Genomic DNA, 576,716 nt, shown 5'->3' with positions numbered 1-576,716 from the left:
ATACATTTTGATGAGCAGTTAGCACGCATCTTACAAATAGAGCCACCCCGTATTCCCGCGTTACGAAGAACTGAAGATTTTGAGACTGATACAAACTCTGAGGAAAGATGTGCACAAGAAGATTCGATTCTGATCTGAATGCAAATCTCCTCGGTTACGAGCCCTTCGTTCTAAGGTGATCGGAATCTCAAACTGTCAATGCATTGTACTGTGGAGGTGTTGATATTCAGGAAAATGGACAGAAGTAAGAATTAAGAAAGCCAGTTAAAGAACATCTGTCAAAGAATAAGGCGATAATCCATCTACACCAGCACAGGATAGCTACTGAAAAACAACGGACGCTATAGGTAGACTGACACCAGGATCAAAATTAAGTTCACGGAAGCAGAAAGAACAAATGGGAGCGAATGTAATGGTATACGTATTTTAACAAACATTTTCACGTAACATTGTATTCTTCTTCTAAAGTTGTGTGTTTTCCTGAGTTTCAACTCGTCTTCGTTTCCGTGTTTACTTTTCAAGGTAGCGAAAGATGTGACGGCTTGGAGTAATGTCAAAACTAATGTGCAAATGGACGACGAAAAGGTTATGGGGTTACGCAGTTACTTGAAGACAAAAATCACATACACAGCCGTGATATCAACACAGAATTTTAAGAAAGAAGACTTATTTATATTAGTTTCTTGCTCAATCTGTGTTTGTTTTTGTTTTTGCATATATCAGTTTGTTTCTTACGCGACGAGACTCTTTTAACAAATTTTGCTATAAATTCAGTAATTTAGTTCTTGAGGAACAAATAAAAATTTAAATCGTGTGCGTTGTCTGAAAAGTAATGGACTCTATTTCAGGGACTAGCGGTAATATGCGAGCATGTTTTCAGATTGTTGTATATTATAACATTGCTCTCGGACAGCAACTATAAAATGTTGTAGCGTAATCATAATGTATAGAATCAGAGTCTTCAATGAAGGTTATAAGATAGGAACTATGTCTGAAATAAAACAATAAAGTTGTATTATCAGCTGGTAATGCTACTTTTCTAGAAGGATGGAAGGACATTTATCATCATACGTAATGCAGCGAGGCCAACTAAAATAACTTTAACACTGTTTCGGAGAAGGAAATGAGATTTGTTATTGAAATGAATGATCAACGACTCAGCTATCACTTCTTTATCGTAGCTTCCGAGTGAGCGTGCTGTAGCTTACTGACACCAAGAAAATCTTTGGTTAGATAAAATTCTCTGTTTTCCTGACATGTTGGAGAGATCTTTAAACAAGAACGACATCGCTAAAAACTACGGTACCAAGCTGGCTGCCGAACGAATCAACATCTGCCAATATGCATTGCGCATAATGACCGCGAAGATAAGATAGAAGAAATTAGGGCTCATATGGAGGCATATGGAGAGTCGTTTTTCCGGTGCTCTCTTTGCGAGTGGAATAGGAAAGGAAATGACTAGTAGTGCTATACGGTACACTCCGCCATGCTTTCGGAGTATTTATGTACATGTAGATGTAAAAAGAATGCTGTAATTACTAAGTAGCAAAAACGCTGGTCTGGTCAGGGAAGTTTGCTATTGAATAGAGCCAAAGAAAGCTTTGGAAATGTGGTGATACAGAAGAATGCTGAAGATTAGATGGGTAGATCACATAACTAATGAGGAGGTATTGAATAGAATTTGGGAGAAGAGGAGTCTGTGGTACAACTTGACTCGAAGAAGGGATCGGTTGGTAGGACATGTTCTGAGGCATCAAGGGATCACCAATTTAGTACTGGAGGGCAGCGTGGAGGGTAAAAATCGTAGAGGGAGACCAAGGGATGAATACACTAAGCAGATTCAGAAGGATATAGGCTGCAGTACGTACTGGGAGATGAAGCAGCTTGCACAGGATAGAGTAGCATGGAGAGCTGCATCAAATCAGTCTCACGACTAAAGACCACAACAACAACAGAGCCAAAGAATGCGTTTGAAGTACGGTGTTAGTCGTTGGGCGCGTAAGCGCGGAGTCGGGTAGAAGTAGTCGGCGGATAGAGTTGCTGCCGACGAGTGGCCAAGTAAAAACGCGGTGCGCGGGAATGTCAGGAATAAACTGAATATTTCTACTATATGGCCAGGTGTATTATATGGTTGTAAATGGGCAAAGCACATTGCCATCAAGGGGAAATGATATAAGAGAAGACTAGTGTTGGCCCAAACTTGTTATATGGAGCGACGATGAAGAAGAGTCTCTTACCATACGTTGTCAACGAGTAATGCTTTACATCGCACCAGAAGTATCTCATCAAAGTAAGATTCGACCAGTTTCATCTTGTGAGTCTACAAGGCTAGCCAATTTAGTAGTTTTTCTTAAATAAATAAGATAGTGTTTAGTGCAGCAAATGTTGTGATGTAAATGAAATTTACCTCAATCATTTACCTAACAGGGTCCTAGCCTGCCACCATTATTGAATCCGAGAATACCACCAGTGAAAGAATAGTAAAATACTGATACTGATGACCTTATTTAATTTCGGTAACTAAGGTAAAGAAGAGCTATTTACAAAACTGAGAATTATCCAAAACTGCCTTCCAAGAGCAGTGAACTTCGTTGCTTGGTAGAACAACTAGTTAAAGAATAATCACCAACGCCGGCCGGGGTGGCCGTGCGGTTCTAGGCGCTACAGTCCGCTACGGTCGCAGGTTCGAATCCTGCCTCGTGCATGGATGTGTGTGATGTCCTTAGGTTAGTTACGTTTAATTAGTTCTAAGTTCTAGGCGACTGATGACCTCAGAAGTTAAGTCGCATAGTGCTCAGATCTATTTGAACCATTTTTAATCACCAACAGTAAAAGCGTAGAGGCATAATTTAAACGTAAGTTAACAAAATAATACCCCAGAATAATACACTTCAGGTTTTTTGTGTGCAGTGAGAGCTTTGCCCACATTTGCAAATTACTTAACAGTGTAGTGTAAAATTACTTATTCTTGGCTAAATGAAACATTACGAACTTTCCAGAAATAACTTACTATAACAGAAAACAAGGATTTGTGAAAATTTACATTTCTAAAATAAATAACAGCATTGCAGTGATTAATGCAGAGCTATTCATTAAACTAACTGTTTTCCAAACAATTAACTTCTACTTGCATGTGTTCAATACAAATTACTTTGCTGGTTTTCTGATTAACCTCTAATCATGGTCTTAATTGCGTTTTCACGTATGAGCTCGAGGCAGTGCCTTTGGTTCCGTTTTCGCCTGTTTAGTTCGTAATTACAAACTATACACAATTCATAATCCTACAGTAATTTTTGCTCACACAGTGAGCTGGTGACCTTTCTTAAGTAATTTTCTCTCTAGAAGTACAAGAGATTCAGTTTATTTACCCCAAATTTCTCTAACTATTTCTTGTTTTTCCCTCTTTTATCAAAATTTCTTTCTAATGTCATCATGCGAAAGTAGTAGCGTGGTAACGATTCGGTTACAGCTGTATTTGCACTTATCCGGGCATATATTCTTCGTCGGAATAGAAGCCTTTCCCAAACAACAAGGAATAATAAGTACAAGCGTCATTTAAAAATCTCAGTTAACTGGAAGCGTAGGTCCGTTATAAGATGGTTCGGGGAAACCATAGGATGGTGGCCAACTATCGATCCTTCTCCTCGTGCAGAAGATTCCCGTGGTTTCCTCGCACAGCATCTGCTGTTTTCTTGTCCTGACTGACAGAACAGAGCATCGACTATCCTGAGGCAGCTTTATTTTTGGGCGGCTCTTTGACACATAGGTATACTTATCATCTGGTTTGCATCTTTCTCTCTTTTAGCTGGATGTGGCTACGTTGGTCTTTCACAGGTTGCACATTGTATTTCCTTATCACAGCTAAGCTCATTTGTATTCTACTTGTCCATGAAATGTGACCCGACGAAATTTATGAAAAATGTGCCACTGTATCTACGAGCTATACACATTAATAGCACATTTGATGGCCCCGCCTACTGTCGAGGTAGGAAGCGAAGTTAAGACCTCAGCTTTGCAGCACTCTTGGAGTGCAGAAGCCAGAATTTATTTCTTTTTTTATGATGGCGACCAGGTGTTACTCGTGACTAACATATTACAAGGAATACACATAGATCCGGATCATAAAATTTATTTTCATTACTTTTAACAATAACTGATAACTACACAAGGAAACACATATTTAGGCTATGTTTCACAACATTTTAGTTTCCACGCTTTATGTTGTGAGTCACAAGTTCATTTCATGATGTTATTATTGTCTTTTTATGTATTATGAAACGAATAATCTACAATCACCAAACAAATTAATGGCTAATTCGAAATACATCAATATTTTATAAAAATTACTACGCAGTTAAATTATGATATGAGTCATCAGTGTTGTAAGATCATTAGCCTGCAGATTAAATTGGGTTTCTTGCTACAAGTACTAGACTGCACGCTACACAATACTGGTAATTTGCTACTCTTCATCCCACAATAAGGATGAAAGCTTGTTGGAATAATTTTCAAAGTATTTAAGAATAACATTTTTGGCACGAATTATGTAACATAACACGCATAGTGGGTGGAGGTGAGCTTAACCAAAGTCATCTTTTTTATATTTTGCCAACCTCCAGACATGCCGTTAATTTTCTTCTGTTTCAATATCAGAGTCCTGTAATTACCTGTCTTCTCTCTCCGAAATACAGCATTTCGACATCTATGGAATATTTTTGGAGTCTGTGTTCTACAGTCCAGCGTCTTACGTAATATTAGCCACAACAGAATAAATTGATAAATAACATGTAACCACTTATTTTCTTTGCTTTGAAATACACCATAAGACATGAATAATACTTCGAAAATGTTAGATTAAAAAACGGCTGTGACCTGAAATATAAGTCACAGAAAATAAAAAGTTCTGAAAGATAGACAAAAAGTTTTCTTCGGTAGTAATTGGAATGTTTTACCAATCCCGCAGTCATTATTTTCAAAATTAGTCATAATTCTTTATAATTACACAAATAAAAGGTGCTCATACATATTTAACTACGGTCATCAGTTTGTGTGTTCTCAGACAATGCTTCCTTGGGCGTAGTTCTCTTGGTCAATCTTGTAACTCTCCTAAGAAATTGCTAGCGACGTTCACAAGAAAGTGTGCAACGTCGATGTGATGTGAGGAATATCACAAATAATCTCGCGTCTTGTATCTATTAAATAATGTATTGCTGACATTCTCCTAGATAACGTCCTAAGAAATGCTCGTCGATAGTTGCAAGAACACCCGCTGCACTTAGAACCTGTCCTTCTGCTTTGAAATGTCATCTGTTAATAAACGACATAACGTTTGACATTTGTGTGATGCAGGGATCGAAGGAAAGCAATATGCATAAAACAGTTCGTATTTCAGCCGACTGGCCGACGCAGTTGCAAAATGTAGCGTCTTATCGAGAATAACATCTTGCCGCATAAACCGTCTCCGTTCTTAATCTTCAGCACAATCTCGCGGAGACCGATCAGCGCAAGAGATCGCTGCCGAGGGTCAGAGAGCCTTCCCGATGAACCTGGGGACTGCTTTTCTTTTATTGTTTCCTCTCTCGTCAAAAACGAAAGCCGGGACAGGAAAGTTTAGTTCATGGATCAGATTAAAAGTTCGCTGCCAAAGGAAAAGGCTACCCCTCCCCTCCAACCCTCACTCCCTATAATATTCCGACCCAGATCTTCTAGAGGTGTTGCTCAAGTCGATATCGACTGCGAGATAAGCGGTCGAATATTCCTGGACATTCTTGCAGCGGGAAGATTTCTACGTCTCACGATTCCCGGTTACATTACTGATGACCCACAATTCACGCCGGCTAGTTCTTTTTTTTATATAATACATATATTGAGAGACGCATGCCCGCCAGTGAAGAAAGTCGTTTTTGGCATGACTCCCAACGCAACAATAGCCATGCACTTTCGAAGCCGAGCTGTGCTCAAACTACCCTTGTAATGCGGATATGAAAGGACGGCGGGGCATTGTGTTTCTGCGTGCGCCGGCCGTGATTGTATGCTAATGCACGACACATATCAACTCGAGCCCTCGTGCTTCGCTGGCTTCGGCTGCATTTTTTCCCTTTTGCTCGCCTCGACAGACTTCGTTTTTACATGTTTGGTCCGAAGTGTAGTAATTGTGTTGGCGAGACGAACAAACAGCGTATTTGCATCCAATTACCGTGTTGTGTTGCTCGGAGCCGGTTAATTTGTAACTAGGCGCAATTTGTCACACGGGTTTTCGGCTTTAATAAGTTCACGCTTTTGTCCTTTCGGACGGCGAAAATTTCCCTCAGAGTGTTTTATGGCGTGCAGAATAAACCGAAATCGAGAGTTTCGTTTGAATATCGTCTGTTTCGAATTCCTCGTAAGATATTACCGTCCCGGCTTACTTATTTCGTGAGTTATTCCACCATTAGCCTGTATCGTGTTTCTAAATAAACACGCTTTGCCGTGGCTAACTGCTTTTCTTCGTGGTGATTTTGTTGTCGTAATTATGACTCAGCGTTGTCGAATAAAGTTATGTAGGAATTAGTGGTTTACATTAAATATATTAAAGAGCATACGTTTCGGCTTTCCTATTTTTCACCTTCGTAGCCTATTGAAGGTAAATTGCAGCTTTGCTGATTATCAGCTTCGTAACTTATTGAAATCAAAAATAAGATTTCGCAGCGATCTGATGACTTTCTTGAATATCGGAATACCTTACTTCGTTTCAAAGATACGTTTCAGATAGTCGTATTCATCATCGTCATCTTCTTCACCATTAACATGATCTAATTCACATTCGCAAGCGGATAAAGGTCCCCTCTATCACTACTGCCGACACTAAAAACAAAATAAAGTAAAAAAAAACTAAGTATTTACTTTCCATTACCTTACAATAAATAGAAAAAATTTGAGGATAACAATTGCATTTACGTTTATAGTTGTGTAATTACCTGTTGTACGTATGTGGAAGAACACGCTAGAAAACATCGATGTGACGGTGTATAATTCCATATGCATACACAGGTCGCTTACACATTCTAAGATACCAAGGGATCAGCAGTTTAGTGTTGGAGGGAAGTGTTGGGATTGTTTGGGGTAGGAGATCAGACATCGAGGTCATCGGTCTCATCGGATTAGGGGAGGACGGGGAAGGAAGTCCCGGCATTTGGCTGGAGCGATTTAGGGAAATCACGGAAAACCTAAATCAGGATGGCCGGACGCGGGATTGAACCGTTGTCCCCCGGAATGCGAGGCCAGTGTCTAACCACTGCGCCACCTCGCTCGGTTCGCTTAGACAACTGCAGAGGAAAATCCAATAGTTACTGCAATACCTTTTTAATTACTGAGAAGTAATGGAATGTGGGTACTAAGTTTTTTTTTACTTTGCTTTATTTTAAAATCTGGAGATGATCAACGTTAATGGAAACATGTCGTATCAAAAAAATTAATTTGCAACAGAGATGACAAAGTAAATGAGCTCGCCATGGCCGGTCTCAAGTTTTTTTTTCTTTCGTTTATTTTAAAATCTGCAGATAATCAACTTTAATGGAAACTTGTCGTATCAAAAAAATTAATGCGCAACTGAGGCGACAAAAAAAAAGATTAATTTTGAAAGCCTACTGTATACTGTTCCATATATTAGGTCATCAACCATAAGCATCTATATTTGCCTTACGTAACGTTCTTTACCCACCTTCCGTGAAGCCATCGTCTCTGTCTTCTCTTACCTCTTGCAGTCCAGCAAAGAACTTCTTTAATATGTCTAAGCTCCATTCTCCTGACTACATGTCCTTATTTATTTCACTTCCCGTACATCTTCCAGTTCAGTCTATTAGTTGACCTCTTTGTCTGTCCTTCTTGTAGCCTCCACAATGCATTTATTCATCGCTTGCTGACCAACCCTCAGTTACTGCATGGTTGTCGAATTAAAAGTCCATGTCTCATTGTTATATCTTTTCCTATGCTTATATCTTTTCCTATCCACCGAGTCGTCGTCTTCGACAACCTAAAATAAAAACAGAAATGTGTGAAGAGGCTTTATGACCTTATAATTAAGTTTTACAAATTTAGTTTTACAAATTTACTATCGACATGTTGACCATACACTGTCTGATCAAAAATGGGAAGGACACAGGAAACATGCTCGGATGTCAATGTAACTTACACGTACGCACCACCAGTAGGTATGTAAATGACTATAGTTAAAATTCAGAATGGCCACCAAAGCGCATTAGTATTGTTCGGGTTTAGTGTTATTTCCAGGCCTATTAAGGGGCGTAAACAGTATCAGATGTTGAGTGATGACAGTGAAGGACACGGAAAGATTACGTAATGGTTTGAGACAGCGTTGTCACCAATTGACAGAGTACGAAATGGACCTTATTGTGTATCTTCATTTGGCCGGCTGGTCGAATCATGCAATATCCATATTTGTAAATCTTCCATTGTGACAGTGACTCTATTTTGGATTGCATGGGACGTGACGGTAGGAAAACTCGTCGTCAATATTCCGGTCAACCACTCTGATAACCACAAAGGAGGATCGCCGTATTGTGCGCCAAGTACATCGTAGGCCGTTCACAGCGGCGCCTGGCATTCGAGAACAGGTAATGGACTCATTGCAGCATTCATGCCATTCAGCACCATTGGTCGGAGACTCGTAACAGCCGCACTACGGAATTACCGTCCTATGCACAGGCTGCTGTTAACACGAAAAGCCATACTGCAGCGTTTGAAGTAATGCCGTGACCGGGAAGCATCAACAGCTGATGAGAGGTGTCGCACTGTGTTCAGCGATGAATCGCCCTACCCCCAATGACCGCAGATGGCGTGTATGGCGGCGGCATGGGGTGAAGTTCTTCTTCAAATGTTTTAGAGAGGAACAGCGGTGTTACTTCTGGTGTCATGGTGTGGACAACCATCGGTTACGACTTCAGGTTACGGATGTTGGTGTTCGGGGTTCTCTGACGGTACAGTCGTATGTCACTGACACCCTGCGTCCTCACGTGTTACTTTTCAAGGGAAATTTTTCAATAGGCCAGTACTCGCCCACACATGGCATTTGTTTCTAAAACTGTCTATGTGATGTAGAGGATCTCCAGTGGTCAACAGGATCCCCAGATCTACCGACAGAACATGTGTAGGGACTGCTCGGACGTCAGCTCCGCTCCTGAACAAGTATTTAGGACATTAAGAACTAAATACAACTGTTTTGGACCAGCTTGCCTCAGGAGAGATACAACGGCTTTACGACCTCCTTCCCAAACAAATCAATTTGTGCATCGAAGCTAGACGAGGTGGAACATCATACTGAAACGTGGGATCGTACTGCCACGTTCATGGTAGATCTGACTTGACTTTTAATTATTGAAATTACATACCGTGCTCATTGGTTAGCACTCTGGACTCGCATTCGTGAGTTCGACTTTTGAAACACGCGCTCTTCCACTCTTATTTAGGTTTTCCGTTATTTCCATTAGTCGCTTAAGAAAAATGATGCGATGGTCCTTTTGAAAGACCACAGCCGAGTTCCTTCCTCATCCTTCCTTAATCCGAGATTGTGCTATACCTCTAATGACCTCATTGTCGACGGGACGTTAAACACTAATCTTTCTTATTCCTTGCTTTTGAAGTTACGTCACATACCCTTCTCGTTCCCTCCTTTCCTTTTGGGGCTTCACTTTTTATTTCTTGTTTCAGGCACTATATATTATTATAACCTTATTCGAAAATTTTTCAACGTTAATTCTAAAGTTTCTCTATTACGTTCTTCCATTAGTTGTTGAAAGTTTTATGTATTACACTCAAAGAAGACAATGTTCCAGGAGAAGTTGTTCCATTAGCAAACATACCTTCCTTTTCCCAATTTAGGTTTTGAAAGTTCTTTTAAAGCGAATATCTTCTTGTCTTTCAGTTTTGAATGCTCCACTACTCTGGTGAAGTGCCATTACAAACGTTCATCAATACACTAAATAAGTTGGAATCCGTGCTTTGTTTCTCAAGAGCTGTTAACGCGGAATCAAAAGCTTTTTCGTGACTTATGAATCCCAAGAGAAATGGAAAAATCATATTCACTGCGCACTGCACCGTCCCCACTTGTATAATTTCATTCACATCTAATTTTCCATTGTATTATACCTGCTTATAAAGCAGGCGTCAGTATTTTTCATATGTGGATGGTAAATAATTTGATAAATATTTTGTTCATTTTGGAGAAGAGCTTATAGGCCTTGAGGTTTTGTTCTACATTTTGTTTGTCTTCTTGATTCGTAAAAAATTACAGAAATAGTACGATTCCGGGATGTTCTGTTCTTTGATAACAGAAAGATTGTTGGACTCGAAGCGTAGCAGAAATCCTTCGTAAGCCATCTCGTGTTCGGTAGCAACCCTGCGAATATTTACGACTCCTATTTTTAGTAATCACTTGGATATTTTTTTACTATTACTTCATCCCATAAGGATTGACGGAAGACTTTCAAGGGTACAACACCTCGCTCTTCAATTAAAAGCTTTAAATTACTCACGAAGATGAAACAAAGGGATTAAAAGATGAGAATTTTTACAAATGATTTTGAAATCTAGAAAAGATGAATTTTTTGGTGGTATGTACATAACATGAAACTACTGATTTTCTTTGCTTTGTAAAAGAAAAAAAAGACAGAAACTAAAGTATTCATTTGAAATACATTGCAGAAACAATGCCTGTCCTGAAAAAGGAGCAACGCAATAGCACCAAATAGTTGAAGGTCTTACACTGGAGAAAAAAGTTTGGAGTTTTCTAGGATTCGAAGGTGTGGATATAAATATACGGCTCCGTTGGGCAATACCAGTTGAGATGAAGGTAGTCGCTCGAAGGATAGTGACAAGGCAGAAAGGGAGGAAGAGCTTTGTCTGTAGTCAGGTCCAAGAGGAGATTAGATAGGTAAAGATGGATTGGGAAGAGTTATGGTCGATAGGATGGATGAATATTGGGGCGGATTTCATTGTTGGGGAGGGGGAACCGGTTGAAGTTGGGTTAGAAAATCTTTGATAAAGAAATAAATACCTTTTCATACTGACAAGTCGCATACTCTGAAATGACAAAGCCACGCAGGGTAGGCGTGCGGTCTAAGGAGCCTTTTCACGGTTCGCGCGGCTCCCCCTGTCGGAGGTTCGAGACCTCCCTTTGGCATGGGTGTGCGTGTTGTCCTTAGCGTAAGGTAGTTTAAGCGTAGGGACCGATGACCCTAGCAGTTTGGTCCCATAGAACTTACCACAAATTTCCAAATTTTGATATCAGAGATATCGTAAATAAATTGCAATCGCTACGGCAGAGAGTAACAAAAATCTTTCTGAAGGGTTTAAATGACAGCAGGAGACAATACGTGGATTTGAGGTCTCGAAAAGTGACGTGCTCAGCATTGTCAGTCTTCAAGTTACCCACACCGCTTCTCCACATGTACTGTCCTTAGGGGCAGGCACTGCACAAAGGCTAGTGGAGCGCGAAAGTGGTCTAAAACGCTGCCTCCACTGCCCTCATATAGAAGTCACTCAAATATGTCCCTCAACACGCGCTGTGTGGTTGCTCTGTACACCCAGCAAACGCTTTCAGTTGAGATCGACTATATTTCACATGGCGGAAGGCAAGGATCTCAACTGAAAACATAAAGCCTCCATACAAGTTAGTGATCATGTGTGAAACTTCATGTAATTCACAATATCAACGGGTTCCGCCTGCGAACAAATGTTGTAGGCGGTGGAGGGAAGTAGTGATGAGGTTAACATAAGCGTCTAGCATCACAGACTCAGTGCTTTGAAGTAACATATTTACGGTGAATAATTACAATGATTTCACGGGCTAAAGTGTGTTTCTAACAATAAAGCATAAGACGTAATGCAACATATACCTACGTAATACATGCTTAACCCTAAATTAATAAACCCTCGTAAAATTTACTATTTCAGTTGGTATCTCTTCAGATCTTTCGCTAATCTGGACACATTAGCAACAATTACTCTTGAGTATCTTCATGGCAAACGCAGTTGTTAACAATGGCCGAATTATTTATCGCCAGACTCCAGCGGGTTACTGACACTGGTGCTTCAGTTGTAAATATTACGAATGTTTATTAATGGTGTACCTCTTTTCCAATAGTGATCATATTTGTTTTATCGCTTAGAAGTTATATTAGGGTGGCATCTTTGCTAAAACGTCTAGCAGTAACAGTTAGAAGATTGTTAGTTTATATCACATTAACCCTCTTCAGCACTAATCTCGTCTTATTCTGCTGAAATTAGCAGAGTTTGATGGCTCTGAGCACTATGGGACTTAACATCTGTGGTCATGAGTCCCCTATAACTTAGAACTACTTAAACCTAACTAACCTAAGTACATCACACACATCCATGCCCGAGGCAGGATTCGAGCCTGCGACCGCAGCAGTCCCGCGGTTCCGGACTGAGCGCCTGAACCGCTAGACCACCGCGGCCGGCAGACCAGAGTTTGATTTTGACTGTTAACATACTGGGTGGTTAGCTTGATGAAGCTGATAAACACACAGATAATGGATAATGTATTGACGAAGAAGATGTTCTTGAAGAATATAATGTTGTGTGTACAGATTTCAGTGATGTACGCCTAGACTTTGAAGCAGCAAATGAGGAAAATGAGAAATCGCGAGAAGAATACCGAGGTGACCATGAAAGACCGAGCTAGGTCAAGTTTAGATTGCCATAATAATATCTAAAGGAGAAAACTCACTACTCGTTTTGTGTGTAAAATATTCTTGGAATTAGAATAATTCTAATGATTTGTAACTTGTGCATAAGATAAACTATGACTTCTTTTGCGATAACATCTTGAGCAGTATCAACCGGGACATTTCATACTTATATCGTACGTAACGTATCATTTTAGACCTAATAGTTGTAATTAAGTAGTGTATAATCTATATTTTGTCTTCCTTTGAATAAAATTTGGAGTAGTAAAAGTTAAAATGGTTTAGCACGATTGTAAAATTTTCCCACCTGTAGTGTTCTAGGGTTAAAATGAGAATAGCAAGTGTAAAAGTGATATTTTTAGCATCACAGAGTAAATAAAGCAAGACTTTTGTGAAAAGTTATTAAATGAAACACTAACTATTTACTTAGAAATCTCGATGGTCGATAGCGCATTCAGGAGACAGCACAGCCGGCACCACCTGGTGACTTCTCTGTGGAAGTTTTCCTTTGGCTCTGCTTGCGGGGGAAGGCACATTCTCTCTGCCATCGTTGGCCAATGCACGCGGCCCCATGTCGAGCTGCTGGGGGAGCGACCGTAGTTACTCTAGTAAGTTCCTGAATACATTTAAATAAGAGTTCAAATTAAACTCCCTCTGTTCATTAAGAAATAACTACGGAAATGTCCACTTCCTCTAGTGGGTTTAATAGTTGTTCTTTCCGTGGTCTTTGCAACACATCTAAATTGTCGTGAATAGTTCCTGCCATATGTTCTTCTTTATTCGAACGCATACCGAAATGTATGTGTATAATTAAGATGAAAATAAGAGTGAAGGAAACGAACTGATATTTCCACGGCTAATTTTCTGTGACCATGGTAAGACATTGAACTCTCATTAACGAAGACGGCTGTTCAACTCCAGGTCCGCCCACGCAGATTTAGACTTCACATGGTTTCCCTTCACCGCTTAAGGTAAATCTGTGACGGTTCCTTTGAAAAGGTCACGGACTACTTCCTTTCCTAATCCGTCTTAATTTTCCTTCCCTAAATTTTATCGCTCAAGCAGCACTTATGTAGCGTATCTTGAATACACGCAACTGCTGATCTTTCTGCAGATTTATCACGAGTCAAATAAATGCCATAGCCGTACGAAATTATATTCCTGTGTTCTTGTACGAGCTCAGTCTTGTGTTTAGGCAAATATGATGCAGATTGTCGGCAAATGACTGCGAGGCTCTGTGGAATGAATTAGTGTTCCTACAGCGGCGCGACCGCTGACCCTTCATGGAAGACGATGAGGTCAATGTGGCTCCGCCCGCTACAGAACGCGCCGGAAAATAAATAGTTCCATTCGCAGAGATTTCCTGTGTGTGTTATTAGTCACAAGTGGCTCCGTTAACTGCTGGCCTCATACTGAGCGCGAGTAATGAGATCTTAACTAGGCTGCCGCCATAAGTCTTAGCCGCCTTCATGAATAATACTGCCGAAACCAAATCACGAATGCATTCTGGATCAGCTGACCCGCTGCGCTCAATTTCTGAAGGGATCATTCAACTATTATGTGGCTAAATGCTTCGGAGCGCGGCTTTCTCGTTAGCCGCTCTGTGGGTGACCGCCTCTCTCCACTATCCCGGCTCGCTCAGAGGTTCAAACCAATCTCAAAAGACACCCACTACCAAGCAGCTTGCTGTTTCCTGTGATATGACATCACTACAGCCGTAGTCCCCACATAGGGCGTATAGAGTAAATAGGCTAGTCGGTAACATCAGCACGTGCCTTTTAGAGGACAGATTAACGCCTAACTGCAACAACACGCAGCGCTTACAGTTTCTTACACAGAACTCTGGCAGAAATGAATTTTTTCCTGTTTCTAATCTGTCATTTATTCAGTGAAGTGGACCATTTTAAATTTTTAGGACCGAGGTTAAATGAAAATCTTTTTTTTTTAGAAGTATCGCGTTGAAGATCTTGTGTAGAAACTGAAAGCTGCTATGTGAGATAGAAGTTTCTCGCAACGGTACCCTTCTATAATAATTCTAGGTGAACTCGTCGCATCAGATCCGCGTCGAAGGTTGAACTTTCTACGAAATCCTCCATCGCCTTCGTCAGGAAGAACTGACTGTCGTGGCTGCTGTTGTGGTGAGCATTTGTAGCCCATAGACGTGTTGTGATTGGTTGACGTACGCCATCATTGCGTCATGCTGCCAGAGTCTGTGTCCATGTCTGCACTGGTGGTGACACCACTCTCCTAGAAACGTAAACAATTCAGCACCTAGAGCTCGCTTCTACTCAAGACTAAGCGATAGTCGTTGTCGCAGTCGAAATTATTCTCACGCATTCGTGTGTCTACTGCTTCTTTAATGACATAATCGCATTTTTAGAAACCTGGGACAACATTTTAGTTTAAGAGCTTTACAAATCAGCAGTTGATGAATCGTCTCACAAATACAATCCAAATTATGTTTGATGAAACTAAAATCTTTTGCCACAATTCTAGACAATGGGATCTGATAGGACTATGAATTAGGATATGCGAAAACAAATTCAGCGAGTACAGTGGCTATACCCGTAGTGATGAGTAGAACCGAACCTTAGACGCCGAGAGGCCTCAGAGATAGCTGGCCGTTGTGGCCGAGCGGTTATAGGCGCTTCAGTCTGGAAATGAGTGGCCGCTACGGTCGCAGGTTCGAATCCTGCTTCGGGCATGGGTGTGTGTGATGTCCTCACGTTAGTTAGGTTTATGTAGTTCTAAGTTCTAGGGGACTGATGACCTTGGATATTAAGTCCCATAGTGCTCAGAGCCATTTTGAAGGACTCAGAGATAAACGTTGAACTGTTTAAGTTCGTAGAGAGCGGTGGCGCAACCAGTGCGGCAATGGACACAACTCTTGCTCCATGACGTGAAGATGGCGTGTCCTGACCAGTCACAACCTACTATGCGATATATATGTTCATCACGCCAGCCACTTGCTTCTGACGAAGACGATGAAGAATCTTGTTACATGGTCGAGATTTTGTCCAGAGTTGACTCAATAAGTAAACCGAGAATATTTCATACATTAACGCTACTGTCTTCACCATTAAAAGAGTCTCCACTGTCTCTGAAGCTGAAACGATAAGGCTTATTTTATTTACTTACTTTTACTCTGTTGCCTCCTAGGGAATTACATTTTAAGGCAACCCTTCGTACTAAGGACATTCTTATCCTAGGAAAGGGTGGTCGGGTGGATCTGCAGTGTCAGTTCGCGAACCTCTTGTAAGCCGTAAGTGTCTGAATTCTAACTCTGTCATCCCTGCACATATACCACATCCAGGGATTTGTTGTTGACAGTACTGACTCATTCTCATGAGACTGCATTATTCATTTAGTAAACACTTGACGATTCATATTGGGAAAATATTTCCTTAAGCGTTGTAGAGAATATGTTCACTTTCCAGCAGGTTTAATTTTTAATACAGGGTGTTTCAAAAATGACCGGTATATTTGAAACGGCAATACAAACTAAACGATCAGCGATAGAAATACACCATTTGTTGCAATATGCTTGGGACAACAGTACATTTTCAGGCAGACAAACTTTCGAAATTACAGTAGTTACAATTGTCAACAACAGATGGCGCTGCTGTCTGAGAAACTCTACAGTACGATATTTTCCACATATCCACCATGCGTAGCAATAATATGGCGTAGTCTCTGAATGAAATTACCCGAAACCTTTGACAACGTGTCTGGCGGAATGGCTTCACATGCAGATGAGATGTACTGCTTCAGCTGTTCAATTGTTTCTGGATTCTGGCGGTACACCTGGTCTTTCAAGTGTCCCCACAGAAAGAAGTCACAGGGGTTCATGTATGGCGAATAGGGAGGCCAATCCACGCCGTCTCCTGTATGTTTCGGATAGCCCAAAGCAATCACACGATCATCGAAATATTCATTCAGGAAATTAAAGATGTCGGCCGTGCGATGTGGCCGGGCACCATCTTGCATAAACCACGAGGTGTTCGCAGTGTCGTCTAAGGCAGTTTGTACCGCCACAAATTCACGAAGAATGCCCAGATAGCGTGATGTAGTAATCGTTTCGGATCTGAAAAATGGGCCAATGATTCCTTTGGAAGAAATGGCGGCCCAGACCAGTACTTTTTGAGGATGCAGGGACGATGGGACTGCAACACGGGGCTTTTCGGTTCCCCTTATGCGCTAGTTCTGTTTATTGACGAAGCCGTCCAGGTAAAAATAAGCTTCGTCAGTAAACCAAATGCTGCCCACATGCATATCGCCGTCATCAATCCTGTACACTATATCGTTAGCGAATGTCTCTCGTGCAGCAATGGTAGCGGCGCTGAGGGGTTGCCGCGTTTGAATTTTGTGTGGATAGAGGTGTAAACTCTGGCGCATGAGACGATACGTGGACGTTGGCGTCATTTGGACCGCAGCTGAAACACGGCGAACGGAAACCCGAGGCCGCTGTTGGATCACCTGCTGCACTAGCTGCGCGTTGCCCTCTGTGGTTGCCGTACGCAGTCGCCCTACCTTTCCAGCACGTTCATCCGTCACGTTCCCAGTCCGTTGAAATTTTTCAAACATATCCTTTATTGTATCGCTTTTCGGTCCTTTGGTTACATTAAACCTCCGTTGAAAACTTCGTCTTGTTGCAACAACACTGTGTTCTAGGCGGTGGAATTCCAACACCATAAAAATCCTCTGTTCTAAGGAATAAACCATGTTGTCCACAGCACACTTGCACGTTGTGAACAGCACACGCTTACAGCAGAAAGACAACGTACAGAATGGCGCACCCACAGACTGCGTTGTCTTCTATATCTTTCACATCACTTGCAGCGCCATCTGTTGTTGAAAATTGTAACTACTGTAATTTCGAAAGTTTGTCCGCCTGAAAATGTACTGTTGTCCCAAGCATATTGCAACAAACGGTGTATTTCTATCGCTGCTCGTTTAGTTGTCATTGCCGTTTCAAATATACCGGTCATTTTTTAAACACCCTGTAAGTTTCCAAGAGAAATGTAAATTTGAGTGCTAGTCGTTGCGACATTTCCTCTTTAATGTGTTTTTTATTCATATATTCTCTTACATTTTTTCTTGTGTTATTCTTTTGTTTATAATTTTCTAATGAGCATGCAGCAAGCTATGTGCTGACTCGTTTCATGACCAACTACACTGATTCACATGGCCCCTACGGAGTATGATAAAAAAATAATCGGGAAAGGTTTACTTAAAGTGAGAAGCAGTGGCCGGCCGGGGTGACCGAGCGGTTCTAGGCGCTACAGTCTGGAACAGCGCGACCGCTACGGTCGCAGGTTCGAATCCTGCCTCGGGCATGGATGTGTGTGATGTCCTTAGGTTAGTTAGGTTTAAGTAGTTTTAAGTTCTAGGGGTCTGATGACCTCAGAAGTTAAGTCCCATAGTGCTCAGAGCCAGTTTGAGAAGCAATGTTTAGCTATAAACACTGTCAATATAGAACACGTTGAGGATTCCGTAGTGTGCATGTTAAGATCAGTTGTAAAATGGCTACCAGTCAATAATGTGATGACATATTCATTTATTGTTAGTTACCATTAACAGTTTCGAAGAATGTGCTTGTTTAGTGACATTGTGGGTCAGTTCAGAGATATGATGCGGTTGTAGGTAAAATGAATTTGCTTACGGAGGTCCAGTGTTGACTCTAATTATCTTATTGGAGTGAAACTTGGCAGATATGATAATGCGTTAATGTGGAACTAATTTAAGCTGAAAAAAATATTATTTTCAATTTTCTGCCGATCTGCACTGTTTGTATGACTGTAATTTGACAACCCATTGCGTGGGTGAACAGTAATGCTATCGCGAAGAGAGACCATGCGCCGTTAGTGACACTGTTTTATGTGAACGGCAGCAGTTACTGTGCTGCGTTGAGAGAATATCGCGACTGAAGGTTCTGGGGAGGAGATCGATGTCATTCAGTGGTTGAAAGGTGACGGTAATGAAAGTCGATAACACGAGTAAGCTTTATGTGGCAACTGGAACGGGAAGGCGTCATATTCCAGTGGACACTACTAAAGAGTTTTCTGTTGCTGTAACTGACCATGCAGCACCTCCTCGAGTACTGTTTGTGCTCGTGCAGTGTCCGAGAATTGTCCATTCCATGGTCAACAGCACGGGAAGTTTTGCGGTCTGTTGTATACTGGTACCTGTACAAGGTCCAAATGCTGTAGCAACTGAAACATCATGATCAATAGTAACGTTCAATTTGCTCTTCGGTTTCTGGCTCGCATCGTTGTTGATGACATGTGGACGGTTAATATTCTATTGAGTGACGAGGCATATCTCACACTACATGGTGCAGTGAATTTGGGATACTGTTAAATGGCGTGCTGTGAACGAAGAGCCATAGCTCTCGCTTCATGTGACTGTGTGGTGGGGATTCACAAGCACCTTGACTCTCAATCCGCTCTTCTTTGAAGAGAATACACCCAGAGGGCATGTCAGGTTTACTGTGATGTCCGCACGTTGTCGAGACTTCTTAGTACGGCATACGATTGCTGCTGCAAGTGCGCAGCTGTGTGAAAACCGCTGTTTTCATGTAAGGTGGGGCAGCACCTCATGTTACTCGCCCAGCGAATGCTCTACCTTCCACAAATGTGTTATCTCCAGAGGCTTTCCAGATGCATAGCCTACAAGATCATCTGATCTGAATCGATGCGGCTTTTGGCGCTGGAGATATCTAGTAGAATGCATCAAATAGAATGTATCTAATAGAATGTATCTAATAGAATGCTCGCGCTAACGGTTTCTGGGACACTTTAATAAAGGAAGCTATCGAAATAAAAATTACCGCAAATGCCCTGAATAGAGACGGTGGCTTACAGCTCAGCGCAGCGTGGGATCCAGCAATCGCGCGGTTAAAGAGGGCTCATCGAACGCCGACTCAAAACATGCCCATATATGGCAATGTCACGGGCACCAGTGACGTCACAGCCGGCAGCTAGCGTATATAATGGCGCACCAACAGTCATACCACTTGAAAATGGCCAAGGAGTGCTTGGCCGAAAGCTAGCGTAGTCTTAAGCAATTGACGCAGTTGGAAACCCGAAAACATTTTATTCGAAGTTACCGCCGCGAGACTTTGCATTCATACATTTCTTTAGGTATTCGTTGCATTCACAATTCAAGATTAGCACCTGTCGACAAAACTGGGATTACTTATTTTTCCTGCCTAAATCGGCTCCACATTAACGCATTAGAATGTCCACAATATTTCGCTACCATACGATAATTACAGCGCATTTTGGACCCCTGTGAATACCTACACTTCAGAATGAGATTTTCACTCTGCAGCGGAGTGTGCGCTGATATGAAACTTCCTGGCAGATTAAAACTGTGTGCCCGACCGAGACTCGAACTCGGGACCTTTGTCTTTCGCGGGCAAGTGCTCTACCATCTGAGCTACCGAAGCACGACTCACGTTCGGTACCCACAGCTTTAGTTCTGCCAGTATCCGTCTCCTACCTTCCAAAATTTACAGGAGCTCTCCTGCGAACCTTGCAGAAGTAGCACTCCTGAAAGAAAGGATACTGCGGAGACATGGCTTAGCCACAGCCTGGGGGATGTTTCCAGAATGAGATTTTCACTCTGCAGCGGAGTGTGCGCTGATATAAAACTTCCTGGCAGATTAAAACTGCGTGCCCGACCGAGACTCGAACTCGGGACCTTTGCCTTTCGCGGGCACACTCCGCTGTAGAGTGAAAATCTCATTCTGGAAAGATCCCCCAGGCTGTGGCTAAGGCATGCGTCCGCAGTATCCTTTCCTTCAGGAGTGCTACTTCTGCAAGGTTCGCAGGAGAGCTCCTGTAAAGTTTGGAAGGTAGGAGACGGATACTGGCAGACCTAAAGCTGTGAGTACCGGACGTGAGTCGTGCTTCGGTAGCTCAGATGGTAGAGCACTTGCCAGCTAGAGGCAGAGGTCCCGAGTTCGAGTCTCGGTCGGGCACACAGTTTTAATCTGCCAGGAAATTTCACCTACACTTCAGTTATAAGCATCCAGTATATACATACGGCAAATGTTCCAAATGCCGTAATTTCCATGTCCATGTTATTGTAAATACTTATCGTTTGCTCTACATTCAGGGTTGAAAGCCCTCAAGTTCACTGTTTGCAGAATTACGCGGATACTGGATGGTACGTCAGTAATATAAATCAACACTCAGTTTCATACATGTTTATTTTATATATAACTAGCGAACCAGGCAATGCTTCGTAACTGCAAAACAGGTGTGGGAACTGGATGTACATCCTGAATGCCTTCCCCCCTCTCTCTGTGTCCTCACCCCTCCCTCTTTCTCACCGTGAGCCTTCTTTATTGTTATGGCAAACGGAACCTCGACAACGTGAGGTCAGAAACGTTTAGTTTCCGACTAATAAGAAATAAAATGTTGTGATCACGCACATTGTCAAACACTGTTACAGAGATGAATTATGGATACTTGTTGAGCAACTTTTTGCCTTATTACGTGAAGAACATACAAGTAGCAGTCTACTGAGAGAGGTACTACATGCTCTTTTGCACACCTGCACATTTAATAGGCGCACCGTAAAACTCACAGGGGTTTGACAAAAATATGAAAACACCGTGAAAAATGTATGTTTGAACATACAGGGTGACAGTTATTGAACTATATGAAATCAAATCGTCATAATTTCTGAACGTTTTGCTTTAGGACGTTGAAACTGCACGGTTGGCCGCGGGGCATGTTGGAAATTAGTATGGTCTGTATGTTTTGGTTTATCGACGAAGCCGACTTTCATTTGGGTGGGTTCATAAATAAACAAATTTGTCGCATTTGAAGGACTGAGAATCCGCTTTTCGCGATCGAGAAGTCTCTTCACTATTAATGGGTAACTATGTGGTGTGAAATGTTCAGTCACGGAATAATCGGTGCGATATTCCTTGATTGCACGGTGACTACCGAGCGGAACGTGAATGTTTTGGAAGATGATTTCATTCCATTATCCAAAGTGACTCTGATTTCGACAAGATGGGGCTCATGAAAGACGGAGCTCGACCCCATAGACGAGGGAGAGTGTTTGATTTGATATCCTGGAAGAGCACTTTGGGAACCGCATTCTGGGCTACCCAGAGGCCACTGGCATTGTCCTCGACTAGCCACCGTATTCTCCGTACCTGAACACGTGCGACTCCTTTTTGTGGGGCTATATTAAAGACGAGGTATACAGCAATATCCCCAAAACCATTAATGAGCTGAAAACAGCCATTCAGGAGGTCATCGATAGCATCGACATTCCAACACTTCAGCGGGTCGCGCAGATTTTTGCTATTCGTCTGCGCTACATCATCGCCAATAATGGCAGGCGTATCGAATATGTCATAACCTAAATCGGAATATCTGTAGTGACGTTTACATGTTGAATAAGGTGTGCTCACGCCGTAGTTTGTAACTAATTTACGTTTCTTTTAATATAGTTCAATAATTGTCTCCCTGTATATGCGGATGCAAGCCAAGCCGAAGTGTGGCATTGTTGCACTTGAACACGAACTGCACCTGTGCAATGTCCTTAATATGATGCAGGTGTCAGTCGTGGTCAGATCAATGCTCCGTGTAGTTGTAAGAGAGTTATGTCAGAGCCAAGTGAATTCGAACGTGGATAGATTGATGCACCTCGTATGGAGGATGCTTCGGTAACTAAGGTTGCCAATGTGATTGGTGTTCCAATAGACACAGCACTGAAATTTAATACCGCATATAGGGGCCATTAAATCACAAGGCGGGTGAAACTGTATGTCGTGTACTCGTGACAGACGGTCATTGAAGAGAAGTGTGGCGAAAAATAAGAGGACGACACTTGCAAAAGACACTGCAGAACAGAGTGTCGCACTCGCGAACCTTGTCATCACGAAAACAACAGGAAGGGAGCTCGGGAAGCTGCGAATACCAGGCAGAGCTGAGATTACAAAACAATTCGTCAGTGATGCAAATGTCGGTAGCAGGAAAATTTGGTGCCGAAGCCTTAAAACCTGAACCATGGAACAATGAAAGAATGCCATGTGGCCGGATGAGTCTCGTTGCGCATTGAATCCATTTTACGTCCCAAGAGTGAGACACGGCAGGGATTTGATTTGGGCAGCCATATGGTAATACTCCATGGGTCTCTCGGTTACTCTGCAAAGTCGCGTTACTGCCAAGAATTATGTGACCATTTTAGCTTCTTAGGTACAATGTTTGTTCCCCAATGGTGATGCTGTGTTCCAAGACGATAGGCTCTACTCACAAAGCTCGCACCATCCAGGACTGATATTTTGAACTCGAGGATGACTTGTCGCATTTCTCCTGGCCACCACAGTCACCAGATCTCAATATTATTGAGTCTTTGTTTTCCACTTCGCAGAGAAGTGCGCGCGATCGCTATTCACCTCCATCTTCGTTACCTGAACGTGCCGGTATTTGGAAGGAAAAATAGCATAAAATTCCATTGAAAACCATGCGGGACCTGTTTGATTCTGAGATGATTGGGTAACGTTTTAATGCCAATGATTTTACTACACTGTATTAGTCGTGGTAATGTGTTAGGTTTGTGGTGTTTCCCCATGTCTGTCCGTCCTTTGTAGCTACAGTTTCCTTCTTTCGGGATAATTCTTTAAAAAATTTTGCAGACTCACTTCGTACTATTTTGTTTATTATCGAATCACTACTATTTTCCGGCGCTATCTTTCTTGCTACCTCGAATAGCTTTATTCGCACCCTCTGGCATTGTATCAGCAATGTTATGAACTTCATAATTTACCATCTGTATTTCTAGTTTATCTATAGCACTCTGCAAACATTTAAACCAGTCTTCGAACGCGCATAAACTTTACTTCATTTTATGTTACTGATAAAATGTGTCGTCTTCCCAAAATTATTTTTTGTTTCCTTTTCCTCACACATTTATTGTTTTCAGTTATTTCTTTTGTCATATTTTCGCTTTATCTTCTTACCTGATCTCGAAGCTATTTAGGAAAAGTATTGTTTATTTCACCATATTCTTCCATGGCCCCATTATCGTTTACTTTAACTTCACTCCTTTCCTTTAATAGGTAGCTCGTTCCAACTGATTTTTTTTCCCTTTGCTTTCTTCATACACATAATAATCGAGCTGAAATCACTCAACAGAGGAAAGTCCACTGGACCTGACGTGATACCAATTCGATTCTACGCAGTATACGCGAAAGAACTTGCCCCCTTTCCAACAGCCGTGTACCGCAAGTCTCTAGAGGAACGGAAGGTTCCAAAAGATTGGAAAAGAGCACAAGTAGTCCCAGTCTTCTAGATGGGTCGTCGAGCAGATGCCCAAAAATACAGACCTATATCTCTGACACCGATCTGTTGTAGGATTTTAGAACATGTTTATTGCTCGAGTATCATGTCGTTTTTGGAAACCCAGAATCTACTTTGTAGGAATCAACATGGATTCCGGAAACAGTGACCGTGTGAGACCCAACTCGCTTTATTTGTTCATGAGACCCAGAAAATATTAGACACAGTATCCCAGGTAGATACTATTTTTCTTGACTTTCAGAAGGCGTTCGATACAGTTCCGCACTGTCGCCTGATAAACAAAGTAAGAGCCTACCGAATATCAGACCAGCTGTGCGGCTGGGTTGAAGAGTTTTTAGCAAACAGAACACAGCATGTTGTTATCAATGGAGAGATGTCTACAGACGTTAAAGTAACCTCTGGCTTGCCACAGGGGAGTGTTATGGGACCATTGCTTTTCACAATATATATAAATGACCTAGTAGATAACGTTGGAAGTTCCATGCGGCTTTTCGCGGATGATGCTGTATTATACAGAGAAGTTGCAGCATTAGAAATTTGTAGCGAAATGCAGGAACATCTGCAGCTGATAGTATCTTGGTGCAGGGAGTGGCAACTGACCCTTAACATAGACAAATGTAATGTATTGCGAATACATAGAAAGAAGGATCCTTTATTGTATGATTATATGATAGCAGAAGAAACACTGGTAGCAGTTACTTCTGTAAAATATCTGGGAGTATGCGTGCAGAACAATTTGAAGTGGAATGATCATATAAAAGTAATTGTTGGTAAGGCGGGTACCAGTTTGAGATTCATTGGGAGAGTCCTTAGAAAATGTAGTCCATCAACAAAGGAGGTGGCTTACAAAACACTCGTTCGACCTATACTTCAGTATTGCCCATCAGTGTGGGATCCGTACCAGATCGGGTTGACGGAGTAGCTAGAGAAGATCCAAAGAAGAGCGGCGCGTTTCGTCACAGGGTTATTTGGTAACCGTAATAGCGTTACGGAGATGTTTAGCAAACTCAAGTGGCAGACTCTGCAAGAGAGGCGCTCTGCATCGCGGTGTAGCTTGCTCGCCAGGTTTCGAGAGGGTGCGTTTCTGGATGAGGTATCAAATATATTGCTTCCCCCTACTTATACCTCCCGAGGAGATCACGAATGTAAAATTAGAGAGATTCGAGCGCGCACGGAGGCTTTCCGGCAGTCGTTCTTCCCGCGAAACGTACGCGACTGGAACAGGAACGGGAGGTAATGACAATGGCACGTAAAGTGCCCTCCGCCACACACCGTTGGGTGGCTTGCGTAGTATAAATGTAGATGAAGATCTTTTGAGAACAATTTAAAGCTAAAAACATTTGTCAAATATTTCCATAAATGCAGACGTCAAATTTACGTAGGAGTCCATTGCAAATGAATATTTATTACGATAAATGCGGCTGCAGGTATCGAGTCGACATTTTCGTAAAATCCATCACCCGTGTTCGAGATGGCTCGCTTCTGGATTACAGAATCCGTGTCGTTTCGTGCTCGTAAGACTCCTCAATAATCCACCGAGCGAGCTGTCGCACTGGTTAAAAGAAGGGACTTGCGTTTCTGCGTATCAGTATTCAAACCTAGTCCAGTAATCCAAATTTGTGTTTTCCATCTTCATCGCATGTCCCTAAATGCGAATGCCGGAGTGGTTTGTCGCGATGTATTTCATTGTCTATTCCTGTCCAACTAAGAAAAATTTAGCATGTACTATACTAACAGGATTTTGCAGTTATTGGAAATCAGAAGATGAATATCGATCTGAATACAGTTATTCTACTGAATATTTTGCGAGTGATCACATGAATGGGAGCTTGATAGTTTCTAATATGGCGTACACCTCGCTACACACACCGTACACTGAGTTGCCTAACTGAAAACCTGTCACGATAACATGTTCAATGTCATGTTCTCTATGTATAATGTTCTCTATGTATAATTAGCTACTCGTACCTTTTGCGTGACGTTACCCTGCGGGTAATGTAAGATCGTACATACTATCATGGTTACGTCACGAGAACGTCTACGTATGTGATTGTACTGGACTGCGCATACAGGCAATTATAGTACCAAAATGATATGTTTGTTACATTTTACATTATGTGTCTCCATCTTACTTTTCTTGAGAATTATCGAAGACTGTAACTCGTTGCAATAAGAAAAATATCGGTACAAAGACACACGTACAGGTATGCGACACAGAAGTGGGAATATTAAGGGTTAACAACACGTAAACGACATGGGCATAAAAAACAGAGTACGAGACACGGCCGGACAAGGATTGTACAAGAACTCGGGCACCACCTCAGCAAAGGAAACGTCTTTGTTTTTGCCTTAAGGGATTTTGGTAAACGACGCACGAGCTCAGTTGAATGGCGAGACGGGGATACTAACGCCGTTTCTTTGTGTTTCACTTACTGCGCCACCTCGCTCGGCCAGACAAGTGGTACAAACGACTATCCTCCCATAGCGTTAGTTGTGACAAAAAGTCATCCGGCTACAGAAATTGCCAAATCACTGGAGAACAATTTTTTATAATCAGCCTGTCCTGCCGCGGAGGGACAAACACCGAAGACGAAGAAGAAGATAATCCCTACTTGATGGTATTGAGCATGTGTGTGTGTTTGTGTTTGTGTGTGTGTGTGTGTGTGTGTGTGTGTGTGTGTGTTTGGGAAAGAGGAAGGGAGGGGGGGGAGGAGAGAGAGAGAGAGAGAGAGAGAGAGAGAGAGAGAGAGAGAGAGGAAGGAGAGGAGAGATAAAGGATACGAGTTTTGTTCACAATGTTGGCAACATTGGAAACTTTTTTGTTATTATTAAAAAAAAACCTCTGCTGAGTGCAGAAAAGCTTAGGCTACAGTACTACTCGTATTTATATGGAGGCAACTTTAGCGAAGTTTACAAAAGTGCAGTGAAAAGCAAAGAGCGCAAATGGAGTAGAAAAAAGCGGGCTTGTAACAGCCGAAAAATCACGAAGTTTAGATGTGCAAGCAAGCTTTTTTCGACTTAAATCTTCACTAACAACAAGGAAAAAACAATGTACTCCAGAACATGTAAAAAAGAGGATTATCACCGTAAGTAAACTACATGCAAAATTTATTGAGAAAAACGTGTTATTTTACTGTGTTTCTAGAATGACCACGAAAGATGCCGTGAAAAACGCGTCTGATGAAAAATATTCTTAAATTCGGTAAGCTAAGGCGAGAAGAGAATAATAATTTTACATATGACACCTTCTCCGAAAGATGGGCATGCAACAAAACATTTGCCTTAAGGGATTTTGGTAAACGACGAACGAGCTCAGTTGAATGGCGAGACGGGGATACTAACGCCGTTTCTTTGTGTTTCACTTACTACGCCACCTCGTTTACGTGAAAAGGCATCAAAACATAACAACTGTTTCTCTGCACAATAAATACATCTCGGGATCACATCTGTGTTTAAGTTTCAATACGTGCGACGTACACATTCCGTGACGAGAGCTGCAGCTGACAATTGGCTTTCATCCACCTGTCGCCCAGACGATAGGAACTGATTTGCGGAAGTGCTCGGAAATATGTAGCACTGACTACGTGGAAACTTATTAGTAGGGTCCCAGCATGAGCAAAGATAAGAGGTAATGACACATTATATGGAAAGCAGGCCGGGTAACTAGGCGGGCGAGGATATCACTAAATGGAAATCTGGCAGCTGGGTCGGTGGAGGGGAACTAGGCTCCACAGATTGGGCAATCAGTCTTCTTCCTCTTCCCATCCCTGTCACTCCGCGTAGCCATTAAAATAACATTCCCCGAGCGCGCCGGCCTTCATTACCCTGTGGATCCGGGCGGCCGGGGCTTTCGGAGCAAATGTCGCGGACACTTTCACAACACTCGTGAGAAACGATTGTTACGCGCGGCCGAGCTGGCGAAACGGTACGAGTCTGGAAGGAGCTTCACCTTTAGAAGCATGCGAGGACACCTGCCAGCCGCCGTTTTGGTACTGCTGGCCGGCGTCTCTCTCGCGTGGATTTGCATCTGATAAACTCCTACACAATAGACTCGCGCTCGGAGTGTTGTCAAAGTCAGGGATGTGTGTATTCAAGCGCCCTTGAACGAATAAGGGAGACACATAGTTGCAGATGCATGTGGAGAGACAGGAAACGATAGAAAGAAAGAGAAAATGAGAGAGAGAGAGAGAGAGAGAGAGAGAGAGAGAGAGAAAGAGCGACATAGAGAGATAGCTGCTCTTGCAGATCTCGCGTCCCTCTCCTTGTATCTCTGTGTGTGTGTGTGTGTGCGCGCGCGTGCGTGCGTGTGTGTGTGTGTGTGTGTGTGTGTGTGTGTGTCAGTGTGTGCGCGTGCGTATGTGTGTCACCTTCTGTACTCTATCGTCCGTCTCCTGAGTGTGTAGTAACGTATGTGTGTGTGTGTGGTAGAAAGTGGTAGGGAGAGTCAGATGATGATAAACATATAAATAAATAACGAAAGACATCCAGAGAGACATATGTTTCCTTACTTTTCCAGCATCTATCATCACTTCTTCTGTCTCCTTGCCTATAGAGGACAAGGAGTATTACTTAAATTTTGCACTACTTTTCTTTCGTGAAGCGTTCATGATATGGAAAGGAAGTATTCATCTTGAGAAACCGATAATTTCTCATCCCTTGGTTACAGAAACACGCATCATACAAGCACCAATAATTTGCTCGCGTTCGAATACACTTAGCTGCGACATAATGCACTTACTACTAGACGGAACACTGTTCTGACCACGACTGACACTTGGAATGTATTGAGGACATTGCGTAGGCGTCTTTCGTGGTCGTAGGAAATTTGTTTCATACACTATGTGATCAAAACTATACGAACGCCTGGCTGCAAATGACTTATAAGTTCGTGGCACCCTCCGTCGGTAATGCTGGGATTCAATATGGTGTTGGCCCACACTAGGCCTGATGACAACTTCCTCTCTCGCAGGTATACGTTCAGTCAGGTGCTGGAAGGTTACTTGGGGAATGGTAGCCCATTGTTCACGGAGTGCTGCATTGACGAGAGGTATCGATGCGGTCGGTGAGGCCTGTCACGAAGTCGGCGTTCCAAAACATCCCAAAGGTGCTCTATAGAATTCAGGTCAGAACTCTGTGCAGGCCAGTCCATTACAGGGATGATATCAAAAATGTTCAAATGTGAGTGAATTCCTAAGGGACCAAATAGCTGAGGTCATCGTTCGCTAAACTTACACACTAGTTAAACTAGTTTAAACTAACTTATGCTAAGAACAACACACACACCTATGCCCGAGAAAGAACTCGAACCTCTGGCGGGAAGGGCCACGCAATCCGTGACATGGCGCCTCAAACCGCACGGCCACTCCACGCGGTCAATGATGTTGTCGTGTAATCACTCGGCCACAGGTCGTGCATTATGAACAGGTGCTCGATCGTGTTGAAAGATGCAATCGCCAGCCCCGAATTGCTCTTCAACAGTGGGAAGCAAAAAGGTGCTTAAAACATCAATGTAGGTCTGTGCTGTGATAATGCCACGCAAAACAACAATGGGTGCAAGCCCCCTCCATGAAAACACGACCACAGCATAACACCATCGCCTCCGAATTTTACTGTTGGCTCTACACAAGCTGGTAGATGACGTTCACCGCCCATTCGCCATACCCACACCCTGCCATCGGATTGCCACATTGTGTACCGTGATTCGTCATTCCACACAACGTATTTCCTCCGTTCAATCGTCCAATGTTTACGCTCCTTACACCAAGCGAGGCGTCGTTTGGCATTTATCGGCGTGATGTGTGGCTTATAAGCAGCCGTTCGACCATGACGTCCAAGTTTTCTCACATCTACCTAACTGCCATAGTACTTGCAGTGGATCCTGATGCAGTTTGGAATTACTGTGTTATGGTCTGGATAGATGTCTGACTATTACACGTTACGATCCTCTTCAAATGTCAGCGGTCTCTGTCAGTCAACAGACGAGGCCGGCCTGTACGCTTTTGTGCTGTACGTGTCCCTTCACGTTTCCACTTCACTGTGTCTGGCTTACAGACGTATGATGCAAATGACACCCAATCACCTGACCAGGTTCTAAGTCCGTGAGTTCCGCTGAGCGCCCCATTCTGCTCTCTCACGATGTCTAATGACTACTGAGGTTTCTGATATAAAGTACCTGGCATTAGGTGGCAGCACATTGCACCTGATATGAAAAACGTATGTTTTGGGTGGTGTCTGGATACTTTTGATCACACGATATATATATATATATATATATATATATATATATATATATATATGTGTGTGTGTGTGTGTGTGTGTGTGTGTGTGTACATACTCATATTTAAGTGAACAGCTATTATGGAACGTGTAAGCAATCCAAAGGGTCGATGAAACGGCGAAGCCTGGGTTGAGAGCCCCACTTAGCGTTGTTTACACCACAACTGCCGATTCCGACCACACTGCCTTTCAACTTTAGGATATTACTGTGATAACAAACACTATATTACATTAGTAGTTTTTTCAAGACCTTTCGAATATCATTCACAAAAGTACATCGTTAAATTAAGAAAACCTACGTGCTTCAATATCTCGGTTGATAGAAGAGTTAAGAGTAAACTCGCCCCAGCTTCGCGCGGATAGCACTGGGTATCTACGGCCTGACGACTTGTATGGCGTAGCGGTAAGAAATTGTACATAAATTTCCTTGTCAATCAGTCTGTAAAAATCTCTACAGTAGTTCCGGAGGTTAACTTTCAATTATATACAGAAAAACGCCGTGGGAGATTTGTAATATGTCTAGGAGATATGTATAGATGTACTGATTCTGCTCAAGCTTCGCTGATTTTTGGAGTTGAAACGAGATGTTACTTCAGAATTCAATTAAATATGGAGCAGATAACAAAACGAGTATTACACACGCATCATTTCTGTGGTTATAGATTACATCTACAAACCTTCCTCCTCAAGCAGTCTATCATTGGTGACAACCAGATCAAAATCCCTGTAGAAGTTTCTGAGATTAGCCTTCACATACAGACTTTATTTAGAGTATAATATACGCTGTCCAGTCACGTTAATGTGACCACCTTTCAGAAGCCTGAATAACCACATTTTGCAGTGCGGACTACTGCGAGACCTGCAGGAATACAGCTAGTGAGGTTCTGGAAGGTAGCGACAGGGATGTGGAGCCGAGCCGACTCCAGTGTCTCGGCGATCTGCACTGGGTTTCTTAGCTGAGCACCTATGGTGCAACAAGCCGATCGAGCTCCCACAGATCCATGATAGGGGTTAAATCCATGGAGTCTGGTGGCCAAGGGAGCACGGTTAACTCAGTCTGGTGCTCTACAAAACACGCACGTATACTACCAGCTGTGTGACACGTTGCATTGGCCTCCTGGTAGATGTCATCGCGCCGAGGAAAACCGAACTGCACGTATGTGTGAACATGGTCGTCAAGAATGGATGAACGCTTGTATTGATCCATTTCGTCCTCCAGAATGACACGATCTCCCAGGAACGCCACGGAAACACTCCGAGGACCATGACACTCTCTGCTTCAGCCTGGACCTTTAGGACGATCGTTGCAGGGTGTTGCCGTCTGTTCGATAGAGCATAAAACGCGATTGACCTGAAAAAGCCACCGCTCGCAACTCAGTGGACGTTTAGTTGCGGTTTGCCGATGACCATCAGTCAGCGTTGTTGCAAGGACCAACAGCCTGCTGTGAAGGACTATAAGCAGCAACGTCTGTTGAACGGTCGTTGAGGAAACGCTGTTGGTAGTCCTTTGGTTCACCTGGGCGGTCATTTGCTCAAAAGCTGCACGTCTATTCGCCCGTACGCATCTCCGTGGCTGTCGTTCACCCCTGTCATGAATGGTTCGCGGTGCAGCACAGTTCCTCGGTCCTGGAGTTTTGGATGGCGCCATTCTACCATGCACAGTACACTTTAGCCACGGTGCCAAACGACCTGATTACAAACTTAGCCGTTTCCGAAATGATTCCACCCTTGGCCCGAAACCCAATGTGCATGTCCTTTTGAACGTCAGATAAATCACTCCGTATCTGCATTACGATAACAACTGCACCGTTTTCCGCGTCCTCCGACAAGCTTTGTACACCTTCCACTGTTAGGGCTGCCACCCGCCCTCTGTGGGTGGTTACTGTACGTGGACGTCTAACATAGGCGGTGGTCACATTAATGTGACTGGGCAGTGTATATGGATACATGTGTGTGTGTGTGTGTGTGTGTGTGTGTGTGTGTGTGTGTGTGTGAGAGAGAGAGAGAGAGAGAGAGAGAGAGAGAGAGAGAGAGAGAGAGAGAAATAGATAGATAGAGAGAGTGAGTGAGTGAGTGAGTGAGTGCTTGCGTGAGCGCTTTTATATGCGTAGTTAAATGGCTCTGAGCACTATGGGACTTAACTTCTAAGGTCATCAGTGCACTAGAACTTAGAACTACTTAAACCTAACTAACCTAAGGACATCACACACACCCATGCCCGATGCAGGATTCGAACCTGCGACCGCAGCTGTCACGCAGTTCCAGATTGTAGCGCCTAGAACCGCTTGGCCACCCCGGCCGGCTATGCGTAGTTAGTAGTTCAGAAAACTATGTTATGTAATGAATTGGTAGTTGGTTGTAGCGTACGCAGACCATCATGCAAAGTGTATCTGAGAAACTGTTACCTTAACTAGACGCCCGCTAAGCCAAGATATACGGGGTGGTAATAATTGAACTTTGGCTACTTGATAGGACCCCCATCGAAAACAAATTATCGTAGGATAATGAAACTTTGTGGGAACATTTGTAAAGACATGCGGAAGGTAAATAACGAATAAAACATTGAAAGAAACAAGCGGTAACGTGTTACTTGCCTACCATGTTTACGTCCCAGGTTACAAAAGTTGCTCACTGTGACTCTTCATGTTACGCTGCAAGTCCTTGTGTTTTGGGATGCGAGGTCCTCAAAAAAATGGACCTATCGTGAACTGTTCCGTGAAGCCAAACCGCAAAGTGACGCGTTCACTATATAGCAGAGGGGAGCTTCATTTTTACGAGCATTACTTTGCGGAGACGATCTGTAAATATGACAAGTTCGATTATTCACTGACACAGTGCGTGCAAAGTGTGCTTCATGAATCCACAAATTCTTCCAAGGCCACATGTTGTAAACTTCAATCATTGCAAGAAACGTAAGAGCAAAGCCTACGCGAATGTGAGCGCCACGTGGCAAAAGTTGGTGAGTAATGTGAAGTTTGTAGGGATACCATTTCACAGTTGTTCGCAACACTTCTCAGCCGGTGGAGCATGGAATGTTCATCTGTCGCAACATAGCTCGTGCACCGCGTGGAGCTCGTGCATTGCGTCCAGCATTCTCAGCCACGCGACAGTCTTCGTTGGTGGTACAATTGGCCGTCGGTCTATCCCAGGATCAATTCCCATATCGCCGGTTAATTCGAACTTCCGAATAATGTTCTCCAGCCAGGTGCGGAAAGGAGACCTCTCCGTATTCCTTTAATACGCGATACTTGAGAAGAGCAGCAGCACTAACCCTGTTTTGATAAATCAGCTTTACGAGTAAATGTCTGCTCACCCATGTTGTCTGTCTGCAACCGTTATGCACACTGATGCTTTTGTTTTAATCTTATGTCACCGTACCAGTACCGGCACCGACATCAATTCATGACAATAACACAACTAAAAACACAAATCCTGCAGCGGACATCTGAACATCATTACTATAAAATTGGGTACCGTGAGTTTCCTGTTTGTCTTGGCTCAAGTACCGAAAGTTCAATTATAATGACTCTGAACATATTACATACAGAAGTAAATTAGGTATATAGCTATTGCAGTGCCTCTGTTATTCCCAGTTACGATTCAATGTACCTTTGGACGCACATGCATCGCGATAAGCGGGAAATCCGAGTTCGAGTCCAGATCCGGCACAAATTTTCATTGCGGTCGTTCCATTCTACAGCTGATGGTTCTCGATATTCGCAATTGCGAATACATTTAATGCAAATTTGGTATATTTCCAATGATCTTTGCGAAAAGTATGTTGCTCTTAAGAGGTGATGGGTTGCTGTGTTTTCATATGGCACACGGACGACACACTGGGTGATCAAAAATTCAGTATAAATTTGAAAACTGAATAAATCACGGAATAATGTAGATAGAGAGGTAAAAATTGACACACATGCTTGGAATGACATGGGGTTTTATTAGAACCAAAAAAATACAAAAGTTCAAAAAAATGTTCGACAGGCGGCGCTTCATCTAATCAGAATAGCAACAATTAGCATAACAAAGTAAGACAAAGCAAAGATGACGTTCTTTACAGGAATTGCTCAATATGTCCACCATCATTCCTGAACAATAGCTGTAGTCGAGGAATAATGTTGTGAACAGCACTGCAAAGCATGTCCGGAGTTATGGTGAGGCATGGGCGTCGGATGTTGTCTTTCAGCATCCCTAGAGATGTCGGTCGAACACGATACACTTGCGACTTAAGGTAACCCCAAAGCCAATAATCGCACGGACTGAGGTCTGGGGACCTGGGAGGCCAAGCATGACGAAAGTGGCGGCTGAGCACACGATCGTCACCAAACGACGCGTGCAAGAGATCTTTCACGCGTCTAGCAAATTTTTTTTGGTTCTCATAAAACCCCGTGTCATTCCAAGCATGTGTGTCAATTTTTACTTCTCTATCTACATTATTCCGTGGTTTAATCCGTTTTCAAATTTATACTGACTTTTTGATCACCCTGTGTTAAAGATCTATGTCAAAAAGTTAGCAGCTTGTGGTGTTGTGGTTAGCAATCACGGGGCCTCGTATTCGATTCCCGGTCGAGGCTCTCATCATCATTTGATCGTTATCGACTCGCAGCTCGCCGATGTGGCATCAAATAAACAGATTTGCACTAGGCGGCCGAACTCCCCAGTAGGGGACTCACGGGAAAATACGATATATGCACATGTCATTATTTTATACGCTGAAAATTCATTTGCGAACACTGATCTAATGAATAGTGTTCATAGCCTGGAGACCTGTAGTTTAATTATACATATGTAAATAAAATATCGCTGATACACGTGTAAGACTGTTGTCAAAGTTCAATTCAATACTCTAACAACAAATCGAGCAGCGAGCGTAAAGCAGCTTTTGAGTTCGTTAGAAAAGTCGAAGGATAACATCTGAGCACTGAAACGAAGCCAGGGGTATTCCATATACCCACCTCACTTTTCAAGATTTATTGTAGCAAACCGTCCGTCTTAGTATGTAGAGAAATGAAGTATTCGCATTTATTACGTACGAAGACTTTTACCAACTTTTTCAAGTTTATGGGAGTAGTTTACACAACATCAGGTGAGACAGACCTTCGTCGACGACTGTTGGCTGAGTAAACCTATCAAACTGAATGTGGCCTTTAGTGGAGTCTCCACAACATTTGAAACAAATGATGCTCTTATTTCTATTTTCTGTTTCAGAAACACAACACGGAAACAGCGAAAATTGCACTATAGAATGAATCTTCAACTCTGCAGTGGAGTGTGTTTTAAAGCCCTCTGGCAGACTAAAACTTTTTGCAGCACTGATATTCCAGCCCTGAACCTTAGCTCTCGCAGACAATACTTCAGCGACTAAACTATCCAGGCGCGCCTCACGACCCACGCTCACAGCTTCACTTCTTGCACCGCCTCTCTCCTACCGAGGTCCCGTGTACAAGTCGCGATCCGGCACACAGCTCTAATCTGCCAGTAAATTTCATACACTAGAGTGTTAACTAGATTCGCAGACTAACAGTATGCAAGAAATTACTTTCTTTAAATGAAAGGTCGTTGGGACATCTACGTGAACAACTCAGCTAGTTAATACACCTTAGCACTCAAGGAAAATCACAAGACTCCTCGGATAAAGGAGATTACAAAACGGGTATATGAAAATACTTCCAGGGCACTTTCTACGTCCCTGCGAGGAAGGAGTACGGCTCCTACAACACAAAGTTGCAGGCGTTGAAAAAATGTTCGTATTAAGTGACATCAGAGGCTAAGCAAGCACCTACTGTTATAGAAACACATGTGGACTGGCTGTAACAGCCGGACATTTACGCGAGTGTTGTAGGTGGTCATGTACATTGCAGGAAGAGGTTGTGAATCTCCCTTTCACTCACATTGCGTCTTCTATAGTCGTGCCCCTTACGTATGTTGATATCACTCTTCTTGCGTGCTACACACAGACTGCTTGGCTATTGACTTTATGATCTGAAATAATTTTTTTCGTGATACCTTGATACTTTTTCATTCACCATAAGAACTGTGCTTGTGGAATGTGTACCACGGTACACACAGACTGCTAGGCTATTGATACTGTGTACTGAAATAATTTTTAATTTTTTAGTGATATCTTGATACTTTTTTATTCACCACAAGAATTATCCTTGTGGAATTGTGCTATTTGTGTATACAATATACCTTTACTAACAGTGGCTGGCCGGCCGGTGTGGCCATGCGGTTCTAAGCGCTTCAGTTTGGAACCGCGTGACCGCTATGGTCGCAGGTTCCAATCCTGCCTCGGGCATGGATGTGTGTGATGTCCTTAGGTTAGTTAGATTAAGTAGTTCTAAGTTCTAGGGGACTGATGACCTCAGAGGTTAAGTCCCATAGTGCTCAGAGCCATTTGAACCATTTAACAGTGGCTGTTGCTGTTTTCTTCTTTCGAAGAATGAACGTATACTTCGTACACAGCCAAGGTCCAAAATTTCAGTTTTCGACAAAACAGCAGGAAGAAAGCTTTCGTTCAAAGTGCCATTAATACCGAGCAACAGCGTTTTGTTTGCGATAATACATCTACAGAATTTCAACATTAAGTTTTTAACTGCTAGAGCTGTAGTCAACAAAAACCACTTAGGACCTTTGCCCATCGCGGGCAAGTGCACTCCCAACTGAGCTACTCCCTGGAGAAAATAACAACCAAAAATAATTCACTTAAATGGGGTCTATGTCGAAAAATAAGTGCACTAATGTTTTAAGATACATAATATTTCACTCCCAGGCTGAGAAGTTCTCATCTCACCATTGCATAACGAGAGAAAGGAATCTGTTTTTAGAATGGTGAGATCACTGATAAAGAATTAGGTACACAAAAATGAATTTTCAATATCTCACGTTTTTAAGTCGGACAAAGAAGCAGAAAAAGTTTGTCCAACCCAATACAGTTTTCTAACAACATACAAATAGTCTTGAAAATCTGTTATTGTGAATTTTTAATAGCGAAAACGTTGGGGCAAATGCAATACATAATTTAGGCATGAATAGTTCAACTAATTACTACTATTCATGGAGTAAGCCCCACGTTTTTATTATTAAATCTTACCAGACCTTTCGTAGCTATTAAACTTTCACAATCACACATTTTTAGGGCTACCTGTATGGCGTTAGGAATCTGTATGGGGGTAGGACAAATTATTTTACACCTTTTAGTCCGCATTCAAAATGTGGTAGGAGTATATTAAAAAAAAGTCTTTCATTTAAATAATTATTTCCTGCATGTTATTCTTGCGTGTGCGAAATTTTTAACTGGATTTTGAACAGATTTATGAGTTTATAAGAGAGAGATATGTGTTAGTTTATTTCAGTGTCCTTTCGCCTGATAATATCTGAAACAGAATAGTTATACATGCTATTAAGAAGGAAGAAAAAATAAAATATATTTGTCTCTTTGTTATTCTCCAAAAAAAAAAAGAAGCAATCAAAATTAAATTATAGGCATTATTTATAAATTTTTATTTCAATTTTAGCTTTACACCCACGGTTTCGCCCCTACATACGTACATCACATATGTTTCGTACATCTCCTCCACCTCCTCCCCTTCCTCCTCCTCCTCCCTCTTTCTGTCCCTCTCCCTCTGTTCATCCGTCCTCCCTCCTTTCTCTGCCTATCTGCCCCTCCCTTTCCCTCATTCTGCATGTCTCTTCCTCTGCTCACTCTCTATCCACCTAATCCTCCCCCCCCCCCCCATCCGTCCATCTCCTCCTCCCTCATCTCTCTCTCTGTACATTCCCTCTTCCCACCTCCATCGGTTCATATTCTCCTTCCCCCATCTCTATCTTACTCATCCTCCTCCTCCCTACTATCTCTCTACTCTCCCCTTTGTCTATCCATCTCCTCCTCATCTCTGTCTGTCTATCCCCCCACCCCTCTTCTTCCCTCTTTCCATGTCCCCCTCGCCACTCTTTCTGACCATCCTCGCCTCTCCCTATCTCTCACTATATCTTCCTATCCCTCTCTCTGTTCATCTCTTCCTATCCCCTCTCTCTGTCCATATCCTAATATACTCTCTGTCTGTCAATTTCATCTGCATCCTGTCTGTCCATCTTCTCCACCTCCATTTCTCTCCGTCCATCTCCTCCTCCCCACTGTCACTGTCCATCTCATATTCCCCCATCCCACTGCCCATATCATCCTCCCCCTTTTCTCTGCTGAGCTGTGCCCGTCTGCAGAAATACCCCGTGAAACACCTAATGGCAATGCGTGCACAACACGCTGGTCTTGCAGGCCAGCTGAGCTGTCAGGAATTATCAACCAGTTTTACACCCCCCCCCCCTACAACCCTAGATCCCCCACCCCCCCTAGTGCTGAGAGGCCCCCTAGTGCTTAGAGCCCCCCTCCCCCCCCCCCCCCCCCCCCCACACACACACATTGCTGCCGAACGGAACGACAAGAAAGCAAGTTAACATTGCACTGTCATTCAACTCTAAGCTATGTTTAAGATTTCAGGTATCAATGGGAAGTCACTTTAAAGTCTACTACAAAATCTGTGCTGAACGGACAGGAGAGAAAGCGGCCTAATAGAAACTTGGTAACGTAGGAAACACTACTTCATATATTTACGTTATAAAAAATTAGAAGATTTTTAGTTGCGGAAGTAAATTTTCTTAGTGACCTTTGACAGAAGTTAGAAGGCATAATAATGTGAAAGAAAAAAGTAAGTATGGATTTAGCAGAGCTTGATGTTAAGAATATTATAGATGGACCACAAACACTACTGCATAGAGATGGGACAGCACACAACAACAATGGTTTCGAAATGACCATATCGACATTAGCCTGGAATGATTTAAGGAAACCTTTTAAACCCAAATCCTAAAGGCAGGACGGAGATCTCAGCCATACTCCCTTTGGTAGTGTCCGGTGCCTTAACCACTGCAGCACCGTAAGGGAAACTCACAATTTCCAGTAAGTGATCACAGCGCATTATAATATTTCCTTCCGCTAGAAATATGAGAGGGAGTAAGACAGATTTTCAAATTGTTGGAATACTGGTTGATTAAGAAAACATTTGCTATATGTTAGACAAAATCTATCCATACACGATCTTGTTTGTAACCGTATTGCGAGAACTAAAATGCTGGTCATCACTGTGTAGAGTGCGCTATTATAATTAAAATAAACACTTATAAAGTTGGTCGTTCGTAATTATACCACAGCTCTTTCAACAGAAATACACTCATCAAAAAAAATATTTCATCACCCTGGTTCCCAGAACTCCTGAAGACTGTGGATATTCTAGCACAGGCACAGTCCCTTCTGCGGTTCGGAGATGTCACTAAACCCACCAAACGATGTAAACAACTATGCACGAGCAGCGTCTATTAGACGGAGGGGGTCCGACAGCCGGTCAGTTCCAGTAATTCCACCAGGAAGGACGTACACAGCTCTTGTTGTCTGTAGTTCAACCATGCCTAAACGGTCAATACCGCGGTTAGATCGCGTCCGCATTGCTACTTTGTCCCAGGAAGGGCTCTCAACAGGCGCAGTGTCCAGGCGTCACGGAGTGAACCAAAGCCATGTTGTTCGGACATGGAGGAGATACAGACAGACAGGAACTGTCGATGACATTCCTCGCTCAGGCCGCCCAAGGACTACTACTGCAGTGGATGACCGATACCTACAGATTATGGATCGGAGGAACCCTGACAGCAACGCCGCCATGTTGAATAATGCTTTTCGTGCAGCCACAGGACATCGTGTTAAGACTCCAACTGTGCGCAATAGGCTGCACGATGTGCAACTTCACTCCCGACGTCCATGGCGAGGTCCATCTTTGCAACTACAACACCACGAAGCGCGGTACAGATGGTCCCAACAAGACGCCGAATGGACCGCTCATAATTTGCATCACGTTCTCTTTACCGGTCAGTGTCGTATATGTTTCAACGTGACGCGTTTGGAGGCAACAAGGTGAGGCTGAACGCCTTAGAGACGCTGTCCAGCGAGTGCAGCAAGGTGGAGGTTTCCTGATGTTTTGGGGTGGCATTGTTTGGGGCCGACGTACGCCGCTGGTGGTCATGGAAGGCGCCGTAATTGCTGTACGATACGTGAATGCCGTCCTCTGACCGATAGTGCAACCATATCGGCAGCATATAGGCGAGACATTCATCTTCATGGACGACAATTCGTGCCTCCATCGTTCACATCTTGTTAATGACGTCCTTCAGGATAACGACATCGCTCGAATAGAGTGGCCAGCATGTTCTCCAGACATGAACCCTATCGTACATGCCGGGGATAGATATAAAAGGGCTGTTTATGGAAGACGTGTCCCACCATCCATTCTGAGGGATCTACGCCGAATCGCCGCTGAGGAGTGGGACAATCTGGACCAACATTGCCTTGATGAACTCGTGGATAGTATACCACGACGAATACAGGCATGCATCAATGCAAGAGGACGTACTACTAGGTATTAGAGGTACCGGTGTGTACAGCAATCTACACTCCTGGAAATTGAAATAAGAACACCGTGAATTCATTGTCCCACGAAGGGGAAACTTTATTGACACATTCCTGGGGTCAGATACATCACATGATCACACTGACAGAACCACAGGCACATAGACACAGGCAACAGAGCATGCACAATGTCGGCACTAGTACAGTGTATATCCACCTTTCGCAGCAATGCAGGCTGCTATTCTCCCATGGAGACGATCGTAGAGATGCTGGATGTAGTCCTATGGAACGGCTTGCCATGCCATTTCCACCTGGCGTCTCAGTTGGACCAGCGTTCGTGCTGGACGTGCAGATCGCGTGAGACGACGCTTCATCCAGTCCCAAACGTGCTCAATGGGGCACAGATCCGGAGATCTTGCTGGCCAGGGTAGTTGACTTACATCTTCTACAGCACGTTGGGTGGCACGGGATACATGCGGACGTGCATTGTCCTGTTGGAACAGCAAGTTCCCTTGCCGGTCTAGGAATGGTAGAACGATGGGTTCGATGACAGTTTGGATGTACCGTGCACTATTCAGTGTCCCCTCGACGATCACCAGAGGTGTACGGCCATTGTAGGAGATCGCTCCCCACACCATGATGCCGGGTGTTGGCCCTGTGTGCCTCGGTCGTATGCAGTCCTGATTGTGGCGCTCACCTGCACGGCGCCAAACACGCATACGACCATCATTGGCACCAAGGCAGAAGCGACTCTCATCGCTGAAGACGACACGTCTCCATTCGTCCCTCCATTCACACCTGTCGCGTCACCACTGGAGGCGGGCTGCACGATGTTGGGGCGTGTGCGGAAGACGGCCTAACGGTGTGCGAGACCGTAGCCCAGCTTCATGGAGACGGTTGCGAATGGTCCTCGCCGATACCCCAGGAGCAACAGTGTCCCTAATTTGCTGGGAAGTGGCGGTGCGGTCCCCTACGGCACTGCGTAGGATCCTACGGTCTTGGCGTGCATCCGTGCGTCGCTGCGGTCCGGTCCCAGGTCGACGGGCACGTGCACCTTCCGTCGACCACTGGCGACAACATCGATGTACTGTGGTGACCTCACGCCCCACGTGTTGAGCAATTCGGCGGTACGTCCACCCAGCCTCCCGCATGCCCACTATACGCCCTCGCTCAAAGTCCGTCAACTGCACATACGGTTCACGTCCACGCTGTCGCGGCATGCTACCAGTGTTAAAGACTGCGATGGAGCTCCGTATGCCACGGCAAACTGGCTGAAACTGACGGCGGCGGTGCACAAATGCTGCGCAGATAGCGCCATTCGACGGCCAACACCGCGGTTCCTGGTGTGTCCGCTGTGCCATGCGTGTGATCATTGCTTGTACAGCCCTCTCGCAGTGTCCGGAGCAAGTATGGTGGGTCTGACACACCGGTGTCAATGTGTTCTTTTTTCCATTTCCAGGAGTGTAGACCACCACCTCTGAAGGTCTCGCTGTATGGTGATACAACATGCTATGTGTGGTTTTCGTGAGCAATAAAAAGGACAGAAATGATGTTTATGTTAATCTCTATTCCAATTTTGTGGACAGATTCCGGAACTCTCGGAACCGAAGTGATACAAAACATTTTTTGATGTGTGTATATCATTATATTCATTATTGTTGCAGCAGTAAATCAGCTCATAGCTCGAAATCTAAGTCGGGAGAAAAGTGAAGGTTTCTGTTTCATATAAAAATACCAATTTCACATATGTGGTAGGTACTAAGTCGGATACTGAGATTTCCTGTGAAGTTCATCTGCATTATTCTAACAAATGTACACCTCACGCTACTGGACAGTTTAGGGCGGAGAAACATTGTACAAATATCATCAATTATTGCAGCATCTGTATACGTATACTATAGTTGTTTACCAATATCTTTGTCATAACTGTGTCCATTCTGTGCTATTCTGATCCTTTGTACGAGTAAAACATAGAGCCCTAGGTAAGAAGAATGCCTGATTTTCTCCCAGTTACAGTCAAGTTGACCATATTTACTTCAGCAATTTATATTTCAACGTAGCAGGTACTACTCGAGCAACCTAATACGGAGGTACAAACGCTTGCTGTTGGCGTCGATTGTTCTCTGGTGTGCCCTGCAGCGTCTTATCTTCGAAAGACAGTATATGGAACATCTTTCATCAAAATAACTATCTGCTCCACACACTTGTCTTCATTCAACCACTCTCTCATTCACACACCACCCCTCACTCTCTTCACGCCCCCCCCCCTCCACCCACACCCGTCTAAAAATTTGCCATTGATACAATCTGCGTTTTATTAACAGTTACTGCCCCTGTCATTTCCATCTTCTCTTTTCTCTTTGTCGCGTCTGTTTGAGATGATTCTTAACACGTCTTAAGAAGTGCTAAACTGATTAATGTTATTGTTCCTTCAGAAGTGCTAAACTGTGTAATATTATTGTTGTTCTCAGTGTCTACTACTCAAGAAAGGAAGATTGTTGTTTCAAGTCCCGTCGACAACGAGGTCATTAGAGTAGGAGCACACGCTCGGATTAAGGAGAGATTGGGAAGGAAATCGGCCGTGTCCTTTCAAAGGAATCACCGCAACATTCGCCATAACTGATTTAGGGAAATCACGGAAAACCTAAATTTGAATGGTCGAGCTGGAAGTTGAACGGTCATCTTCCCGGATGCGAGTCCAGTATGCTAGCCAGTTCTTTAAGTCGCTCGGCCAATGTCTACTACCACTACTACTATTACTACTACTACTATTTTTATTATTATTATCATTATTATCACTGCTATTACTATTATCATCATCAACATCCATTATAATTATTTGTGTTGATAATTATAACTTTACTCATAATAATATTTCAGACGCACATAAATGAACCACAAGTATTCGTAGAAACTGAGACTGATTTGTAATAGCTTTTAATAAGTGTATTTCCTGGTCCGATGTAATGGAAGGCCTGAAGATCCCAGACTCATCACACTAAATAACACAATAATTAAATAAGTTGTTAACTCTTATTGTTTCCTGACATCTACAAAAATATTTTTCTACGGCTTAACCTGTCATTTTTCCTTATTCAGACTGGTGTGACAACGCCAAACTCGTGACTGATGGATAATAAGCGAGGCATAACGTGCAGGCAGAGAAGTAGTGATGCCTTTCAGCCTTCGAAGGAAGCTTCCAGCTTTGTTGCCACATTTGGCTGGACGTTATTCTGATACAACTTTGGCTGTCCTTCCTGCTTAGATGTTGTTGCCGGACCCATGGCCGAACTAAAAGCCGATCATTTTCTGCTACGCCTCGACGATGCAGGCTTCCGGACTGTGGTCAGCCGGCCATCCCTACACCGTCTAACAATTGTGCCGTCATATATGCAGGGAGGCGGCGCGGTAACAGTGTGCAAACAATACACTTTGACACAGCATATCAGCGGCTGTGTTCACGTGCCATGACTGTCTGAGGCGACAATGTAACAGCAGTCCAGACCCCAAAAGACGGAGCCCAACTGCCTACGCAGACAAACCTGTCTCCCACCATCACGCCGAACCTGTATGTGGCTGGACGGTCGGTTTGGGCCGACGGACAAGGTGGTGGATCCTCTTCTATCCTCGCGTGTAACCACTCTCATGGCAGTATGTTACGTACGAGTAGAAATTTCACGGCATGTGAAACCCATTTCTCGAAGACCGATCGCTCTCTTTCATTCAAAGTCACTCACAAGCTCATACTTTCTCATTCTACATAAACGTAGTATTGTAGCCCTGGCTTTCTACACCTGCATTTACATAGAAACTTCTCAAGCCACTGTACGATGCGTGGCAGAAGTTACCCTGTACCACTAACAGTAATTTTCATTTCTGTTCCTCTCGCAAATAGAGCGAGGGAAAACCGATTGTCTATGTGCCTTCGTATGAGCCCTAATTTCTCGAATCTTATATTCGCGGACCTACGCGCATTGTACGTTGATGGAAACAGAATAATTCGGCAGTCAGCTAGAAATGCTGGTTCTCTAAATTTTCTCAATAGTGTTCCTCGAAAAGAACCTCGCCTTCTCTTAAGGGATTCCGATTTGAGTTCCCGAAGCTTCTCCGTAACACTTATGTGTTGTTCGAACCTACCGGTAACAAATCTAGCAGCGCGCCTCTTTCCTCGTGCTGTTCCCAAACACTTAAGCAGGATTCAAGAATAGGTCGCACCAGCGTCCTATATGTGGTCTCCTTTACAAGTGAACAATTATTTCCTAATATTCTCCCAAGAAACCGAAGTCGACCATTCCCCTTCCCTACTACTATTCTCACACGCTCGTTCCATTTCATATGGCTTTCAGCGCTACGATCAGATATTTAAGCGACTTGACTGTGTCAAGCAGGTCAACAGTAATACTGTAGTCGAATACAACGTATTTAAAGCTAGCTGCCATTCATCACACCAAGTAGAAATTTTGTCCAAAAAAATGGTTCAAATGGCTCTGAGCACTATGGGACTTAACATCTGTGGTCATCAGTCCCCTAGAACTTAGAACTACTTAAACCTAACCAACCTAAGGACATCACATACATCTATGCCCGAGGCAGGATTCGAACCTGCGACCGTAGCAGTCCCGCGGTTCCGGACTATAACCGCGAGACCACCACGGCCGGCAGAAATTTTGTCTAAGACGTTTTGTATCTTCCTACAGTCACTAAACTTCGACACCTTACCGTTCACCACAGCATCATCAGTGAACAGCCCTGTCCGCCAAATCATTTGTGTATGCAGAGAACAACAGTGGTCCTATCACAACTCCATGGGGCAGTCGTGATGATACCCTTGTCTCTGACGAGGATTTGCCGTCGCGGACAACATACTGGGTTTTATTGCTTAAGAAGTCTTTGAGCCAATTACATATATGTGAACTTATTCCATCAGCTCGTACCTTCGTTAAGAGCGTGTAATGAGGCACAACTTCATTTTATGACTTCTACTTGCCTGACTTTCACCTGACACTGACAGTTTTGCTCATTCGTCTCTCTGTAATCCTTTTGCCTTCCTTTTTCATCAATTTTAAATAAATTGTGCTCCATGAATCCCGCAGAGAGGGATCTGTGGGCTGTGTAAAGAAGTCAATAATGTACATTTGTCTGGTTCTGTCAGGAATCGGTCAGAGGATTATCTGCCCTCTGTAATAAAAAAACTGAGTTAATTGATCAACAACGAACTTAAATGGATGTCTTACGACGTCCGCCCCGAGAAGATGCAACGAACGAAAGCGAACAAAATGAGATAAAAAACAGTGGTCAGCGTGACAGAGTGTCAATCCTAAGGGCCCGGGTTTCATTCCCGGATGGGTCGAGGATTTTCTCCGCTCAGGGACTGGGTGTTGTGTTGTCCCAATCATCATCATTTCATCTCCATCGACTTGCAAGTCGCCGAAGTAGCGTCAAATCGAAAGACTTGTACCCGGCGAACGGTCTACACGATGGGAGGCCCTGGTCTCATGAATTTATTTTTACTTCATGAACTGTTATCGTATTACAATACTACATTTATATGTATTATAACCTAATATATTATTTTAAGAGTATCTGCGAAGATACTCTTCAGTGGAGCGTAAGAAATTGTGCAAAAGAAACATCTTCAATTCAGTGGTAACTTATTTAACAACTGATTTCTCTGTATGTTTACGAGAACCCTTGAAGTATTTGTAGAAGTTGTGTTTTGTTCCTGTATTAAATTCATACTATGCACTAGTTTTTAAAAGACAAGTATTCTTTTCGACAAAAGACGTTAATCAACATATGTAATGCGAAATACATAAAAAATTCTGAGTTTTTTTTTCAAAAATCTTTAGGATTTTCTGGAATTAACACTTGCTATTGGGTTTGGAATGCGCCACTGGATTTTAAAATGTTATCCTGGTAAGATGAATTTTCCCTGAAAAAATTCAGTAGTTCAGTAGTAAATGGAAACATCCAAAATTAACTCATTTCTTTAATTTTAAATCACATATAACTGTCACTGCGTTCTTGTAATTCATTGTTTGTACTGATTATTTTTGTTGCTATCTAAATTGCATCTAAAATCAAAATGTAATCAAAATTTAGTGATATTCTGTTTGTCTTCTGCTTTTTTTTCAATTCCTTTATAAGTTGCCGATTCAAAGGACTCGTAAAATTTTTGTTCCTATATTCATTCCAACTGCAGGATTGGCAAAATTTGCATCTACAAACACTGCAAGTCTAAAAGCAGTGATCTTCTCGACAAATTTTGAGGCGCTGGCAGTAATGAGACGTGGTGACAGTTTTCTGCTATTAACTGTGACGTAGTTTGATAATAGCATACAAGTCTGTTTGGGAAATTACTGCAATTAAAATATTCGGAAATTAGTGAAATAGCGTATTACACATCTCGTATGAACACCATCTGATTATCTTGCTATTAATTTCATCACAATCGTTTGAGCAATTACTTCTAAGAGAGTGGATAACAATGAATATTTCTTATGGGGCTGTGATTTTGTGCAATGTTCTGTTTATACACTGAGCCCAGTCACGTCATTCTTTCTGTGTGTTCTGATACTCACGTGCGGCAATGAACGTGATGATTTAACTGGGATTAAATTCTTGTGAAGCACGTCATGCTCACCGATTTTACCTGACTGATTATGTAGGCCTTACATAGAGAATCACTGAAAATCAGAGCAAAAAGTTGGTAGTAGCCCTCGCAGCCAGTTAACGAAAGCTGAGCTCGCTCAGTTTTCTCTGCAGAAGACCTCTCCCCATCTCTTCATAGCGCCCCTCCAAGTGATGAGAAATAAATTGTTATAAATTGCTCGGGAATTACTGGAACCACGACGCAAACTACCACGACGACGTTGCAGTACTTCATCTTCTCGACGAACGACTCTGTTTTTACCAGGAGCGTACTATTTCTCTCCATTTAAAACTTCCGCCAGTGTTGAAAGGATGATTAATTGTTGGAATCGTATAATGTATTTACAAATTTTCATTGCTTTCACTGGGTTCGTGTTTACATTTTAAATGTGCTGTCATAATACATCTGTCATACCCAACCATCATAACATCTTAAAACTTACCGCCGAAGGAGAGGCAAGGAAGAAAAGTATGCCGGAGCACTTAAATTTACGCGGCATTTCACAATGGAAAGATTGTACCTTTTCGTTTCTCATGATTAGTGACTGTTTTGCCTTGGGATTTCAGTGATGGATATTAAGACGACGTATGAGCTTTGAAACTCTTATTTAGCCCATCTGCTTACTTGGAGAGTTCTGGAATGTTAGGTTTCCATAACATCGTGACGGTCTAAGCACAGTTCAGGCAGATTAATGCGGCACAGTTTTTCTCGGAATATACTTTTGGCACACAGCTGGTAGTTATAACGCTCCATCTGGATGACTGATTCCACTTTGTTGTTAGAACATAAGTCTAAGAACTCCACTTAGATATAATCCACAAGCCTAATGGTCGCTTAGCAAATGCTCGCTCCTTCGAGCCCAGCTGTGCGACAGATCTGTTTTCCCGCCTTCCGTATGGTGTACCGTGCTTTCTGACTCCCGCCTTAGGTAATGCTGTCCACATTACCGTAGAGCACCGACAGTATCTTTGTGATAAGTGAGATGAGAAGAACAAGAACGAACGAAGGTTAGGCGTTAACGTCTTGTCAACGATGCAGTAGTTAGTGAAACAACGCAACTCGGATAGGGAAGAACGTGTAAGGAATCTGGCCCCGTCCATCCTAAAGGAACACATCTGCCATTCACTTTAATAGACATAAAGAAATCACGGAAACCTTCAATCAGGATACCCAGCAGAGGATTTGCATCCCGCTCCTGCTGCGTTAAAAATGTGTCGCCTTGCTGGGATAGTGGAAAGGTAACAAAACCATCGACAATTCAACGGTAACAGGGATACAGAGGCACGCAATTATGAATACCAGAGAATAGGTCGTTGCGAACGGCGCCCGCAAACTAAACTTCATTGTAACTACAAACCGCCACCCATACAAAACAGTTACCTTCAGTCTACACAGAACAAGAGGATTCATTTGCAGCTACACGGGAATGATGTGTATGATTGATATGGTACTTTAACTGACAGAAACGAGTAACTGTTCTCCAGAATATTCAATGCCTGTTATGAAGACTCAGGATTCGAGTTAATATTGTTTGGGTATGTATAAATCAGTATTTAAGTATGTTAGGACTAAGCCATTTGTGTGTATCAAAGTAATATACGACATTACAGTTACAACATACTCTATTTACATAATCGAGTGAGATGATACAGCAGTCAAGGCACGAGACTAGTATTCTGCAGGAAGGAAATTCGAATCATATCCATATTTAAGTTTGCCGCGATTTCCTTAAATAGATTAAGGGAAGACGTTCATGAAATTGACAGTAAGTTCCCAAAGTTTCAATGATGAAATCGCATCCGAAGTGCCTAAAAAATAATTAAATGAGTGACGCGACCTTCCTGCCACGATCACTTTTTGAACCAACACTTTAATATTCACCCCGTGGATTACTTTCAAGAAAACTTACACGGGATAGACCACTTACAGGATTCTGGCCGATTCTGAACTTCTACGAAAAGTGTGTTCATGGCAAAACTCAGAATCCAAATGAGGCTCTAAATTCACGTATAGGGAAACGATGCCCCAAAATACCACATTTTCATATGATGCAGTAGTCAGAATTGCAACATATGATGCAGTTCTTGTATGTAATGATGGGGACATAGGGAAGGTGAAGGTATTAGGGGTATAGGCTTTAAGAAAATAGCTTTACATCGCCTCTCCGCAGCCGAAAAGTCAGTTGAAGACATGGTAAAGGAAAGATTAGAAAGAACAAGAAACCAGAAGAGAAGCCTTGAAGGGAAAAAGGCCCCTGAACACAAATCTGGGGACTTCTGAAGAGGTGATATAAGAAAAAACGTTAGGTGGAATTTAAATTGCAATTCCAGAAAATTATCCTTTTTAAAGTTTATGTACCTTTTTCTCAGAATCTATGAAAGCTATATTTATGAAATTTGGTACACTTTTTTCTATAAATCCAATAAATGTTGTCTCAAAAACAAATTTTGAAGTTCAGAGTGTACGCTAAGATGTGAGGCAAGTCGCTTGCAATTTTGCGTGACTTTTATGTCATACAGAATTAAAGTCAAAAATTATTAAACTTCACCTACTTGATATACTCACAAAATCTAATTAGAAAAACTTGCTATATGCAAAGAGATTAAACAGAGAAAATTTTGTAGAAATCTCTTTAACAATTTCTGAGAAAAATGGGCACGTATTATTTTATAAAATAAAATTTTTAAATTTCATAGAAAACCATTCATCTAACTGTTGTCTCCAGAGATCTTGAAAAAGTTGATGAAACATGTAACTGCAATGAATTTTTAATGAACTGGTCGCACGACTGACGTGAATACATTGAGGAATGTGATAATCTTACAGAAACTGATAGATATACATTTATTTCCTTGTCCTCTGTATCAGATGCCACTAATGATGGGCTTTTTGCATGAATACAAGTCAGTCAATTAAATATTTTTATGTGCAGCTCATGATGCACAGGAAGATGTCTTTAAACAAATAATGAAGAATTTTTTTTTACATTTCTATAAGGTAACAAGGTAAGTGTAACGTGATTCCCTGGGTCTTATCGAGACAAACTGGCACACGAATAACGTAATCTACCTACCTCTTTTCATTTTGTATAGTGCTCGATATTGGCGAATGTTCTCTTATACTACTATTTACTGAGACAAAAATGTTGACAATCTAAAATACTACAAAAACTGCATTGCAAATAATATGTTACGAAGTGTAAAACGTCTTAAAATAATGTATTGTTAAATTATCGAGAAAATTCAACGTAAATTACGAAAATTTCGTAAGTGTAAGGCTTGAACGACTCACTCCGCTGTCCGACCATCCACTCTTTCCTTCAGTGGCCGTTTTGAAATACGCCAAGGAAATTTATAACTTTTGGTAAGTGCTGGTAGTGGCTGCATTGATTTCCTCTCAAGTTCTCCTCTTCTCCTCCGCCATCTTCCTCTTCCTCAATGTATAGATTTTCTGTGATGGAGTTTCCTGCATCAGTATTATTGTATCTAAGATTTTCGGTAACATCCGTCTTGGACAAATAGTATCACATCGTTCGATGGCTTTACCATTTCTTCCCAAGTGCAATAATCTTATTTTCAGTATTTTCAGTGTATGATTCAGTTATTCCTGTTCCCAACCCAACCTAAGCTTAGGAAAACCAGTAAGTGATTGGAAATACATAAAGTAGATAGACACGTCCTAAGAACAAAAAAATCTTGTTAGATCTACGAATGAACAGAGTAAAGAGGTACTGACTGCCAACCGTCGTAGGTGTTTGAAATACCATCGCTAAGACCCAACGCATCACTTTCTTAGTTATTAAATAGAAATTTGTCCTGGTAAATTCGATTTTATGGATGAATAAGCGACGTCTCCGTTCAGGAGTGAGTTTGTTCGATAAAGTGAATGTCCTAGGGAACATGGAGCAGTAAACTGCAAGATCGTTGAGTACCTCATTAGCTGATCTCTCGCCAATGAGTACAATGTATACTCAAAACATAGTTGACTTGTAAACAAGGAAGCAAATGTAAAAATTGAGCAGCATTTTTATAATTTTAATTTTTTTAAAAAAGAAGCAATTTTCACAATAAACACTGACGAACCTAGGCGCTTTCCCGAATATTCCAGAAAGAAATACGTTAAGCATTTTGTGTGAAATCTTATGGGACTTAACTGCTAAGGTCATCAGTCCCAAAGCTTACACACTACTTAAGCTAAATTGTCCTAAGGACAAAAACACACACATCCATGCCCGAGGGAGGACTCGAACCTCCGCCGGCACCAGCCGCACAGTCCATGACTGCAGCGTCTGGGACCGCTCGGCTAATCCAGCGCGGCGTTAAACATTTATGACTGCAAGGGAATTTGAAAAGAATTTTTTAAATGTATGTATAGCTATCCTATCGCACGATGTGACGACGTACGTAGACGACGATCTGGTGACGTCACAGCATAGAATTTCACGTTTCACTATGTTGCGAAGCGTGAAACGAAGAGCCTGAAATATTAGATTATTGCTACGTGGAGAGGAACATGGCCAGTGAGATGCACAATCGGTTATACTGTATGGGGCTAAAATGCAGTTGGTGTCTTCTTTTATTACAGAGTACATGGTATGAATGTAAACTGTTTAAAAGCAAAAAAAATTTCAAATGTGTGTGAAATATGATGGGGCTTAACTGCTAAGATTATCAGTCCCTAAGCTAAATTGTCCTAAGGACAAACACACACACATCCATGCCCGAAGGAGGACTCGAACCTCCGCCGGGACCAGCCGCACAGTCCATGACTGCAGCGCCTGAGACCGCTCGGCTAATCCCGCGCGGCTGTTTAAAAGCATCGGCACAATTAGGACCTCTCGAAAACGCGTTTATTTGTTATAATAAAATGATAGCAAACTACATTTCGGTTTCTAAAGGCTTCCTGTACTTGGTGCTTTTAGTGCTATGACTCCTCGTGTGCTGTGCTACAGCAAATCGATGATGTATGAAAAACGTATCGTTTTGGCTACAATTTGTCATACTTAAATATCAAATAATTACATCCGTAGATACAGCCGTTACACGACGTAGGTATCAAACAACTGAGGTGCAAATGACATGTTGAAGCCGTAGCGTAGGCGATTGCATCGTGAACTTTAAAAAGCGAGATAGGCGGTTCCTCAGTATACACTTCAAAAATTTTTTCCACGCTTTGTTTTCTGAAAGATTCTGAGTCTTTCTTATTAATTTAAAAGAAGTATTATCTGCAATAGTCGATGTTATTTTTTGTAAATAAGATATCTGCGGCAATTCTTGTTGCATAGGCTAACGACTGGGATGTTTTTCCTGTGGTCAGAAATCTTAACGGAACTGCTACTGTATGACAGAAGTAAACACAGGTTACACACTGGAACGTTTTGCTAATGTGAAACGTTGTGTAAAACATATGACTTATCTCTTGGTTTTATGAACTGCTTCATGTTTATATCGTCCCGTTAAATATCTTTTTAATTGGTGGTAAGCAGCTTCGAAAAATCTCCTTTTCCATTCGAATAAAATTATGAAACAAATCCCAATCTTGACACCTATATGAAGTCCGTTACATCAGAGTGACGGTAGCCAATACAACAGCGAGAACACAAATATTATGTATGCGTAAACTATCATCAGGCACTATGCTTTAACTCTATCCAGTTTAAAATCGAAAATGAGATGGAGGTTTAATTGAGTTAAGGAATAACTTCTACTACTATGTATCTCAGATCGTTGGCCAACATTTTGTAGTGTTCCTCTACTCAGTAATTCGCTGCTCAATCCATTGCCTAGTCCAAAATCTTCTATGCAATTTTCTCCGCACGTCTTCAACAGAGTTAATGCAGCCATTTCACTTTGGTCCATTTTCGTAAAGGAAATGTGCGATTTTAACGCTAGATACAACCAAGAATTGCCACTGGAGAGGGCAACGTTGGCAAATCACGTTGAGGAGATGTAACAGGTTGTTACAGAGCGTGCAGCAACAATGGGAGGGGGGCACAACGTCTTACGTGTTTCGCGACGAGAAAGACGTCCCGTGAAAGGACGACATAACAGTTTATAGTTCAGTCAGTTGACATATCCACCATATTCTTCTCGATTTTCTCTACTCATCTTCGACTATCGCTAAAAAAGCTAACGAGGCTATTTCATGTGCGTGCCCTTTCGTGTAGAGACTGTTTTGGTTACGAGCCATTTATAGGCGGCAACTGCTGCTGGAGATTGCTCCGGTCTCAATTCACGTTGAGGAGCAAGTGCGATGCACCTGCTTGTTTCTGAGCGTGCATCAAACACCTTCGAAACAAAATTTGGCATGCTTCACCGTCAGAAATATGTACCGCGCGAGGACGGCTTAATGCGACTTGTCAGTGAAGCTTCAACAATAAGAAGACACAATAGATGAGAAGAACAAAATGGACAATCGTTTGGTACGCATGCATTATCGTGTCCGGTCGTGGGGCGATGAATGGCTGGCAGATTGGTAAGGCCCCGCTGTGATGCGTGGGTGGCGCGAGGCGCACAGGTTGTAGGCGGAGCGCTGGACAAACAAAAGAGCGCCATCAAGCGTAATGTCACTGCCGGAAATGCCGGCGCGATCCCTTCCTGCTGTTACTTAATAAGCGGCTTCGCTGCGTCCTAACACGCCCAGCCCGACAGCCCCAGGGCTTAGCGGCCGCGGACCGGACCTCCTCAGCCAGGCTGTGAGCTGAGGTACAGCGAACACCACGCTCACAAGCACGAAATGCTGTTAGAATTTTCCCGCATCGTGTAAACGAGGACTTTGTCACTTCTAGAAAGACTAGTCATTTCGTAATTAGCTAGATAGGAATATATTCGCATGTCAACAAAAGTTTTGGGGCACCCCATTACGTCGTGCAGGTGTGTTGCTGTTCTGATTCTTCCTGTACAAATAGTATGATCATTCCTGATGCTGTTTGTCAACATACACACAGCTACTATGAGCGCTACCAATGGGTAGAAAGGCGCTCTCGAATGATCTGCAGCATTTCAGATAAAAGTAAAGCACCAGTAGCTACATATTAGGAGCAGTGGAATGAGCATCAATCGTGCCCCGCAGGGCAGTCGCGACCAATGATCAGGTCCACATCTTCACGTTACGCGCAGATGGCTTGTCAAGCAGTGAAATTGCACGACGTTTGCGCAGGAGTGAAAGCGATGTAGTGCAGACACATAATCGATTCCACTTGACAGGTGCTTTTGAGGAATTGCACAGAACAGGCCGTCCAAGCTGGACAGGTGCACGTGATTATCAATATCTACGACTTTTGAATCAAAGGAACCGATAGATAAGTGCTCCTGGACTAAATTCGGCATTAGGAAGTACTAAAGGACGTCATGTATCGTATCAAACTGTCAGAAGATGATTACATGATGCAAAACTCTATTTTAGAAGACCATGGCAAGCGCCAGGTTGTACGCAACAGCACTGTGGACTCCGTTACAGCTGGGAAAGAAATCATGTGAAATGGACGCCCCGCTACGGTCGCAGGTTCGAATCATGCCTCGGACATGGATGTGTGTGATGTCCTTAGATTAGTTAGGTTTAATTAGTTCTAAATTCTACGCGACTGATGACTTCAGAAGTTAAGTTGCATAGTGCTCTGAGCCAATGGACGGCCCTGGATTGGCTTCGGGTGTTGTTTGTGGACAAAATTGGTACCTATTTGTAACTTGATAATCACTGACAACGGGTTTAGAGACAACCCGGTAATATCGAATGCCTCTAACAGTGCGTCCCTCATGTGCAACAAGGTTGAGGCGGAGTGATGTTCTGGGATGGCATTACATGGGCCATTGTACACCTCCAGTGATTGTCGAGGCTACTCTCACTGATCTAAGGTTCATGGACGAGATTCTACAACGAATAATAGAACCTTATCGCCAAAATTTTATCGTCTTGATGAATAATAACTGCTCATCATGCTGTTCTCGTGACCACGTTCTTCCAGTACAATAGGATCACCAGAATGTTGTGGACAGCTTGTTCTCCGGACATGAACACAATCTAAGATGTGTTGGATCGCGACAAACAAGCTATTTCTGGACGTCGACAACGACCACGTACTTTACACCTTTGAAACAGGGGACAATTTGGAACAGGGTTGGCTTGATGATCTGATCAGTGGGATGACACGACGAATCCAAGCCTTTATCAGAACGTACGGCGCTGCTGGTGATATTAAACTTGCTACCTCTTGACCTAGCCGTAAGAAAGAGACGAGCACAACATTGGCTGAAAAAGCGTGAATATGATGAGGTAAAAGAAGTACTGGAAACAAGAGCCGCATCGAATAAGGAAATAAAGGCATGCATTGATAGACAATGGCAAGAAGTATAGTACAGGGCAGAAACAGGGAGGAGAACCTACCAGGTCCTTCCTAACAGCCAGCCGGGGTGGCCGAGCGGTTCTAGGAGCTACAGTCTAGAACCGCTCGACCTCTACGGTCGCAGGTTCCAATCCTGCCTAGGGCATGGATGTGTGTGATGTCCTTAGGTTAGTTAGGTTTAAGTAGTTCTAAGTTCTAGGGGACTGACGACCCATAGTGCTCAGAGCCATTTGAGCCATTTTGAACCTCCCTAACATAAGAGAAAGAACAAGAATGACACACTTCCTTCCGATCAAGGGATCTATACACCACCTGTCGGGGCATGGTCGACATCCAAGCTACTTACTAAAAATACGACAGCGCACCACAGACACCAGTGAACGTGGAGCAATCAGCGCCCAGGATCATATTCTCAGGCACTGTGCCATTAGACAAGATGTTAGAGACCAGGACAGGAATGCATTTGGTAATGAAACAGTATACAGGGTGAGTCACCTAACGTTACCGCTGGATATATTTCGTAAACCACATCAAATACTGACGAATCGATTCCACAGACCGAACATGAGGAGAGGGGCTAGTGTAATTGTTTAATACAAACCATACAAAAATGCACGGAAGTATGTCTTTTAACACAAACCTACGTTTTTTTAAATGGAACCACGTTAGTTTTGTTAGCACATCTGAACATATAAACAAATACGTAATCCGTGCTGTTTGTTGCATTGTAAAATGTTAATTACATCCGGAGATATTGTAACCTAAAGTTGACGCTTGAAACCTCCGACGTTCAGTTGCGTGTTCTAACAAACACGGGCCACGGTCGGCGAGCAGCATCTGCAGGGACATGTTGACGATGACGACCGTGTTTACGAGTGTGGCTGTAGTGCACTGTTGTGGTTTGGTCTAGCTGTCGCAGTGTCCGCATGTAGCGCTTACTGCCATTGTTATTCTGCATTCGTCTCCGCACGCAGACCAACTGTAGTACACCGTGTTACCAGACGTCTGTGATAGTGTAGTGTTGTAGGAACTGTGACCATGGTGTTTTCGAACTCTGAAAAGGCGGAGATGATACTCATCTATGGCGAGTGTCAACGACATGCAGCTGAAGCCTGCAGGGTGTATGCAGAACGGTACCCGGACAGAGCGGACAGAGAGCATCCAACGTGCCGCACGTTGCAAAACATCTACCGCCCCTGTATGCAACAGGTATGGTCGTATCACGCAAACGGGTCCGTAACAGGCCCGTCACAGGAGAAGCGGGTGCAGTTGGTGTGTTAGCTGCTGTTGCCATGAACCCACACATGAGTACACGGGACATTGCGAGAGCCCGTATACTGAGTCAAAGTAGTGTCATGCGCATACTGCATCGTCACAGCTTTCACCCGTTTCATGTGTCGCTACATCAGCAATTTCATGGTGATGACTTTAATCATCGAGTGCAATTCTGTCAATGGGCATTAACAGATAATGCATTGCAGTTCTACCTGTTTACCGATGAAGTGGATTTCACAAACCACGGGGCAGTGAATCTACGGAACATACATTACTGGTCCGTGGACAATCCTCGCTGGCTCAGACAGGTAGAGCGACAGCGACCGTGGACTGTAAATGTATGGTGCGGAATCATTGGCGACCACCTCATTGGTCCTCACTTCATTGCAGGGGCCCAAACAGCTGCAACATACATCGCGTTTCTACAGAATGATCTGCCAACGTTGCTCGAAAATGTCCCACTGGAAACGAGTCGACGTATGTGGTATCAGCATGATGGTGCACCTGCACATTCCGCAATTAACACTAGGCTGACCCTTGACAGGATGTTCGACGGGCGTTTCATAGGACGTGGAGGACGCATAAATTGGCCAGTCCGTTCTCCTGATCTTACACCTCTGGACTTCTTTCTGTGTACCGTGATGTGCCTACAACCCCAGAGGATATGAAACAACGTATTGTGGCAGCCTGCGGCGACATTACACCAGATGTACTGCGGCTTGTACGACGTTCATTACGCCAGAGATTGCAATTGTGTGCAGCAAATGCTGGCCATCAGATTGAACATCTATTGGCCTGACATGTCGGGACACACTCTATTCCACTCCGTAATTGAAAACGGAAACCAAGTGTGTACGTGCACCTCACCCCTCATGGTAATGTACATGTGCGTCAATGAAAAAGACCAATAAAAAAGTGTTAGCATGTGGACGTAATGTGCTGCTCCAGTCTCTTCTGTACCTAAGGTCCATCACCGTTCCCTTTGGATCCCTACATAATTAGGTGCTCTCCGATACACACGATCGAAAAGCGGAGGAGTCGTACTCAAGCGTCAAATTTAGGTTACCATATCTCCGGATGTAATTAACATTTTACAATGCAATAAACGGCACTGATTACGTATTTGTTTATACGTTCAGATGTGCTAACAAAACTAACGGGATTCCATTTAAAAAAAACGTAGGTTTGTGTTAAAAAACATACTTCCGTGCATTTTTTTACGGTTTATTCTAACCAATGACACTAGCCCCTCTCCTCATATTCGGTCTATGGAATCTATTCGTCAGTATTTGATGTGATTTACGAAATATATCCAGCTGTAATGTTAGGTGACTCACCCTGTATAATATAATAGGAAATGACGAACTGTGGAATTATCTGAAATCGCTGGCAGCTAAAATATCAATTCATGAACTGCAAGCCTACATGGCCGAGAGACAACCAAGAAGAGGCTATACATCATGGTACAGAGATGCACCTCGGAAGGACATCCAGCAACAACAACCTTTTGGATTCAGAAAGGAGATGAGAGTCAGGGTGCACCAGGAACCATTTCCTGAGTCCCTGACTGGGGGTAAGAAATCAAACGAAATTCAGTTACTCTGAAATAAGCCTCCAGAGACAGTGCGTCCCTTATACCAAAATACTTATTAAATATCCTGAAACAAAACCACTGAAATTTTGTCACTGAAGTTCGTGATCAGCCTTTGTATGGCTTTATGAGTGCCCTGATGTCTCTGATTTTTCCTCACTATTTATCTCCACCTTCAGGTTCTCTCAGGAACTGCACTTACTTGATAGATAATGCAATGTGGAATGCCTCATGAGTAATATGGATGTACTAAATTTCACTGCAGCCTTATTGTTGCTCGAATCTTATCTTCTCACTATGTCTGTATTAACCATCTCCCCCTCATCATGATCATTTCCTATTCTTGTGTTATCATGATCATTGTTACTCTCATAGGCATCAAAACACGAAAGATTTTCGACAAAAGTACTCACAACGTTTCACGCTTTTACTGTACCTGCTTTCACTTAATATTACACTATATCACGTTTGAAATAGAGCATCTATTGTAGAATGAAAACAACGAAAATGTAACTGTTTTCTCTACAAAATGTCGTGCCTACTCGCGGAACGTTCATTGTTTCCTGTATTTGTTAATTACACGTTCACTGATAGTTTAGCGAATCGCAGCCTCTCATATTACGTAAAAGATAATGAGGTCAACACAGTGACTCTAATGCCATGCAGCAATGCACCTAGCAAGCTTCGTGCATGCAACAAGACCTGCTTGCATATCTCCACGAGACGCGCACTTACTTGCGGGACCTGAAGAGGGACATTTCAGTGCAATATATAATACCATATTTAGTGTCAATGTCAGGGTCTAAAATTGTATAGATAGTACGATAATATCGAAACAAAAATATCGATATCGACATCATCGGTACGTATAATTTCTTTTTTATGTCTTTTTAAGCTTATCCTTAACACAGGACCACTTTTTTGGAGTAGAAGAGAAAATACGAAAATTATCGAAACAAAAGTATCGTTCTGACCTGTCACATGGTTGATCAGTTTTCTATAAATGTTTAAGCGTTTCCCTAAGACAAAGCGGTTTATTTAGAATACAAAGTGAAATATGGAAATTATACAATGTCTGTATTGTCAGTACTGAAACCATTCTGGACAACGTACAAGGAACCTTACTGTCATGCAAATTTCTTACGCCCTGAACGCCGAAACAAATTATAAATAAACAGATGGTCTCAACGTGAAGCTTATAAAACTCTTCATACCAGAGAATTACGGGAATTGGCTGTGTTGCCTGTGTGAACAACAATAATCATTAACCACACTGACTTTCATTACTCTTCTAGTACATTGTTAGCCTTTAGTAGACGAAATACCTGCTGAAGCAAAGATACAGTGGCAGTTTCGATAATAGTGAAGCAGGAAACTCTTTGGGCACAAGAAAGACACAATTCTTTGTTAAGTTGCAGAGAGTACGTAACGCTGACTTCCAGCTACGCGGGAACGCAGGTATCAACTTGTGTGAACAGGCACCTTCCGAGGTTCCGAGTGACCGCGAGACCGAGAGACCGAGAGCACCTACTGCTGATGAGTTGCCCTCCAACATCTGGATAACAAAACATTCATTACGGTCGTACATGTTTCACCAAAGACTTTAGATCATTCCGACTACCTATGTCATTACTGAAGCCAGGTTCTGGACGGAATACAGTAACAGAATTTACATTAATTGATTTTCTTGAATTTTAACGTGCCTAGCGACCGATCGATTCGTCGACACGTTTTCTGGTACACGTGGACGTTCTTGCTTCCGCTATTCCTTCTATATATTTTCTGATACCCATTCTCAATGTGTTCTTAATGCCTTTTTGTAATTTTAATCTTTATAAGAGTTCGTAAGGCTTTCTTTTTTGAAACGCGTGGTCACGCATTTTCGGCATTTAATTGTCGGCCACGTGTATGCTCGCCTTGTGACTGGAACCTACATTGCCTTATTACCCGTCTCAGTATGGATCAATCTGAAATTTTGTTTAGTGATATCGCACACCCACTTCGTAATTTCGTAATTATCGGTCTTCCTTCTCCCATTGCAACGATTTCATCTATTTCCATTAGATTCAATTACTGGAATGTACCGTTGAACACACTATAACACTATCGTCTGTCTTCTGCTATGCCATAACCTTAAAGTAGGAGGCAGGTCGTGAAATATAATTATCTAGTCAAACAATTATGGTATAAAGCAACAGAGCAGTGCTACCCTCTGAGAGGAATTTTGTTGTGTTGGCCGTGTTGTACCTAATGGAGGTGGCTTATCGGAAGTGAAAGTCAGAATTACGGAAATATTTGAACAGTAACAAACAAAATTTTGCCTATCTGCACAGTTTAACGGGTAAAGAAAACGGTCGCCAGCCTAACTAGGCAGGAGAATGATTAACATTCTCGTTCAAGAAAATACTTATTAGTAACTTTAATGGATAAACACAACCTATACTTTGTCACACGCGAGTGCAGTGAACTCTTCACACATACATATGTTTACGGTAAGATTGAAACTAACAGTTAGAGCAGCACAACCTATTTGCAAAATTATAACAGATACCGAAACACACTATTACTTTCAGGGCTTACACAAACTGAATGGTCTTTATAACGTTATTATTACTATTCACTGCAGAATCATTAATTGGATATAAGTGAAGTCTCTCTCAGTTAAATACTTTACTATTTAAAATGAAAGTTAATTGGAATCCACTAACAGGTTGCTTCTCACTATCATTTGAATAAAGAAATAATGTTTTCATAATTAGTGGTCTTCCCATTACTTGTCACCTAGCATTAACACAATAGACAAATTGTGGATCCTGTTATATTATTAATATGCACTTCCAATACATAAGAGAGACAAACACTTAGCAAACATGAGTATATAACGTTCCACACTGCAGTTTTACACTTTTACTACATTGAGACAAACTTAACATATATGTAAGATACTGACTCACCTTCTGCGATTTACAACAGGCAGTAATGTGATCATTTACTAAGGAAAACTTTATAAGCCTCAGTCTTAAGAACTTTTAATTTGAAGTTGGCAACAACACATTAATAAGCAGTTTTATTAGGAAAATTATTTTCATCAAGCATCATTAACTTTAACTCACTCTCTTGCCACATTAACTTTAACTTTCTTTTTACTATGTTCAAGAGGCATTAATTAGCAAAAACACTGGTCTTCAATGTTATTTCAGTAGGGACACTCGGTAATCACTTTAGTTCAAACGGAGAGGAACCTAAGAGTTGTCATGATAAGGAAAAAATCAAGGTAGGTACATAAGTTCAGTTATAAGTTACCTTATATTTGTGCACACTAAAACATCCGATGAGCTGATCCTTCACTGTACATTATTATAGCATTCCGATACAGTAATTGCGCAATGTGGTGGCAACTGCATGTTGGTTGGTGGATTTGCAGGTAGAATTGCTGGACTCTGTCATTTCTTGGTGGTGATGATGAATACCAATTCCAGAATCGTTCCAGCTATTTATCCATCCATCCGAGGCATTGGAAAGTGGCAGAAAAAGCCTCTCTCGGAACCAGCACAATATGCAACATTTACATGGCAGTGCACAGTTCGGTAGCTCGTCCCCGACTCGTAGCTCGTCCCGACTGACTCTTCTTCCACCTTTTCCACCTAGGCCAACCACAATTTGCGCGCGCTACTCAGTTCCGTTCCCGAGGGGAACCACTACACCTTTTACATACAAACGAACTAAGAACCCTAAGTGAGGATCAGCAGTTTACATAACAGCAACCAAATGCATTGAATGAAACAGAACATTTGCACATATTGACATTTCTACAAAAAATTATTCACACAGAAATTACCATTATATACAGTAAGTTTTGTTCCCTCCAAATGGGACAAAGAATTTAATTAACAGATACACTACTTTGCATAGAATCAAGCCACAACATCAACGTTTTAAACAAAGAAAAGAGTATACAATTTTGTGTTATAGATTCAATCAAACACATTTACAGAAGCTTAACGATGTAATATTAAATGAAACAAAAGCAAAATAAACCAGTAAAGCACTAGAGTTATGGTGTTACAACACCTGTACATCTGGTATATAAATCTACTTTCTTTCAACATAAGAGGTACATTTGTCCCTCCATGAGTCTGCGAGATGCGGGACAGGTGCACAAGATGAGTCTGTTGCGTAAATTATATGTTCATTCAGTTTATGTATATGATTTCGAGGCTATAAAAGAATTGTTAATAAATATAAGTAATGAGCCTCGACCAGTAGTAGAGGTAGTATCGATTCGTAATAAGAAAGTTTCATTTAGCAAATAAAAGCACGAAAATTACAAATAAACAATAGCTTGTAAAACACATCCTGTTGCAAACACTCATCAGATGCAGTGATAAAACTAGTCTGTGTTTCGTGTTCTCGGCATGCTAGAATTTCGAAATATTGGAACACCAATTGACCTGAGCTGCAGTGTGGCCACTGGTGAAGGAGAGATTTCCCTGTACTTGCTGCACATAGGAAAGGGATTCACTGTCCTTCAATAAATCATCACGTTGCAGTCCACTAGGCTCTCCGAAAAGCTTTATTATCGCTATTTATTTCGATTGTTAATAATCAGGATCAGGTACAAGGAGATTTTAATGACAGCATCTGTGTAAAGGTAAGTGGCCTTCCGTTTCACACTACATAAACTTAGAAACACGAACTGGACAACAGAATTGACAACAAGTGAAATCACACTGGCGTGCCCAGCGAAATTAACATACTTCAAATCACTGTGTGCCAGCACAGTGACAAAGACCCCATAAAAATTGAAAACAAAACATTAGCCTACGCCGGAAAATCACTTCCTTCATCAAGAGATTCAACGTGCCATAAATATACTAAGGCTACTCGGAAAGTAAGTTCCGACTGATCGCGAAATGGAATCCACTGTGATAATCAGAAATATTTTATCTGCAACAGTTAGCTACAGCTTCCAGCCACTGCTCTACATAGTCACCACTCCGACTTAGACATTTGTCGTAGCGTTGTACCTACTTTCCAATACCCTCGTCATAGAAGGCAGCCGCCTGTGATTCCCGCCAATCCTCTACGCTCATCTACAGCTCGTTGTCTGTGCGAAAATGTTGTCTTCATAGCCAGTAGTTAATTTGAGCAGAGATGAAACACAGAGGGAGCCAATTACGAGCTGTAGTGCGGGTGATCAAACACCTCCCATCAAAAACACTTCAGGGGCATTTTCATTGCCCCTACAGATTGCGACCGAGAACTGTCACGAAGTAGGAACCGTATGACAGTTCTGTAATCTGGGCTGCATAATACCAGGCGAAAACTCTCACCAGGACTTCATACCTGGTGGAAGACACAATTTTCTGTGCATCTTTATGTGCTCACCATGCGCTCTGAACTGAAAAGAGCGAAGTGATGCAACCAACAGGCATGCTAGAGACACTATCGAACACATATGTGCAAAGCTTTATTATATTTTCACAGTGGTTTCCATTTCTTGACCGATCGGAACTTACTTTCCGATTATCCCTCGTAATAGCACACTACGTATAAGCTCTGCAGACTTGTAAATTGTTTTATTACCAGAATTGTTAGAGGTCTGAACCACAATATGTCGTTCAGACACCTAACAGTGGTGCTGGTTTAAAAATTTACATGTTTCCATAGGTTTTATGTGTTGATTTCCTGGGCAATGTCAAAATTCTATGTATTCAGTTCTGTTCTCCAGTTCGTGTTTTATGCACTACTTATACTCTTAATGCAGTGCGACACCACTAATCATCAGTGTATACTTTCTTGCCACGCCGCCACTTCGAAAGTAATCGTTTGTGTTGAGATGTTAACGGCGGCGTACGCATAGGCAGTAATTCCCTTGTCCGGCTGCTGCTAGTGTCCAACCGACTCTGCGGCAAGGCAAAGGAGTCCGATACTCTTTCTCGGATACAAATGCGGATGTACTTGGTGCACAACACAACGAACCAAAAAAATACAAAAGTTCAAAAAATGCCCGACAGATGGCGCTTCATCTGATCAGAATAGCACTAATTATCATAACAATGTAAGACAAAGCGAAGATGATGTTCTTTACAGGAAATGCTCAATATGTCAACCATCATTCCTGAACAATAGCTGTAGTCGAGGAATAATGTAGTGAACAGCACTGTAAAGCAGGTCCGGAATTATGGTAAGGCAATGGCGTCGGATGTTGTCTTTCAGCATCCCTAGAGATGTCGGTCGATCACGATACACCTGCGACTTCAGGTAACCCCAAAGCCAATAATCGCACGGACAGAGGTCTGGGGACCTGGGAGGCCAAGCATGACGAAAGTGGCGGCTGAGTACACGATCATCACCAAACGACGCGCGCAAGAGATCGTTCACGCGTCTAGCAATATGGGTTGGAGCACCATCGTGCATAAACATCGTACGTTCCAGCAGGTGTTTATCAGCCAGGCTGGGGATGATGCGATTCTGTAACATATCGGCGTACCTCTCACCCGTCACGGTAGCAGTTATTTGCTGTCGGACATTTTGTGAACTTTAGTTTTTTGGTTCTAATAAAACCCCATGTCATTCCAAGCATGTGTGTCAATTTTTACCTCTCTTTCTACATTATTCTGTGATTTATTAAATTTTCAAATGTATGCTGACTGACTGATCACCCGGTACTTTACAGTAATATATAAAGACTCCACGTTCTTCCTTCAATTCCATTGAAAATTATTGAAACTGACAGTTGAATAATGCGTGCGACTTCAGAAATTTTACTATTCATACACCAGTTTCTGCACATGATACGTGTCTGAAAATTTATTACAAAATGCTTCTTGCTATACAGAAGAACACTGAATCTCATCTGTCGATCGTAATTTTTTGCCCTTTCATTGTCATTTAAATCTTCCAATTCTTTCTGCATAGTATCATCGCTTCATAGCAAATTTGCAAAATCCATCGCTTATGCGATTGCGTAATATATACTGGGAATTCTCATCCCTCTCTTCTTTCACTTCCATTCATTTTTAAAGGCTTTTGTCGATAGAGCGCTAGACAGCCTCATTTTGTGCAAACAGCTACTGGACCTGTGAACTTCCTTCGAATCACGAACAAATAGCTAAGGGTAAACAGCGCTGACACCACGATTCTGCCGAACTGAAGAGAGTTGTGCCGACCGAAAGATGCCACGCCGCAGTTCTAAATGAAATTCCGCGCTGCACCAAGTATTTCCGGAAAGGAGAGAGGAAAGACGAGACAGGCCGCCGCATCTCCCGCACACGGACCGACCGCATACTCGGCCTGCGTGAAGTTTGGCACGCCGTCGCTGACCCTGCTCTATATTTAGGGCAGACCATCAGAATATTTGAAATAAGGTAAAAGGAACATAAAGAGCAAGGATAGATATCACGAGGCATTCAACATTTGCAGAACACCTCTGGCAAGAAAACCACCATCCTGCTACAATAGAAATACACATAAAAATAGTCGGATCAGCAACAAGAAACATCTCCTAAACCTAGAACAGAACTTCCAAACTCAAGTGGCATTCATAGAAAGAAAACACGTAATCAATGACCAAACAAACATCAGCAAGCAAACGTTATTTAAACAAATAAAAAGTGTGATATATAGAAAAACCACCCTAGGTCCCATAAAAATAGTATCACATAAACTAGTCACTATACTCAGCATAGACTATCCACCAGTGAGCTATAGTAAAGCACTAATTATACCACAGAAGCTAGGACATATTAGCTCTCTCTACACACACACACACACACACACACACACACACACACACACACGCGCGCGCGCGAAAGCAGTAAAGCTGAAAAATATGGATACACACAAAAACAACAACAGACACTTCCATTACCACTAAAACAAAACACAAGACGTAAACATCCCGCTACAGCTAAAAAAGTACACAAAATAGGGAGATTGCAGTGGACCTGCACAACATAAAAACGTGAATATATTTAGTGTTAGTAAAAGTGCAGTGCGTTAAGATATACCTCAGATGTGTGGAAGAACGCGAAGAATGACGTAAGAAACAAAAAAAAGATCGTAACGATCATGATTTATTGCTATTTTCATTCGTGAATTAAAGCATGAGAACTGTTAATGATCATAGCAAACAAAATTGTAAAAAAAAAATCCATACTGTTACAGTGGCCATCGCAGATGCTTCAAAAGGAAGCAAAACGCGCTTTTATTGCAGTCGCAAAAGACAGTATTAACAAATGTAACTTGCAAATTACTCAAGAGCGTCACCACTTCCATTATTTACAAATCCTGAAATGTAAAGCTGGACATTTTTCTGCCTTCTCATAATACCAACACGAAGTGTAGCTGTAAGTGTTGATTGCGACAACATATACTTTGCTATGATGATGTCATAATAACACTACTAAGTGAGTTACTAGGTTCACGCCGTAAGATGAGCGTAGAAAAGAGTGAATAATGCACATTTGGGCAGCAACTGGACCTCTCTTGATCGTGGGATCACAACGCATCCCCGTGGGACCGGCGACTTCAACCTGTTTCCGCTAGAGCAGGCACCGTTTTGTGTCCGAACCTTTATTATGAGTACGTACAACGTACGGCGATATCTACAAGAGCAATGACGGCGGACAGAGAGACGAAGCACTGGTCCGTGTGACAAGCCTGAAATATCTTCTCGTTTACCTGTCACGGTCTGTCGTCTGCCATTAACGGCGGTGATTAAGTGCTCGCCGGAAGACATCCGTTGTGTAGATATCGACATGACAGCTTCTCTCGACGGTGACAGAGGGCTTTGTGTAGCTCTCATTCCCTACAACGAACAAAAATTGTTCGATTAAACAGCACACAGGTGTTATTAAATTGATAGCACTAAATACTCGCTGTCGCAGGGGGAAACAACATATCGAGAAGATGACAAGAAAGCAAATCGTTCTGATAAATATATGATCCGTTTGGAATGGTTTCCGAAGTAAATGCTTTCACGAAATTTATGATGAGTAGTAATGAAGTTTTAATTATTCCCTCGAAAAAATAAAGTTATCTGAATAATTTCTTGTTTGTTTGCACGTAAATGTCTGCAGCACTGGTATACATTGAATTTACTGCACCAGAATACCGTAGCACTTGCTAGGAGCACAGCTCATTGACAAAGGAGAGTATTGTGCGGTAATTAGTATTCTGCATTTAAAGGGGGACATAACTGTAATAATCCATGATGAGTTGGAACAAGTGGTCAGCAACAACACACTATTATATGACACAATGGTTAACAGACGCAGACGCTGCCATTGTGGTCAAGCACGCCTCAGTGATGAAGTATGGAGCGTCGGGCCATCTCTCCGTGTGGAACCACGAATCGAAAGAGGGCGTGGTGCATGAAAACTATCGTATCACATTTAAAAGGATCAATGAAGAATGATAATATCAGTTATAGACCAGTTTTCAATGATTATTTATTTTATTTAGCATATGGCATCTACAGAGTAAAATTGCACACATACTGTTAATTAATATAATAAAGGAATTACAAATATATTATTAAATGGTTGATTGCAAACAACAATATGTTAAAGATTAGGGAGACAGCCCAGCCACTACAGCTATTACAAGTCCACATCTAAGCAGGTCACCCACTGAACAACACGTGCAGTAGCATTCATGATGTCCCTACATTCTCCTTCAAACCTCCTCGCAGGACATTCGAAGATCAGGTGAGGGATTGTTTGTTCTTCTACACCACAGTCGCATCGTGGGTCATCAGTGAGTTTCCATTTGTGGAGAATGGCGTTACACCTGCCATGGTTAGTCCTCACACGATTAAGTCTGCAGCAAGTTCTTCTGGGCATTTGCATTCCTTCCATCGGTATCGAAGGATCAAAATCAGTGATGAGAGGATGGTGATTATTCAGCGACCAGTATTGCCTTCATTCCCTTGCTATGTCGTACCTTTCTGGGAGTTTGAGGACTTCGTCATCCCATATAGGTTTCCTGGATTTTAGGAGGGTAGTTGGTAGATGGTCCAATATTTTTCGGATAGGTATATCTTCAGAGACAGTGGGGTCATTACTTTTCTTCCATTCTCAGATAGCTGCTTGTTGCCTTCGGAGGTAGGAAGGAGCTATATTGCAAAGGGCAGGAAGCCAGGGAAGTGGAGTTGATTTCAGAGTTCCTGAGACAATCTTCATGGTGGTATTAAGCTGGACATCTTTTTTCTTCGTGTGTGTGCTCTTGTACCAGACTGGGGCACAGTATTCTGCCACCGAGTAAACAAGAGATTGTGCTGTGGTGCTTAGGGTGTTTGGTTGGGGACCCCAGGAGGTTCCAGTCAGCTTTCTTAATATGTTATTTCGATATTTTATCTTTTGACTGGTCATTTCTAGGTGTTATTATAGGTTAGTGACCAGTCAAGAGTAATACCTAGATATTTTGGATGACTGTTGTGCGTTAATCGCTCATTGCCCAATGTTATTGGTAACTCTCGTCTTGCCTCATGATTGTTAAGGTGGAATACGCTTACCTCAGTTTTATTTGGACGTAACGTACCTCGTGGCTAGAATACATCCCTTGTTTGAGGGGAAAGAGGGGAACATACAACAAAAGACCTGAACTTCGCCAGATCTAGCAGGAAGGCAAGGTCTCTCTTACGCCAGTTGGGAACAGCAACACTCTTAATCAATAACAACCTTAAAATATCTCATTCACAAGTAGCACTACAGATAAAACGACGGGCGGAAAATGTCCCAGTAGATGATATCTTCGAGAAAGAGATTAAAGCAGAGATTAAAACTATCGGCAGCCTACTCGAAAAACATACGGATTTCTCTATTCCGTTCACAGATTTGGAAATGAATAACGCGATAAAATCTCTTAAACTGAGGAAAGCCGCCGGTCTAGACGGAATATTCCCTGAATTCATCAGACACCAGGACCCCTCCGCCCTTGCATGGCTTAGACAATTCTACTGTGACATCATGAACACCAGCCGGGTTCCCTATCAGTTCAAGATAGCCAAAATCCTCGCAATCTTAAAACCAGGAAAGCCACAGGTGACCCGGCTAGCTATCGGTCAATAGCCCTATTGAGCATTTACTACAAGCTATTAGAAAGACTGCTGCACAACAGAATATACGACTCCATAGGTAGACTAATTCCCACAGACCAGGCAGGATTTAGTTTTCAATGTCTTGCACCATTTTAAACATGAAAAATGTCATATCCCATATTCCAAATGATCACACACATTCAAAAGGCCCATCGAACCCAGAGAGCAGCAGAAATTTTACAGCTGTTCCAGACATGACTTCTTTAGTCTTTTGATCAGCGTGGACAAGTGCTGGATGCATCACTACAAACCCGAGACAAAGGAGCAAAGCAGGCAATGGAAGCACGTGGATTCACCGTAGACGAAATAGGCGAAGACTCTAGCACTATCGGGCAATGTGATGCTGTTGTTTTTGGAAACTGCTATGGTGTGTTGCTAAAAGATCATGGTCGTTTGGATCAAATCGTCACAGGATTACACTACCGCATTCTCCTTATGAGGTTTTACTTGACCTTACGTTACTTTGCTTCATTTCTTAGATTTTCTCGTAAATTTTGTGATGTGTTGTAAATGTATTAAGCTAACAGATGCACAGTAACTTCTAAAGTCATGGTGTGGTGTAGTGTGGTGTGTGGCAGAAAAAGTACCTGGTTCACCGGAATCACCTGTTGTCACCCATCCTTTTTCTGTCCCATTTGCTGATTACACGCGGGAAAACTTATTGGTAGCCATGCGTATACGCCCGAATTATTCCATTTCTCATTACGAGAAGTAGAGTGGTATAACTTGGGAAAAGTTATAATTTTTTCGTCTCGTATTACAAATAGGCGTGCTGAAAAGAAATGCCTCCAAATTTTTATGTGAAAACTCTTCTAGCTTTTTAAATAAAACACACGTTATTAACAGTTTCGTGCAATCGAATTGCAAATTCGAAGAGGTCGTTCAGATATGGAATACTCTCGCATTCAGCATGACAATGCAAGACACACACGAGCGCTGCGACATTTTCAACCATCCGACACCTTGGATTCATTGTCATCGATCATCCTCCATACAGTCTGGACTTGGCCACATCCGATTTTCATCTGTTTCCAAAACTTAAAGAACACCTTCCAGGAGTTCGCTTTGACAGTGATAAAGCGGAGCAAGCAGAGGTGACGTTGTGACTTTAACAATAAAGTAGTTATAGTAACGATGTCAACAAACATGTCTTTCGTAGGAAGAAATGTGTTGTCGTCAGGGTGACAGTGTTGAGAAATAAGTATGTATACATGGAGAGTCAAGATGTAGAACATTAATCACGTTTGATTTATTAAAAAAAACTTTGAGTTTTCACATAAAAATTCTGAGCCAGTACTTACAACGCCGTCGTAACATGACTTTTTGTAATTTTATGGAATAATGCTCCAACTGGCACAGAGCACCAGTTTTCTCCAGTACTGATGGATTAATACGAGTAATTAAAAACGTTCTCTTACAGATCGTTTATAAACTATTATACCGAAAACTAACTTGTCTATCATACTTTCATGAGGTATAATATCGCTTCTGGCTATGTTCCCTATTGACAATGACGAACTGGGTGCTGTTATTACGTGGCTATTACATACTTTTCCTTTTATGCCCAAGCACATTTTCATTTCTGTTCTGTACTAGGCACTGGTGCTGAACTGTATCGAAGACTTTCCGGAAATTAAGAAACTGCATGCAAACCGAACTTTATCATTGCAAGTGGGTTTGAAGCACAAGCGAGCTTTATATCTTCAGGAAAGGAACCTCAAGGTAAATTAGGTAAACAAAATAAAGTTTAGTTGCAAAAATCTTGTAATCGACGTAGCAAAATCTGGGCAAATTGGAGACAATAATTTTCTATACTACATTCGATACGTCTCATTATCAGGTGCACTAATTAATTCGTTGCTTTTGCTGGACTCCTGACCTGGACGTGACGACACCCGACACCCCAGTCTTTAGGAGAACGACGAAAAGACTGTTAATATAATTCACATACCAACCGGAACTAATAGTGTAATTCAGCTTCTCTATAAAGAAACTTTTCAGTAGTGTAAAACATTATCCAGAAAATTGTCAGACTGTATAATTTATGATAGCTGTATTTCGTTGAATGCTTATCAGCGGGAGAGTAGTGTTAAACTTCAGTCATTTATGTATTGTCAGTTTCCATCACCATGTTTTATGAATCTGATCAAGTATGCCTGGTACGAAGCACAGCACGCAGAACAACATTTCTTACCCCAGCCCAATTCTGTCTAAATAAAACTAGTAATTACTGTTTAAGTATCTGAATGCACGAATTTTTCCTGTAACAGGTGTACTTGGTGTACAGCTAAACTATTGAAGATGTAATTGTTACACAATTAACTAGCAGAGGAAAGAAAATCAACTGGCCCTGTGGCCCAGAGGTTCTAGGCGCTTCATTCTGGAACCGCGCGACCGCTACGGTCGCAGGCTGAAATCCTGCCTCGGGCATGGATATGTGTAATGTCCTTAGGATAGTCAGGTTTAAGTAGTTCTAAGTTCTAGGGGACTGATGACCTCAGATGTTAAGTCCCAAAGTGCTCAGAGCCTTTTTTTTTTCTTTTGAAAGAAAATCGGGGCAGTGCACGACATTGCACGACAGACGACCACCACAGTCAGGATTTTTAATTTGTTGACGAGGAAAAATGTTAGTTTTCATCGTCGAACAGCCACTTCACATTTCTCTGAAGACTATGGAATAAAAAAGTTAGCAAAATATCCATTACACGAACGTTGTCATGAGAATTTTGCTACAGGAATCGTTATAAAATATCTCTCAGTCAACCAATTATAAGCCCTGATTGTGGTGGTCGTCTGTCGTGTAACGTCGTGCATGGTCGGATTTTCTTTCAAAAAATATCTCTGAGCACTGTGGGACTTAAAATCTGTGGTCAGCAGTCCCCTAGAACTTAGAACTACTTGAACTTCACTAACCTAAGGACATCACACACATCCATACCCGAGGCAGCGCCTAGAACCGCTAGGCCACAACGGCCAGCTGATTTTCTTTCCTCCGCTAGTTAATTGTGTAACAATAGTTTAGCTGTCGATATGAACTGCAAGTCTTCAAAAATTAATGATATGAGCTTTTTTTGTGTGTTTAACGTTCTTAAAATTCGCATGTGTGCACTTTGAACTTCACGCCACGCCGCCGATTCCACGCAAAGCAATAAGGGCTGTACAGAAAGATCTGCAATTGGGGCGTTTCGCTCATTCATTATAGATCAAGCCCACCGCACTCGGTGGCGGCTTGGTCGATTACGAACGCCCGAACAGGCAGGTTGTGGTCGAAGGAGGAGCGTGGAGAGGGCAGGGCAAAGGCCGCCTGTTGTGGCTGCTGTAGCCGCCGTCATAGTAGCAGCTCCGTGTGCCTGCGTGCCGGTGTCGCTTCTGACATGCTTTCACCAGCTGATGGACTTACACTCATATCACTTTAGTTGTTCTGTAGACGTATATTCCCAAGTGATAGTGCCTAATAGCGACACCGTTACGATCCATAAGAGAAAATAACAAAAATTTGTTCACAATTTGTAGAGTTTCACAGGAAAACTATGTAGCTACCAGTTTCGTCGGTCACATAATGAATATCACATTGCTGTTCTTTTATAACACCGCCTGCCTTATTGGTTCAAATGTACATATCTGAACATGACCACCTAACAAAATTAGAAATCTAACAATCTTGGTGGGGTAATTACGATGTCTCAACTCGTTTCGGATCAAGTTTGCTTCGTCCATCCGAAATAACGTTCCAAACTGCACTGAAGTTTCTGTCGCTATTCACATTTGAGGCTCGAACACGAAATATTCTTCTCGCTAAATTTGATATGGTAAAGGGGCTAAGGTTACGTTTTCGCCTCTCAAGCGGATCTTCGTCGTCACGACTATGCATTCGGGTTAAATAGATGTCAATGTCGTCTTTAGATTGAGTGTCACGTGGCCCACAGTGTAGTCAATTCGAAAACAGAAACTTAATATTTTGGCAGCCGTGTGTGGCTGACATTCTCTCAACGGTCACAAATAAATATTTACAGCTATGACGTTTACATTATAAGGATTCGAACCTGTGACCGTAGCAGCAGCACGTTTCTCCACTGAAGCGCCTAGAACCGCTCGGCCACAGCGGCCGGCTATTATTCTGTGCAACAAGAATTTCGACTTTCTCATTCGTGATGACTGGGTGTTGTGTGATGTCCTTAGGTTAAGTTAGGTTTAAGTAGTTCTGAGTTCTAGGGGACTGATGACCATAGATGTTGAGTCCCAGAGTGCTCAGAGCTATTTGAACCACTTTTTTTTTACTTTCTCATTTGCGCGATGTAGTCAACGATGTTACAGCAGCCGTAGTATCTGCAGTTAATAGGTAATAATACGATCGTTTTACTTTACTGCCAAAATATCGGTGACACTGAAACCTGCGTTTTGCAAATAAGCGTAATTTTCATTTGATGGACACGCGTCCTGTCTACTGTAATTTAAACGCATGTACCTCTGTATCTTTAGGCTCTGTATGACGATGACTTTTCAGTTTGTGTACCCATAACAAAAGAAACTGAACAGTTGAAAACTTGTCGACTTCCAGCATTCTCATCGCATCTTCGAATGGCTCTAAAAATGTCATGAGTTCTTTCGCAGTGTTGCTGTCGTAACTAGTAAGTCTTTTTTGGATACCTCTCTCCGGAAGCTGTTCCATGATTCTTTCGCACTGCCTTACTACGTACTGTAGCATTCTAAACAAACTGTTCCACTTTCTCTCTGTTTCTCGCTTCAAGCCTATCTACATCGAATTCACCTCACCGATTTTCTTCATGAAACAGACGCTATCTTTAGCAGCGTAAGTTGTGGAATAAAACACTCCAAACCAGTTTATCGAATAATCATCATACAACACGTGTTTCACGACTGTGTTCAAAACATGTGTGCCGGCCCTGCAGACCACGTAAAACCGCTATGATAAGCGCAAAAGTGAGTAACTTTAACATTTTTAAAACATGCTTGCAGTGCGCCTTAGCAGCTACAATTTTGATAGTGGATTTCGTTTGGTGTGTTCTTACCGTGTGAAAAATTCCAGGGCCGGTTTCGACACGTTGAATTGGACCATTCCTTTGTAAGTTTCTTCTTCTTTAATACGGATTTCAACTGGTCTTTCTCATTTCATATCGCTTTTTAGTATTGCCCTTAATTCTCATACAATGTAACGTGTTCAAGGTTTTCACGTCTTATCTTGTAAGCTGGTACTATCAGGCCCTTTCTCCTTATTATAAGTATTATCTTACATTCATCAGCGTTTAAACAGATCTGCTATTAATTATACTAAGTAGTGCAAGTGTCGGCCATTCCATGTCTCAATACAGCACAACGCCGTTTGTGTCAAAATTTCTCATTCACTACGCCAGAAAAAGAGTTCTGCACTATGAAGAACTTGGCTACTAGCAAAAGTGGTCGTAACTGAGCATCCAGCGAACAGTTTCTGATAGTCCCAGTTCATCCTCTGGGTGCCTCATTACTTCTGATTGGAGCTGTGGTCGTATGAGAAACACCTGCTCGTCTGATGCAGCCGTGTGAAGGTGTGTGCCTTCACAGGCCGGAACTAGGATGGAGAGTATGTGAAACTCCCTTGGACCACAGGCAAAACATGTCTAACATGCTGCGCACTTCCCCTGAGCGAGAATCGAGACTCCCAAGCGCTCGGCTTCATTGAAATCCAGGTGATTTGGCGAATTTCATATCTATACAGATTATTAAGTTAATAACCACGATAGAAACCAATGACTCCTTTTACAGCAACTTATATACACATGATGCAGAGTTTTCACGCTGAGTACATTATTATTTCAGCTGGACTACGACATTATGGGTCATTACTATTGCTGTGTTCCGCCAGTGTTCCAGGCAAATATGGCATCTCAGCGTCGTATATTGAGTATTGTTCAAAATAGTGACCGCCATTGTCACGGCAGAGTGTACAGCGACTCACTCTCAACAATATTACACGCTCAAGAATCCCGAGACTTCGGTGTACTACTTCTCTGACTATCAAATTTTACTCGCAACCAGATCCAGGTGAATATCGAGCAGTGTGTCGTAAAACAGGCTCTCCACATTCGTCAGAAAGAAAAACTCCATTGGTGTACTGTTTGGTGACCGAGCCGGCCACGTTAAACAGATACGAGCAGTACTGAATGCAAAATCGACGACGAAGAGTATAGTGGGGATTACTGTTGGCACTAGCAAGTACCATGAGTGAGTACAACAAATTCGTTTTCAAACAGATCTGTCGTATTTTGCATTATTGTGCCAATATTTGCAATCCAATACAAATACGAAAGTAAATGAGGGTGAGAAATCCAACGAAGCGAAATTACTCTGTTACTATCGATCGCATACCACTGATTCAAATGGTTCTGAGCACTATGGCACTTAACAGCTGCGATCATCAGACCCTTAGAACTTAGAACTAATTAAACCTAACCAACCTAAGGTCATCACAAACATCCATGCCCGAGGCAGGATGCGAACCTGCGACCGTAGCAGCAGCTCGGTTCCGGGCTGAAGCGTCTAGAACCGCTCGGCCACACCGGCCGGCGTACCACTGGCACCTTGTACAAAAATACTCAGAAAATATCCCTGAAGAACCTTCGTAGATTTGTCTGTAATGCGGGTTCGCCCTTTGTATAGAAATATGCAAAAATTAACAAAGGGAAATGGGATGCTCGTCAAGCAATCTAGCGGACATGTGTATTACATACACTTGCGAGTACTGTAGTCCCAACACAAAAGGCAACCTCGATTAGGGAATCCGACATAGTTGACAGATTGTCACCATCGAAGCCTTCTGTGTTTATTGATGCAAAACCTGCAAGTTTAATCAGAATCTTTGGTCACGATTCTGGTAGTTGAATAAGCTGCAAGTACTCTCATCGTTCGTTGACTGGTCAGTGGATTTTTGATCAAGACAAACTGCAGCGAATGTTTGATATAGCAGGAAGGTAAACACTTCTGCCCTTGGCTTCTAGAACATTGGAGGAGCATCATGATTGTCGATTCATGTCACATGATGAGGCAGTTGGATGAATTTTGCAAGTCCTGGCTAGTTCCAGATGAGCGCTATTTACAAAATTCTCGCTGCTAAATTTGCCAGACGAGCTTCTGTGATAATAACCATTTTTTTCACCTTAGCTACGACTCTGTGATGTTAGCTGCTTAATCCGCAAATAACAATAGGTTTGGGTGGTAGTGGTTAGTGTTTAACGTCCCGTCGACAACGAGATCATTAGAGACGGAGCGCAAGCTCGGGTTAGGGAAGGATTGGGAAGGAAATCGTCCGTGCCCTTTCAAAGGAACCATCCCGGCATTTGCCTGAAACGATTTAGGGAAATCACGGAAAACCTAAATCAGGATGGCTGGAGACAGGATTGAACCGTCGTCCTCCCGAATGCGAGTCCAATGTGCTAACCACTGCGCCACCTCGCTCGGTGTAACAATAGGTACTAGGGAACAATGGACAAATTACTGCGTCGCAGGTTGTCAGTAACTTGGAACTATCCCACTTCATTTCCTTCAAGGCAATGTTTCCAGTCATAAATCTAAGATTATAGTAAGCTGAAATGATAAAACGTAACTAAATAATGTCTAGCGGCTTACCCCAAATCCTGCGCCTTTCTGGGCTACTCACAGTAGATCTTGCAAAGCGGGAGAGGTCACCCTGAAATGTCTAAATAATTGTGCGTCATGTTTCAGACTGCACGGAAGGCATATACGCATACGTCCTGCTACGTTACGGTGTGTGAGTGAAGTCACATTGCTTACCGCTGGATACTGATATCCTTCTTGTTCAATTCACGATTTCTCTACAGGAACAATGACTGTCGATAAGCCACGGCATAAGCTAGAATTTCGCTAATTTTGCAGTCAACTTCCTTGCCTATTCTTGTAACGTGTGTTTCAGAATTATAACAATAAACTTCTCAGTGATGCGCAATATCTTTCTTGTAGCGTTCATCGCTGTGGTTGAATAAAAAAGTCTGTGTCGCCTACGTGTCGGACAATACAATTCACTACAAAACGGGAGTCTCTTCTTTGGTTCTTTTCTATCTCCTATATTTATCTTTCCTGGTGTGTGTCCCCAAATGACGACTAGTACTCAAGAACCAGTTGAAAGAAGAATCTGTTAGCTATCTCCTATATGGGTGAATTACACTTCACTAGAATTCTTCTAACGCTTCTCACTTCCGCTTTTCCTACAACTTGTTTCATGTGGTCACTGCACCTTAACTCGTTCGGTATATGTGCCCGCAATGTAGCTCTAGAAGTCCAATGTTAATGTGACTGCGAATAGAATATTTGACTTGTCATAGCCAAGACTCATGGTTCCAGTGCAGTTTATGTAAATTATGTTTTTTACTTCCTTGCTAAAGAATCAAAGAGTCAACGCTTTAACGCCACCCCCGATACAAGTTCATGGTTACTTCTGTTTAAAGTCGCATCGCAATCTATGGGGCATATTTGAAAATTAAGGGTCATTTGCTCATATTTGGATGTTGATATGTTGAACCATGTTGCGTGAATGCAGCGACATCTATTGATTCTTTACAGTGTCAGAGAAGTCACCATTTTGAGTCTGACGTCCTTTAACTTTTGATGAAACAAATGACAATGGCTTCGAAAATCGCTTATCTCACGAGGTGCTTGCTGTACATAGATATATGTGTGCACGAAGATTTAAAGCTACCTAAATTCATCAGGAGGTGCGCCTAGTTTACATACCTACAGTAATACGTGAAGGAAAGGTGAGGCAACACTATCGAGCCTTTAAAAGAAACTGTACAAATGTGTACGGGGAAGACCAGAGTGATAGTCCTAGTATCCAGGCAGATCGGGTTGAGCAACAAGTAGACCAAACACTGCGATCTGATCGACTGATGTAATTCTTGCACTGGATGCACCACTACTAACACAATTGCCACGATATTCACCGGGTTACTCCTCCTGCACGACGATGTGTGTGTATACAACGCTTTTTATCAACCTTTTCGTCTCAGGATTGAAATTACATCCAACGTTCTCACATATTTATTGAATATATTGTAAACTCTGTCACACCTCACGGTTTTTGTCCTCTACAGCTTCTTCTAGTGACATGGAAGTTGTCTCCTAATGTCTTAATGTAACTCCTGTCATGCTGTGCCTTCTTCTAATCAGTGATTTCCACATATTCCGTTGCTCACCAATTCTGCAGAGGATCTCCACATTTATAATATTTTCAGTCCACATGATTTGCAGCGCCCTCCCGTAAAGTCGCACTTCATACTCAGCCAATCACTTTTCCGCTTTTTCCCACTCCAAAATGAATTTCCATGCTACAGTTGTTCATTCTTATAAACTATTTCTTCATATTAAGCTTTATGTTTGATACTGTGAAACTTCTTTTACGAAGAATGTCCTCTTCGACTGTGATGGCCTACTTCTTATATCGTCCTTGCTTCGTCCGTCATGCGTCATGCTTCCACGGTAGCAGAACTGTTTTTCTTCGAGAGGTGGATAACTTTTCCTGGTAGCCAAATCTCATCGCTGTAAGCGGTGATGGAACGAATTAGAATGTTAATAACAATTAAATGAGAGAACTGCACTTTGAATCTCAAGGAGGGAATGACAGTGATTTCAGGAGGAGTAATAACTCTGTGACTTTCTATTCTGATGGGATTTCACGTATTCCGTATAAAGTTGTGTTTAGGCAAACACTGTGTTGTCAAGGGAGGGCAAGGGCTAGGGAGAGCGAAGGACCGCCACGGGTGTCGTTCCCTTGGGACATAGGAGGTGGTGTCCTACGAGCTGGACAGTGAACCATCAGCTGATGGAAAGCAGAACGGGACTTCATGCAGGCTGGAGGGAGGATAAAATGCATTGCAAAACTATACCATTGGTCAATATTGGTGGCAAATCGGATGATTGGCCGGAAATTTTAGGCAAGCAAAAAACTGTCGCATGGCATGGAGGAATGCGTTTTTTGATTTTCTCGAACATCCGGACATAGAGTGCAGAAGACGATAATCGAATATGCTCTATCTTGAATTCCGGAAGAAGATACATTCAGGGTCACACTTTCGGACCTGGAGATTTGGAGATGGACAGATTAAGAGGAGCGCACGCTTGACTGTCAGAGATGGGGGTCCCCTGAAGTTACGCCACTACTTTTTGACGCCGACCACCACAGCTTACTTTAGGTATACATTGCAGCGCCAGCGTGACAGGGATGAATATACATGATAACTTTTTAATTTGCATAGAAGTGGTGAACCCTCTGTTGGTCGCATTTCCCCAGTAAGGTGCTTGTTTTCATTTGCTGTCAGCCTCACGCATTGTAGCCACTGCATACCTCTCATATAACTTTGTGATTTAATGTCAATGACAGTTGATCATCATAGCCAAATTACTATCCCTGTTCAGAACCTTGCCAGCAGCTATTTACTTTCATTACTGCGACCATCTATGTATCACTTGAAATGAGACTGTTAGCAATGACTGTTTAATCCCTTCAATATTTAATATTTCAATTTTTGAATAAATTATAAATATACTTAATGCTTCCACTTTCATAGTCAATGAATCCATGTCTGTATATAAGAGTAACAGGAAGTTCAATGAAACACGATACAGTGCTAAAGAACGCGAAGAAAACATATTGACAACAAAACATTTATTAGTCAGAAGTGCAGGATCGTCTTCCCCAGGCGCTGGCAGCTCCGTTAGGCCAGTGGAGTGTGGACCCAGTCAGCATAAGCGACTACTCGTCGCAGACAGTTCTGCTGTGTCGGAGAAGGCTCGTGTGGTGGCAGCCACGCCACGGCTCCGTCGATGACACCCAGGCGCTGGCACGCCCGATGCTGAACACAGGTGGATACCAGCTTCTGTGGGCTGATTTGTGAAGTGTTCTCACTGAGGAAATGCACCCAACAGAGTCGTCCTCCATCCCTGCCTGAAGTACCTGTCGTCGTGTAGAGTCTGGTCCGCAGCCTCCTGTTAGGACACAGAGGCTGGCAGAATCAGTGTTGGTAGCAGCAACGGGGCGAACAGCAGTAGTGAGTCCCCCACATGGCGCCTGATGGCGTACAGCTCCCAGTCCTGCGGGCCAAGCCTCCAGTGGGCCAGCAGACTGATGGCGGACTCGGCACACCATCAGTTATTATTCATAGGTTGGTACTGTTACTTGCAGTGACAGAGTCTCTCCAGCGAGATTTGGAACTCCACACTTGACTACAGGCAATTAGGCGCACAGAGCGTCGACTGACATAGCCTGCCCTTTACCAAGGGACTGCTACAGCTGAGAATGAGATTAAGAAAGGCATAATATTTTTGTTGGCACATTTTGTGCGCTCTTATGCGGTGAGGGTAGCAGTGACATCATGTGTAATAGTTCTCTTATGTGGTCAGCTTCTCTAGTGGCTTCAGACTTTCGTAACTTGGTTGTCCAGACTCTCTTTTCTGCTGAATCAGTGGCAGAGTAGTTACTGTTGCGTTATAATTCAATTGGCTGTAAGCACTATGGGACTTAACATCTGAGGTCATCAGTCCCCTAGAACTTAGAACTACTTAAACCTAACTAACCTAAGGACATCACGCACGTCCATGCCCGAGGCAGAATTCGAACCTGCGACTGTAGCGGTCGCGCGGTTCCAGACTGTAGCGCCTAGAACCACTCGGCCACTCCGCCCGGCTGTTGCGTTATAACTGGACTTTCTTGTGACACCGTGTTCTGTCACCAGTATGACGATATCTGTGTGATGCCATGATGTCATTGAACTTCATTTGCACGCTGGGGTGCTCGGCCCATCCCTCGTGTCGTAGTCCGTTCTGTTTCGTCCTACTCAGCATTTACTCTTAGCTTGCAGTTTGTCAGTTATTGATCAGGTGGATTGACTTCTGGTGGCGCCAGTGAAGAACGTTAACAAATTTTTGTGTTAGTCTGTGACACTATTCTAGCGTGCAATAAATCCGTTGCGTAACTTAATTACTCACAACTGTCTCTTGAGATGTGATCTGTCACCATAACTGTATTAGTCATGTTAGTCAGGTGTAAAACTCGTGGCATCTGGTAATTTTGGCGGCCCCTGCTAAGTGTTAGCTATCATTTTGTGCCCTCTGATCCTAGTGAAAACTTTAGAAAATAACGTGGATAGACATGCAAGGATTTGGTATTCGGAGACAACAGAGGCTAAGAGTAAATAATAACATTTTTTCAACTTCAATATAAGACAGCAAGCGCGAAATAAGTAACTCATGTACTGATTTTCAGCTTTTATTCCATTGTATGTTTACATCTATGACTGGTTGTGGTGGCATCAACATCTGTCGATTTGAACATGACGTTGACCAGTGTTGTTGTATATGGGAAGGGTATACTAACAGATGTGTGCAATAAGCAGTAGTATCTGGAGGGAATATCATAAGTATTAGACAGCCGCAGCGAGAAAAAGTTAGTAAAATTCAGGAGACGAATTATATGATGAATGAGAACAAGACGTCAGAAGTGCATGTTCAAAACTGCAGCCATAGGCGATTCAACTGAAAATTTGGATGTAGTGGGAGATACGACAGTAGAAAGAGATATATACAAAATAGTATCTTCCCCCCACCCCCGCCCATGAACCATGGACCTGGCCGTTGGTAGGGAGGCTTGCGTGCGTTGCGTGCGTCAGCGATACAGATGGCCATACCATAGGTGCAACCACAATGGAGGGGTATCAGTTGAGAGGTCAGACAAACGTGTGGTTCCTGAAGAGGGGCAGCAGCCTTTTCAGTAGTTGCAGGGCCAACAGTTTGGATGATTGACTGATCTGGCCTTGTAACACTAACCAAAACTGCCTTGCTGTTGTGGTACTGCGAACGACTGAAAGCAAGGGGAAACTACAGCCGTAATTTTTCCTGAGGACATGTAGCTTTGCTGTATGGTTAAATGATGATGGTGTCCTCTTGGGTAAAATATTCCGGAGGTAAAATACTCCCCCATTCGGATCTCCAGGCGGGGACTACTCAAGAGGAATTCGTTATCAGGAGAAAGAAAGCTGGCGTTCTACGGATCGGAGCGTGGAATGTCAGATCCCTTAATCAGCCAGGTAGGTTAGAAAATTTAAAAAGGGAAATGGATAGGTTAAAGTTACATATAGTGGGAATTAGTGTAGTTCGGTGGCAGGAGGAACAAGACTTCTGGTCAGGTGACTACAGGGTTATAAACACAAAATCAAATAGGGGTAATGCAGGAGTAGGTTTAATAATGAATGGGAAAATAGGAATGCGGGTAAGCTACTACAAACAGCATAGTGAACTCATTATTGTGGCCAAGATAGACACAAAGCCCACGCCTACTACGGTAGTAAAAGTTTATATGCCAACTAGCTCTGCAGATGATAAAGAAATTTATGAAACGTATGATGGGATAAAAGAAATTATTCAGGTAGTGAAGGGAGACGAAAATTTAATGGAAATGGGTGACTGGAATCCGAGAGTAGGAAAAGGGAGAGAAGGAAACATAGTAGGTGAATATCGATTGGGGGTAAGAAATGAAAGAGGAAGCCGCCTGGTAGAATTTTGCACAGAGCATAACTTAATCATAGCTAACACTTGGCTCAAGAATCATAAAAGAAGGTTGTATACATGGAAGAATCCTGGAGATACTAGAAGGTGTCAGATAGATTATATAATGGTAAGACAGAGATTTAGGAACCAGGTTTTAAATTGTAAGTCATTTCCAGGGGCAGATGTGGACTCTGATCACAATCTATTGGTTATGAACTGTAGATTAAAACTGAAGAAACTGCAAAAAGGTGGGAATTTACGGAGATGGGACCTGGATAAACTGACTAAACCAGATGTTGTAGAGAGTTTCAGGGAGAGCATAAGGGAACAATTGTCAAGGATGGGGGAAAGAAACGCAGTAGAAGAAGAATGGGTAGCTTTGAGGGATGAAGTAGTGAAGGCAGCAGAGGATCAAGTAGGTAAAAAGAGGAGGGCTGGTAGAAATCCTTGGGTAACAGAAGAAATATTGAATTTAATTGATGAAAGGAGACAATATAAAAATGCAGTAAATGAAGCAGGCAAAAAGGAATACAAACGTCTCAAAAATGAGATCAACAGGAAGTGCAAAGTGGTTAAGCAGGCACGGCTAGAGGACAAATGTAAGGCTGTAGAGGCTTATCTCACTAGGGGTAAGATAGATACTGCCTACAGGAAAATTAAAGAGACCTTTGGAGAAAAGAGAACCACTTGTATGAATATCAAGAGCTCAGATGTAAATCCAGTTATAACCAAAGAAGGGAAAGCAGAAAGGTGGAAGGGGTATATAGAGGGTCTATACAGGGGCAATGTTCTTGAGGACAATATTATGGAAATGGAAGAGGATGTAGATGAAGATGAAATGGGAGATACGATACTGCGTGAAGAGTTTGACAGAGCGCTGAAAGACCTGAGTCGAAACAAGGCCCCGGGAGTAGACAACATTCCATTAGAACTACTGACGGCCTTGGGAGAGCCAGTCCTGACAAAACTCTACCATCTGGTGAGCTAGATGTATGAGACAGGCGAAATACCGTCAGAGTTCAAGAAGAATATAATAATTCCAATACCAAAGAAAGCTGGTGTTGACAGATGTGAAAATTACCGAACTATCAGTTTAATAAGTCACAGCTGCAAAATACTAACGCGAATTCTTTACTGACGAATGGAAAAAACTGGTAGAAGACGACCTCGGGGAAGATCAGTTTGGATTCCGTAGAAATATTGGAACACGTGAGGCAAAACTGACTCTACGACAAATCTTAGAAGAAAGGCACGAAAGGGAAGCAGTGGTTGGGAAGGGAGTGAGACAGGGTTGTAGCCTCTCGCCGATGTTATTCAATCTGTATATTGAGCAAACAGTAAAGGAAACAAATGAAAAATTCGGAGTAGGTATTAAAATCCATGAAGAAGAAATAAAAACTTTGAGGTTCGCCGATGACATTGTCAGAGACAGTAAAGAATTTGCAAAAGCAGTTGAACGGAATGGACAGTGTCTTGAAAGGTGGATATAAGATGAACATCAACAAAAGCAGAACGAGGATAGTGGGATGTAGTCAGATTAAGTCGGGTGAAACTGAGGGAATTAGATTAGGAAATGAAACACTTTAAGTAGTAAAGGAGGTTTGCTATTTGGGGAGCAAAATAACTGATGATGGTCGAAGTAGAGAGCATATAAAATGTAGACTGGCAATGGCAAGGAAAGCGTTTCTGAAGAAGATAAATTTGTTATCATCGAGTATAGATTTAAGTGTCAGGAAGTCATTTCTAAAAGTATTTGTATGGAGTGTAGCCATGTATGGAAGTGAAACATGGACGATAAATAGTTTGGACAAGAAGAGAATAGAAGCTTTTGAAATGTGGTGCTACAGAAGAATGCTGAAGATTAGATGGGTAGATCACATAACTAATGAGGAAGCGTGGAGGGTAAAAATCGTAAAGGGAGACTAAGAGATGAATACACTAAGCAGATTCAGAAGGATACAGGTTGCAGTAAGTACTGGGAGATGAAGAAACTTGGACAGGATAGAGTAGCATGGAGAGCTGTATCAAACCAGTCTCAGGACTGAAGACCACAACAACAACAGTATCTTTTTGCAGGAAATATAAAGAACATCGAAGACAAAGTGGATACAGAGCAAGGAGGGAAACAGAAGATGATGATGCGAGGGAAAATGAAAGTAAATTGGGCAAAATGACCGTTTATTTTACTAATTCAGAAATTAACAAATGCATGGGAGAGAGAGTAAATGGAAGAATAGAGACTCAGTTGAGTGTAACGGGCACGTCAACAAAAAAGACAGAAGAGGGAAATGAATCAGTCTGTTTGAATTCGTGACTGTTAGTGCAGGAATGTTGGGAATCATGAATGAGGAGAAAGCCGAATTTGAAAAGAAGAGAGAAAAAGAAACAGTGGGACAGAAAAAGAAAAAGGAAACAGAAACAAGGCATAAAAAAACTAGAAGAGAGCATAGTGAAATGCAGAAGGAATGCAGGATTTAATAAAGAAGCAGAATGAATGTGTGGGTAAGATGAAGCAATTGTTTGAGATACTAACTATCCTTACTATCACAATGCAGTAGAGGAAAGGCAAAACAAACAGGAAAAGAAGACAGAAGAGGCAGAAAGACGCATGTATCGTAGACGACCGAATAGATAGTCAAAGGATATGTTGAACTGCAGTTGTTAAGACCATGGATGATTTGTGTATATAGAATATAAATATTATCCGGTAATAAATATGAAATGAGCATGTAGAATCAGAAGACACAATCCTGGTTCCATTAAATGAGACACAGGAAGTAGGGCTGACACTGGAATTTAAAGAGAAGCAGGAGAGCATTAACAAGACAAAACAGACACAAGTAGAGCAATTAGCACAACAGCATGATGGGTTGAAAGCAAAAGATATGAGTGCGACAGATACAGGTGGCATTACAGGGTGGATTAACAGCTGTGTACCACTTGCAAGAGTTACCGATTATGAAGACAGCTGCGATAAAGCTTTGGAAAACATGGGAAGAGTGATCGTATTGGAGTACCGAGTAAACAGTGAAGCGTGCAGCATGGAATCATTCAGCCAGGCAGAGAGATGTGGGCTCGAGCCTTTTGATTAAAAGCACTACATGTCGTTACAGAAATACCATGTGTTCAATGGGAGAGGAAATATATGCCAGCCCAAGGCTTGGATTGAGCAGTTCGATAATTTAAATTTACCATCATGGACACTGATGCACAAAACTTGAATATGTTTGCAGTTTATTAGAGAGAGAACCTGCTGTGAAGACGCAGAGACGCAAAGACGCAGCTGGTAGCGTTGAAGTGTACATCGATTCGAGAGTTCAAGGAGGTGTTTTCGGCCTTCTGCTGGTCCAAACAGATGTAAGCATGAGTTAAAAACTAGATTATTATGGGACATGACTTTGAAGGGGCAGAACTGTACAGACTGGCAACATTTTTTCTGAAACGTGCTGAGGAAGAACCAGTTCTTGAATGTACCGTACAGCACGGAGGAGATGGTTAGGTTTTGTTCCAAAACAATACCCCAAAAATAATAACATATTCTAATTGGATACTGCAGTAATTACGTAAATGAGTTTAAGGACCTTCTGCAGTAAACTGAATTTGTTTATTGTGGCAATCACAGATCGAATCTTCCAGTAGCTTAAGTACATTACTTTACACAACTACTGTGAGTGGAGAAATAATCAGTCACATCCCGAAAGAGGCCCTCATTTCAGGCCTTACCAAAGGAACTGTGGAGGAAGGAGTAATTCAGATGGCCAAGAGAGGGAATGGTTACCATAGTTACAATAGTAGCAGGAATATGAACAAGAGAAGAATGACCAGGAGCAGCATTGACAAGTGGCAGAAATTGTTGAATTACGAAGCCTCGACCCGCGTAAGAACCAGATTGTGGGGCCGTTATCACAACAGCGATGTCAAAACTTCTCAATCAGAAGACATATGAGTCACGTGAACACACTCCTAACTTTCGGCTATATCAATCACGAAGATTTAAATGAAGTATTATATGAGGAGAAATAGACTACACAGACGCAATATATGCACCTGATAGAAAATACATTAGTAGATGAATTTTAATTTTAAAAACCAACAGCCTCAGTTGCAAAGTTTACGTAGATTTACCTAGGTTTCAGTCGGGATAACCCAACCTTCTTAAGAATAAAAGTAACTACCGTTTGTCCATAGTGGACATCGTCAAGCAAAAATTACAAATCCATAAATTATCATCAGACTGTAAAAACTTATCTGAAAGTGCCTCGGCCCCACTTCGCGACCGCGATGCTGCAGCCACGAGTGCTGTACTGGAACTGACGGTAGCGTCATGAGGCCCGCCTAGGCGGACACGATACCTTGTGCCTGTACATAAACTGTGTGATGGGTACTTGTTGTGACAAGACCCGAACCTAACTCCTGACCTTCAATTTACTGGTAAAGTGAAATAAAAGAAACGTACAGGTGAGGAAAAGGGGGTATATGTTATCCTGTGCAGAACGTACTTAGATCGACTGTCTTAACATTTATGAAGTATTCGTTGGTCAGAACTTAGGAGTGGGAAGGATAGTATAAAGCCAACATCGTCATTTTTTGAGACGTAAATGTTAAGCATTTGCTAAGCTATGGTTACAACGCGTCAACACCGTACTGACTTAGCACACAAATGGTCATGAATGAACTTATGAACATGTCTACATCTAATCTGTAACATCCGGCAATACGGGTCATACAAAATAGATGGTCTTTATTCGAGGTTAGTATATTAGACCTGAAATGGTATAGAATCAAGTCAAAATAAACTAATGCACATGCCTGACTGAGCTTCATGACGAAGTTATAGTTACGAGTAACAGAAAACACTAAAGTAGGGGATAATGTGGCGCCAATGAGGTACTCAATTTGTCTTCATGGAGGTGAACCACACACATACTGTAAAAGCTGTGTGTGGAACACTGCCATCATAATTCGGGCCTGGTGACCACTGCCATTAAACTTAGGGAATGACAGTGGAATTATGTTTAAAGCTGAAGTGTGACTTGGCGAACATCGCTCCAGTCAACACAGTTAAAACTATTGACCGACAGCGGTCAATTATGCTCAAAGCTAAAGTGTGACTTGGCGAACATCGCTCCGGTCAACACATTTAAAATAATTGACCGACAGAGGTCAATATGTACTTAAAGAACTAGTCTAAACTATGGGAGGATGAGAGGAAAATAGTTAAACTATGATGTAATTTGGCGAGCGTCATTGAGTAAGATTATTTCAAACTGGTCCGGCTAGTCTGATTCGAAATACGTATCCAGTAGATTGTGGCAAGGTGACGTTACCCTCCTGTGGTACTTATATGGATATAACTGCCATTAATTATGTTAATAAAAAGTTGTGTATGACTGGCTGATAAGCGTCACTGCTATTGACCACAATCGGTCATATTGAAGGATTATGTGGTAGAATCTCTATTCTATAATGGGGTAGTGACTTGGTGATCGTCATTCCGGTTACTACACGTACATGCTATTGACCGACGAAGTTATTATCCACTAATTAAATCAGTACAGAAGACTGCTGAAGATTAGATGGGTAGATCACATAACTAATGAGGAAGTATTGAATAGGATTGGGGAGAAGAGAAGTTTGTGGCACAACTTGAACAGAAGAATGGATCGGTTGGTAGGACATGTTCTGAGGCATCAAGGGATCGCCAATTTAGTATTGGAGGGCAGCGTGGAGGGTAAAAATCGTAGAGGGAGACCAAGAGATGACTACACTAAGCAGATTCAGAAGGATGTAGGTTGCAGTAGATACTGGGAGATGAAGAAGCTTGCACAGGATAGAGTAGCATGGAGAGCTGCATCAAACCAGTCTCAGGACTGAAGATCACAACAACAACAATTAAATCAAGTTTTGAAACAGCCACTCTAGAACGTGCATACCGAATATCGGTTGACCATCTGTGTGCATGTTCAACGTGTTCAATACGCCAAATATTAACCATTTACGCTGCTACCCTATATAATAATGAAATATTAATTAGGTAACACAATATTCCTAATAGACACCTTCATAGATTGGTCCAAAATTTTTTAAGGTGTCGAACTAATATACCTAGCTATTCAACTACGGGAGTACAGACATATGTTAGCAAGGGTAAAGTATACCCCGCATTAACATTACAGTAGATGAAATAATGGTTGTAAACCTTCAAAGAAGCTTCTATTTCGCAGCTGCAATTGGTCGTTAAGAAGGTTGTTTTTCTCATATAGTAAATGTTTAAAAATTTTGCATTTCCTCTAAAATGTATAATCTTGCACCTTTTACTTCGCAATGCAAGAGCTGAGTATTGTGGGGGAAGGGGGGGGGGGTTGGGTGCATGAAACAATTGCACTAAATGTTCAGCAAATGTGGAAACACGTGTGTAATCTCCAGTTTCAGTCGGAATATGCTCCTTGCCTTATTAACAAGGTACAAGGAGCATATTCCGACTAAAACTGGAGATTACACACGTGGTTCGACATTTGCTGAAAATTTAGTGCAACACTGCATGAAGTAACATCAGAAATCACTTTGAGATGTACGACTAACGTATCCGTTAGGACAGTGCCGCGAAATTTGGCGTTAATGAGCTATGGCAGCAGACGACGACCGGCACGCGTACCTTTACTAACAGTACGACTAACAGCGACTCCCCTGGGCCCGTGACCGTATCGGTTGGGCCCTAGACGACTTTAAAACCGTGGCCTGGTCAGATGAGCCCCGCTTTCAATTGGCGAGAGCTGCTGGCAGGGTTCGAGTGTGGCGGAGATTTCACGAGGCCACGGACCCAATAAGTCACTGCAAGCTCATGGTTGCTCCATAATGGTGTGAGCGGTGTTTACGTGAAATGGACTTGGTCCTCTCGTCCGACTGAACCGATCATTGACTGGAAATGGTTAATTAAGGCTACTTGAAGACCATTTGGAGCCATTCGTGTGCTTGATACTGCCAACCAACGTTATCGTGTCACTGGGTTACAGTTGTCCGCGATTGGTTTGACGAACATTCTGGACAATTCGAGCACATGAATCGCGTCGAACATTTATGGGACGCAATCGAGACTTCAGTTCGTGCACAACGTTTTGTACAGGCAACACTTTCACAATTATGGACGGCTGCGGAGGCAGCATGGATCCGCAGGGGACTTCCAACGAGTTGTTGAGTCCATGCCACATCGAGTTCCTGGACTGCGCCAGGCAGAAGGAGGTCTGACACGATGTTAGGAGGTATCCTATGACTTTTATCCCCTGAGTGTATATGACAAGTGCAAATGGACCTCATCAGAAGAATTCTGTACTGCGCTAGGGGGAGTGTTTTTACACAAATCTCTGCGAGTTTCAAAATATCTCTCACTTAATTCTTGGGTAACAACAATTTTGTGTGGGTCTATATGAAGATCTCCGTGCAGGATTATTCTGACACTCCTATCAGATGATCCCAGGGCAGCTGGATGTTTGTGTGCTGGACGCTTTATAGATTGCTAGACGAACGCTCTAACAAGCGCCACGTTTTCCGACTTTTTTACAGTCCGAGGTCGGTCAACAGACTTTCTTTACAGAGATGGACCTAGTGCTCTAAAGTCTGATACCCAAACTCTACCTGTTTTTCTATCAGGAACAGAATCATGTCGTCCGAGTTCGAACCGAATGCGAAATTCTCTCTGAGTAGTAATCACAGAAACCTCACTTTTCTCACCTAACGAAGTAATTACGACTAATGAAAATGGCATGTACACCACTGTCGATCGATTCTCCCTCCATCTATGTATTCTCACCACAGCTCAAACAGAGGCCTCTCCAAATACGGCAGGTCTTATTGCAGCACTCAGTATTATTCGCTTGATCGTGGAATATCGTACAATCACTTCACATACCTTGAGACAGGAAACCGTCTTGTTTGCGGCAGACAAGCATCCACATGGACAGGGCGACGGCGTCTGGCTCACAGACTGTCATTGCGGCGACCTCTGTAGCTGCTTTCTTTGACGAATTAGCAACGAGAGGCGCGCCGCTGATGGTGTTCCCGACGACAATAATGAGCAGGGCGGTGGCAGCATGTCGTCTTCTCGGACGAACACTGATTCTGCATACAGCATCACAATTGACATAGCCGTGTATCGAGGTTCCGAGGAGAGCCGAGGTTGCCAGGCTGCGTTAGTCATCATCATCGAGAGCAGCACCTGGCGTGTTGATATGAGGTGCCATTAGGATAGAAGACAGTCATCTCTGATTCGAATAACCTGTAATTTGAGAATCACATTTCTGATGTCTTAACGGCATCGACTGTGTTCTATATTCTTGGCCTCCATGGCGTTACCTATAAACAAGATAACCTAAGATACCTTGCTCGACACAGAGAGTGCTAGACCTTGCCCAGGCCAGGTTCATCCACTGAAAGCTTCTGGTAATGGGTTGCCAAAAGTCTGGAGCGCCACCAGTTACTGACCAATACGACTGATGATTTCTGGCACAGACCTGAAACAGCACTGCATGACGACGTCTTCGCTAAGTTATACTTTATGCCCAGTCGGTGTAGAATGATGGATGTATGGAAAGCAGATGTAAGTTTTAAGTCTGTAAATAGTGGAGGTTTCATTTTAAATCTTGTACATAATTTTACCGTTCTTAACTGAGGGTCATTAATATGAATAATTTACTTTAATATTTGACAATACCCGTTTGTAATAGCCAAGTAACTAGCAACCGTGTGAAAGATGAATTTCATGAAAGCATATGTAAGTATTAAACCTGTAAAGATTAGAAGTTTAATTTTAATTCATGTACATAATTTTACTCTTTATTGCCTGAGGATCATTGAAATTAATGAAAATCAAGTTTTAGTTTAATTTTTGTTACGTGTTTATCTGACATGCTCCACACCCAGGATGATCCCCTCTTTTGTGGATCTATGGAATGAATAATTAATCTAATCTAATCTAATCTAATCAAAGCCACTGTCGCTGCTACAGATTGTAGCTATGTGCACTAAATTTCGCGCCTTGTATGTTCCTGAATCACTCATTTTCCTCCAACATTGTAGAAACATAATAAGAAAAGTTGTCAGGGGTATAATACAGGGAACGAAAGGCTATTTATAATTTGTAGAGAAACCAGATGGCAGTTATAAGAGTCGAGGCGCACGAAACGGAAGCAGTGGTTGGGAAGGGAACGAGACAGGGTTGTAGCTTATCCCCGATGTTATTCAATCTGTATATTGAGTAAGCAGTAAAGGAAACAAAAGAAAAATTCGGAGTAGGTATTAAAATCCATGGAGAGGAAATAAAAACTTTGAGGTTCGCCGATGACATTGTAATTCTGTCAGAGACAGTAAAGGATTTGCAAGAGCAGTTGAACGGAATGGACAGTGTCTTGAAAGGAGGATATAAGATGAACATCAACAGAAGCAAAACGAGGATAATGCAATGTAGTCGAGTTAACTCAGGTGATGCTGAGGGAATTAGATTAGGAAATGTGACACTTAAAGTAGTAAAGGAGTTTTGCTATTTGGGGAGCAAAATAACTGTTGATGGTCGAAGTAGAGAGGATATAAAATGTAGACTGGCAATGGCAAGGAAAGCGTTTCTGAAGAAGAGAAGTTTGTTAACATCGAGTATAGATTTAAGTGTCAGGAACATTTCTGAAAGTATTTGTATGGAGTGTAGCCATGTATGGAAGTGAAACATGGACAAGAAGAGAATAGAAACTTTCGAAATGTGGTGCTACAGAAGAATGCTGAAGATTAGATGGGTAGATCACATAACTAATGAGGAGTTATTGAATAGAGTTGGGGAGAAGAGGAGTTTGTGGCACAACTTCAAAAGAAGAAGAGATCGGTTGGTAGGACATGTTCTGAGGCATCAAGGGGCCACCAATTTAGTACTGGAGAGCAGCGAGGAGGGTAAAAATCGTAGAGGGCGACCAAGAGATGAATACACTAAGCAGATTCAGAAGGATTTAGGTTGCAGTAGTTACTCAGAGATGAAGAATCTTGCACAGGATAGAGTAGCATGGAGAGCTGCATCAAAGTCTCAGGACTGAAGACCAAAACAACAGCAACAACAATAAGAAAAACTTCGAGATTTGCTATACTTTCTGATTTTGCGGTGTGAATGACGACATTGTAGAAGGAGTGCTTTCCAATTATCATTTCGTGCAGTTTCAGAAGGATGCGTAAGCCAGGAGGGGGGTTACAGGGCGAGACCTGCCGTAGGCTAGAGCTGCGCTGTCGATGCATTTGAGAAGGCGTCCACGGCGGGCACGAGTCGCGTTTTTTGTGCGTCCGCGGCTGGGTGCTGGGTACCTGGCTGGCCGGCCGGCGGCCCGGGACAATGCTTATTGTTTATTAAGGCCCGCGGCGAGAATCATCCCTTTAGCTCCCGCACCCCTCCGCGCCCCGCCTCTTCCTGTAGCCTGCTACACACACCCTCAACTTCCACATTGTCCCGGTGGCCCGACACTTTGTGCGCTCCACATTTTTCTTTTTCACCTCCCAGAGCTTTAGCCTCGAGGGACATCCTGTTCCTCTCCGACAGACCCTGCCTTCACTTACGTAACTGTAAATTGAGAGAGCAGACTTCAGCAAATATCATTTGCTATAAGGGGCAGTTCACTGTGCGCAGTGGGTAATCGCTCGCATTCATTATTTCAAGATTGCCACGAGCATGACAGCTTCCGACTACTGCTGTCCTTTTCTGTTTCCTGTAAGTAATTAACAGTAACAGGAAGACAGGAGACATTTGAGTTGTGAAATGCGACTCTGCGAGTCAAATAAAACAAGTCAGTTACTTGACATTTTCAGCAGACAGAAAAATAAGAAGGCAAGCTTATTGTTGTTCTGATATATTTGTATCTGAATATGTTATTAAAACCTGTACTTCATTGAATCATTGCACGGATATATATATATATATATATATATATATATATATATATATACTAACGCGAATTCTTTACAGACGAATGGAAAAACTGGTAGATGCAGACCTCGGGGAGGATCAGTTTGGATTCCGTCGAAATGTTGGAACACGTGAGGCAATACTGACCTTACGACTTATCTTAGAAGAAAGATTAAGAAAAGGCAAACCTACGTTTCTAGCATTTGTAGACTTAGAGAAAGCTTTTGACAATGTTGACTGGAATACTCTTTTTCAAATTCTAAAGGTGGCAGGGGTAAAATACAGGGAGCGAAAGGCTATTTATAATTTGTACAGAAACCAGATGGCAGTAATAAGAGTCGAGGGGCACGAAAGGGAAGCAGAGGTTGGGAAAGGAGTGAGACAGGGTTGTAGCCTCTCCCCAATGTTATTCAATCTGTATATTGAGCAAGCAGTAAAGGAAACAAAAGAAAAATTTGGAGTAGGTATTAAAATTCATGGAGACGAAGTAAAAACTTTGAGGTTCGCCGATGACATTGTAATTCTGTCAGAGACGGCAAAGGACTTAGAAGAGCAGTTGAACGGAATGGACAGTGTCTTGAAAGGAGGATATAAGATGAACATTAACAAAAGCAAAACGAGGATAATGGAATGTAGTCAAATTAAATCGGGTGATGCTGAGGGAATTAGATTAGGAAATGAGACACTTAAAGTAGTAAAGGAGTTTTGCTATTTAGGAAGTAAAATAACTGATGATGGTCGAAGTAGAGAGGATATAAAATGTAGACTGGCAATGGCAAGGAAAGCGTTTCTGAAGAAGAGAAATTTGTTAACATCGAATATAGATTTATGTATCAGGAAGTCGTTTCTGAAAGTATTTGTTTGGAGTGTAGCCATGTATGGAAGTGAAACATGGACGATTACTAGTTTGGACAAGAAGAGAATAGAAGCTTTCGAAATGTGGTGCTACAGAAGAATACTGAAGATAAGGTGGATAGATCACGTAACTAATGAGGAGGTATTGAATAGGATTGGGGAGAAGAGAAGTTTGTGGCACAACTTGACTAGAAGAAGGGATCGGTTGGTAGGACATGTTTTGAGGCATCAAGGGATCACAAATTTAGCATTGGAGGGCAGCGTGGAGGGTAAAAATCGTAGAGGGAGACCGAGAGATGAGTACACTAAGCAGATTCAGAAGGATGTAGGTTGCAGTAGGTACTGGGAGATGAAGCAGCTTGCACAGGATAGAGTAGCATGGAGAGCTGCATCAAACCAGTCTCAGGACTGAAGACAACAACAACAACATATATATATATATATATATATATATATATATATATATATATATATATATATATATATATATATATATATAAGAGTTTAGCATACATAATCTGAGCGCCTTGGTATGTTATGAAAGAATGTGATAACAGGTCACTGAAAGAGAACAGTAGCGCACCCTCGTGAAAAGCGTGGTGGCAGAAGCAGAAATGAAGAAGTAAGTAAGGAACGGACTAAGTTGAAGAATAAGAATGGGACGGCAATACGTGGGTGTTTATGCAGGAAATAAACATTCTAGTAATTTTGGAAATGAAATTTAAAAATGAAACTGATTTCAAATGTTACTGCTTAAATACATTTCAATATTACAATTTCCTAACACAAATTGGCAGATAAATGAAGTGGTGGTTATTTTCGCTCGTGCATGTCTAATAAGAACTTTACTTCTCAAGCGCAGAATTCCCCGACCACGCAGATAATTACCGCAATGTGTGCCAAATCGTTTGCTGTCACAGCTACGTGATATTTGCAATTAAATTTCTTTGAGCAGTCGCTTCCATGTAAATTGATTTAATGTAGTAACAGCAGTTTTACATCAAGTTGGTTTTAGATTACACAGCTTATTACGAATATGTCAAATTAATAACTTTTGCTTAAATGGGTGCTGTTCTCTTCTTTACCTTGCTCTCAGTTTGCATGGGCTCCCAATTTCGATTTTCTGTAAACTAAATTCCGATTGTATAAATTCCGGCCTGGCTATAGGATTTCCACTCCCATAATCGATATTCGCTCTACATATACGTTATACAGTATTTGAGTAGTGAACGGATTGTCATATTACTACTTGCTTTTTAAGATACTGGCCAACGCAGGCGAAATGATTTCTTATGGAGCGAAAGAAAATAAGCTGTATTAGATAAACCAGGAAGTTATTTGTTTATTTTCTTTCATTTAAGAGTATCCAATATTATATTATATTTGTTAGAAGGAAAGAGGTGTAGAAATTTTGGTGTATAGAGTTGAACCGATCTCCATCAACAAAATTTTGAAAGTTGCTCAGGGATATTTTCAAATTATTTTTGCCATAACGGACCCGTGCCCAGTGGCGCAGTGGTTAGCACACCGGACTCGCATTCGGGAGGACGACGGTTCAATCCCGCGTTCGGCCATCCTGATTTAGGTTTTCCGGGATTTCCCTAAATCGATCCAGGCAAATGCCGGGATGGTTCCTTTGAAAGGGCGCGGCCGACTTCCTTCCCCAATCCGACGAGACCGATTATGATGGGGAGTCATTATAGCATAACGTTTGATTTCTGATACCCATTTTTGTAATGCTCTGAAACTACCTGCAGAACATCACAAATATCAACGGTATGCGCTGTGTGTCTTGATTGGAAACAAACTTGTTCCATTTACTCACGGCTGTTGACAAGAGTAATGTCCACTTTACTCTTCACCCGCAAACGTGCAATCAGTATTGCTAGCATCTGTCTCGGATCTGTTTTTCCGACTGTGTTATTTGTTTTAGCCCACCACAATACTATTGCACCTGGGAGTGAGGGCGCTTCGCTCGGGTTATCGTCAGTCAACGAGTAATCGGTGATGCGGAGGAAAGCATGGGCGGCACAACTACAGGCGTGCAATGAAGACTACACTATGCTTGGTCATTTGAGTCATGAAGTGGATGGCCCATCACACACGAGGTAGACGTCCAGTTCTTCATCAGCTGTATCTTTTTCACTGGAATATGTTCCAATTTCACCCACCATGTCACTATCAATGTCACTGTCATGCTGCATATTCATCTTCACTCTCCACACCAACGTTGATTATTATATTATCTATTGTCTCTTCTATCCACGTACATCTGCACCGATCTTCATTTTCAGTTCCTTTCACATGTTCAAGCTTTTACCCAAATATGTTAGGTAATCTTAGATAAATATACACTCATGGAAATGGAAAAAAGAACACATTGACACCGGTGTGTCAGACCCACCATACTTGCTCCAGACACTGCGAGAGGGCTGTACAAGCAATGATCACACGCACGGCACAGCGGACACACCAGGAGCCGCGGTGTTGGCCGTCGAATGGCGCTAGCTGCGCAGCATTTGTGCACCGCCGCCGTCAGTGTCAGCCAGTTTGCCGTGGCATACGGACCTCCATCGCAGTCTTTGACACTGGTAGCATGCCGCGACAGCGTGGACGTGAACCGTATGTGCAGTTGACGGACTTTGAGCGAGGGCGTATAGTAGGCATGCGGGAGGCCGGGTGGACGTACCGCCGAATTGCTCAACACGTGGGGCATCAGGTCTCCACAGTACATCGATGTAGTCGCCAGTGGTCGGCGGAAGGTGCACGTGCCCGTCGAACTGGGACCGGACCGCAGCGACGCACGGATGCACGCCAAGACCGTAGGATCCTACGCAGTGCCTCAGGGGACCGCACCGCCACTTCCCAGCAAATTAGGGACACTGTTGCTCCTGGGGTATCGGCGAGGACCATTCGCAACCGTCTCCATGAAGCTGGGCTACGGTCCCGCACACCGTTAGGCCGTCTTCCGCTCACGCCCCAACATCGTTCAGCCCGCCTCCAGTGGTGTCGCGACAGGCGTGAATGGAGGGACGAATGGAGACGTATCGTCTTCAGCGATGAGAGTCGCTTCTGCCTTGGTGCCAATGATGGTCGTATGCGTGTTTGGCGCCGTGCAGTTGAGCGCCACAATCAGGACTGCATACGACCGAGGCACACAGGGCGAACACCCGGCATCATGGTGTGGGGAGCGATCTCCTACACTGGCCGTACACCTCTGGTGATCGTCGAGGGGACACTGAATAGTGCACGGTACATCCAAACCGTCATCGAACCCATCGTTCTACCATTCCTAGACCGGCAAGGGAACTTGCTGTTCCAACAGGACAATGCACGTCCGCATGTATCCCGTGCCACCCAACGTGCTCTAGAAGGTGTAAGTCAACTACCCTGGCCAGCAAGATCTCCGGATCTGTCCCCCATTGAGCATGTTTGGGACTGGATGAAGCGTCGTCTCACGCGGTCTGCACGTCCAGCACGAACGCTGGTCCAACTGAGGCGCCAGGTGGAAATGGCATGGCAAACCGTTCCACAGGACTACATCCAGCATCTCTACGATCGTCTCCATGGGAGAATAGCAGCCTGCATTGCTGCGAAAGGTGGATATACACTGTACTAGTGTAGACATTGTGCATGCTCTGTTGCCTGTGTCTATGTGCCTGTGGTTCTGTCAGTGTGATCATGTGATGCATCTGACCCCAGGAATGTGTCAATAAAGTTTCCCCTTCCTGGGACAATGAATTCACGGTGTTGTTATTTCAATTTCCAGGAGTGTATATTGGTTATTAATGGAAGAAAAATTTTTTTGAATTTTTTTGTTTCACTGTATTCCAGATTAGCTCTACAGGGTTCAAATCATAGTGGTATAGAGGGAGCCTCAGAACAGTTAATCCTTTACATTTTAAAACCGTATTTGCTGTAATAGCTGGCTTTGGGTCATTATAACGCACAATTTGTAAACGCCCATTTCTTGTTAAGCTCGGTTCAAAAATGATTTTGTTCTGAATGAACCATTCAATTATGTCTCTTTTCTGAGTTGTAGTAGCGGGATGTTTATTGGCCTGAACAGTATGATAGCTATCAAAAACGTAAATATGATCAGCTGAAATGTTGGAAATCAGTTTCTCTTCCAACCATTTGTGATAATTATCCCTATCATCATGACAATCTTGCAATTTAGATTTCGAATTGTTAGTTAAGTTTCCTCACACTATGAAACCCACTGCTCATTTGCTCCTCCAGCGTGGACAACAATCGTTCTTTGGCGTGTACTGCTATTAGTCATTACACCCGGAATTTCTGCATGCTGCCAGCACTTTTTCATGGTCTAACGCGTATTTAACCACATTCATCAGTGAATATCACTGGTTTATTTGGTCCCTTTTCATTATTTGTTATTGCTCTCAAGTATTTTGCAAACTTTGCAAGAATGTAGGAAATTTCTGTTAAGATGGTTTTCATGTTTACAAATTTTTGCAAAGAATCCTGCATCTTTCAAAATTTTCCGGTATGTTTCCCTTCCCTACTGAAATTTTACGTCAGTTTTTGAAAGTATAAGCATGTTTCTCAACACTGAGATTGCTTTCTGCTCAAAACACTCCAAAACGTTTCTTCAAATAAGTGCTTTATCGAAATCATGAAGAGAAAATAATGTTCTGGAACGCCTTTGCTTTATCGAAATCATGCAGAGAAAATACTGTTCTGGAGCGCCTTTGCTTTCTGTGAGTTTTAACTTTTTCCCTGATTTCTTCCGTTTTCTTAAAGTCATTCAAATTGTATTTTACTGTTTTTTCTTCTTTTTTACTTCCCTGTCATTTCTGCCGCTTCGTCATTCCTTTCTTTAAATGTATCACTACCTTATTGCGCATTTCGTCACCCCTGACAAAATTGTACAACTATGAGTATAATCTAAAAAAAAAATGGCTTTGAGCACTATGGGACTTAACATCTATGGTCATCAGTCCCCTAGAACCTAGAAATACTTAAACCTAACTAACCTAAGGACATCACACAACACCCAGCCATCCCGAGGCAAAGAAAATCCCTGACCCCGCCGGGAATCGAACTCGGGAACCAGTACGTTTGAAGCGAGAACGCTACCGCACGACCACGAGGTGAGAGCTGAGTATAATCTCTTTTTCACCTTAATATGTCCACCTCCGCGCCATTTTGCGAGGTGCGCCGGCCTAAGTGGCCGTGCGGTTCAAGGCTCTACAGTCTGGAACCGCGTGACAGCTACAGTCGCAGGTTCGAATCCTGCCTTGGGCATGGACGTGTGTGATGTTCTTAGGTTAGTTAGGTTTAAGTAGTTCTAAGTTCTAGGGGACTGATGACCTCAGAATTTAAGTCCCATAGTGCTCAGAGCCATTTGAACCATTTTTTCTGCCACACTCAAGGCAGGTGACTCTCGTCCAGCCCTAGCTCACCCAAGCAAGGAGAGAAGAGCAACCAATGTCTCTACACCAATTGAAACATCATATTCCTGTTTCATTTGCACCAATGACCTCTTTCGGTCCGCTCCCACTGAGACATTAATAAAATAATACGAGATAAAAAGTGAGAAACATGAGAGAAGAAATGCCATAAGAAGCTTGTAGCCTGTCAGTCTTTCTCTGTTTTCTTCTGTCACTAGTTATGGATAATACCACAATACACTACTGACGGTATTTCACGAGGACACGCTGAACCTATATAGTATACACAACTGACATGAAAACAGTGGCATTGCAATGTGTTTTCCTTAGTCACCACTGTACGTGTTTACTGTAACGCCACCGCATGTTTCCGACGACAGCCACGGGAGGCCGAGTGCAATAACTTCGTGGTTAGGTAGTATTTTAATGGTAATTCACAACAGTGTGTTAGCTTTACTGACGAAGAATTCGCCATAATGCTCCTCGTATATGGATTTATTGAATATAACGAAAGAGCGTCATAACGACCTTATGCAGAGTTGTTCAAGTTACGATGGCAGCCGCAAGTGTGCTCTAGGTGTTTTCGCATTTTATTTGGAATTGATTCTCTGAGTTGGAGATGAACTAGTCAGGTAGTCCTAGGTTTGGGAAACCTAAACAAGAAAAATAAGGAAAATTAAGATCTAACGCCCCGTCGACGACGAGTTCATTAGCTATGGATCACAAACCTAACCGGGGAGTAAGTCGACCACTCACTTTCAGAGGAACCGTCACGCCACTAGTTGTATATGGTTTAGAAAAACCACGGAAAACTTAAATGTAGACCGCCGGCCACTGATTTGAACCATCATCTTCCAGAATGCCAGCTGAGTATCTTGTGTTAACTCGTCAGTTTTGGAAATCTGTTAAAAGACCACAACAACTGTCCAGAGTATCGGATAATCACGCTTTGGTTCGGCCTGCACTTTAATCCGGGTTTGGGTCGTCACACTATATCCTAAATCAATACAGTATACATCAATCTATACGAGCTTTCCAAACAAGATGCCACAATGCTTATAGTAATGGAATGCTTAGAGGATAAATCTGTAATACCGATAAAGACAAGGGTCATTTCATAAATAGTGCTCTCCATTTTTTACTTGCCTGCATATTTATTTGTTTTAGAGAACCTGCAGCATAATAACTCCGCTAGCCAGCGAGGGTTAAACGTGGAGAATCCTTATAATATGACTGCAGTTTTACTACTTAAACCGGTTCTGTCTATTAAATGCCCATTTTACTGTTGATCTGCGCACTGGAATTTATATATGTTCATGTCATACAATCTGACGGCAATAAAATGTTAGTGATCTTGTCTGCGACATTCAATATTTCATGTTCAGCAATGAATTCCATTTTTTCCGGATGAAATAGTGTTCCAATATAACTCCTGCGTTTCAATAAATGCTCGCCTACACACGCGTATAATATTCTTTCTGTTGTTTGCAAGACGGCGGTGAACTGTGGTTAAGTGCGTCGATCTTTTCCTGAGGGCGATTCGTAGGAAAATGATTAAACGGAAGAAGAGATCTACATTTATTCTCTTTCGAACTATAACTCACTATTTCCAGATTTTTTGGAGGCACCAATTGTCAACTACAAGATTCTCCCCGATTACATGACATTGTTTCACCATGTTCAGCACTTCATCAAATTAAACCTTTCGATTGTTTTTCATATTCAGTAGTCAGCAATCAGTATTTAATATCCAAATCGTCAATTTTCTCAATATTTCTACACGCATTTCCAGGTCATCCTTCGTTCACCCTACCATCCGACACTCTTACCGTTCTAGCTCACTCTCTTGTGTTGTGACACTGACTTGGTCTTCCTCGGGCGGATTAACGTCCGCCGGCTGCGGTGGTGTAGCGGTTCTTGCCGGCACGGTAGCTCAGCGTGTTCGGTCAGAGGGTTAGCTGCCCTTTGTAATAAAAAAACTGAGTGAATGGATCAGTAACGAACTTTAATGGGCGTCAGGTGACGTCCGCCACGAACAATTGAAATGAACAATAACGAACAAAATGAGATTACAAAAAAAAAAGAAAAAAAAGCGGTTCTAGGCGCTCAGTTCGAAACCGCCCGACTGCTACGGTCGCAGGTTCGAATCCTGCCTCGGGCATGGCTGGGTGTTGTGTGATGTCCTTAGGTTAGTTAGGTTTAAGTAGTTCTAAGTTCTAGGGGACTGATGACCACAGATGTTAAGTCCCATAGTGCTCAGAGCCATTTGAACCATTTTTTTGATTAACGTCCCTGCATCGCACGCTATGCCCTCGTAAACTTTACAAGGAATTGACGTCAGAAAAATCATACTCGAATTTCACTTGATCTTCTGATGCATGCAATATTCTTCTGAAACTATGTTTTTCTTAACTGTACTTTTTCTTATTTTTCTTTTCTTCACGCAAAATTGGTACATGCACATTGGGGCTGAGTTCAGGGTGAATTTAAATATGAGTTTATAGATACAAAATTTTAATAATTAATCAGTTAGTAAAAATATGTTGTGACTTTGGAGGTTTCCGAGCATATGGTCACCTTACAGCCTTTCTGTTGCATCCAAGACATTTTCTCTCTTCCCTAGTCACATGCATAGCGGAACGGTGACAGAAACTTTTCGAAGGAAGGGAAAGATCGTTTCATCTTTTGGAATATGTCGGAGTCTGGTGGACTGTCGTATGTAAGCATGAGTTAGTACTTCCAAAATACATTCGAAGAAAAGAAGGAAGATCAGAGTGTGACGTTCTGTCAACAACGAGGTCATTAGAGATGAAACACGAGCACAAGTCTGGATAACGGAAGGAAAAGGAAGGAACTCGGCAGAGACCGTTCCAAAGGAACCATCCCGGCATTTGCCTTAAGCGATTTAGGGAAACACGGAATACCTAAGTGTGGATGGGTGGACGAAGATTTGACCCTTCGTCCTCTCCAATCGTATTCGTTCAGTTTTGTAATCACTACGTTTCGTGAATCTCGGGAAGAGGGGTAACCACTGACATCGGTTTTTATGCCCTTTTCTGCACACACTTTTTGGATGAAGTCGCGTTAATATTATAATATGACAAATGTTACACTATGTAGGCACTTGTGTTCCGCCGCTCGGGATTAGGCTAGTGGTCTGAGGCGCTGCAGTCATGGACTATGCGACTGGTCCCAGCGGAGGTTTGAGTCCTCCCTCGGGCATGGGTGTGTGTGTTTGTCCTTAGGATAATTTAGGTTAAGTAGTGTGTAAGCTTAGGGACTGAGGACCTTAGCAGTTAAGTCCCGTAAGAATTCACACACATGTTCCTTCCTTGTTGGTCATAAACACAGATAAATAGTTTGTTGTTTCATCTCGTCGAAAATTTTTGAATGGGTGAATCTGGAATTTTCATTCTACCTCAGAGTCTCTATAACACCAGTTTCTCGAATAGTATCAATTCAATACAAGGGTGCCAAGTCTTCAGCGTCGAATTTTTTGACGAGCAAGGCTGCAAAAAATGGCTCTGAGCACTATGGGACTTAACATCTATGGTCATCAGTCCCCTAGAACTTAGAACTACTTAAACCTAACTAACCTAAGGACATCACACAACACCCAGCCATCACGAGGCAGAGAAAATCCCTGACCCCGCCGGGAATCGACCCCGGGAACCCGGGCGTGGGAAGCGAGAACGCTACCGCACGACCACGAGATGCGTGCAGCAAGGCTGCAGTGTCCAGCCGTCTCTTCTTCTGTTCGACTGTCACGCAGTGAGAAAACCGCCGTCGATGCTTTTCTTTTTAAATGTTTTGTCGGGATTCGCAGTTGTGACTTTTGCATCTACATCTGTGTTGCCACCGTACGGACCGGCAGGGATGGCCGAGTGGTTCTAGGCGCTACAGTCTGCTTCCGCGCGACCGCTACGGTCGCAGGTTCGAATCCTGCCTCGGGCATGGATGTGTGTGATGTCTTTAAGTTAGTTAAGTTTAAGTAGTTCTAAGTTCTAGGGGACTGATGACCTCAGGTGTTAAGTCCCATAGTGCTGAGAGTCATTTGAACCATTTGAACCACCGTACGGTTTGTACCAGTCGGGACACAGACGCACAGAGTAGAGGATGTTTCACATGAGTTATCAAACTGTGTGGCAGACGTATTATCGATGCCTCTATTTGTGAAATAACAGTCACAGTACCTATGGCATTCAATTCATGAAATATGCCTAACAGATACCCGAAGATGAGACAACATTTTCTTGGAATCGATTGTACATAAACGAGACAAAGATCAAAATAAAAAAAAATGCAGCTGCAGGGAAACTGACCTTCATTAGAATAAATAAATAACAGATGGAAGTCCTATGGCTATTCGGAACGCACCCGTCTCCATGAAAACTTGGCAAATGTTCCATATCGTCGAATAACACTGAAGAAAGGGTCGAACATGGAATTTTTAAGCGACCACTTTCGTGTGTGTATTTATCTACCTTATTATTCTTCCAATAAACGACAGTTGCCCTTCTATCTGCCTCACATACTGATTTATGTTGTCATTCCAGCATAAATCACTCCGGGCAGAAACCTCTAGATACGCGTGACTGAGTCCAGTGACTGGTCTCCGATCCCGTAGTCAAACGATATCGGATCGTTTCGTCTATTTACGCAAATTACATTACATTTATTTACTTGTAAAGTCAGTCATCGTTTGTGGAATCCACATTCCGTCAGAAAATTCCCCCCGTATTGTGGAATGTGCTTCTGCAAGAGCATCACGCGTGTTTCACAGTGATTCGTCTATTGATAATTTAGGCTTTACAGGTCTGGAATAATCGTTTATGCCTACACGACCAGCTTGTGATTATGAGGCCACCGGAAAACTGTCCTGCAGTAAAAGCATATAACACTATTGATGGTAATTCGTACGGTGGGGGTGGCACCCTGGAGACTGTTTGGGAGGGATGGGCTACTCATCCTCTCTTCGCCTTACGTCCTCCTCCTACACCTCCCCCTCCTCCTCTTCCCCCTGATCATCATTATACTCCCAACAACAACCACAACCGCAACAATAACACCCAGTTGAAACTCTGCGGATTTTTGCCGGTTTGGATGTGTATGATGTCCTTAGGTTAGTTACGTTTAAGTAGTTCTAAGTTCTAGGGGACTGATGACCACAGATGTTAAGTCCCATAGTGCTCAGAGCCATTTGAACCATTTACAACGCACAAACAACTTTACAAACCATAGTGAGCGAAAGTTTCCAAATGTTTATTAAACCATTAATTCACGTTTGAAAACTATTAAATTTAATAACCGTATACAGTGCACAAACACCTTAGTCAACACTTCAGTTAAGAACCGCTACAACTGCAACTGCACGTCTCTAAATGTAAATATACTGCTTGTTTTTATGACTGTTACCCCTATTCATTTATCATATCCGTTGGCGATAATAAAAAAAGGGACTGCGCTTATTTGATCTTTTTCGATGTCTTCCGTCCGTCCTGTCTGATGCGGATCCCATACCGCACAGCAATACTCCTGAAGATGGCGGACAAAGGTAGTGCAAGCGGTCTCTTTAGTACACCTGTAACATTTTCTTCACGTATTTAGTTGGGTATACAGCCTGCATATTTGTGTAGTTTATCGTGTAACAGAAATGTAACGGATACCTTTTCGTAGTCATGTGGATGACTTCACACTTTCCATTATTTGGAGTCAACTGCCACCTTTTTCACCCCACAGGCATGGTGTCTAAATCATGTTGAAATTAGTTTTCATAATTTGATAATATGATGGCTAGATAAGACGGTAAATGACAGCATCATCTGAAAACAATCTAAGATTGTCTCCTACGTTTTTTATATAGTTTAGGAACCCTTCCTTGGGGAACATCAGATATTACGTCTGTTTTACTCGACGACTTTCCGTCAGTTATTACAAACTGTGATCTTTGTGACGGGAAATCACGAATCCAGCCACACGACTGAGCCGATACTCAATAGGCATACTATTTGGTTAGAAGTGGCTTGTGAGGAACAGTGTCATAAGTCTTCTTGTAATCTAAAAATATGGAATCAATCCGATGTCCCCTGTTCGATAGCACTCATTACTTCGCCAGAAGAAAGAGGTAGCTGTGTTTCACAAGAACGACATTTTCTGAATCCGTATTGGCTATTTATCAATAAATTGTTTTCTTCCACGTAATTCATAATGTTCGAATACAGTATATGTTCCAAAATCCTACTGCAAATCGACGTTAGTGATATGGGTCTGTAAATCAGCGGATTACTCAATTTCCCTCCTTGGGTATTGGTGTGACTTGTGCAACTTTCCAATCATTGCATACGGACCTTTCTACGAGGGAGCAGTTGTATATGATTGCCAAGCAAGAAGCTGTTGTATCAACATACTCTGAGAGGAACCTGACTGGTATACAATCTGGACCGTAGACCTCGCCTTTCTTAAGTGCTTTCAGCTGCTTCTAAGTTACTCATTTTGGCAGTTGTTCTCGATTCGAGTTCTGGATTATTTACTTCGTCTTCTTTTGTATTTAGTAACTCTGCTTTAGTGACGCTGTCATCAGTGACATCACTATTGCTATCGCGCAGTGAGGGTATTGACTGCGTCTTGCCAATGGTGTACTTTATGTGCGACCAGAATCCCTTTAGGTTTTCTACCAGATTTCGAGACAGAGTCTTGGTGGAAACTATTAAAAGCTACTCGCTTTAAAGTTCGTGCTAATTTTCGAGCTTCAGTAAAACTTCGCCAATCTTGAGGATTATGCTTTCGTTTGAATTTGGCACGCTTTTTTGTTGCTTCTGCAACAGTGTTCTGGCTTGTTTTGTGTAGCATGGGTAATCAGTACCATCTCTTATTAATCTATGTAGTATAGATCTCTAAATTGCCATCGATGGTATTTCTTTGAATTTAAATCACATCTGCTCTACGCTTACAAAGTCACATTGGAGGAAGTGGAGACTGTTTCGTAGGAATATGTAAGCGAATTTTCATCTGCTTTTTTTATGTAGACGTATTTTGCGTTTGTTTTTCGTGGGTTTGGATACTATGGCATTGAATCTATCTACAACCACCTTATGGTCACTAATCCCTGTATCTGTCATGATACTCCCTATTTTGGTCTGGATTATTTGTTGCTAAGAGGTCAAGTACGTTTTCGCAACCATTTACACTTCGAGTGCGTTCCTGAACTAATGGTTCAAAGTAATTATGTGAGGATGCATTCAGTACGATTTTGGACGACATTTTATGCGTGCCACCGACTTTAATGACTTATTTCCACCAACATATCTAGAGCAGGTTGAAGTCACCACCAACTATAATTGTATAAGTGCGGTATTTATTTTAAATGAGGTCACTTTTTCTTTGAACTGGTCAGGAACTACATCAGAATCGGGAGATGTGGGTTGGTAAAAGAAACCAGTTATTAATTTATTCCGGTTTCCAAGTATAACCTCTACCCATATAAACTCACAGGAATTTTCTACTTCCGTTTCACTAAAAGGTAAACTGATTCTGACAGCAATAAACACTCCACCACCGACTGTATTTAATCTATCCTTTTTGAACGCTGCCAAGTCTTTTGTAAAAATTTCGGCTGAGCTTATCTCCAGCTTTAGCCAGCTTTCCGTAGCTATGACAATTTGAGCTTCAGTGCATTCTGTTAGCACTTGGAACTCTGGTTCTTTTCCAACACAGTTACAACAGTTAAGAATTACAGTACCGATTGTTGCTAGGTCTACCTTCCTGTGAGTGCCCTGCATCCTCTGAAATTGCAGCTCTTTCCGCACTTTCCCAAGACCCTCTAACATGAAAAACGACCCAGTCCCCTTCTTGAAGTACGCTCGACATGTGTAGCCGCTTCCTGTGTACAGTGGACTCCTGACCTGTTAAGCAGAACTCGGAAGCTCACCACCCTATGGCGCAAGTCGAGGAATCTGCAACATACACGGTCGCTGAACTGTCTAAACATCTCATTCCCACCCTCCACTGGGTTCTGTACCAAAGAATCATAGTCGATTCTTTTGATGATGATGCAGATGGTGAGCTCCAACCTCATCTCGGAAGCAAGACTGGAAGTCTTTACTACTTCAGCTAGCCGCCTGAAACCAGAGAGACTCTTGCGATCCAAAAGACACACGTCGTTAGTACTATCATGAGCCATCATCTGAAGCTGGCTGGATCCTGTGCTCCTTATTGCATCCGGAAGCACCAGTTCCACATTTGAAATGACTCATTCCTGTACGCACATAGAGTGTACACTGGAGTCCTTCTCCTCCTTCACAGCCGTATTCCTAAGGGGCCTATTACACGCCTATCATTGGAGCTCCCCACTACCAGTAATCCCACTTTCTTTGAATAGCCAGACCTTGTGGACCGTGAGGCTACTTCAGGAACAGGACGAGCGGCTTCGTCTGGTTCAGGGACTTTGTCAGCCACTGATAGCACCCGAAACCTGTCAGTCAAACGAGCCGTGGAAGCAGTCCAATTGGCACAGGAACCGCATTCGGAAGATCGGCTATTCGTATCCTATCCCAACCATCCACATTTGGATTTCCGCATTTTCCTTAAATCGGTTAAGGCCGTCTCTAATGGCCCATTCGTAGATGAGGCGTTAAACTCTAAGCTTCGTCCTATTTCATAACATTAGACTGTCTCTGGTAACTTTTTAAGTCAGCTGGTCATCTGAAGCAGTAGCATGTATCTGTCATTCACATATAGAACATTCAAGAATGTCGACCGATGCGTCTGTTTGTAGCCGTAAAGTCATACATCCGTAACTTGTACGCTATCGCTCGAGCCTGTCGCACATGAGGGACGCGACCTATGGATTGTCTGATACTGTAAATAGAGAGCTGCTACAATTGCACTGGGTCTATGGGTATAATTGTCAGGACTGTAGCTAACTGTGATGAAATTCCCAAGAGTGTTATTTGACAGTTGCGTCAAGAACGAGGATTCCTATGTTGGCCGTGTCACGAGGATAGTAGTCAGTTTAAGTAGCTGTTACACAGCACGGAGGAGTATGTTAACACCTCAGCGTTGTGGTCGAATGGTATCACTGAAGTTAATACATTGAATTCATTGAATTCGTACTGTATATGTAAAAACATAAACCGGCCGTCCTCCCACATATGGTTTGAAGACGATATCGAATTACTTAGCCATATAGGGACACCAGCAGTTTAACACTGAAACCTGAAATTTTGCACATAGGTATAGCGTTACCAATGGGAAAGATGAAGAGTAGTCCTAGGCTTGTCCACGTATCGAGCACCAAATCTTTGGATTTTTACAGTAATATTTACCCACTCAGTCAGTGATCAATATCATTTGACCGAAGTGGACCAAATTCAGCGAGTTTCAGTTTTGTTTCAAATGTTTATGTTTTGGTTCAAAATGTTTTAAAAGTAAACTAACTGAACTATATTGCACACCGTTATTAATTTAAAGGAAATTAGTGCAGTCATTAACTGGAAAGCTAGTTTAAGGATCATGGTAATGAACTGTATCCGATCCGAGAATCTGCTGTAGCATTGACGCTGGAAAGGGAGCTACAGGTTATAACCGACTGAGGTGGCTCAGTGGACCCACATTCGGCAGGAGCAGAGTCATAATGCACTTCGGGGAATTTCTTATACTCTCCCTGAATCTGTTAATGCGAATGCCTTGATAGGTCCTTTCAACAGCAACAGGACACTTACCTTCGCCATTGTTATCTCACGCGAATTGGTGTTGCTTCTCTGTTGACTTCGTTATAGATTCATACTATTAGAATAGATTTGTAGTAGATTACGGTTCATATACTGTGTTCCAACATTGTGAAATACCTCAAAGAAAACGAGTTATTGACCTATGGCCAGCATGCACTCAGTAAATATTGTCCTTGTGAAACATAACTGGCTCTTTATTCACACGAAGTGGTAACGACAGGTGATCTCAAGTTGATATCATATATTTTCATTTGCAGTGTGCTTTTGATATCAGTCCTCAAAAGCAGCTTCTGATCAAATTGCTTACCTATGGAATATCGTCTCACTTGTGCTACAGGATTCGTGATTTACTGTCGGAAAGGTCAGAGATCGCCGTTACTGTCGGTAAGTCATCAGAGGATTCCAACGATTTACAAAATGATTTAGGCAAGATAATTGCGTCGTGCGAAGAGTGACACTTGACTCTGAACAATAAAAGGTGTGAGATGCTTCACATGAGTAATAAGACAATTTCGTTAAATTCCGCTGGTACGTTAAATAACAGAATTTGAAAAGTTGAAGATTTACCTTAATACCAAGAGATTAGAGTTACAAACGAAAAAATTGGAATCATTACACAGAAAATGTTGTGGGGAAGGCGAATCGAAGACTGTCTTTTATTGGCAGAACACTTAGAAGCTGCAATACATCTACTAAGGCCCTGCCTGTGCTACGCTTGTCCGTGTCATCCTTGAGTACTGCTGCGTGTCATTAGGGGGTAGAGTTGATGGAGGGCACTGAAGAAATTCAAAGAAAGGCAGTTAGTTTTGCATTAGTGCGAAACTTTGAAGAGAGTTTCAAGGATACGCGACGCATTTTGGGATGGTAATCCTTAAAACAAAGGCTTTTTCGGTAAATTTAGATTTTTCGTGAAATTTCGACTACCAATTCTGTGCACCGAATCTAAAAATATTTTGTTGACTCTGATGTGCACGGAGAGAAATGACCATCCTAATAAAATAAGAGAACTATAAGTTCGCACGGAAAGAGTTGGCTGTCCATGTTTCCCACGTGTTTTTCTAGAACGGAACAGTCGAGAAATAGTCTTATAGTGTTTCAGTGAATCATCAGCCAAACAATGAAATGGAAAATGCAGTGTAATGAACTAGATATAGATGTAGATGTGTCTTAGAATTTGAAAGATTGTGCAAATTTTCTACGTGTAAGGCAACGTCATTTTGAAATATTATTGTTATGTTTCATTATCTACACCCCCAACTGACTATTAAATGTAAAGATCAAATAAAATGTGCTCACAACGAGCAGCTTTACGCTTGCGGAACACTGTCTCCTTAGACCAATACGCCGCTGGCCTTTATTTATTATAATTTCATGTCAAGTGTCCAGGTCGCAAAGGCTAAATTTTGATTCGTTTTTGAATGTAACTAATACAAATGTGGTAAACTCACTCACATAAGTCAAGAGCATCTCTTTTTTTTTTCACCAACAAAACGGTATTCACGTAAGAGGATACTTCCGTATCGCGATGTGACAACCACTCAAACGCACCCTGAGATGTATCGATATTACCACCCTTGGTATTGAACAAAAAGTTATGACAGCTTAAAGCGAAGAAGGCAGCAGGTCCAGGCGAAACATAAGGTAATTTTTGCTCTGAATGCACCGCGGGATCAGCTCCTCTCCTAGCCTACATTTAACGAGAATCTCTTACGCAGTGAATAGTCCCGCGTCGCTGGAAATGAGCGCAGGTCATTGCTGTTCACAAAAATGCGTAAAGGTAGGATATTTGGAATTACAGACGAGTACTGCTGACACCCATCTGTTGCAGGATCCCAGAGAAAGCTCAAAAATCCATAAGCAACGCGTTTTTAGGTAAAGAAAATGCTCTTGTAAACCTTGGCTTGTTTTAGTTATACAACGTCGTGCAAACAATACATGCAGGGGAACGGACAGATTCTGTGTTTCTAGATTTCCGGAAGGCTCTCGACGCTGTACCACACAACGGACTTAATAACAAAGATACGATCGTACCGAGTATCTTCACAAATATGTGACTGGCTGGAGGAGTATTGGACTAAAAGGGTCCTATGAGTTATACTGGAAAGTGGATGCTCCGCAGAACTAACGTAATGCTTGCTGTGCCCCAAGGAAGCGTAGTAGGGCGTGTAACATTCTCAGTATACATGAATCAAGAGCACTATATCACTGATCGCTGACGATATTGTTATCAACAAGAAAGTATTGCCGTTGGAAGATTCCACGGCACTGCAGAAAGAATTGGACATTTCCACCTAGTATAATGAATGACAACTCTGTTTAAATGTAGGTAGGTGTAAGGTAATGTCTGTAACAAAGGGAAAGAGCCCTACAGTATTGCGACCAGTTCTAGGAAATTAGTTCAGAATCTGGAGTCCTATGTAGTAGCCACGACGGCAGAAATCGAATAAATTGAGGTACGGGCTGCCAGGATCGTAAGAGGTCGGCGTAGTCTGTACGAGAGTGACACAGGAATGCTTGGTGGACTTAAATGGGAATCTATTAAAGAAAGCCGACTAAGTTCTCTTGAAAATATGCTTATTTAATTCAGACAACCTGTATAAGAGAGGACTATGCTACCACTGTGCTGTCGCAGTCGTATGACTCGAGTAGGGATCTTGGGAAAAAAATAAGAGAAATTACGCCTGTACGGAGATATACAGAAATTTTTGCCTCTCTCAATACCCTAATGAAGCAGGAAAGAAAATCGATAATATTGGTACAACGTACTTTCTGCCATGCACCGTAAATATTTACTGAGTCTATTTGTAGATGTAGTTGCAGACGGTCAATATCTGTCGGTATGAAAGTGTAACCTGAGCATCGCGCTATTGCTGTTCCCAGAGAAGACCATCTTAGCAGCGATATGCAAACCACAGCTTCCTCCTACTTATGGTGGCCTCTAGTACGCACTCCTTCATGTGATTCCCAAATCAGTCACTAGACTTACATCCTGACCTGACAATATCTTGTCTTCCCACATAGACTATTGCCTAGGTACAATACTTTCCCTTACTCACAGAAGGTGTTCAACAAAGTTAGATGATTAAGTTCAAAGACGTTTTTCATGGAGTCTGCAACCGACTTGAACGTATCGGTGCTTTCGAATCTCTTGACAACACCACGTTCTAATGACCTTTCCTTGGCCACTAGAAATATTGTTAACTATTCCTGATAAGAGCAAAACGAACAAACAGACAGGCAGCCTCGAAACTTACCGCTGCAAAATTAATTATAACTATTGTTCCCTACTGTTACCAGGTCCTCTTTCCTTTATAGTATTAAATGATTTAAATAAAGCTGTCCTCAGCTGTTACTTTTGATGAAAATTGAAACTGATCTTTGCATCAAAAAATAAATAAAAAATATTTAGTGCTGTGGCTCTTAATTACTGTCTTCTTGATTGAAAAGGAGTAAATTATTAATTTTCCAGTAATGCGTGGCGTCTCGGGAGTGCAATAGAGCGTATCCAAGGTCAAAGTTCTTCTTAGCAGCCACCGTAAGAAACAGCTTTTCAATATCTGCGTCGTAATGTGGCTTTGAAAAATTCTTGACGCTGTTATTGAAGAGCAAGTCAGAGGGATACGATTTTGAACAACTATGATAGTCTGTGTCGGTAGGGCAAGTACCACAAATTTTAGCTTTTCACAAAGAGAAGAATCTGTTCATTCCAAAAGACCGGGTTATTAAACAGGGATCGCACAGTAGTACCTAGCATTCAAAATCGCGGGAATTCTGCTTTCCTGCGCTTTGTACCATAATTACTGGTAGAGGAAAGATGTGCACAATATTCACTTCAGAAATCAGAAAAATTTTACCTTTTAAGATAACAATTATTATTTCATAAAAAGTTCTTCTCAGTGCTCAATTATTGCAATATATATTCAGCTTCTTACAAAAGCGCATATTGACAAAAATTAATATTTTCTGATATCTCGCAGCAATGGCGGCTGTCGTATCTTTTTTTTAACAGTAGAAGTACACCTCCTTTCGAAATACTTCCTTCCGTAGTCAAGTATACTATCAGAAAAAAATCGTTATTAAAGTCACGGAATACGCAAGTTGGTTAAAAATCACGGAACGCTAACAAGCCAACGATGTTATTTACAATTCTGTGCTCTCACAGGCGGAAACAATTATTCAGGCAATTTACAACTGTGACGTTCTCCGTTCCTTCTTCCTCACAATGTTCCACTAAACAATTAAAATACAGTCTTGCTCCACCAAATAGACCCTCTTACAGAGTTTAGATTTATGTCACAGTCTGCTTACCAGTTATGAAGTGATACTATAACGTGTAACTCTTCTTGCGTCATCTTGGCGTTCTTTTCTGAGGGCAGTACCATTCATAATCGGAACGATCAGTTCATCTCTTGGGTTTACTTTCCTTTATAGACATTGCCTTTTCAGTTATGTCCACCCGGAAAAATATTAAATGGTAAGGTCCGCGCCCCTGGTGCCCAAGACTCACGAATATTTCTGGCGATTGACCTTCTGCGAAATGTTAGTTTTAAATAATACATCACCAATCGGCAATATAGTCCATGGTCGCCGTCATGCTGAAAGAACATCACCAACCTCGTAGCCAAAGGAACCTCTTTCAGTAACGCTAGAAGTTCGCTTTCAAGAAAGCTTAGATAACGGGACCCTACTAGATGATGTGCTGATAAAACAGACCCAGTAAACTGGTCGACTACTGTACCACATCATATATTTACAGACAACCGTTTTTGAAAATGTGCCTCGACAAAGGCATGTGAATTTTTTTTCAGAGCGTTCGTATGAGTGAAGGAGTGGTATTGATACCGCGTCGAGTGGAAGTGGCTTAGTCAGTAAACAGAATTAATTATATTTCAATAAGATTTACAATTAGCTAACGAAAAAATTGCAGTTGCTTAACTTCACCTCCATCTCCAAAGTGTTGAATCCGCTATAAATGATAAACACTGAGGACGTGCGTACTTCGTATCCGTCGTATTCTTGTATGTGGAACACCCATACAAGTAAAAATTTAGCGAATGCTTGCTGAAAGACTACGTTTGGAATAATGTCTTCTGTTTCTTCCACATACTGTTCATTTGCATGTTCAGATGAAATATAACTCCCGGGCACTGCACCTATCCCACTCATTTTCGTGCAAAGACTAGTAAACAGTCTTGAATCTCGTACGCTACAGTTAGGAAATCGTCTACCGTTTTCTCTAAAAAAAAAGCAGCGTCTTTAAATTACGAAACCGCGGTGGTCTCGCGGTTCTAGGCGCGCAGTCCGGAACCGTGTGACTGCTATGGTCGCAGGTTCGAATCCTGCCTCGGGCATGGATGTGTGTGATGTCCTTAGGTTAGTTAGGTTTAAGTAGTTCTAAGTTCTAGGGGACTAATGACCACAGCAGTTGAGTCCCATAGTGCTCAGAGCTATTTGAACCTTTTTTTTTTAAAATTACGAAGTCCGTACACATACCGGGAAACTCAGAATTTGTAAATACGTACAGCATGCTCAAAACATACAGCCAAACTGGCCAACAGATTACAGCTGAAAAATTGAATTATGAAAACTCGAGCACAACTTCCTTAAAAAAACTGACAGTCTACCAAAAAATCTATACTAACTGGAGTACCAACGCACGATATTGAAACTTACCTCTGTTAGACGCTGCATCTCTTTAACCCTAGATTACTAAAACCTCGTAAATTTACGATTGCTGTTGGTACCAATCCGCAGTTCGCACCAATCTAGTACTGTCAGTATAGAGTATATACCAGGACTTTTGTACTTACCTTGTATGTAACATACCAATGGAGACCTTATAATTGTAATTAACTAGTACATAACATATGAATTATTCCTTTCTTTGAATAAAATCTGGAGTAATAAAATTTGCGATGATTTAGTAACAATGCTAAATCTCTTGTCTCCCTCCCCCCTAGTGTTCTAGTCTTAACCAACAAAAATAAGAAACCTGTTTTATTCCAGTTATGCTACCATTTCCTAAAATATTTACTGTTCCTCCTGAAACACACTGTAGCCGTAAATCGCTATATTTTCCGATTATGGGAAGGCCAACGTCCTGATAGTTGATTATTTCTACAAGTATTGTCGTAACCTTTTCTCAGGTGCGCCGTTAGTAAACAAATGCGTAACGAGGTCCGGTATGGATCCGAAGCCTGTCTTAGAGGAATGTAGCGGCGACGGCAGCGCCGGCTGGCGGCTGACGCCGGAGGCTGGCGTGTGGGCGGGCGCTGGCGCCCACGCGTCTGAATGAAAGCCGCTTGTTGTGCTGGCCGCCGGCCGCAGCCGCAGCTGTGCAGGTGCGGCTTCCGGCTCGCGCATGCGCTGCGCGCGCGATCGCTAACGACGCGCATTGTAGAGCATTTAATGGCGCCTTGTTTCTCCTCGGCGGCCACAATGCCGCCAGATTGGACGCGACAGCCGCGGGACTGTTCTACCGGAGAAACGTCGTCATCAGCGGTGGGCTCCTTGCGCGTTTGATATATCGGCTCCGCGCTAAGACGAAACAATTAACGCTGGAGGTGCTTTCTTTTAGCTAGGTGGTCCGACACCGTAATTAATGCTGCTGCTGTTTCATGGCGCTTCCTACTTCTCTTCCCGTCTCTTCTGATTTAATCTCTCTGGCGGCTTTCGTGTACAGTGCTCTCTCACTCCTATAACCGTCCACTGTATCTTGTAAACGATTTTTCATAATATTACAAAACGTTCTTACACAAAATCTAAACTACAAAATGGCAAGAGATAGAGGTAAGGACATAGCAGAGGACAGAAATCTCCCTAATAGCGTGCAATACCGACTATAGCTTCAGCAATGGCTTCAGTTCGACGAGGAAGACGGTGTTCAGGTTTTTTCGGGTATACAGCATCAAACTGAAGCCACTCATTGATGCCGGCCGGAGTGGCCGAGCGGTTCTAGGCGCTACAGTCTCGAACCGCTCGACCGCTACGGTCGCAGGTGCGAATCCTCCCTCGGGCATGGATATGTGTGATGTCCTTATGTTAGTTAGGTTTAAGTAGTTGTAAGTTCCGGGGGTCTGATGACCTCAGATGTTAAGTCCCATAGTGCTCAGAGCCATTTGAACCATTTTCGTCTGCCGAGTGAGTCGTAGCTCCTCCGCTCAGCCTTACTGTCTATTTGTGTTCGTCTACTTGCAGCGACGTCGGCCGCTCCACTATGGCTACCATGCTTTCCACGTGTATTCCACGAAAACGTACTGTGAGCTTTACTTCTGCTAAAACAACGCGACAGGTCTTTAGAAATCCACTGGTTTGTCGATACAATTCATGTGAAATCTGACCAGGTCCACACTGCTTATTTTGGCGCAGACGAGTACGTCTTTTAGTCGAAATTTATGGGTGCCCTTCACGTTGAAAGATTACTGTCGCGACGTGATTCTCAAGTCCCGTTCAAGCATCGCGATAATTCCGTTAGTACGGTGTTACGCGCAGATGCTGATATTGACTATACCAACGTTCGAGTGTTCAACTTGCCGCCGGACGTAACGTAAAAAACGTTCGTCGTGTACGTTGGTCTACTCAGCAAAGATTATAGTGCTATAGTGGACTTCGTTCCGTGGAAATGAATGTCAAACGCAATATTCCATCACATTTACAAGTGTGTAGTTACCGCTCAGAGCCATTTGAACCATTTGAGCCACTCAGTGCTAATAACACCCTGAAGAGCCAACAAACTACGGGGACGTTGATCGCTGTTACAAATATTCCCTGACTTTTTCTGTAGGATAAAGATCGAGTGAATTCGTGGTCCATTCGTAGTACGATAGGATGTCTGAAGGTTCGTCAAACCAGCAACGCGTGTGTGCAGTCCTGTGAAAACTGATATAGTTATCTTGGAAGACAGGAGTATTCACAGCGTACTCTACACGAAAGTGTTCAGAAGAAAGCAACACTTGTCTCCAAAAATGTTGAAATAAACTGTCCAGATGCTCACGGTGATCTGAATGGATTGGCCCCAGTCATAGCATGAAAACACACACAAGGGCAACGCCTTAGACACGGCCAACCGATTCGGCACATGTTTTTGGCAGGTTGTTTGTATACAACATAAAATGAAAGACTCCAAGATAGTTTGGCCCAACAACCCCCGCCCCCCCCCCCTCTCCCTAATCACGCCGACCACCCCTCCTCGTTTCTGAGAAAAATCGGCCAAAAAATTCATGGAGCCCAATCGACGCAATATTGACGGCATAGATAAATAACTGAAAACGGATCGTTTTTCATCCTCGTGTATCCGTACACTCCGCCATATACCATTACAGAGCCTGAAAAATGATTACCTAATGTTTTCTTGTTTTTATAATATTTTGTAGTTAATTTAGGGCTTTGTGCATTGAAGAGGTCAGTCCAAGACTCCATAAAACTGTTTATGTCATTTGTTCCAAATCCAGGAAACTGGTAAACTCAGTTCACAAAATATAACTTGACAACTTTTTAAAATTGTATCCTGCAGATAAAACGTTTGTCTGATACTGGATTCTTGGAGTGGACAAACTAATAACGTCATGTATGATAGTACGTTTATAAATGACAAGGGTCAACAGATTTCCATGGTAAAAATAATACCGCCAAACTGCGTACCTTTGTGCCACCCATGAGGTATTTATTTTTATCACCAAATTAAAAACTATATTTCGATGCTTCAGAATTGCAATATGCTTCTAGAAACCAAGCGGGAACTGCACAACTGCGAGGATACTGTAATGATACACAGCGTAAGTCATAATCAGTTTTCTCCACAGGTTTTTCTGGCAACGTTATCGTATTGTGGTATGCACCAAAATTAATTCCAGAAAAATAAATGTTTTAAAATATAAACCAAGCCTGTTTCTCACCCAATCTTTTGAAGGAGTGCTGTAGTTTCTTGAAGACTGCATTCATTGAATGCTCATGGTGTCGCCAGTATATTTGCTTTGAATGTTTATACAGGAAGTACTGTCCTTCTAGTTGTTCGAAGGGAATTGTGGAAATTTAAGAGACCGAGTGAAAGAGCCATTGTGAAGCGACCAGAATTAAAATTTTAATTTTTATGTTAATGCAAGCCGTTTGAAAAATTTATTTGCCTATGTTGTTATTATTCCTTATTGTGTTACTTACCTTATTACCTCCTTATATCCCTACCAGTTTAGAAACGTAAAAAGATACAAATGAAAAAAAACTGTAGAATGCATTAGGAAAACGAACACAAGTTCGCCGCTCGTCTGGCACATGCCTTTTTTTTCAATCGCGACCGGTCGCGTTACCAGTTTTTTCAGCAGTCGTCTTACATTTTTTCTGCCTTGCCTTTTTTACGCCTTACATTTTTTGCGCTAATTTAAAAACAATAATTACTCAGTATTTATTCAGTATAATTTCCATTCGACAAAACAGTGCGTCTCTGCGTCAGGTGACGGGGTTGGGTCGCGACGTCCAGGCACGAAGGCGGCCGTGGGCACAACGGTCGCATCAACTTCCGAACCTCCATGGGTCTTCTCTCTCCTCCTCCTAGAGTCGGTGGGGGTGAGGGAGGACTGTGTCAGGCGTCAGCCGCCACTCGTCCTTCCGTCTCGACATCGCTGTTCCGGAAGATTCTATGGATGGTTGGGATCGTTCGGAGTGCGGCTGCATACGTGAGAGGTCAGGGTGGTGAAAGACATCAGACATGGGTGGAACTGGACAGTCCGTCACTGTAGAAACTCGGATCGAGTGTGGCTCTCTTTTCCGCAGCCCGAGAAGGTGTTTGGCTGGCTGTTATATGATGATCATTCGGTATCCCTCGATGTAGAGGTAGGACGAAACATGCTTACTGAGTTCGATGCGTACCTGTCGCACTCCATTCAGTTCACTTTAGGTGGTAAATTGTGTGCTCACTTCTCCGCGACGTGGCTGTGAATCGTTATGTAAGGCTTAAATACAGCCTCCACATCGTCTACCGGCACTTCGAACGTTGGTTCGGATAAGCGTATCGTTCTGAGTGCGAGACCCGCATGATCCACAGTCACTGGATCAATGTTGCCGTCCCAATGGAGTAACTTGAGCATGATGCATAAGTTACTAATTTATCGTAAACCACGTTGCTCACAACTGAGAGGTGGATTCCAACAAGATCGGTACAAGGAATTTTTACATCGTCTCGAAGAAATCGTTCTATTTCAATCTTTTTGGAGCGTGTATATTCATTCCAGAAATTGCATTTCAGTTCAGATATCCGATACGCATTGGCCGTTTACTTCGACAGACACTCAACCGCGCGAAAGCCTCTCTACCACGTAACACCTCGAATGCGCCCAAGCGGCGAGCACGTAACAGCCCCGTTCATGCCGCTCTGCCGAAGAAAGCAGACTGTTACTTCTACGTAGAAGTAATATCGCCAAAAAGCACACATGTATGCCGTCCATGTGATGTTTATTTAGTTTAATTTCGAGGCTTCAGAACTGCAATGTGCTTCTTGAAACCTAGCGGGAATTGCACAATCGCGCGGATGCATGCTGAGTCATGATCAACTTTCTTTACAGATTATTCAGCAATGTTATCGTATGTGTGGTATGCATCAAAGTTAATTACAGGAAAAGAAATGTTTTAAAACACAAATCAAGACTGTTTCCAACCCAATATTTTGAAGGACCGCTGTAGTATCGTGAAAACTACGTTCATTAGATGCTTTTGGTACCGCCAGTAAATTTGCTTTCAATGTTTATACCAGAAGTAGTACTATCCATCTAGTTTTTCTAAGGAAATTGGGGACATCTAACAAAGTGAGTAAAAGAGTCATTGTGAAACGACCAGGATAAAATTTTTAGTTTTTGTATTAATCAAAGCCGTGTGCAAAATTTATTTGCCTACGTTGTTATTATTCCTTATTGATTTACTTACCTTATACCTTATTACTCCTTCTATTCCTTCCAGTTTAGAAACGGAAAGAGATACAAATGAAAAAAAATTGCAGAAAGCATTTGGGAATCAAACACAGGTTCTCTGCTAATCAGCCACATGCCAAGGTCGCTACGCCAGCAGCGTTCGCGTTGACCAGCGTTCACCATATGGGTACATAAGCGGTAGTTATAAATGTTTTTTTCCCTTTCCGCCTTTATGTGCTCGTTGTATTTCATATTTCTTGGACGGGACTTCGTCAAGCAGGACACTTCTAACGTATTCGATCATTACGGGATTTTTTTCTATTACTTGTTTGCATTAACTTAGGGGGACCATACCTAAGAGTGGGCAGTTAAGGTATAACCGTAAATATCTTGGTTATTCTCAACAGGAAAACAGTCTTTTTAGGTTCACATTTATTAACACAGAATCTACATGTTTAGAAAACTATAGCAGCAGAGAGTTAATACTTTTTTTGAACTTTTCAAAAATACAAAAAGAAACCGTAAATGGAAACTCTTTCGTTCACGTGTGCTTAAGAGTGCGAGAAACACACCCAAAGAGTACGCGTTTAGTAGATTTCACAAAGGAATGCAATATCAGTCTCAAACTGTTCGTGCCATTATCTCTCACACTTAATGCACTGGATCCAGTCCTCTGGAAACGCCAAAACCTGAATCGTCTACACACAGCTTTCAGTCTTTTTCTTAAAGCTGGCGCCTACTTACCAAGAGCAGCGGCAACCTTTGTTCGCTTTCTCCATTTTCAATTCGTTTTCTGGCCTCACTGCACAGCTCTTCAGTTTATATAAGCTTCCTGCCCGATTTCAAGTCATTCAGAAACAAAACCTATCCTTCAGACTCCACAACGCACTCAAGAGGTACAAATTTTGCAGTTCTGCTCTAAAGAGAGACCGAGCGAGGGGGAGCAGTGGTTAGCACACTGGACTCGCATTCTGGGGGACGACAGTTCAAACCAGCTTCCGACCACCCTGATTTAAGTCTTCCTTGATTTCCGTAAATCGCTTCATTCAAATGCCGGAATGGTTCCTTCTCAACTGCCGAATTCCTTCCCAACCCTTCACTAATCCGTTTGGACCGATGACCTCGCTGTTTGGTCTCCTCCCCCAAATCAACCAGCCAACCCTAATTAGAAAGCACGCAGTCTTGGGGAACGTTATTCGCGCGCTCTTTCGTACAGAAACAAGTATTCCAATCGAAGCCAAGATAGCAGCACATGTCACATGTACAAAACATTCGGATGCAGTATGATGGATTGATAACCAGTCTTTCAATATGCAATCAAGGATTAAAGGCTACTGCTTGTGTATTCTGTGTATAACTTATGCAATAAAGTACCATAACTTCATCAAGGGAGCTGAAAAACGATTCTTACCTGTTTCACTTTGGAAACAAAGGATTTCTTCATACAACTTCTATGAGTTGTTTATGATACCATTGGGAACACAACTACGTCAGTGGCGAGCTGGTCAGTTTAGTCAACTGTCAGGAACACAATCTCCGCTCCCTTTGGGACTGCACACTCTTTAGTACGTTTACCCTATATTTTTGTACATTTATAGCAAGCGGCCGGCTGACGGGGCCGAGCGGTTCTAGGCGCTACAGTCCGGAACCGCACTGCTGCTACGGTCCTAGGTTAGTTAGGTTTAAGTAGTTCTAAGTTCTAGGGGACTGATGACCTCAGAAGTTAAGTCCCATAGTGCTCAGAGCCATTTAAACCATTTATAGCAAGCTGTCATTCATCACACCAACCAGAAAGTTTGTCTAAGTCATGTCATAACCTCCTGCAGTCACTCAACAATGACACCTCCTCGTACATTACAGCATAATCAGCAAACAGCCGCTGATTGTTGCTTACCGTGTCCGTCAGGTCATTTATGTACACAGAGAATAAGAACGGTTCTGTCATACTTCCTGGGGCACCCCTGTCGATACCCTTCTCTCAGATGAACACTCACCGTCGAGGAAACGTACTGGCTTCCATAGCTCTAATACACCAAGAAACCGGGCAACTTCATCTATGACGTGGTCATAGCTCCTTTGCGCCACTTTTACGTCTCGACGTCAACCCATCTCATTGAGCTGATGCCATCCAACCGACATGCACGTATAAACCACTTCTCTGCCATAATCTATGTTAGCGGTTGAGGGTCACAACACAAATTGGTACCAGATCTGCTTAAAAGCGATCAGCTTGCTCTTTTAAGGGTTGAATAATAATTTCTCAGGTGAGCTTAGGTTCCCAAAAGATAATCCCACTTTTTCAAAGTTCCTGACTGAAGAGTACATGTAAGAGTACATTTAATAATTTCCCACTTTTCATAGATTTGTTGCAAGTTCTATTACATTAACATTCGGCTACTGGCTACATGACCTTTTCTCTGTCGTAGAAACATGAGCGAAAATCGTATTTTCCTCTGTCGACAAAAATATACTGATTTTCTCTACAGGAACGCATGGTGCGAAATGAAGCGAAAAGCGACCAACGGCTCCTTAGCTTTAAGTCTGCAGGCTTTCATGACCATTGCATTGAGCGTTCACTCACCTAGGTTGTTGAGGCATTTCATGTTCTTCATCAATTTCTTCCATACAATCAACACCTTACCCCTGTGGTGGAATCGCTTCAGGATATTCTGGTGTTCAAAATTAGCTGAACATTGTCAGATGATTGGTTGGTTTAAAAGATAGGGGGAATGGGCCAAACTGGTAGGTCATAGGTCTCTTGTTCCGAATAAAACAATGCCACAATGGTGAGAATAAAACGAGACTTGATGTATGAAACGGAAAGAAAGGAAAAGCCACAAGAACGACGGAAGGGCAACAAACAACTGAATGGACAAAAGGGGACAAGAAAACCACAGAGACGCAAGAAACAGGTAGAAGAGAGGCTTTGTCAGATAAAATTAGCAGCAACGAGTCCGGTAACAGAAGATTTCTTCGCAGGACAGTCTAAGTAGGACAGTGCACTAGAATACGGGCCACTGTCAATGGGGCGCCGCACCGACAATGAGGCGGGTCTACACGGCGCAGGAGGTAGCCGTTGGTCACTCAAGCGTGGCCATGCGGAGTAGGTAGAAAACCACAGAGTCCCTGAGAGAGGCTTTCATCTAGGATTTCCACACATTCGTAGTCTCATTAATAGCACGCAGTTCGTTATGCCATTCCGTCTCCCAAAGCTGAAAACCTTGCGGCGTAATAACGAACGCAGGTCAGTTATGAGGATGCCAACCTCCAGAAGTGGTTTCCGTGTAGCCTGTTGGGCAGCCTGTCGGCAACTTCATTTCCTGGAAGTCCGACGTGACCTGGGGTCCAGACAGACATTATAGAACGACTGGACCGTTTCAGGTCATAGATGGACTCCTGGATGGTGGCTACCAAAGGATGGCGAGGGTAGCACTCGTCGATAGCTTGTAGGCTGCTCAAGGAGTCAGTACACAGGAGAAATGACTCGGCAGGGCACGAGATATGGCCGCCAGCTCTGCATTGAAAACACTGCAGTCATCTGGCAAGTAGTGCTATGCAATATGTCCTCCATGAACATACGCAAAGCCAACGTGACCATCAAATATCGAGCTGTCGGTGTAAACCACTTCACGACCCGGTACACATCGAGAATCGAGAGGAAGTGGCAGCGGAGAGCAGCATCGTTAACTGAGTCCTTAGGGCCATGTGGAAGGTCGAGGCGAAGCTTCGGCCTAGGTTTACACCATGGAGGTGTACGTGAATGGACCTCGAGTAGAGGTGGTAAAGGGATGGACTCCAGTTCAGACAGAAGTGACCAGACGTGAACCGCAATCGTAAGCCCTCAACCTCGCCGCCGATGCGGAAGATGAACTACCGTGGTTGGGAAAAGGAGACGTTAATTAGGATGCTCACGAGAGATTCGAATGTGTGCAACGTAACTGGCGAGACGCTGTGCACATCTGATGTTCAGTGGAGGGACTCCAACCTCCACCAGTACGCTGGTCACCGGAATCAACCTAAAAGCTCTTGTCGCTAGTCGAACTCCGCAGTGGTGCACTGGTTCGAGTAAATGTAGCGTTGAGGGCGCCGCCAAACCATAAATCACACTGCCATAGTGAAGGCGGGATTGGACAAGGGCTCTGTAGAGCTACAGCAGCGTGGAGCGATCTACACCCCAGTTGGTGTTGCTGCCAGCACTTCCGCTTAAGCTTACGAAGATGAAGAAACAAAGTCAATCGAGCATCGAAAACCAGTCCTAAGAATCGATTTGTCTCCACTACAGTGAGTGGATCGTTATTAAGGTAACGTTCTGGTTCCAGATGAACGGTACGACGTCGACTGAAGTGCATAACACACGACTTTATCGCTGAAAACTGGAAGCCGTGGGCTAGCGCCCATGACTGCACCTCGTGGATGGCTCCCTGTTGGTGCCGCTCAGCAACATCACTACTCAAGCAGCAGTACGAAATGCAGAAGTCGTCTGCATGAGACAGACGGCCATACAGCTGCTGCTACGCCATTAATGGCCACTAATAATAGAGATACGCTAAATACAGAGCCTTGCGGGACTCCATTCTCCTGGATATGGCGGAAACTATGGGAGGCACCAACCTGGACACTGAAAGTACGGAGCGACAGGAAATTTTGGATAAAGATCGGGAGCAGGCCCCGGAGATCCCACTCATACAATGTAGCAAGGATGTGATGTCGCCAGGTCGCGTTTTAAGCTTTTCGTAAATCAAAAAACACGGCAACCAGGTGTTGGAGTCTGGAAAAGGCTTTTCAGTTGGCAGACTCGAGGGATACAAGATTATCAGTGGTAGAGCGACCTTGGCGGAAAACGCCCTGGCATGGAGGCAGGAAGCCACGTGACTCCAGTACCCAAACCAACCGCCGACACACAATACGTTCTGGCAGCTTACAAAGAACATTGGCGAGGCTAATGGGCCGATAGCTATCCGTATCAAGCTGGTTTTTACCTGGTTTGAGCACTGGTATGATGGTGCTCTTCCTCCATTTCGATGGAAAGACGCCATCGCACCAGATCCGGTTGAACATGACGAGGAGATGGCGCTTGTAGTCAGACGAGAGATGTTTAATCATCTGACTGTGGATGCGATCTGGCCCAGGAGCCGTTTCGGGGCAATATGCAAGGGCATCCGCCGTCTGAAAAAGAGAAAGATTGGGCATGTAATTCCCGATGCAGAGATTCGAGCATAGTGCTCCGCAAAGTGCTTGGCAATCGCGTTAGCGGCGTTAGATAGCACGCCATCGATGTTAACGCCAGGGGACACCTGCTGGTGTCTGGTACCCAAAAACACATTTGAGCTTCATCCAGACTGGGGACGGTGACGTATGGCTCCCAATGATTGAAACATACCTCTCCCAACACCTCTGTTTCCGTCTTTTTATAAGCTGGCGAACGCAGGCACGGAGCCGTTCAAAAGCTATTAGGTGTTCCAGAAATGGGTGCCGCTTATGTTGCTGTAGAGTTCGCCTACTCTCTTTAATGGCCTCAGTAATTTTCGGCGACCACCAAGGTACTGTCTTTCACCGGGGCACCCGAAGGAGCAAGGGATCGCGTTTTCCGCCGCAGAAACGATTGTTATAGTGACCTACTCAACCACCACATCGATCGTACCATTTGGGGGAGATTCAACAGTGACAGCAGAGGTGAAAGCTTCCCAGTCTGCCTTGTTTAAAGCCCATCTGGCTAGGCGTCCGAGGGCATGACGCCAGGGGTGTGACAGGAAGATGGGGAAGTGGTCACTACCCCACAGGTCATTGTGGACTCTCCAGTGGACAGATGGGTGAAGTCCTGGGCTACAAAGTGATAAATAAATGGCCGAATATGAGCCGTGAACCACACTGAAATGTGAGAGTGCCCCAGTATTCAGGAGACAGAGGTCGAGCTGAGACAGTAAATTTTCGACCTCTCTACCTCGACCAATAAGCAAGGTGCCACCACACAGGGGATTATTGGCGTTAAAATCTCCCAAAAGTAGAAAAGGTTTAGGTAGATGATGAATCAGTGCAGCCAAGACATTCAGCGGAACCACACCATCTGGAAGAAGAAATACGTTGTAGATATTTCCTGCGTCGTCCTTATCCTGACAGCCACAGCTTCAAGAGGAGCGTGGAAGAGCCCAAGTTCACTACATGGAGTTCAGGAAATAGACGCAAACTCCAGCTGACACTCTATTATATTCGCTACAGTTCTTGTGATATCCAATATAGCTGTGGAGGGCAGGAGTCCGCATTACTGGGAATCAGGTTTCCTGGAGGGCAGTGCAGAAAGCAGGTGTAAAGCTTAAAAGTGTCCATAGCTCAGCCAGGTGGTGGAAAAACTGCAGCAATTCCATGGGAGGATAACATAATCGTGAGGCACGAACGCTCAAGGAAGCAATTTAAGCCTCGGGGTCACCTGCTGCCACTGACTTAGTTCCTGAATAGTCTACATCCCTTTTGTCTTAGGGTCCAGCAGGATCTTGGTCCTCAGTGGACGCCAGAGTCTCCACCTCATCCTCAGACGCAGAGCTTGTAGGTAGCTTTGGTGTGGGTGCCAATGCAAATCTCTTGGTCTTGGGGGTCTTCTTTTTCGATTTCTCTCACTGCTCCTTGGGTTTCTCTGGTAACAAGGGCTTCACTGATTGAGTCTCCAGGACTGAGGAGGATCGTGAAGGTCTACAACCAGCTGTTTTTGGGCACTTCATCCACTGGTTGGTGTCATCTTTCCCACTAGTAGAAACCTGGGAAGGGAGGGACCCAGGGACCCCTTCCTAGCGAGAGGAGCCAAAGAAGACTTACGCTTCTCCAGCTGAGAGGTGGGGACTGGTGTCATCAATGGTTGGAGAAAGGGGAGGGGGGGTGCAGTGCTGCCGAGGTAGGTGGTGCAGAAGCAACAGGGAGGGAAATGCCTGCACCATCAATGGAGCTGGCGTAGTCTTATGGCTCTGAGAGATGACTGGAATTGGTGCAATGGATGGAGGTGAAACAGTAGTTGTAGTGGCGGCATAAGATGATGTCATGCACACAGGATGGAGCCTTTCAAATTTCTTCTTAGCCTCAGTGTAGGTCAGTTGGTCCAGGGTCTTGTGTTCCATCATTTTCCTGCAAAATTGTTCTGTAGAATCCTGCAGTCTGGTGAGCAAGGTGAATGATGCTCTCCGCTGTTGACAAAGATGGGAGGCGGAGCACATGGAGTATTGAGATGCGAAGAACGTCTTCAGTCTGGACAGGTGACGCTGGAATTACTGGGGGAAGACATATGGCTGAACTTCCAGCACCTAAAGCAATGAATCAGGGAGGGATATATGGCTTGACATCACAGTGGTAGACCATCACTTTGACCTTCTCTGGTAATGTGTCACCCTCAAAGGCCAAGATGAAGACACCGGTAGCAACCTGATTATCCCTCGGGCCCCAATGGACGCGCCAGACGAAATGAACATCTCCCCGCTCTAAACTGGCGCGCAGCTCGTTATCAGACTGCAGAATGAGGTCCTTGTGGAATATAAAACCCTGGATAATATTTATGCTCTTATGGGGCGTGATAGGAACAGAAACACTCCGAGTTGTCACAAGCGAGAAATGCCTGCGACTGGTGACTGGTCAGAGGAGATTGTTTTTATGAAGACTGACCCTGACCGCATTTTAGACAATCCCAGCACCTCCCCGAACTTGTCCTCAAAATGCTCAACAAAATTCTGAGGCTTCATTGACACAAAGGATTCCCCTATCAGCTCTCGTACATACTAGGTACTTGGGCAAATAAAATTCACTGCCATCCTTAGCCTGGAGTTCCTGCCCTGGTGTGACCAGGGAGGGAAACGATTTGAGGTCATACTTCCGTGCTTTAAATTGAGCCCTTGAACCCCTAGAGACTGCTGGTAATTGACCACCAGCAAGAGATGATGCACTACGCTTTATGGCGTGACATCTGCCCTGGTGCCAGACACTCCGACCATGGCTATTGCCGGGAGTCCCGATACCTGAGGGTGACAAGCATCCACTCCTTTGCATACGTGGGGAGTTAATGGCACAGGCATCAGCAGAGCGATCCCTGTGTGGTCAGGGGGCTACAACTAACAGGGTACATGGCGGCCCCACCACAACGGACTGGCTACCGTGCTGGATATCAGGTGCAAACAAGTAAACAAGTCCATTATCATCGTCAGCGCAGGAAACGATACTGCACAGTGGATGGAGGAAAACGCACCCAGGCGAGTGATCTCGCCCAACAGATGGAGAATGAGCGGTAGTGCAGATCCACATCGATGAAGTGACTTATGGAAGGGCCCTTTTGTACGCTTGTTCTGAAGGAGTATGGTTATTGGCTGAAATTCTTCGGATTACTATTCCTGTGTTGATAGAAAGCGAAACATATAGAGAAAGAAAGGAGGGATGAATATTACCGATATGTTTTTGTCGTGCTGGAAAAGTGGGTTCCTGATCATTGTTTGTATTCCTTCCGCACCATGGTAGCGTATTTAGCGCAACCTCCTTGATAGGGAGAGGCCACGAAGTTGCAAGCCTACAGTCGTCTTTTCTATTGGAGTTACATATATTCTTGGAAATCTCAACCGTTTGTTGGACTTTCTTCTAAAATGTTGATAGGGATCTGTTAGATCTCATTCATTATAGTTAATCTTGTTGTTGTATTGTCTTTACCTCCCACCAGACGTATGTGACAGTAGCTGACCTCGAGCAAGGAAAAGAATTTTGTTTCTATATTTTCACTTCTTTACAAAGAGTAACAGCATTTTTCCCTTTATCCCTACCATATGTCTGGATCTGAATACGTGGTAAATTGAGCTGAAAGTATTTTCTTGTGGGTGATGGAGTTCGTAGTCTGTTAACTCAGGTTCACCAATCTTTGGGATGCTGGTGTGTGCACAGAGAGGTCAGCTGTAGCGGCATGACCGGTGTTTGGTTAGGGGAGTTTTGATAGGTTGACGAGAGAGCAGCAAGCCGCTTTGGAGCAAAGCTACGCCCCTCATCTCAGCTTTAAAACGGTAAGCTAACGGTAGGCTGTTTTGTATGACGCTCTTAGGGTGGACCTTGGGTGAGACAGACATGGTTGTAAATCACTCTGTAATGGGTAAAACGAAGCTATTAGAACGTTGTTTAAGTAAGTTAATATTCTTCGTGTTATTTCATTTATCTATGTCCAAAGAACAGTAAAACGCAATATAATAAAAAACTACAACATAATATTAATTACAGATAATTTCAAACTTTATGAGTCCAATGTTCAGATACCAGAATGCCACGGCTATTTACAGCAAACAAGCCCTCCTTGTCTCAGGATTCACTAACGTTACTGTAGCCTAACGAGTGTTCAGAGTCCTCGATTGACCCACATTCACATGAGTCATCATCACTGATATCTTCTTCAAATTAGTCTTGAACCTTGTCACCCTTGTTCTCAGCATGTTGAGGGTCTTCCAGGTCCCTTATTGGAGATGGGAGCCTGATGGTAGCTTCTCTTTTTGCCATCCAGAATCCTCCAGGGGACTTTGTTCTTTACAGCTCAGCTCGGGATGCTCCTTCTGAACTTGGAATTGGTGCTGTTGTAAGTAAGAAGCTTTCCCGGGATATCAGTCGCGATGGATAGGCGTGAGTTCCGAGCAATGGATGCCTTCGACCTGTTTCTTGCGTCTTTCATTTTATGCTGATGGCTGTCTTCTTACATCTGGAGGTGCTACTTTCATTTGTGGAAAGATCGTATTGATTGGTCTTAGGCACCTTGTGACTAAGAGGCCTGTGTCATCAAGAGCCAACTTCGTTAGCCCTATGTGACCGAGCGGTTCTAGGCGCTTCAGTCCGGAACCTTGTGACTAAGAGGCCTGTGTCATCAAGAGCCAACTTCGTTAGCCCTATGTGACCGAGCGGTTCTAGGCGCTTCAGTCCGGAACCGCGTTTCTGCTACGGACCCAGGTTCGAATCCTGCCTCCGGCATGGATGTGTGTGATGTCCTTTGGTTAGTTATGTTTAAGTAGTTCTAAGTCTAGGGGACTGATGTCCTCAGATGTTAAGTCCCATAGTGCTTGGAGCCATTTTTTTTAACTTGGTTGGCATGGGCAGAGTTCCTCGAGACTGGTGCGGCGTACTCTGTAGCAGAGGATCACAGAGCAAGAGCGGATGATTGGAGGACACTGAGCTGCGTCCGACATGTGGTGTTGGATTGCGGGTAGGATTGTTCCTAATGAGCACTTCTGCCTGGTGTCTATAGATAGTGGTTTGTAGGTTAAGGCACGATCCAACTTTAACCCTAGGTACTGTTGGTGGACAGACTGACGTTGATGGTGTCCTTTCCATGTGATGTGCAGCTATCTTCTTCCATCCGTATTGTGTAGGTGGAACGCACATACCTGGTTCTTATCCGGATTGGGTTGCAAGTGGTAGTCGTCAAAGTACACGACAAGTACTCGCGAGCAGCTGTTAAGTTTAGATTCATGTACTAACACTTTTTACTTCAGCGCTAGGATGTTATTAGAGGGTTTATTTGTTGAGATAAATGGGATACTGCTTTTAAGCAAGTTCTTTTAATTTTCGTATGAATGCTTTGTTTCCCAAAATAAATTCATTGCTAACATGTAGAATAATATCAAGCAAATTAAATTCGCTCAACATGGAACTGGAATCTGTTATATTTTATGAGTTAGGAAACTTAGAAAGATGTGACTTTGTATCGACGCCACACCACACGGGTTGTGTAGAGGTCATGTCGATTGGGTTTAAGTGGTTAATATTTCTCTCATTTATTTAACGTACGTGTAAGATACTACTCTCACGTAACTTTGCCTTGAAATGTTAAGCCTTTCCTTGTCGTGCTTCACTCAATGTCCTGCCGACAGTGCATAGTATGGAGATAACCAGGAGCATGCGTTTACGTCAGAAAATGTTTTTTTTTATCTTATGACTAGAAACATAGTCTGTATCCCACTTTTCCCAAGAATTTACGACAAATTGAAAAAGAGAGAGAGGGGGAGGGAAGTGATATGTACGTGCGTATGAGAAATCCCTTCCCTCAAAAATATTTCTATTCTCCATACCTCCTCTGTTTTACCACAGATGACTTGTCACTGATCTCATTTGTACTAAGATTGCAGTACACGCGAGGTGCATATTTGCTTTCACCACCCTGAGTGGAATGCATAAGTTCTAATTAATGTTCACCAACCTGCAGTGTTCTATAGTTGTTATCCCCTTCGCAGAAAACAGCACCCAGGTCGTGAATCCGTTATCTTGAGGCTGCAATAAACTCTTAGTGAGGAACTGTTGTTTTAGAAATGATTATATTCCCACTCGGTTTGTTTATACTGGACGCCACTAGCTTTTTATTGGCAGAAACTGCACAATTAAGTTCCTTTTTAGAGTCACAAATTATTTTTATTCTTCAAGAAAATTAATGAACTGCATATTTCCGTAATTAGTGTCACACTGTTCTCAACTATATGTCCAAATAAACATATATTGCTAATAAAAGCCGGCCGGAGTGGCCGTGCGGCTCTAGGCGCTACAGTCTGGAACCGCGTGACCGCTACGGTCGCAGGTTCGAATCCTGCCTCAGGCATGGCTGTGTGTGATGTCCTTATGTTAGTTAGATTTAAGTAGTTTTAAGTTCTAGGGGACTGATGACCACAGCAGTTAAGTCCCATAGTGCTCAGAGCCATTTGAATCATTTTTTTGCTAAGAAAATCTTAACTAATACTGACCGCGTCAGTCTACATGTCTGTCTTCCAACACTACCGAGCCCGCTCTGATTTAAATGCTAGACATTACTAACAAAGTCTTAACCGATACCGCGGCGGACAACATGTCCGTCCTCCGTGACTGTCGAACGAGCTCTGATCCAACAACCGAACTACTTCGCCCGCCATCCAAGTTTGGCTCGATCCGAAGATCACCGAAGTGTTTCGTCTGCCTTTTCGTTTTGCAGTTGTTTATTATTCTGCTGCTTATTAATACTTGTGAAATAATGGAATGATTGCACGCAACTGAGAGTTGCTTTAATCTGAAGTTCAGAAAATACGCTGCTTGACTTGTTTAATATTAATAACAAAAGATTGTCATTTTGGCGCGCAACTTCCGAATGCAGCAGCCGATCGCGGAGAAGGACCACAATTTAGGCTTTTCTCACGATACCCTTACAAAACAGATCATCTGTCATCGGTACCTCACGCCACAGCTGCCTTCTCAGCTGCTGTAAGAAGAGATTCTTGTAGCCGAATATGATTGCTGCAAAGCCAGGAATATTACAAATTCTGCTGATGCGGTCAGTAACTCTAGACAATAACGGTGACCTAAAGAACTAAGAAGGTGGTTTATCGTCCTCCTTATCAGCATAGTGAATGATATTTAATCTGAAAGCCGTATACATGGCCAAATCATCATAGCCTTCTTTATCTTCTTGAAGGAATCCAACTACACTACTGGCCATTAAAATTACTACACCAAGAAGAAATGCAGATGATAAACTGGTATTCATTGGACAAATATATTATCCTAGAACTGGCAGATGATTACATTTTCACGCAATTTGGGGCCATAGATCCTGAGAAATCAGTACCCAGAACAAACACCTCTGGCCATAATAACGGCCTTCATACGCCTGGGCATTGAGTCAAACAGAGCGTGGATGGCGTGTACAGGTACAGCTGCCCATGCAGCTTCAACATGATACCACAGTTCATGAAGAGTAGTGACTGGCGTATTGTGACGAGCCAGTTGCTGGGCCACCATTGAACAGACGTTTTCAGTTGGTGAGAGATCTGGAGAATGTGCTGGCCAGGGCAGCAGTCGAACATTTTCTGTATCCAGAAAGGCCCGTACAGGACCTGCAACATGCGGTAGTGCATTATCCTGCTGAAATGTAGGGTTTCGCAGGAATCGACTGAAGGGTAGAGCCATGGGTCGTACCACATCTGAAATGCAACGTCCACTGTTCAAAGTGCCGTCAATGCAAACAAGAGGTCACCGAGACGTGTAACCAATGGGACTCCATACCATCACGCCGGGTGATACGCCAGTATGGCGATGACGAATACACGCTTCCAATGTGCGTTCACCGCGATGTCGCCAAAGACGGATGGGACCATCATGATGCTGTAAACAGAATCTGGATTCATCCGAAGAAATGATGTTTTGCCATTCGTGCATCCAGGTTCGTCGTTGAGTACCCCATCGCAGGCGCTCTTGTCTGTGATGCAGCCTCAAGGGTAACCGCAGCCGCGGTCTCCGAGCTGCTAGTCCATGCTGCTGCAAACGTCGTCGAACTGTTTGTGCAGATGGTTGTTGTCTTGCAAGCGTCCCCATCTGTTGACTCAGTGATCGAGACGTGGCTGCACGATCCGTTACAGCCCTGAGGATAAGATGCCTGTCATCTCGACTGCTAGTGATACGAGGCCGTTGGTATCCAGCACGGCGTTCCTTATTACCCTCCTGAACTCACCGATTCCATATTCTGTCATTGGATCTCGACCAACGCGAGCAGCAATGTCGCGACAATACTAACCGCAATCGCGATAGGCTACATTCCGACCTTTATCAAAGTCGGAAACGTGATGGTACGCATTTCTCCTCCTTACACCAGGCATCACAACAACGTTTAACCAGGCAACGCCGGTCAACTGCTGTTTGTGTATGAGAAATCGGTTGGAAACTTTCCTCATGTCAGCACGTTGTAGTTGTCGCCACCGGCGCCAACCTTGTGTAATGCTCTGGAAAGCTAATCATTTGCATATCACAGCATCTTCTTCATGTCGGTTAAATTTCGCGTCTGTAGGACATCATCTTCGTGGTGTATCAATTTTAATGGCCAGTAGTGTACAATTTCAAGCTATCGTTTTCACTGATACGGAAGGCAGCATTGGATCGACAAATCTGAGTGATACAGAAAATAGAGAAGATCCAAGGAAGAGTAGCTCGTTTCTTTACAGATTCATATAGTATGCAGTAGCGTCACAGAGACGATCAAACAACTCCATTGTCATACGATGCAAGAGAGGCGTTCTGCACCAAGGTGCAGTTCACTGTTTACGTTCTGAGTGAGTACGGTCCTAGAAGAGTCAACAAACATGTTTCTTCCTCTTACGTATATCTCGCGGAAGGATCATCGAGATAAAATTAGAGAACACACGCAGGCTTACCGGTAATCATTCTTCCCAAGATCAGTTCGCGACTGGAACAGGGAAGTGAGGAAGTGGAAGTGGTACAAAATCACTATGTACAGTGCCTACTAGAGTGTTATCGAATCTCCTGTAAACCAACACACCTACGAACGAGAGACCGACTTCAATCTTCTCCTTAGCTCATTGACAGCATGTTATATGTTGTCATGAAAAGAAGATTCGAACGGGAAAGTAACGCGCTGGTTAACTCTGATGCATCGGTGATGGGATCACACGTTGCTCAAGGAATCACTGGGGCTAAGATGGAGACCACAGTGCCTTATTTATGCAAAGGGAAGATAAGGTTGTTATGATGAACTAAAAATGGTTCAAATGGCTCTGAGCGCTATGGCACTTAACATCTGAGGTCATCAGTCCCCTAGAACTTAGAACTACTTAAACATAACTTACCTAAGGACATCACACAATACATGCCCGAGGCAGGATTCGAACCTGAGACCTTAGCGGTGGCGCGGTTCCAGACTGAAGCGCCTAGGACCGCTCGGCCAGAATGATTAACGAAATGGGTTGTAAAATTTACAAAGGACCATTCGCTACATACGTCTTAACAGATTTAGGGAAACGAAGAAATCCCAAATTTTGATGGTCGGCCAGTATTTGAAACATTCTTCTGTGAGTAAAGTGTCCAGAGAGGGAAGAAAAGCCTTGCCTCAGAGAGCCTCGCTTTCTAAATTGACCTTATGAGGACGATGAGAAGGATATACGATCGCACATTATTAGGAGACTAAAAATGTCTAGTAACAAGGAAAAAGGCAGATCTTGATAGCAATGATAAGAAAGTTAGGAACACCTGAAAAATTGTACGTCAGTAATGATGAAAGCTGCGGCAGGAGTAGTCTTCTGGCCGGAAGAAAAGTATTGTGACCCTGGGATTTACCTAAGCATTTACACAAATTTACCGAGACAGTGCTCGTCAGATCGACAACCAGATTCACCCAAGATAAAAACCCGAAACATAACTCGCGCGTACTATGGTAGAGATTATTTTGTAATGGATATAAAGATACTGAAACACGATCGATATCTTCGAATAAGACAAATATCGGAAATGTTGTAGGACGTCCTGAACAGAAAAACAGAGAGCAAAACAGCGTGTTGAAGAAACGCCTCTACTGGAAGTAAAAAAAATTGTATACTGAACCGCAAAAGAAACCAAACCAGATGCTGAGAGTTATTTTGTTGCCACAAAGATGCATTTTTGTTTCCTCTTAGGAATATGACCGAATGTATTGATGTGCAATTGAACTAGGATGATCTGCCAAGTCAGATGTAACAGAATTTTGCCTTGGCGACTGGTGCGACCTATCGTGGCATTCACTGAAAGCACTGGCGAGCTGTTCAGATCCATAAGTCAAGGAGACTGATCGGAGCTGGTTCTAGGACGCAATCATGAAGGACGCTAGCATCCCAAACGAGCTGGGTAAATTTAGAAAAACGTTGTTTGGGGATGAGAGTGAGGCAATTCAGCTGTCTCTATTGAATATCTCGTGAAGGGATAAAAATCTACACTTTTATTCCAATCTTGATGAAATTTTGGACACTTTACCGTCAAGATAAGAGGCAAATCACGGCCTGCATAAGATTTCGTAACTTGATATACCAAACGTCTCGAGAAGTGCTTTTACGTCAAAGTTCTCGACTGACTTCCTTCAAATTTCTGCATTAAGATGAAACAACGAGGAAAATTAATGAAAAATTAGATGCCTAATAAACGGTCGCAGGTTCGAATCCTGCCTCGGGCATGGATGTGTGTGATGTCCTTAGGTTAGTTAGGTTTAAGTACCGTAGTTCTACGTCTAGGGGACTGATGACCTCAGATGTTAAGTCCCATAGTGCTTAGAGCCATTTGATTCATTTTTTTGCCTAATAAACGAAATATATCGTGATAGACTGACTGTAATTCCTACCACGAGAATAAATTACAGCCGGCCGGCGTGGCGGTGCGGTTGTAGGCGCTTCAGTCCGGAACCGCGCTGCTGCTACGGTCGCAGGTTAGAATCCTGCCTCGGGCATGGATGTGTGTGATGTCCGCAGGTTAGTTAGGTTTAATTAGTTCTAAGTTCTAGACGACTGATGACCTCAGAAGTTAAGTCGCATAGTGCTCAGAGCCACCCAATAAAATACAGCGGAAGTGCTCGTCTTGGAAATAGTACCATCAGACGCCACTAGATCACAGGACGAGCGAAAGATTGAGAATTAGACAGAAACATGATTGCTAACTCTTATTTACTGATTATCTGCCGTTGTTACATATAACATATATCCTCGAAGATATTTTAGTGCGTGTTTCACATTCACTTTTGTTATTAAAATCCACACTGCCATACAAATGCTAATGTGTTTCGGAATGTATGCAAAAATTACAGCTCTCATCGATAGATGTGTGAGAGGCCCATTTTAGCGCTGCAAAACATCAATGTTAACTAAGTGAGTAAGCTTATTCAGGAAATACTTACCGGCAACTTTTTCACCTTCGCATCCATTGATTCAGTAATAGATACACAGCAAATTGTGCGTTATTTTAAATGCTCTTGAGCCCCCAGGATTTCCGCCACAGAGACTTATTCTAAAACAAGGATCGTTTATCATATTATTACGCAACATCGACCTGCCTTCGATGTGCAACGGAACAAGGCTGGGCGAGAAGAAACTATTGCCGAACGTAACGCAGGCCACCATCATCAGCGGGTATACCACAGGTGAAGATGAATTCATTCCTTGCATTCCGTTGATATCCAGTGATTTAAATACGTCCTCAGATTTCAAGCAACTGCACTTTCCCATCCGACTTGCATTTGCTGCGTCTGACAACAAGGTACAGGGCCACTCACTTTGTGTGGCAGGCATTAACTCCGACACGCTTGTTTTTTCATACTTGGCTTGCTCAAGAGTCGGACTACCGGATAGTTTGTTTACACTCCAAACGGACAAACGAAGAACATTGCGCACCATCGAGCTTTGCGATAATACTTTCATTTTACTGTTTTATTCGACCTTGGTAAAATTATATCTTTTCTGACTGTACATACACTTTCATTATGTTTTCATGCAAGGAAAATTTAGCGGCTTGTAATGCAGAAACTGCTAAATCGGTTATGACTTTTTTTAAGTAATTAGGGATTTTTGCACCCCTGCTGACTGTAAATTTGTATATAAATTGCACTAAATATTAGCAAATATGTGCAATATTTATTCATTAAGCATATGCATATGTTTTTAGAGTCAAAATATTTCCTGCAGAAAATTAAGATTATTGAAATGACGGAGTACGTATTTTACAGTTAGACTTCAGGAGCATTATGCATTACAGACATATTCCTTTAATTTGTAATTTAAGAAGGAATCGAAGCATAATCTACGATGTAATTGTTATTACTAAACCTTTGGTTTGAAATTGGTGTGTATTTGCAAAACTCAGAACCGGAAGCCTACAACCTGATTTCCATGAGTGCTGCAGGTGAAGACGTATTCATTACTCTCGTTCCGTTAACACCCAGTGATTCAAATATGCCCTTCGATTTAAAGTGATTGCAGTTACGAATGCAGCTTGCATTCGCTATGAGTACTAACAAGGTATAAAGCCAATCGCTTTGTCTGGCGGATATTAAAAATCCCGGGCAACGCCAGGCACTGCAGCTACTTTGCTCACGTAACTGCCTCAGCCTCACATGGCTTGACTCCATAATTACGTACAGAGAGACAGTCTCGTTTGCAAGGTTATTTTTGATAAGTTATTTTGAAAGAAAATAATTTTGCAACAGAGACACTCTCCTTATGTAATTATAGAAACCGGTTGCTGTACCATTCAACCTATCATGGAAAGGAATAAGTCTTAAGATATGATTTGCCTACTTTCCATTGTCCTTATTTTAGGATTATTGATTTTCGCTATACAACCTTTTTTTTCAAGATATTACATACATTCCGTTTAACTGGTCCTCAAAGCCCTGTGGCGTCAATGATAGAATTACATAGTCATCGAGGAACCTCAAAGAATTTGTTTCTTCTCGCGGAACTAGAATTGCTTTTCCAAATATTATGTTAGTTCACTTTACGTCTTGCTACATTAACTTGTTGAACGACATTGGGACTAGACCATAACTGTGCCTCACTCTGTTTTCAACTACTCCTTCCCTTTTATTTCCTTACAGAGCGAGATGGCCGAGTGGTTAGCACATTGGATTAGAATTCGGGAGGACGACGGTTCAAATACCCATATGGACGTTAAGATTTATGTTTCTCGTAATTTTCCATAAATCCCTTGAGGTAAATGTCAGCGTGGTTCCTTTGAAAGGGCACTGTCGATTTCCTTTCTCATCCTACGACCATCCGGGCTTGTGCTCCGTCTCTAATGACCTAGTTGTCGGTGGGGCGTTAAACTCGAATCACCTTTTTTTCTACTTTTTCGTCCTTAGACAGTTATAACTGCAGTCTTCTTTCTGTACAAGTAGTAGATAAACCTTTTCTTCCGGTATTTTATTGTTACTTAACTTCAGGATCTGTATGATTGTATTCCAGTAAAAAAGTTTCAAAAGCTTTTTCTAAATCTACAAACGCTATAAAGATACTTTGGTTTTATTTACGTTGTCTTCTAACGTAAGTCATAAGATCAGCATAGGCTTGTGTGTTCTTACATTTCTGCAGAGCCCAAATTGATTTTCCCCCAGATCAGCTTCTTTTGGAATAGGACACATCATTTCTGATATTAGTAAGAAGCACAGGCCTTCATGCTCCGTACTGTGGTTTACGGAGTCACAATGTGAACCTGAACTTCACTGACAAAACTGCTGAAGTGGTTCATGAAAGATTTCAAAATATTTTGATATAAGGAACACGTGGTCTCCGATGACTCGCTACAGAGTAAATACGTAATTATCATCTATTTGGTTTATTACCGCAGTTACCTTTACTACTGTGAAAATACCTTTACAACAGTGACGCCATTCATTGACAGTATTTTTTTGCTGATAGCAGTAATGCTCAGTTAACTCTTCGCCCTCAAGCTTGCATTCAGCACGGCTCCGTTATATTCTTCCGTCGGTGTTAGATGCACGTTAATAGTGATAAACAGTAGTAGGGGCAGATTTAGTGATGAAGAACTGGAAGCAGTTACTTCCATATAAGACCTAGGAGAATGTGTACTGAGCGACTGGAAATGGAACGACCACATAAAATTAATCGCGAACAAGTTGGATGCCAGAATGAGATTCACTGGATGAATGTAGGCCGTCAACAAAAGAAGTAGTGTACAAAAGACTCGTTCGACAAAAGCTTGCGTATTGCTCGTCAGTATGGGATCCATACCAAACAGGACTGATAGAGAAAATAGAGGAGACCCAAAGAAGAGCGACGAGTTTCGTTACAGATTCATTTAGTAGGCACAAAAGCGTCACAGAGATGATCAACCAACTCTAGTGGAAGACATGTTGTAAATCATGATATTCGGAGCACTTACGGTCCTAGAAGATTCAAAAAAGATATTGCTTCCTCTTACGCATAATCTCACGAAAACACCATGAAGATAAACCTAGAGAGATTCGAGACCACATGGTAGCTTACCGATAATCCTTTTTCCTGCGAATTATTCACGACTGGAACAGGAATGAAGCAAGTGGCAGTAGCACACAATTTACACTCCGCCACACACAGCAGGGTGAGTTGCCGAGCTTAGATGTAGATGTAAATGTAGATGTAGAAGTGCTCCTCGCGTATAGATGCACTGAATATAGTGAAAACGCGGCACAACGATGCCATGCCGACCTGTTCCCACAGCGACGGCATCCATATCACACTCCTTTGCGTCTGAGGGTTGTTGATTAATATTGTGTTTTGCGGATTTACGTTTTGGCGATTACACATTACATGTTTTCCACTAATGTAATTGAGGTAATTGTGGTACAAACCTAACAGATCATAATTACATTACTATTCTGTAACGAACCACCAAAGACCGCAGGTTCCTCTTACGAAAATACTCAGAAAATACTCAGAAAAGATCCCTGAACAACCCCCGAAAGATTATTGTTGAAGTTCAGGTTAACCCTGTACATGTGGATGAAGACGTATAACGATTTTAACTCCAGTAAATGTTACACAAAACATTCATGTGAGGTCTGGAAGAGCAGTTTACTTAATTTGAGCGGCTAATAGGTCGCGTGTCAGAGGTCGCAGCCATTACCGCCGCTGTACTAGGTAAAACCGCGCGCGGCCGAGCTGAGAAAGGGTTGAATTAGTGAGTTCTCCTCCGCAATTGTATGATAATAGTATGATAATAGGGGACATTACGAGATTTAATTGCGGGCCGCAGCGGGGTGCTGTCTCGGATCCGTCAACGGCGGCCTCCAAATCGACGCCGGCGGCTGCTCATTAATAAGGAGCGCCAGTCCTAAAATGATTTCCCGGCCGGACAACTTCCCGCTGCTACCAATCGGCACACCGTGACAGTTCATTGAAAAGCCATTAATGAAACTCAGTGTGAGACGTCTGATTTGCATACTAATTGTAAGGTCTCGAGTGCGTTTTTATCGAGGCGCCATTCTTCAGAGTCGTGAACTACGCATATTACACTGTACGCTTTGAGTCCTCGAACTGGAGGTTAAGTTAGTGGACCCATAATCTGCTGACGCGGGTTTCAAAGCGACCATCCTAATTTAGGGTTACCTTGGTTCTCCTTGATCACTTCAGGATGGCTTTACATCTAATTCTTTACTCAATCGTATTCTAAATAAGCGTTATACTTACGACAAGATTACGCAATTTCTTATATCTTACAGTTCTTAACGGCAGTTTACGTGACATAGCACAAAGTTTGTGATATAGAAAAGAAAGTTGCGGCTTAACACTCTTCCGACGATGACGTGAGTGCAGAGTACAACCGCTCGCTCAACGTAGAATCCGTACTTAAAGACTGAAACACAGGACATACGAATACACAATAAGAAAAATAGTATAAATCCAATAATTATAACCGAGCGAGGTGGCGCAGTGGGTAGACACTGGACTCGCATTCGGGAGGACGACGGTTCAATCCCTCGTCCGGCCATCCTGATTTAGGTTTTCGTGATTTCCCTAAATCGTTCCAGACAAATGCCAGGATGGTTCCTTTCAAAGGGCACGGACGAATTCCTTCCCCGTCCTTCCCTAATCCGATGAGACCGATGACCTCGCTGTCTGGTCTCATTCCCCAAAAACAACCCAACCCAACCCCACTAATTATAAACCCGTGTCATTGATATCGTTTTGTAGTAGAGTTTTGGAACATATGTGATATTCCAGCATTATGAAATACCTCCGAGGAAACTATCTATTTACACGTAAACAGCAAGGATTCAGAAATTAATACTCTCATGGAACACAACTTTCCCTTTATTCACACGAAGTAATTGATGATATTGACAAATAAATCACAAGCTGATTCCATAGTTCTAGATTTACAAAGGGCTTTTGACACCGCTCATCACAGGTGGCTTCTAATCAAATTACGTGCTTATGGAATATCATCTCAGTTGTGTTAATGGATTCGTGACTTACTCTCAGAAAGATGCAATTCGTAGTATCTGACGAAAATCGTCAAGTGAAATCGAAATGATATCTTGGAATGCCCAAGGAACTGTTATAGGCCTTCTACTGTTCTTAATCTGTATAAACTATTTAGGATACAATTTGGGTAGTCACCTTATATTGTTCGTAGATGATGCTGTCTTTTAGTGTCTAGTAACATTACCATAAAATAAAAACGATTTGCAAAGTTATATAGAAAAGATATCTGCGTGGTGCGAAAAGTGACAGTTGACCTTAAACAACAAGAAAAAGTGGGAGATCCACCACGAGAGTACTAAAAACTGCTCCGTTAAATTTCTGTTACGTACATAATAAATAACACAGATGTAAACGTTGTAAATTCAACTAAACACTTAGGGATTAGACTTACAAACTGCTCAAATTGGACCATTACATAGCAAATGTTGAGGGGAAGGTGAATCAAGGACTACATTTTGTTAACAGAACACTTAGAAGCTGCAACATATCTACTAAAAGGACTACATTACGCTTATGCGTCCCCTTATGGAGCACTGTCTCGCTGTACGGGATCCTTACTAGATAGGATTAAAGGAGGACATCGATAAAGTTTTAAGGAGGACAGTTTGTATCGTATAGTTTAACACATAGGAAAGAGTGTCACATATACGATAAGCGCGTTGGGGTGGCAGTCATTAAGACAAAGGCGTTCTTCGTTGTGGAGATATCTTTTCCCGTATTTTCAATAAGTAACTTTCTCTTCCTAATGCCAAAATATTTTGTTGACTCTCATAGTAGTAAAATAAGAAAAACATAGATCGTAGGGAAAGATGTTTTCCTGTTCTTTCAAAAGTCTGAGCCTTTTCTCTGCAGCTGCAGCTTCCTCTATTAAGCAGTACTCTTCATTTCCATGTATGGAGAACGTCCAATCTCACTAATCATATTTTTTTCGTACAGGATGGTTTCGCTCGTCCCCTCGTTTTCTTCCCTACGGTCTTTCCCTCGAAAGTGTTTTGTAAAACAATAGTATGTCTCATGAAGCGTACAACGAGTTTTTCTTTGCGTTAGCCTATAACTCTCACTAATCCTTTCTCGTCTCTTACTACGTGTAGAATCATCTAATTCGTTTTTCTGTCATTCCACCCACATTTTTCACAGCTTTGATGTGAGCTTCTGCTTTGCTAACGTCTAGGTTATACATTCGTACCCCAGAACACTCCATATAATGCTCTTTATAAATCTTTTCTTAGACTGGAAGCCGATGTAGTTTTTCAGCAGAGGAATCTTCTTATTCTGGAAACCGCTCTTGGCCACTGCTATTCTTCTCTTGATTTCCTCGATAAATTTCCTGTGTCAGTCTGACCACCTCATTTTTCCCACTTGCTACTCGAGAGTGAAACGATCGGGTGACTCATTATGGTTCTTTCAACTTTCTGCCAAACAATTGAATATGAACTGCAGAGTAATCATGGAGAGGTAGAAGTATGATGTCGCTGTGGGTTCACATCTAATTACTTCCCCGATCGTATTCTGAATAAACGTCGTACTCCCGACAAGTCTGTACCATTTGCCTTATCCCAAATTTCTGAATGGCGGCATACGTCACGTAGTATTATTGTAATAGAAAGGGCTCTTGGTGTTTAATGACATGTCTTCGAAAAGATTATTACAGACGGAGTGTATGTCAAACTGGGGTAGAACACCTACAGAAATAGGCTTTTAGAAGGATCGGTTCTGGAATTTGCCTTAAGCAATTTAATGAAATCTTACAGATCCTAAACGTGGCTAACACAACGGGGATTGGCTCCGCCGTCGTCCAGAATCTGAGTGCACTGTGCAAAGGACTGCGCCACCGCCATCCTTGCAAAACAGACTTGTCATTTATGATGGGGAGAATTAGACCCGTCGAGTGGTTTCAGTTGTTTTGTTATCAATCGTTACAATTTACACGTTTTTGCAGTGTAACATTTGTTGGCAGGGAAGTGCCGTTGAACAGAAGATTTGGATAGGTTCTACTTGAAACATACACTCCTGGAAATTGAAATAAGAACACCGTGAAGTCATTGTCCCAGGAAGGGGAAACTTCATTGACACATTCCTGGGGTCAGATACATCACATGATCATACTGACAGAACCACAGGCACATAGACACAGGCAACAGAGCATGCACAATGTCGGCACTAGTACAATGTATATCCACCTTCCGCAGCAATGCAGGCTGCTATTCTTCCATGGAGACGATCGTAGAGATGCTGGATGTAGTCCTGTGGAACGGCTTGCCATGCCATTTCCACCTGGCGCCTCAGTTGGACCAGCGTTCGTGCTGGACGTGCAGACCGCGTGAGACGACGCTTCATCCAGTCCCAAACATGCTCAATGGGGGACAGATCCGGAGATCTTGCTGGCCAGGGTAGTTGACTTACACCTTCTAGAGCACGTTGGGTGGCACGGGATACATGCGGACGTGCATTGTCCTGTTGGAACAGCAAGTTCCCTTGCCGGTCTAGGAATGGTAGAACGATGGGTTCGATGACGGTTTGGATGTACCGTGCACTATTCAGTGTCCCCTCGACGATCACCAGAGGTGTACGGCCAGTGTAGGAGATCGCTCCCCACACCATGATGCCGGGTGTTGGCCCTGTGTGCCTCGGTCGTATGCAGACCTGATTGTGGCGCTCACCTGCACGGCGCCAAACACGCATACGACCATCATTGGCACCAAGGCAGAAGCGACTCTCATCGCTGAAGACGACACGTCTCCATTCGTCCCTCCATTCACGCCTGTCGCGACACCACTGGAGGCGGGCTGCACGATGTTGGGGCGTGAGCGGAAGACGGCCTAACGGTGTGCGGGACCGTAGCCCAGCTTCATGGAGAAGGTTGCGAATGGTCCTCGCCGATACCCCAGGAGCAACAGTGTCCCTAATTTGCTGGGAAGTGGCGGTGCGGTCCCCTACGGCACTGCGTAGGATCCTACGGTCTTGGCGTGCATCCGTTCGTCTGCTGCGGTCCGGTCCCAGGTCGACGGGCACGTGCACCTTCCGCCGACCACTGGCGACAACATCGATGTACTGTGGAGACCTCAGGCCCCACGTGTTGAGCAATTCGGCGGTACGTCCATCCGGCCTCCCGCATGCCCACTATATGCCCTCGCTCAAAGTCCGTAAACTGCACGTACGGTTCACGTCCACGCTGTCGCGGCATGCTACCAGTGTTAAAGACTGCGATGGAGCTCCGTATGCCACGGCAAACTGGCTGACACTGACGGCGGCGGTGCACAAATGCTGCGCAGCTAGCGCCATTCGACGGCCAACACCGCAGTTCCTGGTGTGTCCGCTGTGCCGTGCGTGTGATGATTGCTTGTACAGCCCTCTCGCAGTGTCCGGAGCAAGTATGGTGGGTCTGACACACCGGTGTCAATGTGTTCTTTTTTCCATTTCCAGGAGTGTATAACAGTGACCAAAATTCGAAATAAAAGCTTAAGACTGGAAGATTTATGTACAGACAAATAATATTGGATAGATACTTATGTGTTATTCAACCAGTATTTGTCAATGTGCGGAATTTCCGAAGTGGTACCAACGGTTCCCGTCAGATCACCGAAGTCAAGCGGTGTCAGGCTGGGCTAGCACTTGGATGGGTGACCATCCGGTCTTCCGAGCGCTGTTACGAAGCGGGGTGCACTCAGGCCTTGTGAGGCAAACTGAGGAGCTACTTGATTGAGAAGCGGCGGCTCCGGTTTCGGAAAGTGGCACACGGCCGGGAGAGCGGTGTGCTGACCACATGCCCCTCCATATTCGCATCCAGTGATGCCTGTGGGCTGAGGATGATACGGCAGCCGGTCGGTACCGTTGGCCCTTCATGGCCTGTTCGGGAGGAATTTAGTTTCTTTGGCATTGTCTGTAACGGGGTACGAGCCTCTTATGGCAGGTCGGTAGTGGGCTGAGAACAGCAATACTTTCTAAATGCTACAACGGAACGCTTTATTTCAGGCCGACAAATTTTCCACTTCGGCTGCAGAACTAAAATAAATGCCGTAACATTTCTTGATTTCATTTCCTCACAGTTTCTTTAGTTTTACTGTTGGTTTATCTGTTGAAATTTTTTCCACACGCTTTGTGTGATAATTGTAAAAGGAATAACACAGCAGACAACATGCAATTTTTAACTGGAAGCGGAAGCTATCACACATATTTTTGCAATAAATACATATGGGTTAGTATAGTGTTTCGTATCTATGACATCAATGATACTATCTTACGTTATTTACCAAAACATTACTCAAATGTAATAAAATATGCATTTTATTTTAAGAAGAATAGCGAAATATGTGTTCAACGTTTTTTGTGAAGCTACTGACGCATTTTATGCGGAAGTATTTAGACATACAGAGTGATTTAGTTAATCCCTTCACTTCAGATATCTCCTGAACCTTTTTAGATTTGTTGATTCTGTTTTCACCCAAATGAATTGTGAAGAGGTTCACATTAAATGATGTATACTCTCTTTTCATAGCTATATTCATTACAACTTCGCTTTTTCAAATTGAAGCACAGTCATTTTTACTGATAGTATCGTACTTCTAAAAAAGACAAATACAAGTTTTTCGTTCCTCAAACTCCGATTGGCAGTTTCAGTGAAACCAGAACCTTGAAAACTTATTGTTTACCGGTTTTAAACGTGAAACCGATTGTTGTCTTACGCAGAAATTTGTGACTATTGCAGAGCCGTGGCGTCAGCCTGATAGAACGCTCCAGCATGTGGCATCTAAGACAATGTACTTAACAAAACAGAAATGGTGGAGAAAAGATTAATTTTCAGTATGGTAGTAATTACACTTGGCTTCACGCGATTGGGCTGACATAACAACAGGAAAGAAATGAACGTGGCTTCTAATGACGACTTGTCAGTAAACTAGGTTAACAGTTCTATTCTCGTTTCTGCCTGAGCTATGAAAGAAAGGTATACATGAAAAATTGAATGGTTTTATAAAACAGGGAATGGAAGTATACAGGTTGTTAGATAATAACTTCGTGCTGTGAATTTAATGTCAATATACACCCTTATATTGCAAAATTACTTCGGCAACAGCAACAAAAAGATCACGGAAGAACGTGGGCATAAATACTTCCTCAAAATTCTGTTTGTCATAAAGTGTTCGAGATGGCCATCGTCTACTGCTAAACGCGTCTGCAATTTCTGGCGCAGAGTCTTCTGAATAGAACAGAATAATTCTTTCGATTTCAGTGCTTATGCTGCAATAATACAATATTTTAAATCCTCTGAGATAGTCAGAACTTGTATACAGACTTCATCTTTGTGTTTATCCTAGAAAAAAAATTCTAGTGGCTCCAAATCAGACAAACGTACAGGCCAACTGATAACGTCTTCATGTCCTATGCCGTGATTGTGAAAGAAGGAGCTCAGTCACTGTTTCCCTAGTAACACGCGCATAGTGAGCCAGACTTCCTCTAGGAGAACCTGTAGCACTCCGTTAATAAACTTCGTGTATCTTTTACCCGTTAAGGTGACTTCCATAAGTAATGAGTAACCACGTAATCTCCAATAACCCCACACCAAAAGTTCACCTTCACCAACCGACGCAGACTCACATCAGCCCAAAAACGCATATTTCTTGCATTCAACTATCCACGGTGTGTGAAGGTAGCTTCATCGCTAAAGAGAATTCTCTGATCTAGAGCCTGCTGTCTTGACGTCGCATCACATCTGAGCGACAGAATTCCAAGTCTTGTGCAACCACGCTGGTTGAACTACCGGTGAAGTGACACACGATACGGAAGGACGCTGCTCAATCACAGACAGATTGCGAACAACGCTGGGCTGACTTATTCCAGAGGCAGTCGCCATTTGTCAGCAGGTAACATGTAGATTACGAACAACAGCTGGGTCCTTATCCGCTGCGTAGTATTCCAGTGCCATTCTAAAAACAATTTTTTTGCATGTTTCTTGAATTACCATTCTTGTTGGGCAAATTCTGTCGGGATACTTTGTGCGCACAACTCAGCTGCCCTCCTCCCGTTCCTTTCTCCTTAAGAAAGTAGCATATCTAGTTCATTTTCGTTTGGGAAAGGCATTTATATTTTCAAAGGAAACAACAAATGGCACACACGAACGACGTAGACAGAATGGAAACTACATTACCTATGTGGCTCCTCTGCACCCGTATCGGGGCGGTGAAACACAGTGTTTCCTCCTTAACCTACACGATGTATTTCGTTATTTGACTATGCAGACGTGAACTTCCGAATATGACAGCAATTGGTAGCATGTTCGCAACAGATATCTCTGAAAGTGATAACCAGATTTTGAAGAGTGAAATGTCATTGAATACGTCTCTTCGAACTACGATACTATCATCGGAAATTAATATAATTCCACTTTAAAAAGTAAAATTGACAATTATATTTCTCCTCCAAGCAAGTCGGAACTTGTTTCGATATTACTCTCATGAACTGTAGGAGTGTGTGGGGAAGAACTATTGTATTTCATTTATTTACTGAGTTATTTAACCTGGCAGTGTATCTTTATTCGCCTTAGATCGTTAAGAATAGGCCTACATTTTGCTTGTATGCATGTAAGTTACTCATATAACGAAGATATTGTTGGAACGTGTAATGATATGAAAGGCATTGCTTAATGCGTTAAGGAAGAAAAAATTTTTGTTGCTAATGGGAAGTGGAGTTCAATAATGGGAAAAGGAAGATAAGAAAACATAGTAGGAGAACATGGCCGGGGAAAGGAATGAAACGGAAAGCCGCTTTGTAGAATTTTGCAGAGAACACAATTTAATCATTACTAACGCTTTGTTAGTGATTGATAAAAGCAGACCGCATTCGTGGAACAGACCTAGAGATAGCAGAAGGCTTCAGACTTATTACGTAATGGTAAGATAGAGACCTCGAAACCAAATTTTAAACTGAAAAACTTTTTCATAGGCAGATGTGGCCCCTGATCATGATATATTGCTTGTAAACTTCAGATTAAAACTCAATAATTTACAGAACGGTAGGTAATGAAGGAAAATGGATCTGCCTAAATTAAAAAAAAAGCACCTGTTTGTCGACAATTTCAAAGGCAGCATTAGGTAAGAATCAACTGAAACAGGGAAACGATATTCAATAGAAAACAAAAGGAGAGCTTTGAGAGAGGAAATAATTAAGATAGCAGAGGATCAAACAGGCAAAATGTCAAGGCGAACGTATAACATATTGAAATTAAATGAAAAAAAGGAAGAGCGTAAAAACTTAGCAAGTGAAGAAAGCAAAAGAGAATACAAACATCTGAAAAGTGTGACTAACAAGAAGTGTAGCCTAGGAAAACAGCAGTGGTCGCAGGAGAAATGTAAAGCTATAGAAGCATGCATCGCTATGATAAAGATGGATGCCGTCTACAAAAACATTACAGAAACCCGTGGACAAAGAGAAGTAACTATATAAATACCAAGAGCTCAGATAGCAAGTCAGTACTAAGCAAAGATGGGCAACTTGAAGTGGAAGGAAATAAAGAAGGAAAATAATTTCGAGTCGACGTTAAGAAAAATGGGGAGAAAACAGATGAAGAAGAAATGGGACATATGACACCATGAGAAGATTTTCATAAAGCACAGACATACGTAATTCAAAAGAAGCCTCATGGAGCAGACACTGTGTCAGAATTTTCAGATCCTTCAGAGAACGTAACAATGACGTAACGAATACAGCTGGTGTGCAAGATATATGACAGTCGAAATACCCTCTGGCTACAAGGAGAATCTAACAATAACCATTCCGATGGCACTGATGCTGAGAATATTGTAGAACCAAGTTTAATAAACTATGTTTGCCAAATGCTGACATGAATTATTTAGAGTAGAATGGAAAGACTGGTATAAGCCGACATCGAGGAAGATCAGTTTGGGTGCTGCAGGACTATGTGAACACGCGATGCAGTACTGACCCAGCAGTTTACCTTAGAAGAGGGACTGAATAATGGTGAATATATGTTTATATTGTTTGTAGATTTAGAGAAAGCTTTTGATAATATTGACCTGAATATTCCAAATTCACAGAGTAGCAGGAATAAAGTTCAGGGAGTGAATTAGAGTGCAGTTATAAGTGTCGGAGGACATGAAAGGGAAGCTGTAGTTGAGAAGACAGTGATATTTATTTCTAGCCTATGTCTCCCAAGTTATTAGATATGTAATTTCAGCAAGCAATAACTAAACCCAAGGAGGTATATGGAAAAGGAAGTAAAGTTCAGGGACATAAATTAAAAGTCTGAGGTTTGTCGATGAGACTCTAATTCTCTCAGAGACTTCGGAGATCAGTTGAACAAAACAGATAGCTTCTTGAAAATAGACTGTAAATCGAAAATAAAGAAAAGTAAAATAAAATTAATAGAAGGTAGTAGAATAAAGCAGAGGGAATTATTTTAGGAAATGAAACAGTAAAAGTGGTAGCTGACTCTTGGTATTTGGACTAAGTGAAGAGCTTGTAGAATTCAGTCTGACAAATGCAAGAACAGCGTTACAGAAAAAAGAAAGAAATTTCTTACAACTGAATACAAATTAAGTTAGTAATTATTTTTTGATAAGACATGTCTGGAGTGTATCCTTGTGAAACGTGGATGAACGGTTCAGGTAAGAAGAGAACAGAAGCTTTTGAAATGTAGTGATGCAGAAGAATGTCGAAAATTTATCGGTAGATCGTCCAACAGTCGGAAAAGGTCTGAAACGAATTGTGGAGAAAAGAAATTACAGCACAACTAGACTAAACGCAGAGATTTGTTGGTGGGTACATCCCTGGGCATCAAGGATTTGTTAGTTTGGTAGCGAAGTGAAGTATGGGGGGGAGTGTAGGGGCTAAAAAGTAATAAGCAGGTTCAAACGGATGTGATATCCAGTAGTTAAGCAGAGATGCGGAATCTTTCACAGTGTGGAGCGCTGCATCAAATCACTCTGTAGGCTGCGGACCAAGGCAGCAATATTTCGTATAGTGGTATCTACTGAACATTTCAGTACAGCACTCTTGTTGACATCAGAAGCAAAAGACGAATCTAGCAGCTCTTTTTTGTATTTCTCCTCTTTATGCTTAACGAATTCCCTTTTCATCCCACACTGATGAACGACAATTAGCTGACCGAAAGTCCAATTGTGGTTCTGCACCGACACTACTAAATTATTTTATCGTTGTATATCTACACCTATTGCCGGGTGCGTGGGTTTAGGTTTTTATTTATGTCCATGGACACATATCAGCATAGTAAACATGCTGGTACAGTCACCACTACAGTACGTTAAACTTTAGTTCTGACAAAAAGTCGAGGCATTTTGGTGACAACAGGGGCTCCTCCTTATTTTGATTACCCAAGTGGGTGCAATATGAAATGAGTGTTACAAAAAGATTACCGCCATTGCCGTGTGACCGACAACCGTGGGCTCAGACGTCAGGTAAAGAGGCCAATCAATCCCGCTGAAAGGTAATCACAGAACTGTCAAAAACAGAGTACGTGGGCTTACAGGCATTAGTCTCGAAAGAAAACGAAATTCTCTTATGAATTTAACATGTCGTCAAATTTAACTTCATGGACTTGACCCACTAAAATTTATAATCTTGCAATCATTTCCAATAAGTACTTATTGTTTAACTGTGTTATCCAAAATTTCGCCTGAGAAAAGAGTGAATCGATGGACATCAATATCTGCTGCTACATCATCTACATTCAACTTCGTCATTCCCTCATTTCCTCTGCTATTTGTTGATAGACTTTTACCGACCGTCCATATCCACGCATAGTTCAACAAAGATAACGGATAGTAATTAGTTAACATCACATTAAAAGGGATAGGATTTTACATAAGACGAACGCTTTAAATATTGCTTGACAAAACTAATGTCATCACTATTTTATTCTTCTAACCTGCAATGTCGACAAATTTGTATATCTGCTCCCAGTCCCGCCCCCCCCCCCCCCCCCCACCCGCGGTGCCCAAAAACTTAACACATGAAAAATCATAAATCACTTTTTAATGTGAATGAACTTAGAATTAGATACGAATGAAGTAGTCCTGCAACCCTGCAAGGAGAAGGTCTAAGAATATTGAGGGCAAGCATCCTTTGGCAAACTGGATAGCAATATGGAAGAATATAAACAGCTGAATTCATGCGTGACGTATTAAATCAATATGGTATGAAATCGCTGATAACACAGTGACTCCGAACGAAGACTTCACGCAAATGGATGATGTGGAGCAGTGATTACAGGAAACGGAATTTACAAGACACGCAACTTTACACAGCATGAAAGAAAAATTAGATGTGAATATAGTTTACAAAAAAAGAAAAAAAAATCGCAATGGTCTCTAGAAGGGTGGGAAGCACCTTGTACTCGAAAATCGTGATAAAGGTATCCTGAAAATAAGAATATCTCAGCAATGTGTTTAATGTTAACATATGTTTTCTACAAGTATGTTAACCACAAGGATGACGATCTAACTGCCGGCCGGAGTGGCCGAGCGGTTCTAGGCGCTACAGTCTGGAACCGTGCGACCGCTACGGTCGCAGGTTCCGATCCTGCCTCGGGCATGGATGTGTGTGATGTCCTTGGGTTAGTTAAGTTTAAGTAGTTCTAAGTTCTAGGGGACTGAAGACCTCAGAGGTTAAGTCCCACAGTGCTCAGAGTATTTTTTGACGATGTAGCCGACATTATTTAGATTGTTAACATATCAATGCAAAGGGAGATATAAGACAATCAAAAGATGATTATACGTGATTATGCTACGCATTTTATTCAAAGAATAGGAGCTGTTTAATAAAATGTAGCAAAACTCTGTTTCCAGACGAAAAGAGAACCACATCAAAAATATAATAATTTTTTGATATAAGCCTTAGATTAACTGTAGATTGATGAACAGACTGATAAACTGGTAGGGGTTTCACAACTATCCATGAGAAAACGGCACCAGTTACCTATACTGAAAACCAGGAGGTCCATAAACTTGACTGAAAGCAAACTATTGATTTACGCACTTTTAAATCTTAATGTACAACTAAATGACACACGAAAGAAGAAAGATGAATATAGAAGGACATGAAGTAAAAATAATGGAAAAATGGTGCGTGAGGGTGATTGTGTCTGAATGCTACTCGGAGGATCGGGATTCGATTACTGTAACAGACAAGGATTTTCTTTTAGATGCTGGACTGTCTACAGTGTACACTCTGCGTCGGAACAACGCAGCTACTTCAAACCATAGCCGTCCTTGTCTGCAAGATACATGGCAGCTAATTAAAATAATCGTGGAAGCAGCAACTGATTTCTAGGTAGCATTTTATTTCTTTTCCTTTTTACGTGTCGTAAATAAAAATTGTTTTAGCAATCTATAGATACTTAATTTTTAATCCAGTAGCCAGAAGTAGTTTCCAGCAAATGCTTTTGTTTCTTAATTCACACTCATGAGGAGCCGACTCAAAACCGCCTATCTACTAACGGCAGCACACGCTTTCTACCTACTGAAGGCAGCGACAAGTATTGCCCCTTGACCGCTGAACCGTCGCCCACGCCTCAGGAACTTAGTCCCTAGAGCATACTTCTTACAAGAGGGCGTCTCATACGTCCTAAATGGGATTCAGGTCTGACCACAAAGGTACTACCATGTTCGTAGAATGTTTTTCAGATCATCCTGACCGTTCGGGTTTGATACATACACTGTATCAAGGAGTTGATTCCTATCTCGACTGCCGTTGAGAGACGCTAGCAAAATGTTTCAGCTGCCTCATTTTATTCTATGGAATCATAGAGTCAGTCACGGTTACACCTGTTGCGTGGCGACAAGTGAGATTACCTGTGCTTACATGATGTCGTATGTGGACTCCGTTACGTGTGAAGGTATCGCATGTCTTGCGCATTCTATGTTCGACTGTTAAGTTCTGTACTTTACATGTAGATCACATTCCGATAATTAGCTACGATGTGGATATTATTTCTATGAAAACATGGCAACATGATGGTAATTTACATAACTTGGTTTTTAAAGTGAATCTACAGCAAAACTTGATAAATATAAGCTAAAAACATGCATGATTATCTTTATAGCAGCTTACTTCGCTTCTTTTAGCGCAAGAATAAGCTTATCTTGTAGTTGCTGGAGCTTATTTTTGTTCCTAATAGTACATTTCTTAGTGCTACCCCTCCATTCCCATGAACGAAGGAACTTGCCGTCGGTGGGGTGACATATATGCTTCAGCGGTACAGATAGCCGTACCGTAGGTGCAACCATAACGGAGAGGTATTTGTTGAGAGGTCAGAAAAACGTGTGGTTCCTGAAGGGGGGCAGCAGTCTTTCCTATACTTTGAGGGGCAACAGTTTGGGCGATTGACTCATCTAGACTTGTAACATCAACCAAAACTGCCTTACTGTGCTGGTACTGCGAACGGCTGAAAGCAAGAAAGCAAAGGGAGACTACATCCGTAATTTTTCCCTAGGACATGCAGCTATACTGTATCGTTAAATGATGGTGGCGTCTTTTTGGGTAAAATATTCCGGGGGTAAAATAGTCTCCCACTCGGATCTCAGAAGGCCGTTGTCATCATGAGAAACAAAACTGGCGTTCTACAGAGCGGAGCGTGGAACGCTAGATCCCTTAATAGGACAGGTAGGTTAGAACATTTCAGAAGGAAATGGGTAGGCTGAAGTTAGATATAGTGGGCATTAGTGAAGTTCAGTGGCAGGAGGAACAAGACTTCCGGTCAGGAGAATATGGGGCTATAAATACAAAGTCAAACGGGGGTAATGCAGGAGTAGGTTTAATAATGAATAAGAAAATGGAAATGCGGGTAAGCTACTACGAACAGTATAGAGATCACATTATCGTACAGACATGAAGCCAGCACCCGTCAAGTAGTACAAGTTTACATTCCAACTAGCTCCGCAGTCGATGAAGATACTGAAACAAAAATATGATGAGGTAAAAGAAATTAATCAGATATTTACAGGAGACGAAAATTTAATTGTTATGGTGAACTGGGATTCGATAGAAGGAAAATGGAAGAGAAGAAAAAATAGTAGGTTAATATGGACTTGGAAAAGGAATGGAAGAGGAAGGAGGCTGGTAGATTTTTGCACTGAACATAATTTAATCATCACCGACACTTGGTTTAAGAATCATAAAAGATGGTTGTGTACGTGAAAGGGATCTAGAGACACCAGAAGGTTTCAGATTGATTATGTAATTGTAAGACAGAGATTCAGGAAGTAGATTTTAGATCGTAAGACATATCCAGGGGCAAATGTGGACTCTGACCACAATTTATTGGTTATGAACTGTAGATTAAAACTGAACAAATTGGAAGAAATTTAGTAAATTAAGGAGATGGGACAGAATAAGTTGAAAGATCCAGAGGTTGTTGATAATTTCAGAGGGAGCATCAGGCAACGGTTTACTAGAACAGGGGAAATAAATGGAGTAGCAGACGAATGAGTAGCTTTAAGAGATCAAATAGTGAAGGCAGCAGAGGATCAAATAGGTAGAAAGACAAGGCCTTGTAGAAATCATTGGATAACACAAGGGATATTGACTGTAATTGGTGAAAGGAAAAATAAAAAATAAAAATGCAGCAAATGACGTAGGTGAAAGGAAATACAATCGTTTAAATAATTGAGACTCACAGGAGGAGCAAAATAGCGAAGAAAGAATGGCTGGAGGACAAAATAATGATTTAGAAACATATTTTACTAGGGAAAAGATAGATACCACATACAAGAGAATTAAAGAGGTCTTATCCTAGAAAAGAGAAGCAGCTATATGAAAATCAAGAGCTCAGACGGAAAACCACTCCTAAGCCAAGAGGAAAAAACCGAAAGATGGATTGAGTATACAGGGTCTCTATACAAGGGAAATGAAGATTAACACAATGTTATACGAAGGAAAATGGACGTAGATGTAGATGAGATGAGAGATGTGATACTGCGAGGGGAAGTTGACAGAGCTCTGAAAGATCTAAGTCGAAACAAGGCCCCGGGAGAAGACGATATTACGTCAGTACGGTTGATACCCTTTGGAGAGTCAGCCGTAACAAAATTCTTCCATCTGGTGCGCAAAATGTATGAAACAGGCGAAAAACTTTCAGACTTCAAGGAGAGCATAATAATTTCAGTTCCAATGAAAGCAGTTGCTGACAGGTGTTAAAGTTATCGAACTATCAGTTTAAAAAGTCATGGTTGCAAAATACTAACACGAATTCCTTTCAGAAGAATGGAAGGACTGGTAGAAGCCGATCTCTGGTAATATCAGTTTTGATTCCGGAGAAATGTAGGAACACGCGAGGCAGTATTGACTCTACGACTTATCTTAAAAGATAGGTTAAGGGAAGGCATATCAACCTCTATAGCCTTAGCAGACTAAGAGAAAGCTTTTGGCAGTGTTGACTGGAATACTCTCTCTGAAATTCTGAAGGTAACGGGGACAAAATACAGGAAGCGAGAGGCTATTTACAACTTAAACTGAAACCAGACGGCAAATAAAAGGGTCGAGAGCGTGGTAACGAAGCAGTGATTGAGAAGGGAGTGGGACAGGGTTGTATCGGATCAAGCCTATCCTCGATTCTGTTCAATCTGCACATTGAGCAAGCCGTTAAGGAAACCAAAGAAAAACTTGGAAGAGAAATTGAAATCCAGAGAGAAGAAATAAAAATGTTAAGGTTTGCCAGTGACATTGTAATTCTGTCAGAGAAAACAAAAGACTTGAAAGAAAAGTTGAATGGAAAGGACAGTGTCTTGATAGAAGTACAAAAGATGAACATCAACAAAAATCAAAACAAGTATAACGGAATGTAGTCGAATTAAATCAGGAAGACGCTAAGGGAATTAGATTAAGAAACGATACATTTAAAATAGTAGATGAGTTTTGTTATTTGGGCAGCAAAATGATTGATGGTCGAAGTAGACATAATATGAAATGTATACTAACAGTGGCAAGATAAGTGTTTCCTAAAAAGAGAAATTTGTTAACATCGAAATAGATTTAAGCGCTAGTAAGTCTTTCTTGAAGGTGTTTGCCTGAAGTGCAGCCATGTACGGAAGTGAAACATGATCGACAAACAGTTTAGGCAACAAAAGAATAGAAGCTTTGTAAGTGTGGTGCTAGAGAATGATGTTGAAGATTGGATGGTTAGATCACGTAACTAATGAGGTAGTATTGAATAGAATTCGGGATAACAAGAAATTTGTGCCACAACTTGACCAAAAGAAGGGATCGGTTGGCAGGTGACATTCTGAGACATCAAGGAATCAGCCGTTTAGTATTGGAGGGAAGTGTGTAGGGTAAAAATCGTAGAGGGAGGCCAAGAGATGAATACAGTAAGCAGATTCAAAAGTGTATGGCGTGCAGTAGTTATTCGGAGATGAAGAGACTAGCAAAGGGTAGGGTAGCATGGAGAGCAGCATCAAACCATTCTTCGAACTGAAGACCACAACAACGCTACAATAATTTTCATTTTTTACGTAGTTAGTCACGAAAAAGTTTTATTACAGAGTAAATGTTTTGTGGCGGTGTTCTTAGTAAGAATAATTGTTAAGTTGTTATTTACATCAAGTTCGACGATAGACACGAGATATTATCACTACTGCACGTTTCTGCGCCACAAATACTCCAACTTCATGTACAGAATTGTCCCTAAAAATTACTCCGCATGACGCCATTGAATGGAAACACACAAAGTAAGCTAATTTTATAATACTTTCATGAGAAAACTCATCATTTACGCACGGATCAAATCTTGCTAGACTCATGCTTTTGATGTACAGTCAGTGATATCCAGTTAAAGTTTCGGTCAGTATACACATCCAGGAATTTTCAATTTTATATACTTCCTTTCCTCCATGCTGTGTTGTTATTGATGGCGATAGATCTGGCCTTATACATAACTCAATGCGCTGTGATTTATGTAAGATATGTGATAGGTCATTTACCTCGAACCATTCAGTCACACAGACAGCACAAGGTCTGGAGATAGCCTACTGAGGCTGAACTATTCCATTTGCTGCTGATAGAAGAGTGATGCCTCTCCATTGCACTACCTATCTTTGATTACAAGTGAGTTAATACACTCCTGGAAATTGAAATAAGAACACCGTGAATTCATTGTCCCAGGAAGGGGAAACTTTATTGACACATTCCTGGGGTCAGATACATCACACTGACAGAACCACAGGCACATAAACACAGGCAACAGAGCATGCACAATGTCGGCACTAGTACAGTGTATATCCACCTTTCGCAGCAATGCAGGCTGCTATTCTCCCATGGAGACGATCGTAGAGATGCTGGATGTAGTCCTGTGGAACGGCTTGCCATGCCATTTCCACCTGGCGCCTCAGTTGGACCAGCGTTCGTGCTGGACGTGCAGACCGCGTGAGACGACGTTTCATCCAGTCCCAAACATGCTCAATGGGGGACAGATCCGGAGATCTCGCTGGCCAGGGCAGTTGACTTACACCTTCTAGAGCACGTTGGGTGGCACGGGATACATGCGGACGTGCATTGTCCTGTTGTAACAGCAAGTTCCCTTGCCGGTCTAGGAATGGTAGAACGATGGGTTCGATGATGGTTTGGATGTACCGTGCACTATTCAGTGTCCCCTCGACGATCACCAGAGGTGTACGGCCAGTGTAGGAGATCGCTCCTCACACCATGATGCCGGGTGTTGGCCCTGTGTGCCTCGGTCGTATGCAGTCCTGATTGTGGCGCTCACCTGCACAGCGTCAAACACGCATACGACCATCATTGGCACCAAGGCAGAAGCGACTCTCATCGCTGAAGACGACACGTGTCCATTCGTCCCTCCATTCACGCCTGTCGCGACACCACTGGAGGCGGGCTGCACGATGTTGGGGCGTGAGCAGAAGACGGCCTAACGGTGTGCGGGACCGTAGCCCAGATTCATGGAGACGGTTGCGAATGGTCCTCGCCGATACCCCAGGAGCAACAGTGTCCCTAATTTGCTGGGAAGTGGCGGTGCGGTCCCCTACGGCATTGCGTAGGATCCTACGGTCTTGGCGTGCGTCCGTGCGTCGCTGCGGTCCGGTCCCAGGTCGACAGGCACGTGCACCTTCCGCCGACCACTGGCGACAACATCGATGTACTGTGGAGACCTCACGCTCCACGTGTTGAGCAATTCGGCGGTACGTCCACCCGGCCTCCCGCATGCCCACTATACGCCCTCGCTCAAAGTCCGTCAACTGCACATACGGTTCACGTCCACGCTGTCGCGGCATGCTACCAGTGTTAAAGACTGCGATGGAGCTCCGTATGCCACGGCAAACTGGCTGACACTGACGGCGGCGGTGCACAAATGCTGCGCAGCTAGCGCCATTCGACGGCCAACACCGCGGTTCCTGGTGTGTCCGCTGTGCCGTGCGTGTGATCATTGCTTGTACAGCTCTCTCGCAGTGTCCGGAGCAAGTATGGTGGGTCTGACACACCGGTGTCAATGTGTTCTTTTTTCCATTTCCAGAAGTGTATAATAAATTTTCATTTTAATGACGGAATCTGTGAAACAATACGAGGAAATGAGTGAATACTGAGAAGTACCTCAGCCTTAATGTATGTTCCGTAGCCCCTATGGAAAAGTTGTGCTGAATTTTCCATCTTTGTGTTCTCTAAGGTTTCTTGTCTCCGCTCCATTACCAAATCACCTCATTCTGCCACCTTAGGACTCCTTCTAGCATTATATAATGAAGCTGATTCAAACGAAAAGTTAAATAACGTATACGAACACACACACACACACACACACACACACACACACACACACACACACACACACACACACACACGTTGAGATAGGGCGTTAATAAATACGACTGCGCAAAGTCTTGGCAAAGAAGGCTGCGGCTGCAGTTACGTGCTGGCTTTTGCAGTACCTTGGGCCCACGCGTCCGCTGTGATTCAGCCGCGCCGCCGCTACTCATCCGCCCACGCAGCCACGTGCGGGCGCGCATTAGCATACCTGCGCGCAACACTCGGGGCCGGCCAATTCACAACGAGCATTTCTTTGCACAGGTGTTGCCGGCGACCGCAGACTCGCGGTTTGTGACATCTTATGGACGACAACCGCCGTCTCCCAACTAGTGTGGTGTTACTGTGGAGTAGTGTAACACTAACAGGGGGGTTTGCTTGTGCGCAAGTAAATCTTGAGACGCTAACGGTTCTTCTCAGACTGTTCTTCTGCAGATGAAACTCTGCCACAATACTCAGTTTTCTGTCTCAGATTCTTCTATTCAAACTGCCGCAGTTATTACTTAAATTATTAATAATGTGCAAAAGAGAAGCTCAAAGCGACGATAGAACGACAAATCGCCTACTTACTCGTTGTCTAGCAATTACTTTGTGACATGGAAATGCAGTGTGGCTAGGGCCTCCCGTCTGGTAGACCGGTCGACTGGTGCGTGTATTTCGAGTTGGCGCCACTTCGGCGACATGAGTGTCGATGGGGATGAAATGACGGTGATGAGGACAACACAACAGCCAATCCCTGAGCGGAAAAAAATCTCCAGCCCAGCCGGGAATCGAACCCGGGCCGTTAGGTATGACATTCTGTAGCCCTGACCACTTTTTTTTTAATAATCTCATTTTGTTCGTTTTCGTTCGTTGCATCTTCTCGCGGCGGACGTCGTAGGTCATCCGTTCAAGTTTGTCGTTGATCGGTTAGCTCAGTTTTTTGTTACAGAGGGCAGCTAATCTTCTGACCGAACACGCTGAGCTACCGTGCCGGCAGCACTCAGCTACCACATTAATCTAATGATAACTGGACGATCTAGAGCAAAGATAGAAGGCAGGTCAAAGATAATAATGGAAAAGCTATACAGATGGTGTCTAGAAAATAAACTAATGGTTGCTGCTCATAAAAGTGGCACGTAAGACTAAAAGCGCAGCTGCGAAAAGAAATCTTATGAGTAGGGCATTAGAAAAATACAGGTATTTAGGCATTACGTTAGATGAAAAGCAAAAACTGCCTTTACAGCTAATGATATCACGAGTACATTCTCGTTGACATCATTGCATACAGTGCAAGTGTTTGGGGTCACAGACTCAAGGTGGCAGCACTGGCAAAGATACACAGAGAGGGGCTCCACGTTTACGGATGCCTACCGTGAAACACCAGGAGATGTCCTCATGGTAAATTTTTGGGTTATGACCAGTCGACTCTATCGTAAGATGTAGGGAAGCAATGTCCCGGCTCTGTAGACGGCTCAGACAGCAAGAGAGCAGCTACGGACAATGCGGCTAAATAGAGTTATTCGGCTGGTACTGCTGTGGATGTACGCATCTGAGTCTGATGATAGCGGGATGCATCATAAATAATAAATGTAGCTACAAGTTAGATGTAGTTTTAATTTAACGTAATATAAACAATTTATAATACACCCCTTGCAGGAGATTAGTAATTCATTATGCTGTAATACTTGGACAGACAGAGGCTTTATAGTCAAATTACGCTATTCTTTTCTTTTTTATGTAGCAGTTACCACAGTTTGCCATAGACACCAGACGGCAGATCTCCCATATGGTGCCAAATAAACAAATAAAATTTATTTTAGCTTGCTGCTTCAGCTCCATCAGGCTCTCTCTCACATCGAATATGACATCTTTACAGTTTCTCTGTGTAGTTATCGCTGCAATAACAATTATGAAAGTAGCTATAATAATAAGAGTAAATAATAATGCCAATACCTTTGAAGTTGATTGAGTGCAATATGACGATATATTGTTTATGCCAGACAAGGAATTTGTCTGAAGAAGAAAGAGAAATAATGAGGAAAATTTCACAGAAGAGATGGCGAAACTAAAGTTAGTACAGAGGGATGTGAGTCTACACGTCACAGCAGTATTAGACTATATGCGTTACATACTTTTCGCTGACAAAATATAGCTTTTCAGTAACCTTCATGTGAAACTGGGTGTGCTATACCCAAACCTTTCCAGCTGCTCTATTTAGTATGCCCACGTCTTGGAAACACAGGTATTTGGATAGTTTGACTGACTATAGTCATTCAAAAGTCATATCTCGCCAGATACTATAAAATTTTGTTTCGCATACTCTTTCCCACAGTTAGCTGCGTCATCTGAGAAACGCTGACACTAATGTGATGTTATCTGTCACTTCATTAACATACGGCATTACATGGAGCCTAGTATTAATATTACACTTTTCTGAGATCCATTTCAGATAACATCTGTCTAGTGATGATTCTCAGCCCCGGATAACGGTCTCCGTTATCACAGTCGCTATATCTTAGACATGTGAAGTTTCCGGAACATTAAAACATGTATTTTGGTATAAAAATGAGGCACTCAACTACTAATTGTGAATGGACAATTGCAATATTGCACATGCAAGAACAGATGAGCGGAAGTAAGAAAAGGAATTGTATAAGTAATGCAACAACTATTAGACAAAACAGATAACTTTTGTAAATATGCTGTTCAAGACATATTCTGCTGTTAGTGATATTTGAGAGTGTTGGGCTACGTGCTATCACTGGCCACTCGACATATAGGAATCAATACAGCGCAGTTAGATTTAATACACAAGATTCATACATTGCAAAGGAAAGGTGCCAATATGCACGAATAATAGGCTGTTTCGCAGTAAGGGAGCTGAGTTACACAGGCAACAATGTCGATCCAATTTATTTCTCTTTACCTTAGCCCATATAACAACCCATTTTTTACTTTTCCAGAGTTTTGGTGTTATTACGCAGTTGTACAACGTGAATTACGACAGTCCTAAACATCGTTGCTAACAGATAAATTTGTAATAAACACATCTGTGTCATCCTACCAGATTCTACATCTTTCAGGAGCAGTATCACGTGGTCTTCATCGCTCAGTGTGCGTAATTTTTCTGTTGGAGCTGTGCTTCTGGCGCTCCATCGGATGGACGAGTAGGAGGGAAAACAGTAATACTTAGCCAAATCGGAGGAAGTCGTAACGTACTTTGCACCGAGTGATACGCAAAGTAACTTTCACGCTGTATTCTTGTCGGGTTGGCCGCCAGTTCCTACATTCAGCTAATATCGCCCGCACTACCACCGCACTTAAATGAAACGAAGAAAGATATCGTTAAGCACGTTGAAATTTAAAATTGTTCATTATTAAGCACTACTAGTTTCGAGCGTTGATCTTTTTAAGTGCATCTAAAAACGTTTTATTAAGGTATTTGTCTGGAACGTAGCAATGTATGGCAGTGAAACATGCTCGATAAATACTTAGAACAACAAAGAGAATAGATGCTTTAGAATTACGGAGCTACAGAATAATGCTGCGTGGGTAGATCGTGTAACTAATGAGGAGGTACTGAATAAAATAGGGAGACACAAAGTTCGTGGAACGACTTGAGTAAAACAAAGAATCGGTTGACAGGACACATTCTGAGGCATCAAGAAATCACCAATATAGTACTGGATGGAAGTATGAGGGGTAAAAATCGTAGACGGACACCAACAGATGAATACAGTAGGCAGATAGTAGATAGTGTCGGAAGTTCCATGCGGTTTTTCGCGGACTGTAGTATATAGAGAAGTTGCACCATTAGAAAATTGTAGCGAAATGCAGGAAGATCTGCAGCGGATAGGCACTTGGTGCAGGGAGTAGCAACTGACCCTTAACATAGACAAATGTAATGTATTGCGAATGCATAGAAAGAAGGATCCTTTATTGTATGATTATATGATAGCGGAACAAACACTGGTAGCAGTTACTTCTGTAAAATATCTGGGAGTATGCATGCGGAACGATTTGAAGTGGAATAATCATATAAAATTAATTGTTGGTAAGGCGGGTACCAGGTTGAGATTCATTGGGAGAGTCCTTAGAAAATGTAGTCCATCAACAAAGGAAGTGGCTTACAAAACACTCGTTCGACCTATACTTGAGTATTGCTCATCAGTGTGGGATCCGTACCAGATCGGGTTGACGGAGGAGATAGAGAAGATCCAAAGAAGAGCGGCGCGTTTCGTCAAAGGGTTATGAGGTAATCGTGATAGCGTTACGGAGATGTTTAATAAACTCAAGTGGCAGACTCTGCAAGAGAGGCGCTCTGCATCGCGGTGTAGCTTGCTCGCCAGGTTTCGAGAGGGTGCGTTTCTGGATGAGGTATCGAATATATTGCTTCCCCCTACTTATACCTCCCGAGGAGATCACGAATGTAAAATTAGAGAGATTAGAGCGCGCACGGAGGCTTTCAGACAGTCGTTCTTCCCGCGAGCAATACGCGACTGGAACAGGAAAGGGAGGTAATGACAGTGGCACATAAAGGGCCCTCCGCCACACACCGTTGGGTGGCTTGCGGAGTATAAATGTAGATGTAGATGTAGATGCAGATGCAGAAAGCTATTGTTTGCACTATTTAGTCGGAGATGAAGAGGCTTGCACAGGATAGAGTAACTTGGAGAGCTGCAGCAAAGCAGTCTTCGAACTGAAGGTTGCAACAACAACAACAACAACAATAACAAACGGATGTAGCGTTTTCTCGAAAACAGTGCTAACACACAATTATAAAGCTATATGTAACCAGAAGCAGTGGGAAGACAAACTTCGCTATGCATGTCTGCAAAGCACAACTACACACAGCTGTATGCATTATGGCTACCAGTGTAGTTTTTTAACTGTGTGTTGTTGTTGTTGTTGTTGTTGTAGTTCTCGCACCCACTGTCACACGATGTATTTTATATTTTAGATCGTGCACCTTGGCGACCGTGTTATGCACACCTATGCCGCACAGTTTCTGTTTAACGACGTTGCTGTATCCACATCGTTGGTAATCACGGTTTTTGAAGATACACTATGTACAATGCAGTTATTTAGGATTTTATATCTGACTTTCTTTAACTATAGTGTGTTGTTATTTTTTTAGATGTACTCGAGAATGAGCAACGCTCAAGTATCGTAGTGCCTAACAGAGTACAATTTTAGAATGCGGTCTGGTGGAAAATTTCTTATTTCACATTTATAGAGACTGTGTTGCCAAATTAGAAGTGGACGGGTTAATGAAACGCAAAAAACAATAAAAGCAAGAATGTGACAGAGTGTAATGCCCTTAATTTCTGTTTTCGCAAAGTTGTTAAACAAAACATCTATCGTTGAGCATGTAATCCAACCAACTTGTGCCTCTCAGTACACGATGTAAATACACGACTGTGGACGAAGTAAACATTTTATTGGTTGTAGCGCGCCAGCCTTCCACTCTGGGTCCTGGGGGCGAATCCGATGGGGTCCCGACACATCCATTGTAGTTTTATAATAAGACGTGCCGGGAACAAATCCCTCAACAGCTGTTAGTTTACGTACAGAATGTCTTTTGCAAATTGTGTCGGCCCTGAAAAGGGCCTTTTTTTGTAGCTAGGATATTGTTTACTTAAAGCAGGTGCTCAAACTGACGACCCTCTGACGCGACACAAGCTTGGTAACGTCGAAAGGTGTTTTTCCGAACTCTTTCAAAGATTCCTGATATGATTGGCGGCATGTTGTATGCAATCCATTAATTCCTCTTCGTTTCTAGGTGGTTCGCGTCCGGCTGGGTGAACAAGAACCGTGAAGAATCCCCGTAATGCGCCGGCGCTCCATCACGCTGCAACCACAATGGTAGCCGTAAGTTCAGGGGAACATCTCCCAGCAGGCTGGGTAGAATTTCTTGCAAAACGTGAAGGTAATTTGCCCCGGTAAGTCAAGGAGGTAGACGGACAGGCCCAATCAGATGGTCACCCACAAGGCCTGCCCAAACGTTGAGCGAAAATCGTTCCTGGTGTCACGTACGTGACGTCACAATTTCCCCTTGCCCAGGAATTAACGTTTCGAGTGTTGTAGAAGCCATCTCGATGGGAGGTACACTCGTCGGTTACCAACACAATGGCGGGTAAGTCGAGATCCCGTGCAACACGTCGCAGAAACCACCAGTAAAACCCTAGACTGTGTTTATAGTCCGCCACAGGATTTCGGTCTTGGACAGGTTGGAAACAAAATGGATGCTGGCCGTTATCCCTCAAAAGCTCTCAGACTAACCGGTGACTGACTCCCATGTCGTGTTCAGTAGCTCGAGTACTTGTTGTGGGTGCTTCCTCGAAGCGCTCGAGAACAGTCTCTTAAAATGCAGCATCCCATTGTGTTCGAGGTCTTCCAGCATCACCATGATATCCAGCTAACGAGCCTGTTTCGCTAAGTAGCCGGTGAATTGCTGTGAACGTTTGTGGGTGTGAATGGCGTCTTGATGGGGACTGTTCCTCAAACAACGTCGAGCTTCATTCGCAATACCGTCGGCTAGTCCATAAACAAAAACCATATCTCGTTGTTCTTCAAACGAGTGCTGTGCCGCTATGCCTACTGTATGACTAAATCACAGATGACGTGTGTGTGTGCTCCGAAGCGAAGTTTACGTGTGAATGCCTCTGACGTAGGTGGAAACAAATAGCAAGACCTATTCGACACGTGTGGGTATCACGTTGGGGCAGTGAAGGGGCGAGGGACGTTTGTATGTGTGAACCGACAACCATAGCGCTGCCTGTCACCCGATGAACGGCAACAGGGCAATTCCACGGCCAATAGGAGCGCGTGGCGCCAACTTTCCGTAGTTTAAAAATGGTGCGTTGCCGACCTAAACGACATTAGTAATTTAGGTTCCTACTGGCATCAGCTATCCAGGGTTAAAATTTTCGTGGCACAATTTTTCTCCACCCTGTACATTGCTCCTGTGCTATACAAGTTCCAGTGTTGTCTCACTAAGGATGTCTGATTAGGTGTACGAGAGGGTTCGAATGCCATGGGTGAAGGAGTAAATAAATAAAAAACATTAGTAGTAGAAATACCTAGAGAAAACCAAAATTTTTACAAATATTAAAAATGCACCAAAATTTCTGTAAACATATTTTGGCCAAATTGAGAGGAATTAAAAATTCATGCATCTTGGCGAGCTCATCCAATAAGGTGGTTTGGAAAAGCTTCTATAGATGAAAGAATACATTAAATGGGAAGGGCACATGATACAACCAAAGTATTTGACAGCAAAAACTCCTTTCTAAAATGCAAAAATAAGGCGTTACATTACAGTAGCGAACCCAGAATGTCTGTTTGCAGGTGAATGTATAATATTAAACTAAAATTTAGGTAAATTATAAATAATGGAAAGGCGACTTTCTTTTACAGAATGCAAGACAGCGCGTTAACCAAAGAGATAATCAAGTATTTTTAGAATAAAAAGTCAACAAGAAGTTACATCCATGAAATAAAAAAGATATAGAAAAAATAATATAAAAGCTGAAGAACAACTGACAGACACGTTTTTAGAGGTAAAGTATTGTGGATGGTATGATTCAAAGGTAGAGGAGTGAAAAAAAGACTGATATGAAGCGATAGAAAATAGGGAAAAAACACAGAGAACAGATGAATGATTAATGGAAGAAAAGAAGATAACAAATAATAAAGAAGTGAAATCGGCATGCTGTTCTTAGTCCTGTCTTCAGGAGACAAGCAAACAAATAGCTCATGTACGTTTCGCATTTCATGTAGCTGTTAATATTTCCGTAAAGCCTGGTGCTCAAAATTTTGACCTTTAGTCCTGATATTTGGTATCAAGGGATCTCGGACAGACAGTACAGCACTTTCAGGTTAATCTGGAATTACGCAGAACAGGCTAGTAGTACACATCGGCTCATATCCCTAAGAGTCGTCAATGTTGCAGATTTCTTGTTTGAATTTTTCTCACATATAAAACTCTAGAGGTGATTCGTCTGGTGAACGCGTATGTCGTTTTATGTTTCCCGAACGCCCGATCGAAATGTTCTGTTAAGGTGGTCTGTAAATTATCTGCGTGGAATGAGCGGACCATCCATCATGTTGGCACCACATGGATGTCCAGTGGAATGTCTTCCAATAACTTCGGTAGCATATCTGTTTTGGACAATAGATTCCTGTGGCTATTTAGAAGCCCATCAAGGAAAGAGGGACCACTGATGCAGTTCTTACAAGGACCTCATCACACGTAGACAGATAACAATCGTTGTTCACCTATTTCTCTCAGCCAATGTGGATTTTCAACTAATTTCTACTGTGCATTGTGAAGGTTAATTTGCCGAACGTTAGTAAAATTGTCTTCATCTGTATACAAAATCATGCATAGAAACGAGGAAAATCTTTGCAACTTTCCTAGACACCATTCGGAGAACTGTAACCGATTTGGAAAAGTGTCTGCCATGAAGTTGTTGACTGGGCGAAATATGAAAATGATGAAATGCTTTAGAACGGAGTATACGCGGAATGCTCGTTTGGCTGAGCCCGCTCACGCATTCAAGCTGCCCCCTAATGATGCGGACTGTGTTGTGCTGCTACTAAAATAATAATTCCATTTCCCTCGCAAATTGCTGATCTTTCTCGTTTGCATATTTTATTCTTCATGATTCCTGTTTCTTCAAATTATTTGCAGTATTTAAGAAGACAGAACATGATGGGTTGCCATGGTCAGGATGACATTCAGCATCCAGCAGCACCGTTGCTCTTACTGTCCAAAGACATTTTCCATAAACGAAAACCATATCCACATTTTAGACTGCCGCATCTGAACAGCTTCACGAGAAAGTCATTTCATGGCTGCAACAACGATCAGAGTCTGACGGATCTTCAGCACACTTTCAAACACATTAACTGCACTTGAATTACGTGTTTTCTTTTTTTTCAAATTTGATACAGCATGGCAGAAGTTCATTTAACTTCCTCTTCTGACAGCGGGACAGTGATTTGTAGCGCAATTATCTTGTGACTGTTTAAGCAAGTTTCACGCATTTCATGTTTTGCATTGCACCATTAAAAAGAGGTAGGGTCATAACAATTCAGAACCTATAAACATTAAAGTTACTTGCGTGCGTAGAAAATTAGCCACATTGTCCATTATAGCCTAGTGGACCTCTAGAACGTTCTGAACGTTCCAGCTATCGCGGCAGTTGTAACTTCTGAGGACGGTCGTGGTGACAGCTATTTAAAGGTCGTGAATTTTAAGTCAGTAGACGAAGCTTGAAAACCGTGAACGTTTATGTGGTAATGTCATCGCGAAAGCCTGAGGGCACAGCTCTGTAACATTCTGGTCAAATCTGTGACGAGTAGTGAGCTGCTTTTGAATCTCGTATACCAGTTCCGTTAATCCAACATTGTTGGGGTCCTATACCGATGCCGGCCGGAGTGGCCTGCGGTTCTAGGCGCTACAGTCTGGAACTGGGCGACCGCTACGGTCGCAGGTTCGAATCCTGCCTCGGGCATGGATGTGTGAGATGTCCTTAGGTTAGTTAGGTTTAATTAGTTCTAAGTTCTAGGCGATTGATGACCTCAGAAGTTAAGTCGCATAGTGCTCAGAGCCATTTGAGCCTATACCGATGGACAACAGTCAAAAACAGGTCCAAAGAAAATTTTATGAACGACCTCTTTAGTGTGTGAGACAATTTCTGTAAATCTTTTCAATAAACTTGTATCTGGCACCTGGCAGTCATATGATTAGATATGTGAGATACTTCCACCTTATTTCACTCTGGGTGGGACTCCAACACTCTTGAAGAATGCAACTGACTCCAGTGACTGATTTCAACGGAAATAATGAGTTTTGTTTCTATTTAACAAACTACAAAAAGTCGGTACAATCAACCAAGCCTCTCTCCACCTTGCCAATAGTTCTTTTGAGTAACTCAAGACCAGGGTTAAAAACTGGCACTACATTACTCACTTTCAAAAATAACAACTGCGGAAAACCTTGTGACAATATAAAGGGGAAGAAATAGCAGTCAACGACGAATTCCTCGGGAAGAAGGGAAGAAATCAACCATGACACTTCGAAAGGAAACATACTGGCGTTTATCATAAGCCACTGCATCTGTCGTTCACTCGTAATCTAGCTTAAAGGAACGTTGGAACTGACCATCAGTGTATCGTTTTTTAAATTTATTTTCTTGTACGTTCATGAGATATGATTTACATGATTTGAGCATTTAGAAGGATCCTGTCTCTTCGATGTCAGCAGACATTTTTCTCGTATACAACTATATACTCCGCTACCTCATGAGGCAAAGAGGTGACCCAAACCCCGATCAAATCCACGACAAACGATCTGGCACACAAACCAGACCCGACTGCGTTGTTCAGGCGGTTCCTAGCGTTCATTTTAGAGGCCTGCTCAGATTCACTATTTATGCAATACTAGTTTGTCTGACGTTCAATATAATGAAGAGAATCTCACACCATCAACAGTGTTGCCAGTTGGCAGCGTGATTTTACAAGGTTAAGTTGTCGAACACCCAAAAGAATGCGTGTTCCGCAATTATATAAACCATAGCTTGTAAACAATATAAAAGAACTCTAAAAGAGGAAATTGGTCGGGGAATGTCTGAAAAAAGGAGCGAATTATATGTTAATTTACGGACTAAGTCGTAATGTCGGACCCGAAAGTTTCAAACTATTTTCGGTTGAGTCCGGCATCGAGTGACAAATTATTGAGGTTGGTACGACGTGAAGTAGAGAAGCAAACTACGTTAATGAGAGAGTAAATCGCAATCGACGAGAGATAATGTGTAACTTTTTGATCTGTAGCGACTGACTGATCATTAGAATGCCTGAAATTTAGTGCTATAGTATCAGCAAACACAATTATTAATTTGTTACTGAAACCCGTCAAGTAATTATATCTGTCCCGCAGTGATATATTAAGGTCACTGCTTATTTATGCTGTACTGTTTGAAGTTGAAGCCGTTTTTTATATTGTTGTGTAATTCATATACTTAATAGCTCTACCATGTTTTCAAATTAATTAAGAGAGCAATGTCCTAGTAAAATCTCCACTGACCGTCCTAAAGAGCTAAATACAACGAGTACCCCTGCATAGCCCTACTACAACTGTTTTGCGTTAAAACGACCACTTGAAACATTGAATCTAAGGAATGATATGCACATAGACGAACTGCAAACGTAAACAGTGCACACTAATGGCATGTCGCTGGTTCATGAAGGTCTGTCATCACCTGAGTGACAAATATTGTCAAACTGTCAGTTCTCTAGTTCATACGCTCAGTACGTATTGACAGTAGAGAGAAAGTTTTTGGAGCCATGAATACTGATCGTCAGAATTTATAGTACTGACAACAGGCCAATACACGTTCTCAGTCAGTCAGTGTATCAACAACTTGACTACATTATTGAATGTTTGAGAGCCCCTTTAGGGAAATGCTGGGCTGGTTCTCAAACTTCGACTAAGAAAATTCGAATCACGAACAATTATTTTCTGTTTACTTACCTCCACAGTCCTGCAGTATCTTAGAAATGAGGCCATTTTTTGCATAGAATGTTATTACTTGTATTTATTCACGATTTCGACTTCTGCCTATTACACCACTCTCTACTGAAAGATCGCTATGAAAAGCGTGAGTACATAATGGTACCTTCCACGAGCACACAATCTCCGTGCCAACCATTTTTACGTATTCCATATGAATAATGGAACAGGAGTCTTCGTTATTTACTTAACAGAATGTAGTAGTTGAGGAATAATTTCTGTCGAATTCATTTCAGTCCGTGAAACTACTTTAGCTCCCATTAAATGCACTATTACGCGTTAAAGTCCTAGGCCACGAAGTCACGTTTCTCTTGTACTGTGTATGCCGTATGTGGAATGTAGTGTATTTCTTATAACGTACAGTATTCGAATAAAGTATAGATTGAATCATGATTAGTATTATTTTCAGCATCAGTTTCTATTCGATTTGCTTTAAACATCTTTATTTAAATGATTTATCAGACAACAGATTGATATACAGACAATTTGCAAGTAGTTAACAGATCATCACAGAAATTTAAATGGAATCAGTTCCGTATTCTTGTGGAATATTGGAGACATGCGTAGTGTCGTCTGCTGAATCAGTTAGTCACAGAAATTTAGTCACAGAAATTTAAATGGAATCAGTTCCGTATTCTTGTGGAATATTGGAGACATACGTAGTGTCTTCTGCTGAATCAGTTAGTAACGAGTCACTCAAATTTGTATTCTTTCAGTTAAAGAAATGAGCCCCGTCCCGTTTAAATAAATCGCGAGTGACGACATCCACAGCTCGAGGAAGTGCAACGAACCTTCAAAGGTGTAGCCACAATCTTTTTCACACCTGAGTAGCCAGGTTCTCGGAGCGTGCCAAAGGAAGTGCATGGTAACAAATGTCCCTCGAGAAACGCTCCAGTTTAACAAACCGGTTCTGCCAGCGCTCCGCAGCTCGCTACACAAATAGACGCGCCGCTGCGTCCTGCGCCCACCAGTTCTTTCAACCAAGTCTTTTCGTGTGCTGCATTTCTTTTGCTCCTATAGAGCGACTGCATCACTGCCTACGCATACTGAAATACCTTCAACGGGAGAGTCTGCTCACGCGATACACAGAAGTAGCTTATTTCGCAGAAAAGCAGAAGTAAAACTAAGCTTTATCTTTGCTGTCACATTTTTCAATAGTAGCGATACGCGGAAAGAGTGTTTCACCAAAGTGTTTCCAATACTCATAAAAAGCGCATCATTCGTAAATGTAAAGAAATGTGGAGAATTTAGGTTTCTGCGTTGCGAGGAATAAATATCGCAACAAGTTTGCTGGTGTAATCCTCTTCCGCAGCAGCTATATAGGATGAACCCAGACTCCACCGACATAAATTTCGCAGATTTTTCAGGGATATTTACTGAGTATTTGGGTGTAAGGGACTCGAGGTCTCCCTTGGACCTTTAGAGAGTAGTGACGCAGTCACGATTTAATCGGTTTGCTACCCAAATTGCCTTTGTATAAAAACACTATAGTGACAAGGCCTGTAATATGAAATTAATAAAAGGTACAACACAGACACAGAGTAATGCAACAACCTTCAGACACAACGCGTGGACCTCTGTAACGGTGTGTACAAAGCTTAGTGTGCGGTGTATCAAGTAACAGTTGGAGAACTGTTGCCCTACAGGTATCGTTCAAAATGTTGACCACCATAATCACGGCAGTGTGTATACCGGCGCCTCATCGACTGAATTACACACTCACCAGTTGCAGGAGTTTGGCGTATTTCTTCCTTGACTATGACAATCCAAGCAACCAGTTCCAAGTGAATATCGGCCGGTATCTTGTAAACTAAGCGAAGATGAAATACATTAGTCTTTCGGTTGTTAATCGAAAAGACCATGGGACAAGACTACTGAGACCAATGTATTGTTCAAAGTAAATGAAATTACTTTCTGAGGAAGCAAAAGAGACCACTGAGCCTTTATACCAAAATAATCATGAAATATCATACATTTTGCTTCGATAATCGTCTTTAATATAATATAAATCCAAAAATCAAGTCCACCATGGAAACAACAAAATACCTTTCTTTGATGCTTTAGTTATGAGACAGACAGATGGAAATTTGGAACATAGGGTTTGGATAGATATTTACATTGACCTCTAACCACAATCTATAACAAAAGAGAGGTGTCGTTAAAAGTCTTGCCGATAGAACCAAAAGGATTTGCACTCCGGAATAATACCTGGACGCAGAATTAAAACATCTAAAGCAGGCTTTCGAGAAAATTGGCTACTTGGGGAAGGAAGTAAATACAATTCTACAACCAAAAACTGGAGGCCGAAGGACAAGCGTGAAAAACAACTATGGAAGAATGTAGTTTCTCTTTCTTTTATTAAAAAAGTAACACATCAGATCAAAAAGATTTTACAGAAACGTGACACTAGACCGTTTTTTAGACTAACGCAGAAAATAGGTCAAGCACTCCGAGCTGTGAAAGATAAACGCTCTCCTCTGTCAGCATATGCCGTATATGAAGTCCCGTGTACGTGTGGTAAAGTTTATATTGGAACAACGTAGAGACGCGTAATACACGTTTAAAGGAACACAAAAGTTTTTATCGATTAGGGAAATTTGACAAACCGAATGAAGCTGGGCTTGCTCTTCAGCTAGGAAGTCACGAAGTGAAGTTTACTGAAAAAATTTTTATCTGCGACGATGAACTATTATCCACGGCTATGTAGGGAGGCCACTGAAATACACTGAAGAGCCAAGGAAACTGTTTTATCTGCCGAATATCGTGTAGGGACCCCGCGAGCACGCAGAAGTGCCGCAACACGACGAGGCATGGGCTCAACTAATGTCTGAAGTAGTGCTACACGGAACTGGCATCATGAATCCTGCAGCGCTGTCCATAGATCGAGCACAAGGGGGTGGAGACCTCTTCTGAACAGCACGTTGCAAGGCATCCACATATACTCAATAATGTTCATGGCAGGGGACTTTGGTGGACAGCGTAAGTGTTTAAACCCTGTAGCAATTCTGGACATGCAGGGTGTTGCATTGTCCTGCTCGAATTGTCCAAGTCCGTCGGAATGCACAATGAACGTGAATGTAAGCAGGTGAGCTGACAGGATGCTTACTCCTGTATCATCTGCCAGAGTCGTATCTAGACGTATCAGGGGTCCCATATCACTCCAACTGCACACGCCTCACACCATTACAGAGCCTCCACCAGCTTCGACAGCCTCTGGTGACAGTCAGGTTCCATGAATTCATGAGGTTGTTTCAGTACCAGTACACGTCCATCCGCTCGATACAATTTGAAACAAGACTCGTCCGACCAGGTAACATGTATCCAGACATCAAGAGTCCAATGTCGGTGATGGCGGGCACAGACTAGGCGTAAAGCTTCGTGTCGCGCAGTCATCCAGGGAACACGAGTGGTCCTTCGGCTCCGAAAGACCATATCGATAATGTTTCATTGCATGGATCTCACGCTGACACTTCTTGATGGCCCAGCATTGAAATCTGCAGTAATCTGCGGAAGGATCGCACTCCTATCACGTTTAACGATTCTTGCAGTCATTGTTGCTCCTGTTCTTGCAGGATGTTTTTCCGACCGCACCGAGGTCAGAGGTTTGATGTTTTTGTAGATTCCTGATATTCGCGGTACATTCGTGAAATGTTCGTGAAAATCCCCACTTCATCGCTACCTCGTCGATGCTGTGTTCCATCGTTCGTGCTCCGACAGTAACACCACGTTCTAACTCACTTAAATCTTGATAACCTGCCATGGTAGCAGCAGTAACAGATCTAGCAACTGCGCTAGACACTATTTGTCCATTTTTCTACAGAATATATGTCGCTCACAGATTTCCGACCCGCAGTCGGCAAGACTCAACGGAGGAGCAACGCCTTTGGAGATGTTCAACGCAGTTCTGAGCGAAACGTTAGAAACAGAAAAGCTCCGTGGACCACGACCGTATACCCCGAAAGATTTACCAGCAGCGATGTCATCCGGTCGTGAAAGTCTTCATTCTTTACGTCAATCTCTCTATTTTACGACTACAAAAAAACCTGTTTTGGAATTAATCAAGTGGTGTATTCCAGCTATTGTGATCCCACAGTTTGCCGACGGTACTGCCATTGTAATAAAACAGTGTGCTGGCAGCACCGGTTACAGTTTCATAGGATTTCACGAAAAATGTGAATAACGGAAGTCTTGCATCTGTTCGACGAAAGTATGTGGGCCTACTAAGAAATTCGTACAGCTGTTGCTGTACAATCAAGTACATCTGTTTCAGCTTCATTTGCTGAGGAATTTCGTAAATTCTTTCTGAAACAGCCATAGCGGTTTGTTTCAGGTTGGTGTTCGATACCATTGAAGAGACACAAAATTTGAATTAGCTCAAGAAGTTTGTATGATGCTCTAATCACTATGTATTGTCAGATGTAAGAAATGCTTTTCGACTCTCAACGATATGTCGAATGCTTGCTCCCTATGGTGATACAAAAGCAAAACTCCCTAAAGAAACAACTGTATCTACAACTGCATGTGCGTATACACTCTATAAACCACTCTGAAGTGCATTGTGAAGGGAGCTTAGCATTATATTGCATGTCAGGTTCTCCTCCTGTTCCAGTTGCGTATAGAGCGAAGATGAAGTGACTGCTTACTACATGCTTCTTCGCGCGCTTTATTCCAGTCATGTCTTCGCGGACCCTACGTGAAACATATGTGGAAGGGTGAAATATATATTTAGGTTCTTCATTAACTACTGTTTCGGGGTGCACTCAGCCTCGTGATGCCAATTGAGGAGCTACTCGACCGAATAGTGGCGGCTTCGGTCAAAGAAAACCATCATAACGACCGGGAGAGCGGTGTGCCGAGCATGCGCCCCTCCTATCCGCATCCTCAACTGAGGATGACACGGCGGTCGGATGGTCCCGATGGACCACTTGTGGCCTGGAGACAGAATGCATTAACTACTGAGTCTTGAAACTTCATATGTAAGCTGTCGCGGATAATTTACGTTATGATGTCTCCAAGCTTCTGCCTACTTAAGTTTTTCAATGTGTTTTTTAATGAGACCTTCCTCTGAGTAAAACAAACCGATAACCAATCGTGTTGCTCATAACTGTCTGCTCAAAAGTATCCGGGTACCCATTAGTGAACATTAATTTTGGGAGTGTCCACACCTCAGCTTTATGACAACTTCAACGCTGCTGGGGACATTTTCAACGAGCTGTCCGAATTTCTATGGAGGATTGGCAATCCACTGTTCATCGAGAGTCGAATCAAAATGGTTCAAATGGCTCTGAGCACTTAACATCATCAGTCCCCTGGAACTTAGAACCACTTAAACCTAACTAACCTAAGGACATCACACACATCCATGCCCGAGGAAGGATTCGAACCTGCGACCGTAGCGGTCGCGCGGTTCCAGACTGAAGCGCCTAGAACCACGCGACCACAGCGGCCGGCAGAACAGAATCCAAAGAAAGTAGTTGGAAGCTGGTATCTGAAGCGAAGATGATGGTGTAATTCATCCCAAAGATAGTTCACTAGTTTGAGTTGGGGACTATGGGCAGGCAAGTCCGTTTTAAGTATGTTATTGTCTTACATATACTGATTTATGATAGGGTGCATTGTCATGCTCATTCAATAATCGTCTCCGAATTGTTCCTCTACTGCACGCAATACACAATGCCGTAAAATCTTTTACCATCCTTCCGCATTTAGTGTTTTCCTTAGCGTAATAGGGGGACCACACTCCCAACACGAAAAACACTCTCATACTGTAACACCACCTCCTCTGTATTTCACTTTTGACACTATACATGGTGACAGATGAAGTTATCCGGTAATTCGCCAAACCAATACTTCGGATTGCTGCGAGGTAGAGCGTCGTTCATCACTCCAAATAATTTGTTTCAGCACTCTACTTTCCAGTGGCGTAGCTCAGTATTGACTACAGAAATGTGTGGGGTATGACGACCATCGTACAACAATCTTTTTAACTCCCTACGCACCGTCATTATGCTAGCTAGATTGCTGGGAGCGCTTTGGAACCCAGGACTGATTCCTTCCACTGGTTTCATGCGACCTTTTTTACAACAGCCTTTCGCAATCCTCGACGGTCCCTGTCCGTCAGTATATGAGCTCCGCCTGGACTTGGATTAACTGTGGTTACTCTACCGCTTTTCCATTTCACAATCACATCACCAACGTTAGACTTTGGAAGCTTTATAAGGGTTGAACTGTCCCAGATGGTTATTTACGCAGGTGACATCAAATGACTAGTCCATGTACTAAACCAGTGAGCTCTCCTGACGGACCCGTTCTGCTGTTACCGATTGTCTACTGACAACACAGCACTCCTCTCTCCTTTTATACTGGCGGGTCCGCATCTCGTGACATATAGTAGTTAATTCAGCATTGCATAAGGTGTTCGGATACTTTTGATTAGATAGTGTATTTTTATGCTTAGACACTTGAGCCATAACCTAGGATGCAGTCTCCTTGTAGACTGGTTGCTTTTTCCCCGCAATAGAGTCTATGTGATAATTCCACTTAACATTTCCACAATCTGTGACATTAATTCGTACATATGCAGGACACTATGTTCTTGCGTATCATAAAGCGCACAATTTTACATTTCTCTGTATTTAAAACCTTGAAAAGTTATCAAGATCTGATTAAGTATTTGTGAACCATTCCTCAGAGTGGTTCATTATGGACCCAAGTTTCCATACGTCGTCTACCATGTGCCTACACCCTGTACTCCTACATCAATTTTGTAAATTCCCGTACAGGGAAGACATTTTACGTGAAACTCGCTTGCTAGATGTTAGCGGATAAGTACAGTATCGCAATGCCTGTTTTATTCCGAATTACGATGCAATGAAGTTTGCGTCTGGCCGTGAATCTGCTCGGATAGTCCAATGGTAAGGCGACCGCTCGCGATAAGGGTGAAATCTTGGTTGGATACCCGATCCGACACAAATTTTCATTGTCATCATTGCATTATGCAGCTCATGATTTTGTATATTAATAGCTAGGAATACATTTAATGTTTCTCATTATGGCCGTAGTCACCGCATTGCCTCTTACTGCGGACATACTTGCATCTCCGAAGGAACATTGCTGCGTAATTCTGAATAACACAGGCACTGCAATATCGCAAGACTTAACTTGGTATTATCTCTGGATTTAATTACGTATTATAGGCGCGGAAGAATCTCACGTAAAGTATTAGTTCAGATTCGTGGAATAGCTCACGTAGAAGTAGGCAACGGTGGGGCTAGTGGAAAGAAGTCCTTTGAAGGGTGGAGTGAAGAGCAGTAAAAATAATAAAATCTAGCGCATTGTCTAAGGTACTAGATTTGTATTCAGGAAGGACGTTGTTCAAATCCCCGTCCAGTCATACAGATTTGCTCTGACAAGTCAAAACATTACCACCATTTCCTTAATAGCGTCGTAGTCCATCTTTGGAAATGAATACAGCGGCGGTTCTTGTGCCATGGCTTATAAAGGCTTTGGTAGATTTCCGGAGATATGTGGCTCAAGACATCGACACACAGGCCACACAGTTCTCGTTAAATACTAGTCGACCGATTGTGAGTGGAGAACAGGCGCCCAATTGTGCCAAGCAATGAACGTGAGTTACCTGTTTTGCTCCTCAAATTTCTGCAGCGTTATGACACGGGTAATTATCCTGCTGGAAGATTGCATCACAGTCGCGAAAGATGATAAGCATTGTGATGCAGGGGATCCACAATTATGCTCGCGTAGTCCACAGCTGTCATGGTGCCTTGGATCACTACCACAGGTCCCATGGGAGCCCAGGTTGATGTTTTCCATAGGATAGTACTGTCCTCACCGACCCACGACCGTGATGCGGTACGATTCGGCCAGACGTTAGCTTAAATGGCCTCTAAACAGGACACCACCATAAGTCTGGTGTAGCAAGAAAGGTGATTCAACCGACGTGGCTACACATTTCCACTGTCCAACGTGATTTACCCGACCAGGTGGCATGTTTCCATGTACAGTATCGATGATCCCGTGCCCTGAAATTGTAATTAACGATATTCACGAGAACGTTTACCAAGCGAGGTGGCGCAGTCTTAGCACACTGGACTCACATTCGGGAGGACGACGGTTCAGATTCCTGTCCGACCATTCACATTTCCCTAAATCACTACTGGCTAATTCTTGGATGGTTCCTTTAAAATGGTTCGACCGACGTCGTTCCCATCCTTTCGTAATCCGAACTTGTGCTCAGTATCTAATCATCGCGCTGGCGATGGGACATTAAACTTTTTATCTTCCTCCCCTTCTTCTTATCAAAGTATATGGAAAAAAATTTAAAAAAATATAAAAAGGCTAGTCTCATTGGTTATTGACAATCTTGGAATCAACATCGAATTCCCCATATTACAAATTGACACGGCGCTGTGAACAGGTTTTAGTGCTCCACGTCAGCACGTAGTCTGGTAATCGTGAATGCTACGCCACTGCGTCTCCACCTAACTGGCAGAATACTAGTGTGAAAGTGACTTCAGGCACTAGAATTCGACAGAGAGAGAGAGAGAGAGAGAGAGAGAGAGAGAGAGAGAGAGAGAGAGAGAGAGAGAGAGAGAGAGAGAGAGGTGGGGGAGGGGGGGGGAAGACTGTGGTTTGTGACTTGTCGCTAATGAAATCATTAGATATGGAGAACGAGCTCCTGTATGACGAAGATGGGGAAGGCCATCGACCATGTACACTGCACAAAACAATTAAAGAGCCACTTTTCCGTACCCCCCTCTCCAAACGAGACTCATAAGTTTGAAATTTGACTCAAGGATCCCTACAATCTTTCTCAAACGTGGTATAGAAACATGGTGCCCTGGGATGTCACTCACGGGTTCGGTATCGCTTAAAACAGCAAGGTGACGACACGTGTGAAGAAAAGGCCAGAGCTTAGTAGTCCATGTGAGGAGTAACTTGAGTTGATGATGTCACATTGGCACCAAAGTTAGCTACAGTTCCGACGAACGTCACCGTTGAAGTGTCATACACGATGGGAAGGTCATGACACCATTTCTTATCCACATTCCATCCTTTCATTTGACGCCTTTGCGATGGAGGTCTACATCGCGGACATCAATGTTGAAATGACGCGATTTTCTTACGGGTGGCTGAGGGAAATATTTCAAACACCCCGCCGCTAAGTGTCGACATGAATAAACCTCAGGAGGTGGCATAAAGGGCGCCAGTGAGACCACTCCTTCCCTTGGGGTGTTGATTCCCACAGATTTCACGATCTAAAACGACAGTTCACAGTGCAGTGAGCAACAGAAAAACCTTATTGACAATCTTTGATAGTGTTGGCCCTCCCCCTCCTCCTTATCGGATAATAGAAACCTTCTTAAAGGACGTCGGGGGATTGCTACCCTACTGAATATGATCGCACCCCTTTGGAGTGTAGTGTGACTGCTGTGTTTGCTTTGCTATACAGGGTGGAGCCACAGTTCGAAAACATTCGACGAAATCTGAACTTGATCCAAATCAGCAAAGGGTATTTGTGCTGCAACTTCCTGGTAGATTAAAACTGTGTGCCGGACCGAGATTCGAACTCGGGACCTTTGCCTTTCGCGGGCAAGTACTCTACCGACTGAGCTGCCCAAGCACGACTCACGCCCCGTCCTCACAGCTTTACTTCTGCCAGTACCTCGTCTCCTACCTTCCAAACTTTACAGAAGCTCTCCTGCGAACCTTGCAGAACTAGCACTCCTGTAAGAAAGGATATTGCGGAGACATGGCTTAGCCACAGTCTGGATGATGTTTCTAGACTGAAATTTTCACTCTACAGCGGAGTGTGCGCTGATATGAAACTTCTCCTTTCAGGAGTGCTAGGTCTGCAAGGTTCGCAGGAGAGCTTCTATAAAGTTTGGAAGGTAGGAGACGAGGTACTGGCAGAAGTAAAGCTGTGGTGACGGGGCGTGAGTCGTGCTTGGGTAGCTCAGTCGGTAGAGCACTTGCCCGCGAAAGGCAAATGTCTCGAGTTCGAGTCGCGGTCCGGCATACAGTTTCATATCAGCGCACACCCCGCTGTAGAGTGAAAATTTCATTCTGGTATTAGTGCTTTTTGAGCTCTCATGTTTCATACCTTCCTGTAGCGTTATCACGGAGAGGTGCAACGTTGATGCATGCGTGAATAAAAGGACAAAGAGTGCCTCTAAGATCCTCCATTGTTTGTAAGACACTGCTTTCGTAAACTGATTTTATTTCTTTACGATTATTCCAATGACTAATGATAGATCATTTTATTTCAGGTGCCCTAATCTCGTGGTCGTGCGGTAGCGTTCTCGCTTCCCACGCTCGGGTTCCCGGGTTCGATTCCCGGCGGGGTCAGGGATTTTCTCTGCCTCGTGATGGCTGGGTGTTGTGTCCTGTCCTTAGGTTAGTTAGGTTTCAGTAGTTCTAAGTTCTAGGGGACTAATGACCATAGTGCTCAGAGCCATTTGAACCATTTTTATTTCAGGTCACTCCGAACCATTACTCCCAGATAAACACACAAGACGACAAAAATTCATGCCCAGGTGACTCACGCTAATACCATGTAACATAGCTTGTAGCTGTGAAAATGGCCACAGTTCAGCGAGAAAGAGATTCCAAAAGCTTCTACAGGTATGCCATATGTAACGGCAGCCACTCATTGGTGATTAGATCTCATAGATCTACCGAACACGGGTCGTTAATTACTACGTTTCACCTGCTGTTCCAAACAGTCTCAGACACTTTCTATCGGACGATGGGGCGCACCAGTCGAGATGCGACCGGACCCCTGAGTGTCTATCATGCGAGGAATGTAAACTTACAGTACTATATACGCGGCTGTTTTAACTGTAGAAGAGTGTTGCTACGGTCGCAGGTTCGAATCCTGCCTCGGGCATGGATGTGTGTGATGTCGTTTGGTTAGTTAGGTTTAAGTAGTTCTAAGTTCTAGGGGACTAATGACCACAGATGTTAAGTTCCATAGTGCTCAGAGCCATTTTTTGAACGGGAGTGTTCATAGCATACTCATCATGAAGTTGTTAAACGAAGGATAACACTTAGTCACCGAAAATGATGAAACGCACATGCTGGGTCATTTTCACGGTAACCTGAATGTGTGGAACCAAATTATGCTATAGAAAAATGTGATCAAACCATGCCAGAATCTCTTGCGGTCTGTACTACATTCTGGGCACACCGTGTGTCTGACGCCCTATTGGGCCGTCGGTGTACTGTAATCCTTGCATCATTTCAAAAAGGACAAAATCACCGTTCCTCGGACCTCAGTACAAACCTCCATTGTGTTACTGACCGGTTTCTGTGTCGTTTTTACAGTTCAACATGTGGAGTTTAGTATGCCGCTGTGTGCAATGGCCTTTTGCGAGATAACCGACGGGAAACCTTCATCTTCCTGTGCCGTTTCCGTGCAGCCACTTCGCTGCAGCAGTGGAGGGTGGTATGAATGCCTGATACTAGATCTGCATCATCCACAACGCACCAAAACGACCAGGTTGCTTTTTTGAAGTAGTGCTAGTCTTATGTCAGATGAGCCTGCTTCACCGTTTTCAAAGTTTTTGATTACTCACACACAACCTGGGAACGGTTTTTCGGAACGCATAATTGAAACGACAGTGCTTGTGTGTCATCTGTGCTCCATTCTGCAGAGTGTATCCGAAAGGCCATTAGGCGACATGTGTGTGCCTTGGACACAACTCCAATCCGTGAGTTGTGCTGGCTGTTGAGCAGTCCTCGATCACTTTGAGTCTCCGTTGTGTTTGTTATCTCAGGGAGCCCGAGCTAAGATGCGTCGCTATCGCCACCAGAGTGCCACGTGCTACAATACTGGTGCCACGAACTGGATTGCTAATAGGTCGTTTTATCTACTATTTTTGGGTTGAGCGCTGGAGCAACGGTGAGCACAGAACTATTCGAAGGTTCTGCTGAATAGTACGCACAGTTTGTCCAACCGACGGTGCGTACTTTTGACAGCGCCATATCGAATACGAAAAGTGTGCTCGCCTATGGTGTGCTGAGAAATCAGCGGTAGTAGAACACGCCGATGGAAATTGGACACCGAATTGCGTTTAACGAGACGGTTGAACGGTCAAACAGTGCCTGGGATAGCGTTATAAAATCACTGATGGAGCTAAAAATTCAGGAAATACCTCCGCTTAAGACGGGTGCCTGCAGCTTAGCTTAGGTCGACGTGGGGGATGCGGATGCGCAACGGAAACATTACCATACGAGTATATGGCGCTGTAGTGGTCATCAGTGACGTCGAAAAGAGCAGTACTGCTATATAAAGGCAGCACCGACCCCATGACAGTTTCCGCTTGACAGTGGCCGATAAGCACTCGGATGAAAGCTCGTGGGTTTCTAACCACTTGACGTGGCAGGAAGCTCGAGAAGATTTTTTCACCTTGTCATAGTATTGTTTAGTGTGAAAAATGTTCCAATACACTCAGAATGTTGCAACACAATCTTCAGAAGGTATTATAATTTCGCTAAAGCTTACTTGTCCGATGCTACCCAGCCTTCCCTTACACCATTCATTCTAGACACGTTCCACAGTCGGTTTTAACACCCTACACTAAAAAATCGGCCGACTCTTTTCATAGTGCGGTCATGGGAACACCCACTGAAGATAGCTCTCTCCTGCCATTCTGTCACGTCTGCTCGTCGATCCATCTTACTGCGCTGATTCCATAGAACCGACTAGTACGCAACTACCATTTCACTGTCATGACTTACGTAAACGGTGGACTGTTCTACATCATTTACAGTACTCGAAAGAGACCCACGCCATCTTTAAGGGGTTACTACTATTTGGTCTGGTGAGCTTAGTAGGACCAGAAGTACACTCTGTCACATACCGTTGGATGCCTTGAAGAATATACAGGGTGTTACAAAAAGGTACGGCCAAACTTTCAGGAAACATTCCTCACACACAAAGAAAGAAAATATGTTATGTGGACATGTGTCCGGAAACGCTTACTTTCCATGTTAGAGCTCATTTTATTACTTCTCCTCAAATCACATTAATCATGGAATGGAAACACACAGCAACAGAACGTACCAGCGTGACTTCAAACACTTTGTTACAGGAAATGTTCAAAATGTCCTCCGTTAGCGAGGATACATGCATCCACCCTCCATCGCATGTAATCCCTGATGTGCTGATGCAGCCCTGGAGAATGGCGTATTGTATCACAGCCGTCCACAATACGAGCACGAAGAGTCTCTACATTTGGTACTGGGGTTGCGTAGACAATAGCTTTCAAATGCCCCCATAAGTGAAAGTCTAGAAGGTTGAGGTCAGGAGAGCGTGGAGGCCATGGAATTGGTCGGCCTCTACCAATCCATCGGTCACTGAATCTGTTGTTGAGAAGCGTACGATCACTTTGACTGAAATGTGCAGGACCTCCATCGTGCATGGACCACATGTTGTGTCGTACTTGTAAATGCACATGTTCTAGCAGCACAGGTAGAGTATCCCGTATGAAATAATGATAACGTGCTCCATTGAGCGTAGGTAGAAGAACATACTGTCGAAACTAAAATGAGCTCTAACATGGAAAGTAAGCGTTTCTGGACACATGTCCACATAACATCTTTTCTTTATTTGTGTGTGAGGAATGTTTCCTGAAAGTTTGGTCGTACCTTTTTGTAGCACCCTGTAGATGGGAGCACTACACTGCATACCTGGAATGTACCCTGTTGAGAGAATAACAGTCCGCACACAGTGGCCATTGGAGTGTTGACCTAATCTCTAAAAGAGTGCCGGAACAAAGCTACCGATTTGCAAGATATCAGTTATAGAATATTAGCGGGTACCGAGTGTTCGGTGTGGCGGGGAAAGATGGGGGATGATGACAGGCGCAGGCCACGGGTTATATATTGCGGAGCGCCGGAGGAATTAACGTGCGGCGTCGCGTGGCACGAATCGCGGCGCGTGAAAGCCGCGAGCGGGCAGAGGCAGGCACAGCGCAGGGAAAGTAGCCGCCATGCTTTTCGCACTGATGTCAGGGCCGGCAGTCAGCGATTGGTTCCGTCCAGCCGGCATCACGTTCGTGCGGCCGTGTCATTCCATTCAATTGCCGCTTAAGAGATCTTCCATCTGCGCACACACGCGCGGGAAAGCGGCCGGCCGGCCACGATGCTGCCGCCTCGGGCGCCGCGCCCCGCTGACGGCGAGGTCATTAGAGACGGAGCACCTGCGCAGGAATGGCCAGCGGCATCGGTCGAGGAAGCCCGACACCGACAATCTCGTCTGATTCGGAAAATGAGAGCTAGGATGACCGTCTTTCCCTTAACTAGAGGCAATGGAGGAAAATAACTTCAGGCATTCCACAAGGATTAATGCTGGGGCCACTGTTCCTTTCCTTATGTACTGGTGTGAGCCGTATAGGATATAACATTCCTTTTACATCTACACATTCGCATGTATACTCTGTAAGCCACCTTACAGTGTGTGGTGGAGGGCATCTCTAGTATCACCATCCGTTTCTCATCCATCTGTTCCAATCGCGAATGTTGCGTGGGAACAGCGACTCTCGATAAACTTCCGTATGAGTTATGATTTCATTGTCCTTTTCCTGAGACATATGTGGTAGAAAATAATATGCTGCCCAACTCTTATTATCAGGATTTCAACTGTAACCTTCTCCGTGATACATAAAACCTCTCCTATACTGACTGCCACTGGAGTATGTTGAGCATCTCCTTAACGCACTCTCACCTACTAAACGATCCTGTGACGAAATGGCAGATCTTCCTTCGATCGACTCTCTTCTCTAAATGGTAGTTGGTAAGGGTGTTATACTGATCAACAGTACTCAGGACACAGTTGAACAAGTGCGTTGTAAGCCACTTCTTTGGTGAATTTATTACATTTCGTTAAGCTTCTTCCAATGAATCTAAGTCTGGCATCAGCTTTTACTGCCATATGTTTTATGCGGTATTTCAACTTTAGGTCACTCCTGATGGTTACTTCTAGATATTTTCCGGTTGTTATTGTTTCCAGTTGAGGGGTTGGCGGCAAAAACTCCACTAGTCAGAGAATCACAATATTGAGAAAACAGAAAAATCAATAAATAAAACCGGCCGTGGTGACCGAGCGGTTCTAGACGCTTCAGTCCGGAACCGCGCGACTGCTACGGTCGCAGGTTCGAATCCTGCCTCGGGCATGGATGTGTGTGACATCCTTAGGTTAGTTAGGTTTAAGTAGTTCTAAGTTCTAGAGGACTGATGACCGCAGATGTAAAGTCCCATAGTGCTCAGAGCCATTTGAACCATTTGATTTGAACCAATAAATAAAAACGCGTATCTTCGTCCCATAAATAACTGATTTGTTCCTGCTTTGTCTAAATATTCTGTAGGAATCAAGAATGTTATCAGATCTAATTGAGTGATACCAAATTATATTCTCTGGGTGGAGAAGAAAAATGGATTGGCCTAATGAGGTTTTTGCGGAATTTAGTAAAAGCGCCACTAATATAATGCATAATAATATTGTAGTTACATACTATGTAGATGTTATTGCCAAGCTGAAGTAATAATCTTGCGACTTGTATTAGTTAAACAATTATTTATTAAAGATCACTATTGTCATCATTGTAAGTTTCATAGCCACGATTGGGAGTAGGTGAATCCGCTGATGCAGCTGTGTCAAACAGTCTTGAATAGTTCTCTTTGCTTGTACGATTTTCGAGGTATTCCACAAGTTTTAATACGTCTTTAGCCTTCGCAGATTTCACTGCAGAAAGGGATGTGAAAACTCCTCCTAAGCTCATTGTGTCGGGAGTTTTGAACTTCGGAGCTGTGGTGATGTGACGGCTCCAGGTACGCTTCTCGCAAACATACAGTTTTGATTTTGAACTGAAACTGCATAAATCGAACATTCTGAAGCCTGAATGCTGGCTTTGGCACTTTTAAAAACAATTTGGTGGCCTCTTTCTCAAAATCCATGAAATCCAGATGGGTGAAATCTCAAAAAAAGTAGAATAAAATAAAATAAAATAAAGACGGAGACGGGCGCGTTCGGGCCTCCAGAATCCGTTCCTCCCAGTTTTCGAAAAGTTCGGTGGCGGTAATTTTCCTACGCTGAGTAGAAATAAGTGAAAAATCTTAGACGTTTGGTAGGTAGCTGTGACCACGAACGGAGAAGAGGTATGTGCCTCTTAAAAATCTTTGAATATGTGCACCACACAGAAGAAGAAGTAAACCATTGTTTTATTTTTATTTTGTCCAGGACAACTGTCTCATATTAAAACCAGCTCTTCCGTTAACTTTCAGTGTCGGATCCTGTTTATGAAACGTAGTGGTATTGAGATAACCTCATTGGGACCCTTCTTTCTCTCACTTTCCTAATATCTGTGTATTTTGACATTTCCTGTTCCCAAATCGTGTATCCCAAAGATAATTCCACAACAGAGACACGCAGTAGAAAACACTTGTTGGTAAATGAGGAAGAGGTACATTCTGCATAGAAACAATCTAGCTGCAGTTAACGGGAGTGCTGTGGTACCGTGGTTAGCGTGAGCAGCTACGGCACGAGAGGTCCTGGGTTCAAGCCTTCCCTCGGGTGAAAAGTTTAACTTTTGCCGTCACGGTAGCTCAGCGTGCTCGGTCAGAGGGTTAGCTGCCCTCTGTAATAAAAAAAAAAAACTGAGTTAATCGATCAACAAAGAACTTAAACGGATGTCTTACGACGTCCGCCTCGAGCAGATGCAACGAACAAAATCAAACAAAATGAGATTTAAAAAAAAAAGCGGTCTAGGGCGCTGCAGTCATAGACTGTGCGGCTGGTCCCGGCGGAAGTTCGAGTCCTCCCTCGGGCATGGGTGTGTGTGTTTGACTTTAGGATAATTTTGGTTAAGTAGTGTGTAAGCTTAGGGACTGATGGCCTTAGCAGTTAAGTCCCATAAGATTTCACAGACATTTGAACATTTTTTTTTTTTGCAGTTAACTTCCCTCTCAATCACTATCATAATAAATGCTCTCGTTTAATTTCAAGAAAGCGTCCACTTTTCTGAGGCGAATAGCTTTATTCCTCAAAATCTTCGTTTTCGGTATCTTCTTTAGCTGCGTTTATTTTTTTGATGAAGAGAATTGCATTCTTTGCAAGTGTCAGATATGGGATATCCAAGATGACAGTTGAAAGTCTTGGAACTGCGCCAGCAAAGTTTGTGGGGCACATTTATTCGGTAGGCGTTGAGGAAATCGTCACGCATATCCCTGACATTGAGGTCTTCTGGAAAAGAGCGCTTATTGCAGTGGTTCCCAACCTTTCAAAGACGATAACCCCTGAGTACAATCATATATTAGGTCATACACCCCCCCCCCCCCCCCCCCCACTGGCCTAACTAAACTTTAAGATGAAAAAGAGTTTTCTTTGAGCACTATCATTTCTGTTGTTGTTGTTGTGGCCTTCAGTCCTGAGACTGGTTTGATGCAGCCCTCCATAATACTCTATCCTGTGCAAGCCTCTTCATCTCCCAGTCCTACCGCAACCTACGTCCTTCTGAATCTGCTTAGTGTATTCATCTTTTGGTCTCCCTCTACGATTTTTACCCTCCACGCTGCCCTCCAATACTAAATTGGTGATCAGTTGATGCCTCAGAACATGTCCTACCAACCGATCCCTTCTTCTAGTCAAGTTGTGCCACAAACTTCTCTTCTCCCCAATCCTATTCAATACTTCCTCTTTAGTTATGTGATCTACCCATTTAATCTTCAGCATTCTTCTGTAGCACCACATTTCAAAAACTTCTATTCTCTCCTTGTCCAAACTATTTATCGTCCATGTTTCACTTCCATACATGGCTACACTCCAAACAAATACTTTCAGAAACGACTTCCTGATACATAGATCTATACTCGATGTTAACAAATTTCTCTTCTTCAGAAACGCTTTCCTTGCCATTGCCAGTCTACATTTGATATCCTCTCTACTTCGACCATCTTCAGTTATTTTGCTCCCCAAATAGCAAAACTCCTTTACTGCTTTAAGTGTCTCATTTCCTAATCTAATCCCTTCAGCATCAGCTGACTTAATTCGTTTTGCTTTTGTTGATGTTCATCCTATATCCTCCTTTCAAGACACTGCCCATTCCGTTCAACTGCTTTTCCAAGTCCTTTGCCGTCTCTGACAGAATTACAATGTCATCAGCGAACCTCAAAGTTTTTATATCTTCTCCATGGATTTTAATACCCACTCCGAATCTTTCTTTTGTTTCCTTCACTGCTTGTTCAATATACAGATTGCATAGCATCGGGGATAGGCTACAACCCTGTCTCACTCCCTTCCCAACCACTGCTTTCCTTCCAACCCCTCGATTCTTATAACCGTCATCTGGTTTCTGTACAAATTGTAAATAGCCTTTCGCTCCCTGTATTTTGCCCCTGCCACCTTTAGAATTTTAAAGAGAGTATTCCAGTCAACATTGTCAGAAGCTTTCTCTAAGTATACAAATGCTAGAAACGTAGGTTTGCCCTTCCATAATCTAGCTTCTAAGATGAGTCGTAGGGTGAGCATTGCCTCACGTGTTCCAACATTTCTACGGAAACCCATCTGATCTTCCCCGAGGTCGGCTTCTACTAGTTTTTTCATTCTTCTGTAAAGAATTCGCATTAGTATTTGCAGCTGTGACTTATTACACTGATAGTTCGGTAATTTTCACATCTGTCAACACCTGCTTTCTTTGGGATTGGAATTAGTATATTCTTCTTGAAGTCTGAGGGTATTTCGCGTGTTTCAAACATCTTGCTCACCAGATGGTAGAGTTTTGTCAGGACTGGCTCTCCCAAGGCTGCCAGTAGTTCTAATGGAATGTTGTCTACTCCGGGGGCCTTGTTTCGACTCAGGTCTTTCAGGGCTCTGTCAAACTCTTCACGCAGTATCGTATCTCCCATTTCATCTTCATCTACATCCTCTTCCATTTCCATAATATTGTCCTCAAGTACATTGCATTTGTATAGACCCTCTATATACTCCTTCCACATTTCTGCTTTCCCTTCTTTGCTTAGAACTGGGTTTCCATCTGAGCTCTTGATGCTCATGCAAGTGGTTCTCTTATCTCCAAAGGTCTCTTTAATTTTCCAGTACGCAGTATCTATCTTACCCCTAGTGAGATAAACCTCTACATCCTTACATTTGTCCTCTAGCCATGCCTGCTTAACCAGTTTGCACTTCCTGTCGATCTCATTTTTGAGACGTTTGTATCCTTTTTGGCTGCTTCATTTACTGCATTTTTATATTGTCTCCTTTCATCAATTAAATTCAATATTTCTTCTGTTACCCAAGGGTTTCTACCAGCCCTCGTCTTTTTACCTACTTGATCCTCTGCTGCCTTCACTACTTCATGCCTGCAAAGCTACGCATTCTTCTTCTACTGTATTTCTTTCCCCCATTCCTGTCAATTGTTCCCTTACGCTCTCCCTGAAACTCTGTACAACCTCTGGTTCTTTCAGTTTATCCAGGTCCCATCTCCTTAAATTCTCACCTTTTTGCAGTTTCTTCAGTTTTAATCTACAGGTCATAACCAATAGATTTTGGTCAGAGTCCACATCTGCCCCTGGAAATGTCTTACAATTTAAAACCTGGTTCCTAAATCTCTGTCTTACCATTCGATAATCTATCTGAAACCTTTCAGTATCTCCAGGCTTCTTCCATGTATACTGCCTTCTTATATGATTCTTGAACCAAGTTGTGCTCTGAGCAAAATTCTACCAGGCGGCTTCCTCTTTCATTTCTTAGCGCCAATCCATATTCACACACTACGTTTTCTTCTCTCCCTTTTCCTACTACCGAATTCCAATCACCCATGACTATTTAATTTTCGTCACCCTTCACTACCTGAATAATTTATTTTATTTCATCATACATTTCTTCAATTTCTTCGTCATCTGTAGAGCTAGTTGGCATATAAACTTGTACTACTGTAGTAGGAGTGGGCGTCGTATCTATCTTGGCCACAATAATTCGTTCACTGTGCTGTTTGTAGTAGCTTACCCGCATTTCTATTTTCCTATTCATTATTAAACCTACTCCTGCGTTACCCCTATTTGATTTTGTGTTTATAACCCTGTAGTCACCTGACCAGAAGTCTTGTTCCTCCTGCCACCGAACTTCACTAATTCCCACTATATCTAACTTTAACCTATCCATTTCCCTTTTTAAATTTTCTAACCTACCTGGCCGGTTAAAGGATCTGACTTTCCACGCTCCGATCCGTAGAACGCCAGTTTTCTTTCTCCTGATAACGACATCCTCTTGAGTAGTCCCCGCCGGGAGATCCGAAGGGGGGGCTATTTTACCTCTGTAATATTTTACCCAAGAGGGCGCCATCATCATTTAATCATACAGTAAAGCTGCATGCCCTCGGGAAAAATTACGGCCGTAGTTTCCCCTTGCTTTCAGCCGTTCGCAGTACCAGCACGGCAAGGCCGTTTTGGTTAGTGTTACAACGTCAGATCAGTCTATCATCCAGACTGTTGCCCCTGCAACTTCTGAAAAGGCTGTTGCCCCTCTTCAGGAATCACACGTTTGTCTGGCCTCTCAACACATACCCCTCCATTGTGGTTGTACCTACGGTACGGCTATCGGTATCGCTGAGGCACCCGAGCCTCCCCACCAATGGCAAGGGGGGGGGGGAGGGGCTATTATTTCTAATATAACGAAAAATGAATTATAGTTACGTTTCGCATTTTATTAAGCTACCGTCTAATGAGTAAATGCGACGATTGATAATGCTTGTGACTACCAACGGATTATGGCTCTGATGAACCCTGACAGAAACGCCACCATGTTGAATAATGCTGTTCGTGTAGCCACAGGACCTTGTGTTACGACTCAAACTGTGCGCAATAGGCTGCATGACGTCCATGACGAGATGCATTTTAGCGGCCACGACACCATGCAGCGCGGTACAGATGGGACCAGCAACATGCTGAATGGACCGCTGAGCATTGGTATTACGTTCTCTTCGCCGATGAGTGTCGTGTTTGGTGGCAACCGGGTCAGTCTGAACGCCTTAGACACTGTCCAGCGAGTTCAGCAATGTGGAGTTTCCCTGATGTTTTGGGGTGGCATTATGTGCTGCCGACGTACGCCGCTGGTGGTCATGGAAGGCACCGCAACGGCAGTATGGTACGCGAATGCCATCCTGCGACCGATATTGCAACCATATCGGCAGCATATTGGCGAGGTTTTCGTCTCAGGATTGGCATCACATTCTCTTCACCGATAAGTGCCACATATGTCTTCAACCAAACAATGGTCGGAGACATGTTTGGAGGCAACCCTGTCGGGCTAAAAGCCTTAGACACGCTGTCTAGCCAGTGCAGCAAGGTGGAGGTTCACTGTTGTTTTGGGGTGGCATTATGTGGGGCTGACGTACGCCGCTGATGTTCTTGGAAGTCGCCGTAGCGGCTGTACGACACGTGAATGCCATCCTCCGTCCGATATTGCAACCATATCGGCAGCATATTGGCGAGGTTTTCGTCTTGATGGACGACAATTCGCACATCTTATGAATGACTTCCTTCAGGATAACGTCATCGCTCGGCTAGAGTGGCCAGCATGTTCTCCAGACATGAACCGTATCGAACATGCCTGGGATAGATGGAAAAGGCCTGTTTATAGACGACGTGACCCATCAACCATTCTGAGGGATCTATGCCGAATCATCGTTGAGGAGTGGGACAATGTGGACCTACAGTGCCTTGATGAACTTGTGGATAGCATGCCACGATGAATACAGGCATGCACCAATGCAAGAGGATGTGTTACTGGGTATTACAGGTACCGGTGTGTACAGCATTTTGAACCACCACCTCTAAAGGTCTTGCTGTATGGAGTTACAACATGCAAACTGTTGTTTTCATGACCAATAAAAAGCGTGGAAATGATGTTTATGTTGATCTCTATTCCAATTTACTGTACAGGTTCCGGAACTCTCGGAATCGAGGTGATGCAAAACTTTTATCATGTGTGTATATGAATGTTTTCAGAAAGCAACTGAGGTAATATTGACCTGTCCAAAATTCGAAAACTAATACTGGTATCGATAACTACTGTTGAGAAAAAGTAATGCTAGATGATTTCCGTTACAACCTACAACGTATTTCAAATCAAGGAAGTTAATATGAGTTCACTGTACTTACTGTTTGTAAATTACTTGATTGTTGGACTCTTTACTTCTACACTGGCAGAAACTGAAAGTATTCAGGGTGTTAATTTTTGTGTCTGGCCACAGCAATAATGAAAATATATTTATATTAAATTTCAGCCTACAGCTGCATAAGCAAAGAAACTTTACCTAGATTTCGGCTATAATAATGTAGCCTTCTTCAGAAATGTCACAATATAAAATTAAATTAAAACATGCCAGATATTGGCCATGTCAAGCTTAAAATGTTAGTACTACAGTACACAGTCATAAGACTGCGTCAATTCCACTAATCTTTTGCCTATAGGTCACACCAATAGGCCAGACAGATGGGCCTATGTTCATTGCTGTTTCGCAGTTTGTTACACATAAAATGGTGTGTTTATATTTAAGAGCTTCATAAAGTTTTCATATAACTCACCTGGCTATACTGTCTTCATAAGTCTGTGGTGTTGCACACACTTATTATCCGATAAATTCATTACTTTATATGGTCTTCTACGTACGTCAGTAGCTGGCTATGATATACAGCCCACTGGTTTCCTTATTGCTGATCACATACTGTATATCTAACCGCTAACCTGTATGATACAGTTGTCCTCATTATCATTCACAGACGTTAATTCTTAGCTAATTTTCACACATTTCAGGCACTGTTAACTTATGGCCTTTTCTTATTAAAAGGTTCCTTCACGCTATATAATGTCATTTGCCTGTCATATAAATTTGACTGCACTTATTATGGTTCAGTTGCCAGTAATGTTTCTAGTTGTTGTAACAAATAATATTATCAATTAATGTTTATTCATACTTATGTACAGTACACTTTTTTGTATGTCTTTTTGCCTTTTATGGAACGGTAACCGCAATAACTTAAGGTTTTAATGCCATTAATAGTCCCAACTATTGTAATGAACTATTTTCCATAATAATCTCCGATAACATTTACTGATTTTAAGTCTGTATTACTCCGCAAGCTTATGCGCGCGACCACCAGCTGAGCTCTCTGCGTCGCTGCCCACGGCACCCAGTTACGACTCAGCGCCGGCGGCCCACGTGTCTGGCCAGTTGGTGTGACCTATCGGCAAAACATTAGTAGAAGTGACGCAGTCTTATCGCTATGTACTGCAGTGCTAACATTTAAGCTTGACAAGGCCAATATCTGGCATGTTTTAATTTGATTTTATATTGTGACATTTCTGAAGAAGGCTACATTATTGTAGCCGAAACCTAGGTAAAGTTTCTTTGCTTATGCAATTGGAGGCTGAAATTTAATATAATTATATTTTACAATTGGTGACTCTGCTGCACTATGCTAAAAAAGTTCATAATTACAGTACACTGTACAGCATTATAGAAGCCCTTCCGTCGTTGCTGTTGTGTAATGCTGTCAACTAATTTATTTACCTGTTTCGAAGTGAGTGATGAAGAAATTTCTGGTCAGTTGCATGAAATATCTACAACTTAGAGAGGACATTTTCATCAATATATCTAGTGTTTGTTATGTATAGGTCACGATGTCCAGGTTTAACGGTCATCGATGTATGGTAGAAAGTACCAGGTACGTATGTATTTGATGGAGTGTGTGATGAGCCCGTAAGTTCCACTGCATAGTGTAACGCATTGATGCTAGTGATAGAGATAAAGTGATTACTAATAACTTATATAATCGATACCACCTTTTTAAGAAATATAGTTCCACGACTGAAACAAAGTCAAACCCTTATGGTTTTTACCCTCGAGAAAACTTGATTTTCCCCTTTCAAGGGGGGAATTATCCCCAGGTTGAGAACATCTGACCTATTGGGATTATCTCTGAATGAGTAGTGAAATTTCCGCACAGTAAAGTACATGATATGGGCCTCAATAACATTTACAAGTTGTTCTTGTGCTTGGCGTGGCCATTTGGAATGTTTACCCCGACAGTCTTTTGGAGAACTCTCACAATGAACTAAGTTATTTTACAATCTTCTCAATCTGTCGCCGTTAACTCCACGCAAACTGAATAAAGAATTTTTGCAAACGACGTCAGCTTCTCATGATACCCGCCCTTATGTAGGTGAATGTCGCTGTCCGAGGTGTCATATTGTCTTCATCATCCGTTCTTGGTCCCAGATTCGCAATGCATGCCTATCAAACCACCGAGATGACTATCTAATGCGTCTTTCGGCATCAATTTATTAAAAATCTTCAATGATAATACGCCGGGCTTTCTTCCCCACTTTCTCAAAACAGCACAGACTATAACACATAGCCAAAAACGGACAGAAAAAACTGATTGTCTTTTAAAGATAAACTGATTAATGACTGCATTTTCCTTAGATGTGACGGGTGTGTCACAATCAAGGAAGTACTTGGAACTAACAATAACGATGGTGATAATTAAGGTGGCCATTCGTACTTGTTTTACCAGTAATGTACTGGTTCTTTTATCACTATTCTATAAAATCATTATGGTTGCGAAATTAAAAGGAAGTCTGAAGTATTTAAACATCAAAAATATATCTTGTTTTGCAAAATGACTTTCATAGTTTAAATAAAATAGGTACATTTTATGGCTTTCTTTCTCTTAAATTTAAAAGAAAGGCAAAGGCGGATACAGATGAAACTGACGTCTCAGGTATTTCAAATGTACTAGTTTGGGATTTTTGTAAAGTGGTAATCTTATGATAATTTTTGCGATGCCTATAAATAGTGACAATAAAATAAGTACGTATGCTACGAAGCTGCAGTCTTCTCCAGTCGTGAGAGCTAGTGCCAATTTCCCGACGTGATTAATGTGTTCTTCAGTACGCAATTCGGCATTACGAATATTAGCCTCATTTTTCGTCTTTCTTTGCCCTCCGTCGCGGTCTTTCTGGACCATTAGCGTCCTTATTAACGTAAAAACTAGGAGAACAGGAGTATAACCCAGAAGAACGATGACGGTTGCAAACAAAGAGTAGCGTGTCAGTCGTTCATCAGGAGTTGAGCAGAGCCTCTGACGGTAGCTGCTTAAAGCATCAATGACTAGTGATGTTCTTGCCGGCAACAGGTCCAGACTTGTGGAGTTTTAGCAGAATCGCCGTATTTTTAGAGGCTTGTACAATGCGACTTGAGATATTTTTGATAAAAGCGGCTGTGTAATCACGTGCGCAATGCTGAACACTACATGATGGCGCCTCTAACGCAGTTTTCGATTTTTTTACACTATAAGATATTTTTCTAGCAGCCCTTTCGTTGTATTTTAGTAATATCGTTATCGAACACTAATGGATCTCACCGTCTGCGAAAAGCCTCATGGAGCTTCCGACGTTATTTACGTCTGTCGATTTCATCCCCTGGAAACGATTAAAGACATCGAAACGAGTTTTTTTTGTAAGAATACTGATCGTTTAAACATCCTGATCGATATGGTTTGGAGATGGGTATCAAGCCTTGTAAATGGCAGTCGGTTTGAAACCCGACACGAATTGGTGCTATCGGTGAATGCAGGTCCATCTCAACCAGTTTCCGAGCAACCATTGCGAAGGTAACTGCTTGCAGTGGACATTTGGAGTCAGATACCTCACAAAAATTTCACCATGTTACATAAATCTGCGCGTCTTCAATGTGACAAATAACAGAGGAGCTCTACAGCAGCTGACTGGAGGCGTGTAGTGTTAGTCCGACGAGCCGCAAATTTGCCTCTTTTTCAGATGGAGCAAAGCGCCGAGTGCACCGCCAGCCCAATAAGACATTTAATGCAGTGTGTGGAAGGTGTAGCCGGCTGGAGGTGGCTCTGTGACATGTTGGGGGAGTTTTTCATACCACGACTTCGGCCATCTCATAGAGATTACAATGAACCCAACCAGGACGTTTCCTTTAACATTCTCAGTGGTTTCTTTTACATCTTCATGATTAGTATGCTGTGGACAATCCCATCTTCCAACGTGACTACAGTGGTGTTCACAAAGCTACACACACACGTTACTGTTTTTTACGAACACTCAGAAACTTAGAATGAAATTATCACTCAACAGCGGAGTGTGCGCTGATATGAAACTTCCTGTCAGATTAAAACTGTGTGCCGGATCGAGACTCGAACTCGGGACCTTTGCCTTTCGTGGGCAAGTGCTCTACCAAGAGCACTTGCCTGCGAAAGGCACAGGTCCCGAGTTCGATTCTCGGTCCGGCACACAGTTTTAATCTTTTAGGAAGTTTCACTCAGAAACTTCTCGCGCTTCGCCTGGCCCGCTGAACCACTCGATATTAATCCCACCACTGGGGATGACTTACTATTTCTACAGTGCGCTTGTTAAGTGTGAAATTTCATGTAAAACGTTCGTACCACATTTCCGGATCTAAAACACAGTGGAGATACATGAAGTGCATTACTAAGGGCAGGATATACGGGAAGAAATATTTAATACTAAGTTGGGGTGTACGCAGAATAGTAACTTATTGATTGGTTGAAAGTACGTCCCAGATTCTAAATGGAACCAAGACTAGTCCCTGTCAGGGATACACGCGATAAAGGTAATGCAGTTTATGTGACTAGACTGGTTCTCAAAGTTTTCACAAGCGAATCTACATCTACATAGTTACTCTGCAATTCACACTTAAGTGCCTGGGAGAGGGTTCATCGAACCATTTTAATGCTACTTCTCTACCATTCCGCTCACGAATGGCGCGTGGGAAAAAGGAACACCTAAATCTTTCCGTTCGAGCTCTGATTTCTCTTATTTTATTATGATGATCGTTGCTCCCTACGTAGGCGGGTCTCAACAAAATATTTTCGCATTGCGAAGAGAAAGTTGGTGATTGAAATTTCGCAAATATACCTCACCGCAAAGAAAACGGCCTTTGTTTCAGTGACTGCCACCCCAACTCGCGTATCATATCAGTGACACTCTCACCACTATTGCGTGATAGCACGAAACGAGCTGCCCTTCTTAGCACTGTAATGTGGGCTGTCTCTTTAGTGGGTTTGTCGCATCTTCTAAGTGTTCTGGCAACAAAGCGCAGTCTTTGTTTCGCATTCCCCACAATATTATCTATGTGGTCTTTCCAGTTAAAGTTGCTCGTAATTGTAATTCCTAGGTATTTAGTCGAATTGACAGCCCTTAGATTTGTGTTGTTTTGAAAAGGATGGACCTTTAGGATTTAATGTGCCATCGACGGCGAGGTGTCTAGAGACGGAACACAAGCTGGTGGAGAGAAATCGGCAGTGCCTTTTTCAAAGGAACCATCCGAGCATTACCCCTGCGCGGTTTAGGAGAACCACGAAAAAATAACTCTGGACTGTCGGAAGGAGAACAGAATCTTTGTGCTCCAGAATGAGAGTCCAGTGTCTTACTACAGCGCCACCTACACTGGTGCGTGTCACGTTAAGCGATTACTGAGCGTTACATCCAGTTAAAGCTTATTTTCTGTCGTGGGTTAATCCGTGGGTATGTGCCAAACAAAAGACTTGGAAAAACATCATCCCTATATCTACTCTAGTAACAGCAGTACATACCTTAAATTACAGAAACTAAAGCAGTGTCGTCCGCAGTTAAGAGCTGCCAGAAAAATCCAACTATACTAATAGACCGTCATGATATATCAGGTTTTTGTTGGGCAGGAATAAGAACACTTTTAGTTCGCCCTTTTTATTTTCGTGGCGGTGAACTCAGATGTCGCCCGCAACTACAAGGAAGCCGTGACGTTCTTAAGCTTAACAAATTGTCTTAACGAATGAACACTGATCACATCCTAAATTCAGGAGTCGTCATTTTTTCACTTAATGCTGTGCTTCAGGGCGACTCGAACGCCTCAAGAAGTTAACGTCACAGCTCAAGTAATCTCGGGCTCTGCTCGATCATGCGATCGACCTAGCAATTTATGTTGTTAAGTGTCATAGCGTTTTTAATGTGCAATGGAATTTAATACAACAATAATTTTGAAACGCGGACTCCAACATTTTCTAAAGTGCGTCTCATATGTAATAACAGTACCTACTGAATAACTAAAAGATAGTAATCATGATTCAGTGCAGTTCTCGAGATTTCGCTTGTCCCATGATCCCGTCACGTCTGACCACGAAAGGTGCGCCAGTGTAATTTACTCATATGATCGCAATTACACCCTGTTTAATGTGATTTATTTTGTTTATTACGCAAACAGATGAGTGTCCGGCGCTGCCCGGATATGTATTTATTACAATCTTCTATAAGTACATCTCCTCTTTCCCACTCTCTATGTCCATCTCCTCCTTTACTCACTATCCATCTATTTCCTCCGGGCCCTCACACTGTCCACTTCATCCACAGCCGTTTCTCTGTCGATCACCTCCTCCAAGGCTCTGTCCTTACCCTCTCTCTACAGTCTGGAACCGCGCGACCGCTACGGTCGCAGGTTCGAATCCTGTCTCGGGCATGAATGTGTGTGATGTCCTTAGGTTAGTTAGGTTTAAGTACTTCTAAGTTCTAGTGGAATGATGACCTCGGAAGTTACGTCCCATAGTGCTCAGAGATATTTGAACCTTACCCTCTCTCAGTCCACATGCTCCTCCCCCCCTGTCCATCTGCTCCTCCCCCTCTTTCTACCTCCTCTTCCCTGCTCTAATTCCGTCTCCCTCTCTCCCTCTCTTTGTTCATCACCTCCTCCTCCCTTGTTGTCCACTTCATCCTTCCCCTCCCATATCTGTGTCCATTCCTCCTTTTCCCTCGCTGTCTGTTCAGCTCCAGTTTCCTCCCTGTCTCTCCACGTTATCACACTGACCTCAACAGGAGACTGGTGGTTCTTATCCCTACATAATTTCTTTTCAGATAGTTAACAGAATGTGTAACAAATTTGGTTGAAAGCGATGGGGGATTTTAGGATTTTCACCTACATCTCTAGACAATTTCGGCCTGCAGTTTCATTTTTAGGAAACTCAGTGTTTGGTTCCAGTGGCTCTAAGTACTATGGGACTTAACATCTGAGGTCATCAGTCCCCTAGACTTAGAACTAATTAAACCCCACTAACCTAAGGACATCACATGCATCCGTGCCTGAGGCAGGATTCGAACCTGCTACCGTAGCAGCCGCATGGTTCCTGACTGAAGCGCCTACAACCGCTCGACCACAGCGGCCGGCAGCTCAACGTTCATTGCGTCGTATACCCTGAACTATGTGCTGTAAAATGATATCATTTTGCAGGCAGATCCAGTGGAAAATGTGGCTACTGTTAGCGAAATGTGTTGCGAATTTAGCTATTAGCGACGAAGCAATAAATTAAAACGTCAGGCGAGATGCGGCAGCATTTGACGTCATATCTCGTGAATTATTTGTCGTACGAGATATTTTTGTAGATAAATTCAGCGGCATATATAGATACTGTCGGCGAAAAGCGTCGCGAGTAGAATTAGCAGCAACGAAATAAAAAATTTAAAGGTCTTGCATGATGGGGCAGCTTTTCATGCATTTGAGATTTCATGACGCCATACGTCCTGGACTATACGTCGTACAGTGATATAACCTTGTCAGTACATTCTGTGGTATTCAAGTTAAAATCATGCTTCATGGGGCTGTTTTACTGCACGTACGGCGAAAATACAGTAAGCGATAAACTTATTTCTTTCATTGTTTTGTGGGGGTTTTCAGCAAGGAAATGTTTCTTAAAAGTTTGAAATTGTGTGTAAAGTTTTTTACAAGTCATCGAGTGCTCCCATTCTCAAATAATGCATGAGCAAATTATGGGTATACGCGCGCCTTGGGCTGCACTGATTTTTCACCCCCACTACCACCCTTTTGATAGGTAGCTGGTTGTTACTCCCATAGCGCCGGCCGCGGTGGTCTAGCGGTACTAGGCGCGCAGTCCGGAACCGCGCGGCTGCTACGGTCGCAGGTTCGAATCCTGCCTCGGGCATGGATGTGTGTGAGGTCCTTAGGTTAGTTAGGTTTAAGTAGTTCTAAGTTCTAGGGGACTAATGGCCATAGATGTTAAGTCCCATAGTGCTCAGAGCCATTTGAACCATTTGAACTCCCATAGCGATTCTTTCCAAGCAGTAAGCAATATGTGTAACAAGTTTGCTTGAAACCTACCCAGTCGTTTAGGAGGACATGTATCATATACATACACACACACATATATACATATTACACACTCGTATACACGTACAACTATTTTTATATTAGGTATGAATTAATTTCTATCTGATTATCATTTTTCTTTCATATGAAGTTTCAAATCTTGTTTCCTCGATGAGTGAAAGGTTTACTGTCATTCTAGCATGTGAACAGCGTTTGAAATGCTCATTTGTAACCAACTTGGTAAACTGTTACAGTATACAGTTACCAACTGAAATATTTTACTCTATTTAGAGATAAGTAATAATTTTTGATGGACTAAATTTTTACCTTTGTCTGTCAGATTTACTTAAAAACCAGGAAAAAATGTTTATATGTCAGTACATGCTGTATGAGAAACCTTATCACTAAGCTGTACAAATACAAATGAGTTTGGATGGTGGTAGGATTTAATGCTACTTCCTCATGTGTCTCACGAAGCCGTCAAATTTTGAGCTTGTTAGTGTGAATAGTTTGCAGTTTCCCGCGTAACTATTGCTTTCGCTCCGCGCGATTCAAATGCTACGTGATTTTTCGAGTAGATTCAATATACTATCGAATGCTGCGGAGTATCTGGAAATCTCGGACCCATTAGAACGTGAGTGTCATTTGCCAAGTCCCAGTACCACGTACGTATTGCCTACTCTGCAACTTAATGGATCACTTTATAATGTGGTGTCCGGCAGCATGAGTAACTCGTAAATTTTAGCCTGTTTTATGTCATTTGTTGTCGTTGCATTGTTATGGATAACCCGATCCGTCGTACCCCAGCGTAGAACGATCGCCACCAACATCAAACCAATAGCGAAGTTCATATTCCAGTTCCAGCCTTTCAATTGTTAAAAATGTCACCATTGGGTACTTCATTCTTCCATGAATTACGAAATATTGCACTTAGTCTTTGGTTATGAAACAAACGTGGTAGCACTGCTCTTAATATCAAATAATCTGTTGCGTTTTGTAAGATCATGATGTACTTTGACTATCCAATCAGTTTCCTTGATGACCGTATGTTATTTTTTTCATGGTACAACAGAAAACGTGAGAAACATCTTTGAAACGATAACTTCAGAAAATGGAGCTTGCAGCCAGAAACCTAGGCCATGTAAAATAAAGTAAAATTTTCTGAAATATAGGCAAAAATGTGTTTATTGTGTAATCGAACACTTTGAATTTCTTCTCTGCATCCTTAAAAATATAATCTGGGAAGTATCACATTCAGAATCTTGCACAGAATCAACGTGCTGTTTGTTGTGTTGGCAGAAGAGCCAACGCCGTGTTACTAGTGGAGGCCGAAAGGCACTCGTTTTAGCTCGCGCAGGATGGCGTGAGGAGGGAAGGACTATGCTGACGTGAGGTCTGGAACATGACAAGGAATTAGTATTCAGAAAGCGGACGTCATTAGTTTGATACTTAACTTTAATCCATTAATGATGGTTCAAATGGCTCTGAACACTATGGGACTTAATATCTATGGTCATCAGTCCCCTAGAGCTTAGAACTACTTAAACCTATCTAACCTAAGGACATCACACAACATTAATGATGAACGTCGGTACACGATTCACAATATTGTTTGTTCAGAATTCATTCTAATTACTGAATATGGCGCCTTGCTAGGTCGTAGCAAATGACGTAGCTGAAGGCTATGCTGAACTATCGTCTCTGCAAATGAGAGTGTATGTAGGCAGTGAACCATCGCTAGAAAAGTCGGCTGTACAATTGGGGCGAATGATAGTAGGTCTCTCTAGACTAGACCTGCCGTGTGGCGGCGCTCGGTCTGCAACCACTGATAGTGGCGACACGCGGGTCCGACGTATACTAACGGACCGCGGCCGATTTAAAGGCTACCACCTAGCATGTGTGCTGTCTGGCGGTGACACCACACTGTTGTTTTAAATATAAGATTAATCTCAAATGTCATTGATACTTAAACTTAAAAATTTCCTTATTTTGATTCTTCTCACAATGTTATGTCCTGTGGTATCATATTTTTGGGCAATCTGTACTTTCACAAAAAATATTCTGAGTCCAGAAAAGAGCAGTCAGAATGATCGGCAGTGTCAGTTTTGCAGACAGCACCGGAATTCCATCTCTGCCATCCCTGTGCAAAACCGTAAAACAAGACTTTCGTTAGGATAATACTTCCATAACTACTGTACAAAAAGGTGTAAACTATACTGCGGGTCCCATCTGCTATCAGCTTTCAGTAGGACTCAAACAAATTTGAGATATAAACTCCAGATTTTCAAATCTAATTTAAAAGTATTTATTCTGAAAGTCTTTTTCTTTTGTTCTGTATAGCAGTTTAGACATTGTCACTGAGTTTTCTGACTTAGTTGTGTATACATAATATCACAAACATCTTTTGTGATATGTCTATTCTTTCATCATCACTCTGTGACTGATGTAGGTAGTGATATATGTACAGGGTGAGTCACGTAAGACGCAACACCCCTTTTATTTCGTGAACGGTTATACACATCGAAACGCAGTTTTCGGCAAATGTTAGAGAGTCGAGGGGCACGTATTGTTTGTTTGATTAATGTTTTCAACGCTGGTATCAACGGAGGCATTGAAACAAGCACCTTTTTTTAAAATGGAACCGTATACTTTTTATAACTGCTTTCGATAGCTCTTGAGAGGACAGTTACAGTGACACAGCGTTTGTTAACGTTGACGATGAAATATGTAAAAATTTGAAGAAATGTCCTAGAATTTAAGAGCACTGTGGCCGGAATCGGCATTTTCGGTGCAAATATTACCGAGTAGAGCTTTCGTGCTAAGTTGCGACGCTGTTTCAGAATGCCAACATTTGCCTGTTTACTTGTCTGCAATGCCGGCCGCTCATTTCTTCTTCAGCATTCATTGCGTTTGGACATGCATACCAATGACGGGAAGTCGGGTATACCACTTTTATATTGTGGATGTAGAAGAAATATCGTAAAAACAGTATAGTGGTATAAGGCTGTTTATCCGCATCGTGAGCGTCCGATGCGCCAGACAGTTGCACGAATGGTTACGACGCTAGTGCGGACAGGCTGCTTGAACGTCAAAAAGGGGACAAAAAAGGAGACTGCAACTAAAAAGAGAACACGGGGAGGCTGTTTTGGCTACGACGCTAACGAATCCACACAGTGTTAGGGGACATACTGCCAAAGATTGTGGAATAAGCCAGACGAGTGTCATTTGCCTCCTACATCGACAGAATTTCCACTCCTATCTTCTGTCACGATATCAAGCACTCGATGACCGTGATTTCGAAGGTCGAACAGAATTTTGTCGATTTGCCCTTCTGAAACTGAGAGACGACCATCCGTATTTCCAACGTGTGCTTCTTACCGATGAAGCAATGTTTACTCACTGCGCTAACGTAAACTTGCACAACATACACTACGGGGCAGCCGGAAATCCACACTGGCTTCGTCCGGTGCAACATCAACGACCGTGGAGCGTAAACATATGGCGCGAAAACATAGACAATTACGTTGCATGACCTTACTTCATCTCTGGTGATCTGCATGGACATTCGCACACACTTTATCTGCCGAACATTCTGCTGTTTTTTCTAGAAGAAGAACCACTGGAAATTTGGCAGTGTATGTGTGTGTGTGTGTGTGTGTGTGTGTGTGTGTGTGTGTAATATATTTATCAATGGCAGTTAATGGCTAGTTGTTGTGGATGTTGATGGCTGGTTGTTTTCAAATCCAGCACTACCTATGTTACTATATTTAGTAAACAAAGAAATCGTGGAGGTAAAACGTGAATTATATCTATAAATTCGAGGGCTACTTTTCTTTAAACTCCCAGTCGGTCACCAAATGGAATATACAGTGAAAATCAAAAATGTATTATTTGCGGCATTTAGTTAGACTTTCCATTAAGTTCTCTACATAGTCACCGCTCCGGCATAGACATTTGTCGTAATGCGGTATCAAATTTTCAGTACCCTCAATTTAGAAGGCAGCCGCCAGTGATTTCCGCCAATTCCCTACGCGCCCGCTGCTCGGTGCCTGCGCCAAAATGCTGTCTCTATAGCCATCTGTTCATGTGAGCGAAGAGATGAAAAACAGACGAAGCCAACTGTTGGCTGTATGCTGGGTGATGGTTCAAATGCCTGTGAGCACTATGGCACTTAACATCTGAGGTCATCAGTCCTCTAGAACTTAGAACTACTTAAACCTAAGTAACCTAAGGACATCACAAACATACATGCCCGAGGCAGGATTCGAACCTGCGACCGTAGCAGTCGCGCGGTTGCGGACTGAAGCGCCTAGAACCGCTCGCCCACCACGGCCGGCTAGTATGCTGGGTGAATCGCTGCAGGACTGTGTTCGTAGCCCCTGCCAGTGTGCGGCCAAGAATTGTCATGAGGAAGGCAGTGCACGGCAGCTACGGTATGTGGGCTGCATGATATCAGGCGAAAACCCTCAGCAGGGCTTCACATTTGAATCTTGGCAGGAGATACTATTTTCTAGGCACCTTAATGCTCACAGGGCGTTCAGATCTGAAAAGTGGTACGTGATGCATTAGACAGATATACTAAAGACACTGGGGAACGACACATCTGCGCAAAGCTTTCCCGAATTTTCAGTGTGGTGTTCACAACTGGCTGGAGCTTAAAAAATGGTTCAAATGGCTCTGAGCACTATGGGACTTAACAGCGGAGGTCATCAGTCCCCTAGAACTTAGAACTACTTAAATCTAACATCACACACATCCATCCCCGAGGCAGGATTCGAACCTGCGACCGTAGTGGTCACGCGGTTCCAGACTGAAGCGCCTAGAACCGCTCGGCCACCACGGCCGGCCTTAAAAATGGACCTCGTAATATATGCTGATAACTAACCTAATAGAGTGTAATAATTATTTGTTGTTGGTTGTTCTGTGTTCACTGCTGGAAAAGAAGTGAAGTGAAGGAATTCTCTGAAAGTAGCAGTAATTAATAAAGAATATTTCAAAGTGATCCGTTTTTCAGATGACATTGTCTTACCGCGAGAAATGAAGACTAGCTACAGGAGACACTGCAGCAGATGAATCGAATCTTTAAAGAGAAGTGGAAGATGAAGATCAACAACCGCAATACAAAACTCTCAAAGTGCACAAGAGGCGGAAAACAAAATGCAGGCACACACTTTTAATGCGAAAAGCTGGGCCAAGATACTTAAGGAAATTGTGGGCTTGTATCAAAACGGTTAGTAGATGTACACCGGATGTTACAGCTATAATGAACGTCGAAAAATAAACATCTATCTGGAAAAGAACACTAATGACGACAAGTAGTGTCTCCTTGACTACAAGGCAACAGTTCTTAAAGAGATTCCTTTGGAGTACACGCACACACTGTCTGATCTAAAGCGTCTGGACACATATTACTGGACGTTAGTATGGGATATGCCTGTCTTTCAGCCTTCGGCTTAAGCTCTGCTGGGAACTCTTTCAATGTGGTGTCTGAATGTCTGTGGAGCAATGGCAGTCCATTTTTACTCAAAAGCTGAAACCAGATTATGTAGTGATGATGTACACTGGGGTCTGTAGTGAAGTTGACGTTCTGACTCATCCAAAAGGTGTTCCATTGGGTTCAGATCGGGACACTGGGAAGACCAGCCCATTTCAGGAATGTTATTGTGGTGTTGTCCGAAGGGCGCGGTGCTAAAGCGAGTTTGGCAGTTTGCAACCAAACCACAGAAAGCGTAGTTGCTGCATGCCGCACCGACAAATGAGAGACACTTACTAGTCACGCCTCCTAGAGCTTCGTTGCGCCACCGCAACCGATAGTCTAGTTATGGCTGAGCATAGGAACGCTCGCTTCAGTTCGCAATAACCGACCAAGACGATAGCGTTGTCTTGGATAGGTCACCACTGGATTAAAAGTCTTAGTCAGAATTCCGGTGTGAACATTATGTCAGTAGCATTTCAAATGAAGAGTCTTTTAAATTTGTGTGTTTCCAGTGATACTTTAATATTCAGAGAGAGCTGTAAATCCTCAGACCTTTCCTGTCGAACTGGATTTTAATAAGTTAAGTAAATCTTTGTGTCTATGTTGTAATAAAGTAAACTTATATTATGTGTCACAGTTTCACTCAATCTCACCCCGGAGCGAACCAAAGAACCCACCTTTGCACTGGTGAGTGTATTTACGTGGGCACGAGAGTTATTGTCTACAAACGAATGACTCACAGATTCTGCTTTATGACAAGTTGCGAAATACTCACCACGGCCTTTCATGCGAGCAGATCCGCCTTTTGTGACATATATGTGGTAATCAATTACACAGTACACAAAAGTGTCTGGATACATTTGATGGGCTAGTGTATATGAGGAAATGAGTATTAGAGTTTAACATTTCTTCGAGGACAAGGTGATTAAGAGACCAAAGAACTTGTAAAAGTAGTTGGACTCGCCGAGTGCGCTGCAGGCACAGGATATTTTGAACCTTCGACTGGACCTCACTGTGATGCTAAATGTCTGGGATGTTGAAGTGCATTGTGGCTTGTAAGGACACAGATCGATCATTATATATTTATTTGTGCATACATACAGTGTATATTAGTCTTAACAGTACTACCTACACATTATAGTTTTCGCGAAGAAAAACGACAACGAATTTTGCAGCGTTTAATTTCACGAATAAATTCGGTGACCTTTCACAGGTACGTAAATATGTTTGGATGACAGTCATAGCACTACAATTTTCAGAAGGGATATATCACTGACTTCACATTACTTGTTGAACAGTAGCTGCTATTTTTGATGGTCGAGCCGTTCTAGGCGCTTCAGTCCGGAATCGCGCTGCTGCTACGGTCGCATGCCTCGGGCATGGATGTGTGTGATGTCCTTAGGTTAGTTAGGTTTAAGTAGTTCTAATTCTAGGGGACTGATGACCTCAGATGTTAAGTCCCATAGTTCTTAGAGCCATTTTTTGCTGTTTTTGACATTACTCGTGGACACGTGGCTCGAAGAAACGCATTTCAGCACAAAAATTTGGAACACTAAACAACGAAATGATAGAATATGTGCTGATGGTAACGTAATAAGCTGGATTTGGTCGTGAACAAAAAGTTACGGCAAATTTCTTGTAGAACGTAGAAAATCGGTAAACAGTGACTAGTTGCCGTTTGTTCATAAATTAAAATGCTGTCTTGTAGTTACATACTTAAATTAGATACTATGTTCGTGACGTAATTCAAAGGAAGATGTGTTGTAACCAAAGGTGCGTAAGGTTTCCACCTAAATGGCCGCCGAAGCCCTTTCAAATTGCCCGCTGTTCACAGTAGACCATTTACAGGATTGCGAGGCCTTGTTGGAGACAGAGTATGAACTCAGATTGGGAAAGGATGGAAAAGGGAATCGACCGTGTTCTTTCGAAGGAGTCATTCCGGCATTCATCTTAAAGATTTAAGAAATGACGGACAACATAAATCTTCATGGTCGGGTGGGGATTTGCACCGCCATATTCCCCGGTACGAGGTCTGTATCTTGTCACTGCGCTACTTCACTTTGCGTCAACTAACTGCATTCTGAGGTAAGCGAAAATAAAAGACTGCTCCCTTTCGTGATGTGCTGTTGGAGGAAAATGTTGCTGATATAATGGTCTGACAGAGCCTCAGACGAGGAAGTGCTGAGAAGAGGACAAGCAGCCTTCTCAAAACAGTCACTGCCAGAAGAACAACACTGTTAACGACTTATATCGCCATTCATTCTAGTTTACAGTGATCAAGGAATCCTGTAATTTTCAACGTAAATACTAACAACAGCATTCAGGCTTGTCTTTCTGTCCTATCATCACTACACATAATTTATTGCTTTCGCAGTAAGATTGCCAATTCAGCTATAATTGACAGCAATTCTATAAAATTACCGTAAAATAAACAGTAACTCTTTAAGCAAATACCACCCTGTGTAATAATGATCATGAACGCACAGTAAATGATTGGGATGTTATGCACCACTTCACCTTTTCTAAGATTAGTGAAAAGTGCAGTGTACACCAGAACGAAGAAAACTGCTCTACTTAGTCCAAATGGTGTTTGAGGTGTCAAAACACTATGTTAGATTGCGCGATTTAACTTCTCAACACGTTGCTTGTGCGTCACTGACGCCTTCTGCACAGTGCGTTCTTTTCGCAGTTTTTTCTGCATTAGTAAAAACTCATTTCTGCCGTTGCTCTGTTAACTTCGTTCTGTAGCCTCTGCTCTTTAGTAACTTACGTAATTCCGGAAACTTCTTTTGCCTTTCCCTTTTGACGCTACTATCCCCTTCTTTTATCAGTGTACTTTTCGCAACGTCTTCTTCCTCTAATATTTCCCAGCTTTTCTCCTCTGACTGTGCAAAGTTAGGGGATATTTGCGTGAAACTGAGAATTGTTACTGAATTGTTGAGATTTTCTTTGACTCGTATAAGTTGGGCGCGTGAGTAATTGTGGCCTGTTAGGTAGCAGAGACTGCTGTGGGGCCAGTACAGATTCCGGGACGCGCATCCTGTACTTAGAGGTCATTATCATGCAGACAAGTGTGTGATTAAGCTGTTCTTCTGTGTGTTCATTAAGTTGAGAGCCAGAGATTCTAATGGAAGCCGAGAAAACAGGCGCCTAATATCGTACAATTAGGCTACAAATAAAGCAATTTCAATATATAACACTAGTGATAATGGCTGTTGCGAGCATAATGCCTTATTTATAACCATTCAATCCACAGCAGGTTCTGTGTGTACGCACCTCTACTGTATAATTACAAATAAGTGCAATGTAGAAGCGAACTTAATTTACATTAATTAAGTATTTTAGTGCTAAATGGAAGGCTGCTGACAATGGTGACGAAAGGAATGCAGATTACATAGTTTCTATTACGTGAATATTTACATACGCTATTGTGCCAGTCGCATAGTATATCACAACTTTAAAAGAATGAAAAACAAATCTACTGTGACCTTGTACTTTATACCAAATGGCGTATGTTCAACATCGGGCGTGTCCCAGGAAAACGTAATTGGACTGTTACCGTTCTCGTATACATAAGTGTAGAGATACGGTTCGCAACACTCCCCGATTATTCGCAGTCCATGCTGTTGTCGGGACTGTCGCTACTCGACGTTGTAAGGAAATGCGGAAAGAATTACGCAGTTAATAGAATCTTTTCAGGCTCAAGTTATGTCAGGTAGTTTTAACCCAGAAAAAAAGGTTATGTATTCCTCTTGACACGGCTGTAAAGAAGAGAAAATTTTATTCGCGTCCACATATTCAGACTTAGTATTTTCACTTAGTGTACAAAGTGCCAGCTCTCATTAAATGTGGAGAAATACGACGAGCGCAAGGTAATGTCTGTTTCTTTCTCCATTTTAGCCACGAGCGTTTGGAGTAATTTACACCTTCACCCACGTTTAATAAAAATCCACTCTGCGTTCAAGAGGGGATTAAGTTTCTGCTTTTATCATCGGCGTAACTTTCCTCTCCATGTTTCTCTCATACGTTTCTATTTCTGCTTTATTCTTTCGTCTCATCTGATAATCTTACCCTATTATTTCTCGCTCGTGCTCTGAGCAGTCAATTTCTTCTTCACGTTGATCTCTTCTGTGCTATTGTCACGCACATCTGTTAAATGTGACTACTCATATTCGACAAGAACTTAGAGGAATTTACTATTGTTAATAAGTTAAAAATTTAATATTAACTTCCACGAAATTACTAAACATTTGTGATTGTTGTTATTATTATTATTTCAGAATTAGGACTAGGTAAAGCGCTTTGAAGTGGGCATTTGCTTTCCTTTACGCCCATATTTCTTTCATTCTCTTCCTTAGGTCTCTCCTTCTGTCTTCAGATAATGTTTTTTCAGTCTGATTATTTGGTTCTTTCAATGTTCAACTTGCCATTTGTGAATTTTGGACACCTTCCGGATTAATTCCTACTAATTTCAGATAGGTTTTGATATCGCCAACCAATATCCCTGTGTCACTTTTTGCCTTTGCTCCTATTGTAAAAAAAGATAGACTATTTGTTTTGTACATTTGTCTGGGTTAATTCTTTTACTGTGTCCTTAGAATGTTCACCAGCCTTTTCTAGCATCACTATGGATATTTGTGTATTGTTTGATTCCCAGACTGCTTCTGAGTAGGTGTTGTTCATTTAAAATTTTTGGGGCCTAGAATCTTTCATACGATTTTGTGTTTCTTTTTCTCAAGGCATTCAGTGTCTGTTTTCCTGTTCAGAATGAATGTTTCTAATCCCTGAAGGCATTCTGGTTTAGTTACTGTATTCTAATATTTTACTATTGTGTGCTTGGTGAAAAATTTCTTGTTGTACATGTTTTGGGTAAGTCGGCTTGTAGTTACCATATTTTGGCATCTAATTGCGTTTGCTTTTGTTTTGATTACATTTTCGTGAATGGTTTCACCGAGATATTTATGTTGTGGGACTCGTTTAATTTTGCCATATTTCATCTTCATGAATTTGGGTGCTTATTTGTTGCAGGTCATGTCCTCTGTCTTCTCAAAAGATATCTGGAGACCGACTTGTTCATGAGTTTCTTTCAAGAAATTAAGAATAATCTTGGGCCAATGAAATGTCGAGTGTTAATATTGGTAAATCGTCTGAAAATTCTAAGCAACACATAGGTAACTTGCCTCTGCCTAAAGTGATTCGTTGATCAATATCGAGGACTGTGTTATGTTTGCGCTATTCTTGTATCACTTTTTCAAAGACACATTTGAAAGGTTTCGTTTTCTAAAAGGGCTCAGAGCTCACATATAATTTTACCCTTGGACTTCGTTAGTGTCTGTTTTATGACCGCAAGTATTTTCAGCTACATCTTGTTATCTTAATATTTGGAAAAGTGATTTCCGTTCAACTGAGTCGTAGGTTTTTTTAAAACCAATAAATGTGAAGACTAAATTTTTGCTCAAAATTCTTTGATATTTTATGAATCACTTTGGTTCAAGATATGCTCTGGAAACGATATTCTAAAATTTTTAGATGAGGTTGTTTCTGTGTTTTATTGGAAGGCACTGGGATAAAATCTTGTATGGAACTGATATTAGTAAGATTCTCCTGTAGTAATTTACATTTGTTCTGTTTTCCTTCTTTTGTAACTAACCCATTCCTCAAATCTTCTGAAATTTGTTCTGTTCACCAAATGTCTTATATGATTATGGTGCTATTTTATCGTGGTTGAGCTTACCGATTTGAAGATTTTTGCTATCATTCCATCTTAACCCAATGCTTTATTAGCTTTGAGTCTTCTGTTCTGTCTCGAAATTTCTTCTTCATCTGGAGGCAATGAAGTTGGATTAGTGCCGTCAGGTTCCTGTATCGAGAAATTTTGTGTTTTTTTTTGGGAAGTTAAGTACTCCCTTGAAATACATGGCAAGTTGCTTGCATTTTTCCTGATCTTTTAGAGCCGATTGTCGAGTTTCTTCCTTGAAGTAGAGACTTTGTGGCTAACATTCTATGAGCTCAGCTTTTGAATTCATATCGATATTTCGTGTGCCATTTGTTTCGAACTCCCTCTTGATTTCAAGTATTTGATCATTTTCGTATTTGAGAACGAAGTCACTCGCGGCGGCACTGTTGTATAAAACATTCTCGGACTTCTTGTCGCGTCAGTTCAGGGTAAAACCTCGAGATTTCGAGCTCATTGTCGAAAGTGACGCGGCAAGAAGTCCGAGAATGTTTTATATATTTTCGTATTTCCTTTTGGTTTTCCTGCATAACTTAGCAGTTTCCTTCCGCACTGTCAGGAATGTTTTATGGTTGCCTTCTGTCTTATTGCTGTTCCAATTGTTGTATACATTCTCACGAGAAGGAAATGCATCACAATCCTCGTTCCACCAAGGTGTTTTTTTCTTTTAGAGGTATAGGTATTTGTGCTGTTTCCATTAATTTGCTTTAACTAGTCAGTTAATTATCGGAATTATTATTCCTATTTTATTATTATTATCTTTTATATCGTTATAACTGTTGACACTATTCAATCACTGAGGAAGTCTGGGAGGCTCTGAAGGCTTTAATCTTGACAGGTAAGTAAATGCATAAATAAAGAAACAACACAGGAACCTGACAATACGAATTGTGCTTTCAGTTTTTCTATTTGTTCGCTTCAAGATTTTTTCCCGAACGTGGGATAATTTCCCCAGAGTATTTGAATTTAGGTACGTGAGATACTTTACAAAACTGAGTTACTTGAGGTTGCTCTTGTAGGAAGAGAGGAGTTCCTTCCAGGTACTGAACTTTTCTGGATGTGATCTGGATTCCAGTATTATCTGCAGTTTCATGAAGTTTTCCTAGAGGGTGAACCGCTTATTTTCCATTGTTGGGAAACATTGCGTGGACGTCTACGAGGCCAAAAACTGCAAATTAATTTTACTTTCAAGTAGCCTGCCAATAGTTTCCTTAACTTCTCCCTCCCATATTCTGATTCCATTTTCTTTTACGACGTTCAACAATAAGGGGGATAGTCACTCTTCTTGTCGGAATCTTGTTCTAACATTAGAGCATTAATAAATTTTACGTAAGAATCGAACTTTGATCAGTTCTGTTGTTTTACTGCCTCTTTGGAATGCTTGTAATATGCTGAACAGTGTATTTCTCTGTATCGAATCATAAGCTTTTATTGAACTCTACATCTACATCTAATCTACAAATATACTTCACAAGCACCTTACTGTGTGTGGTGGAGGGTACTTGGTGTACCAGCGTCACTTCCCACTCTTCTTATTCCAGTCGCTTATGGTTCCTCCCGAATTTGCGTCTGTTTGCTTACCGCTGCTTCAGTTCACCCTGTCATACAAACATATTCTCCTCTTGTTACGATCTGTACAATTTTGCCTACGCTCTTGGCCTTACTACCAACATACCCATAACACTTTACTTGCGGGGTCGCGTTCTGTGGCCCCTACTCTCCTATTACAGTTTTCTAGCCATAGCATACCACTTAACATCTCCGCAATCATTACCTCACAATCTCACTTCAGTAGCAGCTAGAGATGCGGAAAATACCGTCTCGCCTTCGACAGCACTACCAGCATCAACAGAGACTAAGAGCACCAGCTGCGCCAGGCATGGACCTCCGCCTACAGCGCCACTTATCAACAGCGCCGTCACTGCTTCCAGAGTAACACAGAGCCTCTTTCAACAATACCTACACATCATAAAATCGACGCCAATGAACATGTAAATTTATGCACCGCCACACACCGTCAGGTGGTTTGCGGAGTATGGATGTAGATGTAGATGTAGATGCACAAAGAGACAAACGACGACCAAAACTTTTAATCACTATCGAGATCTGTTAAATTACTGTTGTAGTAGCGCCCTTTGATATAATTTTATTCCTATGGCTGAAGAAGAGAAACAAGTGCTGCCGCCGATCTTTGTGACCGAGCGGTTCTATGCGCTTCAGTCCGGAACCGCGCTGCTGCTACGGTCGCAGGTTCGAATCCTGCCTCGGGTATGGATGTCTGTGATGTTTCTAGGTTGGTTAGGCTTAAGAAGTTCTAAGTCTAGGGGACCGATGACCTCCAATGTTAAGTCCTATAGACCTATAGTGCTTAGAGCCATTTGAAACAAGTGCTGCTAGCCCGCACTTATTGGAGTGAATGGCAAAAAAAACTAAGTTCTCCTTGTTCTCTATATCGCCGCAGTGGTTATGTGTGTGACGACCTTGGTCTGAAAACAAATAATCAAAAAAATTGAATGTGTTTTGCTTATCTGCAGTTGAAATCATTGAAAGGAACGTAACATATTCAAACAGTCTTTTGTTTCATTCGTTATTTTTATTTCAAAATCTTCCTAATTAATAAGAATTTATGTATACTCTTATTATTAAGCTGTATTGTGTAAATTAAAATCTGTAGTATTGCATTATTAAAGCCAAGAATTAAACAAAATACTATGATATATATAAAGCCCAATGTATTATAGCAGTTTTCGATCTGTCTTAAACATATGATGGGCGGGATTTCAGTATCCAGTAAATAAATAGCGTTTATTTGGTGTTACATACAGTTTTCTTACATTGCGTACAATAATGAAATTTGAATGAAATATTAATTATATTTGTGTGACTGGAACAGGGGCTGTGTAACGTTATTTCTTTTACACCAATCTTCCTACACTGTAGCGCCAAAGAAACTGGTACAGGCAACCGCATTCAAATAAAGGCATATGTAAACAGGCATAACACGGCGCTGCGTTCTGCAAGGCCTATATAAGACATCACTCGTCTGGCACAGTTGCTGATCGATTACTGCTGCTGCAGTGGCAAGTTATCAAGATATAAGTGAGTTTGAACGTGGTGTTATAGTCGGCGCACGAGCGATGGGATACAGCATCTCCGAGGTAGTGATGAAGTGTGAATTTGCCAGTACGACAGTTTCACGAGTGTACCGTGAATATCAGGAATCCCGTAAAACATCAAATCTCCAACATCGATGCGGCCGGAAAAACATCGTGCAAGAACGGGACCAATGACGACAGAAGAGAATCTTTCAGTGGGACAAAAGTGCAATTCTTCCGGAAACTGCTGCAGATTTCAATGCTGGGCCAACATATGTCTGCGTGAGAACCATTCAACGAAACTTCGACGATATGGGCTTTCAGAGGCAAAGGCGCGCTGTTGTATCCTTGATAACTGCTCGACTCAAAGCTTTACGCCTTGCCTGGGCTCGTCAACATCGACTTTGGACTGCTGGTGACTCGAAACATTTTACCTGGTCGGACGAGTCTCGTTTCAAACTGTATACAGCGGATGGGTGTGTACGGGCATGGAGAGAACCTCATGAATCTATCGATCCTGCGTGACAGAAGGAGATTTTTCAAGCTTGTGAAGACTCTGTGAAGGTGTGGGACGTGTGCAGTTGGAGAGATATAGAACCCTGATACGTCTAGATACGACTCTGATACGTGACACGGACGTGAGTATCCTTTCTGATCACTTGCATCCGTTCATGTCCATTGTGCATTCCGACGGACTTGGGCAGTTCCTGCAGGACATTTCGACACCCTCATGTCCAGAATTGCTACGGAATGGCTCTAGGACCACTCTTTTGAGTTTAAACACTTCCGCCGCCGGCCAAACTCTTCGTACATGAACATTCTTGAGCGTATCTGGGATGCCTTGCAACCTGTCCTTCAGAAGAGATATCAACCCTCTCGTACTGTTAGGGATTTATGGACAGTGCTGCCGAATTCATGGTATCTATTCCCTCCAGCACTATTTCAGACAGCATTCGAGTCTATGCCAAGTCGTGTTGCTGCACTTCTGCGTGCTTGCGGGAGCCCTTCACGATATTAGGCAAGTGTACGACTTTCTTTGGCTCGTCAGTGTATTCGTGCGCAGTAGAAATGGAAATATTTTTGCTGTAATTGTAATTATTTTGGCTAAGTAGAAACTTTGTTGTTATTATGTCTGTCTTACTAGCTTCTTGTTGCGCACTGTACATCAAAGATAAAAGTGTCCCGGGTCCGTAAGCAACACGCTGTACTTTTACTTTTTCCCGCTCTCCCAGTCATCTGATCGCGTGAGGGACGTGATTAGTGGTCATCGCAATCATGTTTACTGTTGAAGCTTAATCCTGTACTGATAAATGTCAGAAGACTTGCGAAATTTTTCGTGAACTAATGATGCACTACAGTATTCCCGCCAACAATTGTTGTCTTCAGAATTTGATACCGAAAAGGCGGTCCACTTGCCATGTGTCTAATTTTGAGGCTAACTGTAGCATCCAAATTAGATTTCTCGACTCGGGTGGAAACATTATGCAAAAATTACTGCTACCCCCAAAAAATCTGTCAACCGGCTTTCGCAACAGACAAGTGTTGAAAGTATATTGTGTACTTAAGACCTTGTGCCTGAAACATTACCGCATTTTATGCGTTCATGCTTTATTTCCGGCTCATGTAGAAAACAGCTGTAAGTATTGTGAGTGGTTGCTTAATATTATTGTGGACGGCGATCGTGACCCGACACTGTATTTCGTGATTGATGAAGCTTCATTTCACCTTTATGACCCTGTGAATAGCCAGAATAATCTCTAATGGTGTACGGGAAACCCTTTCATTGTGCAGTACAAATTAGAACTAGCAGAAGCAGCTTCAACTGGGACAGCGGGTTAAATCTAGTTGCGTATGGAGGCGAACTTTCGACGCTAAGACAACACAAGGAAATGTGCTGAAGTGTTTGCGTTCCGACGTGAGAGCTGCCACCACCAGTCCAGACATGGACACAACCTCTTGCAGCATGATGTAATGATGACGTACCCTGACAAACCACAAGCCGTGTGTGGACCATAAATGATCATCACAATAGTAGCCACGACAGTCAGTTGCTCCTGACGAAGACGATGGAGGTTTTCATCGAAAGCTCGTGATTTTATCCAGATTGTATGTGACAAGTAAACCAGAATGTTTTTGTACAAGAATGTAGCGAGAAATTTCGAAGGTATATTGGTCCGATTTTGCTTGAAAGCACTACCGAAATTAACGATTATCTTCAAATCTATACTTAAATGAAAATGTTAAACGAACATGAAAGTATCCCTGATTTTTTCTTTTTTTACTCGAGGAAGGTGGAGATCGTTCCACATGCCTCGTTAACTGCTAATTCTGATTTATGAAAGCACAATGAGCAAACGTTTGTGACCGTCTCGTTGACTAATCATTTCTGCTTGTAACTTTTATCTGTTAGAATATCTGAAATACATACGAAAAAACCTAAAACGGCAGACTAACTGAAGTGAAGACGACTGGCATACTCACACGAGGACATACTCGCAATACATTTAGAGACCATACCTCGTAGCCGTACCCAAAAAGTGTGCAGACTGCATATCTATAGCACCGCACAAAGAGTACAGCGACAACAGTGCAGGTGGCAACGATCACAGGTGACGACTGAATCCATAGGCAGTATTAGAGAGACATGCAGGGTGACAGTTATTGAACAACTTCTGAAAGGTCTGCGTTTGGACGTTCAAACTGCACGGTTGGGCGCGGGGTTTGATAGGAATTAGCATAAGCGTGCGCCTTGTCGTTTTCGGCCTTTTGAACATGAGAGTGTTACGACACAGTGTGCCTAACGGTATAGCCCTTGTGAAGGCCTACTGTGCGAACAGTAACAGCCCAACTGCGACTCGAAGGAAGTTTGCGACCGAGCTCAAGTTCAAGACAATCGGTTCAAGTGTGATAACAATCAAGCGTTTGATTTGCAAGTTTGAGAGAACGGGCAGTGTTTGTGATGACGGTGCTAGCAATGTCGGTCGTCCAAAAAGCGTGAAAACGCCTGAAAACATCGAAAAGAAAGGCGCTGTGTTTCAAACTAGCACCAGGAAATCGACCAGACGAGCTGCACAACAGTTGGAAATAAACTGGGAGACACTGCGACAAACTGTTGTGGAAGACCTGCATATTTTCCCATACAACACTCAAACCCATCAGCCATTAAGCCACAGGGCCATGGAACAGCGCCTGTCTTTCACTAACACTGTTGTCCACAGAATTGACGAATAGGGCTTTGATGCGTACATGATTTGGTTTATCGACGAAGCCCACTTTCATTTGGATGGGTTGGTCTATAAGCACAACTGGCGCATTTGGGGGACTGAAAATCCGCATTTCGTGATCGTGAAGTGTCTTCGCCCTCAACGGGTGACTATATGGTGTGCAATGTCCAGTCACGGAATAATCGGTGCGATATTCTTTTATGACACGGTGGCTACAGAACGGGATGTGAAGGTTTTCGAAGACGATTTCATTCATCTTATCCAAAGTGACCCTGATTTCGACAAGATGTGGTTCACGCAAGACGGATCTCGACCCGATCTAAATACGAGGGTATGTGATGTCCTGGAGTTGTAATTCGGGGACCACATTCTGGCCGTGCGGTATCCAGATGTCAATGGCACAGGCCTCGATTGGCAGCCATATTCTCCGGATCTGAACACATGCGACTCCGTTTTGGAGGGTTATATTTATTTATTTTATTTTACTCATATAGTTCTCTAGGACCAAAGTGAGGAGCAAATCTCCAAGGTCATGGAACACGTCAGTACATAAAATTACAACATAAAAGTAATAACAGATCAAATAAAATGTTTATGAACCCAAAGAAAGACCAGCCATAAGCTTACGTAAACGCAATAAACAGTGTAACACAAAAATCAGCTTTATTTTTCAAGGAACTCCTCGACAGAATAGAATGACCCGTGAGGAAACACTTCAGTATCGATATGAAAGCGCATGGATTACTGCTAAGATTTTTGAATTCTTGTGGTAGCTTATTGAAAATGGATACAGCGGTATACTGCGCGCCTTTCTTACAAAAGTCAAGGAAGTGCGATCCAAATGCAGATTGGATTTCCGCCTGTTATTGAGTGAGTAAAAGGTACTAATTCTTGGGAATAAGCGGATATTTTTAACAAGAAACGACGCTAAAGAATGTATATATTGAGAGGTCAATGTCGGAATATCCAGACTAGCGAACAGGGGTCAACAAGAGTTTCGCAAACTTACATTTATTTCCCGAACCGCCCGTCTCTGAACCAAAAATATCCTTTGAGAATGTGAAGAGTTACCCCAAAATATAACACCGTACATCATAAGCGAATGCAAATAAGCAAAGTAGACTACTTTTCGTATCGAAGTTGTTGAATCCTGCCTAGTCATCGCATATGGGGTGTCTAGGAAATCTGCTTTCTCGGAGTGCTAGACAACAATTCAAGCAAATCGCATCAATGTGTTTTATTACAAAAAGTAAATGACAATACTTATCTTTGAGAATTACATAGATGTGTCACAAAACAAGGGTGACAGACAAAAAAGCAAGACTCTTCAGTATAAACAATCCTAAATCAAGCGAAGTAATACAGTTGGCGCTTCTGTTCAGGTCGCTAGTCTTGAAACTTCTCTTCGACTGGCGGGTGTGTGGGGGGGGGGGGGGAGGGGGCAGAGGGGTCTGGAAGCTGTGACTGCAGGGGACGTCATGCTTCCAGGTGTACCCCGCCGTCTGGCCGGCGCTCTGTTGGAAACGTGCCCCGGAAAACTACCAGAAGGGTACGCGTCAACCGCCTGAGGACCATAACAAGATGTAGAAGGCATCGGCTGCTGCGGTGTGGGCGGGTCCAGCTCCATCGGTAGGACGAGGGGAGGCGGAGGGGGCGAAGTCTCCATGGTGTCGCCCTGCGATGTCGTGATGACACCTACTGGCGGCTGCTGTGGCCGTGCTGTCTTCGGTATCCCTGAATCTGGGGGAAGAAAAATGGTTCAAATGGCTCTGAGCACTATGGGACTTAACTTCTGAGGTCATCAGTCCCCTAGAACCTAGAACTACTTAAACCTAACTAACCTAAGGACATCACACACATCCATGCCCGAGGCAGAATCCGAACCTGCGACCGTAGCGGTCGCGCGGTTCCAGACTGTAGCGCCTTGATCCGTTCGGTCACGGCGGCCGGCCTGGGGGAAGAGGTACAGAAGGATAACCGTGCAGATGGCAATCTCGAAGTTGATTGTGATGGCGGCGCTACAGTCCGTCTGGGCCTGAAATGAGATGCATGCCAAGTCCACGAAGGATCTCGCAGCGCGCCAACCGTCTGCTGCCGCTAAAAACCCTGTAAAACACGATATTATGTGGCCCGAAGCGATACTTGAGGCCTTCCTTCGGCGCCGGAAACTGAATTGTGCTACGTGACGTCGTCGAGTTCACTGGCACAGCAAAAGGAAACTTGCTATACGAGTTCGGTTCATTGGTAGAATTTAGGGAAGATGTGGTTCATCTGTAAAGGAGACCGCTTATAAAACACTAATACGACCTATCCTTGAGTACTGCTCGAACGTTTGGGATCCCTAGCAGGTCGGATTGAGGGAGGACATAGAAGCAGGGGCGGGCTGCTAGATTTGTTACTGGTAGTTCTGATCATCACTCGAGTGTTACGGAAATGCTTCAGGAACTCGGGTGGGAGTCTCTGGAAGAAAGGAGGCGTTCTTTTCGTTTATCGCTACTGAGGAAATTTAGAGAACCAGCATTTGAGGCTGACTGCAGTAAAATTTTACTGCCGCCAACTTACATTTCGCGGAAAGACCACAAATATAAGATAAGAGAGATTAGGGCTCGTACAGAGGGAGTGGAATAGGGAGAGAAGATGCTAGTTGTGCTACGAGGTCCGCCACGCACCGTATGGTGGATTGCGGAGTATGTATGTAGACATAGATGTAGAGTCAACCACAATCAAGCAGCGAGTGTTCCAAAAAGTCCTGCAAAGTCTATGTGCACACGTTGCCATGGCGATTGTGACTTAGGCCAAGCAGAGAGTTTTTGTGGCGGGGTGGACTGATTTTCCGCACATGCTTGACACTGTGACGTCATCTGTTCTATTTGAGTGTCCACACCCTGCCAAGTACAGTGCCGACGCGCTAACTGTTTCGTATGAACAACGCGCAGTCTTCTTCGTGATTTAACTGCAACACTTCTTCTCGCAAAGCTTTGGAGATCAACACACGTGACTGTCCATTGTTATTTTGAACAAGAATCACATCTTGCTGTATAGCGAGATTATGCCAACTGGCGAAGTATCGGCGCACTACGGAGTTCTTTGTGCTGTGCAAAGAGTGAGGTCAAGATGTGCGAATGTATTTTAGCGAAATATACAAATCGGGATAGTCTCCCGCGGACTGGGGAGTTTCCCTATAGTTCAGAGGAAAGGATAGAAGCAATTCAGAATCTGATCATCGATGTGACAACAAGAGTCAAAGTCTGTATTAGGGTCAATCGGGAGACGTGGAAGTGCGTTCGCAGTACCATGCTGAGCTGTCGGACGATACACAATCTCGTACTGATATTGAGGCAACAACAAAGCCCATCTTTGAAATTTTTGGGCAGTTCGTAGAGGAACCGTCTTCATCGGATGAAACAAGGACTGCAAAGGCTTGTGATCCGTTACTAAGTAGAATTTTTTGCCATACAAATTATGTTGGAATTTGGTGACACCATACACAATAGTCAATGCCTCTTTCTCTATTTGTGAATAGTTACACTGAGCCTTGGACAGCAGTTTTGATGCGAAAGCAATAGGCCTGTCTTTATCATCAAATCTGTGTGAAAGCACTGCACCGATTCCGTGAAATGAAGCGTCAACTTGCAGCACAACTGGTTTGTCATAATCAAAGTGAACCAAGCATCGGTCACTGAGCAATGCATCTTTAAGTTTTTGAAAAGCTACTTGGCACTTATCTGTCCAAGTACAAAAGGAAGTTCTTGCGACGAAAGCGATGCAATTGAACTGCGATTTGTGCAGCATTCGCTTTTTGAAGAGAATATAACAGTTCATTATATCTAAGACTGTCTGAAATTCTTTGACATTGCGAGGAACTGGCAGGCCCCATATGGCTAACAAATGTGACTGAAGAGGGTGTACACCTTGACTGTTTGTGACATGACAAAGATACTGCAACTCAGGTTTAAGGAAATCACACTTGTCGAGACTACACTTTAGTCCTGCATCAGGTATCACACGAAACAAAGCACGCAAATTTGCAACGTGTTCTTCAGATGTACGACCTGCTACGACAATATCGTCCAAATAGTTTGAACAGTTTGGTACTTGAGCAGTCAGCTGTTCCAAATACCGTTGGAAAATGGCGGGTGCGGAAGCACTGCCAAAAGGAAAACGCGAATACGTAAACAAGCCCAAATGAGTGTTCACAACACACACTTTTTGAGATTCTTCATCTAGTTGTATTTGAAGATATGAGTCGCGCAAATCAATTTTTGAGAAGTAGCGACTAGCGCCTAATCTGTCCATGAGATCCTCTGGGCGTGGCAATGGTTAAGTATCCATCACAGTTTGGGGGTTTACTGTACACGTAAAGTCATCACAGAGACGAATGCGACTTGAATGTTTGGGGAATAAAACCAGTGGACTTGTCCATGGACAAGCTTGGATGGGCGCAATAACTCCGCTATCACGCAATTCTTTAAGTTCAGCAGCGACTTTGTCCCGTAGTGCAATGGGTACAGTTCTGGCCCAGCAAAGATTCGGGTGAGCATTGTCTTTCATATTAATATGTGCAAAAAAATTGTTAGCCTTGACTAAACCTTCAGAAAAGAGTTCAGGGAATTTTTTCGCTACACTGTCTTTGGCTTTGAATGCTTGATCTGAATTTGAAAGCCAAACAAATCAAATGAATCAAGGCTAAATATTTTCTCACAATTGCGTGATTGTACCACCGTAAATGTCATTGTTCGCGTATGCGAGCGATACATGGCAGGCAAAGTACATTTTCTGAGGATAGGAATGTCTTGTCCATCATTAGCCGCCAGGTGCGTGCTGGTTATAGAAAGGTGTGAGAAGCCTAACAGTTCATGTGCGTTGCGATTCAGCAACGTAACAGAGGCACCCATGGCCAGCAGAAATTTCCCACGTTTCTCACTAAGAAGCAAATGAACAAAAAGTTTGTTAGACTGGCATAGCAATGAAGAAACCGCTCACTTTCTAAGTTTGTGCTGTGAATAGCACCAGGGCCATGAGTTCTGTTCGCCTATGTAGAGACCTGTTTACGTTGCGTGCCACTCACGAGCTCTCGCTGCCTACTGGGCCAGTCATGAACAAGGGATGACTCGACCCGACAAATTGGCGGCTGCTCAGATTTATCGGCCGACAAGGCACCTGAATCGTACTGATCTAGTATTTGCACTACATGCTGAAATGATGGATCGGACTATCTCAAAATCTGTTCTCTGAGTTTGACATCAGTTGCATTATACACGATTGCATCACCCAAAATAACATCTGAATATAAAGCACCACAAGCACATTTGAATTTGCACAGCCTTGTCATATCCTGCAAATCTGTTACCCACTTGCAATAAGTTTGTTCTGACCCGTTCTTGCAATTAAAGAATTGGTACCTAGCTGCCATCACATTCACTTGTTGCTCTTAATAGTCAGTTAGCAAATCTACAAATTGATCGTAGGAAAGTACACTCTGAGTTGCGTTAGGCAATGATTTCTGAATGAGGCGAAACACTGCACTTCCTACCGTTGACAAAAAGTAATGTACTTTCACAGTAGCAGGGACGTTATGAGCAATTACGCGGGTTTCAAACTGTTGCAACCACTCAAGCCATTTCTACTGTTGTTCATTAAACTGACGAAAAGGCGGTACAGCAATTGGAGCTACAGGTATTGATTGTTGCACTGTATTTGTGGCTTGATTCGTCAGGAGCTGCAGTATCGTGTTTAGCAACGTTGAGATTTGCTGAGTCTGAAACTGAAATATTTGTGTTAGCTGCGATGTATCTACAGATTGCAGCTTAGGCGCCTAAGCAGGGGGTGGGAGAGGTCAGTTGCTCATTTTGGTATATGCAAATACAATAAAAAGAGAAGGCAAGCAATAGGAACAAGCACACAAGTAAGGAAAAGTTTGCTAATGTCCACCTCAAAACACTGAATAGAAAAACCACTATAAGACCCTGTTAAAACATGTAAACACACCCCTGCAAAGAAACGACAAAGTAGAATTAAGGCGCCAGCAATACACAAAAGAAAATTTGTGAGCGCCAGGCACTGGGTTCTTTTTGTTACTCGTCGCCAAATGTTAAATCCCATCGTCTTTGCCAAATGTTGACTCTTGGCTAGTTGTCGAATGTGGGATGTCTAGGAAGCCTGCTTTCTCAGATTGCTAGACAACAATTCAGGAGCATCATATTAAAGAGTTCCATCACAAAAAGTAAATGTGACGGACAAAATAAGCAAGGTTCTTCAGTACAAACAATCCTAAGTAATACAGTTGATGCTTTTATTCAGGTCGCTAGTTTTGAAACTTCTCTTCAACTGGACCATGACCAGTCGGGCGCGGCGGTTATATCGTTTACGCATAGAGGCCGCTGCTGTTGTGATGTTGTTCTAGAGAGGGGTTGTCCGTGTGCAATTGGCTGACATCTTGTCACAGCCCTCTATGCTCTATCGTTCCCAACCGGCGTGCTGAGAACTATTACTTGCTTCAGACACCATTTGAATAGTAGAAATATCAGCATTAAGTCTCTGAACAAGACGCTGAATATGGGCTTTCTAAGACAGTTTACAATCTATCTGAGCACCTAGAAATTTGAACTGTTTCGTTTCACTAATCATAAGCCCATTCTGTGAAATTAAAACGTCGGGTTTTGTTGGATTGTGTGTTAGAAATTGTAAAAACTGAGTCTTACTGTGATTTAGTGTTAGTTTATTTTCTATTAAGCATGATCTTATGTCTGGAACTGCACTATTTGAGACAGTGCCAAAGTTGCACGCTGCATCCGTTACGACCAAGATAGTGTCATCAGGAAACAGAAATGTTTTAGAATCACCTGTAATACTACAATATATATCATTTTATAAAGAAGGAACAGGCGTGGCCCCAGCATTGATCCCTGGGGCATTTAACTGCACTTCACACAGACCCTACATCATAGGCACTCTCAGAACTGTTGAATATGACATTTTGCTATCTATTATTAACGTAAGAAGTGAACCAATTGTGAGCTACTCCCCGTATTCCATAATGGTCCAAGTTCTGGAGCAATATTTTGTGATCAACACAATCAGGTACCTTAGTTCATTCAAAAAAAGCCTAGCTCTCGTAACGTTTCGTTTAATCCATCCACTACCTGACAGAGAAAAGAGAATGTAGCATTTTCAGTTGTTAAACCACTTCTAAAACCGAACTATACATTTGATAGCAAATTATGTGAAATAAAATGATCAATTGTGTCACATATTCAGCCTTTTCAACAACTTTAGCAAACATTTATGACAGAAATACTCTAAAATTGTCTGCACTATCAGTTTATCCCTTTTTATAAACAGTTTTCCTACTGAGTACTTTAATCGTTCAGGAAACTGACAACTCTTAAGGAAAAGTTACAAATATGAATATGTACAGGTTTAACATGTGTAGTACAGCACGTTAATATGTACAGGGTTAACATGTGTAGTACAGCACTTTAATATTCCTCTAGGTACTCCATCATATCTATGAGGGTCCGTAGTATTCAAAGGTTTAATTATTGACTCAATCTCACTCTTGTCGGTATCACAGAGGAGTATTTCAGACATCAGTCTCGGAGAGGTATTTTCCAAGAGTGGTATGTGATTCCCTGTAGAAACTAAAGTTTTATTATTGTTTTATTATTATTATACATGGTGTACAGCAATAACCGCCAAACCATTGCTGAGCTGAAAACAGCCATTCAGGATGTCATCTACATCATCGAAGTTTCAAAACTTCAGCGGGTCATGCAGAATTTCTCTATTCGTCTGCGCCACATCATCGCCAATGATGGCAGGCATATCGAACATGTCATAACCTAAATACGAATATCTATAGTGACGTTTACATGTTGAATAAAGTGTGTGCACGCCGTAGTTTGTAACTAATTTACGTTTTTTTTTCATGCAGTTCAATACTTGTCACTCTGTAAGACAGTAGTTATGGTAGCTGGTCGGACGACAGCGGTGTAGTTGAAGACAGACAGGCATAAAATTAGAACTAAATGTTTAGTTGCTGGAGTGTCACGATAATAAGTGTTCACTATCCCGCAATACTGCGTTCTAAGAGAAATGAGTTAATACAGTAAAACACACATTGCCGTGTAGAAAGAGGTAATCTAGATGTAGGATCACATCAACTGAGGGTGAGGGACTCAAAACATTGCGGAAGTTCTCGTGTTCTGATGGCAAGTAATAGTACAGTAGATCTGGCACTGGCTTCCTAGAAGCAAAGACTCTAAACCTTTCTGAGGTACTCCCTCCTGGACAACATCGGCGATGGCATTCCATAAATTTAAACTGCTTCCTATCTACTAAGTTTCCCATCTTCTTAATACAAAAATGGTTAAATTAAAACATCTTTGTTTCCTAATTTTAAGTTCAAGACTATTTGAAGCAGCTCCATTATCAAAACTTTGCTGGGTAAGAAATCAAATGGATTTCTTATTGTTTACAGTTACAATTTAATACTGTGGAAGACCGGCGTGTGTTAGGTACTAGGTTGCAGATCATTTGCAAATAATGATAGAGAGATAAATATTGAAGCTATCGGAGCTATAGTTCTGTGTAAAGAGAGTTTCGATGAGAGTTCGCGAGCAGAGAAATGCGTAGAGGTGCGGGGCCACTATATTCTACATATGTCACAATTCTCAAATTTTTTTATTTACTAATTCTGAATACATTGATGTATTACTATGTCTTATAGTATGTGTGTCTCACGTGGGCCCGCTTTTATCTTGGCGATAGTGTATAACTTGATTTAAACACAAACTGATGAACACATTCAATTGTTTATTTGCACCAATGTGAACAATCACTCGTTCTTGTAACAGTTTATCTGCACCAAGGTTGCGTCCTCTCGCGAATTGGAATAGCAGAAGTACATAAAACAAATAGCGGGGCCACATATCTGATACCCTAAGCTATATAATAATACTAGATCGCTGCATGTTTAATTATGGGTTACCAGAAATAAAATAAAAGAGACACCAGCTTATCAGACATTCGAACATGCCTACTTTGGCGATGAACGTAGTAACGTCAATAAATATCATGATGGCCTAAGAGTAACAAATATGAAAGTGAAATGATACGGCTAAGACGTTTTATTGTGACACTATGTATCTACTGCCTCTTACTTACAGACTGGCTTCTCTCACAGAATGTACCGTTACTGGCAGAAGCATAAATCCCAACGCCAGTTTTTTTCCCCAACCAATGAGGAGGACGCACGTGCAGTGTTCGACAAACTTAGGTGGGATGAATGCCGAACGATCTTAAGGACGGAAGAATAAAGGGCTTGGCGTGATAAATGGACAAGAGGTTAGTGCCAGATATAAAACTACATCTAATGAATAGAATAAAGATAAAAAGTAATGCACCGGTCGAGTTAGCCGGGGGTCAAGGGATCACTAATTGTTGCGGCCCGCGCTGCGATCGTATTAGTGGACGCAGTCAGAGGCTCGCACCTGGGCTAGAGGTCCGACGCCATAATAAGTATGACAAATACGTGTAATTAAACGGCCACAGCTATAATTGCTCTGATAAATTTCAGTGCAAGTTCCGTTATTTAAGATCAGTCGGCTGTCTTCACTGCCATTCTTCTTGGTAAATCACGTCTCTGTCTTAAGTGGCCTTATAAGCGTCTTAATTCGAATTACGAATTTTAAATGCAGTGTCGCCCTGAACGCACAGTTTAACGTGAGCGTCCACGTTTCTCGATTATATGAGTCTTAAGAGCATTGTGTACTGTTGTGACCGCGAGTTAAGGATTTGACTTACACTGAAGTAACAGCTCAATTGTGTTACCCTTCTTCTCTAATGTTTTTCACCCCACGACGAGAACTCAGTTTCTTCTTCCTGCGTGGGTATATATAGCATTTTTCAAATAATGTGCTTTCTAGCGACCTGTTTCAGCTAGATGACCAATATTCGTCCAGCTGATGTAACAATACACCCGAAAAGTAACTTCTGAACGCGAAATTCTACATCCAATTATTAAATTTCAGTTGGGCCCTTTGGTTTAGATTGAAATTCGCTGATGATCATGTAATTGTCGATGGAAGTTATGCAACGGGAAACAATGTTAATGCAACAACTCACTTATGGCGTAAAATCAAATTAAACTTTGAGACAAAAATAGTTTCTCGTCGGAATCTCACTTTCCATTTTAACCTTTTTCTGCCCAAACTAAGAAACACAGTACCAAAAGATTTAAAATTTGGGGAGTTTATTACCTAAACGGTTAAAAACAGAATAGTGCCTTATCAAACAAATATTTCTTAAATTGGCGTATAAGGGCAATTAAAAACGTTTTCGTTCGAAGGCAGTACAGGACAGAATCGGTATATCAATCAGACAATATGGCCGTGAGCTTGGAGGCACCAGGGTGAAGATGCCCGTCGGGTAAAACACAATGTCCTGCTGCATGCAGAAGTACGTAACTGCCTGCTGCACATTCTAGTCCGAAAGGATTCGTCGACCTTTCAAGGCCTTTTTCTAGGGACCGAAGTCATGATAGCCACATGGGGAGAGATCGGGAATCGGGACTATATGGTGAATGCTACAGAGTCTTCCGCTTGAGCTGGCGTAACTTCTGGATTACGACATTTGCGATATAGGGACGTGCAACTATCATGGAATTTTATGCACCATTCCTCAACGCAGATTTTCGACAGACGTACAGCTCTACACACATTTTTCATTGTCCGATGGATATATACCGGTGCTAGTCCTTTGACAGCGAAGAGAAGAATAATAGTACGTTGTCCTATTTGGGCGCATTTGGTAATTACGTAGGCATAGTTCACGTTTGCGCATTTACCGCACGCACGTCGGAAAGATACGAACGCCACACTAATCGCTTGCCTGCATATCGGTGCTTATATAGTCGCATAAGAGGCGTGCTACTTTGGTTATGCGGTGCAGCAACGCTCCCAAAAGGGAAACTTTTTAATTGTCCCTTATACAAAACACAAGTATGGCCTCTCTGTTCAGTTAGATATTATCATCGAATCTCATCAGATGAATTAGTAGCACTTGTGGAAATAAGTATGAAAAACGTATAGAGAACAGATTGTAGCCATTAAATCCCTTATAATTACATCCTGTCACTTCAACATGGCTCATAGCCTCTTATAGCGTTATGAACAACACAGGGGTACGACAGTGTATCTTTCACTGCCATCTCTGCTCAGAGATGTTGGACTATCACACCCATGGAGTTTCCTGTGCTACATCAGACAGGACGCAAATCCATGAATTTAGCTGCGTGCTGTTTTACGTCATCTGAAACAGGACGAGACTTTTAGTATCATTTTATTTTATTTATTATTTTACTTTATTTATTATTTCTACTTGACTTCATCACGTCTCCCTTCCGCCTTTTCTCATATTCTTACCGCTTGGACTGATGGTAAGTCATACATACAGGGCGAATCACCTAAAACTTGGACCGCAAATATTGTGGAAATGGAAAAACTGCTATTGATGTGCGGTTTTCACAGAATGGTTTGGTAGTTACGGACTCGTACTAGTAGCCAATAAACAGATTGTAATAATACTTAGAAAGTGTATTTTCTTGCAAACATACACTTTCTTAAATGTAACAATGCCTGTTGACAGTAAAAAACTAAAAGTAGCCTAAATTAGAATGTCGGAAGCGTTTACTGCAGGGTTCTAGTGCGAGTCGTTTACTACAGATCGCATTTTGAAAAGTTTCCAAACCGACATTTGTTTGCACCATTCAACCTGCGCCATTGCTAGGTACGGTGTTGTTATGTTTGCTCACACTGCGCTTGTGTGTTCCTAGAGTGCACTGCAACTGCTAGTTACTTACTGTGTGACAGTCCAGAAAGTAGCTCGTGAGTAGACGATGGAATTTACCAATGGAGAAAAAGCAGACATGCTCATAGTATAAGGAGAGAGTAGGAATAATGTAGTTCGTTCTTGTCCGGTGTATGGAGATAGATATCCCAACTGACGTCAACCATCGCAGCAATTATTTATCAACCTCTTCAACCAGTAACGTAAAAGTGCTAGTGAAACACCTAGACAACGTAACACAAGGAAACAAATCACGACAAAAAAGGGGAGCATTAAAGTCCTTGCTGCTGTTGCACATGATCCGCACACTAGCTCCCGCGCAATGGTACGAGGAAGTAGCATGAGTCAGACCATCGACATAGATTCAAAAATGGTTCAAATGGCTCTGAGCACTATGGGACTCAACACCTGAGGTCATCAGTCCCCTAGAACTTAGAACTACTTAAACCTAACTAACCTAAAGACATCACACACTTCCATGCCCGAGGCAGGATTCGAACCTGCGACCGTAGCAGTCGCGCGGTTCCAGACTGAAGCGCCTAGAACCGCTTGGCCACTGCAGCCGGCGACACAGGCTCCTTCACTACCAAATCTCCCTCCATCAAGAACTGCCTGGAAACGATTATGAGAATCGTGTTAATTTCTGTCCATGGGCATTAAGACAGGATACTCCAGATGTATAATCTGTCTTGTTTAGTGATGAAACCACGTTTACCAATCGTGGGCAGATAACCCTCGAAACACGCACTATTCGTCTGATGACAAACCCCATTGGCTTCGTCGGGTGGAAGGTCATTGTCCATGGAGTGTAAATGTGTAGAGCGGGATAGTGAACCATCAGCTCTTAGGCTCGTGTCTCATAGACAGAACACTGAACGCGCACAGGTATCGCAGCCTCCTAACAGACCATCTTCTACGGAAGCCAGAAGACGTTCTTCTGCAGGCTAGGAGGACCTGTGGTACCAACATGATGACTGTCCAGCCCACAGTGCACGAAGTACTATAGCTTGTTTTCACGAACTCTTTCCAAGTCGTTGGATCGGATTGGCTAACCAATTCCCCGGATTTCATGTTTGTAGGCTTTTTTCTGTGCGGAAAGCTGGAAGTCGCTGTCTACAAGGACATACCAGCTGTACCCAATGATAAGCAACGATATATTACTACAGCCTGCTCGGACATGTCAACTGAAATGCTACCACGTAAGCAGCAATCGTTTCCTATCAGACCGCAAGCGTGAATTTTCGCTGCTGGTGGTCATTTCGAACACAACCTGTGATGGTCAATTCTCTCGTTACTTGTCAGAATCCACATCACTGTTGTATTCAGTTGTGTTCTTTAATATGTGGTATCACGGGTATTGTGCAAGTGTCTGTGTGGGAACTTTTCAAATGGTTCAAATGGCTCTGAGCACTATGGGACTTAACATCTTAGGTCATCAGTCCCCTAGAACTTAGAACTACTTAAACCTAACTAACCTAAGGACATGACACACATCCATGCCCGAGGCACCTGCGACCGTAGCAGTCCCGCGGTTCCGAACTGAAGCGCCTAGAACCGCACGACCACCGCTGCCGGCGGGAACTTTTCAAAATACGATATCTCGTAAACGACTCGGTCTAGAATCCTGCAAGAAACACCACTGACATTATAATTTACACTTTCAGACTGTTAATTTCAGTAGGCACTGTTCCATTTAAAAAGTGTATGTTTGCACAAAAAATGCACTTTCTAAGTGTTATTACGATCTGATTATCGGCTAATAATACGAGCTCCTGACTACCAATCCATTCTGTGGAAACCACACATCAAAGGTACTTTCCATAACTGTAATATTTGCGGTGCAAGTTTTACGTGATTCACCCTGTATAATTATTTTCTTCGAAGCGTCTTTTACCCGCCAGAAACAAATGTGGTGATGTAAAGGAACTGTAACTCCAGTTTATACTCAGTCAGAACTGTCATGTATGTAACAAGAAAAAGAGAAAGAAATTAGCGAAAATAATTGTCTTGTCTCTTTTCAAGACACCGTAAATTTCGTTCAACTGGTCTTCCAAGTCGAAGCTGTCTCTGACAGAATTAAAATGTCACCGGCAAAACTTGAAATAATTATTTCTTCTCCTTGAACTTTAACTGCCTTTCCATACTTCTTGGTTTCTTTTACGGTATCGTCAATGTTAGATTGAATGACACGGGTTATAGGCTACAACAATGCCTTACTCGCTTCTCGACCATTGTTTCTTTTAATGTCCATAAAATCTTATAACTACAGTCTGGTTTATGTACAACTTGTAGACAACTTTCGTTCCCTATTTTTATCACTGCTTCCTTCAGAATGTGGATGAGTGAAATCCGGTTAACATTGTCAACAGCTTTCTATAAATCTATAAATGCTATAAACGTAAGTTTGTATTTATTTAACCTATCTTCTAAGATACGACGTGGGGTCAGTATTGCCTAATTTGTTCCTACAGTTCTCCGGAACCCAGACTGACCTATCCTGAGGTCTATATACCAGTTCCTCTATTATTCCGTAAATAAATTTTATCAGTATTTTGCATCCATAACTTACTAAACTGATAGGTGTGAAGTATTTACCACTGTCAGCTCATGTCTTCGTTTTGAAGCCTTACGGTAGTTAGCCTGTCTCATAAATCACACACACCAGGTAGAACAGTTTCCTCGTGGCTACTTCCTCTGATGATCCTAATCTTTCTGACACAGTGTCGTCTATAATTGTCTCGACTTTGGCCTTTCAGTGCTCTGTCAAATTATTCTTGCTGTATCGTATCTGCCGCCTCATTGTCAATTACTTCCTCTTCCGTAACACTGCCTACACGCTCATCTTCCTTGTATATTCCTGCTACCTCTTAGGTTCGAACCCTTGCTTAGTACTTACTTCCTTCTTTTCTTTTGATACTCGTACACGAACTTTTCTTTAGTCCAAGTTTTTCTAAAAATTTTCCTGTAGGCAGCAGTTTTTATTCTAAGGCACAGCAGTCATGGACTGTGCGGCTGGTCCCGGCGGAGGTTCGAGTCCTCCCTCGGGCATGGGTGTGTGTGTTTGTCCTTAGGATAATTTAGGTAAAAGTAGTGTGTAAGCTTAGGGACTGATGACCTTAGGAGTTAAGTTCCATAAGATTTCACATATATTTTTCAATTTTTATTTTGTCTTCTTTCGTCATTTAAATTCAGTTTCTACTACGTGATATGGCCTATGTTGGACATCAATGTGCAATAACCACTCATAGACGGCAGGTGGCAGCAGTAGCACTGGAGCGTGTACAAAGCGTGTTGCGGGGACACAGAAAACAGTCCAACCGTTGTTGTAACGCTGGAACGAACCGATTTATCTGACGTCTAAAAGGGCATGATCATTGGCTTTCGGAGGAGGAGTAGATTAGTGTTTAACGTCCCGTCGACAAGGAGGTGATTACAGACCAAGCGCAAGCTCGGATTAGGGAATGATGGGGAAGGAAATTAGCAGTGCCCTTTCAAAGGAACCATCCCCGCACTAGCCTGAAGGGCTTTAGGGAAATCATTGAAAACCTAAACCTGGAGGACGGGACGCTGGTTTGAACCATCGTTCTCCCGAATGCGAGTCCCGTTAGGCTTTCGGGCCAAGGGAGAAGGATTTCCAAAACGGCTAAGTTTGTAAACTGTTCGCGTGCTCCCATGGTTAAAATATGCCGTGCATGACGAAACGCGCTGTCCAAAATCGGCGCCGAGGCAACAGTGCTGCACCATAGGGCATAGATGACAGAGGTGAAAGACGGCTGCGGTGATATGTCCAGACTAATAGACGTGCAACTGTTGAGCAACTGACCGCCAAGATGAACAAAGGGGCTGCCAAGAGTGTTTTCTCAACAACCGTTGAACGATCGTTAATGCGTATGGGCCTCCACAGCAGGCGTCTCGTACTTGCACCCATGTTGACTGCTGTTCATCGGTGACGAAGGCTGGAATCTGCACGCCAGTACTGCAACTACACGCCCAATGAGGGGCGAAAGGTGGCCCTTTTCAGATGAATCACGTTTATGCTCCATAGAACAGATGGCCTTTGGCCTGTACGATCCTGCAGCGATCGTCGAAAGGGTTCGGGCTGGAAGAAGGAAGGTGATGTTTTGTTGAATATTTTCGTGGCATTCACTCGGTAATCTCGTCATTCAGGAAAGCACACTGGATCAACATAAGTATGAATCTATCTTTGGATATTATGTACACCCCTGTATTCAATTTGATTTCCTGTGAACGAGCCGGCCCCAGTGGCCGAGCGGTTCTAGGCGCTTCAGTCCGGAACCGTGCGACTGCTACTGTCGCAGGTTCGAATCATGCCTCGGGAATGGATGTGTGAGATGTCCTTAGGTTCGTTAGGTTTAAGTAGTTCTAAATTCTAGGGCACTGATGACCTCAGATGTTAAGTCCTATAGTGCTCAGAGCCATTTGAACCATTTTTGAACCTGTGAAAGGTGGCATCTGCCAGCAGGACAATGCAACATGTCACACAGCTCGTAGTTCACGTGCGTGGTTCGAAGAGCACCAGGATGAGTTTACTTTATTCCCGTCTGTACCAAACTACCTTGATATAAACCCTAATCGAGACTACAAGAGACCATCTCACTCGGGCTAATCGTGCCACTGATTCCCGACTGAGAAACTTAGCGCAGGTGGCCAAGGTACTGGTGCAATCATGGCTCCAGATCCTTGTCGGTAACTTGCAGCCGGCCTTGGTGGCCGAGCGGTTCTAGGCGCTTCAGTCCGGAACCGCGCGACTGCTACGGTCGCAGGTTCGACTCCTGCCTCGGGCATGGATGTGTGTGATGTCCTTAGGTTAGTTAGGTTTAAGTAGTTCTAAGTTCTAGGGGACTGATGACCTCAGATGTTAAGTCCCTTAGTTCTCAGAGCCATTTGGTAACTTCCACAACATCGTTGACTCTCTGCCGGCACGTATAATGGCGGTCCGCACTGCAAAAGATTGTTGGTCAGGCTTTTGACAGTTGTCCACATTAATATGACTGGTGAGTGTTCTTGATCCTCTGCTGCCTTCACTAGTTCATGTTTCAAAGCTGCCCATTCGTCTTCTATTGCACTCCTTTCCGCTATTTCAGTCAGTCGTGGCCTAATGCCCATTCTGAAACTCTCAGCTACCTCCTGCACTTTCAGTTTACCCAGGTCACATCTCCTTAACTTTCTACTTTCTTGCACTCTCTTCAGTTTTAGACTACCAGTCATGACCACTAAATTATCACCAGTTTCTATATTTGGTCATGTAAATGTCTTACAGTTAAAAATCTGGTTTCAAAATGTTGTCTTCCCATTCCGTAATTACCCAACAGAAGACTGCGAGAACAGTGTTGTCAATCTTCCAAGGAATCACGCTTAAGTTCCTCAAGCATCTCTGTTACACTTTTGTATGATCTGTACAGACCATTTACGATCGCAGCAGCGTCTTCCTGACTCAGTTGTGTGTGACCGTTGAAAACCTGCATTGCGTTGAGTATAGCCCTCCAGAACCCTTTGATTCCGTATTTCTTAGACCGACGTCGGTTTCTGACCAATACAAGTAGCCGTATTGCGGAACGATAGAATCTACATGACGTTCTTTTTGAACAAGACAATGCAAGATAGCAATGGAATCACCGATTTGAGGGGGACTCCAAGCTAATTAATTTACGTCTGTGTTTAACTGTACAGGTTTAACATTTGCAGCAAGCTACTTACAAATCTCGCACTTTGAGGGTTCTATTGGTGCTCCTACTTGCTTTTCTGGCTTCAAATATTTCAAATGGCTCGAAGCACTATGGGACTTAACATCTGAGGTCATCAGTCCCCAAAACTTAGGACTACTTAAACCTAACTGACCTAAGGACAGTACACACATCCATGCCAGGAGGCAGGATTCGAACCTGCGACCGTGGCAGCAGCGCGTTTCCGGACTGAAGAGCCTAGAACCGCTCGGCCACAGCGGCCGGCTGCTTTTCTGGGGTCCTTTCTGTAAATAACTAAACATCTTCGCAGTCATTGGCTGTATCCACAATACAGTTTCATCTTTTGCTTTCATGTTCCACCCACCTCTTCTGCCAATGCTATAGTTCATAACTGCAGTCTTATACCTACTTATTATCTGTTTACATGCTCATTTCAGTGGGTAAATCATTTTTATGTCTTATGGTAATAAAGAAAATTGTTATAGTGACCCCTAGTTTCCTTTTGTAGTTAGAAGAGCACCTTCAAAAAAATGAGCGTGAAATATTATGGGACTTAACTGCTAAGGTCATCAGTCCTTAAGCTTACACACTACTTAACCTAAATTATCCTAAGGACAAACACAAACACCCATGCCCGAGGGAGGACTAGAACCTCCACCGGGACCAGCCGCACAGTCCACGACTGCACCGCCTGAGACCGCTCGGCTAAACCGCGCGACAGAGCACCTTCATTAATATATCTGTGTAACGTGTGGTGCCCATACTTTCATGTGTGACATGCCCAACCCTAGTTAGTAAGACATCCACTGCGCCAAGTTGTTGCTCTTAAGTTTGCGTGATCTTATGGAGAGCTTCCTTTCCCGGTAGGTCACCAGGGATCGGACTTCTGACATCTTAGGAGTACGTTAGACAGCTCACTAACACCTCATAACTAGGAGGCTATAGTTCAGTTCACTTGGTTCCACAATATCTGCAGCAGCTTATTTGGAGGTCATTGTTAAAATCGCTACTGACGAAGTGTACGAAAACAGTGGATGGTGGGAAGGAATAGCTCACAGACCTATTATTAAGTAATCGTCATACTTGTCTAGAAAAAAAAAATTATGGAGCTTTCGAAAAGTACCTGAATCGCTTAGTGAACCAAGAGTTCAAATCACGGACCTCCCAGTTACATGTCCAACGGAATACAATTGATCCTTTTCTTTTGCACCAGCTCTTATTCACTAATGTGCTGCGCTGGGTAGCCGCGCGGTCTGAGGCGTCTTGTCACACTTCGCGCGGCTACTCCCGTCGGAGGTTCGAGTCCTCCCTCGGGCATGGGTGTGTGTGTTGTCCGTAGCGTAAGTTAGTTGAAATTAGATTAAGTAATGTGTAAGCTTAGGGACCGATGACCTCAGCACTTTGGTCCCTTAAGATCTTACCACAGATTTCCAAAATTCACTAATAGTCACTGACCGTTGCTGATATGTTGCTGATATTTCTCACACAGACGAATGGAATGAAAGTTAAAAACCGGGGACGTCCGCAAAGTGCTTTCACACTGCATTATACAGGGAAGGAACATTAGAATTTAATGACTCGTCGACACAAGCTCGGATAGGAGGAAGGATGATGAAGAAAACTGTAGTAATATTTCAAAGGAATCAGTCCAGAATCAGCCATATGACTATTACGGGGGAACATTTCCATCATCAGAGGCATCCTATATACTCGTTTCTTAGGACATGCCGACAATGTTTGCCAATACCATCATTATAATTATCTAAAACCAAACAACTAAACTCCGTCCGAATAGGCCTTGGAAGGTCTAGCGGTACCGACCGGTCGCCGTGTCAACCCCTTCCGATAGCCGTCACTGGACGTGGAAATGGAGAGGCATGTGGTTAGCACACTGCTCTTCAGTCAATTGTTAGTTTGTGTGCCTGAGCTGCTATTTCTCCATCTAGTAGCTCCTCAGTTGGCCTCACAGAGGCTGACGGCACAGCCTGCTTGCCAAGAGCACTTGACAGATCCGGACGGTCACCCATACGGGTGCTAGCCAAGCCCGACGGTGCTGAGCTTCAGTGATCTGCCGAGAACTGGTTTAACCACTGCGGTAAGGTTGTCGACCATAAAATTATTGAACTATGTGACATTCTGGATAAATTCTTTATTCAGTTACATAGATATATAAATGTTATTAATGTTATTGGCAAATATCGTGACATATGCGAAGAAACAAATGTATATGGGGTTGCAAGAGGAATTGTACATGTTTAGAGATATTGCAGCAACGATCATTTGAAGCAAAAATTGTAGTAAACTTGAACTCTAAAATGTATACCTTAATAGCTATGAGCGTTTCTTTATCTTCACTACTGTGACACACATCTCTTCTATTGAACAAGTGCTCATAGTTTTTTAGGTATGCACTTTAGAGTCCACGTGTATCAAACATTTTTTTCTTATTTTGGTTCATACTACTTCCTTCTAAAATATGAGAAGCAAGAGCATGCAGCAGAAGAGATTCATTTTCCAGAATCGAAAATAAAGAAGTGCTCGTAGTTCTTAAGGTATTCATTTTAGAACCCTTGTTTTGTACACATTTTTTGCTTCATATGATTATTCCTGACATATCCCTGAATATTGACCATTCCTTTTGGATACCTTGTATAAGATGCCACTGACGATGGGCGTGTGTACCTGGTACTAGTCCTGCAGTAAGTAAATAAAACTATTTTCTAATTGGTAGCTTATGACGATATCTGCAAGCTGTATGTACATGACAGTAACATTCATATTTTACACAAGTAAACGCCTTATACATTTTAACACCAGCTATAGCAACTGTTCAGTGGACATTAATAATGGGATGGAGCACCATCTTATTGAAAGTACATCATTTCGCTGATAACAGGAGGTACAACTGTGGCAGCATATCTCGAATTAACACCAGGTAACGTGAATCACTCGAATGTGTTACAGCATATGAGGTCTTCTTGGTTGATCTTTTATAGTTCCAATCCACAAGTTGATATAGAGTAGTCGCTGGTGATCTGAGACGAGCATAAACTATGAAGTTTCGTTATTCCGGACATCACGGCATTTGAAAAGAACCATTGCAGTTGAGAAGAGCCTCGTCGATGAATAATGCGAACTATAGGCAGTGAGGCACTGCAGCACTAAATTGGATAATGCATGGTCAGAACTCATCTTTGGATTCAAAGCCGTTTGAACCCATTGCTTGCACACGTTATTGTAATAAGATGATAATTTCTGCTGCATAACAACACTTCTTCGAAGGGTGCGTTTTACGGGCAAGTAGATGGATATTTATTGTTGAATTTTCTTCCAGCCGGCCGCAGTGGCCGAGCGGTTCTAGGCGCTTCAGTCCGGAACCGCGCGACTGCTAAGATCGCAGGTGTAAAGCCTGCCCCGGCCATGTATGTGTGTGATCTCCTTAGGTTTCAGTAGTTCTAAGTTCTAGGGGACTGATGACCTCAGATGTTAAGTCCCATACTTCTCAGAGCCATTTGAACCATTTTTTGAATCTTCTTCCACCAGATGCAATGCCATCACCTCAAACTGTTCTGTGCAAAAAATTTGTTGCAGAAACCTAAACTCACTATCTTTGTCTTAAACGAACCAGGTTCTCGTATTTTTCTACCCACGCCCACGGAAATGGAAAAAAGAACACATTGACACCGGTGTGTCAGACCCACCATACTTGCTCCGGACACTGCGAGAGGGCTGTACAAGCAATGATCACACGCACGGCACAGCGGACACACCAGGAACCGCGGTGTTGGCCGTCGAATGGCGCTAGCTGCGCAGCATTTGTGCACCGCCGCCGTCAGTGTCAGCCAGTTTGCCGTGGCATACGGAGCTCCATCGCAGTCTTTAACACTGGTAACATGCCGCGACAGCGTGGACGTGAACCGTATGTGCAGTTGACGGACTTTGAGCGAGGGCGTATAGTGGGCATGCGGGAGACCGGGTGGACGTACCGCCGAATTGCTCAACACGTGGGGCGTGAGGTCTCCACAGTACATCGATGTTGTCGCCAGTGGTCGGCGGAAGGTGCACGTGCCCGTCGACCTGGGACCGGACCGCAGCGACGCACGGATGCACGCCAAGACCGTAGGATCCTACGCAGTGCCGTAGGGGACCGCACCGCCACTTCCCAGCAAATTAGGGACACTGTTGCTCCTCGGGTATCGGCGAGGACCATTCGCAACCGTCTCCATGAAACTGGGCTACGGTCCCGCACACCGTTAGGCCGTCTACCGCTCACGCCCCAACATCGTGCAGCCCGCCTCCAGTGGTGTCGCGACAGGCGTGAATGGAGGGACGAATGGAGACGTGTCGTCTTCAGCGATGAGAGTCGCTTCTGCCTTGGTGCCAATGATGGTCGTATGCGTGTTTGGCGCCGTGCAGGTGAGCGCCACAATCAGGACTGCATACGACCGAGGCACACAGGGCCAACACCCGGCATCATGGTGTGGGGAGCGATCTCCTACAGTGGCCGTACACCTCTGGTGATCGTCGAGGGGACACTGAATAGTGCACGGTACATCCAAACCGTCATCGAACCCATCGTTCTACCATTCCTAGACCGGCAAGGGAACTTGCTGTTCCAACAGGACTATGCACGTATGAATGTATCCCGTGCCACCCAACGTGCTCTAGAAGGTGTCAGTCAACTACCCTGGTCAGCAGGATCTCCGGATCTGATCCCCACTGAGTATGTTTGGGACTGGATGAAGCGTCGTCCCACGCGGTCTGCACGTCCAGCACGAACGCTGGTCCAACTGAGGCGCCAGGTGGAAATGGCATGCAAGCCGTTCCACAGGACCACATCCAGCATCTCTACGATCGTCTCCATGGGAGAATAGCAGCGTGCATTGCTGCGGAAGGTGGATATACACTGTACTAGTGCCGACATTGTGCATGCTCTGTTGCCTGTGTGTATGTGCCTGTGGTTCTGTCAGTGTGATCATGTGATGTATCTGACCCCAGGAATGTATCAATAAAGTTTCCCCTTCCTGGGACAATGAATTCACGGTGTTCTTATTTCAATTTCCAGGAGTGTACTTCTTTCAGTTAGCATGGCACATGTTGCAAACCTTTCCTCTGTACATTCGTTCCTTGTTTTAGGCAATACTTATTGCTGCACCATACATTAATTGCATGCCTGGAAGTCCTTGTAATGAATAAAATTAAACTTCATACAGATGGTCATCATACATGGATCCAAGAAGGGGGGCATGATTCTCCCGGAACCAAACCCTCGATCCGCACTTGCCAGTCATCCAAAGTGTAAACATCACAGATGATTGTGCACTTGTTTCGCAGGCGAGTCCACCAACATCACTGTGACAGATAGGCGTTATGAAACGTAAGCAGATTTCAAACAGATGCTTCAACGCATGGCTCATTCAAGACTTCCTAATAGCTGAAATATTCATTTCCGGACACTGGTTTTAGTTTTCAAAGTATCCGGTTTGTGATCGTCAACCGTCTGAGTAATTTTAACGGTAGAGTATTGAGGCATCCTGTGAATAAGTAAATGTTCGGTAATTATGGACAGTGAATGATAAGAAACAGCAGACTGGACTGAAGAACTAGAATGAGAAAGCAGTACGTAAGCAGCCAGTAAAGGAGAAAAACAAAATCAGAAATGAGGAGGAATACAATATTTGAAACATAAGGTAAATATGATGTCTGCCAACCTTCACTGCCCTCTTTTGACACCTGTGAGTAACAAACAGGAGATAGAAGACTAGAGTAATTTGAGCGGTGGAATGTGTAAATGTGATGCAAATAAAACAGGCCAGTTTCTTTTTATATTCAACAGAGACAAATAAGAAAAAAGCGTAAAATTACCACCGATGTAATTTTATCCAAACATGTTATTAAAACTTGTAATGAATTTTATCGTTTGGGAGATTGCCTTCTAAATATAACAGTTTAATATACAGAGACTGGTCAAGTTAGTAAGAACGGCAGAGTGGGGTAATGGTACGCTGAAAGAGAACAGATGCGCACCCCCACGAAGATGGACAACGCTAAAATGATGAAAATAGTAAGAAATGATAGAAACAGCAGATTGGACGGAAGAACTAGAATGAGAAAGCAATACGTAAGCAGCCAGTAAAGAAGAAAAACAAAATCAGAAATGAGGAGGAAACACCAGAATCATGGGAAGTATCGGATGTTCCCAACATTTTTAATGATGATTATGACGTGAATACGACAACCAGTTTACTGGTTCTTTAAAATCGCTACCTACACATAGTAAAGAATCCGATGAGTAATGTTCCATCGGAGGAGAAGAAGGTAAAGCCGAAGAATTAAGGTACAAGTGGAAGCTACCTGTACATTCGACAAAGTAATTTCAAACCACGAGGCTGGTCTGTTTTAAAAGAGCGTTAGCTATTCTATTATCTGTTCCGCGTTCCGTTGGTTGCTAGTTCATGGATCAGTGGAAAAATAACTGCCTTCATCCGGTGGCGATCTGTCTCGTTCTGAAGATTCTACAGTGAATAGGAAATTGGGTGGAAACATTTCAGTTACTTGCTGTGGTTGAGTTGTTTGTTTTCTTTAAAATTGTGACACTAGGTATATATGCCCCGATTACTTGTCATGAGTTTGACTCCTATACCTGTTGGCTTGAGTACACATATGGGCTTGTAAGTCATTTATCGGAGTTCAGTGAAAAAATATACGATCATCAAAATGCAAAACACCGTGCCACGTAACACGGCCGCTATCTTGGACACTGTGGACTCGCTTCCTGATGCATGAATGTTCTGGCGTATCGGACATACAAATACTGAGTGCCCATTACACAAGACATTATTAATAGGTAGCTTTCTTTTTCATGCTGTAGCATTCCACGTGCAGTAAGATAGAGCGACGGATGCTGTTTCGACGATTGCTGTTTCTTGGACGTCTTCCAGCCTGGTTTCGCATATTACTATGATGTTGCATAAATATGTTACTCAGAATTTATATGTTCATTCATGCGGTTTAGAGCTTCTTTATATTGAAGGTCAATGCTTAAAAAACCTACTCACTGTATAATATTCAGTTATTAACTGTTGAAGCTCATTTTCTTAGCGGCGCTGATTTATGAAAGTATGTGTATGGGTGAGTATCTTTATTAAATTTTACGAGTCAGATGGCATTTATAAGTTATTTTCTAGGGCATAAGGATTACAAGTACGCACAGCTTGGAAGTATCAAGGCTTAACTATCACTACCTATCGGTGTAGTCATTGCTTTTGATCACAACACACATATTTTAAAGTGCGTTAGGTGTACTGTTGAAGGTACCCCAAGACTATGTCTGTGATGACTGCTTAACTAAGAAGTGAAAATTAAAAAAAACTACTCTTTAAATACATTTAGATGTTCTAATTTCTTTATAGCAATTGGCAGATAACTGGAATGGCCATTATTTTCACACATGTAAAGTATCGGATCAAAATCATCCAGACACCCCTTATGTGGTGCGGAATTGACTGCTATATGCGACGAGATGGCGACCTGCCATTATCAAATGCCGCAGAGAGAATTGTGTTCTCAATAGAAAGCAGTAACAGCAGAATGGGTCAGTCAGGATAGCTCAGTGACTTCAGATGTGAACTAGTTAATCGATGTCACACGAGTAACGAATCAATGAGAGACATTTCATTCTTTACAAGATTGCTCAAGTAGACATTTCGGTGATGTTATTGACGTGAATGCGAAGTGGAAACGCGAAGGAACAGCCACAGCTGAACCAAAACCAGACAGACCCCATGTAATAATGGACAGGGACCGTCGAGCATTGCGTAGGGTGGTTGTAAGAAATCACATGAAACCAACGGAAGGAACACCCGTGAGTCCTAAAGTGCTATTGGTAGTCCAGCTACCGTAGTATCAGTATGCAGGGAGTTAAGAATAATGGGGTACATTGGTCGAGGAACTTCTTTAGTCACTGCTAAGCTACGCTTGTGGAGCAGTAAAGAGCAATATCACCAGACAGTGCATGATTGGAAACGAGAAATTTGGAGTGATGAATTACCCTGTGCACTGTGGCAGCCCGTTGTAAATAAAACTCTACATGCGGAAGGATATGAATACATTTTTTAGCATTGTGTACTGCGTGTAGTAGAGGAACAATTCGGGGGGAACGATATATTAGCATGACTACGCACCTTTGATGCAATGGTTTGTGGACAATGACATTCCTGAAATGGACTAACCTGCCCAAACTCCCGACCTAAACCCCAACGAACACATTTAGGTAAGTTATAACGTCGATATGATTCCAGACCTCAGCTTCCAACATCACTACATTCTCTGGTGTCGACTCTTCGGGAAGAATCGGCTGCTATTCCTCCACAGACATTCATATACCTCACTGAAAGTATCCCCATCAGAAGTCAAGCGGTCATAAAGGTGAAAAATGGACACAATCCATATTAATGACTTGTGAAGTTTGCTGAAATGATTTCTTGTTTAAATTGATTTAGTACAGTGAAAGCTGATAAGCTTTAGTAAATTACATACGATTGGTTTTAGGTTGTTTCTTATGACTATTTCAAAATAATAATTTTTGCTCAAGTGCACACTATCCCCGATTTTCCCTTACACGAGCACATTGTGCTCGGTGCGTGATATTTTTCCGGAGGCTTAATTTTGTGGAATGTCTACCTAACGTCTATTTCACGAGTCTAAGTGAGACGTCCTAAAAGAAATAAGACTGTCGAGTACTAAGGAGCTGTTTGTAACGGAGTATTACCACATTTCTATTTTCTGATCTTGAACTGTATCGTTAGGCTGTGAAAATGTTTATAGGAATTGCTGAGATTAGCGGCAATGAACTAGCAGCTTAACAGACAAGTATTCGAGAGTTCCGCAAGGAAAACGAAAGTGCTGGAGCTGTGGCGCATATTCACGAAAAACGACGGCCACAGATATAGTGAGCAACGAAAAAAAATGCAGATATATGTTGATATTAAATGTACAGGGTGAAGCCGAACGCGACCGAAAAAAATTTGGAGGTTGCAGAGGATTATTTACTGAGCGTTATGATAAAATGGACCATTGGTTTTCGGTGGTGCGTTACTGGATAATTACCTATTAAGGTCCACTGTTCTGCTCCAGATTGTAGACCAATTAGTTAGGAGTATGCTGGTGAAGTAACTCTATTTTTAGCAAACATATACAACTGCTTGCACGACGGAAGTACCTAAAGATCCGAAAGTTTGTCAAGTCACACAAATACTCACGAAAGGAAACAAAGTAATCCGGTGTGTTATAGACCCCCATTAACGACATCGATCTGTGGACGGAAGCTGGAAATTATACTGTATTCCATCATCATGAAATACCTCAAAGAAACCAATGTACTGACAAATACCCAGTACGGATTCAGAAAATATCGTTCATTGAAACACAAGTGGCTCTTCATCCAACTAAAACAACGAATGATATCGAGAGGGGATCTCGAGTTGTTTCCATGTTTCTAGTTTTCCAGAAGGCTTTTGACACCGGGTTTCGTTTGCCCGTTCTAACCAAATTGCGTAACCATGGAGTTTCATCTCAACTGTGCAAATAAATTCATGATTCCTTGTCAGAAAGGACACAGTTCGTATCAGTTGACGGTAAGTCATCTAATTAAGCCGAAGTGATATTTGGTCTTCCCCAAGTATTGTAGACCCTGTGCTGTTCTTAATCTGTATAACTGATTTAGGATACAATCTGAGGGGAGGCTCGTAGATTTTCATGTGGCCATCAGAAGATCAAAACTAAATCGCAGAATATTTATGCTAGATATGTGTATGGCACAAATAGTAGCAATCACCCTAAACAATAAAAAAGTTGAGTACTAAAAATGTCGGTTGTCTTTCGGTTACAAGATAAGTCACACAAATCCAAAACTTGTAAATTCAACGAAGTGCCTAGGGATTATAATTTCAAACAATTTAAATTGGCACCACCACATAAAAACGTTGTGGGGAAGGCGATTGTGTTTTATTGGCAGCCGGCCAGTGTGGCCGTGCGGTTCTAGGCGCTACAGTCTGGAACCGCGCGACCGCTACGGTCGCAGGTTCGAATCCTGCCTCGGGCATGGATGTGTGTGATGTCCTTAGGTTAGTTAGGTTTAAGTAGTTCGGAGTTCTAGGGGACTGATGACCACAGATGTTAAGTCCCACAGTGCTTACAGCCTTAGAACCATTTTTTTTATTGGCAGAACAGGAGGATGCGTCAAGTCTACTAATCGTAGTGCTTACATTACTCTTGTTCGTCCTTGTCTTTACTATTGCTAAGCAATATTGGATCTTTACCAGAAAAATGTTGACGAATCATATCGATAAAGTTCAAAGAAGGCCAGCTCTTTATTTATTATTGCGAAATAAGGGACATAGTGTTACGGATATGATAAGCAAGTTACAGTCGTAATGATTAAGACAAAGGCTTTTTCGTTTCTGCGACATCTTGTCACGAGATTTTAATCGCCAATTTTCTCCTCCGAATACTATCATAATAATTTGACTCCCACATACGTCGGGAGAAATGACCACCATAATAAAATAAGAGAAATTAGAGCCCTCACTGAAAGATTTAGGCATTCATGATTCCCAAGTGCTATTGGAGACTGGAATGGTAGAGAACTAATCTGAAAATAGTTCTATGAACCCTCTGCCAGACACTTAAGCTTGAACTCCAGAGTAATCGTGTAGATTTGGTTGTAGGTATACTGGTTGTTACCCCAATAATTCTCGTTCCTTTGAAAATTCATACACAGCCGTGATAAGGCTAAAAGCACAACACAAAACCATATTAAAACAACAACCTTCAGACGAACACTAGACATAATCGATCAGTGCTGAACTTTTGGGGCGTAAAGTAAAGTTTCTATTAGCAGTAGCAAGTACTGTCAATGAATGCAACAATTTTAATTTCAAACAAGACACGCAGCGGATATCACCTATATTTGCACTATCGTGCAGATATTTTCAATGTAATACAAATATAAAGAAATGTGGATAAGAACTCAAACGAAGTGCACTTACTCTGTAATGAGCCAATGTACATAAACAGGTTACTCATACCAAATTTCTCAGAAAATATCCCTGCAAAAACTCTGAAATTTTGTCTGTGGTGTCAGTTTGTCACCTCTGAATTCACTGACTTTGATGAAACTTACAACGTAAGGAATCAGCTAACGTTCTAAATGCAGAATGGATATAGTGAAAGAGAAAACAGTGGTGCGTTGCGCTGCCGAGCAACCCGGCAGCGGGTGAATTTTGAAAATGATGACTGAGCACCGTGGTCTAAGGCCTTTCTGCCTTAAGGAGGGAGCATTTCCAATAAGACTAGTCTTATTTTGCAGAAATATGATGTAAAATGTGTTTTCTGGCCGCCATCTAATATTAGGGTCCTTTTAGGTTCCGTTATGGATGATCTTGGGTTCCTAAGGCGGATGTCTATCGTATTCCCTGCAGCTGAGGTATGTTATGTATTGGTCAGACATGGAGGACCAATGTAATGAGCAAAAGCGTCACACACCCGTACAACATCGAAGCGAATTGGCTATTGCAGATCATTGTTTTGACACCGGTCATCCTATAGAATATAACAACATGGAGATTCTGGCATACAGTTCCAGCTACTGACATAGAGTTATTAAGGAAGCAGTTGAAATTAAATTAGCAAGTAACCTTGTAAATAGAGATGGAGATTCTTGCTTAAATTCTGCGTGAAATCTTGCTCTGTGCCGTGTCAAAAAACAGAGGACTGAGTTAATGGCACCCCCACCTGTTGTCTAATAATTTTTATTATCGATAACTTCTGGCGTCGGTCATCTTTGCTTGTGTAATGTGGCTAGTGTTTATAGTGTGTGTGTGTGTGTGTGTGTGTGTGTGTGTGTGTGTGTGTGTGTGTATGGGGGTGGATGGGGGGGTCGATGAGGGTGTGTGTGTGTGTGTGTGTGTGTGTGTGTGTGTCACCTTCCCGCAATTGCTCTTCAAACGGAAGTTTTAAATGCCGTAGCACAAGCGCTTACCTGCTGCAGTTTTGCCTTGAAAATGACAGGGTGGTCAACTGCTATAATATTGGCGGTTTTCGACGTCACCCAGTTGCGTTCCCGTATATTATGCGAACATTGTATACGCCGGCAGACACTCAGATCTCATATACGTAGCTGAATATATGCACAAAATATATCATTGTGCGTGCGACAGTTCTAAAGATATGACGTCATAAAGACTGAGATTCGTGAGTAGTTGCCGTTTAAATCTATTAGTACTTTACTACTAACTCTATTAGCAACACATTTTGCTGACGGTCTCCATAGATGCCCCTGAATGTACCTACAAAATTATGTCACCGTACGACATAATTTAGGAGATATGAAGTTGTAAAAATTGAACTGCGTTAAAACGTAACTCCAACGCGAAATTCGCTACAGATACAGGTGAAATACGTGGACAAATATGTCATATAAATGTGACGTATGAGGATACGGGCGGAGACACGGATAAAAAACTACTCCTAAACCTCTAGATCGATTCCACTCATACTTGGTACACATGTTGTTGTTGTGGTCTTCAGTACTGCGACTGGTTTGTTGCAGCTCTCCATGCTACTCTATCCTGTGCAAGCTTCTTCATCTCCCAGTACCTACTGCAACGTACATCCTTCTGAATCTGTTTACTGTATTCATCTCTTGGTCTCCCTCTACGATCTTTACCCTCCACACTGCCCTCCAATGCTAAATTGGTGATACCTTGACGCCTCAGAACATGTCCTACCAACCGATCCCTTCTTCTCGTCAAGTTATGCCACAAACTTCTCTTCTCCCCAATCCTATCCAATACTTCCTCATTAGTTATGTGACCTACCCATCTAATCTTCAGCATTCGTCTGTAGCACCACATTTCGAAAGCTTCTACTCTCTTCTTGTCCAAACTATTTATCGTCTATGTTTCACTTCCATACATGGCTACACTCCATACAAATGCTTTTAGAAATGACTTCCTGACACTTAAATCTATACTAGATGTTAACAAATTTCTCTTCTTCAGAAACGCTTTCCTTGCCATTGCAAGTCTACATTTTATATCCTCTCTACTTCGACCATCATCAGTTATTTTGCTCCCCAAATAGCAAAACTCCTTTACTACTTTAAGTGTCTCATTTCCTAATCTAATTCCCTCAGCATCACCTGACTTAATTCGACTACATTGCATTATCCTCGTTTTGCTTTTGTTGATGTTAATCTTATATCCTCCTTTCAAGACACTGTCCATTCCATTCAACTGCTCTTCCAAGTCCTTTGCTGTCTATGACAGAATTACAGTGTCATCGGCGAACCTCAAAGTTTTTACTTCTTCTCCATGGATTTTAATACCTACTCCGAATTTTTCTTTTGTTTCCTTTACTGATTGCTCAATATACAGATTGAATAACATCTGGGAGAGGCTACAACCCTGTCTTACTCCCTTCCCAACCACTGCTTCCCTTTCATGTCCCTCGACTTTTATAACAGCCATCTGGTTTCTGTACAAACTGTAAATAGCCTTTCACTCCCTGTATTTTACCCCTGCCACCTTTGGAATTTGAAAGAGAGCATTCCAGTCAACATTGTCCAAAGCTTTCTCTAAGTCTACAAATGCTAGAAACGTAGGTTTGCCTTTCCTTATTCTTTCTTTTAAGATACGTCGTAAGGTCAGTATTGCCTCACGTGTTCCAGTGTTTCTACGGAATCCAAACTGATCTTCCCCGAGGTCGGCTTATACTAGTTTTTCCATTCGTCTGTAAAGAATTCGTGATAGTATTTTGCAGCTGTGGCTTATTAAACTGATTGTTCGGTAATTTTCACGTCTGTCAACACCTGCTTTCTTTGGGATTAGAATTATTATATTCTTCTTGAAGTCTGAGGGTATTTCGCCTGTTTCATACATCTTGCTCACCAGATGGTAGAGTTTTGTGAGGACTGGCTCTCCCAAGGCCGTCAGTAGTTCCAATGGAATGGTGTCTACTCCGGAGGCCTTGTTTCGACTCAGGTCTTTCAGTGCTCTGTCAAACTCTTCACGCAGTATCATATCTCCCGTTTCATCTTCATCTACATCCTCTTCCATTTCCATAATATTGTCCTCAAGTATATCGCCCTTGTATAGACCCTCTATATACTCCATCCACCTTTCTGCTTTCCCTTCTTTGCTTAGAACTGGGTTTCCATCTGAGCTCTTGATGTACATACAAGTGGTTCTATTATCTCCAAAGGTCTCTTTAATTTTCCTGTAGGCAGTATCTATCTTACCCCTAGTGAGATAAGCCTCCACTTCCTTACATTTGTCCTCTAGCCATCCCTGCTTAGCCATTTTGCACTTCATGTCGATCTATTTTTTGAGACGTTTGTATTCCTTTTTGCCTGCTTCATTTACTGCATTTTTATGTTTTCTCCTTTCATCAATTAAATTCAATATTTCTTCTGTTACCCAAGGATTACTACTAGCCCTCGTCTTTTTACCTACTTGATCCTCTGCTGCGTTCACTACTTCATCCCTCAAAGCTACCCATTCTTCTTCTACTGTATTTCTTTGCCCCATTCCTGTCAATTGTTCCCTTATGCTCTCCCTGAAACTCTGTACAACCTCTGGTTCTTTCAGTTTATCCAGGTCCCATCTCCTTAAATTCCCAACTTTTTGCAGTTTCTTCAGTTTTAATCTACAGGTCATAACCAATAGATTGTGGTCAGAGTCCACATCTTCCCCTTTAAATGTCTTACAATTTAAAACCTGGTTCCTAAATCTCTGTCTTACCATTATATAATCTATCTGATACCTTTTAGTATCTCCAGGGATCTTCCATGTATACAACCTTATTTCATGGTTCTTAAACCAAGTGTTAGCTATGATTAAGTTGTGCTCTGTGCAAAACTCTACCAGGCGGCTTCCTCTTTCATTTCTTAGCTCCAATCCATATTCATCTACTATGTTTCCTTCTCTCCCTTTTCCTACACTCGAATTCCGGTCACCCATGACTATTAAATTTTCGTCTCCCTTCACTGCCTGAATAATTTCTTTTATCTCATCATACATTTCTTCAATTTCTTCGTCATCTGCAGAGCTAGTTGGCATATAAACGTGTACTACTGTAGTAGGTGTGGGCTTCGTATCTATCTTGGCCACAATAATGCGTTCGCTATGCTGTTTGTAGTAGCTTACCTGCATTCCTATTTTCCTATTCATTATTAAACCTACTCCTGCATTACCCCTATTTGATTTTGTGTTTATAACCCTGTAGTCACCTGACCAGAAGTCTTGGTCCTCCTGCCACCGAACTTCACTAATTCCCACAATATCTAACTTTAACCTATCCATTTCCCTTTTTAAATTTTCTAACCTACCTGCCCGATTAAGGGATCTGACTTTCCACGCTCCGATCCGTAGAACGCCAGTTTTCTTTCTCCTGATAACGACGTCCTCTTGAGTAGTCCCCGTCTGAAGATCCAAATGAGGGACTATTTTACCTCCGGAAAATTTTTCCCAAGAGGACGCCATCATCATTTAATCATACAGTAAAGCTGCATGCCCTCGGGAAAAATTACGGCCGTAGTTTCCCCTTGCTTTCAGCCGTTCGCAGTACCAACACAGCAAGGCAGTTTTGGTTATTGTTACAAGGCCAGATCAGTCAATCATCTAGACTGTTGCCCCTGCAACTACTGAAAAGGCTGCTGGCCCTCTTCAGGAACCACACGTTGGTCTGGCCTCTCAATAGATACCCCTCCGTTGTGGTTGTACCTACGGTACGGCTATCTGTGTCGCTGAGGCATGCAAGCCTCCCCACCAAGGGCAAGGTCCATGGTTCATGGGGGGGGGGGGGTTGTTACGCATATTACTAAAATACTGTGGAGGTAAGAAACAGGAACCTCCTGTTGAAGTGGAGTGGTACTATGGATGCAGTATGGGGAGTAGGAGATGGACCCAAATAAGGGGGAGGAGCAGGTGGACCGAGAGAGTGTGTGAGTGAGTGTGAGAGAGAGAGACAAAAAGAGATAGGGGGGGGGGAGAAGTGGTCAGTGAAAGGGAAGTGGTACAGGTGGACACAGAGGGAAAGAGGAGGAGTTGGACAGAGAAAGGTTCGAGGAGGAGATGGACAGAGGGAAGTGTCGGAGGAGATTGACAGAGAGAGGGAAGAGGAAGACATGGACATATAGAGGGGAAGGAATAGATGGCCAGAGAGTGGGGGTTGACGAGGGAGAGAAGTGGGAAACGGAGATGAACAGAGAGTGGGGCAGAGGACATGGCCAGAGAGAGAGGGAAGGTGATGGACTGATAGACTTGAAATAAATATTTCCCAGGTACTCAGTTAGTAAATATGATAAGACAACTACATATGCTATGGCTAAAAAACTGAAGAAGCTTTACTAGATGCTTAGGGCAGTGAGGATAACAGCTTTTATTTTGGAGTTTTAGAAGCTTTAGAAGCGCACGCACACTCACACGCAAATAGACACACACACTGTACCAATATTGTATACAATTACGCCGAAGGCTGCCCAGAGAACAGAGCTGACCAAATGTAAATATGTTGTTGCCTGTAGATACAAGTCTATGTTATTAGGTTTCCTGTAAACATCATGTACCAAGGAAGGGATGACAGCCATCGTTTTCCACCTTCATCGTTAAATGGATGTTCGCGTGTATTGAATTCAGATAATCTAAAACGTCGTTCAGATTGTTACTGCCATGAGGCCAAAGCACATAAGTATCAACTACATATCTGGACAAAAAAATCACGCACATTTCAAAGCCGCCAACTCCAAGGTATGTTCGTCGGAGTCTTACATAAACAAATTTGCAATTATAGCTGACAACGTCCTTCCCATATCAAGTCCATCTGTCTGCTCATAGTACTGATCATTGAATAAAAAACAAGTGGAAGACAACACTTGTTGAAATAGGTTTGTTAATTCAACACTAAAACTAACCTCAATTAACCGTAAAGCATCGGACAGAGGAACACGAGTGAAGAGAGATACGACATCAAAACTTACTAGAATATCAGAGTCATTTAAACGTATTCCCTATAATCGACGTTAGTAATCTGCCGAGTTCCTAATGTGATGCTCACACCGACCAACTTGTGGGCTTAATAGAGTAGCAGTGTGTTTTGTTAGACGATATGTCGGAGCACACTATCGGAGGAAGCTTCTTAGCGGATCTTTGGAAGACCGTATAATCTAGCGGAAACAACTAATAAATAATAACACTCTTGACAATCTCCTGCAACAAGGAACTTTTCTTCAGGAGCCTATTAGTATTTCTCTCAACGCTTTTTGGGGGTCAGCACGGATCCTGTGATAGGCTGAATCAGGTAGTAAACACTGCACTTTTTGAACCTAAAGCAGCTTGCCCGAAACAACCGTACCATTGCCCATGCCCACGGGTAAAATAATAATATCCCGACAGACTGCTGCTGTTGTGTTAAACTTTGGTGGAGGTGTGTGTGTGTGTGTGTGTGTGTGTGTGTGTGTGTGTGTGTGTATGTTATGTTGCGGCAGCTGCTCTTCTATCTGAATGACGCTGATATTCTAGTAAGTTTGATGTGGTCTTCCTCTTCACTCGTGTTCCTCTGTCTGATTAGTTACGGATAACTGAAGTTAGGTTTGGTGTGGAATTAATTAACTTATCAAATGTTGAATTTCACTCACTTTTTATTCAATGAACTGTACTAGAGCAGGTAGATGGAGTGTGCAGATTTGCTTATGGAAGACTTTGAGAAACGTGCCTCGGAGTCGGCGGCTTGAAACACACTTGTTTTTTCATATACGTAATCGATACTTTTGCTGTTTGGCGTCACGGCAGTGAGAATTTGAACAAAATATTAGAACACCTAAATTTAATCTACCACGTCATCCGTTCCACGATGGAAATGGGAAGGGTGGCTACCTGCCTTTCATTGATGTGTTGGTGAGGAGGAAAGTTGATGGTACGCTGGGACGTGCTGTTTAGAGGTAGCCTATTCACACAGACTTGTATCTACGGGCTGATAGTTGTCACCATCCGTCTCTGCATAAAGGGCACACGTCATTTCAGGCCCTGAGAGTTTGTTAGCTGAGAGTTAACTCATCTTGAGGTTACCTTTAGACAGAATGGATATAGTGAAAGAGAGCAACCGTGTAGCGGGCAAGTGATGATAATACCGAGTGAGCACCAAGGCCTAAGCTCTTTCTACCTCACGCAGGGAGAATTTCCTACAAAGACTAGTCTTATTTTACAGAAATATCGTGTGAAAAGTGTTTTCTTACCACCATGTAATATTAGGGTCTTTTTAGGTTCCGTTAAGGATTATCTTGGTGTCCTAAGGCGGGTATCTATCGTATTCCCAGCAGCTGAGGTATGTTATGTATTGGTAAGACTATTAGGAACGTGGAGGAGCGATGTACTGAGCATAAGCGTAACAAGCCGAGCGAATCGGCTATTACAGATCATTGTCTTGACACCGGCCATCCTATGCAATATCACAACATGGAGATTCTGGCATACAGTTTCAGCTATTGGCATAGAGTTATTACGGAAGCAGTTGAAATTAAATTAGCAAGTAACCTTTTAAATAGAGATGGAGATTCTTGCTTAAATTCTGCGTGGAATCCCGCTCTTTTCCTTGTCAAAGTACAGAGGACAGAGTTAATTCTATCCCACTCCTTGTTTAGTAAGTTTCACTATCGATAACTTCTGGCGTCAGCCATCTTTGATCGCGTAATGGTGCTAGTGTGTGTGTGTGCTTTATCTTTCCGGAACTGGTCCGCAAAATGAGGTCTTAAATTCCGTAGTACAAGCGCTTTCTTGCTGCAGTTTTGCCTTGAAAATGACAGGATGGTCACCTGTTGTAATATTGGTGGTTTCCGATGATGTCAGCTGACTGCAGTCCGCTAAGTTATTTGAAAATATGTGGATAATGTGCTAAATGTGTTGTGAATAATGTTAGTAGCAAATACGTTATAAATTTAAACTTCTTCCGCATTCATTTTTCTTTTGAGTATATCTAGGAGACGGTAGGGTCGTGTTGTTTTTTATTTCAGCTAAGCTTTGGGCTGGTAGAATCCTGTAAGTAGCATGTCCAAACCTGTTCTAACTGGTCGTGTGTTCTTCTTGCAGCATTGTTGGGACACCACATACACAACTGAAGCGTTGTAAGAAGTTTTCTATAGTGTTATAAAACTCAGTTAGATTTTCAATAATAGTAACAGTGGTAATAATAATAATAATAATAATAATAATAATAATAATATACAGTACCTCATTAGAAGCAATATGGTGGATTATTTGTTTCTTTTATGGGCTACTCAACGTAGCCAATATACAATACCTCACGAAAAACAAGATGCTGGACTCTTTGTTTCTTTTATGGGCAGCCCAACAAAGCCGATGCTCTTACATATGCATGCCATGGAAGGAGCTAAGATGGTTTCAGGGTAGAGATTTCTCCTAAATCTTGGTCGACGGTTAATTATTCCCTGGAACCAAACAACAGCAGTGGAAGCCTCTCTTCAGTCAAACTTGATGGTACTCATAGCTGACATTTTGCGAAAAGGGCCTCAAGTCTATCCACTACAAATAATCAGAAAAGATTATGCTGCTAGAGCAGGATACTGTTGTATTTGTCTTGGGAGAAACGACTGGAAGACTACAGTTCAGTATGAAAAACGCAACAGATTTATTTACAACATACATATAGTGTTTTAGCCCTTATTGTGTACAAATTATTATATGAAAACTAAGTTCAGTATTCATTTAATTGTTAAAGTTGGAATATGTTGTTTCATTTCCAGAAACATCATGATATATTCCGTAGCAAATTCTCTCCCTGATATAGAGGAAGGTAAATAGAAATACTTCGACTCTCACAACTTAGTGAAATGATATGTAATGATATCCTCAACTATCACGTGTAAGAGGATGCAAAGCTGCGTCTTGAGAGATATTGATGTTTTCACAACTGGGAAAAAGAATGTAACCATATGGTATTGTTCTCTGACATTTCGGATCTCTCATGATCGTGGTTAGCGATGGGGTGACGAAGGGAAAGATGATATGAAAGTAAGATGAGTTTCTTTTTCAAAGTAGACCTTATCATTCCAGGCGCTATAATAGTCGACTGCGATTCAACTGACAGAAGTTCGCACCCGCTTCGCTTGCGAAATCAAACGAATTTTCTGCTGAACTGATAATGGGATATTATTACCGGTTTGCGTGACTGGGATCAAGAGCTGTTTCTGCAAGTAATGCCCTGGCCACAATGGGTGTTGCTCCGGAGAACCGCTGAAGGCTCTCTATTGTGAACAACCCTGCTCTTTAGGCAGATCCCGAGAAATCATTTAATTGCCTCGAGGGTACGAAAGAATAAGTAAGCGGCCGCGCTCAAATCGTGACTCCGTAACTTCCCACTTCTGCGTCTGCTTACTCCTATCGCACAATCTCCTGCTCACAGCAAACTTTTCACGCTATGGCCTGCTAATATATAACAAGACGACCGGCCTCGACGCCTTGAATTAATAACTGTGTGCTATACTTTCTTCTTCGCCTCGGGGTCTGCGTCGAGGGATTACTGAGTGCCCGACACGCGTCGTTTGTCTCTCTCGATGAACTGCCAAGACTGATACTTTTTCTGAATACCACGTAATTATTGGTGCATCACTGTTCGGAGTCGGCGTTGCACGATACTTATTTCAGTCTTTAGTGAGCTGATAATTACTGGCTGGCGCGTCTGTCAGTGTCGTCTGCATACGTTCAGCGATGGGGTACGTGCAGACAAAATGGAATGCCGATGGCCAACACTTTGATTGCACGGCGTTCCGTGACTACACTACAGTAAGATAACAATCGGCACACAGGTTGTTTATACACGCTGTACAAGAAAAATTATCTGCGCATCTCAGCATCGTTGTGCACAATATATTTAGGTAGAACACTGTAGCATGAAGTCACTCGTACATAAACAGTCTAGACAGTAGATTTACATGATATTGACTGAAGATTTATGGAATCTCTTCACAGATCCCTCTGAATTTTGTACAGCACATATTTCACAATTTACAGATACGCACACCTTTAGGCTGCGGAGGTGAGATGAAACTGTACAAGTGCAAAGATCACTCGAGGCTGGGTTGCATGTGTTATAAGTTGAGTTCTTGCAGCTTGTCTTTCAAAGGTGGATGTAGAGTCTTACGAGTCGTGAGATGCTTCACACTATTTTATAAATGAGACCCGCTCTGTGACTCTAGCCATATGCTAAAAAGACAGGCAAGTTATACATTCGGTATGCTAAGAATGATTGGGGCAGAAATAGCAACACGCCGCGATTTGATTTCCGATTCGCCAGTTTTTAAGACTCTGCAAGCTGCTCGTCAGCTGATAACATTATATCGTGTACCATGGACAGACGTCGTCAAAGATGTCGTCGTATCAAAGTTGCCAAATGACTGTAAGAAAAAAAAATCCGTTGATGTAGAATCAGGAGATACTCGTCTTGCGTGATAAAATTTCCATATTTCATGGACATTACATTCTGTCATGTGCCTGTTAATCTCATGATTACTTCAAAGAATATATTTTCTTTCCTTTTTAGTGGCAGTAATCGTTAGCCGTGCCTGTCTGAATAGAACGCTGCTCTGCCTGTAAAACTTTGAATACTTTGTGAAAACGTGTTAGGGTACAGTGTATCGTATCGCTAACAAATTAAATTGCTTTAAATGTAAATTGATCCACCTATTGTTGTTGACGTGCTCGGATTTCTGGCAAAAACTCTGAAAAGACAGATAGCAGAACATTTCATCTCCTTTCGGACTTGTGTCTGGGACATCACTGAGTGAGAGGACTGAGTAGTGATACACTGATATCGCGTTCGAGAGGAGACGCCTCAAATACCTGTCTGGTCATCCACATTCTCGTTTTCAGTGGTTTCCCTAATACGTTTAAAGCAAATGAAGGAATATTTAGTCTAGGATGCACCCGACTTCCTCTACCAATTTAATGTTATGTTCAGCTTCTAACGACCTCGTCATCAACGTGACATCAAACTCTAATCTTTCTCCTTTCTTCCTATACAAAATTATTTCCGCCTCCGAAGTATCGGCTAAAATGTTCATGACATTGTCAAGAGAAGCCGATGTTTGATTTCTGCGTGTGAAAGTGTTACTCAAAGGTGTTTCTGAGGTTAAAGTCTTATGCACCATAGATGATGTAGTTGAAGTATCAGACCAAGTTATTAAAGGGCAGCATACAAATCGATAAACATTTGGTAGAAGTGTCAAATCAAGATTGAATACGAGTCAGGTTCTTCAAGGTTCAAATCGGTGTAAGTCTCAGAGTGTTAGGTAACGAAGACACAGAACAAAGATACCTCTCAGAATGAGGACGTGATAGAACCTGATTCGAGAAGCTATTTAAACAGAAGACTTGTTTTGTCTGAGCTAGTTGTCTATCAGTCGTATTTCCATTGCTCCCCTGACCAAATAATTCTAAAAGACGAGATTGTGGCTAGCACCTGACCATTCTAGTAAGTCATCAAATCGCCAACTGAAATAGAAAAATTAGTTACAGAATTTTTTCTGCTGAGGAAAGAGACAATCCACTGTTGTTCGAGGCATAACAGTGTGTGTGGTTTTTCCTACACGACGTTGACCCCCAGTGGCACAGAATTTTTTTTGCTTTCTTAAAAAACACACAGGAATTGCTGTTTTGGCCTTTTGGAGGTGATGAATCCCAAAGTCAATTTTTGCAAAATTCATTATTCACGTGCGGAACAAATGCCGTAATTTTCAGCAGTCATATCGGATATATCAGCCCAAAAATATGAATCACAGTAGAAAACTGTTTCTGATTTACTAGATTTAAATCCTTTCGCAATATACAGTCCAATTCGCTTTAGTACGCTTTCATTAGTTATTCGATCCGCCCAGCATATCTCGAGCATTCTTCAGCAACATCACACTCCTAAAGCTTCTATGCTCTTCTCGCTGTACTGTTTCTCTTCAATGTTAGGCTATTTAAACACCTTCAGCGAAGACTTTCTACCACTCCCACTTACACTGACGGAAGAAACTCGCAATGATGTGTTTTCAGTTTTCGGGCCAATCGAATAAAAGTGGTGCTAGTAGCGCCACTATGAGGATGCAACTCATATTTGCTTTAAATACAGGCTGTAGCGGTCGTGAGCGTTAGTAAACTTTGAGATTGGACGCGGTGAACTGACTTCAGTTAAGAATGCCTTTAAGGCGACAAAGGCGTCATTATCAGAACCACACTGACTTTGAACGAGGTCATATAATAGGGTTACGAGAAGCTGGATGTTCCATCTGCGATACTGCAGGGAGGAATGTAGAAACTGTACGTTATTGCTGGCAGCGATGATCACGAGAATGTACGGTCGCTAGAAGACCGGTCTCTGGAGGGCACGTAGCTCTGCCGAGAGGAAAGACATCGTTTTCCACGTATGGCTGTGGTGCCTCGTACTTCATCTGCAGCAATATGAGCAACATTTGGCTTCACTGTGATACAACGAACTGTTACAAATCGGTTACTTCAAGAACAGCTCCGAGACAGACTCCCTGTAGAGCGCAGTCTACTGACTCACAAACCACCGCCATTTGCGGCTTCAAAGGTGTCAAGAGAGAGCTCACTGGGGGGCAGGGTGGAAGTCTGTTGTGTTTTCTGATGAAAGCTGCCCCTGCCTCCGTGCCAGTGATGGCTGTGTGTTGGTTAGAAGGAGGTCAGTTGAAGGCCTGCAGCCAACCTGTCCGACTGTTAGACACACTTTACTTACATCTGGAATTATGGCCTTGGGTGCGATTTCTTTTCACACCAGGAACACTCTCGTGGTTACCGCACATACCGTGACTGCAAATTTGTACGCCAGTCTGGTGTTCCGCCTTGTGCTGACATTCATGAGCAGCATTCCACGGAGCGTTTTCCAACAGGATAGCGCTCGCCCACATACCGCTGTTGTAACCGAACATGTTCTGCAGAATGTCACATGTTTTCTTGGCCTGCTCGATCACCATATATGTCTTCAATCGAACATATATCGGACGACATCTATAACGTCATCCACAAACAGCGTTAACGTCCCGGTATTGACCGACCAAGTTCAACAAGCATGGAACTGCATCCCACAAACTGATATCCGGAACCTACACAACACAATGCATGCACGCCTGCGTGCTTGCAGTCAATATTCTTGTGGTTACACCTGTTAGTAATGTACCAGTACGTCACATTTTCAATGACTCATCTCGTGCTTACATTAACCTGTGATCTTGAAATGTTATTATTGACCTGTCACTTAAATATGTTTCTTGGAGGAATGTATTCTCGTAATTTTATTATTCTGCATTTATTATTTTATGGCGTTACAATTTTTTCCGTCAGTGTATATTCGACGTTAACAAACTCATCTTTTTCTAAAATGCTTTCCTGCATTTTATATGCTCTGCGCTTCGACCATAATCAGTTATTTGGTGACAAAAGTCATCGACTACTTTTTGTGTCTCAGTTCCTTATCTAATTCCCTCACCATCGCCTGATGTGATTCGGCTGCATTTCAAAACCCTTGTTTTACTGTTGTTGATATCCTTCTTACAATCTCTTTTCAATACATTTCCATTCCATACAGCTGCTCTTCCAAGTCCTCCGTCATCTATGACAGAATTAAAATTTCAGCAAAACTCAAAGTTTTCATTCCTTCTACCGTAACTATATTCCCTTTTCCAATTTCTGCTTCATCTCCTTCACAACTAGCTCATTGTCGACATTGAATAAAATAGGGATAGGCTAGAAGCCTGTCCCACTACCATCTTAACTAGTTACCTACCATGCACATCGACTTTTATAACTGCAGCCTAGTAAGCATTGTAGATAACTATTCGTTTAATGCCTGCTACCTTCAGAACACCTTTCAGAAAAGTAAAATTAACCTGGTTAACAATTCGAGTTCCCATGGAAGATTATTTTAATCACAGTGGTGTGGTTGAAACCTGCCTTCACTGCAGGATGTAAATTTTGCAACATAATTTATTGCGTGGAAACGGACGTATTAACGAAATGATATTAGCTGTAACTGTAAATGTAATAATTACAGTTTCAAAGAAAGAAAGTGCTGACACATGCGAATTTTAGAGAAATATCTGTTTACTGTGTGATGATTGCTGACACGAATTAATTACAGAAGACAGGTAGAATCAGATCTCGGGAAAGATCAGAACTTACGACTTGTCGTAGAAGATAGATTAGAGAAAGGGAAATCTGCGTTTATTGCATTCGTAGATTTAGATAAATATTTTGACAGTCTTGACTGGAATACATTCTCTCAAATTTTGGAGATAGCAGGGGTAATATACAAGGGTATTGGGAAGACGTAGTAGTTCTACTACAGACGTTGAAGGTTGAATGGAATGTATAGTCTCTTGAAAAGAGGTCGTAAGGTGGACGTCAACAAAAGTAAAACAATGGCACTAGAATATGCTTGGAATTCAATCAGGTGATGAAAATAATTTGGGGGGGAGGGGGGGGGGGTTGGGGGTTGAAGGGACCAGACTACAAAGGCCATCGGTCGAACGGTCGAAACTAGTATTAGGTTAGGAAATGAGACAGTAAAAGTAGTCACGTTTTCCTATTTGGCCGCCAAAATAAATTTTCGTAGCTGAAGTAGAGATAATGTAAAACGCGAATTCGCAATATAAAATCTTCGTGTGTGTGTGTGTGTGTGTGTGTGTGTGTGTGTGTGTGTGTGTGTGTGTGTGTCTTGACAATTTATTTATATATGTATTTATTTATATACGTATCATGAAAGACTGTGATTTATAATATCTGTCTGTATGGGAAAGATAATCTTCGGCACTACTGCAGGGATTTTTATACGTTTTTTAAAAATAGTCTGACAGATTCATGACGAAGGTCTGTATATATAACTGATAAATATTTCGCGAGAATTGGCAAAACTATGATGAAATTAAATTTCTCCGTCACGTTTTCTTTTCTGTATGTGAAGGTTAACTTCAGGAAACAGTGATTTCGACATGGTTTTCACTAATAGATTGACTAACTCATGAGGAAGATGAGGAAGACTTGTGTATATAATTTACTACCCTCACGCCAGAAAAGTCGTTCTGCCGTAGATACTTACTGCGACCAGTGAGAAACCGGGTCGGTTCACTGGTCGAATACAAATGTGTTAGAAAGTGGTTTCTGTATGTGTAAGTATTTGTCTGGAGTATAGCCTCGTACAGAAGTGAAACTTGGACGACGAGTTTATGTAATTAGAGAATATGAACTTTTGAGACGTAGTGCTAGAAAAGAACACTGAAGGTAGGTAGATCAGAGAACTAATGGCTAGGTTCTGAATCGAATTTTGATTTTTGAAGAAAGAAACATGTGGCGCAACGTGAGTAAAAGAAGGGATCCGTTGACATAAAAAGATTCTAAGGCATCAGTGAATTGTTAATTTGGTAATGGGAGAAGGGAGAGTGGTGTGGGAAGGAAAAATTGTAGAGTCGGACCAAGACTCGAATACAGCTGCTGTAGTTACGAAGAGATGAAGAGACTTGCACGGGATAGACTAGCGTGGAGAGCTGCGTCAGACTAGTATTTTCATTAAAGACTGCAAAAAGAACAATAACAGTCAGTATCAGTTTATGCATTTCCGCGACGTACATGTTCCTGGAAATCGTGACCAATGTGTACCGTTAGCTCTTTGAACAAAACTTGTAAGTAATTACTTACACCAAAGGATTACCAGAATGGACTACGAAGTTAACTACGAGGAACTTTTGAGCTAGTTAGATGATTGCAAGGATGAAGTTTCGTTTTCAATATCCACAACACACGCTACTCATGTACGAGTGACTGAACTAACATGTTTTACACGGGACTTAAATATCACGATTAGTAAGCGTTTCGCTGGAAAAATCAAATGTTTACGGCGAATGTGAAATGACACTTTGGTGGATTATAGGGCTGTCTTCTTCCCTGCTGAAGGGAACACTAGTTTCATTCATTCAGTCCGAAAAGACAGCAATGAAACGAGTGTCTAGTTCACATGTAATTACCGCTTCGTTTATATTCCCCCAAATAAGGCGTGCCTTTTCCCAACTGGACCTGAGAAGTCCAAGAGTCTTGAACAGTTGTTAATTTATTTAAACTGTAAGCTCATTGAGATTCCGCCTAATGAGTACAGCTACATTCGTATTATTAAACACTGCATTTACATAGGCAACCTGTTATAATGCTGAGTGCCATCAAGCCTTACAATATGACTTCAATCCAGACACACTGCGTAACCATGCGCCCGTATGCGTGCAGGCATGCTTGTGTATGCATGTACATGTCCTTGCGTGAGTGCGTACGTACGCGTGTGTGTGTGTGTGTGTGTGAGAAAGAGAGAGAGAGAGAGAGAGAGAGTCCTTTTTTTCTCTTGTTGATTACAGCTAAAATGCTGTGCCTCTTCTAGGGACGCAAAAGAATTTACGTAGCAAACTGAGAGGAGGTGCTGAAAAGTAGTGCTTCCGGCCTATTTATATGAAATCTCTTATATAAATTTTTAAGGGGGGTAGGACGTGAAACTGGTCGACTTGGAGCAGGAGAGGCACCACAGGACATTTTAATTTACACTGTCAATACTTTTACAAATAAGTTCATAAGACTTTGTTAGCATGACCAGGAAGTTTTCAGGATTCACACTCATAGCAGAGGAAGTTCAAAAACATAACAAAAAAAATTTACATGTGAAATTTCATCATTTTTTTAGTTGGTATTGGCTGCATTTGTTGCTGTAGGTACACTTTTCTTCATAAGTAAGAGAGATTCTTCGATGAATTTTGCACAGCATACAAACCATACTTACAGGTGTATGAAACTCTAGAATTTCCCAAATCTGTTAAAAACTGTGATAAAAATTGAGATAATTAACTATTAAATTCAAGTTTTCTCTAAACACGAAGTTGAAAACGTAACAGCCTATTCATTTTTCCATAGATTAAATAAATTCTAGAGTTTCATAAACCTGTAAGTATGGTTTGTAAGCTGTGCAAAATTTATCGAAGAATCTGTCTTACTTATGAAGAAAAGTGTACCTATAGCAACAAATGCAGCCAAAAGTAAGTGAAAAAAATCATGAAATTTCACATTTAAAAAATATTCTTTTTTCGTGTTTTTGAACTTCCACTGCAATGAGTGTGAATCCTGAATCCTTCCTGGTCATGCTGACAAAGTCTTATGAATTTATTTGTAAAAGTATATACAGTGCAAATTCAAATGTCCTGTGGTGTCTCTCCTTCTCGAAGTCGGCTCGTTTGACATCCTACCCCCTTAAATAAAACAAACTTTACTAACATGCTACAACTTTGTCCTTCATGTCTACATATTTATCTCTCAACATAGTGACCCTGACGAAAAACGCATTTCTCCCAAAGAGAGGCCACTTTACTGATTCAGTCACATTAGAATGTTTCAATTCGTTGACGGAGACACATCATCACCTCTGCTTCAGCACTCCATCAATATCAAAGTGAAATCCTCGAAGGTGATCTTCAAGTTTTGGAAACAGATAAAAATCGGAAGGGGCCAAGTCGGGGCCCTGTGGATAATACCAATGACAGTGAACACAAGGCGTCGGACCGTTGAACATGTCGAAGCGCTCCTGTGTGGTCTGGGATTGTCATTCAGAAGGAGAGCGTGATCCATGTGTGGACGAATTCTTCGAATTCGGTACTCGATTACAGCGACCTGAATCTCACGGAGTGATACAGTTATGTTACACATCGCCATGTTATACGCTGCAATTCGGAGTCGTCTAGCGGCAGAGATCTGTAAATATGTATATATGGAGAATAAAGGTGTAGAATGTTAATAAAGTTTGTTCTATGTAAAGAGCCTTAAGAATTCTGTTCTGAGGCGCTACATTTCTACACGTCCTCGTATATATCACTAGCAGTGTAGAAAAACGCACATTGTTTCTAGGTTACTATTTATTATAACCAACGATCTGTCGACGAAATATCTGGAGTTAGCAGATAGCATTAGTGTACGTTTCCTGATAACAGGATAAGTATTTGATCAACAACCAATAAACGAAATTTGTTTTGGCAATACGTTTGTTTTTATATAAGAAGCAAGTATTTGTTGTAAAAGGTACATGAAATACATATTTGAGTTAAACTCTGTATTTTATAAAGTGATTGGCAATAATATTTCTGAGCAATATTAATTAATAATTTTCATGCATTTTAGCTTCATTACAGGCAGTGGGTTTCACAACTAGACCGCTTACGGCACACACTACAAATTTTTCACCCGCACATTCAACACAGCTACTACCTTTAATGATCTATTAGTGGGTATTGAAGATGGAACATCTACGTTTGATGTTCCTTTCTTAAGGCAAATAGGGAATAAAAGCAAAGAATGCGAATAATATTTTAACTTACTTCATGTTCATTTAACAAGACTTAGTAAGGAAGAAAGATTCGTCTACCTTATAGTCATCACAATATGTGTCGTTTTTGAACCATTAGAAGCTTTTCGAACAGCTGCTTCCTGTTAAAAAAAGGTTCAGCTCAAGCTGGACAGTCTCTCACACACTGAATAAGAATAAATAATTATTCACCTTCTGAGTCCAAGGTGCATGATTTTTATATTGTAGATTCAGATTTTGGCTTTTATGTGGGCTCCTTTGCGTTACCTTCTCATTTCTGTAAAGTATTTTCACTACGTTGCCAGAAATGCTTTATTGATCATAATGTGAAACAAACGTTCAGTAAATCACTACGATGCAAAAATTATCTTTGTGAAAGGTAGGGGCGAACGCTCAAGAACCTTTACAGGCAATTCTGAGACGTAGTCTAAATACAGGGTGTTTGAAAAACATCATTCGACTTCGAAGGACTATACCTTCCCCATGAACTTTAGGATGAATTTAATTTAAATACTAAAAGTTTACTTTGGAGCAAGTTGTAAGTTGTTATTTCATGTGGTTGTGGGCATCGTCTAACTGGTGCAGCAACCTCTCTCCGTTCCTCGTTCATTAGACTACGTGAACCGAATCAATATGGCAATATCGTAGCAGCTAAAGTGTTTTGCGTTCTCCGGTTAAACAGAGGCAATTTAGTTACAACTGGGAGACATGATTTGCGTCGAGTGTGCCCCACTACACATCTTATAGCTCAGAGCATCTTGAACGAGCTTCCTGGGGTGACCTTTGGATTTACTCTTACATAAGAAAAAAACACGGTCTTGGAACTACAGAGGCCATCGCCTGATGCTTTGAGCGGCAGGAGATGCATTGCAGTGTAATGCACCTCAGTTGTAAATGAATTGCACCTGTTGAAACGGAGAACGTAAAGTGCCTTTCCTTACTGTGTGGACAACATCTGGACTAGACATATAATGGGTAATCTTATAGCGACCTACATTATCTGATTAAAGTATCCTGACAACTATAAGCGGACATTAATATGAGATATCTCCACCCTTCACCTTTCAGTGAAATTTACGAATGGCTGACGAGGAAGAGGCGAAATCCTAGGAGGTAGTAAAGTTGGACGTTGTGGTCTGGAGAGAAGTCGTGATTCTGACTCATCGCAGATGTGTTCTGGTCGGGACTCTGGGTAGGCCAGTCAATTTCAGGTATCCTATTGCGACAAACTATTGCCTGACTGATGCCGCTTTATGGCAGGTTGAATTGTCGTTCTCACACAGTCATCGTGTCCAAACCGTTCAGCTACTGTACGCAGTACACAATGCTGTAAAATGCATCCATATTCTTCAACATTTAGCACTTTTTTAGTGTGACTGGGACCACATCCTAACCACGACAAACGCCTCCATATCGTAACAACAACTCTTCCATGCTTCCGTTGGGACTACAAAAATGACAAGTAACGCTCTCCAAGCACCAAGAAAAGCAAATCCTTCCATCGCATTGCGATTGGGTTTAGTGAGATTCATCACTCCAAATCCTCCTCCTGCAGTCATTCAGTGACCGGTATGTACACCATCTCAAGGTGTTACTTAGCTTTGACTGCAGTAATGTTTAGTCAGTGAAGATCTGGTCGACCACTGAACCCCATTTTCGTAACTACACTATGCGATCAAAAGTATTCGGACACCACCAAAAACATACGTATTTCGTATCAGGCGAATTTTGCTGGCACCTACCGCTAGGTACTCCATATCAACGACCTCAGTAACCATAAGACATCGTGAGAGAGCAGAGTGGGGAGCTCCGCGGAATTCACGGACTTCGAACGTGGTCAGGTGATTGGTTGTCACTTGTGTCATACGTCTGTACGCGAGATTTCCACACTCCTAAACATCCCTAGGACCACTATTTCCGATGTGATAGTGAAGTGTAAACGTGAAGGGACACGTACAGCGTAAAAGCGTAAAGGCCTACCTCGTCTGTTGAGTGATAGGGACTGCCGACAGTTGAAGAGGGTCGTAATATGTAATAGGCAGACATCTATCCAGACCATTATACAGGAATTCCAGTCTGCATCAGGATCCACTGCAAGTACTATCACAGCTACGCGGGAGGTGAAAAAAACTTCGATTTTTGGTCGAGTGGCTGCTCAGAAGCCACACATCACACCGGTAAACGCCAAACGACGCCTCGTTTGGTGTAAGGAGCGTAAACATTGGATGATTGAACAGACGAAAAACATTGTATGGAGTGACGAACCACGGTACACAATGTGGCGATCAGATGGCAATGTGTGGGTATGGCGAATGCCTGGTGAATGTCATCTTCCAGCGTGTGTAGTACCAACAGTAAAATTCGGAGGCGGTGGTGTTTTTTATGGAGGAGGCTTGCATCCCTTGCAATTTTGCGTGGCACTATCACAGCACAGGTCTACATTGATGTTATAAGCATCTTCTTGCTTCCCACTGTTGAAGAGCAATTCGGGGCTGGCGATTGGATCTTTCAACGCGATTGAGCACCTGTTCTTGATGCACGACCTGTAGCGGAATGGTTACATGACAATAACATCCTATAGAACACCTTTGGGATGTTTTGTAACTCCGACTTCGTGCCAGGCCTCACTGACCGACATCGATACCTCTCCTTAGTGAAGCACTCCGTGAAGAATGGGCTGCCATTCCCCAAGAAACCTTCCAGGACCTGATTGAACGTATGCCTACGAGAGTGGAAGCTGTCATCAAGGCAAAAGGCGGGCCAACACCATACTGAGTTCCAGCATTAGCGATGGAGGGCGCCATGAAATTGAAAGTCATTAGCAGCCAGGTATCGGAATACTTTTGATCATGCTATTAGTACCTCCGGAATCAAAAGTTATTACTGATTACATGCAATTAATTACAACCATCCGCAATGTTCGATGGTCCGTGTCTATCAGTACTTGAGTCTTGTATGGTGTTGGTTTAGCTGATGCAGTTCGTTCGTGTTTCCACTTCACAGTCACATCAGCAGCAGTCGACATGGGCAGCCTCATAAGGTTTGAAATGTCCCTGATGGCCAGTGACTAGCTCTTGTTCGAAGTTAGCTCTCCTGACCGGCCCCCTCTGCTGTTACTTCTTCTATACCGACAACAGAATACTTCCCACCTCGTTTTATACTGGTGGGTCCGTCTCTCCAGACATCTAGTGCTCAGTTTTGTATTGCGTAGTCCTGTCCGAATACTTTTTTTGTCAGATAGTGAGTTTCCGCCAGGGAGACCTCTACCACAATTTAGCAACGACACCAACGTAAGCGTAAACTGTTAGTATTGTTGGCAAAAAAGAAAAGCTCCGCATTCCGTTCTAGACCGGCCGACCACCATGAAATCCTCTGCCAATGGCGTCATTTGCATGCGATATGGTGGAGCAAGGGGGCCAGCACACTGTTCTCTCCAGCGTTGTTGGCTTTGCTGACCTTGGAGCCGATACTCCTCAATCATGTAGTCATTCCATTGCCGTCATGAGGCTCAGTGTATCGATTACAGTCCTATCACCAAGGAAATACTATTTGCTGTATCGGGAATCGAACGTGGGTCTTCCGTATAAATTTATAGTTTCCAGTGTTGTTGTTGGTGACAAATTTTAGTGAAAATGGAATTAAGTATACTGTTTATCGCCCTTCGACGACGTAGTCATTAGTGACGGAGCCCCGGGGGGTAGTCGAGCGGTCTGAGGTGCCTTGTCATGGTCCACGCGGCTCCCCCCGCCGGAGGTTCGAGTCCTCCCTCTGGCATGTGTGTGTGTGTGTGTGTGTGTGTGTGTGTGTGTGTGTGTGTGTGTGTGTGTGTGTTGTCCTTAGTGTAAGTTAGTTTAAGTTAGATTAAGTAGTGCGTAAGCTTAGGGACCGATGACTTCAGCAGTTTGGTCCCATAAGACCTTACCACAAATTTCCAAATTAGTGACGGAGCACAAACTCGGATTGGGCAAGAACTGGAGGAATACTGGACGTTTACTTTTCAAGGAAATCGTCTCATCAATTGCCTTAAGCTGAATACAAAAAACGCAGAGGACCCAAATCTGAATGACCGGACGGAGATTTGAAACGTCGCCTCCGTAGTGCGGATCCAGCGTATATACCTCTTAGCACTATTCAGATCAGGTATCAAAAGGACTAATTATAGAATGAGATTTTCAGTTTCAGGACTAATTCTGTTAACAGCGAAAATATCACGCTCAAATTATAAATATCACTTACAGTATCGGTTAGGTTGTTCCAGGTATTTTTCACCATTCACGTAACTTCTTCGTTAATCTGATACATATTAACTGTTTGTTACCAGTGTACGCGTGACAAGGTTAAAGAGATATTCCATGCCCTATGTGAATATACAAGTTGTTTTAGAGAGATTAGCCCGATTTCGCGGGATCATAATTTCTGTATCAGGGAAGGTAGGACCTTAAAGTGGATTTTAACTGACGCAGCACAGTTAAAAGCTCACCTCCGCAGCTCAGTGGTGGATGGTTTATAATAAGGCACAACCATTCAGTCTGTAACACCTGTAAGTATTGATCACAATTTCAGTACTGTTTTAACAACTGTGTTCAGCGACACCTTCATACCTCGGGTCATCATCAGTACTCTACAGGAAGAAATCAGAAAATTAACCACATTAGCAGTTTTTATTAAGTAATGCTCTGTGCAAGTATATTTTGGAGTAACTAATTGTTAAGAAAAAAATGTTTATTGCATAAGAGCTACAGTAAGAACAGTATATGATCTTGCAGACAGCTATTTCAGGAGTTAGGCACTTTTACTACAATATCTCAGTGTATACATTCTTTCATAAATTATTGCTGTTTTTGTAAATATCCCATTACAGCTCAGAAGTGACAACAATGACCATAACTAACACAGTAGAAGAAAAAGTAGCCTTCATTTGACCTCATTACATTTAACCTTACCATTGGAAGAAATTAATAATGCTGGTATCAAAATGTTTGATCATTTACTTAGAAAATACCTCAGAGACAGAACTTCTTAATTTTAAAGCAATCTAAAGAAGTCCTACTGGACGATAGCTTCTGTTGCGCTGAATCGCTTTTATTCGGGAACTATAAACTCATGCAATACAAAAGAAGCACATACTCACTTCTGCTATGAAACTAAATGTTTTTTTCCTGTTCTATGAAATCATCGGAAGAAGGTCAGCATACAAACAAAACTGAAGCACAAAATAATTTAATAATTTCTAAACTGACACTACCAAAGGCCTTACAGTGAATGATAGAAGTGATCCGTCAGCACCTTATTATCCAACTAACTTTGCGATACATTTTGCGAATGATACATACGTAATATGAAATTAACAACTGAATAAGATGAGATTTGATTCGAAAACCGTGAAAGTATCGAGTAATGTTGACGCACCCACGTTTTGTGATTGAAAACGTACCCTAGGAATCAGTTTCAGAGAGTACTCCACAAATAAAAGTAAAACTGAGCCTATCTTAGGCTCGAGTCCACTCTCAGTCCATCGGCTTGACAACACGTTACTGAGCTGCATACCACGTGAACAGCTTCACATTTGGCCCCAAGAGGCTTGGTGCATTCTGACGCAAACGCACTGTGTATCCAAAATAAAACTGGCCTGGGAAATGTTTATAAGTCTGATGTGAAGTAAAATGCCTTAGTTAATGAAGAGTTTAACGGCTCTTTAGGAAATACTGCCACTCGCTTGTGCCTGACCCGACTTTTAATAACCTCTTTGCTTTTTACATTGTATTACAGTTCTCAATGATAAATAGTAAAATCTTCATCAGATCTTATATTTTATTTTTCTTCAGAATGATGTGTTTCCATAGGCGACATCTTAAGATACTGCGATGCAATATCGAATGTACCTGTCGCGGAAATGTCCAGTAGCATATGATAAGTGAGCTTTTACGAGATTTTAATATTTTTTGAAGGTTCTATTGGAACAATTCTCACATTAAACAGTGGAATGTTGCGTTACTTAACAGAATTATAGAACTCAATGTCGTAAGAGTATAGGTTCGTTGACATTTCCATATTTTTTTACCCTTTGCATTTTGCACGTTTAAATTTCGGAGGGTTGAACCACATCTGAAACTGTGACATGTAGAAAAGTTATTTTTGTAACAAAAAATTTTAAGTGGGTCACAAATGTTTATAAACATTCAAGTGAAGTACGTACAAATTATACACTTTAGTACTAAGTTCTCACGCCGGGAGAAAGTTTATTCAAATAACCAAAAATTTATAATAAAGTTATTAAGTTAAACTGCTGAACGAAGTTGACCTCAATCAAAATTTTAATTTAACCTTTAGTGAAAAATTTGTCACACACATAATAAAGACTGTTGAGTTGTGTATGGGTCCAACCCTCACAAATATTCCATAGATTCAAGTCCCTTCGAACGATTCACTGACAGTCCAACATCGTATCCCATTGATAACTGAATGTTCTCGGAAAAAAGTTTATTTCTTGAAACAGGTTCCATAGTCATCTCTATGATTTTCCGCAAAGCTTTAAGTCTGTCACCTAATGTCTTCTTGAATGTGAATATTTCTTGCTAGTTTCTTTAATTATCGTTCCAAGAAGTCTGATTTTCCTACGGCGTTCCTCATGTCAGTTTCATCAAATTCATGTCGTGAACTCTTTTCTTTCCACATTTTGGGAAGAGAGGGCGTGGACCAAATCAGGAAAAAAATTGTCTAGTAAACATTGGCTCTAAAGTGCATAACTTAAGAACTACGAGCACTTGTTTATCTATGACTCTGTGAATCATAGTTCATAAGATTTTACTTTCTAACTTTCGTCTTGGTCGTTTTCCGACCAAGACTACTTAAGTCAGTTGATACATTTACCGTTCTCCCTGAAAGTTTGTAATACCATCACGGAATGACCCTGTACATTTATACAGTTTCATTTGGCATATCGCCGTTCGGTAGTATGAAAAATAAATCCCACGGTCCTTGTCATGTACTGCTTAAATCAAAAAGAAATTACTGGTTTCGAGCAACGTGAAACACCTTGGTGTTCAAGGAAGATTTGGAGAAAAGGAGATGAAAGTACAAGACAAATGTCGTGTATTCTATTGTTGGAGTATTTGCAACAAATACTGTGTGTAAATAAATTTTCCGTGCTTTTTGAATACATAAAAATAAACACATAAATAAAATAAAATAAAATAAAATGGGCCTTCCAAGGAGAATTTTAGTATCGCCCCTGAGTGGGACATAACTTTTCGAATATTACACACCCTGTGGCGACCGTTGAAGATACAACTTTGCACTTTTTTCCTTTATTGTTGGCACCGAAAACAACTATCAACGCCCAACAGAACGTGTTTATCTACGACTTTTCGTAACAAATACGTCCTTTTATACAAGTTTGTTACAATGGTCTTTTGCTGCAGCAAATACATGTTTTGTATGCTTTTGTTTTGTATGCTCTCTAACACTAAATATAGCTGTCATATGTGTGCTGCAGTGTAGTTACATTTAATCAAGGCGCGTTCTTCCTGATGTTAAATAAATATCTTCAGTGAGCATTTTGAAATATTATGCAGTTTTGCGAACAGACTTTTTTCAGTAGAACTATGTTGTACATTTTCTTTCACATGTCTTCGTGGGATCTTTTTAGATTGAAGTATGTTGTTAATTTTCTTTCACTTGCCTTGTTGAATTTCCTGCTTCGTCTGTAATACGAGTATTTTCCACAAATTCGTGTTAGAAAAGCTCATTTCTCATCATACTTTACTCTGTGTACATTGCATAACGTAAATTTTTGTCAATAGTTGCAGTAATTGATTCATGTGATCCTGACGAGAAACGAGATTTTGAGAGAGAAAGAGAGTGATAAACGGAATGGAAAGTTGAGAGAATATGTTATAGATGTATTATAATATCATTATACAGAAGGAGATATTGTTGTATGTATATGTTCTAAAGTGGTGCACTGCATGTAAATTGAGAGGGGGGAGGGGGGGAATGAAGTATGACGTAACGGGAGAGGGGTAATGGCTTGTAATATAGGCGTTGCCGAAATTTAAAATCGACACTCAAAGTATTTTTAAATAATCGGAGTCGAAACACTTCCAGGCTAAAAGTGACTACACTATACCATGTAAAACGGAGTTTCTTTTAGTAGAAACTAACATACAGTTTGCTGGTTTTTGGCCTTTGATTTTCTGTTATGGTATTACATATATGCTACGCAGTATTTTAGATGCATAAGGATTCTAACAGGTTTATAGCTTGGACTGACAGATTTCCTGGTGTCCCTGAGATACCCCGTTGATAATTCATTGCTGATAAAGATAATGTGACTCAATGGCATCAACTTAGATTTCAAAGCGATACGTCCAGCAACTAAACTAACACAACAGACTCTCTCAGGCTACAAATATTCGTTATCAGGTGCCTACAGCGTTACACCCTTCCCTGAGCTGATCCCTTAGATGGTCTAATTTTCATCTCACCAGTATTGTGCACTGCCTAAAGTGCTTTGAAGTCGGATGCATTTCAGCCTGCGGACGTCCGAACAAGACGTCAGATCGCACCGGCAGATACGTTTATTTAGTTTCTTTTTTCCTCCCTCCCCCTGGTGATTTTATTTTAGTTTCGAGTTGTTCCTTTGTTTTTAGACGCACTGCCATAATGTTATTGTTTTCCACCCCGGAGCAAATGATGGGGTGCGCTGCGCGTTAGCGTGGGTGTCGCGGGCCTAATAACAGGCTTCCCGTAAACGGGCAGATTGGTTCTGCCTCATCCGCGCCTCAATATTCACAAACACATACATTCATAAAGTGCCAAGAGCCCGCGCCTAGTGCTTATTAAAAACAAAAACCTCCTAATTTTCGTGTCACGTCCCAAAAGGTAAAAAATATCTATATTCTAAGTCTTTTATAGGGACAATATGAACCGTATATCATGAGATGTTAGGCCGCCTCGTGTCGTGGCAGGGGTATCGGATAAAACGAACGCCGCCGCTGAGTCGATTTCTGGATGCAAAGTTCCTACCACCACTCCTTTCAATTCATCTTCAGAGATTCACGGTATACGCTTTCCTGGTGCGTTTCAGGATTCCAGTGAACATCTCTCTTTCGTGTCCGTCATGCTCGCAAAGCTAATTTTCGCTTTGCTATAGGTGTTTTCTCAACTGACTCGACGGCGTAATGGGTATTCGGCAGAATCGGAGCTCAAATACACGCCGCGGTCTCCAGATTTATATTTCTCCCTGGCCTTTCTGACTCTCTTAATGCGAATTTCAAATGGTCGTTTTTTTAAAAAAGAAAAAAAGCAGCCGATTTCCTTCTCCACCACTTCGTATGAAAATTACCTCTCTATCTCTCATGCTCTTATCGTCGACTTTCTTTCAACGGTCAAGAGGATAACTCTGCCGTCGACTTATGTGAAAGATTTGCGTTTTATCCACGTGGCGACTTCACAGGGTGGACATACAAAGCTAATGCTGAGTAACGGGACAATGCAATCTAAATGACATAAGATTAAAAACTCATTGAAATGGGATTCAATGACATTTGTTTTTGCACTCAATTATAAATAAGAAAATCTTGATCAAAACTTTTATCTTATTTTCCTTTGACTTGACGGTCTTCAGCAAACATCATCTTCTGATCATCATCTGTGATAAAGACATAGGACCTGTAGCTGCCTTGGTTTTAATATAAACCCCCCCCCCCCCCCCCCCAAGTATAGATTAATGCACATCATAACAATGTAATTACAGGAAGATCAGGTAGTATCGAACAACGGATTCTATCGGACAGGAGCTATTTCTAAATTCTAGCTATAGTGGAAGCACGTAAAGTGCCATTGCGGTGTGCAATGTGGCGAAACGAGACTGTCCACGCGATATTAAATCAACACCACGGTCCATTTCGGATCGATAACAAGTTGTCTGTTTCTAGCGAGCTATTCGGAGCACGAACGTAACTTTGTAATGTTGTATTTTGTTTTCAAGTAAATACTACTACACTTTTGTGTCTTTGTATACATCTAACGTTATTTTCTATATTGTAGGCTGTACGATGTTTAGCACAAATAATAGCAACTAGAAAGTGAAACTACTACAACGGTACGTTCCGGTTGTATCGGACAAAGCAGTTATGGTTGCACTGGATTAAACAGATACTATAGAATCTTACATTTGGTCGTCTTTTTTCTTTAACAGGCAGTTATGGAGATCCACTGTCATAGGTATCAGAACGATATTCGGTCATATCGACTTAGTCGTTTCCGGAACAGAGCCCTTTATCTCAGATCGATAAATTCACCCTTCTCCATCATCCCTGAAAGTCTGTAACAACATCACAGAATGACGCTGTATAATACAGAAACTTCGATTGCAAACTCACTTGTTCAAGTGTAGCGTTTATGAAACCACGGTGCATTCCACGACATTTTCGCTGAGGGTATTTCAAAAAAAAAAAAAAAAAAAAAAATGTTCATATGTGTGTGAAATCTTATGGGACTTTATTTTAACTGCTAAGGTCGTTAGTCCCTAAGACTACACAATACTTAACCTAAATTATTCTAAGGACAAACACACACACCCATGCCCGAGGGAGGACTCGAACCTCCGCCGGGATCAGCCGCTCAGTCTATGACTGCAGCGCCCTAGACATCTCGGCTAAATCCGCGCGGCGGGTATTTTCAGACTGCCGTCGACGTTCTGCTGTTCCGTTAACAAGGTCAGTAATCTCAGGCTTGAGACTTGCAGAGTACCGAGGAATACATTACGACATTGCATCTATCATGCCCGGCAACTGTCGATTCAGTCAAGGTTATTTTTTCTTTAAATCGACTGCCCCAGGTTTACCGTATGTTTCTGTGATATTTCGATGATTAACTGGGGTTGGGCTTAGGGGGGAGGCGACCAGACATAACCGTTTTCTTCTTTTTCAGCCTATCTACTGTTGGATATAGGTATGTTCCATATGTTTACATTGTCTTTGAATTTGTGCCATCTGGTACCATCGTACTTTAGCTACCAGCTCCACGTCAGCGAGCCGTCTCTTTTGGGGGCTTTCAGTGCATCTCTTGCGGTCCCATGGTCTTCAGTGAACAATTATAGACGTGCACCTGCTATGATCTTGTCGAACTACGTGTCTGACTCATTGTCACTTCATGTTTGCATTTCTCTCTATGACGTCTGTTGCCTTAGTTTTCTTCCTAATGTCCTCTGAACGAATCCTATCCCTGAAGCTGATTATTACCATATGTCGCTCCGTGGCTCACCTTGTACCCTTCAGTTTACGAGCACTTTTCTTAGTCATAGTTTCCAGTTTACAGGTTTTAGCTGGTAATACGCACATATTATAGCCTTCACATTATTTGAGATATCCTTCTTGGTTGGGATACACCTTATCTTTTGGAATGCTGCACGGCTAATTCCTATTCTTTGAGGAATCTCAGCATTTTTATTGTCTCTTCCTAGTTAAATTTTGTGGCCAATATAGGTGTGCTCAGCAACAGATTCTATAGACTGGCTTCCTATCGTAAGTGGTTGATTGTCTGGGATTATTATTTTTGTTTTATTGATGTTCATTTCCAACCCAGTCATTGCACAGGCAAGTTATAGTTCTTGGATCATACTGTTTAGTTCTTCCAGATCTTTACTTATGAGCACAACATCGTCGGCAAAGCACAGATGGTTCAGATATAAGCCGCTGATTTCTATTTATCTGTTATTCCAGGCTACATCTGAATACATCTTTCAACGCAAGGGTGAACAGTGTTGGAGGGATGGTGTCACCATGGCGAAGTCCTTTGCCGGATGGGCTATTACTGTTGTTAAGGTCTTAATTTCCTTGTGGTTGTTGCCTGTTCAGGGATATATTTCAGGAGTTTTATGTACCTTGAACTTAATCTGGCATTTCAAGGGTTTTTTATGTTTGCTCAAACCTCCACGGAGTCTAAAGTTTTCGATAGTCTATAAGGGCCAGATGAATCCTGATGTTTTCTCAGCAAGAAGAAGAATGGTTTGGATGTGATCCAGAGGCGAAAAACCTTTCCGAAATCCTGCTTGTTAATAGTGAAGTGTAGATAAACGTTCCCCTAAACGTTCTGTCAAAGTAATGAGAGCTTCTACTCCATGGTTGACTAACTACGGAACTGCGCCAGATAATGAATAAAACAAATTCTGCGCACATAAGATTCAAGTAAAATTCCATGCGTGTACTACATGAAATAAACTGAACGAATTGGGACAGTGGTTCTCACACTGGACTCGCATTTGGGAGTACGACGGTTCAAATTCCCGTCTAGCCATCCAGATATTGGTTTACCGTGATTTCCATAAATTTGCTCCAGGGGAAAGCCTGGATGGTTCATTTGAAAAGAGCGTCGTTGACTTCCTTTCCCATCATTTCGAAAACACAACTTGTGTTCCCTCTTTAAGATTTTTTTCTTCTTTAGAAATAAACCGAAAGCTGCGGAGCAAAGCGAGGCAAAGCGTGCTCATTGCCAAGTTAGGGCATGCCCGCTCTCTTATATGTAGCGAAATGCGAAGCTTCGTCATAGGAAGTGCCAATTCTCGTGCCGCTCTTCAAGCCTTTGCAGATGAATTAAACGACTTGTTCTCAACAGCAGTCAGCTCTCAAGTTGTGGTAAATGATCAGCAACAAGACACTACCTTCTCGATAGACTTGTTTTTCTTAAAACATGCTTCTACCCACACAGTACGGAAAGAGAGAGAATCACCACTGAGGCAGTAAGTAACGATGCAATGAGCAGGAGGCATGATTTCGAGATATTACTTATGAAAATGAAACAGCTGAATTTCTCAAATAGTGCAATACTGAGATTCTAAATTTACCTATAAACGCATGTGAAAGAATCGTCTGTGGTCGTGAAATTCGCCATGGAAACACGAGTTCCACAGGGTTCAGGCCCTGGCTTATTACTGTTCTGATATTTCATTTTTTCCTCAGTCTTGTAACTACCGCTTGCATCCTGAAGACATCCAGTTGAATATAAGCGCCAACGCTGATAACACTGCTGATGCTGTATCAGGTGTGAATGGCTATCTTCGTTCAGTATCGTAACGGCCACAGAACCTGAGACTCAAACTATGCTCCAAGTCTTCACAGCTCACTCTCATATCACACCAAGAGTTTATCGGCGGACATTTTCATGGAGCAGTCCCTACAATACTCCTTTGTGGTATCCAATTACCCTATCAAAAACAGTGAAAGACCCGGTATAATCTTGCATGAGCATCTCAACTGGGAAGAACAAACTGTAGCAGCACGAAGGAAATATTTTACCCAGATGAAATCCAAAAAAATTAGAAATATATTGTCACCTCAGAGTAAACTAAAATGAGTCCAGTATTTAGTTCCTTCAAATCCTTACTACTGTGATGCTGTTCAGCATGACACAAATGGTGAAATATTCACATCTCTACTCCGCAAGCCACCTTACAGTGTGTGGCAGACTGCACTTATTGTGACAGTCTCCCTTTTCCTGTTACTGTCACATATGGTTCGTGGTAACAACAATAGTAAGGCTTCGTGTGCCTTCCAGTCTATCTGATTTTATAGTCATGCTCTTTTCGCCAGGTACACGTGGAAGAAAGCAATATATTGGTTGACTTTCCTAGGAACGTATGGTCTCGGAAATCTGAAGGTAAACCATCCCATGATGCAGAACGCCTTGCTTGCAGCGTCTGCCATTGGAGTTGTCTGAGCATCTCCTTGACGCTTTTCCTATTACTAAATGGACCTGTAACGAAACGTGTTGCTCTCCTTTGGACTTTGTCTATTTCCTCTATCAATCATGTCTGGTACGAATCCTAGGTTGAAGGGCAATATTCAAGTATAGATCGAACTCGTATTTTGTAAGCTACTTTCTTTCTTGATGGACTACATTACCTGAGGATTCTTCCAACGAATCCCAATCTGGAGTCTGCCTTACCTGCTATTTGTTTTATGTGTTCCTTCAACTTTACATCGTTCCGTACATACACTTCTTGTTATTTTATATAAGTAACGGCTCCCAGGGACAGTTCTGTGATCGTGTAATCATTCAATAAAGAGCTTTACTGTCTATGTATTCGAATTACGTTGCATTTATGTTGTTGGTCAATTGAAATTACATGCAACAATGGTCGAACCTGTGCAGGGCTTCCTCTGTTTCTCTACAATTTTGTTGCACTGCGACTTCTCTGAATACAACAGTATTATCCGCGAAAAGCCTCATGGAACGTCGGACGTTATCTACTGGGTCAGTTACATATATTGCGAAAGGTGATGGTCCTGTAACACTCGCTTGGCGCAGACCCGAAGTTACTTTTACTCTGGAGACTCCTCTCCGTTGAGAATGACATGTTGCGTTCTGTTTGCTGGTATTTATCGGCGGACATTTTCGTGAAGCAGTCCCTACAATGTGGCATAATCTTGGATGATCATCTAAACTGGGAAGTCATATGTCGTACCATGCGAAACAAGAGTAGCACAGTGTAAGATGGGAGTGTCTGGTCTGGGTCTGCTGCGCAGGTTTGCTGCAGTACGAATAACGGGTGCATCACAATGTGGGAGTGAAATGACGCAGCAACTGGAAATGTAGACTGAGGTGACAAAAAATCATGGGACAGCGAGATGGTCGTAATATTGCGTACACAAGGTATAAAAAGGGCAGTACATTGGGGAGCTGTCATTGGTACTCAACTGATTCATGTGAAAAGGTTTCCGGCGTGATTATTGCCGCACGTCGAGAATTAACAGACCTTGAAAGCGGATGGTAGTAAAGCTGGACGCATGGAACATTTCGTTTCGGAAATCGTTATGGAATCCAGTATTCCGAGATCCGCAGTATCAAGAGTGTGCCGAGAATACCAAATTTCAGAAATTTATTCTCACCACGGACAATGCAGTGGCCGATAGCCTGCAGTTAACAATCGAGAACACCGGGGTATGCGCACAGTTCAGTGCTAACAGACAAGCAACACTTCGCGATATAACCGGAGAAAGCAACCTGGGACGCACGACAAACTTATCCGTTAGGACGGTGCGGCGAAATTTGGCGTTAATGTTTTATGGCAGCAGACGACCAACGCGCGTGCCTTTGCTAACGGCATGACATCACCTGTAGCGCCTCTCCAGGGATCGTGACCATACCGGTTGGATCCTAGACGACTGGGAAACCTGATCACATGAGACCAGATTTCAATTGGTAAGAACTGATGGCAAGTTCGACTGCAGCGTAGACCCCACGAAGCCATGGACTCAGTCCTCTGGTCCAACTGAACCGATCATTGATTGGAAATGCTTATATTCGGCTACATGGAGACCATCTGCTGCTATTCATGGACTTAACGTTCCGAAACAACGATGGAATTTTTAAGGATGACAGTGTACCATGTCAATGTACCACAATTGTTCGTGACCGTTTTGAAGAACATTTTGGACAATTCGAGCAAATGATTTGGCCGCCCAGATAGCCCGACCTGAATCCAATCGAACATTTACGGGACAAAATCTAGAGATCTGTTCGTATACAAAATCCTGCATCACTTTCGCAATTATGGACGGCTGTAGGGACATCATTGCCCAATATTTCTGCAGGAAATTTCCAACGACTTACTGATTCGATGCCATGTCAAGTTGCTACACTAAGTCGAGAAGAAAAAAATATTCGACATTATATTTGGAGGAATTTCATGACCTTTGTCACCTCAGTGTATTCCAGTGTTGAAGTACACCGTGCAGAAGGATCCTTTTGGGCAGAACAAGGAAATGAACAGAGATCCACCGTGAAATTGCGGCAATATATGGGCCAAACGCAAAATCGTTAGCAGCAGCAGTGAAGTTTTGCCAACACTTTGACTTGCGCACCAATGTGGGTGATGCAGGTAGCCAAGAAAGACCATCAACTTCGACCACAGATGACAATGTCCAGGCCATCGACGAATTGATTCGCAGTAGTCTCAAGTTTTTCCGAATATGGGGACGTTTAGACAGCGGTTTCCGAAGGCTTGTGTGTCCATGGAACGGATTTCTATTGTTGAGGTATTGAACGACTAGCAGAACGTTCCGACCGTTATTTACAGACCTCGGTGATTGTTTTATGTATCTGTCACACGAAGTGTAGTGTAGCATCCTGTAAAAGGTACTTACCTGTCATAGGAAGGTCCAAATTACCTTTTGAAGTCACCTCGTACAGCTTGTACAGAAGCAGTTAAAAGAGTCGAAGGACGTGAAAGAAAATCTGAGAAAGGAGTGATACAGGGTTCAACACACATTCTCATAAATTAAGGATAATTGCAGAATGTGGTGTCACACAACATGGCACTGCACAAAACTGGCGCTAATAGCATAGGCACTTAGGGAACACACACGACACAGATCTGTGAGTCCACGGTATTTGTGATGAGCTGAGAAAAAAGTCCCGAAACGCATGTGCTACAAAATGCCACTGATTCCTGCGGATGTACCCCGACATCAATATGGGATATGATCACCATGCACACGTACACAGGCCGCACAACGGGTTAGCATACTCTGGACCAGGTGGTCGAGCAGCTGCTGGGGTATAGCCTCCTAATCTTGCACCAGTGCCTGTCAGAGCTCCGGAAGCGTCCTAGGGGTTTGAAGAGGTGCATCAACACGTCGATCAAGAGCGTCCCAGACGTGCTCGATGGGATTTAGGCCTGGAGAACAGGCAGGCCACTCCATTCATCGGGTATCTTCTGTTTCAAGGCACTCCTCCACGATGGCAGCTCGGTGGGGCCATACGTTATCAAACATCAGGAGGAAGGTTGGACCCACTGCACCCCTGAAAAGGCGGATATACTGGTGCAAAATGACGTTCCGATACACTTGACCTGTTACAGTTCCTCTGTCAAAGACATGCAAGAGTGTACGTGCACCAATCAAAATACCACCCTACACCATCAAACCACAACCTCCATACAGGTCCCTTTCAAGGGCATTAAGGGGTTGGTATCTGGTTCCTGGTTCACGCCAGATGGAAATCCGGCGACAGTCACTGTTCATACTATACCTGGACTCGTCCGTGAACATAAACTGGAAACATTGTTCCAATGACCATTTACTGTGCTCTTGACACCAGGCTTTACGGGCTCTCCAGTGCCCAGGGGTCAGTGGAATGCACCTTGAAGTTTTCCGGGCGAATAAACCATGCCTGTTCAGTCGTCTGCACACTGTGTGTCTGGAGACAACTGTTCCAGTGGCTGCGGTAAAGCCCCGAGCAAGGCTACCTGCAGTACTCCGTGGCCGTCTGCTGGCACTGATTGTGAGATATCGGTCTTCTTGTGGTGCTGTACATTGCGGACGTTCCGTACTGTAGCGCCTGGACACGTTTCCTGTCTGCTGGAATCGTTGCTATAATCCTGCGATCACACTTTGTGGCACACGGAGGGACCATGGTACCACCTGCTGTGTTTGAACAGCCTCCAGTCGCCCTAGAATTCTACCCCTCACAACGTCATCAATATGTGTTCTTTGAGCAATTTTCAACACGCAGTCACGATTAGCACGTCTGAAAACGTCTGCACACTTAATCGCTGCACCGTACTCTGACATGCACCAACACACCCCTGTGTATGTGGACTGCTACCAGAGCCACTGTGTGACGACTGCAGGTCAAATGCACCGCGTGGTCATACCCCGAGGTGGTTCTAACCCGCAAAACCGCTCACCAGAGCGTTATTTCACCATGTATCAGCATTATCCTTAATTTATGAGCATGAGTGTAGCATCTGTCAAATCTTATTTAATCTGTACACTGAACAACAGTAAAGGAAACCAAGGAGAAATTTGGAAAATGCATTAAAAATCAGACAAAAGAAATAAAAAAATAGAAATTTGCCTATGATACAGTAATTGTCAGATGCGGCGGAAGACAGAAGTACAGTTGAATGGAGTGGAAAGTATCTCGAAAAGAGGTTATAAGCTGAATATGTACTAAATATTAAAAATATAATGTAATATAGTGGAATTAAGTGATGTTGATGGGTTTAGATTATGAAATTAGACAGTAAAAATAGTACAGAAGTTTTTCTTCAATGCGCAACAAAATTAAAAGATCACTTTTGTGAATCGCTGTAATTGTCTCCCATTGAGCTATATGAGTTTAAAATTTGGCTGAGAGGTGCTCACAACCTTCCTATGCAATCGTCCAAAAGCGTTGGATCCTCAAAATCATCCTCGGACTCGGTGTCGTCTCAAACGGCTAGGTGTCGACACGTTCTAAGAAAAGGCCAGAGCTCAAAAGTTCGTGTGACGTTTACTGTGGGTTAGTGATGTCAAATTAGCATCAAATTACATCATGATTCTGGTCAGAGCAACCGTAGACGTATAATACGGTGGGAAGGTCATTCACACCCACTCTCACCCACAATTCATCCCTTCTTTCGACGCCTCTGCTATGGAGGTCACAAGCGCTCCACCAAGCTCTGAAGTCAGGCGATTTTCTGAGGTGTTGCGAGAGAAACATTTCAGACACACTGCTGCTCAGAGTCGGCGCGAAAAATGACTTTGGAAGTGGCATAAAGTAAGTCAATGAAAGAGCCCCTTCGCTTGGGATGCTGATTTGCACACGTTTCGCAGGGGAATGTGTCATTTCGCAATACGACGACCGACTGAACGACGTTATTGATAACGTTTGACACTGCTGACACTTTATGACGATTTACCCCTTCTGTAACTACATCATGGGCCTACAACAATACTGAATTTGATCTGGCCCCTTTGGAGTGTAGAGAAACCGCCATTTTTTCCTTGGTATAGAGGGTGGAACGACTAGAGACCGTTCAAAACCATTCGGTGAAATCTGAATATGATCCAAAGCAGCAAGTTGTGTTCATGCTTTCGAAGCCTCCTTTCTCGCGCGCTCCTGTAGCATGATCACGGGATGGTGGGAAAATTTACGAATGCGTCAATAAAATGGCAAGGGACCCATCTGGGACCCGCCCCCCTCCCCTCCTTCCCCCTGATCGACAACACTCTCAGCGCCAACCCCGCACCTTTGTTGTGCACTTGAAATATGTACTGGTGCAGAGACTTTGACACCCATTCACAGTGTCGCTACTGCTGGAGCGCCTGAACAGAGACAACCATTTCGAAGGGCTGTCAAAGGGGTTGCCTACCTTAAAGCGCTAGAGCAGCAGTGGACTACTCACTTGAATTGGTGTCGAAGTCTCTGTACAGCTACGTGCACTGTTGGCCAAAATTAAAGACACAAAACGAAATTTTGATAGGTTTCGTTTGTATTGTAACAAAACAAACAGGTGGCAGAAAGTAAAAACAGTCTAAAGATTGCAAGACTTAAACAACTGCAATACGCATAAAGGTAGACCAAAATGGTCTCCGTTTTTTTCAGCTCAACGGATCTGCACATACATTCGACAACTGGTTAATTTGCTCAGTATGGGGTGTGACTATTTCTGGCAGCATTATAGGCCTAACAATGACGGAGCATGCTGTGAGTAATGTTATCAGTGTCATGTTGAAACAGTAACACCCGTACTTCCAGCAAAGCTGCTCGCAAGTCTTGGGCAGTGGTTGGTGAATGCTTAGGTGACGCAACCAGTCTCTCTAGTGCATTCCGGTTTGCTCTATAGGATTCAAATCAAGATATAAGCAGACCATCGCATGCGTGCATTATCTTCCGTTTCCAAGAAAACAACTATCATCCGTTCTATATGAGGTCGACCATTATCGTCCATCACTACGAAGTCGGGAGTCACAGCACCTCGCAACAGCCACACATGAAGTCTAAAGATCTTGTCACGATCCTTACAGCAGTTAAAACTTGCCAATTCACCCGTACAATTTCATGAAGAAGTGTTCGAATGGTCAACATAATCCATGACCACACCATTAAGGATCCTTCTCGATATCGGTTTCTTTCCACAGTGTTTGGGTCCCGAAATCGTGTTCTACGTTCCCTCCTGATTCGAATTCATCGAGAAGCACTCTGCGGAACAAATCAGGACTCATCTGTGAAAGGAACATGGGTCCACGGTTCAACCATCCAGGTAGAATGTTGACGACTCCACTCTACACGTTCCCTGCTGTAAAGACGCGTCAGAGATAGGCATACAGCAAGTCTCCGTCAATAAAGGCCACTCTGCCTAAGCTTCTGTACACCATGAGCCTCGACACAAAACGTCCAGTGGATACTGCGAGGTCGGATGCCAGTTCACGTTCAGTACTAAGGAGGTACCGTAGTGTTCTTACAGCTAAATAACGCTCCTTCCTTTCTGATGTCACATGTGCTTGGCCCTGCTCTGCTATTCAGGATACAGTTTTGGTCCCTATAAACTGTCGCCATATCCGAGAAACAACAGAGCGATACGAGTTATGCCATTGAACCACATCAGTTTGGAACTGTCCTGTTTCCATTCTTCCTATGGCCATCCACCGCAGAGAGTTTGGGTGGTCTCTTCTCTGTACCATACTGCACCGTCTGTGACTGTGACTTCGGCGATTGTGGATGTAGAACTACCCGGGAAACACTATCCCATAGATGGTAGATGGTAGAGCACTTGCCCGCGAAAGGCAAAGGTCCCGATTTCGAGTCTCGGTCCGGCACACAGTTTTCATCTGCCAGGAAGTTTCACTATCCCGTTTGATAGATGCCCTGATGTCATCGTTGCCGTAGGTTTACGTCGGCTGAAATGCCGTCTTCTAGGAAGAACACGATGGCACTGACATCTGTTGATAGTTCGAATGATTGTATCGTCAATTAGACACAGGACATTGCAAAGCGATTTAGAAAAGATCTCTGTATGGTGTGGCAGGTGGCAGTTGACTCTAAATAACGAAAAGTGTCAGGTGATCCGTTGGAATTCGATTACTTGATAAATAGTACAGTTCTCAAGGCTGTCAATTCAACTAAGGACCTCGGTATTAAAATTACGAACAACTTCAGTTGCAAAGACCACATAGACAATATTGTGGGGAAGGCGTGCCAAAGGTTGCGTTTCATTGGCAGGACACTTAGAAGATGCAAAAGTCCACTAAAGAGACAGCTTACACTACACTCGTTCGTCCTCTGTTAGAATATTGCTGCTCGGTGTGGGATCCTTACCAGGTGGGATTGACGGAGGACGTCGAAAGGGTGCAAAAAAGGGCAGCTCGTTTTGTATTATCACGTAATAGGGGAGAGAGTGTAGCTGATATGATACGCGAGTTGGGATGGAAGTCAATAAAGCAAAGACGTTTTTCGTCGCGGCGAGATCTATTTACGAAAGTTCAGTCACCAACTTTCTCTTCCGAATGCGAAAATATTTTGTTGAGCCCAACCTACATAGGTAGGAATGATCATCAAAATAAAATAAGAGAAATCAGAGCTCGAACAGAAAGGTTTAGGTGTTCGTTTTACCCGCGCGCTGTTCGGGAGTGGAATGGCAGAGAGATAATATGATTGTTGTTCGATGAAACCTCTGCCAAGCACTTAAATGCGAATTGCAGAGTATTCATGTAGATGTAGATGTACATGAAATTGCGGTTTGCTGCTTTAATTTATATACCAGTGCACTTAAAGTGCGCAAGAAAGTTGCAGGGGAGTCACCGAGAGTGTTTCGGAACTGGGGCGTCTAAGAGGGACGCTTTGCTGTTTTCGTCACGCATTTGTAAATTTTACACCACCCTGTGATTACGCTACAGGACGGCGGGAGAAAGGAGAGCTGAAAAAGCATAAACACACGTTGCTACTTCGTATGACGTTAAAATTTCGTCGAATGGTTTTCAACGGTCTCCAGTGTTCCCATCCTATATACCAGAGCAAAAATTAGGTCGCACTATGCTCCTAAAGGGTCAGATCATGTTCAGTGGGGTTGCAGCCTCACGATATCCTTACAGAGGGATTAAATCGCCTGGGACGTGTGAGCAGTGTCTAAAGTTGTCAAGAACGTTATGCTCTTACTCATCGCACAGCAGACTATCGTTTTCGACAGCGAAATGTGTGCGAATCAACGTCCCAGGCGAAGGGATGATTTCATTGACGCCCTTTATGCCACCTTCAGAGTCCTCTTCGTATCGATTGTAGGCGGCGGTGAGTCAGGAATCTTTTTCTCGGATACTCATAGGAAAGCCGCGTGCTTTAAAGTTAGGGCGTCACGGTTCTGACCTCCATCGCAGAGGCGTCGAAAGAAGGGAGAAATGTGGGCAAAGGTTGATGTGACATCCTGTCCATCGTGTTACACGTCCGCGATCGCGTTGGACAGGATTATGGTGAAATTTTATGGAAAAGTGGCATCATTAACCCACCTGATGCCTCACATGAAATTCTGAGCTCTGGCCTTTTTTTCGCATACGTCGACACTTTGCTGTTTGAAGCGTCGTCTAGCTCGAGGGTGACGTCACAGGGCAACACGCTTTTGACGATCGCAGAGGAAGAGTCAAAGTCCAAACTTATGCGTCGCAATGGGAAACAATTAGGTGGTTTCGAAAAAGTGGACCTTTGATTGTGTTGCTCAGTGTATTTTGGCAGCAAAGTAAGTGGTAGTGGCCGAAATGGAGATGATATAAAATGTGGCCCGACAATGAAAACAAAAAAAGAAAAAAATCTGAAAAAGAGAAATAACGTAATATCCAACATAAATTTAAGTAGAAGAATATAATTTTAATTAAGTATTTTTTTTGGATTGTAGCCCTGTATGGAAATGAAAAATGACTGCAAAACGTTACATACAAGAAAAAAATAGAAGCTTTTGAAACGTTATGGTACAGGGCAATGGTGAAAATTAGATAAGTAGGTTCCAAAACTAAGGTATAGATAATGAGTTGAATTCGGGAGAATGGAAATTTATGACACAACTTGACTAAGAACAAGCTGGAAAGATCTGACACTTCCTGAGTTATCTGAGAAAATTCAATTTGTATGAGGAGAAAAATGTGTGTGTATGTATGCGAGGTGAGAGGGGGTGGAAGTATTGTAGAGAGGGTAGAAGGATTAGCTACATAACTCCACTAATAGAAGGGGTAGATTGATAGGGCACTTCCCGAGACATCAAGGAATGTTCAGTTCGGTTATGGAGAGAAGTGTCTGTGTGAGGGTACGCTTATTGAAGAGGGAGACCAAGGCTTGGCTACAGTAAACAGTTTCAAGTGGATGCAGTGTGCAGCAGGTATGCAAAAATGAAGACGCTTGCACAGGATATATATACGTTAATGCTACAGCGTCCATCGACTTCACCAGGGTACTGAGAAAAAGGTAAAACCTCGAGCAAAGCTGATGGAGGGTATTCCAAATCACCAAACCAAACCTTAGTACTTCTAGACGAAATGTTCAAGGCTATAAATTGGAGTATAAAAAGAGGACTGAATGTTAACGGAAAATATCTGATTCATCATCGTTTTGCGAATGACTCTCTGCTCTTAACCTCCAGAACAGGGGAACATAAAAAATTGTTGGAAGACTATAATACAGGAAGTTTAAAAGTACGCCTGAAAATCATATCTAATGACGAGAATAGTGTATTACGAAAGCAGTGAAAGGATTTACGGATCAGCTATGAAGTCTTGGAAGCGTCTTCTAAATGTTGGTATTTGAGGCATTTGAAAACAGTGACAGAATATAAAGCAGAAGAAATAAACGTGAGAGAAAAATTATCTTAACTAAATACGTTATTCAAAACTAAATTTCTGATGTGCCCTAACTGAAAGTTTACAGCAGTGAGATATGGACTCTTAATCCAAAAATAATTTAAGAAAGTGAGTGTCGGTTCAAGAGAAATGGAGACGCATGAAGTAATAGCAGAGGGAGAAGAACAAATACTTGCATCATATAATAGACCAGAGGAGAGGAAATAATTGTAATTGCATAACATGAAATGCAGGGGATAAGCACAATTAACCAGGCGAATGAATGGTAAATTAACCTTAGAAATATATATACTGCCTTCCCAGAGGTGAGTAAAGACGAATAGAACGTTCTTATGGAATACGGATGGACGGTACTGGAAAACTTGGATGACTATATCTAAAGGCCATAATGCATTAAAACTCTACTGGAAGCCTTTTTACAGCAATGAAAGTCAAAACTTTAATGATAATAATAATTATGATGAGGAATGATGATCAATACTATACTGGAACTCCTGGAATTAAATGCTCGTGTAGCGGGATGCCACTATAATGGTTGAGACTACTCAACTTGTTCCATTATCGCCTCGATCTTCCTGTCAGCTGAGAAAGCCCGATGTTACCGATACGTTGCCTCAGGATAAGCGTCTCATGTAATCATGAAAATCTTCTTCAAATATCTGTCAGATTTATTACCAGACAGGGACCGAAAGTTTCAATAGCTGCATACGTTAGGGAGACGGCTGTGCTATGGTGAAAAAAAACATAAGCTCTCCAAGAGATACAGGCAAATTTTTCCATGAATTTGTGTGTCTTGATTTTATGCCAAATGTTTCCCAAATTTGGTTTTGTATTCCAGGAAGCTACCTAAGTTTACGCCAAATTATTTTAGGGTTAAACTAGTATTTAAATTTTCATAACTGAAGTTGTTCATCTTCCGTCCCGTTGTTGAATTTTATTAGTAATACTTGTGTCCTAGGCGGATGTTACTTTATATTCGGGAAGATGTAACACAACACATCTCTCGTTTTCATTCAGGTATGTATAATGGGGTTTGCGATGCCTCAACCTTCGGAGTCCTAACACCTTTTCACCCATTCTTAAATATTTGAAGAGCATTCATACTATCTCTCCTACAGGCTACAGTAACTCTATGATTAATAGGGCATAGTCTGCCACGCTATACCACCAATAGCCGATTCGGGCTTTGCAGTCAGCGCGGCTTAAGATCACTTACACTGGCACATGTCGTTGCAGTTAACTCGTAAATTGGAACAAAGTGCAAACTACTCAAATGGCTCTGAGCACTATGGGACTTAACTACTCTGGTCATCAGTCCACTAGAACTTAGAACTACTTAAACCTAACTAACCTAAGGACATCACACACATCCATGCCCAAGGCAGGATTCGAACCTGCGACCGTAGCAGTCGAGCGGTTCCGGACTGCGCGCCTAGAACCGCTAGACCACCGCGGCCGGCTGCAAACTACTATATTAATACCTGTGCACATTACTGAACGCAGGCAAAGAGAGATGGACTGTCGCGAAACGAAAGATTTTTGTTCATTTTACTAGCCAACGTATTTAAAAACAACAAGAAGAATAGTAAGCTTAATTTATATAATTATCCATGTTATGAGAGAGGGAGCACTGATATTTATTGTTCCAGTCGTCTTTCATATGTTACGTAAAAGACATCATTAGTGATTGTTCTAAAATATTATACAGGTTTGGCCGCACTCCAATTAACTATAGGATTAAAGCTCTTCAAGTACTGACGTGAAATGCCACCTTCCTTTAATTTTACATGTGCTGACTATTTTCGTATTTTCTTTCCATGTGACCACATATCTACATTCCAAATTGCACGTTACTTGCAAGCATTTTAGAAAATCTTCGGTTTATATATCACCATTTTATGTAAGGATCAGGATATAAACTAATTTAAGAGAATAATTTTAACATAAAAACCGTATATTCCTTCTGCACAGCTGTCAATGATTTTCACATAGTATTTGAAACAATTTTGCACACATATGGCATTCTGTTTACAAATAAAAATTTACATAGCTGCTGTGGAGATCGACCAAGCAAACAAAATTGTTATTGGAAGCAAATTCTGTGTTGATAAACTTGAGAAGCACACGACTCGTTTCAATTCCAGTTCTTGCGAAATAGAAGTTTCTCCTTTGTGTCTGATGACCTTGTCGTCAACGGGACGTTAAAGTCTAGTATCTCTTCCTCGAAAATTAGAGCCGCAAAAAAAATTTACATAGGTTGTGTTTCAGGACGTTCATATCCCTTTCAGCATTGTATTTCTTAACGTCGAGATTATTTTATGTATTTGCTGCTCATCATCAGTGGAAGAAATTACATCATAATTGAATGGACCTGTATGAAAAACAGCTATTCACGGAAAAAATCTATCACTCTCACTCATTTTGTGTCATCTGTCGTCTTCGATACGAATCGCACTTATGTAGTGGTCGTCGAATTTTCTACGTAGGCATCATAACTGTACCAAAAAATTTCACTAGATAAATTGAAAGGAAAATCGTTGATAACAGCTATTTTTATTAATAACACTACATCAAATCTTACCGTTTCCCTATGTAACATAGAAAATTATATCGAATGACAGGTCGGACAATAAGAACTTTGGCAGATTAAACAAACTATACTGATGATTTTGGGAGGGATTTGTCATAGAACTATGTATTTAGTAGGATATCAGTGACTCATCACTCTGCAACAAAGAGTGCGCCAAACTTCTTGGAAAATTAAACTGTGTGGAAGACCGGGACTCAAACCCATAAGTTATTCCTCCAGGTGACGAATACTCCACAAACCGTGCTATCCAGCACAGGCCTCAGTGGAGCTGGTTTTCCGTAAATATTTTTACAAAAATCTGGTAATTAGTTAGTCACATGAAATTCAGCCACACAGCAGAACAGTAAAATTGTGGAGTAATTTTTTCACAAGCACTCATGTTAACAATAAAGCATTAGCTTCACCAAATTTATTCAACTGATAAAGAAACAATCATCGTCTTTCAAAGAAAGAGATATTGGACAAACAATATATAGAACTCACATTTTATCGCTTTGATGCTTATGTGGTGTAAACTGGTTCATTTCGCCATACTCATGTTGTTGTTGCTGTTGTTGTTGCGGTCTTCAATCAGAAGAATGGTTTGATGCAACTCACACGCTACTCCGTCCTGTTCAGGCTTCTTTAACTCAGGATATTTACTGGAGCCTATATCCTTTTGAACCTGCTTACTGTATTTATCTCTTGATCTCTCACTCAAACTTTTACTCACCGCATTTCCATCCAGTACCCAGGTGGTTAACTGTTGATGTCTCAGAATGTGTCCTGGCAATTACTCCCTTTGGTCAAGCTATGCCACAGACTTCTTTTCTTCCCGATTCCATCAGTACCTCCCCATTGGTTACGTGGTTTACCCATCTAATCTTAAGCAAAATTCTGTAGCCTCACATTTCAAAAGCTTCTGTTCTCTTTATGTCTGAACAGTTTATCATCCAAGTTGCAGTTACATAAAGTGCTACACTTCACAATGGACTTCTACCGCTTAAATCTATATTCGACGTTAACAAATTTCTCTTCTTCAGACAAGCGTGTCTTGCTGCTGACGGTCTACATTTTATGTCCTCACTACTTCGACTATCGTCGGTTATTTTACTGCCCAAATAGCAAAATCCATCTGCTAAAAATGGTTCAAATGGATCTGACCACTATGGTACTTAATCTCTAAGGTCATAAGTCCCCTAGAACTTAGAACTACTTAAACCTAACTAACCTAAGGACATCACACACATCTATGCCCGAGGCAGGACGCGAACCTGCGACCATAGGTGGTCGCGCGGTCCCAGACTGTAGCGCCTAGCACCACTCGGCCACACCGGCCGCCAATCTATCTACTACTTTTAGTCTCTCGTTTCACAATCTAATTCCTTCACCATCGCCTAATTTAATTCGATTATATTCCATTACCTTCGTTTTGCTTTCGTTGATGTTCATGATAGATCCTCCTCTCAAAGTACTGCCCATTCCGTTCAACTGCAGTTTCAAGTCCTTTGCAGTCTCTGAATTCAAACCTAAAAAATTTATTTTTCTCCCCGAACTTTAATTCCTTCTCCAAATTTTTCTTTGGTTTCCTTTACTTCTTGCTCAGTGTACAGATTGAATAACGCCGGGGATAGACTACAACACGGTCTTATTCCTTTCTCCACCGCCTCCACTATTGCTTCCGTCTCGTGGCCCTCGACTCTTATAACTGTCGTCTGTTTTTTTCTTCTATATAACCTTTCGCTCCCTTTATTTTACTCCGTTTACCTTCAGAATTTCAAGGAGTGTATTCCAATCGACATTCTCGAACTCCTTCTCCAAATCCACAAAAACTATAAACATAGTTTGCCATTTATTAAACTATATTCTAAAATAAGTGAGAGGATCAGTATTGCTGCGTGTGTTCCCTCATTTCTCAGGAATCCAAACTGATCTTGCTCGAGATCGGCTTTTACCAGTTTTTCTATTCTTATCTAAATAACTCACGTTAGTATTTTGCAACGATGACTCAATAAACTGATAGTTCGGCGAAATTCACACTTGCAAACATCTACTTTCTTTGGGACTGGGGTTATTACATTCTTCTGAAAGTATGAAGGTGTTTCGGCCTGTCTCATACATCTTGAGTACCACAGTTCTTTAATATTGCCCTAGATTGCATTTCCCTTGTACAGAATCTCTATAATTTCTTCCACCTTTCGGTTTTCCTTCTTTTTTTTGGTTAGTACTAGTTTTGCACCTGTGCTCTTGATATTTATACAGCTATTGTTCTTTTCCCCAAACATCTCTTTGATTTTCCTACTGGCGCCATCTGCTGATTTCTTAGCGATATACGCTCCCATATACTGACGTTTGTCCTCTAGCCATTACTCCTTATCCGTTTTGCATTTCCTGTCAGTCTCATAATTTAGATTTTTGTATTCCCTTTTGCCTGATTCATTTGCTGCATTTTTATATATTCCGCTTTCTTCTATTAAATACAGTATCTCCTGAGATATCCAAAGATCTCTACAGGCCTTGCATTTTTACCTATTTGTCCTTTGATACTTTCATCATTTCATCTTTCAAAGCTACCCATTCGTCTTCAGCGGTATTCCTCTCCCCTGTTGTAGACAATTATTGCCTAATACTCCTTTAGAAGCTCCCAACGTTCATTCAACTTATCCATGTCCTATATCCTTAACTCCTAATTATTTGCAAGTTCTTCAGTTTTCATTTACAGCTCATAACCAAGAACCTGTGCTCAGAGTCGACATCTGCTCCTTGGAATATCTTACAGTTTAAAAACTGGTTCTGAAATCTTCGTCTTACTACTACATAATCAATATGAAGCCTTTCTGTGTCTTCAGATCTTTTATACGTACACTACCTTCTTTCATGTTTCTCAAAACCAAGTGTTCACGATGATTAAATTAATTGTGTGCAAAATGTACCGAGTGGCTTACCATTTATTGTTTTTTCACAGCCCATATTCACCTACAATTTGTCAATCTCTTCCTAATTTCGAATTCCAATCTATCAAAATTAAATTCCCCTTCCCTTAAATATCAGAATAACTGCTTTTATCTCATCATATGTTTTCTCTCTCTTCGTCATTTGTGAAACTAGTTGGTATATTATCTTGTACTATTGTGGTGGGTATAGGCTTCGTGTCTGACGTGTCTACGATAGTGTGTTCTCTACGCAGTTCGTAGAACCTCATCTGCATTCCTTTTTCCTTGTTCGTTATCAGACCTGCTCCTACATTACCTCTATTTAATTTTCTATTTGTAACACTGCAGGCATTCCATAGAGTTGCAATGCTTAGCGAGTTGTAACGCTTATCTCATGTGGTTAAAACGCTAAAATGTGTACCCACACAATTCCGCGATTCACAAAATAAAATGTACTAAGAACACATTGGACTATGTGTCCTCGTCGTAAATTAAAATCTAGGTTTCTGTCAGTGGCCGTACCACCTCTCAACGCACAATGCACCAGGCCGAGTCCTGCTGAATTGCTGTGGGCTCCAAGACAGCTACTGACAGCAGTCGTCGATTTTAATGTAAGACGAGGACACATTGTCCGATATGTTTTTATTCCATTTTATTCTGTGAATGCCGCAATTGTGTTCATAGACTATTAAGCATTTTAATCTCAATAGATAAGCTTTACAACCTTATATTGTGAGTATTGTCTCTCGAAACACCTCGTTGAGTTGTTTGTAGGACAGAAGTTACGGTTGAATGCTACCAAATGTTACTGTTTGAATTTTTTTATTTTCCATAAAAAGTGTAAAATCTTTCGCATGTCAAATACCTGGATGTGAGTGTTTTGCGTGGATCTGAGAAAACAGAAATTGAGCATTAAAATAATGAACCAGCACCTACAGCGAAAAAATGAAAAGTTTTGTTTTTTTGGCAAAGTCTTATGCTCAAGGCCTACCAGAGTATACATTCGTCTTCTAAATCGCTTGCAGTCGCCGAAAATGGACTTCTCCTCACTATAACTGGAATAATTTCAGCGTGTGCTCTTGAATTATTACTTCCAAGTTAGGAGAGATGAAAGGGCCTGAGACACGGCAGTATAATATTGCTTACATTTTTAACTTTTATGTAACATTTAGAGCTTCGGCTTTTGATGATGGACGTAAATCATCGCGGACCGCGCTCGTATAACAGTAATTAAAAGGCCGTATCCAGAGTTTTATTCAGCGTTCGCTGGGGTGTAGTTACACAAATCGTAGTCCTGTGTTTTCACGGCATGCTGTTAATTTTGTTCAGCGAAGATTTACGTCCACGTTTCGCGTCCTAGAACTGTAGAGATTCTGTCATGTTATTCAGTGTAGAAAAATCTTTAGGGTAAACAGCAAAACGCTGGACCAGTCAACAGCAAATCACAAAGTGATTTATTGGATATAATTACGTGACTTCTGTTTTAGGACTACGGTTCTGAGGTTAGTATCTGTCGTATATTATACACTGCTTCGTTGCGTCTAGTAAGGAGAAAGAAAATGATGTGCACAGCCAGCTTCAGAAAATTGCCATAAAGTGAATAATGACGCACACGAGACGTCTGAAGGTGAAATCTCTCCATATACCATTCAGATTGTTGAGGGATTTGACCGTTTACATATCGTTAACACATAACATCCGATGCCTTAGTACTGATAAACCGAGGAGCGATGTGTCAAAATTTAATGCGTTCAAATTAATAAATTAACTACCATATAATGTAACTAGGTGTTAAAAATTTATGTCCCCGTGTTGTTAACAAACGGAAAAACTCTGGATTTTGAGGCCCTGCATAACAGACCATGGAATGTCACGGCACAGTTCTTTGAGATAGCTGGGTCCGAACTTCAGAGCATCCGCGGCACGGAGAAAGTAATCAGTTTATTGAATCCGAAGTCAGGAAATAGTCATATTTAGAAAATTAAAGCTTCCAGGAGAGACACTACTTCTACCAAACAAGGTTGTGTGGGGAATATCATGCTGTACTGTGACTAATGTGCTGACTCCATTTTGATTGGGGTCATCCGACATCTTGTCTGCCTTTATGTTTACAAACGAATGTTTACCGCGGAAGACAGTCTTGGAACATCTCTTGTAAGTTTTATTAACTTCACGCTCTCTGCAGATATAAGCATTTCCAATTTTATCTCGTGCAGTCTGGTGATTCTGTCTTTGTCTTTCTATCTTCTTTGCTTTTATGTCTGTGTTTCACTACCATACAACGGTACACGTTTAGAGACGCCACTATTCGGTCTGGGCCGAGCGGGGTAGCCGCGCGGTCTCAGATGCCACAGTTCACTCAGCTCCCCCCGTCGGAGCTTCGAGTCCTTCCTCGGACATGGGTGTGTGTGTTGTCCTTAGCGTAAGTTAGTTTAAGTTAGATTAAGTAGTGCGTAAGCTTGCGGATCGATGACCTCAGCAGTTTGGTCCCATAAGATCTTACCACAAATGTCCAATTTTCAGATCTTTCCTCACGTTTTTCCCTAACTGGCTGTTAATGTATGCAGTCAGTTTTTTATGTTTTTCTGCTTTATAGAAAATTTAATAGATATATTGCAATCTAAATATATACAATAAGGCCTACATGAAGTTGCCTGTTGTATTATCCACCACTAATCACTGTTTCAGCATTCCGTAAATACTTTTCGTCTACTGCTATTGTTTTCAGTTTGCTATGCAAGATGTGTTTTGCATCCGCGTTTAGCACCTGGTTGACTTGGAACAAGTTCGTCGTAATATCATTGCTACTCCTCTAGTATATTACATTTGGGCTCATCGATTGTCTCTCCTGTAGAATCTCTTTTATGTACTGGTCAACTAGGTAATAAAAGTTTCACGCCACAGCCTATCTTCAAACCTTTATTAACAATTAGGTAATTTTACATCTTAAAGTCTGTCAACGCTATGACCGTTTGATCATATAGCGTGCAGTAAACATAAACTAAATTATACCCTCTCTACTTCCGTCATAGTGGGCAAGTTAAAAAAAATATCATCTACTTCTTTTAGTGACTAATTTACTAATCAGCGTAGCTTGATTTAAGTCAACTATATTCCATTACCCTTGATTTTTTTTAATGTTCACCATACAACCACTTTTCAAGTCACTATAAATCGGATTCGGCAGCTCTTTCATTCAACAGCTTGCTGTCTCTTACGGAATATGACAGAGTCGTCGGCAAATCACAAAGCTTTTATTTCTTCATCTTAAACTTTAGTTCCCCCTCCAAATTTCTCGTTGATTTCCATAACACCATAACAGCTTGCTCAGTATACAGATTAACATTGGTGATAAGCTACAACTCAGCAGTCTCACTCTCATCTACATTCGACTACCTTTGACTGTATGCTGGTTTCTGTATAATTTATAGGCTACATTTTACATCCTGTATTTTAACCTTGTGAACCTTAAAATTCCAGGGAGTGTAGTCCAGTCAACATTGTCAAAGGCTTTCTTTAAGCCTGCAACAAATGCTTTAAACTTATGTTTTCCTTAGTTCTGTCTATCTTCTAACATAAGTTATAGGAGCAGTATTGCTTGACGTGATCCTACATTTCTCCAGAACGCAAATTAATTTTCCCGAAAGTCAGAGTCTACCAATCTTATCGTTCTTCTGCACGTAATTCCCTGTCAATATTATGCAACCATAACTTACTAAACTAAGAATGAACTCGCAAATTGTAATTATGGTTCCAGATCAGATGTAAAATATTTCAGAACAAACAAAACTTCTTTTTGTGCCATATCGAGACTAGAACACGGATTTTCCGATTGTTGTGCGCTGTCACCTTTACCACTTCAACGGTTAGAGCAAGCTTCAAGGAGCGGCCCAAATCTCAGTTTCTACTGATGTCGACTCTCCCTTCTGCTCAAACTATATTATCGTGATTCCCACACACGGTGACACACTATTTTCTCTCGTGATTGCATTACTATGATGTGAAACACCGCGGCACAAGAGAGAACAGACACCAGAACAAATAGCTATTTGGGCCGCCCCGAGACAAGCGGGACATCAGAGTTCGAATCCAGACCCGGCACAAATTTTCATTAGTTGTGAAATATTCTACAATTGATGCAGAATTATAGTCGCAGTTCGTGAGTTAATCCTTAATTGAATGTCTCTCTAATTATTAAACGTATGCTGCGGCAGTATCCATACCTGTCAGTACCTACTTTGTGGAAATTATCACATTCGTCTTCAAGTCTGTGGGGAATTTCTTCTACCTCATTATCTTACATTCCGGCTGTTTATCGCTGGCTCATCTAACGTTCTCGTTTCCTTCGACTTAGGTCATGCATTGCTGTGTTAATTTCTTGTTTCTCCCATTTCATCTTTACCTACTTCTGATTCCCCTTCTATAGTATTACCCCTTTCTATAGTATTACCTTGAAGTTAGTTATCATTGTATAGCTCTTCCACACATTGTATCTGAAGTGAATGTTGATGAATGCTTTGATTTATTTACACTGACAAAGAACAATCACAGTATAAAAGTGACTTTTTTTGCAACCTGAAATTACAGTCATTGTAGAAAAGTAAATTAATTTGCAACTTCTCCATGCCAAGTCAGAGTCCATTACAGTTGAAAGCAGAGCAAGATAATTTAACCACAATGTCCAGGAATTCAAACCCAGTTATTCATATACAATTCCAAAGTCGTCTAACGTAGTAATGCAATACGTATCAGAGCCCACAAGCAATGGCATGTTGCCATGAGCAGTGCAGGTAATGTCGTTAGTTGCTCGAAGGTTCCGAGTGTTCTTTCATGGCCAATGCCTGTCTCTATATATACTGCTCATGATGTAGGCACAACTTGATGTGTACCAAGTGCATCCTAGAGCGATCCGTCATGTCTTTTGAGAGGCTACTATTGGGGACATTGGTGTACGTCAGCGACTGTGCTTTATCTATATAAATATCTGACTCACAGCCAGAGTTGCTGAACGTCACGCTACAAGATCCCTCCTTCTCCATGTCTAGATGGTATGGACAAAAGTGCCCTGGCGGTGGTGGCACACAGGGAGGATGAGGTGGTGATGGTTAGTCTGGCTGAAGGCTCTGACCACGGGGGTGGACAGTTTCGACATAATGAGAGGGATCATCTGTGACCTTGGCATTTGCGTTTACCACGTGCTGCAGGACCTGCTAGCTATGCTGGGAAGGTGTCCTGAAGTACAGGAATGACGACTGGTGTTAGCAGCTAAGGTTCCACCTCCATGGGTTCCCCAACTTCTACTGACAACGAATGAGAGTGAAGGAGATCTGTGAATGAAGATGCCCCATGACAGTGTCCAGTACTACATCATGAAGGCAGAGAGGGTCTACTTGGGAAAGTATCTTACCCCAAGAGGTGGTAATTGTGCTGATATCCATCCTGGCACCCAGCCATATGTATGGGTCACCCAGGTTCACACTGTGGAGCTTACATCATAGTGTGGGCGAGCTGACTGAGGTCATGGATTGATTATGAATGGAAGAAATATAACAAGGTGAATTGCTAGTGACCTTGGAGAATCTCAATTGTGGACCACCATGGAACTGGAATGATTCTTTAGGAAGAGAGAAATGCCTTAACACCAACCTGTGGGCTTTTGGTTAGCTTCACAAAAGTGGGAAGGTGTAGACACACAAGATACTGCGTACTTTTTGAACTAACAGTGTGACATGGAAATTCCATGAACATTAGAGATTGGAAGAACTTCATTTAGTTTGGGAATGTCTTATTTTAATGCTTGCAGTGGCAGTTCCTCATTAGATGTATAGTTAATTGTGCCACAGTTTACAGTTACATGTAAACCAACACTTTTGGGAGAGACCTCACAAGTAGCGTATATTTATGAGGAATTCTTGAACTGAGGTTGTGCAGTCCGCCATCCATTTGGAGGGTCGAACTTTGATAGGTTAGCGTACTGAAAGTATTTCACTATCTCTGATATGAAGTCAACCTATCATCCGGTTCCCATTGCACCTCAAGATAGGCCTGAAACAACTTTTTTTGTACCTTGAGGACTATATGAATTTCATAGTATGCTTTTTGGTTTGTGGAATGTACCTACTACATTCCAACAGATTGCTGATCTGTTACTATGAGGGATGATACAAACTATGCATTTGATATACCTATACGATATCATTGTTTTATCATGGACAGTAGGAGAACACGTCAAACAGCCGAGAAGTCTATTGTCTTGGCTGCTAGGAGCAGTGCTTGCTGTTATACACGTATGATGCAGTGTATGAACAGAGCGCTCAGAGATTGCCAATCTTCCAACTGAGTCCTGTTCTGCCCCACTCCAGGCATTTTTGTTCCTTCCATCAACTGTAACATCTTAAACCTGATTCAACTGATGTTTATAGTTTTGTGAAATGTTTTGAACTTCCCTGAAGATGATTTCTGTAGATGTTCCAAGCATGTTGCAATGGATACCAACCCTTCCATTACCTGGAACTCTAAACTGACACCACAAAATATATAAAAGAAGGTGTGGTGTACACGACAGATCAGTAGACCTATCCAGCACCAGAGAACACCACAAGAATTTCTTAGCTTTCTCGCATATATGTATCACTATGTTCTCTCCCATTTCTTCTGTTCTCCACGCCACTGAACTTGCCAAAGAGCTTGTACTTCTATACGAATCAGCTTTCTTAAGACCCAAGTAATTTTCTGCTTCCACCATACATTATTTGATGAAGTTTTCATTAGTAAACAGTTTCCCTCGTTCTGCCATAACGTACACTAATTTATAACTTGTACAAGTGACAGATTCATTTACAGCAAATATTTTAGTGAAGAATTTTCTATGAGTTTCTGAATTACGCTTTATGGACTCATATTTCTCAGAGCGAAACCTTAGAGAAAACTTTGAATATGGAACTTCCTGGCAGATTAAAACTGTGTTCCGGATCGCAACTCGAACTGGGGATCTTTGCCTTTCTTGGGCTAGTGCTTCACCATCCTGCAAGTCCTTCTGTGAAGTTTCGAAGTTAGGAAGTGTGATACTGGCGGAATCAGAGCGGTGAGGATGGGCCGCTAATCGTGATTGGGTAGATCAGTCGGTAGCACAGTCGCCCGCAGAAAGAAAAGGTGGCGAGTGTTAGTCTTGGTCTGGCACAAAGTTTTAATTAGCCAGGAAGTTTCATATCAGCGCACACTCGTTTCCAGAGTGAAAATTTCGTTCTCGAGCTTTGAATATGCTGATAGATACTTCATTTATGAAGACTGTACTCTTTCGGAACGTCAAAAGTTTCTCTGCATAATCTAGAAGTACCTTCTGGTCCTTTGGTTCCAGAAAGAAGTACTTCATTCCTAATTCCCATCAAAAACGCGACTCCCAGCATCTACTTTTCTTTTTCCTTTATGAACGATGATGTAAACAGGGTCTAAGAAGGTAAAAGAAATTGAATTATAAATATAATTAAAATCTTGGGATGGTGCAAAATAAGCAAACATTACAATACACAACAAAATCTAGATACAGTCATTTAAAATTTAACACAGTAAATTTAAGGCAAACAGGAGCAAGGACGTCTCGACACTTGTATGTATACTAATATTAAATTTGAAATGTATCACAACATCTCGTGTTCCACACATTTTATCAACCAAATTCAAGTGGGCCAGACTGGGGTTACGAGAAATACGGAGCCCGAAACGAACCTGTGACACCACACTATTAGCCTCGCCCGAAGTACATCGCGAACGCTCCGCTATGTCAGGGGCCAGGTGAGAAATCAGCACAGCAATGAAGAGTAACCCACTACAGGTCTCAACTTTGTCATGTGTTATCAGCCGGACGCGGTGGTCTAGCGGTTGTAGGCGCTCAGTCAGGAACCGCGGGACTGCTACCGTCGCAGGTTCGAATCCTGCCTCGGGCATGGATATTTGTGATGCCCTTAGGTTAGTTAGGTTTAAGTAGTTCTAAATTCTAGGGGACTGATGACCACAGATGTTAAGTCCCATAGTGCTCAGAGCCATTTGAACCATTTTTTTTCATGTGTTATCGAGAGCTTGACTGTATTTAAATGTGCCGCTATGACGCATTAGATTGATGTGAAATCGTAAGTCGCTATCTGCCGAAGACAGTCCTGCAACACGTAAGATCTGTAGTGTCACTTGGTATGACGTACGCCTTGGGACCGTACATGTCCACAGTCCCGGTTTGGATGAACTGACGGTGCGGGCAGAATCTGGACCGTGGACTGTAGTTTGGTGACCCTGACTTAGAATAACCACGATCATGAATCAATGGGGCATAAACAATTCGAGGAGGTACATGGACAACCAATGAGTTCTTCATTTTAGCTCTATAAATTACTGCCACATATCGACTCAGCTGAGGTCAAGCTCGAAAGCTTGAAACGATCTGGTGAAAAAGACAGGGGAATAATTTTAAAGCCATTGCTAAACAGGTGCAGAGAGGCAACAAAGGATCTGTGTTACTGCTTTACGAACAGGAAAATTCGTTTTGTTGCGAAATTCGGCCTTCTGCTTTACTAAGGCTCATACTAAATTACGTGTCCTACATCACCTATCAATGTCGAGATAGAATCAGTAGATCATAGTGCAGTTGTACACTTTGATAGATTGAAACACAGTCATTAGTCATTCACAGGCAACACCATCCTCGCCTATGGTTCCTAGTGAGCCTCCGCCGCACCGAGTTCAGTGAATGGCTAAGCCATGTAAGAAAGTTTTTGCACCAGCACCACATAAGTATTCTTCATGTTCCAAACATCCCTTTATCCTTCGATTGAGAGACTGAGTATGGTCCCCTCTAGGCTCTTGCAGGACTATTGGTGTTTTTTTGTCAACAAAATTGAATGAGCCTTCGTGGAGCATTCGCTGACGACATTACACGTGACACACTGCAGTTCCTTGTCATGCGTCCTCTAGTTGCAGTTCATCCTTCCATGAAAGTTTTTATGCATTTGTTATGTTTCAAGGTTCTGTTCTGATATTTAGTATGGTGTTTCGTGCACGATCACATGGGACATTTGCACGTAAATTACTTTTATCTCTGTGTCTGAGCTCCATTGCGCATTGGTTGGAAACACTAAGAGTGTGAAATATATGTCCTTTTACCCGCACACCTATCTATTCCAAGACTCCTGATGTCAATTATATGCGGAGGTTACGGGCCAAAAACAGAGCATAATATTTTTGGTTTGGTGTAACAAAGCTGCAAATGAACAAGCAGTTGTATTCTTCCGATCCCATTCCTTTCAGTCACCAGCCAAGGAATGAGCCCCCGACCCTTATGGGCAGAGCCCAGGAGGCAGTATTAAAGAACGTGTCTCTCCTGCTCAGATCATTATTATTATTATTGTTACATGTCTGAATGCTTTTGCCCTTACATTTAAATGTCGTACGTTCCGGATTCGAGCAGATAAATTTACAGCCATCTTTTCACCTTTTCTGTAAACGCCAGATTTAACATTTCAGATACATCATCACGATAACAGGTCGGCGTTACCGAACATCTCTGATACCCATCTTCTGCAATAAATACATCGGCTAATAGCTCATGAGAGAGGACAAATCAGTGTAGACCATTAGTGACTGGTACAAGCAACACGACGTGTTCACAGTAACACTGTTTTCCCTATCCTCATATCTATGCTGTTATCAGGAGCAACTGTAGAATGCCGGCCGGTGTGGCCGAGTGGTTCTAGGCGCTTCAGTCTCAAACCGATACGGTCGCAGGTTCGAATTCTGCCTCGGGCATGGTTGTGTGTGATGTCCTTAGGTTAGTTAGGTTTAAGTAGTTCTAAGTTATATGGGACTGATGACCTCAGATGTTGAGTCCCATAGTGCTCAGAGCCATTTGAACCATTTTTTTGTGAGCCGCAACCGGCCGATGGTTATTGGAAACAGCGGTCGTATGTGAAGGGAACATGTAGGCTCAAGGTATGTATTTTTGTAAATTCGTATCTTATGCCTAGTATGTGGAACTTTGGTGTGGGGCAGCGGAGGGGTAAAGTGGACTGCGGTAGTCGTCGTGGGGTTGTGGACCACTGCGGCTGCGGCGGGGACGGAGCCTCTCCGTCATTTCTAGGCCTCCAGTTAACATACATACATGTGAAACTTTGGTTATCTCAACTGTATTTGCTAATAGGAAAGTACTGTCCTAGGACTGTTTCATGCACTTCTGATGTAATGAATCCCTTATTAATTGTAGCAGCCGCGCTGTGTAGCCGCCTGGCTGTGGCGCCTTGTTACGGTTCGCCCGGGTCCCTCCGTCGGAGGTTCGAGTCCTCCGTCTGGAATAGGTGTGTGTTGTACTTAGCGTAAGTTAATTTAAGTTAGATTAAGTTGCGTGTAAGCCTAGGGACCGATTGCCTCAGCATTTGGTCCCATAGGAACTTACCACATATTTCCTATAACTGTTGTAAAACTTGTAAATATATTGTTTTATTTAAGTTTAATGGTTTAAACACACGATGTATCCGTTACCGTAATTCGTATTTCTGTTTTAGTGCAGATGATGAAAGAATTATCTTTGTAGAACATAATAATGAAGTTAGTTATTTTTCTATTCACCTCAGGCAAAGCTTCAGTTGTGTTAGTCAAAGGCACATCACATCCTTTCATGCAGAATCTAGGAAGTAATATATAACCTGAATGTCTTTACGTGGATGCACATGTTTGCCTTTATCTCACCAGAAATTTTGTGTTGAAAACACTTGCTGGTGTAAACACTTGCTGGTGTAAACACGTAAGAGTCTGAAGAAGTCATCTTAGCTTCGCTGTAAATAGTTATGAATTATACTCAAAGACTGCAACAAAGACACTTACATTAAGCCCAAAACCCAAAACATGAATTTCCAGTGTTCTGTTTTACATCTGTTTTGTATCATTGTGGTCATAAAGCTCTTAATTGTTAAATTAGTTAACCTTATAAAATAATTTAATATCATTGTTAGTTGTACTGTTTAACCGCTGCATAAATCTATTAACTTCGTAATAAATTTTAGTAGTTATCTGTAGTTGAACCTGCTTATGGCTGTCCCGTCCTAATCACAATATCTCTAACTGACTGTCCATTTCACGTGAAAGAGTGGCATTCTTATCACAGAGGCTTTTACTGCTGTAATTGCTCAACATTCCTGATATTTGATCACTGTCAGTAATATGTCAAATGTACTCGTATATCCAGTAGCATGATCTGTGTCAATATTCATGAATGATGATGTAACAGGTCAGTTAAGAAGGTAAATATCTCTGATAATGCGTATGGGCTGATTATTGATTAGGTGTTGAGTACTAGACAGTTTATTTTCTGAACGCAATTGATTTTGTGTAACACAGCAGTATCTGTTGGCATAGTAACAGAATAGAATCTAAAATCAAACTACCTTCAACATTACTTTAATGGTCCCTGAAAAGTGTTTGATATTTTAGTGTAGTTCATTGAGCGATGAAGTTAGATGATATTTAAACAGAGGATCTGATGCTCGTGTGTAAATCAATCGTCTTTGTAATAACCTATTTAAACTATAATGATCTATTGAACTTACTTAGCGGGCTACTGTTTATGTACACTGACTGCAGTTTCTCAGTCTTCATTGCACTTTAACAAAATGTAGCCTCCATTTCATTCCAGACATAAGTGTTTTACAGTATCAAAATAAGTATTGAGGACAGCAATAAAAAGAAAAATGGCATTAGTTGCTTTCCTTTCGGGAGGATTATTTGATTCCAGCCGCTCTATAGTACTGTGACTGTATGTCAGTTACTTGCTAAGTTATAAGTGAACTCACGTGTCATAGTAGTTACACATTTTCTTAGAATCCACTGTTACAAACGTTTTGCCGACTTTGGGAACTACGTGATAAAAGTAAAAGGACCTTGACTCTTATCATTGATCTCATCTCAGTGAGACAAAGTATCTATCCTATCATTTCTTATTTGCTTTAATCTTTTTGATGTAGCTTGCTTAGTGTAAACTCTTACAGTTCAGGGTAACTGCCTGCGGTGCAGGTGCTAGTAATGTGTGCAAATACACAAAATTCAGTGTAGTGAAACATATCTGTGCTTCGGTTTATAGATCATACGGTTATATCTACATGAATCAAATGTTTTTGTGTTGGGAAATACTCTGACAAAGTATATAGTTATGCTTTACAAAGTATGAAGCTACACTATGTGATCAAAAGTATCCGGACACCCCCCAAAACATATTTTTTTCCATATTGGGTGCATTGTGCTGCCACCTACTGCCGGGTACTCCATATCAGCAACCTCAGTAGTCATTAGACATCGAGAGAACAGAATGGGGCCCTCCGCAGAGCTCACGGATTGGAACGTTGTCAGGTGATTGGGTTTCACTTGTGTCATATGTCTATACTTGAAATTTCCACACTGCTAAACATCCTTAGGTTCACTGTTTCCGATGTGATAGTGAAGTGGAAACGTGAAGGGACACGCACAGCACAAAAGCGTATAGGCCGACCTCGTCTGTTGATTGATACAGACCGCCGACTGTTGAAGAGGTAGACTTCCATCCAGACCATCACACAGGAATTCCTATCAGCATCAGGATTCACTGCAGGTAGTATGACAGTTCCGCGGGAGGTACAAAACTTCGATTTCATGGTCGAGCTGCTGCTCATAAGCCACACATCACGCTGGTAAATGTCAAACGACGCCTCGCTTGGTGTCAGGAGCGTAGCCACTGGACGACAGAACAGTGGGAAAACGTTGTGTGTAGTGACGAATCACGGTACACAATGTGGCGATGGCGGAGTGTGGGCATGTAGAATGCCCAGTTAACGTCATCTGCCGGCGCATATAGTGCCAAAAGTAAGGTTCGGAGGCGGTGGTGTTATGGTGTGGTCGTGTTTTTCATGGAGGGAGCTTGCACCGCTTGTAATTTTTGCGTGGCACTATTACAACACAGGTCTACATTGATATTTTAAGCACCATCTTGCTCCACCCTGTTGAAGAGCACTTCGGGGCTGGCGATTACATCTTTCAACAGAATCGACCATCTGTTCATAATGCACGGCCTGTTGCGGAGTGGCTACACGACAGTAACATCCCTGTAATGTACTGGCCTGCACAGATGTCCATACCTGAATCCTATAGAACACCTTTGGGATGTTTTGTAACTCCGATTTCGTGCCAGGACTCATCGACTGACCTCGATACCTCTCCTCAGTTCAGCACTCCGTGAAGGATGGGGTACCATTCCCAAAGAAACCATCCAGCACATGACTTAACGTATGCCAGCGAGAGTCGAAGCTGTCATCAAGGCTAGGGGTGGGCCAACACCATACTGAATACCAGCATTACCGATGGAGGGCGCCACGAACTTTTAATATATTTTCAGCCAGGTGTCCGGATAGTTTTGAGCACATAGCATATACTTTATTTTATGACTCACTTAAAGACTTTGTGAAAATATGAAATCTTCTCACATCACGCATGGAATTGTTATCCTCTCTATGGAAACAGGAGTTGCGCTATAAAGTATCATAAATTCTGTTTCCAGAATTAATCCCTCTGAATTGTTTGGCAAACTATGGTTAGATGTTCAATAGTTTTGTATAATGAAGATCAGCATTACTCATCCATTTAATCAGTTTGATGCTGTTAATTTACTAAATTGTGAACGACCTATATCTTCCATGTATAAGTTGAAATATATCTAAGGAAGTATGCAAGAAAGTTCTGCCTGCACTATCTCCATTTCATTTAAGAGGTATTGTTACCTTACTAAATAACGCCACCCTATCGTACGCATCCGCTAATGCCTGTCATGCCTGTGTTGCAGATAAATAACCACAACCATCGTCCGTGATCTCAAAATGTTTTGAGGAGCACTGTAACTCCACTCCAGCCCCTCTGACCTGGAGCTCATTGGCCTATGTACGCCATTTACCCACAGCTTTGCCATTTCAGGAGCTACGATTCAGGCCAGTCGCGCCAAATTCAAACCAAATTTTTGTAACTCTTACTGTAAATCTCATCATGAAAGCTTGAGCATTTGTAATCCCCAGTGGTAATGTAAATCAAGATCAGCCCCCTCCCCCCTCCCCCTCCAATGATCTTTTATTTTCCTATTAGGGCAACATGTCTCTCCGCGGAGGTGTGTGATAAAGCGCAGAAAATGTAGGTGCAGCTCTCACTGAAGGCGCGAGGGCTATAGAGGGCACTACCCAATCGGAGAGTCAGTGGGAGCCAAATTACTAACGTTTTAAATTGCTACCTTCTGTACTTGGTACACTTTCCAACGGCTTAAGTACTAGAGTCGCCATGTATTTCAGGCTAGAAGTGGTTAATTTAAGTTAGGGTTGCTAGCAGGCCGCTCTTGGACCAGCGGCGTTTGCGGCGACCAATAGGACGTGTGGGAGAAGTGTCACGTCTGAGGGAACGTCTGAGGGTGGAGGATACGAGCAGTGTGCAAGCCAGGGAGGCGACACTCTCTCTGCTTCCAGCCTCCGACCCGACAACACGGGTTTCTCTTGACCTTTTTTGACCTGTAGGATGTCCCTATGGCGCTTCCTTACTTGCCAGCTTTCAAATATTATGAATGTTTACTTGCTAAACTTTATTTCTCATTTCAAAGACTCCTATGGACGCCCTCGTAGTCGGTTCACCGTTCGCGACCATGAGAAGCATTTGCTCGTAGTATGAAGGTAACATGCTACAAAGCTAGCTGCTCGTGCCGTGCCAGAGGACGCAATTTGCGAAGGACAGCAAGCAAGTTAGGATGTTTGCTAATAGACAAGTATGTTCAATAACAAAAATTATGATATGACATGCCGGAAAATGGAGGAGAATTTGCGATGAAGCTGTCCCAGTATCCTTCTTCAGGACTGAAGGCTGGAATGGTAGGCGGATGGAGGGGCAACCTGCTGTGCAACATGGGTTGGACGAAAATATGGGAACACCCGAGACAGTCATTCTTGAAAATAACGCAGAAGGTAGCCAAGCTTGCAGGTTCCTCTGTTGTATTTGACCACGAACAGCACCTCTGGAATGTCCTCAATGCGTTCCAAATGTCAATCGTGGGCGTAACAGTGTTCTATATGGTTGTGATACATTATGTTGGAGTTAAGTGGCTCCGAACGTGGGCAAATTGTTGGTGCTCGTTTGGTTGGTGCTTCAGTAAACGAGAGAGCCCAAGTGTTTAGAGTTTCAAGAGGCATCGTATCAAAGATTTATACCGCATACAGGGAAAGTGGGAAAGAAGATCATTCCCTAAGTCACAAAGCGGGCGAAATTTGTGCTGAGTGATGGTGACAGACGGTCACTGAAGAGCATTGTGATTAAAAATTAGAGGACGGCGCCTGATAAAGTCACTGAGAGACTGAATGTTGCGCTCGTGAAGTCTATCAGCAGCAAAACAACACGAAGGTAGCTCCACAATGAGCACGAAGATGAATTGTTGCATCTGCCTTGGCCACCACTGTCACCAGATCTCAATCTTAGTGAGCCATTGTGACGTATTGAGAGAGAAGGATGCGAGATCACTACCCATCTCCATCGTAGTTATCTGAATGTTGTGTACATAGTTCCGCGTAGTCGCCGCGTACACAAAATTCCCAATAGAGCGCGCCCCGCTACCACAACAGCGCAGGCACAGCGCTCGTCCGTCTCCGCACTACGAGATGGCGCTGCCATAAAGATGGACCAAATTTTGCTTCCGCCGATCCGCGTATTAATGTGTAATGCAGCCAATGAAATTGCTGCTAACGTAGAACATTTTCTCCTCACTGATCACACTCACGCAGTGATACCTGAACGCGCGAGGTATTATAACGAGTGTACAGACCTCCGATTACTCAGTCTGCATCAGTCTTCATTTGTCTGTCTATAGTCAAGTTTCAGTCTGCGCCTAATAAGACCAAAGGAACTTCAGATTGTCAATTGTAAACAGCATCCAGAATCAAGTTACGTAATGTCTATGATTTTTATTATTTTAATAAATGTGTGTGAAAATTAATCAATTTCTGTTTAAAGTTGGTCACCGTCAATCTGCTACCCTAAGCGTGCAAGTGGCATTTCTATCGTCTGACCTAACGTCAGAAGATAAACACGCCACGATAAGACCACGAGACATATTGCTGACACTCGCCTACTTTGTTAGAGCGACAAGTCAAATGATCTGATGGTGTGTGTACCGAAGGTCTTACAGTACGCACACGACACTGAATATGCCACTATTCTTCAATAAGAATAGTATAAAATTCTGTTGAAAACCATGTCGAGCCCGTATTTATCCGTTCATAGACGATTGGAAGGTGTTCTGAATGCCAGTGGGTTTTCCTTCACCGTAGTTGGCATGGTAATGTGTTATGTCTATGGTATTTCCGTATTTTTCTTTAACACCTGTATTGCTCCAAGATTTCTAGATGTGTGGCTATCACTGTGTGTGTTTCTCAGCATGTTGTTGCGGTTGCCACAGTTTCAAGAATTATTGGTCCATGGAGGCACTGAGTATTGCAGCAGAGTGCACAACTTGAGCCGAGTCGACTCATTCGCTAGTTCTAGTTGTCACCGAAGTATCCGACACTGAACTTCTCTAATACTTCTATTCACACACTGAAAAGTGGCCGCATAATAAATGAATTATTTCATAATACGTAAGTGCCGAGTCCAAACCCAGTAGAATCCAGAATAGAACAAGAAAGTTGAAGCAAAATATTGAGCGAACCAGAGTCAAGTAGTCGTACTCAAAAGCAGAGTCCTCTAATCTACTGACCCAGCAAGTATGCAACAGGAAACGGCAGGATTCCACGAGAGGTTCAGGCGATGTCACTGTCTGTCTGAAGATTCGAATAGTGGCCATGCGCCGTAATTCAGGGCAGCACTGCACATGTTACGAGCACGTGCTTGCTATGGCCGGTCTGTATTCCAGCAACTGTCTATTGTCAATATCAGTATCTGAGCCTCAACCTGAGTCGCTGTCAGACAGAGATACAGGACTGTCCACCTCTCATCCCTCACTTCTTTTTAAGTATTAGCCAGTCACACAAGTGCTTCTGTTTCCTCCAAAAGCATCTTTCATGTTTCTGTAGGTGGCTTCCATCATCCCCATACTCATACATGTTTCAGAAACTATTATATTTCTCGTACAACCATTTCTGCTTTGTCGTTCTGCAGTATTTGTCAATTTCATTGCGTCTACTACAGTAATAAACAAGACGGCAGTACCATAAACTGTGAGACTACAAGCAGAAAATGGCTACTTGTATTATGTAATGCCGAGTAATTTAAAAATATCTCACTGAAGATAGAAAACGCTGAAAAGAGAGAGAGAGAGAGAGAGAGAGAGAGAGAGAGAGAGAGAGAGAGAGAGAGAGAGCAAGACTTTAGGTCTTGCATTAGGTGCTTGCTCTAAATATAGTAAAATGGTAATTACTGCAGCTGAGCAGGAAAGCAATTCGAATACAGATTGATGATGTGCTGCTTGACATAGTCACGTCGATTGAAGAGTACATGAGATAGAGCAGGCGCGTATGTCGGTAGTAGGTAAGTCTAATGGTGGAATTCAGTTTACTGGGAGTATTTTAGGAAAGTGTATCTCATCTATAAAGGTGACTGCGCACAGTACGTTTACCCTCTTCAGTCACATAGAAAAACAATCATTGACATGAAAATAAAACTTGTTTTCTTTTTGTTGACTTAAAGGTGCAAGAAATGCGTATAATGTTAAAAAAGATTTTGTTGTGACTAGAAGGGCCTAATAGTAATTATCGCATTGATACATTGGGTCTTAACCTATACAATTGTCATGCATACGCACGTCATTACAACAGCATGTGAAATATGCTGAAGCAATTTCTGTCATTGTTAAAACAAAGGAACTGTTTACATGACACACATGACTGTCTCGCAAATATCAATGAATTGCATTTGCATCTGATTTTCTACTTTTGGGCATATTTTCTGACAAGTGTTTTGCTCACTCTTTTCCTGCAGTTTTATTTGGTATCGGCGCCACATTCCTCCTCTGTGGCGTTTGTGCAGCATCTGTTTCAAAATTTCTACACCTGACTCACACCCATCTGGGGAATCAGTCTTTGTGTGTGGAAGATACTCTGACACATCCACTCTGAATTGGTAGGAGGCCAAAACGTCTTTCCTCTGGAGCTCACTGCTGACATGGGATCAATGTTTCGTCAATGAAAATGTTCTTAGGTCGTCGTACCTTCAAACAAGAGTCTCAAACGTTATTTAGGGTAGGCCTCACTTTCCATAACTGATTAGTTTGTCCATACTGTTGAGATACAGTATTATCAACAACAACTTTAAGGTGTGCTAGAAGGAGGAGGATTCTTGCTACCTTGGAAATTCTTGTTCCTTGAGCCCAAAACATTTTCATACGTGGATAACCCAGTAGCGCTGTGTAAACGCAACGTGCAAACAATTTTTTCACTCCATCATTGGTATCAAATGATTTTCCTGAACGTTCTACACCCCTCAAATTAGTAAACTCAGCTACTTTTGCAAAGTAGTATAAAAAACTAAACTCCTCCCGAACAGACCATGAAGGCCGAAAGGTATCTATCGGCCGCCGTGTCATCCTTAGCCTACAAGCGTCACTGGATGTTGATATGGAGGGGCATGTGGTCAGCACACCGGTCTCCCAGCCGTATGTCATTTCCGAGACAGGAACCGCTACTTCTCAAACAAGTAGCTCCTCTGTTTGCCTCACAAGGGCTGAATGCACCCCGCTTGCCAACAGCGCTCACCAGTGTAGTTCCTCATTATTAAAAGAGCAGTAGATAGGAGAGTTCTAAACTTACGTAACCGTGCACCTGTAAGAATCCTGTCCGTTTCTTCTCCCTACTAGTTTAAAATCTTGCTGCAACTGACTAAGAGGTTGCTCATTTGAAGATCCCTAGGAAGAGTTACTATGTTCCTGAATCAGTCAGACATTTATTTTAAATTCGCAGTTGCTATCTTCAAACTGAAAATCAGAGGGTTCTGGATCTGCCTGATTCATTACAGCTAAAGCTTAATCGTCTGTGAGTCCTGCAAGTGAACGCAAAATACCACTCTCTGCTGTCAATACTGTTTAACCAAAGTATCAAACCTGATACTTTCACGTTTTGACTTATGAATTCCGCGTAAATTTGTATTTCAATTATCCAGCACAACTAGCATGACTAGTGTACTTCAATGAAACATAGCATATGAGAACCGATCTCAAAACTGCATAAATAATAATTTACGCTAGTTTCTCCTAGTAATGCCTGAACAGTTCACATGCTCCAGTTTTTACTGACATGACGTCTACCGACAAAGTGTTAAGGTTTGCAGCAGTTTCAAGTCGCGTTCTGCATGAAGTACTGCTCGTGATGCTGTTGATTCCAGAGGTAAATATGCACTCTGATCTATACAAAAATTTGGAAAGTGAGGTATTATGTATGATACCTGGGAACCGAAGATTACGACCATAATTGAATACTGCTAGTACTTAAGAATGATCGGAGAGATCGAAGCAATTCAGAGGCTTGCTGGTACATTTGTTATTGGTAGGTTCGATCACCACACGATTGTTACTGAAATGCTCCGGAACTGAGATGGAAATCCCTGGAGGGAGGAATAGTTCTTTTCGTGAAACACTACGGAGAAGGTTTAGAGAACCGCGTTTGCGACAGACTGCAGGACGTTTAAACTGCCGCAAACTTGCATCTTGCGTAAGAACCGCAAAGACAAGATGACAGAAATGAGGGCTCGTACGGAAGAATAAATAAATCGTTTTTCTCTCGTTCCATTTACGGGTGGGACAGGAAAGGGAATGATCAGCAGTGGTAAAAGATAACCTGCGGAATGCACCGTATAGTGGCTTGTGGAGTATTTACGTAGATACAGATCTACATGTGGAAATTATTTCTAATTTTCCTTTACAAGCGTTTATATTAAAGAGAGCTACAATATCCAAACTATGATTGGCGCTGAACTCATTTTCGGGGCGTGCTAGGAGTAGCTGCCTAGATGTCTGTCAAGCATGGGCGTAGAAAATTCCTAAGAACATTGTGAAGACACTCTACATCTAGACCGACAAACATATTCCTATAGTGACCATACGGTGCGTGGTGGAGGGTTCTTTGTTCCACCATTAGTAAGTCCTTTTCCTGTTCCAGTGGCAAAAGGAGCGAGACAGAAACGACTGTCCATACTCTTCTGGAAGAGCCATACTTTCTATCATGTCGTTGCAATCCTTACGCAGAATGTAGGACGATGGCAATAGAGTCGCTCAGCCGCAAATGCTGATTGTCCAAGTTTTCTCAGAAGTGTTTCGCGAAAAGAACAGTGTCTCCCCTCCATGAATTCCCATTTGAGTTGATGAAGCATATCTATAATGCTCGCGTGTTGCTCGAACCCACCACTCAGAAATCTAGCAGCGCGACTCTGAAATGCTTCATGTCTTCCTTCAATCAGATATGGTAGGGATCTAAAATACTCGAGCAATATTAAAGAACGCTTCATTCTGGTTTTCTATGCGCGGTCTTTTTTGTATATGAGCTACACTTCCCTAAAATTCTGCCAATACGCCGAAGGAGTTCTTCGAAGTATTAGAGAACACTTCTCTGTAATCTATCACGTATGCTTATACTCTTAAATTTATTGTATTAATTCTTTAGTTCCTTTTGAAAATAAATTTTCTAATCAGCATTTTTCCGGCCGGAGTGGCCGTGCGGTTCTTCTAGGTGCTACAGTCTGGAGCCGAGCGACCGCTACGGTCGCAGGTTCGAATCCTGCCTTGGGCATAGATGTGTGTGATGTCCTTCTGTTAGTTAGGTTTAATTAGTTCTAGGCGACTGATGACCTCAGACGTTAAGTCGCATAGTGCTCAGAGCCATTTGAAGCCATAATCAGCATTCTGTAAACAATTCGCTGACTACTTGGCCTGCAAGGTTCCACGGAATCGGATAAATAAATAAATGAATACTTGACATTGAAGCACGGAGTACAGACATCGATGTGGTTAGTAAGTTTAATTAGGAATTGACACAATGTAGCAACTGCAACACGAAAGGATCGTGACATTCTCCAAAAACATGCAGTCACCCGTTGTTCTGTTAACTAAGTGAACGTCTGCAAAGCTAGGGATATATACGGTTTTATCAGAGCTGTTCCTAAAATTGCATTTATTTAAATGAAGAGACGGGAGAGCAGGTGCGCTGCGGTACTGTTACAAGTGTTGTAAGCGGCCTGCTTAGCAGTGAAACCACCGTTTAGATGCTAATGTGATGGAGGCATGGCTGCTATGTCAACGCCGTTTCCTGTGTCACGTTAGGAATTCTTGAAACACAGCCCCTAAAGGCTTCGTGTCTGTGGTTGACAATAAAATCTGCTACAGTATTACTAAAAACTTAAGAAAATACAAGTAAGTACTGGGACGCAGGGAAAAAGTCTGTAAAATACTCACCAGCTATACTCGTAAGCATTAGCTCGCGCTGACCGTCCGCATTACCAAAGGTAACGAAATTTTCTTGTTAACGTTAATTTAGTCTTCCACAACACCAGTCTTATTTCCTGGAGACCACATTAACGTGCTAATATTTACGAAGGAACATCAAAGGAAAACGTCGGTGTCTCTGTATATGCAAGGTGTATCTAAATTCCCGTTACACATTTCTACATCTACATGCATATTCAGCAATATACTGTACAGTGCACGGCGGAGCTCACTTCTTACAAATATTAGCCATTCTCTCGCCTAGCCTTCGTGTATGGAACGAGGGAAAAAAGACTATCTTTTTGCTTCGTATGCGGGTGCTACACGCTCTTGACCAGTTCTCGTACTGTCCACTTGAGACAGTTGGCGGCAGCGGAATTGTTGCATAGTCTTCCTCGAATACTATATCTTTATGTTTATTCGCGGGAACAGTGTCACTTTCCTTCCAAAGATTCCCATTTAGTTTCCTATGTGTCAGCGCGTGCACACGTGCACGTTTGACTGTGTGCATGTGTGTGTGTGTGTGTGTGTGTGTGTGTGTGTGTGTGTGTGTGTGTGTGTGTGTGCGTGGCGCGGGAGGGGGGGGGGGGCGGGGGGCATGCACATTATTAGGGCATAATTTGTGTGTTTCCTTGAAACACAGTGGGCAGTAAAAACGCAACATTAAGAATGACGTTTAATTTATTACTACTTTACCGCATTAACACAAATTTAGCAGCCAGTATTCACATATACCACTGAATGCACCAACAAAATGATATCACTGTACGAACACATAGTTCAGGACGAGGCAGGCGAGAAAGAAAGGTCTTGGCGCATACATCAGAGGACTGCAGGTCTTACGAGTGCCAGCAGCCGAATCCAGCGGGGACCGAGTAACTATTTCAAACGAGTTTCATAATTCTTGACTGCGTTTTTAAATGCATGCAAGTCCTCGATAGCACACAACAAAGTAAAGACCTTTAGTGGGTGCCTTCTTGACTAAATAGTAATTTCCAGTGGGCCCCGCACGATGCCGAGCGATCGCGAAGTGTGGCGGACAAGCCGAGTAGTGTGACGTCACAAGTTCGTTGCACGGCCGTATAGCTAGTTGGGTCCGATTCGGGAGACATGATCTAGAAAATAAGGAGATGTGTGAAAATTTCCGCATCATGCATGACGTTTAAATTTATGAATTCTTTGCTACCAACTCCATTCGCAACACATTTCGCCACTGAGTGTGTCGAGTAAATTATATCATTGTACGAGACATAGTTCAGAAGATATGACGTCATAAACACTGATCTGTGTGAAAAAGGAATTACAGGCCGAATTTCGCTAGAGATATTTGTGAAATATGTGTACAAATACGTTAAATATATCTGACATGTGTACATCGTAAACTGTACATATTATGATAATATATGTTTGACAAAGCGACGGATGATAATCTCCTCCTAAACCCCTGATTCAGTTTCAGTCAAACTTAGTACGTATATAACTTACTATTTGGAAAGAGATACTGACAGGTAAGTCGCAGCAACTTCCTGTTGGGTTAGGGATAATACCGTGGAGAGAGAAGTGTGTTGGAGAACATGGACGGGCAGAGAAGGTGAAGGCGATGATGCACACAGACAGGAAGGGTGGAGAGCATGCACAAAAAGAGCGGAGGGGGAACGGACAGACGTGGAAGAGGAGGAGATGGGCATAGAGAAGGGAGAGGAGGCAATGGGTGGATAGAGGAAAGAGAAGGATATAGACAGAGAGAGGGAGGATGAGGGGATAGACAGATAGAGGGGAGGAGGAGATGGACAGAGGGGGGAGGAGCAGATGGACAGAAAGAAAGAGAAGGGAAAGAGGGGATTGATAGAGAGGGGTCGGGAGAAGATGAACAAAGAGAAGGAGAAAGAGCAGATGAATTATTAGAAAGCTGGGATTAATACATAACTGGGCAACGCCAGGTACTCAGCAAGTAGTACTCTATAAAGGTCGCATTAACGCCTTCTTCAGTTTCCGTTACCATATCCTGTTGCTGATTTCACGTCTTCGTTCAATTTCACATCGTTCAATAGCATCTTCTCTCCATAAGTTGAAAGCCGCTACTAACTTTTATAATTTAACCTGAGTGCATAGCTAATTATGATAATACCAGTGCCTTGAAATTATTCTCCTTTGTACCAAATTGTATCCATGAATGAACAGTAACTCTACCTTACTGCAGTTGATGAAGTATGAGATAGTAAACAAAATTTCAATGCGCGACGGAACATATGAAGACGTCTTTAACATAAATTAAAGGAAGACAAATTGCAGCCAAAGTCTAGCGTCCTAATGCTACCTATCAGGATAAGTACATCTCCCCTAGTAGGAAAAACGCATGTCATGCCTATGTAACTGCACTTTGTATGTCCTAATGCCTAACGACAAGAAAATGGTTCACTGAAATCCAAAGTGTCGATGTATTTATTGCTACCACAGATGTATTGATTCTCTACTACTCGATCTTACATTGTTTGGCTGAAAATTGCATACAGACAAGGAAAATACAATGTCTGACGATGACAGCTTACTCTTACAGTGTTGTACATACACCTGCTACTAGTATGAAGAAAGTAGAAGTGGGAACATGATGCAATGGGCATGAAAATCTGTAGATTTGAAAAATAGCTTCAAGAGGAAAGTAATTCGTGAGAGATTCAGAAACCAGAGACGAACTTCATAGAAATATGTTCTCATGTACCACGTAGGTGTACGATACCACACATTCACAAACTTCTGAAAAATGACCCCATATTCTTCACAATCCCCGTAATAGTGTTTAAAGTGTAGGAAAACAATGGGAAAGATGACCTATTCCTAGACTGATTCAGCGTGAAATAGATATTGATCCTATGATATTCAAACGCAAACATCGTCTGAGCATATATACACTCCTGGAAATGGAAAAAAGAACACATTGACACAGGTGTGTCAGACCCACCATACTTGCTCCGGACACTGCGAGAGGGCTGTACAAGCAATGATCACACGCACGGTACAGCAGACACACCAGGAACCGCGGTGTTGGCCGTCGAATGGCGCTAGCTGCGCAGCATTTGTGCACCGCCGCCGTCAGTGTCAGCCAGTTTGCCGTGGCATACGGAGCTCCATCGCAGTCTTTAACACTGGTAGCATGCCGCGACAGCGTGGACGTGAACCGTATGTGCAGTTGACGGACTTTGAGCGAGGGCGTATAGTGGGCATGCGGGAGGCCGGGTGGACGTACCGCCGAATTGCTCAACACGTGGGGCGTGAGGTCTCCACAGTACATCGATGTTGTCGCCAGTGGTCGGCGGAAGGTGCACGTGCCCGTCGACCTGGGACCGGACCGCAGCGACGCACGGATGCACGCCAAGACCATAGGATCCTACGCAGTGCCGTAGGGGACCGCACCGCCACTTCCCAGCAAATTAGGGACACTGTTCCTCCTGGGGTATCGGCAAGGACCATTCGCAATCGTCTCCACGAAGCTGGGCTACGGTCCCGCACACCGTTAGGCCGTCTTCCGCTCACGCCCCAACATCGTGCAGCCCGCCTCTAGTGGTGTCGCGACAGGCGTGAATGGAGGGACGAATGGAGACGTGTCGTCTTCAGCGATGAGAGTCGCTTCTGCCTTGGTGCCAATGATGGTCGTATGCGTGTTTGGTGCCGTGCAGGTGAGCGCCACAATCAGGACTGCATACGACTGAGGCACACAGGGCCAACACCCGGCATCATGGTGTGGGGAGCGATCTCCTACACTGGCCGTACACCTCTGGTGATCGTCGAGGGGACACTGAATAGTGCATGGTACATCCAAACCGTCATCGAACCGATCGTTCTACCATTCCTAGACCGGCAAGGGAACTTGCTGTTCCAACAGGACAATGCACGTCCGCATGTATCCCGTGCCACCCAACGTGCTCTAGAAGGTGTAAGTCAACTACCCTGGCCAGCAAGATCTCCGGATCTGTCCCCCATTGAGCATGTTTGGGACTGGATGAAGCGTCGTCTCACGCGGTCTGCACGTCCAGCACGAACGCTGGTCCAACTGAGGCGCCAGGTGGAAATGGCATGGCAAGCCGTTCCACAGGACTACATCCAGCATCTCTACGATCGTCTCCATGGGAAAATAGCAGCCTGCATTGCTTCGAAAGGTGGATATATACTGTACTAGTGCCGACATTGTGCATGCTCTGTTGCCTGTGTCTATGTGCGTGTGGTTCTGTCAGTGTGATCATGTGATTTATCTGACCCCAGGAATGTGTCAATAAAGTTTCCCCTTCCTGGGACAATGAATTCACGGTGTTCTTATTTCAATTTCCAGGAGTATATATATATATATATATATATATATATATATATATATATATATATATATATATATATGTTGTAGTGTGTTACCTATAATTTAGCCGGCCTGGGTGGCCAAGCGGTTCTAGGCGCTACAGTCTGGAACCACGTGACCGCTACGGTCGCAGGTTCGAATCCTGCCTCGGGCATGGATGTGTGTGATGCCCTTAGGTTAGTTAGGTTTAAGTAGTTCTAGGGGACTGATGGCCTCAGACGTTGAGTCCCATAGTGCTCAGAGCCATTTGAACCAGCCATTACCTATAATTTAAACAGACGCGACGGGATCTAAACGAAGAGATAATCTTGTCCAGATGAGTGCACAATTGCGAAAGCATGTCCCGCAGCAACACCTGAAAAATAATGCAATAAAGAATTATGCCAATGCAACGCAAATGAGGAACTATATCGCTTGTATTAAGGTTTGTGGCCGGCGTGGTCGAGCGGTTCTAGGTGCTTCAGTCTGGAACCGCGCGACCGCTACGGTCGCAGGCTCGAATCCTGCCTCGGGCATGGATGTGTGTGATGTCCTTAGGTTATTTAGTTTTAAGTAGTTCTAAGTTCTAGGTGACTGATGACCTCAGATGTTATGTCCCAAAGTGCTCAGAGCCATTTCAACCATTTTTGAAAAGGTTTGCGGTTCCCTTACAGTTTTTTTGGGCTAACTTGATGGTAATTTTGTTTTTTTTGACCATTATAGCGTGTTCGGTTCCGTTACTCTAAAATTCTTGGAGCCTGTCTTATATTTGTAAAACTATGTTGTATAACTATCACTATGACAGCGAAATGGATATTTTTCAAATTTTAATTTTGAAAAACTAAATCAGTTTTTAACATATTTCTGCCAAACTTCGAGAATTTTTTGTCGTTTTTTCTGCTTTTGACAACGGTATAGTTCAGTTGGCTGTATTTTCATTATGTCATGGAAATTTCATGAAGCATATTTAGAACAGTGGGAGGAGTTGATACTTGGCATAATTCCATTTTAGAATATTGTCTTTATTGTAATCATAAAGGTACCTGCGCTGCGGTTTGCTTTGATCAACAGTCGCTGTCCCGAATGATGATATATGCGTTGCCAGAAAGGTTTACACTTTGGTAATTGTAACATAACTTTTCAGTTGTATTTCGTGTGTTGCTGTTGTTGCTTGTCTGATCAGTCACTGTTTTTTTTTCTTTATGCCTGTGATAGGTAATTTCAATTATGTCACATCTAGAGATGCGAAACTACCGTAGGCTACCGTGGACTATCACAAGTAAGCGTAGACTAAGGTAGTTTTCGTAGTAGCTTCGGTCAGTTAAGGGAGCACCCGAGTTACCTGCACATTATGTGTATTGCATACCTGTTGGGCGTTACCTCATAACGATCGCTTTCTTTATGTATGCATTTAGTGTCTTATTACATTCCCCTAAAAACCTAAAACAGCGAACCGTATAGGAACTAAGTAAGGATATATAAAGGGCCAGGTAACCTACGGGGCATTTTTGTCTGTTACTTAAAAAGGCCGGCCCTTGTGACCGAGAGGTTCTAGGCGTTTCAGTCCGGAACCGCGCTGCTGCTGTGGTCGCAGGTTCGAATCCTGCCTCGGGCATGGTTGTGTGTGATGTCCTTAGGTTAGTTAGGTTTAAGTAGTTCTAAGTCTAGAAGACTGATGACCTCAGATGTTACGTCCCATAGTGCTTAGAGCCATTTCAACCATTTGTTGATTAAAAGCGAACAGTATTTGTAGCAAAATTGAAACTGTCACTGTTTAATTCAGGTTTTATTCGAAAAGTGTTGATTTTTTCATGACTCGGAGGGCTATTGTAAAAATAAAGGAAAGAATACTGATATGTCACATAACGCTAAAAAACTCAATTTTCTCAACAAGAAGGTAAAATAATAAAAAAAAGAAGCAAAACAAAAATGTGTGAAACATCGCTCCAGTACTTCATCGAACTTACGTAAAACATGCTTCGGTTATATATAAAAGACTTTCACATTTATCAGTAATAACAGAAAACCCTTGCCTTTTATCGTAATGAAGAACATTCTGTTGATAATGATTATATACGTATTTTTTGTTTGCTCACCTAAACAGTACTTGAATCAAAAATAATTTCTATATTTGCATAAAAATGCAGAAGCTATACTTTGAAATAACTTGTATCACTTATAAAGTGCAATTTATTTTGCGTAAGGACATAAAGTACTCGGACCATGAACAATGAATTATGTGAGGTTCTAATTATGTGTAAAACAAAGAAAAAAACAAAAATACAAAGAGGATTAGTTGACTTCCAGTTTTTCTCTTACACATTTATTTATGTTTCTTTTCCTACCGATGCTACCAACAATACCGGTAATCCTACCATTCACAACGTCATTTTTGTAGCTTATCAAAATTACAGAAACGGTGGTCACCTCAGAGTGGTCTTACCTATAAAACAACAGACGATTAAGATACCGAGACTGGGGAGGAATTGCCGTATATAGATCTCCCCATCACATTTCTTCTCGTAAGAGTCTTAGGAATCGACTGGCGTATCAGTGAAGATGGCAGCTAGAGATAAAATAGAAGGTCGTTAACGCGTCGTCGCCGGGAAGAAAGACTGCTTTAACGCCCTCAGTGAGAGAGAAGGGCCCACTGCATATGCCCACCTCCGAGTGTCATACGTGCTTTCCGACTTCTTCATGAATCACAAGAAAATCACACAGAATCAGAAGCTCGGAATGAAATAAAAAGCAGCATTTGCACATTACCACTGGATGATTGGCATAATGTACGCCAAAAGCATTTTTTGTGGTAAAAGGGCTAATTTTATCACTGATGACGTGACAGGGGGCATATTTTAAACATTTCAGAACTTTTTATATTTGTATATTGGGAATCATGGTTGCTTTTCAATTACGTATTTGACTTTTACTAATGGAATCTGTGCCCTGCAGCGACACCTGTTGTGTGCTCGTAGTCAGTTTGTCTCATGCATTGGCTATTTACACTTCGACTTGTAGCGCTCCGCTAGACATGACGTGTTATGTCATGGGAACGATGTTTTGGCGAAATGTGACGTACCTAGTAATTTTAATTTTGACACGTCAGCGCATCGCTCATTTCATGTTTTATGTACCTGGAAATTCAATGGAAATATTTTGTGCGTAGCTGCCACAAGATGTTTGTAATTACCTTTATGAAGGTATGTTGCCATTTAGTTCTTTTAAAGTTAATGGTGCATTATTTGTATAACAGTTTGTAGCACTTCTTGTAATTTTATTAAAGATATGAAGATGTTAACAAGTTTTACGGAAACCTGTTACCTACAATAAAGTTTTTTTTAGCGATCTCGGCTAAAATGTTCTTCTCCTCCTAAGCGTTATTTATGTGTCATGTACACATTTCAAATAATCCCTTTCCCTTTTTTTTTCATATCACGTTTTTCTCTGTTGCTGTTTTATGTTTTTATTGTCAGTCGACAATGTGGTAGAATGTGCGGTAGTTCTGTGTGTGTGTTCTTTTAGCATTTTTATAAACGACTTGTCCTTTGCACAGTCACGTCTTAGCAGATGTAAAGGGAACTGGGTAGATATTGATCTGAATAGGAAATCAAGTCTGGGAACGTACGGTTTACACTACTAGAATACACAAAGTGCTGTTGTAAACATGATAGGTACAAAATTCAAGTGATACGTTACACAATCAGCCTGCTTGATATATCTGCTGGCACGTGTTTTAAGCACCCCTGAATCTAAATTTATAGATGGGGCAACCCACGAATTTCGTCGATATAATTATCAATTAAACCTTTGAGCTCGTTGTCTGTTCTACAGATGCAGGCCCACTGTTTGTATGTAGGTCCCGTGGATGTTTTTATGTAATACAACCGGCGAATAAATGAAACAGTGAGCATTGTCTAATTTATTTATTTCTGAGATGCAAATAAAATAGTGGACAACACTGACAAAGTATGAAAATATGTATGACTTCAACATTGTGAGCTCGGAGTCTGTCACACGAACACACTTGCAACGTCCTTACAGACTTCGCGACCTCTGGAAAGCCTTGAATATCTGTAAGACTACTGCAAGGGCAGTCAATTACTGGAAGAAATGCTATATTAAATGTACTATATATGGACGCTGCTATCATCGTGCTCTTTTAGACATTCTAGCCACTTGGCCCTTTAACTTCGGAATCCTAGCGGAGAAGATCAGAGTGAGTTGCAGGCTGTCAAGTACATTTGGCACCGAAATTAGAACTTTCATAATTGTGGTTAGAAAAAAAAGATAATCCCTTTTATTTATTTGCTATCTCTTCGATTTAGTTAATTTAATAGGAAAAAGAAAGCCAAAGAAATGCATATTAGGCTAGAGTGCAAAAACTAACACAATTCTTGGCTATATTCGCCAATCAAGAAATTACGAAAAGCATGAACGTTACGAAAAACAAGTACAAAAGCATTTTCTCTCTTGCATGTAGTTATTTAGCTGCGCCAGGCTTCAGCTGTGTGGTGTACAGATAGAGGAGACGTGACACTCTCGACTCCTTTAAACGATCCTCAGTTCCGTTCTCCCCTCCTCCGGATATCGGGATGCAGGCTCATAAAGCTTCCCTATGCCTTTGTCAAGTTCACAATGTTTTCTGTTTCTTGTTTATAAACATTTAACGGTTTGTTCACTGTCTGCTACTAGTGGGGGCGATCTTTTGCAAATTAGAAAACAGATTAACATCATGATCATAACTTAATAAGGCTAAATGTTGTTGTGTGAGCCCGTTATTAGCATCCGGCAACGATTCGCATGACTTACCCACTCCGGGTATCCATATGGAGGAAAGGTCAGAGATACTCAGATGTCATAGCACGGCCGCAGCTTGCTCCCGCGGATGGCGCCGTAGCAGCCGTACAATTACAGCTTATTGTTCACTACACTCTAATCCCCACCTCCCTTTTCACTTCCTCAAACACACACATTTCTCTTCATTACGAAACTGCCTATTCTATGAAACCTCAGGAAGTGTTTTATCAGTTGATCCATTCTGTTAGTGAACTTGTGCCACTCTTCTCTCATTCGATTCAGTAGTTATCCATTAATTATTGGATCCTCCCATCGAATCTTCAGCATCCTTCTCAAGCACCAGAGCACTAAAGTTTCTTTTCTCTTTTCGTCTGAACCGTTTACCTTCCAAGTTTCACTTCCATGCAAGACTACACTACAAACACGTTGCTGAAGACATCCTAACACACACACTTTTTTTGTTGTTAAGATAGCTCTCTTGCTCAGAAATGCTTTTCTTGCTGTTAGCAGTTTGTATTTTATATAATCTCCATTTCGATCATCCTCAGTTATTTGATGAAAAAAAAGACTAGTCGACTGCTTTTAGTGTCTTATTTCCTAATATAATTTTCTCGACATTGCCTGATTTAATTCGACTAGATTCTATTACCCTTGTTTTACTTTTATGATTTTCATCTTATAATCCTTTTTCAGGATGCTATCCGTCCCGGTCAATTGCTCCTCTAAGTTCTGTGTCGTCTCTGACAGAATTACAGTGTCATAGCAAAACCTCAAATACTTTTATTTCTTCTCTCTGAAAAGTAATTGCTTTTCCTAATTTCTCCTTGGATCCCTTTACTTCATGTTCAACGTACAGATTAAATAACACTGAGGTGACGCTAAAATCTCGTCTCATTACCTCCTTAACTACTGCTTCCTTATCATGTCCTTCGTCACTTACAATTGAAGTCTGGTTTCTGAAGAAGCTAAAGATAATCTTTTCCCTCATTTCATTTTATCTCTGCTATCTTCAGAATTTCGAAGTGTGTATTCCATCCGATATTGTAAAATACTTTCTCTAAATCTGCAAATGCTATAAATAACGGTTTGTCTTCCTTCCATCTTCTAAGATAACTCTCAGGATCATTATGACATTACGTGTTCCTACATTTAGGCACAGCATAGAAAGTCACCTTAATCAAAGAAGCTTTATAAAAAATTGTAGGAATCATGCCACAGCCCAGCCAAGAACACTTCGTTGTAACTGTTTTATTATTGTGGCCATTATTGAAATTCGACTGGGTCATTAATTCGTAGCTTCTTGTTACTGATGAGAGTGGCACAGATGTGGACTTGCTATCTCTATGACTCTTCGATGGCAGTCTTCCAGTGTTCGTCTTCTGCCCAGACTCTTTTAAGGAGGCGCAGAGGCGCAGGTGAATACTGTCAGCTAGTTGGGCGCGTGACCATTGGCAGCGACATATACAGGCTATAACAAAAATATACGGCACAAATTGCAACACATTCCTCACACGTAGACGAAGGAATTGTGTCATATGAACATGGGTCTGGAAACGCTCTGTTTCTATGTTACAATTCATGTTCTCTAACGAGGTACAACGAGATCAGATTGTAAATTTACACAATCGGCACATATGGGTAGACGTCAGTCCTCATGTATCTGTTGAAGAAACTCATCAACTAACACTCTCTGTGAATGTTTGGGCCAGCACTGTTGGTGACTGATTGCTAGGGCCTCACTTTCTGCCACCCAAACTCAGCGGACAAAGTTATCACACTTTCGTAGAGAATGTTCTACTTGATCTGTTAGCAAGTGTGTGTTTAGCTGTTCGACGAGCCGGCCGCTGTGGCCGAGCGGTTCTAGGTGCTTCAGTCCTGAACCGTGCTGCTGCTACCGTCGTAGGTTCGAATCCGGCCTCGGGCATGGATGTGTGTGATATCCTTAGGTTAGTTAGGTTTAAGTAGTTCTAAGTCTAGGGGACTGATGACCTCAGATGTTAAGTCCCATAATCTTTAAAGCCATCTGAATCATTCTGTTCGACGAAACATGTACTTCATGGAAGGTGGAGCACTTCCTCATTTTAGTGTTAATGTTCGTCGGCTTCTAAAAGACATTCGGTGACAGATGGACAGGCAGAGCTTGACCAATTGCCTGGCTTCTACGCTCTACGGACCTAAACCCACTGGGCTTTTATTTGTGGAGACATTTGAAAGCTCTTGTTTATGGAACTCCAGTACAAGATGTTCAGAGTCTCCATGCCCGTATTACTGAAGGCTTAAAACCATACGCAATGCTTCAGGGATGCATCAGTGCATACCAGATTCACTACGACGGCGGGTTGATGCATGTACCAATCCCCACGGAGGGCATATCGAACACCTCCTGTAAGAAAGAGTTGCACGTGGTATGCTGGTGCATTCAGTTCGTATGTATTTCCCATGATTAATGAGTTGGATAAAGTGAGTTGTAATATGGAAATAAAGCGTTTCCAATCCATGTTCAAATAAAGTAATTTCTTCGTTTACGGTTGAGAAATGTGACTCCAATTTGTGCCGTACACTTTTGTAGCGCAGCCCATCGGTTTGTGGTGAGTGATGAAATTCCGGAGCGAGCGATGCGCCCAGTGCGGCCAGTCTAGAATTCCTGTACTCGGCTGACTTCAGAGCGGTGCGATGACCGGTCGACGTAAACACGGCCGACCCTGTACTTATATTCAGAAACAAGTAAATGCAGCATTACATTTGAAACAAGGGGACGCACGACGAAGGAATTGTGCGGGAGGGACGGTAATCGGTAGAAAAAAAAATTAGAAATTGGTGGTAAGGTCTTATGGGACCAAACCGCTGAGGTCATCGGTCCCTAAGCTTAAACACTATTTAATCTAACTTAAACTAACTTACGCGCTAAGGACGACAAACAACCCATGCCCTAGGGAGGACTCGAACCTCCAACGGGGGGGAGGGGGGGGGGGGCGGGAGGAGGAGCCGTCCGGTAATCGGTAGATGTCATGTACATGCACAGACGAACCAATGGTTACAAAATTCAGAAAAAATTGTTTTCTTCGAGAAAAGTGCACAAACTGAGCGAGTCAGTAACACACCACCTCTGACCTTTAAGCAAGCTTGCAAGAAGTTATTCGACTTGGCACTGACTGAGAGGGTTGTTGGATGTCCTCCTGAGGGATGTCGTGCCAAATTCTGTCCAATTGGTGCGTTACATCGTCAAAATCCCTCGTTGGTTGGAGGCCCTGTTCATATTGCTCTTAACGTTCACAATTCGGGAAGAGATCCGGCGACCTTTCTAGCCAATGTATGACCTGGTGAGCACGAAGACAAGCACTAGAAACTCTCGCCCTATGTAGATGGGCTTATCTTGCTCAAGTGTATGCCCGAGCTGGCTTGCCATGAAGGGCAACAAAATGGGACGTAGAATACCGTTGACGTAGCACTATGCTGTAAGGGTGCCGTGTGTGACAACTAAAGACGTCCTGCTACGAAATGAATTGGCATCCCAGACCATCGCAACTGGTTGTCAGGTCATACGGCGAACGACAGTCACGGTGGTATCCAAGCACGGTCCGAGGAGTCTCGAGACACATCTTTGGCGCGGAACCTCGTGGACTAGAATATAATTGGTTTCAGTCATGGGTCTCTCTTCTAGCTGAGTCCCGGTGACCAGAAAAGACGTGTTTGGGGATGCACCGGACAGCGGTGGGATACCAACGTGACTGTCGCCCTCCATGCGGCCCGACAAGCAGGAGTAGTGGTCTGGGGTGCACATTCATTTCATAGCAGAACCCATCTGGTTGTCATCCGGGAGCCCTTACAGCACAGCGCTACGTCGACGATATCGTACGCTCTATTTTGTTGCCCCTCATGGCAAGTCATGGCTTTAAAATATACCTGTAGCTGCTGTAACAATATGAAGCTATGATATAAATAATCGCAGAATTTTTCGTTGAGCTCAAATTAGTAGTAAGCTCATTCTGTCACTCGCCCATACCTATTTTACGGCACAAAATTAAAAAAAACTAAATTTAACAAATAATCCACTTTCACTCTACAGAAGAACTCCAAACATCATTCTTAAGCATTAGCTAAATAGAAACACTTCGGGCGTTTTCCTCGAGAGTGTTATACGGCTCTTACTGCTTGCGGTGTAGGAGATCTGGTGAATAACGTTGAAAACTGCAAGAGACTTTTCGAGGATGATGCTGTTGTATCTAGCTGCAAATATAGGAAATCCGCAACAGCAGAAAATTTTAGCGAATTGCTGGAAGATCTTCATCATAAACAAGAGTAATGTATGGTGCATGAGCACAAAAAATATTCAGCATTTTCGATTATGCTGTTGACAAATAATGGAAATAGAACTAACAACAAACTTCCTCTGAGTATGCGTACGGCTCAACTTAAGGTGGAGGGAACACGTGAGAGTACTTTGGGGGGGGGGGGGGGGGAATACAGTGGGCTTAAGGCGCGCTCAGCTGCGAGGTTATTAGCGTGGGGAAAGAGAGACAGCGAACCGAGATTCACAGGAAGAATCGCAAGGAAGTGCAATTCAATCTCGAAGAAAGTAGCTTAGAAGGCCATCATTCCACCCTGTCGACTGCTACTCGCCAATATGGAATCCTTACCAGACATAATTAATAGAGGAGATAAACAATATCACAAGAGGAGCTGCATGTTTTATTATGCGTTACTTTAGTGAGAATGACAGCGTCTCTTATACGCCAATCAAACTTCAATGGCAAACCCTATTAAAGCAGCGTTGTGTATGACGCAGAGGCTTACTGTTAAAATTACGAGAGCGTACGTATCAAGAAGAGTCGGGGTACATACTTCCTTCCCTTGCAAACATCTCGTGAAAAAACCCAAGATGGTGATATTGGACAAATTAGAGCTCATTCAAAGGCTTTTTTAGCAGTTTTTCCCACATACCACTCGTTAGAAGGACGGAAATGCGTGAACTTACAGTGGCACTTCAAACGCCTTCCGCAAAACATCGTAGGCAGCTTGCAGATTTTGGATGCATATAGTATTATAGTATCGTAAGCGGAAGGATATGTAAAATGTAACCATGAATCAGGACGATATTTATCTAACTTTGTGGAGATGTTCATCAGCTAACAGATCTTCCGATATTGGAATGCCTGTGTTATTCTGATTACAATGCATGCGTGTCCAAAGGAACAGGCACTGCGACGAATACAGTCGTTATAAAATACATTAAACGAATTCGCAATTGCGAATAAGGACAACCATCAGCTGTAGAACCGAATGACGACAGTGAAAATTGTGCTGGACTGGGACTTATATTCCCAGATTTTCCGTTTATTGCGAGCGGTCTCCTTACCTTTTTTCCCCCTTTTTTGTAGTTTCCTTCGTTATCGTTCGTTGACTTTTGTCGAGGCGGACGTCACAAGATACCCGTTCCAGTTCGTTATTACAGAGGGCAGCCAGCCCTCTCACCGAACACGCTTAGCTACCGCGCCTGCATATCATTTGGCTATCCGTGCACGACTCACGGCCTGACCCAAACTTCCATATGTCGCCAAGTATGCGTCTGCGACCTGTACTCGTACATCCACTATGTATATTCCCGCACAGGTCAGACGGTGTACCTGAAAGTCGCTTACCCGGTATCGGCAGATAATTACGATATTGCAGAACTCGTGTTATTCTGATTACGATGCAAAGATGCCAAGTTCCTTTGGACATGCATACATGTCGATAAGCGGGATATCTGGGTTCGAGTCCCGGTCCTCCACAGATTTTCATTGTCGTCATTCCATTCTACAGCTGATGGTTGCACTTATTTGCAATTGCGAATTCTTTTAATGAATAACAGATCTCAATTACCTTTGTTCCATTTGGAATGTACGACCATCATCAACATCAGTATGTGGTGTGACTCCCGTTGGTACGAATATGCTATTTTATTCGTTGGGGTATGGTAACAAACTACAAATGTTATCTTGAGTAATGCTTGAAACACACACTGAACACATGCTTGAAAAACATACTGTGTCAGTTCATGGTGATTTGCGGCAGGAGGCTGGCATTAAAATGTACGTTTTCTCATAGCATCCATGGACAACAAATCAGGGGACTGAGCAGACCATGTTACGGTGTGAACTGCACTGTAGGGTCTTACTTTATCCTGCTGAAATATGACATTTGGTACCTTGATCAGGGTGGGTATTATAACAACGTTTCACATTTTTGGCAACTACTTGCGATCAATCGGTCTGCTTCAACAAGAACCAAATTAATCAAGTTGCTCTATCCAATAGCTCCTCATACCACGATTCCAAGAGTTGGAGAGGTATGGGTCTCTAGAAACGCCACTGAGTCATTTCACCAGATCATCTGCGGACACATTTGCGTCTATCTGGCAGCCTGAACAGAAGCGAGACTCATCTCTGTACGCCACAGAATACCCCTGAATGCCCCACTTGAATTTTACTCTAAGCTATGCAATTCTCTCTAGCTTCTGGTAAGCTGTCAGCCGCAAATGAAGCGTGGCAACTAGAGAACTTAACACAGATTCCAAAAAAACTGGTTCGTTGAGGCCTCTGCTACTTTTTCAACTATTTTCAGCGGTGAATTCTTCAGATTCAGTCGAACAGTTCTACGACCTTCTCGTGGTGAAGTCATTCCGGAAAAAATAGTGTCCCCTCCTTCTGGTCTGTGTCCATCTCATCACTAGTTGTTGTGTAGTCATTACACTTTGCACTACAACCAGAGTGCGCGCGTTTTAATGTTCCAGTGTCACTCATGTCCAGGATTCGACCTTTCTCATAGTCTGAAAGATGGTAATATGCTACACACGCGCACGCACATCCTTTGACATCCTCTGATACGGTCTCCATCTTCAAAGTTCCAGTAACATTAGACACGCCCAAAGCCTGCATGTATTCACGCCAGTCTTCATCTGTGGGGATAGCTTTTTATCTGCATTGGAATAATTTCACCTAAGAATGAAATTTTAACCAACCTATTCCGCAGGAATATAACACTCCAGTGGCAGTTTCGAAGAGTTCGGTTAATGTTTTCATAGTTCAGCATGCCCGATTTTCTTCTTTGTATGCAAGAAAATGGGGTGATACGGTTAAGTAAGAAAACATTTCTCTCGAAATTCATTCATTTCTAAATATATTTGGGGGAAGTCAAACGAAAACATGACAGATTAAGAAAATCAAGTAAACTGCTTTATTATTTCAAGAATATTCGCAATAACTGTTGATACATCTGTCCTACGGTAATTGTCTTCATGGAAAACTGTTCTCTTTTCCTGAGGAACCAATATTGTACCCAGACGTGCAATTTTCATCCGAAGCATATTTACGGCCACGAAAGTCTTTTCAGGCCTCCAAAAGTACGGAAATAGCACGGGGAGAGATCGGGACTGTGTGGACAATGTGTCAGAGTTTCCCAGCGAAACTTTTGCAACGTACTCGAAACGCGCCCACGTGTTGCCAAAATTGTTTCTACCATGCTGCAGAAATTTTTATGGGAAGCCCTTTCACATCCTCTATACAGTCCCGATCTCTCCCTAAGCGATTTCTGTATTTTTGGAGCCCTGAGGAAGACATGTGTGGCCTTCGATATATCACCGGACGAAGAGGTGCATGCCTGTGTAAAGTTATCGTCCCACAGCTAACCGGATACAGTTTTCCATGAAGGCACTGACCGTCTTGTCTTACACTGGAACAAATGTATTAAAACTAATAGTAATTATTTTTGGAGTAATAAAAAGATTACTTACTTTTTTCGTTTTCTCTAGTTTTCATTTCATTGTCCTTTACAGATAGACAACTGAAGATATTGTTCTAAGTTTTCTTACATTACGTTTCTCAGCGATCGATTTATGACGACAAATTTCTGAAACAAAAAGGGCAATAAAAATGCAAATGTACTGTAGCGCTCTAGTCCCAGAAGGCTTCCTCAAAGAAGTACTGCTTATCATTTAAAGTATTACTTTCATCTGTAAGCACTTTTAGTATTAGTGACATAATTGACAATTTCCGGTACCGCAGTTCATGCTCAGCCATCCATGTGCACTACGCAGGACAGGTAACTTTCCAGGTCGAGTTGTGGCATCAAAGTGTCTGCAACATATATTCTTGCAGATTGTAGAGTGAGATATTACATCTAGTTCGACCTCCAGGGCCGTATATTTTAAATATAATGATGCAGTTTCTAGAGAAGCCATGACGGCGCACAGCATACATTTGGCCGGATAACCACCGCGCTGCCGACTATTAGTAAAAACTGCGTCGGTGGGCGTGCCGCTGTGCGCCGTGCACTCCACGTTCGGCCGCAGGTCGCCGGAGCGCTCCAAATTTGCGTTACATGTTAAATATCGGCCTGCCCGGCCGCGCTCGCGCTGGAACTGTAAGTGATCGTGCGAGAGCTTTCTCTTGACCCAGTTCGTGCCTCCGGGAGACAATGCAGGATCCCCGCTCACACCGCGGCCCGGCTGCAACGCTGATGAATATTCAGCTTCCGATACGGCGACGGAGGAGAACGAGCTTTTGTGTTTATTGTTCGCTTGCCCATATCTGCGAGTAATGTCGAAAAAATGGAAATGATTTCGGAGTTTTGAAGGATAATGATGTGCACTGACACAGCAGTTTTTCAAACATGAGATCGGGGCTCCTGTTCCGTAGGCAGTGTATGCACATCCCACGAGTTTAAATATAGAAGTCTCAGTGTAGCAACACAGACATTCGCGTTTATAAACTTGCGAAAGCAACAGAGCCTCCACACCTGCAAGTATCAACTTCAACCACTATAAGTGACAGGGAAATCTATCAAGGATGGCACAGATGGTATTGTTGGCGAAGAGCGCGTCCAGCCACAAATACTATTAAAAAGATATATTTTATGCCATTATCGCTTACGGGCTATCATGGCCGTCTTTAGACTGCTAACTTTTCCAATTACAATAATGTATTCGTAAGCAGTATGTCGTCAGCTCCTGCACTACACGAGAATATTTTAGTATTTAGCGACAATTTTAAATGATGTGTGAATAGCAAAAACATGCTAATGCGACAATATTTGATGAAATGTAAAGTGAAACAGTACTATACACTCAAATACGTTCCAATGAACGGATTTTCGTCTCTAGTCCTTACGCCTTTTGTACAAAGTGTTGGAGCGCAAACGGCGTACCTTTTCTAAGTCTCTGTGGTGTTTGCAAACTATAAAACAGCGAAAACCGCGCCACGATGTATTTACTCATTTTGGATATATTCTGAGTTATTTGTCACCCTGTATAAACATACTTAACGAAATATGTTAAATAAGAGAAGGAGTAAAGTTTGGATTCATTGTACATTAAAATACACTCATGCTTATAAATTAAGGATAATTGCAGAATGTGGTGCCACACTACGTGGCACTACCCAGACTGGCGCTAATAGCATAGACACATAGGGAACACACACGACACTGGCCTGTAAGTCTACGGTATTGGTGATAGTTGAGAAAACCGCCCCCAAACCATGTGCTACAAATCGCCACTGTTTCCTGCGCATGTGCCCCGATATCAGTGTGGGATATGATCAGCATGCTCACGTACACAGGGCGCACAACGGGTTGGCATACTCTGGATCAGGTGGTCGAGCAGCTTCTGGGGTATAGCCTCCCATTCTTGCACCAGTACCTGTCGGAGCTTCTGAAGTGTCGTAGGGGTTTTAAGAGGCGTAGCGATACGTCGACCGAGAGCATCCCAAACGTACGCGATGGGGTGTAGGTCTGGAGAACACGCATGCCACTCCATTCGCCTGATATCTTCTGTTTCAAGGTACTCCTCCACGATGGCAGCACGGTGGGGCCGCACGTTATCATCCGTCAGGAGGAAGGTGGGACCCACAGCACCCCTGAAAAGGCGGACATACTGGTGCAAAATGACCTCCCAATACACCTGGCCTGTTACAGTTCCTCTATCAAAGACATGCAGGTGTGTACGTGCACCAGTCATAATCTCACCCCACACCATCAAACCACGACCGCCATACAGGTCCCTTTCAAGGACATTAAGGGGTTGGGGTTAACAGGTTCCTGGTTCACGCCAGATGAAAACCCGGCGAGAATCACAGTTCAGACTATACCTGGACTCGTCCGTTAACATAACCTGGGATCACTGTTCCATTGACCATGTACTATGTTCTTGACATCAGGCCTTACGGACTCTCCTGTGACCAGAGGTCAGTAGAATGCTCCTTGCAGGTCTCCGGGCGAATAAACCATGTCTGTTGAGTCGTCTGTAGACTGTGTGTCTGGAGACAACTGTTCCAGTGGCTGCGGTAAGGTCCCGAGCAAGGCTACATGCAGTACTACGTGGCTGTCTGCGGGCACTAATGGTGGGATATCGGTCTTCTTGTGGTGTAGTACACTGTGCACGTCCCGTACTGTAGCGCCTGCACTCGTTTCCTGTCTGCTGGAATCGTTTCCATAATCTTGAGATCACACTTTGTGGCACACGGAGGGCCCATGGTACGACCTGCTGTGTTTGACCAGCCTCCAGTCGCCCCTCATAACGTCATCGATATGTGTTATTTGAGCCATTTTCAACACACAGTCACCATTAGCACCTCTGAAAACGTCTTCACACTTACTCGCTGCACCGTACTGACATGCACCAACAGACTGCTACGGTCGCAGGTTCGAATCCTGCCTCGGGCATGGATGTGTGTGCTGTCCTTAGGTTAGTTAGGTTTAAGTAGTTCTAAGTTCTAGGGAACTAATGACCGCAGGAGTTGAGTCCCATAGTGCTCAGAGCCATTTGAACCTTTTGAACATGCACCAACACACCTCTGCGTATGTGGACTGCTGACAGCGCCACCGTGCGACGACCGCAGGTCAAAAGCACCACATGGTCACACCCCGAGATGATTTAAGCCCGCGAATCGCCCACCAGAGCGTTGTTTCACCATGTATCAGCATTATCTTTAATTTATGAGCATGATTGTATATAGTAATGTCCAATTACATGGCCAGGAAACGCCACACTACCTGAAAGCCTCTAAAAATTGTTTTAAATTATCAGGAGCTATAGTTATCTTGCTATCCTATTAACCAGTGAGACCAATATGACGCTGCGTCTTAGAGCCTATTTTGCAAACATAAGGATAAAATTTGTGGCACAAAACCCGTGATTGCAGGTAGAGTGCAGCCTTCCGTTCCCCGCGGCACTAGGAGGTGGAGGGTGGTCAACCAACACCGACTGAAAGGAAGGCCTCGGCGCTTGTTGGTGACGTCACGTCAGCCAGGCACGGCGAACGCCATGTCTGTTGCAGGCATACTCATAATGGTGGCGTCTCTCTCCCTCTGACACTGGAAAATGTGAAACTATTGGCGGTAGTTGACCAATACACATTGTTCTGAGAGATTTCTGCAAATCAATTAATTGTGCAATTCATTACACTTCTTAACAAATAGTGTACTCCTGAACTTAAATTTCCATCTGTTTTAAGGATTGACATACGAAAACAACTTCATGGTCCAGCAGCAACAGAATTCGTGCTTCTTTACCTTATTTGTAAATCTGAGGTAGTTACGTTTGTACTGGGTTGCTTTTACAAGGAACTGTGAACATATTGGTACTCTTCTTTAGGTATCTTGGTTGACTGTGGGGTGAGGAGCACTGAATGTTAATGAAATATCTTGCGATTGTACACGTTGGGGGAGGGGTGGGGGACAGAAGAAGAGGCAAAAGAGGGGTACTTGTTTTATCAAATAATTTTTTTTATCTTATAAAGTTTCTCCTTTCAGTTCCAAGAGGGGAATATTTATCTTTTCTAATGTGAATGTTTAAAAAATTTATAGCTCCGCTGTATTTTCGATGTATGAAGCTCTTTTGTTTCCTGTTTAGAAGCATTTGCCGGCCGGAGTGGCCGAGCGGTTCTAGGCGCTTCAGTCTGGAACCGCGCGACGGCTGCGGTCGCAGGTTCGAATTCTGCCTCGGGCATGGATGTATGTGATGTCCTTAGGTTAGTTAGGTTTAAGTAGTTCTAAGTTCTAGGGGACTGATGACCGTAGAAGTTAAGTCCCACAGTGCTCAGAGCCCTGTTTGGAATTCCTTTCGTTGAAAACGACTGTAATCTAATGACTGGCAACAGTTGGACATTTACACATGTAAATTAGTTCACATTTCCAGTGACGATGTCAAACGAATATAAATAAATAAATAAATAAACAAAAGAAACGAGTTAATTGTAAGAGGGTTGGGGTAAGTTTCGATAGCAAAATGGATCAAGTAAATATAGTTACTTGAATGTAAAATTTTTCCGAAGCTTGCAATGGGGCAAAGCATCTTCTCATATTGACCTACGTTTGTTTCGACAGGATTCAGTAATACAGAACTATAATCTTCATTTGTCACTTTACGATAGTAAGAAAATCTTCCATCTAAATAAAACTGCAGAATACAAAACAATACCAAACAATTTGTCCAAAAAGAAGAGATTTATAATGATAAGCACGCCCAGGCGTCTCTGCCTGCAACAGACCTGGCGTTCGCTGTGCCTGGCTGACCTGACGTCACGAACAAGCGTCGAGGCCTTCCTTTGAGGCGGTGTTGCGTCAACCCATTGCCCCAGCTGCCTGCTACCTGCTACCTCCGGAAGAAACCCCCGGTAGTCAGTGTGATACTAGGCTGAGGAGACATGGGACAGTGATGGAGGGGCTGGAAAGACTCCCTAGATCACCCACCATTTGCAACTTACTTGCTCATTCCCTAATTTGCCATCGGTTCGTAGCAGTTAGGTGAGAAGTACAAATACAACGTCTCTATGAAAAAGATATCTGAGCCGCCGTGGCTCAACGACACTGCAACCTGTAAAACCCACATGATTCGCTTTCACTACACGAGCTCCTCTGACTTTGTGCTCCTTCTGGTAACACTTGGCGACTAGTAAATAAATACCAAAGTAATCTAGAAGAAAAAGACAATCTTGTTGAGGCCCCGTGTTTTCCAATGAAGCCAGCGTAATCTAAGCGATATCTACACAACACCAGAATTCAATGAGCTCTCATGGGAGCCTCTAATTCAAAGTAATCGTCTTCCCAACGTACACTCTATCAACTCGGGAAACCACTGGGACATGAAACACTCAGGCGAGGATCACTCACTCACATTAAGCGCCACCTGTCCAAAATATTACTCTATATGGGATATTGAAGTACTGGCTAGCCCCATTCACCGAAATATTCTCCATGCCTATAAGGTTTACTCACTCAATCGCAACAATGTGGCCATCCGCGATCATCTAAACAACGCTGGAGAACTTCAAGAATGAATTTTCACACTGCAGTGGAGTGTACGCTGATTTTAAACATCCTGGCCGGTTAAAACTGTACCGGTCAGGAAACTGGTACCCTCGTCATTCGATGACAGGCGCCCTACCGACTGAACTATCCACGCACGACTCATGACCCGTCCTCGCAGCTTCATTTCCTCCATGCCTCAGCTCCAACCTTCGAAACTTATGCAAGTTCTCCCGCATACCTTGCGGGACCGGCACTTCTGGAACAAAGAATATTGCGGAGACTTAGCTTATCCAATCAGATATTTGCAGCAGATTAAAACTGTGCGCCGGGTCTGGACTCTAACCTCGGACCTTAGCCGTTCGAGGGGAAGCACTTTACCAACTTTTTTTGTCTTTTTCTATCGATATGTTTCTTTCGTCTTTTGTATTCTTTGGTACTGCGTGGATACCGCATGATATCTTTCAGATTTCATACTGTCCTTTTCTTTTTAATTACTGGGGATTACCATGTCCCTGGCCGAACACGCAGTGCTGCCGTGCCAGCTGTTTAAGCTGACTAAATACGATTATCTAATCATATATTATATCTTCATCAGGGTAGTTAGCATAGCCCCAATTACCATAAAAGAGGAAATGAATGATGCAATAAAGGATCACGTCTAAGTTTGTAAATATGGTCACAATTCAAAGTAAAACTCTTGTTCATCAAAGTCATTTCCTGTGTACATATTTCAGTTGGAAACATCTATTAAACTACTATTTCAGCATCACAAAGGATTGACGGACGACATCAAAAAAGTTCAAAGAAGAGGAGCTCTTTTTGTATAACTTTGAAGTAGAGGTGAGAGTATCACGCATGTGATGCTGGAGCTGGGTGGCAATCATTAAAACTTAGGCGTTTTTCGTTACGGCAGAATCTTTTCATGAAATTTAAGTTACAAACTTTTTCCTCCGAATGCGAAAATATTTTGTTGGCACCCACCTGTTTAGGCAGAAATTATCATCGTAATAAAATAAGAGAAATCGCACAGTAAGAGTTAAGTGTTCATTTTTCTCGCGCGCTGTACGGGAGCGGTACGGTCTACATCTATATATAATTACTACTCTGCAGTTAACACTTAAGTGCCTGGCAGAGGGGTCTTCGAACCGCCTTCGGGCTATTTCCCTACCACTGCACTCTGAGACAGCGCGTGGGAAGAATGGACCCTTCAATTTTTCTGTCCGAGCTGTGATTTCTCTTATTTTATGATGGTGATTCCTCGGTATTTAGTGAAATTGACAGAATTTAAATATTTATGATTTACCGTGTAATCGAAATTTAAAAGGTTTCTTTCTGTAATCTTTGTGATTTCTCTTATTTTATGATGGTGATTCCTCGATATTTAGTGAAATTGACAGAATTTAAATATTTATGATTTACCGTGTAATCGAAATTTAAAAGGTTTCTTTCTGTAATCTTGTGGATGACCTCACACTTCTCCTTACTGAGAGACAATTGACACTTTTCGCATCAATCAGATATCGTGTCTCAGTCGTTCAGCAATTGGTTTTGATATTCTGATGATTCTACTACACGGTGAATGACAGCATCATATGCAGTCTAAGATGGCTGCTCATATTATCTCCTAAATCTTTTATGTTGATTAGGAACAGCAGAGGGTCTACAAAACTTCCTTGTGGACCGCCGTATATCAATTCTGCGTTACTCGATGATTTTTCATCCATTACCACGCACTGTGACCTCTCTGAGTAAAAATCAGATCCAATAGCACAACTGAATAGATACTCCACAGCAAGGCTATTTGATTGGAAGAATCTTGTAAGCAACGGTGTTTAAAGACTTCTGGAAATCTAGAGATATGGAAGGTGGTTCAATGAACTCTCTACCAGGCAATTAATTGTGAACTGCAGTATGGAAATGTAGATGTAGAAATAGACTGGGCTTCTGGATGTCGAACCTCCCCCCCCCCCCTGCCCCCTTGGCGTCGTAAGCAACTTTCTGCCTAAACTCGTCACTATCTCTTCCAATCATGGGGTGGTTAGACCTAAAAGTAACCGTTTTTCGTTTGTGTTGTCAGGTACATCAGTTTTGATAGTAATATTAATCAAAATATTTTTGATAGAATCGACTATTACAAGAATTTCAGTTCGTGTGTTTATTATCCAAACAATATCTTTACTGGTGTACAATTTCGTGTATCCTCACTTCAGGCACAGGGGCGAGTTAATTGTTATGAGCCCAAGGAGAATACGTCAGTTCAAATTGCATCTTACTTTTCCTTTCGCCGGACGGGTATCTTTACGACAAACTTCCGGAAGGTTCTAGAAGTCACGCTGACCATAAGATACATCAGCGTTCTCGCCGCTCGCCTAGCTGCTTCGCCTCTCACCTTCCATAAAATGATAAAAAATGCTGCCCAACACCCCCTTGAATTCCTCTGCTCCAGCATTTTTAAAATGGCGTAAGAATCAAACCATTAGTTCTATTTCATGCGGATTGCATCAATTAATTGGAAAGCTTTGACTACATATTTCCCAAGACAGTAAAAACTAATTTATTCTTTAGCTTAGCTTACGCTATTAAGTAATCTTATATACGGTAATAACCGTAGGGATTACCGTATCTACTCCGTGATAATGCCACAGGAGGGTGCAAACCGAGATGGCCGAAGAAGCATAAGTACCCTGCATCTGATGACGTTCAGATTTTCTCGATTGGATTTAAATTGCTTCTTGTGGTTCCACACCGTACATCATAGCAAAATTCGCGTTCAGATTGCATCTCAAAGGGGTGCGATCACGTTCTATGGTGCTACTTGCTCACGATGACGTTAGAGAAGGTTTGAAGCGTCAGTGGGGTGTCAGCAGTGTCAAAGTTTGTCAAGAACGTCGTCCTGTTGCTCATAGCATTGCGAACTACCTTTTTCGATGGCAAAATATGTGGGTGGTTTCATTGACGAGCTTCACGCCGACCCCTGAAGCCTTTTTAGAAAAACGGTGTGTTTGAAAAAAGTTGTCCTCGGCCACACATTAGAAAACCGCGTGATTTCTACACTGGGCGTCGCGGTTCTAACCCCAATTGCGGAGGCGTAAAAAGAAGGGGTAAAATGTTGGGAGACGGTGGGGTGCGACGGCCTTCCCATCACATGACACTTCCATGGTAGTGTTGGGCAGAATTGTGGTGAAACTTGCATTGACGAGCTTCACGCCAACCCCTGAAGCCTTTTTGCATAAACGGTATGTTTGAAAAAAGTTTTCCTCGGCCACACATAAGAAAACCGCGTGATTTCTACACTGGGCGTCGCGGTTCTAACCCCAATTGCGGAGGCGTAAAAATAAGGGGTAAAATGTTGGGAGACGGTGGGGTGCGACGGCCTTCCCATCACATGACACTTCCACGGTAGTGTTGGGCAGAGTTGTGGTGAAATTTGGTACCAATGTAACATCATTAACCCATCTTACATCTCACATGAACTTCTGCGCCCTGGCCTTTATTTCGCTGATGTCGACACCATACTGTTTGAAGCGACGCGAGAATGACGTCAGAGGCCACCACGCTGTAGCAATACTACAGAGGAAGGTTTAGCCAACAATCTTGTGGCAGTGGTACTACCGGTTCCCGTCAGATCACCGAAGGTAAGCGCTGTCGGGCTGGGTTCGCTCTTGGATGGGTGACCATCCGGTATGCCGAGCACTGTTGGCAAGTGGCGTGCACTCATCCCTTGTGAACCAAACTGAGAAGCTACTTGATTGAGAAGTAGCGGCTCCGGTCTCGTAAACTGACATATGGCCGGGAGAACGGTGTGCTGGCCACATATCTCTCCATATCTGCAACCAGTGACGCCTGTGGGCTGAGGATGACACGGCGGCCGGTCGGTTACCTTGGGCCTTGCAAAGCCTGTTCGAACGGAGTCTACAGAAGCAGGTCTTAGGTACCTTTGAGCGAAATTTCAAACGTATATATCAAAATGGGAAATAATTTTCGAGGTTTACAGAAAGGTGATCCCTTAGTTGTGTTGGACAGCATACTTAAATACTGTTGAATTACAAGATCAACTAAGTTAAAAGTAAATTATTCACTTATATGGGCAGTTTTTATATAGGGGCAAAATGTACACATTGACAGCTGTGGATACAAACCACATAAGAGCAGAGCTGTGTGGACGGGTCGTGAGTTGTGCTTGAGTAGCTAAGTTGGTACAGCATTTGCCCGCGAAAGGCAAAGTTCCCGATATCGAGTCTCGGTCCGGCACACAGTTTTAATCTGCCAGGACGTTTCACCTAAGAACAGTTGAACGAAAAATTCTGCTAGAAATGGGAGGATGGTAGCGTCTTTGCATTTGAGATATAACCATATACTATATAAAGCAACAGATACAAAAGAGGATTATAGTTAAATTTATCAAATTGCAGAGAATATGCTGCTTAGGGTATTTTGGAAGCATGGTAGGTGACAGGAGATCTGAGAGATGGTAAAAGGAAGACTATATTTTGGCAGAAGGAACAGGCAAACTAGGGTATGATGGGTGGACAAAGTGACGACTGAGTTTACAAAGATGGAGATCCGAGAATGGAAGAGAACAGCAGAGAATTGAAATGAATGGAAGCGGATTGATTAGGAGGCCAAAATACATCTCGGGCTGTAATGCTAAGAAGGCAGATTACTTCGTCATTTACTTAAGGTAAGAATTTCTATTATGTCGGTAGCTAATAAACAAAGCTTGTGGCACACTTCAGGCACGAAGGAGGAAGGAAGGTAAGAGTTTAACATCCCATCGACGACCAAATCATTAGAGACGGATCACAAGCTCGGAGTGAGATTGAAATTGGGTGCGTCCTTTTCAAATAAACCACAAGGTATTTGCCGCTTGCGATTTCAGCAAACGACGGAAAACCTAAATCTAAATGGAATTATAACCCCTGTCCTTCCGAAGGCGAATCCAGTGTGCTCCGTCCGTCACTGCAGGCGGGACCACACTAAATGCGTATCAACGTATCGTATCATTGTTTCAATTCAGTGTGGACTGCACCGTTTGCACTGTGTAACTAAATGTGGATACGCAGATACACCACAGTCCTGATCGCTCTTTAGTCTGCAGCTCGTGGTCGTGTGGTAGCCTTCTAGCTTCCCGCGCCCGGGTTCCCGGGTTCGATTCCCGACGGGGTCCGAGATTTTCTCTGCCTCGTGATGACTGGGTGTTGTGTGATGTCCTTAGATTAGTTAGGTTTAAGTAGTTCTCAGTTCTAGGGTACTGATGACCATAGATGTTAAGTCCCATATTGCTTAGAGACATTTGAACCATTTGATCGCTCTTTGTCATAAAATGAAAGACTTTAAACGCAAAGATATCCCACCACTCTCAAGGTGCACTCGTTCGTCACTCCCTTACCTCTCAGTTTGCTCTGGGATATGTAGGCTTAATGTCGGATATGATGTGCAGTTCGTATGAAGTGGAGCCGTGAAAATCAGATGGCATTAATAGTATGCATTTTTGAATGGCCACCGTCCACAGCAGCTGTTATGCAGGATGTTTCAAATTTACATCGACAAACTGCGAGGGTACGTAAAAGGGTCTTGAGGAACGAAATAAAGGTAGGAACCCATTTCCGGAAACGTCATCCAACGAAGCAACAGAGCTTCGAAGTTACAGGTGCCGGCGCCTTTACTTGGTGATCCATTGATCGTGACCGGGCCAAATATCTCACGAAATAAGCGTCAAACGAAAAAAACTACAAAGAACGAAACTTCTCTAGCTTGAAGGGGTAAACCAGATGGCGTTATGATTGGCCCGCTAGATGGCGCTGCTATAGGTCAAACGGATATCAACTGCGTTTTTTAAAAACAGGAACCCCCATTTTTTATTACATATTCGTGTTCAAATGGTTCTGAGCACTACGGGACTTAACTGCTGTGGTCATCAGTCCCCTAGAACTTAGAACTACTTAAACCTAACTATCCTAAGGTCCCAGAATGAGATTTTCACTCTGCAGCGGAGTGTGCGCTGATATGAAACTTCCTGGCAGATTAAAACTGTGTGCCCGACCGAGATTCGAACTCGGGACCTTTGCCTTTGATCGCGAAAGGCAAAGGTCCCGAGTTCGAATCTCGGTCGGGCACACAGTTTTAATCTGCCAGGAAGTTTCATATCCTAAGGACATTACACACATCCATGCCCGAGGCAGGATTCGAACCTGCGACCGGAGCGGTCACGCGGTTCCAGACTGAAGCGCCTAGACCGCACGGCCACACCGGCCGGCTACACATTCGTGTAATACGTAAAGAAATATGAATGTTTTAGCTGGACCACTGTTTTCGATTTGTGATAGATGGCGCTGTAATAGTCACAAACATATGGCTCACAATTTTAGTCGAACAGTTGGTAACAGGTAGGTTCTCAAATTAAAATACAGAACGTATGTACGTTTGAACATTTTATTTCGGTTGTTCCAATGTGATACATGTACCTTTGTGAACTTATCATTTCTGAGAACGCATGATGTTACAGTGTGATTACCTGTAAGTATCACATTAATGCAATAAATGCTCAAAAGTGATGTCCGTCAACCTCAATGCATTTGGCACTACATGTAACGACATGCCTCTCAACAGCGAGTAGTTTGCCTTCCGTAATGTTCGCACATGCATTGACAATGCGCTGACGCATGTAGTCAGGCTTTGTCGGTGGATCACGATGGCAAATATCCTTCAACTTTCCCACAGAAAGAAATCCGTGGACGTCAGATACGGTGAACGTACGGGCTTCGACGATCAATCCACCTGTCATGAAATATGCTATTCAATACGGCTTCAACCGCACGTGAGCTATGTGCCGGACATCTATCATGTTGGAAGTCCATTGCCATTCTGTCATGCAGTGAAACATCTTGTAGTAACATCGGTAGAACATTACGTAGGAAATCAGCATACATTGCACCATTTGGATTGCCATCGATAAAATGGGGGCCAATTATCCTTCCTCCCATAATGCCGCCCCATACATTAACCAGCCAAGGTCGCTAATGTTTCACTTGTCGCAGCCATCGTGGATTTTTCGTTGCCCAGTAGTGCATATTATGCCGGTTTATGTTACCGCTGTTGGTGAATGACGTTTCCTCGCTAAATAGAACCCGCAAAAAAAAAAAAAAAAAAAAAAAAAAAAAAAAAAATCTGTCATCGTCTCGTAATTTCTTTTGTTCCCAGTGACAGAATTGTACACGACGTGCAAAGTCGTCGCTATGCAATTCCTGTTTCATAGAAATATGGTACGGGTGCAATCGATGTTGATGTAGCATTCTCAACACCGACGTTCTTGAGATTCCCGATTCTCACGCAATTTGTCTGCTACTGATGTGCGGATTAGCCACGACAGCAGCGGAAACACCTACTTGGTTATCATCATTTGTTGCAGGTCGTTGTTGACGTTTCACATGTGGCTGAACACTTCCTGTTTCCTTAAATAACGTAACTATCCGGCGAACGGTCCGGACACTTGGATAATGTCGTCCAGGATACCCAGCAGCATACATAGCACACGCTCGTTGGGCATTTTGATCACAATAGCCATAGATCAACACGATATCGATCTTTTCCGCAATTGGTAAACGGTCCATTTTAACGCGGGTAATTTATCACGAAGCAAATACCGTCCGCACTGGCGGAATGTTACGTGATACCAAGTACTTATACGCTTGTGACTATTACAACGCCATCTATCACTAAGCGAAAAAAGTGGTCCAACTAAAACATTCATATTTCTTTGCGTACTACACGAATATGTAATAAAAAATGGGGGTTCCTATTTTAAAGAAAACGCAGTTGATATCCGTTCGATCTATGGCAGCGCCATCTAGCGGGCCACCCATAGCGCCATCTGGTTTTTCCCTTCAAGCTACACGAGTGTCGTCTTTGTTGTTTTTACGTTTGATGCTTATTTCGTGAGATATTTGGCCCGGTCACTATCAACGGACCACCCTGTATATGCATGTGTATACAGGGTGGTTCCGTAATAATGTTACAAACATTCGGGAATGATGGAGAAGGATTTATGTATAAATTCGAAGCAAGGGACCGTGGTCGGGAAACGAACGAGATTAAAGACATAAGCGAAAATATTTCTGATATCTCTGACAGTGGAATACGTGTGCCGGTAGAGTTGTTGCTAACATTTCAGAGGTGGTATTATAAACCAAAATAAGAAAAAAAAGTCGACTAAACACGGGCTCTAAAATGCATTCCTTGAGAGTTATGAGTACTTGTACGATAGAGGAGATGTGTTTCGCAGTAGCGAAGATGAGCAAGTGCTCATATCTCCGTCGGTATGTATTTTAGAGCCTGAGTGTACTGGATTTTTTTTCTTGTTTCTGTCATACTACCACCCGTGAAAGCTGCCTAGCTTCAGTGTTAACAACAACAGTACCAGTCCATGTATTCCATTGTTAGTGGTATGAGAACTATTTTCGCTTACGACTTTCGATTCGCTCGTTTCCGTACCAGGGGACCACACATCAATCTGATCCATTATCTTTCTCCATAATCGCTTAAAATTTGTGACATTGTCGCGGAATTACTCTGTATATATTGTACATACATAACAGACGCCGACGCCGACGCCTTCAACTGACGATGTTCTCGGACACTGGTTTCTACCCTCATTCTGTTCCTCAAGACTCCTCCTACATCGCCTCGAAGTTTGTCGGTGTAATTTTGAAACACCCTGAATAACAACTACTATTTGGATTTTACCGGTCGGAAGCGTGCTTCATTTTAAGAGATTGATGTAGCAGTTGTACGGATAAATCATCAGAAGCGGTCGGCCGCGTGAGAAATAGGTTCACTAAGTCGATAGTTACTTCCTAGTTGACTTAAAAAATATGTAAAACAGGTAGTGAACACCAACTACTAGAGATTTTACTCTGTCAAAAAGAGAGAAAAAATTCTGGTGTGAGACTCTCTTATGCTGGAGTACACAAAATACAGGAAATATCCAAATTACAGTTATTATGTAAATTGATTAAAAGGCCCATTATTGGGAACCTGAAAAATCAGCATTACTTTATAACCTGAAGAGGAAATCACGGGAATAAATTCGTACGGAAATGACAGAGTCAGTAGAAGCTTGTAAAACGTAAATGGAATCCTTTTTGTCTTCATTATGAAGAAAGAAAGTGAGGAAACACATGGACAAAGTAAAATGTTAAAAGTTACTTATTTAACCTGTACATGTATTTAAATTGCTATTTCTATTTCTTGAACAGGCATTACTTTACTAAACGCTGCGTCTTCCAATCCAATTTTCGGTAAACTGAGTGTTTCAGTAACTCGAAATCTGGCAGATGAATTCTTGTGAAGTTCTTGTACCTGTCACCCAATGAAAATTGAGTTCTACAAGTAGAACCGTTCCACTGTAATCTTTTCCACTTGTATAAATTTTGTGCTTACCAAAACGCCGTGACCTATATCCCCTACCTTTTCTTCTTATAGTGCACAGAAAATATCTATGTTGCTGCAACTGTTCTATCTAAGGCTGTCGTTACTGATTGAAACATATATCTAAAGGTAGCATTTCAGACCATTTCTTTTTATTACATACTGGAGGGGAATGAATAAAGAATTCCATCTGCGGTAAAGCATCACTCGTTTTTTAAGAAAAGGTGGAAGGACACGCACTCATGCACAAAGAGTGGATTCTGCTCAGCTGTGAATATAGGCGCTGAAAAAGAAGAAAGTTGTGCCTAGTTATAAATGATGTAACCCAGTTTCGTCTTGTAAGCGATGCCTTTGATTACACAGAATGTCCTCATTCTTTACGCTCAAAATACACTGAAGCACCAAAGAAACTGATATACGCCTGTGTATTCAAGTAGGGAGATGTGTGAACAGGAAGAATACGGCGATGCGGTCGGCAACGCCTATGTAAGACAACAAGGGGTAAAAAGTGTCTGACGCAGTTGTTAGATCGGTTACTGCTGCTACAACGCCAGGGTATCAACATTTAAGTGAGTTTGAAGTGGTGTTATAGTCGGCGCACGAGCGATGGGACACAGCATCTTCGAGGTAGTGATGAAGTAGATTTTCTCCCGTACGACCATTTTACGAGTGCACCGTGAATATCAGGAATCCGGTGAAACATCAAATCTCCGACATCGCTGCTGCCGGGAAAGGATCCTGCAAGAACGGAACCGACGACTAGTGAAGAGAATCGTTTAACGGGACATAAGTGCAACCCTTCCGCAAATTGCTGCAGATTGCATTGCTGGGCCATCAATAAGTGTCAGCTGCGAACTATTCAACGAAACTTCATCGATATGGGCTTTCAGAGGCGAAGGTCCATTCGTATACCCATGATGACTGCACGACACAAAGCTTTACGCCTCGCCTGGGCCCGTCATTACTGACACTTGGCTGTTGATGACTGGAAACATGTTGACTGGTCGGACGAGTTTCGTCTGAAATTGTATCAAGTGGATGGACGCTTATGGGTGTGGAGACAAGCTCATAAATCCATGGACCCTCCATGTCAGCAGGGGACTGTTCAAGCTGGTGGAGGCTCTATAATGATGTGGAACGTGTGCAGTTGGAGTGATATGGGACCCATGATACGTCTAGATACGACTCTGACAGGTGTCACGTACGTAAGCACCCTGTCTGATCATCTGCATACATTCATGTCCATCGTGCATTCCGGCAGACTTGTGCAAATCTAGCAGGACAATGTGACAGCCCCCCCCCCCCCTCCACATACGTCCAGAATTGCCACAGAGGGTTCCAGGAACATTTTTCTGAGTTTAAACACTACCGCTGGTCACCAAACTCCTCAGACATGAACATTACTGAGCTTATCTTGGTTGCCTTGCACTCCTTCGTACTCTTACGGATTTATGGACAGCCCTGCAGGATTCATTTTGGCAATTCCATCCAGCATTACGTCAGACACTAGTCGAGTCTACGCCACGTCTTGTTGCGACACTTCTGCGTACTCGCGGGGCCTACACGATATTAGGTAGGTGTGCCAGTTTCTTTGGCTCTTCAATGTAAAACAGTGGTAGAGGATCCTAATAAAATTTTGTATGTACAGAGTATCGTCTGAGTTGTATGACTGGATTCCCAATTTCCTGTTATAAAAGTCACAACTTATAGTAATTGACCGCTAGGGTCCCCAAGGAAGTATTATAGGCATTCCCCTGTTCTTAATGTAGACAAACTATTCCGAAGACAATCTCAGCAGCCCATTCAGATTGTTTGTAGATGATGCCGCCTAGTAAAATCATCAGAAGATCAAAACGGATTACAAATTATTTAAACAAATTAACTGCCTCGCGTGGAAAGTTCATGAACCTTATCAGTGTCGAGTGATAGCTGGGAAGGTGCCGTTTGCAGGCTGCCCATTTCGTTGTGGTTTGCTGGCGACAAGCCGTATTGTGCATATGAGAAGTACATGACTGCGCCATAAAAGTTGGGCGGAAGAAGGATCATACAGATGTAAGCTCAGTGGCCAGAAGAGGCCAATGGCCTACAATCGATGTACTGTATCACAGATGTAGGATCCCATGAGCCATATATGCTTTCTCTGGGCTTGCAGAATGAATTGTAAGATAGGTATGGTCAGAACGGTGGCCATGTTGGACTTTCCAGGTACCGTGGACCAGGAGGTTCCAAACACTGTATGTAGTTCCTTGCACATAGCATAGTGCGGAGCCTAATCTTCCGGGTGCATAATGCATTAGAATCATCTACCAGCAAGCATTGTTCATATCGCCCCAGTAACAGGGGAAGATGTCCTCAGATGACACCAGGCCCATTCATGTCGTTGGTCAGTGCCCGATGGGGTGTAGACACTGATGAAACATGTCCTCATGGTAGTGAGTGCCATGCACCATGCAGATGGAAAGAATATGACATCGATGACAGGAATCAATCCTTTTGCAGATGTAGATGGCCACTCCACAGCCCATGGGACCACCGGCAAAAGCATGGGCGGTATAGCCATTGATATCTGGGACACTGGCCATGTGATCTTCCTGCAGCAGGTCGCAATCAATACCAGAAGCCCAGAACATCTCCCACATAAGGTGGATTTTTACCTGCGAATGAATGTTGTTGATGTTGATTGTTGGTATCTGACATGTCTGGTGGAGGACTGATGGAGGCTGATCCAGTGTGGTGTCAGCGGGTGCATGTTGGCGTCATGCTGGAACGTCATCACGCTCTCAAGTAGGGTTCAGGGAACAGTATGATCATTGGAGCGGTGTCGACGGCGCAGGATCTCGTAACGGGTCCTGCTCCTCGACCTCCTCTTCACGCCAAGCTGTGGAGGCAGCACTGGTGTATCGTCCATTTGGCCCTCCAAAGATGGAGTAGTGGTTCGTGATGTAGTCTGAGCAGTGCTAAGTCCATTAAAATGTTCGGCGTCCTCACCGTGCTGTGGGAAATGGGCGCAGGCAGACTGGTCGATGTCTCTGTGCTCGAATTGTCTCCTGCAGTGGTAGCGGTTTCATTGTCGTCGTTCGGGTCGACGGCGGTGGCCTCTTCGGCCTGCAACATCTCCTCTTGGCTGGAAATGGTTCGGCGCCTTCTCTTGCGACGTTTCGGAGAACATTTTTTCCTCATCCGCCCTTCCGTATCCGACGACGTCAGGGAGTCGTGTCGATTTGGCAAGATGTGTGTGAATTCGTAAGGGACCAAACTGCCGAGGTCATCGGTCCACAGACTTCATACTACTTAAACTAATTTAAACTGACTTACGCTAAGAACAACATGCACACTAATGCCCTAGGGGGGACTCGAACCTCCGGCGGGAGAGGCCGCGCAGTCCGTGAAATGCCGCCTCTAACCGCAGGGTCAGTCCGCGCGGCTTTGGGCAAGAAAGCCACAAGAGGGTTATAAGTGAGTCGGTCGCCACCTTGTTGCCGATGGTTGAGTCAGCGGCCGCCAGCGTTAGCACAGTTGGTGTATGATGCTCAGTTGCGACGTCCGGACGTCGCTACGAAGCGACAGGAGGGGCGGGAGCAGCGGCTCAGATCATTCGCAACACCGTTGTTTGCAATGCGATTGATCCGCCGGCGGTAGAAAGTTAAAGAACGTGCCGTTGTAGGCATTCAGTTCTAAGGTGGCTTTTTTGCCGCATACGCAGCGGGTCGTAAATAATTATTGCACGGCATCCACCGATCTGTAGACAGGACAGAACGTGGTTTCGGAGATCAATGGTGACCTGTCAAACGTTTAGGACGGGATATAATCGAAATTGAGTCCATCTCTCTGCGGTATGAAAGTGGACGGTGCCGTATGGTCCGAGTGGTGTGATAACGTCCGCTGGTAGAAGTTCGAATGGCAAATCGAATACGCGTATGGTATGCGTGCCTAAGACCCGACATTGCCGTTGATATGACAGAAGTGGATCCTCTGTTTGGTCTCGCGTAGGATGCGTTCGCACGACGCGTCGTTAACGATTTTAACATAGACCGCACTGTCACGATGGACAGGTGTATTCCTATGATGTCGGTCGCCGGGGTCTTGGCTTCATCTCGCAGAAAACGTGCCTTCGGTCGGGTGTACTCGTTGGAGAGAGTAAATCGGAGTGTAGATTTTTGGTAACGGTTCGCGTTCGCACGACGCGTCGTTAACGATTTTAACATAGACCGCACTGTCACGATCGACAGGTGTATTCCTATGATGTCGGTCGCCGGGGTCTTGGCTTCATCTCGCAGAAAACGTGCCTTCGGTCGGGTGTACTCGTTGGAGAGAGTAAATCGGAGTGTAGATTTTTGGTAACGGTTCGCCATGTATCGTAGACGCTAAGCCGGCTCGTAAGCAGCGGCCTTCAAAATGTAAACAAGGCAACTCTCGCTCTTCACGCGGAAACACTGCTGAGTGTCCCCACCGTTGCCCTGCCAAAGGCAGACTGACCACTCACTTACGGAGGCGGACTGGTTAATGAGTGGTTATCGGAGAGGGAGTGTAAGTTTTGATGGAAACTTATAGGAATGCGTTTAGTATAATGTACAGTACATGGAGAGCCGAATCAATGTATGGAGAAAAGGTTTGAAACTAGCGTCATCCTAAGGTTGATTGTGAAAATGAAAGAATGGGAAATGCTAGTGCTAGTCATGGGAAGGTTTTGCAGGGGGCGGGGCTTTCATGCCATTTCAATCCGAGCCGCTTGGCAGCTCTGGCTGAACGGGGAGCGAGGAAATTTCTAACAGCCGGCCTCCTTGGTTTCAGAGCAGCTTTGCTTACTAGAATTCCACATCTAGGTATTGATAACGTATTTTCACTTTGAAAAATAGTCACTATAGACTCTAACTATTGAACAATACGTGATAACCACCTCATTGAATACCGAAACGCAGGGAAAAATTGATTTTTTTATATCAGAATCTATACTTCACAAGTCACCTTATGGTGTGTGGCAAAGGAAACTTTATTTACCACAGTCATTCCCCTCCACAATCTCGCATCCCCACCCATTCACGTTCCACTCGCAAATGGCCCAAGGAAAATCGATTATTGATAAGCCTGTGTGTGAGCTCGAAGCTATCTAATTTAGTCTTCTTGGTCTTCTCGTGAGATACACGTGTGAAGAAGTAATATGTTGGTTTTCTGTTCTAGGAGTGCACGCTACCGGAATTCTAAAAGTAAACTACTCTTCGATGCAGAACTCCTCTCCCGTAGCGTCCGTCACTGGAAGCGACTAAGCAACTCTGTGACGCTTTCTCGTTTACTAAATACACCTGTGACGAAACACGCCGCTCTCCTTTGGATCTTCTCTATTTATTGTATCAATACTATCTGACACGGATCACAGACTGACGATCAAAATGAGGGTTTTGTGGTACACCTCCTTTTGTGGGTGGAGTACACATCCTGAGGATTTTTCCAGTGAGTCTACTCGCCATCTGCCTTATCTGCGATTAGTGGTTGTTGTACTTGAAATCGCTCCGCACATAAACTCTTGGATATTTAATGGATGTTATGTTTCCAGTGATTGTTCTACTATCGTGTTATTATACAATAACGGTTTTTTCTTCTATTTCTCCACTACACGTTGCAATCGTTTTTATTTGTGGGCAACTACTAATCCCTGTACAAAGAATCGATTCTATTTAGGTCTTCTTGCATTTCGCTACAATTTTCTAATTTTACTGTCACCGTATTCGGCAACACCATCCGTCAACAGTCTCTTGGAACTACCGACGTTATCGACTATGTCTTACGTATAACCTCTGACAATAAAGTTTGGTGAATGAAGTCAGAACGGTCGATCGGGCGACTCAACGCTCCTCCACCGTAGTTCAGTTGAGCATCATGTATGTTCCGCGTTAGACCTGTTGGACAATGTGCTTGTTTAATGCGTTGATTCAGGACAATGAACGAGCAAAGGATCACTGTAAAGTATTGTTTTGAGTTTGGCAAGACGCCGAAAGAAAAGCATGCAATGCTGATACGTGTTTATGGGGATCAAGCACTGTCCGTGAAGTGTGTGTACGAGTGGTTCACCTGGTTTCGAGGAGACCGGGAAAGTGTTTCTGACAATCCCTGTAGCGGATGACCGGCGACCGCTGTCAGTGACGAAAATATTGAGAAAGTGAGGACATTAATCACTAATGACCGTCGATTAACTGTGCATGTGATAGCGGATGAACTGCATCTGAACCGTGAATGCGATCGATAAATCCTTATCCAGGAGATAGGGAAGAGGAAAACGTGTTGTCGTCTTGTGCCACATCACTTGACTGACAATCAGAAGGTGGCACGCTTAGAGGCTTCACAGGATTTTGTCGAAACGGTGGATGCGACACCCAGTTTCTTGAACCGTATTGTCACTGAGGATGAAACCTGGTGTCTTCGGTGCGACCCTGAAATGAAACGGCAAACAAAGCATGGAGTGGCGTTCTCTGACACCACCTCGTCGGAAAAAACTCAGAGCCAAAAAATCATGCTTCAAAACGATGCTCATCACCTTTTTTGATAGTCAAAGCATTATCCACAATGAATTTCTGCCTGAGGGAACGACGTTGAACGCTGCACGGCACTTTGAAATTCTGACCCCTTTCATGAAACGCCTACGCAGGGTACGACCCCAGTATGCACAACAAGGTTCCTGGTTTTTTGTTCACGACAACGCTCGCCCACACACAGCCAATATCGTCAAACAGTTCCTGGCAAAAAAGGGGTGGTGTAACTTGAACATCCACCATACACGCCAGATCTCAAACCTCCAGACTTCTTCCTATTCCCTCGACTCAAACTGTCTTTGGAAGGAAAAGAGATTTTCCGATATTTCTGGCATCCAACGAAACGTGACGCGCCTTTTGAACACCATCCAAAAGGAAGACTTCGTGCAATGTTCCCAAGACATGTATCGCAAGCTCAGCGGGGCATAGTTATGGGAGGTCACTATTTCGAAGGACAGTAAGGTAACTGTAGTTCATAGTTCATCTACGTTAATGTTACTGGACTATTCAGTGGACTTTATTGTCAGAGGTTGTATAATGATCTTGCAACTTGGAGTACGCCCAAAGTTACTTTTTACGCTGGAAGAGTCCTCTTCGTTAACAATGACTTGGTGCGCTTTGTTTGCGAGTAACGAGAAATAATGACGTTGTTTGATTCCAGAATAGTAGTTCTAGATGAGTTTTGTTGCTCTTAAAGCCTTCTCGATGAGGTAATAGATTGCCAGTTAATATCTCACTACTAGAATTCGTTGTAGATTTAAAACACATTTACGAATTAATAACGCTGCGATACTAAATATTTTATGAGCTGGACAAATTAAATGAAGTGCGACATATACCTCAATACGCTTGATCTGCACAGACTTTGGTTTCACTTAATTTCATTCACATCTTCGGAAGGGCAATACACTGTTAATCGATTATAGCATATCTCGGCGAAGCATGATATCGTTCAGAGTAATGAACCTATAACAAAAATTTAGGAACACCTAATTTTAAATAAATGATTTCCGTTTCGTACTTCGAAACTTTCTTACATTTTGGTTCCTCAGCATTATAATGATTATTGTGACATCGATTCAAATAACAGCCATGCGTAGACGAGCTACAATGATCTTACTTTTGGTACTCCACTCTCTCAAAAACTGTCACACATCCAGTTTACGTTTGATTGTAGCTAAAAACACATTGTAATTATAAGGACAACGATAAATTTTAGAAAAGCGGGATGGAAAATGACTAAACATAACGCAACAACTGATGCAATAAGTGAAAGACAAACTCTCAAACATTCTTTTTGAACGTGGTGTCGGGAAGTTAGGTTGGCACCACCCATCATAATAACTGAAAAAACTGAAAACCTGGTAAACAAAGCTTTTATTCGCTAGAATCTGTCGGTAGCGAGCGTGAAGAGAACTATCTGTTGCAATTTTCTCAAGAGAACACGGTTTTACAACATAGTGAAGTCATATGACAAATTTGAGGAGTATGACTATTTATGCGATGTAACACGTTCCGGCCGATCAGACAGCTTAATCTGTGAGGGACGTAATTATTTGGCAGCTTCACAAAATTCACCTATTGAAGTAATGTAGAACTGAGCATCCTTCGAGCAGCAGCATGGAAAATCCTTCGTAAACGATTAAAGGTGAAGTACAAATTACAGTTCCTGAAAGTCATAAGCCATATCGACGAATTGCGTTGTCTGCAGCTCTGTATTGATGTGTAATATCATCTTGTAAATGACGACTTCACAAGCAAATTAATCTTTAGTGATGAGGACATATTTCGTCTTTCGAGGAAGGCCAACTCGCATATAGGAAGAGGGATTCCGCTTGCATTGAAGAGTTTATCTTTATGGTAAGGTATCACTTGTAACGATGTTCTTGGTCATTTATCCGTTCCCATTTTTTGAAATGTTTCCTGGACTTTGTAACTACCCTGCATTTATTTTCCGATCAAAAATATAATAATAATCTTAGAAAAAGCATGGGAGGATGTTTTATCTTGTTATACCTTTAGACTTTCTCCTCTGGCTATATCTGTAATGGTAGTTTAATATACACCGAAGAAAAAAATTGCGAAGCCAAAAAATAATTAATGTACAGTAACGAAATTTCGGGAATTCATTTCTCTCGGTAAAATATTTAAATGATTAACATTGCAAGATCGAAGGTTAATGTATGTGCGGGATCAGCCATTGGAAATGTGAAATTCTGGTACATTAATAACCGGTGTACCCACCAGAATGTTGAATGCAAGCATGCAAATGTGAATGCATTATGTTGTACAGGTGCCGGGTCTCAGGTTGTGTGATGGAGTTCCATGCCTGTTGCCCTTACTCGGCCGATAAATGCTGTTTGTGGATGACGCTCGAGTTGTCGTCCGATGATTTCCCGTACGTGCTCGACTGGGGACAAAATGGTTCAAATGGCTCTGAGCACTATGGGACTCAACTGCTGAGGTCATAAGTCCCCTAGAACTTATAACTACTTAAACCTAACTAACCTAAGGAGAACACACACATCCATGCCCGAGGCAGGATTCGAACCTGTGACCGTAGTGGTCGCGCGGTTCCAGACTGTAGCGCTAGAACCGCTCGGCCACCAACTGGGGACAGATCTTCAGACGGCCACGGTGGCCGAGCGGTTCTAGGCTCTTCAGCTCTAGGGGACTGATGACCTCAGATGTTAAGCCCATAGTGCCCAGAGCCATTTGAACCATTTTTGAACAGATCTGGTGACTGAACAGGTCAAGGTAATATGTTAACACTCAATAGAACACGTTGGTTTACTACTGCGGTATGCGGGCGAGCGTTATCATATTGGAAAACACCCCTGGAATGCTATTTATAATTGGCAGCATAACAGGTCGACTCACCAGACTGGCGTACATATTTGCGGACAGGGTGCGTGGGATAATTACGAGAGTGCTGCTGGTGTCATACGAAATCGCGTCCCAGACGATAACTCCAGGTGTAAGTTCAGTGTGTCTAGCACGCAGACAGTTTCTTTGCAGGCGCAATAAATACTCGGCTATCACTGGAACTGATGTAGAATAGGCTTTCATCAGAAAAGAGAACAGACCTCCAAAGCGCTCTCGCTTGACACCACTGAAGTCACAAATGGCGGTGGTTTGGGGCCAGTGGAATGCATGCTACTGGACGTCTCGCTCGAATCTGTTCCTGAAGTAACCGATTAGTAACAGTTCGTTGTGTTGCCGTGGTGCCAACTGCTGGTCAAATTGATGCTGCAGATACAGCTCGATGTCCTAGAGCAATATGCCGAACACGAGGGTCTTCCTTCTCTGTAGTACCACGAGGCCGTCCGGAGCGCGGTCTTCTTGTGACCGTACAGTCTCGTGATCACTGCTACCAGCAAGCATGTACAGTAGCTACACTCCTGCTAAGTCGTTCTGCAATATCGCTGAAGGAACATGAAGCTTCTCTTGGCCTTATTACACGACCTCATTCGGACTCAGTGAGGGTTTCATAATGGCGTCTTTGTCACCTTAAAGGCATTCTTGACTAGTATTAACATACCACGTCCAATCTCAAACGTAACTAACACTGATGTCCGTCACGGCGTGTATTTAAAGTAAACCCTATTTGCATACACATAGAGGCTCTTCTACCGCCAGTCTTGAACGATTGGCGCGAAATTTTAATAGCCATCATCTTACAGATGTAGAAACACGCCTAGCAACTTTCGTTTATGTGGTAGAAAGCCTTCTTGGTGCTGCAGTATGTTATTCCGTTCCTAAAAGACTACATTCACTTGTATGTGCTGCAGTATTTTTCTAAAATTATAAAAACCAATCCGAAAAATTAATGTTTTCTCAAATGTGAAATATGTTCCTAGGTACAACATGGTCATGTATTTAGGAACAAATATTTAACTGATATTTAAAAGTGTTGCAATCGAGAAAATCTTGCGAATACTGTTTTTAAAAGTACACCTGTTACGTTGTTACTTTACTACACACTAATAATTAATAAGTGAAATCATGTTAAGCAGAAGAACCGATTACATGTTCAATACATTTTGAAATAGAAGCTAATGGAAACCAACACAAATTTCCATTCTCAGTATAGGTAAAACTGTAGGAATTAAAGGAAGCCTGTTAATTTGCAAGTGTCACAAGCCCCGTGGTAAAAGATCTTCTTTGGTGAGGTACAAGACGATACACGACCGACAAAGTATGTCCGCACTATATATATATATATAGGGTGTTTCAAAAATGACCGGTATATTTGAAACGGCAATAAAAACTAAACGAGCAGCGATAGAAATACACCGTTTGTTGCAATATGCTTGGGACAACAGTACATTTTCAGGCGGACAGACTTTCGAAATTACAGTAGTTTTGAAACACCCTGCATATATATATATATATATATATATATATATATATATATATATATATCTAAGAGATATAGCATTTTACCCACCATAAATTTTTGTGCCTGAAGAATTAACAATGTATTCTAAGTAGATAATATATATTATACAGAACTTACACGGTGTTAATTATTGAACTATTGGAAAAAGAAACGGAAATTAGTTACAAACGACGTCGTGCACACACTTTAGTGAACATCTCAAAGTCACTACAGATATTTGGATTTAGGGTATGACATGTTCGATACGCCTGCCATCGTTGGCGACGACGTGTCGCAGACGACTAGGGAAATTCTGCATGACCCACTGAAAAGTCGGAACATCGATGCTGTCTATGACCTCCTGAAAGTCTGTTTTCAGCTCAGCAATGGTTTCGGGGTTATTTCATCTACATCTACATCTACATGATTACTCTTCAATTCACATTTAAGTGCTTCGCAGAGGGTTCATCGAACCACAATCATACTATCTCTCTACCATTACACTCCCGAACAGCGCGCGGGAAAAACGAACATATAAACTTTTCTGGTCGAGCTCTGATTTCTCTTATTTTATTCTGATGGTCATTCCTACCTATGTAGGTTGGGCTCAACAAAATATTTTCGCATTCGGAAGAGAAAGTTGGTGACTGAAATTTCGTAAATAGATCTCGCCGCGACGAAAAACGTCTTTGCTTTAATGACTTCCATCCCAACTCGCGTATCATATCTGCCACACTCTCTCCCCTATTACGTGATAATAAAAAACGAGCTGCCCTTTCTTGCACCCTTTCGATGTCCTCCGTCAGTCCCACCTGGTAAGGATTTCTTTACACCTTATCTTTAATATAGCCCCATAAAAAGGAATCACATATGTTCAGATCCGGAGAATATGGCGGTCAATCGAGGACAATGCCAGTGGCCTCTGGGTACCCCAGCACCAGAATGCGGTCCCCAAAGTGCTCCTCCAGGACATCGAATACTCTCCTGCTTCGATGAGGTCAACCTCCGTCTTGGATGAACTACATCTTGTCGAAATCAGTGTCACTTTGGATAATGGGGATGAAATAATCTTCCAAAACCTTCACGTACCGTTCGATAGTCACCGTGCCATCAAGGAATATCGCACCGATTATTCCGTGACTGGACATTGCACACCACACAGTCACCTGTCAAGGGTGAAGAGACTTCTCTACCATGAAATGCGGATTCTAAGTCCCCCAAATGCGCCAATTCTGCGTACTGAGGAACCCATCCAAAAGAAAGTTGGCTTCGTCGCTAAACAAAACCATGCATGCGCTTACTAATTCCCATCATCCCCGCGGTCAACCGTGCAATTTGAACATCCTAACGCAAACAGTTCAGAAGTTACGACGATTTTATTTCATATAGTTCAACAATTGTCACCCTGTAAAAGAGTAGAATGCGAAATTTTACAAATGTCACGCGCACCACAACATGCCGCCTAACAACAACAAAAACTTTAGAAAATGTCGGAAATACCTTATGGTCATCTCGAGCACGCATTCCTTCAGGCTCTTCTGAAATCAGTTACTAGCCTAGAGCACCGAACAAAAAACATCGTATGTTCCTAGGAACGCTATCCTCTAGGTACAAAACTTTCTGCTACTTTTGCAACATGAATGTGTGAAGCTACATACGCTCCAGCATACCTGTTTCTCTGTAAGATATGTAAAATTTGATAGAACACACAGTCTCAAGGTACGTCCGTTGTCTTTCATCCAATGACAGTCTCATCAGTTTACTCATTGCCGCGTATGATCCCCCGTCGCTAATGACCTCGTTGTCGACGGGACGTTAAACACTAACCACCACCACCACCACCACGTATGATCCCACACTAGATAACATGAGGGAGCGCAATAGTTGAAAACACACAGTTAACCGGATCCACTGCCTAGCTCCGTTGTAGGCAGAAGGTGGAATATGGCTTCGTCTCGAATAAGATTGCTTAATTATTTGATCTTCAGTGGCTTCTGCTCTGCAGTTTCACGCTAAAAACACTCTTACTTCAAAATAAAACGAATAAAGTGGTGGGTTGCCTCGAAAACCACTGATTCACAAGATTAACGTGCTCATCCGCTGCACCATTAACAGTGTCTCATGACCGCACTCCAGTAACACAATAGCAAGAAGTTGCAACAGTAACCCAAGACAGTCATGTGATGAGGAAATGGATGCCACCATCTCGTCTCTCCTTGAATGCCTAATCGTACTTCTTGCACTGTCAGGATTCCTTCTGTTCCGGGTCGCATTAGCATGTGTGAGCGACCTTGGCTACACCAGCGCGCTATTCTACAGACAGCTTCATTGTAATGCTATTTGAAGGGCATCGGCACAGCTTAAGGTGGAACGTATGAGAAAATACACGGATGCATATAAACTGATGTAAATTTTACAGTCTCAGAGATAATTGAATCAAATTTTTTACATGTTGCGATTATGTTATTGGTGATAATCCGATTTTTCAATTTTTTTGACAAGTAACTGTCAGCACGTTGCTGGATACTTTCAGAAGATACGGTGTGGCATGAGGAACATTTTCTCAAAGGTTACTTTGCTTATAACTCTCAGAAAGTTGTATGTTATTTTTAGTAATTAGGTACACAAACCTGTGTATCAGTTTTTTAATATTAATTTAGAGCTCTCGCAACACGGTTTTAAATTTATGTGTATGCTACAAAGCAATTTTTATTTGAAAGTTAATTAAATGAATTTGAGAACAACGCCGTTTGAAAAATTTTGTATCACAGGAAGCTGGGTTATAGTATGTACAAAGTTTGTAAAAAAATTCATCTTTTTATTTGCAATGGTTCATTGAAAAAATTAATATTGCGGGAAATGCAGAGAAAATATTTCACTAGGTTTTATGCCAGAAACTAGTTCGTTAATGCTGGAACTAATCACTAGTCATAGTCTCATAAGTATCCTGATCTTTCCAGATTTATCATCATTGCACCCCAAACAACATCATATGACGAAATTTTAACAATAGTGAATGAGCAAAATGTTGTCTTAGGAGTCTCTTTTAAATGGCGTTATTAAAGCTGTCATTTGGGTTTTCTGTTCCACCATGAGTCCATTGTTTTAATAAATGTTAATTAATCTCGTATGAAGCAGGATCACAGAATAATATGTTCTGCTGTCATGTAGAAAAGTGTAGGTGACACTGCGCATTGATTGAAACAAGATGGCTTTGTAGCATAAAATAAAACTCTGAAAATTGGAGAGAATATTTATAACATGCTACAGAACTATCTGGTGAAAAAAAGAAAAAAATGTTTTTGATCATTTTTACACATATCCTCTCTTAAGGATCACAAAACTCTTCTGCAAAACGTGGCCAGCAAAACTGAGATCTACGCATTCAGCTCTAGGTTGCATTACAGTAGCGTTGGAGTACGTCAAAAAGTTAAAAACTTGACAACCTGGTTGATACTGTGAATTAATGTGTACGTTTTTCTCTGTCTTGATCTGATGCATGTCTTTAATTTCTAGAGACTCGTATGTTACTGCTATAATCCGTTTAACAGCAGTACGAGCAGATCATTACTCAAGGTCTCTCGTTGTTGATAGAGAAAAATGACACAGGTGAAAGTATAACGGGTTGTCAGATGAAAACGAGATACATGGAAAAATGTAAGTAAGCTGTTTATTATTTAAAAAGTAATCACCATAGCTGTTAATACATTTATCCACTGTGAGAAAAGACAGTCAATGCCTTCATGGCAAAATTTCTGCGGTTGCCTATGGAGCAATGATTGTATCCGGCGTGCACCTCTTCGTCCAAAGCAAATCTAAAACTACGAATGTCTTTCTTAACGGCTCCAAAACCAGGGAAACCACATGATGGGAGATGGGGACTGAATAGAGAATGTGCAAGGGTTTCCTAGCGAAATGTCTGCAGCGTAGTCCAAACAATCTTGGCAACAAGTGGGCGTGTGTAGAGTACGCTGTAGAAGTTTCACTTGAAGCCCTTACAGTCCATAGAGTCCCGATCTTTCCCCATGCGATTTCCATATCTGTGAAGCCCAAACCCATTCGTGGCATCGTTTTGCTTCGGAAGGTGAGATGCACGCATGGATACAATCATGCTTCTGCAGGCAACTGCAAACACTTTTCCATGAAGACATTGACGGTCTTGTCTCATAGTGGGTTTAATATATTAATAGTTATGGCGATTAAAGTAAACAGTTTACTTACTTTTTTCAAGAGTCTTGTTTTTACTCGACTGCCCCTTATATACGATAAATGATGCAAATACATGTGTGCACAAATGAAACGTTTCTGAGATAATTGTGACTATGTGGCTACAAGGCGTCATTTACTTCAAAATGGAATTTGGTGGCCTTTAATACAAATGTCAGTTCGTCTATTGGCCTAAATTTCGCCCATGGCCCATTTTCGGGAAATGTAGTAAATGTATGATTTGGCAGCGGTACATTTTGCTGCTGACGTAACCTATCTAACACGTCAATATGGTAGAAAATAGTTAGGTCGAAAACAGGCTGTACCTTGGACTCCTGGGTCACATGAGCTCTATTCTTTGAATTTTTCTGTCGGGTGTCATCTCTGAAGTAAAGTGTACATCACTCTCTTTGATACTGTCGAAGAAGTCTAGCAGTGAACTGTTTTCAGTCAAACTTTACGAGATGATGCGGAGATGTTTCAAAGAATTCGTAACTCGCTACTGGGTCGGGTGAAGCATTGCATCGAAATGAGAGGATGACACATAGAACGCCACCTTTAACAGCCAGGACTTTACAGTAAACTGTAATATGTAAAGTGCTGAAGCAGTATCATATTCCTTGTTTAGGTATAACACGATTGGAGGTTGAGCCATATTACGTGGGGAATTAAACAAATTCAAATATATTTCTTCTAACTGTTATAACAGTTCTTACAGAAGTTGATGATGTCCTGTAGCCACACATTCAAAATTATCTCACGAACACCTTGTATGCGAACTCTTTGTAACGTTTCTGCTCCTGTTATTAAATGTTTTCACCCTTGACAGTTTTTGTTGCTAATTTTGATCCCTTTGTATATTATTTTGTTCTGATGTTGTAAACGTCAGTGAATGAAAGACAATGACTACTGAATCAATCTGAGATGGTGAGATGGGGAACTCCTGACTAGAGCCAAGTACGATGTCTGTCTGAAAAGTATCTGACCTTTTATTTTCCCACGCAAAATAGAAGTGATAGCGCGGCGCCACTGTACACAGTAAAGGAAGAGATCTTTATGCGCATGCGTGAATGTTGTCCCCGACTTCCAGCGCGTCAGTCGCTGCCTGTCGGTGGCTGGATGAGGAGCTACATAACGTGTTCGTCGGATTACCGATTCTCTCAAGATGACTGAACGTGTTGAGCAAAGATACTGCATCAAATTTTGTCAGAAGCTCGATTTTTCTCAAAGTGAAAGAATTAGTAAGATTCAGCAGATGTTTGGAGAAGATGCGATGGGTGTAATACAAATTAAGTAGTGGTTCAACCGATTCAAAAATAGTTGCACATCAGTGGAGAGTGACCAGCGTTCTGGCAGGCCCCAAACTGCTCGGAGTGCAGCTGTTGTTACGAGGGTGCAAAATTTGGTGATGGCAGATCGTCGTTTGACCGTGTTTGAGATTGTCCAAGAGGTTGGAGTGAGTAAAGATTCTGGACATGCAATTTCGCATGATGATTTGAACATGCCCCGAGTGGCTACGAAATTCGTGCCCAAGTTGTTGTAACTGGAGCAAAAAGACCTCCGCTTTGACGTTGCACAGGACCTTCTGGACACCAGTAATACTGCTCCTAGGTTTCTGAACACCGTGATAACTGGAGATGAGTGGTGGGTGTACGGGTATGACCCAGAAACAAAAAGATAGTCTCCGCAATGAAAGCATCCCGAGTCTCCAAGGCCAAAGAAAGTGTGGCAAGTGTGAAGCAAAATCATGGTGATGCTGACTGTCTTCTTTGATGTCCGTGGAATTGTGCATCACGAATACGCACCCCAAGGACAAACAGTGACAAAGGAGTATTATCAAGATGTTCTCCTGCGACCCTGTGAAATGTGGATGCAGAAAAACAGGAAATTTCTTGGACGAACATGGATTACAGCCTTTCCCCAACCTCCCTACTCTCCAGACATGGCTCCTTGCGACTTCTGGTTATTTCCAAAATTGAAGACGCCACTGAAAGGATCCAGTTTTGAGAGTAGAGAAGAGATAATGCGGAACAGGACGACGGAGCTGAACACCTTCCCAAAAGAAGACTTCCAGAGGTGTTTCCAGTAGTGGAAGTATCGGTGGGCTAAGTGTGTGCAAGCACAAGGGGCCTACTTGGAAGGGGATTAGGGTCACAACTCCGTCAGGTATTCGAAATATTTTTTCTGGCCAAAGGTCGGATACTTTTTAGACAGACCTCGTAGATTCACTTTTATAATACTACTTATTTTGCTCTTCTGCTTGTAAAGCATACTGTATTCTCAAATGTTGACCAAAGTATCGTCCTCCATCTTCTACACCTGCAGAATAATGTTTTAGAGACAGCGACTAGTGTCGCCACGAGATTGTCTTCGATCTCGACACACAGTGATTAACCAAACATTGTGATTACTGAATACCGCTAGACTGAATGCCGCCTGGTATTGTGGGCACACGACACGTTGTTGTTTTTGTCTTCAGTCTAGAGACTGGTTTCATGCAGCTAAGGCAAGTACATTAGCAGAGCAGAGAGCAATGGGGAACAATTCTAGCGACGCTGCGGCCTGCATATGAGGAAATTTACTGACACATCGACTTTGGCAAAGGGAAAATTGTTTTGGCTCTGTACTTGGGAACGAGTATCTCGAAACTAGCCGGCCGTTTGAATGCTACTGTCTTGAGCATCTATGGGAAGCTGAAAGACGGTCGGACCCCAAGGAGACGACAAGGTGTTGCATGTCCACGTCTCAGCACCGGACCTATAGGTCCGAGGCCTAGGCAATTCATAAAGTAGGATACGCAGTGATCTGTGGCAGATCAGACTACAGAATACAATGATAGTGTCTACACAAATGTTTAGAGCACACCGTTCAGCATACGTTGTTGGAAAATAGGGCTCCGCAGTAGACGACCCCCCCCCCCCCCCCCCCAAGATTTCCATGTTACCTCAATGACGTCTTCAGTTGCAGTTGTACTGGGGACAGGATCATGGAGAGAAGACAGCAGTTCAAATGTAAAGTTGTTGTCTGGTCGGATGAATCACGTTTCTTGTGATACCAGATCAATGGTGGTTTTCGGGAACTCCGTCGTATAGGCGAAGAGCTGATCGAAACATGCACTGTGCTACTGATGCGGTCTATTATGGGCAGTATTATGCTAGAGGAGACATTTAATTAGGTGGTCTTCCGTGGGGACTATGGTAGAAATATAAAGCAACATAATAGCTGTGGATAATGTGAGCAATATCGTGGAAAACCTTGGTTGATGTCATTCCTGATGGTGATGGTATCTTCTAACACGATAACTATGTGCGTCGCTAGGCCAGTAGTTTGAGGTGTAGAATAATGAAAGGAGATTCACGTCCTGGCCACATATTTCGCCTGAGTAGAGCCCGATGGAACACATCTGTGACGATGTCTGGAGCGAGCTCAATTCCCACAAACACCTTTCCCAAAATACGGGAATTGCGTGACCTGTACGTAGACATCTGATGCCATATACCTCCAAAACCATTCAAATTTGTTACTATACTGCGTTCCAATAGATGGACCATCACTCTGTTAAGCAGGAGCTCATAATGTTTTGCTTCATCACTGTCACGTACACAAAACTTTTCACATGACTCGAAAAAGAGAAATTATGTGCCATTAGATTAGGTGAGCGAGTTGATCACGAAGCAACACCTCCACACCTCATTTGTTCAAAGTGAGCTGGAGCTCCATAACGTTATAACCACTTGCATTCACCAATATCACGTGCTATATCTTCCAACAAAGTGAGGAGTGTTTCATTGGTGCAGTTAAGCGGACACGAAGCAGACAGTCTATTAACGTAGCCTGCTTATAAATTCACTGAAAATCTGAGTTGATGGATTTTCACCACTGGAACGTGGGGATGCTCAACTACCGACAGGTCTATTTCTACTACTAAGCACTCCGTTTCTTGTGAAAAATTCGTCAGTCATATACTGTTTGCAATTACGCACATAATAAATAAATCAGTTAGCGATTCGTAGGTTGTCTTATTTCACAGGCGGAATCATTCACAAGAGGTTTGGCTTCTTAACTGTCTACTCCTTCACTTCTGGATCAAAATTCTTTATATCGAACTTTTTCATTTACCCTTCACCATCGTCAATGAAGACTTCTGACATTACCATAGAAATGCCATTTGGTTCCTTACGTGCTGCCAGTTTCTTTTAAATATGCGTGTATATATTTTAATATATAGCAGAACATTTAGAGCCCGATAACATCCAGGCACGACAATTTCAACCACGTTGACACGTTACCTATCAGTTAAATTTTGCCTGTTACCTAAGCTGATTACTTACAGTTATGTATGAAGGTCCACCTGATGTTGACTGCGCACTGTTTCTGGAGTATGTAGACAGAGATTTTGCTTTCTAACGAGAAAACATAAAGGAGGTAATAACTACTTCTGTCTTCAGCTTGTACATGTTTACAGCGACAAACTGTGTCCGGAGAATCCCTCTACGCGATTTATATACTGTCGCTTTTCCTAGACGGTACAGAACACACTGCAGCCCTTGATTTTTTTGTGATTAAGACCAATGAAATATTCATGTATCTGCGAGTTGCTGGCACTGAACCATTTACTTCTTAATACTGAATTAAATTGCCAATATTAATAAACAACGAAAATATGGCGCCCAAACTGTTTCGCTTCCGAATATATTGTGGTCACTCATTGTGACGTGCTATTCACTTTCCGCCTGATTTCAGTTTCTGTAAATATTGTCATGTTTCAGCACAGAATCGGACATTATGAAAGCATTTTTAGCCGAAATGCTGATGTCGAGGATCCCACAATGCTAATTCCGTATTCGATATTCTTAATGAAAGGTTATTTTTGACTTGAAGTTCCCCTAAAATTGATGCTATTTGTGGGAAGGCACATTAAAGGTAGTTTAATTCTATGTACCTTCAAATTTCAATTACTAGTCTACAAATAGACTTGGTATCGTTTTAAACAGAAAATCTCTGGGACTATTTGGGACAGCGAATGAAACGTAAGACTCAACATCCCTGCAATTTGGTTCCTCGACGTTAACTAATCATTAGTGTATCGCTTCAGCTGGATATGGCGTACCAGAAATCAATAAAACTGAAAAAATTAAAAAGAACTTGTGGACTCTCTTCCTTACTGAACTGCGGATATTTTCAGGGCCTCAAACGTTGTTGCATCGTAATATAATTAGAATTATATCTCCTTTGGGTTATTAACTTTTTTTCGGTGTCGTTACGATGCACAGACTTCGATCACGAAATTGTCAGTTCAAATTGATAAAAAAGTAAGTAATTTCCATCAATGGTGGTCCCAAACTAATCTATGTTCTCCAAAGTGTATTTCACTGAGGCAATAAATTTGAATTATTGTGTCCATTATAGCTAAATAGATATTGACGAATGTTTCTGGAGTTACCTCGTCTTCAGCGGTTTATACAGTTTCCTTCAAATACTTAGGAACTTGCAAGCCGGCCGCGGTGGTCTAGCGGTTCTAGGCGCTCAGTCCGTAACCGCGCGACTGCTACGGTCGCAGGTTCGAATCCTGCCTCGGGCATGGATGTGTGTGATGTCCTTAGGTTAGTTAGGTTTAAGTAGTTCTAAGTTCTAGGGGACTGGTGACCACAGATGTTAAGTCCCATAGTGCTCAGAGCCATTTGAACCATTTTTGAATTTGCAAATGAGCAGCAGCGGCCTGAGGAAACATACTTGAATCGCTCTAAGCTTAAATTAGAGAAACATAAAATAATACAGCATAATTAAATGTGTCAAACCTCATATTTCGTCTTGAAGTGTCTTTAAGACCATGTTTGCTTATACAGTAAACTATGTTTGTGGATTTCACCTTAAGGAAAACACAGTTTCATCATGTTCACTATTTCCTGACATTTGTCGGTGCTGTTACACCTCCCTCATTGCGTTCACTTTTATTGTCCTGCAACAAAACTAGTTTGTTGAACGTTACTTACATTCTACAGTAAAGTAAAGAGAACTCACTCAGGATGGTGTCACAGTATGTAAGATACCATGGGTACAAACGTTAATTTAGCAAAACCTCAAAATGGAAAATTACAATTACACACACACGCACACACACAGACACACCCACACACACACACACACACACACACACAGACAGACACACACACATACACACCACACACACAACTGCACATTCTAATACGTGAATCAAAATATACAACGATCATCTACCTGTATCACACATACATCTGTCTGCTCGGTGCTTGGAGATACCGGTACTGTACTGTAATTCTTTATTTACATACAGGTTGGGGATGCATACACGCAATGAGGAGAAATATCTGGTGAAAATCGGCTTATATTCCATAAAAAAAATAAAAAAAGGCACACAGAAATTGTGAGCAGCACCATTCAGAAATCGTTTAAATAAAGCAACAGTCACAAACTGTAAATAATACTTCAGCCACAGTGGTCTGTTTGCAATACATAGCTATCTATTGTCGTGCTGTCCAATCACACTGCCGACTGTAGTGGCCGAGCGGTTCTAGGCGCTACAGTCTGGAGCCGAACGACCGCTCCGGTCGCAGGTTGGAATCCTGCCTCAGGCATGGATGTGTGTGATGTCCTTAGGTTAGTTAGGTTTAATTAGTTCTAAGTTCTGGGCGACTGATGACGTCAGAAGTTAAGTTGCATAGTGCTCAGAGCCATTTGAACCATCCAATCACACTGTTCGTTTACCAACTCCCCGTTCATTTGAAAGTCGCCGTTCGGATATTCAGTTCTGCGTTTGGTAACTGATTCAGTTCAATGTAATTAACATTGTCTCATACTAACGACGCTGCTTATCTATACCACGATACATGCGTAACCGTTTCACGAAGCGGTTGGCTGCTGATATTGCGACACAATACACGAACAGATCGTATCTTCACTCGTGAATTATAAATACACAAAGCGTATAGCCTCTTTAGGATAGAATGTTTATCGAATTATGTTTAAGTCTGCGTTTCTTGATTCCGCAACAGTCGCAGCGCTGTGGACCTCGAAAAACCTGAAACATGAACAGGGAAATTACTCCTATTAATAAAAATAACTTACTAACACTTGTGCTGATGAAGCACTGATATAAAAATACAAAACTGCTATTGTGAAAGTTCTAATTGTTCTTCTTGGAAACGCAGCGGTGGCATCCTATAAGCCAAACATCTGCAATACTTGTGTCGCCCATAACAAAAGTTCTTAATAAACTTTCCGCACTTTCAACGAAAGCAGTTACCGTTTCTGAGACGGACAGCGATATTATGTTATGCTTGGAACTAGCGAAATCGGCATGAGATACAGTGATCAAGGACATTATTATTATTAAATCTCAATGTCCAAATGCGTTATAGAATACAGAGAAATGCTTTTTTATTGACTGTACTATAATAAATATGGGGAAAAATCCATTTTACAGTTAAAAACCAGACGACATCACACACGTCCTTCAGAGAGCAACCTAACCATCACACGATTCAGATAATATGTGCGAGTTCATGTACATTTCAGCATACGTATCTGACTTACTTGTAACACATATTTCATCAAGGAATACACAGAGCTAAAGTGGCTGGAGTGCACCTGCCATACTTTTCGCACGTTTTATCTAAGTTTTTATGTGTATAGCTTCTAACTAAACGTAATGTAACAGGGTAGAGCAAATCAGATTTTTGGAGTGTATTGCAAGGTGTAATTCGCTTCGAGCACGAATGCGTATACCCTCTATTCTTTAATGTAATACTCAGCATTATCCATCTGTGCGCTGTAAACCAAGTGTAGCGATTTCATTCTAATATGTAGTTGTTACGTTACCTAAGAATCTCACTCAGGACACAATGCCCCCAGGTCGTAAAATTGTTGCATATATTTGTGAAAGTCACTGAATATGACGGCAAGCTGGAAACCGATTTCTCTAAATTCAATTTTCTGTAATTAATGAATGGTTGCTATCGTTATTGGTCTGCATGAGCGCGAAAACCACCTACCGAATATGCGTCTAACGTTTAGATGTGTAAATTGCACTTAACGAACTCGCGGCCATATTGAATATCCGCCGTTTACTGCGAGCGTTAGCGACGAGGAAATGTGGCACAATTGTTTAACTGATTACTGGAACCAGTGTGAAACGGTTGCATGACATTTTTTACTGCCTGTGATTATGCTCCCCCTCTCCCCCCCCCCTCTTTGTGATGAATTATCTCTCTTTGTTTCTTCTGCTTTATTCACGTCTTGTTCGACGTGGAGAGTTAGTAGTTCTTTTCCTGTCCGCATAATTTGGCTGTGGGCGGGCTTACATTTATGTTAATGATCACTTCCTGCTATTCTGCGTTGTTTCTACGAATGTCTCACGGAGTGTTCGACTTAAGCGACCATTGTGTCTGTAAATAAATATTATACCAATGCCTGCTACTGTTGCTCCTTTTTTTTCACTCTTACTCCTCCGTTCCTTCTAGCGTGTGTCTGTCATTTTCCGGTCTGATACTTCAGTGACACGGTTTCATCGTGATTATGGGGCTTGCTTATTTATTTATTTAATGTACCGCAATACAAATCGAACTGCAACTTGCAGACCTGAATTACACAATTTTACGAAATAAATAGAACTAAAAGAGTAAATCTACAATATAATATCTAAATTTTCAATCAATTCAAATGCTGCCTCTGTCACTTCAAATAAATGTTCTAGATTTCCAGGTTAATTTCGTATACTACAGCTTGTTACATTGTATTTGGTGGTCTAATGTTCATTGCCACAATCATACTGAGAAGATGGAGCATTTCCCCATCGGTGGAGGCTCTCTGCACAGATTACATGGTCAGTACGAATCCTATTAACTGTTTTCGAAGCACATTGTGGTAATTCTGTGCCGGATGTTCTTGGCCAGGTCTTATATGGGTCTGAAATTACTCATGGGCAATATTATTTACCGCTTTTGAACACTTCTTGCTCATGTTGAAATCCACTGCCTTCAGCGATTCTGCCACTGTGTTAGGTGACTGTCTGGATTTTAAATGGCTCATTTTAAGTGCAGGCACGTCAGAGTACATTGGAAACTGAGGAGTTTTAATTAGTTTTTCATATTCCTGGAAAGGGCATTTGTCTTTGATGATCTGGAGGTGCAGTGTGGCTTCAAGTTGATAAACGGTGAAGAGGGACTGATCTGATGTAATGTGTTATTGTCCTCATTGCTGTGTTTAGCTAAACATTTGATTTTTCCTACATATGAAATATTAAGCCACTCTGGAGCACAGTATTCGGCAGCAGAGTAGACGAGTCCTAAGGAAATTTTGGAAATTTGTAATAAGTTCCTATGGGACCAAACTGCTGAGGTCATCGTTCCCTAGGCTTGCACACTACTTAATCTAATTTAAACTACTTAAGCTAAGGACAACACATACATCCATGCCCGAGGGAGGACTCGAACCTGCGACGGGGGTAGCAGCGCGAATCGTGGCAAGCCGCCTTTGACCGCGCGGCTACCACGTGCGGCGAGTCCTAGGGAAGAATATAATAGTGTTGCCTGGCCTAAACATGAATGGGAAAAGCGTCAAAACGATCATAAGCCTAATTTACGCCGATAACACGAACGCATTCGTTATGATATACCGGGTGATCAAAAAGTCAGTATAAATTTGAAACTTAATAAACCACGGAACAATGTAGATAGAGAGGTAATAATTGACACACATGGTTGGAATGGCATGGGGTTTTATTGGAACAAAAGAAAACAAAGTTCACAAAATGTCCGACGGATGGCGCTGGACAGCAAAACTGCTACCGTCGACGGGGGGAGGTACGCCGGCATGTTACAGAATCGCATCATCCCCAGCCTGGCTGATAAACACCTGCTGGAACGTATGATGTTTATGCAGGATGGCGCCCCACCCCATATTTCTAGATGCGTGAAAGATCTCTTGCGCGCGTCGTTTGGTGATGATCGTGCGCTCAGCCGCCACTTTCGTCATGCTTGGCCTCCCAGGTCCCCAGACCTCAGTCCGTGCGATTATTGGCTTTGGGGTTACGTGAAGTCGCAAGTGTATCGTGATCGACAACATCTCTAGGGATGCTGAAAGACAACATCCGACGCCAATGCCTCACCATAACTCCGGACACGCTTTACAGTACTGCTCACAACATTATTCCTCGACTACAGCTATTGTTGAGGAATGAAGGTGGACATATTGAGCATTTCCTGTAAAGAACATTATCTTTGCTTTGTCTTACCTTGCCGGCCGGTGTGGCCGTGTGGTTCTAGGCGCTTCAGTCTAGAGCCGCGTGACCGCTACGGTCGCAGGTTCGAATCCTGCCTCGGGCATGGATGTGTGTAATGTCCTTAGGTTAGTTAGGTTTAAGTATTTCTAAGTTCTAGGGGACTGATGACCACAGATGTTGAGTCCCATAGTGCTCAGAGCCATTTTGTCTTACTTTGTTATGCTAATTATTATTATTCTGATCAGATGAATCGCCATCTGTCAGACATTTTTTGAAATTTTGTACTTTTTAGGTTCAAATAAAACCCCATGTCATTCCAAGCATGTGTGTCAATTTGTACCTCTTTATCTACGTTATTCCGTGATTTATTCAGTTTTCAAATTTATGTTGAGTTTTTGATCACCCGGTACTTACTGTGTCCTCTAGCTGGAAATTATTGCAGGTTTCATTAAATGACACTAGTGAATAATGGAAAACGATACAACAATGGCGTAAGTTGCGTCAGACTCGGAGGCTGTGTTGTACAGTGTACCAGCGTAAAATTATATTATTTGCTGCCATTATCATATTGCCTGCAGCCTAAGTGCTACAGCAGGTCTTGTTACATCTATAATTGAAATTATATTTTCTCAATTTTTAACTGAATGTGTAGATATCGTCTATGCTCAACAAATTTAGAAACCTATTCTCCTACGTTAAGAGAATCGTTTACTACAATGCAACTACGTACTTTACGATAAATTGTCAGTGTACTATAACTAAGTTCGAAATACGATATAGGCTCTAGCCCATGTCAGTATAGTTAACTTATGCTCTGTTATATTCTTACATATCATAAAAATCGATGTGCGGATGCGTGTACATATGTGTTTATATATGTATGTTCGGCATCTGCTCCTAAACCACTCACTGATTTCAGTCAAACATTGCACACACATTACATACTGTCCGGAAAGGAATACTGCGGACGTAAGAACCAGCAACCTCCTATTGGGGTGGGGGTGATGATGTTGAGAGAGAAGGGGCGGTGGGGAGGAGATGGAAAGACTGAGTTGGGGAAGGAGGAGGTGGACACAGATAGGAGGAGATGCAAAGAGGAAGGGGAAAGGTTAAATGTACAGAGATGGACACAGAGAGGCCAGAGGAGGAGATGGGCAGAGAAAGGAAAGAAGAGGAAGGAGAGAGACAGAGATGTGGAAGCTCATCTCTGGGCGTTGCCAACCAATAGTGCCAATTGTCACCTCGAACTGTAAAATGAGACAGTGAATTTATAAATTTCTAATACTTGTAAATTTCAATAATGTAGTGAATATAGTGCATCAGTGTGTCGGAGGAGGAAACTCTGCACTCACGACAGTGGGCGGTGCCGCGGGAAGTGTGTCTATTGTCTCCTTTGCTGGCAGAAAGACATTCACTGAATTTCTTTAGGTCAAGAGGTCTATATTGGGAGGAATGAGCAGTTCGTGGATCTCGGGCAACGACTTCGTATGCGGCTATTGAAAGCCTGGCTGGCGCGTGCACCTCCAAGCTCAGTGTATGGCATGGCCGCCTAACAGCCCCCAGAGGATAACTGAGGATGAAATTCTGTTTTTTCTGTGTCACTTCGAAAGTTCAGATACCATAGTACCACCTAACCTGCGTGGGAAAGTTTGTTGGGTTCTCTCTAAAAATGTAGTTCATCCAGTAGTATTTCATCGCTATGCGTAAAGTTCACCAGTCATCAAGACACTGCTTTGCCGCAGTGCCAACTTTGCGTACAAAAATTTGTTTTTGTATACAACGGGAGGTACGTTATGTGCGCTTTCCCCTGCTATGTCATGAACGCAGCAACAGATTTCTCCAGCCACATTGGCAACAGCATTTCCTCCATGTAGAGTTTTTTTTTTTTTTTTGGGTGTATGAAGTCGAGTGCCGACAACTTGAAGTCTGGACATTCTGCTCTAGGCCATCGTGGAAAGAGCCTTCTGATTCAAGACAATAGAACGACCATCCTCTTTGGCCACCGTTTGGTGCTGGTCGGCGTACGGTAGGTGTTTAAGAGAATCTAAGTAGCACAGTTGTGGTAGCACGTGCAGTTCGTCACTTATTTACTTTCGCCCTTAAATTTTGTGTATTAACATATGACTGATTCTGCTGCCTTAATGCGTCTTAATCGTACTATTCCTTCCTCACAACACGCTTATTTTGGCACTTCTCGTAGGTGATTTGGCACCCTACTCTATAATCTGTTAAAGTGGCTAGCATGTCGTTATTTTTAGTCTGGGAAGGGAGCCTATGAGTGTGCACATTACGTATTTCCAATTTTTGGTACCTGACAGTGACTTTGCTGGTCTTCGTTGATGTACACTCCTGGAAATTGAAATAAGAACACCGTGAATTCATTGTCCCAGGAAGGGGAAACTTTATTGACACATTCCTGGGGTCAGATACATCACATGATCACACTGACAGAACCACAGGCACATAGACACAGGCAACAGAGCATGCACAATGTCGGCACTAGTACAGTGTATATCCACATTTCGCAGCAATGCAGGCTGCTATTCTCCCATGGAGACGATCTTAGAGATGCTGGATGTAGTCCTGTGGAACGGCTTGCCATGCCATTTCCACCTGGCGCCTCAGTTGGACCAGCGTTCGTGCTGGACGTGCGAGACGACGCTTCATCCAGTCCCAAATATGCTCAATGGGGGAGAGATCCGGAGATCTTGCTGGCCAGAGTAGTTGACTTACACCTTCTAGAGCACGTTGGGTGGCACGGGATACATGCGGACGTGCATTGTCCTGTTGGAACAGCAAGTTCCCTTGCCGGTCTAGGAATGGTAGAACGATGGGTTCGATGACGGTTTGGATGTACCGTGCACTATTCAGTGTCCCCTCGACGATCACCAGAGGTGTACGGCCAGTGTAGGAGATCGCTCCCCACACCATGATGCCGGGTGTTGGCCCTGTGTGCCTCGGTCCTATGCAGTCTTGATTGTGGTGCTCACCTGCACGGCGCCAAACACGCATACGACCATCATTGGCACCAAGGCAGAAGCGACTCTCATCGCTGAAGACGATACGTCTCCATTCGTCCCTCCATTCACGACTGTCGCTACACCACTGGAGGCGGGCTGCACGATGTTGGGGCGTGAGCGGAAGACGGCCTAACGGTGTGCGGGACCGTAGCCCAGCTTCATGGAGACGGTTACGAATGGTCCTCGCCGATACCCCAGGAGCAACAGTGTCCCTAATTTGCTGGGAAGTGGCGGTGCGGTCCCCTACGGCACTGCGTAGGATCCTACGGTCTTGGCGTGCATCCGTGCGTCGCTGCGGTCCGGTCCCAGGTCGACGGGCACGTGCACCTTCCGCCGACCACTGGCGACAACATCGATGTACTGTGGAGACCTCACGCCCCACGTGTTGAGCAATTCGGCGGTACGTCCACCGGGCTCCCGCATGCCCACTATACGCCCTCGCTCAAAGTCCGTCAACTGCACATACGGTTCACGTCCACGCTGTCGCGGCATGCTACCAGTGTTAAAGACTGCGATGGAGCTCCGTATGCCACGGCAAACTGGCTGACACTGACGGCGGCGGTGCACAAATGCTACGCAGCTAGCGCCATTCGACGGCCAACACCGCGGTTCCTGGTGTGTCCGCTGTGCCGTGCGTGTGATCATTGCTTGTACAGCCCTCTCGCAGTGTCCGGAGCAAGTATGGTGGGTCTGACACACCGGTGTGTTCTTTTTTCCATTTCCAGGAGTGTAGATAGTCTTTTTTCTCTCGCTTCATTTGGGAGTGGGACATGAAAGGAACTCACTAGCAATGGTACGGGGTACCCTCCACCACCAGCTATACGGTGGATCACCGTGTTTCTATTTAGATGTAGATGTAAAATTATAAATAACATTTCTTCCCTTTATTTTACCTCTGCTATCTTCATAAACTTAGAGTATTCCAGTCTACGTTGTCAAAATCTTTCTCTAAATTTACAAATACCATAATCGTAGGTTTGTCTTTCGTCGCCTCTCGTCTAAGATAAGACAAGGGTCAGTATTGCCTGAGATATTACTACGTTTATCCAGACCCCAAATTTATCTTCCCCGAGGTCGGTATCTACAAGTTTTTTCCCCTGTTGTGTAAATAACACGTGACTTTTTTTTTTCAACCATGACTTGTTAAAATGACTGTTCGGTAATTTTCACACCTGTTAGTTATCGCTTTCCTTGAAACAGCGATTATCATATTCTTCTTGAAGGGTGTTTAGCATTTTTCATGTATCTTACAGAACAGCTGAAATAGTTTTGCCATGTCTGGGTCTCGGGGTTGTCAGTTTACATTTCAAAGATTCAAACTGAAGTCAGTAGCAGCTAGAATCACACATTCACAAATGTCTCACAAATGTCTCGCTTGTGGACCAATGTGTAGTGGAACATTATTGCTTCTACTGTCGCATGCCTTCGCTCGCGTTCGTTTCCTTTCACTACTAGTCGACGAGATCGGCTTCCCAACTGATCTTAGTACCTTTGTCATTTAGGCTTTCAAGTAATGAAAAAATGACATTAAACTAAAACTTATATCTTTTTACTGCGTAACTGTGGCGTGTCGATCTAAGTGCCCAAATATGTACTTTTTTTTTTAATTGGATGACGACGAGTTACCCAAAGTCTCATCTAAACCTGGTGACCCATCACTACTGCCACTCCCCCTTCTCCAACAGCTTTGTGAAACTACATACGTCAGCATAGCCGGCCACCAGCGTCGGTTGTTAATTTGTGCGTTGTTATGTAGTGGCGCGGTAAGCAAAGGTGAGCGAGTTTTAACGAAGAGCCGGTTCTTTACTGGTAGGAGGTGGCCGGGGTCTTGTAAATGACTCGCGAGCCTCGTAACCTAAGTTCGTGAAAGCGAAAGGCATCTCGCCTTTAGAAGGGGCAGGCCATGGGCGGCCCGCAGCTATTGTGGCGCCTCCCGCTGTGAAGCACAAAGCAACCTGCCGCAGCCGCGGCTGCCCTCTCGCCACCCGCTACTTTCTTCCAGTCGTCGAAATCATCAGGCTATACAAAATGAACTTTCTAAATTATTTACAGAATGTATGTGGATGAGAAAAGAGATAATTCATGTAATTCATCTACTCCCAAGGCAAGAGAGGTAAGAAAACGTAATGAAAAACATTCCATTTTTTCAAGATAATTTGTTTTAGAAAAGGCTATAGCATAATGGCTAAGTCATCAAACAAATTATAAAATTATATCACGAGCATGAATTACCGCATTAGATTTGAGACAACTGTTTTTTCCCAGTTTCAACAGAATTTCTGCTAACTCTACAGCAGAAACGGCCACGGCGTTCCAAACTTCACGCGTGCAGCATGTGCTTGCCAAGGCCGACCTTGTTACTCCGCTTTTCCCGGTCTCGGAAGTATCTGGGACAGCGCGAAATTTCATTTAGCATTGCGTTGTGGCATTTTTGGTCGGCGTAACTCTCTGAGTTCAAAACAATCGTGGTGTCAGTGTTGTTTACCGTTCGTAATTTGCTTGTGGTCTGAAGGAGCTTCACAGGTCCAGTGGCTGTTTGCACAAAAAGAGGCAGTCTAGTGACCTATCTATCAAGTGATAGAAGAGAGGGATGAGAATTCTGAATTCCCACGAGCGACAGGTACTGCACATTTGCTGAGAAACTATATTACAACATCAAGCAGAAAGGCTTTAAAGATTTAGTTGCCAATGAACGAGCAAAACGTTTCAACGGTCGACAGACAGGATTCATTACTCTGCACTTCAAGATACGCTTTGTGCAAAAATTTTCAGACATAGAACACGTGAAGAGGTTGGTGGTATTGTGGCGTCGCAACTAGTGCGAGCGCACAGTTTTCTATCAAATATTTACTGTGAAATGTAGACAGACTGTAAAGTAGCCATCAGATTAGCATATGTGCTGTAGCGGGCAGATTACCGGTGTCCGTTCGTCTGACGTCACGACCATATGGCATGTCTGTACCGTGAGAATGTAAGACCTGTGCGCTAACTAGCCGCGTGTATAACGTGGAACTTTCATCTTTAATAACTTCTAACTGAGGAACCTGAGGAAATTAAAAGTTAATATACTAGTTTCTGTTATGAATAAAAATAAGTCATCCAAATTTGAGCTTTGAAACCTGCATATTTTGGAAATTAGAAAAAATCTTACAGAAAACGCAAATTTCTACAATTTTCGAGTCTAAATAAATACCATTATGTATAGATCACCTTCAGTGACCATCCAACTATGAAACAAAATCACCTTCCGTGCTTTTGTATTTATTTTGAGAATTTTACTTTTAGAAATTCACCTATAACTTTGTTAAAACCATAAATGTGTTGAATTTTTGTGAACAGTTATTTTATATGAGTAGGTGAGAGTGAATGAGTGTGCCTGAGTGAATGAAAGAGGGACATTCGCCATTCTTTGCAAGTGTATAAAATCTAGGTTGGAACTCGCAAGTGTTCAGACGATGTAACCGTGGGAACAGAGTCGCCAGTGGTTCCCCATCTTAGTGAATGTCGGATGTCCAAGAGTGTATGGTATTGTACAAGCAGCCAGAACGTTCGCGAGTATTTAAATAATTTCTGGAAATAAAGTAAAGTCTAGTTTTCCTTTCGGTTTGTTAAATTATACAGTAAATTTTGTGTAACAAGAAATCATGACGTAAATGATTCAGAAGTCATGACTGGTGCGTGCTAGATTTTGGCGCGAGGCGCACCCAAAGAGTTAATTCTGATTGGCTGTGTGATGTGTGAGCCAATGAGATGCGAGGACGGTTAGGAGACTAGGAGAGTGAGTCGCGAGTGGATGGGGGGTCGCGAAGGAACTGTGATCGAGAAGAGACATGCTTGATGTGTCCTCGCGAATAATGTGTAAAATGAAGTCATAAAACGGCTTCATCGGTTCGGTACTGTGCGATTTGAGACTGGAAGAGTCCAGTAACGCGTAGTGTGAGTTTGAGCGAGTTGTGACTTTTCGTTCCGCGAAAGACGCGAGTAACTTTAATAATTAAAAGCGTGGCGGTACTTCGTAAACTTTTACTAAGTGCTTATGGCGAGCATTAACGTTAAAAAACGAACTATTATTGAACATCGACTGCAAACGTGTATGTTAGAAAATCGTCTGTGTTGCAGTTAAGTAAATTCCGTAACTTTGAAAGCTAATTCTGGCGGGGTTTGAGTGTGGATAGAATTGTGAACTGAACTTTCTTCAAACGTAGATTAGCGGGCTGATGATCAGGCTTAAAGACAATAAAGAGCTTAAATAGAATTACCAACTTCGCGTTCTCGTTTGAGTAAACAATTACTACCATTCCAATAACTCAATTTATTTAGGAAGATTGCTCATAGATTGTATTTCAGCAAACATGTATCGCGGCCTCCGGTGAGCGGCTATTAAATTGCAGTTTCTTCAACACTGCTTTTCTGCAATTTTTCCAGTAGCTGCTATCAGGAGAGGCGAGTGCAGCAACTACCTAAGAAACGAGGTAGGTGGATTTTCTTTCAGGGAAAGGAAACTGCGCGATAAGAGCCTGACCCGTCGCAAGTGGTGCATCGGCCGGGAAATAAAATTAGTAAATTCCAGTGAATTTCAAAAAAAAAAAGCAGTAGTGACAATTACCGGACAATACAGAAGTGCTCGCTATGTGTAGGAACTGTGTAGCGTACAAATTGATATCGCCACGTGAATAGGAAGGACAGTGAAAGTGTCCGTGAACTGTAATGTGTTGTACGGAACGGAAGAATTTTTCGGTGACTACGCGCCGATTGGAATAGCAGTCTACGACGGCGTCTGGCAGACGACGAGCTACGGAGACTACGCAGAGGCGACGACAGCAGTGGCAGTTGGCAGCGCTGATTCGAGCGGGGGCCCGGAAACTGGTACAGCATTGCAGTGTATGGTGAACGGACCCGCAGTTTCATCTAGCAGCAACGCAGCACGCCGAAGCACAAAGTTAAGTACAGTGCTTTTGAAAACTTTGTGTGTTTGTGGAGTCAAACTGAGAAAAATGGCTGAGTTTCAACCAAGTGACAAAAAGGCGGAACTAAGTTGTGATAGTGGGATGGAGACAGGGGAAAATGACCCCATGAATTTTAGTTTAGACGTGTCTCAACCCAATTTCAGTAGTAGTTTGACTGATTCATCCTATGTTAATTATAGTTTGGAGTCAGATCCAAATATGTCAGTGCCCAGTGAGTTACAGTTACCCATGCCGGTAGTTAATGTTAATAGGGACATTGTATCAGCAAATGAGGGGGCGAAGGATAATGTCGCCAGTATGCTGATGAATCTATTAGCTAAGATGAACGTGTTGGATTCCAATATGTCAAGTAAAATGGATTCCAGTATATCAAAATTGGAAACTAATATGTCACAAATGGAAACTAATATGTCAAGTAAAATGGATTCAAAAATGTCTAAATTAGGATCTGATTTAAGTAATGAGATGACTAAAATGGGCGCTGATTTAGATTCCAAAATATCCGATCTCAGAGACTGTTGGAAGCAAGATTGAGCAGTGCTCAGTAGTAAAGTAAAGGTTGAAATACAGCAGGTTAAACTAGAATGTACAGAAAATATTGTCCAAGTGCAAAGTGAATTGACGACACGAATCGAACAGGTTACTGAGGATCAACAGCAATTTAAATCCCATGTTGATGCAGAATTAGATAAAGTATGTGAGCACATAAAAGTGGTAGAGAATTCCAATGAAATTAATCATGCCGCCTTAGAATGTAAAGTAAATGATACCAAAATTCGGTGTGAGAAACTTGGAGAGCAAGTTGTAAATAAGGTCAATAATTTAGAGACTCACATAAGCCATTTCAGTGAAAGTGTGAATGAGCAACTTTGTGGGCATGAATGCAGACTAACCAAAGTAGAACAGTGTGTTTCTAACCATAGTGGTAGTATAATTTCCAGTGGAATAATTGAATCTACCGAGGTTGCGTATGTTACCCACAGACAGTTTTTAAAATTTGACCCAAGTAAGAACATGCACCCCAGAGAATTTTGGAACGATTTTGAAGACGTTTTGCCGAAAGTATGGAGCGATAAACAAAAGATAGGCTTTATCACTTCAAATTTGATGGGAGAGGCCAGAGTATGGGGGAATTTAGCCTCTGAAAAATACGCGAAATTGTCAGAATTTAAATTAGCGTTCTTTGAGGAATACTGGGGAAAGAGAAAGCAGATGGATGTTCTTAATCGGTTCTGGTCGGGAGAGAAGTATGACCCCAAGAGAGAGGGCATCAAACGATTTGTTCAAAGGTGGGTAACAACTCTGTCCTACCTTAGTAATAAGTTAGAAACAGAACAGATCATATTAGGGGTAGAAAATAAGCTACCGTGGAACTGGAAAACTAAGATCATATCTGCGCCCCGAGATAACATTGACAAGTTCGTACAGTATTTAGAAAGGGTTGAATCCGTCCAAAAAGAAGAAGAAAACATGAGGAGGGAGCATCGCCCGCCTGCTAGGCAGAATGACAATCGCGCGGATGTAAACATTAATAGGATGGGTGTTCAGAGAGGCGGCGGATACCGTGGCAGTTCACGTGGTAGAGGAAGAACATATGTTAACAGGTTCAATGAACGCGAGCAGTATGACAGCGGCCGACAGATGTCAGGAGGTGAGGCGGTCAGCTGGAGGCATAGTGATGACGCACCGCGCTCGGAAAACCATTAATTGTCTACGAGTGTGCTGGCGATCGTAGGCAACAGCGTTTAAAGTTAAATCCGCTGGCAAAACCATTCATAAGAAAGCAGCCTGAACGACCACCTAACATAAATGTTGTTGCTACAAAATTTAGGGAGGATAACGTAAAACAGACAGAGATAGTAGCTTTAAGTCAAGTGGAGGTTAATGAACCAATTAACTGTAAGAATAATCATAAGAAGCCACTTATTGAAGAACTAAGTACTAGTTATAAGGGTAATAATCAGAAAGACATTATGCACAGTAAAACTAATGAAGAGCTGTCGGATAGGGGTGAGAACAGTAATAATGGCAGGGTTGTGACTGTGCTTGATAAGATAATTGATGTTGTAGATAGTTACGAAGAAGAGGATAGATTAGAGGAGGAGGTAGAGGTTAATGACGACGCCTTGGATAGGGTCGTAGAAAAGGAGGTTAATGAGAAAGAGGGGGAAACATTGGAAAAATGTTTTGACTTAGCAATAGTGGATAGGCTAATAGGAGCTGCCACTAGAATTGAGGGTGATAATAAGCATGAAATAAACCCTGTAAGTGTGAATGTGATTGCCACCCAAAAGACAGGCTTCGAAAGGAGAGAAATTGTGCAAGATTTATTGGAGGAAGCAGAACCCAAAATAAATAAAGAGTACTTAGGGCAACCGATAGTAGAGCTAAGAGTATTAAATGAACCAGTTAAATGTTTGATAGATACTGGATCGGAAGTCTGTGCAGTATCCCAGAACTTGGTAAATGAACTCCCTAACAGTAAACAGATTGTTAAGATGCCAGTAAGTGGCTTGAACATTGTAGTAGCAACCGGTAAGACTAAGAAGACAGTAAAACAGGAAGTGTTTCTACCCATAGCATTTAAGGAAGTAGAAATAAGACAGAACTTCTTAGTTATAAATGGACTGAGTGTAGACATATTGGTGGGGGCTGACTTTTTGAATAAATATGAAGGATGGGTGAATTTTTCTACCAATGATGTTATGGTAAAAATTAAGGGTAAACTAATTACTATACCTTTCATCGGTAAGCAGCTATGTGAGGATCCTGAGCAGAATGATTTTCCTATATGTATTTGTAAAACAGAGAAATTCTTGGAGGGCTATAATGAGTACGGTGGCAAAAAAGTAGAGGATCCGTCTGAGCTTGTGAGTGTCAGAAATAGGATCGAGGAGAAATTACTAGAATTAATTGATATTGATGAAGCAAGGAAAAACGATTTAAGACAAATACTAGTCAAACATGCCGAGGTTTTCTCAGATCAACCAGGGCTAGTAAAGGATTATGAGTGTTTTTTGACAGTGCAGAAAGACGCTCATTTCTTCAAAAAACCATTTGCAATCCCAGAAGTACATAAGGAGGCAGTACGTGACTTAATTCAAAATATGTTAGAGTGGGGAATTATTGAAAGGGCTGTTAGTGTGTACAATAACCCGCTAGTCATAGTTCCTAAGAAGGATGGTTCAATTAGACTAGTGTTGGATGCTCGAGCATTAAACAAAATAGTACTACCTGAGAGTGACCGTCCGGAGAATATTGAAGAACTGCTACAAAAGTTTAAAGGTGCTAAGTTCTTTACATCCATGGATGTGACCTGTGGATATTGGAACCTACCGTTAGCAAAGGAATCAAGAAAGTACACGGCATTCTTATTCGAAGGTAGATGGTATCAGTATAAGGTGGTGCCGTTTGGTTTAAATATAAGTGTATGTGCCTTTGTAAGAGCTATGTCGCAGGTATTAGGGGACCATCTACTAAGAAGAATTACAGTGTATGTAAACGACGTTTTGATATCGACACCAACGTGGGAGGAACACTGTATGTTATTGGATGAAGTATTGAGGGCCATAAAATTGGGGGGTATGAAATTGAAGCTAGACAAAACTGAATTTGTGAAGAAAGAAATTAAATTCTTGGGGCACATAGTGAGTGGCGATGGTATCATGCCGGATCCAGAAAAGATTAGAGCAATAAGGGATTATGCTGCACCTACAACACGTAAAGCATTAAAGGGGATGTTTGGTTTGTTTGGGTTTTATAGAAAATTTGTGTCTGGACAATTATTCAATGCACCGTGCCTGCGAGAACTCTTAAAGAAAAATGTAGTTTATAAATGGACTTCTGAGTGTCAGAAGGCGTTTGAAGAATTGAAAGAAGCTCTTATTAATAGTAAGATTTTGAACCATCCCGATTTTTCGAAACCATTTTGTCTGGGATCTGATGCTTGTGGTTACGGGTTAGGAGTTGAACTATTTCAGTTGGAAAAAGAAGGAGAAGAGGAAGTCCACAAGACCATAGCCTTTGCGAGCAGGTCATTGCAACAATCCGAGAAAAATTATAGTATATCTGAACTTGAAGCATTAGCTGTTATTTTCGGCCTGCAAAAATTTGAAAAGTACCTTTTAGGACATGAAATTTGGATCTACACAGACCATAGTGCCCTTACATATTTAGACTCATGTCAGCTAAAACATGCTAGATTAAGAAGGTGGTCCCTGTATTTACAGCAATTTAATTATAAGATGATATACATTAAGGGTTCCGAGAACATCGTGGCGGACGCCTTATCAAGAAGTGTGAAAGATACAGGACAAGAAGGGAAATCTTTAAGAAATACCGATAATAATGAAGTAATGTTGGCCATCATGCAGCTCCAGGACGATGGCTTAATTAAGCGCATTTGTAAGAACCTACGGAGGGAACAGAACCAGGATGACAACATTAAATTAGTAAAGAGTAGATTAGGTCATCCAGACTACCCAAAATTACTGGTCTACTATAAAGTGCATAAAGATGTCTTATTTAGGCGCAGGAAAGACAGTGAGGAGAATTGGAAAATATGTTTTCCGGAGCAACATGTAGATGCACTTATAGACTACGTACATTGTAAGTATGGGCATTATGGCGCTCGTAAATGTATAGCTAAGTTAAGTGAAGTGGTAATTTTTGATAATATGTGGAGAAGGGTGCAACAGCGATTAGAATCCTGTGATCGTTGCCAGAAAGTTAGGGCCAACAATAGAACTATCCAAGGACAGATGTATTCAGTAGAACCACAAAATCGGCTGGATTTAGTAGCTGTAGATTTATTTGGTCCACTACCAGTGTCTAGAGGGGGATGTGAATATGTGTTTGTGATGGTGGATGGGTTTACTAAGTACGTAAAATTTTACCCAATTAAGAAAGCCAACTCTAAAGTATTAGTGAATAAGTTGGAGAAGGACTATTTTGGGAAGATAGGAGTGCCAAAGGCAATATTGTCAGACAATGGGCCCCAGTTTATCTCTAAGAAATTTAGTGAATGTTTACAACAGAGAGGTATCGATCACATAAAAATCTCCGCGTACTTTCCTCAAGGGAACATGTGTGAGCGAATTATGAAGGAGTTAAACAGATTGTGTAGAACATATTGTCATAAAAAACACTCCGCTTGGGCCAATTATATTGAATACTTCGAAGAAGTAATAAACCATCTGAAGCATGAAGCCACAGGATATGCACCAGTAGAGCTAATGTGTGACATTAGGCCGAATAATATTTTATTCGACCTGGTCGAGTTTCCAAATCTCACAGACATAGCCATCGAAGAGAAGGAGAGACTGGCACGTATTAATATAAGAAAGAAGGCCCTGGAAAGAAAGAGAAGGCACGACGCAAGAGCTGATCCCACTAGTTTTCAGGTAGGGGATCTAGTGCTAGTGAAAACTAGGGAAAGATCTAAGAAACTTACGTCAGAAACAAAGAAGTTTACCGATGAGTACGTGGGCCCATTTAGAATCGTAGAGAAGCCTCACCCAAATGCTTATAGACTGGAGTTTGTGAAATCACATAAGGTGTTAGGGCTTAGGAACATTGTGGATTTGAAAAGATATGTTCAAAAGAGAGACGTGGCCAGGAGTGAGTAGATACCTCAGAGAGCTTTGCACTCTTTGCAGAGCTAAGTGCGTGACGAGCACTAGGTCTCGAGTCGTTTGACAATATTTCTTCCACTTTCTTTTCCGTATTGTCAACCTACCTCTTCTTTCATTCAGAACTAAAATTCTATCGTCTTTCCTTCTTCTCTATCGTAGTTTTTAAGTGATAAAGTGTTTAAGTAATGAGTAGGAAAGAACCTCAGTGCAGTATAGGTTAAGCGTAAGGAATGAGTGTAAGAGAAAATCAAAAAGGATTAAGATACCTCAGATAAGTAATAAGTCTCAGTAAAGTAAATGTTTGGCCTAAGGTGTGAGTAATGCCCTTAGAAAGGTAAAATAACTAAGAAATGTAAGAGCCTCAGAAAATATGGTGACGAACATTGAAGCTGTTTGTTAAGTAACAGAACGATATGTTAAGACGTAGCATTAAGCTAATGTTTAGGAAAGGAAATGGAGCAGTACAGCAAAACTGTCTGTTCAATGAAGTCAGAGCCTCAGGAGGTGATTTAGTGGTAAAATGAGTAAAGGTACAGTGCAATAAGTGGATGATTACTGTCAAAGGGGTAAAGGAAGTTAAGTTAAAGGGACAGTGCAGCAGGACTGACTGTCAAATGAAGAGAAATATGTGAGAAAAGGAGAAAGAATGAGCATAGTGTTTGGCTAGCTCGATATTAGGAAAAAGTGAGGCTACGAAGGTGAGTAAATAAAAAGCTTAATGTTGGTAACCAGAGGTGGCGTTCGTTGGTAAACAGAGGAGATGTTTGTAAACAAAAGGAAGTGAGGCTACGAATGTAAACAGAGCTGAGGCGACGTTGGTAACTCAGGAGGTGGATGTATGTTAGAAAGTATGGGTAACGAGGTTTCGCAGATTAGTAGGAAACGCTTTAACAAATACTAACCTGAGTGTGTGAAGTATGAGTATGAGAGTTGTAAATTAAACCCGAATGTGACTAGAGAAAACCTGATGTTGACAAGAAATTGAAGTAACTCCAGATATGTGAGATGAGGAAAGTACCCATGACATCGATTCCATTTTTGACCAGAGACACACAAAGCTCCCCAAGTTTGTCGTAGAGATTAGTATAAGGATTGTAGTGTTGATAAATGAATAAGTAAATATGTATTTTTCAGTGTTTAATTTATGATACAGGACTACAGGAGATTGCCTGGAGACAGAATTGTAATATTGATAATTTTGTGTATATTTTATATTGTTGTGTATTGTACAGGAACTGGAGAGTCACCAGTGCTGGCGGAGATTTATTATGTATTTGTGAACTATTTGTAGGAATTGTTTTTCTTAGTATTTCTTATGTAACCATAACTTGTTTGATTATGAGATGAAGAAGTAATTAAAGAGTAAATGTGCCACTTCGGTACTGCATTAGGAAAGTCAATTCACTTTTCATTTAAAAAAAAAAAAAAAAAAAAAAAAATTTGAAAATTGTACATACTGTAAAGTAAATTTTATCAAAAATATGAGACTTTAGAGTCAAGCAGATAGCGCCATTTATCGCTGCTGTAGGTTAAGACGTAGCAGTTAGAAAGGGAACTGAGGCCAGCTGATGTTTCAGGTGCGCCGAAGTAAACAGAGGTGGTAGCACGAGACTTGAAATGGACCTCCCAAGAAGGACCCGGTCGAACTACGAGTGCTATCAAAATCTTAAGTGTAAGTGGTAAAAAAGTGACGCTCACCATAGCGATAGTAGTGTTAGTGTGCGTGTGACGTACATCAAGATAGTATTTAGGTTTGTTTTCTCTTTCAGGAATTTGTAAATAGAATTTTGTAATCTGAAAAATTTTTTTTTTTTGAATGATGATAAAAGTGCATGTTTAGATATAAGATGTTTTGTAGGTCGTCAGCCCTAGGTATAAGTGGATGATTGATGTACAGGAACTATAAATGTTAAATAGCTGTTTGAGTAAATCTTTAATAGAAATTTTTTTAGAAAACTAAAAGTTTGTCATGAATGAAAAAATTTAGTTTCCTCAGGAGGTGTGTGGCGTCGCAACTAGTGCGAGCGCACAGTTTTCTATCAAATATTTACTGTGAAATGTAGACAGACTGTAAAGTAGCCATCAGATTAGCATATGTGCTGTAGCGGGCAGATTACCGGTGTCCGTTCGTCTGACGTCACGACCATATGGCATGTCTGTACCGTGAGAATGTAAGACCTGTGCGCTAACTAGCCGCGTGTATAACGTGGAACTTTCATCTTTAATAACTTCTAACTGAGGAACCTGAGGAAATTAAAAGTTAATATACTAGTTTCTGTTATGAATAAAAATAAGTCATCCAAATTTGAGCTTTGAAACCTGCATATTTTGGAAATTAGAAAAATCTTACAGAAAACGCAAATTTCTACAATTTTCGAGTCTAAATAAATACCATTATGTATAGATCACCTTCAGTGACCATCCAACTATGAAACAAAATCACCTTCCGTGCTTTTGTATTTATTTTGAGAATTTTACTTTTAGAAATTCACCTATAACTTTGTTAAAACCATAAATGTTTTGAATTTTTGTGAACAGTTATTTTATATGAGTAGGTGAGAGTGAATGAGTGTGCCTGAGTGAATGAAAGAGGGACATTCGCCATTCTTTGCATGTGTATAAAATCTAGGTTGGAACTCGCAAGTGTTCAGACGATGTAACCGTGGGAACAGAGTCGCCAGTGGTTCCCCATCTTAGTGAATGTCGGATGTCCAAGAGTGTATGGTATTGTACAAGCAGCCAGAACGTTCGCGAGTATTTAAATAATTTCTGGAAATAAAGTAAAGTCTAGTTTTCCTTTCGGTTTGTTAAATTATACAGTAAATTTTGTGTAACAAGAAATCATGACGTAAATGATTCAGAAGTCATGACTGGTGCGTGCTAGATTTTGGCGCGAGGCGCACCCAAAGAGTTAATTCTGATTGGCTGTGTGATGTGTGAGCCAATGAGATGCGAGGACGGGTAGCAGACTAGGAGAGTGAGTCGCGAGTGGATGAGGAGTCGCGAAGGAACTGTGATCGAGAAGAGACATGCTTGATGTGTCCTCGCGAATAATGTGTAAAATGAAGTCATAAAACGGCTTCATCGGTTCGGTACTGTGCGATTTGAGACTGGAAGAGTCCAGTAACGCGTAGTGTGAGTTTGAGCGAGTTGTGACTTTTCGTTCCGCGAAAGACGCGAGTAACTTTAATAATTAAAAGCGTGGCGGTACTTCGTAAACTTTTACTAAGTGCTTATGGCGAGCATTAACGTTAAAAAACGAACTATTATTGAACATCGACTGCAAACGTGTATGTTAGAAAATCGTCTGTGTTGCAGTTAAGTAAATTCCGTAACTTTGAAAGCTAATTCTGGCGGGGTTTGAGTGTGGATAGAATTGTGAACTGAACTTTCTTCAAACGTAGATGAGCGGGCTGATGATCAGGCTTAAAGACAATAAAGAGCTTAAATAGAATTACCAACTTCGCGTTCTCGTTTGAGTAAACAATTACTACCATTCCAATAACTCAATTTATTTAGGAAGATTGCTCATAGATTGTATTTCAGCAAACATGTATCGCGGCCTCCGGTGAGCGGCTATTAAATTGCAGTTTCTTCAACACTGCTTTTCTGCAATTTTTCCAGTAGCTGCTATCAGGAGAGGCGAGTGCAGCAACTACCTAAGAAACGAGGTAGGTGGATTTTCTTTCAGGGAAAGGAAACTGCGCGATAAGAGCCTGACCCGTCGCAATACTTTCAGCTGCTGACGGGCGTTGATATATATCAATGGGGACAGGTGAAAATGTGTGCCCCGACCGGGACTCGTACCCGGGATCTCCTGCTTACATGGCAGACGTTCTATCCATCTTAGCCACCGGGGGCACAGAGGATAGTGCGACTGCAGGGACTATCTCGGGTACGCCTCTAGCGAGACTCACATTCTCACCTTATATGTCCACAAACTACACTCCTGGAAATTGAAATAAGAACACCGTGAATTCATTGTCCCAGGAAGGGGAAACATTATTGACACATTCCTGGGGTCAGATACATCACATGATCACACTGACAGAACCACAGGCACATAGACACAGGCAACAGAGCATGCACAATGTCGGCACTAGTACAGTGGATATCCACCTTTCGCAGCAATGCAGGCTGCTATTCTCCCATGGAGACGATCGTAGAGATGCTGGATGTAGTCCTGTGGAACGGCTTGCCATGCCATTTCCACCTGGCGCCTCAGTTGGACCAGCGTTCGTGCTGGACGTGCAGACCGCGTGAGACGACGCTTCATCCAGTCCCAAACATGCTCAATGGGGGACAGATCCGGAGACCTTGCTGGCCAGGGTAGTTGACTTACACCTTCTAGAGCACGTTGGGTGGCACGGGATACATGCGGACTTGCATTGTCCTGTTGGAACAGCAATTTCCCTTGCCGGTCTAGGAATGGTAGAACGATGGGTTCGGTGACGGTTTGGATGTATCGTGCACTATTCAGTGTCCCCTCGACGATCACCAGAGGTGTACGCCTGATTGTGGCGCTCACCTGTACGGCGCCAAACACGCATACGACCATCATTGGCACCACGGCAGAAGCGACTCTCATCGCTGAAGACGACACGTCTCCATTCGTCCCTCCATTCACGCCTGTCGCGACACCACTGGAGGCGGGCTGCACGATGTTGGGGCGTGAGCGGAAGACGGCCTAACGGTGTGCGGGACCGTAGCCCAGCTTCATGGAGACGGTTGCGAATGGTCCTCGCCTATACCCCAGGAGCAACAGTGTCCCTAATTTGCTGGGAAGTGGCGGTGCGGTCCCCTACGTCACTGCGTAGGATCCTACGGTCTTGGCGTGCATCCGTGCGTCGCTGCGGTGCGGTCCCAGGTCGACGGGCACGTGCACCTTCCGCCGACCACTGGCGGCAACGTCGATGTACTGCGGAGACCTCACGCCCCACGTGTTGAGCAATTCGGCGGTACGTCCACCCGGCCTCCCGCATGCCCACTATACGCCCTCGCTCAAAGTCCGTCAACTGCACATACGGTTCACGTCCACGCTGTCGCGGCATGCTACCAGTGTTAAAGACTGCGATGGAGCTCCGTATGCCACGGCAAACTGGCTGACACTGACGGCGGCGGTGCACAAATGCTGCGCAGCTAGCGCCATTCGACGGCCAACACCGCGGTTCCTGGTGTGTCCGCTGTGCCGTGCGTGTGATCACTGCTTGTACAGCCCTCTCGCAGTGTCCGGAGCAAGTATGGTGGGTCTGACACACCGGTGTCAATGTGTTCTTTTTTCCATTTCCAGGAGTTTACATTCGTAGTGTCCCTACACAACACACTCATAACTCGTGGAAGACATTCTTACCAAGTACCGTAAAAGTTCGGGTAATATGTGTGCATCCGTACGGAAGAAGAAGGTCGCGGCCGGTATTGCCAGATCTATATACTTCTATGGATATGGTGTCTGTTCTTTCGGACATTGATGACCTGCAGACGTCTAGAACGAAATTAGAATAATGTATTAATACCTTCAGCTGCTGACGTGTCCGAAAGAACAGACACCATATCCATATAAGTATAATGTTATCAGTTGTCATCCTGGGGAGGTTGTAGCTAGATGTGCAGGCTTACGTCGATTTTAATAACGATTTAATTCCATCACAAGATGCCGATATTTATTTGTGTGTAGTTGAATATTACACAGTATATTTTCTATGGCGGATTTTTCTGTTTTATTATTCTGTTTGACATTTAGAGAACAGCTTACACAACATTTTCAAGGCAGAACAGGTTTTCACTACAGAGAATTGGCCAGATTTTTCACATATATACATTATGTGTCTAGCTGAGGCAGATATTTGCTTTAGCTGATGTCAGAGGATGTGGTGGTAATCAAACTTACAACCCCGTTTAGAAATTTATTTATATGAGAGTTAGATATGAAGCACAGAAATTATATGCTAGCGCGCGCTGAAAGGTAATGCCCCTAATCTTACATGTGAAAACTCTTAAGGCTCTTTAAATAAAACAGACGTTATTAGCATTCTACATCTTTATTATTCATGCCTACGTATTTGCACCCCTCTGCTGGTAGAAGGCTCGGAACTGTAGCGTGTAACATGGCGGTGTGTAATGTAACTATGGCGGTCTGTAAGAAACAGCGTGTTGTGACAGTGTTTCGAAATCGAAGAGTTCTTCCACACATGGAGCACCCTGCCCTTCAACATGACAGTGCCAGACTACATACTATCGGTGCAACATCTGCTATAGTCCGAAGGCTCTGGTTCGCTGTTTGTTCCTGGAGCCATTAGTGACACAGCATTATCGGTAATAACATTTATCCTCCAGGATGAGTTTACAGAGTTGTAAAGTGTCTCACAGTGCATCGGATAGCATCCAGGACTAATCACGAGCTGTGATGCACGTCTGCGAGCTGTGACATCCGAGCCACAGGTCAGTGAGCTGAGGCTGTGTTTTGTGTCAGCAGCAGCTTGGAGACGGAAAGACATTACCTGTCCAACTGTTCTGCGGTAAAGGCAGGTCTCATCTCAGAGCTCTCTTATGCAGCCCGTTGTGCACTCAGATGAGGATAGCTAACTGTGTGGTCCAGGATGTCATGAAGACTAGGCCCCGGTCATCCACCAAAGATTGACCAAAATTGCAGCAGAAGTTCACGTGTCAGCCAGGGACTTCGCTAATGTGCCAGTCCTGGAAGATGTGGAGATGACATCTTGCAGATCATCCGAGTTTGACCGGTGGAGGACTCATCCGTGATGTCCCAGTAGGTTGCATGTTGATGTAGAAGTCACCAACCCTGTAACAGACAGACGATCATCATTCAACTGGTCATTGATTCGCTGAAGCTCAGCAGATAGTCATTCTCTCCGTTTCTAGCGACATGGACAGAATGTCAGTACGATTGGATGTGTCTTTGAGCTCCGAAAGCCAGTTTGTTTAAAGATAGAAGCCTGTGCCAATGACGTGGTGACTCTGGGTGCATGATCGAATTTTCCCTGGTTTATTGGTCTTGTCAGAGCTTTTTGTCTCACAGTAGTAATTCAGTAATCATTAGTGGTCTCTGAACTCAGGTATTTCTACAATGTATGACTATTGCAGTGGCGCCCTGATGCCAAATGTACAGAGACTATCTTCATACTACCCTATAATGTAGCACTGCTGCGTTTTTGCTTGTGCTTCCCTCGCTCGGAGGTTGTGTGGCAGTGTTTGGCTGGTGCCCTGCCTTCTGCAACATCCGCGGTACGCCTTGTTGCCTTTCCTGTCAGCACACTCGGACCTAGGTAGCCTCCTCAGCTCTGAGTTTGCCGGGTACAACTTTTAAAAAATCAAGCAGTTATATCGAAGTTATTCTGTACCGTAATAGAATTATGTGTTGACAGTTATAAACTGCAAGATAATGGTGCTGTTTGGGACTATGCCCACACAATAGATCTCTACTGCAAAATTGTTTTTAATTTTCAATGTTTGAAGAAGGCATTCGTTATTCTGCTTTTTTACCTTCCGTTTAACCAACTGAGGTCACTTACGGACATCAATTCCTCTTCTTTTCTTTGCTCTTATTTGTTATTCTTTTCTTATTTCTGACTTATTACATCACATTTTACATAATGAATAGCTGTCGGGTATTCAGCCTAGTAGCAGCACTGAGGTGTCACGTTATTGCAGCAACTCGGCTTGGAACCCTAGGGGCTTTTATCAGAAGTGTATGACAGTAAGGTCTGTATTACATTTTGCAAATAGTTACAAGTATTTTATTTAATTGTTCCGTTCCCCTATGATCTTCTGTGCGTTATTACTAACATGCATCACAAAATTGTTGACAGAGATTGTATACTTCAGATTGTTAACAAAGCTCTACTAGAAACCGATTGTTGATATATTCTCACAGCAGCGACGCAGGCATTTAACTGAAACAGTCCAATAACAAGAAGTATCTTTATTGAATGTTAGATATAATTTGGGGCTGTGCTGTGTTTGTTACGCAGCTTTACATTCCTGTCATGAATTTTAAGTTCGACCAGTGTTTCGATCAAATAGTTTGGTCTATTGTGTTCCAACGCATTTATGTAAGATATTCTTGGGTTTTTTAATATTTCATCTGTTCACATAAATCTGTGTTTTCATTCTCTCTCGCTGTGTGTTGCCGATAAGTACAATATAGACCAAACTTTTCCGAACGGTTTTCTGCCATGTTTTACTGTGTGGGATGATGGTAATGTGTGTCTCGTGACCTCTTAATCTTTTTACTTTTAGAATACGACGCATTTCAACGTAAGTTGTAATAATTTATAAGCGATTTCAGAACATTCTGTACAAGTCAGCGCCTACACTGGTTGTTAACTGCCATTTCCAGTTACCGGTTATAGTAAAAACGTTGAACAGTGACTGTCTTACTTTTTCCTCCTACTGATAACAGCAGCAAGAATGGTTTGGTCACTTGGTTAATGCCATGCATACGTGACAAAAGAAGGTAGTCGTTCAGAAGTTACATTTTAGTTTCATGATTGAGACATACTGTTAATGAAAGGCAAGCTAGTGGTTAAATTAGCGAAATAAAATTTTATTATACATTTGATTTGGAAGTAAATCAAAAAATGATATATCCTGGTAAATATGGGCCCGACAATTCATTATTGCTATACGCCTCACGCGACCTTAAGACATCTCTGCTCATGGCTGTGCCATCATCTTTGAATAAGTCATAGCCTCCGTCAACATCGGTCATCTCGTGGACCGCTACCAGAAGTTATCGCAACAGTCACTCTTGGGCATATATCACCAAGGAAGCTATCGCTGCCTCCATAGCATAGGAACCATCGTCTCAGCTGTGCTGATGGAGGTAACTTTCGTCTCAGTTTCACAGTTACCACCCACTGCATGTACAATGTGGACACACTTTGCTACATTCTGATCTGCTTCAGGATGGACACAATGACACACCACCACCATAAGCACCGTACTGTCGTGTTCAGCGCCACATCAATTCCTGTGACCACACACACACACACACACACACACACACACACACACACACACACACACTTACGGCCAATATTCAAACAACCTTTCTTCACTCAAATCTCTCCCAGCACTCTCCACGTTACCACAATACTACAAATTTCAGCTTTGTTTCCAGCTTCAGCCCCATTGGAACTGTCAACACAGTTACCTGCACCACCACCTGCATCATCGCCTGCACTAGCAGCAGCGCATCTGTTAGAACGACCATCAAGTAATCATCACAACTGTTAGAACGACCATCAGGAAATCATCACAACTGTTAGAACGACCATCAGGAAATCATCACAACTGTTAGAACGACCATCAGGAAATCATCACAACTGTAAGAACGACCATCAGGAAATTATCACAACTAAGAACGACCATCAGGAAATCATCACAACTAAGAACGACCATCAGGAAATCACCACAACTGTTAGAACGACCATCAGGAAATCATCACAACTAAGAACGACCATCAGGAAGTCATCACAACTGTTAGAACGACCATCGGGAAATCTTCACAACTGTTAGAACGACCATCAGGAAATCTTCACAATTGTTAGAACGACCATCAGAAAATCATCACAACTGTAAGAACGACCATCAGGAAATCTTCACAACTGTTAGAACGACCATCAGGAAATCTTCACAATTGTTAGAACGACCATCAGGAAATCATCACAACTGTTAGAACGACCATCAGGAAATCATCACAACTAAGAACGACCATCAGGAAATCATCACAACTAAGAACGACGATCAGGAAATCATCACAACTAAGAACGACCATCAGGAAATCATCACAACTGTTAGAACGACCATCAGGAAATCATCACAACTGTTAGAACGACCATCAGGAAATCATCACAACTGTAAGAACGACCATCAGGAAATCATCACAACTAAGAACGACCATCAGGAAATCATCACAACTAAGAACGACCATCAGGAAATCATCACAACTAAGAACGACCATCAGGAAATCACCACAACTGTTAGAACGACCATCAGGAAATCTTCACAACTGTTAGAACGACCATCAGGAAATCTTCACAACTGTTAGAACGACCATCAGAAAATCATCACAACTGTAAGAACGACCATCAGGAAATCATCACAACTAAGAACGACCATCAGTAAATCATCGCAACTGTTAGAACGACCATCAAGTAATCATCACAACTGTTAGAACGACCATCAGGAAATCTTCACAACTGTTAGAACGACCATCAGGAAATCTTCACAACTGTTAGAACGACCATCAGAAAATCATCACAACTGTAAGAACGACCATCAGGAAATCATCACAACTAAGAACGACCATCAGTAAATCATCGCAACTGTTAGAACGACCATCAAGTAATCATCACAACTGTTCGAACGACCATCAGGAAATCTTCACAACTGTTAGAACGACCATCAGAAAATCATCACAACTTTAAGAACGACCATCAGGAAATCATCACAACTAAGAACGACCATCAGGAAGTCATCACAACTGTTAGAACGACCATCAGGAAATCTTCACAACTGTTAGAACGACCATCAGGAAATCTTCACAATTGTTAGAATGACTATCAGAAAATCATCACAACTGTAAGAACGACCATCAGGAAATCATCACAACTAAGAACGACCATCAGGAAATCATCACAACTGTTAGAACGACCATCAGGAAATCTTCACAACGGTTGAACGACCATCAGAAAATCATCACAACTGTAAGAACGACCATCAGGAAATCATCACAACTAAGAACGACCACCAGGAAATCATCGCAACTGTTAGAACGACCATCAGGAAATCATCACAACTGTTAGAACGACCATCAGGAAATCTTCACAACTGTTAGAACGACCATCAGAAAATCATCACAACTTTAAGAACGACCATCAGGAAATCATCACAACTGTAAGAACGACCATCAGGAAATCATCACAACTAAGAACGACCATCAGTAAATCATCGCAACTGTTAGAACGACCATCAAGTAATCATCACAACTGTTAGAACGACCATCAGGAAATCTTCACAACTGTAAGAACGACCATCAGGAAATCATCACAACTGTAAGAACGACCATCAGGAAATCATCACAATCGCAGTCTGCTGGTAATAGTTTTACGCATACCCACGTACTACCGCCCACTGCCCAACAAATAAAAGTGTATCTCATAACCCTAGAATAGACTTCATGCATAACGGCTCTCAAAAATTCATAAACAAAGTGACCGTAAAAACAAAAAGAAAGAACATCATAATCTATATGGACGTAACACTCACTATGAAGTCTCCTTTATAGGTGTAGCCATGTTTTGTTGGAAATCAATTCGAAACCCAAACTATAAATGCAAACGGCAATCTGCCTTCACCGTAACCAAGGAGCCACCTACCTAGCAATCTTTTCACACAATCACCAGACACCAGACACCACTGACCACATTACAGGAGGGGTGCAGGCCGCATTTTACAGGTAATGCTAGGTGCAAAGTACCTCCACAAGCATCATGAAACCTAATGCCAAGGTTAGCCAGGTGACAGAGAACATAGGGGCTTTGTACAGAGGTTTTGATGAAGTAGGTCAGGTACTTACGGTAGGAGGAGCAGCTTAGAGTATAGTATTAAAAGTGACCTGAGGGAATGTGTGTGGTTTGTGGAGTTTTCTCAATGCCATGATCAACAGTGGCTTAACACAGCTGTCAGCCATGAAGAAATAGAGCTAAATGAACTGCTTTTGACTCAGTCTCCCACTTGTGCTGTACTTTTTGCCGAAAGTGAGAAATGGTAATAGAAAAATTATAGCCTGCACCATAATACGAAGGGTAGGACAGACTAGAATTTTGCAAAAAGTGTAAGGGTGGCCACAGGCACACAAGGGTCAATCCCTGTGATTCTGGAATCACTGGAACCAGAGAAGTATATTTTTAGGTTAGAGGCAGGTTGTAGACAAACAGTCTTGAAAGAAATTAGAATAGTACAAGACCATGACTTATTTAACAGTTTCCGGAAAAGTAAAATTAGATTGTCTCATCAGAACAACAATGGTCTGAAAAACAAAATAGATGGGTTTCTTGTATGCCTAGAAGATGTGAAAAATTCTGAAGTGTTAGATGTTCTATGCCTCTCCGATACCATGTAACCACACGGATAGAGAAGTTGCATCTCAGGTATTTTAAACTAGCATCAGTTTAGTGTAGAGTGAACGTGGAAAAAGGAGTTGCAGCACATGTAAAAGTTGGACACAAAGTCAAAAATATTGAAAGAGCAGTTTTTGTATGGATCAGAACCTAGAAGCATGTTCTTGTGAGTTGTTATAGAAGAATACCTCTGTTGTAATTGCTACAGTCTACGGAAACCCTATAGGAAACTTCCAGCTATTTATAAGAAATTTAGATGCATTATTGAACTATCTGTCAAACAATAAAAAACAGTAATTTTTGGATATTTCAAAGTAGGTTTTTTAAAATATTCTGAATGTAATCGTTATTTAGTATATATGAAGATGGTATCTGTTCTTTCGGAGATGTGACCATGCAGTTCGTTAGACTGAAATCACAATGACATGAATACCCCTAGCTGCATACAGGCGTTGATATAAGTCAACGGGCACAGTTGAAAACGTGTGCCCCGACCGTGACTCGAACCCGGGCTCTCCTGCTTACATGGCAGACGCTCTCTCCATGTGAACCACCGAGAACACAGAGGATAGCGCGACTGCAAGAACTTATCTCTGACACGCCTCCCATGAGACCCCAACTTATTGTCCCGCGCTACTCTCATAGTGCCACTGCCCATTATACGTAGTCATTGGTTCAAATGGCTCTGAGCACTATGGGACTCAACATCTAAGGTCATCAGTCCCCCAGAACTTAGAACTACTTAAACCTAACTAACCTAAGGGCAACACACACATCCATGGCCGAGGCAGGCTTTAAACCTGCGATCTTAGCAGTCGCGCGGTTCCAGACTGAAGCAGCTAGAACCGCTCGGCCACACCGACCGGCGAGACTCATTACTCGCGGATTTTTGCTGTAATGGGAATCGGCAAAAATGAGTAAAATCGGCAGGGGCACTAGGAATATAGTGCGGGACAATAAATTGGGAATGTGGGTCTCACGGGAGGCATGCCAGACTCACAGTGATTGTGCCTTCTGTGCTTGTGGCCCCCCTTACACTTTTTGCAAAATGCTGAACTAGTCTGTCCTCCCCTTCGAATTATGGTGCAGGCCATGATTTTCCTATTCCCATCCCTCACTTTCGGCAACAGGTACAGCACAAATGTTGAGACTGAGTCCCTGCGTCGCACTATCCTCTGTGTCCTCGATGGGTGGCTCAGATGGATTGTCGGCACGGTAGCTCAGCGTGTTCGGTCAGAGAGCTGGCTGCCCTCTGTATCAAAAAACTGAGTGAAAACATCAACAACGAGCTTCGACGGATGACATGTGATGTCCACTATGACGAAATACAACGAACCATAACGAACAAAATGCAAAACAAAGATAGCGTCTGCCATGTAAGCAGGACATCACGGGTTCTAGTCCCGGTCGGGGCATACATTGTCAACTGTCCCCGTTGACTGATATCAAAGCCTGTATGCAGCTAGGGGTATTCATTTCATTGTAAAACCATTATTTGGGTTTTTAGTTCTGAGTTCAGTGGCAAATTTTCCAGAGCACATGCAGCAAGGTAGCATAAACTTCACTGATTACCCTTCCGTAGACAGTAGAGGAGAAGGTCCAAATATAGGCTAGCTAAGATTTTTATACATTTACATTTTGCTTTTAATGATTAAATTATTGAATAAACCGTCGACTGGTACAATAACATGTGCCCCTTAAAGCTATGAGGAACTGAATAACTAAAATCATTCTTCTTATTTTAAGTAATTCATTTCGGAAACCAATACAAAAACTCCGATTCTTTCCTTGTGTCCAAATATGAGCTAACGTTAACACGAAGAAAATATATATGTAAAACTAGTTTGAAGTGCAAGTTTATTTGAAATAATCACAAATATAAACTCCATCATCCATCCCTGCACATTCAGTATACACCCACATACGGCACTGTGTACACTGAATCCAGATTTCTCCGTTGACGTACAGTGCTAATGGGTTGATCAGAATGTGCGCGATACGTCTGTCCCAAAAGTCCTGCGGTCTTCATAAAGTTCGAAGTCACTTTCCTTGTGGTCTTGGGTAAGCTCATCTTCATTAGATAATTCGTCAGACGAAAATAGGTCTGCTTTCTTTTTCTTCCATAGATTTTTTTGTTTCTCATGCTTTCTTCATTTGATTTTTAATCTGCTTCAAATTTTGATCATGAAAAGTTAACTGTCTCTTTCCGTTCAGTGGCGTTTCCAAGGAACTTGTGAGCTCTTTCTTGTACTGGGATCCTGTTATCAAGCAAACTTTTGCAGTATTCCGACCTCTATTTCTTGTTTTCTTTGCAATTGTGGGTAGTGGGGAAATGTGAAAAGGGCCAACAAGAGCCGAAGTTCCTGGTTGTGCATTTGATGAGGAAGGAATGAGCCAAGAAAATTCTGAAAACGTTCCTGGCTGAGGAGAGGAAAACTGTGAATCTGTTGGTAGGTCTACCGTTGGAGGTTCGGTGTTATCCGTTCCGCGACTATCCTGTCTGAGGGCTGGATGAGGTAACAGACTCTTGTGATGATACGGACATGTTAGCAACATCTGGTAGCACTTCAAAAGAGGTAATCGGTGACAGAGAGTTACAAACTTTTTGAGCTTCCTGTTTGGCAGCCAGATAATCGGGTCAGTGAAGAGAAGCTTTTTCAATGGATAAATCACTGGCGCTTTAAACATGCTTACTGACCTGTTTGAACTTGCAGATTAACTTTCCTGAAAAGATCCGTTACTTCACATGCTGTAATGAAATTCTGAGCATATAACATATACTGTTTGGCCAGTTCACTGCAATAGGTCCCAAATGGTCCCATGAAACTTTTATCGAGAGCTGGAGCTGGTGCTGAGAGGGGTGGCAATGAAACGATGGCAGTGTGGTTCATCTGGGCATTATCAAAAACTACAGTGTTGCGAACATAGCTGTATTGTTCATCTAAAACAAGGAGAAATGGTGAATATTCCGTTTGTTTTGCAGTTTCGATGAAGAGATCGAACGACTCTCTAAAGAAATGCGTTTGTCCCAACCAGAAGTGCGCTCGGCCGCTACTTCTTGGAGGAGCACCTTTCATCATTTGGTCCTACAATCTAATTATGGGGAAAATAGTATAAGGAGTAACAAAATGTTCTCATGCACCGATGCAATCTATGAATGATTAGTCAAACACCTTTCAGCAGAAGTAAAGGCTGCAATTTGGCGCTTTCAGTTTATGCCAATTACTTGTGGATAGCACAATACTCAAACCCGTCTCGTCAACGTTATATACAGGGTGGTCCATTTGTCGTGACCGGGCCAAATATCTCACGAAATAAGCGCCAAACGAAAAAACTACAACGAACGAAGTTTGTCTAGCTTGAAGGGGGAAACCAGATGACGCTATGGTTGGCCTGCTAGATGGCGCTGCCATAGGTCAAACGGATATAAACTGCTTTCTTTTTTAAATAGGAACCCCCATTTTTATTACATATTCGTGTAGTATGTAAAAAAATTTGAATCTTTTAGTTGGACCACTTTTCTCACTTTATGGTAGATGGCGCTGTAATAGTCACAAACATATAAGTACGTGGTATCACGTAACAAAAAAATGGTTCGAATGGCTCGGAGCACTGTGGGACTCAACTGCTGTGGTCATCAGTCCCCTAGAACTTAGAACTACTTAAACCTAACTAACCTAAGGACATCACACACATCCATGCACGAGGCAGGATTCGAATCTGCGACCGTAGCAGTCTCACGGTTCCGGACTGCGCGCCTAGAACTGCGAGACCACCGCGGCTGGCTATCACGTAATATTTTTACAGTTAAATTGATTAACATAATCTAATGTACTGTTTGTTCATTTCAGCCTGTTCATTTTTTGATGTTCTTTAAATACTGTAATAATTATCAGAAGTATTTCTTCCCTTAAACTTGTGTAAAGTATTCTCGACGTAAGATTTGTTCTGTGACGCAGGTGTAAGGTTGTGAATATATATTATATACGAAACTGTGCTTTAAAAGGAATTTATTTTTTCAGTTTGTACTACATCAGACGACAATTTTGTGATATGAGGGAGAAATTTGAGAGGCGAACCCGTGGAAATAGTTTTAAGTGATCCCCTTTAAAAATAAAAATTTGTGTGACACTGAAAGACGTGACACTGTTGTTGTTGTTGTGGTCTTCAGTCCTGAGACTGATTTGATGCAGCTCTCCATGCTATCCTGTGCAAGCTTCTTCATCTCCCAGTACCTACTGCAACCTACATCCTTCTGAATCTGCTTAGTGTATTCATCTCTTGGTCTCCCTCTACGATTTTTACCCTCCACACTGCCCTCCAATACTAAATTGATGATCCCTTGCTGCCTCAGAACATGTCCTACCAACCGATCCCCTCTTCTAGTCAAGTTGTGCCACAAACGTCTCTTCTCCCCAATCCTATTCAATACTTTCTCATCAGTTATGTGATCTACCCATCTAATCTTCAGCATTCTTCTGCAGCACCACATTTCGAAAGCTTCTATTCTCTTCTTGACCGAACTATTTATCGTCCATGTTTCACTTCCATACATGGCTACACTCCAAACAAATACTTTCAGAAATGACTTCCTGACAATTAAATCTATACTCGACGTTAACAAATTTCTCTTCTTCAGAAACGCTTTCCTTGCCATTGCCAGTCTACATTTTATATCCTCTGTACTTCGACCATCATCTTTTATTTTGCTCCCCAAATACCAAAACTCCTTTACTACTTTAAGTGTCTCATTTCCTAATCTAATTCCCTCAGCATCACCAGACTTAATTCGACTACATTCCATTATCCTCGTTTTGCTTTTGTTGATGTTCATCTTATATCCTCCTTTCAAGATACTGTCCATTCCATTCAACTGCTCTTCCAAGTCCTTTGCTGTCTCTGACAGAATTACAATGTCATCGGCGAACCTCAAAGTTTTGATTCCTTCTCCATGGATTTCAATACCTACTCCGAATTTTTCTTTTGTTTCCTTTAGTGCTTGCTCAATATACAGATTGAATAACATCGGGGATAGGCTACAACCCTGTCTCACTCCCTTCCCAACCACTGCTTCCCTTTCATGCCCCTCGACTCTTATAACTGCCATCTGGTTTCTGTACAAATTGTAAATAGCCTTTCGCTCCCTGTATTTTACCCCTGCCACCTTTAGAATTTGGAAGAGAGTATTCCAGTCAACATTGTCAAAAGCTTTCTCTAAGTCTACAAATGCTAGAAACGTAGGTTTGCCTTTCCTTAATCTTTCTTCTAAATTAAGTCTTAAGGTTAGTATTACCTCACGTGTTCCAGTATTTCTACGGAATCCAAACTGATCTTCCCCGAGGTCGGCCTCTACTAGATTTTCAATTCGTCTGTAAAGTATTCGTGTTAGTATTTTGCAGCTGTGGCTTATTAAACTGATTGTACGGTAATTTTCACATCTGTCAACACCTGCTTTCTTTGGGATTGGAATTATTATATTCTTCTTGAAGTCTGGGGGTATTTCGCCTGTTTCATACATCTTGCTCACCAGATGGTAGAGTTTTGTCAGGACTGGCTCTCCCAAGGCCGTCAATAGTTCCAATGGAATGTTGTCTACTCCGGGGGCCTTGTTTCGACTCAGGTCTTTCAGTGCTCTGTCAAACTCTTCACGCAGTATCGTATCTCCCATTTCATCTTCATCTACACCCTCTTCCATTTCCATAATATTGTCCTCAAATACATCGCCCTTGTTTAGACCCTCTATATACTCCTCCCACCTTTCTGCTTTCCCTTCTTTGCTTAGAACTGGGTTTCCATCTGAGCTCTTGATGTTCATACAAGTGGTTCCCTTATCTCCAACTGTTCATTTACTGCATTTTTATATTTTCTCCTTTCATCAATTAAATTCAATATTTCTATTGTTGCCCAAGGATTTCTACTAGCCCTTGTCTTTTTACCTACTTGATCCTCTGCTGCCTTCACTACTTCGTCCCTCAAAACTATCCATTCTTCTTCTACTGTATTTCTTTCCCCCATTCCTGTCAATTGTTCCCTTATGCTCTCCCTGAATCTCTGTACAACCTCTGGTTCTTTCAGTTTATCCAAGTCCCATCTCCTTAAATTCCCACCTTTTTGCTATTTCTTCAGTTTTGATCTACAGGTCATAACCAATAGAATGTGGTCAGAGTCCATATCTGCCCCTGGAAATGTCTTACAATTTAAAACCTGGTTCCTAAATCTCTGTCTTACCATTATATAATCTATCTGATACCTTTTAGTATCTCCATGGTTCTTCCATGTATAAAATCTTCTTCCATGATTCTTAAACCAAGTGATATATATGATTAAGTTATGCTCTGTGCAAAATTCTGCCAGGCGGCTTCCTCTTTCATTTCTTAGCCCCAATCCATATTCACCTACTACGTTTCCTTCTCTCCCTTTACCTACAATCGAATACTAGTCACCCATGACTATTAAATTTTCATCTCCCTTCACTATCTGAATAATTTCTTTTATTTCATCATACATTTCTTCAATTTCTTCGTCATCTGCAGAGCTAGTTGGCATATAAACTTGTACTACTGTAGTAGGTGTGGGCTTCGTTTCTATCTTGGCCACAATAATGCGTTCACTGTGCTGTTTGTAGTGGCTTACCCGCATTCCTATTTTCCTATTCATTATTAAACCTACTCCTGCATTACGCCTATTTGATTTTGTGTTTATAACCCTGTAGTCACCTGGCCAGAAGTCTTGTTCCTCCTGCCACCGAACTTCACTTATTCCCACTATATCTAGCTTTAACCTATAAATTTCCCTTTTTAAATTTTCTAACCTACCTGCCCGTTTAAGGGATCTGACATTCCACGCTCCGATCCGAAGAACGCCAGTTTTCTTTCTCCTGATAACGAAATCCTCTTGAGTAGTCCTCGCCCAGAGATCCGAATGGGGGACTATTTTACCTCCGGAATATTTTACCCAAGAGGACGCCATCATCATTTAATCATACAGTAAAGCTGCATGCCCTTGGGAAAAATTACGGCCGTAGTTTCCCCTTGCTTTCAGACGTTCGCAGTGCCAGCACAGCAAGGCCGTTTTGGTTATTGTTACAAGGCCATATCAGTCAATCATCCAGACTGTTGCCCTTGCAACTACTGAAAAGGCTGCTGCCCCTCTTCAGGAACCACACGTTTGTCTGGCCTCTCAACAGATACCCCTCCGTTGTAGTTGTACCTACGGTACGCTGTATCGCTGAGGCACGCAAGCCTCCCCACCAACGGCAAGGTCCATGGTTCATGGGGGGGGGGGGGGGGGGTGGCACTGTAGGCACCGAATATATATATATATATATATATATATATATATATATATATATATATATATATATATACAAAATTATACGTGACAAGTGTGCGTTCGCGCAACCAATTGTTTACAGTCGTCCTCGGAGGTGGTGGGGGGAGACTTACACTCACCACTGTTAGGTGGTATTTGTTTATTTACAAATTTTACAAAAATGTTAGTATCCCGAGTTATTTGGACTCATAATTTGTGCCTGTTTTCGTTTTATACGACCTGATTGAGCTTGACGAGAGTGGTTTTGATACACTAACAAAAAAAAAACAGTAAAAAAATTCCAACACCAAGAAGAAGTTGTGCGAGATAAACTGAAGTTGGTAGCCGTGTTTCTACATTTGAAAGATGAAATCTGTTAAAATTTCGTGAGAGTCGCATAAGACTGGCGCTAGTAGCTCCACTACTACGACGCTGTAACTGTCGTGAGCGTTAGTTACCTTTGAGGTTAGACGCATTGAGCTGGAGTTAGTCAAGAATGTTTTTAAGGTGACGAAGATGCTGTTATCAACAATTCACTGTGTTTGAACGAGATCGTATGATAAGGTTATATGAGAAGCTGGATGTTCCTTCCGCGATATTGCAGAAAGGGCAGGGTAGTAACCACTGTACACGATTTTTGGTAGCGGTGGTCACAGGAACGTACGATCACAAGAAGACCGAGACGGCCACTTGGCACTATAGGCAGAGAAGGTCAGCATGTTTGGCATATGGCTGTGGCGATTTGTGCGGCGTCTTCAGCAGTTATTCGAGCAGCAGTTGGCGTCACAGTGACGCAAGAATTGTTACAAATCGGTTACCCCAAGGACAGTTCCGGGACATACGACCTGTAGCGTGTATTCTACTGACCCCAAACCACGACCGTTTGCGACTTCAGCGATATCGAACGAGAGTTCATTGGATGGCGGAGTGGAGGTATGTTGTGTTTTCTGATGAAAGCCCATTACGCCTCGGTGCCCGTGATGGCCGTGTGTTGGTTAGAAGGAAGCCAGATGAGCGCCTGCAACCAACCTGTCTAGGGGTGCGATTTCGTATGACAGCAGGAACACACTCGTGGTTATCCCAGGCACCCTTACCTCAAATTTGTACGTCAGTCTGGTGATACGACCTGTTGTGCTGCCATTCATGAACAGCATTCCGGGCTTGTTTTCGACAGGATAAAGCTTGCCCACATGCCGCTGTTGTAACCCAACATGCTCTACAGAATGTCAACACATTGCATTAGTCTGCTCGATCACCAAATCTGTCTCCAGTTGCACATATATGGGATATCATCGGACTAAACTCCAGCGTCACCCACAAGGAGCCTAACCCTCCGTGTACTGACCGACCAAGTGCAGCAGGCATGGAACTCCATCCCACAAACTGACATGCAGCACCCTTTCGACACAGTGCATGCACATTCAACGTTCTGGCGGTTACACCAGTTATTAATGTACCAGCACTTCACACATGCAATGGATTTCCTCGCGCTTATATTAACCTATGATCCTGCAACGTTTATCGCTTTGGTACATATGTTATGTACACAAATATATTCCTAAAATTTTATTGCTCTGAATTATTTCTTCGTGTTGGAACTTTTGTTCCGTCAGTGTACGTTAAAAATACAGGTACACGATTCGATACAAATGAAGGCCATCATAAGGAGACAGAAAAGAACAAATCTAGGTAAGTTAGGCACCTGGAACCGAGATGCATAGTTTTTTCACATGTAGGTTGTGAAATGAAATCAGGAAACTACACTATGCTTGGTTAGGGCGACAGCGTATTCTGTCCATGCGTCATACAGGATTGTCACCCTTTCGAACTGGACGACAGTATTCAAATGAATCTAAAGTTACTGCTATCAACTCTTTCGTGGTTTTCATCATCTTTAAACTATAGCACAACATTCCAAGAGTGTTTGCTATGCATCAACTGTATACGAGTAAACATGGAAACTGTACAGAACTTGTGTTTCATTTATATCTAAAATAATTTAACCAGTTTTTGCTAGAAAGACTTTAAATAGGCCAACAATGATCTAGAGTTTTTTTAGTTGTATTATAAGTATCAAGCATTTGACTCTTGGTACACGTTTAATTATTATGACTGAAATATATACTACTTTTATATAAAAGTAATTTTATCTTTCAGAATTTGAAGCTTTTGAAAACATAGTTTCTCCATTTCCATCTGCTAGAGCAATTTTGTCAACTCGATCAGACCATAAAATAATGCCTGTGATTTACCCATTTTACCAACTGTATCCCACACAACATGTTTCATACCACACGAAAACTCCAAAGCACCTTCTTCCTGCCTAACTTAAAACCTACAGTCTTTTAATTCGTACACCCCAATCATCAGTTATTCAGCTGTAAACGTAGCACAGAGTTATTCACTAAACATCCTCTCCCATACCAAAATTCGTAGTCTACAGTTAGCAGGGCCCTGACCACGATCATCACTACAGAGCAAAGCAGCTCATATCATTATCAGGAATTCATTTTAGTTATATAGCGCTAAAATTTATTTTCATGTTTGTAAACCAAATGCTGGAGACTACGGACTTGACGCTGCCGCATCGCTTGCTGTAAGAGGACTTCAACTAACAAACAAATAAAACTTCAGCACTTGGTGGTTGCCATCTACACATTGTATATGACATAACTGTGAGGAGATAACATTGTACCGGGTGGCTTATTTCGAGACAGTCTCATACACACCGTCATTTCCATATGTTGGACCTATATTTGATTTGAGCACTAAAGAACCATAATATGTAAGGATCTAATAACATACATTTGTAATAATCTGACTGACATATGCACCATGGATCAACGTAAATGGTACATAACAGATCGTTACATATTACAGTTTTTAATAATCTCCGAGTACGATCATGCATATTTTTGTATTGCCTTCTTCGGCGATTTTGTTAACGTATATTCTAGTGGACTTACAAAGGTTACAGCTGTATATACTGAAAAAGTAGTCATAGTATGGTATTAAAATCCACTATTTTTGACCGTATGTCGATAAGTATACTGAAATTCTGTATCTACATATATTTTTTGGAGAAGCCTGGAAATGTTTCTACTGTCGATTTCTCAATCTGGTTTTCTTTTTCCCATCAGCTACAATATAGCCCCACAGGTTGTTTTTTTATTAATGATAACATGAAATGATCTATGACAAGTAGGTTGGATTGGCATTTCCTGTGCTCTTGTCAATTTTGTACGCATGTCAGTCCATCAAATTTCATTTATTCTTATAATAACGTAGTCAAGCAATTTCATGCTTCTCTGTTGTTGCACATAATAATCGATGATGGTCCGTGCGAGCGAAACATGTAGGAAAAAAAATATTTTTTCTCTCATCAGCTTGTATTGGTGCTTATTACTATCATTAAATATTCACAAAATGTAGGGCACTGTCTGCATAAAATTTATACTGTCAGGTTCAAGACCTTGTTGTATCGATTGTCATTAGCGACACAGAAATCTTGAATTTCGCAGTATATAATTTTATCACGTGTTTTTGGCATCTTAAGGAACGAATAGGCACAGACACAGACTTGCGCACAGAAATCAGTCGCTCGCAGTGGATGCAAGGTTTTCAGTCGAAATACTGGTAGAAGAAATAAGCCCTGTTGGAACGTACAGTTTAAACGGAAGTCCTGCAGCTTTCAACGACATTAACAACTGAACTCGAGGGAGAAGTACGTTTTAGATGTTTGGCAATACTAAATTTGCTACGTAAATTTGACTTTACCTTTTCTTTTTCCTTCAGGGATTGTGGAATATAAGCTAATCGGATTTCTACTTCGTGTCTCATGCAGATGCTTATGACCATATAGCTCTACCTGGCACTCTGTTCACCCAAGAAGGAAAATGTTTCAAATTCTCATGTTCTGATATATGATCCATTGTCCGGTGTCATTTTTTGTGTTAGTCTCTTTTCTGCAACTAGTTAGGAAAAACGAAAACACTCCTGGATTGCGATCACAAGCAGCATGTGTCTATTCGCCTCCAGACATAGTTGCAATACAAAAAGTAGTTACCATGAAAATTACAATTAATATACAAGTTTCACATATTCAGACATTCGAAGAAATTCTTAACTATTAAATTTAATTTTTTAAATGAATTATAACTATCCTATTCAGATCAAAGGGAAAAATTCTCCACAATGTGCAGTGCACGGATATAATCACGCTCACAACGCCTAAGGGCTTAGAACTTCCGTTGGAGACAACTTGTGTGTGTAGCTGGTGTAGCTTAGACCTGCAGCGTCTCTAAGAGTGCTGTCTACTAAAATCTAAACATGTTATTGTAATTTTATAGGTGGTGCATGTAGAGAGACATTCAACATTTCTCTGATTTAATGTACGCATAAGCACAACAACGATGACTGAATATGTAACCATTCCACGTTTTAATCAGGTTTATAAATAATTTTCAGTGTTAAGGCATGCACATAAATTTTGTATGTGCTGTGGTTGAAGTTGTACCACTTTGAATGATCAGCTGTCATGAGAACAGCCACACAATTAGGCTGGTACAGAGGTTTGTGATCACCCATATTAGACGATGCCAATTGAGCTTCCTGTGTCGTCTAATAGAGATCAGTGGATTCTCAAACTTGAACGAAATTCAGTGTAAGAGTTAGTACGTTTTATGTTTATCGCTCACAGCATTAAATTGTATAAAACGTAATGTATTTTGTCCAATGCTTGGTGTAGGTAGAGCTAATAAGAAAAAGTTGGTACTATAGTTCCCCATTTATGTAACATCGTTCTTTACACTTCTTCATGGTTTCAATATTTTTTGAAATAGTACACTACTGTGTTACATTAACGACAGCTAAACTTGAATGGGTGACTCTTAGTGAACTGAAGGTGCTTATCAAGCAATGTTTATTTTTTCTTTCTTTCCGTTAGAGCCCATAAGCTAGAGGGCGCTGTAGGGTATGACCATCTACTGACTCTCGAAACGTACAGGCTTATAGCGTTCACTAGCGCTAAAAAGACAGATTTACAACGGCGCGAAGCATATATCGTGTCCAACTAGAGTGCGTTTGATGCGTATTTTATGCACGCTATTCAATGGTTCTTGCTTTTCCTCTACAATATGTGGCTATCTCAGGCTGGCGAAAGGGGAGATATTTCTGCACGACGTCAGACTGTAAGTTTATGGATTGAGAAATGGCGTTTAATACGTACAACGCTACGTGAATAAACCGCCATAAATTGTGGGGATGGGATTCGACAGTGAAAATCACATTTTATAATCGTAACTGTCCGCAAATTGTAAAGCTGCCCGTCTCGTTTTCCTATTTTACTGCCGTTTCGGCCGATTAAAAAATCTTGTAGATAATCCCCTTCGAGAAAGGACGCATCGGAAAAACCTCGTACGATCTCGTTGACCCCGCGAGGGTGTAGGAAATAAATTGGCTCCACCGTTTCAGCCGGATACCACTCCTTCATAAGGCGAATAATTCTTTTTTTGTCGAACTGGCAGCTCGCCTTGGCCTCAATCGCCACCTATCGGGCTCTGCAGTCAGGAAGAAGATTGGGATTACTGCTTTCTGACCGCAACTCTCACTTCTCATTTGGTACGCACGGCTCTGAATAAAAAGTAGAAACTCCAGAATCGTCTGAAGAAAGCAGGGTACTGGGGGAGAGGGAAGCCGGCGGGAAGCTATCGCGATGGAGTGTGCTGAACGGTTTCTTTCAAAGTGTGAAATATTAGTTGTCAGGGGGACGCTCAAATTAGGGCTCCTGTTAGCGCCGCAGCCTTGGGCTTAGCGGCCAGCCGCCAGCCGGGCGGTTTCATCCTCCAAGGTCAGCTGTCGATACAGATCTCCGAGGGCTGCATGATGGATGGTCCTGCTCCTGCCCCGGGGCTCACTGGGCCAGCCGCCTAGCCGGCTTCCACAAGTCACGCTAAGTGCAGAAAATGGAAATGGCTGGCTGTAAGTCACACCTGCACTTGATGCTACCCGATACTAAGTTCCCCACGCCTGCAAACGAAGCAATAAGGTGAATGTAATCACTCAATTTATACTAAATATAAAACATTTTATCAGAAGCTATAAAACTTACAGTAGCTGAGTGAGTTAAAAAGCCAGTAACGAAGTGTCTACACAGACCCTGCAAGTTATCTAGCTACCCAGCTTCTAGACAGAGAATATTAGTTAATTTCAGCTGTCAAGATTAGGGCCTTCAGGCCTCTTTTACATCATACCAGACATCCTTAGTGCGTCAACATCACAATTTTATAGTACATGAGCAATATAATAATGATAATAATAATAATAATAATAACTTCTTGTTGTTGTTATGGTACATGAAGTCGACTCCGACTCCTCGTGACGTGATGAACGACGTCGCTCCATACACTCCTAGACGTTATTTTCGTCCTATGTTCTCCCAGAGTAGCCCCGGTGCTTTCTTTGCTCTTTGCACTGCGCAAAAATTGAAGCGCGCCATCGAGTCCAGACGCCTAGGAATGTTGACGGAAAGCATCATTCAGTAGCGGGATAATGCCCGCCCACGTGTTACCAAGGCTGTTTCGACTAGGCTGCAGAAGTTTCACTGGAAAACACTTAAACACCTTTCATGCAGTCCTTATCTCTTCCCACGCGATTTCCATGTGTTTGAAGATTGAAGAAAGATATCCGTGGACGTCTGTTTGCCTCGGACGTAGACGTGCGCGTCTAGGTATAGTTATGGTTCCAAAGGCAACCGTAAATATTTTTCCATGAAGGCACTGATCGTCTTCGCGAAGTGGGATAATTGTATTAACAGTTACGGTGATTAACTACAATTATTGCAATTACGTTTGGAATAATAAACAGTTTGCTTACTTTTCTCCCATCTGTCTCGTTTTCATTTGATTGCTCCTTAAAGAAACGTGTGACAACGGCGCAGAATTGATCAAAATGGGGAAGAAGTTGACTGGTCAGTACAATAATGAGAAATAATGGAGTAAGATAAGCAGATAAATTAGAGAATACAGAAACAGAAAGGGATAATAAAGTATTAGATAGTTTACAGTGGGACAGAGATACTGGTTCCCTGTTGGACAGAAAGAAAACAGTTTGGTGCGTCGAAACGGAAGTTACACCGATGATAACAGAGCAAATATTACTGTCTTCTTCAATATGCAGGCTGGAGCAGAACTCAACCGACTAACTGTCAGAGGTTTTTCAGGGATATCTTCTGAGTATTTTCATATAAACCTCGCTACAGTACTTGTGCATCTGTACTTTGGCGCCTTTGAGAAACAGGATTCTTTCATCTTAGAATGTTTGCATATTACAGTCAGTGTCATTGCTATGACAGTGAGAGCTGAACAACCTCTGGAAGTTTTGACGACGGAGTTCGGGTTTACCCCATAAAGTGGTTTCGGATAAGACGCAGGTTATAGGGCAGTTTTTGCCACAATCCTAAAAGAAGGAGGAGAAAGATTTATAGTGTTATGCAAAGGTACAGCTATGGTGCTGGACGGATCCGATGTCCGATACTACCTCTACGTATGAAGCACATAGCAAATTCAACAAGTGACGATGCATCTACACAGATATTTACTTCTTCACTACGTAAGCTACCTACCTACCTATCGATAATATTTAAACAGGAGGTATAAAACGTGAAGCATGTGCAACCAACAACGAAGTGTCTGTACAGATATCTGATACTACAATCAACAGGCTATCGTACAGTGGGTCGCCCAGTGTTCTCTGAGTAGCGCTATCAGCCTCCACCTTTTCTTTTATGTTCCATTCGTGAACGCTTTTCGGGAAGAACGACTGTCGGAAGGCTCCGTATAAGGACAAATTTCTCTGTTCTATTGTCAAGGCCATATACAAGGTGCACGCCAAAGAAAATAATATCTTGCTTCATTCATCATGGACGTTCGCTCTCGGAATTAAAACCTCTCCGCGACGCTCAACGACTCTAATGTTGTGTGTGTCACTGGAGTCAGATGAGCAACTCCCGTGGTTGGTAAACGAACTCGTGACGAAATATGCACTTCTTAATTTCCCTTATAGGGGTCTCGGAATGGTGAACAATACTCAACAATAGGTCGAACGAGGTCTTTGTAATGTGTGAATTACACTTCTTTTTTATTCTTCCAACGAATATCAGTATTCTTTATTGTCAGTGTTTACCGAGTGACTCCGAACTCTACAGACAAAATCTTGGTGACTAAATTGGGATTCGTTCTGTATAAGTACTTCCAATATGGCTGTGATTCTGCTGTGAACTCAGAGAGCTCTGTGAGAATTGTGATTCGTCCACCTTGCCGTTCAGTAACCTCATATTCAGAAGCAGACAAATGTTCTTTATAGAGATTTCTGCCTTTTTTAAATCTGTAATAAAATCCTTTCACAGTTTTATACACATGTTATTTACCATGTACGAAATGTGAATCCAACGTGCAACTCCATTATTTTATTCTGATAATATGAGGGTAGCAGTAATTATATTGTTGTGACAACAAGACATAAAGACTGTGTGAAAGGGCAATACGGCGATAGAAGAAATGAGATAATATATACGACTGTGCAACCATATCCCACACGTATACATACTCCAGCATGTGCGGTAACAAATTTAAGCCAGTCGGAACCGCAACCTTCGTATTTCCTTAGACGCCATGCCGAATCAGTCTCGAATGTCGCATTACGATCATGATACTTCTCTGGCTCTTATCACAACTTTCTCGTCACCATGTTCCATCTCTGTTTTAATTACGGAATGTTTAAATAAACTTCATCGATTAAAATAAAGTGAATCACGATGTGTTTGTGCAGGGTGTGGCATGTAAGAGGACAGTAATCATATTGCAGCTGGATGACCTCTGTGACAGTCAGAAACATGTTTGCTATGGCGTCTAGGTTTCTCTGGGCAATAATTATGAAGACTTTACTAGCAACAATTGACGTGGCAATATAGGAACTCTCAGTCAACATATACAATGCTTAATATTCTATCCCTTAGCTTTAACAACTCTTCAACGTATGATGTTCTGTGTGTATGTTTGTGTTTGTATGTGTGCGTGTGTTCATGTGAAATGTATATATCTTTAAAACATTGTTTTCGATGTTTAAGTATGTGTCTGACTGTATCGTCCGTAAATAAATATATAAAAAAGCGAGGTTTGTGTTTAGTAATGCTTCGTTCACCGATATTCATTTTTTCTGCACATTGAGACTATTATTTTTCTCATATGAATTGATGTGGAGACAGAACAACTTATCCTGGAGATTGACGCTTTATAACTAAGAAATCATTAAATCTGGGTAATTCTCAGTAGACAATCAATAGCTGAGTCACCATTGCATTCGGATAAAGGTACTTTTGGAGCAGTTAAGCCTTGGTTAGTTCGGAATCAAGCGATATGATTTTGTTTTTATGCTGAAATAACTTGATCGACTCAACGACTCTTTGACAGCGACCCTCATCAGAGCGTCACGAGAGTGGGGACGTCGTACTGTAAATTTCAGCTCATATCAAGCATGTTTAACCGAGTTTACCTTTAGAGATAACCGGGGTCGTGCTATTTGGCTGACTCCTACCATCTGGAGGAAGGTGTTCACGAGATGGGAGCGGGGTACCCAAGCATTATCGACTAGAAAGAGGAAGTCATAGCAGAGAAATTCAGTTTAAGTCTGGACACGATGCAGTGCAGCCGTCACATAACCCTCGATAACTATGATAGTGGTCTGACATCTGTACACGGTATTGGCCCAAAACATGACCGCTCCACCTACGTGCTGCTGCTGAATCCGTCGGACTGCATGCCTGGTACACCATTTGTATCTGATGTTCCCCACATACTTATTCGACGATCGTCAGGTTTCAGGCAAATTTTGCAGTCGTCGTTGAAGAGAACGTGACACCATTCACTAAGGTCCAATTACAGGTGTTGCCTTGTCCGACTCCTTCGCGAACCGTAGCTCTGGATGTGTTTGTACTCTTGTTGTCGATAGCACCTAGTCGCCAACTGACTATGTAGCGATGTTTGCGTACAGTTTGTGTCGTCACAGAAAATCACGCTGTCACGAGGATAGTGCAAAACATTTGTTGAGTGTCTTATTCCCGATTTAATTGAGGGAAGATTTACTCCCGTCTAGGATGCAAGGCTCACTGGCCACATCTTTTGGATTTTTTTAAAAACCAATTCAGTTGAAATTCTAAAAAGAACTTGGACTTAACTGTCCAGGTAAGTATACAGACGTATTTTATACATATTTAGAAGCTGTAGTTTAAGTACATGGAGAAAGTAAGCATTTTTCACACTGTTCTTTTATCAATATAAATCATATTTTAAAATCTAACAACTAATTTCGTATTATCAGAACTGTGATCTTGTCAAGCGTCTATTATTACCTGCAATCTTCGTATGTAAGTATGATGAAAGAATTCATTTATGGAAATATCTATAATGATGCCGACTGCTAACGCTAATGACATTAGTTCCAAGAAGAAAAACGTCGGCCTTACATTATGTGTACCACCAGAGTGAAACAAGTTGATGAGGAATCCTATATATAGAGAATACAGGTAATCAAAGGTCACTGTACTGAGAGATCAACTGCTAATAAAAGTGTTTGTCATACTCGAGAAAGAACGATGAGAACGGTGTGGCGTTAGATTATCCTGTACATACCGCACATTTTCTTCCTCGCGCTCACGGAGCCTTGAATAATGGGATTCATTACGCACAGGTTAGCAATAGTAAATTTAATGCCCTGGGACATACCTACGCTTGTTTTGGACAATTAGAGAAGATTTTACAGTAGTATTGTGTTATACAGGAATTACATGTTACAAAGTAATTGATTTTCAAAGAATCTGAAAGATACGAATGTGAATTTGGAAACAATACTTGAAATATGGGGAAAGTATGAGATTTATATACTATATAACGATATACAATGTGTCCTAATGATTAATGTTCTCATTGGATGTAATTACATTGGCAAAGAAACACAGACAGAAATAGCGAGAAACTGAAAATAAAAGAAGAATAATGGTAATATAAAGCGTTTAAAGTCTAAAGGAAAGATGTGATAAAGATATAGAATACTTGTAAGCTAAACTACAAAAATACTTGAATTATGTAACAAAACTGACGATCATTCTGAGTGATCTAAGGCAGTGGTTGCTAGTACACTTATACAGTCGACCTGTATTATAAGACCCAGTGGGAAAAATTTTATAACTTCAAACGGAATATCGCTGCAATTTAATGCCCTGGGAATTGCCTGCGCTTGTTTTGGACAAAAAGACGTTTGTAAAATTATGTAATGTTGCCGTGATAACATTTCGATCACGACTCTAAAATTTTGTGAAGGGAATAATGTTGACATGGTTGAAAGTTATGTAGGAGGTGGTAGAGTCTTAGGAAAGTTATCGCTCAGGAAAAATCGTTTTTAAAGTCTTTTCATTAAAGGGAGTCTAAAAACTAAACTAAACTCCGCCCGAACAGGTCTTACAGGCCCAACGGTACCAACCGGCCGCCGTGTCATCCTCAGACCACAGGCGTAACGGGATGCGGATATGGAGGGGTATGTGGTGAGTACAGCACTCTCCCGGCCGTATGTCAGTTTACGAGACCGGAGCCGCTACTTCTCAGTCAAGTTCTACATCTACATCTACATGACTACTCTGCAATTCACATTTAAGTGCTTGGCACAGGGTTCATTGAACCACAATCATACTATCTCTCTACTATTCCACTCCCGAACAGCGATCGGGAAAAACGAACACCTAAACCTTTCGAGCTCTGATTTCTCTTATTTTATTTTGATGATCATTCCTACCTATGTAGGTTGGGCTCAACAAAATATTTTCGCATTCGGAAGAGAAAGTTGGTGACTGAAATTTCGTAAAAAGGTCTCGTCGCGGCGAAAAACGTCTATGCTGTAATGACTTCCATCCCAACTCGTGTATCATATCTGCCACACTCTCTCCCCGATTACGTGATAATACAAAACGAGCTGCCCTTTTTTGCACCCTTTCGATGTCTTCCGTCAATCCCACCTGGTAAGGATCCCACACCGCGCAGCAATATTCTAACAGAGGACGAACGAGTGTAGTGTAAGCTGTCTCTTTAGTGGACTTGTTGCATCTTCTAAGTGTCCTGTCAATGAAACGCAACCTTTGGCTCGCCTTCCCGACAATATTATCTATGTGGTCCTTCCAACTGAAGTTGTTCGTAATTTTAACACCCAGGTACTTAGTTGAATTGACAGCCTTGAGAATTGTACTATTTATCGAGTAATCGAATTCCAACGGATTTCTTTTGGAACTCATGTGGATCATCCCACACTTTTCGTTATTTAGCGTCAACTGCCACCTGACACACCGTACAGCAATCTTTTCTAAATCGCTTTGCAACTGATACTGGTCTTCGGATGACCTTACTAGACGGTAAATTACAGCATCATCTGCGAACAGTCTAAGAGAACTGCTAAGATTGTCACCCAGGTCATTTATATAGATCAGGAACAGCAGAGGTCCCAGGACGCTTCCCTGGGGAACACCTGATATCATTTCAGTTTTACTCGATGATTTGCCGTCTATTACTAAGAACTGCGACCTTCCTGACAGGAAGTTTGCCTCACAAGGGCTGAGTGCAGACCGGATAGTCATCCACTCAAGTGCTAGCCCAGCCTGACAGCGCTTAACTTCGGTGAACTGACGGGAACCGGTGTTACCACTGCGGCAACGCCGTTGGCTTAAAAGGAGACTGCCTCAAATATATGTACTGACAGAGACTAGGTGTTTCAGTAAGCATTAATCGTTGAATGAAGAATGTGAAGAACTGCATGACATGAAAAGGAAACGGCATTCGAAAAGGAGACTGGAAATACGGAATGAATGTACCAAAAAGATGATGTGAAAACTCAACAGGTTACTAAGAAATTTTAACTAACTGGTGGACACTTTCTATCGTCTCTCTGTGACAAATAAAGGTATGTAACAATCGATTTTTTATGAATTTTTCATTTTCTTATGCGTAATGACAGTTTGTGTCTGGGGCCCTATCATCAGTCTATGATTCTTAGCTACATTTCAGTGCTGCAGTCTTTCCTTTAGAACTATGAGATAGCTGAAAATGTTTCACGATGATAAAACAAGGAATTTGCAAGCTAAGCACTCACAAGGGAATCGCACCATCTTCCCCTCATCGATTTCATTCATATTGACAAGAAATGTAAGGAACGACTAGTCCTTCAACATTTGTAAACAAGAAGACGCCACTCTCAAACGTTTTCGAGAGAATCTTCAGCCAAGTGAGTAAGCGCGTAGTTTCAAAAGCACGAGGGCATTGGATCCAATCTCCCTATTAGCAAATTTTTTGTTCCCACGTAATTCTGACAACAGATTCAATATAACTTTGAAATTTATCAATATTTACGGACTCATGTATCATATGCACAATCTTTAGCCTAAAAAAAGGAGCACAAAATTTTTCTAAAGAGGCTACAAAAATAATATACAAGAAATTTCAATCAAATCAGTACAGTCATTTTATTTATATTGTTGTATCCGTATCCATATTTGTGACAATAACGATGTGTACCTACAAAACACTGCAAAAATCACGATGGCACTGATCATCGAAATATGGCAAACAGTAATTATTGCCACATCCACGACTTGTAAGGAACGCCGAGTTTTTGCATTGCACTGCCTTTTCAATGTGTCTGTTGCAAAACCTTCGTAAACGGTTCTCGGTTATCACACAGTTTCGTGCCATACCACTGATAGCTGTTGTAAGAATTACGTGGGAATGAAAAAAAAGTAATGCTAGCGAGATTCGATCAGCAGACTTCACGTTTATGAAATTTAACGTTTACTTGCTCGGCTGCGAACTCGTTGGATTCCAGCAACCACATCAAGTATATAAGCACACCTAAAACGATCAAACAAGATTTTCTCGAAAACGGTTGAGAGTCACGTCTTCCTATTTGCATATATTGAAGTCGTAGTCGTACCTCACACACCCTGTCGATACGAATTAAATCGGTCAGGGAAAGTCACTACGGTCCCTTGTCAGCAACTAGCGTACATGAAGGTCTGGAAGTACACTTTACAATCCATGCAACATAAATACACAGGTACAAATCAGTACAGGCACAGTTTAAACTGTCATTGCGCATTGACGGTACTGGAAATGGATGTAACCGATCACTGTCGTGCTACAAACAGTAATCTCTTAGAATAGACAGCACGTAAAGCAAAAAGTGTTTCTACGAAAGCAGAGGTGACCAACGGAGGTAATGATCATTCAAATGGTTTTATATAGTCGAAAGTAAAATATTCAAATGTTCAAATATGTGTGAATTCCTAAGGGGCCAAACTGCTAACGTCATCGGTCCCTAGTCTTACACACTACTTAAACTAAATTATGCTAAGAACAACACATACACCCATACCCGAGGGAGGACTCGAACCTTTGGCGGGAGTGGTCGTGCAGTCCGTGACAAGGCGCCTTAAACCGCGCGGCTGCACGCCGTGGCAGTGAAATATTGTTGCTACAAATTACGATCTATTACTACACAATGCTACCTGAAAGAGTAGTGTTTGCCACTTTGATTGGCACTCGACAGAAGAAAGTCAGTTCCGACTGACGTATAACACTGCCTCCACTCTCAGAAATCCTAGCGAAAAGAGCCAAGTTGTATTACACATGTAATAGTGAGACAGAACCCAGTTGAGTAATCACTTTATCACTGCTCCATCTTCCTTGATAGTTCACACTAGGACTCCATCACTTAGATTTCGAGTCTGGTGCCAATCACATAGCCATCTGGTGGGATTTTAGAATTAGCTCTGCTTGTATGTCATATATTCTCAACGAGTATTTCCACACACCTTATTGGGCAGTACCTGACAGTGTAAATTTATTTTACAAAAAATGTTTGCCTCTGTAGACGTGATGTTAATGCTAAGTAACGTCTTACTTTTTTTACTTTACATGTCGCAAGGGCTTGCTTTACGAGGCTTTCGCACTTTTTCTGCAGAATTCGTTCGTTGTCCACTCTGAGCTGATGTTCATTTTAACTTTGTCATCCACAATATCGCTTCATTATCTAATTTTGGGTCTTGCTCTTCTTCTTCGTCCATCGATTCGCCTAGGAACTACTGATGTAGGTATTTCCTTCTTTGACGTTCTTGCTATGTCATCAACCCAGCTCAACCGTCTCTTCTTTTACGCTTCGACCTTCCTACACTGTTTATACAACTCCCGTAAATCTCAATTTTTTTTATTCTCCATACCACGTTTTTTCATTGACTAAAGGCCGAGAAATTTTTAATTTCGAATATTAATGGTTTTCTTTATATTTCTTTCTATATATTAAAGCTTCAAAAATGGTCTGGTCAGATAATTCACCGAGAAAGGCAAATTTTAATGTAGACATTAAATGGTATATTCATTTAGACTTTGATACAACTGTAAAATGTTCTGTCAGCTGCGCTTATTTCTATATCCATTCTGTTGTAACTACTAAAGATACTCCTAAAATATTTGTTGCAGTCAACTGTCTTGAAAGTGAATCTGTCTAAGAAATGTCAAAAAGCAGTAACTGCAGACAATTAAGTCATTCATAGAGAGGCAAGGGTGTAAATTATGACGCACATTCGGATGTGGGGTCGGGCTTAAAAACTGTCTTAGTTACAACATCAGTATACACGTAAGATGTAAGACTTGTTCTGCCAGAAAATATTGATCTGGAAAGAGATGTGTTACGGCCACGTGTACTGAGTCATTTACACAGTCTTCCGAATGCTTCAAAGAACTAACAGAATGTTTGAAACTATTGAGTACAAGATTACTTCCGATTGTGTTGCCCACGGTGAAGTCAGTCACCATCTGTCTCCTAGAAGGTATATCTCTTTACTGGAAAATGAAGTGAAAGTGCAAGTAGAGTGGAACAAGAAAGTTATCTTTGCGCCAGAGTTGGCTCCTTTTCTCATGAAAACGCCTGCAGGGACAGCCTTGGCACGAGGCCGTGCGCCGAATGCTTTCAAACAGCCGTTTGTTCGTCGCTGTCTGGAAAGAAACTTCATTGTCATGCACAGCTGCGAAATATTGTAGAGAAATTGCGCAACTGGGGACGCTATACATTCCGCCGGCTTTATAGGTCACCGGCCGCGAGCGGAGATCCTCGTTGTAAATTATGTACGTTAGCAAAGGCGAAGGCGTATGCCCGTACGCTGGTCATTACAAAATCACCCTCTTAACCCGCGGGGGCAGCAACTATTTATCGAAAACTTGTACTCCGGAGAAATCTTCGTCCGGGTCCAGTTCCACTTCCAGCTTCTCTCGTGTGCTTAAATTATTTGTTGCCCCGTTACAATACGAGAAAGAGCGAACTCGCTGTACTGCGTCAGAATAGCCCTGGGCTAACGGTTTCGCGCATAAACTTAGAATTTCACTCTCTCTTAGTTTAATTACATACTGTCATCTGTGAGAAGAACCCTTAGGGAGAACACCGACTTCACGAACTCAATAGACAATCGAAAATCTAAGTGTGCTGAGCAGTGAAATATGGCCGCGTGGTTACATTATTCTAGAACAGGATGTAGAAGAGCTGCGGACTAACGCGACGGCAGTTCCAGTTTCTTGAAACAATGCAAGAGAGTAAATCACACCAAAATTGACACGTACTCTTTTAAGATTTATACGTAGACATAATTCACAACGCTTCAACAGGCGACGGCGAGGGCAAATGTGCGTGAACATTCAAGTTGGGATCAGTAAATTATTCGCAAATAATTGTTTAGTACGACAGATCTACTTCCTCTCGTTACCAGGAGTAAAACTATTATACATTACTTTTCGCACTTACCTCTGACCTTTCGCATTCTCCGCTCAGAATAGATAATGAGAGCTATTGTCTGTCCACCGAAGAGGTGGCGGGACTCAAAAGACACTGGGCTCTCATTTGGGAGGTACGGAGGTCAAACACTGTCAAAACATACTGGTGTATTTTTCCAAGGGTTCCTTAAACCATGAACACCAGGATAGTAAAACCGATTTCCTGCCACATTCATATTCAGTCCTCGTTATGAGTCGCCTCTAGTGACCCCACGTCGACGAGGCGCTGCAACCTCTGTTTATTCTCTGCTTTTATGAATACCCTCGTTACACGCTCTGAGTGGCAGACGGAATGTGCGTAGTACTGAATAATACTCCACAATTACATTAATTCAGCCGCCCATGAATGAATGTTCTTTCTATGAATCCCTATCGCAGTAAATCGAAATGCTCATCTCTCTTTAATACGCTTTTATGGTTTGCTGTGATAGTTTTGCTTCGTAAATCACACATTATTTCACGTAGTTGATAGATAGAGATTTTTGATTTGCTTTTCGCGTAATGAAGATTAAACAATATTTTTGAGCAGGTCTTACGTTTAGCAAATGCTGATTTTTCCAGCTATGCAGAGATTCGTTAGTTTTTATTTTTATTGTTATTTTCATTTTTATTTATTTTTTACACGTAATTATTTCCTATAGCAAGGAATCAAAAACTTCTAATGCAAAATATTAGTTTCAGCCCACTCAATCCATGTTTATCTTGCAGCCATGTTTAGACACCCATAAAAATCGTTAATACTTCATTAGAAGTTTATTATTTATTTAATATTGCGTCATAGCGCTTTATTTGGAGAGTTTAGTTCCATAAATTTTTGTGTAGTATCATCTGGAGCTTTGCTTTTTTTCTCATTTCTGTGAGTGCTGCATTGATCTCATCTAAAGCGAATTCCCTGGAATACTCTGTTTTGTTGGTTGCCGTCTACTTAAGACTGCTGTGCACTTTCTTAACCATTCTTGTATGCAGTATTAACACCACAAAAAATCGCAAAATTGCAAGACTCAAATAAATGGAAAAAGGCAAAGCTCGAGGATTTGGTGTGATACAACCAGAGTTCTTCATCAATTGTGGGAACGAGATTCTTAAGCAGGGGTGGATGTCGGATGAGCTGTACGGGGTTTGGGGGAGGGGGAGGGGAGGGGGGGGAGGGAGTGGCGGAGGTGAAGAATTTTCCAGTCATCTGAAGCTGTTCTATATAACTGTTTAATTAAATTGTTAATCGTGCTATTCGTTACCAATAACAGGATACAGGGCATTTAGGACTCTTGGAAAAATCGAGAGAAGTGCATCATATACAGCAATAAAAATTTTAATTTGAGAAATGTACCAAAAATCTTCAGAATTTGCATGAAACAGTGTTGAATACAAACACTGGGTATTTCTTGTGCTTAAATTCCAGAAGAATAGTATCGGAAAGACTGTCTTACAGTTTAATGCGGCGCGTTCCATTTTTATTTTTCGCGAATCTCTCAATTACGTGGTCAATCTTAACACTAATATATCTGTGAATGTAGAGCAAAGCGAGGCTGTCAGTCGGCCTTGGCTCATATTTGACCTTATACAAGGTGCTCTAAAATTGCCCTTAAAAACGTCTGAGTAGACATTATTTTGAATTGGAACCCATGTTTGGAAACATACGGTTTTCGTGCTAGAGCCGTTTGAAAATACATTTGTTAGGTAGGTATGCACAAGGTAGTCATTGTGAAGAGTGGTTATGTCGCATCGGTTGATGTCATTTGACGTCTGTCTTACCTCTTTGATCTGGTTCGAGCCTCGTTTGTGGTTTTTAAAGCAACATGGGTGTGAGCACATTTGCAGAATACACCAACATGATGCTTCTGTACGGCGAAGCTCACGGTAATGAAAGAAGTGCTCGTCACCTTTATCAATATCGTTATCCACAAGTTGATTCTTGCTTATTAGTGAGCGGAACTGTAAAACAAGTGATGTACTGGGTCACGCCTAATTAATTACTTGTAGAAGTGATCACGTTATCTATATTTTTTATGGGTTCCAATTCAAAATATTACCTACTCAGTCCCCTCTTCAAGTCCTAAATGTTTGTAACGGGAATTTTAAAGCATCTTTAGCCTATGGAGAGAAGAAAATGACCTCTCAGCTAGAGCAGTGCTAAATGGTAACGTCACTAACAGATTGAACAGATCATGTAGAACCCGGTAGACGTCTTTGCTGAAGTACTGCTGCGCATCAATAGTTGAAGACGGAAGCCTCTCACTGAGGTGACTGTTACGCCAGTTAATCGATTCCTGTCGTCACACGGTGACTTCGGCCTATAGCAAGCATTCCGAAACTATGTTGTGGCCCATCGTTGCCAGGACAATGGAAAAGACTGATGACAGTCTCTTGATGTTGTGGCGTAGCTCCGTTTGCGACAGTTCAACGACTGCGTCTGGGACAACAGTCGGGAGGTTGTATATTTGCTGAACTACATGTGGAAGTCACTGCACAATGTCATCTAGCACGTTATCAAGGACAGATATGCATACGACTATTCTAAAATATTCTGCACCCCAAGTTGCCACGTTGTTAGATGTCTGCATTTACGAGGTATATTGATTACAGCTCGCAGACTACAAGCCTATCTTTCTGCTCTGTCCCAGACACGTTGGAGTGAAATATCTGTGTCTTCGCTTCTATTAGTCATAATTTGGACAGAGTTCATTTGACTTTCCTTGCAACGACCCAACTTAGATGTAGTGACAAATATAACACATCATCCATAAAGGAGTCTTATAATAAACTTAGAGTCTCTTAATGCTGTGGATAAATAGGATGATTTCCTAGGTGCCTTATCCTTGTGGATATTTAGTGTAACGCTTTCACCACTACATCTAAGTCTTCAGTGAACTGATGCACAGCTTCACGACGCTCTAAACACATGTGTTCACGCAGAGACTTCAGAGAAACACATAACTACGACAGCAATAGAATTCCACGTTTTGCGAAGTAAAGCCTTCTGCAGCTTCGATACTGGAAAAGAAATTTCTCGTTTTTGATACTTTGTTCGTAGAAGATACGGGCTTGTTCAACTTATGATTGAAACACGACGTCCGAAACGCATTCGGTGCCTGGAACTGAATTTCCTTAACTACTCCTCGTGCATTAGAAGCCATAATGGCGCATTAATCGATACCGATGCCAACGTATTTATTTATCTGTTGGCAGCCCTATCTTCTACACTTTCCTCGAGACGATTCGGCATACAGACCTTCCTGTAAGGCTCAACTCACAATCAAGCTGATTAGATTGGCCACTGTGATTAGTTGTCTTCCATATCCCTTTGGATACTTCTTTGCGAATGGCTTTATGTTCTTCTTAGGAGAGGTATGAACTAGTTTCGTCTTTCTTAGCTTACACAAGGCTCTCAGATGCGCCGACGAATTCTACAGAGCTCTGACGCACTTTTTGGAGATAAACGTGTCATAAAACTAGGTTGAGTTCAAAAATCACAGCAATGTCTGTCGTTTCATTAAACTGAATAACTCACTAACTCTCTTCAAAATCTCCAACTTTATTTCCTGTCCACAAATGTAAAAAAATTCATTCTTGAAAGCCTTGCTAATACAAGCAGCTCTTGAAGAAACTGTCATTAGGTGATTTTGTAGCTTCCCGTCGCTAATATTCACTCTAGATAGAAATAAATGATCGGAAGTTCCCGTAATTAGTAACTTCATTTTCACGATATTCGTTGGAATGAGTGACTTATTTGAAAAACAAAGATCCGTCTTCTCGGCGACCTCTTAACATTTTTTTAGGCCTAAAACTATTTTACTGTCAACAATTGGCTTAAGCCTCATTCTGCCTTCTTTTATTTCTATGTCAAGCTTCTCGTTCATTCTACAAATAATGTCCTCCCCTGGATATTAGCAGTTGTGCAAGAATTCCTTCATGAATAGCTTGTCTATGACACTGATTCTAGTTATGGACTGGAAGATCTCCATCCCTATCCGATAGCCTTTTTTAACAGATTTCAGTGGCTTTGTAACGAGATTTCTTATAGCCATTGTTTTGGGGATGCCGCTAACAAGAAGTACTACGAACCACGGATAGTATTTACAAAACAAACCACCAAGTGACGGCGAATAAAAAATCAATTTATACAGTTTTAAGTAGGAATGCTTTAAGCGTCAACGTGTCACAGACCACCTCTTGATCTTGGAACCCAGGATTGTTTAGCAATAATATAGTTGCTAATATCGTTATTTATGAATTCTCTCACATCATTTGAAGCACTAAGCCTGCTACTTGAATCCTATGACTTATCCAGTTTCTCGCGAAATTTGATGTCCATAGGCGTTGATGCTCTGAAGATAAAATTTAGTAATACATTTGCATGTTCGGCTCCGATAAAAACTACATCGTCGTGTTTGATGTTGGTACTGTTGGCATCGGGCACTACTAAAGAAGAAATTTTCAAGGAGCCCGAATGGCTCTCACAATTCAGAGGCTGTGCATAAGTATCAGGAGGATTGGGCTTCAACTGCGTCGAGGAAGAGAATAATGATTCATTACCTCGCTGACCTGAAGTATGTCCCCTCCTTGTTCTCTGAGAGGAGAAAATAATATCAAATATAAAAATTTTGAAAACAAGTACGACTATTTTCCTCAACTTTACATGTATTAGTATCACGTTACGACCTCTTCGCTCTGTTAAGAGGGCATGGATCATATTTTAATCACTTGCTCGAATGATTAGTACATCTATCAGCCCGGTGACAAATCTTTCTCACGTAAGGCTTCCAGTCCGTTCATGACTTGTGTTGAACATATTAGTACTGAGAAAAGTGCAAATTGTGCCAGCAACAACGCCCACTGTCGTGCGGCCACAGCACTAATCCAAAAGAGTTTGCCGTTCTTTAGTTGACCCCTCTGCTCACGGGAGTCGGGGAGTAGTGAGGGCAGAGCTGAGGGAGAATAATTTCCGAACCTCGCTGCGTGCTAACATCATACATATGACACATGCTTCCCGGTTCATACCCACCATCTTATATGGTAAAACGGGTTCCTGGAAGCAATAGGGTTTCGCGAAAGTGCCTTATAAAGACGCAGTAAAAGTAATATAGTAAATTACGTATTTTCTAACAAGATGCCGAAGTTTTTATTATTACCGTTAGTAACCAAAAGGTATACAGGGTACCCCACTTAAGTCTGCGACCATACTGAGTCACAAAACGTATGCTGTACTGGAAATGTTGGCCGGCCGCGGTAGCCGAGCGGTTCTAGGCGCTTCAGTCCGGAATCGCGCGACTGCTGCGGTCGCAGGTTCGAATCCTGCATCGGGCATGGATGTGTGTGATGTCCTTAGGTTAGTTAGGTTCAAGTAGTTCTATGTTCTAGGGGACTGATGACCTCAGATATTAAGTCCCATAGTGCTCAGAGCCATTTGAAAATGTTGCGTAACGAATCATTATTTCTCGACTAGGGAGGCGATGCAGCCTAGGTTCCAGCAAACTTCGTTGTTCAACAAATAGGGCTGGGAGCAGGTCAGTCTGAATTTGGTCTGTAGACATTTTCCCTTACCCATCTAGGAAAACACTGGGCTGTTTCCCCATTTCTCCCTCAGATACACACGGCACAGAAATTAGAATGCTATCACACAGTAACAAGAAATTACATTGATTACAGACAGATGTTAGACACCTCTTTCATCCCTTGAAAGAGGGGACAGAAGGGTACTGGCGTCAGGCAACGAGCCAGCAAGTGTGCTAAGAATATCCACGCCGTGCAACAAATAACGAGCCACCCTGTAAAAGAAGTGGGAAAACTTGAGAGGAAAGAAAGATGAAGAGATGAAGTAGGAAGAGGCACTGTGCCTAGTTATTCCCCAGTAAAACGAAAATTAAAAAAAATGGTGAAAAGCTCTCAGACGTTAAAAATCACTGTGCCTCCAGCCTAATATGATATATGCGCAGAATTAAAAGAGACATGTGTGTACGAATCGAGAAAATTGAGCTTCACCACTTGGTCCAGTAACAGCGTCAAAGTAAAAGGGCAAGAATGCAAAAAATGAGGTAGCAGGTTTTATTTGTTTATCTTGTGTATGTAGTTGAGTGTATGTTGAATACAAGTTTTCAACCTCTAAAACCCTCAGGACAAATTTTCGTGATCAATAAACCTAGAAATTTTGGTATTTTCTCAGGTTTTTTCCTATTACGCGGTAACTGTGCATGCCACTGAAAATACTATCCTTAGCAAAATGAAAGATAATTAAATTTTGCATCGGATGACGTCCTTCAATGTCAAAATCGGTGCAGCCGTTTGGCCGTAATCAGTTGTCAAATTTCATTCATTTTTACCAATTTGGCTAAAAAGTCGGCTCCAACGTCTGTAAATCAAACACGACTACTCCAAATGAAGATTGTCAAGTTATCTAAGTTGTATAGCATGAAATTTCATACTACAAAATCATATAGTTTTTCATTTTTAGGCACTATTAAGCGTTCATACACTTGAAAGCCAAAGTAATTCCATTTTGTTGGTTTTTTTAAGTCAGCCTTATTCAGTGGAATGAAATTTCCAATGGGAAAACATATATCTGCCCCACCTTCGTTGTAGAGGTATCTATAGATCTTCCTCGATTGACACGTAAACAGCAGAGGCTGTCATCCCCTCCGTTTCTTTGTTACTGTTTCCATTGTTATCTGCGCCCAATATTTCTATGCTGTGCGAAGGACGCATTGAAAACTCATTGTGTCTTGCGAAATTTTCATTTCCTCGTTTGAACTAACTTTCGTTGTGCGGTCAGTGTATTTAAAATTACTGCTTCAGATCGCATGGAGGCGTGTTTTGCATGTGACGGCAATTGCGCAGATGGTGATGTGGTTTGAATGAAACAGAGAGGACTGGTAACGCTACTGAAATTCAGTAACGATATACAAATCGCAGCACATCGTAAGTTATTAACTGGCCTAGCTGAAGCTGAAGTGCACAGTGTTTGTCAGAAGAAGTGCAATAACCCAAAACTGACTAGATCGTCTTTGACAAAAGGCCCCTGCACTGTCAACGTCGAATCTTCGCCCATACAAGAAGGTATTTAATTTTAATAAACACTACTTTTATTGTGGCGAGGAAACGGATGCTAATTGAGAGAATCTTAGCAGGCGTCCCTATGCAAATCAAAATATTGTTCGTAAAGTGATGAAACTTGAATTACTGTTATTGGGGATGCTGAAAGGCGAGGTGATGACTGGGCTCGTGAAATGTTGGGCGTATCCTTGACGAGGGCCTTTGTGCTAAAAGTGCTCAATGACATAGGTTTTGTCAGAGGGATTTTTACCGGCCAGTCAGGGATGGAGGAAAAATAGGACTTCTTGGATCCACGCAGATAGAGGAAGCAATGGTGATGATTTCCTTCTACAACAGACAATCAGAAAAGTGCCAGTTTACTTCGCAAGAGTTGAAGGACAAAATTACGAATCACTGGGAGCCTGATGTAAGGACCATAAAAGCCCGATTCTTCCGGAAGTATGGTGAAGAAATGACGATTGTTGATATACATAAAAAGACTACTGTAGCTTTTTCAAAAGTACAGGCTATAAAAATACTGTCTGATAGTTTCTATCATAGCAAGCTATCAGATCCACGAGAAGAGCGACTGAGAATTTTATACGCTGCTGCAGATATACTTCGTGAGGACATCCGTACACAAGTGTATGATATATCGCAATACCCTCCTCCCCCCCCCCCCCCCCTGATGATTTCCTTCCAGTTGTGCAATCAGTGATCCCTGAATCATTGTTCCGTCATTTAAGTCGTTGGTTTTGAAAAACAAACGAGGAACTGTAGAAAAATGAAAAAAAAAGTGTGTTGCTTTGTCAGATGCAGCGACTTCTCCTGTACGGCCACGGTTATTTCTGTCTTCACTATTGGTTGGGCTAAGTACATTCATGCACAAAAGATTCGAATCGAGAATTATTGCCGACAGTCGTAGTGCGATTGGATTCGTACCTCCGTATATGGAAGCTTCCCTGTTTGAGACTTTCTCGATTGCACAACCTGAGCATCCTAACATAACCAGTGAAGGATTCATCCAGCCCATCTCTGATAACGCCAATGTCAGCATCTGCATGATACTTTACATTACATGGAAGGAATGATTGCAGTCATTCCCTAAGCAGCTATGGAGGCTGACAAGAACACCGATAGGAAAAGAAGACGTTCAACTTCTGAATTTTTGCCTCCCCAAGTGAAGTTCTGCAAAGGGGAATAAAGTCTTCTGAAAGGTCTGGTCCTTTAAGGGCACCAGATTATTCATCAGATATCATTTTCGATGAAGATACTAATGCTACAGTCACACAGGAGACGTTTCTCGCAAATGATAGCAACAAGAGCCACTTTATTTTGATGCTTATGAGGAAATTTGAGGACGGAGGTATTCAAATACTACAGGCAAAGAAGATGCGGATTCATGCATTGTGGAAGCAGCAATTCCCCAAGCTGCTGAGTCTAAAAGCGTGGCAATCGTGAGCTAGGACATCGGCATGCTTGTTCTCCTAACGGGTCGAGGAAACAACTACAACTTGTACTTCCATAAATCGGGAAGAGGAAAATCAGCAAGAGTGACTCACACCAGTAATTCTTTCATATTCGATCCCACATTTGTCTCTTTCCACCATGCCTTGACAGGATGTGATACCACAACATCATTTTTAACCCAAGGAAAAGGAAAATTACTGGACCTACTGGAGCAACAGCCACACCCCGATGTGCAGGCTGCTGAATTTGTTAAATCCTCAGTCCCTCAATACGTAATAGCACAGGCAGGAGCATACCTGATGTTAATACTGTCTGGGAATTTCAACTGTGCGACTTTGGACGAGCTGAAGCACGTGCATTTTGTAAAGTCTACCCCGACAAAATCTTTCAAAACTGAAAGGCAACCACCAACATCGGACTCAGCAAGGTGGTACTCATTGTGATCCTACTATGCTAGAGAAGAAAACTGATCCATGCCAGTGGGGTAGGAATAAAAGCTTATCAGGCTTGCGTACCGTGACGATGACGAAAGATGCGGCACCACACACGCTGCTGAAGATGCAAAACAGGATGCGCAGCAGTATATGGGTGTGGCAAATCTGGACTGAACTGCTCCTCATCATGCAAACACTGTTGTGGCTTATCTTGCAAGAACGCCCCAGAAATTGGGCTCGACGTGTATGAGAGATCGAAGATATGTTCCAGGGAGAGTAAGTTGGTGAAAGTGCAGCTATGTATCGTGAAAATCGGGTGCTTCAGCGGGACCTGGCGCACTATCCCAAACGACGTTCATGGAACTGAAATTTGGTAAAATGTTAATCTCTAATATTTAAACTGTGTTTTTTTAACATTGCCATGCCCTTTTATTCGTTCATCTGTACAAATTCTTATATTACGCATACCTAAATACTTACTTGTAATCCACTCTTACCTATTAAGGCAAGGATAAAACTGAATAAATATAAATATGAATGAAGAAAATTGAAAACCTATATGTAAATAACACATATGTGCTCATTAGAGAGCGGTTTTCTCGCTGGAAATTTCATTTCATTGAATAAATATAACTTAAAAGAAAAACAAGAAAATGGAATTATTTTGGCTTTCAAGTGTATGAAAGCTTAATAGTGCCTAAAATTGAAAAACTAGATGATTTTGTAACATGCAGTTTCATGCTCTACAACTCTGATAACTTGAAATTTTTCATTTGATGTAGTTACAGGCGTTGGGGCAAACTTTTTAGCCAAGTTGGTGAAAATAAACGAACTTTGACAACTGATTAGGGCCTAACGAATGCACCGATTTTGACACTTAAGTAGATCATTCGTCACAAAGTTTAATGCTCTCTTATTTCACTACGCGGAAAATTTACAGTGGATTGCCTAGTTTCCGAGAAACAGGGGATAACCTGAAAAAAGTGCCAAAATTTCTTGGTTTTTTGGCGACAAAGAGTTCTCCCGAGGGTTATCGAGGTCGAAAACTTCGATTCAACATACTTGCAACTACATACACAATGTAAAAGAATACAATTTTCTAACTGGTTTTTGCAAGCAAAATGTAGCCCGTTACTGGACTAGGTACCGCTGTCCACCAAGTGACGTCGCAGGCGATGAACAGTGATATCAATACCCATAGCAATGCCAAACGATGCTCTTCTACGTACTTTGAAAACGAAAGCCCTGACGTAGGGAACTATTTGAAATTTCCAGGTTTATAAACAAACCACATTCCTCCGTGTGACAATAGCTTTGTAGAATTTCAGACCACTTTTCATTCTCACCAGCTTCCAAGTCCATTGCTTCCATTCTGACTACCGTTTACAATCGTTGAAGCTGCCATCTCGCCCTTTCTCCGAGTGACTTCACCCGGTCATAATGAATCCCCCTATTCTTGTATCTGATGATATTGTGTCTCTTGTGAGTTACGTAAAGGCATCCCCGAACATACCCCAATCCATTCCTCGCTGACAGAGGCCGAGATCAGCGGAATGCAGATTTAAACTATAAGTCAGTTTCAGAAGGTGAGACTCAAGTACCGGGTACTTCATTCTAGGTCCAATTAGCCAATCAGTTTTTATGACAATCTGCCCTCGCACTCTTTCACTCATCGTTTTGGCTTAAATAGCTCGTAAATTCATGGTTACTTTAAATTATACTGAGTAGGTCAAGTTCGCAATAGTGAGTTATGAAGATCCAGGCTTTTTCAGCACTGGTACCTATGCTGCTGCTGGTGGGTGGGGGACGGGCGAACAACGGTTCGCTCCCCCTCCCACCCCCCCCCCACCCCCCGCCGCCCCCAATCCTCCCTCGTGCCAACACTGGATCCGCCGGTGCTCTGAAGTGGCTTACGAGTTCCTTCATCAATATTATGCTGTCGGGTAACCTTCCAAAAGCTTTCAAAAGAAAAAGAAATCATGGCCATACTGAAGCCTCATAAATTATCAAACATCTGTTTGGTACTGTCCAGATGTCCTCCAGAGCTACTGCTACAAGTTTTCAGAAAGCCTCATTCTTTACAGAATCGGACCAAAGATCCATGAAGTTACTCAAATCGAGAAAGCAGGATTCAGCCCGAGCATAAGGCGTTAAAACCAAGTAGTCAGTTTCAGCACAGTAACAGAAGTTGGACTCCAACAACGACTTAAAACATCAGAGGCTTTTTTGGTTTTACAGCTCCTTATGGTACAGTATCGAAACAAACACTCCTTTACAAACTCGGACGTGTTATACACTGCCAAACCATGATTAGGCGCATAAACTACACTTCATGTTACAGATACTTCCAATTGGTTCTCGGTAATGGGTTAACCAGACAGAAGAAATGGTCACCCTCTAGAATCAGTTTTGGTACCAGTTGTATTCAACTTACATACATCTGATCTCCCTTAAACAGAGTCAACAAAGTTATTTTTTTCGGAGGATCAGGCTCTAGTCATTCATCAAAGAAGTTTTGAAGCTGGTGAAGAGATACCTTCTGCACGTTTATGTACAGTGCATGAATACTTCGATAATGGAAATTAATACCAAATCCATTAAAGACGGAAGTTAGCTAGTTTTGCAAGGGGTCGCTGTGGAGATGCTTCGTAATGTCTGTAACTGGGTGTGTAAAAATGTCCCTGTACGTCTGATGTCATTAAAATCGTTGGGCTCCACAACTATCAATAGGTAATTCGTTCTCTAATAAATTAATCAATGGCCACAATTAACTCAGTTTATTACACGAAAATCAAAGAGAAATGGGTTAACAAATATTGACAGCGATAAGCTAATGCCTTGGCAAGTCTGGACAAGGTATGTGGAATATGATTCAATGAACATGTATCTGGATAAGCAATTATACTCATGCAAGTTGCATCATGAGTGCTGGACAAGTGTATGGACTTCCATATATGGCTGGAGTTGAAAGCATGTAGAATCTTTAACTGCAAATAAGTCTTCAGGATGAAGATTCAAACTAAACACTCTTGGTAAAAATGAATGGATCTTCCCTACAGTTCATCACGCTATCGTGGCTAGGTCTCACCATATTAAGTGCGGGTGGTGGCTGAAATGGCTGCAAAATCTGTCATTGACTCTGTACCAACAACTTTCATCTGTGTCTATGTTCAAGTCAGCCAGCTAAGTGCCTATGTAAAGTCTGCCAAAGAAGGCTCCCATTCATCAAGATGCTGAAATCAGAAGACTGCTCTAGATGGCACCTGGATGAAGAGATGTGACCGAGATGGTCCCTGGCTGTGGACTAATTTTCTGTTGTCTTCTTCGTTTGGGTTTCCGCATTTAATGGTGTCATATAACTGAACGATAAATATTTCAAGTGCCGATCAATGAGTAGTTGTCTTAAAACAACTTTCAGTTGTCTTCTTCGTTTGGGTTTCCGCATTTAATGCTGTCATATAACTGAACGATAAATATTTCAAGTGCCGATCAATGAGTAGTTGTCTTAAAAGACGATGGTCTTCTTCCCTCATCCTCATATCAGGTGGTTAACCAGTAACAAATGTTGTAACACTTTATGCTCCAAAACTGTGTCTTACTCTCTCTCTCTTTCGCTGTCTATGTTCAGGTGTTGGCCACTGTGGGTGGACCTCTGTAAACACAGCCATGTTTTTCTCCCCCACTTCTAAATTATTTAAGATATCCAAGAGTAGCTGTTTCCGAAATTCATCAAACATATTCTTGCGGGGTGTAAGCTCATTGACTGCGTTACACTCTCTTCAAAGGCATCTTAAACTTTCCTGTTTCCCATTGCACTCTCAGACATCATCCACAGCATCGAAATTCTGGCGTTTTACTGGGCTGCCTACATAGTGCTCTTCCAGGACACTGCCAAAACTGGCATGCAGCCTTCCCCCCCCCCCCCCTCTACCCCCAAGTACTATACACACTTGTGATAAACGGATTCGCTTCTTTAGTATCACACCTTGGAGATACAATCTGTGTTGTGACTTTAGTGTCTGACTTCCAGCGGTAACTTTCCCAAACTATGGGCCCGTCTGATCACATGGCGTTGTCTCCTGCAGGTGTCCGAGTGCCTTCTGCGAATTCCCCTGAGGCGACCTCCCGGCTGGCTGTAATGACCCACAACACGTTTGCTCGCTTACAGCTCAATGCAGATCGCTTTCGTTGGGGTTTCTTATTTAGGTGAACATGCAAGTCAGTATACGGTAGTCTAATCTACGTTAGTTAAGTTCTGGCAATCACTGGTACTGATAAATATTTCATTTATCGATGGGGATTAATCATCCCGATTTGATTTATCTTTTTTATTCGCGATTTTGTATTAGTTATGGGACAGTTTGTGACAGATGGTCATGTAACATCAGTCTTTCGGCTTCTCTTTAAATTTATGCAGGTACAGTTGCGCTAAGAACATGTTGTAGCGTAAGTGCATCAAACAAATTTGTCCTGAAGTGGCACTTGGATTATTTGCTCATTTGAGTCATTGTTTGTTTGCATTAGGATTTTTCCAAGAGTACACATAAATATTTAACATATTCCTCACCAACCTAATAAGCACTAGCCCTTTTTCTTGCTGACGTTACGTAAACTTCATTTATAGAACATATCAGATTTCATTAACATATGAGCTTACAACTCATTCACTCTTCTTTTAAAATTAACATTACAATTTTTATTTCATGTCTGACTCGCATTCAGACTTAGTTACTTCAAAAAACAACGTATTTTTACTTTTCTTGCTCATACATTCATTGATGGCTTGGACACACTCATATTAGCCCATTATTTAAACATCTATTAATTACTCATTCTCGCTTCAGATAATTTCCAGAGCTTAACTCACGCATTCTTTTGAAAACTACAAACATACCAAGACATGGAAACATAGCCAAACACTTTAAGATACATTATCACAAAATAGTATGAACAGTACCTGATGCTCATAACATTCATCATGTATATAGCCACATAACTGGCATAAAATAAGGTAAAACTCAATGCATACACATAGTACAAGATGTTCATAAAAATCAAAATGCATATAGAGACAGTCTTGGTAAGAACAGTGTAAACTCAAAGCATACACAGAAATACCAAATTCAGTTCGTCATACAGATATCACACTCATGTCACTGTGTATAAAATGGTGCATGCATCTGTAACTAGTGATCCAGTTGGTGCGATAAGCATGAAGTAAATAATAATATAAAACTGGCGGAGTCAGGCTTTACAGAATACATGTGTTCTCCATGTAAGTTCATATTTAAATAAATTAAAACAACAAAATTTTACAGACATCTTAATAGAGTTCCTATGAAGACATACTGGTCAGGCTATAAGATTATCACACAAGACTGGCAAAGCCACAGCTTTGGTATGAGACGTTTGGGATTAGTTCAAGGTAACAAGCAGAGCTGGTTGCGGCATACTGACATTAGTTTCACAAGAAGATGAGCTGTTTGCGATGCAAGATTGTTCTCAACATGAAGTTTCTCCCTATTGTCTTTTTTGGCACCCACTTTCGAAGTTTTAAGCTCAGGTGTTCATAGTTCAAATGGCTCTGAGCACTATGGGACTTAACTTCTAAGGTTATCAGTCCCCTAGAACTTAGAACTACTTAAACCAAACTAACCTAAGGACATCACACACATCCATACCTGAGGCAGGATTCGAGCCTGCGACCACAGCGGTCGCGCAGTTCCAGACTGTAGCACCGCTCAGCCGTCCTGTGTTCATAGTACTGGTGACCATAATCTATCTAAAAAAAGTTCAAGTCTTTGATCTGATTACAGCTGATCATATTAGTTTTTAGGTACAGGTGTAGGAGCAAAGTTGAAAAAATGTCTCTTCCTTCCTGGATAACTTCGCAGGATACATCAGTATTGAGTGGTTACAGTCCATCCACTAGCATAATATTTTGAATTGTAAATAGTGTTCACCTGAGAAGCGGTCAGCGACCCCTTCTCACTAAAATAAAAGAAGTCACACTGTTCATCAGGTAGGAAGACACATTATATTTATCACATGGGCAACATATAGTGCTTCGTCGACAAACTTCATGCAGTCCCTATATCGCATAATCATTTGCGTATGTAAACGGGGCGAGTGTTGCACGCCTAACTGGTAGTGGTGAAGTTTCAGGATGGCTAGCTGTATGTTCGCTTGAGTTGAGGTGGCGATAGGTTGCTGGAATTCCTGTGGGGCGTCCGCTCATTCAGCAGCAAGCAGGCAAGCACTGAACGCAATGTCCTCGCACTAGCTTATGTCGGCTGGCAGACAAGACCGTTGGTATGGGTCCCAGCTATCAAACTTAATGAGATAGTTTCTTGTGCCACTTGAGTCTGCCAGGCTGTGGCTGGGCAATAGCGCACTGTTTACTATTCTCTGCTCTTGTCTACCCTCTGCAGCTCTCTTATGCCCCCTTCCAAAGTGTGGCTTCAAACAGTTTACAATGCTTGTATTAATAATGCAGTTCTCAGTAAATACAAACATATTCCACTCTTACAATTCCTTCCATAATAACTTTTACTGTTTCTTTCTAACCCAAGAATTACAGTTAATAAAAATATTTACAGTTCCTTTATCATTCACCAGTAATTAAAATGAATTTGAGAAATTAATTAATCAGTTTTTATTATAATTATTACTTAAATACATAATGGATTCCTATTCCTTCGAAGATGTGTCTTCATACGTTTAATTTACATCAATTCTTCCATTCTCGTTAATTCTTTATTCTTTGCAGTGCTCGTTGTTGTGGTCTTCAGTCCAGAGTATGGCTTGATGCAGCTCTCCATGCTACTCCATCCTGTGCATGCCTCTTCATCTCCCAGTACCTACTGCTACCTACATCCTTCTGAATTTGCTTAGTGTATTCATCTCTTGGTCTCCCTCTACGATTTTTACCCTTCACACTGCCCTCCAGTACTAAATTGGTGACCCATTGATGCCTCAGAACATGTCCTACCAACCGATCCCTTTTTATAGCCAAGTTGTCCCTCAAATTTCTCTTCTTCCCAATTCTATTCAGTACCTCCTCATTAGTTATGTGATCTACCCATCTAATCTTCAGCATTCTTCTGTAGCAGTACATTTCGAAAGCTTTTATTCTACTCTTGTCTAAACTATTTATCGTCTAAGTTTCACTTCCTTACATGGCTACACTCCATAAAAATACTTTCAGAAGCGACTTCCTGACACTTAAATCTATACTCGATGTTAACAAATTTCTCATCTTCAGAAACGCTTTCCTTGCCATTGCCAGGCTACATTTTATATCCTCTCTACTTCGACCATCATCAGTTATTTTGCTCCCCAAATAGCAAACCTATTTTACTACTTTAAGTGTCTCATTTCCTAAGCTAATTCCCTCAGCATCACCCGATTTAATTCGACTACATTTAATTATCCTCATTTTGCTTTTGTTGATGTTCATCTTATATCCTCCTTTCAAGACACTGCCCATGCCGTTCAACTGCTCTTCCAGGACCTTTGTGGTCTCTGACAGAATTACAATGTGATTGGCGAATCTCAAAGGTTTTGTTTCATCTCCATAGATTTTAATTCCTACTCCGAATTTTTTGCTTCTTTCCTTTACTGCTTGCGCAATATACAGATTGAATAACATCGGGGGTAGGCTACAACCCTGTCTCACTCCCTTCCCAACCAACGCTTCCCTTTCATGCCCCTCGACTCTTAGAACTGCCATCTGGTTTCTGTACAAATTGTAATTAACCTTTCGCTCTGTGTATTTGACCCCTGCCACCTTACGAATTTGTACGAGAGTATTCTAATCAACAGTGTCAAAAGCCTTCTCTACGACTACAAATGCTAGAAATGTAGGTTTGCTTTTCTAAATCTATCTTCTAAGATAAGTCGTAGGGTCAGCATTACATCACGTGTTCCAACATTTCTACGGAAACTTCCCCGACGTCGGCTTCTACCAGTTTCTCCGTTCGTCTGTAAAGTATTCGAGTTAGTATTTTGCAGCCGTGACTTATTAAACTGATAGTTCGTTAATTTTCACATCTGTCAACACCTACTTTCTTTGCGATTGGAATTACTATATTCTTCTTGAAGTCTGAGGGTATTTCGCGTGTTTGATACATTTTGCTCACCAGATGGTGGAGTTTTGTCAAGACTGGCTCTCCCAAGGCTATCAGAAGTTCTAATGGAATGTTGTCTACTCCCGGGGCCTTGTTTCGACTTAGGCCTTTTAGTGCATTGTCAAACTCTTCACACAGTATCATGTCTCTCATTTCATCTTCATCTACACCCTCTTCCATTTCCATAATATTGCTCTCAAGTACATCACCCTTCTATAGACCCTCTATATACTCCTTCCACCTTTCTGCTTTCCTTTCTTTGCTTAGTACTAGTTTTCCATCTGAGTTCTTGATATTCATACAGGTGGTTTTCTTTTTTCCAAAGGTCTCTTTAATTTTCCTGTAGGCAGTATCTATCTTACCCCTAGTGAGATAAGCCTCTACATCCTTAAATTTGTCCACTAGCCATCCCTGCTTAGCCATTTTGCACTTCCTGTCGATCTCATTTTTGAGACATTTGTATTCCTTTTTGCTTGCTTCATTTACTGCATTTTTATATTTTCTCCTTTCATCAATTAAATTCAATGTATCTTCTGTTACCCAAGGATTTCTACTAGTCCTCGTATTTTTACCTTCTTGATCTTTTGCTGCCTTCACTGTTTCATCTCTCAAAGCTACCCATTCTTCTTCTATTGTATTACTTTCCCCCATTCTTGTCAATCGTTCCCTAATGCTCGCCCTGAAACTCTCTACAACCTCTGGTTCTTTCAGTTCATCCATGTCCCATCTCCTTAAATTCCCACCTTTCTGCAGTTTCTTCAGTTTTGATCCACAGGTCATAACCAATAGATTATGGTCAGAGTCCACATGTGCCCCTGGAAATGTCTTACAATTTAAAACCTGATTTCTGAATCTCTGTCTTACCATTATATAATCCGTCTGAAACCTTCCAGTATCTCTAGGCCTCTTCCATGTCTACAACCTACGTTTCATGGTTCTTGAGCCAAGTGTTAGCTATAATTAAGTTATGCTCTGTTCTACCAGGCGGCTTTCTCTTTCATTCCTTACCCCCATTACATATTCACCTACTACGTATCCTTCTCCTCCTTTCCCGACTGTCGAATTGCAGTCACCCATGAGTATTAAATTTTCGTCTCCCTTCACTATCTGAATAATTTATTTTCTTCCATCATGCATTTCATCAATCTATTCGTCATCTGCGGAGCTAGTTGGCATATAAACTTGCAGTACTGTGACAAGCGTGGGCTTCGTATCTATCTTGGCCACAGTAATATGTTCACTATGCTATTTGTAGTAGCTTATCCGCATTCCTATTTTCTTTACTTATTATTAAAGCTACTCCTGCATAACCCCTATTTGATTTTATATTTATAACCCTGTATTCACCTGACCAGAAGTCATGTTGCATTCGTTTTATGACTTATACTGTGGATTCTCTGAATTGTGGCAATCGCTTATCTGGGACATAAACATAAGGATAGGGCTTTCGACTCATACATAAGGTTTACAATACTACATTTACCTTACTTTACACGCCTTTTACCACTGTCGATCTTACCGTACCATCTTCTTCCCTTTATTGTTACCTTATTTCATTGTTAGCATGCTTCGTGGCCTGTCTCTCTTTTATCCTAGATACGAAATTGACTTTCTCCTTCCTTGAATGTGGGTTGCGTTTACTGTAATCTATCATTCTCTTTGCCTTTGCTTTTGTCATGGTCTCTTCTGAAAGTTTAGCTATCCCTCCTGTCGACAGTTCAGGGAGATAAACAAAAATTATCACACCATACTCTCATGAAATAGCAGTTGCTCAGGTACATCAGCATATTGCATTCTCATCAGTTACCCAGTATTTGGTTCTTTTGGTACGTAAGTGCAGCTCAGGTTTGTACATAGAATTTGAGCAGACTGTCTTAATTTCCATAGTGCTCTACTGAAGTCACGATGAGATTCTTTCAGGTTATTCATTAGGCACTGACTTGATAATCTGCTAAATGCTTCATATGATTCTGCATCGTGCATTATGACAGCATGCGTGGCTCGTGGATAAATTCCGCCTGCTAAATTACATATAAGAAGAGTAAATAAATTGAAGATAACATGAAAACATAATGTGCTCACAGCTACGAAAATGAATGTCTCGATTTACACTCCTGGAAATTGAAATAAGAACACCGTGAATTCATTGTCCCAGGAAGGGGAAACTTTATTGACACATTCCTGGGGTCAGATACATCACATGATCACACTGACAGAACCACAGGCACATAGACACAGGCAACAGAGCATGCACAATGTCGGCACTAGTACAGTGGATATCCACCTTTCGCAGCAATGCAGGCTGCTATTCTCCCATGGAGACGATCGTAGAGATGCTGGATGTAGTCCTGTGGAACGGCTTGCCATGCCATTTCCACCTGGCGCCTCAGTTGGACCAGCGTTCGTGCTGGACGTGCAGACCGCGTGAGACGACGCTTCATCCAGTCCCAAACATGCTCAATGGGGGACAGATCCGGAGATCTTGCTGGCCAGGGTAGTTGACTTACACCTTCTAGAGCACGTTTGGTGGCACGGGATACATGCGGACGTGCATTGTCCTGTTGGAACAGCAAGTTCCCTTGCCGGTCTAGGAATGGTAGAACGATGCGTTCGATGACGGTTTGGATGTACCGTGCACTATTCAGTGTCCCCTCGACGATCAGCAGAGGTGTACGGCCAGTGTAGGAGATCGCTCCCCACACCATGATGCCGGGTGTTGGCCCTGTGTGCCTCGGTCATATGCAGTCCTGATTGTAGCGCTCACCTGCACGGCGCCAAACACGCATACGACCATCATTGGCACCAAGGCAGAAGCGACTCTCATCGCTGAAGACGACACGTCTCCATTCGTCCCTCCATTCACGCCTGTCGCGACACCACTTGAGGCGGGCTGCACGATGTTGGGGCGTGAGCGGAAGACGGCCTAACGGTGTGCGGGACCGTAGCCCAGCTTCATGGAGACGGTTGCGAATGGTCCTCGCCGATACCCCAGGAGCAACAGTGTCCCTAATTTGCTGGGAAGTGGCGGTGCGGTCCCCTACGGCACTGCGTAGGATCCTACGGTCTTGGCGTGCATCCGTGCGTCGCTGCGGTCCGGTCCCAGGTCGACGGACACGTGCACCTTCCACCGACCACTGGCGACAACATCGATGTACTGTGGAGACCTCACGCCCCACGTGTTGAGCAATTCGGCGGTACGTCCACCCGGCCTCCCGCATACCCACTATACGCCCTCGCTCAAAGTCCGTCAACTGCACATACGGTTCACGTCCACGCTGTCGCGGCATGCTACCAGTGTTAAAGACTGCGATGGAGCTCCGTATGCCACGGCAAACTGGCTAACACTGACGGCGGCTGTGCACAAATGCTGCGCAGCTAGCGCCATTCGACGGCCAACACCGCGGTTCCTGGAGTGTCCGCTGTGCCGTGTGTGTGATCATTGCTTGTACAGCCCTCTCGCAGTGTGCGGAGCAAGTATGGTGGGTCTGACACACCGGTGTCAATGTGTTCTTTTTTCCATTTCGAGGAGTGTATTTCCGTGAGGCAGATCCGCCACACTTGCCACGGAGGGCATTGCGATGGGTGGAGGCTGTGAAACACTACTTTGATGCGTGGAGACTGGGGCAGATAGAGGTGGAGCCTGGTCTGCGGCCCAGTCTGTCGCTGCTTGGACAGTTGTCTTACGAGACTTGAGAATAGAAGATGGTATGACAGGCGAGTGGAGATTCGAGTTCTCCCTTGGGCATGGGTGTGTGTGTGTTTGTCGCTATGATAATTTAGGTTAAGTAGTGTGTAAGCTTAGGGACTGATGACCTTAGCAGTCAAGTCCATAAGATTTCACATGCATTTCAACATTTGACAGGCGAGTGGGCTCGCCTAGTGTCATGGATGTTGATAACTTATGAGGGAATTCTTGGCGCTCCGACGTTAGATGTTTCATGATAAAAAGCACTGTGCCGGCCGCGATGGTCTCGCGGTTCTAGGCGCGCAGTCCGGAACCGTGCGACTGCTTCGGTCGCAGGTTCGAATCCTGCCTCGGGCATGGATGTATGTGATGTCCTTAGGTTAGTTAGGTTTAAGTAGTTCTAAGTTCTAGGGGACTGATGACCACAGCTGTTAAGTCCCATAGTGCTAAGAGCCATTTGAACCATTTTTTTAAAAAGCACTGTAATTATTTGTAAGTAACTTCCCAATATCCTTCCTTCCAAAGTAATATCTGCACTGCTACTGTGTTTCGAATTCCACCTTTTCCTACATTCTGATGATAATGTAGCAGTAACTGTTTCAAATAAGCACACCGTCGTGTACTTTTTTAAAAAAATTCTAGACTTTTTCAGTTTTTTGCCTTATGATTTAGCGATATCCTGCGAGTGACAATACCTCGTTTTTAACATAACACTGGTATGTACGTGACTTTTATAAGTTTATTAGAGCAGTTACATTTTCTACGTTTAAGATTTCTAATGGTATTCTCAGGTGTGTGTTCATAGGACGTAAGTGCAAACAGGAAATGTGAATCCTCAAACCTAATCACATGGTCAACTGCACCGCACAGTAATGTAAAATACAGTTGTATTGTGAGGGCAACCAGGGGCTATAAATGTATTTGTTTTGCACCTCCCTAGTGTAAAATGAGCCCAACGTAATTGTAAGTAATAAGTCTTTGCAACAGTGAAGTGATTTAGTAAGCCTGTAATTATCAATTATATTGAGTTTCGTACCATTTTATACTTAGCACTGCGCTGGTGGCACCTGTAACATATTTTTTTTTAGTGTAATACTGACAGATACATCCCATGGAAACATTCCTACACAGGGTGTTGATTTTATATGAAGAAACTGAAATATCTCCAAAACTACACATCGGATCAAGAAGTTACAATTCCAGTACGTTTGTCTCGGAGGGAAACATCCAACAATACCGCACTCGAACTCCTACCCCACCCCGTGCGTGGGTGGCGGGAAGCAACTTTTAAATCTTCAATCGGAATCTCTTTTTTTATTGCACATTATGATTCTACTGCAGAATCTATATACGTTTTGTCTGAAGCATTTTCGTCGTTTCGCCACAGATGGTGCTCTAATCGGAGGTATAGAAATGGGTACACAACCATAATCTACGACATGCTACTCAATTTCCTTTGAATATCCAATGCCTCGTGGGGCTCCACTTTCATGCAGCGAGAGTAGTACAAGCCAGTATTTCGTAAGTTCTAATTGGAAATCCCATTCGTAACGTTGTATTCAAATGGTTCAAATGCCTCTGAGCACTATGGGACTGAACTTCTGAAGTCATCAGTCCCCTAGAACTTATAACTACTTAAAGTTAACTAACCCAAGGAAATGACACACATCCATGCCCGAGACAGGATTCGAACCTGCGACCGTAAATGTCGCGCTGTTCCAGACTGTAGCGCCTAGAACCGTTCGGCCACTCCGGCCGGTCATAACTTTGTATTCCTCTGACATATCGAACAGGGGACTACTCAATGAGCCACTGCGGCTGCGGCTCGAGGCTAACGCTACTTTACTTTCACAATTAGAGTAAGAGTTCAGACGTACTACCACCAAATGTAATACACTAAGTGATCCGCTTTTCTAAAGACCGTACGCAGAACAGGAGCATATCTTCGGGAATGTCAGCGCAGGCGTTTCTGATGCGGTCGACCATGTCTTCACGGCTTGTTGGCACTTACTGGTACACCTTTTCTTTTAAATATCCTCATGGGAAGAAATCCGGCGACATCAAATAGCAACCAAATTAATAGGTCCACCTCTGCCGGTCCACGGACCAGTGTTAACACATCTAATACCTCCCGTGCTTCAATTGCGCAATGCGCTGGGCAAACGTCATGCTGAAACCACGTACGTTATCGTACGTCCAGGGCAGCATTCTGCAGTAGTACCTGTAGTTCCTGTTCCAAAAACGGTATATATCGGCGTCCATTAAACGTGCCGTTGATAAAATACGGACGAATGAGTTAGTTCTCCATGTCTCTAAGTTGGTAGTGGGTTGTATTAAAAAAATGAACAGCATAGGCACGGAAGTGATGACACTTTCTGCAGCACCTGACCATCATTTTGCAGGACAATGCTCAAGCACGTACAGTGCAAGCTGCTACTGATTTGTTTGACTGATAAGTGCTATACCACCTACTGCACTCTCCCTCGTAAGCGCAACTCGATTTCCAAACTGAAGGAAACACTTCACGGCATTCGCTTCAGAACTGCTACAAATTCGTCGAGCAATGGATTGCGCCGCTCGAACTCTCAAAACAACTGGCTCTGCTAAGAGCATCCTACGACTTCCACATCGCTGGCAGTGGATTATACACAATGCTGGTGACTACTTTGAAGGTCAGTAAAACTTTGAAACATGTATCTATTTTTTACGAGCTGTAAATAAATAGTTCTCACTATTGAAGTTCCAACCCTCATATATCATGCTATTCCACTTAATTTTTTTAAATTTACCACCATTTCTACATGTGCACTTTAATGCTATAGTATAGGACTCATTACTAAGCTCAGATAGCTAGTTAAAATCTGAAGTTGTCAAAAGTGGGAGCCTTCGGGAAAATTTAAACGTATACTGAAAGAGTAGGGAGGCAGGAAAAGGAGGTGATATATTTGTTGCAGTGGACATGAAACTAAAATCCAGCGAGACAAAAATTGAAGCTGCATTTGTGTTTGGGAAAAATTTAGTATCAAGTGTGGGTATAAAATTATAATAGGGCCCTTCTGTCGACACCCGACTCACCAGATGTAATCGAAAACCTTAGAGAAAACTTCAGATCGGTTGTACATACGTTCTCTAACCCGAACGTAATTACTGGAGGAGACTTTATTCATCCACAAATCAGCTGAAGTTATTATAATTTTGTTCGTGGTGGGCGTGACAAGACAGGTTGTGAAATGTAACCAAATTTCTTCTCTCAAAAGTATTAGGACAAATAGTTCGGAACCCCATTCGTGATGGAAGGATATTACATCTAATGTCAACAAACGGTCCTGACCGCTTTGAAAAAGTCCACATTGAAACCAGTTCAGTGACCATGAGGCAATTATAGCTAATTACAAAGTACAAAGGGCTACTAACACGATTAGAAATATTGGTGTGTTCAGGAAACTAGACAAAGAAGCAGTAGCGTCGTATTTAATCATGAACTTAAATCTCTTAGAGAAACTATGACTCAGGTTCAAAAGAATAATGCACTGAATAGATATGCACCCAGCAGAAGAGTTCATGATGGGAGTTCATGATGGGAGAGTGTCTCCATGGTATACAGTCACTGTAAAGAAACTTCTAAAGCAACAGAGACTACTGCATAGCACGTGTAAAACAAAGGATGGTGCTATAGAAGAAGAAATGCTGAATGAAACGCGTTTGGCATTCAAGAGAGCAGTGCCTGAAGCCTTCAATGACTATCGTAGCAGAATACTGCCAAAGGATCTATCACAAAATCCATCGATATTCTGGTTGCATATAAAGGCTGTTAGTGGCACAGAGTTAGTGTCCAGTCACTCATGGACAAGACAAGAACTGAAATTGTGAATACCAAAGCAAAATCAGGAATACTTAACTTAGTTTTCAAATATTCATTTACAAAAGAAAACATAAACTAAATTCCTTTCGAAAAGGTCTCGGAACGCCCAACGGCACCAACCGACTACCGTGACATACTCAGCCGACAGGCGTCACTGGATGCGGACATCTAGCAGCATGTGGTCAGCACACCGCTCTCTCGTTATTTGTTACTTTTAATGACTGGAGCCGCTACTTCTCAATCAATGCCCCACGGCCAGGTGGAATTCCTACCAGATACTATACCCAATTTCCTGCTGAGATACCCCTCTGTTAACTATAACGTATCGTAGATTCATCGAACAAATCACCATGCCCTGTAGCTGGAAGAAAGCATCCCTGCCTACAAAAGGGGTAGCAGAAATGATCCACAAAACTAACGTCCAGTATCATTGGCATTTATTTGTTTTACAGCTTTAGAACGTATTCTGAGCTCAAACATAACGAGTTATCTCTATCAGAAAGACCTCCTCCATTCTAACTAACATGGATTTCGAAAACATAGATCAGGTAAAACTCAACTCGAACCTATCTCGCAAGACGTCCTGAAAGTCATGGATCAAAACAGTCAGGTAGATTTAGTACTTCTTGATTTCCAAAAAAGCATTTGCCTCGGTACCACAACTATGTCTTTCATTAAAAGTGCGATCGTACCGGATATCAGGCGAAATTTGTGACTGGGCTGAGAATTTCTTGGCTGGGAGGACGTAAAATGTTATCTTGTATGGCGGTAGAAGTAACTTAGGGTGTACCCCAAGGAGGTGTGTTGGGATGCTTGCTGTTCATGTCGGATATTAATGACCTTGCGGACAATATTAATAGTAACCTCAGGCTTTTCGCAGATGATGCAGTTATCTACAGTGAACTACAGTCTGAAGGAATGTATACAAATATTCAGTCAGACCTTGATAAGATTTCAAAGTAGTGGCAAGATTGGCAGATTGCTTCAAATGTTTAGAAATGTAAAATTGTGCACTCCTGAAAACGAAAAAGCATAATATCCATGGAAATAACATCAGTGAGTCACATCTGGAATGGGTAAACTCGTACAAATACCTGGTTGTAACACTTGGTTGGGACATGAAATGGAACGATCACGTAGGCACAGACGTGGGTAAACCAGGAAGCAGACTTCAGTTTATTGCTAAAATACTAAGAAAATGCAGTCGGTCTACAAAGGAGGTTGCTTACAAATCACTCTTGCGAGGCATTCTACAATGTTGCTCAAGTGTGTGGAATCCGTACCAAATATAACTAGCAGGCAATAGGGAACGTATAAAGAGAAGTGCACCCCGAATGGTCACAGGTTTGTTTGACTTTCAGGAGAGTGTCACAGAGATGTTAAATGATTTGATCTGGCAGACTCTCGAGGATAGACGTAAACTATAAAGATGGTTCAAATGGCTCTAAGCACTATGGAACTTAACATCTGAGGTCATCAGTCCCCTAGACTTAGAACTACGTAAACCTAACTAACCTAAGGACATCACACACATCCATGCCCGAGGCAGGATTCGAATCAGCGACCGTAGCAGCCACGTAGTTCCGGACAGAAGCGCCTAGAACCGCTCGACCCGTAAACTATCCCGAGAAAGCCTATTAACAAAGTTTCAAGATCTGGCTCTAAATGATGACTCTAGGAATATACTAACAACTTCCTACTTAGTTCACATAAGGATCGTGAGGATAAGATCAACATAATTACCGCACGTACAAAGGCTTTCAAAAAAATCATTCTTCCAGCGCTACATACGTGAATTTAATGGGAGGAAGCCTTAATAACTTGTACAGTGGTATTTACCGTCATCCATGCACTTCACAGTGGTTCGTAGCATGTAGATGTAGATTAAGGAAGAGAAAAAGTGAAGAAAAGGTTCTAGCAACCAATCAACGAAGAGATCCTTAAGGACTAGGAATTTCCAAGGACGTGGAGCCATCCAGTCATACGCCTTAAAGAATTCAAGAGAATCTCTGGAATTATAAATTACAATGGTCGGCCGGGTCTTGAACACTGGTCCTACTGCAATAATCAACATGACACATATGAAAAGAAAGTGACATTTAAGACCACCGCACCTACTTCGAGCTTCTCAGACAGTACGTACTAAGCTGAACTTTTAATAAGGTATTGTAAATGGGTTGTGTTACATTGTTATTGCTCGGACCTTCACGCTTTCGGCATCATGTGACAGGATATCGTGCTTCTCGGTCAGAGGCAGAGCAGGGCACCCGCATTGTGACCCAGAGAACTAGGACGATTCTCAGCAAGAGCTGTGTTGTGTCATTCGTCTTCTGTATGTACCAAATTTTGGTGAATTTTACTGCAGCTTTATTTTACGTAACACTACGTGCTAAGTGTAGTGGATTTGCTGAATAAAATTTACCATCATCCTCACTGCTGCATAAAATCTATCGTTATTCTCACTGAGATGGTGCTCAAGACAGAATGTTTAACGTAAGTGATGAAGTGAAGTGACTAAATGTAAATCGTAATCCAATACAGTGCATATATTTAGAAGACTTGGAATTATTTATGCATAGGTCAGATGAGTTATTACTTGTGTGCAATCAAGACTTTGTCCTGATTGACAGCTCATGTTTTCGAAGGCCTCCGACCTTGCTAACTCCGTCCGCAGCATTCAAAACGTATAATACTGCTGATTTATTCTGCTGGTTTATTCACAGTCTACATAAATTACCATTCCTATTGCTGTGTTGAGTGTTGAGGTAACTCTCCGTTGTGCATGAGCGTGAAGGAGAAACGTCTTCAGGCATGTGTGGGGATTCGACAATAGCAGCGTCTTGCCTTATCGACACTTCAATTTCACGATCCGCGATGTTGCTGCTCAGGTTGGTCGGGGTCTGAAGACTGCCATGCAAATAAGGAAACGATTGATTTAGGAGAGACATACTCAACGCTCCACAAGCTCTCAGTGGTCACATTCGACTAGCGCCAGAGAGGACAGACAGTTTGTTCACACAAACCTGTAGGATCCTACAGCCACGTCACAAAACCTGAATGAGGAAGCAGACATGTTTGCTACAAGACAAGTATGCACAAACACCGTGCGACGATGTATATAGCTCCACTGACAGCCAGTGCAGCAACCATTGTTGCAGCTGCCCTTGATGTGCTAATAGTGATAGACTCACCATCGCAATGACAACACAGAAGTGACACCATGTCGTCTTTTCAGATGGGTTAGCAGGCTTTATATTTCTGACGAGTTAAGGCCGGCGACTATATGAGGTGTCCACAACTTTCAACAAGATAACGCAAGACAACATGTTGCCCTTGCTGTACTGATCTAACGCGATAAAGAAAGTGTTTGACTGTTGCTCTGGCCGCCACTTCCTACAGATGTTCCACCAAGTGGAAACATCTGGTCATAGTTTGCCGATAGACTGGCAGGCCATACTCGAAAATCACTACGATTGGAAAACTGCGGCCTAGAGCTGAGTGGCGTATCTCGGACTCTCATTCAAAATTAGTGTGACTCGATGTCCAGCCATTTTGGAACAACTGCTGCTGCTAGAAGCGGCAGCAATGTGTGCTAAATTTCGCCTTCCACAGGCTGTTACGTAACGATACCGAGAACTTCGAGGAGCTGTAGAAGGTGTCGTGAGAAACATATTGAGTATAATATCTCGTGTCCAGAAACGTCATAAAATGAGGCCACCCCTTCGCAGCAAACGTCAGTTCTTAAGCTGACGGACCGTAGACGGAACGTCTCTGAATGTTTTTTGTTGTTCAGTGATTCCGACTGATTGCCACGATCGGCAATGGAGAAGGCGAAGCTAGCTGCTGCATAGAAAGATCTTATCTCCTATCAATGGGATGGTCTATTGCTTCGTTATTCATAATTCTCGACTTCATAAGTGATATCCGGCAAACGACGAAGAATACGATATGGCTAAAGGTAGTACTTTAAAAACTCTTCTGATACTTCTGATAGGCCATATCAACTCTCCCGTGCTGTATCTCACTGGGCAGTCCTTGGCGTTATAGCGCTCCCGGTCTTCCCAATGTCGTCCTGAATCCGTATGTGATCCTTATGTCTTGTTACTCCAATCCTGGTGATGAAACGTTTCAAATAGTCATCGTGCAGTCGTGCAGCTGAAATGGGAACAGTGGCTCAGTTGACGTTTCGCCTTGCGACTTGCAGCAGAAGAACTGTGTGAAGCCTGCAGTCTCTTACTTCATTGCGATGTACAGTATGTGAATGCCACGACAGGCAATACTGATTCCTAGACTCTCTGTTCGACACCAGTCTACAGGTAGAATATATGTGCAAATACCTTATTAAATCGTTCTGTGAGACCCTTCGACTGTAACTTGTAGGCAGTTGTCATCCTGTGATGATGTTATAATATGGTATTAGCTCTGATACTTGCCTCGACTGGGAAAGTTTTCCATCCTCAGACAATATCACACAGACTGCTTTATGTGTCAAAATGATGTCTTCTACAAGGAATCTTGCAAATTTTGGGACTTCAGCAGTCAGCACAGTTTCGGCGACTGTAAGTAAGGCAGCGACTGCAGACTATTATCCATCGACTCCCGTTCCTCTACTTGGTGAACCTACCAAGACGTTGATTTCTATCCAGCGGAATGGTGCTGTTGCAGGCAGAGTTGATACTAGATGACTTGGAGATAATCGCAGCCCATGCCTCCATCCCTGGCATTCCTTCCAGTGGCTTACACAGTGTCTTACAGATCGGTAGATTATTTGTAGAGTCTTCATGAATCGCAGGTACCTACATGATGTAGGGTCATGGAAAATCTTCAGGACATCTGGCCATAGATAAGCTGGGATAATGAGGAACCGTTTTTGCCCTATCAGAACATAATTCCCATTACTTTGAATAAATATTTGTACAACTGAAGAGGATCCCTCTAAATTAATTCTCATATACAATGTTCTATTTACTAATTATAATTCTCCTTTTTCAGTTCCTCATTCTTCAATATTACTATGATTTTCAGAGATGCTGTATCTTCCCTCTGTTCAACAGCAATGTCATTTAATGTAGCACTTACTGAGATTTCGTTCATGACGCTACGTTCCACCACGGGATTCCTTGAAAGGTAGATAGCTTCCTTGTGTTTTGAGTCCATTTCTGTGTACCACTGTAACATCATGTTCCTGAAACCTCAGAGGCAATCTCACTGGCCAAACCAACGGATCCTTCAGGCTAGCCGGCCGGTGTGGCCGAGTGGTTCTACGCGCTTGAGTCTGGAACCGCGCGACCGGTACGGTCGAAGCTTCGATTCCTGCCTCGGGCATGGATGTGTGTGATGTCTTTAGGTTAGTTAGGTTTAAGTAGTTCTAAGTTCTAGGGGACTGATGACCTCAGATGTTAAGTCCCATAGTGCGCAGAGCCATTTGAACCATTTGAACCTTCAGGCTAATCAGCCATGATAAAGAATGCTGATTTATCACAGTGATGAACAGTTTGCCAAGTATCTGTGCCTGGAATTGTTTGATCGCCCAAACAGTGGCAAGTTGTTATTTCTCAGTTGTGGAGTTAGTTATTCCTGAAAGACTTCGAGAGAACTCTGGAGGCATAAGCCGTCACCTCCTCAGCACCATCTTGAATTTCTACTAGATCTACACCCTTCCCATAATTCCTAGCATCAGTGTGAATCAGTGAGACGGTACCGTGGTCATACAATACTAGGACTGGAGAAGATGTTAGCACGTTCTGGACAAGGAAAGATCTTTCTTGAAACTCATCCTTACAAGGTATGTACCTTGTGAATCGCTAGTAATATGAGCACACTTTGAGGATGCTTCACACATGACAAATGTGCCGAGGAGTTGAAAAATATGTGATTGATCCTATTTTCTCTCGATCTGGATTGACTCAATCGCCATGCACTAGGTGCCTCAAAACTTTTATTTCTTGGGTGGCGAAGAGGCACTTTTTCGGATTCGAATAGAGTCCTGTAGTCTCAGTACACGTCATCACAGTTGTCAGGTTGCTCAGGGTTTCTTCGAATGTCACCCAGATAGCAAAGACATGTGGTCAATTTAAGATGCTGAAGCAGGTAGTCCATCGTATGCTTGAAGGTCTCTGGAGCGTTACATAGTCTAAACGGCATACTTTTGAACTCATGTAGGCCATCAGAAGTTACGAAGACAGTCTGTTCCAGTTAAGCCTCACAAAAAAGAAAATTGTTTAAATGGCTCTGAGCACTATGGGACTTAACATCTGAGGTCATCAGTTCCCTAGAACTTAGAACTAGTTAATCCTACCTAACCTAAGGACATCACACACGTCAATGCCCGAGGCAGGATTTGAACCTGCGACCGTAGCAGTCGCGCGGTTCCGGACAGAAGCGCCTAGAACCGCTCGGCCACAACGGCCGGCTAAGCCTCATCAACCTCATTTCACTAATGGCCTGTCTGTCTATCCATAGTCGAGAAATAGTTGCTCCTTTCAAGCAGTCTAGGGTGTCATCAGCTTGTGGCAATGGGTAGACATTTTTTTCGAGACTTTATTCAGTCAGCAACAGTCGATACCAAAACGCCATTTCATATCCTTCTTTTTCACAAGAACTACTTGAGAGGACGAAGGTCTCTCCGAAATTTCAGTAATTTTATCTTGCAGAATATTCTCCACTACCTCCAAAATAATCCAACATCCAACCATCGACCCTATAGGAGCGCTGGACAGTTGGTAGATGGCCCCCAGTGTTGATACACTGTTCTACCATAGGTGACTTTTTCTGTCTTTTCTCCAGTCCGAACAGGAAAACATCAGATTTTTGGTGCAGAATGGCTAACACTCAACGACACTGTTCCTTTGTCAGGCCGGATAGTGAAATCATTTCGATAGGAGCTCCATACAATGAACTGTCTGATGTAGTAGTGGACCACGATTTTTCGTCGATAGCATTAAACTCTCCGTCTTATGTGTATGGTGGCAATAGGTGTGTGCTTCATCTCGTACTCTAATCTGAACGCTACTGAGAGTGAGGACGTAAAGTAAATGGTATGTGAACTGTGCTGGCTGTTGTTTCTTCCAAGGCAGCATTCTTGGCTTGTAGGTCGCAACAGGTGGGATCAGCCAGGTGTCTTCATAGATCAACTATGAATTCATTCACCTTGGTTTTCAGTTCTGGTCAGGTCCTTCAGAAGTCTTGCTGGTGCTACAAAGTATCTTATCTTCGGCTTTCAGAGATGATGGTTGGTGTCTTCCACATCGTCAATATACTGAGTAAGTGTCCTTGCATACTGAATACGCGCTGTTGTCCTATAGCAGCGAGCTATTGAGGTGATGAGTGCTTCCTTGTACATGACTTCATTCTGCTGAATCGACGCAGAAGCAGTTCGTTATCCTGGGCGAAGCCTGGTGCAACATCTCGATTTGCTGCCATCAGCTGATGGACTCCACTGCTATTGTGACATTTTTAGATGTCTTCTGCAGCTCGTCTCATCAAGTGTGAGAATTTGTTAGCTTCTGTCATATTTGTGGTCACGATGTGGCATAGGGCTAAGACAGTATGTGTATAGGACAGCGTCGCTTCCCCATGACGTTGATCCCTACTCTTCAGTTGATGTATATCTACTGCGCAGCAGACTTACTGCTGTTTTGGGATCTATTGATCCCCCGAACGTACGGGCTGTGAGAACTACGTGGTGTTTATATTCCATTTCCTGTTCGTCTGTTCATCTAGGTAATGGCTTTTACGCTGCCGAACTGGAGACACGATGATGTAGATGTTTTCAGGAATCTGGTGTCCCCAACAAATGATATCACGTCGTAGCCACAATCAAGTCCAAATTTGAAAGTAGTGTCGTTAGTGAAGTACAAAGCTCAGCAGTGCAAGCTTGATTATTATGAACACCACAAAACACTGCACGCAACACCACTCGCATATACCGCAGGAGTTCCGTGTCACATGTGTTCGACATAGTCTTTGACGTATTTTTGGATGTATGTGGTCACAGATTTCTACCCACACGCTACGCTGTTCGCGTACATTACACGTCAGTGGCTTGTGGGCGCCGAGGTGACACTGTATATCATCCGAGATGTGTACCATCTGGTTCATATCAGATTAGTTTAATGTCCAAAATATCAACGTGAGTTCACATACATGCTCCTCAAACTACTGTAGCGTGAATCTGGCCTTGTGACACTGACCGTAATCCTGCTCTATTATGTAGACCCAAACACAGTCGCATAAGACATCAAGTTTGACGGGATGCAGGTTGTCCGCATTAATGTTCATGTAGTCCACAGCTGCCATAACGCTTTCGATTACGACCATAGATCCCTTGGAAGCAAGAGTGAATAACCCCCAAAGCATAATACTGCCCACACCAGTCTGCACTTGCGATGTGGTGCATGTTTTCGGGCAACCAGTAGCCTGGGTGGTAGCGTATCCAGGCACATCCATGAAATTGGTGTAACAAGGAATTTGGTTCATCAGACCAGGTGATACGTTTTCATTGATCCATGGTCCTTTCTCGATATTCTTGTGGCGACTGAAATCAGGACTGACAATGACGTTGGCTTAACGTCGGAACATGTATGTGTCGTCTAAAGCGGAACCTCGTGTTCAACAGTTTGCACTGAACGGTGTGCTCCGGGACAGTTGTTCCTGCATCAGCATTTTGCTCTGTCGTCAGATCTGCTACAGGTCGGCCCTGCTTTAACAGAGCGTGCAAGCCTTCGACCTCCACGTTTTGAGAAGTGACGTGCATGTCAAACACTTGTTGTCTGTTCGTGGCTTCCCCTCGTATGATCATTTTTCAAAGATTCTCACTAGTTAAGCACGCGAACAGCTATAAAAATTTGCTTTTGCCGAAAGACGCTTATGTCAATGGATATCTCCATTTGCTGCTTTTGTCGTCACTAGAATGATTCCCATTGGTCTCTGCTTCGCTTACATGCTTCCATTACCGCGTCACGTGCCCTCAACGCTACGAGGCGGCATTCTATCTCGCGGTGGGCAGTGGTCATAATGTTTAGCTCATCACTATATATGTATTGAGAGAAACTATTGATGGTTTCACCCTACTGGTACGATGTTGAACAGTGTCACAGCAAGAAGTATGTAAGGGAGATCGTGATGTATAGTGTTTCTTTGACAGAGACACGACCTCTTTTCTGCCTATTTTCCAGTTCATGATTGTAATCTTCCTACATTCTATTTCATATCCGAGTAATTAACACACAGTAGCACGTACCATATATACGTCACAGTCAATTCTAGAACTACAAGGATTGTCATTTTTTTATTTATTGGCCCAAGTAAGGTTGTAACTCAGCAAGTTATAAGCCTCAGAAACCTAGTAAAGCTAACGATTATGACTCCCTCCATCAGAATGGTCCCTAGGAAATTAACAAGTTACCAGTGATGTATTTCCTTTATTTCAGCGGCACTGGTGTGGACGAGCAATGCGAACTGCTCAGTTTTTCCCCTAATGGTATTATTCATTTTAATTCAGTCGGATCATCAGCCATAAGTCTCTAAGTTATAAAGAAAACACCACCAACAACAGTCTCCTCTACCCTACGTCCTCGAGACACTGCGGGATTTAAACCAGAGTTCAGGCTCTGCAGGACTTCTCTTATTATTGCACCTGAGTTGAAATTAAGAAGTAACTCTGCTCAGAAGTACTGCTGCGACATATCTCATGTAGGATTTGTGCGTTCTGTAATTTATTCATGCTTTTTTTCTCACCGTTATGCCTCATTCATGAATACGAATGAAATTAATTTGCTGAGGAACCTGTTTTTATTTCTTCTCGCAAATCCACTGAAATTGGGTTTTGTGCTGCCTGATGTCTTCTGTGACGCTTTTTTTCTGAAGGTCTCTTTTAACTTCAAGGAGCCTGTTGTTCTTAACTAGCGCTAACAGGGGAGATTAAGAATGTTCTCTGTCAGTCTGGAAAATTTGCATTATGATAATCTGGCCATAAAATATCAGTCACCCCTTTTTGAAAGTATTATTGAATTTATCAGAATGTTGTTATCTTTCCATGAATTTTCCTTCCTTACTTTGCTATATCTTCACTTATCAATATGCCACAGGTTACTTGCACTCTACATCACGATTCAGGCTTACTTAGAGTTTTCTGATATCTTTGTTTCGCAAGATAATTATTCTTTTGCGTCTTTTACGCGTCTGTGTATTGTGTATTGAAACTGGGGACCTAGAAACGACGGAGAGGCTTCGTCTCGCCGTAGCCCTCAGTGTTTCACAACCCCACAACAACCAACACCCAGGGTTACTGTGCGGTTCGGGACTCCCCTCCCGGGGACGTCTCATACCACACGAGATGCGAGTGTAGCCCCAAATGTTTAGGTGGTAGAGTAATTATGGTGTACGCGTACATGGAGACAGTGTTTGTGCAGCAATCACCAACATAGTGTAACTGAGGCGGAATAAGGGGAACCAGCCCACAATCACCAAGATAGATGGAAAACCGCCTTAAAAGCCATCCACAGGCTGGCCGGCACACCGGACCTTGACACTAATCCGCCGGGGACCGGCATGCCTTCCCGCTCGGGAAGCAGCGCGTTAGACCGCGCGGCTAGCCGGACGGGCATTTACTTGTGACTTGTACATACATTTGCGTCTGTGATGACTTTAAGTGTAGTGTGATGTGATTTTGTGATGATAATGATAGCAGGAAGAGGGTGGAACCTGCTCCAGCACACAGGTTACTCCTCTCGAATAACCCTACATGGGGAGCTAAGCTTAGCATTTCATCCGACGACCGTGTTAGCCAAAGTGTCACATGCCCTCACTTGTGGTGAAGTTTGAAACCTAATCTAGAACATCGCAACAGAGTCTGATAATCTGGAATTTCACACTACCACTTCTCTTTTCTGGCCATATCATAATGATGAAATCTTTGACACCGCCAGGATTCGAACCGACTTCTTTCGAGTCGATCACCGCCACACAAGGATGATATAGAGACTGTTAGATACGTTGGCAAGTATTGCAAATGGGAATATAGGTATTTCCTTAAAATTTTGATACTAGCTTCTTGATTTAAACTTGTGAGTTGGATAATTTGTCATAGGTATGGTATTTCAAGTACCTGAATTATCTTACCGAAACGAATTACTGAACGTCTGTCCATTGCTGTATTGTAAAGTGCTACGTTTAGAGTGTCAGATCTGTAGTCAGGCTCTAGCTGAAATTTGATGAAGTTTTCAAGGAATTTTTCACTTTTTTTATTCGAAAATATTGCTAAGTAATCTACATCTACATGATACTACGCAAGGCACCTAATGGTGTGTGGCGGTGGGTACTTTCTGTATCATTATCTGATCCCTCTAACCCTGTTCCACCCGCGAATAGTGCGCGGGAAGAATGATTGTCGGTAAGCCTCTGTATTGGCTCTAATTTCTCGAATTTTCTTCTCGTGGTCAATACGCGAGATGTATGTGTCCGATTCCTCCCGAAAAGTGCTGTCCCGAAATTGCAATAGTAAATCTCTCCGTGATGCACAACGCCTCTCATGTAACTACTGCCAGTGGGGTTTGTTTAGCATCTGCGTAACGTTCTCTCGCGAGCTAAACGATACCGTGACAAAACGCGCCGCTCTTCATTGGATCTTCTCTACCTCCTCTATCATTCCTACCTAGTAGGGATCCCATATAGATGAACAATACTTAAGAATCGGGCGAACAAGCGAGTTATAAGCCATTTCTTTCGTTGATGAGATACATTTCCTTAAGATTCTTCCGATGAATCTAAGTCTGGTGTCTGCTTTTCCCACTATGTTTTATATGGTCATTCCACTTAAGGTCGCTCTGGATAGTTATACCTGGATATTTTACGGCAGACGTTGTCTCCATCTGTTTGTCATCAATAGTGTTGCTGTACAGAAATGGATTTCTTTTCCTGTGTGTGCGCAGTATGTTACATTTGTTTACGTTTAGGGTCAACTGCCAGATAGTGCACCATTCATCAGTTCTCGGCAAGTCGTTCTGCAAATTCTTATCATCTTCTGGCGCTGATACTTTGGTATAAACAACTCCATCATCTGCGAATAGCCTTAAAGAGTATCCGTCGCTTTCTACTAGATCATTTATACATACTGTAAATAGTTAAGGTCCTGTAAGCAACCATTTTTTTTCATTAAACGGCAATGCGGGACGGTGTCAGATGCCTTACTGAAATCAGGAGGAACACGGCATCAACCTGAGAGCCGTTGCCACTGCGCTGTGGATCTCACTGAGGAACAGAGCGAGCTGAGTTTCACCGGATCTCTGTTTGCGGAATCCATGTTGATTTTTGTAGAGTATATGATCATTTTCCAAGAACGTCATAATTCTTGGACATGAAACATGTTCTGTAATTCTACAACCGATTGACATCAACTATATAGATCTTATAATTGTGTGGATCTGTCTTACGACCTTTCTTAAAAACGGGAATGTCCTGCGCTTATTTCCAGTCGTTAGGTACCTTTTGTTGCTCAAGCGATCTACGATGAATTACTGCTAGAAGAGGAACAAGTTCTTTCGCATAATCTTTGTAGAATCATATGGGTATCTCATCTGGTCCTGAAGCCTTTCCACTATTAAGCGATTGTAGCCGCTTTTCAGTTCCACGATCGAATATCTCGATATATGCCATTTAGACGTTCGCACGACGATTGAAAGGAGGGGCAGTGTTACGATGTTCCGCGGTGGAACAAATTCGGAAGACCGAATTCAGTATTTCGGCCTTCTCTCTGTTATCTTCCATTTCGGTGCCGGTGTGGACGCTGAGAGAATGAATATATGATTTTGACCCACTTACTGATTTTACATACGACCAAAACCTCTTAGCGTTTTTACTCAGGTCGGTTGACAACGTCTTACTTTCAAAATCATTGAACGCTTCTCTCATTGCTCTCCTTACGCACGTTTTCGGTTCGTTCAGCTTTTGTTTGTCAGCTAGGTTTCACTCCTCTTGAATCTGAAATGCAGTGCTCATTGTTTACGTAGCGCTTTTCTAACACGGCTATTAAACCATGGTATACCTTTCCCATCCCTTAAAACCTTGCTTGGAATACAGTGATACAGACCAGACAATGAAAACTGATTTTGGTCTGACAAGGGGGTGGGAGGGTGGAAGGAGGATATGAAGATATGAAGGCTCTTTGCTTGCGATACTCCAGTTTTAAAATCAAAACTTCTGGCATCTGTTTTACTGTAAATGATTCGAAAAAATGTATTTACTATTAGTCTCCTCACTTGCTTCAAAATATATTTTTGCTTGAAAGATTCATACGATGTCGCATATCTTATCAAAACCTCTTCAGAATTATGCTCACACGCACTGGCTTACATTACCGAACGAAACTTTTGGTATTTAACGTTTCGTCGAAGACAAGATTGTCACAGACTGAGCAATCGCTCAGTTTGAACAGGATGGGGAAAGTAAATGACCAGATGAAGGGTGTCCTACAGAGTTCAATTTCTTTGTGCAATCATATTCCTTGTATATGTGAATTTCCTTCCACGGTACATTACACAGAAGAGTTATTGGTTTTAGATGATACTAGTGTTATAATGAAATCTCATGAGAGAGAAAACAACAGAAAAATTGTTATAAAGGTTTTTTTTAATGGATTACTGGCCTCTAGCAAAGGATTGTCCCTTAATTTTGAGAAAACACGCAGTGGTAAGTTCGGTATGACAAACAGAACATCCAAACATTACCTGTAGCAGCCCGCATCTCGTGGTCGTGCGGTAGCGTTCTCGCTTCCCGCGCCCGGGTTCCCCAGTTCGATTCCCGGCGGGGTCAGGGATTTTCTCTGCCTCGTGATGGCTGGGTGTTGTGTGATGTCATTAGGTTAGTTAGGTTTAAGTAGTTCTAAGTTCTAGGGGACTGATGACCATAGATGTTAAGTCCCATAGTGCTCAGAGCCATTTGAACCATTTGAACCTGTAGCATATGAACAGGAATAAGTCAACAAGAAAACATGTTACAAATTTTTAGGCGCACATATTGATGATAACTTCAACTAAAATAATCGTATTACTGAGCTGTTCAAATAGTTAAATTCAGTTTCTTCTTCTCTTCGTATAATTGCTAGTCTTGCAACCAAATGAATTAACCTTCTAACACATATTTTCACTTATGGAATTATTTTTGTGGACGAATTGATCATTTAGAAAGAAATTATTGACTGCACTAAAGTGAGCAATAATAATAACATGTGGTGTTCACCTGTAGCCACCTTGTAGGGTACTGTTCAAGGAGTTAAGAATTTTAACTGCACCTTCACAATACACATATTCACTAATGAAATTCGTCGTAAATAATCGATCACAATGTGAGAAGAATGCCGATGTACTATCAGGCTCAAAAGTATCCGAACGACCTGATTCGCACGCACCCCACATAACGTAAGTGTTTTGCAGGTCCTCCATCTCGTTTCGCTACAGTCTGATGGCTACACAAAATGGTGACCATAAGTGACCACTAGAAAACACTGCTCTGTACAACAATAGCCTCAGGCGTAAGCTGTCGAAAACAGCCTATCGTACTTGTTATCTGACTCACAAGTGTCACTAAAAAAGAAAGTTACTTATACGTCTTGAGACTCAACGACAATACTAATCGTCATTGCTGACTAACCATAAAGAGACAAGATACAACACATTTTAACCACTATCAGTTAGCAAAACTGGACTTTAAATTGTTGTGTTGGACCGGGGCTAGTATTCATAAACAGTGATCTCTGTTAACTTATTACGGAAGATGTTAAATATAGCTTCATTCCCGAGTAACAAACTTAAAATAACGTACTTTAAATGTTGGATGGGAAATCGAACACAGCACCTTATCAGATTGTTATGTAAGCACAGGTGAAGGCCATATACGGAGTTTTCTCAGCAGTGCGAGATGTTTGAAACTGGAGTGACGAGAAAAGTAAATAAATTCTGCCTAATCGAGATTCGAACCCGGCACCTATCACCGTGTTTTTTCTATCCACCTGACATTAAGCACAGGTTTATTTCACCAGAAGAGAGATGTGCGCATGTTCGAACTAGAAGTGACGTGACGAAGAGTAAAGTGATGAGTAGGAATCGAACCCAGTAAATACCATTGTTGACTACACAAAAAGATACGTTAACTATCAAACTGTTTATCACCAGTAGCTGTACGTCGCATATGTTGAACATGAAATAATGTGACGAAAATATATCTGTCTCTCTGGGAGTCGAAACCGTCACATATCGTTACTGACAATGAATGAAGAGACGTTAAAAATCAAAATAAATTCCCATCAACAGTTAGGTGTGCTCATACTAAAGCCTGAAAAGACATTATGAAAATTTTTGTGCTGAACCAGGATTCAAAGCTTGACACGCGCCATACGTGGAGGATTTGAGGAGTTTGTAACCTTGAGCAAACAACGTACTGGTCGTTGTCTGTCCAGCTCAGAACAATTTCTGCGCCACCGGCCTACAGTCGCCTGACGCCAGTCGGTGTCAGCCCAGGTGATCACGACGGATCGCTCCTTCAGCCTATGATGTACAGTAGACGTTTGTACATACACATTGACATAGATAAAATTATGTAATGTTGTAGTTTGGGCTTCGACGTCCAATATTATCGCTAAAAGGTGTATATACAACACAGTGACAGCAACGCAGGAACTTGTATTCTCGCTGCGTATGATATGAGGAATACTAAGTATTTAATCTACCACTGCGGGGAAAATTTACTAGGAAAAAGGAGATTGTTTCTGTGATCCACGAAAATCTTCTGTTCCTAAGGTTTCGTCCAGAACTGCACTGAACATCTTCAGGGGCGTTACTCCTCCATAGAATCTTGCCGAATGAAACAGAAGTGTTTCTGGACCACGAACTTAAGCCCCGAAAGGTTTACCAGCAGCAGTGTCATCCGGTTGTCAAAGTCTTCATTCCATCCTCAAGAAGGAGATTGTTGCATTGGTGTGTGGCGATTTGGGGCTTAAGAGAAGGGGGAGAGCAGGAAGCTCGAACATCTGATCCGTGTGCGGGGTGAGTGTTATCGAAGAAATGATGTCTGATAATAGCTTTCTTTTGTCACGTAGGATGATTTTAATGTGAGTTGTCTACCACATTTGGCAAGCCGAACCGCTGTAGCTCTGTCACATGCAAAACTGAAATGTTAGTCTCCAATGTGGTTAGAACTTAAACTTCATGCACCTTCGACTTCGCAGTGTGATATCGTTTCTACTGACCTACCGGCCTCTCACAGAACTCACTGCTCCCTCTTAGTGCTGTTGATACCTAAGAGACACAATTCGCAATGAAGACTGAATTCATTTGCAGTTTCTGCGTTGGATGACCTTCTTGTACTAAAGACATAAATTTCGGACTTAACTGACACAACGTATGTGTAAATCGTTCACCACAGTTACTTGAAGAACGAAGAAATATCGATTGACATTATCAGGCTAATTCTCTGTCAGACGAGGAAGTATGTCAACTGTCACAAGCTTGCCAAACTTAATCCACAATATTACCATTTCCCAACCATAATCAAAATAAGAAGGAGTACATTTGCTCAGCCGTAGAGTTTCCTGTGCAGTCTAGTAATCCAGGAGTAAAACTTGCGCTTCAAAGGCACAACGGAAACATCTCGCTTATTGGCAGATCCATGAAACGCGAACGTTGTAAGTAAATGTGTAAATCAACAGAAACAGTCTAAATTTAGAGCAGGGAAAATGAAATGGATGGTCTTCCTCTGTAGATGATGAAAATATTGATATGAGAATTATCGAGGAGTAATTGTTGGAATCAACTGCTAAGTGAGGTTAAAAGAGGAAAATAATTATTGCTCTTTCTAATAGAGATCTCAATGATAGCTAGTACTCAAATAAAAAGAAATTAAATAAGTGTCATGGAGTGCCGTTCACGGCGTTAGATGGGCAGATGGTGTAAGTAAGTATACAAACTATTCAGAAGCTGTAGTATTTTGTTAAAATACCAGGATTCATTAACAGTCTTCGTTGTCAACCAGATTATTACTCAGAGTTCCTCAACAATGTGTCAACGGCATCGACACACCTCAGTCCTATGTTATAGTAGTTAATACTGAGCACTTCTTTTTCACTGCTTTATTCGGTAGCTAATGATAACGGTCGACTTACAGTTAATTTTTGTTTTTGTTTTTGAATTTAGGAAGTAGCCCATCATCACAAAATCACTTACAAGGACTTAGTACGTAGCTTTTGTTTTCATGACGGCAGTAGTCGAAAAGAGATGATGACTAATTAAAGAGATAAAATGATGTAGAAACGAAAAAGTTTGTAGGAGAGATTTTTTTACCTTCTTGGATTTTGATTTTTATTACTGGTGTGAGCTGAGAATATCTGACGGATAAAAATTGTTTCGCTTATATCCTCAATATTGCATTTAACCATAACGTCAGCGCTTCAACTTTGCACTGTATTTGAACAGGGTTCATGATCCGTTTTTTCCTGAAAAAAAAACTGGCTAAAATCTGATCTCGGATGCATTTATATTATTGTGAAAGTTGTAGGAACAGCGGAAATTATTGTAACTAGGCAGAACTGTGGCAAACGATCGAACCTCAGTGACTGACGAGCAGAGTCCTGGCAGGTCAGTAGAAGCATCAACTTCTTCTTTTGAAACCCGCATTGACGACATTATTCGTGAAGACCGACGTGCTGCAGTTGATCATATAACAAAATCAGTTCTTATAGGTGTTGGAATAGTTCATGACGTCATCAGTAACGAGCTCAAGTACAGCAAAAGAACAGTAAAGCGGGCCCCGAAAGAGTTAATGCGACAACAAAAGGAATCAAGTGCACAGACTTAAAAGAACTCTATGAAAGAGAATATGACCCTTTTCTAAGTAAAAGTTAGCGGTGTGATAGAACTTTGGTTCACTATTTTAAACCAGAGTCCAAAAGACAAACCATGGAAAAATGATTTGTGGTGAAGTGGATCAAACAATAAAACAAAAACTTCTTTGCATCAGGTATACCAAAAAATATTTCATTTTTGGGACAATTGTATTAATATTGTAGGGGATTATGTTGAAAAGCAGAAAAGTCTCGTCTTGTGAAAATGCAGTTTTGTCTATATCAATATGTCTCCCTAATTATCGAATGTCTGATGTATTGAACGATATAGACGGTTTTAACCACAAACCATAAGTTCATGTCACGTCATTTCAATCTTAATTCAGCACCAATGTTAAGACTGAAATCGTGTGGCACGGTACCGTGTATTAAGTCATTTCAGAAAACGTTCTGTGCCGGCCGCGGTGGCCTAGCGGTTCTAGGCGCTTCAGTCCTGAACCACGCGACTGCTTAGGTCGCAGGTGGGAATCCTGCCTCGGCTTTTGATGTGTGTGATGTCCTTAGGTTAGTTAGGTTTAAGTAGTTCTAAGTTCTAGGGGAGTGATGACCTCAGATGTTAAGTCCCATAGTGCTCAGAGCCATTTGAAAACGTTCTGTTGGTGGACTATGCCCCATACGCATAAGCAAACAAATTATTGACAGACTCTCGTTGTTAGCGATAGAATAAAGTGGTGGGAAGCTAATTTACAGTGTAAACATACTGGTTGTGTGGTTCCTGGGTTACTTTATGTCGCAGCATGTTAATGACAGCAGTACTCTGTATGCTTACACCTTTCTTCCTCAGCCGATTGCCACTTCGATATGGAGGTGATAAGAATGACAGGTTATCTCATAACTGCACATCCCCATGAATCCCCTCCGCAATTCGATACTGCATTTCTCATAAATCACTATTTTGAAAGCAAATTAAAGTTCTGTTGTGTAAATGTATTTCACCGTTTTAGATTTGGTGACGAGATGTCTTAAAAAGACTTTTAACTGGTAGATAAACAAAACTGCTTGATCTAAACCCCTGAAATGCCAGACAAGTCCAAAACTAGTAAAAATGTCTGCAGATATTATTCATCAGCTCATGTGTAACCGAAAAAATTGGGATCTACAAATAGGGCAAAGCCATGCCAACTAATGTCCTTACAGCCCCTTGGTCTCTTTTGGAGAGCTGTTCTGCAAGCTTCAGGTTGCGGCCTCGGGCATTGGCGAAGTCGTGGTGTGTATGTGATTCCACTGACGCAGTAACAGGAGACTACCCAGATGTAGCCCATTATTGTTGCAAAATTTCTAAAAACTTTTAACAGTACGGCAAACTGACAGATGTTAGTTGCTGATCAGTTCGAATTAAGTAAGAACCGTACTGTAAATTACACTATTGACACAGTATGCGTAGAGACAACCTTTACCTCACGAATATGGTTTTTCATGTAAATAATGATTTATTTACGCAATTTATGTTATGAATAATAATACTGCATAGCGGATGACACAATTAAATATTGCTCACATAGAAATTAAGCCTTTTATTCTTTCTAAAATACTACAAATGGTGAATTTTTAAGGACGTGTGTTGAAGATAGCATCCAGCTGAATGATCTGACTTAGCGAATGTAAATATCAATTGTTGTGCTGTAAATCCGATTAAAATTAGAACAGAATTCATGTTTGTGATAAGTATATTAAATTTAGTGTTGTAGACTTCTTTACGACAACTTTTTATTTATCAAGATCGCCAGAAAGAATACATCGATTTTTAGTTTCAACCAATAAAGTGGCCATCTTTAGAACACACAACAAAAAGCAGTGTCTACACCGACTTTTGAAACACGACCCTTTGTCGCAATCATATTTACAATTCCAAACTCGAACATTCAAAACTATAGTTTTTGACTTTGAAACTGTAAACACGATTGTGACAAAGCATATTGCTTTAGTAGCCGATGTAGATACCGCTTTCTGCTACATGATCTGAAGATGGCTCTTTAACTGGGCCAAACTAGTGATCGATGTATCCTTCCTTATGGTCTTGGCAAATAAAAAGTTCTCGTAAAGAAGACAACACTATATTTAAAGATCCCCTCCTACAACACTGACAATGTCAGGTAATTGTTATATATTAAATTGTTAGATATTTCCAGAATGAATCGTGTCGAATGCTGTCTACTGAAATAAGAGTCACTGTTCACGTTCTACGTGTTACGATCAGTTTAATAATGAGTTCATCGCAATACTTTTTAGTAATTCTGAATTTTACTGACCAGTAATTATTTAAATGAGCAGCCAGTTCATTACAATACATTTTTCAATGTTTTGGATTTTAATGAACAACAGTTTGAGTAAATAGCTGTTGCACTTTGATTCATGTTCATTTTTACATGGAGTAGAGCCGTCACTAAACAATGACTGCAGATACGATGATGTTAATATCTTACCACACAGATGTCAAAACTAAAGTTCGCACGTCACTTAAATTGACTTAAAGGACATATAAATAAAGCCACTGTGGATTACAGTTAATTTGCCTTTTGCAAAATTAGGCAACTTACATCTGGCGATTGTATGGTCTCAAAAAGCGAAAAAATAATGGTATTTGGCGGATTACAAGTCAGTCCTCTTCTGCTAAAATAAGGAACCTTTATCTGCTGCGGGAAGATGACAGCGGATATGTATCCCCAGTACTTCTTGTCTACAGTAACTGACACTTTGGTGTTTAGTGTTTACTGTTACATCATACACTATAGACTTTTGCAATTGTATAGCGTAATTCTTCAGATTCCTCTGTGTATGAGGCTCACTTGCGAAGCACTGGTTCCACCTAACATGATGCGTTTCTTAGTAAAACTGGAAAAAACCAAGATGCTGGCCGATTTCGAAATTTTAGAATTCTAGAAATATGTCTAAGCTATCCTTTTGATAGGAACGGTACATTCTAAAATTTTATGTAAGAGAATTCAACTTTGAAATTATCATGATGCAGTTATAGCTTCATTACACAATTACACCTGTAAACGTATAACATCATAATTTCATAACTATCAGGATACTTCACTGAAATTTACAATATTTTTGTGGTATTATACATAGTCAGATAATTGTAATCATCAGGTAGAAACAATACAAACTCAGTAATGTATTCTGTACGTAAAATGGATGAAGTATGCTCTCAAGTTGATGTCTTGTAGCCCAGACATCTAGCAAGATTTGGGCAGCAGAGATTTTGAGAGCCATAAAAATTAGGTGACCGCTATTGGAAAACCTGAGACTTGAAATATCACAAGATTTATTTGGCAACTCTGTGATAGTCGACTTACTTTTGGAACTAGACGTACATTATCATTCCAAATTCATTGTCTATTTTCTTGTAATTTTGAAGAAAAATTTTGAACGTAATAAGTGACAATGAGAAAATTTAATTTGGTGACTGCAAGAAAGTTATTTTACTCGTAAATTGCTGTAATGTCTCTTATATTTTGATTTGTAAACGATATGCTATTTTTTCTGCCTTAACTGCTACTACAGGACTCAGAGAATGTTCTGCGCTGCAGCTCTTTACTATTTATGGCGTCTGTTTGCTGGTGAGAATTCAACTTTTATCATAGCTTGGAAAAACGCTGAGAAAGTGGAATATGTAAAATCTTTTATATTGTTCCTTCTCTAATGCAGCTGAAAAGGACCAGAATGAAAGTGAGTAATGCTGTCTTAATAAAATCTCTGAGTTCGTACTTCAGTTTTGGTGTAGACTGAACAGGCATTTTGTTATAATCATCAGCTGAATGTTAGTTATTACTATAATATTATTATTGCTGTCGTTATATGTTCGTTATTAGAAAGTCTTATGCTGCTCTTTTTGGCTACTTTTCGAAGGTTGAATTGGCAAGATAGACGCATTTGATATTCACCTCATCGATATTCTCCTTTACCTTTGCTGTTCACTTAACTTTCAGAGTAAAAGGAGAAATCCCAGTCATAAAAACTGATAGCAAGGAGCCGGTACACTAGGTATAAATCTGCAACGATTTATGGTGATTTATCACTGTCCAGACAAAGTAAGTCACGTAAGAGCATGTTCCCCCACTATATAACGAGTAAATGCGCTGAATACAGCAGAAAGCAACGAACACGAGTTCCTGATTAGCCTAGAATGTTTTTATGATGTTTCATCTGTTGGCACAATTGGATTAATTGAGAATAACAGAAAACATTTCGTGCCACTGAAATTTTGATGGATTTGTAACGAAGTGTGAAAAGGGTGAAATATGCGTTCTTCCGGCTTGTGGGTCAAAATCACAGAGCTATTGGCTAATAGTTACTCGTATGACGTGTGATACTGAAAACAAATCGTAGGTCCCCTGGAAGTCATGGCGAAGATTACTATGTAAGTAGCCGTAGCTGATTGCTTTGAGAATACCGAGTTCCTTTGTAAAATTTCATCTACAAGCCTAAAGTAACAAGTTGGTGTTCAAGAAACTTTTCCAGATTTGTTTCTTATACGTAGTTGCGATGAGAGTCTTCTTAACAATGGGCCGAGCTGCGAGAGCTTCAATGACTTAAACGAGCTAAGAGCTTCGGATACGCAAGATGAATGCATTCATTTGTATACTGCCATTAATGATAAGATGCTCCATTTGTAGACTATTCTGTAGTCGATTTGACGATTTTCCGTGAACTATTGTAAAAATTCACAGTGGGGGATCTACTCTGTAACGTAGTACTTTACGGGGTAAGGCTCGTAGGGCATACAAAAGTCGATAATACTGTACCTACAGCTCTGATAGGTGAAAATTAATGCATCATACACTAATTCAGGGGCCATTTTGAACTCGCGGAATCATGGAGTAGGTGGTTTAACTAGTTTAACTAGTCGAGGGTAGACTAGGGATCCTATCGCCATAAGGGTAGCAGGACTTGGTAATTTATATTCGGCAGTGTACAAGTTCCTTAAGTCACAAATATGAGATCCGTAGGGAATTGCCAAATTTATATCGAGTGCGGAAAGGAAACAAAACTTTGTGATGTTTCTGCACGTGAGACCTTAGAAATCCCCCATGGAGTTTTTGGGTGGGCGGACTAGTGGGGATGTATGAGGTGCATGATACTGTGAGAGCGTGTAACCCATGTTTGTCAGATCCAAAATAAGATGCCTTTCTGCTAAGAAAAAATTAAATCATCTACAGAAAGGTGTAAGAATAATGTGTATTGTTCTGATAAAATAGAATGTGAGACGTTTACATTCCAGCCGGCCGTGGTGGTCTAGCGGTTCTAGGCGCTCAGTCCGGAACCGCGCGACTGCTACGGTCGCAGGTTCGAATCCTGCCTCGGGCATGGATGTGTGTGATGTCCTTAGGTTAGTTAGGTTTAAGTAGTTCTTCTTTCTAAGGGACTGATGACCACAGATGTTAAGTCCCATAGTGCTCAGAGCCATTTGAACCATTTTTGTTTACATTCCAGCACCGTCTGCCCATCTGCGCCATCGCATCGTATTCCCAGAAGTTGCTCAGGGTCGCTGTGTGTAACATCACTCTACGTTGCTTATTTAATTTGTTCTTAGTTATGGATTTGCTGTTACTGAGCCGTTCGTTAGACAGAGCACTAAATAGTTTTCTATTTAAAATTGGCTTAGCAGTCGGTTCTAGCAATCACTCTTTGATAATTCTCGTATGAATAGTCTGATAACCTACAGACTAAAAAAGAAATAAAATAATGACAGCTATGAAGAGGAAGGCCATTCATTTCGTTTCCCCTGCTCTTAACGTATGTTGTTTGTGTTGAGTTACACCCTTTTGTTTATACCCTTAGTATTTCAGGTATGTGCGAATTTGCGAGATGCTCCCGCCACGGTCGCAGGCTCATAGGAGCAGTATTATGCTGTGGGAGACATTCTCCTGTGCTTGCATGGGACCTGTACTAGTAATCGAAGACACGCTGGCAGCTGTGAACTAGCTGCATCCCTTCATGCTTGATGTCTTCCCCGACGCCGATGTCATTTTTCAGCAGTATAACCGTCCACGTCTCGGGATCCAGAACCATGCTATAGTAGTTGTTTGAGGAGCATTATAGTGAACTCACGTTGATGCCTCAGCGAAAAAATTAGCCTGATGTAAATCCTATGGAACCCATCTGGATCGCTATTAGGCGCCATCACAGGTTACGTTAAAAATGGATCAAATGGCTCTGAGCACTATGTGACTTAACATCTGAGGTCATCTGTCCCCTAGAACTTAGAACTACTTAAACCGCACTAACCTAAGGAGCCGGCCGGTGTGACTGAGCGGTTCTAGGCGCTTCAGTCTGGAACCGCGCGACCGCTACGGTCGCAGGTTCGAATCCTGCTTGGGGCAGGCCACACGACATACTGAATAGTAGGGCTCGAAGGACATGTACAGATTTGAAAAGGAATTCATTTGTTACTTGTCATGTACATAACCTGTGATATTAAATAAATTAAATTCATGCGTTTCCTTCTTGGGGTTGTAATTTCCACAAACGGTAGTGTATTAAAGACTCAGATCACCACCTCCTGTTACGTATAACAAAAAAATACTTGTAACAACACCTTACGGCGTTAATGATATCAAGAGTAGTTTTTGTCGATCACGCTAGCGGTCCCAGCAAGCGTTCCTACTCCGTTAGTGAGACCTGAGTTTTTGACAGTGAACTAAGCAAGGCACGTGATTGCCCGCAGAGAAGTGAGCGATTCTGCTTGTGGGGCAGCGAGCGTGTCGGCACGCTGATCAAGTATGCCAGCCTTTAATAACGGAAGCGTTTCGGTGCATTGCCGCAGAGCTGGGCGCATTAATGTGAACAATACGAGAGCACGGGACAATCGCCGGGGAGTTCCGAGTGAGCGCGCGCCACTTCCGTGAGAAAAAGCCGGCTCTGCGGCTGCCTCTGCCGCAGTCGCCACCTGCCCGCCCCCGCCGCGTCGAGTCTTCATTTCGGTTGCTATTCGCCGCTTTCTGGGTTCGCGCCATTACATGCGTGGCCGCCTTCCAGCGCACCAGCTGCACAACTAATAAGCCGCTCCAAAGCGGCAAATCTAAACCAACGCAACGCTGCACAGGTGCTCGACGTCCCACCAACGGTGAAAACATTCTGTTTCACAGTTCGTTGAACTTCTGTCCTGTCTAGTTCACCACTGAAAATAACGATATAAACGGCGTGAGGCAGCTAACGCAGGCCACCTGATATATATCCAGAACAAGTAAATATATTGAGAAGAGGTTTTCGCTAAGTTATGGAGGAAGATGTGGCTGCTTTTCTGATGCACGCAAGTACTTTTAAACGTTTACAGGCGACGAGTAATATAATATTATCTATGGCATTGTAAGGCTTCGAGGAGTGACAGAAGATGTGTGAAACTTAAGCAAATACACTGACGAAAGGAAGGTCGCACCACCAGAAAATAATTAGAGTAGAGTATTGAAATTTCAGGAATGTATTTGTCTAAGTATCATGTTTAAGTGATTGACATTGCAAGATCAGAGGTTAATTTAAGCACGAGATAACCCATTGCAAATGAGAAATGCTGGTACATTAATAATTGGTGTAATCGCCAGACTGTAGCATGCAAGCATGCAATCGTGCATGCACTGTGTTGTACAAGTGCTAGATGTCAGTTTGTGAGATGAAACTCTGTCAGCATTTTGTCAACCGATGCAGGGAAGATTAATGCTGTTTGTGAATGACGCTACAGTTGTCGTCCCATGGTATCCCATACGTGCTCGACTGGAGGCAGATCTCGTGATCGAGGAGGCCAAAGCAACATGTCGACACTCTGAACAACATGTTGAGTTACAACATCGTTACATGGGCGAGCGTTATCCTATTGGAAAAAACCCTTTAATGCTGCTCATGAATTGCAGCACAAGAGGTTGAATCACCGGACTAACGTACAAATTTTCAGCCAGGGTGCGTGGGATAACCACGAGAAAACTCACCAGAGAGCATAACTCCACATGTAGATCCAGTGTGTCTACCACACAGACCTGTCGGTTGTAAGCGCTTAACAGGCTTCCTTCTAACCAAGACACGGCCATCACTAGCACCATGGGAGAACCAACTTCCAGCGCAAAAACACAACAGACATCCACCCTGGGCTCCAATGAGCCAGTGAGCTCTCTCTTGACACCATTGAGGTCACAAATGGTGGTGGTTTAGGGACAGATGAATGCGCGCTACAAGGTGACTGGCTCGGAGATGTCTTCGAACTAAACGGTTTGTGACAGTTCGTTATGTCACTACGGTGCCAACTGCTGCTCAGATTGCTAGAGCTATACGCCGAACCCGAACACTATGACCCACCCTCTCGGTACCTCCACTTGGACGTCTGAAGCCTCGTCTCCTTGTGACTGTACATTCTCGTGACCACCGCTGCCAGCATTCATTTGCAGTGGCTAAAATCCAGTCTAGTCTTTCTGCAGTGTCGCAGGAGGAACGTCCAGGGTCTCTTAGCCCTATTAAACGACCTCGTCCAACTCAATGAAGTGTTGATAATGGCGTTTTTGTCGCCTTAAATTCATTACTAACATCAACTCGCCAAGTCCTCTCGCAAAGGTAACGAACGCTCACGACCGAGTATTTAAAGTAAGCCTGATTTACATCCTAATAGTGGCGCTGCTACCTCCAGTTTTATGCGACTGGCGCGAAATTGGCATAGATATCGTTCCTCAGATGTAGATGCACGCCAACCAACCTTCGTTTGTGTTGCACAACTCCGTCTTAGTGTTACAATTTTTTTTCGTCAGTGTATTTAACATCATAACAGCGCCTTGAATTACTGTTCTACTGTCAGGAGACGAGGTCTCACAGATATCTGCCGTACTGTATCAAATATAAGAAATCTCGTAAGGTAGTTGCAGTTCGTGTGTTTACCGGTGCGACTGAAAGCCATCAGCCCGTGCTGCGCTCCGCTATTGTAGCGATGAGACAGTTTGCTCGTAAAGCGAATTATATGACAATCGTAAAGATGGATATGTATTTCATTTAAAGCAAATATCGACATATTGTCAGAACAACTATACGGTTCTATCCGGAAATAACACGATCGTGGAAAGCCCTCAAGATTTCCCTCCGGACAAATTAGAAAAAAAGTCTCAATGAAATGGAAATAGGTATAACAAAATATAGTGACGAAACATACCAGGAAATGATAAAAGAAATGCAGCTAATATTTTAAAATCGGTAACACTCAGTCCACATTTCACTAACAAGCAGCTTGAGTTTGAGTATGCGATCAGCGAAAGAACTGTTCTGGGAACAACCTGCATTTACAACATTCCAGTGAAATTTGTCTTTTCCACATTTCACTTCATCAACAGGTTCATGGAAAAGACCTTCAAAATCGGTTACAGTTCACCGAATAGTGTCTACAAAATATGTGAAGTGCTGCAAGTTTCGTTTACGGACGAAGTAACGTATATAAAGCACCATTCTTTGTATTATTCGCTGCTGGTCACCTGGAAATTCGCGCTGGCTGAGAGAAATGGATAAACTACGACGCTCTCAGCCCTTGTGAGGCCAATTGAGGAGCTACATAATTGAGAAGTACCGGGACGGATCACGATAACTGACAACGGCCGCCGGCCGTTGTGGCCGAGCGGTTCTAGGCGCTTCAGTACGGAGCGCGCTGCTGCTACGGTCGCAGGTTCGAATTCTGCCTCGGGCAATAGATGTGTGTGATGTCCTTAGGTCAGTTAGGTTTAATTAGTTCTAAGTCTAGGAGACTGATGACCTTAGATGTTAAAACCCATAGCGCTCAGAGCCACTTGACAACGGCCGGGAAAGCGATGTGCTGACCACAGACCCCTCCGTATCCGCATCAGGTGACGCCTATGGGCTGAGGATGACACGATTGCTTGTCGGTACCGTTGGACCTTCAAGGCCTGTTCGGACTTTTTTTTATTTCTTGTGAATTGCCTAAATCACTCCAGGCAAATGCTGGGATGGTTCCTTTGAAAAGGCACGTCCGATTTCTTTCCCCGCCCTTGACACAATCCGAGTTTGTGGTCCGTTTCTAATCATTCCGATGTCGACGGGACGTTAAACCCAGTCTTCCTCCCTTGCTGTGACCAGTGACCTTTTGCGATTACGCCAATTCAAATGTCCGTTACATGCAGTTTATTTCTCAAAGTTTGCTCAAAAATTGTTTGAGACGGACCTCTATTCATAGACAGCAGCCCATTCTTATCGAATTTGATACCAATTTCTTTGAAAAGGCATGTCATTGAACTCTGGTCTTTGTCAGTTAGTATCTGTTTACCATCACTGTTCTTAAGTCGTGTTGTGGCCATTGGCTCGTCCAGACATGATAGTTCTTTCCTGCCTTTCCGTCACGTCCCCCCGTCGGCCATCTTACTCTGCTTAACACTTACTACCTACTGGTACATGCACATCAGCGCATTACTATTATCTACGTCACCCGGTATCATTTCCACACTATTTACTGCGCGTAAAAGCGACTGGTGTGCTTTCTTAATGAATTTACACTATGTTCTTAAATTAATGCATAACTGGGTTAAAGCCCGCAAACTGTAAGCTGTTAGCATCCTCTTTGTCCCCGATTACGGTGGCAGCAGTAGTATGAAATACCGTCTTACATAAAGTCGGCGTATACGGAACTGCAGAGATGATGGGATGAATGAATCGTAACGGACGTTACTAAAATAGTTATCTATGATAGCAGAGTTTATTAACACCCATCAAATTGTTGTTCTGGACAAAGGTTGTATGGTAAATGGTTCAAATGGCTCTGAGCACTATGGGACTTAACATCTATGGTCATCAGTCCCCTAGAACTTAGAACTACTTAAACCTAACTAACCTAAGGACATCACACACATCCATGCCCGAGGCAGGATTCGAACCTGCGACCGTAGCAGTCGCACGGCTCCGGACTGCGCGCCTAGAACCGCGAGACCACCGCGGCCGGCTGTTTGGTAAATACCCCACACTGCTGAGACGTGACAGAATACGGAAGTGTCTTCAAAACATTATTTATTTAATCGACAAAATGCATACATACGATGAAAGCCTACACAACGGTATAGCTTATTTGCTGTTAAATGGTCGTAGTACATGAAACTTTTTCGTTCCTATCGTTTCGTCCAGAGCTGCACTAGAGATCTTCAAGATGCTCGTGGATAGGCTGACTCAGCAAGATTCAGTGGAATTACGAACCCAGCGCAGCTCAGATGAAACGTTAGGAACGAAAAAGTTTCATGGACCAGTCCGGGTGATTTACCAGCAACTAAAATATATACAGACAAACGATGTTTAAATGGTAATTTATTGCGGCTTTTTACTTTATCTACTCTGTTTCTTTTCCTTAGTGCCTATTAACTGTAAAAAATACACTTTCCTCTTTTAATAGAGCTGACTTTTTCAATACTAAAAATTTATTTTATCTGTTTACGTTCGTATTTATCCGCAGTGTTGGCTTTTTCTTTGTCAAGCTATTGTTAAACCCAAATTTGTTTCCGTTTCCTGATATTTAAACCTCTTTTGTGGAGTCAGACACACAGGAAAAATATCAAGGTCCTCATGCAGTCTGCACATTGTGCAACACCAACACTGAAGACTCGAGGGCACAATATCACCTACTATAGTAAAACCAAGTTACTGATGTTGCAGTTCTTGTTTCCGTGTTCACTAAGAAAAATTAGAGAAGACTTTCGTCTTAAAAAAGATATCGATTTATAGTCTTCTTCATCACTTTTTTTGCTGTCTTCAGTCGGTCTACCTCTTTTCTTTCCCACCTGATGCTATCAGTTATTTACACTGATAAATTTAAATGTACTACGCAATCTACAGCTTATTATGGTTTTTGGTGTTGTGGTGTTTCTTTCCTTTATTGAGTCGAGTTAACAGGCCTATTTCTTTCGCTGCTGCCGTAACATATGCATTTCGTACCATTTGTTAGCCAAGCACTGTTTCTGACGCTATTACGTGTTGTCACACAACCGCAACACAACTATAAAACTATGTCTTGCATTAGGCGCAATTCCTCTCCAGTTTTTTACTATAGCATGAGTGAGCGCGTCTAAAATAAGTTAATTTCCGCTGTTGGAAGATGAAGCCACTGATAACGCACCAGCGCCGTCATCAAAATTTTCTTTCCGAAAATCCATGACGTTGATGTTTCGTCTCTTGCAGTTCTCTTTCAGTTCCTTTGATGCCCTGTGTGAATGCCATCGTTTGAAATGCACCGCGGTACGTTTTGCAGTTCCGTTCCATGCCGTCCAGAGTGAATCGACCTTAATGCTCTTTACGACGTACTAGCGCCCAGTCGTTAACGTTTACGAAAGTGTACGTGAGTAATTAATCAATGATTCTAACATCTAATAATGGTTTTTATGCACCCATGCTAATCTTCGTGTTCTGTGATGCGCGGTGAGCAAAGGTACATGTGTAGGGCTGCGAGGTTTCTTTTTTCCGTTGAATTGACGAGTGATTACATAAGCGGACCGATCACTGTAGCCAGAGGCAGTATATCCTTTCTTCCATCGTTAGTTCTCTTTGAACTGGAGCGTGGTTAGTGCAGCTTTGTTCGAGGCAGAAGTGTGGATTCTGTCGAGTTTGGTGTCTGAGTATAGACACAAGGTGAATGATCAGGTTAATGATATTAAAGTGAATAGTAAGTAGGAGACAGACCAAGCAAAATCGCGAAAGATTTCGGCAGACTGCATCTTATGTTAACTATCACAAATAATTGGAAGAATTATTGGTGGCAATGGACTGACGTGTAAGAGCGGTAGAATTGTGGTTTCAACATAAAAGAAAATGTGCGTGTAAGAGCTAAATATTTGATATTATATTCCACAGTGTCGTGAAACTGAACTTGAACTGCTATTTTGGATAAAATGATACCCAAAATGACACCGGCCGTGGGAGCCTATGAATTTAAATCGTTATTATTCAACAGTTTCGCAGTCATTAACAGTGGATTGTCGTAATAATGCCATTAATCGTGATCGTGTTGAGTAGGCCACACGGTAACCAGTAGAAACTGATACAAACAACAGATGTGAGCTCTGTAACTAATTAAACAGTCGGTTTGCCAAAAATTTAATAGTAGCGAGCTTAAAAGTGGTTGCACTTTGGTCCGTCTACTCAGTACTCGTAATGCATTCCGCGATAGACGACGGCGACTCATGTTTGTGACAAGCGATTATCAGCGGCAGTTGACATTGGCTGCGCTGGATTTCCCAGAACTTAGATGCTCACTGAGCAATTTTGACACCGAGGCAAGGCGACACTACAGTATCTGCATAACCTCCTATGCGTTAGGCACCCAGGACCTGAAAGAGACCAAATGAGTGCCCATCCTATTCTTGACTGTCACTTTGGAGGTGAATACACGATCTGAAGATATTACAGTGGTTTGTAAATGCTACCCGCGCGACCGCTACGGTCGCAGGTTCGAACCCTGCCTCGGGAATGGATGTGTGTGATGTCCTTAGGTTAGTTAGGTTTAAGTAGTTCTAAGTTCTAGGGGACTGATGAACTCAGCAGTTAAGTCCCATGGTGCTCAGAGCCATTTGAACCATTTGTAATTGCTACCTATTTTTTCTGCGTGCTCACAGAACTGCTCTCTCTGCAACACAACAGCTGCCTGGAGTGCAAGATTGCACAAGGCCAGTGATGTTTACGACTTTCGACGCACTATATATTATCTACCACGCAATGATCATAATATTGGCTGCTAATGGCAATAGGGGGAGGGACTGGAGGTATCCAATGGTGAGCACAGTACATGGCTACGAATCGTAGTTGAACTGCCTATCCGACAAGTATCAACTGTGCTACAGTTCTAGTGGTGTTCATACAAAGCAGAGCAATTGCAACAATAAAAAAAAAAAACATTGCATTTGACCTACAGCAAGAGTTGCCGAAATTGACATTTTGTCAGAAAGGAACCCAAAGAATTTCGCAGAGTAAGAAAAAAGTGGCAGATGAAATATTGCGTTTCTGCAGGACGAGTCAGTGGAATGTATTGTGTCAGACGCTCGACAGTGCGAACGATGCACATGAGGAGTACAATGATGACGATACGTGCTTAACAAGTGAAAGTGATAGTGAAACAAGTGTCGAATAAGTCCGCAGCAACATGACCGTGTACTGCATAAGGGAAACTACGCACATTCAAGGGAGGACAAGGTACACCTGATACAAAAACTGGTTTTTGTGCGTTTCAGGGATGCTCGATACAATTTACAGGATGCGCATGGTAGTGATCTATTATGTTATAGACATAAAACTGAGTGCGACATAGATTACAAAGATTTCAAGTAAAGCAGTGGATGTTTGCGTAACTTCAAACAGTGCTACAGAACTGAAAGACGTAAAATAACGAAATTTCAAAGAAAGCATCAACTTGGCAATGCACAGCTAGAGGCGGAATCGGCCCCAAAATTTTTAGAGGAGATGAACAAATTTATTCTGTCGGTCAGTAAGGAATTTGTGTTCAACTCTGACCTGTATGAAATGCGCATAAGAGAGCCCTAAGTACCAAGAGAGATGTGTCAAGATCAACTAACACCAATGCCTTAACACATTCGTATAAAATTATGCCGACTGTTAATCTGGATGGTAAATTGGCTGCAAAGGTTTTTATTGTGCTGCGCGAATTTGGAGGTGCTCTTCTCTTTACGGTTCTTTCTCGTGTGCGTGACCTTGCAAGGGCAGTAGGGAATACTTATGTCACAGCAAGCAAGAGTGGGAAAATGGGTGTAAGAGAACTACAAATATGGTTTGAGGACTGCTTTTGGCCAATAACTTGTCAACATAATTTGCTTTTGCTTGATTCGTGGCCTGTGTATAAAAATCATATACCTTTAGCGCAAACTATCCCTCCTGAAAAGTTTGTGACATTGCAATTCATACTATCTGGAACCACTGGACAAATTCAGCCTCTGGATGTTTGTTTCTTCCGTGCCTATAAGACATATTATCGCGGTATCTGCAGTTACACCTTAAAGGATATCCAGTTTCGCGATAAGCTGCACGAAAGACTGTTTCTGATCCGGTTGTATGGCATCACATTCCATCAGCTCTCATCACCCCGTTACACCAGTATGATTCTATATGTATTCTGTAAAAGAGGATACCTGCATCGTTTGTAACTCACAAGGTATTCGCCTTCGGTCTGGATGGTGAGAACGTTTGTGATCACCGTGGCGCGCTGTTTTTAATTCGGTAATCACGGTACAAATTAATAGTGTGTTCTGAACATTTCTTGAATGGCGACAGTAGTCCATTTTGTGAAGTGTAATACGTACATCCCATAGAAAGTTTACCTCGGCACCACCCGGACACTCATTTTCTGACACTTTCCTGATGCGCATCGTGAGTCATTAGCAGCTAATGTTTTTCATGTCATAATTGTTAACACAATACTTTCAAATGAGCCTTATCAGAGACTGAACTGGCGATCTCGCACTCGGAGGATTCCTTGTCAACTTTGTGTTCGTTTGGCAACTGTAATTCAATTATACTTGGTGTAACTCTGGGACAGATTATGATAAATCAATAAGAACTTTCATACACTAACTTGCTATTAATGGCGACAGTGCACAATTTTGTGCAATTTTGTTTATATGTCATAAGTGTTTCAGAAATTGCTGTAGCTTTGGCATCCAAATTGAAGAGAGCTGCTCTGCTTTAACAAGTTAACTGACGTGAAAAACTGATAAGTGGAATATTAACAGAACAAAGAGATGAACGATACAACGGCGAAAATGTATAAATCTACCATATATAGTGAAGGAGTTGAAGAAGAAATAGTTTTGATTTATGTAGTAAAAATATTTACCCACCTCTTGCAATGAGATTAAATGTTGTATATGTGTATAAGGGAAGTACAGGGGATAGGCAAAATAGTGTGAACATTGGCAGAAATGGGTTGATTGATGATTGTATTTGATGGTCAACAACGCAGGTAACGCAAGTGTGGCGCTGGACTGTGGACTGTGCGTGTTCAGTACGGACAAGCCATCAGTACAGGTTGGTTACGAGTAGTGCACACTTCGTATTTGCATTCAGAGGCCGAGGTCAACGCGCAATGAAAGACCTAAGAAAGTTCAAAAGAGGGGAGATTGTGAGGGTCCGATTAGCTGGAGCATCAGTAACCAAGACAGCCGACTTATTGAATGTTTCAAGAGAAACTGTTTCAAAAGTCATGACAACCTACACAAAATATGGAATAATAGTGGGCGCTAATCAAAACTAAATTACAGAGATCGTCATATGCCAACATGAATTGTGTAAAAACAACGAAAAACTACGGCTCCTAAAGTAACTGCATCTTCGAGACCCCGTGTTTATCGACTCTGTCCAACGAGAACTCCATAAAGAGAATATTCCTGGACGAGCTGCTATATCGAAACCATTAGTGACGACAACCAACCAAAGAAGCGTAAAACATGGTGTCAGGTGCACAAATCCTGGACGGCTGGTCAGTGGAAACACGCCATATGGTCCGACGAGTCAACGTTTTTGTTATTTCCAACATCGAGAAGGGTTTACGTCTGGTGAACGCCAAAAGAAACCTACAATCCTGATTGCTTGATTCCAACGGTTAAGCATGGAGGTTGAAGTGTGATGGTGTGGGCAGCCATATCATGGTATTCGGCTGGTCCCATCGTTACTCTCAAAGTCCGTGTTACAGCCAACGATTATGTGAACATTTTCGGTGGTCAGGTGCACCCCATTATTCAAATGTTATTCCCCAACAATGACGCCATGTTTCTGGACGATAATGCACCCATTCACACAGCCAGGAAAGTACAATCGTGATATGAGGAGCGTGCAATTAAAGTGCAGCGTCTTCCCTGGTCAGCACAGTCCCGGTACTTTATCGGAACCTTACTGGCGGTATTGGAGCGCAAAACTCCGGAGCAGATTTCCGCCTCCCTCATCAATACAGGAGTTAAAAGAGGTTCTAGTCTAAGAGTGGCAAAACACTTCACTAGAGACTATACAATCATTGCATGCCAGTATTCCAAGAAGAATCGCAGTTGTATTACGGGTAAATCGGGGTCCAATCCTTCATTAACAGACCATTCCCAAGTAAGTACAGGTGTTCACGTTACTTTGCCTGTCCCCTGTACCTCACGGATAACAGGAGTGACCCATGAGAAAACTCTTCAGTTGAGACTTGAAGGCCCGTGTATTACTGCTAAGATTTTTGAATTCCTATGGTAGTTTATTGTAAATGGATGCAGCAGTATTCTGCACGCCTTTCTGCACAAGAATCAAGAAAGGGCGATTCAAATGCAGATTAGATTTCTGCCACTTATTAACTGAGTGAAAGCTGCTAATTCTTGGGAAAAGTTGATATTGTTAACCAGAAACGACAGTAAAGAAAATATATACTGATAGACCAATGTGAGAATACCGAGACTAATGAACAGGGATCGTCAACAGGTTCGCGAACTTACACCACTTATTACATGAACCGCCCGTCTGCGAGCCAAAAATATCCTTTGAGAATGGGAGTAGTTATCCCAAAATATCATACAATACGTCATAAGCCAATGAAAATAAGCAAAATACAATGTTTTTCGTATCGAACTACCGCTTACTTCGGGCACCGATCTAAAGGTAAAAATGGCGGCAATAAGTCTTAGAACAAGATCCTGAACATGTGCTTTCCACGACAGTTTACTTTCTGTCTAGAGCTTTGTTGAATTGTATGTTTGAAACATAAAAAGTCTTACTGTAATTTAGCGTTCGTTTATTTTTTACAAGCTGTGAACTTACGTCTTGAACTACACTACCTGCAACAGTCCCAACGTTGCACACAATATCATTTACGATCAAGTTATTGTCATCAGCTAAGAGAAACAGGCTATTTTAGAATCACCTTTAATACTGGATGGCATATCATTTATATAAATAAGGAACAGGGGTGGCCCCAGCACTGATCCCTCGGGCATTCTCCATTTAACCTTGCGCTGTTCAGATCGCACATCATAGCCATTCTCAATATTGTGGAGAACGACATTTTTCTGTCTGTTATTGCAGTAAGAGGTCGACCAATTGTGAGCTACTCCTTGTATTCCATAATGGCCCAACTTCTGGAGCAATATTTTGAAATCAACACAATCAAACGTTTTACTTAAATAAAAAAATATGCCTAGCGTTGTTTAATCTGCTCAGTACCTTACAGAGAAAAGAGAACATAACATTTTCAGTTGGTAAACTCTCCCTAAAACCAAACTGTACATTTGATATGTGAAATAAATGATCAATTATCCTTACATACAAAGCCTTTTCAATAACTTTAGAAGGGATAACCGATAGAGGTACTCAAGGTACCCTCCACAACACAAGGTCAGGTGGCTTGAGGAGTATGGGTGTAGGTAGGTAGGTAGGTAGGTAGGTAGGTAAACACTGATGGTACAGAATAGGTCTAAAATTGTCTACGGCACCCCTTTCTCCCTCTTTATAAAAGGCTTTACCACTGAGTATTTTAACGGTTCAGGAAACTAACCATTTCTAAAAGAAAAATTACAAGTATGGCTAAGTACAGGGTACCATGTGCAGCACAGTACAGCTAGATAATCATCATATCCATCAGAGTCCGTAGTCTTCCGTGATTTAATTATTGACTCAATGTCAACCCTGTCAGTGTCATAGAGTAGTATTTCAGATATCAGTCTCGGAGAAGCATTTTGCCTGTAGAAACTTAGTTTATCTTTAATTCACCAGCAATGTTCAGAAAGTGAATGTTAAATAGTGTACATGTATCTGACTTATCAATAATAGAAACATTTTTACTTTTACTGTCTTTATTGCGTAGACCTTGTGCTGCAGACACACTTCCTTCACGAATGAAAATATGGTTTTATTATTATGCTGTGAATTAGCTATTCTACTTGTGTACTACATGCTCTTTACCTTCGTAATAACATTTTAAGCACCTTAAAGTACTGTTTGTAAAGAGCTACCGTAGCTTGATTGTGACTACTTCTAAAGTTTTGATATAATTTCCGCTTTGTTCTACATGATTTCCTGATCCAACTAGTCAGCCTCCCACGCTGCCTCTTATTGCTAGTAACCTGTACCCGTGGTCTAGGGGTAGCATCTTTGATTCATAATCAAAACTTCTTCGATCCCCGCCACTGCCTAAATTTTGATAAATAATCAGCATCGGCCTTGTCAAAGAGGGCGGAGGAGCGGATAGAGGTTCAGGGCACTCTCTTGTCCTAGGGGTGGGAAATTGCCCCTAAAGGCGGAAGAATCAGCAATGATCAACGACATGAGGATGCAGAAGACGATGGAAATCACTGCATTAAAGACACGTAACGTGTATCCACAGGACATGTGGCCTGTAGTTGAAGAAGTGTCATGATGATCTCTCCATTGGCAAAAGATTCCGGAATAGTCCCCCATTCGGATCTCCGGGAGGGGACTGCCAAGGGGGAGGTTACCATGAGAAAAATATTGAATAATCAACGAAAGAATAATGTTCTACGAGTCGGGGCGTGGAATGTCAGAAGCTTGAACGTGGTAGGTAAACTAGAAAATCTGAAAAGGGAAATGCAAAGGATCAATCTAGATATTGTAGGGGTCAGTGAAGTGAAGTGCGAGGAAGACAAGGATTTCTGGTCAGATGAGTATCGGGTAATATCAACAGCAACAGAAAATGGTATACCAGGTGTAGGATTCGTTATGAATAGGAAGGTAGGGCAGAGGGTGTGTTACTGTGAACAGTTCAGTGACCGGGTTGTTCTAATCAGAATCGACAGCAAACCAACACCGACAACGATGGTTCAGGTATACATGCCGGCGCCGCAAGCTGAAGATGAACAGATAGAGAAAGTGTATGAGGATATTGAAAGGGTAATGCAGTATGTAAAGGGGGACGAAAATCTAATAGTCATGGGCGACTGGAACGCAGTTGTAGGGGAAGGAGTAGAAGAAAAGGTTACAGGAGAATATGAGCGATACAAGACATGAAAGAGGAGAAAGACTAATTGAGTTCTGTAACAAGTTTCAGCTAGTAATAGCGAATACCCTGTTCGAGAGACACAAGAGGAGGAGGTATACTTGGAAAAGGCTGGGAGATACGGGAAGATTTCAATTACATTACATCATGGTCAGACAGAGATTCCGAAATCAGATACTGCATTGTAAGGTGTACCCAGGAGCAGATATAGACTCAGATCACAATATGGTAGTGATGAAGAGTAGGCTGAAGTTCAAGACACTAGTCAGGAAGAAGTGGGATACGGAAGTTATAAGGAATGACGAGATACGTTTGAAGTTCTCTAACGCTATAGATACAGCAATAAGGAATGGCGCAGTAGGCAACACAGTTGAAGAGGAATGGACGTCTCTAAAAAGGGCCATCACAGAAGTTGGGAAGGAAAACATAGGTACAAAGAAGGTAGCTGCGAAGAAACCATGGGTAACAGAAGAAATACTTCAGTTGATTGATAAAAGAAGGAAGTACAAACACGTTCCGGGAAAATCAGGAATACAGAAATACAAGTCGCTGAGGAATGAAATAAATAGGAAGTGCAGGGAAGCTAAGACGAAATGGCTGCAGGAAAAATATGAAGACATCGAAAAAGATATGGTTGTCGGAAGGACAGACTCAGCATACAGGAAAGTCATAAAAACCTTTGGTGACATTAAAAGCAACGGTGGTAACATTAAGAGTGCAACGGGAATTCCACTGTTAAATGCAGAGGAGAGAGCAGATAGCTGGGAAGAATACATTGAAAGCCTCTATGAGGGTGAAGATTTGTCTGATGTGATAGAAGAAGAAACAGGAGTCGATTTAGAAGAGATAGGGGATCCAGTATTAGAATCGGAATTTAAAAGAGCTTTGGAGGACTTACGGTCAAATAAGGCAGAAGGGATAGATAACATTCCATAAGAATTTCTAAAATCATTAGGGGAAGTGGCAACAAGACGACTATTCACGTTGGTGTGTAGAATATATGAGTCTGGCGACATACCATCTGACTTTCGGAAAAGCATCATCAACACAGTTCCGAAGACGGCAAGAGCTGACAAGTGCGAGAATTATCGCACAATCAGCTCTACAGCTCATGCATCGAAGCTGCTTACAAGAATAATATACAGAAGAATGGAAAAGAAAATTGAGAATGCGCTAGGTGACGATCAGCTTGGCTTTAGGAAAAGTAAAGGCACGAGAGAGGCAATTCTGACGTTACGGCTAATAATGGAAGCAAGGCTAAAGATAAAATCAAGACACGTTCATAGGATTTGTCGACCTGGAAAAAGCGTTCGACAATATAAAATGGTGCAAGCTGTTCAAGATTCTGAAAAAAGTAGGGATAAGCTAGAGGGAGAGACGGGTCATATACAATATGTACAACAACCAAGAGGGAATAATAAGAGTGGACGATCAAGAACGAAGTGCTCGTATTAAGAAGAGAGCAAGACAAGGCTGTAGCCTTTCGCCCCTACTCTTCAATCTGTACATCGAGGAAGCAATGATGGAAATAAAAGAAAGGGTCAGGAGTGGGATTAAAATACAAGGTGAAAGGATAACAATGATACGATTCGCTGATGACATTGCTATCCTGAGTGAAAGTGAAGAAGAATTAAATGATCTGCTGAACGGAATGAACAGTCTAATGAGTACACAGTATGGTTTGAGAGTAAATCGGAGAAAGACGAAGGTAATGAGAAGTAGTAGAAATGAGAACATCGAGAAACTTAACATCAGGATTGATGGTCACGAAGTCAATGAAGTTAAGGAATTCTGCTACCTAGGCAGTAAAATAACCAATGACGGACGGTGCAAGGCAGACATCAAAAGCAGACTCGCTAAGGCAAAAAAGGCATTTCTGGCCAAGAGAAGTCTACTAATATCAAATACCGGCCTCAATTTGAGGAAGAAATTTGTGAGGATGTATGTCTGGAGTACAGCATTGTATGGTAGTGAAACATGGACTGTGGGAAACCCGGAACAGAAGAGAATCGAAGTATTTGAGATGTGGTGCTATAGACGAATGTTGAAAATTAGGTGGACTGATAAGGTAAGGAATGAGGAGGTTCTACGCAGAATCGGAGAGGAAAGGAATATGTGGAAAACACTGATAAGGAGAAGGGACAGGATGATAGGACATCTGCTAAGACATGTGGGAATGACTTCCATGGTACTAGAGGGAGCTGTAGAGGGCAAAAACTGTAGAGGAAGACAGAGATTGGAATACGTCAAGCAAATAATTGAGGACGTAGGTTGCAAGTGCTGCTCTGAGATGAAGAGGTTAGCACAGGAAAGGAATTCGTGGCGGGCCGCATCAAACCAGTCAGTAGACTGATGACCCAAAAAAAAAGACTGTTTAGAACATTCTAAAAGAAAGCAACTTTCAAAGAGCATGAGAAATGTGTTAAGGAAAGCACTGTATTTTTCATCTGTGTTACCGGCACTATAAACATCTTGCCATTCTTGTTCCTCAATGAGCTTTAAAAAAAGCTCTATTGCCGATGGATTAGCTGTTCTACATAGTTTCTAATTATATGTCACTTCTGTTTGAGTACAATACCCTTTTGGTGTTAAAATTTATGCATCATGGTCTGAAACGCGATTCATTCTTATCCTAACATCTAGTAGTTGAGAATAAAAATATTGTCTACGGCTGTGCTGCTGTTCCCCTGCACCCTGGTTAGAAAAAACAGTCTTCTTCAGATCATATGAATTTAGGACATCTTCCAGCATCCTTTTTCCTGAACAATCACATACAAAATAAATACTCAGGTCACCACATAAAACTAATTTTTGGTACGTCCTATACAGTGAACTAAGAACGTTCTCTAGCTTGAGCAGAAATGCTCTGAAGTAAGAGTTATGGGATCTATAAATAACAATAATTAGAAGTTTTGTTTCACTAAATTCAACTGCCCCTGCACAACATTCAAATACCTGTTCAGTGCAGTGCCGAGATACATCTACGGACTCAAATGGTATACTCTTTTTTTTCGTACATGACCACTCCCCCACTCCGCAAAGAACTCCTTGAAAAACAGGCAGCAAATCTGTATCCTGGTAAAGGAAGCCTCTTAGTTGTCAGATTAGTGAAGTGTTGCTCTGATAAGCACTTCGCTTACTTTATCTCTAATAGCTCTATATTTTGATGAAATATCCTAATTCCTTCCCTACGTGGATACCTGACCACCTTTGAAGGTGGTTCCTTTGTTAGAGAGATTTCCTTTAAGCAGGGATACCTATCAGCTGAGTTCAGTCGAAAAAAGGTGCAGCTCTAACAGCAACTACTATAGGAATTTTCCCATGAGTGATTCCACCACAACCGTCCACTACACTGTCATCTTTAAGCTTTGCCAACCTCCTCTTCCCATGCCTATTGAGGTGCAAGGCATGCCTAGTGAAACGCGGTCTATTGATAGACTCAACTAGCACCACTGGAATTTGAACGATGTCCTCCACCATCAGTGCCTTCTCAAGCCCTGCGTTAACACGCCTAACGGCAGCACTAAGATAAGGCCTACCATGACGCTGAAACAGTTGCACTAAGTGGACATTTGTGCCACCAATTAGAGTAGCTATCTTTTCCTGGTCACCTCTAAGTCCCTATCAAGACTATTCCCAGCTACGCCCACAACCACTACCTAATCCTCTTTCGTAAAGTTCCCGCATAACTCCCCTGTGTTAACAAGTCACCTGAGCCAACCCTGCACTAGGCTTCATAATTCTGGTGACAAGGTACCCACTCCCCGACACTGCTGGCCTACACCTCTGCCATGCGAACTACTTGACTGTTGACTGTGGTCAACAAGTCTTCAGGCTGTAGAACACAATAACAGTTGTAAGAAGGACTGCAATATTGCCTGCTTCCTTTAAACTCCACTGCAGAGCGGTAATTTCTTTGTTAATTCGAAGGGAAAAGACCAAGAGCGGTGGTGATGTGAATAAGCGCCAGGATCCGCTTTTGGGAGGAACGGGTTTCATATCCCACTCCGGCTATCCATATTCAGATATTTCAGTGTATTCCTAAATCGCTTAACTTGAAAGTCAGATTGGTTTTCTTGGAAATGACACGGCCGATTTCCTGTCCCAATCCTCTCTTAAGATCCCTGTTCAGCGACCTTATTTTAGGTAGGACGTTTAAACTTACTCTTCCTTCTTCTTCTTCTTCTTCTTCTTCTTCTTCTTCGTCCCAGCTCGAAGAAGCAGATGGCAAAGAAACGCGAACAGTTGTGTACAGGGAAGAGAAATAAGACGTAAATTCTGGTGTAAGCGTAAATGCAACGTTTTTAATAACTCCGCTATATTTACTTATCTTTCAGTGGCAGTATGGATGAACGACGCCGTTATAGCGACAGTAAAATCACAGTTACCTATGGCAATGATGCTGCACGCAGTTACTATCAAACGAATGCCTGAAATTTCAGCTGGCCGGGGTGGCGTAGCGGTTCTAGGCGCTACAGTCTGGCACCGTGCGACTGCTACGGCCGCAGGTTCGACTCCTGCCTCGGGCATGGACGTGTGTGATGTCCTTAGGTTAGTTAGGTTTAAGTGGTTCTCATTTCTAGGGGACTGATAACCTTAGAAGTCCCATAGTGCTCACAGCCATTTGAACCATTTTTTTTGAAATTTCAGACAAGCTCAGGGAATCACTTGTGCCTTAGCCGCCGGTGTGTTTGTTTTGTTGTGGCTCATCCTCTGAAAAGTCCTTGTGGGACAGGGAGAGGCCACGCGATTGGAAGGAGCCTTCACGCTGGCATTTCCACGCGCTCTGCCCGTCCTATTGTACAGCTAAGTAATCCTACTTCAAGGCTCCTATCGGCTCTCCAGTTTCGAAACAGGAATGGATATCCATTATTAATAGTGCAATGCTTCTGGCTGAATACCAATCATGGTTTTGTAGAAAGTAAGAGCTGCCAGAATCGAGGTGTTCTCGGTTCATACAGTTTCTCCACCGGAATGCATCATGTTTCCACAAGCAGTGATGTATAAACAGAAATATTCCCATAGTGTTACCAAGCTTTCTAGCGACAGTAATGCAGCTCGATACCCGCAGGTAGGTTTCAGCATTGTAGTGCTTTTAATAGTCATCTCACAGTTTAGCGTGATATGCAACTACCTTCCTCTTACGTCTCAACTGACTAACCCAGCACGTTATAACACGACCTACAGTTTAACGTGGACATTAACCACGGTCTGACTTGACACCGTCAAATGGTTCAAATAGCTCTGAGCACTATGAGACTTAACATCTGAGGTCATCAGTCCCCTAGACTTAGAACTACGTAAGCCTAACTAACCTAAGGACAGCACACACATTCATGCCCGAGGCAGGATTCGAACCTGAGATCAGCCTGAAGCGCCTAGAACCGCTCGACCACAGCTGCCTGCTTTCACACTGTCCAAATAATTTCTAGAAGAAGCAATAAGTGACAAAAAAACCACTGATTTGCTGGGGAACTTCAGAACGAGAGCTATTCGGAATGTAAGTCCCGATCGGCCGCGGAAAGGAAACTACTGAGAAAAAGAAAAATATTTTATTTGTGATGTTCTCTTCATAGACGCCGCTCCGACATAGACATTTGTTGTAGCGTTGTATCAATTTCCACTACCCTCGTCATAGAATGAAGCCGCTTGTGCATTCCACCAAGTCTCTACACTCGTCTATAGGTCGTTGTCTGTACCAAAACGTCTTCATAGCCAGCGGCTCGTGTGAGCAGACGAGAAACTCAGAACGAGCCAATTACGGACTGTGTTGTGGGTGATCAGACATTTCCTGTAGTAAGCGATGCAGCAACATCTTCATTGCCCTTGTAGAATGCGGACGAGAATTGTCATGAAGAACGAAACGCATGACAGTTATGTTACGTGGGCTGCACATCAGGAAACATCTCTCATCAGGCCCTCAAACTTGGCGGGAGACACTATTTTCGGACCCGCATCTCGTGGTCGTGCGGTAGCGTTCTCGCTTCCAGCACCCGGGTTCCCCAGTTCGATTCCCGGCGGGGTCAGGGATTTTCTCTGCCTCGTGATGGCTGGGTGTTGTGTGATGTCCTTAGGTTAGTTAGGTTTAAGTAGTTCTCAGTTCTAGGGGACTGATGACCATAGATGTTAAGTCCCATAGTGCTCAGAGCCATTTGAACTATTTTCGGAGCATCTTTACTTGTACACTGTGGGCTCAGAACTGAAAAGAGCAACGTGCCAAGATGGACGGCGATACTAGAGCTACTACGCAATACATCTGTGCAAAACTTCATCGGATTTTCTCAGTAGTTTATATTTCGTGACCGATCGGAACTTACTTTGCGAATAGCCCTCGTATTTATAATTTAATTGCTCTCGTATTTATAATTTCATTGTTGCCCTGACAATACCCTACAAGGAAAAGTAAGAACGAAAAACCAAGAACACTCTGCTGGGATTAAAAACGGAGTAAGACAGGGGCGCAGCCTTTCGCTTTTACTGTTCAGTGTATACAACGAATAAACAATGACAGAAATAATAGAGAAGTCCAGGAATGGGGCCAAAATACAGCGAGATAGGATATCAATGAGAAGATTCACTGATGGCACTGTTACTCTTAATGAACGTGAGAACAGAATGAAATAAACTGTCTACTGGATTATGGACTGAGTGTAAACCGCAAAAAGATGAAAGTAACGTGGAATAGCAGAAATTGGATTACTGATACAATCAACATAAAAACAGGGGACCAAGAAACAGGCGAAGGGAAAGAATTCTGCTACTCTGGAAGCAAAATAACATATGACAGACGAAGGAAGGAGGTCATAAAAAGTAGACTAGCCTAAGCAAAGCGGGCGTTCCTGGCCAACAAAATTCTACCTGTATCAAGCATTGGCCTTAATTTGATGAAGAAATTTTTTAGAATGTACGTTTGTAACAGAGCATTGTATGGAGGTCAGTCACGGACTGTGACAGAACCCGAAAAGGGTATAATCGAACCGTTTGAGATGTGGTGCTATACAAGTATGTCGAAAATTAAGTAGACTGGCAAGATAAGAAATAAGGAGTTCTGCATAGAAGAGGGTCAGACCTGTATAGGAAAACAGACATTGGAATATATCCTATTAATAACTGAGGAAGCCGAGTGCAAGTGCTACTCCGAGATGTAGATTTAAGTAACAAATAGTAAGCCCCAAGTGCACACACTTAAGCTAAAATTTTCCTTGTAAAATCACAACATGTTTGTTGATTCTGGTACCTGGGTTTTCTAAAATTTACGAGATTCTCTTCGTAAATCGTTGTGTACCACAAGAAATGGTCAAGTTTATCTTTCTGCAGTAGATTCACAACAAGAAATTCTTCTTTAAGCGTATCCGCCTCCCGTTCCTCTATATATCTCTATTGTCTGAATCCATACAAATTCTTGTTGTGCTTGGAATCCATAATAATGACTTGGGTCATACAAGTGGAGAGAGTCTTTTCATATTCCGTTACTACCAAGCGAGGTTGCGCAGTGGTTAGCACACTGGACTCACATTCGGAAGAACGACGGTTCAAACCCACATCCGGCGCTCCTGATCTAGGTTTTTCACGGTTTCTCTGAATCACATAAGGCAAAGACCAGGTTGGTTCCTTTGAAAGGACACGTCCGATTTCCTTCTCCATCCTTCCCTAATCCGAGCTTGTGCTCCGTCTCTAATGACCTCGTTGTTGACGCGTCATTAAACACTAATCTCTTCCTCCCCCCTACCCCCCCCCCCCCTCCATAGTTTCTTACTTACAGGTAGCACTCGAAGGCATGTTCTCTTCACATTCCTTCATAGCAATGGCTGGTGAAATGTTTGATTTTACGGTTCCTTGGCAGGATTTTATACAACTATATTTATAATGGCTGAGTCAAGGACTGTATGAGAAACTATTACATTAAAAATTGTTGGTACTCACGATGCGTTCTGGAAACTTCGCTTCTTCATCTCGAGGGGATGGTCTTGAAGTTTAGTTACCTCCTGCGTACACAACGCTATTAGATGTTCTCAGACAATTAAATTTTCCAATGAAAACACAGAAAACATTAAATCTGTAACTTAAATACGTAACTTCTTAAGACTCTTTAGAAATACTTCCAGTTTTGACCTCTTCGTTCCGGATATTATGTTGACGACAGATATAGGCAAACTTTTCCAATCTTTCAGTTTCAAATCATTACAGCCATAGATGGGAACACGTTTTCCTTAAACAATTAACATAGAAAGCTCAATACAAAATCAATCTTATACTGTAATACAATCTTGAACACGACATATAACGAGTAATAAGCAGCAAATAATATTTGTCAAAACGATTAGACAGGTGGCTGGTTATTAAATTTACATAATTATCTAACAAAGATCCAACTTCACGTTCATGTACCAGAATTTTCTAGTTTTCGTCCGAAATGAAACCGAACTACGAGATTACGTATCGCTTCCCTTTTTTAACCATAAATACTGTATTGGCTTGACCCCCAAAATAGTGCAACTTATATCACAAACTCAGTTTAGAGATTTCATATAAGATATTTTGCAGCCAACTGAAGTCCGAGATATTGTCTCCGAAAAGTCGACGGGAGACTACGTGTATAAGTCTTCTCCAGTTGTAGCTTGTCTTCCGCCTGTAGTGACCTCGTCGTCGAAATGACACCAGGACCAATTTTCCTTCGTTCCTCACATGAAGTATATCAGCTGTCAGACCATTTAAAGCTGTTTAAGGGAAGCACTGAAATGGGAAAAAGTAGTGTTGTTTCTTCTATTATAGCTGGACCACCATAATCGCGATGTAGCATTGGTATCTCAAATCATTATTACGATCTGTTTCAGTTCTAGGAATACAGAGTGAAAGCGCTTAGCTCTTGCTCTTCCAGTACACCTAGATAATGCTGTCACCTTTTCTTTTTATGAAGCAACATGCCTTTTGCGTTTGTTTCAGTCCATCTTAGTGAGCTGATTTAGTAACGAAATTTCTAGAATTATAAAAATTAACTAGGTAGACAGTTTTCTGGACAAAATGAAAAGATCCGTACTGAAATATGTCTTAGGTGTTCCAGTGGGTTCCGTTCCCACATCTCTGTTGTTCACTAATTGATTGGAAGTTGTTTCCAACGGACTGACTCTATTCAACGTCCGGTAGTAAAATTCGGAGTTTTTACTCGGCTCGGTGGCTACACAGAGCAGCTGGGATCCTGTTGTAGCTCCGCTGACGAAGGTGTAGGCTCTTCCCTGCTTACGGTCAAGATATTTTCTGCCCTGTAATGATAACAGCTCCAGCGAGACGTGTAATCTGACACCACCGGGTAAACCGATACACGGAATGATTCATATCAGCCGTAAAAGCACAGTTTAATTCCGTCTTACATGTGTAGAACCACAATGATTGCTCTTTACGGTCGCCGGAATTTGTGGAGATACGTCGCATCGTTGGACGAGTGAATTTAGAAGACGATCGCCGTAGCTGTATTTACTTGTCCGGGCCACGTTCGATACATTACTGGAGGAGCGCTGTGACCTTTGGAGCGCCGCTATCGTAAACCTGCTTGTTTAAAATGCTCGTGCGTGAAATCAATGGCATTCGCGGCGCACTGCGGCCAGGGGCTTAATCCGAGGTGACGGCTGCGGCTGCGCGGAGCGGGACGAGTAAGACACTCCCAGGTCCCCACAAACGAACCTCACGCGGTATCGCAGCCGGGTCCCACGTCTTATTAAGCAAGAACGCCGCCGCCGCCGCCGCCTCCACCAGGGTGCGTACTGCTCCAGTCCTCCGCTGTAGTGCCTCTACCGCTCTTCACTTTGTTGTCTACTGCAATCAGGTTTGATAAACATCTTTGCTCTTACAAGGCCAAGTCAAACAGAAGATTATGGTGTTTGCGCAAGTTATTGGGGGACTAGTAACCTATCTCTTCGAGAGTATCTGAACGTTTATTAGCGAACATGACTAAGGTATGTGTCGACTCTTTACCTGTATGACGCCTTGAATTCTGCTTGAAACACTTCCAGTGACGTTTTAGAATATTAACCCATTCTTCCTCAAAGTCAATATCAGAAAAGATAGTACTGTCGAACGCTGGGGTCCAGAGAGAAATAAAGTTTCTAACTCATTCCAAAGATGTTCCACTGGTTTCAGGTCAGGATTCTGGACAGGCCACTCAGGAAAGCAGACAGAGTACGCGAAGGAACTTGCCCCCCCTCTTGCAGCGGTGTAGCGTAGGTCTCTAGAAGAGCGTAGCGTTCCAAAAGATTGGAAAAGGGCACAGGTCATCCCCGTTTTCAAGAAGGGACGTCGAACAGATGTGCAGAACTATAGACCTATATCTCTAACGTCGATCGGTTGTAGAACTTTGGAACACGTATTATGTTCGAGTATAATGACTTTCCTGGAGACTAGAAATCTACTCTGTAGGAATCAGCGTGGGTTTCGAAAAAGACGATAGTGTGAAACCCAGCTCGCGCTATTCGTCCACGAGACTCAGAGGGCCGTAGACACGGTGTCCACGGTAGATGCCGTGTTTCTTGACTTTCGCAAGGCGTTCGTTACAGTTCCCCACAGTCGTTTAATGAACAAAGTAAGAGCATATGGACTATCAGACCTATTGTGTGATTGGATTGAAGAGTTCCTAGATAACGGAACGCAGAATGTCATTCTCAATGGAGAGAAGTCTTCCGAAGTAAGAGTGATTTCAGGTGTGTCGCAGGGGAAGTGTCGTAGGACCGTTGCTATTCACAATATACATAAATAACCTTGTGGATGACATCGGAAATTCACTGAGGCTTCTTGCGGATGATGCTGTGGTGTATCGAGAGGTTGTAACAACGGAAAATTGTACTGAATTGCAGGAGTATCTGCAGCGAATTGACGTATGGTGCAGGGAATGGCAATTGAATCTCAATGTATACAAGTGTAATGTGCTGCGAATACATAGACAGAAAGATCCCCTATCATTTAGCTACAATATAGCAGGTAAGCAACTGGAAGCAGTTAATTCCATAAATTATCTGGGAGTACGCATTAGGAGTGATTTAAAATGGAATGATCATATAAAGTTGATCGTCGGTAAAGCAGATGCCAGACTGAGATTCATTCGAAGAATCCTAAGGAAATGCAATCCGAAAAGAAAGGAAGTAGGATACAGTACACTTGTTCGCCCACTGCTTCAATATTGCTCACCAGCGTGGGATCCGTACCATATAGGGTTGATAGAAGACATAGAGAAGATCCAATGGAGAGCAGCGCGCCTCGTTACAGGATCATTTAGTAATCGCGAAAGCGTTACGGAGATGATAGATAAACTCCAGTGGAAGACTCTGCAGGAGAGACACTCAGTAGCTCGGTAAGGGCTTTTGTTGAAGTTTCGAGAACATATCTTCACTGAGGAGTCAAGCAGTATACTGTTCCCTCCTACGTATATCTCGCGAAGAGACCATGAGGATAAAATCAGAGAGATTAGAGCCCACACAGAGGCATACCGACAATCCTTCTTTCCATGAACAATACGAGACTGGAATAGAAGGGAGAACCGATAGAGGTACTCAAGGTACCCTCCGCCATACACTGTAGATGTAGAAAGTTATTGTCCACAAGACATTATTTCACACCTGCTGCTTAATGACAGGTGCATTGTTATGCTGACACAATGCAAATACAGAAATAAGTGGCTTACGAGGAGTTGCTCGATCATTGTGCCCTATTACTTTTAACTATTTACTCACAGTTATCGTTCAAGTTGGGCTTCTGATGGTACTTTGAAACTCGTGAGCTTTATTACAACCACACTGCAGCATCCTCGACGGACCCCGTCCGTCAGTACACGAGGTCTGCCTGGTCATGGTTCAACTACGGTTGCGTCTTCCCGTTTCCACTTCACAGTCACCTCACGACTTGGACAGTTTTAGTAGAGCTGAAACGTCCATAATGGATTTGTCACTCAGGTGACATAGAATGAGAAGTCTATGTTCGAATCCACTGAGGTCTTCTGGCCGACCTGTTCTACTGTTACTGCTTGTCAACTGACAACACAATACTCCAGGCCTCCTTTTATGCTGGAGCTGTCCGCCTCTCGTGACGTCTGAAAGCTTGTCTACTTCCGTCTCATAGTCTCCAAAACAGAGGGTAAGGCCCCACTTAATTTGCCGCAGCTCAATTGTCAGAATGAACACTGCTCATTTGTGGCATAAGGTGATTCGTGGTTCACGGGCACCGCAGATGTGGGGATCTTTCCACCAGAGTTTTAGAGCATTCTTTAATGTCTGTTATCAGCTGCCGAAATCTTTAGCTATATTGGATGTTTTCTTTATGATGTTGAAAAAACTGCCAGAACTGATGAGAAGGACAAATATATCAATTTGGGACAGGGAACGCGGGCCCGAAAATGGCTGTGTCTAAAGTTAAAATCCTTGTGCCTTTCTGATGTTATGGACACTCTGGTAGTCTCATGTCTGTAATAATTTTATAAACTTACACAAGGTATGGGAAAATACGATTGTTAGGAAGTGAGGATCGAGTATTTAACTTTGCAGTGCCTCAAAACGATGCGAGGTGCCAAGTGACGTGGCGCGGTGGTAATGCCGTTCTCACACGGCACGTGGAAGTGAACTTGGATGTGGAGTTGGTCAAGTTCTGTGACGTAGAACGTGGAATTTCATGTTGCGCAAAAGCCACAAAGGTAAATGGCAGAACCGCGGTCGTCAGGTTTTTGCTTCGTGAAGAGGGTCGTGACAAATGATATGTTGAATCAGTTTTCTGTCACAATCAGAATTTAAGAGATGCCATATTGAATTATTCGTTTGCAATTGAAGCAGGTATCTGGTAGTTTTACACTGTAACGTAAGTCAAGCGAACATATGTTGTTTCAGAGCATTGACACACTAGGATCTATCAACAACGTGTCGCTTTTGTTAAGATTTGTTATAATCAAATGACGGGAAACGATATACTGATCATTAAACTTTTTCATATTTGATAGTTTTCGTATTTCCTGATCTTATATTGGGAAGGATGGTGAGTCAAATTCCCGGACGCACATGCAGATTTAGGATTTTCATCATGTCGCTAAATCGCCGGGATGGTTCATTTGAAAGGGCACGGCAAATTTCTTATCGTATCCTTCCCAAATCACAGCTTGCACTCTGACTCCAGTGACCTTGACGTCGATGGGACGTTAAGCCCTAATCTTCCTTCCGTCTTTTTACGACGCGTGGTTTGACATTCGCAGTAGTTAAACCTTTCACTTTCTGTGAATGGTGTGGGCGTATCGGCTTTCCCGTATCACCTTCCTCCCAGTAACCTAAGAAACATTCACTTTATTTACAACCGGTGGAGTGCAGGCTGAATATTTATCACTCATGCTAATAGGTATTGCTTCTTCCAAGTTTGTGGTCCGTACCGTTTGTTGACCTCCTGGGTCATTGTATTTCTGTACCACTTTCCAGATTTACGTCTATTATTGTAAAAGTGTTAGGTATATGGTATGCGTCGAATGTTTACTAGGTGGATACTGTTATTTCTAGCAGTGTGCAACGCCATTTAAGTAGGACTTCTCGACTGTAAATTTAATTTTTAGTTACTGACTACAGTGATACATATCTTTATGTTAGCTTAAACCGTGTCGGCGTATACATTATGCAGTCTGTACTTCATTAGTGTAATTTTCTGCCCACACTTCTCAGGATGTATACCAACATTTTGTTCAGGTTCACATATCCTTCAGTGATACCGACCACGTGGGTAATAAATAATTTCATTAAATATTACGAGGCATATTCGGAAAGTAAGGTCCGTTAGCCGCGAAATGGAAACCACTGTGAAAATCTGATGGAACTTTGCACATACGTGTTGGGCACTGTCTTTAGTGTGCCTGTCGATCGCTTCCCGTCGCCCTTTTCAGTTTAGAGTGCAAAGTGATCACGTAGAAATATCTGCAACAACAGTGTCTTCGACCAAGTATGTGGAGAGATTTCGCTTGAAGCTATGCAGCCTACATAACATAAATATCATGAGATTCTTTCTTCGAGGCAATTTTCAGCCTCATTCTGCAGGGGCAATGAAGACACTCCTGTAGCGTTTTCGATGGGAAGTGTTCGATCACCCACAATACAGCCCTTAATTGGCTCCCTCCGTTGTTCATCTCTGGTCACATGAACCGCTGGCTAGAAAGACAACATTTTGCCACAAACAACGAGAGGCAGGCCAGCGTAGAGAATTGGCGGAAAGCACAGAGGGCTGCTTTCTGTGACAAGGATACTTAGAAAACTTGTACATCACGACAAATGTCAAAGTCGGAGCGGTGATTTTTTATTTTGACTGTGGTTTTCATTTTGCGACCGATCGGACCTTTTGTGTATTGTGTATTAAACCGGGGACCTAGAAACGACGGAGAGGCTTCATCCCGCTGTAGCCCTCAGTGGTTCACAATACCACAACAGGTCAGAGCTGTTCACCCATCTCACCACCGCCCCACACCGAACCCCGAACCCAGAGTGATTGTGCGTTTCGGCCCCCGGTGGACCACCTCCCCCCCCCCCCCCCCCCCCCCAGCCTCACTGATGAGGTCACCATTTTATTAGTTAACAGCACTTTTTTAATATGACACTGTCCATACAAATATATTTTTTAAACAGAATGAAGAGGATCGCAACAGAACTGTCCCTGGGAATAAAGCCGTCACAATGAAAACATCGAGAAAAAGGAAAAGCTAGAGAACAAACAACAACAGAAGAAACTTGCGAGGAATAGTGGACTTGAATATATTAAAAAAGAAGGTATGGTAATCCAGGCGAGAAATATAGTTGGAGCTTCCTGTAAATGTTCTAAGAAGTGTTTTGAACGGATTGGGGAGAAGCTTGTACAGAGTATAAACAAGTCATTCTGGAACATTGGGAACTTCAATAGACAAAACGCAAATTTGTTTGCTTCCATGCGGCTAGAACCCAAAAAAGGAAGATATACAGGCGATGAAATTAGCAGGCGTAACAACACTGTAGGATAGAGTTCATAAAAGGTTTCAGACTGCAGCGCCTAGAACCGCACGGCCACTTCGGCCGGCTGCAGCTATCAAATCTTAGATCCAGAACGTAAATGAAATGACTCTAAGCACTATGGGACTTAACATCTAAGGTCATCAGCCCCCTAGACTTAGAACTACTTAAGCCTAACTAACTTAAGGACATCAGACACATCCATGCCCGAGGCAGGATTCGAACCTGCGACATTGGCAGCAGCGCGGTGCCGGATTGAAGTGCCTAGAAACGCTTGGCAATACGATACGGTGTTATAAAAGATGTCAGAAGCACTTATGTATGTAAAGTTGCATTTTTAAACCTTAATGGTTTGCAGCACAACAGAGGTAGAGTAGAAAACATACAATCCAAAATGCGAACAGGGGCTACTACTCCACCAGAAGATAGAAGAGGCAAACACAAGACTAGTCCACATGCCTACTCAGAGGAAGGCGTGCAGTTAGTCAAAAAACATATAGAAGGTATTCGAAAATACAAAAGTCACTACAGTAGAAAAGATAATGACGAAAAATTCTATGTATCGATGGAATATTCCATACAAAGTTGCTACAACCATTATAAAGATGAATACTGTCCTGATATCAAAGCGAAGGCTGTATCTTTTGATAAATATCATCGCATTTTCATTCATGATTTCAGTATTTCATTCAAACTGCCTAAATCAGATACTTGCCTAACATGCGATTCAAATGAAATTGAACTCACAGAAGCGGAAAACGACCTGGAAAAATTAAGAGAAGTAAATATACAGGTGAAGTTACATCTCAGAAAAGTCCAGGTTGGTCAAGATCATATAAAAGTGCAAACAGAGAAGACATTCAAGAAGTAAATTTCGATCTACAGCAGGCATCGCCCATTCCTAAAATCTCTACAGGTTCAATATTCTATAAGAGGAAACTGCAAATATAACTTCAGCATTCAGCACTCATCCCTGTAATTCGTCACCTGGCCATTTCTTTGTTTGGGATGAAACGGTAGCATCAAGGGGTTCAGAGGAAATAGGCAGGTACTTACTGAAGTATTTTCAAGATCACTATATACGAGGGAAGAAGTTGATTGCAATTTCAGACAAAAAAAAGGCTGTGAGCACTGTGGGACTTAACTTCTGAGGTAATCAGCCTCCTAGATCTTAGAACTACTTAAACCTAACTAACCTAAGGACATTACTCACATCCATGCCCGAGGCAGGATTCGAACCTGCGACCGTAGCGGTAACGCGGTTCCAGAGTGAAGCGCCTAGAGCCGCTCGGCCACTCCGGTTTTCTTATAGCAAAAGGAAGATTTTCCACCATTGAGTACCACTTCCAACTTCCTGGACACTCCATGTTGACAAGCGCTCGAAATTTTGCTGTTGTGTAGCAGTTTGTTCGCCGACGTGTGCAGTTTGTATATGCCTCTCAAGACAGAGTGGACATCTTGAAGGTCAAAAGCAACCATTTTGTGTCCATGTTATGTCATCAGGAGATTTTTATGCGTCAGTGACATGAAATCTACATTTAATCAAAAGAATATCTCAGTAGAAGGGCACAAGGTGTTATTGCGAGATGCTGTACGGCTCCTCCTCGATGCAGATGACCCAGGAACCTTGTTCGTATCAAATACGTTTCATGGGGAAGACTGGCAGAAAGTCAGTTTACACAAACGAGGTCGTCCTACAACGTTGAAAGGAACCAGTCTTCAAAAGAAGTATTCCGGGTCAGTTCCAATTGACTCGAAGAAGAAACAATACTTCATATCTGCACTGAACTGGATACCACATATTTATCACAAATTCTACAAAGGAATAAAAACTAAGAAGACATCTACAAATGAGGATGAGTATGTAGATGCATCTCCAGACGAAATGTGAGAATTTTCAGCTGTCCTGTGTTTGTTGCAGGAAAACAATTATATGCCACATAATACGTTGGCCACAGCTAGGAAAACATAGAGTTTTGGGCATGATTAATTCAAAGTTTGCATTTTTTCCATTGATATGTGTGATTAAGATGCTGTACAGTGACTACCAGTTGTATAAATAATAAAATATTAATAACTTTTGGCCGCGCGGGATTAGCCGAGCGGTCTTAGGCGCTGCAGTCATGGACTGTGCGGCTGGTCTCGGCGGAGGTTCGAGTCCTCCCTCGGGCATGGGTGTGTGTGTTTGTCCTTAAGGTGATTTATGGTAAGTAGTGTGTAAGATTAGGGACTGATGACCATAGCAGGTAAGTCTCATAAGATTAAAAAAAACTTATGTATGAAATATATTTAAAAACTTTTCCAATTGAATGTCTCCATTCATAGCTAATGTGGGTTACCATTATATTTCCCTATACCTTTCAATTAATCACATCATCAACTACTATCAAACTATTATAACTACTATCAAAGATATGACCACATGCAATATCTTCGCACATATCTCAAAGAAAGTGAATTTTCTAATTTTCCTGCCGAATGCAATGTTCAAATAAATTTCCGACCTGTAGTTGCTGGTCGACATTTCGACTGGGCACCTGCTAATGATCCTCGGATGATCCAACGAAGACTGACGGAGTCGTACTTCGCCCCGTAGTTTATTAGAGGTGAGTATTCGACGCACGCTTCAAGATCGTCGTGACATACTAACCGCACTGCACGTCTGGTAGCACCTTCACTGATGAAACTGTGGTACTCAGCTGTCCTCGTCGTTAAACATGCTCTGTCGTCTTCTGTTCGAACAAATCGTGGAGATGATATGGTTTCACGCTTTAGCCAACTGGTAGCTGTTATCACTGTTCATCATATTTTCCCCCGTAACTATTTCCACAAATTCTCTAATAACGGCGTCCCAAAAATATGTTACTTAAACCAAAATTATTGCTTTGTTGTACTCCATTGAATGTCCGGTGCAGCTAGGCAATAGTAGGCTCACTCGGTTGTAAGAGGTCAGTGCAGCTTTGATGATCAGTGCAGCGCTCTTCCACGGTGCGCGTTGTCTGGTCTATATAAGTCATACTACGTTGGCAGGATATTTAATAAATTCCTGCCTTACGCAAAAACAAATTGCCCTCCACTGATCCCAGAATGACTGCAATCTTAGATGGCGGATAGTAAACCAATTTCACCTGAAATTTACGAGGGTTCTTGCTATCGTACACCAAATACTACCAACAAAGGGAAGAAAAGCTATAGATTTTCCGTGCGTGATCTCCTCTTTGCCTGTTTCCTGGTTTTTGGTAGTAACTGATATTGCCCTATTAATCTGTTGAGCAGAATATCCTGTTATCCAGAACACTGTTCTTAGGGGGCTAGCTCTTCCGGGAAACTATCCAAGTCTGAGACTGTGTGATCACTGTTTTCAAGTGGTTTATGCACACTCGTAGTTTACAATGGATGACGACAACTCGACGACATTAAAGACAAAACGGTATGAGTCAGATTACTTTAACAGAAGGCCACAGTCTTTGGTGGGTCACTTGAGGATTACTGATAGGTGCCCAGTCGGAATATCGAGGAATGTAATTAACGACGACCTGTTGGAAGCCTGAAATTTTTTTTAAATATCTCGGAGAATATTCTACGTGGAGGGTGAATTTTCCACAGAAATTAAATTAACATGAATTATGTCTCAAGGAACCGTAGTACATTCGTTAATGTTCCGAATATACATAGGCGAATTATCATATAGGATCAGTAGCACTATCAGAGTTTTCGCTGGCGATGCTATTTTCTACAGAAAAATATAGAAGTTGAACGATCGTAATGAAATGCAGAAAGACTTTGACAAAATTTACACTTTGTGTAATAAATCGAAGCTATCTTTAATATCGTATAAGTGTAAGATAATGTCTATAGCAAAGAGAAAGAATTCGTAAGAGAATTTAGAGCATTTCCTTCATCGCATAATACGCGAAAGGAATAGGAGAGAAAATCTGTAACAGTGGTACAATTCTCTCCATCATGCATTGTACAGTGGATTATGGAGTATATCGTAAATGTAGATTAAGAGCCACGTAGGAAATATAATTTTCATGCATATAAATTATTTCGTCGCTTCATAGTAGAATAAGGTTGAAAACGCTGTTTATGTATTTTTCAATCTTAAATACAATTGTGTTGTGTGATTGGAAATAGAATAACATTTATTCAAGTTATAGTTTTATAGATATTATACTTCTCCGCTATACATGAAACAACGCGTATGTACGTGGGACGAGGTGGAAAGGGGGGCTGTGGAGGAATATTATTACTTAAAACCGCTTTAGCAACTAGCTGATTAGTGGCAGAGCACAATCTTGAATGGATAAGGATGGTGAATGTAATCTCTATAGCCTACCGAAGAAACTATCAAGACATTCGCATTAATCGATTTCCGAAAATCCTAGAAACCTTAATCTAGATATTTGGTCGGAGATGTGAACCCGCCGCCACCAGAATGGGAGAACAGTGCACTGCGGCACTTCGCGCGGGTCTTGCTGGGGACTACAGAAGTACACACAAGAACAGTTTCCACCGCCTACAAACTTCCTGAGGCGAACGTGGATCCAAGTGGCTTGTTGCAGGGCAAATAGTTCAATTTGTTACCCTACTACCTTCAGGATACAACTGTTTTGAGAATACTTGAACAACAGTGCAAATGTGTCTAATGTAATGTGGATGTGTTTGTAAAGAAATCTTTTTCCACTTGCTCATAGTACTAGCACTTGACAACACAATTAAATGTGTGCTTTCGTTTCTGCCTTCATAGGTGTACCGTCTAGTGCTCAATCCTGAGTTGGTTTTAATTTTCGGTTGTGTTGGCTGTACGCTAACAATGATACAGAATCGATGTGTTCACATATACAGTATTGACCTATGTCCACAGTCATTTTAGTCGAAATTTTACAGCTTCCGTAACGTAATGGGTCTGCACTTTTAGATATGACACTATACTATAACCCGGCTATTCCATTACTCTCTATTTTGTAAGTTTTTGTTGTTTCTTCCTCTAAAGTCGATTCAGATTTAGCATTGTCAGAGCATTCAGCTGAAGAGGGCAGAGGTCACTTAATTTCGTATTCAACATCGAGTACTGTAAGTCAGTGGAACGTTTTCCGTACAAAGACGACAGACATCTACATCGAAATCTATACTCTGCAAATCACTATGAAGTGCCTAGCAACAGAGAGTGTATTTAATGCATCATACCTCAAAGTGTTTCTCTACTTAGTTCGCGGATGGTTCTTGGAAATAATGACAGATTGTATGCCTTCATGCGAGCTGTTGTTTTTCTTATTTTACATGCACGATCTCAACGGGGTAGATATGTAGGGCCTGAAAAATATCCATATTTCCTCCCGCGAAAGACATATTTTTATGTTTTCTAATCGGTCTATCAAGCCATATGCGACGTATTTCCTCGAGCGTCCGACAGTAAAAATTTTATATACATTTCTGTTCAACTCTGTCATCTGTCATAAGAGGTCTGTTACTATTCGTTTAGCCTTTTGTTGTATACCCTCAAACTCTACTGCTACTCCGACCTCATGTGAGTGCTGCACAGTTGAGCTGTATTCGTATGAGGGCCGTTCAAGCGTTTTGTATACAATCTCTTTTGTAGTGAAACAGCAGTTAACCAGTATCGTACACTACACTGATTTACAAATGTTCCCACACCTTTCATACTCGCCACAGAGAAACAGTTAGAGCCGCTAATACTTGTTATAATATAATCTGAGTGGATAGTAAGTTATGACTCCGGTATTGAAGCCCTGAAAATTCTCCCCTTTGTTTGAAATTTGACCCATGAATGATCAACAATGCGATCTCACTAAGGGTAATGAAATATGAGATACCGTGCAAAGTTTCACAACGCAAATGAACGTATAAAGGGGCTCTTAACATAAATTATTGGAAGATGAACTGCAACCAAAATCTTCAACAGTCGTAACACAATATATCAGTGTCAATGTGTGCTGTTTGTAGAAAAGACGTTTGCCATGCAGCTAAAACTACATTTTGAACGTACTGATGTCTAAGGACAAGAAAATGATTCACTGAAATGCAAAGTCCTGGTGATGTTCTCTGCTACTCGCACTTTCCTTCTTTGGCTGAAAATTGGATGTACAAGAGAAAAATTCTATGTGTGCTGCATTCAGTTTATTCTAAGAACGTTGTGCTTGCACCTACTGCTAGTTTGAACGAATTATGAGTACATGTGCCAATGACCACGAAATTTTGTAACATTGAAAAGTAACTGCTGGTAGAAAATAATCCATGAGAGTTTTTAAATTAACTTCAGTTATTATTTAGAAAATAGTTACAAAAATTCATGAACAGCGGGTACAAATGTCCTATCATTGACCATGTGGTTGTACAATACCACACTTTCACATATAATAAGAAGATAATAGCTGAATTTCACGGAGAAAAGGATCGAGTGATTGATGTAGTTTAATGTAATTAGTGATCTGAAGCGTTTTAGGGAACCCATAGAAAACCTAAATGAGAATGTTGGGTGGGGGATCTGAACAGCCTACCTCCCAAGTATGAATAAAGTGTCTTCCCTAGCGCACCACAAGTAAGCCATAGGTTTAAACACTCATATATATCACACCAAACAGCAGTAAAACCCAGATACAAAATACTTGTAAAGAGAGTTAATTACATCTACAGTCTCATTTAATTCTGTAAACGGTAGTTATGTAATTTGAACCAGGCGGTCTATAGTCGGTTCGGCTTCACCATCTACATGACTACTCTGCAATTCACATTTAAGTGCTTGGCAGAGGGTTCATCGAACCATAATCATACTATCTCTCTACTATTCCACTCCCGAACAGCGAGCGGGAAAAACGAACACCTAAGATTCGTGATAGCGGGCTTGGCCCTACTGCTTTGCGTGATCAATCACGTAATGCCACTTTGTTTACGTTTCTACCTCAACGCGTCAGTGTTCTACGCTACTTTAGCTTCCAGTCAGTACTTCCGGCAGTCTTTGGCACTTCGCTGTTGGAAGCTGGCGACAGCCGAACGGAAACTTCCAGTGCAAACTTTCATCTGTAGTAGATAGTACTCCTTCTCTTCTTGTTCACTGTAATTTCTCGTTAGTACATAATTATTTAATGATCTCACCGTTCCCCTCCATATCAAAAATGAAAAACTCAGTGAGCAATAGCACAGCAAAAGTTGGAGGGGAACGTGTTAATGTATCTTAGGTTATGGCTGACAGTAACTACTATGAACATCAGCTGCACAACCGTCAGTTACCCAGTGTTTTTGTTTTCCTATTTCATAACACATTCTGAAGCATTATGCTTAAATGGAAACGTGGTGTCAGTTATAGTTTGTACAATCAGTAAAAAGTTTCTAATCCAAACATGTTGCGGATCGTACCTCCCAGACTAATATGAGAATCTGTTAAGTGTTATCTGTAAGATGTAACAAACTGATTTCTAATTTACGTAATTGCTATTATTGTATCGTAGGAACTCGAGCAATATGAAGGCGTATATCATGAGACTTGGGGACAGGAGACTCCTTCAGTGTTTCAAATTGAATTTTTGTCTCTGTCATTGGAACAACAGTAAACACTTTTTAGTGAAATCACTTTATGAGATGGGCAAAGAGATAATGTACACAATTACCGGCCAATTTCTTTGCTAACGGTACTGTTAAAAGGTTTCAAGAAATCTTTGTAGAAGAGAGTAGTAACCCGTCTCAGTTTGTCTTCAGGAAAAGAGTATCACAGAAAAAAGAATTGATTCTTTTCAATCTGAGGTATTAGCAGGGATAAAAGATAAGCTGATAATAACATGTATTTTCTTTGATTTAATAAAAGCATTTGATATTGTGGGTCACGCAAAACTTTCGTATAAATTGGAGCATTGTTTAGGAACATGAAGTCCATGTATGGCTGCAAATTGTCTCCAGGTAGCCGAATACAACTATTTCCAGTCAATAGTCGGTTCACTTGGACCAGAGGACCCCGTCCATGCCATGTAAACACAGCCCACACCATTATAGAGCCACCACAGGCTTGCACGGTGCTTTACTGACAACTAGGGTCCACGGCTTCGTTAGGTCTGCGCCGCGGAAGAACTCTACGATCAGCTGCTACCAACTGAAGCCGGCACTCATGTGACCAGGCCAATGTTTTTCTCTAGTCTAGAATCCAGCCGACATGGTCATGAGCCCAGGAGAGCTGCTGCAGGCGGTTTCTTGCTGTTAGCAAAGGCACTCGCGTCCGTTATCTGCTGCCATAGTCAATTAACGCCAAATGTCGCCGCTCTGTCCTAACAGATATGTTTGTAGTGCGTCCCACATTGATCTCTGCGGCTATTTCACGCAGTGTTGTGTGTCTGTTAGCTCTGAGAACGCTACGCGTACGCCGCTCCTCGCGGTCTTCGTGTGAAGGTCATCGGCCACTGCATTGTCGGCGGTGAGCTGTAATGCCTGAAATTAGGTGTTCTTGGCATACTCTTGACATTGTGGATGGCGGACTATTGAATTCCTTAACGAATTCCAAAATGAAGGACCCTAATTGTTTAGCTCTAACTACCATTCCCCTTTCTAAGTATTAATTCCCGTCGTGCGGCCGTAATTACGTCGGAGACCTTTCCATATGAGTCACTACAGTAGAAACGATAATCCGTCAATACACTGCCCCTTTATACCTTGCGTACGCGATACTACCATCATCTAAATATGTGTATCCCGCTATTCCACGACTTTTGTCGTCTCATTGTATCGTTCTGAGATGGTCAAATAGTAAGTTATCCGTTTTAAATATTTAGAACTGACGGTGGATGAAAAGATTTCTGGAAAATATCACGTTTAAGTTTTTGTGCAGGAACTGAACGTTGCTATCTTCACTATACGAATGATATCCAATGTTTCTGACAATGAAACGGAAAGGGTTGCCTACATTGACTCTAGTATCTTTTTCCAAATTCTGGGGAAACTTTGCGCACCCAGCAAGAAAATTCATTGGACAGAAAGGAAATGTGCGTATGGCATTTCCGTGCAGGAGTCCCCTCCCTGTGAGTTCCGCGTCTGGTGCAAGTCCTTTTATTTGCCGCCACTCCGGTGACTTGCTCGTCGATTATAATGAAATAATGGTGAGAGAAAAACACACACACAGATACACACAACCAGTCCTCGAGCAGAGAAAGTCCCCGATTCGGCTGATAATCTAACCTGTGGCCCAGTGATCGAAGGTCAGCAACGCCAACCAACTTAACGTAAAAAAGGGCTGACAGGTAGATCTGCGGTGTTAGTTTGCAAACTTCGTGTAGGCGTTGTTCACGTGTCTCACAAGCGCACATCACCAACTTGACCTTATATATAAAGAAGAAAAAAGCCAACTATCAAGATATCAACCACAGTAATCGACCCCGCGCGAAAATTTGGGCCATAATTCTGACAGTACACAGTAATGTCATTCTGAAAGTAGAGCTTTTTCAAGTTTCGCCCGTACCGTTTATCTGTAACTCACTTTGCCCCACTTGACCCGCTGAATGCCCGAGAGCGATTCACTGTACAGAGGAGTGAAAAAGAGGTTTGTCAACTGCTATTTTGACATTGGTTATATGTTTTGTTCATCCCAAAGTGTGCGGTCTCTAACCTTTAGCTAGTGCCAGAGAGCCCTTTGTTTTGAACATTTTTCTGTTGCGAATCCCAGATGTACTCTAAATTAATTAAATGAATGACTGTGTCATTAAACAAGAAGCGGAGTACTATTTAATCACCTAAACCTCTGTTGCAGGTGAATTTCTTTGGATTTTAGAGCTGGCATAGTTAAAGTGAAGTACACTTTCAGGAGGCGCAATGTTCTTCAACGTGACTGGGCAAGATTAAATCGCCAATCTAAAATCATTAACTTCATTTCATAATAATTTCTCAGTTGCTTAGTTTTATTCGTTTTAATTTTGAGGATTTTGTGTAGCTGCAGAATGTCAGTATAAGAATTTTCTTCAAATAATATTGAATGTAAATATGTGTGAGGTTGACATAGTATGTACTCATATTACTCACTACTTTTCGCATAAAGCAACGTGTTCTAGAACAAGATTTCAGAACACGTTGGGCAGATATATCCACCTTCTGCAGATACATCTACATCTACATAGATACTCCGCAAGCCCCGTTACAACTTATGGCGGACGGTACCCTGTACTGCTACCGGTCATTTCCTTTCCTGTTCCAGTCACAAACAGAGAAAGGGGAAAACAACTGTCTGTATGCTTCTGTATGCGCCCTAATTTCTTGTATCTTATCTTCGTTGTCCTTACGCGCAATGTACATTAGTGACAGTAGAATTGTTCAGCTGTTAGCTTCAAATGCCAGTTCTCTAAATTTTCTTAATAGCGTTTTTCGAACGCCGCCTTCCCTCCAGGGAATCCCATTTAAGTTCGTGAAGCATCTCCTTAACATTTACGTGTTGTTAGAACCTACCGGTAACAAACCTAGCAGCCCGCCTCTGAATTGCTTTGATGTCTTCCTTTAGTCCGATTCGGTACGGATCCCAAACACTCAATACTCAAGAACAGGTCGCAACAGCGTCCTATATGCTGTCTCCTTTACAGGTGAACCACTCTTTCCTAAAATTCTCCCAATAAATCAAACTCAACCACTCGCCTTTCCTACCACAGTCCTCACATCCTCGTTCCTCCTCATATCGCTTTGCAACGTTGTGTCCAGATATTTAAACGATTTGACTGCGTCAAGCAGGACACTAGTAAACTGTGTCCAAACCTTACAGGTTTGATCTTTCCACTCATATGCTACTACTTACATTTTTCGACATTTAGGGCTAGCTGCCATTCATCTCACCAACTGGAAATTTGTTCAAGTCATACTGTATCTTCCTACAGACTCTCAACTTCGACACCTTACCGTACACCACGGCACCATCAGCAAACAACCGCAGATTGCTGCCCACCCTGTCATCCAAATCATTTATGTGTATAGAGAACATGAGCGATCCTATCACACTTCCCTGGGGCATTCCTGACGATACCCTTGTCTCTGATGAACACTCGCAGTCAAGGACATCATACTGGGTTCCATTATTTAAGAAATCTTCGAGCCAGTTACATATTTGTGAACTTATTCTATATGTTCGTACCTTCATTAGCAGCAATGGGGAATCGTGTCAAGTGCTATCCGGAAAGCTAAAAATATGGTATCAGTACGTTTGCCTTCATCCACAGTTCTCAGTATATCATGTGACGAAAGGGCAAGATGAGTTTCGGACTAGCGATGCTTTCTAAAACCACGCAGATTCGTGCACATAAGCTTCTCTGTCTCAGAAAAGTTTGTTATATTCAAACTGAGAATATGTTCAAGGATTCAGCACCTTGCCCTTCATTTTCGCTAACCTTCGACGTCCTGTGAGAGCTATGGTTGTCATTCCCGTATAGAGTACATCGAGCTCTGTCATTAGGCGGCTGAAGTGGGGTGGTCGAGTGACAAACAAACGATGCGCGAAAGTCAAAAAGCTGTACTTTCCGAAGATCGTAACTGCGTACTGTCATAACTGAAGCCCAAATTTTCTCGCGAATTCAGTTGCCGGCGTTGATACCTTGCTAGTGTGCTTTTTCTGCACAAAATATGGTTAGGATGAAGTTGTTGATGTTCCCTTGTCAGAGTTCTAATTCTGCCAGCCCTGCATATATGCGTCATCATGGAATTTATACTTGAAAATAGATTCACCAGAAGAAACTTTCACCTTCATTACGTGACACTAAATGGAGAAACTAGTTACACTTGTAACTCTACCTTAAGCATTCTGCGGAAATGTGTGCGCTATTCAGCAGGTTTAATTCTCAATAGGCTTCCATCAGAACTGAAAAAAAAAGAGTGATGAGTGCTAAGTGTTCGAAACGAAGTTTTTCTCTTTCTACAGATCTTAGTACCATTTCCATCTTCCTTACCTTGTGTTTTCTCGCTTTCTCCACACTGTCATCCTTCTGTACTGTTTCACTAAGACATTTAAATTTATGGGCGTTTTTAATTTTCCGTACGCTGTGTTTAGGAAATTTGTAGCAGCTTTTAATTTTATTTTAATTTTCTTCTTATTCTACTGCTTACCTGTACCTGATGTGTAACCTAAGATTATCGTAGTGCACCATTGAGTAAGGTAACACTTCTACGGGTGAATTTTTTTTCTGGTGAAGATTAGCTAGTTTCAGTCGGTTTCAGTAGTAATCAATGTGTATTTTTCCGTAAGGAATGCAGATATGTTCCTAGCACACAAAAGCAATTATAATTTAAGTTACATGTTTTTCTCTATAAGCTAGGTAGTAGTTAGGGGAGTGGAGGTTAATTAATTTTTTATGCCACTAAAAGACTGCTGTTGTACGGCATTGAGAAAGACGATCCGACAAGGCGACGCGAGTGTCATCGATATGTGAGCGATGGAAACTTTAAAGAGGGAGAAGAGAATCAGCGACACTAATCACGTGGCATCGACGATGTTATAAAAGTGTAGGCTTCAATAATATTTGATTTAGAGGTATAACAGCGACATAGAACTTTTGTGTTTGTAAAATGGGAGATGTGCTTCGAAAAAATGTTCGGAACTGTAAAGAGAGAGGGACATTGTATTTTGTTGGAGACTACATAGTGTATGCTATTGAAAAAATCACTTTTATTTATTTACCAGAACACCGCCTGCAAACAAAAAAAACATTTACAGCGAAATGTGTATAGGATTTATCGAGAAAGTAGAAGTAAATATTTCAAGCCGAAACACCACACTGCACTTACGTGGGGCCAATTACGACTTTCTTTTTCAGACTGCAGCGTAGCTTGTCATCACCTTCCACATAAGTAATGAAAAACCAACTTCACGAGAACCGATTGGAAATATAACTTGTGTTGTGGCAGTTGTGATACAATATTCGCATCATGCTACAGTAAAGCATGTGCTATCTGTCAGAACGGACGCACGCTTGCTTTCCTGTAATCTTTGATGTTTGTAAAAGTAGATTCCTCTTACTGTGTGACGCTGAATGTGTAATCAGTTTTCAATCTGAACTTTCTTTTTTCTTCAGTCTGTGGAGGGCAGATTGTTTCGCTCTAAAGTCACAACACGGACACTAAAAGAAAAATGGCAAACTATGTGATCAACCAAGCATCAGAAAGTGTATCAGATTCACTCATCGTTCCAGGTTGGAATTTATGCACCCTACCAGCAATCACGTTTTTTTCTTTCTTTTCGGATACAGGGCTGTAGGCCATTGATATCCTTGGGACGGCTAATTTACAACAGAACTTCGGTTCACAGGCGAAGACCTATTCAGACAGCTATTACAGTGCATACCGTAAGTAGCAGTCACAAAGGAAATATTAGTTAACTGCGGCTGGACACCCAACACGTCTTAGGAGACGAAAATCTTTTCGAGAAGACGAACACTTCCTTTACTAAAAGACCTCGTCTGTAAACAATGGTAAAGAACAAGTTGGCTGTTTTGTGAAACTGCGCAATGAAGTTTTAGTAAAATCTCATTAATAAGACGTTTCGAGAAAATGTAATGTGATTTTTTTTTTACAGATAAGTGATTTTGATACACCTAAAGTAAAGATATTCTTTTAAAATTCTTAAATTTCGACTATGGATACTTAACATAGTTTACTTACAAACTGAGTGCAATTAACATGGCTTAGCATTGTTTAACCACTGCTTACTGACTAGGTAAATGAATACCTCAAAAATAGAGATTTAAAAGTTCCGAGTTGTTTCAGCTTGTCATACTAAGAATCGCATAAACGAGTTTTGGAGCAATAAAGTATAATAACCTCAAAAGTTAGTCTATGATACAGCAAAATATAAAATGAACTTCAGCGAGCACCTTACTACAGTACGAAAACAATGTTAAGGATGGTGCTTAAATTTCTACCGCCACAGTGTCACATAAAGTCACGTAAACAATGGCAAGGGACGTAAATCAAGATTTTTTACGTGTTTAACAAAATCTTCACATTTACCTGATTAGCAACAACTTTCAAAGTGCATTTGCGTTCGGAACCATATTCAGGACCGCTAGCTGTGTCGAATTTATACATATCATCCTTATACAAATCGTCCCCGAAGAACATTTTCCTGACACGTGTCACTACACTCTCGCCCATGATTTTGTCACCTACCCCCTCCCGCTGGAGGTTTGAGTCCTCCCTCGGGCATTGGTGTGTGTGTGTGTGTGTGTGTGTTGTCGTCCTTAGCCAGCCGTTATGGCCGAGCGGTTCTAGGCGCTACAATCTGGAACCGCACGACCGCTACGGTCGCGGGTTCGAATCTTAGGTTAGTTAGGTTTAAGCAGTTCTAGGTTCTAGGGGACTGATGACCTCAGATGTTAAGTCCCATAGTGCTCAGAGCTATTTGAAGCATTTTGTGTTGCTCTTAGCATAAGTTAGTTTAAGTAGTGTGTAAGTCTATGGACTGAAGACCTCAGCAGTTTGGTCCCTTAGGAATTTACACACATTTCAACATTTTGTCGCTTACCAATGTTTACAAGCACACATCATGACAGGGTTGCCATTAGCAAGACTCTGAAGTCCTATCTGCCATGTGTCAGTTTAAAGTAAAGCTACCAACTAATATGAATAAAATACGTAACTTACTATGTTATAAACGTCGTAACCCTATTTCTCGCCGATTGTATTCTGACCATACATTACAGCAGAGGGCTTCAATTTACTAACGCAATCATGGCACAGACGAAGGTGATGCAAATGCTAGAAGGGGAGGATGGCGGCTCTTAAATTAAAAATTAAAAAAAAGGGCAACCCCTTAGGGTCAAGGCGACTGCTCGCGAAAAGCATGTAATCCGGGTTCGAGTCCAGGTCTGTTGTAAACTTTCATTGCCATGACGTAATCATTCTAGTTAGTTCTCCGCCTGTAATGAGAAGACTGTAAGATGTACCCTTACTTTCTTTCGCCTTGGAGTAAGTATTTGTAGTACTACTTGCTGCCCCGGTTGCCCTCGTCAGATGACATTCCGCAGCCCGCAGGCAGCAGCGCGGCGGTATCGTATCTCCGGCAGAACAAACACGTCCGTTCCAAAATTGGCGAGGGCCCCAGGTGCGAGAGGAGCGTTGTAGGTGGTCCCGCATTGTTCGTCCCCGAGTGTCGCAGCCCGTGGGCCAGCTGCGGCACAAAACGAACGCCACGCGGCCGGCACTGCCCGCCGCCCGGCGCACACTTGTTTGTTTAACGATTCCGGCCGCGGGCGATATAAAACAATCGCCGGGGCGCCGTAATAAAATGCGACAGACACGCTATACGTAGTAAATTCATTATTTCGCTAAATTTATTGTTACTCTTTCGCCGAGTGCCGTTATGGCTGAAAAGAAATTTGAATCGAATGTCTCGCGCTGTGGATATATGGTTCGGCGTGGGCAGTCCTCGGAATGCTGTCCGCTTGTTTACTTTCCGTATTGTTTGCGGCCAATTTATTTCTTACTCTGCAGAACGGTTACAGTCGTAGCACTTACATCTAATCATCGTTCTCGTCTTCAGCAAAATGAAATATGCCCCTAATCTGTAATTAGATGATTTCTTTTCCAGACTATAAACACTAAAATCTATGAAAGACAGATATTATTTCATTTAAACACAAGTGGGCAAACGTAAGACCAGTAACACGAAACTGAAGACTCTGAATATCTTGATTTAGTGCAAGTGTTATTCAGGTAGCACTGCAAATGTCCAATTACGCATAATTTATCGCAACAGTTAATATACTGCGATATTTTGGATCTCTCGAGAACTTCAATATTCCACGATCATGTTGCATTCGATGCGCTACTGCTTGATGTGTAACAGAATATTAATCCAATTACTGTCATCCATTCATTTTTCCATTAATTATTTTGCCCAGCAGTTTATATTACGTCAAATCTACCGGGTGATCAAAAAATCTGTATAAATTTGAAAACTTTATAAACCTCGGAATAATGTAGATAGAGAGGTAAAAATTGACACACATGCTTGGAATGACATGTGGTTTTATTAGAACAAAAAAAAAAAACCATATTGCTACACGCGTGAAAGATCTCCTGCGCGCGTCGTTTGGTGATGATCGTGTGCTCAGCAGCTACTTTCGTCATGCTGGGTCTTCCAGGTCCCCAGACCTCAGTCCGTGCGATTATTGGCTTTGGGGTTACCTAAAGTCGCAAGTGTATCGCGATCGACCGACATGTCTAGGGATGCTGAAAGACAACATCCGACGTCAATGCCTCACCATAACTCCGGACATGCTTTACAGTGCTGTTCACAACATTATCCTTCGACTACAGCTATTGTTGAGGAATGATGGTGGGCATATTGAGCATTTCCTGTAAAGAACATCATCTTTGCTTTGTCTTACTTTGTTATGCTAATTATTGCTATTCTGATCAGATGAAGCGCCATCTGTGGGGCATTTTTTGAACGCTTGTAGTTTTTTGGTTCTAATAAAACCCCATGTCATTATAAGCATGTGTGTCAATTTGTACCTCTCCATCCCGTGATTTATTCAGTTTTCAAATTTATACTGACTTGTTGATCACCCGATAATTCCACATATTAGGATACAGGGAAGTAGTTCAGATAGGCTGAGTCCGAATCAGAGCACTAGATCAACGACAGATTGTCGTTCAGATAAAATCTGTCTCAGAAAACGTTTGCACTGATACCTGAATTGCATTTCTAGTAAATCAAGGTACAAGAATATTGGAAAAAATTTAAATCAAAAGCTAACCACAGAGATGATGTTAGGTGGTTCCAAAGTATAATATATTGTTCTTCATGTTCGCTTCCATGGGCATATTAGTTTTCGTTTATCATCTCAGACACTCGAGCGGTCTGTATAAGTTAAAAAAGTAATAGAGATTGCACGGTAAATAATATTTTTTCGAAAGTATTTCATTTCATGTTCATAATATCTACAATCACAGTCATCGATCACTCATATCAGCACGATAATTCATGGTCCATTATGTACTGAGCGAAATGGTGTACTTGTTAATGCATTGAACTTCCATTCAGGAGATGTGAAGCTTAAATTCTTGTCCGTAGTTGCCGTAAATAGACTAAGACGAATGCTGTCTTGGATGCCAATCATGGGAACACTGAAATTAAAAAAAAAAGATATTTGTCCATCGACGCAGTTACAATGATATAATTTACCTTAGGAGTTCGTAATTTATATCACAATAGGTTCGTAGTGACCTTAAACTAGATTCACACAGACAGTCTCACCGGACAGGAGGGGAACCGGATGATTGGAACACCGACTTCAAGGATTCTCTCGAAAAAAAGTTTTGATGCTGACATACGTGGACGGACGGTGGTGTCGTCTGCTAATATTGGAAGGTAACCTATTATTGCCTCTCTTACACATGTTATAGTAGTTCATTTTGTTCTTTTGGGGCCTCATAATGTATATTTTATTGTTTTATTTATTTTTTCGAAGGTTAAATGAGGGCCTGAATATTTTGTCTGTAAGTGTTCTTCCACAAAATAGACCAAATATCTCAAAGGAAACAGTTATTTAAGTTACACAATACCTGGAAAAAGAAAAGGCCTATACTCTACGTAAGGCAGAACATAAATAAAACTCTTCTTAACAGAGAAAATGTGAGCTTTATTGAAGGATATATTTTAATTGCGTGGAGAGAAAACAAAACACAATGTGATGAATAAAAAAATTGTTATATGAGGTGGTCATAAACAGTCTGAAAATCTTGTAAGAGTGTTGCAGGGCAGGTTGCACCTAATAATAATTATTTAGAAAAAAATTCTGTACGTTGCACTGTTTACGAATTAATTAGCGTTGAAGTTACCCAATCAGGACGTTGCGCACGCAAAATCAAGCGACTCACCAGATACTATGTGTCAGTTGTTCTCATAGCGTAGATGATAGCGCACGAGACTGCTCAGCCTTTGGCTCCGGTTCGATCCTTACTACCGTCCAAGTCCACTTTTCGTATCGCTCTCTTCTTCATCTTTAGCAACCAAATGCAGGACACGTTTGACCGTACCTTTCTTTGTCGGACCGCTTGAATTCGCGCGAGCGTTGGCCTAATTGGCTAAGTTCAATGCTAATTAACTCGTAAACGGTGCAACGTATCGAATTATATTGTTAACGAATATTTTTCAGCACAACCTCTCGAGTAACTCTCTTACAAGATTTTCAGACTGTTTTTGACCACTCTTGTATATTGCCTTCTAAATATTGTTTGATTCCTATTGTTTCACATTTTATAAACGTGTCAAACTTGCAGTGCAAATCTGATGAAGAACGTCCGTTATGAGCTTTGCTTTAGCCCTTGTTGTTGTTGTGGTCTTCAGTCCTGAAACTGGTTTGATGCAGCTCTCCATGCTACTCTATCCTGTGCAAGCTTCTTCATCTCCCAGTACCTACTGCAACCTACATCCTTCTGAATCTGCTTAGTGTAGTCATCTCTTGGTCTCCCTCTACGATTTTTACCCTCCACGCTGCCCTCCAATACTAAATTGGTGATCCCTTGATGCCTCAGAACATGTCCTACCAACCGATCCCTTCTTCTGGTCAAGTAGTGCCACAAACTTCTCTTCTCCCCAACCCGATTCAATACTTCCTCGTTAGTTATGTGATCTACCCATCTAATCTTCAGCATTCTTCTGTAGCGCCACATTTCGAAAGCTTCTATTCTCTTCTTGTGCAAACTATTTATCGTCCATGATTCACTTCCATACATGGCTACACTCCATACAAATACTTTCAGAAATGACTTCCTGACACTTACATCTAAACTCGATGTTAACAAACTTCTCTTCTTCAGAAACGCTTTCCTTGCCATTGCAAGTCTACATTTTATATCCTCTCTACTTCGACCATCATCAGTTGTTTTGCTCCCCAAATAGCAAAACTCCTTTACTACTTTAAGTGTCTCATTTCCTAATCTAATTCCCTCAGCATCACCCGACTTTATTCGACTACATTCCATTATCCTCGTTTTGCTTTTGTTGATGGTCATCTTATATCCTCCTTTCAAGACACGGTCCATTCCGTTCAACTGCTCTTCCTAGTCCTTTGCTGTCTCTGACAGAATTACGACGTCATTGGCGAACCTCAGAGTTTTTATTTCTTCTCCATGGACTTTAATACCTACTCCGAATTTTTCTTTTGTTTCCTTCACTGCTTGCTCAATATACAGATTGAATAACATCGGGGATAGACTACAGCCCTGTCTCACTCCCTTCCCAACCACTGCTTCCCTTTCATGTCCCTCGACTCTTATAACTGCCATTTGGTTTCTGTACAAATTGTAAATAGCCTTTCGCTCCCTGTATTTTACCCCTGCCACCTTCAGAATTTGAAAGAGAGTATTCCAGTCAACATTGGCAAAAGCTTTCTCTAAGTCTACAAATGCTAGAAACGTAGGTTTGCCCTTCCTTAATCTAGCTTCTAAGGTAAGTCGTAGGGTCAGTATTGCCTCACGTGTTCCAACATTTCTACGGAATCCAAACTGATTTTCCCCGAGGTCGGCTTCTACTAGTTTTTCCATTCGTCTGTAAAGAATTCGCGTTAGTATTTTGCAGCCGTGGCTTATTAAACTGATAGTTCGGTAATTTTCACATCTGTCAGCACCTGCTTTCTTTGGGATTGGAATTATTATATTCTTCTTGAAGTCTGAGGGTATTTCGCCTGTCTCATTCATCTTGCTCACTAGATGGTAGAGTTTTGTCAGGACTGGCTCTCCCAAGGCCGTCAGTAGTTCCAATGGAATGTTGTCTACTCCAGGGGCCTTGTTTCGACTCAGGTCTTTCAGTGCTCTGTCAAACTCTTCACGCAGTATCGTATCTCCCATTTTATCTTCATCTACATCCTCTTCCATTTCCATAATATTGTCCTCAAGTACATCGCCCTTGTATAGACCCTCTATATACTCGTTCCACCTTTCCTCTTTCCCTTCTTTGGTTAGAACTGGGTTTCCATCTGAGCTCTTAATATTCATACAAGTGGTACTCTCTTCTCCAAAGGTCTCTTTAATTTTCCTCTAGGCAGTATCTACCTTACCCCTTGTGAGATAAGCCTCTACATCCTTACATTTGTCCTCTAGCCATCCCTGCTTAGCCATTTTGCACTTCCTGTCGATGTCATTTTTGAGACGTTTGTATTCCTTTTTCCCTGCTTCATTTACTGCATTTTATATTTTCTCGTTTCATCAATTAAATTCAATATTTCTTCTGTTACCCAAGGATTTCTACTAGCCCACGTCTTTTTACCTACTTGATCCTCTGCTGCCTTCACTACTTCATGCCTCAAAGCTACCCATTCTTCTTCTATTGTATTTCTTTCCCCCATTCCTGTCAATTGCTCCCTTATGCTCTCCTTGAAACTCCGTCCAACCTCTGGTTCTTTTAGTTTATCCAGGTCCCATCTCTTTAAATTCCCACATTTTTGCAGTTTCTTCAGTTTTAATCTACAGGTCATAAGCAATAGATTGTGGTCAGAGTCCACATCTGCCCCTGGAAATGTCTTACAATTTAAAACCTGGTTCCTAAATCCCCGCCTTACCAATATATAATCTCTCTGAAACCTGTCAGTATCACCAGGCTTCTTCCATGTATCCAGCCTTCTTTTATGATTCTTGAACGAAGTGTTACCTATGATTAAGTTGTGCTCTGTGCAAAATTCTACCAGGCGGCTTCCTCTTTCATTTCTTTGCCCCATTCCATATTCACCTACTACGTTTCCTTCTCTCCCTTTTCCTACTACTGAATTCCAGTCACCTATGACTATTAAATTTTCGTCACCCTTCACTATCTGAATAATTTCTTTTATTTGATCGTACATTTCTTCAATATCTTCGTCATCTGCAGAGCTAGTTGGCATATAAACTTGTACTACTGTAGTAGGTGTGGGCTTCGTATCTATCTTGGCCACAATAATGCGTTCATTATGTTGTTTGTAGTAGCTTACCCGCATTCCTATTTTCCTATTCATTATTAATCCTACTCCTGCATTACCCCTATTTGATTTTGTGTTTATAACCCTGTAGTCACCTGACCAGAAGTCTTGTTCCTCCTGCCACCGAACTTCACTAATTCCCACTATATCTAACTTTAACCTATCCATTTCCCTTTTTAAATTTTGTAACCTACTTGCCCGGTTAAGGGATCTGACATTCCACGCGGCGACCCGTAGAACGCCAGTTTTCTTTCTCCTGATAACGACATCCTCTTGAGTAGTCCCCGCCCGGAGATCCAAATGGAGGACTATTTTACCTCGGGAATATTTTACCCAAGAGGATGCCATCGTCATTTAATCATACAGCAAAGCTGCATGCCCTCGGGAAAAATTACGGCTGTAGTTTCCCCTTGCTTTCAGCCGTTCGCAGTACCAGCACAGCAAGGCTGTTTTCGTTATTGTTACAAGGCCAGATCAGTCAATCATCCAGACTGTAGTCCCTGCAACTACTGAAAAGGCTGCTGCCCCTCTTCAGGAACCACACGTTTGTCTGGCCTCTCAACAGATACCCCTCCGTTGTGGTTGCACCTACGGTACGGCTATCTGTATCGCTGAGGCACGCAAGCCTCCCCACCAACGGCAAGGTGCATGGTTCATGGGGGGGGGGGGGGGGGGGGGGGCGGGGGCTTTAGCCCTTAATAAACTCTAAACTAACTGTTAGTTTATTAGTAATGTCCGTTATGATTCATTTAGTCCACCATCTCTGTAGCACTGTATGTTCTGACATTTTGTAAGACGAGAAGTATCTCATAACGTCAGTTTTGCCGGTCATAACTTTTTTCGATGTTATGCAGTGCGTTGGCGTTCCGTCTAGTACGAAAATATGTCATTTGACGATGACGATCCCATTCGTTCAGACACTTTCCGTTGACGTGCGGTGCGAATCGACCTTCGACCAATTACGACATCCGAGCTCACGCATAGGACCGATTCAAACCTTAGTTTTATTGCCGAACACTATAACCAGACGACCTCCCAGAGAATTTGTGGGAGTCTATGATTTGAGCGCTTCCATCGGTATTAACATTCCTTCCGGTGGCATAGCCAAAACCCTCCACCAGATTACCCAGTAATGCTATTCTTACAATATTTACGCCATTGGAGAAAATCTACCAATAGTGCTCGGTAGTAACAGATCCGGGGCATATCAATGAAACTGAAGGCTTAAGTCCGTCTTCGAGCAGTGCTCGGATGGCCGAATTGGTTAAAACAATAAGCAGGATATCTGGGTTCGGATCTTGGTCTGATACTAATTTACAAATGTCAAAAAAGATAAAAAAATATTGATGTGCATACACTGAAAAGGACACCAATTATTTTCTTCACCATACTTGATCAATCCAAAACAGTGCTTGATCTATAACGACCTCGTCGTCCACGAACGTAATACTTATTTTACTTCTCCTTGGAACGGAAAGGTGCAATCAGTTCTCTGGAAGTAATCTAAGACCGAACACTGAAATTAATTAAAGAATAAGCTAGTATACTAAATGAAGCATGGAGACAACAGCTAATATGTTTTGTCTCTTAAGTGTGATTTATTTGCAGCTAGTAAAGAAAATTCTAGAAATGTGCGGTATGGTATTTATTCAGCCTACCTTACTGTACTGAAGTACATATACGTCAACGCTATAGCTTCCATCAGACTTCTTCAGTATAGGGGAAAATTTACTATTGAAATGGGAGTCAGACAAAGAGTTTCCATATCAATAAAACTAATCTCAACAGACCAAGAAGAAGTTTACAGATTCATAATTCGCGAAAATGAAAAAGCGATACGCGCTAGTGGACTGTATCTGAACCTTCTTTGTTTTGCTGATGCCAATTTACTGTTTTATTACAGTATAGGTTAACTTGAACAACAAGTGGAATAACTTAGTAGAGCGCGTTTAAAAGTAGGCAAAGTTATCCGAGACGAAACGAAAGCATACCAATAACTCAGGTAAAATAACATTCTGCAGATTTCGTGATTCCAAGGGACTGCGTCCCAGACGAAGAAGAGGTGAATTAACTCTAACAAACAAATTATTTAATCGAGGATGGAATCCTACCGATGGAACCGCTTACGGACATATTATATACACCTTTTGTTCCATAAAAGGATTCACTCAGCGGAGAGTTTGATGCATGTCTGTGGAAATGAAAGGCCAATACTAAGATGGACTTCAAATTTATGGATACTTTTGTTTTTAGTTTTATTTGTCACATAAACGTGTTATTCACCTTGTCGGTTGCAATAGCGGATAGTATATTTCTGAAATATTATTATTGTTATAAATGTTCATCATGTCGATACAGAAGTAAATTGTTTAACAACAGTTTGAAACTGGCGAAAAGCTACAGCAAAGGGAAAGCAGGCAAAACCAGAAATATAAAGAGTTGTACTTGAGGGAATTAGATTTATTTTACAGCGCGTGAAATACACTACTGGCCATTAAAATTGCTACACCACTAAGATGACTTACTACAGAGGCGAAATTTAACCGACAGGAAGAAGATGCTGAGATATGCAAATGATTAGCTCTTCAGAGCACTCACACAAGGTTGGCGCCGGTGGCGCCGGTGCTGACATGAGGGAAGTTTCCAACCGATTTCTCATACACAAACAGCAGTTGACCGGCGTTGTGTGATGCCTCGTGTAAGGAGGAGAAATGCGTACCATCACGTTTACGACTTTGATAAAGGTCGGATTGTAACCTATCGCGATTGCGGTTAATCGTATCGCGACATTGCTGCTCGCGTTGGTCGAGATCCAATGACTGTTAGCAGAACATGGAATCGGTGGGTTCAGGAGGGTAATACGGAACGCCGTGATCGATCCCAACGTCCTCGTATCACTAGCACTCGAGATGACAAGCAGCTTATCGGCATGGCTTTAACGGATCGTGCAGCCACGTAGCGATCCCTGAGTCAACAGGTGGGAACGTTTGCTAGACAACAACCATCTGCACGAACAGTTCGACGACGTTTGCAGCAGTATGGACTGTCAGCTCGGAGACCATGGTTGCGGTTACCCTTGACGCTGCTTCACAGACAGGAGCGCCTGCGATGGTGTACTCAACGACGAACCTGGGTGCACGAATGGCAAAACGTCATTTTTTCGGATGAATCCAGGTTCTGTTTACAGCATCATGATGGTAGCATCCGTGTTTGGCGACATCGCGGTGAACGCACATTGGAAGCGTGTATTCGTCATCACCATACTGGCCTATCACCCGGCGTGATGGTATGGGGTGCCATTGTTCACAAATCTCGGTAACCTCTTGTTCGCATTGACGGCACTTTGAACAGTGGACGTTACATTTCAGATTTGTTACAACCCGTGGCTCTACCCTTCACTCGATCCCTGCGAAACCCTACATTTCAGCAGGATAATGCACGACCGGATGTTGCAGGTCCTGTACGGGCCTTTCTAGATACAGAAAATGGTCGACTGCTGCCCTGGCCAGCACATTCTCCAGATCTGTCACCATTTGAAAACGTCTGGTCAATGGCGGCCGCGCAACTGGCTCGTCACAATACGCCAGTCACTACTCTTGATGAACTGTGGTATCGTGTTGAAGATGCATGGGCAGCTGTACCTGTACACGCCATCCAAGCTCTGTCTGACTCAATGCCCAGGCGTATCAAGGCCGTCTTTAAGGCCAGAGGTGGTTGTTCTGGTTACTGATTTCTCGGGATCTATGCACCGAAATTGCATGAAAATGTAATCACATATCAGTTCTAATATAATATATTTGTCCAATGAATACCCGTTAATCATCTGCTTATCGTCTTTATGTAGCAATTTCAATAGCTGGTAGTGAATACTTCAACAAAGAAACTTCTCGAAATAAACCATAATATGAGCTGTATAAAGAAATGTTAAATGTTAAGAAATATTATAAGATATAGTGTAAGAGAATATGCTAATTCTCAACATCGGCTAGGCAAACCATTGTTGCTACATTTGGTGGAGAGGCGAATCTCGAGATTTCCATTGCGAGCGTCATGTACATCGAGTCACCGGTTCCTGACGTGCCACTGCTGCTCGACGTATGGAAGTTTGTGCCAGCAGATGTAAATAAATATATCTCAGAGCCAGATAGTACAATTTCATGAAGCGTTATTTCACTTCACACGCAATTTCGTTTTCTTTTTGTAACGTTGTGTACTCATAACCCACTAGTAGATATGGAAACCGTAATGAAAGTATAGGCATAACTTTAGTCACAGGATGAATACGTGCGAGGGACGTGTCGAAAAAGTTGGTTTTGACGCATATGCCTTTTTACACCTGGCACACCTAATAACAAATCAATTCCAATAAAACTAAAATAATGAATAATAACATAGCAAAAAGTAAAAGATAGCAAATAGTGAAGGTATCGTAGAATATAGATTTTAGAGTAACTCGAGACAAAGTATGGATGGAAAGAAAAGAAGTAAGCAGAGAGGTAAAGTAGTATTTGAATTATTTTGGTGGACTAAATACAGTTTTAAAAACTAAAGTTATCTCTTGTCTTAAACAAAAAATTGCAGGTTGTGTGTTTTACCAGTTTTTTATGTCGTAATGAGACTTGAACTCCCATTATGGCTTCGACTGAGGCTCAGAGATCAGTGAAAAGGCAGATGTTGGAAATTACGAGATTACTAGAAGGGACAGGAAAATAAGTGAGTAGGGAACAGACTGGAGTAGCGGGCGTAGAGATGACTGTGGCTAGAAGGAAATGCATGTAGATACTGCGTATAGCCAGGTGAAGTGTGTGTGGATTCCTAAGGGACCAACCTGCTGAGGTCATCGGTCACTAGACTTACACACTACTTAAAATAACTTATGCTAAGAACAACACACACACACACACACACACACACACACACACACACACACACACACACACACACACACATGCCTGAGAGAGAACTCTAACCTCCGGCGGGAGGGGCCGCGCATTCCGTGACATAGTGCCTCAAACCGCGCGGCCAGCTGAATAGACGATAGATGGATCATGGGAGGTCTTTTCAGAATTCAGAAAAAGAGCGAGACGATGACGTAATGAAAGGTGGGTATGTAAATTCAGAAAACTCGCAGGGGCAACAGGAGATTCTAATGCCAGGAGAAGTCATCCCATTGTGGGTTTTGAGTTGCTGATGGTGGTAAAATTCAGAGAATTTGACCTGTTTCATTTAAATAAGTTTATATAATTTCGCATGTAAGAATCTAACTAAATCGCCTAAAACAATAAAATCTGTATTTATTTGAAATTATAGATCAATACGAAGAAACTTCAACTTGTGTGGCTTGTAGTTGACTCTTTGTTGAGACGATACGTAATGAAAATGGATGTGATTCCGTGTGTCAGTGAAGCTTGTAAATACTGTTGCCCTTCATTCTATCTTTCTAATTTTTTAAACTTAGCGATTAATGGGCGCCGACAAACAGGACGTACACCTGCTCTGGCGTGAAGTCTTTACCTTTCTTTCAAATGGCTGGTAATAAATCTGCATTGGAATCTTTTGTAGTGGCTGTACCTAATGCCTCGTGTAGTGTTACTGAAGACTACGTCCCAGAGAAAGGTTTTCTCTTTAAATAATAGCGCATCGCTTATAGGATTTAATTACCTGCCACATAACTAACACTTTTAATGGGTTGCGTGATCATCACGTTTGATATATGATATATTTCGGGAAGACCTTAAGTAAATTGTTCTTGCGAGCTGCAGTTCGGATTAATAACTAAAGATAATAATCTGTACAGATGTCACTACGGCCTAAATGTCTTTAAGGCAGAAATGCTATTTCAAAAGCGCAAAACATATTAGGTTACATTCTCTGCCTGACGACGAATCGTCATGCAAGCTGCAGGTTCTGACAGATATCATAGATACTGGCTTCATGACGGCTCTCAAAACTTATAAAATACGGGCCAACAAATTGGATAGAGAATCTTAAGAGCATATAATAAATGAAGCCCTCGTGTAACCCACTTTCCTAGCATTAATATACAGCAGCGAATGCGCCAACGTTACCGCGATATAAGAACTAACGGATAAGACATACCCATACTTTTCTCACTACCGTATCTAGTGACAGATAAATTGTTAAATCTTGATAACCACGATACTTGATGATGATGCTGATGACCATTGATGAAGTGTGCATGGTAACGAGCTCGTTAGGACTTGTCCAGTGTAAGTTGCCTCGTTTAAATACGGAGTGAAAGGGTCTCCAAGATAATAGTGTCCCGAATACGTTACAGCTACACTAGCTTTGCAACTGCCAGACGAACGGTAAAGGCCGGGGTGGCCGAGCGGTTCTAGGCACTACAGTCTGGAACCGCGCGACCGCTACAGTCGCAGGTTCGAATCCTACCTCGGGCATGGATGTGTGTGATGTCCTTAGGTTAGTTAGGTTTAAGTAGTTCTAAGTTCTAGGTGACTGATGACTTCAGAAGTTAAGTCCCATAGTGCTCAGAGCCATTTGAACCATTTTAACGTACGGTAAGAGACGGGCCCCAGGGATGACATGCAGGATTCGGTAAAACGAGAGACTGATTTCTGAGGATCGTCAGCTTAGCCTCATTAGTTTTATCACTAAGACTTTCGCTGCTACTTCGTGAGTTGTTACGTGAAGGCGTATATTTCTGGTTTCTCAGTCAACGGCTGTTTGATTGATAACACTGTTCAACACGTTTTAATTTTTGACTGCCATGTGGATACAATTTTGTTTCTACACTTGTCATGTTTATGGGGAATAAGGGTTTGAAAATAAAAGATTCGCATAGCATACCGTTTTCCAGTAATAGAGGTTTTTTTATTTACGAAAATAAATAATTTTTAAACCTTTGAAAAAAAACATTTTACTCGGCGGTAAGATTAGAGGGATATTTTTGGCCCTTCTCTTTTGTATTCGTGTTCTGCAATGGCTCTAAAAAAGGACAACAATATTCTGTGAAATGTTGCAGTTCCCCTACCCCACAATTAGTTTCTTCATTACTACAGCGTCCTGGTGGACACGTGCCGCATGTTCATCACTTGTACCCCAAAATTTTGAACAACAAAGTAAAGAAGTCAATCGAGGAAATGTAACTTTGGTGACGGCTCATTCGTTGGAAACATCATATTGTTCGCAATCTCTTTATAGAGATCACGTTTGTGATTTCCAAGAAAGTGCGTACTCACCGACCTGAAGGCAGTTCATGCACCTTTTTCAGTCTGACTGAAGGATTTGGTGAAATCTGTATGCTGCATATGCTGTCGTATTCCTGGGCCGCCGGCCGGTGTGGCCTAGCGGTTGTAGGCGCTTCAGTCTGGAACCGCGCGACCGCTACGGTCGCAGGTTCCAATCCTGCCTCGAGTATGGATGTGTGAGAAGACCTTAGGTTATTTAGGTTTAAGTAGATCTAAGTTCTAGGGGACTGATGACCTCAGATGTTAAGTCCCATAGTGCTCAGAGCCATTTGAACCATTTGGGGGCCAGCAAATGCTCCCTCTTTAATCTTTGCACCGCTGATACTGGGAAACTTTACCTTCAAGTGTAAAAAAGCTTCCCCTTCTCTGTCCAGCACTTTCACAAATATCTTAATAAACCCTATTTTAATGTGCAGGAGTGGGAGATATACATATTTAGGGTTTAGTATCGGCTAATACAACACTCTCATTTTACCTGCAATGTAGGCGTTTCATCTAGGCCACTCTTTACGTACGGAATGTTTTTTCGTGTTGGGACTTTCCCACCTGCACAAAAAGCAGCAGTACCACGTTTAACCTGGTTGTATACCGGTCAACAACCCTATCACTTTCGGATCTGTACACAATGTCCAGCTGTCCATATAACAGTATAAGTAACGGAGAAAATCTCACATAGTTTCATAAGTCTAGACACGAGGATATTAAAGACATTAGCTTCCAAATGGCATTGAATTATATCGATGGGATAAGCTGAAAATTTGTAGCGGACAGGGATTCGAATCCGAGTCTCCTGCTTACTAGGTAAATGCGTTAACCACAACGCCATCCAGACACGTTGCTCATTAGCCTCATTACTCACGGCTTCTCGACGATTCCAGTAAGATTTCGAGCCTGGTGTGCATCTGCACTGAAGGGATCATAGACCGTCTTCGCCTTGATTATATTTATTTGAAATATCTATTCTTTCAGACACGACCGAAAGAACAGACACCATATATATATTTCATAAGTCTGTTTCTTACTACGCGAGTATCCGACGGGATGTGAGGGATATCTATCATCATTTTGAAGGAGGACTGCCTTCAAACTTGATTTTGAGGAAACAATAAAGAGGCTCTATTCCTCAGGGCTGAAAACATGAAGCAGATCTCCAAATAAAACTTTGATGTCACTATAGTACAACAACTCTTTGGAGGAAGACAAAAAGGTTTCAGACTCCCTCTGGTGCCTCCTACTTTAAGTCGCTTTTACACCCTGAGCGAGCAAATCATCCTTGCAGTGGCGAAGCCAGTGACTCAGATTGTGCCTGTGATAGATTACAGTCCCTACCGAGGTCGTTAAGTTCTCCCTGGGTAATGCGATGAGATGATATTACTGAGATGGCAAACACTCCAGATCTGGACCAACACGTACTCTGCTGGTTGCTGCTTCTGTGTCATACCCAATGCTGTCGGATAGCATCTCTAAACGTTGGTCATCAGTGGTCCAATTACTTGGCGGCAACGGTTGCGGAGGAGCGTCATGAGGAATTGGTTCCACGGCATTGGTTGTCTGGCATTATCAATGAATTATCCCTTATTGTTCTTGGCGGACTGAAGAAATGCATTAAACATAATGCATCAGTCTTTCTTAATAGTCAAGCATTACTTTGGAATCAGCCTCGCCGACCAGATAAGCCATTTCCAACTATTGGGGAACCTGACCAGTCTCCTTCGCTCTCGATCATGACTTGGAATACTGTATTAAATAAGCACGATGAAGTTAATAGTGACGGCTACAGGATGATGAGATTTTCTGTTTAGTTTAGCTAGCTTTAATATGCAATGTTCTAGATCATCTAGTTTGGCTTAGTAGACATGGTTAAATAACGAGTTCACCACGGAACAATTACTGAGACGGCAGTAATGTACGAAACCATGGCAGGCTTAATATAGCAGATACTACAGATAAGTAGCAGTAGAATTAACTGATTCAGCTGACGTGCAGAAATACATCCATCAAAGACCGTCTGAAATGATGCTCCTTGTCGTTCATGAGCATTCCGCGTGATGACAAGCTAAAAATACAACAAGGCCTGCATGTAACCTACAGAGGTTCCTCATGAGAAAAGTTGTACGTAACACCATCAGCTTACGAGAGAGGGTACACCAGCGGTGGGAGAAGACCTACAGCACGTAAATAACAGATGAACATCGATACAACCACCTGCACTTTTGGGAGACGCGTTAGGTGAAAACGTGATTAGGAAAGTTTTGCTTATCAGCTTCCATGTGAGCAACATGAAATTTCATTTTAATGTGGTTTTGAGCGACACATAGGAGACACTGACCATTCAACTAGATAAGCGCCCTGTTGTATTATTATACAGGAAGAAACAAACAAACAAAGATAAGCAGTCTACACTGAGACGTGAATATGAAGTTACGTTCTAAATAACGTGATGGTTCACTGAAAGAGGTGTAAGCTTTACATCAGCATTTGTACAACGTTGTAATTCATTGTATTTCAGCACAATAAAAGAATATTTAAAAATCGTGGTGCAGAGGTAAAGATACTGGACTTGTATCCAAAAGGACGGAGGTTCAAATCCCAGTCTGGCTAATTACATTCGGGTTTGCTGTGATTCCCCTAACTCCCTTAAGATGAACGCTGGGATAACGATATCATGCTCAAAAGTACCAAAACGATCTGAATTGTGTTCCGTCTGATTTGTATGCAGCCCGCATAACGTTGCTCCTTTGCAGGTCCTCTAATTTGTTTTCGGTACAGTAGTTTGATTATACAAAAATGGAGACCATGAGAGAACACTCTTCTTTATGGCAAGCAATCGAGATGTAAAATAATCCTACTATGTCGCAAATATTAGGAAAAACGTTATTAGAGGTGAGGCAGTCCTTGCCGCTTGTAAACTCTATTTCATTGTAATAAGTGACATTTCAAAAGTAATACCTCACTCATTAAAATCTGAGATAACTAAATCTATCACATAAATTGTTCAAAATACAAAACGATTACCAAACGAAAGTTGAGTTCACCTTCAAACTGAGGAGTATTTCTTATACGGAATTGAGAGAAGACGGTTTGTCCTCGCCTTCCTCCAGTGAGCACTGGAAGCAATACACACAAATGTATACAGTACTGAAATACTTTGAACGCTACAATTGACATTGTACACCTAAACTAATAACTCTCTGTTCACAACGAACTAAAATTTATGGAAGTGGCAGGATACGAACGTGATACCTATTGATTATAAAGTGTGCGTTTTTGTGTTTGAGGGTTAGGGTCGCACAATGACAAGATTATCAGCACTATTGATTACAGACTTAACGTTTTAACCACTGTGCTACACCTCAACTTGTGTACTTCGCTTTTCCAGCTTGTATGATGTAATGTGTGAGTTAGCACATTTGAAGACCCCACAGAAAAAACGGGATAATCCCTTCAATTAAAAAGTAATGCACATTCTGACGGCCAGCCGTCGCTGCTACAACGCAATTAAAATTACTTTCCAATAACATGGTAAGTTACCGAGATACAAAGAGTTTTAGTTTTAGTGGTAACGGAAAAAAACGTTCTAAGTCGGTCTTTCCACGGAAAGAATTGGGCAAGTCCAAGATTTGCTTCCACAGACTACATTACACCTGTTAGGGGTCAGCTGGGTTGCAACTGCATACACGATCTGCTGAGTTTCTTACTCTGTGTGTCTTTCTTATAGTAACAGTGTTTAGCTTGAAGTGTGATAGTAGTGTTGACGTCTTACGATCTTTAAAATGTGCCGATCATTACAAGATGAAGGTGAGAAACCATCTGTTAATCAGTTAGCAAGAAAGGGAAAAAGCTACGGCAGAATGAGCAATGTATGAAGGGACCGAGGAACCTTAGGGCAATGTCTCATGAGTTAGGCAGTGACTGCAAATGCTCATTGTTTGAATGTTACAAACAAATCAACCTGTATAAAAGAGGACAGTTGATCAAAAATTTTAATTTGTTAGGTATCGCTCTTCCTACTTAACCAGCTTAATGTCTGTGACATTAATTGCTCGAAGAAGGCCTAAACATGATTATGCCAATGCCATAGATTTCTCTTTCCGATACATTGTCAGAATCAAACTAAACGGTACCATGAGTGAAATTCCTGTTTGCCAGAAGGCCTTCATTGCTGTAAATGGAATAAAAAAGCGCAGATCGCAGACTATACAATCAAGTATGAAGGATACAGGAGTATCTCCCAAAGACAAAAGAGGCATGCATGTTCATCGGCCTTGGAAACTATCCAAAGAAAACGAGGCAGCAGTTGTAAACCGCAAAGGTGGTTTTAAAGGAACAAAGGGCCACTATGGCAAGGGAAAAACGAAGAGAATTTACCTTCCAGAAGAACTGCCAATAAAAAATGCCATGAGTTATATAAAGAAAAGTACCCTGAACATCCTGTTGCATATGAGACAGCCGGAAAATATTTAGCAACAAGTTCAACTTTCCATTTGGGTACCCGCGTACAGAAAACTGCACAACATGTGATAAATTTCGAGCAGAATGAAAAGGTCTGAATGTGAAGTTCTCACTAAATGTCTATTAAACAGAAAATTTAGAAACTGCAAATAAAGCTAAAAGTACTTAGTGCGGAAGACCAGGTTCACAAGCAAAGGGCTGTTATATTTTATTCAAGAAAGAAAAAAAGTGAGGCAAGAAAGTAAAAAAATAGTGGAAAATGAAGCAATATGTATGGGCTTTCAAAAAAACCTCTAGCCTTGCCAAAACTCAGTATTAATTACATTTATTATAAGCGCCAATTGTCATTTTACAGTTTCAACATTCATCAATTGTTCAACAGCGATGCAATATTTTATACTGAAGATGTAGGGCATAAAGAAGCGAATGAATTTATTAGCTTTTTGCACAATTATGTGAGTGTAATCCTTGATCCAAAGGTATGGGTCTTCTTCTGTAATCCGTGCTCAGTACAGAATAAGAATTTTGCTGTGCTCTTACATCTTCCCTATGCCATTCATACCGTTAAGAGATTAGATAGTGTCAGAATAGTATTTCCAATAAGATGACACACTTATATGAAATGCGTTAAAACTTTGGTATTGTAAAAAAGAAAACTGTTGCAGAGTAACCAGAAGAATGGATTAAGGCTTGTGAAGCCGCAAGAATAAATCCAAGGCTTCAAACGGTCATCCCTGTTCAACAAGAAATTATACGAAATTGGACAACCTTTTTAAAAGCATATTACAAACCGAAGTGTTCTTTCAAGACACGACCAGTCAGAGTAGGTCTGATTGTGGAGGGAGATAAAATGTTCAGATACAGTGACTCATACCGTGGAGCTCGGACACCAGTAGACTTGTAACGTTCTGCTAGTGGACGTCGAACCTGAGTGCCAACCACTGGGACATGACGAATTAGTATGGCCTCAGCAAGCATATAATGGTAAGTCTTTTCCAATATGAAACTATTTGTAGGACAAATCAAGATTGTTTCGCAAATAACTAATTGCAGGAATATATTTTCAGAGTTACTGCCAATATCTTACAAAAAATATGCTGACCTTCAAGAAGTTAAATAGTTTTGTCGTCAAGACGCATGAAATTTCTATTTCAGTCTACCACACAGAGAATAAAAATCCAAGACTAACAAAAAGAAACGTCCAAAGCTTAACAACACAAATAAGGGACAAAAGACTACCAAAAAAGTGATGGCCTTATCTCGTTCTTTCCGTGGCAAGGGAGTACTTTCTTTGCATGGCCCGTCTTTTGTCAATTTTTATCATTTTCTAATGTACCTTGTTTACAGTCATTAAATTTAGCATCATAATTATATTGGTTACTCTAGACTGGAGTGTTTTAAAAACTTTCTTGTAACCTTGAAAGTTTAAATTTCCTTCTCGTGACAAAAGTTCAAAATGTAACTTACCCCGTTTTTTCCGTGGACTTGCCTAAAAACTTACGATAGCCGGATCACCGTAACCTGAATAAGTATGTGAATCTGAATTTTACTTTTAATCTCTAAAAACGCTGTCACAATTACTACTTACGATGCCCCACTGTACAGCAAAGCTACGATTCATCTCTGGGTGAAGAGGATGGCGGAGGCAGGCCACGTGAAATCTCGTCGTCACTCTGGACACCTAGAGAGTTCCACGGAATAACAAGACAAGCGCGAAATTCACTGCAATGGTAAATACCCTTTCAGGAATCTCACAGAAATTAAGAACTTTCTTCAGTTAAGGTTGAGAGTGTCGGCCAAACATTGTCATCACAACGAGGAAGGGAACAATGGACGAAAATCGTCGGTTAAAGAAATGCTGAAACAGATACACTATCTGAAACTTCCTGGCAGATTAAAACTGTGTGCCCCACCGAGACTCGAACTCGGGACCTTTGCCTTTCGCGGGCAAGTGCTCTACCATCTGAGCTACCGAAGCACGACTCACGCCCGGCCCTCACAGCTTTACTTCTGCCAGTATCTCGACTCCTACCTTCCAAACTTTACAGAAGCTCTTCTGCGAACCTTGCAGAACTGGCACTCCTCAAAGAAAGGATATTGCGGAGACATGGCTTAGCCATAGCCTGGGGGATGTTTCCAGAATGAGATTTTCACTCTGCAGCGGAGTGTGCGCTTATATGAAACTTCCTGGCAGATTAAAACTGTGTGCCCGACCGAGACTCGAACTCGGGACCTTTGCCTTTCGCGGGCAAGTGCTCTACCATCTGAGCTACCGAAGCACGACTCACGCCCGGCCCTCACAGCTTCCGTCTGGTTGGGAATGTCCACAGCCTGGTGACTTCTCGAAAGGCAGGTTGGGTGAAGGAGCTTTCTGAACAGATTTTACTCATCCTGATGGACGCAAAGAAAGCAGAACTATTCAGCTATGTTTACTGTGCTTTTTAGCTGCCGTGTGAAAGCGCTTTCCATCCGCCTGTTGCCAAGGCCTGCCAGGATGAGGGATTCTTCCGCCAAAGTGCTAGATAGAAGTTTATTGGGCACTCTTTAAAAAGAATCCGGCGGACAGTGGAAGGTTTGGAGCCGTCTTTCTGGAAGTTGAACATGGAAAGACCGCAGATTGGTGGGCTAAAAATAGAATCAATGACATAGGTCCATAGCCCAGAATGTTCCTGAAACAGTGTAGGCGGGAAGCCAGTTGATCGGAGAATGCTTTTTCACAGAATTTTTTGTTGGGAGAGTAACAACAACTTAACATTTACGCCATGCCAGTACTGTACAGTACTTTTTTCACTGTTGAACGGTATTTCTGACACAAACTCAATGGCGTAAACTCAGTGCAGAGCAGGGACATAAGACGCGGTTTTTAGATATCACTTCGTTCTCAGGTACACTTTGATTCCAGACATTGAGCAGACTTTTCTCTTGGAGACGTAGAAGGACAGAGCGCAATAACAAGCAGAACGCCAGCTTCTTAAGGTGGCAAGTTTCAGTGACAGCCACTTACATCATACACAGGCTATATTTCAATACAACAATTATGGTAAGAATATCAAGCAGCATCAGAAGGTTAGCAATGAACGAAGTTAGGCGTTTTCTGACACTTAGTTAAATTATTGAAGCCTCATTTAAATTCTTGAAGGCTCATCCGAGACCGGGCGAGCAGCGGTAGTGGCATGCTATTCTCACTTCGTTATTGATAGGATCTTACAGCCACTGCGTGTCTACCTGGGCTATGTTTCAAACAATTACTTTTCTGGCATGTTGATAACTCTTGATCCCCGCCTTCCACGTTTTTTAAAAAAACACGTCATCCTGGTTTCGATAGTTTTAAGGCTATCTTCATCAGAATGGTAGAGGTTATCTAGAAAAATATATAAGGTATAGATAATACACATAAACTGATACATAGCTATGTGAAAATTCACAACCAAAACCAGTAAACTGTACTTACCCTGAAATCACATAACAACTTTAAAATTTCTGCAATAGTGCTGTCATCAAATGACATGTTTGTCTTCCATGAGTCAGGAATGAGAATTACAATAAAAAGACCAACAGTTAGCTCAGAATGATAAAACCATGGTTGTAAGTGGCGGCACAAGTTAACTGCTGTTACTGGCTAAGACCGGCACATACACAGCGCAAGAGGCATCAGACTAAGCGGCATATAAACCGACTCTGCCATGAGATGGACACTAGGATTAGTAGTGCCATCTAGTAACGAAATGGTAAACTTATAAACATTTGCGTTAACAGAAAAATTACATGGCATACACTAGTAACATATCGTACCCAGATAATAGTGAATACGAAAGTTTGCAAAAATAGTCAATCAGGCTTTTTACAGGTAGTTTTAAATAAACTAAAAAACTGACAATGGCGGTTGAATAAGGGAAACCGATATTCCCGACGCTAATGTGAGGAATAATTCGAAAATCCGGCAACTCTAAGTAAAGGCTCTAAGCCTTGAAAGAATTTTTTATTACGCAACTGTAATTATTCTTTAAGAATAAAAAAAAATGGCTCTGAGCACTATGGGACTCAACTGCTGTGGTTATCAGTCCCCTAGAACTTAGAACTACTTAAACCTAACTAACCTAAGGACATCACACACATCCATGCCCGAGGCAGGATTCGAACCTGCGACCGTAGCAGTCGCACGGTTCCGGACTGCGCGCCTAGAACCGCGAGACCACCGCGGCCGGCAGTGTCTTTAAGAATAAAACCGTCTTTAAGCTAGAGGTGTTTCAAAATTTCCAATTCTTCAAGGACATCGAGTCTGACACCATTTTCTCGGAGTGTAGGATACTGACATCTTGCATTTCTTTGGGTTTATGCTCTGTGATTAAAAAGTGGTTGACAAAGGATGAATTATGAATATTAGTACGCTATCTTCCTAGATGATGTTATCTAAATCTTACAAATGTAGCTCGCCCTGTTTGACCTACGTAATAGGCCGGACAAGAGTTACACAGGATTTTATAATCTACTGACTTTTGCAAATGAGACTCTGTTGAATCGAAATTGTGATTAAGATTATATTATTACAGTTAATAATGTCTACTCACGGAACACAAACATGTCATTTGCTGAGAGCATTATTGCTGTAATTTTAAAGTTGTTATGTGATTTCATGTAAGTACAGTTTTCTGGCTTTGGTTGTTAATTTTCACACATGTATCAGTTTTATGTTTATTATCTATACCTTATATATTTTATTAAGTAACTTTTACCATTCTGATGAAGAATTTCTGTTTTTATTTACACGCAGGTCGGATGCCAATACCGACCAAAGCACAGAAGAGAGATCTTTTACTTTTAACACCAAGCCAAATGCGCAATATTTGAAATGAAACTGTTGTATTCTGCCTTGACATTGAATGTGCGGGGTCTAGGAAGCCTGCTTTCCCGGATCGCTAGACAATATTCAAACAAATCGTATCAATCAGTTTTATTACGGAATGAATAATGACAAAACTTAACTTTGACAATAACATAGAAGTGTCGCAAGCAAAGGGCAACATGCAAATAAGAAATCTCTTCAGTATATACAACTCCTAAGTCGCTGCTCTTGAAGTGCCTAATATTCGAGCTACTGCAGAAATGGGCCGCGGCCAGTCGTCGCGGCGCTTATATCCTCTTCGCTTAGAGGCCGCTGCTGTCGCGTTATCGTCTTAGAGAGGGGTCGTCAGCATGCAATTGGCTGACGTCTTCTTCACAGCCCTGTCTGTTCTCTCGTTTCCGACTGGCGTTCAGGCGCTTGACTTTACGCCGTAACAGAAACGAGCGGTGTAGACGCTAAGTCGGGCCTTTGAGACCCTTCCTTCCTCAATTGTACAATTACGTACACTTCATTACTTATACTTTATCGTTGTCGTCCTACGCTAGTAACTGTAACAATGAATTAAAATTTATAGATGAAACAGGATTAGATTCCAATACCTCTATGCACTTCAAACATACTTGTACTTCATTCTGACCGAATGGAATGATGTGGTATGTGACGTCGCACGTTTTCGTAAACACGTACAATAGCCAAAGAAAAATAGCCCGAATCACTAGACGAATATAAATTTCATTTCTAAAGTATGCACTTAGAAAGATTTAAAACAGTACAGTTTTTGATAAAAACAGCAGGCCGCCGGGTTGCCTCCGCAGCGGTTAAGACCGAGCCGATTCGTTAGGCGGCAGCGAACATGACCACCCTCGGAGCTCTATGTCTGGCAATCTTTTCAAACTGGCCACAACTTAGGATACGGAAGTTGGTAGAGGAAATGTTATCAGCTGCCAGAGGCATTCAGTGCTGCTGTATTTGCTAGTGATCTGTTGGTGAACAGATCTTTCACTTTCATGTCCACTTGCTATACTGTATTTCGTCTGTATACTAAAATTATATGTCTAACTCAAGTGCAACTACAATTTCACATTTTGGCACACCACTAACGCCAGTCTAGTGCAAAAATATTTTCCTGACTGAGATCTAGGCTTTGTGTCCCCTTGTGAACGCTTTCGTGCTCCGAAGTCGACCCGCATCACAGCGATCGCGAGCCGGCCGGAGTGACCGAGCGGTTCTAGGCGCTTCAGTCTTGAACCGCCCGACCGCCACGGTCTTAGGTTCGAATCCTGCCTCGGGCATGGATGTGTGTGATGTCCTTAGGTTAGTTAGGTTTAAGTAGTCCTAAGTTCTAGAGGACAGATGACCTCTGAAGTTAAGTCCCATTGTACTGAGAGCCATTTGAACCATTTGAACCACAGCGGTCGCCCACGATTTCCCTGCAGTCCGCAGCGACTTCTTGCGGTTTATGAGGTATGCTGCGGCTCTCGGTTTCGCTAGTATAATACTAGTCATATTTTCTTAGTGGATTTCCATGGAAAAAGACATGCTGAGCAAAAGAGGCGCAGTACGTCTTCGGTGGAAATGCAGACACTCAGTCTCACTCCGAATTCCATGAACTGAGTTGCGAAGAACATAAGCTGATTGATAGTGACGCAAGGGTATTCAACTATATTCTGTTGGAACTGCTTGTTTTGGAGATGCCGAGTGTGTGAGGGTGTGAGAACGTAATGGTTGCCGACGCAGGTGGCATAAAATTTCTACAAGGTGTTGCCTATGTTACTCATGCGACAATTTTTCGAGAGGCAAATGGTGTGAGAGTCTTTCAAGCATATAACAAACTCTTATTAAAAATGTGTCTGACTATGCAATTGAGCTACACAGTATCCTACCTATCTTACGACGAAAGAATGTTGTAACGAAAGAAAAAGGTAAATTGTTTGAGCCTGTCACAGTTGTGAAATGATTCAAGTGCCCACGATCGTTTTCGGTCGCCAGAGACCACCTTCACATCTGTGCTAGTTGGTTTCGATGGAAACTGTCACATTTGTCTTCGTGATGGCTGCAATAACAAAAACAGAAAAGGACAATATATCTGCCCTTGTAAAAACAAAGCAACTACAAAGGTAAGTTACGTAAACGTCAGGATGTAATAATATACTACGCATTTTTGTTCTGTGCTGTCAGGTATCATATATCGGGTGATCAAAAATTCAGTATAAATTTGAAAACTTAATAAACCATCGAATAATGAAGATAGAGAGGTAAAAATTGAAACACATGCTTGGAATGGCATGGCGTTTTATTAGAACCACCCCATATTTCTAGACGCGTGAAAGATCTCTTGTGCGCGTCGTTTGGTGTTGATCGTGTGTTCATCCGCCACTTTCGTCATGCTTGGCCTCCCAGGTCCCCAGACCTCAGTCCGTGCGATTATTGGCTTTGGGGCTACCTGAAGTCGCAAGTGTATCGTGATCGACCGACATCTCTACGGATGCTGAAAGACAACATCCGACGCCAATGCCGCACCATAACCCCGGACATGCTTTACAGTGCTGTTTACATTATTCCTCGACTACAGCTATTGTTGAGGAATGATGGTGGACATATTGAGCATTTCCTGTAAAGAACATCATCTTTGCTTTGTCTTACTTTGTTGTGCTAATTATTGCTATTCTGATCAGATGAAGCACCATCTGTCGCAAATTTTTTGAACTTTTGTATTTTTTTGATTCTAATAAAACCCCATGTAATTCCAAGCATGTGTGTCAATTTGTACCTCTCTATCTACATTATTCCGTCATTTATTCAGTTTTCAAATTTATACTGACTTTTTGATCACCCGGTACATGTGGCATATCAGGACTCGCGTGCTAATACGGAAACATGGTGGTAGAAGTAGAGGTGTAAGCAAATTCGATAGCAGATGATTTGATATCACACAGTAATCGAAAAGTATATTCACCAGGAATGTGTATCTCTGCTGATTCAAACACAGAAATAAAGTCATGAAGAGGCGCGCAGTTCTACTATTCCATACGTTTTCACCCCAAGATTTAGGGTAGACAAGTGCTACACATTGTGTTCGTTGCTTCCATAACTGCGTTGATGATTCCCTAAGTAATGAACGAAACACGAATCATCGTCATTAATGATCTCTTCAGATTTTTCAGTCTTTCTTCTACATTAAATCAGAATTTTCTAAGGAGATACTTATGGTTATTCCTACATGGTACTGAATCGAAGTCGTCAGATGGTCTGCGATGCAGAATGCCTAAGATCTCGTCATTGAGCTTCGTTCTGGTCATTTGCAGGTCGAATAAATAAAACGCAAGAAAAACTTACAAATCGCTGAAACTCTCCAGCGAGACCCGAGACAATAACTAAATCATCCAGCTCTTGGAAGCCGAGCGCATTACGGCTAAACCAACAAGCTAGTGCTACAACAGGCCTTCTCTCGTTACTGTTGTGGTGCCTAAGATAGATTTCTCGGAACGCGAAAAGCGCGAACAATCGCAACTTAGGCGCTGAATATCCATACTGGGCTTAAACAATGAATTTTACTTAGTGGCACATTTCAAATGATAAGAACCCAGAATATTTCATCGAAATGACAACTAAGTATCAAGTATATGCAGATAGCTAATTCAATCCATGCCCGGAAGTAAGTGGGAAGCCACAGCGTTGCTAAAATTTTCCTCTGATGTTGTCAGTTTGCATATATACTGGTTTCCATATCTAAACTGCTCGAGAGACTCTGAGAGTACCACGTGCTGGATAGTAAGCGCATCCCAGCCATAAATTATACTGATGGATAGTCACACGTCGGTATAGTACAAAGTTTCCGACTAACAAAGTAACTGTCCAATCTGATACGTGGGAATCTGTCCTGAAAATTTTTATGCTTGGAGATAACACTGAAAGGAACACAATGTCAAAATTTTAGCTGCTAACACACACTAAAAGTATTTTTCAAAAAAATGTTTGTAACTGCCAAATTCGTATCTCGTCAGGAGGCTGGAGAAATGTACACTCCTACCGTAGTTGTAGTAGACGGCGCATATGCAACACAGCAGGCGCATAACCTTGGTTGAGCCTTGACGCCACATCCTTAAACAGACACCACGGCACAACGCGATTATGATTTGTAAAGAAGAATTGAGTTGCTCTGACAAAGTTGTTCACAGTAGCTATTTTCTCGAATTTGCGACTCATTTAATATCCTTAATAATTAGCAGTTGCCTCAGGGTATCGTTAAATATTAAACAATGGCGATAAAACTGAATTAATTTTCTTTGTGTTTTCTTCATATATGGTTGCTAATAGCATCTGTCTTTGTGGTGGTTCCAGAGTCTCACAGTAATGTGGACACCAGTTAACGTTTTCGACCTTGCAGACACGAAATTCGAAAAACTGAAATACGAACAAAATGCAGTAGAAACCACCTATGTCTGCTGAAGGCCTACATTCGTGTTATTTATTGGTTAGTTCCTTGGATATTCATTCGAATGATATCGACATTTCTTTAGGAACAAACAGGAAGTTGCTCTGACGATTCGTAAATTGTGGTTTGAACGATGATTGTTGTGCAAATTAAAGTCCAGAAGAAAAATACAATATCTTCCTAGCCCAAAGAAAACGTGTACAGCGATAACTTTCAGCGACAAGGGAAAGGCTGTAAATTTTTTGGTTAAACGAAGTTTAAATACTTAGAGTTAAGTATTGTGGAAAGCTGGTTTAGTTTCGTAAAATCTGAACAAGAATTGTATAAATGGAAGAAAGATTTAGAGGAAGTGTGAAATATGTGCAAAAATGAAACTCCCATAGATGTGAAAGCAAAAGTATTCAAAAGATTTAGAGCTGCTCGTGAGAGTCAGTGCAACTATACCGAGGGAGATCTATGCAAATGGGCCCTCTGAATTACAATTGAGATGAGCGTTACTGATTTTCATGCTTCTTTGACCTGATCAAACGGATTCAGCAAATTATACTGAAAAGGAAGTCACAAAATTACGTACTTTATTTCAAGTAAACGTGTACAAGACACGTCATTAATATTTAATACTATAGAGAAATTTCTAGCTGGCTGAAGATGAAGCTTCGTGTTATCCCATAAAACCCTTTGAATAAAGACAGTCAGTCAGTTTCGTACAAAAACTACTTGCAAACAGCACTTAATCATTTCGAGTGAAAAGAAAGAGTCGCTTGTGCAGTCGATTCACGTACAACAACGGCAATGATAAATATCAGTGAATTACTGTAACTGCAGCTTCATATCTTTCTTCAGGAACCTGAAGGCAAATTAGGACCAAAACTTTAAGAAAGGACTGTTTAGTTGAAAAATCTTCTAATCGACACAGAAAAATTTTAAAAGTGGGAGAGAATAATTTTCAGTGTTATACTGAAATCATCTTCGTACCACTTGCAGATAACAATTCATTATTTTTGTTGGGCTTTTGGTCTGCATATAACGACCTCGGTCTCGGAACCATGGTTTAAGATTTATCAAATATGGGACTTAAGCAATCGTTCCATGTTATTACGTTCGCTAGTGTATTTAGTTGAGCTATGAGTGTCGCTAAACGTTCATATATACCCGTCACTGTATTCAGGCTTTCCAGACTGAAATTCATCCCACACCCCGTCCACCTCTGGCGCAGGGCGCATTTTAAAGCACTTTCTTGCGCAATACTAGAATACGGGAGGTTGCTTTTCATGAATTATGAATTATGTAAGTTAGATAAAGGTTAAATAGGTTGGAGCATACATTCTAAAATGTGCAGCCTTACTTACCTAACCAGACCCAAGACTCTTCAGGATGCACCCGCAACCGTATATAATGTTGCAATCTTATACAACGAAAGTGGCAACCGTTTACATTATTGCCCATTATCTATTTAAACACGGACGGTATTAGTTCTTACTCAAATTAATATTATCAATAATTAATTTTTCCCTGTACATTGGCAACTAATGGTACAAACTGCACCATTACAGCAAACACTATATATCTTTTTACCAGGTTAATACTTTTACTTTCAATGAAATCTGCAAGTTCTGTCATATCTAACTATATCGGTATAATAGAAACAGATTGTAAACCAAACTGACACCAGTTTTTTTCTTCTACATTCCACAATGTATTCCATTGCCACTCGGCCCTTAGGCGCATCCTGCTGGTTCTTTGAGAGCTGCTGAGGGCGTTGTGGTGCAGTTTGGCTCTGTCGTTGTCTTATGACTCCTTGGTTGCAGGGACAGACAGCCCGTTGCCGAAGGAAAACCTGCTCGTTGTTCGTCTGGCGCAACTGTTGAACTACGCTGTCTTTGCTGTGTTGGTTCTCGATCTTTCGTCGCAACCACTCATAGTGCAGCCGACGAGAGTTGCTTGACAAGGTGGCGTGCCACCCAAGCCTTCTGTGAAGTAGTGTAGGAGATGTTTTCCAGGATCTGCCAGGTTGTCACACGACGCACCGTCTCCCTAAAATTGAGTCATCCGTGTCGATTCATTTTCTGCCTATAGATATCAGCAACATCTGCATACAGTAGACATCTCCAGGCACATTCGGAGGTTTCTCTTCTTCCAATCTACGCCGGTAGATGGCGTAAGGGTCTTGACCCGTCAAGATGTGTGTCAGGCCTCTTGAGGACTTCAAGTACCATACTATCACAATATGTTTTATTTTTGAAAAAAGAGAACTAGAAGTGCGTCTCAGTGTTTGGGTATCTTCCCGTTTGTGTAAATGTAGGGCATCGCAACTGTGTAGGAACGAGAAATTTCCCTGAACGCGGGGCAACCGAGATGACTGCGGGAAAGTGAGGGAAGTCGGCCGTCGGTGTCCGTGCATCCGGCGCGAATCGGCGTTTCACGGCCTTGCCGCCCCGCGCCAAACTGCGGAACCCCGCTACCTCGTTACCTCTAGTACATGCACAACGGCGGTTGTGATGCGACGAAACGGTGACTGCTAGAATTTATATGCACGGGGAAAAGCTATTAGTGTGGACGGTTTCCTTCTATTACGGCTTCTAAACTTGCTGATGCACTTTCAAAATTACAGAAACATCCCTCACCAGTATAAGAGTATCAGAATGTTACTGCACTGAACTCAGCCAGTGGGTTTAGCAGTTTTTCAAGATTTTCCGACTTCTGGAGACGTAAAGGATGACGTCTTCTTGGTTCAGTGTATGCAAAGAAGTTCAGTCACTAGTGTTCATAAATACATAAAACGATAAATGGACTATAACATAGATGCAGTACAACTCACAGTCTTTTACAAGGTCTTTTAAAAATATTCATGCAATTTCACAACACTATATATTTTACACAAGTCAGGATATGACCTTGGCTTGCATTTTAATTGACGTATTGGACTACAAAGTTTCTTTTTTTTATTTTCAAAGGAACCATACGATTTCACTAGTGTGTATTTTTACACTCGTGCATATATGACGTTGTGGCAGATTTTAAAATTAGGTTTAAGATCAAAGTTTTCATTTCCCTTCCGAACGACCTGCATCCAAACGACGGTCAAATTCGTCCTAGACTTTTGGGTGCATGTCTTTAGCTATTGCGTTCACGGTTGATAATATGTGGCGTCGCAGCTCACCCAAAGTTGTTGTAAATGGAAGCACATTCTCAGGGTGTTTCACAAATAACCACAAAGAAAAAAAATCTCGTCCCTAAGATCAGTCGATCTTGGAGGCCACTGGTGCAATGACAGATCCGGCCAAGAAACCGTTGAGGCGGATTGTGTTAAAAAATACATGAGCGGGAAAGCAAGCGAAATGGCTGCATCTGGGAGAAAACTACCGGCAACCACATGAAAGAGCAATATCAAAAGGTCTCCTGGAAAACTTCTTGTTTCTATACTCAAACCAAAATTCACCCCACGTTTCTGTCTTCTTTCACGTCTAAGATATCGTATTGTGAAATCTGATAAATCTGCGTGAAACACACTGTACGTATCATATATTCCAATAGAGTAGAAGAAAGAAATACATCCTGATATATTAGCGAGTGTTGGTAGAGCAGTAAACATTCTTTCATACTGTAAAGACATAAGAATTACGAGGGGCTTTCAATGAGTAATGCAATACACCATACTATTTCCCACACTTCTGGATACAAAATCCTATTTATCGATATAATCTCCGTTCAATGAGACGGCCTTACTCCACTGCATTGGGAGGACCTGTACGCGCACATGGTACTACTCCACTGGTTGACAGTGGAGCCAACATCTTGCTGCGTCAATCCTCCTTATCATAAAGAACTACTTCCCACGGAGTGTATCCTTCATTGGGCCAAACAGATGGAAGTCGGAAGATGCGTGATTCAGGCTGTAGGGTGGATGAGGGAGAACAGTCCAATGAAATTCTGTGAGCTGCTCTCGTGTACGCAGACTTGAATGAGGTCTCGTGTTGTCGTAGAGAAGTAGTAGTTCGTTTGCATTTTTGTGGCAACGAACACGCTGAACTTGATTTTTCAATTTCCCGAGGGTAACACAATTTATTTCCAAGTTGATCGTTGCACCAGAAGGACATCAAACAGAATAATCTATGCAGAGTACCAGAAGACCGTCGTCGTAAATCTTACCGGCGGAGGGTGAGGATTTGAACTTTTTTTTCGGAGGAGAGGTGGTAAAATGGAAATGTATGTGGCTAGGGCCTCCCGGCGGGTACACCGTTCGCCTGGTGCAAGTCTTTTAAGTTGACTCCACTTCGGCGACTTGCTTGTCGATCTGGATGAAACACAACATCCAGTCCCTGGGCGGATAAAATCTCCGACCCAGCCGGGAATCGAATCTGGGCCGTTAGTTATGACATTCCGTCGCCTTGACCACTTTTTTTGGCAGACGCTCTATCCATCTTTTTTTTCTAGATGGAATAATCTTTATTGAGCAAACAGACAGTATATATACACAGTTGGTCAGAAAATGTGTGAAATGCTTGTAGGGATGTTACAGGGCAGGTTGTGCTGGGGCGTAAGTGTTAAGAAAAAAATTCGATACGTTGCTCCGTTTCCGAGTTATTTAGCATAGAATTTAGCCAATCGGGGAGTCACGCGCTCACACTCTAGCGGCCTGGCAGGGGCGGTGTTGCCCAACGAGTGCTTTGACTCGTCAGCTGAAACTTGAATTTACGCGCGCGACGATCTGATTGACTAACTTCAACGCTAAATGACTCGGAACGGCGCAACGTATCGCATTTCTTTCTTAACACTTATGTCTCAGTACAATCTGCCCTACAACATTACGACAAGTGTTTCAGACATTTTCTGACCACCCTGTGATGAACCCATGTTTCATGACCTGTTACGGTGTTCAACAAAAAATTGTGACTATCAGCCTCGTATCGCGTAAGCTATTAAGGATAGATGGTCCTTTCTTCGCCCTTTATGATCTTCTACTAGGCGGCGAGGAACCCACTAGTCACACACCTCTGAGTACCCCAACTGGTGAACGAGTGTGTCAGCACTGCCAACGGAGGAGTCCAGTCGAACACCGAAGTATCTGATTGTGGTTAGTCGATGACCGCGAATGAGCGTATTCCAACACAGTGGAAGTGAAAGTTGTGTAGTACCGGCCGACATGAGGCAGATCGGACAGGTTTGTACGACCATGTTGCTGTGGTGACAGACACCTCGCCCAGCGGTTTACTGTCAGCTCTCTGTAGACATTCTGCAAGCGCCTGTGAATATCTGCATTGCTCTCGTTTTCCGCGAAAAGGGACTCGGTGACAGCTCTCTGCTTGCAAACGCTACTTCGGTACAGACGCTATTTTGAAGGCTACATATAGCGCCGTCAATTATCGGAACTTCACACGAAACTATACTCGCTGAAGCGGGAATATTCCACGATTTCACACAACAAATTGCGCATTTTTCAACCGAATTTGGCCGAGAAAAATAAAGTGTTGCATTATTTATTGAACGCCCGTCATATAAAAGAAAACGTAAGACGATCCCCAGTGGTCGGTCGACAAATGCTGTAATGTCTGTTTCGTAAGAACTCAGAACGCTTGAGCAGTAGACCAGTTCTTGAACTAGCCGCACTATTGTCTTAGATACGGTTTCCTTAACAAATATACCATACTTTCCCATAATCCTCTCTTATATGGTCTTCCATTCGTCGTCCCTACTGCCGATGTTATTTGTGCGCCACATCTGATACCACTTCGTAGAATTACTCACAAATATTTAAACCGTACGAAAGGCTTCAAACGTTTGCCATCAGTCTTGCAGTTGAATCCATCTTTATGTTTTTGATGTATTGTCTAGAGAAATGAAAATCTGTTGGCCGGTTATGAGCTATTTTATTCAAATACGGACACAACCACACCCCATGACACCGATAAGGACATATAAAACTTAGCAATTTGGACTTTGTTTACGTCATCTACTACCCAACTACAGTACAAATAAAGAGCAAAGGTCTCACGACGTACCTGTGTGTCCCTGTGCATAGGTTATTGCAGCGTGTGTTATGGTTACCCAGCAGACTTGGCCAGGAAGAGGTTATCGAGTAAAAGAAATAACCTGCTGTGGAAACCTCGTTAACGGGACCGCGCAGCTGCAGGAGTGGAAACAAAGATAATGTGCACAGTAAGTGCAATATGGCGCTTTGACACATGCAGACGCTCGTCTTTTCGTGCATACGCGTTGCTTATTGTTGAAGACGTAGCGTGTCATACTTATATTAATTAGCATTCAAAGAGAGAGATAAAAGCGAAACTGGGATCATGATTTCGTTATATTGGTATCACAACTTCTTTCATTGCAGATGCGGATGTCTGTGTCTTATTTTATGTTATTACGATATATTAAAATCATTAGTATGGGTTATCACTAATTAAATTCACGTATCGACTTATGGAAACATTGATGTTGAAATTCAATAACAGCTAAAATGTACCAGCACAACATTTGTTCGCGTTTGGGAATCCACGTACGATCATCGTAGCTTCAGCAGTCGGACTAAGCGCTAAGTACTACAATCTATCGTAATAACAAGCTTAGCTTACGGCTGTGAAACTAGCAGATTATATAGGAAGCTCGTGATTTGCTTGGAGACGGGGAAGCATAGCAGATAACGAAATTTTACTTATCTGCATATTTAGAAGGAAGTATACATGCTTACATCTGTGAGTGCTTTGAGGGTATACAGGCAGTAAAGTTTAGTTTACAGAACATCAGTCGCAGTAGCTGTGGCTGGCGAGCCGGCCGCTGTGGATGAGCGGTTCTAGGCGCTTCAGTCGGGAACCGCGCTGCTGCTACGGTCATAGGTTCGAATCCTGCCTGGGGCATGGATATGTAATATCCGTAGTTTAGTTAGGTTTAAGTAGTTCTAAGTCTAGGGGACTGATGACCTCAGATGTTAAGTCCCATATTGCTTAGAGCCTTTTGAACCATTTTTTGTGGCTAGCGAGCTGTAGCGTACCAGTCCTTCGGCAAGTTGTGACCACATGTTTTCCGTGAATGAGATATATAGAGAAAGTGCTGACAAGGACAACAATCGAACACCCTCCGTATCGAGGTATGCGGGGCGGCACAGGCAACATGTGATTTTGCGTTATCTTGTTGAAAGATGACGTCACGGAGACCTAGAAGATAGGACACAACCACCGATCTTTACTTATCAGAAGGGTATGACTAATGTCCATATTAGTGGCAATGCGATTGTACTGCGTATTCAGTGGCACCCCGTACCATCACTCATGATGCTAGGCCCATACGACAATGGAGTTTGGCCTCATTCGTCACACGCAGAGCCTCTGCAAATGGAAAATTCCATCGTGATGCTGTACGCAGAACCAGGACTCGTCAGAAAAAAACCGATGCGGCGTCACAACTGTATATAGCGTGTCGTATTGCTCACCACTGTCTGCACGCCTCTCTTTGCTGCCGCAACAAGGGAACCCGCTGTCGGCCTGCAAGCAGATCCTGGTGCTTAACTGTCGTCGCACTGTCCCTGTTGAGATTTGTCTTTCTGCAAACACGCCCATCTCCTGAATCAGAGTACGTCGCAAATGGTTCTCGAAGAAACGTTTAGATGCTGCATGGAGTTAAGTATGGCCATCCCGAACTCATCGAGTCTATATTCACTTGACAGTTTTGTGAGCCACACCAACGCAAGCATCAATATCACGGAACGATAAACTGCAGTCTCATTACTCGACGATCCTGCCGCTGTCAGATTCTGACTCGTGCTGGTGGACGTCCCTTCTTCGTACACGAGGCATAACACGACTGGACCATAATGAAACAACATTCAAATAGGGTAGCAGAATGAGAAATCATCTGCGTAATCTTTTATTGCGTGCACAAAGCAGATGGTGTTATTCGTACCTACTTTGTGTGCTTCCTCTGAATCGTGATCTGTGCAAATCCCGCCATGGGTGCCATATGCTAGACTGCATCTCTCTCAGCACATCATGTGTACTCAGCTTACGGATGAACACCGTACGCTGTGAGGATGGCGTTAAACGTGTAAAGATACCTTGAAATGCTGCATTCAGAAATGCTCGATGACTATGGAAAACTGGGAGGCTACAGCACTTAACAGAAAAGCTTGCGTCGACTTATTTGCAAAGGCCCAAGACTCCTCGAACAGACATGTCGAATACTTAAGCGGATAAGCGACAGGCTAATGGGGAAGCTATGGCCGACCGAATCAATAAATTTCAGCAATTTATGGTTGATGTAACCTCTGTCAAGATTGTAAAAGAGTTTGCCGCTCCAGCATTGTCTGGTCCATATTGCTGTCAGAGGATCCACTACCAATTCGCTCCTGAGACCTCAAAATAAGACATTTATCATATTTGTTATCCAGTGTTAGCCAGTGATAATGATAAATACTAATTTAATAATGATGACGAGATTCGACAACTTGCAGCAGTTTTCAGATGCCAAATGTATCAAATTTCCATGTTAGTAGACTGTCTCCACTAGATCATCTTAAAGGAGTGGCGCATGGTCGACGCTGTGGATCGACAGGAGACAAATTGTTGCGCTGGGTTTCAATTACATCTGCATAAGGATAGATACTGACGTTGGTATTTATTACATTCCTCTTAGCCACAGAAATACAACGAAATTACTAAGAGAAATAAATATAAATTTAATGTTTAAATACTCTCCAAAGGTTATACGTGCTACAGATTTCAGTAGTCATACAACATTATATCAATTGCGCAAGGAGACATCTCTGACTTATACAACTGCCTAGGCTTCCACGGCCAAAGTCAGTTGACATAAAACTTCTTTGAGTATCGCACCACAGCATGGCGTAAAAAAGTATACCGGAGAAACCAACGTTTCGGTCACGATTACAGTGATCTTGTTCTGGGTCTACTAGATACAGGAGAAGGCCACTGCAGCCGTGGCCGGAACGTCAGTTTCTCCAGTATACTTTTTTACATTGGGGTCTCGGTACAATATAACGTACTTTGCTGCAAATGTGAGTACATCGATATCAATGTGTGAGGCGCATAAGAGCTGGTGGTGGTGGCATTGTCATGCATCAGATGCTTACTAAGTGTGCCATGAAGGCCCTTATGTCTCTGTCCGACGAACGAAATATGAACATGGTTCAAATGACTCTAAGCACTATGGGACCTAACATCTGAGGCCATCAGTCCCCTAGACTTAGAACTACTTAAACCTAACTAATCTAAGAACATCACACACATTCATGCGCGAGGCAGGATTCGAACCTGTGACCGTAGCAGCCGCGTGGTTCTGGACTGAAGCGCCTACAACCGCTCGGCCACCGTGGCCGGCAAACATGGATATACAAGGGCTCGTCACAAGTTTTTAATTACCACCGAAACATTCGAACTACCGGCATAAAACTTATATATTCCCCCTTCAAAGCGAGGAAGAAGTCACTGACTGACATTTCAGGAGAATACGGGAGATGAGGCAAAATTTTCTAGCCAAAGAAGAAGCATATGCAGAATGAGGTAGGGTGGCGTCGTGGAGAAAAATTACTCGATTGGTCTGCTTCCCGCGACTCTTCATCTTCACAGCGTGCTGAAGCCTCTTCAGGAGATTCCTGTTAACCCCTTCCTACCATAATTTCCTGGTAACACAACAATACAGTTAAAAAACTAGAAAAAAGCCACTCAACATCACGCTGTTCTTGTGACGTTGCGTCTTCGTCATTTTTGGCAGTAGTGGGTTCACCTTCTTTCACCGTTTGGTTTGGTACTTTACCTCGGGGTCTCAGTGATACACCTAGGATTTGTCCATGATGATTAGACACCTAAGAGGTAATTTGGATTGCCCTAACACAATTGGAACATTTCTTTTGCTGCCTCGGTTCGGCAGGCAGCTTGAATGGATTTGAGCACTCGCGGAAGGTGGTACCCAACGAGCAGCGACTCTTCTCTTGATCAAATGTAGTGCAAAATGTTGCACACAAATCGATGACCGGTTTTCACTATCGCTTCCACTGTGATACGCCAGTATTCGAGCACTAGAGGGCTCCACTTCAGTTGCAGTTCTCAGTTCTGCACACAGAGATGGACTACCACTTCGTTCCTCATCTTAATACTTGTTTGACCACACTGGAAATGCCTGCACCACATAGCCACTACGTCATATAATGGTGAACTGTTGCCGTAAACTTACACCAACTCAGTATAGGTTGTTGCAGAGTTGTTAGCTACAAATGCAGAAAACGTTCTGTAGTGCGATATTTCAGTTTATTAAATGGGCTGAACTGTTTTGTTTTAACTCGTGAAGCGGTATGTGACGGTACTGTGACGTTTTCTTAACGTGCATCATGACTGTAGACATTTACCTAAAATCTAAAATTAAACAAGTAACATTATTTTTCAAGGTGATAGTCGTATGGCTACCTTCCGTAATAAACAATCGTATACATCCACTGGTTCGCATGTAGCATCTCACAAACAACCTCTACCTGCAACAAGACAATACCGTGTCTCACAGTTCCCGAACTGTATCGGCATGGTTTGAAATACATTTCACGAAAATGGATGTTGTCTTGTGCTTCTCCAGGTTATCTGACGCTAGTCATACTAACACAATCAAGCGACAACTATGCGTCTTGAAGACAATTTTGCTCAACCATCGATTACTGTGTGCGATCATATAGCGATTTAGGTATCAGTGCTGTGTTTGTTATTGACAGTAAAAATTTATATTTTACCAGAGAAATCCATTTTAGACCCTTTACGGCTTTGCTAATAGTCTGACGTATCTTAAGATAGTTTTCTATTCTTCTGAATGTTGTATTGTGCTTTAATTGCCTTTAGGCGTTGTGTCAGTCTCTACAAATGTTACATTCAACTTTGCTATTATGGAGTGTGTGTGAGTTATTATGTCTACTTGTATGTTAGATTTTAGTTAGTTACCGTATTTTTTGTGCTTCAGTATAGTCAGAGTGTTCTATTGAACATTCATCTACATCGGTGATCGGTGACAGTTAAACTGTTTGGTAGCGACTGTAAATAATTTTCAATATGCCGTCTCTATTGGATGTTAATATTTATCAGACCTTGGCATCCGATCCACGGGACTTATCTATAAGTTGCTGTCGTGGACATCACACATCAGAGGTACTTATGCTTATTTGTAATGCGATTTAACCACCTAGCATTAAGATGTCGTCTCGGCCTTTCATTTTCTGTTGGAATCTGGCAAGATATTTACTCCGTCCATCAAGCACCCATTCGCCCACCATCACATCATTCTCATTTTGTTGTTGTTGACGTGCCTGTGGTCTTCAGTACGAAGACGGTTTTGATGCAATTCTCCACGCTATTCCCACCTGTGAAAATATATTTATCTCTGCATTACTCGTATCCAAGCATTGATCTCACTTTACATTTCCTACCCCATACTTTCTGCCATTACCACTTCTATCAGTCGATCCTTTCTTTTAGTCAAGTTGTGCCAAAATTATTCCCAGATCGATCGAGTAAGTTGTCATTAGTTATTCGACCTACCCATTTAATTTTGAACATACCTCTGTAGCATCACACTTCAGAAACATTTTTTGTCTGAAATGCTGATCGTCCACATATCATCTCTGTACGAAGCATCATACCATACAAATACAGAAGATTTATAAACAATTAAATTTGTTTTTGAATTTAAATTTTTTTAACACTGTCCTTGATATTGCCAGTTTGCAGTATTTATCCTCTCTACTTCGGCCATCATCAGTTATGTTGCTGAAAAAACAGCAAAACTCGTCTTATAACCTCTTTTAGAGACTGTGCGATCCGTTAAACTGCTCTTACTAATCCCTTGCAGACTTTGACAGGATTACAGTGGGATCAGCAATCCGCAAATTTTTTTCTTCCCCCTGAACTGTAATTTCCATTCTAAATCTCTCCTTGGTTTATTCTCTTTCTTGCTCAATATATAGATTAAATAACGTCGGGGAGTTATTACAACCCACTCTCACCCCCATCTCAACTACCCCCTCCCTTTTGTACTCTCCGATTTGGATAACTGCAGTTTGGTTTCTGTGCGAGTTGTAGGTAACTTTTCTCTCCCTGTGTTGTCCCCCTGTTAGCTTCAGAATTTGAAAGAGTGTACTACATTCAACACTGACAAAAGCTTTCTCTAAATCTACAAACGCTCTGGACATTACAGCTCTAATTACGTCTTCCACTCTATTCTGTTGGCTGAACCATTTATTTGTTATCCTCTTTCTCCTCGTAATTCCCGTCACGCATCTCTCCGTTTCTCGTTGGGAAATCCTGAATTTCACATTGGTTTCTATTTTTAAAGTATATGTCTCACTGCCGTAAATGAAAACAAAGCTGGTAGTACACACCGACTGTAAGCTTTAAGTTTCAAACACATTGAGACGTTCACTTTGAAATCAGCGCTCAAAAAAAAATCATATCATCTGTTTATTTCTTTCACTGCACAACCACTTGATGTAGCCACACTTAGCCGTGAGACATGCTAGTAGTAAATATATTCCTGATTTGGAGAATGCCTAGTTTCTAAGACGATGTTCAGTGAGTGTAGGAATATTTTTATAATGAATTCGGGGCAGAGTACAATTTTGTTCCGCGAAGACAAAGTAGGAAAAAATCATAAATACCTTTTCTATTCACCAAAGCTTGAAAGTGTCAATGTAGATATTCAAAGACGGAGCGTGGATTGTGGTGGTTATTAGTTGACAAAAAGCCAAATATAAGAGAGATTGTTAGAAGTAAGCAGCACCAACTTTATCATTGACTCATTATTTCTTGGTTTAGTAAAAAACGAAACGAGTTTTGTTTATTTGAATTTGAACTAAAAAGTGCTCCTGATTAGTCGTTTTAAAATAGGAATAACAATTTATTAATTTTTATTTGTTAATATGGAGCTTAGTTACTTGAAACTTTATTTGAGTTATCGACCGGTATCTAATTTTGTTTGAGGGTACTGGCCTCAGAAACGTTGGGAACAACAGCTCGATATGCATACACGGTCCATTACTGTTATCAAAACTATTGATGGTCAAGCTGAGGAATAATTGGCATGCACGTAGACGTGAATGGGGACACAGAGACGAGCTGATTTCGGGGCAATCTGCGATTGTGTGTACGAACGCGACCCGGCGTGCTTCGCATATGCGAAGCCCACGCATCAGGCGAACAATCACAGCATCAACAATACTTGCAGCATCAATGCGCACTCGAAACAACACTCTGCTTTGAATGGACCGGTGGGACTTAATAAATCACGCCGCCGAGCTGATTATACACAATGGCAACTGTTCTTAAGAGCTATGCATTTCGAAGGAGAAAAGAAGAAAGACTTTTTTTCTCAGTAAATAATGATTCCACGGGCATGAATATAAAACGAGCTTCACGCGGTCATTTCGGATTCAGAGTTTGTTTACTAATGATTGTTTCACGGGTAATAGTGTCGTGATGTATGGCCGGCTTATTCAGAACAAGGGACACGCCAGATTGGTCACCGGCAGAGCGGCTTTCGCCGGCCATAAACTATCTTTCTGACAGCACAAACGTTACAAAATTTCTCGACAGTTTTCATAAAATGCTACTTCAAGAATCTCCCAAATGTTATGGTGTATTTAAAATGTTGAACTCCAAACGCTAATATTTAAGCGCGTATAAACACAATATGAATTTAGAAAATACCAAATGAAATACATTTTAAATGCTGCTAATGCCCAAGAAACGGTAAAATTAATAGTTTTTAGGGTGAAATCTTCACTGTTGCTAAGGAATGACAGGGCAGTAATTGAACCAGATCATTGATTGACTTTTGTTGTCGTCGTCGTCAGGGGTAAACAGCTGCCTGCCAGGATTTTCCTGTGCTTCTGCCGACCTGAAAGAGAAGAAAAACGTTTCTTTAAAAATCTTCTCCAATATTTTCAAAGCAAACTTTATTTCTGGGCCTGTAGCTGATAAAATATTCCTCTGGAAACGACAATTCCTCTTCAATGTTTTTAAAAAGATTTATTGTTACAGTCCCAGTTGCAGAAACTCATACGTCATTACTAGTACCGATCATATCATCTTCAGATATGATTAATCACTACTAGCGAAAATTTTCAATTCTTCAAAAGGAAAAACATAGTCAAAATTATACAAGAAAGATAAAAGTACGGAAGTACGCTTGTGAGCAGACAACGACTTCTCACTGCTTGTGGTTATTCAGCTCCGAAGAAAATCCTTGCCTGCGGACGTCACTAGTACCCAAGTGTAAATTTGTGAAACTGAGACTGTAATATTAAATCTTTTTAAAAATACTTGAACACTTGCGGAATCTTTCGGAAAATACCATCCATTATTTCACTGTCTTTAATTTATTAACTGATATTCCCTTTCTTTGCGACAAGTACGCATATTAGTAAGGTTCGGATATGATGTACACGGGGTTCTTTATAGGCTTCATTGTAACCATAAAAAATTTGTCACAGAATTCTTTTAGTCATCTGTATGTCATGGTATTCGCGTATAGATGTGGAACTGATATGCCCAGAAAAAATAAAAATAACGTCTTTGTACCACCAACCGGTGGTCAGCTTTTCCGACTGTCAGCCTTTTACCCATTGACTACGATTGTGATGGAAGTAACGGAAAGTTCGTTATCAGTTGCCGGATTCACACAGATAAGCAACTAGGGCTGAACATGTAGTGACTATATTTGAAGACTTTGTAACGTATTTGTTACCCGTTTCTGATTACGATTGACCAAGAACATGCCATTATGCACTCTGATTGGTTGATGGAGAACAGACCGCACACACATCATGTTTGAATTTATTGCTCTGTGTGTGAAGTGCCTTACTTGGCGAGTTTGTATACCGAGTGAAGAAAAAGTCGCGCACTCGTAATTCGCTGCGTGATTCCTTACATACTAGCAATACAAAAATATTTGTCACAAAATTTCTCCTTCGCGTATTTCGGGCAGTAAATGGACGTTAAAGATTGGCGATTTGGCAACACTATAATCACATGAACGATAACTAGCCCTGTAGGCAGGTAACAGTTGTGTTGTACAGTTGGTGCAATAGACAGCGTTTTGGATTAGCATGTAGAAAGTCGAGGGTTCGCTTCTGGGTCGAGGCTTATTTGTTAAATGTAGTCTGCGTGTTACGGTACCATGCGTCTTGATAGTCATGCAGCTATTACAGTGGGTATTCTACAAAACTTGAAGCCTTTTTCACGTCGTGGACGCGAATTGTTTCGCGCCACTGCATCTCCTATATTCCAAGCTTGTTTTGTGTGTACCCTCCTCTAATGGTCTCATTGATTAATACCTACTATTATTCTTGCCACGTTCAGGTTCATGAGATTTCGTTAGGGTCTTACACCAGTAGTAGGGCTAGGAACGTGCTTTGCAAATAATTTCGATGGGACCATTCGGGGAGGGTACACACAAAACAAGTTTGGAATTTAATAGATGCAGTGGTGCGAAACAATTAGCGTCCGTGACGTACAAAAGGTTTCTTTAAAAGCTGACCGATGAAAACGATTGTACTTCCATTTCTGCGTTCGTAGTATGTAACTGCAAATGTTTCGTAGAAGACCCACTGTAATCGCCGTATGGCGATTAAGATGCTACACACCGTGCCAGGCAGACCACATTTAGCAAATAAAAACAAGTACGCCTCATCCAATTATCGAACACTCGACCTCCCGCATGCTAACGCAAAATGCTGTCAACTGCGCAGCAGTTGTTTCCGTACATGTGATTACAGTGTTGCCAGATTGCAAGTCTTTAATGTCCATTAACTGCCCGAAATATGCACAGGATGAAATTTTGTGACAGTCATTTTTGTGTTGCTGGTACGTACATAATCGCGCTGCAAAGTTCCAGTGCGCGAATTTTTCTTCACCCTGAATATGTTGCGTGCAACGAAAAGAATGTTTTCTCTAGCTGTCGCATCGGTTTTGGTTCGAAATTTTATATGATAGCAGAAAATGGCTTGGTGGAATATAAGACGTTCCATTCTGGTAAATTACGGAATTCATCGTCGAACTGTAGAGTCACTGTACAGGGTGATTTTTTATTAAGATTTAAAAACCTCCTAAGCATGGTGGATGATGTTGAAACAGCTATTTAATATAAGACTCACGGAGCTGCAAATTTTGAGGTACACCCCAAAAGTGGACGACAAATATTGAACATGTGGCGTCACCAGACTCACATACCTCGCCGCACGTGCAGCGGTTTGGTTTATCGATCCTGCCCTCGCCGCTAGGGACAGTGCTATACATCACTCCACTAGTCTCCACTGTTTTCGTTCTTGATTTGTCCGATGTGATACAGTAGTACTTGCGGTAGTGGTAATGCCAGACTACGGTGAATCGGTTTACATTTAGCGAGCTTGCAGACATGCACCTCTGTTATGGTGCTGCTAATTCCAATGCACTTACAGCCAGGCCTGTTTACGTAGAACGTTTCACTCAGCGCGTTTTACCTTCCCATGCATCGTTTGTTACGGTGAATCGTCGAATGCGTGAAACAATGCCTCAGTGCGTAAGTAAACACTGAAGGCAAAAAATGTATTGAGGGAAAGTAACACAGTCCTTAGACATGTTGTGTTCTGAGGTCAAGATTAATTATCCGACTGGATCTAGCCTTTGAAATAATTTATAATTTATGTGAACGCTTAAAAAGAATGTTTTGTAAATACGCACAGTAGCTTAAAACCTTGTTTTTGTTTCGAGTATTGAAACATAAATGTCACTATAACTTTCCATTCATACTGTATTTCAAGTGTTCCCGTCGTGTTTGGATGTTTATAAATAATTTCAACCTTCCACATTCTCGGTCGTGTCCATAATATAAGGGCTCACCGGCGTATAAGAGCCGCTTTGGCGCAAATACAGCAGGACCCTGAAACGAGTACACGACAAGTCTCGGGGGCAGTTGCATGTTTCGCAGTCAGAGGGTACGGCGCGTGTGGACCGAAGAAGGCTTGATAGCGTATCACATGGTTCAAGTGCACAAGTTGGACGTAATGGATTATGCGCCTCGTACAGAATTATGTCAATTAAATCGTGCGCGATAGCAACAGGATCCTAATTTTACTCAAATCTACGAGCGTGGCCGACTAGACAAATTTAAAGTTAATGTTTTGGCGTGAATTTTAGGCAACCAAATAACTGGACCGTACGTTTTACCTCATAATTTTAATGGCCATACTTACTCAGTCTTTTTTAAGGAGAATCTGCCACAGCTGCTTGACGATGTCCTTCTAGAAGTGATGACAAATATGTGGCTATAGCAGGATGGAGCTACGCCACACTATGCCATCACAAACAAGAAACTACTCAAATTAGTTGTATCCACACGGACGCATTAGGCAAGGTGGATCAGTTTGCTGGTCCACTCACTAGATATTTTCCGTTGGAGTCGTATAAAATAACTAGTTTACAGCACCCCAGAAGAATCACAAATGAATATCATTTCCTGTATAGCAATTGCCACTGCGGAGATCCAAAATACAGAGAGTAATTCAGTCCGCGTGCCTGAAGGGATTGGCTGAGTGACGCAATACTTGCATTCAAGCAAACGGTGCCAGTTTCGAACACATTTTGTAAACGTTATCTGCTGTAAACTTAGAAGCGACAACACCATTGTCTTCGCTTTAACCAACCTAAAGCCGCTCGTATTTTGTATTTCTGTCCATTTTTTTTTTGGTTGCAGACGTTATTTAATAAAGAAAACGTAGGTCACTTACTAATAACGACGTAGTTCGGAAGCTTATACTCATTCTCTTGCGACTAAAAACGGTACTTTTTTTGTTGTACTGTACTTTGCAATAATCCATTGGAGACCGGTAAATAAAATAATAAATCTTACCTAGATGTAAGTGCTCAACTGTACAACGGAGTGAAAAAAGTGCTGTGCCAGATGCATCAAGCAAACCCTGAGTCCCTCGCGCTGAAGTCGCTCACGCAGGCCCACAGCCACACTGACGTGAATACTTGACTTGGGTTGGGATGATAAGATCTTACAGACCGATAGGCACATCCGCAGTTCATGCTGCGAGGTACAAATGTTCAACATTTGCTATCCACTTTTGGGGTAATTTCTAGCATTTGTGACCCCATTTGTTTTATATTAAACTACACTACTGGCCATTAAAATTGCTACACCAAGAAGAAATGCAGATGATAAATAGGTATTCATTGGAAAAATATAGTACACTAGAACTGACATGTGATTACATTTTCATGCAATTTGGGTGCATAGATCCTGAGAAATCAGTACCCAGAACAACCGCCTTTGGCCGTAATAACGGCCTTGATACGCCTGGGCATCTTGTCAAACAGAGCTTGGATGGCGTGTACAGGTACAACTGCCCATGCAGCTTCAACACGATACCACAGTTCATCAAGAGTAGTGACTGGGGTATTGTGACGATACAGTTGCTCGGCCACCATTTACCAGACGTTTTCAATTGGTGATAGATCTGGAGAATGTGCTGGCCAGGCCAGCAGTCGAACATTTTCTGTATCCAGAAAGGCCCGTACAGGACATGCAACATGCGGTCGTGCATTATCCTGCTGAAATGCAGGGTTTCGCGGGGATCTAAAGAAGGGTAGAGGCACAGGTCGTAACACATCTGAAATGTAACGTTCACTGTTCAAAGCGCCGTCATTGCGAACAAGAGGTGACCGAGACGTGTAACCAATGGCACCCCATACCATCACGCCGGGTGACACGCCAGTATGGCGATGACGAATACACGCTTCCAATGTGAGTTCACAGCGATGTCGCCAAACACGGATGCGACCATCATGATGCTGTAAACAGAACCTGGATTCATCTGAAAAAATGACGTGCACCGAAGTTCGTCGTTGAGTACACCATCGCAGTCGCTCCTGTCTGTGATGCAGCGTCAAGGGTAACCGCAGCCATGGTCTCCGAGCTGATAGTGCATGCTGCTGCAAACGTCGTCGAACTGTTCGTGCAGATGGTTGTTGTCTTGCAAACGCCCCTATCTGTTGACTCAGGGGCCGCGACGTGGCTGCACGATCCGTTACTGCCATGCGGGTAAGATGCCTGATTGCCTGTCATCTCGACTGCTAGTGATACCAAGCCGTTGGGATCCAGCACGGCGTTCCGTATTACCCTCCTGAACCCACCGATTCCATATTCTTCTAACAATCATTGGGTCTCGACCAACGCGAGCAGCAATGTCGCGATACGATAAACCGCAATCGCGATAGGCTACAATCTGACCTTTATCAAAGTCGGAAATGTGATGGTACGCATTTGTCCTCCTTACACGAGGCATCACAACAACGTTTCACCAGGCAACACCGGTCAAGTGCTGTTTGTGTATGAGAAATCGGTTGGAGACTTTCCTCACGTCAGCACGTTGTAGGTGTCGCCACCAGCTTTGAAAAGCTAATCATTTGCATATCACAGCATCTTCTTCATGTCGGTTAAATTTCGCGTCTGTAGCACGTCATCTTCGTGGTGTATCAATTCTAATGGCCAGTAGTGTACTTGTCAAACTCATCATCGTAGCCTCGGACGTCTTTAAACGATAATAAGAATCACCTTCTATAATATCTTCCCGAGTTTAATATACGATATCTAATCAACAATATCCGGACACTACTATATAATGCGGAATTGACCTCTAGACGGTATGAGGCGGAGAGTATTTTTTTGTCAGTAGAGAAGCAGTTACACAAGAATGGGTCGGTTAGGAGAGCTCTGTGACTTCGAACGTGGACTAGTCGTAGGATGTCACCTGAGTAACAGTTCCATCAGTGACATTTAGATCCTTGTAAGTCTGTTTGTGCTGTGTGGTCGAAACGCGAAGAAGCTAAACCGACACCAAGCAGACCTCATGTGCTAAAACACCATTGAGCATTGCGAATGGTGACTGTAAAAATAACATGAAATTAGCGATGGGAAACACTCGTGAGTTCCCGAGTAACACCAGAAGACTAACTACCACAATGTCTGTATGCATGGAGTTAAAAATAATAGGGTAATGTGGTGCAGGAGCCCGTCATGAGCCACACGTTTTTGAACTAAAAGCCAAGAGACGCCTGATGTGGTGTAAAGAGGGAGTCCACTGAACAGTGGATGACTCGAAACGACTGAACTTGAGTGATGAATAAAGCTATACTCTTTGGCAGCCTCTGGGTTTGACGAATGTACAGAGAACCTTACCGACCATCATGTGTAGTATCAAAAGTGATGTATGGAGGATGTGGTCTTACGGTGTAGGGATGTTTCTCGTCGTTAGTCTGTGTTCCACTTATTGCGCTTAAGAAAATGATTAATGTGGAAGGGTATGCACACACTTTACAGCAGAGTTCAGTCCCTCACGAAGGTGAAGGATGGAGACATCCCACGTTAATGTCCACCAGTAGTTGTCCGGGTAGCTTTTATCAGACAGAGTATTACAGCAACCTCTTCACTTCCTGCAACTTGTCTAGCGGAACTCTGCCAGGTTTATTTTCCTGAGTCACACCAATTATTATGATGATGTTTGGTTTGTCACCATCGCCCGTACAAAGTCCCAAGTTTTACACAGTTTTACGAATGATGAAAGGATGAGGACAACACAAACACCCAGTCCCCGAGTAGAGAAAATCCCCAACCCGGCCGGGAATCGAACCAGGGACCCGGTGATTCAGAGGATCAAGACCTGCGGACTGAGTCACACCGAAAGAATGGCAAACAGGAATCTGCCGGAGGCTCACACCCGCCTTATGGGACATGGAAGACGCTGGACAGATTGAGAACCGGGATGTCACGGTGCAAAGTCTACCTCGCAAAATGGAGCTTCAGCAGTAATGATGAAATCTGTTAGTGTGATGCCCCGAAGGATCAACAACACTGGCTACTCTGCAGAAACTTTCCGGATACATGAACTACCGGTTACACTGCCGCAGCTAACGAAGCAACGATGGAAACCAACGAATACTGGCTTTCTATAGAATATGAAGGGAATTATCTTGTTGTTTATTTATCTTTCTGACTGTATTTTTAAACTCTTGTTATGCGTATTAATCTATGTATTTTATTGTTATTCTGTCTGTCTTCATTTTATTGATTTTTTTCTGTAATTGGTACTTTGTATGTAATTAATCCCTGTATGTTATTAGCACCCTACCATGATTGTAATAACCTCATGTCCTGGACACATAAAATTAATAAATAACAGTATAGAGTACATGTACAGTAGAGAAACACTTCGGGGACGATGAATTTACATTAGTATGACAATGCAGCCTTTCATAAAGCACCGTTTGTAAGACAATGGTCTGCAGACAATAACATTACGGAAAAGGACTGGCCTGAAGAGTGTCCAGTCTTGAGCCCAATGGAAAACGTTTGGAATGAGGTAGAACATCCGCTACGGTCCAGACCCTAGCGTTCAACATCACAACCATCTTTGCTTTTGGCTGTTGCGGAAGAATGGTCTCAAACACGAAGAATGGACACATAACTTATTAATGTTCCATAGTAGTTGTCCTGATAATTTGATCAGATAATGTATTAGAGTAATTATTACTGCGGATAATAATAAATGATAGGAATGTATGCTGAAATGTACCATGAGTTTAGCTGACTAACTCTCCGATATTTTCCCGTTACTAGTATTAGAAAGGTTATTATTGTTTCATTTAAGGTGTATAGCGAGACCTATTTCTCGAAGCCGCCTCAGAAAGTTCCAGAGAAGTACGAAAAATTGGCACTGTACTAATAAAAGTGGACTGTTAAGGTGATGCTTTCGCAAGTGTGAACTAATACACAGCACAGTAACTGTAGGAAAAATTAGAAGCTTAATTTTTTCTCCTATTAACTTGCTGTAAGAAGTATAGCGTAGTGAACCCAACACGAGTAACTGCTGTAACGGGACTGTAAATTAATTTTCTGGTTTGTAAGACTGTGACTGGAAAAACCTGTATGATAATAACATATGTAATGAGTTTTTGAAAACATACCCATTTTCGCAAACCTTCTTCAGTTACAGACTGGGAGTTACATTTAATTATGTGAGAATAAAGTATCCGTGTAACTATGCTTTCTAGGCATTAATAATGTTGCATATGAATATTTATTCATACGTTAACACTTACAACCGTCATGAATCATGTGGATGAAGAGGTAGTCCATTGGTTTCTTGTAAAGATGGTTCAAATGCCTCTGAGCACTATGGGACTTAACAGCTGTGGTCATCAGTCCCCTAGAACTTAGAACTACTTAAACCTAACTAACCTAAGGACATCACACACAGCCATGCCCTAGGCAGGATTGGAACCTGCGACTCTTGTAAAAATGGCCGCTTGCTCAAATATATCGTCTAATCTATTTTGCATTTTTTAAAGAGACAAATATCCGTGTCGAAGTTGCTACCGCTGCGAAAACGCATTACGATGCCAGCAAATTAGCATCCGCTTCCGTTTCTTGAATATCCATCACTTTACAATACGCTAGTCTTCTTGTCTTGTTAGATAACCTTCACGTACTATGCACTTAAAGTTTATGAAATGTTTATAATACGAAGGCGAGGAGCAAAATGAATGAGGAGTAATTACGAGAATAATTTGTGACTGGTTCACTTGAGTCTTAGACACGTAATTAGTGACAATGTGCTTAAGAGACGACTGCTTAACGCTTTCCCAGTAACACTGGATAAGACAGAGGTATCAAAAACAAACACCAAACGGAACAGCTTGCTTAGACGATGGTCAACAGTATGTACAAATCTTGAAAATTGCACAACACTGTGCTGTCTGCAATAACGTTATTTTATTTTCCTACCGGTTTCGGTTCTGAACCATAATCAACGGCAGGAAAATTATCACAGATTTATCACATGTTATCCATGCTTTTCAAATAAGTTATCAAAGGAAACCATAATTGTCAAGATAATATAAAATCGAAAATTGTAACAATATAAAAATATGATGGCCCATTAACACAAGGACAGCAAGTGTTATACAGATATGCACTTGTACTGCTGTATCTTGTTACAATTTTCGACTTTATATTACCTTGTCCTGCCGTTGATGATGGTTCACCAGTGAAACCGCTAGCAAAATAAAATAACACACTTATAAACAGCACAGTGTTATGCATTTTTTAAAACATCAAATAATGAGGTATTGTGTTAATATTAACTTCACGATTTAAGCTGAGTGCTATATTATTGCCATAGTAATTATTGATTTAAGTATGGTTACGTTGCATACTCTATTTTATCTGATATTTGTACGAGAGACTAGAATTGTATAGAAACAAGTGGTAAACACTATAATTATTTGACAAAGATAATTAGAGATTCAAAATACCCTACCACGACCTTGTTGATATGATACATTATTACCGATGGAATCTCGTATACTGTTTCTGTAACACTGGTACTGATATTGCTTGTAACTATAAATTAGTGTACTTTTGGTAGTGACCATTAGTCACCATAATCGTTATTTTGGCCTATCAAAGAGGTTGCAGTAAACCAGTTTGGCCGGTGACGCTTAAAGTCGACATAATCTTCATCTGGCGAAGAAGTCACAAAGTCAGTGAAACACCGAAACCAGAATAATAAAACCACATTGCACGGCTTCTCCATGAAATTCTGATAACTGTAAACATTTATTAAACTTGTTCTTCTTTGAAAATTTGTTCAAGAGAAATGGTTCCTAAGAATAAGTTTTAAGCTCTTCTGGAGTATTGTATGCAAAACGATGTCGTGCCTACGGGAACAACATAATCACTTTTTATACACATACATTTGTAATAATCTGAAATAAACTGCACTTGCGAACTTCACACAAACTAAATTTTCATCTGGAATGTGCTAGCCATTACATTCAGTTAGTAAGGACAATCGGTTTTTGTCATACTCACATCAAATGATTGATTATTCGTACGTATAGCACAAATGTTTTCTTTTCGATTTTACAAGTATTTCTAAAGTTCACTAATAATTAATGTGAATACACGAAGTAAGTTTTTCCTGGTCTGTCGTTAAAGTTTATAACGGTGCTGGTTTCTTCCTCGCCCACACTCCGCTGGCTTTTCAGCAGTGCTTCTGCCCTTTTTTCTGAAGAACCATCACATCTTTGTTTCTTCCTGGAAGATTTTTCACTTCTAACTTTTTGTACTAATGGGCCACTACGATTTTTAACGATATCACCTTCGTAATCGGTATAACCACATAAATTAGGAGTAAAATTTTCTAGTGTGGAATACCCCATAGATTCTGCTGCTCTTGAAGAACATTTTCGGCAACGACCTCATCTAGAATCTAGTTCCTTATCTTTAGAAAGAGTGTACCACCAAATCTTAAATCAATTGTTAATATGTCTACTACTTACGGGACTGCCCCTACAATGAAAGAAATATATCGACATTTTGCTTCTTACAGTTCACTTCATTCTAGAGTTCAAAAGTGCACACTAAAGCAACTTCGTTATTTGCGTACTCACTACAACACTCAATTGGAGTCTTTTCTACACGCAGGTGAGTTCAGATGATTAGAGTCCTTCGGTATGTTAGTTGAGATTTTCTTTTTGCTCACTGCTGAAATCTCTACTCATTTCTACCAATATATGAAAAGTTATTACACATAAGCACACGACACACACCATGATTCATCATAGGATATGAAATCCAGTAACACGTAATCGTGAATCGTGAAGCAGTGCTCTAGTTTTTATCCTCCTATTTCATTCTTTGTCATCCTTTTCATGACATTTGGTAGTAAGACAAAATTCGTTAATGTCTCAATCTATACTCCAGTGTCGTTTGATATCGGCTTAAATCTATCCACAGTTTATTTGGTGATAAATAAAAATTTTTGCTGCCAAGACAGTGTGTTAAAATATTTTTATTTCCACAATGACCGGTTTCGACAGTGTCTGGCTGTCATCTTTGAATCTTCTGGAAAGTGGAAAAATCCGAGAATGATAGCAACACTCTCTCGAAATAGGTCACTGAGGAAGTAAAAACATTTCAAAACGCGGTCTTGGGGCAAAAACTCTTAGTTATCAACAAATATCAGATCGTGTCCAGCTACATGGCAACTTACACAATTTATTTGCCTTAGTATTTCTCATTTAGGTATCTATACGTCACGATGTTCGCAGATATGACGTTTCTCAATCCATTCGATGTTATTTGTAATAACTGACACTTTCCTTCCTGTCTGCTGTGGCTTAATATTTCGTCTGTCTACCTATACCATAGGGACTGTATTTTCACCACACCAATACATTATTGCCAATTTTATAACTAATACATATACAGTTCTTAATACCTTAACGTTGCTCATTTTTTTACACAACAGACCACATTATTTATGGCAGTAACAAATAAAACAAATACAAAAAGTGGTGATCGAAAAGTTACTTTTCGAAGGGGGTAGAGACCAGAATCGGTATGCCAACCAGACAAAATCACCGTGAACACTGAGATGATCATCTCACCGACCCACCAGGTTGATGGTACCTGTTTAGAAAAACACCGTGTCCTGCTGCGTGCGCAAGTCCGTAACTGCCTGCTGCACATCCTCGTCTGTCAGTAAACGCCAACCATTCATGGCATTTCTTAAGGGATTGCGGCGTGATAATCGCATCAGAGAGATCAGGACTATAGGAAGGGTGATCGAGTGTCTCCACTTGAGTTGGCGTAACTTCTTCGTAACTCCCAGATCGACTGTGTCGAGTGTCGAATAGCGACCATTACGGAACTTGGCACACAAATCCACAACGGTCGTTTTCGATAGACGCGCTGCCCCATACACGTTCTCGAATTCCTGATGGGTGTCTACCGGTACTTGTTCTCCAGCAGTCAAGAAAAGTGTAACAGCACGTTGGTCATGTTTGGGCACATTTGGTAATAAGGACGCCAAGTTCACTTTTCTGCACTTACCGCAAGCACGTCATTAAGACACGAATGACACGCTAATTCCTTGTCTACATGTCGCTGCTTATTTACCCGCATCGGAGCCGCCCTAAGTTGCATATACGCAGCAGCTGCGCCTTCACAAATTACGCATTTGGTACCACTCGCAATGACTTCTTCTCTCTAAATTAAGTAAATTTACTTTCAAATTAACAGTGGGGGCGCCACAATGAAGAGAAAGTTGTCTGGAGATGAGGAGGAGCTGAATGAAATTTGGCGGTGTTCCATGTGAGTGGACGACTGAACGACGCAGCAAATCACAGTTATTTGGGTGTCACTTTCTAAAAACCACAGTTACACATTCTAAGATCTCTGAGACAACATTTTTCAACAAATATCGTTTCAGAAACGAAGAGGAAGGCGTGATCCTCAAAGCTTTGTTTTCAGCTTATCTAAGTTCTCAAATATTGACCAGATAAAATGAGAGGTGTTGGGACGCGTCTTATCACTTTTTGAGGTATGCGTCACCCTCTTAAAATGCGAGTTCGGTCGTTGAAAGATTGCTGTTCTTCACACTCGTGTCGCAAAACATGACGCATCGTTCGCAAATTTACTCAGGCTGATGTGTCTTTAAGAGTGTTTTTAAGGATATGGGCTGCGGCCGTCAGCTATGTGATAAACTGGGAAGATAAATAGGTTGTCTTAAATGGTTGGAAAATCACGTAGCGTTCCCAAATTTGCGCAGTATAGAGAATATTTAGAAGCACGAGCTACATCGTGCAGCTGTATGAGAAACAATAACACTGAATATAGCCCATCCTATCCTTTTATGGAAGTCGCATTTTTTGTACTCATTTTGAAGTCCTAATTGATGTAGCCATAATGAGGTCAGTCCGATCAATTTGTAAGGAATAGGCAGGTAACACCATACTGATAAGTACTGTCGGTTTTGCAAAAATCAACGACCGGCGTTCGTCCTTGGCCATGGCAAAACAAGGAAGGTAATAGCAGTACTACCTAAGACTCTACGATAGGGGTTAAATCTGCATTCTAAAACAAAAAAACATGCTGAAATCCATTCAGTTGATGTAGTATATTCGGGGAAGAAATGGGCCCGGTCTAAATTGCCCCACCGTTAAGAAAAATTCTTCTAGAATTACCGGAAAGTGTCCGCCATCATGCATTAGACGGAAGCTTGGTTGACAGCATTGTTGTTAGCTTATTTTTGTTCAGGTTTTGAACCGATGACAGTATGAATACTAGGTAGAAAATATATTTTTACTGTAACAAAATGAAACATGAGTAACGTGGAAGTTAAGATCTTCCGAGTAGTGAAGCAACTTAAATCACTTAATAAAAGCAAGTCTTCTGGTCCAGACTGTATACCAATTAGGCTCATTTCAGAGTATTCTGATGCATTATCTCCATTCTTAACAATCATATACAACCGTTTGCTCGACGGAACATCCGTACCTAAAGACTGGAAAGTTTCGCAGATCACACCAATATTCAAGAAGGGTAGTAGGAGTAATCCACTTAATTATAAGCCCATATCGTTAACGTCGATATGCAGCAGGATTCTGGAACATATATTGTGTTCGAACATTATTAATTACCTCGAAGAAAACGGTTTATTGACACACAGTCAACCTGGGTTTAGAAAACATCGTTCTTGTGCAATACAACTAGCGCCTTATTCGCATGAAGTGTTTAGTGCTCTTGACAAGGGATTTCAGATCGATTCCGTATTTCTGGATTTCGGGAAGGCTCTTGACACTGTGCCACACAAGTGGCTTGTAGTGAAATTGCGTACTTACGGAATATCGTCTGAGTAATGTGACTGGATTTGTGATTTCCTGTCAGAGAGGTCACAGTTCGTAGTAATTGACGGAAAGGCATCCAGTAAAACAGAAGTGATTTCTGGCGTTCCCCAAGGTGATGTTATAGGCCCTTTGCTGTTCCTGATCCATATAAGCGATCTGGGAGACAATGTCAGCCGCTGTCTTAGGTTGTTGGCAGATGACGCTGTCGTTTATCGACTAATAAACTCATCAGAAGATTAAAACAAATTCCAAAATGATTTAGAAAAGATACCTGAATGGTACCAAAATTGGCAGTTGCCCCTAAATAACGAAAAGTATTAGGTCATCCATATGAGTACTAAAAGGAATTCGTTCAACTTCGGTTCACGATAAAACAGTCCAATCTAACGGCCGTGTATTGAACTAAATACCTAGGAATTACAATGACGAACTTCTTAAATCGGAGGGAACACGTAGATAATGTTGTGGGGAAGGCTAAGCAAAGACTGCGTTTTATTGGCAGGACACTTAGAAAATGTAACAGATCTACTAAGGAGACTGCCTACACTACGCTTGTCCGTCCCCTTTCAGAATATTGCTGCGCAGTGTTAGATCCTTACCAGATAGGACTGACGGAGTACATCGAAAAAGTTCAAAGAAGGACTGCAAGTTTTGTATTATAGCGAAATATGGGAGAGAGTGTCACTGAAATGACACAGGATTTGGGCTGGACAACATTAAAAGAAATGCGTTTTTCATTGCGACGGAATCTTTTCACGAAATTCGAGCCACCAACTTTCTCCTACGAATGCGAAAATATTTTGTTGACACCGAGCAACATAGGGAGAAACGATAAAACAGTCCAATCTAACGGCCGCGTATTGAACTAATTACCTAGGAATTACAATTACGAACAACTTAAATCGGAGGGAACACGTAGTATAAAATAAGGGAAATCAGAGCTTGTACGGAAAGACATAAGTGTTCGTTCTTTCCTCGCGCTATACGATATTGAAATAATAGACAATTGGGAAGGTAGCTCGATTCTGCAATCACTTAAATGTGATTTGCAGAGTATCCATGTAGATGTAGAGATGTAGATATCTCTAACCTTATGGAATGACTGTTGTCGATTGGGTGTCATTCACCATGACATGAGCAAGCAAAATAGAAACTACAAATCAGCAGAGTATCTAAATAAAAGTAACTGATGACACAGAAATGAAGTGAGAAGCAGGTATATCACCTTTTCTATCATGCGGTAGTCCTGTATTACATTACTTTGTTTCATTCACTGGTCACTTTGTGTGTTTTCCTGAATGATGTAGGAGCGCAGTGACTTCCCTTTGCTTATCACGGAACCAAGTATATGCACGCATTAATTAAGTGATTCGTATCCATCATTGGGAAAGCTAAATGCTGTAAGCAAAAAACAAAACAAAAATTCTTAAACATATACAGCATTCTAATTTATATGACGAGTGCAAAATTTACGATATTCAGCTATTTTTCATAAGGCTGCTACGACATATGTAGCATTTAAGATCACTAGTCGTGTCATATTTCGCGAAAAAAAACTGAGGTTAAAGAATATGACGAGTTCATAGCGAACATTTTTACAAGAGAGGTGCAAAGCGTAATGCAATCTACACCACAACTCTGTTTCAGAAATAAAACAATTGTGGTGGAATGTGTGTAAATATCATAAAACAATTTAAGTACATGTTATTTGTTCTCTTGCAGCTGGTTACCTGTCTCTCCAGTCAACAAAGCCTACGACACTAAATTTCATTTCACGGCACCCGATAAACGTGACAGCTGTACGATAAGGGTATCATTAACAGACCCGCAACTTCATAATGCATGCTAATTTCATTCTCATTTCCAGTTTCTCCCTATCAGGCAGCTGCTTATGCAGCCTACTAGGGGATTCGCAAAGGAATTAAAAAAAAAGAGAGGAGCGGCAAAGCGTCAGACGTACTTTCTACTGTATTTTCGACGTGTTCCTAAACACGTAATCCTAGCTTTTGTAATAGGAAAAATGATTTGTTTCAAGCTGTAAGTTGCTTTAGTTCAAACAAATACTCCCACTCCAATATTCTGACCATATTCTTCTTGTTAAAGTGTGCATGCCGAATCAGGTCACTATTTTTAGATTTCTGCAATCATGTATCGCCCTGTCTGTGACCGACTGAAGTAGTGAAGCTCGTTGTACTTTGTTATTGTCTTCGGGAGAGACACTATTCAAACTGCCATCAACCCATTCTAATTTAGAATTTCCATCATTTCTCTAAACAGCTTAGATTCTTTGAGAAGGATAAGTTGATTTCTTTCCCCATTCTTGTCCTATCGAAGCTTGTTTTTGTCTCTAGTGATCTCGCTGTCTGTGGGACGCTAAATCCTAAACTTCCTTCCGTCCTTGCATGTGTTTGTACATTGTTTTCTCGTCACGTTATAAAACAAATAAGTTTTTTCAAGCCACTGTTTCATGTTATGTGACCCGTTTTGTGATTGGAAACAGTATTTTCACTGAACATTCTGCATTTGGATGGTCATATCTATACATTTTTGGTTACATTTCGTTACAAGATTAATAATCACAAGTCCCTTGCAATCAGTGCAAACGAGATCACTTAAAAGGATAACCGAATTGCTTAATGTTTTCTTTTTAAACGTAAAAATGTTCAGTCCTTTACTCTTACAAAATGCTCCTGTCCTCTGTTCACATACTTTCCCAATGGAGTTTCCAATTTTCAATGCAATCATGATTTTTGCTAGATGTCCTGGAACCATCAATAATTCTCCACAGTGCCGTCAATGGTTCCGAAACGACATCCGTTAAGAACTGATTTTAATTTTGTAAATAAGCATCATAAGACGAGACGTCCGGAAAGAGTCTTGGCTGACGAAGAACAGTCATTTGATTTCCGCCGCAAAAATTGAGAATTGATAAAGCTGTAACAGGAAGGGTGTTAAGAAGTTGAACGAACAATTAGTGATTTTGCCCCTACTGTTGGCTCCTTTTGAGGGTTTTCTAATGAAACCCTTTATTAAAGCTTCTATAGTAATTTCGGTTCACTGACCTCAATCAAAATCTCTAAATACACAATTACATTATCAATGAAAAAACTATGAGCATTACTTTGATATTGGAGCAAGATTGTAGTACATTTTCTGTTGGATGTGGAGATCCTTCAGTAGCACATTGTGGTAACTGGACATTTGGTTCATTGTCATTGCCCTAAAACCAACACTCGTCTTCTGTCATGATTGTTTCGCATAAATGTTTCACCATCATCAGTTTCTTTGAAGAGTGCCTTGCAAACGTTCATTGGATGTTGCAGTTGCATCTGGGTTTTCGAATGAGGAGCAAACATCGTTGCAGGTCGATGCTTATTAAATTTATCGGTTAAGATCTCATGACAAGTCCCATTTTGCGATTTCTTGCACAGACGATAGTTGATATGCACTTGACAGCTTCTTGATTTTATGTCTGTGAATGCCACAACTTCAGATCGATGGTCTTCCTGGTAAATAATCATTTTAACTTGATAGAGGACTACTTTTAAATTGAGAGAACACGTATAAATATTACGTTCGACGTACAGATTCATCTCCGACAGTTTGCTTCAAAAGTTCAAATTTTCGGTGACTGTAATCCATAATTTAACATTGCTTCATTGCCTCCACACATGAGATATTGAAAAATCCGAATTGTAGAGGTGCAAGGAATGGAAGGGTTTTGTCAACACGAATCCAGCGAGAGTGTCACGTAAATGAAAACCAAAATCCTACGGGACTTCGTTAAAAAAAGGCCGTATTAAACAGATAAGTACCGGAAACCAGTCACTACATCTACATCTACATTCATACTCCGCAAGCCACCCAACGGTGTGTGGCGGAGGACACTTTACGTGTCACTGTCATTACCTCCCTCTTCTGTTCCAGTCGCGTATGGTTCGCGGGAAGAACGACTGTCTGAAAGCCTCCGTGCGCGCTCGAATCTCTCTAATTTTACATTCGTGATCTCCACGGGAGGTATAAGTAGGGGGAAGCAGTATATTCGATACCTCATCCAGAAACGCACCTTCTCGAAACCTGGCGAGCAAGCTACACCGCGATGCAGAGCGCCTCTCTTGCAGAGTCTGCCACTTGAGTTTGCTAAACATCTCCGTAACGCTATCACGGTTACCAAATAACCCTGTGACGAAACGCGCCGCTCTTCTTTGGATCTTCTTTATCTCCTCCGTCAACCCGATCTGGTACGGATCCCACACTGATGAGCAATACTCAAGTACAGGTCGAACGAGTGTTTTGTAAGCCGCCTCCTTTGTTGATGGACTACATTTTCTAAGGACTCTCCCAATGAATCTCAACCTGGTACCCGCCTTACCAACAATTAATTTTATATGGTCATTCCATTTCAAATCGTTCCGCACGTATATTCCCAGATATTTAACAGAAGTAAATGCTACCACTACACAACATAACTGAAAATAATAGCATGAAAAATTATTTTCGTTTCCCATCCCTTACTTTGTCCCACTCTACCTCTTCTCCTTTCATTTCTCTTCTTGCTCATCATCCTTTTTCCTACAACATATTCTTCATTCCACTACTTTGCATTCACTGTTCAACCATCTCCCTCTTCCTATCCACCCACCCCCGCTAGCTACTTAGCATTTAAAACTCCAGCTCTCTCACTACGCCTTCAATTCTTTTACACATAAATAAATGCATAGTAACAGAATTAAATTACAAACTACACATACGATGAATAACAGAGAACGAGTGTATTTCTAGATCAGTGAAAAACAGTAAAATTGGTAACACTACACAAAACACACGAGGCATATGTGTCCAGTAAGACATAAATAGTCAGTAGTGGTGATATAATGTGTGCTTGCTCATATCGAGAAATGAATTGTTCTGCGAAGCAGGTGGGGAGTAGCCAGGATCAACAGTGCCAAAGAAAAAGGGACATAACTCAAATACGTGCAAGCAGACGGCATTTGCTAATGTGGGCAAGAACCAGGCACGAAATACCGTAAG

This window comes from Schistocerca gregaria, chromosome X (genome assembly GCF_023897955.1).
Source record: "Schistocerca gregaria isolate iqSchGreg1 chromosome X, iqSchGreg1.2, whole genome shotgun sequence".
Taxonomy (NCBI): Eukaryota; Metazoa; Arthropoda; class Insecta; order Orthoptera; family Acrididae; genus Schistocerca; species Schistocerca gregaria.
The sequence above is the reverse complement of the archived record's forward strand: the minus strand, read 5'-3'. Positions refer to the sequence as shown.